Raw genomic sequence first — 576,716 nt, 5'->3', positions numbered from 1 at the left:
CGCAAACCAAGTGATGTTAATAAAAAGTCAGGCCTTTTTTTTTAAACAGAACTGCTGGGAAAGTGAAAAAATAGGTATGCCTTTTGTGTTTTAAACCTGTTTTGTCTTAAAGTTGATGATACTGCACTGCCCCACCTACAACTACTGCTCTCTGGATGTGAAAAGTTTCATGCCTTGTATCTTGAGTCTCTTCTCAACTCAGTGAGGGGGTCTTCTAATTCCAAGCTCACATGGATTATGTGACAACATCTTGGCTTAATCTTTCACTGCGGTATCTGTATGCCACAATGTGTCACTGGAAATGTAGTTTTCCATAAGACAGCAATCCTCGAATTCAGAGGCGCTCTCAACTTTGTATATATATTAGAGGACGCTTTGATGAATGCATTTGTAGATATGAGTGTAAAAGTGTTCATTTATGTTTCTTGTTTTTTTTTTTTAAAAGAAGTGTGCGCTCCAAAGAGCTCTTGTCGGCAGGATCTTTTGTCTCAGCAAGCCTGTTCGTCCTTTCCTAATCTCCCCTTGATGCTGCCTTTACCCATAATCCTTCCTTTCATTAACTGCCCTCCTATATAGCGCCACCTTTATTGCAGTCTTTTACTTTCTAATTGCAAAGAGACAAGAGCAGGGGGAGGTGAGTGTCCGTGCTGCTGCGGGAGGCTGAGTGGGTGGTGGGTGCTTTCAGAGCATCTGCATAAGAAGTTGTGTTTTGTGGAGGACAGGCCACAATTGAGAGCAAAGGGTACGGGTGGGGTTGGCTTTTGTGGTTGATTGCAGAAATAATTTCACATGTAGAAAAGAGCTTAAAGAAAAAATTTTAATCTGGATATTAAGAACATTATATGTTCAAGTTAAGGGGGTCAGCTCTTGCCATGGCTGCTCCTGGCAGGAAATCCATAGAAATTAGAAACAGGATTTTGATGATGAAGATGAGAGGGGAAGAGAGAGGGAGGGCGAGCGAGCGAGAGGGGCAGTCAATGTATGTACTTGTAGTACCACCGTTTTAAGCGCAATCGTACCAATTCATGGAATTTCCTAATTACTTTGTGACTTCCAAACATTTTTAAATCATCCCACATTATAATACAATAAGCAGATTTACCGGAAGAGAGGACGAGGAGGTGGAGGAGGAGAGGGGGGCGAGGGGAGGGAAGAGGAAATGTTTCCAAAACATCCACTGGTGGGTTGCATTTTAAAAATGTTGTTTTCCTGTTGTTAGCACGAAAAAAGGGATGAAGGGAGGGATGGAAAAGAGAAAGGAGGAGGGAGGTTCAATTTTGAAAACACTTGTCCAAATGCATATTTATGACTGTGCGTCATAAATGCACTTTATGATAAGGCAAATAATTCACACGGCGCATCACAGACATCACTTTAACATATTCTATAAGCAGAGTTAAAGACCGCCTTGTTTGCCGTTTCCTATTTCACAATAACCCCCCTCCAACAATACCCCCCCACCCGCCGCCCCCATCCTCCCCACCTGCTCCCCCTAGCCCGTCTCACTCTCTCTCTCTCTCTCTCTCTCTCTCTCTCGTTCTCGTCCACCAATGAATGCGAGCCTCAGCAAAGCCCCATACTTGGTTACACACTGGCCCCTATTGGCAGTCTTACCACTTGAACAAATCTAAGTGATGCATGCAAATGAGGGGGTAAAAAAAAACTGCATTTTTTCCAAATGGTTCAGCTATTTATTTGTTTATTTTTTAATTATTTGTTTCAAAATTTTTGAAATGAGTCAACTTGTAAAAGCAGGATCGTGTGATCTGTTTTTATTATACACCACGGTCATGATATTGTCTTATATTTCCAAATAATTCAAGCAAAGAATCGAGATATCACACTTAAATCACTGATTGCGGATTATATGTGTGCACTTATTTCATTTGCAGACATTTTAAAATATATTTAAAAAATACTAAATCATTTCATATTGATTCTTCTGTGTGTGTGTGTGTGTGTGTGTGTGTGTGTGTGTGTGTGTGTGTGTGTGTGTGTGTGTGTGTGTGTGTGTGTGTGTGTGTGTGTGTGATTTCCCTTATTTTGCACCCAGACATAAATATTTGCTCAGGTCTGAGGGAATGAGTATCTCTGTCAAAAAACGTGGAAATTGATCCCAACAGTAATATCCCTCAATTAATGTTGGGAGTTTTCTTTTTCCAGGGAGGAACAGTGTGTCAGTACATTTCTGCAGCTAAATACATGATTATACTTAAGCCTCTGCAGTTAGGTGTGCCCAATTTCCACACACTAACACAGAAGGAACACAAGGTCACACACTGAGAGAGTCAGGGAGAAACGGGCAGAAATTGAGGACAGTGTGGGATGAAGAAATGAAGACACAAGGAAGAGCACGTTTCTGTTACATTTGGGAAACTACAGACAGGGTGAAAGCTATTTTACAAGCTGCATGAAGCCTGTGTCAGTTATGCGTTCAACATGAATCGTGAACGTGGTCATTTTTCTTCTAGGAAATGGACTTATGTGGCATGGCCCACGAGAAGTGGGACAAACATATTTTGTCACACACGTGTATTAAATTGAGAGATTTTCTGAAATATATAAGTATACGTGCAACTTAAACAGAATAAACACCAATATATGATTTTTATCTCAATTTAAGGAAATAAAATCAGAGGTTTCTGCTTCCTGTTTCAAAATGAAAAAGATTTTCGGCTTTTCTTTGACTATTTAAAAAAATTCATCTGGATTTTTTGACTTTTGTTTGAACAAAGCGAAACAATTGAAGACGTCACTTATTTCTTTGCCTAATTAATAGGTAAAGAATTAATAAAGAAATAACTATTAAATGAAGCAGTTGTAGATATAATAACACTTATAATAAAAAATCCAAGTGTTATTTATGTTTTATGGTCCATGCTTTTAAATCGTGATTCTCATCAGATGTTTCTCATATGATTTCCTAATTATATCCTCAAAAAATCAACTACACCACATATGTTAAGAGATTATGTTGTGTCCCATTTAACACACATTTTCCATTCATTTTTAAGTGTAAATTTTTCCCCCCCCAAAAAAAGCACCAAAAACATAAGCGTTTTTTTGTTGTTTTTCCTCGGCTTATCAAAAGAATATAAAGGCCCTCATAACAATTATGTAGCATTAAACAGATCCCCCACTGATCCCACATAATGTTTTGTTCTGTTTTTAGACTATATTCACGTTACTTTGTGGCATTTTAATTGTGTTTTTATTCTTTCTTTTCAAATTTCATTTATATGAAATCTAAAAAAGATCAGAAAACAGTTCAGATTTTTCATTTTAGACTTTGGATCGTCTTTAAATTGCAATTTCAAAAATTCACGCTGTGGCGTCACAGGGCAGGTGTGTGGCAACCTAATGCAACAAAAGCCACTGGAGTTGTCAAAAATACTTTTTTTTATGGATGGTAGTGGGTTTGCGTCTGTCAGCACATACACACGTATTCATTCCAAGCTTCTCACACTGAACAAAAACACCAAACGTGTATATAGACACACATTTTGTTGATCCCACAGCTTTGGAACAGTTACTCTTGCCTATGCAAATGAGCAGACTCTCTCCCACTCCCGATCGTGGTAAAGTGATATGAACTGCTGAATATAAATGATTGGGAATGATTGATAGACCCTCCCACTGACCACCCTCCACAGACAGATAGAAATCCAGACAGATATATGCATCTCTCTTTCTCCTTTCTCGCCTTTCCCTGTGTCTCACCCACTTACTTAAAAATCCACTCAGTCAAACTAGTAAAAACATATATATATGCTAGTTCATCAACAAGTTATAAACTATTAATACCCATATGGAAAAGAAATAGTAAAAACTTATATGATTTACTCATGAAAGTGGCCACTTTCATGAGTAAATCATATAAGGCTTACATGATTTACTCATGAAAGTGGCCACTTTCTCATTACTTTCATATATTGTTTTAGTAAGTATCCCAAACATACAAGTTTCATTATATAATTTTTCAAGGGATCTTATATCCGTTTTCACTCTTGTACGCTTTTCATACAAGTTTCACACAAGACAGATACAAACTTTATAAGATTTATATATATCTTTTCCATATGGGTAGCGCTTCGATTCAACACTAACACCTAAGAAACACTCCCTGAGCTTGGGTCTCATGCACAGCAGGCCTCAACTGGCCCTGGAAATATCCAAATATGTGCAATCTTCCCTATAATTAGTACATTATTAGAATACAGTCCCCATCCTAATTTATGACAGAAGTGCCAGAGCGGCCAAAGATATTTTGAAGACTAGCTTCCAGAGAAGTTGAACGTCAACTCCGTAGACTACAGGACATGGCCAGTATACATGAATAAATCAACTCAATGGACCATGAGAGTTTTCAATAAGTCACTGCAGCCAGTTTAAATCCCTCAAGGTGTCAACTTTCCTCCACTTCAAGCCTTAACGTGTGACAAGTAAGTGCTGAAAAATCCATCTAACTGCTTCTGCAACATCCCGATTGACAGCACAACTCACCTCACTGTTCAGTGCATTAAATTTAACTGCATCTCCGCCGTACCTCTGCATGTACTTACTGGGCTCTGTCCTGACAAAGCAGCACGCTATGAAGAAACAAGACCTGTGCTCAGGAGGGCCAAGCTCGCACAATGGCCTCTTTAAACACGCACAAGAATGAGAGCGGGTTTACAATGAGAAACTAACAAAAGCACACAGCTAAGACTGGAAATATATAATACTGTGTACAATGCAGAATGACGAGAAAAATAATAATAAGCCTATGCGGTATAACGGCATGCCGGCGCAGACAAACACCAAATATCTACAAAAAAATGTATTTACCCGACTGTTTCCATCCGTTCCCTTTCCCCAATGCCCGACTGGCCAGGTGTGTGTATGTCAGTGTGTGAGCTACTGTTGGAGGGTCTGTGTGTGATTTCTTTCAGACAGGAGACTGGAAATGGGGTAGAAGCCATTACGCTGGGAGAATCACCCAGAGCACCCCGAAATGAGGGGCAGGGGCCTGTCAACACGCATGGTTATGTGTGTGCTTGTGTGTGTGTGTGTGCTGGCAGGGTCCAGCCGGTGACCTTCTTCAAATGAGCCCCCCATGATTTATTTACTGTGCCCTTATCCAACCTCTCCCAGCACACATGGACACATGATTTCTAGTATTTCAGTGATAAGGTAGAATCTGCAAATGTGGCTCTTTTTTTTTTTCCTCCTTCAGGACAGGACAGGCAGGAGAAAATGGTGTTTGGTGCGAAGAGAACAGATCGGTCACCCTATCTCACACCGCAGTAGCATCTTATTTTCCTCTCCATTTCTCCGCTCTCCCTGTCCTCTTCTCATTTTAGCTCCGTCTCTAGAGCCAGCGTCTGCCTCTCACCCTTATTCTCCCATCCTCACCCTCCCTGCGCCTTCCCCTCTCACATTTTGCACCGCCAAGACTAGCAAGTCTAGATGCCATCTCGTGCTTTCGCTCTCTCTGTTTCGCTCTTTCCTTCTTCTTCTTTTTTTTCTCTCTTTCTCCTCCATTCATCTGTTTTCCCGTCGCCCTCGCTTTCTCCCTCTCTTGGTCTTTCTCCCTCTCCCCCGCTCCCTGCGAGGGGGGTGGGGTTTCACTGTCGTGGAGCGAGATGAATTTCTGATTGCTGTCGGGCAGCGCGGAGCACTCTTATTGGTCAGAGTAAGCCAGGGAGGAGAGGCAAAGGCACGGAAAGAGAAAAAAAAAAAAACTGAAAAAGGATAATTTTTTTTCATTGGGTGCATATGACCATAATTGCACCCCTTCCTTTTCCTCCCCCTCTCTTCCCCTCTCTCAGCAGAAGCAGCAACACGCTATAATTTGAACCACCGGAGCCAATTATGCAGATTAGCTTGCCCCAGGTTGACCAATGACCTCCCACGCCAACCCCCCACCCGTTTATATTTGTTTACAATATGCAAATTACCGCTGGGTTCCAAAACGTGCTGGAGGGTGTCAAAACACCTTTTGCGGCATTACAGTGTTCGTCTAAACTGCCCCCCCTCTCCACAAGCCCCCGCAATGCTCCCACATGTGAGTGAACATGTGCAAATGAAAGAGAAACAACTTAGCATGAGATTTTGTTTGATGAAGTGTTTGATGAAGTGTTTTGGAGGTTTTTTGTGCGACAAAAACTTATTAATACTGCAGCGTTTTGCCCTTAACTTCTGACATGGAGTTAATGCTCTATAAAGTAAATTTTTTTCACTCTTTCTTCCCAGCATTTGTCCTTTTCTCCATCACTCTAGATTAACTCACCCCTCCTTCCCAAATCATCTAACCATCCCTCGGTACCCCTCCTTTTCCCTCTGTTCTTTCTCCTAGCTTTCCAAGTCCTTCCACCTATGTCTTCCTCTCTCGAATCACACTCCTCCTTCCCACCACCCCCTGCCTCCCCCACTGCTACAGAGATGGAAGCTAGTCTGTCTAATTAGCTGTATGGTTTACCTTGGCTCAGTGGGGCCTGGCTTCCTTAGCTGGGTTTAAACAGGGAGATGGACGGGCTGGAACGCTGAAACCCTAGACTGTAATTAGAGACAGGCTCACTGAGGGCACACCACTGCTGACACAGAGCCTCTGTTCCACTGTGCACACACAGACACACACACACACACACACACACACACACTAGGGAAAGCATGAGAAGCGTGCACACACACACGCACACACACACACACACACACACAAGCACACACACATAGACGCTGTGGCAAACATAAAATGCATGAAAACAAAAGGTGTGGGCATTAAGTGCACCCAGCCATCCAAGCACGGTCACTGGCATGAAAACACACATACATGCAGAGTTGGCATTCGCTCCTGCCAACAAACACACGAGTCTCTAACACTGCTGTAGTCCGAAATATACACGAGTGCTCTCAATTTGGTTTTAGCCCGTCTTATTCCAACTCATATTGCTGTGGTTTATTTTACTGTATTGCAGCAAATGTCCCCAAAACACAGTACCAATTATGTCTTTTCCCCTCACCTCATCTATTCTAGCCTCCTCACCGCCACTCGTTGCTGTTTTTAAAACACTGTCTCTCACTATACCCCCCACCCCCCGTCTCGTCCCATGATTTATTACTTCTTTCTTTCTGATTTGAATTCTCCCTCTCTCCGTTACAATTTTATGCTTTGTGGTGGGGCCCGTTTCTATTTTCTCCACTTGGACAGATTAAAAAGACACGCCAAAGACAACACACACAGCCAGTGCCACAGACGCACACGCGCGCACGCAAACACACACACACACAGACATGAGCGCGCAAGCACGTCCGCAGCTGGTCTGATTGCGCTGGAAGTGTTGTGTTTATTCCCCTCAAAGTTAACTTCATCAAAACAAGGAACAAAAGAGACAGAGCCAATCAATGAAATTCATTAATGAAAACTGAAATGCATTTTATTCTTTTCTAATTACACGCATTGTAGCTCATAATTGAGCGGGGTGTATCAGACTGGAGATTACTTCACACTTGTGCATGGGTCACCCTCCGTGTGTGCATGTATATTTATTGCATTGCTGCACGGTGCGCGCGCGCGTGCACAGCGAGAGGAAGACAGACATACAAAGAGAAGGAGATGAAACTGAATGCTGAGAAAAAAAACTGATATCAAGTGAGGAGCACTGAGGAAGGGGGCAAAATGAGAGACAGACAGAAATATGAAGCAACGGATTGTATAAATCAATTTTTCACCAGTATTATACTGCCCTCTGTTGTTCATGCAGAGAACAGCATTTGCTGACAGTCAGTCGTACCTCTGTGTGGTGAGACCTTCTTTCCCACATCTTTGCAACGAATGCCACTCACACGAGCTAAACAAGGACCACGCATCTCATCAACTTGTATAACTTTGATAAAAGTTCATAGCTTGACAATATAAATCACATTTGGTTGAGTTTATTGACTTCCCAAAGGAAAGATCTTGGCAGCGAGCTGAACAGTGAAGGCAAGACATCGCCGAGGAAGAATGTGTGAAGCCAAAGCAAAATTGGTTTGATTTGATTTTTTCCTCTATGTTTCGATCCTTTTTATCTGTCTCAAAATGTGCTGTTTTGTCAGGAAGTCGTGTCACCACCACATCCCCCCTTTTACATTTCATTGCTAAATGCTGATTGCTGTTCCTGAGATTAAAGTGGACCGTTACAAAGAGAACATGTACTCGCAGGTGTCATAGTATTTTAATGTGTTATGACAACAGCGAGACACTGTCAGGAACACTGTGTATACTGAAAGTACAGACACCTGGTATTCTTTTAGGCATTGTTCACCTCCAATCAAACAAAAATGATTAAAGAAAGGTGGATACTGTGCAAGGGTGTGTGTGTGTGTGTGTGTATGTGTGTGTGTGTGTGTGTGTGTGTGTGTGTGTGTGGTTTGTCATCTGGCCCTAACTGCCCTACAATAACAAATGTTCCAGCCTTCTGATTGGGCAATTAAAGGCAGCAGGGGCGCTGTGTTGACGGGTGAAAGTGTGACATCCATCATCTGAAACAATCAGCGCCTACCAAGCAGCATGTGCTAGTGTGTGTATGTTTGTAAGCTATAGGCTCCTCAAACTACATCAAGCCCCCTGTGTCTCTATAATAACTCCATGAAATCAACACACACCTCCTTAATCCCAGGTGATGCACAGTAGCCAGTGGCATAAAAAAGAAGACCAAAAAAAAAAAAATCAATAATGACCATGTGACCAAACCAGGAAATGCTTGAACAAAGGCCCAGGTAGGGAAACACTATAACAGCGTCTGCTAAAAAGCAAATTCAGCATAGCAAGGATATCTTTCATTTCATTATGTAGTTTGCTTACCCTAATACCAGCAAGAAAGATCACATGAAGGCGGTTTAAATTAACACAGGGTTTAACAATCTAGCTACAAGCGTGTTCACATGAAAGGGGAAGCGTTAGCATCATCACAAACCATCACATGGATCAGCCTACTGGCAGTAGAGCAACTGATTTTACAAAGAAGAAAACAATATAATACCAGATTGGTAGTTTGAGGTGAGCTGCTATCATGTCTGACACCGGGCACCAAGAGGAACATCTGGGAAGAAAGGCTATGGTTGGGTATCTTTAGCTGAAATTTGCTCATTGATGAGGTTTAAAGGTAGTCTGATTTTTAAAGAGTAACACAAACAGTGTTTTATTGTCCTTTCTCTTTCAGAGTCTATTTTTGATCTGATCATCCCCATCCTTATTAAAATGCCTGAATTTGTTTGGTTAGAAATGTTCTTTGTTGTACATGTAACCCAACCCAGCAGTGATGTCACAGAGCCTGGAGGCCACTTGTATATCACTGCAGCAAGGTGAGAATTTCACCAGCTGTAGGTTTTTTGGGGGGGATGTTTAATTACTAACTTATATTAAAGAAATTACAGATTCAGCTGGACTAAACTAAACATGGGTGATTGAAATAAAAATAATAACAAGTTTTGCTATGGCAGATATTTGTATCATTTTTAACTTCTTTTCTTTTGTAATCTCCATAATTATGACATATTTACTCCTTTTTCTCAGGCTGAGGTTACAGTTACAGTATAATTTGTAAGCTTGTTGCTTGACCTCCCCTTTTGCTTATCTCCTGTCGAGTTTTATGCAACTCTATAAAACTAGTTCAACCAGAAACACTGATGTCACAGTCTGGAGAAAAAAAATAATGCCAACATGTTAAACATGTTTTTTGTTATAGTACCTTCTAAAGGTTGAGGGATTTTTAAAAATAAAGTCACATACCATTAGGTCCATTTGATTACTGCTGAAAGCTGATGTGTGCCTGAACAGTGGGTGTGGGGGGAAGTTCTTCCAGAAAAATAAAAATAAGTCACACAAGCTAATATTACTAATTTGACAAGTTTTATGTGTCTCTTTGGTATGCAAAAGAAGTACTATATTTAAAAACGCTGGTGTTTCAGCGCATATCCAAGAAGGACTTATACTTCCTGCAATGTAGAAATGAAGCTCAGTATCAAAGCAGAGCCTTAGTCTTAGCTGTTGATTGTCTAAGAGCATAATTAATGCAGCAACTAATCCAACATGCCATCTAGCCAACCCAGAAATGTCCAATCACATTTACCGTTTCAGCTCGGGTTTGAAGCCGCTCAAGAGTCCACAGCCGCGGAGCTTTCAGACCACTGAGTGAGGCACTAATCATGACACTATTAACTGAGAAAACATTGGGAATTAGTCAGATGAGGAAAAGTTGCTTTTCCACTGAGGTTTTGTTTAGTTAATTCCCTGTTGACAGCCAAGTGTGCCACTTGCCTTGAGAAAACTTACTTGAGAGGGAAAGATTACTTTTTATCCCTAATTAATGCAGCTTATTTGCATAGCCAAGTCATAATATATGCTAATGTGCATTTACAGTGGCGAGTGCTGCATAGACAGTTAATGTGGCCTAAATACGTCATTAAAATTATTATGGTGCATCTACTACGTATATTTCTATTTCTGCACATGGGTTTCTCGGTCCCATACATTGACATATATACTTACAGCAATTAGAAACGTAAAACATGACTGAAATAATTTATGTTTTGGGGATGTGGTGGATGTGGTTGGGGAGAATGTAAATGCAGCTGACTGGGTGTGTGTTTGTGTGCGTGGTATTCAAGCCAATGATTTGCATGCTTTTGTGTGTGTGTGTGTGTGTGTGTGTGTGTGTGTGTGTGTGTGTGTGTGTCAGGAAAGGATCTTAGCTGGACATCCTGCAAAAACAATCAAGAACTGAATGAAAAAAAATTCAAATGACATCCGGGCATCAGCAAAAGAACAACATCTGTGCGTTTATTTCTGCATACCTAATGAACTGCCAAAGACAAGGAAGGAATATTTGTTCCAATCAAATGCAACATATGAGTCATGAGCAGGATGACACATCTCACATCAGCAGTTATCCGCACTACCATGTGGTCTTAGGACAGAGCAAAATCCCTAGCAGCTATCTACAGTAAAAGTTAATAATGTATTAACTGGACTTAATTTATTAATGATAAATAATTTAGCATAATATTAACTGTTAAAGGTGATGAAATACTACACTTTAAATAAATGGTACTGGAAACTATCTATACATCAATATAAATGCAATCAACCCAAAGATAACACCAACACTAACAGCAGCTACAGCTAACAAGCAACCATTCTTCTGGCGAATAAGCGGTATGAATGTTGTCACGTGGTTTGTAATAATGCATTTTTGGTTTGCTTGGAGTTCACTTGGAGTCTTCTCTGTGTGAAAAGAAACCAAAGCATGAGTATAAGCTACAGGTTGATAAACTCATTAGCTGATTTGGAGCAGAGTAAACGAACTGTAGGTGTAAAACGCCCTTAGGGAAAATGACACCAGTTGTTCAGTTTTTGTGGTTCAGTTGAGCCTCTAATTGCGCATTAAAATAAACATAGCCTCATTAGTGTCCACAGCAAGCTGTTATATGTAGGCTATCACTGTGGAACGGCTTGTCAGAACTGAAAATGAGAGGACAATTGAGGAGTCCAGGAACACTGAGTGTAATTCTACTACTTGGATTCCCAAGTTTAAGCCTATCACAAAGTTCATGCATGACTGTCCTAAGAATTATGTAAACTGTGCAACCAAACTTGTGGAAAAGACTGAAAATTCATAAAAACAGACATAAAAGAAAAAGATGGAACACAGAATTGCGAGTTGTTGATACCAAATTACTCGCCCTATTCATTCGTGTGTCTCGAATCTGACTGAAATGAAGCGGATGCAAGGACTATGATCTCTCCCTTCTCTCTGGTCATTTGCAAGCTTCACTTATCTTCCCCTGAGTGATTTCATTTGGCTTTGAGTGGCTTTGAGAGGAGAATAGCACCAGATGAGGCCGACTTAAAAACCAGGTTTCTCAAAATTTCCTTTCCCTCTTATGGATATTAAGTGCCGTGATCTCAAACAAGCGAGGCTCTCCCAAGTCACTGCAAATGGTGAAAAGCCGGAGCTTATATTTCTGTTTTACGCAAAGAAAGAAGAAAAGAAAGCGCTAGAGACAGGGAGAGCAGGAGATCCAGTATAAAAAACAATAAGCTCTTTCCTTTCAATCTGAGCTTTTCTGGTAATTAGGTTTGCCTAAAAGATGGGGAGACTGAATGGAAGATGATGGAGAGAGGAAAAGAACAGGCCTTTATTTTTAAGGGAGGGCGGTACAGCAGCTCAAGAATAACAGCCCGCCGTTTTCTCCTTAAGTGCTCTCTTGTTTGATTACCCCCTCCTCCACTTCTCTTCCTGGCTACAAGCAGGGTGTGCATTCCTGTAGCTTTTTGGTTTCGACAGAGGGTCTGAGCCACGGGGGGCAACGTGCATGCATCTGTGTACCTACAACCCAGAGTATATGCACACACTCATGCCTGTGCATGCTTACCCAAAAACGTGACCGTACGTCCATAAAGTTTTCTGTTTTCACCCATGCGGCCAAGTTACAGACCATATTCCATCTTCAAAACACACAGTGGCACCATCAAATGAGTCACCCCTTTCATCTGCTTCTACTGCTCTCAGTTACTGCAGCTTCCGCCTCGCCTAATGGATTTTCAAATGCAGGTACACGATTTCTTTCAAGACTTGACAGGCATTTTCCTTTGTGTTTAGAGATGAGGATCAGGCCCTGAGTGGTTTTCTGTGACGGTGTTGTTGAAAGATTCCGCATACAGAGTAGAAGCATTTTACCTGAACTTGTTTGAAAAGGCCAAATGTGAGACTTGTACATGTATTTTTCAACATGTGGCCAAACAAAATGAGCTAAAAGCAACTGAAATACTATCATTCTCCTGTGTTCGGGGCTTTGTATTTGTTCGTTCTGGGGTGTGTTCTCACATTGAGCGTATACTACTTTGTGAGTCAGAGTGGGTTACTGCAATGGACTGTTTTAGATCTCAGGACAGAGCTGAGAGCCCATCCCAAAAATTTGGCATAAAAAAAATGAAAAAGCACAAAACATATTAAGAAACCCCAACAAAGGTCTCTCTATAAAAATTGAAAATCGGCTAGTGCAGCTTATTTTTCTGCTTTTAAACAGGACCGCTGCCAATTTTGAAAATAAATAGAGCTGCAGCTCATTAATTAGATCCAAAAAGTAACGACTGTTTAGAATTTTCCACTTAGCTTAACTACAGTGAAAACCAGTATGTCCAATTTGTACATGCATTAGACTTAAGAGTGCAGACATGCCGCCGCCATCATTGACTGTGAATGTATAGGATGAAGCCATTATGGTCAGCATCAGATAAGCTGTGACAAGCTGACTCGAGGTGCCAAACTAGTGTTCTAACCTGGATGTAATTAACTCTGATTTCCAACTGCCCTCTCTGAGCCAGAAAGGCAATGTCTTCTAATTAACTAGAGAACACTGACAGCCTGGTGCCACCTCCATTTGGTCCCCACTTGAAACAAGTGCCATGTCCTGAGGGTTCCTGTCAGACCTAGTGCTCTGTGAACGGTGTGACATGTCCCTTCATGTCTCCATTCATCCCGCTCACTAGCTCTCTCTCCCTCTCTCTCTCTTTCCTGACAACTATTTTCTTCTAATCATGCTCAGGAAACCAGAATGTGTTTGGCTGAAGGGGGAAACAGTCTGCGTCTATTGTACGCGCGTGTATGTGTGTAATGAAGTGATGGAGACAGAGGAAGAGGTAGAGTGAGAGAGAGAGGAGGAATGACCAAGTGAGCAAATGAGCGTCAGAGAAAAGGAGAGAGAGATGTTCATAAGTTATCTTTTCTGTGTCGCCATACACTGTGCTTCATTATCTGCCTGGCCTGGAGAGTGATGTCTTCCTAAACCGGCACCGGAGCCGGAGCCAGCGGCCTGCCTCCACCACATCCACACTTACTGCAGCGTGCACCATGAAACCACACAGACGCACACATATAGGTGGAGGCAATTCGAATCCTTAGAGTTTCTTAATGAACGCAAACCAAGAAAGTTGCCATACAATATACATTTGATGATACACGATGAAACAAGGACAAAAAGCAGGGGGCTGTCACCTTTGAACTGGAGCTTACAAAAAGAAAATGCCAAGCATGTAGATGTCCATGAAACATAAACACAAAACTCATGAAATAAACAGATTTTTTCAAAATTCCATTAATTATAAAAAGGGTAATATGAGTTAATCCAGGACAAAGCTCAAAGAAAGATTGTTCAAGGTTTTTATGAATCTAGAAGGGGAAAGAGATTACAGTGAGACTGACAGTGGTGTTTTGGGGCTCGTTTAAAGGGAAGTCTGGTATTAAAACAGCATTTACATAAAGTTCAGCCGCTGAGTGAATGCCTGTAAAGCTTTCAGAGCCTTTTTAGATTCCTGATCTGCTCCAGTTTAATAAATTCAGCTTTGAGAGAACTGACTAAGTAAGAGGTTTTAGCTGCATGTGTTCTCCACTGCTACGCTTCTAAAACGTGCACATTTCATAGATTTTACAACTTATCAGCCATCACAAAACAATTAAAGCATTTCGCTGACAAACTGTATATAAAGGATAGACTTCGCTATTGTGCTGTCACACTTATTTTGAAGCCTAAAGCTGAGCATTTTGGCCATTGCCATCTTTGTTCTTTGAAACCTTGTGATAACTGAGGGATGGATCTGACTGAGAAACCGAGAGACTCTGCTAGCTCATGCACTTGCAACCTGTGAAGTACAAGATTGTACAAGGTTGTTTTCCTAAAGACTTCTATACAGTCAGATTTCTTTTTGCATCCAGAAGAGTCACCTACCAGCTACCTGCAACCACTAAACTGCTTTTATTGCTAAATGATATCTCTAATCAGAAAATCTCACAATAGAAAGTCAAAGCATTTAGGTATGTAGACATGGTCAAGCTGATCTGCTGAAATTCACATTAAGCATTGGGAAATAAAGGCAAAAGCCAGCATAGCCCACAAAGCTGAGCAGGTCAGCCATAAGCCAAAAAGCTGTCATAGGGCCCTGGACAGCAACTGACAAGATTATCAGTGCCAAACTAGCCTGTGATCTACTGGTGTTTTCATGAACTCTCTAGGGTTTACACAAAGTAAGCATTTGGCTGTCCGGACAAAAACGACTAGCTGATAGCAGAGGTAAACAAGACAGGGAACAACACTGTCCAGAGCAAACAACGGGGGGTGGGGGTGTGTCACCAAACTGAACAATGAAAGTTCTGATGAGTTTCAGTCTCTGCTGCAGCGTTCGGATGATAGAGTCAGAATTTGGACGCATGGATTCATTTGGTCTTGTATCAACAATTCAGGCTGCGGGTGGTGGTGTTATGTTGTGGAATTTCTTGGCACACTTCATACCCCTCTGGTAGGTTTGCATTTCCAGTAGGAATGCTGATGATGAGTTAATAGCTGAAAACAATTCATAACTGCAAGATCAGTAAAGCCCAAACTTTGCTGTTGGTTTGTTTTTTCTGTACTTCATTCCACTTTTAAGAAGTATTTTTGACTTGACTTTGGCCCATGTTTGCACAGGCTTTTTAAAAAGGATGCTTGCCATTGTTTGACCAATCAGCACTTAATATTTGGACCAATTGCCATTTCTTTGAAGGAGAAATTAAAAAACAATCTTAAAACTAAAGTCTAAGAACTTTTATACACATATAAGGGATGTACTTCCTCCAGTAGTTGTCAGAAGTTTGAATCCCCTTCAGCCTCAAAGCACCTGAGGTGCAAGTGGAATGTGAGCAAAGATCCAATATGGATACAAAGTATAAAATCTGACATTGAGCAGTAGTGCAGTCTGGTATCTCCTAGCTGCTTTTCAAATAAAACAAAAATCTTTAAGCCACTCAACCACAGTTTAGATGCTTTTGAATCCAACGTGCTTTTTTAAAACCCTCCCATAAACCTTGGGCAGCCTGTAATTTTCTCCACTTTTGTAACACAGAGCAAACTGACATTGCATTTTAAATTTAGCGGAAAGACTTTTGTCCTTCTCTGACAGCTGACTCCTGAAGTCCCCTCAATTACCCTTCACTAAACCTGGATTTACAGAAAGACATTTGTCACAAAACTGCAAAAACATCTTTCCAGAGCAAAAAGTATTTAGTACGTTATGCTAAATCTCTGTGCCACGCCACAGGATCCATCTAGTAGTTTGAGGTGCATCATAACCAGCCTAATTGGACAGGTGTTTGCAAGCCATTATGATACTAAACCGTTGTGTCAGTAGAAGAGCCCAAAAACAGCACGATACCCCCAAAGACCTGCTGAAGGATTAATGCAGTGGTTTAGATGGGAGGGAAGGCTTTTACGTGTCAGAGTTGAGAGAAATTAAGATGGGGGAGAGAGAAACACAGAAAGAAAGAGATTAAAGAAGAGCAGCACTCACAGTGTGAGGTAAGCCACAGTCATCTCTTGTCAACCACCCCTGGTGGGAGTATGTACCCCACACGGAGAAACAGAGACAGACATTAGCACTCCACTCAACCTCAAATGCCTCTTATTTATGGAAAAAACACGCAATAAACAGCAGCAAACTAACACTTGCTCCTTTCTGTAATTGTACCCCGTGCAAAATAACTCCTTTAAAGTAATTGCACAAACACTAATATATTAACTGTAAAATTATATTAGAGTTGCAGTTGTGCGGGTTTCATCTGACAGCATAAAGTTTTTAATAACAATATAAAGCCTCAGTTGAGCAATAGACACATTGCCCTGTGTTTCATTAGAGCCTACAAGTCAGGCCTAAAATAATACCAGAGTCAACCTGAAAGGGTGAAAGGTCAACTAGAAGATCAATGTTCTTCCCAAGGGTTATAAGATTATCAGAGTACACAAATACACACTGGCAAACACACACACAAAAGGCTTTCTTCACCTGTTATTGGATGAGGCGCACAAGCCTGGGGTGAGGCACTCAATGAATAGATCCTTATTGATTCCAGCTAAACGGTATGTACTGCAGGGCCAATTCAACCTCTCGACAACTCACTCATGCTACATCTACCCTACGAGCAACTAACCCCTACCGTGAACACACAAACACCAGAGCTGCGATCTTTAGTGCACCGCGCGCACGTACACACGGCGCAAACTCTCTCCCCACCACTCCAAGCTCTCTCCTAAATGACCTCGTGAAGTAGGGTGAGGCTCTTCACACATCTACCAACAGTGGTGGAAAGTGAGCAAAATATCCCCTCATTGATCGCTTGACAGCACCCAAAGGTCAACAAGGCAGCGTTCGCAGCAGGCTGAATGGCCCCCATCAGATCCTGTTTGCAACCGATGAGATGGTGAGAAACTCTGTGTATTTGAATGAGATTAGCTAAAAGCTGGTGAGCAATTTTCAAGCATTGGAGAGAGAGGTTTTTCCCTTTTGTTCCATTTTTTCCTGACTCGTGCCTGGTTTGTTTGTAAAAGTGTTTGTGTTTTTCGCCACAAACGAGTTCTAGTAACTGACAGATTTTCCTGTAACAGGATGATTTCGACTAAATTATAGCAAACTATGTATTCACAAATAATTCGGTTTATGTGCTAAGCCATGACCCTGTTTTTTTTTTATTATCATTCAAAATTTGTTTTATCTAGATGATATATTACCAGCTATGAAATAAACTATTTAACTAAATATATTATTGAATATTATTATTACTGTTTGAATTAAGTATATTAGAAAACCAGAGCAGCTTGATTTGCTAAAAATGAGAGCGCTAGGTCTTGGGTGCATGAACCCCAAGTTCCTGCTACTGTTTGGGTTCCTAAAACAACAGCAACACAGCATGCAAGAAAATTAATTTATTATAATTTATTTCATTCTTACCTAAATACATCTGCGATCTCGTGATGCTGCCATCACAATGACACTTGGACAACAAACGGGAGGAGGCAGAGCAACGCGACGTAATCTCACAGCACCCCGAATCTGCAGTCAGACAAAGAGTGTGTCACAAAATAATGCATTTCGAGATCAAAAAACGAAATGTTACTTTTATTAACACGAAGGTTGGAAGAAGGGGAAGACTAATGAGCTTCTATAATCCAAAATACAATAAATAAACATCAGAAGGGAGAAAAGAGAGCAGTGTTAGTAGTGTTACGCCTACTTCAAATCAATTGACTGAAAACGAAGATTCAAAGTACTATTTTTCCAGTTTTGAGATGTCTGTTCTCAGCATAAGACAATGTTTTCCACCAGAACACCACTAACTCATTTTGTATTGCCTCGTCTGAATGAACCTTCCCCCTGATTGTTTCAATCTTCTCACTAGTGCACATTTGACTTTCCGCTTGGCTCGAAAACAATAAAACACATGCTGGTTAAAGCAAATTTCAAGGTCAGTAAATTACCAAAATGTCAGAGTGCAGTCTACGCTGCCACCAACAAAATAGACCCCTTAAATATTCTGACATGTTGCTAAATTTCTTCCTTGTACTTCTTGATGCCTTCTGCCATGTCGAACCTGGTCTGTCTGCACGCATTTTGGAGGTGCGCTCATCCATCATTGATAACAAATGTTTAAAAAAAATAATCATCTGAATCCCAGGGAGGGATTAAAGACTCTTCTATTCACACACTAACTTATTTTGTCTGTTTGCATGTAAATGAAGGCAAATATGAGCCATAACTGGTTTTTAGAGCATTATCTTATCATAAGTTTTTGCATTAATATCCTCTTAATTTCATAATAAGTAATGTATATGTCTGTACATGCCATGCACGTTGCTTTTATTCGGGTTTTGGCGTTTAAATATTTTACAACTGATTCACATTTTTTTAAGTATTTAGAATTCATGATGTTTTTAAATTCTTTGTGTGCGTGTCTATGTGTGTTTGTGTGTGCGACTATATGCTGGGACATCAGGGCATTCTGTGTTTTCATGTTATGTGTGCCACTAGGGTAATTAGGAATAGGAAGGAAAGAGTGATCAAAGTGAGCACTTTCCACCCTCCGTTTCAGTTCTGATAGGAGTGTGTGCCTGCATGCATGTGTGTCTACATATGTGTGCATGCTTGTGTGATGTACACTATGAGGCTTTGATGCTGTAAGCTCTGCCGGTTAATGTACTACGGATAAAAATACTACACCATGTAATCTGGCATTTATCCCTAGAGAGCAGAAGCCCAAAATATGACACATGTCAAGAGGAAGGAAAGGGGAGAAGAACGAGTGCAAGCAGGGGGAGAAGTGGAGGAATAAAGGAGGTAAGAGACCAAGAGCCTGTGTTTCGTCTTCTACCCTGAGATGATTTAAAGGCTGACATTTATAAGACATGCGCAAACTCTTCTCAGTAATTATTTGAAATTAATTCAGGACTATGAGAGAATAGAGACAACAAAGATGTACAGATTCCTCAAATACAGATGTGCATACTTGGTGCACTATAGGACAGCACTAAGGGATTTATACATTTCTTTGTCTTTGGGCCAAACTAGGAACAAATTTGGGTATAATGCTTCATCCAAAACCTCAATTTACTTTAACACTAAGTTTGGGGAACATAGCCACCAATGTTCCCTCTAAGCTGCGCGCGTGCGCAATTGCGCACTGCTGGAATAGTCTCTGCGCACAAAAAATCTGTGTTGCACACAAAAAAAATCTAACCTGAATTGAAATTAAAATTGAAACTTTAACAATTCGGTATATACGAAATTCGTATATACCGAGCTAATCAACGTCGTTGACAGGCTATGACAAATTCAAATTCAAATTTTATGTGTCACACACACAACCATACACAGTATGACATGAGGTGAAATGCTTGTAGCTCTGCAATGCCCGACCATTAGATGACAGTGGTTTTACAGTATTTACAATTTACAGGTTATTACAAAATTTACCGATTTAACTTAGAAATTTACAGTAAAAATGTGCAAATAGCAGAAAGAGATTATAAATTATAGGAAGTGTGCATGAAGAAAAACCAGAGTGCGTGTGGTGATGTGATGTGTGTAAGAGTTCAGTCTTATAGTGATGTAATGTGTGTGGGAGAGTCCAGTCCTACACCTGGTTCAGGGCCGGAATAGCCTGGGGGAAGAAGCTCCTCCTCATTCTCTCTGTTTTGGCCTTAAGGGAGCGGAAGCGCTTCCCAGACCTCAACAGTGAGAAGAGTCCATTGTTGGGATGGGAGAGGTCCATCATAATCTTCCTAGCTTTGGTCTTGCACTGCTTGGTGTAGATGGACAGCAGGTCAGGGAGCTCTGATTGAATGATGCGTTCGGCCGAGCGCACCACTCTTTGCAGATCTCGTCTGTCCTGCTTGGTGCTGTTCCCAAACCAGGTGCAGATGTTTCCCGTCAGGATGCTCTCGATGGTGCAGGAGTAAAAGTTCTTGAGCATCTTCAGTGGCAGATGGAAGTCTCTAAGTCTTCTGAGGAAGAGGAGACGCTGACGGGCTTTCTTGACCAGGGTGTTGATGTGACAGGACCATGACAGGTCCTGAGTGATGTGGACACCCAGGTATTGGAAACTGTCCACTTTCTCCACTGGCGTGCCACTGATGATGAGGGGCTTGTAATTCCTCGCCTGCTTTGAAGTGAAGTCCACGATCAGCTCCTTAGTCTTGCTGACGTTTAGGAGGTTATTCTCCTGGCAGTTCTCCAGCGTCCTGATGTGCCGACACCGGTGTTTTAGCTAGCAAAGCGGCGTGGCTGATGTGGAGTAAAGCCACGTTAATGACAACGTGTACAACCATTGGAGATGTGAGCAGGACAGACGGAACAATTGACGGAAAACGTGTGGACTTTATACCAGTTTTTAAATTGTGTTGATAGGCCATGTAAAAGTTATGATGAAAATATATGCAATGTTTGGTTTTCTTCCTGAATACTATCGTTGTTTATATTTACTGCGGGAAGAAACGGTAAAAACTGCGTTTTATAAGGAAAACGATCTAAACACTCTCCGCTTTTGAGCAAAAACAAAACCAAAAAAACCCCACCCTTTCCTATTGGTCGAAAAATGTACCATGTCGACCAATCAAAAAAATTATATGGCAACAAGGCATTTAGTTGTTAAGAAACGGGAGGAAGTTTTAGGAGTGACGGCGGTGTTTTGAGATGTGAGAGATTTGAGACGTTTAGCGCAAATCTTGTGTAGTTAGTGTGTAGTGTAGTCAATAGTTTTGTTGTGTGTGTCAGAACAATGAGGCGACTGCTGAATGTTACAGGTGTTACAGGAGTGATACATCTCCTGTTGTCAGGCCTGCAGGTATCAGGCTGTTGTTCTCCTTTATCTCATAGTGGACAGAAATAATTTTTTGGAGTGGCACAAATAATTTGTGTGGCATCAAATTTGATGCAGAACAGCTGATTGTTCTGTAAATAGTTTGAAATGTTTATTTAAAAAAACGCCTTGGCTGCATTTTTAGGTAAACAGCTGCAAACAAACTTTGTTGTTTGCAAAACTCAGTAACTTTTTTGGAGAAGTAACTATATAATTAAAATGCCCAACATTGGTCATTATATACTGTATTTTGTAGACAGAGAGTTGCAGGACTCTCTCCCAGACCACAGACTCATAATACAAGTCAGAGCTTTATAATAAACAAACAAACAAACAAATAAATAAATAAAGTTGTGTTTTCAAAATTGTTGTTTTCAAAATTGAAGTTCAAGTTATTTTTACTGTTAACATACTACACAGGTCATGAACAAGATTTTTTAAATTTTCATTGTAAGTGGGCTAAAGCAGTTAATTAAAAGTAGTCTAACATAAATGTAAATGCTGTAATTTGATTATTTTAATAAACCATGTGACTTGGATGGATTAGATGCTGGCGTGACCACAGTGCACACGCTGTTGCTGTTGCTCACAGTGGTCCAAGGGATCGTTCAGGGAGTTTGCGCGTTCGCTCAGACACATGAAAAATTAGAGGGAACATTGATAGCCACCATATTTTCAAGGTGGTGCTTCTTTTTTTCTATTTTTTTTTTTAACTAAATAGGTGTAACATTTGGAAGTTGGTTATTGTTGCTGTTTTGTTTACATGCTTTACTTGCTCAGCGCACTGAGTTGTGTTTGAGCAGGTAATATAAAACTGTTCTAACCCCTGCTCTATACGAACATGTGGTGAGGATAATATATGCTACGATAAACAACCTGTAACACATGGTAATGAAATACCAACAAGAAGGTAGCTTACTGAGCATTCACTCAGATATATTGTTGAGTCAAACAATTTTCAGACATGGTAAGGTTCCACTTCTGTGCTATTTCTATCTTCCACATTACAAACAATCATGCCAGCTCCTCATGGCAACACATTCACGTCATATGCAATGAGAATCTGAAGTGCGGGATATTTTCTGGGCACAATTAGTACCAACTGAGATTCCTTTAGACACTTGCCTGAGTATTGCTGCTGACCTCCACAGACACCACATCTCTCTGTGGCAGAGCACCTTTGGGATGTGGTGAAATAGGAGATTCACATCATGGATGTGCTGCCAAAAAATCTGCACCAACTGTGTGGCATCGTGTCAGGCGGATGAAGTTATTTGAGGAATGTTTCCAGCAACTTGTTAATTGTTTGCCACAAACATTTATGATATTTCTTAACACAAAAAGGAGTCCAATCTGGTATTAAACAAGGTGTACCTAATGAAGTGTACAGTGCGTGTATAATAGTGCATGGATTCAAGTTAAAAGTGTTCTCATTTTTCTGCAGTCACTGTCTTCAGTTGCATTTTTAATTTTAATAAAAAGCAACACATTTGTGCATAAACCCACCATGAAGACAAACATCTGTGCTATACTGTCCACTAGCACAGGTTGCTATACTCACTTGCATAGGCCACATGCTGTTTTGGGAAGACAACATTCAATTTCAGTGCAGACAGACACGAGTGTGTGGGGGGGGGGGCGGGTTTGAGCAGTCCGCACTGGCAGTGAAGAATCCACTAAACACCAGGAAACCTTTCACAGCGAGCCACGCTGCAGGATTTTCTCACACACAAAAAAGCGGCTATTAGCCCGTTCATTTAAGGCACAGCCCAGCTATTCTGCTAGAAATATATTCAAGACTTAAACCTCTGGAAAATACATTATTATATTTGTACTTAATAGCAAATACAAGACACGTAAGAGTAGCTTATATATAAGTCAAAAATAGCAAGGCAACAATCTAGCTATACATTAGTCGCGTGGAGTTTACATAGAGCACAGCAGATAGCAGGCACAGGTTCTTACCTTACATGTAATTTACTTTGGTTTTTCATTGCAGCAGGATGTTCTTTTTAGCCAATCAAGTGTAAATGTAAAAAGTAGCTAATGACACTACCTAACATAACATCACTGGAACCTTTTATTTTCCAAAACATGTCATTCATAATGAAAGCAGCTAGCAACGTGAAGCAATGACCTCTTGAAAGCCTTTAACCTTGCAGGAAGTAAAAGAAGGGGGGGGGGGCATACAAAACGCAAAAAGTTTCAAAATTGATACAAAACTAATCACAGACACTCACTTTTCCGATATTAGAATATCCTGTGATCAATAAAGTAGTCTGATTCTGATTTTGATTAAATGTCCAGGTCAATCTCCAGAGTTAAGAAGAAAGAGTGGATTGACATATTTTGGGAAAATATTATTGGCAGTTTCAAGAATTAGAAGGAGAATAAAGTCGATATCATTTCTGATAACAAGCTAAAATACAAACCATTGGATTACTATATATCTCTAAGTTAATGCATGCCCTGTTTGGGCTTGTTTGAAACTCATCAGCATTTAGGGTGGTGTCTTCTTCTTCTGTTCACTTTAGGGATCACCCATCCTAGCATCCTCCTCTGTCACACCAATCATCCTTCACTACATCCACAAACCTTCTCTGTGGTTTTCATCTTTTCCTCCTTGTTTTTGTCCAGAGCATCTACTATCTCTTCTCTGCACATCTTCAAATCATATTGTCTCTCTTGTGCCCCAGAATTATTTTTGGTTGAAGGAGGTTGTATGAAAAGTTGCCTGGTTTTCATACAAATGTAACAGTAGTTCATCTATCTCTTAACAAGAAAGAAAATTAGCACATTTAAATAAACCATTTTATTTATTTCATACAAAAATAGACTTATTTTTAAAAAGAATTTTAGCAATCTTATTTGTTACTGCTTTTTTCTTTTCCTTTTATAAAGTCTGCTGCAACCATTACATCAATTTCCATCACACTCATTGAGATTCTCATTGAGCAGGGCAGAATAGGCAGGACTATGTTTTCAAATGGTGGCAGGCAAATAAATGAGTTTGGAGGTCTAGCTTACCTAAGATGGAGGGGACAAGCCTTAATGAAGAGGGAAATGAGCGAACAAGTGTGTCAGCGAGTGAGACAGCTGTTTGAGGCAGCAAGTGTGTGCCTGAGCAAACAAGGGAGGGAGCGAGAGAGCCTCCACAGCGCTACCAATCAGGGATGGGAGAAGCAGATAGTTACAGGTAGGTGTGAAAACCATACGTCAATGGGCCCTAATTGAGCGCTTCTCCTTCATTCTGCACTTGCTACTGACACATCGCCCCTGGGCCTATTGGGAGAACACCAGCTTTCTGTCACATAGAAAACGGGAGCGACGGATGATACGAGGAGCAGAGGATGGTGCTTGTCATTTTTCCTTCTCTAGATCCTCACACCCGGCCCCCGTGACTCACTGGAAGGCAGATGTTTCTCTAACTTTTAAAGAAAAGAAGTTCCCAACTCAGCTTTCTCTTAAACACTGCAAATGGCTGTAATAGAAATGTTCGTGGTAGAGTGGCACACTTGTGACAAAGAGCGACTGGTCAGAAGTATGCCACCTGAAAACCCAAGTCCCAGAGTGCACTGGGCAGTACTGGCAGGAATGTCAGCATGCATTAAAAGATCATTTTCAGATAGAGAGCATTTTTTTGCACAAGCCACATGTTCATAATAGAGCCCTAAATATCGAACTCAGTGACATCCCTTACTAATCTGAATGAAAATGAAAGTATTGTAGTAATAGCTGTCACCTTATTTATGCACTAATTCACCTTTGCCAAGCATTTGTCAAGGATTTCTTTGTCGTCACAGGTTAGACCACCAGTGGAGAAAAAATCCTCTTTGAACTGTAATTTGGTTACACAACCATAGCATAAGAGTTCACAGTTTTTGGGGTGATCACAGGTTTGCAGGGGCAATCTGTTCAATAAATTTATCAATATTTGGTGCCACTGTATTGATATTTGATTCGATGGTAAAGATTTCTGCATTTTACCCACCAAAAATTCATTGGTGCTGTGAGTCCTGCTGTTGCATCTAGTTACCAAAATAAAAATTAAAAACAAAATGACTTCTTTGAATTCTTTAATCTAGTGGAAGCCTAGTCAGTAAAATTTTTGACACAAATTGAAACCTTTCCTAATCAGTCATGCCGGGATCTAGTTCCCTAAAATTCTTTCAAGGCTGCCAGCAAAACCTAGATTGCCTAAAACAAGCAGCTAGTAACAATATAAAAAGAAAATGAGTGAATAAAACGTGATTTGTTCATATTGTGTTAAAAACTATTACATTACAATTTATTTACATAAAACAATATAATTTTGACAAAGGTACATAATTTCACAGTAAAAATAAAGGCTTGGTTTTCGAAATTTTTCTTGTTGATTGGTTATTGCTCTAATGGGGGACCATTTATATGCTTTATGGCCAATTACAGATTACTGTGATACAAATAAATAAATAAGCTTGACAGCTTGAGACATTTCTTTTCTGCTTCCCATCACAACTTCAGAGGAAATGCCCTTTTTTCCTGCCTCTCCTGCAGGGGTCGCTGTTAACCCATGTTAAATGCAAATTAACTGATAGTTTGTTTTTTAAGCAAAAAACATTAAAAGCATTAGCCATTTAAAAAAAAAAAAAAAAAGCAATCCAAACTAAATTATTATTACTTTTAGTGTTTTTTCTTTGTTTTTTTTCTTTTGCCTCTCAAAATGTAGAATTGACAACCTTCTCCGCCTCCATGGACCACCCCACATTGATGCTTATATAGTATTTTTAATTGAAATTTAAACTAGACGAATTATATATAGGTAAGAACATGAAAATTCAAATTAAGGGGAAAAAATACTGTGTGGTGTGTTCCCAACTTTCTGTAGTTGTAGATTGTAAGTAGAAATGAAGTGGAAGGAGGTTCAAACTTTGGTTTGGCTGGGAGGTAAGGTTGATTTAAACCACAGAATTCAGCAGATTATTATCAGGAAAATGTTAAGGGGAAATTAAAATTGGTAGCTGGCAAGTCTAAACTGTGTTTTAGACACGATAATAAGCTTTAATAAGTACCTGGGATTATTTTTTTTAATTTACAGCATATTAATGGATTGCTTTCATTTCAAATTCAAATAATTTCTATACGTTTCCATAAATTTTCAACTCTGGAATAAAGGCTGTGGAATGCAAATGCTGAAAACATCCAAAAAACAGATTTTTATCAGGCCATTTTGGCAATCAGAAGCAGGTGGAGTGCAGAGTAAGGTTGAAGAGGTGTGTTCAGATACACACTCACGCACCCACACACCCACACACACACATATAAAGCGCTTTGTTCCCTCGGGTAGACCATGGAGCCGTCAAAACCACTCTGATTTTGAATTAGCTCTGATTGGCTGTCATTGCAGTATGCCCCACACAGCTGAGACCACTCAAAACCACACACACACAAACACACACTTTTGTGGTTTGGGCATCATGTTTCACTAAACTGCTGAGTTCTCTAGGCTGTAACTAGGCCTGTTTTAAGAGCTGTGGTTGAGTATAAATGTGCGTGTGCGTGTGTGTGTGTGTGTGTGTATGACTGCAGAGAATCTGTGTATGCAATGTATTCAAATTTTCTGATAGTGGGGGTGTATGTGGACATGTTGTTATGCCTCTTGAGCTCTGGATATTCTGTGAGGTGTTACACTAGGACATTTCAGGCTGCAACATCTTTTTTAAAAAAAGTTATATATGTATCTGTATATTTGCAAATATACCACAACATACATATTTTTATTCTGTTCTCAGAAACATTTGGCTCAGTCCTGTCCATGTTGCAAGCATTTTAGCATCCAATTAGTTTGGTTTGACCTGTATGAAAATTTAGTGAGAAAGTCCCCGTAGTGTTGCAAATGAACAATGGATGAATGTGTTATTTTACTTATATGGTGCTAAAGAACAATTGTTTGGCACCACCTTAACATTCAAACCAAAAATTCCAGAGTATTTCTCTTAAAAAATATAACCAAATATTTAATTAAGAGATTATGCAGGTTTGCATAAATGCCTCTCTGACACCACAAGTATGCATGCTAAGTAAAATTCGGGTCCAAAACAAGCAGGTCCTCCCACTTCCAAAGGGATGCCTCGGTGCCAGAAAAAAGACTTGTGTGGTTAAATTCACAGGGGTTCACTAGTTTGCTAGCTCAGTGTGAGTTGGCTGTAAATCCAACATGCCCACTTGTCTGAATATAAAATAAAAATGTGTCTCAGTAAGCATTGTTCTTATTCTGAAACTGGAGTCGGTGGGAGCAGCAAAAATGACCAGCCAGTGGGAAGTATTTGGAAAAAAAAAAAATTAAGATATTAAGACCAAAGCAGGGTTCCATCTATAAATGCCTCAGGATCAGGTTTCTCTGTGAACAACAGCCCATTTATCCAAAAGTGTGGTTAAAAACAGAGCTGCACAAGAAGAAGAAAAATGCAGTAGCATGCACACATTTCCGTTTGGTTGTATGTACTTGTATTTACTTTGTAGTTTCAATTCATTTATATATTTTTTATTAATGAAAAGAAACGGATATCATTGAAATTAGGTCTGAAGAATGGTTTAAGGCTGGAGTGTGTCAATTTATCACTATCTGAAATGAAACATGACTGGCACAGGATAATGTTCCTATGGGCTTATTCCTTATTGGTGGTACATTAGTACCATCTAGTGGTAATATACATAACTGCACATACTTTTTGCACTATTGTTTTCACACACACAAAAAGAAAAAAAATGAATAGTTGAACTCTGAAGTCTGAGCCTGTTTCAATATTCATCTGTAGTGCAAGGAAACTGTCTGCACCAGTGATATCACAACCGCATATAACTTAACACTTGCAGTTTTTCAAAGAGATAAGAAAGATTAAATCCACAGCTAGGTAAATATACACTTATAGGACACTGGGAATTTTTTTTTAAAGTGGGTCCTTTGTTTAATTCCCTGCTGTTTAGGTGAGTCTCCTCATTCTCACTGTCTAACAAAAGGCATTTAAAGCGACTTTGACTGAATATGAGAGCTCAAGTTCAGCTGAAGCTTCAACAAAACGTTTTATTTATAACTGGAATCATTGTAAATATATAATATAGAGTATAAAGGCACATCCACTAAGTCCTGGGAAAATTGGATTTACCAGTAAGCACCAATAAGAGTTGGTAGTTAAATATCTGCTATTCACATTTAAAGTACTTTTAAAAAAAACGAAACAAAACAAAACTACTGTTACAAGCATTTTAAGCCTGCAATAAAAAAGAAGCAAATAAATCAAAAAAGCATATAAATAAGTGAATCAGTTTTGTGGTGTGGGCAAACGAGTATGCATTCCTTGCAGTGGGCAAGAGAGGGAGACTACCAAAATAAAAGAGTCCTCTTTTAAGAGTTAGCATTAGAATTGTTGTTGGTTGAAACCATAGACAATAACACTTAACACTAATAACAACAACAATAACACTACTAATTTGTACTGTAAAATTGGGAATTTTAGATGGGGTTCTATAGAGACTGACTCCCTTTTGGAGCTCCAACAACTGCTACCATAGAGGAACATCAGTGTTCGTTTTTTTTTTTGTTTGTTTTTTTTACAGTTCTTGAGGTTGCCCCTGGAGACACATGGAGAAGGGTGATCACACCAAGCAGTGCCTCATTTTGCATTAAAAAAAGACAGATATTTCCATGGGGCAACACTTGCATTTAAATGAACGTGGTTAAACCCTTGCGCTGTGTGGCCCAGCACATCGTGCTAAATATATGATTTCTAGCCAGAAATCATAAGCCAGCAGAGCATTAACAATTTAGATGAGCGTAAGGCATGCATTCAATTCACAACTAAGGACTTTATTAAAACAAAAAATAATATGTCAATAAAAACACAAGTAAAATATTAAAAACAACAATAATAGCCACATAGTTTATGGTTTGAAACAGTCTTGACTATTATAGAATGGCATCTGTACATGAGAGCCACTAGAGGTCACTGTTTACAACGTTTTTAATCCATTTCAGTTGAACTTGGTTTAACTGAAATGAAAGCAGTCATTAAAGCAAATGCTTGCTCCTGCCCCGGAAAAAAAAAATTATCAGGAACATTTATTGACAATAAATCATCCTAACCACTGTTGCTTCATTGATGGTTGCGTGTATGTGTTAGCTGCCACAAACATATTAAACTCTGATCTCTGTGCTGTTAACCTCTGAGCACTGCAGAGTGCAGCACAGTGTAAGGTGAAAAAATTGAAAAGAACAAAAAGGAAAGAAAAAATGTCATTGTGCTTTGTTTTTCAGTCTTACTCAATTTCATAGCTGCAAGTTAATGATAATAAGCTATCTACTATAGTCAAAAGGTCTTGGGAACACAGACCATTAGTGCTGTCGAGAATACACTTTTGGCAATTGGGTAATTAAATTCAGCATAATATAGCTAGCTATTCTGAGACATTTAAATTTTCCACCCTTATTTCTGAAGTCCCTGACAAGATTTTATTTCCCTGCCAAGACAAAAGCTGAGTCAGAGGCATGTGATTACTGCCAGGATATTGAGTTGAAGTAAGATGACCAGTACTGGATATGATCTACACTCCTCTCTGTTGCTGTCTTTGTAATTACTGTATGTCATTACCTTTTCATCTTCTCTCCCTCTCAATTTTTGCTTTGTTTGTGGTTTTTCTATGCTCTTATTTTCTCCCTTTCATTCAGCATAACTGGTGGAGGCAGTTGGCTGGCCGCCCTTACTGTGGTTCTGCTGGAGGTTTCTTATTGTTCAAAGGGAGGTTTTTTTCCCCCCTCTTCCCACAGAAGCAAAATGCTTGCTATATCATCAGGTTTCAATCTATGACATTTAAAGTTCTTTTACTTATGATGATAAAGTGCCCTGATATGTTGTTGTGAATTGGCACTATATAAATAAAATGTAACTGAACTGAACTGAACTGGGGGAAAAATGAAAATACGGTTTAGTTGGATGATCATTTATTGTAGCTATTTAATTTGTCCACAAAATAATCTGCATTGTCAATTAAAATTGGTGTTTGCCTTTAAAAAATAGGAAAATCCACATTGGAACACTTCAGTTCTAGTAAGTCAATGCAGAAAGTCAGCAAGGGAATGCATTTAGGCATTTGGAAATGGTTATGATCAAGATACAGATAAAATCAAGAATCAAAGAAACAAATCAAAGGGGAAGAAAGTGACGTAAGTGACTTAGGTGACAGAGAATGTCCAGACTGCTTCACGCTGATAGTGCAACAGTAACTCAAATAGCAACCAAGATATGCAGAAGAGCATCTCTGAATGCACAACACATCAAACCTTGAAATCAGATGGACAACAGCAGAAGAAGACCGCATCTGGTGCCACTCCTGTTGGGCAAGATTAGGAAGATGAGGCCACAATTCACAAAGGCTCACCAATTGTTATTTATTTATTTTTTGTGATTTCTTTGACTACTCGGTTAGGTTTAGGATAACTTTTCACACCTCATATAGTAGGAGATGAAATACATAAATTACGTGTACTGTTTACGTTTATTGCATAAAGGTTTGTCAAAAATCAACAAAACTGGGCGAAAATATTGGAGGTTTTTGCCCATATCTGTCCATATCTGAAAATGTTGTTTAGTTGTATTAAAACAATCAACTGATTAAAAAAGAACCCTGCAAATACATTGTTTGCAATTGACCAATTGAATCGACCAGTACGTGTTGGTGTTAAAGTATTAATTTGTTCATGGTGTTGACAAACTGATATTTTCTTCTTCGTCTTTTGGATCATTTTTGTGGAGCCCTCTGGTCGCCTTGCAGCTCCTATTCGTTTTGCCACTGGCCTTTCGGTATTTGAACGCCTTTGTCATGCAAACATTCGCTTTTGTCAAACAAAATCAGCCCATCTACGTTGTCTTCTCATTCTTCACGGTTAAAATTGAAACAAAATGCTATAGACAAGCGATCATCAAGAATCACAGTTCAAAGCCATTTTTTCAAGAAGCACAAGATATGAAAAACAACGACTTTTAATTAAAGAAAATCTTTTTATATTGAAGCTGCAACAGGAACAAAAACCAAGTTTAAGAAGTCAAAATAAGGAGGTTAGCAGTCTATGCCCCGCCCTCCTGCAGCTCTCTCCTCTCTGTTTTAAGCTCCTCCCACCAGATGAGCGGGAAGGTCAGCACACATTTATGGTTTAATGGTCACTGCGGTGTTTTAGTTTCACAGGCAGTGTTGGTCAAGTTACTTGAAAAAAGTAATCAGTAACTAAATACTGATTACTTCCCCAAAAAAGTAATCCCGTTACTTTACTGATTACTTATTTTCAAAAGTAATGAATTACTTAGTTACTTTTAAAAACACGATTTACAACCTGAATAGGTGATAAAGAAATAGATCTTTCAGCCCAATTCTACTTTTTCTACTTAATCCATCATACAAAATGTAATCAAATGGAAAAGTCTCTTTTTTTTAACTTGTTTTATCAGTTTTAATCTTTTAACTTTATGCATCAAGTAAAAATTAAATTATATGCACCATTCTCTGACTTGAACTAATTAGTTTAACATTTAAACCTATTTTCTGCACATTCCAGCACATAAAATAAAATATTTTTTGTGTTTACACTCAGTCTTTCAAATAGATGCAAGTAAAACACAGCAGAAAATAAATAACATCAAAGACTAGCGGTCCTGTTGCTCTATTTTCACCCATAAAGCAGGAGTGGGTTAGGCGGAGGTTTACCCTGGTGCAGGTGTGCCGCAGCGGTCAGTGGAAGAATCCACGAGTTTCTCTGTGAATTTCCCATTACGTCGTTGCGCACTCGGAGCTTGTTTTGGGGTTTTTTTCGCTGTAAAAAGAAGTTTTCTTCCCACGCACAACAGACGCTAATGTTTTTGTCACTTTTTATGGAATCAAACTCAAAGTAAGGTCAGTACTTCCACGCTTTAAACGCTGCACGCTCATACTCTCTCCGTACTCGATATATTATCCATTGTTGATCTGCACACAGCTGTTGTCACAAACGTCGCACTCGCTTACGTCATTGTCATGAGACATTCTCGCAAAAAAATCACGGTTTTAGTAACGCAGTAATGCAGCGTTCCTACAGTAAAGTAACGGTAATCTAATTACCGTTTTTGCGATAGTAATCCCTTACTTTACTCGATACCTAAAAAGCAATCAGATTACAGTAACGCGTTACAAGTAACACGTTACTGCCCATGTCTGTTCACAGGATTGAAAAAGTCACTTTAGCAGGTTAAAGATGTGCCACCACATCTGCATTGATAGTTTTTATACTACTTTACACTGTTTACCAGTTTTGTTTTTGTTTTTTTAAAGATGTGGCTGCTCAGCGTTTCCACTCATAGGCTAGATCTTCTAAGCCCTAAAAACTCACTCCAGATGAGGCGCAAGAGTCCACTTCCCTCTCAGACCACTTCAATAACAATATGCTGAAAGGTTATAACCGATTCTTTGATGATGCCAGCTCCAGCTTCAACTGCTGAACTAGAACTGATTGCTAATTGTGCTGTTATTGTGAATCAAGTATCTGATTTCACTCTGTGAAGCAAAAAATTTTCCCAAAGGTCTGTGGGCTTGTTTAAGACGTGGCAGTTTCAAATCAGCTGACCAGAGAATGCCTACTGCAACGGAGGTCTGCTCACATTTCAAAACAGTGCCTGTCTTTCCACTCAGCTGATTTTGAACTGGATTGAAACGTATTCTTCCAGTCTTTCAATGTTACTCTTCAATATACTGCCAGTGAGTGGGGTCTCGGGGAGAGCATTCAGTTCATTTAACAAGTCAGGGCTCTGTTTTTATTCCATAACCTAGGAGGTTAACTCTGTGAACAAGCTCTGTGAGACAAACAGAAACATGCAACATATGTCCTGTGTGTAACAGTAATGCATTAAACTTAAAATGTAGAAGGAATACTTCCAAAAGCTTACATTAAGGATGCGAAAGTTTGGCCATTTCTGTTCTGCATTTGGTAAAAGGAATGTAGAAAAAGAAAGCAACCACATATCTTTAAAGATATTTGGGGGTTAGGGGGGTGGTGGGTTGGTTTGTTTTATTTATTTGTTTTTTTGGTGGTACAACTTGAGATTGAGCAACAATCACAGATCCTGATTCATTCTGATAGTAAGAAAGGGCAGTAAAACTCTCAGGCTTTTATCTTTAATAGTTTTTGACATGTTCATGTTCGATTATGGCGGTAGATTTCACTGTGCCAAAAAGCTGCCTGGAAGTGGGTGGATGGACCATTTCACACACAAAAAAAAAACATCTTTGAAATTATTTGATATATGAAAATGGTCGAGTAGAAGTCGAGTAGAATGCTTGTGGTGATTTGAGATGGAAGGACGGAGCTGTGTTCTTGAGACAATCATCGGATCAGTTCAACACTGTGGCATTTCATCCGTTTGTGTTTTATTATTAGTCAGTTGGAATATTTTTATGCTTTCAGATGAGCATGGCCTCTGTTCACTATTTAAGTTGGTCCCATGACTTATACACTGACTTCTTCTTTTTTGGGCAAGCTTTATTTACTGATGTCAGTAAGTCTAAATGTAAATATACAGTAGCTGGACTTTGTTCATGTTATCATTCAGAAAACAGGGAGCTGTGTGTACTAACAACGTCATTAAAGGCTGGTTTATGCTTTGCTGATAAAATCACAATCCTAAACATACATAACCTGCCAACAGTTCCAATATTACTTTGCTAAAGAGGACCCATCATTCATCTGTAAAGAGTTCCTGCTGCAAACAATATGAGACAGTGTTCCATGACTATTGTCACCAATTACATGGAAACAGTTTCTTAATTTCTGATGACAGTCATCTAGACCATTAGATACTTATCAGCGACAATCCAGAGGATTACAGAAATTACCACATGTAGACAGATCTCAAACTTAAACACTATTATTCAAACCAGGAGAGGGCACACTTTAACAACTTTTCAGAGATTTCTTTTCCCCCAATATCACTATATCCGTATTTTCAAACAGAACTTACTTTTTTAACTAAACCTTTCCCATAATAATCACTAATTCTTGTCACTACATTACTTTGTTGGTCATCTGAAATTGCTTGGAGGTAAGATATACATTAAAGAAAGTGATGTTAGGAAAATGTACTAGTGCTCTCTTACTGAATTACTCAGAAAGCCAGGAAGTAATCCACTTTCACATTACAAACAAATTAGGTATGAAACAGTCAATAGAGTCTTGTACACTGGAGAAATTCGTCAAAAGATGTCATGTTTAATTAATAACCACAGGTGTAAGGCCTATCCTGATAAGGTGACGTGAACAAGGAAGTCGTACAGCAAAAATAAAAACCGGTTGGGTTGCTCTTTTGTTTGAAATACCTTTGACTTGCAAACATACAGATATGCTGGCAACTGAGCTGTAACAAGGGAGATTAGAGCCGCTGAGTATACTCAAGATAACAGATGGCAGGAAACTTGCAAAAATTCTTTAATTTTCTAGCACTTTTTTCTTTTGTTAGTGTCGTATGTTTTGTGCTGGTTTTACTCTATTCCAGAAGAAGCTTTGTGGTTATTGTTCCTGAGACACAACAGCAAGTCGCGAAGCTGTTGGCGAAGAGGATCAAAGCCTCAAACAAAAGCAGTGAGATGGCACCGACACCATCTGCTGTCAGCTTAACTTTGGGCCCCTGCCCTGACAACCCCCCAGATCTCGTAGGTCCACTCCTCGTTGAGTTTGATTTCGGAAGGACTTGGGAACATGTGAGAAAGGAAGTCAGTCCTTTGCTTCAAAAAGGAGGAAGGTTCAAGCCAAAAGACTGTGTTGCAAAGCAGAAGGTAGGTGAATGACTTGAGAAGAAGAGAGGAAAGAAAGAAACCAGCAACTGATAGCAACTTGCATTTAAGGGGAAAAGTTTCCTTAAATTTACTATTTATGTAAGGATTTATTTATTTGTTTGTGTATTTATTTTTTTTCAATACTTAAACAGGTGTACATGATCAAATAAAACCTGATTTTACCCAACCAAAAGAGAAATTAGAGGTAATATATAGAGATAAAATGGTATCATATATATCATATAATGATTAACTCACTCAGATTTCTTTATTTGGCTTCATTCGATTCAGTATCATTTGAAATAAACTCAGAAAAAATGTCATGCTTTTTTAAGCTTTTAAAGATAACATGTGACATACATGCTAATATTAAACATAGTCACATTTAAATAATGAGGTCTGTCATTGTATGAGCACAATTATCATGAGCTAAAAGCACAAGCTTCAGAAAGCTACAAACATTCCAATTCAGACAATTCTTTCTACAGTTGGATCCCAGTGACACTAATATGGTAATTTCAAGCAAACACACCTGTGGTTTGCTTCTAGCCAAAGCAGTCTTGAAGGTTTTTCAATCAAATCAAATTATTGGTGAATCACAGGCTAATTTTTCAAATGTTAAAGTAAAAGTTATTGTCATGTCTTTAGGTGGCAATCATCATCCCATTCCGGAATCGGCATGAGCATTTGAGGCACTGGCTTTATTACTTGCATCCTATACTGAAGCGACAGCTTGTGGACTACGGAGTCTATGTCATCAACCAGGATGGAGAGGGAGTCTTCAATCGGGCTAAACTGATGAATGCAGGATATGTCGAAGCGCTCAAGGAATATGATTATGACTGCTTCCTCTTCTCTGACGTAGATCTGGTTCCCCTAAATGACCGTAACCTCTACAGATGTTTTGACAATCCACGACACTTGGCTATAGGCATGGACAAATTTAATTTCGACTTACCCTATAAGACCTTCTTTGGTGGGGTCGCTTCATTGTACAAACATCAGTACTTGAAAATTAATGGGTTCCCAAACACTTACTGGGGTTGGGGTGGTGAGGACGATGATATCTACAAACGAATAGTCTTACGTGGAATGCAGGTTTCTCGACCTGACTTACTGACGGGCAGGTACAGGATGATCAGACATCAAAGAGACGCGCACAATGACCCAAATCCAAAGAATCCTAATAAACTGTTTCAAACACATTGGACCATGAATGCGGATGGCATCAATTCCCTCAAATACACAGTAAAGAACATTGAGAAGAATATCTTGTACACTTTTATCACTGTAGATATCGGCTCTCCTGAATGATCTGCCTGAATGCAATTTCCCCAAAAAAGTAATCCCGTTACTTTACTGATTACTTATTTTCAAAAGTAATTAATTACTTAGTTACTTTTTAAAAACACGATTTACAACCTGAACAGGTGATAAAGCATAGATCTTTCAGCCCAATTCTACTTTTTCTACAATCCATCATACAAAATGTAATCAAATGGAAAAGTCCCTTTTTAAAACTTGTTTTATTAGTTTTAATCTTTTAACTTTATGCATCAAGCAAAAATTTAATTATATGCAACATTCTCTGACTTGAAGAAATTAGTTTTAAACCTATTTAAACCTATTTTCTGCACATTCCAGCACATAAAATATATATTTTTTTGTGTGTTTACACTCAGTCTTTCAAATAGATGCAAGTAAAACACAGCAGAAAATAAATAAAGTCAAAGACTAGCGGTCCTTTTGCTCTATTTTCACCTGTAAAGCAGGACTAGGGTAGGCGGAGGTTTACCCTGGTGCAGGTGTGCCGCAGCGGTCAGTGGAAGAATCCGCGAGTTTCTCTGTGAATTTCCCATTACGTCGTAGCGCACTCGATGCTTGCTTGGAAGTTTAGGGGTTTTTTTTCGCTGTAAAAAGAAGTTTTCTTCCCACGCACAGCGGACACTAATGTTTTTGTCACTTTTTATGGAATCAAACTTAAAGTAAGGTCAGTACTTCCACGCTTTAAACGCTGCACGCTCATACTCTCTCCCGCAGTCGATCCATTGTTGATCTGCACACAGCTGTTGTCACGAACGTCGCACTTGCTTACGTCACTGTCATGAGACATTCTCGCAAAAAATCACGGTTTTAGTAACGCAGTAACGCAGCGTTCCTACGGGAAAGTAACGGTAATCTAATTACCGTTTTTGCAATAGTAATCCCTTACTTTACTCGTTACTTGAAAAAAGTAATCGGATTACAGTAACGCGTTACAAGTAACGCGTTACTGCCCATCTCTGGTGCCAGTGATTCATTGGTGTTTTGATCTCAGAACTGAACGAGTGACAACTCTGTTATTGGTCGACTTATGCTCTTAAAATCTCTGTGAATCCAATTTGCCCTTAAATAAATAATTAATATAGGTATCCACTCCAACAAAAGGAAAATGTTGAAATTCTGAATATTCAAGCAACTCATTTTTTACATTTTTTTATTTGCTGCACTGGGACAAACAGGGAAATTCTAGTGCTTGTTTCTACTTTATTTTTTTTTTAACTCTGCAAAGTATAAGCAATTATAAGTGATGATTTCATCTGTTTTGTAAACAGCAAATAACAAGAAGTATAATGTCTTCTGGCTGGGTTTGATCAGCTGTTAAGTAACCTACCAGTTTAGATTAGATTAGATGAAACTTTATTAATCCCTCGGGTGGGTTCCTCCGGGAAATTTAGTTTCCAGTAGCACAGCACCAACAGAAGTTGCATGTTACAGATACAATAAGGGGAATGAGAGTAAGGATATAAGCATAAATATACCATATATATACATATATTTTAAAAAGTGTGTTATCACTGTGCGCTATATCTAAGAGGTAGAAAGTAAAGTAACTAAAGGAAGGTGAAAAAAAGGTTTAAATTTAATGCTTAAGAACCTACCAACGAGCATGATAAATGGGACACTATGGACTGTATATTAGATATTCTTAGAGAAGATAAGAACATTAAAACTGCTGTCTCAGATGAATGAATGAATGAGTGAGTTAATTCAGTTCAGTTCAAATCAATGTTATAGAGCACCCATTATAAAATTTATATATTTTTTAATATGGGAGTATAAGTAGATTAATTCCAACACTGGCTTCGTTTTTAAGCCTCAGGAGTTGCCATTTGGCACCAACAGAGGCAGCCATGGCCGCTGTGTCTGCTCAATGTTTGTGCTAATAGTGTCTATTTAGAGCATTTGGATTTCAATTACTTCACAAGTGAGACTGTATACTATGGAGTTTATTTTCATAATAAAATGAAATGACAGATGGTAGAGTCAGAATTTCAATTCATAAACAACATAAAAGCATGGATCCATTTGACCTTGTGTCAACTTTTCAGGCAGCTAGTGGTGGTTTTATCATTTAATCACCATAGCCTACCTGAGTGTTATAGCTGAGCATGTTCCTCCCATTTCCCAGAAAGGTAGCACACCATGTCACACAGTTCAGATTTCTGTCTAACCAGTTTCTTGAGCATGATAATGCATTTTCTGTACTCATATTCCTCGACAAGCACTAATTCAACAGAGCACCTTTGGCATGTGGTTGAACAGAAGATTTCCATCATTACTGTACAGCTGACAAATTTACTGCAACAATGTGTTGGCAAAGGTCATTATGGATGAAAACCTCTGAATGTTGCCAGCTCTTTATTGAATTTATCCAACCAGTATTAAGGAACTTCTGAACACAAAAAGGAATCTATCTATCTATCTATCTATCTATCTATCTATCTATCTATCTATCTAGATAGATAGATAGATAGATAGATAGATAGATAGATAGATAGATAGATAGATGACAGCGAACAAATGGGCTCCTGCCAGTGCTTGTATTGCAGCGGACCTTCAATTGACCCATCAGCCCAAAAGTGCACCAGCCTGGTATGTCAGATTACCAGTCCACTCCTGTTCACATGGACTTGAACTTCACATGTTCACATAAACTTGAGTGACATCCCATTCGTCTTACAGCTATAACAGTTTCAATTCTTCTGGGAAGGTTTTCCACAGGTTTAGACATGTGCTTTTTGACCATTCTTCCAGAAGCACATTTGTGAGGTCAGACACTGATGTTGGATGAGGAGGTCAGGTTAAGGGTCACTGATTCATCCCAAAGGTGTTCTATGTGGCTGAAGTCAGGACTTTGTGCAGGCCAGTCAAGTTCTTCCACAAAAAACTCATCCATGCCTTTATGCACCTTGCTTTGTGCACTGGTGCAGTGATGCTGGAACAGGAAGGAGCCATCCCCAAACTGTTCTTACAAATTTGGGAGCATGAAATTGTCCAAAATGTCTTGGTATACTGAAGCATCAAGTGTTCCTTTCACTGGAATAAAGGAACCAAAACCCACACTATTACCACCCCTCCACCAAACTTGACTCGTGGCCAACAAGTACCGGTGTCCTGGCAACTGCCACACCCAGACTCGTCCATAAGATTGCCAGGTGGAGAAGCGTGATTCGTCACTCCAGAGAACACGTCGTCACTGCTCTAGAGACCAGTGACGACATGCTTTACATCACTGCTAAGGCTCAGATGCAGCTGCTTTCTATGCACTGTTGTTGAGCTAATCTGAAGGCCACATGAAGTTTGGTCAGTAGTGACTGACTCTGCAGAAAGTTGGCGACCTCTGCACACTTTGTGCCTCAGCATCTGCTAACCCCACTATTTTACATGGCCTACTACTTCATGGCTGAGTTGCTGTCGTTCCCAATCACTTCAGTTTTGTTATATTATCACCAGTGTTGGACTAACGCGTTATTAAGTAACGCGTTACAGTAACTACGTTATTATTGTGGTAACGAGCACTGTAACTAGTTATTATGCCAAAACCGGGAACACGTTACTCGTTACTGGGATTTAGATAGGCTCGTTATTCGTTACTTCGTGTGGTGGCTATCGCGGAGCTTCCACAGATTCAGTAACATTAGCAAGTGGTGGAAGCCAGCAGGTGGATGAAGGAAAAGGGAGGCAAGAGGAGAGACCCGAAGCGGCCGCTGGTCCGAGAGTGTCAGGTGAACTGAACTTCAGGTAAGAAGTTATAACCTGCAGTCCATCTGGGTCAGATATGAACCAAGTTTAGGTGGAGTTTATTTTCGTTATGCTGACTTTTTCGTACTGCGTGCTAGCTAGCATGACGGAGTTTCTATACAGCTGGGTGGGTGCTATGTTACTGATGTTGAACTTTATTTTGTTCATAAGGTTAATTATTAGAGTTGCCAACCGTCCTGTAAAAAACGGAATCGTCTCGTATTCAGAGAAAATATCATGCGTTTCGTATTGAGGTGAAAAGGAACACAGTTTGTCCCGGACTTCAGCTACAATGAAAAAGACACAAAGCTGGAATTATTCTGTGTTTACGCTGCACAGCTGCCTCTTCTTCTCTCATCCTCTCACACTCCCTCTCCTGTTTCTACTTCAATCATGAAACTGATCAATGATCAGATGATCGGCTTTTCTCTCTTGTTTATTTATCGCCCACTTTGCGCCAGAAAGAGGAAACCAGCGGATGTCGCGGTAAACAACAGCAGCACTTTTAAGCTTGATCAGCTGTTGTTAGAATTTATTTAATATTACTTTTTACTATCAGCTGATGTTTGCTGGAGCCACAGCTGTAAAGCTGCTGGTCATGATGTCGGTTTGGATATGTGGTGAGAGGGAAACATGAAGATGAAACCAGGAGACGTCCTTACTGAATCATCAGAGCTGTGATGGAGAAACAGGTTTACCTTTTAGGTGACATGAATGAGTTGAAGAGAAGTTATGAACTGTTTCTGAGAGACAAATAACACCAGGATCCTTTTTTTTTACTTAGCTGACAGCTGGTAACTGTGCAGGGGCGGGTCTAGCAAAGTGTTGCCAGGGGTCCATGTAGGGCATTAAAAGGGAAAGGGGGGCACAAGGAAATACTTTCTTATTCTCATTTAAAATGTCTCACTTTTAAAAAAATAATTATCTGAGTCTTGCAACAAACGATTGATAGATTAATGCATATATACCATCAGAACAGTGTACATCACTGTCACAACAGTGTTTATTTTCATTCAAAGGCTTTATGATTTTTCCTATAATGGTGGGCCGGTCTCTAGTCAAAATGCCCGGGACGATTTTTTTGTCCCAGTCCAGCCCTGTATGCAGCTCATCTTCAGTCTGGTGTTACCTACATCTTCCTATTCAGAAGGCAGAATTTCCGAGTTCTGAGTACAATCGAAAGCACCACGACTGCAGTTTTTGTGTTGGATGTAAAAAGCAGGCTAGGATAGAATCAGGTGTGGGATTTCTCTCGTGGAAATGTGCACATTATTTTTTCCTTTCTATTGGTAGGTGGCACAGTGCACTTGTGGCAAGTAAGCAAACTAGAAGACTGGCAATCTTGCTGGGTATCCAGTTACGGAAGCAACACATTAACAAGAGAATTCTGAGTAAAACCAAAGTTACTTTCCCTAGTAACTAGTTACTCTGAAAGTAACGAGTAACTTGAAGTAACTGAGTTACTTTTGATAGAAGTAACTAGTAATGTAACTAAGTTACTAATTTAAAGTAACTTACCCAACACTGATTATCACTAACTGTTGACTGTTGAATATTTATTAGTGAGGAAATTTCACGACTGGACTTGTTGTACAGGTGGCAGCCTATCACAGAACTACACTGGAATTCACTGAACCTTTGAAAGTGACCCATCCTCTTAGAGATGTTTGTAGAAGCAGTCTATGTGTCTAGGTGATTTTATACACCTGCTCTTCACAAAATACCAATAATGCTTAAGTACAGCTATACATGTCTAGATACATCTATGGATTCACTACGTTAGACTGATTATTTTAATGTGGTCATCATATTGTATATTATATTATATATTATATTAATGCTTTTAGGGAAATTTATTTTGAGAATTGAGTTAGTATAAGATGGTAATCTCAGGAAAGTTTTAGCACAAACTCAGTTTAGTATAATTTTTAATTCAATATTGAGTAAAAATTTCAAATCTTTGTACTTTGTATTGCTGTGTCTGACCTTACATTTTAATATTCTCAATATTTATCTTGTGATTCATAATTAAATTTTGAATCATTTTGCTTCATGCCTGACACGGTCATATTCAGTTTGCAAGTTAATCACATTTTCCGTTTTATCATTTCGAAGCAGAATTTATCACTCTAGACGAGCACATGCTGTTTTTAGAAAGAACTTATTGGTGTCATAACCATGTGATGCTTAACATTGTTTGGTATCCAGGACTGTCTGGCGTCCTGAGGAATAAACTAGACTTACACATTCTGAAGGTTACAGCTGTACTAGCGTCATACTGTACCGGATCTTCTCGTCTTTACGGTGTACCAAACAGATGTGCCCATTTCAAGAGTCAAAATCTTTGCGCTTCATGAATTCTTAATAAATGGAAGATTGCACAATTTTGCCCTGAGATGAACTGTAGTGTCACTCAAAAGGCAGACTGAAAAGTGAAGAGGGACAGAGGACAAAATGACACTAACACCTGTGAAGAGGCGAAAAATAGTAGTGAGAGGAGGCTTCACATGGGGATGCAAAGTTGAAATCCAGTGATGCAAAGATGTGTTGTGTGCTGAAGGTCACACACATTCAAATTTATTGCATTTCCATTTTTCTAAAGGCTTCACTTGGTGTTTTATTGTCTTTGTATGCATATTTTACTGCAGCACTTCAACTCCAATCACATCTTTCACACACTGTGTCAGCACCCACCCCCCAAACAGACTCCCATCCTCCTTCCTGCCCAGCCCCCTCTTTTTATTGGTTGACCTAGTGGAGTTACTATGGGAACAACTGTGGAGAGGCTGCCATGCAGAATGTGGGGTACAGCTTTTGAATGGTGCTCCGTCGTACACACATGCACTCACACACATTTATCAAGGCCAGGAAAGCCTACCTACCATCAAGATGTTGTGTTTTTGTAAATACTAGTGGTCTTCATTTTTCTCTGTCTGTGCTAGAATTTCTTTTCTTTACCACCAGATAGGTAGTGTAGTCTTTCTTTTTCATTTTTTTTGTTATATTCAACTGGTAGTACTTTTACTTACAGTACTATGACAGCAGTAAATGCTTATTTGTTATTTACTACAGCCCGTGCTAGAATATTTTGCCTACAAGCAAACTGTAGGTCTAAATCTATTAGAGCAAAACTACTGGTCATCCACTACCAGACTTTAAAGCAGATGGGCTACGAAAGACCAAAGCCACACCGGGTGCCACTCATATATGGAAAGAATTTTAGGGCTCATCAAAACTGGACAGTAGAAAATTAGGGGGGAAAATTGCTGAATCATGATTTCTGCTGCAACATTTGGATGGTAGGGTCAGAATCTAGTGTAAACAAACTGAAAGCATGGATCCATCCTACCTTGTATCAACAGTTCAGGCTGCTGGTGTTGTCTGAGATATTTTTATTGCACATTTTTATTGCATATTGGCTCCTAAGAACCAGCTGATTGTCATTTGAATGGCACAGCTTGTTGCTGACCATGTCTACTTTTTGTGATCACAGTGTACCCGTCATCTGATGGCTTCTTCCAGTTGGATAAGACACCATATCACGAAGCTCAAATCATCTCAAACTGGCTTCTTGAACAAGACAATGAGTTCATTGTACTCAAATGTCCGCCACAGTCACCAGAGCTCAATCCAATAGAGCACCTTTGGGATGTGGTGGAACAGGAGACTGGCATGGACTACTAGCAAGCTGTACCTAATGAAGTGGCCAGTGACAAGTGGATACTTGTGGCTGGTGATCATCAGAAGTTATACCAGCTAAATAAAAGCTTCATTTAAGAGCACTGAAGCTCTTCAAACCCATTCACATACTCACAATAAATCTTATTCTGCCACTTATTCTTTGCTTTTCACCATGAGTCCTTCCCTTGTTCTCTTCCTCACTGGTTTGAATAAGAACCCCATTGTTCATCAGAAACTCAGTGCTCTCTGTTGCACTCTTTTACCAGATTTATGGCCGAAAACAAATAAGCACAAACATGGCTCACACTGAGAACAACTGTCCACATCGAGCAGCCAAACAGCAGATTACTGATGAGATCAGCTGACACAGATATATACAAACACACACACACACACACACACACATGCAACATTACGCACCATTCTTACTGTCAGCATCCCTGGCTTTGATGTGGTGGGCTGGTACAAGTGAGTGTTATGGTCTTACGTAAGGCTTTTACATAAACCTCGGAGTGTAGAGAGCTGGATAAAGAGGGAGGGGGAATTGCTGCACCATTACAAAGGGGATTCGCACTGCACCAAATCCTCCTCCTACTTCACATGGATAAACCACAACATATAAGCTTTTTCTAGCAACATGAGCCATTCTTGAAAGAATGCGACTATACTTTTCATCTATTCAGGACACACACGGGTCTCATATCCACATGCATCAGTTGTCTCTCTTTGTCATCACCGTGCCTGTCTGTCTCCTTTCTTTCCCCAACAGAGACCAACAGTAGCTAGTGACACATCTGTCGGGCTTTCATGTCAGCAATCAATAGGATTTATTGATAACCTGTAATCCCCGACCCAGAATGACCTCTCCCTAAGTGCCAGACCACAACAATATCCAAAAACTAAAGCTACATTCTACTCAATGCATCACCTTTTCTCACTCAGGCTGATCCTTAGGGATTTAAGACACCAGGACATGAGAGGTGGGATGAGAGAAGTGGAATTCAACCTCCATTTTATTTTTTCTCCAAACACAAAAAGGACATAACTCCTATGATGGTGTAAACGTGCTTACAAAGAGTCAGGAGCTCATCTATCAGCGCAAATACAGTTTTCTTTATTAAAAATGTAATGAGGTTTTCACAATATAAACAGATAGAAACATAAAGGAGGGAGGGAAAAATCTGCTTTTCATCAGAGCAAATGATCACATAAAGGCCCAGAAAAGAAAAGAGAAGTGTGTGCCTGCAAAAAATACATTAAGCTGAGTCTGGTGTTGGTGAGCCCATGATGGAAACATGGTGACCTCAGGAGTAAGAGTGTGTCCCAGTGCAACAGTTATATCATGCCATGTCATACCTGGATGAAGCTAAGAAACAGTGACATGTTGGATAGAGTGATGTCCTATATTTAAACAAAACCTGGTGGACATTGATTGCATAATGACCTGTCATTTTTCAGTTCTACAGAATCTGACTGTTAAAGGAATCCAAGTAAAATCTTGCCAACCAATAACATCAACCAAAAAAATACTTTACTTAGAAAAAAAATCTTTTCTCAATCAGCAATGAATAAAGGAAGCTAAAGGTCTAAAGCTAAAGAAAGGGAAAATGTGAACCGACATGATCACTTGCTGCTTCCCAGGTGACCTCTAGGGCGCCCTTTTATTTGGCTAGGAGAGTTCCTACTGCAGTCTCGGAATCAGGTTACTCCATGGTCGCCTACACTACACCATAGGGAGGCTGAAAAGATATCTGAACCCGGAGCAGTGTCATGGATCAATCATTAGACTCTAAACGAGATGAGATGGCTTAAAGAACGAGAATGACACTCAAGTGTCACTGATAGCTTCTGTGGGAATGATTACATTAAACTTGGCGTATCCTATGAAAATTCTATGGAAATCCCTATAAGGGACCAACCTGCTCCCTTTTAACTGATTGCACTGAATCACTAACAAAGGCCTTCTAGGACTGCAACACACCCTCTTATTTCTAAAACAAGCGGCGTTTTGCAATGCAAGCCACAGGGGACTTAGAAAAGAGTCAAATCCAGTTTGTCTTGCCCCCACAAAAGAGGGACAAAGAGGATAGTAGAACACAGAAAACTATGTTCTCACAAATATCCATTACAATGTCAAGCTACATTCACATTCACTCGCAGCTGTGGTGGCTCGTGAAATTAGGCTATACATTGTTTTTTGTTTTGTTTTGTTTTATTCATAGCCAGGAGAAGAAGGGGCGAGGTCGATCATTTAGCATTAGTTCCCAAATTTTGCTATGTATAATATCCTAGTTCTCTAAACTGGCACTTGTCATCCATCCACATTAGCCTATACAGTATGCTAACAGAGAGTAACAGAAAGAAGACAAGGCAGAGTATTAGAAAGCTGGTGCTGTCACAGTTAAGGATCCGTGCAGTATGATTGCGGAAAGGGAAAGTCTATAAAAACAGTACGAAATCCAGTGAAGAAGAAAGTACTAGCTAGAAAAAACGTGTTTGTGCATGTGTTCATAGAGAAGAAAGTTATCCAGTGTAGCTACAAATACAGTGCCAAAGGTTGAGCAGTGCGCATGTGTCAGATCCTTCAGCATTAGATGATGTTCCCTGACCTTTGTGCCTTGATATGTGGCACTACATGCAGAGAGCGAGAAGAAATGTGTATGTGTGTGTGTGTGTGTGTTTGCAGACAACGAAGCCTTAGTGCAAGGGATCCCTCCAGGTTGATGTATTGCGATAGTTTTGCAGGTTTCCATTGGTATTTAAACATTTGTAAATCCCAGAGATTAAAATTCTGTGAATGTACTTCCAGTGAAGCAGCCGGGTGTGAGTGAGATCCAAGTACAAAGGCTGAAGCCAAAGTTAGTCCAAATGGATTTTAAAAAAAGAAAAAAGAAATCCGCTAATCGATCTTAAAAAGTATGAGCTGCAGTGTGACCTTCTGCAGGATAGCTTTGTAGCTGCAAAGTAGGTAATAAAAGCAGTTCAGAGTTCATGTATAGTTTTAAAACCAGTGTGCAGTCAGCAAAAGACCATGTTAAAAAAAAACATTTACAGCAACCAAAGGAAAAATGGAGGAAAACTGTTGGGACTTTTCCAAACTATGACAAAATCAAAAACTTTGGCTCTAAAATCAGAGAATTAGGAGGTACGTGTTACAGATTAGATAATAATAATAATAATAATAATAATAATAATGTTGATTAGATTAGGTCCTTACTATCAGATTGAGTTAAACAAATTGTGGAAATCTAAAAGAAAAACATAAAAGAAAAAAAGGTGCTCTGCTTTTGTTTTCTGTCAAAGTGGTGGTCGTATAGTTAACAGATTGTCAACAGTCAACCCCCAAAGGTTTAAGGAGGGCTGCAAAATGTTAACCTAGCTTTTTCAAGTTTCCTAGTGACTTTCTCAGGTGAACAAAGCGCTTACTCTAATGTAGCTGTTTGTGAGCCAACACGCATAAGGAATGAGAGATTTAGAGATTTGAGAGGAATTCCTAGGCCATTGACTGTACAGCTCAACATTTTTCTTTGTCTGGGGAAACATTTGGCTCTACGTAAGCTGCAGTGTAGCAATGTGCACTCCAGTCCAGCGGAAAATCACCCATGTGACAGAAGCTACTTCTTGTGGGCAGTCCCTCTCGCTGTGCCGCCAGATTTGTTTCCAGAACGACGAACTGGCACCTTGGATACTGGGATTCTGGTGCGAGCCGGAGGAGGCGGTTGCGTCTTTGGTGGAGTTGATTCAGCCTCTAGGACGGACGACAGGGCTGACTGGCTTGCAGAGTGAGGGGGTGTGGTTGGTTTGGTGCTTACCGGGATCTTCGAATCTCGAGGAAGGCTGGCGCTGCCTTTCATTGACCGGAAGGAGCAAGAGGAGGAGGAGGAAGGCAGAGTTGCTTGGGAGATGGGGCTCGTTTTATGTTCAGTGGACGGAGAGGGCGAGCTGTTTGGATCTTCATCTTCCCCCTGATCCTCTCCTTCTTCTTCAGGATCATTGTAGAGGTCATACAGGTGGTCTCCAGAGCAACTGTCACGTGATAGGGCCATATTCTGGTTATGCTGCAGCCCACTTTCGTCAGGTGTTGCTGTAGGTGTTGCTGACGGTGTGTCCCAGTAGCCCTCGTCACTAAGCGGCTCTTTGTCACCTGGCGATGTAGGGTGACGACCATGTGCGTGAGGGAGAGGGGGTTTAGCTGCCCGGCTTCCCGCTCCACCAACTACTGGAATCTTACTGAGTCCCAGCGCCTTCACCTGTGGTACCTTTCTATCTGAACTCCTGGAAGCTGAGGGAAGGTAGCTGCTAGCAGGGTTGGTGCGAGGGGGATAAGTGGAAGTAGGGGTAGAGGAGGAAGGTTGATGCGATCGGGGCAATGCAGGGGAGTTGTCTCCTGTGGAAGGCAACATGTGCCAGAGTCCCTGCATGTCTGCATCGTCCACTCCTTCTGGACTTGCCATTTCTTCCCCTCCACCCATGTAGGCCACCACACCACTCCCGGGTGGGTGCTGTTGTGGTTGAGGTTGTGCCCTTGTTCGGGCAGGGAGGGAGGCAGGTGCAGAGTTTGGGGAGACAGAGAACATGGGCTGGGACATCTGAGAAGATAAAGGGGGTTTAGATGGGGAGATGCTACTGGTGATACCAACAACTCTCCCAATACCCACTCCCACGCTACCTCCTCCTCCCCCACTGCTACTGCTGCTGGTACCACTGCCCCCATTACCCACTGGGCCCTCTTCATCGGCATCTGCAATAATGTCACCACAGCCTGTGAGAGAATCAAAGCTCTTGAGGGATGTGACGTCAGTGAAGAGGAGGGAGCAGAGTCGGTCCACAGAGGGCTCTGATGGTGGGTCACCAGTGCTGCAGCGATCCAAAGGGGGTGTAGCAAGGGAGGGGGTGAGACTGGAAATTGAGGCTTTGGCTTTTTGGATGGGTGGTCGCAGTGGTGAGTCAGTGGGTGTGTAGGGAAAGGGAGAGTCTGGCTCACCAGATGGCCCTGGCATGGCAACACAGTGTGGAGGTGTCATGGTAACACTCGTGGTGGGAGTCTCTAGTGCTTGGAGGTTAGGTCCTGCTTCTGCATCCCCACGGTCTGCTTGGTGGTTATGGGGAGGTGGTTCAAGGGTTAGAGTAATGTCCTTTACCTTTTCAGCATCAGCAGCTTCTCCATCCTTGTCCTTCTTTGCTTCCGCCTCTTCTCCATCGCCCTCATTTGTTTTGTCTTTACGTCTCCATCGCATGCTGCTGAAAAATCCTTTCAGGCCCCTTCCTCTTCTGACAAGTCCTGCTCCTCCGTTTTCACTCGACCTAAAACTCCCGCGTCGGAGAAGAGAGAAGAAACTCAGCGATTTGCTCAGAGACCTCACCGGCCCCACCTCCAGGCCTGCAAGTCCCTCCCCTCTCTGTCCATCAGCGTCGTTATTAGAGCTTGTTAGTCCATCGTGGGTTTTGCTCCTCACAAGTTCCGCCGATGCCCCTGAGCTGTTTCCATTCAAAGAATTTCCATTGTCAGAATTCCCGTTGTTTCCGCTGTTTGTAGCCCCTTTGTTCCTGAAGGAAAAGAAGCTGGCCATTCCAGATCCAGTGCGCCGCTTCCCAAAGAGTTTGAAGGCAGCTTTGTTGATCTTCCCTGTAGGCTGAGGGTCACACTGAGGGGCCACAGGAGGCTCCACACACTCTGAGTGCACCTCCATTATCTAGTACTCTATTGCTCCCACTCTATCGTCTCCCTCGAGCTCTTTAGCTACCTTTTTATCCTCTCTCTTTCTGGCGCACATACATTCACCCTCTCTCTCTCTCTCTCTCTCCCTCCACCCTGCTGTCTGGTGCTCTTTCACTCCCACTCTGACTTGCTTTAACGCCTGCCTGCTGGTTTTCTCTGTCTGCCTCCCTCCCTCTTTCTCTTTCTCTCTCTCTCTAGCTCTCTCTCACACAGCCGCACACACAAACACACATGCTGCTCCTCGCTGTATCCATGGCAACTGGGTGGGCTAAGCAGCTTTCGTCAACGTTGGCGGGGCGCCAGCGTCTCTCCTCCACTCCCTCCCCCAACCCCTTTTCCTCTTCTCTGCTTCCACCTTGCCTGTCACCGATGCACTGGTTGGTCTTTCCTTTTAACTATTGAGTATTTCCGAAGCCCAAAATTCACCGCATCCATCAGTGTGTGTGTGTGCACCGTGTGTGCGTGTGTCCACGTCTCTGTGTTTGTACAAACCCATTCCAGGGTAGCAATGAAGCAATACGCACCCACTGATCTGCTGATGCATTATAAAGGATTAGACATGAGTTCAATATGTTTATGAGGGCTTCCTTAATGGCAGCTCGGTTGAATAGCCAATTATTAGGACAGATCACAGGCTAATCTTTATACAGACTGTTTGTAGGACATGGACCACAGATGTGGGAAAACTCACAATGATGCTGCCCACTAAAAACAGAACTTTTGCATGTGTGGACATTAATTTCTGGGTATATCTTTCCTGTCAGGTAAGTCAGAGCTTTGGGTAAACAGTAGCTTTACATTGTAAATTGATCAGAATTAGCCTTCTCCCTTCACCTAGGCTTATTAGACTGGCTAAATTGGAGTGTGAGGGTGGAAAAGTTCAAAGTAAACGAAACTAAGCATATCACAAGTGCGAATTAGTGGACTCAAAAACAAGACCTGCTGATCAACAGTATGAGCGGGCTTAGACCAGGATATGGATTTAGAAATGTCAGTGCAGTCATGCTTTTGTTATTTCAAGGGACACGGAGGTCTTAACCTCCCAGTCACAACCAATTTCTCATCCACAACTTAAATGACTTACAAGTGACTCTGCAAAAAGATTTAGGCCCCTCACAACTTACAAGTAGACAAACATACAAACACAAATAGCACAGCCTTCAATAGAGTTTGAGACACACACATATAAGCCATATGGCCTTGAGGCCTCTTCCATATGGACACACAGGGCCAGGTGTCTGAGCCCTGTGATGCCACATATAACTGTCATCACGTCATCCTCAGTTTCCTTGTGTTTGTGGTTTTGTGTCACCAATTATGCAGCCCACAGTACACTCTTTCTTTTCACATTAGTTATACTTTTAGAGCATACCTTGGCAACCAGTAGAGTTTCTGCAGGCATGTAGAACAATTAACTGTTCACAAACTAGAAGGAAACCTTGTGGGAGTGGATCAACTTGCTGACTTTTGTTCATTGTTGTCGTGTCTTTACAAAGTGCACAGGTGTTCCAGTTTTATTATCAAAATGCATTTGTGCTAATAAGTAAAATTGTGAATGAATTAGGGTATTATACATTAAAATAAAAAAAATTATAATAATAAAGAGTGAAATCATTTTTATTCCACATCTCAGTTTATTTGTTTGTTTTTGGAGAATGGCAATCAGTTTGTATATCTGAACAAATTACATAATCACCATTTACCGTAGATCCACCCAGTTCTCCTTTTTTCTGAGTGCAATCCACTGGGGGTGCTCCCAACCCCCCATGAATCTCCCTGTTATCCCGACCCACTTACAAACCTTCCTTCCCTTCCCTCCCCTTCTCCTTTTCTCTCCTCCTCCTCCTTCACAGTGACTGTGAGCACAGGCTCTCCTCTTCCATCCCACTGCTATCAAACAATGTCTGCATTCATGAGCCCAATACACACAACCACAAATCTAGAGACATGCTCACACCCACACAAACACTTTTTGAGGGCTTCCCCAGAGTGAAGCGTCGAAGCATATCATCCCTATGCTCCCCCACCCCCACCCCTCCACCAATAAGAAAGATAATATGTCCCCAAGAGTCAGTCAGCCAGCCTGTCTACTTGCCAGTCACCCACTATGCATGCTTTCAGGTACATCAGATGTTCAAGCAGAATGCCCTACAGCAGTGCTAGCAGGTCAGCTGGCTGCTGCGTGGACTTGAAGCTGACTCTATGCAGCAGATGGCAGGTGGATTGATGAGTGGAGACTGATGAGGGAGCTCAGTTATCGCATGATGAGACAAAGGATTTTGCTTAGCTCTTAGAGTGGCAGTGTACATTATTACAGTGCTTAAGACATTTAAACATCAGTAAATTATTGAAGCAAATGCACACATTACGACAATGTTGCTATATTCCACAATGGAGACCATTAGACCATATCGGGCTTATCGAGCAGTTTGTATGACTGCATTTAAATGGAGGACACAGGAAAGCAATACACACCCACACACTCACATATATATGAGGCCATTTGTAAAAGCATGGGGCTTGTATGTAAGTGTAAAAGAACTTTTGTCCAGAGGCTTTTGTGGATATTGAACTGGTTTGGTTAGTTTGGTGCTTGGATAATGCAACATGTGCTCTCCTTGCAACCTAATTATTCTTTTCGGTCCACTTGTACCGGCTAAGGCAGATTCACACATGCAATACAAGAAGCCCACACCCTATTATCCCTCCTACTCCGTGCCCCCACCCTCTCTAAAAAGGGTTCCCATTTCAGCCCCCTGAGCGAAGCTCAGCATTAAGTGGGACAGTTGGAGGACATTTTCTCTCTCTCATGTCTCTCACTGTTTTGTCTGTTAATATGGTTCCTCTTTTACGTCAGTGTGCTTCCACTGCACAGTGCCCACAAGTAGCAGCTGAATGTCTTTTTTTTTCATTCCTCTGTGAGGAAGAGCCTCAGGACGCAAATACTTTTTTTTTCAAATGCCTAATTTGTCTTGCTAAGAAAATAAAAACAGACTGTGTGTTGTTATGTGAAACTTGCATTGTGTGTACACCCTTTACCAGGCAGAAGTTGTGAAAAAGATGTAAATCATTTCAAGGAAATGCATATCTGTCAACAAAGCTAAAGAGTGCTTTAAATTTTGTAAAGAGTTTCAGTGTCTTCACATCAGGGTGTAAATAACCTAATTAATTAGAGCGTGTATCCTTATTATCCATCTTGAACTGTCTGATAGTGTCACAGTCATGTGTCACAGTCATGACATCATCTTCGTTCAGTCCACATCAGTCTTTTTAAATCGGTCACATATTAAGACTTTTAATCTTGGTATGTGACCAATATAAAAAGAATGCAAAAGGTCATTACATTAAAACACATTATGCTATTTTAGGCTCCTGCTTTAACACCTTTATTATTTTAGAAAGTCATCTATGGGATTCCTGCTTCAGTTTCACATATAGGAGAAAAAGAAACCAGAATATCCCCACAGAGTGTCTGAACTTTGCCTCACTTGAATAATAATAAGTCATGTATCTTATCAGTAATCTCACTGACAGTTTTATTATCTGCGGATCATAGAGGACACCAACAAAGAAGTAGCTCTGATGTGGTCATGACTGTAGGTTCACATAACAAACCACAATAGTTTTAGCTGTCAGTCAGACGTAGTACATATCAGTAACTACGGGAATCTTTTCAAATGTGAGAACAATACAATCAGCAATCTACCCACTTTCCTTTCAAGTACCACATCTGTGAAAACAGCACAACAGGATCCAAGCAAGAGGTTTAACAAAGACTAGTAACACACACAAGACACAGGTGTGGCTGATCATACATCAGCGGTTAGCTGCCTGGCACAGGCACACATACACACCACATAGTCTTTATCATCATTATTAGGGGTTCTATCGGTCAGATTGTGTCAGCACAGGGGGTCTTCCAGCTCTGGATTAAACTAAGCTACAGTGTGTGTCTGTGTGTGTGCATACACACATGTTCCTGTTTGTGTGTTAATGAAAATTAAACCCCCAAGGATTACTGCTTGTGCTCTTTTGTTACTTTGGTAATCAACAGGTAGCAGTACTAAATGTTATTAAGCTGCCTAAACCCAGAGTGCTCAGACACTTTTACACTCAAAACACTGCAAAACCAAAGTGTTTTTGAAAACTTGTCTTTATCACACAGAAAAAGCAACCCAAAGTATATAAAAGTTATACATGTTCCCTGCAATGCAATCATGCAGTAATTATCAATTTTTCTGAATATGTCAGGGTCAAAATGTTTGTACATTAATTACTTTTTTGAGGCAAGTTATTCGACTGTTTGGAGTAAAAATGTTCCTTTTTTTCATTTAGACTCATTTATTCTGGACCTCTAGTTGCCGTGGCTTGCTGAGATGACAGATCTGGAGGGGATTTTCATTACCGTTATAATTTATGCTGTCCTACTGTCAGAGGCTGAGGCTAAAGCCTGGTTATACCTCTGGCCACCACATACAACCAGTAGCAACTTTGCACAAACTCATAGAAATGGAGTTGCATCATATAAATGCTAAATTAATTGATTCTTATGCTCCTAGGACCTGGTGTTCACATCACATTTTGGGTTGTCTAGACCAAAATACAAATTTTTGCTCTACAAGGGCCTGATTACCACTTATGAGGACATTATACTGCCTGTTCTATCAAAATTAAAAACGAATGCCCTCTTATGAGGACCTCATTTTTCTCAGAAACAAAAATCAGATAAAAGAAAAAAATCTGTTAATTCTTTGTTTTTACATTCATCAGGTCCCAATCAGCCCAAATAGCAAAGAGAAATTAAAAATGCATGCCATGAACGAGTTTGGGTCTTAGGAGGTTAAATACTACATACCACTATCCAACTTTATCTTAACACTCAAATACCACATTCCCTTATTATTTCATTCAGTTTGACCCGAAATAAAACTTACCAGAAACAACTGTCTAGAGCAGGGATGTCAAACTCTTTTTACATCGCAGGCTACATACAGCTTATTTTGATCTTATGTTGGCTGCACCAGTGAAACTGCCCTTCCTGCTAGTGTGCAAATGTAATCCCAGAGATATCTTATATAAAAAAAATAACCTCTATTTCACCAGAAAGCAATCTATCAGTGCAAAAGAAAACTACAGAAATCTATAACTTAATTACTTCAGTGTAGCCATATGGGAGGTCTTTATCAATCAGAAAAGCTTTAAAAATTGTGAAAATACAATTAAAAGTCCAAAATTTCTGTTCCCTTTCACATTTTCCAAAGTCATCTAGTAGGCCAGATTGAAGTCTTTGCTGGGCCGATTCTGTCCCCTGGGGCCTTATGTTTGACACCCCTGGTCTGGAGTGTACTTCTACACTCTACAAATTATGACAAAAACATGATAAAAATGATTAAAAATGAAATGTAAAAACTTTCTGGGAGACATCAGTATCTGTCCAACCCCCATGTAAATAACACTGTCCGGCTAAGAGCTGTGTGGCACCACCACAGCCCACTGTAAAACATGCCTATTTCAAATGCATTCATCAAAATAATTATACAGAAATGTACAGTGGCTATATTGGAAAACTGAAAAAGGCCATAGAAGCTGTGTCATATGACAGAGAATGGCTGTAATAAAATACACAAGGGCATAAATAGCCAAGTGCTGTAGTCAATTTACAAATGCCGTTGATATATTCTGGGCTGCCACTGCCTTGTTCGAAACACTGCACTTGTGTGTCAGCCTGATACATAAAAATAGATCCATGTCCTAACAGTAATACAATCATCAGAGATTTTAGTCACATGTTATATACAGGGCAATGGCGCAAACCAATTTTCAACACAGACTAAAAACATACAACATGCATACATGTGCGCTCATGTATATAGCATATGCTCTGCCGATATGTAGACTATTTGGCCCTGATTGTAAGTACAGCATTTCCTCCTTGTCCAGTAAAGTGTTCTACCAGAATGGCGTGCAATAAGCTACTCATCTGAATGATTCAGAGCCCTGGGAGAGCCCTCGGCAGCTTGTCTCTGGAAGAGACTTCTCAATGTTTAACGTAAGGTAATATGCACAAGTAGGCTACAGGAAGACCATTCTAACACGAGAGAGAGAAAACTTAGAGCTGATTGTGGATTAACATGATTTACTGTTTATCCACATTCCAAAAAGGGACTGAGTCATATAAAAGCTCTGACGCTCTAATGCAGTGGGGGGTTTTTGTTGTTGTTGCACTTTTTACTTGTTTAAACCATAAACAAGGTCCTTCTTTTACACATTCAAGTCATCAGTGGCGATTCATGGAAATAACTGGTCACCTTTAAGGTCTTTTTGAATAATCAGTTAGAAAATGTGAACAAAAATTAAGAAGAGAAGAAAAGAGAGAATTAAAGTAGAAGATTAAGTCCCCTTTTTCTTTTAGTTATCTTCATATAGAGGCACTTTACACACCAGTTATTGTGCCCTTTCTTCTTTCAGTTCATATATTATGGAGCTTTAGAGTAAAGTGGCACAGTGGGTTTACACATCACATCACGTTGCACTGCCAGCCTCTCTCTATTCCAAGTTGTTACAGCTGAATAATGACTTTATTTGCTCATAGACACTGATTTGTCTAAGGGCCAGTGCTCACTTTGTCTAATTGGCTTCTGAAAGTAAACACAGACCTCAATTTATTGCTACATTTAGTCCCTCGGCATCTGAGGGCTGTGGACTGAGTGGTGTTTAAGAAGGAACAAGTTCACTGCAAAAGCTACTAGTCTGAATTCCATAAAGAATTTAGAAGCAAGCTGGCTGGATGTAACACAGCAGGATGAAAAGAGCTTGCAGGGCAGACAAATACACACATGAACTCTGTGTAACTTCATTTAAACCAAGTTTTACATCTTGCTCTTGTGCAGCAAACTGATTGGGTTGGGCATTTGCTTGTATGCTAAATCTAATCCAAGATCAAATCCTTTCTGAGCTCCAATAATGATTATTCAGGAACTAATATAGAATATGTTCTTGAAAAAAAAAAAAAAAAAGCGTAATGACTCATGGCAAAACAAGCTGAGCCTAAAAAAATTGTGCTGAATTGCCACAACTCCAGTGAATCTAACCCAAAACAAATCAAAGTCGAACAACATCCAGCCCCAAGGACATTTTTTCTGATGAATAAATAAATAATTCCACATCATTTTATTTAGATTCATCACAGAAACTAAACTTGCCAGATGCAGGAAGTTCTTTTTACTTATGAGAACTGCTATGTCATGGTTTTTGTTGAGCTTCAAAACCTCTCAAGCAGAAAGATCACAGTTAGGGGAATCAGTTTTATGGTTATTGTTGAATTTAACAGTATTTAGCTATCCAAACCCACAGAACTTAACCTTGCATGCGTGCTGTGTTTTTTATGTGCCGGTGACCTTTAATCAAGGTCAGCTGTCATAAATAATAAGTCACTGACATGGCAGATACAACCAGTATGATTTGGGAATCAGCATGAGTAAGCATTAGTAAGAAAGATCACCTGATCGATGCGAGAAGAGAAATAGGATTAAAGGATCAATGGGAACAACAGCTGGTAGTTGATCAGCTGAACAGCTTTGGGGTTGTTAAATATTCAATATTGTACATTATTTTGACAGCAACACAGTTTCTGTTCATCGGGCTTATTTATTATTTCTAAAATAATCATTTCTAAAGTGTCAGGTTTGAGGGCTTTTCTAGCAGATACTTGATTTTGACCAAAGTGTTTTGAAAGAGCCTTCATTGTCCTAGAGTTCTTCCTGTATTTATGTAAACATACTCAACTTCAAGTTTGGTATTTGCCCCACACATGATTCATCATCCTTTTCCCAACCAAAGTGCAGAAGTACCAAGAAGAGCAACAAATTATAGCAGTCTAGTTAAGGCGGAAATGCACAGGTGACATATACTTCCGTGTTAAATTTACTCTGTAGGTAGGTCATAATGGAAAATCCCTCTGAAACCTTCTGGTGTTGCCCACGACATAACCTGATGTGCATTGCCTTGGAAACGACGTCAACATACTGTCTATTCTGTCAGCAAACAGTTTCAAACAAATGTTTTTTTCTCTACACTGTGATTTTATTTTATTTTTTTAAAATCACTCAGACCAGAGGAATGTCAGCTCACCAACATGATCAGATTAGGCTGGATTTCAGCCTTTGGATGAAATGAAACATTTCATGAGCCAAAACTGGGATTTTCTGTATTTTCGTGTGAAGAATATCAAGGCCATGTATTTCAAAAATGCACAACGTGACTGTACAAATTACACGACACGACATTTTTTTCTTTGTTTTTTGATTCATTTATTTTTCTTACCCGATTCATTAATTTTTTATAGTGCTTTTTCAACATTCATTAATAAAAAAAAAAAAAAAAAAACAAGCTTTTTTTTCCCCACTGTAAGTGCAGTATATGACATAATAATGAGGCTTTCCATAGAGATTTTAGACTATACAGACACACAACTTCATCCATTCAGCCCATTCAGGACCAATGCGTAAATCGGCACATAATCCACACAGAGCAACAGCTTCCCACTCTCTCTCTCACACACCCACACAGACACACACACACAGTTTCAGTATGCTCTCTTACTTAGTTGCTCATGTCCCTCAGTCTCCCACAATCCCTGTTTTTTTGGTTTTAGCAGGTCATACGTGCTACACCAAACTCCAGGCTGACAACAGCTGGCTCTTCTTTGACCAGATCACTGTTATACGTCCCTTCCAGTTCTCCATAACTCTGCTTCCTGCTCTCGGTGCCACTGCTGCCCTCTACTGTCCGCTCTGTATCTGTGCTCTCAGTGGCCTCCTCACCCACCTCCTCCTGCTCATCCTCTTCCTCGTGACGCTGCACTTCTTTGTGGTTGATGGGCGCTCCCAGAATGAGGGAGTCGGGACGTGGCGGGAGGCTGTGGGAGTTGGAGAGCTGATCTCTTGTGGGAGGAGGTGCGGGGGGGTCGGATGTTGCAACCGGGACTACACCAAGCTGCTGCAGCCTCTGAATGATACAACAGTTAAGTATATAAAACAACATATTCCAAACATAAAGTGCATCTAAATACTCAAATACAAATACTATACTGTAAATACTAAATACTATATATTAAAAATACTCATGCAGTCATTTAAATACTCAAAGTTAAGATCAAGCTTAAAACTTAGGAATATGACAATGTGCAATAATGTGCTCACAGATTCCAGTGCTTGCAGCGTGTTCTCTGCCTTACGACTGTTCTCCTTCAGAGTCAAAATGGTTTTCAGGATAGACTGACGAGGGTGCATGGACCGGTCAAACTGATGGTACATACTCCTCCAGAACCTGGTGATCACAATGTTACACATGTAGATAAGATCCTTTAGGGTTTACTTATAGATATAAGCAGCAACCAAAAGGGGAGCAAGCTGTACTGACTTGAAATGATAAGGCAGGGTGGAGGGCTCGAGCACAGGATGTGCTTCGGAGTACGCAGGGCTGTAGAACGGATTCAGGTGGTTTCGTTTTTCGCTCATTAGAAATGCCCACAGGGAGTGAGTCCGCTCTCTTAGTCTGCAACCCAGAACAGCAGTTAGACACATGGAGCATATCGACATAGTCCAATGGTTGGTTCACACACACATACAGAAGCTCACAATATAGTAATTAATCTATTTTCCTTCTACTAAAAAGAAGGATTACACATTATATGTCTTTTATCACTTCTTGTTATCCGCAAACTAAGTGACAACAAATCCAGGTGTAGCTTTTTTGATGCACAGATCTTTTAAAGAGATTGTCTTGACGGATAGATTTCACAGTTGACATTAGAAAGTATTTCAACCGTCAACGGTTACATAAATCTGTGTTTTTGACTTACTGCAACTCTTCTCTCTGCCTCTGATTGTTACCAAGGAAGTTTCCATATTGACAGGAGTGAACATGTTCGTGGATCTGCAGCAGGAACCACTCGCTGAACTCAAACGCCTAAACGGAGAGTTGTGGATAAATAAAAGCAAAAAAACATAGGAAATAAATATAAATCTCACGTAGCTCGCACTCTCCCACTCACCTGTGGGAACTGCTCAGTCAGCTGCCAGACGCACTCGAGGAATTGAGTGAAAATAGGAGACACTTCTTTCGGATCCCCGTCCAGTTGGTCACACCTGAGAGCATACAATCCAAGTATAGAATAATATGAACTTGCGACTGTGAACTGGAGCAAATGCAGTGCTTCACATTTTCCAGTTGAAACCTCACCTGTCTGCAAACTTGTGACCGAAAGAGATCCAGTCTTTCTCTATCAGTACCTAGAAGAAAAACAAAGAGTGAAGAGTAGAGAACATGGAGCATCTGAGTATCTGCATGTTCAACATCACGTGTCTGTGGCTGGTACCATAAAGCCTTTAATAGTACGATAGTAAGGGTCCATGAGCAGCGCCCCTAGGGCGCAGACCTGGGCGGTTCTGTCCCATCCATCTGAGCAGTGAACCAAAACACTGGCTCCTTCAACTGTCACCGCCTGGGATTAAGAGAACAGACAGATGGCACAGAAATATGGTTTTTAAAACAACAATGACTTTTTATCAGCTCCCACCTCTGATTAGCAGAAAGAATACAGTTAAAGAAGTATAAACCAAAAACATTTACCCTGGTGAGAAAGACAGCAGCATCTACTATCGCCTTGATATGCCGAAGCCAGCCACTACTCTCTAGTCCCACCAGGTAGTCACTCATGGAAAGTGACCGAGTCCCAGTCACTAAGAGATCAAAGGAATTTAAGATTAACTGTGCACTGACTGACATTCATTAAAAAAAAAAAAAAAAAAAAGGGGGAAAAAAAAAAGCCTTTTTTTTTTTTAAACATCTTTTCTTTCTTTTTTTAAAATCCTCAGTCTGTAGCAGATGTTTAACCTTCTAGCAACTTCTGCAGGCTGCTCCGCATCACGTGGATGTTTTCAATGCCAACAAACTGGAAGCGGATGTTGGAGTAGTTGTCCTCATTCTCGTAGCCTTTACCTGCTGCTCTGTTAGCGAGCGCGTTCAGCTGCAGGACAGAAAAAAAAAGAAAAAACAACAACACATTTGAGCTCTGAACCCATTTACACATACAAGAAATTTTAAAAAGTTAATGAACAACGCTTGCTTTTCTGAGAAACTGCCTGGCCATCACCACCTTACCTTCGGCCTGGTATCCATGACATAAAGAAATCGGCTGTTGTGATTGGCTTTGCTGATGGCCTGCAGCATGCTCTCATCCTCGAGGCATCGTGCACTGAACCCAGAGAGGGGCTGACTACAACGACACACTGCTGCCTGTCAGGGTAAAGAGAGTACATTGGTAAAAACGAGAAGTTATTAAAAAAAATCTAAATATAACCTTAAAACCAGGACACCTGAGCCTGTGTTACTTCCTTCTAATGGTTGCCTATAATGGAACAACTACATGAGCCTCATAAACTTTTTTGGTTAACCTAACACCATAAATGTAACTACTTAGATGTTAATGCCATTGAGTAGTTACATTGTTTCCCTAAAAGTCAGGTGTTTCTAGTTGACACAAGAAGATTCCCCAGAATGTTAGGTCATTAACTTCTCATCTCACCTAAATGTTGTTTAACCTAAAATCACAATTCAAAATATGCTGCACATTTCGGGTGTGGAAGTTCTTTCCCTCGCTTGCTTTGGAAGCAAGGTTTGTTCATCAGCGATGCTGACGTTTTGTTCAAGAAAATTAAAGAAAGAAAAAAAAAAAGTGCAGCTATTCCATCAAATTTCACAGACCCTTGGTTACTAATCATTTCTGTAATGTGGTGACGTTTCTTCTAATGCCAGTGAAAGGTCAAAATTTCCATCCATACACAAACACACCAAAAAAAAAAAAAAAATCTAATGAGCAGATGTCATGCAAATTTGTTAAGTGGAGTACAAATCCTTTCCGTGTTAGACATTTTATGAGCTTTGCTGTAAATCCACCTTTGGCCAAGCAACTCAACTTTGCACATGTTAATATATAATCCCACTGGTTCATTCCCATGATATTTGCACTTTGATATAACTGAGAGAGTTGACCCTATTTTCAATTTAAGCAATCCCATTTCCATTTTTCTTGTACTGCCTTAGGAATATTAAGATTTGGACTTCTGATCTTGCTCAATAACTACTCAACAACTTGCTAACCAAGGAGAGCTAAATAACGAAACTGGACCAAAGACAAATATTGGTGTATGTAAATGATCACAGTTTTAAAGTACCTTCTTCTCTTGGTAGAAATAAGTGAGGACAGGAAAGCGTCCTTTGCTTCTGAACTTGGAGCTCCCCACAATAATAGGCTTACTGGCGGTGACAGGAACATAGAGGTCCCGTGGATATGTCTCACACACCTGAAAAAAGTCACAACAAAATTTATTAACTAAAATAAAAATTAAAAATGTACTAATGTCCATGTTCAGACAGCAGTACCTTGTGAATGCCTTGTGCTACTATGCTACAATCTATAAAGGCACATGATATACAGTCTGCCTGTGAGCAGGGATCTGCTCTTCTTCTTTACAGACAAATTCTTATTTTTGACTCAAAGACTCTGTAGTCCATCACACTAAGGCTTGAGCTAACTAACAGTGAAGCTCCAGCACCCTCTTCTGGACCACAGCGCACAATGTGTTTAAGATGTGGTAACGTCGAACTGGTTTCTGTGATATAATCGGGGTGCACATAAGCAGTGTTGGTCAAGTTACTTGAAAAAAGTAATCAGTAACTAATTACTGATTACTTCCCCAAAAAAGTAATCCCGTTACTTTACTGATTACTTATTTTCAAAAGTAATTAATTACTTAGTTACTTAGTTACTTTTTAAAAACACGATTTACAACCTGAATAGGTGATAAAGTGATAGATCTGTCAACCCAATTCTACTTTTTCTGCATAATCCATCATACAAAATGTAATCAAATGGAAAAGTCTCTTTTTTTTAAACTTGTTTTATCAGTTTTAATCTTTTAACTTTATGCATCAAGCAAAAATTAAATTATATGCACCATTCTCTGACTTGAAGAAATTAGTTTAACATTTAAACCTATTTTCTGCACATTCCAGCACATAAAATATTTTTTGTGTTTACACTCAGTCTTTCAAATAGATGCAAGTAAAACACAGCAGAAAGTAAATAAAATCAAAGACTAGCGGTCCTGTTGCTCTATTTTCACCTGTAAAGCAGGAGTGGTGTAGGCGGAGGTTTACCCTGGTGCAGGTGTGGCGCAGCGGTCAGTGGAAGAATCCGCGACTTTCTCTGTGAATTTCCCATTACGTCGTTGCGCACTCGGAGCTTGTTTAGGGGGGTTTTTTTCGGTGTAAAAAGAAGTTTTCTTCCCATGCACAACGGACGCTAATGTTTTTGTCACTTTTTATGGAATCAAACTCAAAGTAAGGTCAGTACTTCCACGCTTTAAACGCTGCACGCTCATACTCTCTTCCGCACTCGATATATGATCCATTGTTGATCTGCAGACAGCTGTTGTCACGTACGTCGCACTCGCTTACGTCACTGTCATGAGACATTCTCGCAAAAAAAAAAAAATCACGATTTTAGTAACGCAGTGTTCCTACGGGAAAGTAACGGTAATCTAATTACCGTTTTTGCAATAGTAATCCCTTACTTTACTCGTTACTTGAAAAAAGTAATCAGATTACAGTAACGCGTAACGCGTTACTGCCCATCTCTGCACATAAGTGGTCCGCAGGTGCGCATTCGCTGTCAAAATAAAAGACGCGCACCAGATAAGAAGTTGCAACGAGCGTTGCATACATATAAAAAGCACTGTTTTTGTCCGCTAGAGTGGGATTTTCACAGCATATTCTGCACCACATCTCTGTGCGTTCATCATTTGTTTGAAGCCAGCTCACCTCCTGCAACCACTTTTCCGAGAATACGCGCTTCTTTTGCGGTTCGGACTCCTTCTGACATTTCTTTGGAGGTGGAGGAACACCAAAGTAATTGCTTAAAGGAGCTTGCTTCTTCGACAACTTTTAGAGTTCTAAACTTATGTCTGTCCTCCTCCAGAAAATCTTATGTACGCAAACGCGCGTTGCAACTTCTTATGTGGTGCGCGTCTTTTATTTTGACATCTAATGTGCACCCCTGGATATAATGTTAACAGGCTGTCATTAAACCCAAATAATGACAGCCTGTGTGATATCACTTGAATGCCAGCTGAATCCAGACTAGGGCTGTGCGATATGACCAAAATCTCATATCCCGATATAAGAATTCTATCGTCCTGATAACGATATAAATCACAAAAATGTAACATTTTCTGTAAATTCTGTGAATCTCGGGCAGCTCGTCTTGCGGGAAGTGTTTCCAGCTGCGCGTCATGTAACTGGAGTCGAGTGTTTTAACCGATGCATGAAACTATACATTTTTAGACATAAGTTGTAACGGCCGCCGTTTTCTTTGTGAGTATTTATTACACGGCGTGCTGCGGGGAAAAGCCTGTTCTAACGTTTGAGTCTAAGGTTTATTTTTTAGTACCTGGCGGCTCTTTTTAAATTCTCATCCGTAAATAATCTGCTCTTTCACGTGATTCAGTTTATTTTGAAAAGTCTCAACAGGATCTTGAGCTTTATCGTGAAAGGTTTATGTGGAACATAAACAAGCGGACACGGGATGCTGTTACCGTCGTTGTTGCTAACAACAATGCATAAAAACAGGCGCTTGTCCGTCTGTAGTGTGGTTATATAAAATATAAGAGAAAGAGAGAACTTTAAGAAATTAATATAGCCACTACAGTGACCATCAAAACGATAAAAAAATATTGCCGTAAACAGTTTATTTTGCGACACCACGAAACAAACGATAGCGTAAAATGAAACGATAGACGTTTTTATATCGTCATCCGATATATATTGTAATGACCTGGCTGGGGTTGTTAGCCAGATGCATTCTGGGTATTGTGTTGTCTGTGTTTTCTATCGTTCTGCTAGTTCCTATGTGTTTGATTCGCATGTTGTGTTAGTGTTATGTTAATGTAAGCCACAGTGAAGTTGATGTGTGTTCTGTGGAGTGGGTTGAATTGGCATGGTTGGCTGACACCGCGACTATGTGGTGGGAGCGGGATAGGGGTTCGGTGTCAGCAGCGTTACGTGGTGGTAGAAAAAGATGGTAAATAAACGACTGGTGTGAACCACTACTGCCTCCTGCTGGATCATTTGGGGATTATCAGTCTGCTGCTGAGACGCTCGGGGTCGTGCGGTGTATGAGGCACGAGCGCTCTCCATCCGTTGCGAAGTTTAGCGATAGCCGCTAGCGCCCCGCTAGCCATTTAGCTAGTGAGCAGTTTCGCCAGTTTAGCTCCACTAACCCACGGTCGTTACAATTGGTGTCAGAAGTGGGATTCATGAGTGTCTAACAGACACTATGGAGCCGACCATAGGTGAATTAGAGCGTATAATCCGAGACAACTGCTCGCTTCTGGAAAGCATGGCTGCCGAGACCCAGCGGAGAAGACCCGAGCTGGGGCGGCCAGAGGGCCACAGCGCGCCCCGGAACAGCCACCCCCTGCTCTCCCAGCGACGGGAGGGGATTCCTGGGGCCGCATCACAGCTTCCTGGCAGGACGGCTGCTAAGCTACAGCACTACACTGGGGCGACGCAGCTGGAGCCGTACCTGGCCCAGGTCACGCTGGCTGCCACTCACAACGGATGGGGCCAAGAAGAGACTGCCACCCACCTGGCGCTTGCACTGGAGGGCCCAGCGCTCCAGGTTCTGCTGGACCTGCCCCCAGAGGAGCAGCGCGACCTCCGGGCTTTGACCACGGTGCTCGGCAGACGGTTTGGACAGAGACCACCAGCCGAACAGAGCAGGGAGGAGCTGGCTTGCCGACGCCGACGCGAGGGAGAGAGCCTGGGGTCCTTTGCTGCGGACGTCCGCCTCTATGCCCGACGGGGCTATCCGACATTCCCAGGAGCGGCACGGGAGGAGCTGGATCTCCACGCCTTCCTGAGGGGCCTCACACCGGAGAGGCTGCGACAGCATGTCCGGCTGTCATCCCCCCGAGACCTGGAGGAGGCATTGAGGGAGGCTGAGCGGGCTGAGGAGGTGCTGCGGGGCGAGCCAGTGACCCGACGATCGGCCAGGATGGTCGAGCGAGAGATGAGCGCGTCCCAGTCGGATGAGGAGGAGGAGGCCAGACGAGCCCAATCAGAGGCAGTTCCCCGTCGGAGGCGCCGGGCGGACTGCTGTTATCGGTGCGGGGAACCCGGTCACCTCGCCCGGAACTGTCCCACACCTAGTCCTCGGAGCCGAGTGACATCACCGACGGGAAACGGCCACGGGGTGGGACAGTGAGGGAACCCCCACCCCAATCAGTAAACCCTCTCCGTGACACTCATCCCGTGGTGGGCCGCTGTGGGTCCACCCGTGGACTGTACCTGGACTGTATAATTGATGGACGGTCTTGCCGGGCCCTGGTGGACACGGGGTCCACCATCTGCTTGCTGCGGAGGGGGGTGCTTCCGGAGACGGGCGGCTCATTGCCGAAAGACTGGACCCCTACTCACACAGCGTTGCACACTGTCACAGGAGAAAAGACTGTGATGCCCGGGAAAAAGACTCTGCAGGTGGTGGTGGGAACGAACAGTGTGAACCACGAGTTCTGGCTTGCCGACATAACAGACGAGTGCATTGTTGGACTGGACTTGCTGGCCCACTGGGGGGCACGGGTCGATGTGCCGGGAGTTGCCATCCACCTTGGTGCTGAGACCGTGCAGCTCCAAGTGGGCCGCGGTAGCCAGGGACAGACCCCCACCCCACCAGCACCCCCAAAGCCCTCGCGCCCCACAGCCCCATGCCATAGCCAGGGGCCGAGGGCAGCCAGGGTGCGGAAGAGGACCCAGGGGGTGAACGTAAGCAGGGCCAACATCCCGCAGCCAGAGTCGCCGCTCGGCAGTCTCCCCGTCACCTGAGACTGTCGCGGCAGTAGAGGAGCTTGGGCGGCGGAGTGGGGTGCACCTCAGTGCGACACAGCAGCGGCAGCTGCAGAGCCTCTTGGCAGAGTTTATGGACACTTTTGCCGCCAGGGAAGAGGACTGCACAAGGACGGGCCTGGTGCAGCACACTATAGACACTGGAGCAGCTGCTCCAATCCGGCTGCGGCCCCACCGCCTGCCCCTCGCCAAACGCCAAGCTGCTGAGGGACTGATAAAAGAGATGGCAGCTAATGGCGTCATTGAACCCTCGGATAGTCCATGGGCCGCACCTGTGGTTATGGTGCGGAAGAAAACAGGGGGGTGGCGCCCGTGTGTGGACTACAGGCGTTTGAACGCGGTCACCTGCAAGGACTCTTACCCGTTACCTCGCATCGATGACGCACTGGATTACATCGCTGGGTCCAGTTGGTTCAGCTCGCTAGACCTCCGCAGTGGGTACTGGCAGGTGGAGCTCGCTGCCGAGGCACGGCCCAAGACTGCATTCACCATAGGGCAAGGACTGTGGCAGTTTAAGGTGATGCCTTTTGGACTATGCAATGCACCAGCCACGTTTGAAAGGTTAATGGAAAGGGTCCTCAAAGACATTCCCCGTGCCCGCTGCGTGGTCTATTTGGATGACTTGCTGACTCATGCTAAGGACTTTGAACAGGCCGTGGCTAACCTACGAGAGGTTCTGACTGCCATCCGCGGGGCTGGACTAAAGCTGAACCCGGCCAAGTGCAACCTTCTTGCTCGCCAGGTGAAGTTCCTGGGACATGTGGTGAGCGAAAAGGGGGTGGCTACTGACCCCGAGAAGGTGGTTGCTGTGGGGGACTGGCCCCCCCCATCGAACGTCGCCGAGCTACGAAGCTTCCTGGGGCTGGCCTCCTATTATAGGAGGTTTGTAAAAGACTTTGCCACCGTCGCCAGCCCCCTGCATCAGTTGACAAACAAGGGTCAGCGGTTTGCTTGGACGGAGGACTGTGCAACGGCTTTTGAGCAGCTGAAAACTGCCCTTCTGAGTGCCCCGGTCTTAGCGTATCCTGACCCCAGCCAGCCTTTCCTTTTGGACACTGACGCTAGCAACGTGGGGGTCGGAGCGGTGCTCTCCCAGAGGGGAGAGGCTGAGGAGCGAGTGGTGGCATACTACAGCTGCAGCCTCAGCCGGGCCGAGAGGAATTACTGTGTTACCCGGCGTGAGCTGTTGGCTGTGGTCCTGGCGGTTCGTCATTTCTGACCTTACCTCCTGGGCACTAAGTTCCTGCTCAGGATGGACCACGCCAGCCTAACCTGGATGCTGAACTTTCGCCAGCCAGAGGGTCAGGTGGCCCGGTGGCTGGAAATACTACAAGAGTACGACTTTGAGGCCCAGCACCGACCAGGACGGCAGCACGCCAACGCTGACGCCCTGTCCAGGCGTCCCTGTTCTGCGGATGAGTGCCGGTACTGCAGGCGCCTGGAGGAGCTGGACCGGGGTCCGACATCGGCAGCAGCGGAACCTGAGGGTGTGGATGAAGGGCAGGAACCTTTCACTGCGGCGGAGCTACAGCAGCACCAGGTGAGCGATCCAGCGCTGGGGATGGTGAGGGACTGGATGGAGGCAGGGACACGGCCAGACTGGTCCGCCGTGTCTTCCCAGGGGCCCGAGACCAAGTCGCTGTACTCCCAGTGGAACAGCCTGGAGCTCCATGGCGGTGTAATCTACCGGCGGTGGCGAGCGCCAGACGGGGGAGGCGACATACTCCAGCTCCTGGTTCCCCGGGCCTTGCGGCCTGAGGTCCTCCGCCGGGTTCATGGGGCTGCAGGTACCGGCCATTTTGGGAATGGCAAGACGGTGCGACGGCGGTTCTACTGGCCGGGGTGTCGTCAGGACGTGGAGATCCATGTCCACTGCTGTGACGACTGCACGGCGCAGAAAGGTCCCAGCCAGCGCTCCCATGCCCCATTGCAGCAATACCTAGTTGGGGCGCCAATGGAGCGGATCGGAGTGGACATCCTGGGTTCGTTCCCTGTTACTGATGCCGGCAACCGGTATGTCCTGGTCGCGATGGATTATTTCTCAAAGTGGCCAGAGGCGTACGCGGTGCCGGATCAGAGTGCGGTGACGACGGCGCGGACTCTGGTGGATGAGATGTTCACGCAGTTTGGTGTACCGGAGGAGCTCCATAGCGACCAAGGGAGGAATTTTGCTGGGAGAAGTGTGTCGGAGGCTGGGGGTGAGAAAAACGAGGACCACCCCCCTCCATCCTCAGAGCGATGGTCTGGTTGAGCGGTTCAACCGCACGCTGGCCACCCAGCTGGCCATCCTGACCAGCCAACATCAGAGGGACTGGGAACAACACCTGCCCCTTGTTTTGTGGGCGTATCGAACAGCAGTGCAGGAGTCAAGTCAGTGTACTCCTGCAGCGTTGATGTTCGGAAGGGAGCTCCGAACCCCGGTGGACTTGGTGTTCGGGGCGCCCCCTGAGCCGGAGATTGCTGGTGGACCAGAGATGGACTACTTCCGGCGGCTCAGGGAGCGGTTGCACACGGTGCATCAACTGGCAAGACGGACGTTGGAGGGAGCCGGGGCCCGCCAGAAACGGGCGTATGATACCCGTGCGCACGGTCCTATGCTGGGGGCCGGAGATCGGGTCTGGGTGTTCTGCCCCCAGAGGAAGCGGGGGCTGACCCCCAAGCTCATGAGCCACTGGCAAGGGCCGGGCGAGATCCTGGAACAGCTATCGGAGGTGGTCTTCAGAGTCCGGATGCCGGGACGGGGAAGGCGGGTGGTGCTACACAAGGACAGGCTGGCGCCATACCATCCGCTTGCCCCCAACCCACAGGCCGGTGTGCAGCCTGGGGACTCCTTGCCCCCTACGCCCGGCCCGAATGGGGGCGCCATGGATTCCCAGTCAAGGCCGAAGCGTACTCGACGCCAGCCCGGACATTTGCTGGACTACAGAGTGGACAGTTAAGGTTGTGGGGACACTAAACCTTTTTGGGAGGGGGCTGTGTAATGACCTGGCTGGGGTTGTTAGCCAGATGCATTCTGGGTATTGTGTTGTCTGTGTTTTCTATCGTTCTGCTAGTTCCTATGTGTTTGATTCGCATGTTGTGTTAGTGTTATGTTAATGTAAGCCACAGTGAAGTTGATGTGTGTTCTGTGGAGTGGGTTGAATTGGCATGGTTGGCTGACACCGCGACTCTATGTGGTGGGAACGGGATAGGGGTTCGGTGTCAGCAGCGTTACGTGGTGGTAGAAAAAGATGGTAAATAAACGACTGGTGTGAACCACTACTGCCTCCTGCTGGATCATTTGGGGATTATCAGTCTGCTGCTGAGACGCTCGGGGTCGTGCGGTGTATGAGGCACGAGCGCTCTCCATCCGTTGCGAAGTTTAGCGATAGCCGCTAGCGCCCCGCTAGCCATTTAGCTAGTGAGCAGTTTCGCCAGTTTAGCTCCACTAACCCACGGTCGTTACAATATGTTATATCGAACAGCCCTAATCCAGACGGTACCACTGTGGTGGTGCTGTCCACAACCACACAACTGAAATACTCTGGTAATATTATGTAATATATGTTTAAATCAGATACAGAGTAAGCTTTCATACGCCCACCTCATTTTCACATTAACTTCGTTTGCAATTAAGTTATTTGACAATCAATTAGTTTAATTTTTCGGATTAATTTGTTTTAATACATTATGACACTAAGCTAAAGACTAAACAATGTTGCACATTTTAGGTTTACATGATTTTGTCAGTGACTTGTATAAGCTCCAGTAATTCTTTTTTTCTGTTTTCATCTGCTGCTCCAGCCTATCCCTGTTTAAGCAACAGACGAAGCTGAGGGTGGAGCTGGTTTAAGTGCAGAGGCCAGCCTAATGGACTTTGCCATCTGCTGTGACCACATGGCGGGAATGTTTTTTATCCATTTAAATAAATTCAGTTATTGTCCCAGTGGTTTCCTTTTTTGTGTTTACTCAGTCGCTACAGAGGTCGAGCTGTCTCTGATTTGGGCCAATGAGTTTGTTGAATTATGATATTATTTTTTAAATTATTTCTGAGTAGAGATCTGTTGAGTTTACCTCTTTTAGGGCCCACTTATTTCTTAAAATAACTTATTTTCACGATTACGTATTTTTGATATTATATCTGTGCCTGTGAGCCCTTGGCTGCTTGGCTCCTGATCTTACGGTAATTGGATTATTCCTAAAGGGAACATTTGGGTATTTGCTATTATAACAGTTCAGATGAAATACATTCAGCCTCCACATTAACTCTTGCAGCTGTGTGGTTTGAGTTTGGAGTTACATCCCTTTCTGAGTATGTTCTTCTGGCACTTTTAAAGCCATAATGCAGACATGCAATGACCAATACACAGAAATACTATAAGTCAACTTATAGAAAATAATATATAAATACTATCACAAATACTACTACTATCACAGTGATGGTACCAATGTTTAGAATCTGTAAATAAATACAGTTTATAGTGGGCAGAGGACTTTGTTGGATTTTACTACCTACCTTGTAGTCCCTGTTCACATCAGTGAGCTGCCATTGGTCACAGGGGACGCCCATCCTCTCAAACTCCGCCCCCAAGTCGATGAGCTGCCATCCTTCCTCTCGCTGCTGGTCATTTTGTTTGGGGTTGTAGGAGAAAGCATAAAGCTCTTCATAGCATACTGCGCAGAGAAGAAAACCAGAGAGAAACCCATTAAACACAGACAGATGAGAAAGCACTATTTAATATGTCAATGTATCTCTGTTTAGGCATTAAGTGGATAGGAGAAATGCCCAAAGCGAATAGAAAGTGAAGCCGACCTGGCCGTAGAAGACGAAGCAGTGAGCTGTAGACGTCGTGGCAGTCTCTTTCTCTCTGTATAACAAAATGAACCACCCTGAAGTTGCGACACTGAATTACCAGTGGACAGCCGGAGGTGGTCAGGGACAGCTTCTCCACAGAGGCTATATGATGGTGCAAAATCTGCAGACAAGGAAAGAGGAGGCAAAAAGAAGACGTGAAGAGAGAGGCTGGTGATTTACAGTGGCTGGGTCGATATACACTAATTTAAACAAAGTACACTATCCAACAATGACATTAGCATATTGTTAATAAAGCCTGGTGCTGTTTATATATTTTACAAAACATACACATATACTAATATATTTTGTGTGTGTTATACAAATGTTTTTCTTCAACTCTGGGATACTCATTGTATATGCACACTTTAAAAAACACGTATGTCAAAATTAAAGCCTTACTCTTTAGAAACCTCAGTTTAGTGAATAGTTTCATTTTTAAAGAGGCTCAATGAACTACTAAAGACTTGCAAAGTTTAAATGAAGATCAGTTGGTATTAAAGGGACCAAAAAAACAGAAAACTGCTACTCACTGGATATTTTCTCTTTTTCTGACCATTTTCTGTAAACCCTAGAGATGGCTTTGAGGAAAAATCCCAGTAGATCAGCAGTTTCTGAAATACTCGGTCCATCGGGCAACATCAACCACATTCATTGTCAGTTAAATCACTTTTCTTCCTCATTCTGAACTTCAGCAGCCCACCTTGACAATCCTACATGCCATAATGCACTGAGCTGCTGCCTTGTGATTAGCTGACTAGACATTTGCATTAATGAACACCTGAACACGAGTGGACAGTGAGAGTGTTATCTGCAATATGAAAACAATGAAGAACAGATAAGATTTGGAATATTAAAGGGATCTAGTTTGGGGGGGGGGGGGGGGGGGGGGGGGGCTCGGGTTCAAGAGCATGCATTTAAACAGAAGAGTGCTATAAAAAGCTCAGCTCAATCATGAATTATTTTAATATCACCCAGAAGTATAGAGGGCAAGAGAGTCAGATGCCACACATCACCATATTCATAAGTGCATTTTGAGTATCACAACCAAGAGAAATCATAAAGATGCACATGGATCAGCATTGGTAATGACTAGTGGGACACACACTCACGCACGTGCACATACATATACACATACAGGCTAATTGCTGATCTCACCAGCTGTTGAGAAAGGCAGTAACTCACATGCTGTTTAATATTTTATGATACACACAAACACCACACACAGTTACTTTGAAATTACTCTACAGCACACACAGCGCTGAGCCAGACACACATAGGGAAGTAATGCACATAAAACAGGAAGGATGGTGGGAAAGAGGTCACGGCCCAGGTTCTGCTGCACAAGGCATGTAGGCCAGTCACTAAATACTTAGTGCTTAAAAAAACTAAACAAAAAAACAACAGGATTCATATAGTGCAACACTATTGTGCACACTCAGAAGTAATACCATTCCAGCAAGTACGTATATGCCAATTGTACAATGTAAAACCAACTACACAGGGCTAGTTGATGCTATGAAGTCATTCTGACAAATCACAACTCAATATGGGAAATAAAATCTTGCAAGTCATGTGTTGAAATCCTGAGCTCTAAACGATTGCAGCTAATTTCTCAATATTAAATAGCCTCTTGTCTTCAGTGCCTGCTCTAGGCTCATTGCAACACGCGCCCATAATTCTCGCATAACCCAACACCACCACTTTGCCGCTACTGCAGCACAAATAAGTCCATCAGCAAACCAGAATGCTGCTGCTAGATGTTACTAACCTAGTTCTTACAGTGCACTGACAGCGATCCTCTTTCAGGGGCAGGAAGAAAAACACACACAGACAAATACTACGTGTGCACATTTTGAAACTCTATCTCTTCCTCTTACCACACATTAACTTTCATAATCTTTCTCTCCTTCCCAAATTGCATGCAAACAAACTGTCTGGTTGCAGGCTTCCCTGTAGTGGTCACATTAATGGTTCTTTATGTGGCAGAACTTCCAGTTTCTGTATGTTTTGCCCTTCATTTGCATATATTCCTCTGGTTTTGCTTTGAGAGCTCAAAACATATGCCACCCAGGTCTTGGCATCTACAGGAATCGCTTTGCCACCAGCCAATGGCAATATTGCACTGCACCGGTTCCTTCAGTGATGGAGTTGTTATGGCCCCAGGCCTTCATGCGGGTTTGCTCTGCATATGTGTGGTTTTTGGGTTCCATGAGTTGCCTGGGTGGAGATTCAGGAGATGCTATTTAAGACCCTACCTCTCTAGGTCTTGCCGGTCTCCACTCCTGTTGGCGCTTTACTCCAGTCCTGTGATGGTGCCTGTGCTGTCTTCATGCCTCTGCATCCTCGTTTGGTTCTTTCGTTGGGTTATCTTAACTTGCTTTTTCCTTACACACCAGGTCTCATACACTTGCCAGCTCATCTATGCACCACTTTACACCGCTGATACTGACTTCGACTCACCTAATTTATTATTATGTCACACACATACAGGTTATAACAATTGGGGCCTCGTTCAGGATTTGAACCCCAGCAAGAATCATACACCTAAACACAAAGCCTAGAAAAGGGGGGTTTTAAACCACACACACAGAACAAACCTGCATGAAGGCTAGGAGCCGTAACAGAAGTGTATTAAAAACATTTGCAGGGTAATAAATATTCATTAGTAGACTAAAAACAGGCCCAAATTGTCTAAAGAGCACACTTGGTTTGCGTGAAACTGCACCATCAATTTATAGAAAACTGGCAACAGGAGGTAAAAGTTCTGTGAGCACTTGCTATCCTCCAGTTATGCCTCTGCACAACAGTGTATTCGCAGAGGTGACATCCATATGCAAGCACTCTGAAACCTGCATTAATGGGCAGCATAGTTGGCACAAAACTACTCACCCAGACCTCCTGTCCAGCAGAGGCCGAGTTGTTAGAGTTGCTCTCCACAAAGATGAGATGCGTGGCTGTGAGGTACAGAGTGCCGTGAACGGATTTGTTGCTGAAGCGATCCAACAGCCGCACCTGCTCCACCTGCAAAAACAGATGCACATAGTGGTAATATCTAAATAATCAGGAGCACCCTTTGCTTCTCTTGCTGGATACACTGAGACTACAAGAGATGGCATCTTGCGAGCAGGGTTGACACCTGACAGAAAAATTACTGGCACCAGTTCTGGCTAGCACACCAATTAATCCTGGCCACCTGGTCCTCACTATCAGCTGCCAGTTTAATTTTAATAAGTGCAGTCACAAGTGACATTTGCTGCCACTGCCTTAATAAATAAACCACCTGCCTCTTAATTAAACAATCTTATCTAGCTTAAAGTCAAACACAGTTCATTTTGTTTTTACTTCCTTCTCAAAAATTTATATTCAGTAGCTGCAACAGTGAAAGTGTAGCAACTGATTGCACTAATACCACAAACGCCCAAACAGAATAGCAGATATAATGAGTAATATATTTACTCAAGTCACGAGTTTTCACACAGGAAGAAGGCTTAGGTCTAATAGCTATAACAGGTTTTAAAAAAACCTTTAATGTGCTTCTGGTTTACATCCTAGAAAAAATAAATAAATGAATAAAACCAGTTTTATACAGCACAATCTTTTTAAAGATCTTTATGAGACTGATGTTACAACAATATAAAACAAACACAAATAATATCACCATTGGACTTTGCTCTGCACTGTTGCATCTATTTTATTGCCTTCTGCATCACAGAGGCAAGACATATCAAAATAAAAGCTCCTGTCACCTTCACTCTATAGCCAAAGTGCATTTGGAAAGTCACTGATTTTTGGACTGTGCAGTGCTGTTAGCACTAGCTGTCCGAATCCATGATTCATCACATTAGCCGTTTCCGGTTGACTCAGACATCCTCCACTTTGTTTCCGTTTGCTGAGATATGATGATCAAACCTCTCTCGGTCGCTCAGCAACCTGCGGCTCGCGGCTCTGTCATAAGTCAGCTTCTTGGAACATACAGGAAGTCAGTTGTTTTTGTGTGTGTGTCCACATGTGTGTGCTTGAGAGCAGGTTAGAGAGAAAGGGAAGACAGAGGGAGGACAGAGACCTCATACCATCTTATAGGGAAGTTAATGTTAGGATTTGTGTTTCATCCTATGCAACTTAAACTACCCTGATTGCTACAACAAGCAGCTTGTTTTCTTTGTTCGTTTTAAACACTATAACAGCAAATAATAATCTCCTCCGACTTTTAAACCAGACAAACCACTGAAAGGTGTGGAGACAAATGGGGAACACCCATGCAGAATGGGTGTTCCCCGTCTGTCTACATGCCAGATCTCAGCATTTCTTTGTTTTTTCCCACTGACAAATAGCACAATTGTCATTGAACCTCAAGAATCGTGTCATACTGCTTCCTAATATGATCAAAAACACAGACATTAGATAATATTAAGCACACCGAGCCACCATATGGCAGACTAAAAGGAATTATGAAGATTACAAAGGTTATATGTACTAGGACTGTTAGCTGTTGTTGGTTGTTTTTGAGTGGCTGTAGATTAGATTTGAAAGGATCAATGGTTTAAGGGTTAAAAGGATCAGCTCTTGCAGATACTGCTGTGTATATTTTCTAGCAGTACAGGCCTGGCAGGGCTAAACTCGTACTGCAGCACTCCTCGAGTCTTGCCTTTTTCAGCTGGTTGCTTTCCTTTAAATCTGGTCTATTGGGAGTGATTTAGCCCAGGCAGTGAGCTCACTGTTTTGGCGTTTTACGCTTATGATAAAACTGCGATCGCCCAATTTGACGTACAGTCCAAGTCAGCCCTGCGAGTCTGTGCTGGATATGGCCCGGCTTTTCCTTGCTTCTTCAATCATACTGAATTCAATGGCTGTACTGACAGTGGATATCTGTCGCAATAAATAGCAGAGCGTGCAAGTAGTAAAATTAGAGGAAGCCGATCTTCCTGATGAACGGGAAAAACAAACGGCTCATTGATGCGCGTCACGTCTGCTGACATTTGGAGTCGTTGGCGACACCTGCTAGCCGTTACGCTATAACGTCGATTCACACAAATTCACTCTGAACACTGATGGCCAGAAAACGGAGCCTGACTCGAGCCTTCCAACAAAATCGCAAACAGACAAGGCCCAGCTGCCGACTGTATCCCATCCATTTGCAATTAGCAAGAAACGTTAGCTACCTTTGGCGTTCGGATATGCTCCATTTTCCCCCCCGGGTGGAAACAGCTGTCAGCGACTACAAAGCTTCAAACGACACCTTCCGGATTGAAATGAATCATTGAAGATGTGAAAGCTTCGACTCCTGCACAAGACGCCTTCACTTTTTCGGGGGCATACGATATGTGTTTATTGTCAATTATTTTCACTCCATCCGCGTAAAGCTTGCGCAAAGCACGTCGGCACTTGAGGTGGGGGTTTTCAAAATAAAAGGAGGATCAAATTCAACTTTTAACTCCTTTACCGTTTTGGTGGTTGGGGTTGTGGGGCAGAGTTTGTAAGCAATTTGAAGTTATCAGAATTAATACAACCTAAAGACTTAAACTATATGTGAAAAACGCTTTAGTTAATTAAAAAAACAATAATAGGTTTTTGAAATAAATAAAACGACCTGAAATGAACTTGGAAAATAATAAAATGAGCCATTGATGGACAGGTTTACTGGGACTCTGAATGTCTGTATGTCATAATATCTACACTGATTTTTTTCTAAATCCTTCCTGTAGTGTATATTTTCTAAAAACAATAATACTTCAAAAGATTAAAACTAAACATTTTCCAAACAATAAAAACCGAACTGAAACCATCAAACCTACTTTGGGAACTAGCTGAAACTAACTGAATGAAAAGCAAAGTTAAAATGAAATCAAAATAAAAGATAACAAAAAACGTACAACCTATAATAATTATTGGCATGATTACTTGTCAAAGTAAAGCAAATATACTTACAAAGTGTGCTATTCTCTGGAGAGATTGGGTCGCCATTTGACTACCTAAATGCTTAGGGATCACCACAGCAGATCATCTCCCCTGCATGCCCCCTTCACTATATCTACAAACCCCCTCTGAAGTTTTTCCTCTTTCCTTGTCCCTCTCAGCTCTATGGTAAATGGCCTGCATTTGTATAGCACTTTACTCAGTCCCTAAGGACCCCAAAGCGCTTTACACTACATTCAGTCATTCACCCATTCACACACTGGCAATGGCAAGCTACATTGTAGCCACAGCTGCCCTGGGGCGCACTGACAGAGGCGAGGCTACCGGACACTGGCCCTCTGACCACCACCAGTAGGCAAACATGGGGTTAGTATCTTGCCCAAGGATATTTGGCAGCCTGGGATCGAACCACCAACCTTCTGATTAGTGGCTGACCTGCTCTGCCACCTGAGCTACAGCCACCTCTATAGTCAACATCGTTTCACCAGTAGTTACAACATCCCTCCTCTGCACATGTTCAGACTATCTCATCTCTAAATCTGTCCATTGTTTCGGATGGGTGACCTCAGGTAAACTCATCCAACTTCATTATCATTCCTCTGTTCCTTACAGCTTTATGATTCCAAATGTCTCCCTCTGACTCTCACAGTTTCTGTCTTGTTTCTTCTGATTTCCATTCCTCTTCTCTCCAGATCACATCTTCTTTCCATGTCGCTAGGCTCCATCTTGCCTACCACACATCTCACCACTGTCTTGCTGTCCTAACAAATGTACGGCACCAGCCTCACATACTTCCCTGCCACTGCTGACTTCCTCATGCAGTGCCACAGTTCCTCTTGGGACCCTCTAAAAAGGGATGAAATTCAGGACTGTGCACAGGTTACATCTAGCAAATATCAAAGTGAGAGCAAAACAAACAAAAAAGAACCCAAACATAATGTCAAAAGATCTGAATAAATCTCTGCTGAAACATGTATTAATATTTTTATATGCTGTTTTATAATAAGAAATGTAGAATGTAGAATAGTTAATTTGTTAATTGATATTAATATTGATAAAATATACTTTTCAGAGTTTGCAAAAGATGGTCTGCAACATTTCTGGGTCAAAAAAGGTGGAACAATGCAATAAATGTTGGAAAAACTCAGATAACACATTTGCAACATACTTATTTTCATAGTTTTTAGGTTTATTAGGTTACCAAAAACTATTAATGATACAAACCTGTGAACCATTCATCCACCCCGGGTTCAGAATAATGGAACTGTTGCTCGTTTATCAGGTAAGTAACAGATTATTTAAACTCACAGAGACAATGACAATTTTGAAACAGCATTGTGCAACCAGTTATACTCAGCTTTGCAAATACATTAATGTACTCTGAGCCGTTCTTCGTTGTTATTATAGTCTGTAGCTGCTTCTTTTATTTTGAAAGAAACACCGGATTCAACATACATCCGCTGCTCAGGACTGCCAGACTTAATCCCATGCGCATGCGTGACACATCACGAGACGCAAAATCTGCGGGGATGACGGTTAATGTAGTTGAAAGAAAGGAAATCCACTACCCAAAATGCACTAGCGTTTAGGATATACCAGGCGGGGAATAAGAAAAGTGACACCATGCGTGAATGCACCCTGCGATAATTGTCAGGTTTAAGAAATAGAAGCAGAGGAACGGGTTGTGTAAACATAACGGGTGGCAACTGAATATTTTGGGATTTAGTGAGAGAGCTGATGAGTTCAAGTATGTTTTGGTGAAGACGGGACCGCGGATTCGGCCCTCACGCGGGCGTCTAAGCTAACTGTCGTGTTAGCTGTGATGTTTTCAGAAGTGAGCTAAGCCCACATAACCGATTGGTGTTGACACCGTGCCTTTTAAAAGAAAATGTCTAGCTTTAACTTTGGTTCGGGAACTCTTGGGTCCACCAACACAGGTGGAGGATTCGCATTTGGGGCCGCAACCAGGTAACGACAAATTTTAGATAGCCCACTTAGCTAACGCTAGCATAACCAGAGGTATCTTGGCGTTAGCAGATACGGCTTGCGAGTTTCAAAGTCAGTGCTGGGTACGTTTTTTCCCGAGCTATTCAGCAATGTCGGGTCATAGATGAGCGTTTTAATTAGATACATTTGTAAACTCTGTTATTTCAAACTTTGCATATGCACGCACTGCAGAGTGAACTCTTGCAAATTGCGGGCTGCCAAGAGAAGTCTTTGAAGTGACAATTAAGCTATAGTAGTTGTAGTTACTTTTTATTTTTTAAGAGGGAAATTAGTTCATTACTGGTAATAATGTGATTGGGATTACCATCCATCTGTAAAGCACTTATCACCATTTAGGTTTTTTATATAGAAATTTAAGACCCTGTGTATTTTCTTCGACAAAATCCTAGTTGTTAATCTGTGTGTACTGTAACCATAACACAATGTCAATCTTTTATTAGTTTGAAACTTGGCAGATATTGTAGAAGAATGTATGGGCCTAAACCTATTACTTTTTTTCTTCGAAAGTGCTCCTGCGGCCAATACCGGTGGCTTTTCTTTTGGTGCACCTTTGGGTACAGCAAGTGCAACCCCCAGTACCAGCACCAGCACCCCGTCTCTTGGCCTAGGAGGCAGTCTTTTTGCTCAGAAACCTGCTGGAGGATTCTCCTTCAATACACCTGCCTCAAGTAAGAATGCAAAATAATAAAGAAATAAAAGTATTTGTGATATTTCTGCCAGCTGCCCATCTTATGTTGGGACCTTGTGCTATTTCAGGTGCTGCTGCGCCCACTACAGGCCTCACATTAGGTATGTTTGGGGTTCTGTGGGGTATTTTTAAGTTGAAGTGCTTCTGAACAACAGGTAATAATTGTGTTTTTGTTTTTTGTTTTTGTTTTTTAAATCTTTTTTTTTTTTTTTTTTTAAATGAACAATTACTTTCTCTCAGGTGCCCCAGCCAGTACAGCTGCCACCACTGGCTTTAGCTTGGCTTTCAACAAGCCCACAGCCTCAGCTACGCCGTTCTCCCTCACAGCTACTAGCACCTCTTCGACAGCCGCTGCTGGGACAGGCTTGACGTTTGGCTCTGTCCTGACCTCCACTGCTCCACAGCAGCCTACAGCCACTGGCTTTGCCCTCGGTCTCGGCGGAACTACGACCACCACCACGGCAGCCTTAACAGGTCCATCACTAGGCAGCAGTCTCTTCTCCAGCACTGTGCCTACAGGTGAGAGGCAAACTGTCAGCTTTACAGAGCTGATGTGTTAAATACATGGCCAAGTGGGAGTACAGTGAATGCTTTGAATTGGAGTGTTCGTTTTAATTAGTTGTCACAGTTCTATAAACTGTATGACTATTTCTTGCCGCAGGTCTGAGTCAGACTACTCTTGGTGCAGGAGGCGGGTTATCGTTCGGTTCTCTGCTGGCAACCTCGACAGCGTCATCAGCAGCTCCTGCTCCGAGTATCGGCCTGGGTGGAGTCGACTTCAGCACTTCCTCTGAGAATAAGAGCGACACATCATCTGGAGCCAATGCGCAGTACGTCCTGCTGACCAACACGGTCCTTTACTGTCTTATGGAATATGTCTAATGTCTCATTCTGCTGTTAATGTTTAGCACCGACTATCCTTTCTGTTCTAATGATGAAAAACACTTTTTCTCACCCTCAGGGACAGCAAAGCTCTAAAAGATGAGAACCTGCCCCCAGTTATTTGTCAGGATGTTGAAAATTTTCAGTAAGTATCGTTGTGTGATTTTTTTTTTTTAATTTATTTATTTTTTAAAAATCGGGTGTTTTAATAGGTTGAATGCAGCAGTATGACCCAACCCAAATTTTATCTGGTGAGGTCTCTAGGAGTCCCCATTCTGTGTAAAATCCCAGATGCATACATATAGTTTGAGTAGTAGCACTTTGAAAGCATATTTGATAGTTTGCCATATCTATCAGAGAGCTTTTATGTCATCTACAAGTGATTTCCTTCTTTTCTTAATTCTTTTGCAGAAAATTTGTGAAAGAGCAAAAACAAGTTCAGGAGGATATAAGCAGAATGTCATCAAAGGCCATTTCTAAAGTCCAAGATGACATCAAGAGCCTCAAACAGCTTCTGTCCGTCAGCGCCAGCGGTCTGCAGCGCCAAGCTTTGGCCATCGACAAACTGAAACTGGAGACGGCACAGGTAAAAACGGTGTACTTATGTTGACACAGGTGTCTATTTCTGATGCACATTTTTTGTCATTAAAAAGTCAGTAAATCTGAAACTTGCATTCCAAACTTCTAGTGGATACACAATATATAGTGTATGCAGTGTTGCAAAATATATAAGTCAGGAAGTTCAGTATCAGTGTTCATTTCCCAAAGCATCTGTAGATGTACCTAAGATAAACAGAATTATTTGAAATTGGACTTCAGATGAACTTAATATGTGGGTTAACCTTTCCTGTTCCTTATACCTCACAAACTAAAAATATGAAAAAGTTTCCCTTGGAAATCTCAAAGATTTTTTTCTAGATGTTTGACTTTCCTCTTTCCTTTGTTGCTAAGGAGTTGAAAAATGCTGACATAGCACTTCGTACACAAAAGACCCCCCCTGGACTTCAGCACGAGAATACGGCTCCATCAGAGTAAGTAAGCTATTGGATGAAAGTCAAAGTAAATCCAAGGTCAATGTGTGCTATTGCAGTCCTTTAGCTCTCATAGACTCTGTTTCAAACGACTCTATTTCATTTTAATCATAGGACAGCAATAAAAAACTACACTTGGCCAGTGGATGTTTTTGTCAAAAAGCTTCTCTTAATAGTTGATTCAAAAGGTTAATAATGAACATTGCTTAATGTACTGAGATTTAAAATATGTGTCCCTTTTGTGTGTAGTTATTTCCATAGCCTGGTAGAGCAATTCGAGGTGCAGCTTCAGCAGTACCGGCAGCAGATAGAGGAGCTGGAGAACCACCTGACAACCCAAAGCAGCGGCTCTCACATCACTCCTCAGGGTGAGAACACATTTGTCTGGCTGTTAACATAATTCTGCTCATGTTAAAGTTTGGTTTGATCACAGTGTTACATGTTTCATTAACAAACGGGCTACAGATGTGTTTGCATTCAAGATGAAGAGAAAAGAGACAGTTTCTGGTTCTTTTCTTTTCTGTAACCCACCCCGTTTTATTAAAATACATCAAATATTTATGCAGACATTTTTTTTATGTTTTTGTTTACAGATCTGACCTTGGCCATGCAGAAGTTGTACCAAACATTTGTCGCACAGGCCGCCCAGCTCCAGTCTGTCCATGAGAATGTCAAGGTCAGTTTATTCCCTCCTGCTTTTACATATATTAATAATAATAATAAAAAGATTCGCATTGCTTGAAATGTAATGTGTAATAATGTATAGGACTGGGTGACGAGGCAGTTGTAGCGTTTTCATTTAACGTGTCTTTCTCTCTGGTGTCTTGTGGTATAGATTTTGAAGCATCAATACCTCTCCTACCGCAGAGCCTTCCTGGAAGACTCCACGGATGTGTTTGAGTCCAAACGGGTGTCTAACAGGAAATGGCAGAGCACGCCGCGAGTCACTACTGGGCCTGCTCCGTTCTCCAGTGTGCCCAATGCTGCAGCTGTGGCCATGGCAGCCACATTGACCCAGCAACAGCAGCCAACTCCAGGTCTGACTGCCTACAAGTTCTAGCAAGTTTCTCCTTTGTTAGGAGACTGAAGGAGAGGAAGGAGAATCAATAATAAAAGCAAGTTGTGGAGAAGACAGGATCAGTGTGCTTTTAACATATTTTGGTAGCAAATAACTCAAAAGGTGAGAGAGGATGATTAAAAGTACAAAAGTAACAGCAGCCTTATCTGGTGTTAAGGTATCTGTGCTTTCTGTAGTGAATGAAAAGAGGCTAGAAAGGAAGAAATGAGAGAAATCTGTTGCTTAACTTTAACAGGAGACATTTGTGCTGCCTTACCGTCTTGTCTCTGACTCTCAGTACAAGGGTTGGAAACATTTATTTTATGAACCTTACAATTCAAGAGTGAGGACATTAAATAGATGGCCCCAGTGCAAAATGAAGACCAAATCCCTTCTGCTAATTTCTCTCCTCCTCTGTGTGCCCTCTCTAATGGGATACCAGAGCAGCTTTATGGCTGACATCACTGGGGAAATTGCACAGTGGTGGAAAAAGTCAAGCAATCTCATTTTGAATCTGGAAACTTCTAAACCTCAGTTTTGGGTTTTGTTTCGTTTTAGCAATGCTAAAAGTGAGCCTAGTACTCAGTTGAGGTTGTTGTGTAATGAAGTTAGGATAATTAATGCACTTGCTGTGAATTTTGTGGTTTCTGAATGATTAGTCCAGGTAGTGGTGCATCTTTAGATTTTTGTCACGTCAGTCTGGGCGTTGAGTTGGTGTACGTCTATGGTAATGTAGCCCCAGCTATCTTAAATCCGAATGATATCTCAGACGTGTGGGAAACACCAGTTAATCTGACACCGAATCAACGTGCTCCTCTCTGAATATACAGGGTAGTAAAATAAGAAGAGACTATATTAAAGTTGTCATCCCCACCGTTCCTTCAAGCACACAGCTTCTGTTGCCCAAGGTCTTACAAGTAAAAAGTCTAGTTTAGACACAGATATTCACTTTAGAGAAACCATTCTCTAAATAACCTTAACCTACTGACATTTACAGTTTGACTGTCATGCTGATTGTAAAGTTCTTTCTACTCTTTGGCAGTAACAAAAAAAATTACTATTAAGTACGTTGTATTAGGCATAAATACACAGATTAAACATCGTGTTTAATCGGAAATTGATTTGGCATTTTTGTAGGAGCTTATATCCTAAAATATTTAAATGAGCCTCTTATACTGAGCAGTCAAGGACTCAAATTCAGTTTTGTTAAAATACAGCCAACATAACCTTAAGAATATTTACTGCAACATCTGAGATGTTCAACATTTTAGCCATTTGGTTTGAGTTGTAAGACATTTTTACTGGCACATCAGGGTACCTGCATACAACTAACACACTAAGCTATATATTAGCATGCTTTTGCTGTCTCTTTATTGACATAACTTCAAAGGTTTTAAAGCAATTGTTATGAGGTTGATGGGATGTAAAGGCAGGTTGGTTTAAAAATGTTAGTCTGATCTCTACTCATTTGACAAAGCTCATGAGATGTGCTTTGACTGTTATCAGATCTGCTGCCCACCAGATGTTTGCTAATTTTTCCATTTTTAATGAATATTTCACATACTTTTGAACACTTATTTGGGTATGCAGATGGAGTTGTACGTTAACACCTAAACTAATTAACTATGTGCCAAGTAGGTATGAGACTATTTAACTAATCCATTCCTTAGCCACTGTTTACTGAAAAAGAAAAAATAACAACAACTTAACACACAAGCCACAATAGTTATTATTGTGTGGTAGAAGTGCACACCACCTCGGTGCCTGCTTAAGATTTTTTTTAAATTTAATTAAAAATCAGATTTTTTTTTTTTTTTTTGATCACTTGTTCATTTTATCCATTTGTGCTCTGAGTATGCTAGCTATCCAACAAGGCTGTAGTATAGGAGTTTAACATTATGGGTTGGGTTTGTAAATTATTTTTGGCTAGGGTAATTGATTGCTTTATTTAGCAAAACTCCCACCTTTTCTGCTAAGCCTAATTGCAGGCTAGTGTATTTATTTATATATTTATTTTTTCTGCTTAAAGGTGACCTGTTTAGATTCATTTAGTTGTTGCATATTAAACATGTTGAAAGTTTCAATATGAGTTTAGTGTACAAGTAATCCCAGCAAACCAAACACTCAGCCTTCAGAACTCTAAATGCAAGTTTTCTAATTATTATTATTTTTTCTTAACTCATGACGCTGTTTGGATTGCATTTATATAGCGCTTTTCTAGGCACCCAAAGCGCGTTACAATTCCACTATTCATTCACTCTCACATTCACACACTGAATAACAAAGGATTATCATTAATATGGTTATAGTAGCCCCACCCACCTGCTTTTCACAGCTTCTTTTTGCAAAGGGCAGCCAATCAGAAGAAAGTTGACTGAAGAGAGAGGAGCTAAAACAGGTTTGTTTCAGTCAGTGGATGAACTGAGGGGACGTGAGTCATGCAAATCTAATAGAACCCAAGGATTAAAAAAGTAGAGCTCGAAATATAATAGGTCAACCTTAAACTTGGGTCATTATTGAAATGGCATGTTGGAGGGTGATCAGTATCACAGCATTTAAAGATGCAGTGGGCTGGAGTGGTTTTTTTTGTTTTTGGTATATTCACATCCGACCTGTACACATGCCAGATGAGAATGGGTCTACACTGTTCAGATTTCTGTCTCCATGGACATTGGGTTAAGGTACCAAAAGACTCAGGACTGAAAATAACTCTGAAATGTACTTTTTTCTAGTGGAACTAAGGCTGAGAACGGTGAAAAGCCCCGGTCACTTACTGGCCTAAATGAAGCAGTGTTCTCAGTGTGTTTGTCTTGTGAACAAGGAGCTGAGGTTGGTCTTTTATGTGGACAGATCATTTGGATAATGAATTGTCAGCAGTGACAGTAAGTGTGTGCATTATCTCACTGTTCAATACCTTGATATATTTGGCTGGTTTGGTTTTAATAAAGGCCATACCACTGTAACTTGATGAAGGTGATTTCACTTAAGGGCTACTGTCAGTGCAACAGGGCTGGATCATTTCACATAGAGTTCATTTCAGAGAAAATGTGGAGCTAAAGAGCTATTCTCAAGTTGTGATTTCAGGTATTTTATCCAAGGCGATGGTATGTTGTACAGACATTTGCTTCTCAATTCTGTAAAAAGTCTACTTTTCTTGTTGGTTTAACTGTTTGGTAGTTCAGAAGAGAACAATTTGTTGCTGCTCACACTGGTCCATAAGTACCAGTGAGATACATTAGTGCCAAAAGAAACTGGTCTGTATGGCCACATTGTGTGTCTTGACTGTATAGGGGAGTTTATTTTCCCACCATTTTTCTCATCTGAGGATACAGCATTGCTTGTTGTAGATAGCGCTGCGAGCTGAGCAGTATTGGCACTCAGAGGAATAAAGATTGGAAAACTGCTGTTGAACATGTCGCGATACAAACAGGAATTCATTGAACTCACTTCCAGTAATCATCGGCATACTGCTGCTGATTACGGCGGTGTATGGGTAAAAAAAAAAACAACCTAAATGATTAATTGCTAATGAAAACACTGCTGCTTTTGGACAGTCCAGTCCTCTTATCAAACGCTAGGTTTTTGTTTGTTTTTGTAGGATTTAAAGGAAGTCCTTTAAATGGAAGTCCACACTCATCCAGAATTTGACATTCTGTGCAGTTTTGCTCACACTTTAAAATATCGTCTTCCACACCTCTACAGTCTCACTTGGCACAATAATGACTATTAAATAATGTAATAATTATTGGTCTGTCAAAGTTGTTTTGACTTTGAAGGTAATTGTGGATATTAAGCCACTTTAATACTCTAGTAGGTATCTTCTCACTGTCAGTAACGTGTATGCAAAGCTGTATTTTCATGAGTGCTAATATAACAGCTGTTCCCATTTACCTCTTCTTTTTTCCTTTTATAAAAGAAGTGAAGGAATTAATGTGACTTTTTATTTATTTATTTTTTAAATGGTAGGAAGATTACCAGTGTCACAATTTGCCTACATGAACCTGAGATGCTCAGTAATGAATCTGAATTATACCTTTTGGTATCTTTGTTTTTCTGTGTGTTAAGCTTGAGCACAACAGTTCACAATAATGGGCCTGATTAGTTGACTGTTTGAATGTTGCTATTATCTCCAAAACATTTCCATATTCTTTGTCATTTATAGTGTTTAGTATTTTGTTTGTTTGTTTTTTCCCCTGCTAGTGGCGTTCAGGAGGCATGACTATTACAGGGTGTTTTGGAACCAGTAGAATTTACTATTAGTTATCTGAAATTAGACTAAAAAAATCAATCTCTTGCAGGTTTTAGCTTGTCATCTCTCTCTAAAGTCAGACTCGATCCAACAAAGACGGATTTGTAGCTTGTAGTAATTCACAATGGAGCTTTTGTTTTCAAAAATCGGTGTAAAATTATTTAAACGAACATAACAAAGGTCCTTCAGTTTATGTTGGACGCATGACTCAAAACTTGACCACACTGTCTTTCACAGGCAAACTGTACCAAATCACTGATTTTCTTTGTTTTGACCAGTTTACACTGAAAGGCAGCCATGAATGCCATTTTCACATTTCTTATCTAATTCTCCAGTGCTTTTACCTGTAACCGTGTGTTTTAATCTTATATATCCAATGCCTGTTGATACAGTATATTTAATCTATGGATATGTTGTGCCTTTTAAAGCTATATTCAGTAATTGTGTGATGCATTTTTAAAAAGTTTTTTTTAAATTTTAGGTATGCTAGTTCATTCACTCTCAGAAATCTTGAATTTGGAAACTTGTCAAATGCAGTAGCACTTAGCAATTAACAGCCAATTTTTGTTCCAAACTGTTTGTTTGTGTTTTATGTAAGTGGAATTGCATATTTAATTGAAAATAAATTGGTTTTTAAACAAAGAAACGCTTGTCCTTGTTTCTTTTTCACTGAACTTGTTTTAAGAATGGAGACTAATTGAAAACCTCCCAAATTTGATAAGATAAAAGAACGCATAAAGAAAACAAGACAAGTTTCTGAGTGAAAGAACTAGCAGTGCTTCCTTTTTCCCTCCCAGCTTGCCAGCAGTGATAAATGCACTGCTGATTAGCTGGAATATTTTAGTTGAAAGCCTTTATAGCAGGATAGTACATATTCATATGTACTTTGTGAAAGCCTGATCCATTGCCTAATTATTGTCATTATATTTCAGCTCATGTGAGGTTGCAGTTAATTAGATGCTGTAGTCTTTTGATGCCTCTGTCGGCGCAGTCATTAGATCAGATTATCATATTTTATTTGAATCAACTGCAGGAATTGTTTCTAAAGCTAAAATAAAGCTGTCAGCGTGACAGCAGTGCAGTTTACTTTGTGTTTTTTTTTGTCTCACACAAAAGAAGAGTAAAAGCCTGTGCTCTCTCTTTGTGCCTTAGGGACCCAGGCACCTCTGGGGGCAGGGTTTGGAAACCCCTTTGCCTCAGCATTGGGCACTAGCTTGGGCTCTTCTACCCTGGGAGGTATTACCTCTGCTTTTTTTTTTTTTTTTTTTTTTTTTAAATGAATATTCCCTGTTTTCTCGTGTGTTTTATTTTTTGCTAGACTCCTGCATACTTTGCCATTTCCCCTAATGTTACCTGGTGGTTAAATCAAAGTGGCTTTTTAAAGAAAATGTATTTGAGTTTGGTTGTATGACAGACTAAGCAGCTGGTGTGTATGTGTCTGACAGAGTGGTGCAGTCAGAGCTTAGCTGTTTCTCTTTTCTGCTCTGCCTTTTGCGAGGAGTCAAGTGCGTTCACACCACACACAAAAACTGCAATCTTATCGTACAGTTGTTACCTGGTAAACAGTTTCACTCAGCTGTCATGGCGAAACGCTGTGGTGTTAAAATACGGGCAAGTCAAATTGCAAATCCACTTGAGAGTGGAAGCAAGTGGTCTGAGCGCACTCAAAAGTATTGTGTTTTCTCGTAGTTTGGGTATTCGGTGAAATCTACCGTTTTTCTTCCTTTGGCCTTTGCTTTGCGGTGTAGTGCACTGTGAGTCCTGTTTGATTCTGCAGTATTCGGTCAGAAGTTAAGCCAAGTGTGGTGCTCTGTGGATTAGTTTATGACTTTTTTTTTCCTTTTTGCTTGCTTTTGTCTGCTAATGCCTGCCAGTGTGTAACTCCTGAGGCGCTTCTTGTTTTTGTATCTAGTCTAGGCTGTGTGCTTAGACCAGTCTGACTTCCATGTCACTCTCTCCCACAGGTTTTGGTGGTGGGCCAGGATTTGGTGGGGTGGGGACTGGGGGGTCTTCTTTTGCCTTCTCTTCCACCAGTAAGCCCACAGGAGGCAGTCTGAGTGCAGGTACAATACATGCTGTATATAGCACCTTAACACCTGGGCCACCAAACATGATGGCAACAAAGAATAAAGGCTCAGCTCGCTAAGTGTATAAAGTTTGGAAAGGGTCTAAGCTGTAACTGTGTCTCATTAGTGTAATGTAAATGGCACTGCAACAAGTTTAGTATATCCATATTTTAAAGTTATAATGAACGTCCCAGCAGTGGGTAAATACAGTTATATGTGTATGTGTATATATGTGTGAGTGTGTGTGTGTGTGTGTGTGTGTGTGTGTTGGCACTTTAGAATCTTGGGGGTTTTAAGCTAGGATGGCAAAATCCTTATAAAAAACCTCTGAATTTCATTTGAACTTCCTTTTTCTGACACCAGATTTTCTAAATCCTCATGTTATTCATGTTTTATCTTTTTAGTTTTCTCATATTTGACTGTTTTTTGTTTTTTGTTCCTTGTCTTGCTTTACTAGGTTTTGGTAGCACCAACAGCTCAGGCTTCAACTTCAGCAACCCTGGCATCAACCCCTCTGCCGGCCTGACGTTTGGCGTGTCTAACCCACCTCCTGGAGGCTTTGCCACAGCAGCACCCTTACTCCAGTTGAAGAAGCCCCCAGCTGGTAACAAAAGGGGCAAGAGATAGAAACGGGAAATGATAGACGCATGTTACTGAGCAGCTGACCAGCTATGGGTTTGTAGCAAGTACAGCTTGATCTCCCAAAAGCATAGAAGGCGATGCTGAAATGACCATTACCCAACCAAAACAGAGGAAATACGCTATTCTGAATTGTCCAGTCTTCTACATGCATTTCTTTTTAATTTACCCACATTCACGTTTTCCTGTTGGATCCAACTCTGCAGAGGGATTAGACTACAGAAATTAGAACTGAAGTACACGAGTGACTCTGTTTTTAGCAAGTGATTACTTTTGCCTTTGGTAAAGAAGGGAGGACCCAAATCAATACAGTAGGCAGCGGCATGTAAAGACAGGATAAAATAGCATTTATATCATTTTAAGCATGGATTTAGCTCATTTGCATTGCTTCAGAATGTTTTTCTTTCTGCACACTTTGGTCTGTGGTGCTACAATGCTTTTGGGATTGTTGGCTCACTTGCAAATTGCTCAGTTACTGGTGAGAAATTGCTTAAGCCAGAACATTTTATAAGACAACGTTTTTTCCGTTTGTTTTTTTTAATGCTTTGAAATGGTTCTGTTGTGCTCCACAAACTGTCAATCACAGAAATGCACTTGAGCGCTTCCCAAATGATCACGTGGCCCAAGGTTCGTCCAGGAAACGATCAGATAAGATTTATGGAGCAATGTTTGTGGCAGTTCCCGTCTGAAGTATCAAAGGAGTGTAATATTACATCCTAGATAGTTTTATAGGCTCCGGAGCGTCCAGGGTTGTTGTTTTGTTTTTGTTTTTTTTGAGAAGCACAGTTTTATTTTTATATCAAGTAGAGAAAGATATGAGATTTGAGAGGTAAAAGTGGACTAGAACCTTGAGCTGGTCCATTATCTAGCTCATGTAACCTGTGTTTTTTTTGTTTTTTTCTTTTGCTACTCCATCCTCATTAATTACTTTTAGACACATTATGGTTTTTGGTGTTTTGCCCCTGTGTACTGTTGCAAGAACTTGAGATTCGAAACTCTGTGCTCTTTGTATTACATGACTTCATTAGATGTTAAGTTGGTTGAATTTGAAAGGGATTTCATATGCATATTGTACCTGCTCAGTTTCTACATGTGCTAGAACAAATCTGCACTTTCCAGTGTATGTGACCTGACGGTGATTGTGTGAATGTGCATGTGTTTCTGTCACACAAGTATGAAATTGTCTCTCTGGTCTGATCATATTTCCTTTGAGTACTGGGGCTGGTCGGGGGTCAGATATTCTGCTTTTTTTTTGTTTGTTTTTTAAATTGTCCATGTTGTTGTTATTATTTTCTAATCACAGTCTGTGGAATCCTGTATTTTCTAGAAGCTGTTTAATAATAAAATCTCCAATATGATGTTTTGCCTGTTTGTGGCATCACTTCAATAAATGTGTGTTGACACAGAAAAACTCTGTCATCAATATGTTGTATGTCACATGCTTTGCAGCAGCTCTTCCTGCATCTGATATATTTTCAAGTCATCCCACGAAGCTAAGTTAACCCAGACTGTTTGTGACAACATAATTGTACTATGAAGCTTTCAAGGCTGTAAGCCATATAATGCCAAAGTTTGGGAAGTTGCCCTAAAATTAATGTTTTCACACTAACTTCTATTGTTCCTTTAAAAAACAAGCACAGTCTAGGTTACAGATTCCTTATAATGTAGTCAGGACCTAAGAGGCCTTCTGAGGGTACATCAGTCTCTCTAAACTCGAAGCTAATGTGTTTGTCCTTTTGCAGTGTTACTTTGGTCTTCCACTTTTCTATCTAAAGTTAAATTTTATCTTAATAAAAATATTAAAGCCAGTGACCAGTTTCAAAAGAAAGTTTATGTTTAAAGTTTTGAGACTGTAATAAAACCCATAAAGATTCCTCTAAACACATATCTGATTAAATGTATCGTTTATTCAATTTGACCGACAGGTTTTAGCGCTCCTAACATGAGGGGAAAGGTATTTTCCCAATGATCAGTTAGTCTTACTACAATAAACTTAGGTGAGGGAGCACAGCATGCTGTTTGAACACTGATCTCTGCTGAAAATGCCCTTTTGTATATCTGTGTAAATATTCCATTAAGAGTTCTAAATTATGATGAATGATTCATTTGTTCCTTACAGCAGGGGGGTGTCTAGAAGGGGAGCAAAGGGGCCTGCATCCTGAAATATGATAGGCTGCCCCATCAAAGTCACTGTATTAGAAATATTACTACAGTACTGTCTTATAGTGCCCCGAACCATTATAGAGCATAGAACGGGCCACTAGTGCTACTGATAGCTCTTATTTAAGTAAAAAGTTTTGAAAGTGGCGTTTTGTGCACCAGTTTTTTTCACTGGAGGAATATTTCTGACTGAATATTGAGATTTACGTCGGTGTTCTCCATGGGTGTCATGTTATTTTCGTCAGACAGATAACGCTGCCTCCACATGAACAGACTCAACTTTCTGGGATTTCCTTAGCTGGATGATTGAGCATGTAGAGGGGGCGGTAGTGCTCTTCTCGTGGGGTTTCTAATACCACAGGAAGAAGAAGAAGAAGACGCCGTTGCTATGCGACGACGCTACAACACTCCCATGAACTGCTAGGCATAAATAACCATTACTTAGGCTAGCAACTCATATTTCAGGGGCGTCTTCCGGTGACTTTCTGTTCATCAGTCCAGGTAACAGCCTACAGTTTTTAAAGCAAGTACCATACAGCGGATTAATGTCAGTGAACATACTATAATTATGTAGTTGAACAAAGGAGAAGGACAATTGGGAGACAATGTTTGGTGGACTAGAAATTAGTATTAATTTATTAAGTTGAATCGGTAAAAAAACGGTACCAGATGAGAGTGTATATGCAAATTTTAAACTTACTTCTTTGAAACGCACTGTGTTCATAATCATATGTCTATATTCCTGTCAAACTCCCATGGGTAGCACAGAAAAATTTGAAGCACCAGAATGCAGTCTTTATATTAATGATGTTTTTTTGTCAGTGCGGGTGATTTTTAGTGTAGTTTTTAATTTTCTATTGGATTCTATTTCTTTTCAACTAATTGGACATTATTGCATTGTTTATATTACAGCCATGCCTCTTCCAGACACATTCTACTGTGCCCAGCAAATCAACATCCCTCCCGAGCTGCCAGACATCCTTAAAGACTTTACTAAGGCAGCCATCCGAACACAGCCCAAGGATTTGTTGCAGTGGTCTACGGGGTAAGTCTTAATGTCTGTCAATGAAGGTTCAGGTTAAGAGTAGAGATATGTGTGATTGTGTTTTATTCCAGTTTAATTCTCACAAACAGGAGCATAAACCATGTCTCCAGGCTACATCACTGTAGGAAAAGGCAGGCCCCTTTCACCTGTGCGTGTCTTATCGTTGCATTGACTAGCTGTAATTAGATCCCAAGGGCTTTCATGTTAGTGCAGCAGTTAAACTATCTTACTGTCTCGAATAAAGAAAAACCATGCTAAAAGCACTCGATGATATGGAAATATTCAATTTATTTTCTTTTACCTTTTATTTCCTACCTCTAAGGACTCTCAGCATCCTCTTCCTTTTTATTGACCAATGTAGCTTGGCTTTGTTTATAGCAATAGACAATAAAGTGAGTCATACAGTGAAGCAAAAAAACAAATCGAGCGCCTCCTGGGTGATGAGATGTTTATGTTATTAAAGTAATACTTGGCTCTGTTCCCTTTCAGAGATCCTGAAAGTCAGTAAATGCATGGAAAGTTATAATTTTTCTTTTCTAATAATCAAGTGAAATATGCCACAGCATGCCTGGAAAACCTCTCACAAAGAAAAGCAAATGGTATATTTGAATGGTATACTTAGGAAGCTTGGGCAGATGAATTTCAGAGAATGGTGATGCTAAACACAGTGTTTAAGAATTCTTTGCTAATTATTATGACTGTGTCCTCTTCCAGATACTTCAGTGCTCTGTCTAAAGGAGAGTGTCTGCCTGTTAAGGACAGGCTGGAATTAAATGTTGCCACCCAGAAGACGGACACTGGGCTGACTCCAGGTCTTCTGAAGATCCTCCACAAACAGGTAGTTTCTCAACAGCAGGCTCGTAACCTGTAGAAGTTGTCGCACAAATAAAAATTTTATTCTCACTGTTGCTTTTGAAAGAAATAAATGCATTTACTTTATCACATATTTGCGTTTTGCCATTTACTGTTTTGCTTTTATGGGTATAATTATAACTTCCATTGAGTTTAATGTCCAACTTTGATTACTCTTCTATTCTTTTATGCGTGTTTTTATGTGTGTGTCTCCATATTGCAGTGATGTTTCCCGTGTGGGTCATTAAAGTTTCATATTGTTTTAAATCCATTTTATCTCACCTGGGCTGTTTACTGGCATCTCGGTGTGGCGGATTCATTAAAAGAAATGAATAATTAATATTTCCTTAAAAGCTAGCACTTAAGCGGCAGCATTAATCTTGTGAGAGTGCTGCTCTTTTGCTGTCTCGAATTATTCATTTTGTAACATTTTAAACTGCATTGATAGTAGAAAGTCTGAAAGAAATCCAGAAAATCTGGATGCAAAACAAATGCAGATCTGTGCCATTATTTGAGAGATTATTATTAGTGTTTATATCCTGTTCAAATCTACTTTTTATTTGGATTACTGTGCATCAGTATTTGCGGTTATTTATGCCCTGGCTGTCCACATATAAAAGTCTAGAGAAAAAAGAGATTGTAAGTAAATAGAGCCACCAGATTCTCCATATCCAACCTTGTTGTTTATTTGTGGAAATAGGACTCATTTCAGATTTTATCTAGAAAGTGAATAAGTAGATTTTTTTCCCCCTAAAGTCTCCTAACCCCCCATTTTTTATCATCAAATCATAGCTGTCGCCCAAGACAACCTGTAGCAAAGAGGAACTGCAGGCGAAGTGGAAGGGCCTGTGTCTACCTGTGGCTCAGCTGGAGACCCTGCTGTCGCTGGGCAGCTTTGGCTCAGATATCGACTGGATGGAGTTTTTTGCCCTGGGCTGCAGCGCTCTTGGAGGGGTGAGGTGTTCACAATCCTGGCTATAAATGCAAATACAACTTTATATACTTCTTCCTTTGAGCCTTAAAAACCTGGTGTGAGGCCAAGAACAGCTGGAGATCCTCCAGCAGCACACTCTAGTCTCCAGGTGTTAATGTTAGATCCAGGAATTTGCAATGCAGTCTCCATCATCGGGGTCCCCTGGCTCCAAAAAAGAGTGACTGGATAAATCCTTTAGCAACTACTTGAATCTTCGCTTCGCTGTTAAGCCAATGATTTATTTTTTTTTGGCTTCACAGATTCAGATAGAGCAGTAGTGACAGATCAAAGAGAATTTATTTAAGCATGAAGAACTTTACAGAAGATAAGTTGGTGTCTAGGAAAGCAAATGCAGCTAAGCAATAACAGCATTATGTGCTCAGTGTTAGTAATTTAGGTAGAATTCTACTCCTGTTTTCAAGGCTCTTGAACACTTTAACCACACGAGGGCACTCTTATGCTACTTAGATTTAGCTGTCTGAGTTACAGTGTGTGCATGCAAGTATATTTCAGTGTGTCTTGCTTAAATGGGATGCGACAGCAAACTAATTCTTTGTTTTTGTGGCAACACAAATCCTCAGACTCTTATCAGTTCGCTTAAGTTTGCCTGCGAGATCCTAACAGAGGATGAGACGGGTGGTGCCGCAAAGATCCCGTTCGACACCTTTGTCAGGCTCTACACTTACCTGGCTCAGCTAGACGGGGACGTGCCACAGGAACGCATTGACAACTTCCTCAGCAGTCTGCAGCCACAAGTGTAGGTGTCATTTTCTCCTCAGATGTATAGCTGTCACACCACAAGCAGAATGGGTGTAGTAGTGGACAATTGAGCTATTTTGTATGCATAACTATTTTTTTTTTTCACACAGCGTAATTAGTTTCCCAGTTTGAATGATTTCTTCAGCCCAAGCAAAAAAAAATCTTTTGTTTGTTTAAAAAAAATTTTTTCCTCTTTTGTAATTCAGTCATAACTCTGGATGTGCTAAGCAGTATTTTAACTCTGTTGGCCCAACATTTCTGCCAGTCAGTGTCAGTTGGCTCAGAAGCACAGACAGTTTAAGCACTAAGCCATTTCCCACTAGCCTCAGATAATATTGTGAGATTGTGATGTTCAGTGTTGTGAAAATCCCTATGCTGCTGAGTGGAGCTGTTGCACTGATTCGCTGGTTTCTCTGCCCGACAGCAACAAGCAGAACGGCATGATTCAGGTTTCCAACTTCTACCCCAGCAGGAAGGGAGGGAAGCAGAGGCAGAAAGCAGTGGAAGAAAGAAGTTAGAAATAGGAATAAGGAAATGATGGCACCCAATTAATAAATGGAGCAGCTAACGCTTCGTCAAGCACAGCTGTTTTTCCAAAAAGAAATTGGTCCCATTAATTGTTGGCATCAGCCACTGTGGCCGATTATTCATCAGTGTCCGGCTGAATCAAGCCGCTATTATGAGTCGGGTTGGATTTAATGAGCAGCAATAGAAGCACAAAGCTGCCATGCTCAAACTGTCAGGTAGGGTGTGTGTGTATGCTTTTTATTTCCCATTCCCGTATGACTCGGCTAGTGAAGTTCATTTATCATGCACGCTGCCTATCAGCTTGCAGCCTCGCCACATTTGGCCTCTCTGCTCGCGTCTGCATTTCACCCAGCAGACCAAAAAAAGGAAGTCAAATAGATAAGCGCCTACGCCACAAGAGTGTGATTTTCAGCTTGCGTTAGAGACTTGTGTTATATTCACTCCTCTGTGCAGTACTGTAAACAAACAGAGGCACATTTCAACACCAGTGACAGTGACAGTGTGAAAGGTCCAGAGGTCCAGAGATACAGTATGACTGTTATTAACATATTTGCCTCTCACACAAAACTGCTACGTTGGAGGTATTTCAACAGACAGCACAACAAACGGGATCAGAGAAAATTCCATTTTCAGACACTTTTGGCATTTGGTCGCAGGGGTGGAGGATACACGCACACACAGATACTGTAGCTTACCCCTTCCAGGATTGCAACTGTGGTCAAGTCAAAGAAGACTGGAAGACAGATAGAGCCCCCGCTAACTCGATAACTGCAGGCTCTCCGCCCATATGACACAGCAGAGAAAGAATTTTGTCAGGGCTTCCAGCAGTGATCTTTTTGTGCAACGCCCACGTTAGAACTGAGTAAATGAGCGCGCTGAAAATAACTCAGTATTAACTGTAATCTGCTCATAATGCTTTTATATTTGGAAAGATTCCTATTTGTATTGATAGCTTTTATGTCTGGGTGAAGTCTGAAGCAGAGATAACTCTGGTATCAAAGATTTAGCGCATGATGCAGTCAGCGCATAATTTGTCTTCATTAAATAACACAACATTCAGAAGCCATGCGTGAGGATGTGGATCGCCCAGCTGGAATTACAAGGTTAAACAGGACGAGATTTTTAGCTGTACTTATATTGTATTAAAAGAGGTATATAAATTGACAAGTAGAAAACATAAACACTGATTTGAACTTGGTTTCCTGTGGATCTTTTTTTTCCAGGAACCGATGAACCTCTTTTGATAAGGAAATCAGGAAGATTTTGATTCTGTGCAGGGTTTTCTCATATACAGGAATTTGCGGCAACCCCACACGTTTTATGCATAGCCAGAGGAAATATAACAGTTCCTTTTTTAACTACTTATTAGGGATTCATTCACCATTACATAGTAGGCATTACTGTGTATCAGTTGCACAGAAATAATAAAAAACCCATTGATTTCTCAAAATACAGACTAGCCTTGACTGATCATTTTTTATAAGGATTATAAAAACGGCCCATTTTGAAACCGGAAAAACCCTGCGGGGCTATATATGTAGTTTTTTTCTTTTCTCAAAAAAGTACATGTTTGTGAGCTGGTACTTTCCAGTGATCTAGGAATTACCCTTAATGCTGTTACTGCTTACAATAAAACACTATGTTGAAAGCTCAGTTGTGTATTTATTCAGTCTGCAAGCAAGCACTATTGCTTGCATGAGTGTTAGGGGCTTCTATTTGAAAGCTTTTTGATCTAGTGAATTATTATGTCGTTGTTAATTGGATTTAGATACTCTGGTAATGTTGCTATAGTAAAACAGCAAAGTAGTAAAAACATGTCTTTCACCCTGTGCACATAATTCTTCGAGATTTACAAAATCCAAGCCTCATGACAGCAAATTACAAAGAGCAGCCTCCTGTTGACTTAAATCAAACTAAACCTGGCAAAGCTGGCAAACTGCATGTGTTTTGAGACACAACATGTTCTTGTTCTTTAGAAAAATGTCTGTCTTGTCAGTCACATCTGTCTTGGTTGACAGTTCTAGTAAAGTAAAAGTACAATCCACCAAGAATGCTGTGGCCTCAACACAGAGAAGCATTACTATCCTTAGTTTATTTATTTAAAACATGTTGAGGGAGAGCCATAGAGGTGCTGAGGTACACAGTAAGGTGCAGAAGTAAATTTATGGAGCAGCAAAAGAAGAATAGATTGTAAATCACTGTATATGTAAATACCTACTGTTTGATTGCAACACATTATATGCTCCTCACAAAGCATTCCTTGGATATCCTCAAATTTCTCTCCAATAAATTTCTTTTTAGGTGCATCTTGCACTATAATAGTCAGGCTTACAGTTACAGATGCTGTGTGCGCCCTTTGTTTTAGGATGTTAGAACATGGAAAAACATGATGTAATTGCAAAGATGTCAGTGGTTTAGGAATCTCAGCTTTAGGGTGGACCTGGTTGCGCAGCCTTTACTGTTTCTCCAACTTTTGCTCACAACATCACATCTCCAGGGACGTGACAAATGTTGCAGGGCAGTGCGAAGAAAAAAAAAGGCAGTAGAAGAGAGAGCAGACACAAAGGCTTCATTCTACAGTGACTCTGTTGTGTAAGAGATTTCGGGATAAGGATAAGGGAAAACATATTTCTAGCTGTTTTCTGAAGTTGCAGAATTTATCGTTCTGTGAGCTGTATTGTTGAACTGGGTTGAGCTAGACTCGACTTTGGGAGCATGAGAGCATTGTTGGTTTGAAAGATTTATGGGTCGGTTTTATCAGTCGGTTAGTTTCAGTTTACTTCAAAAAGAAAATCTAGATAAGTAATCTGTGATGACTGGAGATGTTTGTATGAATTGTTTTGCTGTACATACATATATATGAATGAAATGAATTTAATTGACATGTAACATATTTAATGCGTGTATATTACAGGGAACTGCAACATGGGATGATAAAGCCACTGGACTTTATCTACTGGGACGATGTGGCTTCAGCTCCATAACAAACCATGCACACCGAAGCTGGAGGTTTAACAGTGGAGGTGGATTCGAATCCTAAAAGGATTGTGCATCATGTGCTGATATGTCAAAAATAAGGAAATGATCTGGAAATACTGTCTACATTGTAAATGCTAAAAACAGAAATATGGCTGAACCGTCTGTGATATCACCCTCACTTCTCTCATACGTCTGGGGTATACGCTCACCGCCATCTTTAAGATGGGATTGACAGGCACCTGTCAATCAAGCAAAGACCCGCAAAGCATTTTCTCTTTGAGCCTCATTATCTTCCTAATGGAACAGTGATCTTAAAATCCCCACTGTGACACATATCAGCAGGTGTGAATTTAATTATTGAGACTTAAACTCCTTCAAAAAAATACTGTAATTACTTTTTGCATTTTGAGAGAGGACCTCGGGGTGAGGGGTGGGGGTGCTTCATCAGATTCTGGGATTTATTGCAGCCATTATCATGCAGCCGTTGAAGGACCAGCATTTTATACAGCTTGATAAGTCCCTTGTACAGTAGCATTACCTACATGATTATGCACAACAGTCATTAGTTGCTCTGCAAGACGGCCAAAAAGAAAGTATCCCCTCTGTCACTTTGAAGATTTTATATATCAGGATTTCTTAAAAATTATCTGGTCCTTACCAGGTTCTAAAATTATTTCATGAGACAAAGGATGAGCAACATCACGTGAAATATTACACAGTTTCATTATTTGATTAATGAAAATCAATGTGTGTGAAAAACTAAGTAAATTCTATGATTCTGTAGCTGCTTGAAGTGATAGTTTTTTGTGTGACTTTATCAGTCTCTCACATCACTGTGAAGGGATTTTGCTGTTGTACTCCTTCCATTAACTGTGGTTTTCTTGCATTTATTTATGCACAGCTCTATTAAGGTCCCACCACAGTGTTTCAGTCAGGTTGAGGTCCAGACTTTGACAGCACCTTGATTCTTTTCTTTTTCAGCCATTCAGTTGTAGATTATTAGCTGGTGTGTTTGGTTTCATTGTTCTGTTGCACGACTCGATTTAGGCAAAGCTTTAGCTGTTGGACAACAGACTCACATTTGACTCTAGAACACTTTGGTATACAGAGGACTTCACGGTCATCTCTATGACTGGAAGGTGTCCAGGTCCAAGGCTGCAAAACAATTCCAAATCATCACCCCTGTGCTTTACAGTTAGTATGCTCATATGATGTGTTTGGTGTCTAAAATTAGGGACTGGGACTGTTTGCAGAAAGGTTGCCTCCTATCAGGTGAAATGAGTCCTCTAGGGTGAGTTGCCTGCTCTTGGAAAGATTACATCTATCTTGTTTTCCACTTGTGAATAATTTTTCTTACTGCAGAATGATGGACCAGATTATTTGGAGATCACCCCACAACCAATCCCAGATGGCCATCAAGAATTGGTAATCTAAGGTCTTTGCTGATGTCTTTCCTCCATGTCTTCCTCCTTAACACACACTTAAATACTACAGACTAGTACTAACAGCTGCTGATGATCAGTTGATCAAGTGCATTGGATTAACAGCACCTTGCTGCTACTTACTGTCTTAATTCCAATATTATGTAAGGTTGCACTTGTTTGTAGATTTTACACACACTGTTTTTGCCATACTTTTTATTGAATAAATAATAATCCAGTGTAATGCTTCATGTGTTGTTGCCTAGTGGAGGATGTATACTTGAATCCTTAAAACTGAAAGACGATTTTTAAAGATTTTTTTTTAATTAATCTATTTACAAGCCTGATTTTGTCTTTGGTCTGACATCATGCTACCAATACGTAACATTGATTGGTACAGCCTGTATTTGGGAGGGTTTTTTTTAAACACATGAATACACAGCACTTAATTAAGGGCCTCTAGTGATTGATTAAAATTAGCTAATTACCACTTGTAGACTATTGAATTTTTTTCCCCCTACTTAACATTCTACAAAAGCTTTCTCTCACCATGGATTTAAGTGTCACCCTCAGCTTCTGAGTGCTGGTAGTGTTTTGTGCCCTGGCTTCATTAACTTATTAGGCAAGAATATCAAGAGGTTCTAATCAATCTATTAATAATCACCACGTTAGGGTCAGTGCTATAAAGAGAAGAAAAAATTTTCCAACCTACTCTCAGACAGAAACAATCCTTTAAAAGCCTGTCATAAACACTTAATTTAAGTCACATTTTCAGTTCATTACACACATGCATGCACCTAACAGTTCAGTGCTTGTGCACATACAGGGCTCATAGTGGATCATTGTGAGGGACTCCTGCTATGTGCCAAAGAGGGGAGCATTGTGGGTGTTTTGGCTGCTTGAGGTTTTCAGGGGAAAAATGAATGACTGAAAGAGGAAAAGCATACAGGAGCCTGCCTAAACATACAAGCAACAGCAAGGTCATTTTATTTTCTTGCAGAAAAATTCAAGAAAACTCATCTTTCTTTCCTGGAAAGAAGAGTTTTCACATACAGTGGGATGCAAAAGTTTGGGCAACCTTGTTAATAGTCATTATTTTCCTGTATAAATCGTTGGATGTTACAATAAAAAATGTCAGTTAAATATGTCATATAGGAGACACACACAAGGTGATATTTGAGAAGTGAAATGAAGTTTATTGGATTTACAGAAAGTGTGCAATAATGTTTAAACAAAATCAGGCAGGTGCATAAATTTGGGCACCACAAAAAAAGAAATGAAATCAATATTTAGTAGATCCGCCTTTTGCAGAAATTGCAGCCTCTAAACACTTCCTGTAGGTTGTAGGAGAAGGCCATTCCAGAACGTTGTACTTGTTCCTCTGCATGAATGCCTTAGTGGATTTTGAGCAGTGTTTTGGGTCGTTGTCTTGTTGAAAGATCCAGCCCCGGCGCAGCTTCAGCTTTGTCACTGATTCCTGGACATTGGTCTCCAGAATCTGCTGATACTGAGTGGAATCCATGTGTCCCTCAACTTTGACAAGATTCCCAGTCCCTGCACTGGCCACACAGCCCCACAGCATGATGGAACCACCACCATATTTTACTGTAGGTAGCAGGTGTTTTTCTTGGAATGCTGTGTTCTTTTTCCTCCATGCATAACGCCCCTTGTTATGCCCAAATAACTCAATCGTAGTTTCATCAGTCCACAGCACCTTATTCCAGAATGAAGCTGGCTTGTCCAAATGTGCTTTAGCAGCTCTCTTTGTGCTGTGGGCGGAGAAAGGGCTTCCTCTGCATCACTCTCGCATACAGCATCTCCTTGTGTAGAGTGCGCCGAATGGTTGAATAATGCACAGTGACTCCATCTGCTGCAAGATGATGTTGTAGGTCTTTGGTGCTGGTCTGTGGGTTGACTCTGACTCTTCTCACCATTCGTCGCTTCTGTCTGTCCGAGATTTTTCTTGGTCAGCCACTTCGAGCCTTAACTTCAACTGAGCCTGTGGTCTTCCATTTTTTTCAATATGTTCCTAACTGTGGAAACAGACAGCTTAAATCTCTGAGACAGCTTTCTGTGTCCTTCCCCTAAACCATGCTGGTGAACAATCTTTGTCTTCAGGTCATTTGAGAGTTGTTTTGAGACCCCCATGTTGCTACTCTTCAGAGAAAATTAAAAGAGGAGGGAAACTTACAATCGACCCCCTTAAATGCTCTTTCTCATTATTGGATTCACCTGTGTATGTAGGTCAGGGGTCAATTTGAGTTCCAATAATTAGTTCTAAAGGTTTTGGAATCAATAAAATGGCAACGGTGCCCAAATTTATGCACCTGCCTGATTTTGTTTGAACTATTATTGCACACTTTCTGTAAATCCAATAAACTTAATTTCACTTCTCAAATATCACTGTGTGTGTGTAAATATGATATATTTAACTGACACTTTTTAATTTAACAACCAACAATTTATACAGGAAAATAATGACTATTAACAAGGTTGCATTCCACTGTACGCGCGTCTTATCGGAAAATGCCTTTTTACATGAAGAATATTCCATGGTAATGTTTTTTTTAAAAAGTAATATTACTCTGCTTATAGGTTAAGACATATTTCAAACACATGCCGTGAGGACATTTTGGTTTTATTTTAGAATTACAGCTATTTTTATACACAACTCCCCATTATCAAAGGCTCAAAAGTGACTGTTTGACTGCTTGAAGTCTAGAACCCACAGATACAACCAAATGCTGTGTTTCCTTGCTTGAGATGCTCTGTCAGCAACTGCCTGCTTGTGGATCACACTGCCTTCATTGGCATTGACCTGATTCATACTTAATTCTGTGCTGTATTTAATAAAAGTCGCTTAAATTACACTTGCCATCTTACTGGTGGTGGTTCAACATACATATTTTTATGGTGATTTAATAAGTCACTTTTCACTTCAATCACTTTGTCAACTTTCCATTCCGTGCAATAGTGAACAATGTCTGATTTGCAACGAGGCTGTTCTCAGTTATCAGGCAGAATCCTGCACCGTGGGATGCTGTAGGACATATACAGAGTGTATGGCTGCAAATGTAAAGTGTCCTTAACTGAAACATAAATTTTCCAACAGCTGTGTTTCTGTCCCAGGCCTTGATGATAAAATGTCCCTTTGAAAGAGATAAAGAGTTTGTATCCTAAATTATCACCCTTGTTAATGTACCCTTCCATTTTGAATGAGAAGAATGAGAAGAGTGTCACTGTGGGGATTTGCATGTTGTAGCAGGTTATTTGATTTTATAATACAGTTGTCTAACCATCATTTATATATCATGATAGAAAACAAACACAGGAAATAAAGCTGAATAATGACAACAACAACAATAATAATAATAATATAAGGCAAACTGTTTCGCATAAGAACTTGTAATATCATGCCGTCTTTGAATCCCTGCACTTTAATGGGCTCTAGTTATTGAGTTTAATCCCCTCAAAGACCAGTTTAGTGCCAAGCAATACTAGCCAATTTCTTTTTTACTAAAGGAAAATTGTTGCTTTCACGGGAGCTTTATTCTGCTGAACATTGCACTGAATAGCACTACTACAGCTGAGGGATGGATCAAAATGTAAGACTGGAACAGAATCCAACTTGAAGTATTAACACTCAATTGCCTGTTGGTTTGCTCTGCTTAGCTAAAAGGATTGTGGTCCGACACCACAGGCCTGTGATAAAGCCTCCTTTGTGACAGTTATAACTGTTCAGCTGTGGTTATTTCAGCTGTGTCTGGACTTCCCTTTATAGTTAGTTTCTCTCTTTGCATTACACTGCAACTGCATTACAATAAGAGGTAGTTCTAATATTTTGTTCACACCCTTTTTTTTTATAAATGAGAGTAGACTAGATATTTGGGAATATTGTAGGAGAAGCAGGGGAAAAGAGAAGTAAAAGAGTCTGTTCCTACTATCTGCCCCCCCCCGTTTTACGTCACGTGCTTTATTCTGAATAGTTCAGTTTAAAATACTATATAGGGATAAAAATCTGCTAAATTGATAGCTAGGACCATCCACTTTGTGTGCATTTGTGCGTGTGTAACAGGCTGACTGCATGTAGAAGTGATATGTGTTTCAGATTAGCAAAGAAACAATTAATAACAATACAAAAGAACTGCAAAATAGCAAAGACAGCACAGTTGTATCAGTGTTGTCATGCGTTGCACTGGTTGTCTCTTGTCATGCATAAACAAATGTTGCTAATTTTATAGCAATCACACGTTTGTTTCCCAAGGAGATGTTGCACTTTAGTCTTGAAGTTTGAAGGAGGCCGTGGTGCAGATCCATGACACACTGTGGAGAGATGACATCTCATGGCTGGCTGCATAAGCTGGTAGAGGTACCTGGAGGGCAGAAGGTCTGGGCTTGCTTGCTTAGGCTGCTGCCTCCAAGACATGGATGGATGGAAGCTTACATTTGTTCTTTTTTTTTTTTTCAACACAGTTTACAAGAGGAAAAACAAAACAAAATGAAAAAAAAAAAAAAAAGAACACTGAACAGTCGGGAGTGACTGTTGGAGCTGTTACCTCCTCCATCCTATAAATCTCTAGCGTAATTTCCCACCATAATGACAAAGTCAGTATATCTTGCAAGGACCATTTCTTAGTTATACCTTTCTTACTTGCAACAAGTAAAGCTCTTAACAGACATGTATCATTTTTAGACCAATTCTGCGGTATACATCCAAAAAAGATTGTCTTCATGTCCAAAGGAAATGTACAGTCAAAAATGCCTTGTAGTGTACCATGAAAGAACAATCCCACATAATATGGGTGTGATGTGCTCGTTGGTGTCCACAGTTTCTCCAGCACACAGGAGGTTTCGCATCATAATGAGCCTTTTGACACGGAGTAATAAAGAACCTTATCATAGACTTCCATCCAAATTCCCTCCAGCTGCTGGAGGAAGTACTCCTCCATTGCCGTTCCCACATCTGAGTCCATTCCTCCCTTGAAACACACACCCCTCCCTCCTTTTCCCATAACATCTTCACATAGTCAGTTGAGTGGGGAAGCTTATTTATAAGAAAATTATACAAAAAGGAAATGAGTCTTGTATCGACATCCCCACTATACGCCTGTCTAAACAGAGTTACCAATTCCACATTAGTGTTTGACATCACACCGATTGTTGTCTTTATATAATGTCTTATTTTCAAGTATCGATAAAAATCCTGATTTTCTAGATTGTATTTCTGTTTCAGTGTGTCAAAACTAATTAAGTTCCCATCCTTAATCAAACTATCGAATGTAGATAACCCTTTAGCAGACCAACTTTCAAAACGTGAGTCCAATTTATTCGGGACAAAGTCAGAGTCATATGCATACCATTTAAATAAAGCCTTCCATTGTGCTTGGTAGCTTGTATCACACCAATCGACCACAGTCTTCAGCTGAGCAGCCCGAAAGTTATTTTTTAGTGACGGCAACCCCCATCCTCCCGCCTTCTTATGTAGTTGTAAAGTTTTAAAACAAACCCTCGACCGCTTCCCCCCCATATAAACCGCGATATTATTTTATCCCATTCGTTGAGCTTACATTTGTTCTAATGTCTTCATAGGTGCTGCTTTGTTGCACAGAGTGTGGCTCTTTCCTAACCTGTCATCTTTAGAGATCCAGTTTTGTCTTTGTTGACCAGTCTCTATGAACTGATACTTATATAAACAAACTGGTACATATATATTGGATTTCTTCTCTATTTCAGCATTCAAAGTGTTTTCTTATGCCAAGCCTCATTCACACACGCACACAAGCATTTCTTTCTATGCTGAAGCACTTTTAACGTAAGTTGCTCTCCAATGGACGCAGCAGGGGAAGCGCAGGGTTCAGTATCTTGCCTTGAAGAGCCGGGGATTAAACCTCTGACCTTCTTACTGGTAGAATATCTGCTCTGTGTTTTATGTGTGTTTTGGTCTAGTCAGTCGCTGTGCTCAGATAGTCAGATTCCCACCATGCACTGACTGTTTTGAGCCAAAAACCAGTGGGGTTTGTTTTTGTCCAGCAGGTAATGGAATTTTTCTTGTTCTTTTTACATAAGTTTCAAGGAAATTGTGTGAAATTGTTGTTTTTTCCCTTTCTCTTAATATAGCAAGTTTTTGTAATTATAATGTTGCAATGTCACTTTTAGGCCTCTCCCAATAAGTTTCCACAATTGTGAGCTGACTTGGTTTGAAATCTATGAAAATTAGTTGGTGAATCTGTGAAATGACATCAAATAAAAAGGGGAAATAAAAAAGGCTGCAGCTTCACCACAGATCTAAACTAACTCAAAGCTGGAGGTGAGGCATTCAAGTCTGTGATCTATTGCTCTGGTGTCTTTGAGTCCTCTGCTGCCTGAGCAGAAAGTGAAATTTCACAGATATATATCTCTGAAAGTCCTAACAGTGACTGATACCCACACAGCAGCAGAGTGATACGACAGAGATGGATGAGCCATGGGAGAACAGAGCTCTCAGCTGGGCGTAGATGAAGGTATAATAATAATAGGGACACACTGGGACTGTTATGCACTTGATTCTTTTCCAAAGCAGATGATGTCAGCAAATTGATGTTATTGTTACTGAGAGAAAAAAGGATACTACACTAGAGAGAATATCTTAGAATTTGAGTTTAAGACAAAATTCCCAGAAATCCTGCCTTTAAGTGTAAAGTCGAATGAAACAGTCATCAGAATCAAGCAGAGGTCAGATGTAGAGAACTAGCACAGACAGTGTGAGCTGATATTGCTTCTGCAACACCATCTATGTGAGGTTTTCAGAACTTTTAAATCTTTTTACCCAACCACAATGGTGACACCACATATGTAATGATAGATGGGATTAGTGTTACACTAAGTGATTTTTTTTGGTAAGGTTTTGCTTATTTTTACATGAAAGGTTTCTGTGTTGAGCCCACACAGTCAGTCGTTTTGCTTTGCCCAGAGCTGAACGATATGTATTTTCCTTCCAAATTAGTGTGAAGTTTCCATGAGATGAAAGCGGTTACTCAAAAGCGCAGACACAAGCCCGTAGTTTAGTACCGAGTAATGAATGCCAATCTAAGTCTCTATTATCTGGACTGACTCGTGGAAATAAGAAAGAGTGACATATATATATATATATATAGAGAGAGAGGTGGCTGAGGATTTTAAAAAAAAGAGAAAAGAAAGAAAGACATTATCTCTGACTTGTAGAAAATATGATCATTAAAATTGTAGCCCTTCTTTTAAATGCAGTCTGCATAACATCAGGGGCTTCTTCAGTGTTTGCTGGATTAACTAGATGCATGTCAGATACAATCTCATATTTACTTCAATCTTTTTAGTATTGCACTTAAAAGTCCAGAATTGAACACTAACTATGCTAATTCCCAAACATAGTCAAACATCCCTATATTATCAATATTATTATACTATTCTAGGAATATTGTTTCCTATAGGGCTACAACCAGCAGTATAATCCAACACACACACACGCGCGCGCACACACACACACACAGAGTGAGAGAGAGAGAGGTCCCAGTCACCTCTAATCGGATTAGGCGACTGTAGGTTAACATGCAGCTGCCTCTCTCCACCCTAGGTGGGACGTCCCTGTGTGCTGCACTTGTAGTCCGTTTTTTCCCTTTTTTTCGCTGTAGCAGCACTTTTTGAAAGTACCCAAATTGTATCTGTCTCCGGGTACCCTCGAGCCGGATAACTCATAACGAAAACACAACGTGGTTTCGTTTTGAGGACGCACTCCCTACTTGCTTACTTCGCAGGACTTTTTTATGGCTCACAAATCTGCAAACTGAAAAGTGGGGTAATTTTTTAATTAGAATGAGGAAACGAATCAAGTGTTTTATGTGATTTGGGCTCTCGAAGGCGATTTCACGGACTTTCCCCGCGCGTTAGTTTAGTTGTTGTCGTGGAGAGACAGCCAGTCTGGATGCTCGCGCGCCCTGTGCCAAGCTGCGCTCCACCCTAGGTGCCCTAGGCTCGGGGCTTAGATGGTGCTGATCACGGACGACAGGGATGGAGGAGGCGCCTCGTCGGTCCGAGTCAGACAGCTCCAGCTCCAGCAGCAGCAGCAAAAAGTCGGGGGAGACATCCGCCAAGTTCACCCGACCATAACTGAGGAGCCTCTGTCCCACTATGTGGACGAGGACTCCCTGGGCTCGTGTGAGGAGGACACTGAGGATGGAAGCGAGGACGACCACGACGAGTTCGAAGAAGTTGACTTTGAGGACCTGGATGATTGTCGGAGCATCGCGTCGGACGACTCCTTCTATCCACCGGATGATGTGTTCGCGGACTCGGAGCGCTCCCCGTCTCCGGACAGCCCGGAGCCGCTGTCTTTTTTCCAGGCGTGCTGCACCAACAACGCGGCCATAGTCCGGATAATGATCCGGCATGGTGTGAAGGAGGAGGAGGTCAAGGAGACTGACAGGAATAACAGGGTATGAAGCACACAACAGAAACTCCACGTGGCTTTAGATCACCTCCACAGTGACACCAAGAGTTGTTGTATGAAAACGTGCATCTCGAAACAGTTTCACAAGGTTTATGTTTGGAGTTCCCAGTTATATCTAACAGTATCTTAGGCCCATTCTTTGTGCAACAAATGCAGTCAAAGATTCTCAGACTGAAATAATTAAATCCGAGCTTTCTGGCTTACTCACCTATTTTCAATGTTTGGAAAAGTTTGACCTCTGCAACTTGTAATGCATGTCATATGGAAGTCAGTGTAGCTTACATTAGTGTCTCTGTAGTTCTGTGACTTAGGCCTACATGCAGTTTACTTCTGACAGCTGTTTTTGCACTTTTCCTCTGCTTTGTTTATTTTCATAATGAGCTCACACCTTTATCTGATAGGCCTTTCTGAAAGGCCTCTATGTGTGAGTTTCTGTGTGTGTGCGTGTGTGTGATGACAGATCTCAGTTTATGAGGAGCTAGAATGCTCAGGGCTTTAAAAAACACTGAAGGCTCTTGTGATTTTTGAGGAAACACACCACTCCTTTCTGCACGTGTGGTCATGCAGGCGTATTTATGTGTACAGGCTTGTGAAACAGAAAGTGCTTCTAAGGTTTTATGTATCAGGGCTTCATAACAAAAATCAGCTGGTCTTTAGCAGGCATTAAGCAAATATAGCGTCAGATGAACATGTTATAGATTGTCTATATTTATTTATTAAAAACTTGTGAAAAACTAAGTACAGCCCAAGAATAATTGGTAATATCAAATTTCCAGCTATGGCTTGAAGAAATTGTTTTTCTGTGTGACCTTATCAGTCTCTCAAATCACTGTGAAGGAGTTTTGCTCCACTCTTCTTTACAACATTGCTTTGGTTCATTGAGGTTTGCAGGCATTCATTTGTGTGCAGCTTTTATAAGTTACACTAGTGTCTCTAGGTCTGGACTGGGCCATTGCAACACCTTGATTCTTTTCTTTTCAGCTGTTCTGTTGCAGATTTGCTGCTGTGCTTGGGATCGTTGCCCCTTGCATGACCCAATTTCCGCCAAGCTTTAGCTGTCGGACACTCGGCCTCAGATTTGAATCTAGAGAACGTTGGTGTACAGAGTTAGCACTGACTGCTAGATGTCGAGGACCTGTGGCTGCAAAACAAACCCAAATGATCACACCTCCCCCTGTGTGGTTGACAGTTGACATGTGGCGTTTGTGCTGACACACTATGTTTGGTCCTCAAATGTAGCACTCTTCATTATGGTCAAACATCTCCACTTTGGTCTTATCTGTCCGAAGTCTTAAATAAGTCCCAAACCTAAGCTGTGCTGCCATTTCTTTTTAGAGTAAAAAGGGGCTTTCTCCTGGCAACCTTTCCAAACAAGTTGTAATTGTTCAGTCTTTTCCTAATTGCATTGCTATTTAACATGCTAATTGTAGCTGTGCTTTTATAGAGGTGTTCACACGTGCTAATGATCAGTTAATCAAGTGGATTTGATAAGCAGGACCGACATATGCTCTGAATTCACATAACAGATGTAAGGATGCACTTAGTTTTTCATGAACTGCTTTTGTATTTTGGCTGACACAGTGTAATATGTCATATTTTGATGTACTATGGAGGTTATATTTACCTGATTTTACGACCTGCTAAGGACCAGATGATTTTTTTTTATTGTGTCCTGAAGGAGGGTGCACTTTCTTTTTCACATGACAGTGAACGACTATTACTTCAAATGTATTAACTTATATTTTATGTGGATTCATTTTGTATGAGTCTGTGAGTAAACGTATTATATATATCAATGAGATGAGAGTCTGAACCAGGATGCATTTTAAAACCATAAAGTTCAGAATAGGATCGGATCCATTTCCGTTACAGCTGGCTGCATTTCAAATATGTCTTATAGAATTAAGCGCTAGCATAAACCAAATTATATGTCAGTTAATTATGTGAACCAGATTGTCCTCTTCAGTGGTTTTGATCAATGATCCTAATAAACTAAAATGAATGTTAGTTTTCATCTATTTGCAGTGGAATCAATCTGCATCGCTTCAGTCCTGCCAAACAGCTGCAGCCCAGGGCAAAGAGATAAATCCACAGTGATGGCATGCTATACTTGTATTTATTCATCAGGACATTTCAATAATTGTAATTGAGCTGGCCTTCAGTGTGGGGTAAGGCAGCACATGTCAGTCAGCATTGTCTTTGTGGCTTTACTTAGTGAAAGTTGGAGAATCGCTTTAGCCCAGTGCCAAGCAGCACACATGCCTAGATCTTTGCACAAGGAAAAAAGCCAAATGTATAAGCATAGTTTTCTGCTGTTTGCAGCTAGTTTAAGCTGAGAGGATGAAGTTTCAAAGCACTGTGGATTCAGAGAAGGAGCGCTTTTGTGGTCTTATATCACAAATCTGCTTCTTTGACCTAGAGGCCGACCCCATCTGTTGCTTCTTACATTTCACCTCCCTCTTTTTAAACATCTGTCTCTCACCATCTCCTACCCCTCCTTATTTCTCTGCATTTACATAGTGCATCCAGTCATGAGAACATGGAAAGGAGTCCTTGAGGAAGTCTGGAAGACACATGCTCGCATTTAGTGTGTGTTTGAGTGTAGCTGCAGTGAGAGATGTCGGAAAAGAGACTTCCAGATGACTAGGATGTGTGGTTGTGCATGTACCATTAGCTTTGTCGTGCCCTGTGACCTTGGGGATATGCACATACTCAGAGACACAATACAGGTTAGGTAACACATCTACTGGAAACACATCCTGACACAGATGTCAGCGTCTTAATATAGCTTCATCAAGTGGCATGTAAAACAAAGACGGTTGTTACATCCCTGGTCTAGTCTGAGTACAACATTCACACCACTTCCTCTGTCATTAATCATCAGTTTAAAAGGAAATTTATTATCGAAAGATTCTTAATCTAGACCATCAAAAGGACTGTGGTAAAGTTTACGTCCAAATATGTTAAAAAGATGGTAGATTATAGTTATCTAGCGTCCAGAAGTAGTTTAAGTACAGAGAGCTTAGAACAGGGGTGGGCAATCTCAGTCCACGAGGGCCGGTGTCCCTGAACCAACACAGCGGATTTAAATGGCTAAATTAGCTCCTCAACATGTCCTTAAGTTCTCCAGAGGCCTGGTAACAAACTAATCATGTGATTCAGGTGTGTTGACCCAAGGTGAGATCTAAAACCTGCAGGGACACCGGCCCTCGTGGACTGAGATTGCCCACCCCTGGCTTAGAATCACTGAAGCACAGACACATCAGGCCAATATGAAAAGACCAGGTTTTAGTAATAACCTGAAGACTGTTTTTCAAAACTTGATAAGCTCCGTAGACGCATGTATGAGTGTATGTTGCCTAGTTTAGTCACTATTTCAGGTCATTTCCTCTGGTCCCCTCCAAAAGGAAAGCTAAGCTAGAGCAGCGGTCCCCAACCCCCAGACCGGTCCGTGTGTCGTTTGGCCTTGAGAGTTGAGGCTCGGGTGTGAAATTTATGGTTTTTGGGGTTTTTATCATTAACTCGGTTTCCCTGGGTTTTTTCCCGTGTTGTAGTTGTGTGTCTTATTTTGAAATAAATATTTGCTCGTTACCATAGCGACCAGAGAGTATGAAGGGGCAGAGAGGAGGATGTTACTCTCAATGTTGTTGCTGCATTTCAGGAGGACGCTGCTAAGTTACACAATTACACAATTAATTTGCGTTTATTATTGTCTTGGTCGTATCATTTCATTTTGTTGTATTTATCCACGACACCTTAAAGGGCGGTCTGTGAAAATAAGATTAAGATTAAGATAACCTTTATTAGTCCCACACGTGGGAAATTTGTTACGGGTAAAATATTGTCGGACATTAAACTGGTCCGTGGCGCAAAAAAAGTTGGGGACCACTGAGTACAAAGTCTGCTGCAGACTTGCAGCCCAGAAACTGTGAGAGATTCTGTGTTGTGCAAACAGGTACTTCTGCAGCATGGATGTTTTCCAGTAAAACGATTAAAAACCAGAGTGTAGTTAAAAGAGAAAGAGAACAAAAGTTTCATATGGCCCCTCAGGAATTCAAGGGGAATTTGACAACATTGATTCACTGAACACTTGAAGCCTCCAGTTTTAGTCAAATGTTTTGTGGTATTATGAGAATAACTTGTGAAGGTTATGAGAAGGCTTATCCATCTGTCATAAAACAATTAACTTTTGATACCCGTTTTTCATTTCCCAGCATGTTTAGGAGGCCTCCTTAGTTCTTGTGAAAACTCACATTTGGTGTCAACACTTTGAAAAGCAATAAAACTGTATTTTCTGCTGCCAAGTGCACATATTGAAACTTAATTAAATGTCTGCATTCTGAATTTAGGAATAAACATAATGACAAGTATGTGTGTTTAATGTGTATCCAATTTTCCAGTGATATGATTGCAGCACACTATATCAAAATCTCCATGCTCTCATTGCGACTTTGTGGCTGACGTGATGGATTAAATGTCAACAAATTATCGTCATTCTCATGTTAAAAGTAAAAGAATAATATGGTTATGGTAAACATCAGTGGTAATTCTTCTAGCGTTCAGGTATCAGCTCTGTCCTCAAAGCCCATCTGACCCTGTTTACTACACTGTGTGTTCCCCTCGCAATCAATTGGGTAATTTGTCATGCTCATATGTGCACTCAGTAAACACGCACAGAATCCTATCAACCTGATTTATACACAGATCAAATATAATAATTCCAAATTTCCAAATAGATTGGGGTCAGTTGACAAACCAGGACAGATACGGTATGTTTCATCTGCTGAGAGAGCCAGCAAAGTCGCCCAACAGAAAGAACAGCTGACCAACACACGTATCGACCAACAGGCCGGCAGGCAGATAGACTAAATGAAGCATAGTCAGATAGAGACAGAAATGTGGCACTGCAGATGGTAGCGAGCTCGACGCTGCTAGCAAATACTGATGAGTGGAAAAATCAAAGCGACAGTCATACACATCTGATTTGATACAGTTGTGTGAACGCTCAGCTGCAGACAGAAAGACATTTAACAGGGGCGATATTGACAGAAACATGGCCTGGTATGTCTGTGTCCGTGGTGTGTCTGACGGATGTGAATGAGGGTGGTCTTGAGTGTGTGGCTCATGTGTACTGAGGTTTCCTGTACAATTAACAATGAATTGAATGTTTTCATTTTGATTTATTCACATGTGGTTTGCACAGGCTGCAGACATGCAGGCTGTCTGCTACAGTTAGGCTTCCATAAGTGCAGAAAGTAGTCAGAATAGTTCGCTGAAGAAGACGGCATGTGTTTGGACATCCACCTTTAAGTCACTCCAGGGTAAAGAGCAATACAACCGGAAAGAGAGCTGTTTTTTTTAGTAAGTTTCTAATTGCTGCTTTCCTGTTTATATTGATATGTATTAAGTAAGGCTTTTATTTGAGTGCCAACTTTTCCACCACTGCAGAGTGATCGAAATCACAGGACACAGCGGCCGTTCTTTGGATTATCAACACTTTTTCACTACGTACAAACTATGCAGCTCTAAAATTAATAACTGGCTGCTTACAAAGATGCAGTTTCTCTTTTCTTTTAGGACCAGCATAAATCAAAAAACGTATCCACGGTGAAGATAACGTGGTACTACTGCAAACATATTTATTGTGTATCAAGGAATTTTAAAGGTTACACTGGGTATTGCATCGTATTGTGTCATCTTCTTTGGAACCAGTCTTTGGAGTGTTGCCACATTAACTGCAGATACATGGGTATGTTTCTCCCTCCCCCCCTGTCTCCGTGTCTTTCTGACTGATAAGGCTAAGCCTTTCTATTCCTAGCACTGGATATTCCTCAGATTACTTAGTGTGTTAGTGTGTGGTCATCTAAGTCCAGGCAGTCCAGTGTATGTGTGTATGCGTGCCCGCTCATCAGAATACACATTATAGTCTTGATTGCAAGATGCAAGTTTTAAACCGAGTGATGCTAGAATTCTTCAGCCTAATCTTGTTAAGACCCGTGCACGCATTTGATCAACATGGTCTCTGCTGAAAATTCATTTATTTATGTTTTATTATATAAGAGCACCCTGTTTGACCTAATAATTTCAGCAGCTGATGATATTTTTGAAAGATGTTTTTAGCTAGCTTCTATTATTTTCCGAATGGAACATAAACCTGACACCATTCATGCTCCAACATGTTAATGCTATGAAGTGATGGATGACTTTTAAGTGCTTTCTACTAAACCTACTTTGGAACATCTTTCAGTTTCGACTGTGCACAGAAGAACACAACAGTAAATAGTAACATTTGGCATTAGTTAAGACATTTTCAATGCATTCAATGCAATTACTTGAAAAGAAAAGGTCAGTATGAGAATGAGTGATGTCACAGGAGACAGTGAGGACACGTGTCGATGTCCATCAGCAACCGGTCTGCAACTTCATTTGCCCTAAAGACAAAATACCCAATCCCCCTGAGAATTCTCGTTAATTCTCGTCCGTCACTGGAAGTGATTGATTGAATTATTGATTATAATGATGTAAACCTATGCTTTTGATCACATTCTTTTTTTTTTTTCTCATGATGGAGATTTTCCAGTTTCCTGTCATTATTTGCCCATTTATTACAATCGAGGAGGGGAAGGTTGGTCTGATACTGGTATACAGCCTATATATCTGTACGTTGCTGCGCTCCATCATTGTCAGCAGCTACCATTAACGTGGATTAAATCACTGATTGCAGTAGTGTGTATGACAGGAACGTAACAAGTACGTTGGGCGGTTGGGATAAATAAAGAAGCTTGTATGTCTCTATACCTGTGTGTGACAAAGGTTCGCAAGGAAAACAAAAACAAAGTCAGACGATTTAGATTGCTCGAGACATGCTGCAGGGCGTGCTGCTAAGGTACATCACATCACAACCGGAGGGCTGCCAAGAATGTGTGTTTGCGTATGTGAGAAAGCGTGAGAGACACAAACAAGGTCTACGTGAGAGTGTCTAAGCAGAGGGAACTATTTGAAGCTGTGCCAGTGTAAGTGAACTTCTCTGAGACAGTCCAGTAGTTACTCTGCAGGACCTTTGTCAGCTGTTTTTCTCAGATGTGCCAAAATTAGTGCGACTGTGTCTCCAACTGACTTGTTTTAGTTCACAGTTCAGTGTTTAATACGGCTAAGGTCCATGTCCTGTAAAATCTGAGGGATAATTGAACCTGTCTTCAACCTCAACCAAAAGCTTGTCTCCTATATTTTAATAGGAATCTCAGTGTTCAGTGTGATGTGTCTGATTAACATAAATAAAGCCGATGTTTAAGCAATCCTGCCCGCACTGTGACAAAAAGCTATAATTAAATGATTTATCAAAACATTATATTTATTGGGTACAAAGACATACGGTTGAAGCCTATTAAGTCAGAGATAATTGAAACACTCCGCGACTTAAAAAACGAAACACTGTGATTTTTCTTGAGGTTTTTCTGTTTTGACTATAATTACCAGCCTATGAATATGCATAAATTTGAGAGGTTTATATAAATCTTCGGGCCTTATCCGTACCGATCTTCATTTGTTTTTATATTTAAGATTTCATACCGAGATTACTTTCCATTGCATTCATACCAGAGCTGAAAAGATTAATTAGGGGAATAACACCGTGTGCTTGGAAACCAAGATTAAAAACGTATTGTGCCAAAAAGGTGCAAAGCATCAGGCTGGTCTGTCATAAAGAAAACACCACATTTTAAAAGAACTTGAGTGTGAAAGGTAATAGTGTCGGGTTACCTTGACGATGTGTAGTATAAGTTGAGATATACGAGTCTCTGTGGTCAACTTGACCTCATTTTAGCACAGTTGACATTTTGTGTTACTGCAAATACAAGACAGAACAAAAAAGTACTACAGTATTACTGTAGCAGAATACATGTGCAACATGCAGCTGAAACAAGACTGCTTCCTTGACAAGGAGTAGGTCTGACTTGTTCTTTTTAGCACTCCTGGCTTTAATACAGCATATTTAGATAGTTTATTTAGATTTAAAGTCCGGGTAGGGTCTGGTAGCTTGTTAAGTAATGAACATGTTGTTTGCCTGTCAGCTCCAAATTCAGAATTCAGAGAATGCCCCCTTTGTTTCTTCTCCTTGCTCATCTGGATTGCCTATAATCAGGCTACACGGATTTCTAGTTGCGCACAATTATTTTGTTTTTTTTCTTCTTCTTACTCAACAAACTTGTTGTTAGCTGACAGCTGTGGCACCCAGTGTGGTCTTGTGCTGCTATAGCCTCCTTCAAGGTTTCATCTGTTGTGCGTTCTGATATGTGTTTATTTGTGTTACTGTTGCATTCTTATAATTATATTTGTAAGCTGGCTTATGAGAAGAAGTCTTGTCATTTTCCTCTGACCTCTGGCGTCAACAAGGCATTTTGGCCCAGACAACTGGCTCTCGTGAGATATTTTCTTTTTTTGGATCATTCTTTGTAAGCGCTGAAGGTGGTTGTGCAGGAAAATCCCAGTTTATCAGCAGTTTCTGAAACACTCAGACCAGCCCATCTGGCACCAACAACCATGCCACGTTCAAAGTCTCTTAAGTCACCTTTCTTCCCCATTCTGATGCTTGGTTTGAACTTCAGAATGTCGACTTCACCGTATTCGCATGCCTAAGTGTGCTGAGTTGCTGCCCAGTGATTGCCTGATTAGACATTTGTAGTTACGAGAAGTTGAATAAATGTAACTAATGAAGTGTCATATATGTTGTATATAATATTCTTAGATTTATTTATTATTTTATATTCAGCATCTATCTGTCTGTCTATCTGGCTACATATATAGTATTGCCTGTATATCTGTGAAGATACATCACCTGAGAACGCCGAGTTCCTGAATTCTGCTCGCTCAGTCAACTTGTTTGTCTTGGCTATCGAAGTGTGCACCTTCCAGAAAGTACACAACTTTTGCTGGAGTTTTCCAGTGTCAAACACTCACCAGGCCTCATAGAGTTTCACCCACAGACTAACCTTTACACATTTGTCCACACACATATAAAAGAGCACCTATTCTGGCAGAAAAACACATCCACGAAAAAGTACACAACAACATCAGACAGGAAGATAGCTTTTTTGAGTTTAAGGTTTCTCAGCGAAAACACAACAGATGTCATGTTTAATCACAGATATTAGTTTTGGGAACTGCACACAGGTTCACTGGTCTTGTGGATTTTTACCGGCGCTGCCTTGATGGCATTTTTCTGCAGACTGCTTCGTATATGTCAGCACTTTATTGCAGTTTTGCTTCACCTTCTTTTTCTTTCACCTTAGTGATTTTGCTGATTCTAACCTTATATATCTCTCTCCCTTCTCTTTTTCTTTCAACTGTTCTATCGCTTTTTCCTGCCCTGTCACTTTTTCGTCTCAGATAGGACTACTGGTTGCGTGCTACCAAGGTTACGTGGATGTCGTCATAGCGCTGTCTCAGTGTCCGTACCTAGATGTCAACTGGCAGGACAGCGAGGGAAACACGGCTCTGATCACTGCTGCGCAAGCAGGTAACACGTAACCATATAATCACAGCTCGCAGTAGTCAAATACACACACTGACAGGCTGATTCACAGTCTTGCTCGACTCTTACATGTACAGAAACAAATACAGTACACACGCATACACACACACACACACACACACACACACACAATATGCTGATACAGATGAACGCACATATGAGCACCAGAAAAACACAAGTTTGAACTGGCTCTATGCACTGACTATGTTGTTTGACCAGTCTTATAGTGTTGTAGCAGGACTGCTCATTTTACTCATTTACTTTAAACATAGACTGTAAATAGAAGATGGATGTAGCCACCATGACACCCAGTGGTTTTTAAACTATGATTCTGAAGCCTCTAAAGTTTGGCATTTTTGTCAACGCCTATCCTAATTTTTTGGTGCCGTGAGTAGCCATATTTGCATGAGAGGTTGTAGAGTTTTCAGCACATTAGTTTTAGTTAATGCTAGCCATCTAGGTAGGAAAGAGGCATCCCTGCACCAAGGCAAGAGGTCAGCAAACTGCGGCTCAGCTCGCAAGCCACGGGTTAGAATTAGGGTTAACCATAACCCTATTAATACATATACAATATGTATTAATTTGTCCTCTTTCAGTTATATCTGTAATCTGCCCCCCTGTCCCCGTCACCTTTGTTTCCTACTCTTTTCCTCCCATTGCTGGGTAGGTGGAGCTAAAATGGTTATTTTGATATTGAAGGCTACCGACCTACTTAGACTGTACCAGATGCAGATACCTGCATCACTAGTAACATATATATTAATACTTGAATTTCACTTACAAAAACTTAAGAACATATATTGGATGGTCTGTTACTATAATGAACTGCTCAGCAAGCTGTGTTATTTGTTAGGGAATTATATCAACAACCTCTAAATAAAAGTGAGGACTAGTGACTCTGATCAGCTGAGCTGGCTGTCAAATCATGGCTGTCAATCAGAACTTTAGAAGCTACTTTCGACTTGCTACAAGGGGGTAACTCTGCATGTTTACACATTTGGCAGTTTTACATCAAATGCCCTTCATAATGCAAAAGGGAGCTGTGTCTCTGGCTGAATCGAACCAGTAAACTTTTACTTGCAGACTGAAATGCCTAGCTAGAGACCAGGTTGTAATTCTGTATCTGCTGTAAAGACATTTTAATGCAGAAGTCTTTAGGAATTGCCTCGGTTTTATAGCCAGCCTCGAGTGGCCATTGCAGGATCTGCAGTATTTAGCACCTCTGTCCAACCAACAGTAACTATTTTCCGTCTCTCTGTTACTCTAGGCCACATAACAATCACCAACTATCTGCTGAACTACTACTCTGGGTTGGATATAGAGAGAAGAAACTGTCACGGCTTCACCGCCCTAATGAAAGCCGCCATGCAGGGCAGGGTGGAGTGCGTGCGCTCGCTCATGTTGGCAGGTAAGGAAATGCGTGTAATTAAATTAAATGCACGAAACTCTGTAGCAGTGCAATACTTGGAATGGGTTAGATTATAACTGCAGAAAATGTTATTTTCAGAAATTTGGTGGACAGATGGAAAATTTGAATACGTAGACAGTAATTTATTTATTTATTTTTTAGTCATAACTAGGATTTATGTTGAGGTTTGATGCCAAAGCATAACAGCAGGAGGTTTAAATGTCAGGATGGATTTAATTTCAACGTATTTTTTTTTCCAAATAATGGACTTCTTACGCATTTACACAAATCTGCTAACTGACCCTGTGAGAGTGCTGAGTACACGAGTTGCAGTGAGCATAGTGAGACAGCTTTTAGCCACAAACTCACTCTGTTCCCACCTTGTTATCCTTGAGCTTACATGCTTGTGTATCCACAAATTAAACTTTTTCCTGTCTTCTTTGTGTCCCTCAGGAGCTGCCCTAAATGCAAAAGACTTTGGCCGCCAACTGACTGCCAGGGAGTGGGCCTTGTTCACAGGCCGTTATGAAACTGCATGGGTGATGGCGCGCTTAATAGAACGGCCTTGTCCACACCAGTACTGTGATACATACAGGTACAATTCACAGCTAGCTGTCTAAGATGAGCAAATCCTTGTTTATGACGGCATTTTCTAAACTGATTTCCAAGAGAAGAAAAAATTGCTGACCCTTTGTTGAATTTACTGCCCTGCTCACTTGTTATCTTTACATGGAGTTATGAAAAACTGTGTGCAATTATGAGGTACCTGCTATCCTCCTTTTCTTTGCATCCTCTCCACAAAAGCAGCTTTCTGAGCTGTTTACATCATCTCGCCCTGATAGCAGGCTGTGTAGCAAATAAATAATTGTGACTCTGCTTCAGATTATGTAGCCATCATTAGTGTTTCTAGACAAGCCTTGCTTGAGAAAGGTCAGTGCAAGTTACCACTGACTCATTAAAAAGAACAGAACATACAATATTACACATTCAACACAAAAAACACAACACAAATGCCTGCTCAGGCAAGTTTTGCTGGTCTCTGAGAGTTTTCGTCTCTCGGTGCATAAACTGATGTCAGTATTGCTCTCCCAGTCTAGAGTGGCGCCCGCTGGCATCAATGGTGGCCAAAGCCCAGGAGCCACGCGGCTGTTTGAAACGCTTGTCGGACACCATGCGCAACATCTTCAACATCGCAAATGTCACCAACCCGGAGGACGAAGGCGCCATCGACCACATGGTTTCTATTACGACTGGCATTAGGAGCCCTTTCATTGCTGTGGCATGCCGCACAGTGAGTGACTAAGCTCTAGAATTTATTTATTCTATTTATTGATTTATTTATTAATCCTCTTCAGCCTTCCTCACAACAAGCATTTCTCAATCACAGCCTCAGCTGAGGTATTGAATGAGTATAAACACTCTGTGGTAAGGTTGCTCTCTGTGTTATTCAATGATGTGTGCTTATACTCGGCAAACTTTGAGATACCAAAACTGTTTTTCTTATCTTCAGATGAAGCCAAATGTTTTTGAACAATATGAAAACAATCTTCCACAGACTTGGCTTTTGAAATCATAAAGTCAAATGGTAAAGTTATTTTGTCACCGTATAGTATAAAACTCGTGCTTATACGTTAATGATCATATTATGGTAATAACACTTAAAATGTGGCACTAATTTATCATTTATTATATCAGCCAATTCTGTGATTTCCCTTAGGATTACTTCATAATAATTAAAGGAAATGATTAACACCAGCCTTATCCGCTAAGAATGTTATTCGTGTGAGATTAACTGTCTGCAATACCGAAAACAAAGGCATGATTGACATCCAGAGTCACCAGTATTGCTTCTGCAATGCTGCTGATATTAGTACCAATCAGACTCTGCTGGTTTTGTTTCAGGTGTGTCCTGACAGTCCTCCGGGTGTGGGCAAACGGCGCCATGCGGTCCCAGAGATCATTCGCCAGCAGCGCGCCAAGGAGCTTCGCTCCATCAACCCTGACAGGGTGGACAGCCATCTCAGACTCTTTGAGAACTCCCGCGTGACTCTGGTGACCAAGAACTCAGCAGGTCGCCGGGCCAGCCTTCAGGCTCAGAGCCTGGTGCCTCGGCACAGGAGCTCCAGCTTGGGTTTGGTGTCTTATAACCAAGCCATGGAGCTACGGAGAACCAGTTTGTTGCCCATGCACATGGTGCTGAGGAGGAGCAGTGTGAGGCCAGGCTTCACCATACCCAAGGTGAGAGTGTCCAAGGCCCCACCGTCCACTTATGAGCCGGCACAGGTTCGGAGGAAGAGCAGCTCCAAAGATGGAGGGGGGAACTTTCTGCAGGTTCCAAAGTGGCGATACAAGGAGCTAAAGGAAGAAAGGAAAAAAGCAGAGGAAGCGGAGAGAAAGAGGCTGGAGGCTGCAACGAGGAGACATATTGCTACTGGGAAAAGGAAATAATATCATTACCTCAGAGGATATCGTGTACACTAAACCCCCCACCCCCCTCCAAACAACCAAAAAAAACCATACGGGCCAAGGTGTCCGACAGATCTGGCGTTTATGGTTTTCAGCTTTACACAGTTAGGTGCACAGGGTGAGCTCAGAATTACCAGCAATGTTTGGATGCTGACCGACCTCTTTAAAAACGGCTGTCTCTATAGCGACAGCGTTAGAAGTGCACAACGCTGACGTCAAACAGCGAATACCCAGGGGATTTGATACTTGAAATGTTTTTAAGCTAATTTATTTTTCATATTTATTGCTTTTTAACGGCTGGCTGGGCCTATATTTTGTTCTGCCTTGGGTGCTCATTACGCCGGTGTTTTTGTAGTACGTTGCACTGTGTTGAAGCAGAAGACAATAACACACACTCTGAAACTGAAATCTACTGCAGAAAAAAATGTGTTCATTTTTCTGCCTAAAATAATTAAAAGCAGTTTATTAAAAAAATATATCTTTTAAGTCATTCGGTGAGGAGTAATAATGATCTCGTCATTACTGGCTGAGAAAGCAAAGCAAGATTTGTAATGAATCTCGTGACGTCTGCCTGACAATATTTTAGATGCTTTCTTCTTTTGCTTTACAGTGACAAACCCTGAATGTATTTAACGTATATATTTTATATATAGAGAGAGAAATTTAAATGCTTTTGATGACATTTTTTCAATTAAGGGCGAAGACTGAAATGTATAGCTTTTGAATCTGACAGGTTGGGAAGAAATTTTTAGATTACTTCCTGTACATTTACTCTTCATAACCCAATTAAAGCCAAGTGTATCATGTTTATTATATCATGTTTATCAGTGCGATATCCATCCATTCGCTTCCGCTTATCCTTTCCAGGGTCGCGGGGGGTGCTGGAGCCTATCCCAGCTGTCATAGGGCGAGAGGCGGGGCACACCCCGGGCAGGTCGCCAGTCTGTCGCAGGGCTAACGCACAGGGACAGACGACCATTCGCACTCACATTCACACCTATGGGAAATTTAGATTTTTCATTTAACCTATCCCCACAAAGTGCATGTCTTTGGAGGGGGAGGAAGCCAGAATACCCGGGGAGAACCCACGCAAACTCCACACAGAAAGCCCCTGCTGGCCTGATGGTGGAATTGACCTCCGGCTTGCTGTGAGGCAACAGTGCTAACCACTGTGCCACCGTGCTGCCCTCAGTGTGATATCCCCCCCCCCCCAAAAAAAAACGTACATAAATTGCACATTTTTAAAGTAATGTAAATTGCAAAAAAACAAAAACAAAAAACAATGCCTGATGTAGCAATTATGTGCAAATTAATGTATACATGTATTTTTTTTATTCAATCAGAAACTAAACAGTCAGTTAAAAAAAAAATTTTCTGGTAATTATTTCATGGTCCAGGCTTTAAAGGGTTAACACAGATCATAGCTTAACTTCACGTAGTGACTGGGAATGAGTCGTGTGCACAAGGTGTGGGTGTTGCGAATGAAATAAAGTTTCCACTAACAGTGACCGTGGACTCAATTAACCTAGCCTTATTGATGATTTCTAAATGCCTCAGCCATGTAGTGCTAGAAAAGTAATCTCAGTCTTCTTTTTGATCTCCATAGCATTTTTAGGGGCTCCGCTCAGGGGGAGAAAAACAACAAAACACTACATGCAAGTTTTGACATACAAAGGAGAGCCTGAAGTGACGATGTGTAACATGTGGCCACTCTGATCATAAAAACAGCCAACCCATTATAGAGCAGAGAGGTCAGTTTCCTGCTATGACATTAAAACAGTGAAAAATAATGGGGTGAAAAATAACCGTGATTTAAACCCACAGAGCCACGGGGAGCGCAGTGATATAACATTGTCTGGAATTTCAAGAGCACAATTTCACGCTCCTAACTCCTCATGGCGATTGGGGCTTAAGTGCTATCCAAGAGCGTGTGTCTAATATACATGGTGATGAGTTGCTAAGGGGTTACAAGGGCACTGCACAGCCAAATCGTTTCTTCAAATAAACTTCATTGACTTCAGAGTGGCAATCTGCTTAGATACTGCCCAGAGGAAATAATTTGAACATGACAAAAGAGGAGCGAGCTGCACATTTACTTGAACTCTACACTTCAGAAACTCTAAGTGGCTCCAGGATTAGCATATTTAACATTAACATGTTTTATATGAAAATGGATTTTTGCTGGCAGAGCCGTTTGCAGTTTGTCACGAGTCAACCGAGGTTAACTTGCCATGAATAAAAGCCAAATTCATTTACATTAGACTTTTGTGTTTGTCTTTTGTCAGTCAGTCAACTTTTTTAAAGGTTTCTGTGGAATAACAGAATGCAGTTTTTAGAGTCATTACAGACTTATGTCTCTGTGCCATTACAGCTTGTTCACAAATCCCATTTTCACACAAACAGAAAGCTCCGTGTGAGTGTGTGGTGAAGGGAAAGGACAAAACCTATTAGCCCTGAATGAATCAGGTCATATTTAGGTCATCATTGTAGTTCAAACAGCTGTTGGCTAAGATTGTAACCTGGGATTATGAAGAGCCACAGGCTTGGTCAGCACCACCCCTACCCCACGACCCAAATCTCTCACAGAAATTTTAGAAGTGTCAAAATAAGCAGCGCACCGTCCACTGGTAGTGTGACAGTTATTATGTCATGCTGGGATGCTATAGGCTGGGATTGAGACAGGGTGACCTGATTCCGCGTTGGCACTGAATGAGAGCTTCTTCCAATCCTGTGAATTTGATGGGGAATCCTCAGCGGGGGCCCTCTGCTGGTTGGTTCTAGTATAACACGTGAGGCTTTTAAGTTGAAAAGACTAAAAAAAGACCCTTTCTAAAAGGTATACAAACATTTGAGCTGGTTGGATTTATTTTTTGTCTTTATTAAATCTCAGGAAGTGGTCCTGCTGTGGGCATCCTCCTTAAAATTGATACCAGCGCTTTTACTTTGAATGTGTGCTTGTATGCTTTGCCCACTGCAAGCAATATGAGTGACTTCTGTCAAATAATACCACAAAAAATAAAGAAGAAAGAAAAACATGGTATGCAATAAAACATGTTAATGACATGAATTGTGAACAAGTTTGAAATTTTAATCAGATCTGAGGCCTTATTATAAACAAAAGTTCAAAAATATTATCATTATATTCACAATTCTTTCAAATTTAGCAAGAACCACATATAATCAGTGACACAACTGGTAGAGTTAGAGGAATATAGTCATTTCTTTGAAAAAAACAAAGTATTCTGAAATGATAGCGTGATGCAGTCAGGGGTAAAGCAAGGTCTTCTCAAAGAACGCCATTCTGAAAAGCTGAAAACAATTAATAAATGATAAAGTCTCACAATCCAATCAGCATCAGAACTATCGACAATGTGAGATCCTAAAGCGGCCTCACTCTTAAAAATAAGAAAAACTTTACAGGGAGCAACTTTCTTTCGTAAAAGACAGCCATTTTCCCCCAGGAGTTTTGATAAGACCAAACTTGACACAAAGCACTAAGCTACACTTTCTGTCAGACATTTCCAGCAGCAATACTTGAGAAAATGGGTTGGTTTAACAGAAAATCCCACTGATGTACAGTAGGATTCATGGGGTCCCACAAGGCTTAGAATGGAAAGGAAATGGGACAGAGGAGAGCTTGCAGTTTTTTTTTTTCTTAAAGTGGAGCCAAAATGTCACCGTAATTTGGCGATTTCAACCATTCTGCCTTATCATTACCAGTGACCGTGCACAAAGTCCAAAAAACGTTCTGACCTGGCTGATAAATATCTTTTGCTCTCTGTGCCACCTGTGGTCTGAGTAAACCATCGCACTAAAGTAAGGTTTTTGAGGCAGCTCCGTCGCAGTAATGACCGGCCTCATCCTGCTCAAGTCTCCTTTAATATTCCTGAGAGCCACATGGCCAGCAGCTGGTAGTGTATACTTTGGACTGATATCATAAAGTGATTCTAAATGAGAATGAGCTGGTGCTGAGGGCAAACAGCGACTTAACAACAACCTTGTAGCCTGCTGAAGGAGTCAGACAAGACATGTGACCTATTTTACCTGCTGATACGCAACTACAAGAAGTCATTTTGGATATCTCTCCTAACAGGGAGGCCAGTGGCTTCTTACTGGGCAGCGACAGGAACCGACCTGAAGCAATTAACGAGTGAACGGCTCAACTCTTTCTCCTTAAAAATGGCATTTGACCACCTCCATCGAACCATAGAGATGTGATTCGATGATTACTAGAATAGTTTCCATGTTTTTCCAACAGCAGCTGCATAGGCAAAGACTAACCCGTCTATTCTCTGATGCAAACCCAGACATGTTGTTCTATAAACATGCCTGAAATATGACAGAAACTGCTCTTCAGGGGACCTTTCAACAGGGTAAAGAGTTAAGAAAATATGTCACTCCAAAGACTCTCCACTACATCAGAAAAGGTGATACAGGAAAACCAATTTTGCTTAAAATCGAGACTTTTCCCCTGTGCGTATTTACTGCAGTATATCTCTCACACCAATCTTTAGCTCTAACCATTGACCTATTGTTCACTGGATAGACTAGCAATCAACATTTTTATCCTGGCAAAAACAAGTATTTAAGAATAAATTACCATCTCAGTTTTAACCTCCCACAGACAAAAAAATCAGAGCCTGGTACTATAATACATTTTGAGCAGTGTCTCACTTACGTTCTGTTCTCCCAGTCAGTCTAATAAGGCATGGCAGGGAATGAGAGGCCTGCCACACCGAGAGAACTATATACAACCAAGGAGACTGTGTCTGCTTTAATGGGGAGTTTCAGCCTGCTGACTGAGACTCGTACCAAGTAAGCCTGCACTGGCTGGTTTATTGGGCTAACATAAGCTGACAGAACACCTGATTACAGATGCTTGTGTAAAGATGGATTACATGCACTAACACCTGGTGCACAGTGTGTGTGTGTGCTTGTGTGATGAAGGGAAAACAGCAGATAGCTCTTGGAGAGATGCTTCGGTTTCATTTCAAAACACCACCTGAGCCCTAATCCCTCAGTGCATGGTGCTAATTCACCATGGGACGCCCAAATGCTCTAGGTGGGGTACAGCACGCAATCCACACAATCCATTTAGTGGGACTAGTCTGAACTTTTTCAGAGTGCAAAATATTAGATAATTTCCCACAAAGAACCACAAAGGTTTATTTTTTCCCCCTGTCCCCATCATTCACAAATATGTTTAAATAAAGACAACTGAAAAGTTGTTTTTCAAGATAGTCTATATCTTTATTTACTATGACAACCATACCTAATGCCTAAGTCCACTCAATTACTTTTTACAATTTGAACAATTCAAGAAAAGAAAATACTGAGAAGAAAAAAAAAATTGAAATTGAATTAAATTAACAGAGGAAATCACTTCTTCTTCTTGGCAACATCATTTTCTTTGTTTCTTTCCTGGAAACCTGAACATTAGTGTTGCAACAAATAACACTAGAGCGCAAGTGGGTTTTAAGGAAAAGGGTGTTGTGTGTTTGTGTGCGTATTAAAGCATATCACTCTCGGGAAACCCAATCTGGAGTTTCGGGAGGTTGTACACATTTCTGACACGCGTTGAGCCATGTAACGACAAACGCGCTGCATCTTCGTCGTACACCGATAAACAGCCGCGTGGTTGAAATGTCTTTGCTTCGACGCTTTTTGTATGAATGTAGAAACTGCTCTTTTTTGTTACACCTGTGCTGTTCTCCTTTAATGTTCCCATTTTCACCTTCATCTGACAGTTTAATGCCTCGCTCTTTGCTCGACTGCTTCTCTGTAATGCTTTGTTCCCCTTGTAATTAAGTCCCTTGTGATATCTGGGCTAATGTTAATGCAGTCACAGAGCATCCCGCAGCCGGTGCTACTCTTTAAGTTTCATTACATATTTCGCTGCACTTTCATTCTGCAACAAATAAACATGAGACCGATGAGCCTGCGCATCTTCAAAATCTCAGCGACGAGGCACCGATGGTAGAGTTTTACTGTGAACAGGTTAAGTTTGCGGGAAATGATAAATACCGATACAGCTGAGGCTGATAACAACTGTGAGGGACTCCTTTCTGTTAAATAAAGGTAAGAGCGGTCACACTGGGAGGAAACGGTGATAAAAGCTCAACAGGTTCGACTGTGGCTCAGAAGCTTCGTCAGCATTTTGACTGATGACATCAAGCATAAACAAAAAGCTTCTTGGGTAATGGCATCACTACAGCAAACATTTCTGTAATATTTAAATATATTCAAAAATTTCAAATGAAGGCCAATCAAACATTACATCGCTTATTCTTTTAGACATTTCTACCATTAATATATAATATGGTTGACACGGTCAAATGGAATGCAATTAAGCACTAATGATTGGTTATTGCTGTCATGTAATTTGCTAGTCGTACTTTCTCTTGTCAAAGCTGCTGAATTATACACTCAAAAGCTGCTTTCTGTGAGGTTTTTTTTGGTTTGGAGGGTTGATAAACAGGGATCCACCTCCTGACTTGCTGATTGGTTCTTTTGTGAAGATCAAAGGATCCTATCGTGGGCTTGGTTGGGTTAAATAGGCTGATTGATAGGTTGCTGTGATTAACTGGATGCTGTCAAAGTTCCCCAAACAGACTCAGATCTGAGATCGGTTTCTCTGTTTATACTTGATTTTTTTTTTTGAGAAGAGAGAAGAGAAGAGAACAATTCAAGAAGACTTCACCGGTTTACATCACCTTAAGACTTATTCAAGTGGAAAATAATCCTTCAAAAGGAGAGAACCCCAAAGTGCAAAGCTACTAGAGCGGCACCAATGCAGCAGTGGTATTAAAAGTGGGACTTGCACTGAAGCGTTACTGACTTCAGGTGTCTCGTTACTGACTAATTTCTCAAAATGTATGATTATTCTTTTTATTTAGAGGAGATCTGTGCCTGGTGGGGAACCGTCTTCATCCTATCTGTTCCATTTGGAAGGCCGGCTGGTGGAGTTAGTAGCTTGGTGGCTTGGTTGTAGATTGGTGCCTGGCTCACTTGCGGGGTTGGTGGATGTGCTGGTTGATGTGCTGGGCAGGGGGAAGCTTGGGGACACCAGGCAGGGGCTTGTTGTGGGCCACCTGGGCAGCAGCTGGGGTGAAGTCCTTATCACCCTAAACATAAAACAGTAAATAAAAAACAGCAAATGAGGACAAAGTTGAACCAAAAAGAAAAGCTAAGCTACAAGGCTAGTAGTGTAAGGATAAAACAACATATACAATCTAAAGAAGACTGAAAAAATGTATGTGTGTGTATAGAACTCTGTTCATAACCAGGTTTGTGTACTTTATCCCTGCGTGAAATAATACAGTATGTGGACCTTTAAATCCTTTCCCACTGATCCCCCTGAAGATGCATGACAGGTACAGTATGGAGCACTCATCTGCTCTCCAGGTTTAATCTATTATTCCAAGAAAAATGCACATAAATAGCCTTGCTTCCTCTAAATCGGATCAAGTCACAGAATTTTAATCAGCAACTTAGAGGAGAATCACAGTTGGATTTCGTCCTCCTTTTGTTGTTATCCTCACTCCTTACTTCTCTATCTCTGCCAGCGTTTCGTTTCTCGCTCAGTTTGTCCCATTTCTTCTACCTGCTCCATCTGCTGTTGCCTTCTCTTTGTGCTTTGCTCTCTGAGCAATAAAACTGCACTTGCACACAGGCATGAGTGTGAATAGGAGATTTTATATACTGTACAGTTATATAGGTTGATGGTGGCTGGTGAGCTCGATTAAAGCTGTAAAACTAAGCACTCAAAGTAGGAATGAAAAGCACAGAGTTAACACATACAGTCCACTGCTGTGTGCGTGACTGACTGGATTACTGGCCATTTGAATTCTTGCATCTGAAATCTTTGAGTTTATTTAAGCTGGCAATTTGCTGATGCCTTCTCGTTCATCCAGATGTTACCATATGTGAGTGTTACGCCATCATATAAATAACAGCATAACACATGGTTCCTTGACAGCCTCATTTCTTAGGATGTCCACATGGACGGACTTATATAACCCTTTTAATCAACCCTCTGCAAACAAACACAGCCTGTCTTTCTGAGCTTCTTGCTGAACTTTACTCACCCACCCCATCCTCGCCTGACCCTAATCCGTTCTGCTTAATGTGTTGGGCTTTTTTTTTTCACCGCGCGTGTGGCTGTGCACTGGTTTTCCAGCAAGCTGGTGTTTGTGTGTAGGTGGGCGCACAAACAAAGTGTGCATGTGTGTACTTCTTTTATTTAAAGAAAATTCCAGAGTTGACTGGAGGGGATGTGGATGATATTAACCTCCAATTACCCTTCACTCTCTTCTGAAGCTCAAAGCTTTTTCCACGAATACCTCTGTCCTACTGCAGAGGTATAGGAGGGAATATAACAAATTAACTGTCTTATTGCAACACGCTGTGAAAAGAAGTGAGGGTGACTGGCATCTCTTAAAATGACAATGCCAAAAATCAACAAAAATGTAGCCTATTTTCAAATATTTAATCGAATTAAAAATTAAAATGTCTGTAATAAACATCATCAAGCCCAAAAGGCCTGTTCTCATGTTGGAGGACTTTACTAAGCTGCAGTATGCGAACGGACAAACCGTAAGACTTAAGGAACAATGTCCTTTAGACTGAGAGATCAAAGTGGAGATGTTTGGCCATAATGCATGGCACCACATCTCATGATAACCAAACAAAGCATATCAGTGCGAACCCTTTATGCCAACTATCAAGCACAGTGATCATTTGGAGGGGTGATGATTTGGGCTTGTTTTGGAGCCATATGACGTGGTCACCTTGCAGTCACTGGGTCACCTATAAACGTCTCTGTATACTAGGGCTGCACGATTAATCGTTAGAAAATCGCGATCTCGATTCATACTTATGTGCGATCTCATTTCCAAATGACAACGATTTAAAAAAAAAAAGACGACGACGATTGTACCGCATTTTGATCCGGGACGTAATCTGCATGAAAACAAGCGCTCACTCTTCCTGCTCAACAAATGACAAGGGCGGAGCCTTATACCACGTGATACAGAAGCTGTGCCGTGTGATGGTAAAATTAGCAGGGGAAAAAACAACGGAGAGCAGGTCAGGGATGACGAGAAAGTGACTGGAGAAAATCCGTCCCGGTCAACTACCCAAACATCAATAACGGGAACCTTATACAGCGCTTCCCTATACACGTCGAACTCCCGCAGGCACAAAGAAATTACGGAGGCTATTACTTATCACCTGACCAAAGATATGGCTCCCATCAACACTGTGCAAAACGAGGGATTTAGGAAAATGATCAACACCCTAGACAAACGCTACACAGTGCCGTCCCGCAACTATTTTTCTATTGTTGCACTACCTGCTCTATACACGCAGTGTCGAGCAACGGTGGAGACGGAATTTCAAGCAGTACAACATTTTGCGGCGACCACAAAACGTGAGACATTTGTTGTTTTTATGTTCAGTCTCAACTGTTACGAAGTTGATGTGCAGTTAATAAGTGCAATAAATATTTATATTGGAAAAGAAAATCGTGAGAGAATCGTGATCTCAATTCTAAGCCAAAAAAATCGTGATTCTCATTTTATGCAAAATCGTGCAGCCCTACTGTATACTGAAGTACACAGAGTATATTCTAGAGTCTGATGTGAGGCCATCTGTCCAAAAGCTGAAGGTCAAAACTGAGTCATGCACAGGACAATGATCCTTAGCCCAGGTGCAAATCTACAACAGAATGACTGAAAAAGAAAACAATCAAGGCGATGCAATGACCCAAGGAGGTCCAGACCTCATCATGATCTTAAGAGAGCTGTGCACAACTGAATGCCTGCAGATGTCAAAGACCAGAAGCAAAGTTCTTCAACAATGATTTCAGAGACTGATGGTCAGTCAGAAAACCATTATTTCAAGGTTTTCTTGCTAAAGTTGGTTCTGGAAGCTACTAAATTATTGGTGTAAACCTTATGTTTCAGGACTTTTGACAGTTTTTGGGGGGTGGTGAGGGGATGTGTGTACAGAAAAAGACTTTGTGGTGTGATCTGATTACAGGTAAGAAGAAGAAACAAAGTCTGAAAAAAAACTTACTCTGGGCGTTTAATAATTGCTAGACCTGTAATGGTATTTCTTCCTTTTTTTCTACTTTCTTCTTCAGCTAGTCTTTCTTTAGATGCTTTACTTCCTGGTAATAGTTCTATTATAAAAAAAAATGCATTTTAGAAACACATCAGCTACTGAATGAAAAATTGAAGGTACATAGCCAGAAGGCATATTTTTTTGTAGGCTAAAAAAAGGGGGGAAAAAACTCCCTGGAGACCACACACACACTGAAGTGTTTCACTTAACTCTTAAAAGGCTTTTCTGAGCCTTTGTGCACTGCTAGCCTCTGGGCTTGATGGCAGTGATAGGGGCAAATGGGAAGGCTAGAGGAGGATCGGGGGATAAATGGGATGCCTGCCACCTTCTGATATCACTGCAATCTTCCGCAAACAATCTGCCTGGTCTGACACACACACACAAAGCGGGGAATGAAGCCATCCAGCCAGTCAAGGACACTTTTCACACAGACACACGCACACATACAGTCAAAAAGAATTAAACACAAACAGCTATTCACAGACTTTGACCTGCTTTTCAAAGCAGCAGGTCAAGGCTGTAAAAGCCTAAACAGACTCTGGCACTGATGCAGTTAAAGCCATATGTGGTTAATACCCAGCATTTTGCAGTAAAGTGAACTACTAGTTAATGTGCAACTTGCAATTTCCAGTTTTGGTTGGGAGTGTGTCAGAGAAGCAGCTTCAACTCTGTGGTCTTTTTTGCAGAAGGTTTTGGTGCTGCACGGTGGCACCGCATTTTATTAAACCAGATTCATAAATTACAGATAAGCCACTTTTCCCTCATCTCATTTGGCACCAGTATTTTCTCGATTTTCTTTCCCTCCCCTGCTTTTTCTCCCATCTCTCTGTCTTGTTCTGCTGAGCCTCTATGGTCCCTGTAGAACCCCTGTCCCAGATATAAACCACATTATAATGCTTATTTCAACACCACTGGTGGTCTGTATAAATGTGTGTCTTACCTTTGTAACCACTCCAGACACAATCACAGGGGCCCTCGGTGGACTTTAAAGAAAAAAACAAAGGAGACAGAAAAGAGAAATTAGAAAGGACAATTACTTTCTTTCTTTTTTAAAAAAAACAAAAACAAAAAACAGGTCAATAGCACAGCTGTCTGCATATAGTTTATGTCAACATTTACACAAGTTTGCCTACATCAAATAAATAAGGAACATCCCAAAGGTGCCAAAAACCTACAACACCTACCCACCCACTTACCTACCCACACACACACATACTACACACCCCGGATGGACCTGCCAGCAGCTTAAATAGCTCCCATTCATTATGGCCAAACACTGAGGCTCACAGCTTCTAATGGAAAAGAAGAGGGGAAGGGAGGAGGGAGTAAGAAAACTAAACCCCTGAAAGAGAAAGAGAGCTAAAGTGAAGCCTGATGATGAAGATGAAGAAAAAAGATTTAGGGAGGAGGAGAAAAAGGAGAACAGAGAAAAGTGAGGACTGGGAGGAAAGAAAGGCGATGAGGGGTAAAGTACTGTAGAAGGAGGAGGAGAAAGAGGACAGAGAGACCCAGGGAGTGAAATACCTATATAATAACAAACTGTTAGAGGAGAGTAAAAGAGGATGAAGGAGAGAGGCAGGCGAGCGCTCACTCAGACATGGAGGGAAGGGATGGAGGCAGAGAAAAAGATGAGGAGGAGGAATGCGGAACCCAAGGTAAGTATCGACCTTGACATGACAAACGAGTGCCGTCTAATTTTACGGCATAGTCACCCCTCCGGCTAAAAGTGCAGTCAAGTTAGCCACCTTCAAAACTCCACTTAAGGACATTAACTATAGCAGCAAGCATGTCCAGCTTACAGCTTACCTCATTACCGCCTAATTTAGATTGAAAAAAGATGAAAAGTTTTGGATACACACTTCAAACTGCAGCCTCAGCAGTCAAAATACAAACATTTTCAACCCATCTGCTCCTTTCTATTTAAAAAAATATATATTTTTATGATTCGCGCACAACTTTTCCAATTAACACTTGCAGATTTCCAACACATCTGTGAAACATCGAATTTACCGATCTACATCTAGGCACTCATCTTAATGAGAAAATTCACACCTCGGTATTACATTAACGCCTAGATACGTCGAATATCATTGATTACGCCATGCTAGCCGCTTGTCAAAAAGCGAGGTTGAGAGGTTCTCTATTAGCAATTCAATTAACTGAAAACGTAGCACATTAGCACCGTAAGTGTTCCTTATTCTAATCAACACCAAGTTAGTTAGGTTTTTTAAGGCTAGCCGGGGAGCAGGTGGAGGGTAAATCAGCAAGTGAAGATGAAAAGGGGGAAAAAAGTGCTTTTCAGAAGATCATCTCAAACAGTTTATCCTGGATGTTAACTCTATTTATAGACGTAGAAATAAAAACATGTAACATATGCACAGGAGTTGTTTTAGCACTTCTGGCTCATCTGAGGCGACGGTCAGATGCAACACTTGGGTTGAAGTGAATAGCAATGCTCAGTTGGATATGTATTCATATAGTGACACAGTGTGGACTCATGCTGAGCTGTCTCTATTGTACTGAGTGTCCCTCTCCAATGTGCACTTTGAGGTGAAATCCTGAAATATTATACAACAGACAATAAAGTGAGAGATATTTAAAAAAAAATAGATTTAAGAGAAAGGTCAGTGCATAGAATTAAGGATATTGTTTCAAAGGGTGTCTCTTGCTCCTGGCATCAGGGCATCATAACAACAGAGAGCAGACAGATAAGACATGTCTAGACAAACTGGGAGTGGTGGTGGGGGGTTAAGCTGTAAAACAGTCAAGCATTTGGCTCCTTCAGGTCTTAAGAGTTTTGTTTTTGATCGGACTCAAAGAAAAATAAGCTTTTCGCTCAACTGGCTAAACACATAAAACTTTGTTTTTTTTCTCCTTGGGAGTACGCTCGCGTCTGGAATGTGGCTTTTTTCCTAGATCCTTGGCCAATATGTTGCTACCAGAACAGTTTAAATCCACCTCGGCACTTGTTTTCTGGGGATGGGACATGTTTTACCAAACGATATTCTTTCATTTGATGACGGCGGAGGTCTTCTCCAGTTTGGTTTGATCTGGTGAATGTTAAGGCAACACCGTACAAGTCAGATTACTTCAGCTTTTTTGTTTTGTTTTTTGGACCAACTCAAAGAGGCTTTAGCCAAATTCAAAGATAATTCATTAAAATTGTTAATATTGGTTTGATTTTCTCATGCACAACGTATATTTTAATCAAATGGTCATAAATAACAGGCAATGTAGACTCATCGCCTTTCCTGTAAGTGCGCCAACTGTGCTTACATCCGAAGTCATGCAACCCACCCAAATGTCAATTCCGAGTCGGGAAAAACCACGATCAAACCACGCGCTGACCCTTGGTGCCCTGTGAAGGGGAGTGTTGCCATTCTGGAAGAGACTGCTCCCTTCCAGATAGACATGTTGCATCAGAGCATAAAGGTGATCACAGGCAACAGCTCTGTATTGATTTTAAGCAACTCTCCCCTCTAATGGAACAAGCAGACCTAAACCGTGCCAACAAATGCCTCTCCCAGCCTCGGATCTCCTCACTGCAGGGCCAAGGGTTCCGATTTTTCCTGTAATTTGCAAGCTGTCCGCAGCCACTGCATAATCACCAGCTGCAGACAAACACTAATGACAGGTTTTAGTCACACTTGATAAACAGATAACAGTCATTCAGTTTAAGACTTATTAATCAGAGATTAGTAAAACCACACCATGGCAAGCCCTGAATCCTTGATCTAGATACCGCACAAAAGCATTATCCTTCAGATTAGACTACTGACACCTTTGTAATCTCCTCTATCTGCACGGGGAAGAGGAACGACAGGAGGGCAGAGAGAAGGAGAAATCAAAAGTGACAAAGACCTATTTTTTGGTTTTCTGTGCGCAGGAGGAATGCAGCTGCGTTCACAGGCAGAATGAGTCTGCAGGGGGCAGTAGAGAGCTGCGTGGGATCTTGGGGAGGCTTAGTGCCAGGAGAGGGGAAGAGTTAGAGGAAAGAGAGACAGGAACAGGGGAGGAAAAGAGTGACGGAGAGTCAGAAATCTCAACTGTTAAGTCAAATGTGCAATAATCCATCTGCGTGACGTTTTTCTTTAACCTTTTTATTTTTTTAAGCATTAAAGCCACTGCTACTTCTACCCCACCCATTTCTCTCTCTGCTTCAGCAGCGCAGGAAGTTTGTTGCCGTGGGCGAGGTGCTGGTTGCCATAGAAACTGATGCCTGTTGCCCATCTTCCCTCCTCTTCCCCCTTATCTCCCTCTCTCTCCTCTCAACTTTTCACCATGAGCTGTCAACCTACTGCACGTCTCACCACAGCTCCTGCATACAGTGTATGTGTGCAGCGACTGAGTCGATCTTTTTCTGAGTCTCTGGAACATATCCCCCTCTCACCACAACCTGCAGTGCAGCCGACACAAAGCCTGGCATGTAGTTTATAGACATTCAGCTCAGAGTCCCATCCAAAAGATGTGCAAGAAGTTCATAACGCACTGAGTGGCACTTTTTCCACCCCTATTAAACTTCTCTGCTTCTCTTACTCTTGTAATGTACATCACACTGTACCTGAATGTTTTACATAGTGGTTCCTGATGGCTTACGAGAACAACTTTCACACGATTATGGAGCAGGAAGCTCCAGCTCGGAGGCCAGCTTTTGCTTCCCCTTTCTGACCTTTTCCACTCGCTCCACCCCTTCTCCATCTCTTACCTGTCCTTTTTCCTATCTTCATACTGCCACAGCACCCCTTACCATACGATAAGCATCCCCTCCTATCCTAATCCTCTCCTCTCCATAATCCCAGCCACCTATTTCCTTCCTTGCTTCATCTGTCCATCTCAGCTAGATTGGGAGAGGCAGGTGTTCCCCCGACTAAAACGCTCCACTGGCTGCAACTAATACGAAATTTACCCAGTAGCCACCTGCTAGACGTCCATCAGCGTGACACAAAGAGGGACCGACAGAAGTGCGTGTGACCGAGAGCTGCACTGATTGTATTTAGTGAGTGCACTTACTCTGCCTCTCTTTTTGTAGATGTGCTGACAGGTAATCTTTAGATCACAACGAAGAACGTGCACCTGCGCTTGCGCAGTAAAAGACGAGAGCGGGCAGGGCAGGGTGAAGAAAATGCTCCATTTTCCTAATTAGTGCAAAAAGATGTGATCTTTCTACACTGTAAGCTCTGCAGGCAAATATCTGGAATTTGCCTGCAGATTCCAGATATTGTTGTTTGTGTATTTCTAACTGTGCAAGTCCTAAAGTCATGATGCGATGCAAGGAGATGATGCAGGACTAGATAAAGAATCATAAAGGATCCTTTGCACTGCACCGGTGACAAGCAGTTTGTTTTTATATACTCTCAAACAACATGACAAACTAAGGAAGTACATAGTTGTTAGGCTGGAATAGCGCCGATCACCATCTACAACATGTATAAAGCGCAGTCCGCATGCTTTTTTGTACTTGCGATAAATACTTGGCCTCAATTTTTAAACTTTAATGCCCTCTCTATTATTACCACCCGTCATCTTGGCAGAAAAGAGAAGACGGCAACAGGAAATGACTTACTGGTGCTGACAGGCTTGATGCTAGTCCTGCTTTGAATTACAGGAAAAGACTCAACCAACCAGCTTTGCAGATGAAGACCATGCAATATGTCATTTAGTGTGCGTACATGTGGAAAGTTGTGCACAGAAAATTTCCTGACAGTTGGCAATGTTCTTGAACCCTGCTCACTGCTGTGCACTGCCTGTCACTTCCCATTTACCACCTCTTATTAACACACACACGCACACACACAGATATGTGGTGAGAATATGCCACCTGTGCTGATACGCACACAGCTGACGTACCCTTGTGAATATTGAGGAGATATAGGAGAGTGTACAAGCACAGATTCAAAGACAGACACACGCAGCTACCCGGAAAATAAGGAGCAACTTGCAACGACGCCGTTGCAGAGCAGAGAGACCTCAGCACAAGCAATGCAATTCAAGCAACAAAAGACGAACATGCTAATGCGGAGACGGAACAATTATTGTCTCTCGCAAACAGAGCCAGCGTGATGTAAAACATTAAAACCGAGCCTGTTTATGGCAAAACAATAGCGACTGCTGAATAGGCTGTTCGAGTTAATGCTGTAATTATGCAGTAATTATGTTGTTTACTGAATTAGCTGGCGACAACACATGAAAAGTCTGCCGCGGAACTGCCGACTACAGCCTCGCGGAAAAGCGAAAGCCGCTAAATGCCTTGGTTGGCAATTTGCAGAGCGTGTTTGTGATTAGCAATTTACAAATCACCACAGTTAAAGGCTGCACACAGACTAACAGATATGTGTGTACTTAGGTTTTATTAAAAAAAACAAAAAACACATGATATGACAAAGCCTTTCACCACTGAAACACTGCACGATAGTTTCATCTTGAATCCCCGTGCAGCCCTTTAGTGTCTTATCATGCACTTTCGTCTTTCATTTTGCCTGCATAATGCTTAGTTTTTGCATATCTGTGCAAAAACTTAGCAGTCATTTCATCTCTGTATTTGTTTTGCCTGCCGCTTTGATAGTTATGCGTCACTGTGGCTGCGTCGCACATATCTGCTGCCATTTCCGTCTCTTTGTAGGTCTTTTGTGGTGGTTTTGATGGTCCTTTGATTGACTTTCTGTGGTTTACAGTCACCTCAAGAGATCCCTCTACCCGAGCGATGGCTCGACTGCTCGGGTCTTTCTCTAAAGCGAGCGCGTTACCTGCTGCTGATGTACTCCTCGCTGTCATCTTTCTGCGGTGGTTCTGGAGCAGGAGTTGGCTGGTGCTTCTGCACTATCCTCATACCGCCTGCCTTTACTGGAGCACACCCACACAGAGTAGACAGAACACGTATGCAGTGATTTGCCAGATCAGCTGAGAGAATTTATCCAAGGTCTCACTATCAAAACAGGACATTTTAATAGATTAAAAAAGCCACTTTAGCTGTGTTTGGAGAGTTAGGTGACTTGGGCCTTTTTACTTTATAGCCAGCGTTTGAAGAAGCAAAAATAAATGAATTTTAAGAATTTTGTTTAATGCTGACATAATCATGTCTGTGACTTGCACAGAGGTCGGTTGTAGCAGTTGCTGGACGACTGTTCTGTGGTTGTCCTTGATCTCGGACAGCCTCACACACTACAAGTTAATGTGTGTGTTGTGAGCTTCCCGCTGATAACAGGTTGGGTGCGAGGTGCACTGGTTATCTTACTGTGTTATCAGTCCTGCAGCTGCTGTGGCCCACTGCCCTGCCTGCTACTGCTTATGTCCACGTACACCTTTTCCCGTTTCTGTGCAGCCTACATGGCTGAAGCCTCGAGCCCATGGCCTCCACGTCACCGCCCGCCAATGAGCAGTTATTAGCGGCAAAATTGAAACTAAAACCTTTCTAAAGGGCCGGCGATCCTCACCAATCGCTACAATGTCAGCAATGTGATGTTGCAAGAGCCCACGCAAATCAGGAAGTAGGGGAATGTGCTAAAGACAATTACGGCAAATTATTCTAAACGCAATCTGGACACCACAGACGATTTATAGTCTAAGGCATCTGCCAGTGTAAGGGTTGCATAAGTATTAATCATCACCATCATGTGATGAATCTCTCCTTTTTTTGATCTGAGACATTGCACAAACAAAAGGCCTTCAGATTCATAACAGGCTTAAAAAAACACCCCCAGCACCACAGCACAGGGAGCTTTACCTGCAGGGAGATGACCGCCTTTGGTTTCGATTTTCTCCTTCGGCGGCGATGACATGCTGCCTGCTCAGATGTGGGGGTCTGCTGCGGAAACCGAGCTGAGCCTCAATTTTAAAGCTGTTCCCGCTTTATTCTGCCTGAAAATGTGGACTACACTCAAGTCTGGATCGTCAACGTGGCTTTTTCCTGAGCATTGTTTGGAAGAGATGCGTGGTGACGTCGTGCGGAGCCGTAAAAAGCGCGGTGACGTCAGTCGTAAAAATCTCAACTAAGGTATTCGGGTTGTTAAAAGATTTACCAGATCATTATTATTATTATTATTATTATTATTATTATTATTATTATTATTATTTCTGGTAATGTATGTCTGATTTATTTGAGCAATAAATCCCAGTTACGAAAGCAGAGCTATCAGTAAAGTACCGCACATCATTAGGAAGGTCTTTGTGAGTAAACATGACATAGATCTAATTGAGCTCATGATTTAATCTCTGCCCTCATTACTGCGCAAATGTTGTAAAAGCACTAAGCGTCCAGGCTACACAAATAAATGAAACAAAATGAGTATCTATAGTAGATCTCCACCTACACAGCCTCTAATGCAGTGTAAGCAGTCATCGCCTATAATGAAGCAGCCTGTTTTCATTTCTCACCAATAAACTGTGATGCTGAAGCAACGATCAGCGTGCAACTGCTTCAGCTTGCTTGTATGTCTGCCTGCATGTTTGTTAGCGGCCGAGCGTCCACAGTTTCTATATCAGATTTTTGTGACGGTAGATACCAAAAACAGCTTGAGCTGTTTGGTCAAGTTGAATGTCACACCAAATGTGAAAAATCAGTAAAAACGTTACATTACCCACAATGTCTTAAAACTTCACAACAGTGCCAAGGCTTTTTCCAATACAACACCCTACAATGTCACAATGATGCCATAAAATTTATCAAAATCCCACATGGCAGTAATATATCTTAAAATCTTGCAGCTTATAGAAATGAAAGATTTCAGCCAGGCCTGCTCCAGTCATATGGGTGAAGATTAAAAAAAAAAAAAAAAATACACCATTTTATTATGTAAAGCTTCAAGGTCATAGGCCAAAGGTCAGAAATCAGGGTGACGTTATAAAAGGCAGCTGACGTCAGCATGTTGTAATAAAAATGTCATAAAACATCAACGTTTTAGTATAACCCTTGCCCTTTTTGGGGGGTGGGGTGTATGCAGAGTAGAATTAAGGTTTTCATTCAGTTGTCTGTTGTATAACGGAGTAAATACTAAAACATAATAAAATAAAATAAATCAAGGAGGAAAGTTGCAAATATCCATCTGCTTCTGGTTTGTGGTGTTTGGGTGGTTGCCCATCTGTTAATTTACAGTCATCGTGAAATTATAAGCATCAAGGTTAAAATAAAAATAAATAAATACAGCATTGTGGATTGTGGGATTTATCTGAGAAGTGATGAGTTCAGTAAATGCAAATGAATTTTACATGCAAATTCACATGATTACAGTGTGGGTGTGAGAGGGAGAGAGAGAGGGAGTGGTCACAGTGATGCATGCAGGCCAATCATCAAGCTAATGGCATAATTGCCGTGTCAAGTGGCAGCTGTGTTCTTCATTCAGACCATCAGAAATGTGTTCATCGCACACTCTTTCCATACATACACTCATGAATTCGAATGAGTCTCAAAAGTGTACACACCCACATACTGAATGCAAATGCAATCATATATATTCACACACCTGTTTTTCACATATTTTTGATGGCAACTGGTATTTCTGGACATAGACACACACACACACACACACAGCTGATGAGCAATGGGTGTTGGCAGAGGAGAGATGGTTAGCATCACATTTGTCCTCAAAGTGGGATGCAACTCCTGCCAGGACATTAGTCCCCAAGGAGGCTGTTGACAACCAGTCAACAGGCCAGCAGTTCATTCGCAGGTCAGGACTCACAGGTCTGCTGATAAAATGATGAACTGTGATGTGTAATTTACATGTTTTGGCTGTAAATCAAGAAAACTCATTCTGACTGACAAAAACAGCCAGCGAGACAATTTGTAGGATTTCATTTCCCACATTTGACCAATGGATAGAAATTTGCCTAATTATTTCAGAAAAGTTGCACTACAAATATCTGATAATCTTTTAAAGCAAAGATGTTTTAAGTTAGTACAAAACTGTCATAGACACCAAAATACTAGTTTCTTTTAAACGTAGTTTTACTTACATGTTAGAAATACACTGCTCAAAAAATAAAGGAACACTTTTAATCACATCAATTAAACTTCTATATTGATCTGCCCAGTTAAGTAGCAGTGGGGGCTTTTAATCAGTTTAGCTACTTTGGTGTCTGATAGTGTTCCACTCATGCATTTTTCTATTCAGGCATGCCTTTACTGCATTGCAGAACTGTTTGGGATTGTTGTCACAATGAAAAATTAAGGGATTGTCAATCACATGCTTTGTCAATCACATGCCAAACCATGACAGAGCCTCCACCATGTTTTACAAATGTGCATAGAAACTGTTGTACCTCAAAAAAGAATAAACATTTTAGTCCCCATGCAGCTCTTCTCTGTTCATTGGAGCAGATACATCTTCTTCATGCAGATTGAAGATCTAAGAACATCTTCAGACCTAAGATTATTCCATCTGCCATTCACTGTCAGGAAACATCCCCAGATGTAATTGAGGATTTGGTGCTTGCTATTTAAATGCAGCTTACAGTGCTTGCAGTGATAGAAGCAAGTGAAAGTCATCTTTATATCATGCTTACTTCCAGCTCTAAGTGCAGGCCAGTGCCTTACGTGTGTGAGTCTGAGCACATGAGGTTTTGCTTTTCACTGCACACGTGCACAAACGTATGAGTGTGCGTACATATGTGACCACTAGATGGAAGAATGCAGCTTTACATCATCAGAGTAGTGTCTCCAGTGAAGTATGTGGGAGTTTGTGTCCTGCAGGATTTATCATCACTGTCATTCTAACAAAGCTCAGGCTGTGATGCCCCAGAAAAACTGAAGAGTCACTGCACAACTCTAAAGGAAAAGACAAATAGAGAGCTCCACGCCCAGCTCATTTTTTCCCTCTCACACTTGTGTGACACTCTCCCTCCACCCTTCTTTCTGTTCCTTGCCTTTTTCTCTGACTTTACACACGACTGAGAGCTAGGGAGAGCTTTCATTACTTAGGTGAAAATACATGGCATGCATTCAAATTGCCATAGGTGAAATCCTCTTCAGAAGTCAGTGATCTCAAACACCTGCCCGTGGCTGATATCAGTGTGTGTGTGTGTGTGTGTGTGTGTGTTTCCTGGGCCTTTGAGAGAAGAACTCTCAGTGACGCTGTACAGAGAGACAGAATGAGGACGTCACAGGTGAGTGAATTTGTTCAACCTGACAGGGGTATACACTCACACACACACACACACACACATGCAATCATGTCTCTGACATACATATTTTCTCTCTTGCTCTCTCTCTCTCACTCTCATGCACACACACACACACTCACAGTGATGTAGCTCTGTGGGAGCCAGCTGGATCCTCTGCAGCAGCACTATCACACATGAACAACCAAGGGTTCTGCTCCGCTCTGCAGCATTGACTATTCAATACCTGACATGGTGCCTTATGTTATATCGTGTGAGTGTGTTTGCGACATAGAACCAACCACGGGAGCTTGTACTTAGTTTCATGAGCCCACGGCAGTCACTGTCAGTCTGAAACAGGGTGAAATGTGAAGCGAGAGAGAGAAGAAGCAGAGCAATAGGCACATTGATTACCAATAGCATACTGTGAAGCATTATTGGGCATCACTGCTTTGCGCCCTTTGTTCTAAAGGTTAAGCTCAAGTTTACTTAGGAAACAGTGAATCAGTTTTTCTCAGAACAGTCAGCTGCCTCAAGAGTGGTTATGCCCTGAGGTAACTTCATTTTAATAGCAAATGAGACTCCCACATTTCTGTGGTTTGGAGCTATTGATAGAATCTCTTCTGCATGATTAAAATAATTGCAAGCAATTGAAAAATAAACACTTTTGTGTGGAATGGACACGTCTGGGATATTGATTGTTAACCATGCTAACAGCAGTCTGTGGGCAGATCAGTTTAACAGTTTCAGCTGAAATATATCAACAACCATTGCATTGATTGCTTTTTTGCAGACGCTCCGGGACACTTCCAGAAGATTTTTGCCTGAAGCCTTTCCTGCACCTGTTGTTCCATCAGTTTCACTTAAAAAAATAATCAATATCATGCCATAAAATTAGGTACACATCTCTTTGGCTTAATTGCAGTTTCATTTTTCCAATAGCCAAATATACAAATGGGCTCTTTTTTTTTAGCTTCTTTTTAGCTCTTTTTTTTTTAGCCTCAACCTCAGCCTCAACCTTATGCTAGTTGATAATTAAGTAGTTACCATAATAACATGTTGATAAAGGTTACTGTCAGTATGCTACCAAGCTGATGGTGTGTCATACTGATTTCAGCATATCATCTGTGACTTTTTACAGACAGTTTAAATGAATATGTCCTGGCTTCACACACCCAGAGGCAATGAGCTCACCTGTTCCCAGTCACACCCTCTCTGGCCACCACTTAAGGTGGTAGTTTGTCTTGTTTAACTTCAGTCTTTGCTGGATTGTTGAACTAACAACAGTTACTAAAGCTGGCTCCCTTGCTTGTTGTTGTTTTGGTCTGCTCATCCATCATAAATTACTTACCTTGATGCTCCTTCTGTGCAGATTATCTGGAGGCTTCTTGTTCTGACAGAGATTCTGACGTAGAACTGCCTCTCTGTCTGGAACCTGGACTTCGTTATCAGAAACCCTTAGATGAACTGTTGTTATCCTTTGTGTTAACAATAAACTCGTGGCCATTACAGAATACTCTTTTTCAGACAACTTGTGTGTAAAATAAAACATCCTTATTCAGGTCTGACAGCATTTCTAGTAGATAAGTGTTAATTGAGGCTGTGGACACAGAGGCAACTGGCAGCAGTTCCCGGGGTGGACAGATCCTCTGTACTAATGAGAGACAATGAATGAATGAAATGAAAAAGGGAGGGAGGGTTGGACATGAATATGCCTGGATCTGTCTTTGGTGTTTCTTGTCTTGTCACTTTGTGTTTTATTTTGATAGTTATAGTGTCTTCCCCATATCCCCTGATTGCCCTTCTGTGTGGATATATAGTGCCATCTTTCCCCTTTGTCCTTGTAAGTGTCTGTTTCCATGCCCCATATGTTTCTTGTAGTTGCATTTACTTTAATCTATAATTTGTGATTCCCTGCTAGGTGTTGTGTTTCACTTTAAATGTGTTGTGTTTCATTTTAAATAAATAAATAAATGGCTCACCTTTCGTTAATTTTCTGTCTGTATCCCCCGTCTGCATCTCGAATCCTCCACTTCACACTCCACACATTCAGGACAATTTGCAGACTGGGACAAACACGTTTGGATAATGTCAACACTTGGCAATACATCAGGAATAAAAAAAATGTATATAAACCAATTAAATATTTTGTGGTATTGTATCTCTATAGTCCAAAGTAACCTCAAAAACTCTGGCCGCAGTTCATCTTTAGTGAGTGTAGTCTGTCTGTCTGCTGTTTACCTCAGCTGGTCTCCATGTCTATTTACTCTGGAGTTGGCTGTAAAACCTTGTGAAAGAAGTCTGATAGGAACTGATGAGTCAGCGAAACTCATTTCTGTCCAATGACAGCACTACCGAGGTGAGTTGCTGAGGATATCCTGAAATTTTCTGTCGGAAAGCGCTGCTGTTATTGATGCTGTTAGCCTCTGTTAGCTGCTGTTAGCCGGCATTAGTGAAACTGTCTTTGATGTAGATCTAACATTGTTGGACACTTGGATTGAGTGAAATGTAAGCCTAACACTGGCCTAATGTAAATGAGGGAGAAAGGAGAGAGCAGAGGTGGAGAAGGACACATGAGAAGGAGATGATTGAAATGTTAAATTGTAAATGGTTAATAATAGTTTCCAAATGAAAAGTACCATTTAAGGAATAGTATGCATGGTGTGGTCTCTAGCCACATACATAACACACGATTAAAAATGCAACGTCCATCCCACCCACTGTTGTATTCAAGATGCAAGTTTCAGATTTATGAGACCTGTACCTTTTAAATTTTAACAAACTTTTAGATTTTCTGGTAGTTTTTTATTTTTTTATTTTATTCTTATATGCAGCTATTACTCATGCACATTGATTTTCACACTCATAAAAACTGGTTTAGTTTTATAATAAATGAACAAGATTACCTACCAAGTAAAAAAAATCAGAGTGTAAAATGTATGTAAGCTGCATTGGAGTCTCAAGGCTTTTAAGTCTGATGAATGCAAAGTGTCACAGTGGTCTGTATTGAAGAGGAATATGCAGGAATTTTAAATGTATACAGCATCAAATGAGCTTTTGTGGATTTGTTCATGAGGCAACCTTGTATATAATAAAGTTAAGAAAGAAACAAAGTGACGCCATTTAACACAGGCACATCAAAGGCACACACGCATATCAAATGTTTGACCTCTTCATTCACTCTGCACTGCATTTTCTTTACTGTGATGTCTAGTGTAGTTTATCCCCGGAGGTTTGACTTCACTACTGATGTTCCGAGGCTATCTTCAGCTATATTAATAAACATTGCTCAGCGTAAGTGCCCTGAGAAAATAGTTTTTTGGCAAGCATCAAATTGAAGCATCCTGCCTCTTCCCACAGGTGCAAATGAACCATGATAACACCCATGTCAAATGGGAGAGAACATCTTGCTGTGGGGAGGCTTCCTGACATTTCTTATTTCTGTTGCTTAGCTGGTAGATGCAGCAGAATTTACAACAGCAGGGAAAATGAAAAATGAGAGGTACGTATCCTTGATTCAAATAAATAGGGATTTCAAAAAGTCCTCTAGAGCCCCGTTTGTCTGCGAAATCCTGTTTGGCTGCTTTTCTCCTCTTCTGGAGTGTACTTATCTGAGTCCTCTCTAATTTTGCCTCCAAAATAACCAGCAACACTCCTTAACCCTCTTTCTCTTGACCACCGCAGCAGCTTTTCAGCCTTGTTGCCATAAAAAAGACTCAGTATTTGCTGCTAAGCACTGAATGCAAACCCAGCAGTTAATGAGTGTGTGGATTGTTATAATGGATTTAGACTTCTACAGTGAGTCTTTGTAGAGCCAGCATTCCTGATTGTGCACGAGTCCTTATATTGAGGCTATACTGATTATTCCTTATATTGAGAAAATAATAATAAGAAAGTAAAACTCAACTTAAATTATGACAGCAACCATGCAAATGTGGCTTCATCACTTCTTTGGTTCCTATTGCTCCAAATCCCATGTGTGTGGTGTGCGGGGAGAAGCTAGCAATGAGGTTATGAAGCCTTCAAAGTTACTTGTGCATTTGGAGACTAGACATCCTGCTCTGAAGCACATGTTGGTAGACTATTTTGAAAGACAAGACAGTCAGAGGCAGGTGCTAAAGTCTGAAACTTCAGTTAACATCACTGCTTTAAAGGTGTCGTATGTGGCGGCTAATTGTATCGCCGAGCCTTTTGACAGTGGGGAGCAGCTGATTCTTCCAGCTGCAGACGACATTTGTTTTCGGTGAAGCAGCAGCTAGCAAAGTTGGGCACGTTCCTCTCGGAGAGCACAGTTAAGAGGAGGCGAGATGAGATAGCAGAAGATGTTGAAAGCCAGCTGTTTGACAGACTCGCTGCATCCCTGTGGTGGATGAGTCTACAGATGTGGAAAACAAAGTGATTTTATTAGTTTATGTTAGTTACATCAATCAAAATGACTTGCGGGAGGACTCGCTGTGTGCTTTAACTCCGCCAAGAAAATCAACAGGAGAGAAAATCTTAAAGGCCTTGGGTAAATGCATGTCTGGTAAAATCATCTGGGACAGCTGTGTATGTGTGGGCACTGACGGTGCTGTAGCAACGACACTGTCTGGCTTCATCACTCGTGTGAAACAGGTTGCACTGAAATGCGGGTCTATTCATTGTTGCATTCATTGTGAAGTCCTGGCATGTATGAGACTGTCACTGGAGCCCAACCAGGTGATGAGTGATGTCATTCAAATATTAAATTTAGTCAAAACACGTGAACCGAACACACGTTTGTCCGAACGATTTTGCGACAGCATGGATTGACAATGACAGCCACCGGAACAAGGCTCTGTAACAGACTGGATGTTAAAAACACACTGGGCCTGTCACTGACAAACATAGTTTGCATTGATTTTCATGTGGGTTATATACTAGTTAAGGTTGAATTTTGCTTTAACTAAGCTATATATAGCTTAACATATCTGGTCTGTAGCACTCTTCCCCCTCACTCTCCCCCTTCCGGCAGCTACAGTCCAGTCCATGGAGTCAAAAGGTTTGTAAACCATGCTTCAGTTCAATGCTGATGAATAGGATTGACTGTATTTTATCCTTTAAAAATTTAGCTCTTGAATAATTTCAGATTCACTTCTCACCATTCAGTTTCAGTTCTACAATTCAATTTCAGTTCCAAAATTCAGTTTTTTGGGACTTACATCCGGTTCCGGTTCAAGAGTAGTCGAGCGCAGATTAATAGAACTACGTTTTACTATCGGACCGAAAGTGTTACTGACGGGAATCTAGAAGTTAGCTAAAGAGTTGGGATGCTGTGTAAGACATAAATAAAGCTAAAATACAAAGGTTTGGACACTGTTTTGCATGTTTCCCTACTGTAGGGGTCTCTGCAAGCATACAGGGCTCTGAGAGGGTGCAAGATGACAACTTTGGAATTCTACTAGAAACAGTCGATCATATTTGTTTGTCAAAGCTGAATTCAGGGGAAACTATGCTAAATTAGCGTTTTGAGCTAACAGCTACAATAAGGATAAAAGTTACTGTACGGCTATCATTTGTTAACATGACGCTTGTTCTTATACATGTAATACATTTATTACCAACCTGAGAGTTTATCCGCTGGTCATTCGACATGACGAATGACTTCTGAAGTCTTAATTCAGCTCAAGATGCTGTAGATTCCCGTCAGTAATACTTTCGGTCCGCTAGTAAAACGTAGTTCTATTAATCTGCGCTCGATTACTCTTGAACCGGAACCGGATGTAAGTCCCAAAAACTGAATTTTGGAACTGAAATTGAATTGTAGAACTGAAACTGAATGGTGAGAAGTGAATCTGAAATTATTCAAGAGCTAAATTTTTAAAAGATAAAATACAGTTTCAAAGCAAATTAATTCATTTTCAAAATATAAAATTCAATTTCAATTTAGTGATGATCATTTTCAAACCAATAAATTGAATTTCAAATTAGGCTAATTCATATTCAGTTTGTAAAAGCATTTATTCAAGTTACAATTCAGATTCAATCTGAGCAATTCAAATTCGAATTTAACTTATTCAAATTCAGTTTCTTATGGCACAGATTTCTGCCCATACTTGTGCTTCTTTCAAGTTCCACCCTTGCTTATCCGTCCCTTACGGATGAGAACGGTGATTTCTCAAGGTTTATCCTTGGCACACAGTGGCACTGTGTACCCACACTTCTCCTTAAACACAAATTGATTTCACACTTAAATCTTCACGGTATAAATCACAGACCCTCCACCTGCTCCCCACTATAACTGTCTCCTTCTCTTTTTCCTTACATCTCATTTAACCTGCTCTCCTCCACCAAATCTTCCATTACATCCTCCCTGGCTCATGTGTAGACACACACCTGTGATCCTGAGGTGTGTCATGACCGAATGACCAGGGATGCTATAAGGAAGGAAATATAAGGAAAGGATGCTAGGAGACGATGAGTGAAACAGTGAAGGCCGGAGGCATCTGCTGGGTGTTACAGGGCAGTTTCTAGAAAGGCTGTGCGTAGGAAAATTGAGGAGCTATTTTCATGCCACATTAAGTTACACCAGCCTTCCACTACAGGACTATGCTCAGACAGAGGAGGCTTGCCTCTATTGTGAAGGCTAATAATCAGCGCAATGGAGTTATTACCCAGCACTACATTTCACAGGCCTAACCTAGACAGCATCAAAGAAGGGGAAGAGAGGGAACGTGGGAGGAGGAGTAGACATGAATTCCAATGGATTGTAACAAATGCTGCTACCTCCAGCCCAGCCCAGCCTCATTCATTTTATATGCTTCAAGTTCAGCTCAATACAAATTGATATCTGGGTGAATGGGATGAAAGTACTAGGGGTAATGCAAAAATGGCAAAACACAAAACGGGAATTTAATTCCATTACTGCATCTTTGATGTCTGTCCAGTGTCAACAGTGTAACAACAGAGGCTGGTGCTTGTAGGAGCCCCTGCATCTTCATATATCTTTCCATTATTAACACCACTCTAAGCACATTCCACTGCTGTCAGTCTGGGGCAACATCACAGTGAAATATTAAGCCCCCTGCCGTGCCTATCACTGCTCCGCTGTGTAAGTACATTAACTGTACAGCATTTGAAAGGGGTCATTATCAGCCAAAGAGTGAAAAGGACTGATATGCAAAGCATTATCATACATGTTCCCACGCAGCAGTCAGTCAAGTTCCCAGTGAATATGTTTGTGTGAGCAGATGATGGTATCAAGATTTTAACAGTGTTGTTTGTCAGGGCCAACAGTAGCAAATGGTCTGTGTAAAAGGCAATTAGAATTTATTGACTTTTTGAATTTATTGTGTTTTGTCGCTTTTGTCTGTGGACCTCTTCCTAAAATACCATAAATTTATTATGTCACTAAAAGATAAATGAAATACCTCCGAATTAATTTGCACCAACTCGGTAATGTTCGCTCCTGATGTACAGAAGTGGAAATATGCTAATGTTGGTGCTTTGTAAATAAAATTAATACTGAGTTTGTGGCATGCAATGTCACGATCTCAATGTGCACTGTTACTATTTTTTTCTCAGATTCATTTAAAATTATAAGCTTAAAAACACGTCTGTACCACTTACTATTCAACAAGAAGAATTGTAGCAAAACTTACCATTAATGTCATACTGTTGTTTTATATTCAGAATTTGCACTATACTGGCAACATCATTACATTTTAAGACCCCTATCAAACTTAAATATTGTCTACAAACCATTTGTAAATAGATTACGAATTAAGCAATATAGTGACTTGAGCTATCAAGCTCACATAGAGTAACATACACCATTAAATACCAATAAAGCCTAATTTCAGTTTATTGATATATTTTCTTTATATTTGGCTGTTGTTGGTCTATTTATCAGGCTAAGAGAATCCCACAGTGAAGCAAATCAGTTTGCGCTGAGAAATAATGACCATTTCAGTGCAAGAAAATATTAATTTAAAAAAATCTAATTAAATTGTAAAGCCGTGGGAGGCTTGCAGTGCTTGTTGCTTTTCATGAGTTTTTATTTGCTCTAACAAACTTAGCACAACCTGGTGTGTTTCCCTTTGTCTTAAGGTGAAATAAACTGATATATTCCTATTCCTCTGAAATAAATCTCTCCTTTTTGCCTTCAGAACTGCCTTAATTCGTCTTGTCAGAGTTTCAACATTGCTGTGAAACATTGCTCACAGACAATGAGTCCACTGTGGTCATCATGGGATCGACACGGTAAGCAGCAATACTCAGAGAGGCTATGGTGTGTAAACAATGCTCAGTTGGTACTAAGTGTTCCCATGACTTTACCACCACCAGCAGCTTCGACTGCTGATACAAGGCAGGATGGATGCTTTCATGCTGCTTACACCAAAATCTGAACCTACCATCCAAATGCCGCAGCAGACTCAGACCAGGGAATGTTTGTGTGACTTGTACCTTTAGTGTCCTGTTCTCAATGCTACAACCCACCTGGCTCAAGGTTCAGTGCATTGTGTACTCATGTTGTAATGAGTGATTATTGTTGTTACTGTTGCCTTCCAACCAGCTTGAAGCAGTAGGACCTCTTCCATCAGCATCAGCACTTTTGTCCAGAGAACTGCCACTCACTGGATATTTTCTCTCTCTTTTTTGGAACCATTCTCTGTAACTCTAGAGATGGTTGTGCAGGAAAATCCCAGCAGACCAGCAGTTTGTGAAACACTCAGACTAGGCTGTCTGGCACCAGCATTCAGGCCATATTCAATGTCGCTTTAATCGCCTTTCCACTCCATTCTGATGTGCAGTTTTAACCTCAGCAGGTCATCTCGACTGTGTCTACATGCCTGAATGCACTGAGTTGCTGGCATGTGATTGCCCGATTAGATATATGCGTTAGAGAGCATTTGAACAGACGTACCTAACGAAGAGCCTGGTGAGTGTTTATCACTTATAGTACAATACACTGCAAATACACAGGAACAATAACTTTGTTAAACTGAATAGTAGAAGTTTTGCTTTGATGTTATTTGTGCATTAGAGCTATTAAAAGCAAATATTGGATAGTCAAATCCAAATAGACATTTAAAATGCCCAGAGTGGTAAATATATACATATAATTACAGTTTTAATAATAAACAGATATTAATGTTACTGCACATTTTCCCCTTGCCAATTTATATATTTACAGTATTTAAAATCTCCAAAAAGGTATTTGTTCTGTAATAATCATCCCATCTCACTTGACTTAATATGTAATGAATTTAAGTACTTGCTGTTTATATTTATTTATTTTATGAGAGCAGATTTTAAAGGCTGCCTCAGATACCACAGAAGGAACACGGGAAGGAAGATATTCCTACATTCTGCTATTACATCTTCAAAGGCACCTGAAGCCCTTTTGAACAAAATACAGACTGAAGAAAATCACACAAGAATGTGAATTAAACAAAAACACATCAAAGTGTGTCAGCTTAACCCACACATGCACCACATGAGCACTTTTGCCTCGTGAGAAAAAAAATATCTAATGCACATTTCTGTGAAAAGAAAAAAAAAATCATCAAGAGGATCGGAGACCGTGTTGTTTGATTGCAAAGAGTCTTTATTTTTTCCTTGTGTTCAAGTACGGTCCTCTCCCAGCAGGGTCATCTAAGAAGCATGGACACACAACACACAACTCGCACCAGAGCCTGAGCATCTTCAGGTGGGATTTCTCTTTTTGTCTCGACTGGGGTGGGGGGGGGTCCCGATCAGCAGTTTCCATGTTTAGGTCAAGTGAACAAGAGTCCTGTTGTACACCACATAATTGTTTTCTCTGCGAACATTTGTTGCATTTAGTGACACTGACATCAGCACATAAAAATTATATATATATTTATATATATATATTTATATTCATATTCATATATTTATAGATTTGTCATTCTATATCAACAATTTCTTCTAGTGATTTTTTCCTTGGTTTTTCATGTTGTAAAACTGGACAAACTGTCAGTAGGAATGCCTTGTTTGGACATTGATTTGTACAGGAACGCTCACACACATACACGCAACAGAGGCATACGCACACTACTACACACATGCATGCATAGATACGCTCGCTCAAGTTTACGTGTACACACAGGCCACACATTCTGTCACATACATGCACATGTACACAAACACACGCGTGCGCACACACGTCAACCCCCCCGCCCACACACACATCCGCATACACACCCACATGTGCTCAGCCAACACGGAGAGGCAGGTCTGTACATCTACGGGAGAGAGACATTACCCATGATTCCCAGCAATAAGTACAGCTTCACCTGATCAAAAACACAAGAAAATAAAAGTTACAAACAGCAGAGTGAGTCGGCCAGTCTACATCGTCTGTAAACGTCGACAAAAATCTCCATTTAAAGTCCTCTTGGACTGGTCCACTGTGTGTCAAAGTTTGGCACAAGACCTTTCTCTCTCGTCTTCCTTTGTCTCTACTGTACACTGAGATGTACAATACTGGCGGCTTTCACTGATGTGAACAAAAAAAACTCGAAACAGTTTTTTTTTTTTTATGCAGAGGTGATGATGACAAACCACTAAAAGTTGACATTGTCAAACATGTCAGATTCCCCAAAGTGAAAAGACAAACCTTTCCAAAGACAGAGAGTGTGCTTTAAACATACACATATAATCTTTAGGCAGTGAAAAAGCACTTTAGTTGACGGGGACTCTGGAACAATGCTGCTCTGCCAACCTGATGCTTTGGCAGCTTTGAACTGCTCTTTACTGTGTCCATGACAAAATTCACTCGATGGAGAGAGAAAAACACAAATATCGCAGTGCTTCCTCTCTTCCTGGGAAAGGAAAGGGGGGCCAAAACAAAAGTGTCTGCTGACACCCATCCTGATGATGTCTGTCAGGTCTGATTCTCGTGTTCACATTTCGCTTATTTTTTGTTGCTTTTGATGTTTCAGTCAGCAGTCAGTCATGGAAAATAAATTATGTTTGTATAAGTGGCCCATCAAAAACGTGTAATATACACACTATATCACCTTTTACTGTACACAGAAAATAAAAAGTTTCTTTTTGTTTTGCTGAAAGTGAAAATTTAGAAAAGTACAAATAAAAAAGATGTAAAAGAATGACGACAAAAAAAGAAGTCTCTTGAAGATGACATTCCTTGAACACAAATTCAGAAGCCTCTGGAGGCGGCAAGGCCATTGCAACAAAAAAGGGGGATAAAAGCAGTGCTACGTTTGTCACTTGGGTGAAATGGTAAACATCCACTTCTTGCTTGTTGCCTGATGTGCTTTCATCTTTTTCTGTGCTTTTATTCTTCCTGACCTCTTCAAGAACCCTCATGCCATCTTTGTCTCTCATCTCCTCCTTAGGTCAGACAGCTCTTTGCTCCTACAGAGTAAGAACGCTCCCTCAACTGCTGCTTATTTCTTTATCCTAGCGCCCTCTTCTTCTCTCTTGACATCTGCATACTCTATCCGTCTGGTCATTTTCTCTCTTTTTATATTCTGTTTCCTACTCTTAGCTCAAACTGTCAAACACACTTTATCATATCTACTTCCACTAGCTCCACTCACTGGTGAAATGGAGCTGACTTTAAAGAAATAAACTGGTCTGGAAAAAAAAGTTCACATGCACATGCAGTCTCTCTTTGTCGCTCGACCTGACTTTACTTCCTATCCCCATCCAGCTCTGCTATCCCACTTATTTTAGAGAACATAAATTTCCTTCCACTGGCTACAAGATCGCTTTCAAAATACCACTTATAATCACTGCTGATGTCTTGCAAAAATAATCCCTTTCACACAAGCACACACAGACTCTTTCTTGCCCCCCAACACTGTAGTCTAACTAGACCCAGGAGTCAGGTGAGGCCGGATAGTGGCTGGTCTCGTAGTTTAGTTCGCTGTATGGCCGAGAGGCCGAGTAGAAGTCTACGTAGTTGCCGGTTGATTTGAGGCCCAGATGCATGCGCAGATCTTCCCGCGGGTCCCTGGGTGGTCCGGTGGAGTTTGGAGGTTGCTGGGGTGGGGCCTGAGGCTGGGCCTGAGCCTGGACCGGTGGCTGTGGCTGGGGTGGCGGAGGTGGCGGTGGTCCTTGGTCCTCGTAGTAGGCCTCGTCAAAGCTCCGGCTCTGGCTGTGAGGTGGAGGCTGCGGTGGCTGAGGCTGGGGGAAGGAGGGAGGGGGAGGGTAGGGGTCGTAGTCTTTTAGCACGGCTGCTGACGGACTGTCCAGCTGGGGCTGAGGGGGCACAACGCAGGGCTGGGCTGGACCCTGGCGGGGAGTGGTTGAAGTGAAAGAGTGGTAGGTGGGGGGTGAGGTGCAGCAAGGAAAAGAATGGAGAGTCAAAGACATGTGGGTAACGGGAGGAAAAGTGGGAGTGGAAGAAAAGGGGAGAGAGATAAAGAGGGTGCGATGGAAAGGAGAGTGACAGGTAAGAGTGAAAACAAGGGACAAAAGGTTTTGAAAGGCAGGCTGTATGGGTAAAGAGCTCAGAAAGGAATCAGTGGGGAAGGGGCTCATGCTGTGAATTCTCTATTACATGCAGGCGTCGAAGGCGGCAATGCATCTCTAACACTATAACACTGTAACTCGCACAGGCCAGTTGTGTGCGTGTGTCTGTGTGTGTGAGCGTGCGCATGTGCAGCCGCGTGAAGAAAACATGTTTACATGTTTAACTGCCAGTGTTAAAAGTTCGTACCTGTACAAATGAACTTATACTTTAATTAGAAACTTATAAGTGATGAAGAAATCGGGCCAAAATTTCAAAGTCAATGGCTCTGATGCCTTTTATTTCCCTTCCCTCGGTACCAGCAGAGTCATTTACCAAGAGCAAATAATTAGTGCAATCAACTGAGGTAATGACTTTAATTGCCAGTCGGGTGTGGTTTCAGGTTGCAGTCGTTTGATACTGCTTGAGCTGAGGGTGTGCCTCCATCGCACACTCTGCCAGCACATCTCTTATCACACTGGGACACCTTTTGTGTGCATATATTTGTGCGTTTTCTATCCTGCTGCTATCTCTGTTAAAAAAACCCTGAAATGCATGCACTGCTAAAACGCTGTGGTGGTGTATTGCTACATATGCATACAGAAAAGCGGATTCACAGAGCAGCATTAACTCACCTGGTTTTGCTTGATATCATCGCTGGCAGTCAGGTAAGAGTTTCGGAACAGTGTAGATGTCCCACAGGAAATTTGAACTTGATGGATAAAATAAAAATAAAAATTATACCACTTTTTCAATTAATGACCAAAATAGCTACTAATAATACCTATCAGATATCAGACAATAACTTATGAGAGTTTCAAAGCTTCTTAGTGTGCTACTTGTCACATAAAGAATTTATCATAAGAGAAAGAGATGGAAAAAATAGAGAACATTAAAAATAGAAAATAAATAAATAGACATAAAGGGAGCGTGGAAGCTAATAGAGTGAAGAGATAACAAGAAGGCACGGGAAGAAAGAAACTGGAAAGGAAGACAGGAGAAGATTGAGAAGAATCAAAGTGTGTGAGAAGAGAAATGGTGTGAAGCTGAAAAAAGGCAGATAAGTGAAAGAGGAAATAGGGAATGAATATAGAGGAGAAAGAAAGATAAAGAGGGGGATAAAATAGAATCATTTAATTCATCTCCATCACACACACATACACACCTGCCATGCCGTCTTTCCGGGATGTGTGCTCTCCTTTGTTGCTATGGAAACCGGCGTTGGTTGCCGTGGAATCGTAGTCCATCTTGCGTTCCTTCAGACTCATCATCTCTCTGGGGGAGGCTGGGGCGCTCGCTACACACACACACACACACACACACACACGCACGCACACACACACACACACACACACACACACACACACACACACACACACACACACACACACACACACACACACACAAAATAATGAGCAATAAACCCAGAACAGCATGAGCCTTCACACTCTGCGTGCTTACACTGGTGTGTCTGTGTGTCTTGGTCTTTTTCAAGGTGCACAGTCATTATTCATCATTTAACTTGTCAGCAGAAAGGGTCACCTCCAGCATGTTAGACGACTTCTGGGAATTCTCACACACAGACGCACACAAACATACACATGGACGCTTTGGACAGTTTACTTAATAGTTTTATGTCTTTTCTTCTCTTCTTTATGTGTTTAAAGTTCATGTTAAATATCCAGCTATCTAACAAGCCAACAAGTCAGATCAACTTTGCTTGTAGTGCATTACAAAAGTGACCACTGATCATTACACCGTCGCACAAACAGGTCTTGTATTTTTTTAATTTTTTCTGGTGCCTCAACTTAAACAATCTCCATGACTGGCTGCAAAATCTTGCACATAGCAACAAAATAAATGGAGGTGCTAGTACCATCGAATGCATGCACAAGTCCACGCCATGCTAAAATCATTATATTTAAAAGACAGCAGTGTTTAATCTGACTGATCAAAGATTGCCAAATCATATTAAAACAAAAAAAGCAGTGCAGTTTTCAGCAGTTTTAATGAGATTAAGTACATCTTTACTGACAGCACTCACCGTGTTCCCTGTATGCTTTTAAACATTTTAATCGCATTTTAAATGGGATGTTATTTAACCCGATTAAATGGACACTGTTCTAACAGTTTTTCATGCAAAACATAACAACAGTTAAATTGTTATTGCCTTTTTGTGCTTGTGTACTAAGTAGTATTAATGAACTCAATTGCAGCAGTGTTAAAATACTGAAACTAAATGGAGGAGTTTAGCTGCTAGTTTATTGGTTATCGTGACAACAAAGACATTTATAAGTGGCCTCATGCCAATATGCAGTCCTATTTGTGTGTTTTCCAACTCTGCTGCACTGCTAACTTCACAGTAGATCTATGCTTTCTTTGCAGATACTATCAAGTTTCAAACCTATTTAGGATCTCCACACCTCACAATGTCTCTGTTTGTGACTGTGTGGATTTGGACAATTATGCATGTGTACATATCTGTCCAAAGACATGCAGTTTGTGGGGATAGGTTAATTGATTAATCCAAATTGCCCATAGGTGTAAATGCGGGAGTGAATGTCAGCGTGAATAGTTGTCTGTCTCTGTGTTAGCCCTGCGACAGACTGGCAACCTGTCCAGGGTGTACCCCGCTTCTCGCCCTATGATAGCTGGGATAGGCTCCAGCGCCCCCGCGACCCTGAAAAGGATAAGCGGAAGCGAATGGATGGATGGATGGATGGATGCATGTTTGCAGGCGATGACAAACATGGCTCTCATATTGTAGAAATACTGATAATGTCCCAATTTTCTTTTTTAAACACACACATGCAAACTTTTAGCCCATCGCAAGGTAATCCCCTTATAGCATACTTTAAGTGCTTACTCACCACCTCCCATCATAATACTAGACTGCCATAATTTCAGATTGCCTATATAAAGATTCTTATAATTAACTCAATGTTTACATACCAACCCAGTATCACGGCAAAGCGTGTAATAGACACGCCGCTCCACTCTGTTCATTTCACGCTTTGCTGTGATACTGGGTTGTACACACATACAGTATACTCCAGGAAATGTGAGTACATTCTAAAAATAAGCTTTTTTGACATGCTCACACTAGTTTTGACATTTATTTACACATGCAAATATGCAGCACACACACACACACACACACACGTGGAAGTCACCATTCTCAGTCCCATGAGCCATCGAGTAGAAACACTTTTCATGCTTCTGATGTAGCCTACTCCAAAAATTAGTGCATAATTGTCTTTGTTCTCTTTGGTTGTTCTATACCATGATTAAAGGTTAGAGAAGAGCAAACTAGGGATGAAAACACTTATGAATATGACTAGCAAATGAAATAAAGGCTTTTAAAGTGATTTTTGGAGAGCCATTGAATTTAAATTCATCTATTTGAATACTAAAGGATGCCCCTTTTTCATCTCGGCTGTTCAATGTTTGACATAAAAAGCAAAGGCGCATTGTACCCTCTTATCTGTTCCCCAGCCTTTTCTGCATTTTGACAAGACATTGTATTACACACGTACACGCGCAAGCACAGAAACGGCTGTGAAAAAGGCACATAAACATAATCACTTTGGCTGTGGTGAGCCACGCTTTTATAATGTTTTAACACATTTCATTTTTAATTTTATCATCCAATACCTCTGTAGCAGATTCCATTAAGGTAGCAGCTCAAACCTTTCACAGAAACCTCCAGAGACAGTGCCATCGCTACTGGTTACCTAGGGGACCTGGCTTGTAAATGCTCGATATGACAGCCCGGGAGACAAATTCTATCAGTGCAGAACACAGCAGGACCCTGTGGGGGCCATGACACATGCAAAGGTCTCTCTCTCCTTCTCTTGCAGCCTCTAACCTCCCCTTCTCTTTCACAGTCGTACTACTCTCTTCTCACATCAACTCTTTCACTCCTCTTCTCCCAGCGTACTTGCATACCATCATTACTCCTTCTGCTTTGATCCATCTCTAAGGAGTCGGACTGCAGTCTGGAGTGTATGCAGAGGAGAGATATAGGAGCATGTGGGTGTGTGTTAGTGTGTGTCTGTGTGTTTGAGAGCACACTGAGGTGGCCTATAAAGAGTGAGAGATCAGAGGGAGAGGTGAGAAGAAAGCAGGATTACTGCAAAGAGGAGGAGGAGGAGGAGAGTGAAACGGGTGAATGAGAAGGGGTGGACAAGCTGAAAGGCAAAGGGGGAGGTATTGTGTGTAGACAGAGGAGGAGCAGAAGAGAAAGATGGGAGTCATGGCTCAATTTACCCCTGCTGATCCACTGTACAACAGACATCCACAAATTTCTCTATGCACTATAATCTCAAAACTTCTTATTTTCAATGTCGCTGGCTAAAGTCAAATCCCCAGCCTTCTTCACTTCCTCCTCCCTGCATTAACCATCCCTCAATCCCTAATTCTTCTTGCCTTCTTGCTTTTTCTCTCTCTATCTCCCTCCGTGTTTATCTCATCCCTCCTTCTTTTCCTCCTCACACACAAAAACACACATTTTATTTCTCTCTCTCACTCCCACTGTCTTCCTCTCTTAGCAGGGTCCTTGAAGACCTCTCTAAGCCAGGAGGAAGGAAAAGTACTTTTCTGCCTCATCAGCTTGCTAAGCCCAGTGTGGTGAAAGAACAGCTAAAGGCTCTTGAACCACCGATGCTAACAGCTAATGCTAATGTGCCCTTTGCAAAGCATGAAGGCCAGTGGGCTCAAGCTAAGGGCTAATGATAATCATATTTTGTAGCATAAGCCTGTAATGCTATGAGCTATTTAGCGGTGGTATAATGACTGATCGACTGGCAAATGTTAATGTAGATGACTAATGTCTAAATTAGATTCTCTGTGTACTGTACCACAGATGTAACCCTTTATTCAACTGATTTTCTGTAACCACTTGTCAAAAGAGTAAAATTCAGTAAAGCCTTAAATTTTAATATATGCTTGTTTTTACAAACAAAATCCTGCCTTATTTTGATAATCATACCAAGTCTTTGAAGACAGTTTATACCAACTGGAAAAGATGCTGACTGCTTTCTTAAAAATTCAAGTGCAGCTTGCAGGCTTAAAGAAATAAAGAAAATAAAATCATTAATAAAATATTATTTGCTATAACCTTGGCTTGAATATTGTTTCCCCAATTATTTAGCTGACTGCCTGTGATAAAAGAAAGACAAAAAGAAACAAAACAAACTGTATTTCAGTATTTTTTTGTTTCAGAAAACAAAGCTTTTTTCAGTTTGATGATGTGCACCATCACAAGACCCAGAGCCTGTTTGGCCATGAGATATTTAACTAACCACACAACTAAGTAAAACATTTTTTAGATATGAGGTCTTAATCTTGGCTGTTAAGAGATACACAAGAGTGAATGAAAACACGTATGCATAGCATCTGTATAGGGAGTGCCACGAGTTTCTCACCAGAGCGGTTATTTGGAGATGTCCTTACAGGAGAGACCGAGGGAGTTCGTGAGGAAGAATAGGGCCTCTGCCGGTCTCTTTCTATTGTTGAGGCAGAGCCCACAAAGTGATACTGGGAGTATCCATCCTGTAAAACAAAACAAGGAAGAAGCTTGTTATCACCTGTGATAAGTAACTGCACAAATACATAATCTTACTGTCATCAATTATTATAGTAATTATATATTTTAAAAACGAAAATTTTTTAAGAAACAGTTTTTTAAAATCATCCATCCATTAATCCATTTTCTGCTGCTTGTCTGGGTACAGGTTGCAGGGGCAGCAGCTTAGACTGCCAAGGAGGCATCCTAGCCAGATGTTACCTCAACTGGCTCCTTTCATTAGCACCAGCTCTCTTTTGAGTCTCTAATGATGTCTGAGCTCATATCGTCACCCAAAGTAAGCCGTTTTTGGTTGCTTACATCCACAAACTCCTTCTTTTGGTCATTACCCAGAGCTTGTGGCCTTAGGTGGGAACACAGATTGAGCGGTAAAGCTACAGCTTCACTCTCAAGCTCAGCTCTGTCTTTATCACAGGAGACCTATGATGTCCGCACCAGTCTGTCAGATATCAGAATTATTTGATTTTTTTTACTGATCAGTCATCAAAACCTCCTATTACATGATACAATGTCACCATGTAAAAGACTGATCTTTTAGGAATATGTATTTTTGTAACGCACCAAAGAATGATGATCCATTAGTCTTAAACTCTGCAGCTTCCAGTGGATGAAAGGATATGAACTGTTATTACAGTTAGCGATACAACAGCGCCAGTTTGATTACCACGCAGCAGGAAGTGGCACTTCAACAACGGCTATATGACACAGCATGTCTGAATTACATTTTTACTGATGTGCTTTAGAAATAAACCCCTCCATGTACTCATACAAGTAACACTTTAAAAGCACAGAGTGGTTTGAGGACTATATTAGGAAGAAACACAAACTAATGTGACCACGATCCAGCGATCTAGCAGAAAGAAAAAGGGTCACACTGACTGTGAAATGTTCAAGAGAAAATAAGTTTGTTTTTTTGATATTTTTGACAGGCCAAAAAAAGAAAAATCAATAATTTGTGACTTTCTGCAATTGTTCAAATTGATTCACTAAAAGAAAAATCTCTGTAAATACATTTACAGAGCCAACATTTAAATATTGTCCTTATTGAGATTATTATCGTGTAGTAGGTAATTGAAACATTATTCTGGACACTGGTGGACACTGACAAACACACTGCATGTACAAGTGAGCTTACAGCCAGGCGCATGCAACAAATTAACACGCTTGCCTCAATTCTGAGCTTAGTAAATAACCCACTCCCTTCGTAGAAAAATTAATACAACTAACAACTCCAAGCATAATTACTGCCAAGCAAATGACTTTGTATCAGCATTAGTTTAGTAGTCATTGGAGCAAAGCCCTTTTCACAAAAATGGATTATGAGAGTCAACAACAATCACAGAGCTGGAACCAAATTCAATTTAGCATTAAGATAATTGGGTACCTCTAAAAGCAAAGCACAAGCAGATAATAAAAGATATCGGAGGCATGTTCCATCATAGCGTTACTGTCTGGGGGCCTAAACTGAGCAGTGGGAAACTGGTGAAAAAGTGATGACTGAGAGTACATAGGAGAGGTGAATCACTCCAGTTGCAATGATGCTGGAGAGGAGGACACGGAGGGGAGGAGAATGAGAGACGAAGGAGATGGGGCAGAAAGAGAAGAAGGTGAGATAGACAGAGGACTAGCTGAGGGAGACAAAAGATGGCAAAAAGTAATGAGCGAGGAGGAGGTGGGAGATTGCCAGAGAGAGTAATGACAGCAGAGCAAAGATAGCGTGAGGAGGGGAGAGGTAACACGGAGGAGAGGTACGGATGGAGAAGTACAGACACCAGCCAGAGAGAGCAAGAACTAGACTGGATTGAACGCAGTCCCATGTCCTCCCTTGACTCTCATTTCTTGGCAGAGTGCTGAGAACTAATAGAAAGCAGGATCCTCTGACACACAGCAGTTCAAAGGTAGCTCATTTCTAGTCTCCACCATTCCTCCCACCCTCATATTCACTTCATCTATTTATCCACCATCCCTTCAGTCTTCTCACTCACCTTGTTTCACATTCACGTTGCACCTTCCCACCTCCCCCCATCCCAACAAATCTCATTACATCCAATGTTACCTCCTTATGGTACATTGGAATGCCTGCTGTCAAACTGTCATGCTGCTCAAATGAACAGAGTCACTGAGTATTGAACGATAAATGTATTTTACAGAGTGATGTACAAAGAGTGCTGCCTGGAGATGTAGCTCAGAAATGGGGCCCGGGAATGATTGGGGCAGGGGGCGGTGGCTTAAGGGCTTCCCCAAGCAAAACGAGCCATAGTCAAACTTTACAACAATGACTGAAATCAGAGATAAAGAATATAACATATACAAAATGTCTAAGTATGGGTGTATTCACATTTGGTATCTTTCTACATAGACCAATAACTTTATATTTTGCCATAATTTTATTCCACTCGTTCCCTTAAGAGTAAAGGATTAAATCATTATTTTCTGCACTGACTTTACTTTATATTCTGTATGAACCTCTTCAAGCTTTTCATTGACTTTCGAATATTTATGGTCTGAAATAGTCAGACTCGCAATTCTCCTTATATAACAAAGACAGACAAATTCGATACTTTGTAAGAAGAATTTCATATGTAAATAAATAAATAAATTCTGTGATTTTTTATTATCGATTGGTAGAGGATTAGTTTGTGCTGTGTATAACCAATAAATATTAAACCCAGATTAAAATTTAATCAAGGACCAAATCACACAGTGTCTGAAGGTCTGGACGGCATTTATTTCTCTGCCCTGTATCCGTGGTCCAGCGTTTGTTTCGTGTCAGCGTGTGCTGTGAAACTTCACACTTACATTCATATTTATCATTCCTGGTCTTTCTGGCTCTCACCTATTCTCCTCATCATACCTGTTTTTTCTTCTCTTTTCCACCCACCTTGTCTTTCTCTCTCACAAGCTCTATACTCCAAGCACCCCTTTTCAACTCCTACTGTAAGAATGAGAGGAGAAAAAAAAAAAGAGGATTGGTTGCCAGGCAACCGGTCTGCCTGTTGCTCTCAGCATCACTGGATGGTTAGTTGAAGGTCGCAGGACTGAGAGGTAAAAAGTGATTATTGCCCCAACAAATGAAGAGAGTGTGCGCGTGGGTATGGCGGCACTTTGTGAAATTGTAAAACGTTACACACGACGAGTGGAGGGGGCCCTCCGGTCACATCAACCACTGAACATTGAACATTTTCAGTCCTTTAATCCATGCCTCTTTCTCACTCATTTCAAGCTCCAATTTTAATATTTGCAATTATCATCACCTCCCTCTTGAGCCATCTGTCCTCTCAGGAGCAATGTGCCCCTCGACCTTTGCATCCCTCATACTGGTTGCTGGTGGTGTTGCTGATTTAGCAGCTGACCTTTATACTATGGTTGCATTGATTGCAAAGAGCCCAGAATGTTGCGAGTGCTGCAACTCTGCCTCTCTATCTTCCCAAAATACTGTTGTTAGCCTTTACCCTCAGACAGCCTATCTTAACATTCCTCCATCTCCTTTCTGTGTTTCCCTCCCTGTCTGTGTCTGACTGTGGGAAAAATCAGACGAAACAGAGTCAGCTTCTGAGGCCTGAGCTTGTTTGATATTCAATGATGTTTTTAAATATCCACCTCCTTCTCTCTGTCTTTCTCAGTTGTGTAGTTGTTCTTTCCACAAGTATAGCAGTGGATGATTTCATTTTTTCAAAATAAAAGTAGTGGAGTGGAACCCTTAGAGCTCTCTATCAAAGTAATTCATTTTATTTGCAGTAACATCCTGAACATTCGGGGCTCACTGATCATGCACAAGACTAGGCTGTGCAATCACTGACCTTACACACACACACATACACACTTCATTTACATCACTTCTCACTTACGTCACATCACATCCACATAGTGAATTACACATCCCCGGAGCATATTGTAAAACTGTCACACGCGTAACAAACACAGCATCTCTCTGACCCTGAACTCAATCTGTCAAACATGTGTGCATCTGCCTTGGTGATTTGTGTGTGTTTGCGATATTTATATGTGATATGTGGGCATGCCTGTGTGTGTGTGTGTGTGTGTGTGTGTGTGTGTGGGAGAGAGAGAGAGCGAGAACATGTCTGATTAAGTACCCTAGACAGATCATTTATCAAGAAATGAGGCACAGCAACCCAGCAGAAGTTATGCACTGAACAGGGACATAACAAAGTGTAACAGTGTGAATATGAAATTTAGAATTTACCTTGTGTGTGTGTGTCTTTGTGCCAGAAACAGAAGGGTGTATATGTTTGTGTAAATGAGTCAGAATTTGATCTCTTCGGTCCTATTAAGAATGGGTTTATTTACAAAGTGACCATGTTTCAGTTGCTTGCTTTCTCTGGAAATCCCCGGTTGAACAGTGCTGCACATTTGCTGTTTACTTAAAAGATGACCTGTGGCGACACTCCAAGAACTGTAGATGAAACGCTACATGCGCAGCAACACAAACACACACACCGAATGAGGACACATCCTGTCAAATAGTCCAAATAAACTCTGGTAAAAGTAGAGTTTTACTGCACTCTGGAGAGTATTATACATGATTTATCCTCAAGTCAGTGCTAGTGTTGGTACAAACAGATTTTGGCTTTGGTTTATTAATGACTGCTGCACAGCAGATCTTTCAAATCATCTCAGATGCTGTATTCATATTGAGTTACTGTTTATTCATAGGCTTGCAGCATTTCGCTTTACTGTGCTCAAACACTGCGGGGCAGCCCTGCACCCCCCCACTCCGTTGCAATTCTCTTTTCTTTCTCTCTCTCTCGTAGCCGAGCCTGCTCCCATGGCACTGCTGTAGGAAGTGATTAACTCTTCTTACCGCGTTTTGACAAAAACACACAATTTCAAAGACACACGCTCGCACAAACATACACGTTTACCCACACCCATAACTTGAACACAGTTTGAAAGTGTGTTTGAAAATGCTCTCATTACTTCAAGACTTCAAAGCAAGAAACTCTTTGGCAGCAGAACTCAAACCGACTCATTATTGACCCTACACTTCTCTCTTCTTCCCAGACCCACAAACTCCAGTGTGCTTATTTTTGAACTACAAATAAAAAAGGTATGAATTCACCTCACTTTTACTCACTCTTTCTTTCGCCTGTGTCTTTCTCAGTACTTTGCTTTTGCTCACAAACACTGTGCAGAGACATCCTACTCCACTCTCATATAAACTATATGCTAATCCATGTTTGGATTGGAGGCTAACAGGATTTCTGCTGCACCTAACACCCATGACCTAATATGTCACGCAGGGATACTAGCAGTAAAATTACTTATTCTGAGTTCTGCACTCTGGTGATAAAGTCAGTGTGCATCGTCTAACACAACAATTTCCACAGTTACAAAATTAGACTGCTTTGTCAGGAGCCAGGCAATTTATGAAGTAAATAGTGAGGTATGGTGTCTATCACTCTTTTAGAGTGACTGTAAATAGAATAATACAGGAGCTTGACTAACCAAACCACCTAAAAGTACAGGTTACAAGTTTAAAACTAGTTTGTTGCATTTAATCAAAGTTGTACTGGGTAACAGCAACATTTTAACTGTATTAGACGACGTTGATCAGTCCCAGATTAGAAGAGTTAAGACAGGACAAAACTGGAGATTATAAATCAGGACAAAGCGCAGATGATGCCTTTTTAATATTTTATACTTGCCTTTTAAGATTGTTTCCTCGCCCATTTAATCATCCACATTAATTAAGTTAAGTCTCTTTATTAAATCTGTGTGAAAAAAAACAAAACAAAATGAAACAAAAAACTAGAGGAGCCAAGATGGGTGGGGATTAAAAAGAAAAAAAAACTGTAGCAACCTTTGTTGGATCTGAGCGCTGCGTAAAGCTACTGCCCTTCATTTCTGATCATCGGAGTGTTATGCCATCCAGTCGACTGTAATGATATCCAGTGGCAATGATTACAGAAGTGTGAAGCAGATGAGGCTCCAATGGGCCACATGGGGATACTGCTCTGTGTAATATTGAGGGCTGAGAGGATGACGAATGAAGAGAGCGACACAGTTGTCAGGATGAAGCAAGAACACACTGATGCCATGGGGCAGCCTGTCCTGAAGTTACTTGCGCAACAACAAGATGTCTTAAGACCCCAACCCTCGGAAAGGGAGTCCATGACAAAACAATCAAAGAAGCGAGTTGCAGGGTTGCATACTGGGTCATATTCAGCACTGTACAAAAGTCTTGAGCTACACCTTATTTCTTTATATCTTCCTTCCATTAGTACATTTTTCAAAGCGGTTCTGAGCAATAGTTCAATAGGCTGCTTGAAGGTCTGTCAAAGTTTTTCTTTGGATTGGCTTCTTTTTCACTCACATTCAGTCCAGTTTTTGTACCTGACCTTTCCCAGAGTAATGTGCGTTTTTTTAATTTGCTGAACCACTTAACACTGACCTAAGAATCATTCAAGCATAAACTGAAAATCAATAGCAACAGATTTTTGAAATGTTGGTTCAAATCGTCATCATTTTCTACGGAGGAATTAAGGAGAGAGTGAGTGTCTATGGCCATTTGTAACACATGGTGGAGGGCCTGTCATGGTTTGGGGATGAATCTCAGACAGTGGTGTTGGAGATCTTATCAAAAGTGATGGAATTATAAACAAACAAAAGGTCAGATTTTGATCTACCATGCAATACCAGCTGGTAAGCATCTGATTAGCAGTGGCTTCATTTTTCAGCATGACAGTGATTCCAAACGGTTCCAGTGAAGGAAAAACATGCAGGATTTAAAAAACAGAAAACAAAACAAAACCACACACACAGTCGAACATTATCATTCATGGATTGGCCTCCTAAGAGCCTGAACCACAAGATTACTGAAGCAGCGTGGGAATGTGAAGGCCCTTCAGGAGGTCTGGAGAACTATTCTTAAGACAATTTAAAGAAATTATAAGAAAGCTGCCTAAGAGAGTTCATGCTGTGTTGAAGAATTAGGGTAGTCACACAAAATTTCAACTTTAAAGTTCATTAGAACTGTTCAAACTCGTTACCTTATATGCTGTATCCTACAATGTATCTATCATTGTGGAGGACTATAAATACCTTGGAGTACACATTGACAATAAACTGGACTGGGCTACAAACACCACAGCACTTTACAGAAAGGGCCAGAGTCGTCTCTATTTTTTGAGGCGACTGAGGTCCTTCAACATCTGCCAGAAAATGCTCAGGATTTTCTATGATTCTGTTGTGGCCAGTGCAATCCTCTATGCTGTTGCATGCTGCGGGAGCAGGCTGAGGGTCGCAGATGCCAACAGACTCGATAAACTGATCCGTAAGGCCAGTAATGTTGTGGGGATGGAGCTGGACTCCCTTAAGGTGGTGTTGGAGAGGCGGATGTTGTCCAAGATAAAGACAATGTTGGATAACACCTCCCACCCACTCCATGACATGCTGGTCAGTCACAGGAGCACTGAGAGACTGAGAGTACCGAAAAGCACCACTGAACGACACAGGAAATCATTCCTGCCTGTGGCCATCTCCCTGTACAACTCCTCCATCTAACACACTGTTTACTGCAACAGCTACACCCTTCTTGCACATGTCCTTTTTCAGCTATTTATTAATAAGTGACTTTTATGTATATATTGTGCTATTCTTAGTTAGTGTATTGTCTGTCTTTGTTAATGTTTGTTTATAATGGAGCACTGTAATGAAAAATAATTTCCCCTACGGATCAATAAAGTATTCTGATTCAGATTCATGTATGTTTGCATGTTTCAGGACTTTTACACATTCTGGTACCTTCACATTCGGTGAGATTTTTAACAGTTTCTAATCCACCGGTAAAATAATTTTTATCGTATATATTCATACTTTAGTAAAACATATATGTGGTTAATGCGTAAACACTGAACCCAGAACTATATAAAATCTAACTCCTACTGATGCAAATGATGTGCAGCACTTTAATAACCCTGCCAACCCCCCAAAAAGCCTTTACCATATAAACATAGGTAAGTATTTACCTATGAAATGGAAGAAAACATACAATTGCCTTCAGCAGCTGAAATACATCATCTGCTTCATTCTTTTCTTTTTGCAAAAGATGAAAAAGACACATTCAAAGCCAAGGACACCTCTGTGGAATGAGTAACTTAAAATTTCTCACAGTGAACTGAAACTCGCTGATTACGCCTCTAAAGCTTTATTGTGCTCAATGGCAGATAACCTTGGTGGCAGATATTCACTCAACAACACTCATTACTGACAAGTGAAAGGAACAGAACATCTGTTATTACTTTTAATCAAGTTTCAAGAGTGTGCTGCACTTTTTCATTTCAAACAAAAAAAGCTAGAGAAGGAGGTAGTGGGTTTTAATCGCATTTGTCGCAAACAAAACTCTGTGTCTTCAAGAGTTACACAAACACAACAATAATCAAATTTTCCTTTTTCTTCATTTGAGCTGCAAATTAACTGCTGCACTAGCGGCATTAACACCATTCAGTGCGCAAGATGATCTAAATGACATTGATGTTGAGTGTGTTTGTGTGTGAGTGTGTAGCTTCAAAGAACACAAACAAAAACACACTAGACTAGAGTCTAACAGAAAATATCCTTTTGTTCTGTATAAATGCTGTTGCTCAGTTGTGTCGGAGTCCAGCTGAAAATCCTATTATTTGTTGGGACGTATCTACCTGAAAGGGAACTCACACAGACTAACGCACACATACATGAACACCCCACAAAAAAGCTGACTAATCATGAGCAGAGATGGGCAGTAACGCGTTACAAGTAACGCGTTACTGCCCATCTCTGCTGTAATCCGATTACTTTTTTCAAGTAACGAGTAAAGTAAGGGATTACTATTGCAAAAACGGTAATTAGATTACCGTTACTTTCACGTAGGAACGCTGCGTTACTGCGTTACTAAAACCTTGATTTTTTTGCGAGAATGTCTCATGACAGTGACGTAAGCGAGTGCGACTTTCGTGAAAACAGCTGTGTGCAGGTCAACAATGGATCATATATCGAGTGCGAAGAGAGTATGAGCGTGCAGCGTTTAAAGCGTGGAAGTACTGACCTTACTTTAAGTTTGATTCCATAAAAAGTGACAAAAACATTAGCGTCCGTTGTGCGTGGGAAGAAAACTTCTTTTTACAGCGAAAAAAACCCCTAAACTTCCAAGCAAACACCGAGTGCGCTATGACCTAATGGGAAATTCACAGAGAAACTCGCGGATTCTTCCACTGACCGCTGCGGCACACCTGCACCAGGGTAAACCTCCGCCTACACCACTCCTGCTTTACAGGTGAAAATAGAGCAAAAGGACCCCTAGTCTTTGACTTTATTTATTTTCTGCTGTGTTTTACTTGCATCTATTTGAAAGAGTGAGTGTAAACACACACAAAAAAATATTTTATGTGCTGGAATGTGCAGAAAATAGGTTTAAATATTAAACAAATTTCTTCCAGTCAGAGAATGTTGCATATAATTAAATTTTTGCTTGATGCATAAAGTTAAAAGATTAAAACTGATAAAACAAGTTTTAAAAAGGGACTTTTCCATTTGATTACATTTTGTATGATGGATTAAGTAGAAAAAGTAGAATTGGGCTGAAAGATCTATCGCTTTATCACCTATTCAGGTTGTAAATCGTGTTTTTAAAAAGTAACTAAGTAACTAAGTAACTAAGTAATTAATTACTTTTGAAAATAAGTAATCAGTAAAGTAACGGGATTACTTTTTTGGGGAAATAATCAGTAATTAGTTACCGATTACTTTTTTCAAGTAACTTGACCAACAATGATCATGAGCCAACTTCATCTGCAAAAACATTTCCCGAGGGATCCACACACTTCAGCACTTGGCTACACAAATACATGCACACGTAAAATCTTTACATTTATAAAGAGACACCTACAGCGTCACACTCCTAAAGACAAACGTGCAAAGACCAAGACAAACATTGTTGAATAAATATGGCAACCTTGAGTCTGTTTAGAAGGAGAGCTACTTTGCTCAATTACCTACAAAGTACCTTTAATCTTATCCATGTGCAAGTCCATTATCTGTAAGTCACATTGGTGCACTGATAGAGTCAAGCTTCTGAATACAACCAGCACACAATTAATATAGCCTCCACTTAGACTGATTATTAAACCAAAGAGAAAAACAAAACAATATGAAGTCACGTAGAATTGATTTCTTAAGTCTCTGGGAGTGTATTAGAGAAACAAACAAACAAATTTCAATATATGGTTTTTGGATAACGATCCCGTCATTCATAATTTAAAACTATGAGCAATTTGGACGTCCATAACTCACAGCATTAGGACATTAACAGTCCTCGGTGTCGACAAAAAAGTAAATAGCCACAATGACTTTTTGCGTGTCAGTTCGTGGGAATGTTCATTAACATGTTGGCCCAAAACTCCCTGGATAAGGATAAGTATTACCATCCTGGAAAAGACTATTTCCCAAAGCATAACACACACACCACTAGATCGCCTCACTGTAGTGATCAAGGGTTCGGGTTTATTAAAATTTGTTCCCTGTTACGAATAAATCTTTTGCAATTATTAACTAAACAAACAGCTGACTGACAGTGGTCACTTATGGGGAGCATTGGCAATATATGGTTGGATACAGAACCAGGCTAAGCTTAGAACAGGAGAGCGACACTCTATGTCTGCAAGACACGTGTTCAGGATGAGGGCTGAGATGGTGCAGCTGTGCAAGAAGTTAAATGGCTATTATCGGCAAAACTCTGCTTCTGTCTGAAAAGAATTGAGACAGATCACAAGCTGCAAGCTTAAAGCCTCACATTCCACTAACAGCTTGCACCCAGCCGAAGACCTGAATGATGGGACGTGCCTGACACGTTCCCCTCTAAACCATCCATCAGCGCTAGCCCACCAGCTCTACCTTTCCCACTAAAACAGGTCGTGGGCCTCTCCACAGCTGCCTACCACACAGCAGTCCTCTCCTCCCCTAACACATGGTTGTCTCTTTCCTGGAGAGAAAGAGACATCTTTTCCTGGAGAGAGATGTTAACAGACTCTTCAAGAGACAAACCCCCACAAAGCAGCTGGGCCCGACTCCATGTCTCCATCCAACTTAAAGAGGTCTTTATACCTCACTAGAGACAATCCATGTGTCAACCTGTTTCAAGGCCTGCACAATTGTTCCCCCCCCCCAAAAAAAAACCCAAACCAAACAAACAAACAAAACAAAACAAAAAACAGAGACCACAGGACATGATGACTACCAACCCATTAAAATACAATGTGACCCTACACTTCATTGTTCAGCACCTTCACCCGGTGAATCCACGCCAGGGTACTGTCCGTGGAGTTCAGCTCAGTTTTTAATTAACCATCATCCTGCTCCACTGCATAACAAGCTGTCCCTGCTGAGTGTGCCTGACACCACAGAGCACATGAAGCTGGGAAAACACAGATCATCACAGGTTCCTCCTAAGGTGGCGTTCTTTCCTCTCTACTAGTGATGTGAGCACCAGAATTAATGTGTGGGTGGGAATCTAAACATTACCATTTTGATTAAAAGCAGATGGGTTGAAGGTGACTGAAATATTACAGCACTAATGAGAAAAATAATAAAGATTAATGATGATAATAATAATGATTCTCTTTATTGTTGTCAGGCACAAATTAGCAGAATAAGTTGTCACTGTGCCAATTCTGGGGTCCATTTGTATTTATTTAAAGCATGCCTGCTTCAGTGTAATGCTACAAAATTGTTTCACATAACTCACATGTAACTGACTAAATTGAAAATAACTAGTTTCCTTGTTTGGCTAGCTGGGAGATGATTAATGGGATGCAGATAATGCATCACTACCCTCTGCTCTACACAGCTGCACCTTTACAACTGCAGGGTCACCAGTCTGCTCCTGAATGCTAAAGCTCGTGAAGTTTGAAGATGACCTGGTGTGGAGCTCAGTGCTAATCGTGGACATAGTTGCAGATTTCAAGAACTTCCCAACTGTCCCCATCATTCTGTATGAATCCACAGTTGTCCCCCAGCTTCCTGGGACCATCGCCACCCAGGGCTTTATGAGGAGCTAAAGATCAGCTCCCTGTCACGCTCTCAGATTTAATTCATACAACAACAGAAGAAGTTTAACCTGCTGGAAAAAAATGTCTACAGAATAAGTCCAAGACCATTTTTCACTTCCTTTGGCACCACAACATTGCCAATACCAAGGACAAAGGCAGACTCCAGTGCATCGTTCTGCTTAGAAGGTAATTAGGTGTAATCTGTCATCGCTTCGGGACCTGCACACTTTCAGGACCGCAAGGCAGATGGGAAAGATCAGGGCTGATCCACCCCACCATGGATGCAAATGTTTCTCCTCTGCCTAAATAACTTTTTTCTTTCTGCACCTGGTCCCCCTCCTCCCTCATACACACCTACAATAACACACATTTCTTCTAGACTTTTATCCTTGCACTCTGCACGGTTTCTTACACTTAACACTGTGAACATTTGCACATTTCATTTTTTTGTGCATCCTATTGCATCCACTGCAATATTTTAAATAAATATTAACAGAATGCTTGAACAATGTCAAATCAGCTAACTCCACAAATACATTATTTTGTCTGTACTTGCTGTTCTTCTATGATAACAGGATATAAGGTTATCTAAAATAGATTTTACTTTTCTGTAAATCATGAACACACCACAAAAGCACCTGTACTTATTTTCAATGACACCTACCTTCTTGTAGAGAGAGCGCAGGTCTCTGTACTGCCACATACTGCTGAGGACTTGAGAAGCTGCCTTTACCACCTTTGCTGAGTGTCTGCATAGAGACAGAGACAGAAGGATTATTTCAAATTGACCTCACATCATAGTCATGCTGTCCCTTATTTTTTACCAGCTGCACAAAAAGTGTGCAGGCCAGGAGCACTTGTGAAAGCTTTAAGAATAAGAACACCATTGCTCTTTTCAACAGAGAAAAAGTTTCATTGCACGCAAACAGTTTTCAGATGAGTTTGAAATGACCCACTCTACCATGCTAATGGTCCCACCTCTGCCACTCAGATGAAAAATGACTCTAGTCAGAGTCAGTTCATAAGGCCTGCCCTCCTAATGGCTCCAGCGGGAAGCAGAAGGATGTTCATTTTCAATTTGCCCAAAACAAAAATCGTTGTCAAAACAAGCTTCACTCTGAGTTTTACAATTTCACACTAAAAAGAGCAAGAAGAGTTTGGACGACTGAACAATGTAACAATGGTATCACCAGTAAACCACTGCATTAGCATTAGTTTCACATGACTACAGTGATTCCCAGGAAACAGCTTGCAGAACCTCGATGTTAGATCATGAAAAAAATATTTAAATTCCAGTGGTTTTTTTGTTTCGTTTTTTTTACAGCAAAGAGTCTTCAGTGAACGCTGGGAGTACTGGTATTTAAACAGCATCGTAAAATGATTTTGATCATTACCAGATTACGATTACACAGCCGACATTTTGACATGTAAGAGCAGGAAAAGCACAGGTTTATTAAAAGTCGCTGCAAGATGCAACATGCAAATCTTCAGAAAATGAAAACGAAATTTGGGGACTGCAAAAATCATGTTGCTATTTGTTTGACATGTTGGTTTTAACCCAGCATTTATCGACATGATCGTTTTTGGAATAGTTGGGAGTTGTTTCTGTTTATAAACAGCCATTAAGTGCTTCTTATAGTTGTAGTGTAAGGGGTATTATCCCAATCCAGTGTGTAATTGTGTGATTGGTACTGCTGATAATTAACATTTATTCTCAGCTTACCTTCCCCAAGAAAATAAAGATATGTTGGCTATTAGCAGATAACTACACTCACCATGAAATTTGCATTTGTGGAGGTTTCTTTCAGTACCTCAACCCTCTCGGTAATGGTGCCCTTGAGCACAGTTCCCTAAATAGGCAGAGTCCCTTACCATAACAATAAATCATCCTTTGACCTCCGTCTGATAACGTTCTGGTGTCATAGCAACTCCTGACCTACTGGTTGCCATAGCAGCTACGCAGAACACCCTGCCCAGTCTCCCATGGAAATATATATTGGCTGCATCTTGCTTGTTGTTCTCCAGCTGTCTTTTTTGCAGATGAAGGGTGATAGGGAAGGCGGACGCAGTTATGTATGAATGATGGATGTGTAACCACATTAAGGCACTGGTTGTTAATGACAACCTAAATTGAATCATGACTGAATGATGTTGTGACAGGTAACAATAAAATACTGAGGCCTTCTTGGATTTAAGCTACTTGTTATTAAGATCTAGTTGTGTTAACCTGAGGAAAAAAATTAATGCAGAGCAATCTAAATCTTTTACTTTTGCATGTTTTGATGACAGTATTCAAATTTTAGATATTAATATTAACATTAGAACAAATCAAACAATGTACCATGTTATAGAAAAAAATATTTACAGTATTGTTTTCTTCCATGTGATAAACCATTTCAAGAAAACTACTGTAATGCATTTTAAATCAAGCATCTACCAAAGGATGAAGTATTAATGGTAGTATTTGTCATATACTGTGTGTTTGTTTTCTTTGAACAGTCTACCTTGCATAATTCAGTTAGTTTTCACTTTTTGGTTATTCTCCTTTCTTGTGCTTGAAGAAAAACTGTGTTTTGCCAGTGTCTAAATCCCGAGATGTCTAAAGCACAGCATCATCTTTCGCCAAAGGTTCGAAAGATTCACTTCTGCGGTGGAAGAAGCAGAGGCAGAGGCCTTCTCTTCAATGTGCACAGCGCAGTCCAGGAAAGGCAAACAGTTATCCTTTGTGTCTTCCCTGGTGAACTTGATAGTTCACCAGGGAAGTTGAAGTTGATAGTTCCCTTGAAACAGCAAACAACAGTGAAACAGCACTTGATAGTTCCCTCCCCAGACGCCTTAATGCCCACTCACATCCTGGGCCATCTGACCTCAGGAATTCGCATGATAAGGTGGGGCCAGGTTTCACAATGAGCTCACCCGAAACCCTGGCTGATTGGGACCCACACCCATTTTCACACCTTGGCTCAGGTGATTAGAGGATCATCAGGGGGTCCTTTTGTCCCTCTTTGGGGGGAAACTCCCACTGGGTTTAAATCTGGGACTCTCCGCCATTTGACTTTAGAACTGAAGAAGCTTCTCAGATGAGAGGTGAAACGTCTTCAAGCAACTTAAAGAAGTCCAGACGTTTTTCTTTGCAAGCTCCTTTGACCTTGATGCATAAAGTTAAAAGATTAAAACTAATAAAACAAGTTTTAAAAAGAGACTTTTACATTTGATTACATTTTGTATGATGGATTATGCAGAAAAAATAGAATTGGGCTGAAAGATTTATTGCTTTATCGCCTATTCAGGGTGTAAATCGTGTTTTTAAAAAGTAACTAAGTAACTAAGTAATTAATTACTTTTGAAAATAAGCAATCAGTAAAGTAACGGGATTACTTTTTGGGGGAAGTAATCAGTAATTTGTTACTGATTACTTTTTTCAAGTAACTTTACCAACACTGGTGTGGAGCCAAGATGGCCGCCATCTGCAGAGAATCATTTGTTTCCTTTGTCATTCAAGTGGCTACATCTGTCTCTAGAAGGAGACGAGTAAGAAGGGGTGAGCTGCCATTTGTTTTCTCCTGCTTTGCTAAACTAGAGAGGTAAGTCCATGGTTTTTCATTTGTTACTTTCAGGCAGGTCATCTGAGTTTGTGTTGATGCTTAGTTCTGTTTGTTTGTTGTTTTGGCTTTAGTTCATCCTGAGGATTTTATACTCCTGAATTTTTGAATTTGTTGAATAAAAAATACAGCATTGTTTTTTTTTTCATAGAGAAGTTGTTCCCACAGGGTGCTTGGGTCTCAGGGAAATGGATGCCCTTTTCATGTCATGTCCAGGCCTCTTACACGGGACTTCAGTATATTAAAGAATGCTAAACTAAACCTATCCCCCCGATGTCAGGACATCATTTCTATTCAAGTATTTATCATTTTTATTTATTTATTTATTATTGTTATATGTATTCTGTTCAGAAATCTTTGCTATTTATCAGGTTCAACTAATCCCAAACAGCTAAGAGAAATTTAAACAGGTGCTCAGGTTTTAGATTAAGGACGTTTTTATAAAGACATTTTATACAATAAGTCCCATATTGTCCTTTAGATAATAGTGTATCTAAAGTGCTGTAGAAGATGTGGTATTTTGGCATTTCATGATGCAGATCTTATAGTGTAAAATAAACCGATGTTTACTGCTAAGCAGTTTTTGGTAGAAGTACAAATATCTAAATTTTCATTTTTAAAATTTAGTAGTTACTCACTTGTCTCCTTTGCTGCGGGCAATGCCGATGAGTTTTTCGATGCCACCGGCATCACGTAGAGCTTTTGCGTTTTCCATGTTTTTGGTGATGACTTCATGCAGTGCGCAACAGATGGCAGTCACTGTGTCATCTGACATGGCCTTGCTGGGAGGGCCTGTGGTTCCAGAGGTCCCACTGCTGGTTGCATTATTGTTGCTGCTGCCTGGTAACCGATGGATCAAATCTCTCATTGCATATTTACCTGGAGAAAATGAAAGAAAGGAACAGGAATCCTTATTAACTTTTAATCTTCACACAGTTTTGTTCGAAGCAAGTCTGAGTGACAGTCACTGGATTTTGTGGACAACATTTTTTTTAAGTTAATATCACATGCAACCACTTAATAGATAAAAAAAAAAAAAACTCCATAAAACTTCAGCTTGAGAGGGCACATTGCAAATCCTCTTATGCATACACTAATTTCAGGACTGCTGAAATTCCAATAAAAGGGGCAACTTTTGGTATTTCGAGGAAAAGGCTGGCATATTAAAAAACTGACATTCAAAGAACTGGTGAGATCGAAGCTACAGAGAGAGGGTGTAATTAAGAAGTACAGGAGATGTCAGATAGGAAGCACATGAATTATGAGAAAGTGAAACAGATGGGGATGAAAGTATTTAAAATCTAGGCTGCCAACAATACTTGTAATTTAAGCTCACCCACAGAGGAAGTCAGTAACGTTCTTGTGCAAGTTAGCTCAAAGAGACTTGAGAAGTGATATAGCTACTTTCAGCTGCTTCCTTATTCACAAGGGGTTGCACAGCACGTATCTGCCCATGTTTGATTTGGCAGAGTCTTTACACTGGATGCCTTACTTAACACAACCCCAAAGAGATTTGTGTCTCCTACTGGAATCAAACCTTGGATCTTTTATACAACGGAGACACTCGAGAGGTGAATGAATGAAATTACAGAAAATACCGTTTAAATGAGAAATGTTCGATGACGTGCATTCAAATGTCGACAATAATTCCTGAATCTTCCATTCAGAAAGTCACTACGGAGCGAAATATGAACATGACTGTGGACACGGGCCAATATCAGAGATCCAAAGTTATCAGAGCAAATACGTGATGAGGACGAGAAGCTGAGGGATTGAACAGATGAGGAGTGATTGTGCTGACTAAGGTGGTGGTGGGCATGAATCAAACATGAGCAGCAGTCAAAAAGTAGGAAACGCACTGACCATCACAAAACCCGTCAGTAACGCCTGAGTCAGGCTGAACCCCTGAGACATACCCCACAGGTCATGTTTCATGTAAAGAACAATCAACGTGGACACAGGGGTGAATACTGAATAATGAACAAGATGAAATGTGGTTAATTTTTAACAAAGTCAACCATCAGAAAGGCGAGGATTAGCCTTTCGCTCCACAGCACTCACAAAGAGGTGCACTTCAATCAAGTGACCATCTTCACACGGATGACTCAGTGCGTACCTCCTATATGACGTGTTTTGCTGGAAGCGACAAAGCGCACCATTTTCTTTGTATACAAGGTTTGATAATGAATGGCTCCCCGACGTGACTCATGCATCCCTTTAAAATTCATAAAAGTGCATGTCTCCCACTGGTGCTGGATCAGATGAAAACAGTAAGTGCTACTGTTAGTGCGTAAATCAACTGTTGAATCATCCTCAAGTGCGCCATTACATCCTCTCTGGCAGCAGAGAAAACTCAGGCCAAAATACTCAATTTGCAATAAAGTGCTTTTGGATTTGACCAAGTGGTTTTTGTTTTGGAAAAAAAAGCTTCTAAACAACTCATTTTAAGTAAAGCTACAGTATAAAGCTACTAAATACTCAGTACTTTGTATCAGAGGTCCAGTGTTTTGCAGATCTGTGGTTCTGTTTTGAATTTATTAAATTTCACTGAAAAAAAATTATAATAAAAAATTATAACAGCAAAGAGATTGGTTTCTTCAGTTGTGGAATTAAGTTAGAGCAAAGTCTGAACCTAACATCTTTTTCTCATCTCCCGTCTTTTCTTTATTTGCTATTTATCAAACATTCTTCCACATTACACTGAATGATTTCCCCAGACCAATGCATCACAGTGATATCCACGCAGGCCCTACAGCCTCACGGTAAATCCCTCACTCATATTATGTCTAACAAGGTGTCGAGATCTGGGAAGGATTGAAACACCAAAGCAACACGGACAAAAGAGAGATCCTAGAATAACGTAGCACAGGATATTGTAAGGGAGCAGTCACGTGCAAAAAGAATAATGATGATTTTACACAACAAGCATTTCCGTCACACACTTCTGATTTCACAAAGGCAGCGAATGACGACGCTTAAAATGCACACAGAGCTGGGTGGGTGGGGCTCAGGTGGTAGAGTTGGTTCTCTGCAGTCAGGACGTTGGTGGATTGAACCCCGGCTTCTTCTGTCCATGTATCAAAGTATCCTTGAGCAAGACACTGAACCCTGAGACGCATCGATTGAATTGTGAGTGTGTGTCAGCTAAAAGTACTTTAGTGTGGATAAAAGCAGTGTATGAATGTGAAATCAAGTGTGTGTCTTTGTTTGGGTGAATGAGACTTGTAGTAGAAGGCACTATATAAGCACCTGTTTATTTAATATTCTCACTTTCTTTCTCTTACACACACACACACACACACACACACACACACACACACACACACACACACACACACACACACACACACACACACACACACACACACACACACAGATCCATCTGTAAGCATAGAGTTGAGAGTTAATTGGCCAAGTGTTATCACAGGCCGGCAGGCTGAACCGAGGTTAAGTGGTCACTGTTTTTTGGCTGTGGAGACACAGTTAAGCTACATTCCAAGATGAAGACTCATTATTTGACTGACTTGAATCACTCAGACTAATTCTTGACTGATTTGCTTGCTGATGATTGATTAATTTGCTGGCGAATTGCTTTATTTAATGATCTGACTAAATTCTGAGTGAGTGACTCAATTATTTACTGCCTGACTGCATGACTTATTTACTCACTGTCTGACAGACAGATAATTTACTCCTTGAGTGACTGACTGTATGATAAAGTTAGTGACTAATTTATCAAGTGACTGACTGCAGGTAATAACAGTAATGACAAAATGAGAGCATATCTGAGTCTATTAATCTAAATATTTTCTGCCTATAGACAGAAGTGCTGATAAGATGCCATCAGCATGTGCCTAAATATTCTTGCATATTGTGAGCGTGCACCTGCTTGTGTGCATGTTTGCATACACAGGTGTGTTCTTCTTAGTCTCATCAAAACTGCATTCAGGACCAACTGTGAGTGAGCAGATTATAAGGAACGAGAGCGGGAAAGAGGTTGTAAGAGGAAGGGTAGAAGATGGAGACAATCAGAAGTAATGTCTCAAGGACATAGAAACTCAGGAAAGAAAGAAAATGTTTTTGCTTACATATACATTGCGCTGAGACGGATGCAATGCTGAAGAATCAAACGGATAGGTCCTCGTTATTTCCAACCCTTCTAATAACAGTCTTGTTAGAGGAAGAGGCTGCATCCCGATAATCAGTGAGAGCTGAGACAGAAATCCTCCATACACACAAACACACCCAACAAACCAAGACGACACGTACGCGTACAGATAAGCATACACACCAATACGCATCTCATCTCAAACGAGACGACGCTCATTATCTGGCTTTCCGTTTGTTTGCTTCGGTTTTTGACTTGTTTATTCTGTTTTTGCAGGATTTTTCCAAGTTACCTGTTTTGGTGTGAAATATATAAGACATTATTCATATTATATTTTGAATCCAATTTTTACAAGATAATGTTTTGTCTCTGGGGAGCTTTATTGTGTTTTTATCAGCTCACAGCATTTATCATAAAACAAATATTAATATTGCATGAGGAAATTAATTGCAGAGCCTAAATTAAAGCAAAGCTACGCTCAGACGCCACTTTAGCCAAATACAATCTGGCCTTTTTCCTACACTGAGACATATGATACAGAGAGCCTGCGAGAAGCTTATTGATGAATTATAGATTAATATAAATGAGAGGGAGTTGCTGCACTTTCCTAATGTCAGTACAAAATTCAACACATTTTATAGCTTAATCTTTTGATGTACTCATTACCCTGCTGGAGATACCGTTTGTTAAAGCGCAGCGCTGGAGTTTACTTACTACTAAGTATACAATCCATCTCTCGTAAGTCTAACGTATTTAAATTAGGGATAATTAGAAATGGTTAGAAAGAGTACAGATACAAATGGGTTTAATAACTCACCATATTGTAGTACAAACAACCAGAAGCCAAACTGAATGTCAAAGCCAGAAACTTTATATAGCAATATTTCATGTAATCTCACAGTGATCATAAGTGCACGCACACGGAAGAAATAATCGAGCTGAGGAGAGGATTAAGACGGATATTTTTTTTTACGAGTGGGTTGTGACTCATTCTATTTTAAAGTCCTAATGTGGCACCTCTACATGCTAGTGTGCAATCTCCCCTCTACTCTTATATCTACTTTCTTTGTCGTGAAATGTGAGCTAGACCCTGAACATGTCCTCAAGGAGGGAAACAAGCCCTGTGCTGATCACGGCACAGTCTAATAAACCTGTATTACACAACTCCTCCAATATAGCTATCTTCACCTGGGAGGCAGAGTTGGTAATGTATTCCTGTGCTGCATTCCCTCATGTGTCGCTAACTCCCGCTGAGCAGGGCGTGCTTCATCAGGGCCATAATGGCTGATTTGATTTAAAGAGATCCAATTACCCTCAACAATGGAGCGATTTGATTGTTTACTGACAGAGAAGGGGGAGTGTTATTGAAGTAAAATTGGAGGTAATTGTCTCAGGGAGATGTGGGGAAAGATGAAACTGCCTGATTGGTTGTGGAGTCCGGCTGTCTGAGAATAAAGGATGGTTAATACACGGTTATCAGTGACTGGGTCAGGGTCCCAAAGGTGGGCTGGTGAATGCTTCCTGGTATCAGAAGCTTCTGGCAACATTATTTTTTTTAACCTCTTCTGTGTTTTCTGAAGTTGTTACAGGCTGAATAAAAGCTAACGACTCTATGAAAGTTTACCGCTCGAATAAACAAATCAAACATGACTTGTGACGATGATGTTTTCATAAAAGCGTGAATTTGATGACGGAAAATGAATACACGTTGGGAATACAGTTATATGTGCAACTGAAGAGTTTGCTATGGTGCCTCGAATTATTATACAAACAGGCAGTCTAATAAAAACAGGTAACTGCAGTCTAAATAGAAAAAAGTATATAGAGGAAGTCACTATAAAAACATTCTGTGACAGATCTAATTCTTAGGTGCATCTGTGTGATTTGAATCAGTGTCTCACGGGTGATTTCATCAGCACTACATCACCTCATTGACAGGGGGTGCCAGATTCAAAGCAACAGGGTGTTGCTTTCTATTTGCAGGGGATATTCCTTTATTGAAAGCATAGAAGTGATGTGGGCAACATCCTTTGATGTCAGACAGTCAGATTTCACATTCAATATGCAGCCATACACCAAGATTACATCAACATTTAAACCCTGAAGACATCTGTAAACATTAATGCTGTCATTCTGAGATGCAAGATGATTATTGGCACAAAATATACTGATTTTCTTACTTAAATCACCAACGGAAACACACACACTCTGGTTAATGGCTTGTTTGGAAAGCACATGAACTGAAGTTTATGTCCACACAGGAGTGGAAACCGCAATCGCACGCACCCTGCAGCCAAACGATCAAAATCTTCATTAGGCGGAAATAAATATAAATAACCTGAAAGAACTGGCTGATTTCCCCACAGCAATAGGAAGTGTATTCCTTTTAACTTCCAAATAAATAAATAAGCTTCAGACGAGAGTACAGACATGAAACACAGCAGGTTTAAAAGGTCAGAAATGGAGGTAAATTGGAAAGTGGCATGCTGTTGCTTCCCAGTAATAAACTATTCTGGCTTCCTGCGCTTGGTTTTTCACACCAGTTATATCTCACCCTTTTGTGTCTGTCTTTGATGTCTGCAGTTGACGAGTTTACAGTTTAAATTGTAGAAGAAGAAGAGCATAAGACACGGAAAGCGTTAGACGAGGATAAAGGGAGGAGAGGCAGGGATGTGTTTTTTTCACGTGTGAGGAACCTGTGGCTTTATAACAGGCATTCTGCACACATATAGAAAAATGCTTGCTTGGAGAGACATATAAGACGCACACTCTCAGACATAAACACACTAACACTTACTGAGATCAAAGAATTTCTTTACTTTATTCGGTAGCTAAAGCTCTGCTATAATCTTAGTGATGAACACTGGGAGGTCTCTTCAGAGACATTTTCACGAAGAAAAGCATGAGAGCTTTGAATATGTCTTAAAAAATACAGAACAAAACTGAAGGGTGTTTGTGCACCTCCAAAGATCATGAACCAGATCCTGGAGTAATATGTTTAAGGCCCTGAAAATCTGCTAATCATCAAACAGTGTTTTCTTTCCCTCTCTTCTATTTGTTGCTTTCCATTTCTATTTCTCTTCTTGACATGCTCCCAGTCTGGCAGAGGACAAAGAATGCCAGTGTGCTGATAAAAGACATGCCAGACCCTCGAACACGAGAGATTCATCCCGAAGGCGACGGAGAAATTTCATAAAGTGCTGCTGCAACAGGGACAGTGTGTGTCAACTTTGTGTGAGTCAGTGTACATGTCCGCACTGTCTTTCAGCCTGCTTTCTTTGCAAAGTTGTTTGTGCTTACCATTGTGCAGTCTGTTGACAGCAGGGATAGAAAAATATGTAAAAATTGGCGTGGGAGAGGAAAACACAAAATGGACATTCTGTGGTGATCTAAAAATATTTTCTTTGGCTGGGAATGCGCAAAGTGGAAGGAAGCATGTAATGTAATTTCCCCTCCCTGCTCGGTGCAATCAGCCAGCCTACAACGACGTCGGTGTCCTGGAACAAAATGTTTAGATTTAAGGCTTAAAACGGGTGAGTTGTCAACACCTTTCTCTTTTTTTTTTTTCCTGAAGCTGACCTCGAGCGAATACACACTGACGCCTACACACACACTTGCAATCGTGCAATTAGTGACATCCCTGTGGCGCACTACATTGGTTTCCACAGTAACACTCCCCAGCACTGATGTCATCAACGCGAGACACAAAGAGCAGGAGACTGCAATAGAGGGAAGGTGAGGCGTTATGAGCTCATGTCTGAAACTACACTGAGAGAAGACGAGGGAGGAGGAGGAGAAGGTGTGGGAGTGGGATAAATGAACGAGAGGCGAAAAGTGGAGAAGAAGAGAGGGAAAGGAAAAGTGTGAGATGGAGAAAAGGGCGTGTAATATTCATATTAAAGAGAGGAAGGTGGCGATGTATAGTGAAAACGAATGGAGGAGAGTGGGAGGAAAGGCTTAAGCCATCAAGACGTGTGGTTAGAGAAGAGAGGACTAAGTAACAGGAAGAGAAGTGGAGGAAGTAGACTGTTACTCCACTTTTACAATTTCCATCCAGTGTTATCTTTTATGATGGCAAGCTGCTCTCATTTTTATTATAAATTAACAGCGCTGATTTTATTACTGTAATCAGAGTAAAGTACAGTTTGTCTTCTGTGAACAGTAAGAAGTCAGAAAGATGATCGCTTTATCCCTATTCTGAGGGTGTTTTTATTTGACGTAATTCCAGACATGCTCTCTTTACATTCAGCCACGAGGAATATCAGTGCGAAACTGGCCTGTGTCTGCATAATGTTACCACTGCATCAGGCTGATTACAGCCAGGGTGTTGGAAAAGGGTTAAACAAGACAACAAGAGAGCATCCTGATAAGCCGAGGTGTGCACCACAACAAGCACCCGCTGATTCATGTGAGAGAGGCGCTTTGAAGCCACTTTCAAGTGGAGAGCTTAGTTTGATGTTACTCTATTACTCAGTTACTCTAGACCAGATGCAGAAAGGAAGCCAACAAATCTGGTATTCACACGCTGACTGGATAGATTTTCATGCCTTTTTGTACTCTCTGCTTGGAGCGAGTTTTTTGTGCCGTATGTGCACATCATGTCCATATAAAGAATTCTTAAAAGTCTCAATGCTTTTACGAAAAACGAAGACAATAATTTGTTTAATAAGTAAAACAGTTTCACAGAAGTCCCATATTTTTTAAAAATCTCACACTGCAGATGGGATTTGTGTTTGGAATCAAATTGAATTGAAACCCTCACGCCGAAACTTGATTACAGGTTGCAGTTGAGGCCGCTCACTTTGTGCAACGGCATTCATTTATTAAATTTCTTAAACACATGTTTGCATTCATTGCATTTACATGAAATGCTAACCTTTGAATGTGGTTACAAGCATTGCCTGTGTGTTTAAATGGTTGGTGTATTTGGAGAAAATACAGTGTCTTTTTGGCATTCAAGAGCTGTTTCCAATTCATGTGTGTCAAATTACCATCTGTAAGTAAATGGGGAGGAATTGCACTGACAGACAGTGTAGCAGTGAATGGGCCTCATTTATTGCTACACAGGCGTACAGTACATTATGCAAATCAAAAACTATGAAGGAGGTGAAATCAGCGGAGAGACAAAAACGTTGACAGATGAGAAGAATGATTCTCTGCGACATCAATATGCTACTAAATCACATTACAGGGGGATTGGAATATAAGCATACATATGCAGTTAGGTCTTAGCTATCACTGCTCTCTATTTTTTTCCCCTCTTGTTTCATTTTCCACCGCTCTCTGCTCGGTCTCTTTAGCCTGACTTGGCCACTCTTTGCGTTTTTCTTCAAACCTTCTCGATTCTTGCTCCTTCCCTCTCGCTTGTCTTGCTCTTATCCAATCACAGAGCTTTCCAGAGGACTTGACACTGAGGTTATTGTTTGCGAAAGATGATTCTCTCTCCGCTGGCACTGCTGAGCTCTCACGCAAACTACCACTCCCCCATGGTGATGCTGCCAAACTTACCGGCACTAACAGGTTATGACACACGAGTTCTATAAGCCAAAGATTTGGCTTTTGCTTTTAGAAAGAGGTGATTTTCTCTAGATTAGCCATGCAAAATGATATTATAATTGGCTGGAACTTTGATCTTACAAAGACAGAACAAACTGCGCTGTGAAATCACTTTGTCGCTTCAGGTTAAACTGTTGTTTTACTGAAGTATGTGGTGTAAAGTAAAAAAGGTGTCTGAATCAGAGGTTAGAGTCACTGTAGTGAATAAAGTTTTTGAACACTGGCCAAATGGGGCTTGTCTCAGGAGTGCCTGGCCTCTGCCTCTTCTCTGTCAACATGTATCAACTTACACCTTGCCAAGAGCAAAGGCTCAACCCTCACTATTCCCTCTCCTGTTTCACTTGCTCGCTCTCAATCTTCTCTGCTTTTAGGAAACTTTTTTGTCAGCGGGTGCCACTGACACTGACTATCTTTCTACTTTACTTGTTAAGAATAAGACATTCGTCTTTTAACGGCTAATGATTATGAAATCACTTCCGTGATTTAAGATAGCTGACCTGAGTCAGCATACGATCACTCTAAATGTAATAAATGTAGTAATTAATTTAAAAAATCCCTCAGAAGGTGTCTGCTGTGTCTGACAGTCCCACTGAGAATCAGCATCCCTCCCTGCAGCTTTATGTAGTTTGTGGCACAATATTTCCCGTATTTCCAATATTTTCAGTCTATAAACTGCAGCAACGTCTTCTTAAGTCCTCTTTTTTTACTTTATTTTGGATTTTTTTGTTCTCATGCATCTGTCAGATGCATAAAATTTCTATTGTCATGGTCGTGGTCTCTGATCCAGAGTGTGTTTGGACTCTAAATTCTGGCTTATCATTATTCTCTGTTTTGGTTGTAATCTGAGTTTTGATGTTTTGAGTCTTTGATTTAGAGCCTCTGGGTCTCTTCTTTTCTTAATATGCCTTCGAGTTTAGTTTAACTTTTGTATCTTTGTATTCTGGGTTATGTGGCGATGGTTTATTTTGATTCCTGGAGTTTTGGTTTGGGCAGCACTGTTATCACTGTTCACTCACAGCAAGGAGGTCCTGGGTTTGAATTCATCATCCACTCAGGGCCTTTCTGTGTGTAATTTTGCATCCGTGTCTGTGTGGGTTCTCTCCGGATACTCTGGCTTCCACAGTCCAAAGACATGCAGTCAGGGGTGGTAGGTCAATTGGTGATTTTAAATTGCCAATGACAGGCTGGCGACTGGTCCAGGGTGTGTACTCCAGCATGCTTGAAGCTTAGACCTGCCACTCATAAAAAACATTTTGTTAAAGTATTCAACAAAAAATTAAGGTTTAATTTATTTGCACTCTATTTTATACTTTGTATTTTTAATTGGGTTACAGTGGTGAACTGTTGTCTGAGAGCAAGTGGGTCCTGGGTTCAAATTCACTGGCTGGATGTGGCCTTTCTGTTTGCATGTTCTTCCTGCCTGTAGTGGTACCCCAGCCTCTTCACACAGTCCAAAACATGCGTGTTAGGGTAACTGTTGATCCTAAATTGGAGTGAAGGTGTGAATGTGAGCGTCAGAGGTTGTCCATCCCTCTCTGTTAGCCCTGCAATAAATAGACTGATGACTTGTCCCGGGTGTAACCTGCCTCTTGCCCTATGACAGCTGGGGCAGGCTCCATCCCCCAGCGACGCTGGATAAGCCGATGGAAATGGATAGCTAGTGTCTGGAATTACTGCTATAGGTGGAGAGCAACAAAAAAGGCTGAAAAAAGAACGGCATGCAAAGGCCTTGGATTGTTTTTCACAGGGATACAAATTAATGTAGCTGTAAGGTCACTGCTATCCAATTCCCTAATGATACATTTGTAGGTGTATTGAATAAACAACAGCAACAAAATAAAACAAAAATCATTCAAATCCATTCAGATGTCTCTATGCTGAGGCTTCAATTATCTGTAATCCCCCGTTGTGTGCCAGCCAGACTGTCACAGTAGGGGGCGTATTCAGCTTTGCCGGTGGCATTCCCCATTGTTCTAACAACACTCTGCAAAACCACAGAGGCACCAGAGACCCCTCATCTGAAACTGAGGGTAGCGGGGTTGCTATAGGAACCACCGAGCCCATTAGGAAGCTAAGATTACCCAAGATAGTAGAGGAAGAGAAGTGATATCAAACAAATGCATTTATATGCTTTTATGTTCACGTGCGGTGTTTGCTTAGGCACACACACACACACACACACACACACACACACACACACACACACACACACACACACACACACACACACACACACACACACACACACAATAGTGTCTTAATGCGTCAGGTTAAGAAGTGATCTCTACCACCTAGATGTGTTGATGCTACCAGATTGACTGAGGCTCACTCATTACCACTGTGTACTTTTCAAAGCCAAAAGCAAGCCTTTGATCTGCTTGTCTCTTCTGCTCTCTCCCTCTCTTCTGCTTTGTTCAGCCATCTCTTTCAAATACATATCAACTACCCCTTTATTTTACTGCACTTTATTTCTTAGTCTAATTTTCTCACACCAAAAAACACACCTTCGCTTCAGTTAAATAACTATTTTAATCATTTAGAAAAAAAACTGCAATTTTGCTCTCCGACTTACATAGCAGAACAAGCCAACCTCTTATATGTTTTATATGATCTCCATAGGCAGGACACTTCCAAACATGGTGCGCTTATTAAGCGACAGTTGAAAAGTTCAAATGTTAGCTCATTATACACACTTAATTGCAAATTTAATTTTCATCATTAACTACCATTTAATTGGTCAAAATTACACAGCTCACCGACATTCTCCACTTGGCTCGCATGACTCATAGCAGGTGAGCCAGAACAGAGCAGAATATCATTTGAGATTCAATTAATGACATGCATCCAACGTTTGTAAGATTAAAAAAGCCAGTGACAAATTCATTGGTGCCTCACCCCACCCCTTGGATAAGTTTTTATCAGTACTCACCAATGAGCTCCTTGTTCCTGATGTCCAAAGCCATATTTCTGAGAGCAGTGGCGACAGCGCACACGACTTTGTCATTGTCTATCCTCAATAATTCCACTAGGATGGGAAGGCCTTTCTCCTTACGGACAGCAGCACGGATGTACACTGACCACTGACAAGAAAACACAAGTGGAAAGAGTTAGTGTTAACAGTGTTAACGTCCAACGACCATAAAGAAGGAGTATATTTACACTTAATCCTGCACAGGAGGATTTTAAATAAAAGTTAAATAGAAGAACACCAGCAAAATAACAATTAATTAGTACCATGTTAAAAAAAACAACAAAAAAAGAGACTGCAATGTGAAATTAGGATAACAGTGTTTTGCTTAATAAAATTGTCATGGGTGCTTTATATGAAATTGTTTACACCCCATAGATTTCCTTTGAGTAAAGTGGTTAGTGTAGGAAAAAAAGGAAAGAGGCAGAAAGAGCTCAGTGGTCAAATGGGAGATGTTATATTCAGCAACTGACGCATTACGCTGTGTCACAAGTAATATACTGTGAGAGGGAGAATTATATGAACCAACCAGAGGAGTTTTAAGCCTGGAGACCTCTCTATCTTCCCTCAACAACTATCAAGGTACCCTCAAATGGGCCACTCAACCCTGAACAGCTCAAATGCATCTGCCTTATGGGTCAATTGCAGACAATTGGGGAGGTACTGAAACGCCCAAGAATCTGTAGAAGTGGTTGAAGTGCGAGGCTGAAAGTTTCTGTCACTTTTATAATTGATCTTTCCACAGCATGTAAAGGTTAAAACACAGTTCTGTTTACAAACTGTGTTTCTTCATATGATCATTTTAGGAAATATTTTACCCTTGGATTGAAATGATCTTTGGTAAGACTTACGTGGGCAGAGTTTAGTGTGCCAACACTAATTCTTCACAAACTGTTAGCAGCTCTAATTTAATTATAAGAATACTGACAATGAAGTTAAAAACACAACAGGAGAAAACAGAACAATACATGCATGTAAACACACACACACACACACACACACACACACGTTCGTACAGTTAGGCTCTTGTAAAATAAACGCAACACAAAAAGTAATGAAAATTTGTGTTTGGTTGAATATTTCTTTGTTCTAAGAGTGCTTCTTGGCAATAAGTCTTACACTGTTGGAAAGCTTGTTTATTCTCCCTTAAATGGTGCCACATTTGTAAGGAAAATGCATTTGTGGGTTGAGCAGTAGAGTTGAGCGTGTGGGTTGCACCCATGAAAAATTTGCAGTCTTTTCTGCTTAAAACATTTTACTCTGCTATTGAGACTTGTTTGGTTTCATTTTCTGGATTGAATGATTAAAGGATGAATAAACACGACACATTGGAAATTTAATAATTTATTCACTTAACAACAGACGAGCATGTGGAAGAACCACACAGAGCCATAACAGCCTTGCACCTCAAACTCATGCTGGTCACCAGTTTGGTTACACACTACTGTGGGATGGCCTCCCATTCTTCAAACAGCATTTGTTGCAAGTCATCCAGCGTGGTTGTGTTGGTCACTCTGGTATGAACGGTGAGTAAAAGCTGATCCCATGAGTATTCAGTGGGGTTGAGGTCAGGACTGGAGGCAGGCCATTCCTTCATCTCCACTCCCAAATTCTGGAGGTAGTTTCTTATAAACCACGCTCTGTGGGGGCGATCTTCGAGGGTATTCTTGGAAGAGTTCAGTCCCAGACTGCAGCGATATCTTCTCTGCACTTTGACCCTACAATCCAACTGCTGTAGGAAGAATCCTGACTGATCACTGAACATAAAATTCACCCACATGTTCAGGTGTTAGCAACATGCACTGATGTCAGCACATGTTCCCTACACCAGTGCAATGAAGGGCAGTCATTGCAGGCCTTCTGGCAACCCTATGAGACCAGAGATTGGCAGTGTGCAGTCTGTTCCAGATAGTCTGGGTAGAGAGCCGTCAACCAAATGGTCCTGAGAGACAAGACTACAAATCTGTAGAAGGCTGCTTATGTGCTGACGGGGTGAGGAAACAGTCTTCTTGTGGTGTTCTTTTCTTGAGACACCAACTTCAAGGCCTGTCTCCAAAATTCCCTGTTATATGGAACTTGGCCTTTAACTTGGAGATGGCGCTAGGCCTCACTTGAAGCTGCCCTATGGCACAGGTCCCATCCAGATCAGTCAAATGTGGAGTGCTTAGAGCAGACACCAACTGACCGCTGTAGCAGTGTCCTTGTGCACAGGTGCTGACAATCAGGCACCTGTTTGTCAGCACCTGGGGTACCACAAGCTCAAAACAAAGAGTCAATAACATCAACTCACAACCGGATTTTCCTTACAAAGGTGGCACCATTTAAGGGGAAATACACTGGCTTTCCAATAGTATAAGATTTATTGCCAAGAAGCATTGTTACAACAAAGAAAAATCTACCAAATTCAAGTTTCCTTACTTTTTGTGCTGAGTTTCAAACGTGTGATTCCCTTAAGACAACCCACCCCCATCATTTCCTTCTCCTCCTCCACCCTTGATTATTCTAGAGACCCCCTCTTCTATACCTGTCATGCTCCGACTGTCTGTCTACTCTACTGTCGATGGAAATACCAATTCAAAACGAGTTACAAACACATCCCATACACATCTACAGGTCCACTGAAGCATACTCTCACAGTGTCTCCCCTGTCTGTCACTCCCTCTCGAGTTCATATTTTCATAAACTGCATTTTTTGGATCAAATAAATACTTCCATTAAGTTTCTCACATAGTCTATTTATGACCAACAATGTCTGGCGCAGTTTTTATTTTTATTTTTATTTTATTTTATTAAGGTCAAGCTAAGATTATACCCACACACTTTCTGCCTTTTACCCTTATATAAACCTCCCTCAAGGCTACAGCTGCCCCCACCAGTGCTCTCCAATATGACATGACTCATACATTATTACCATCTAGCTGCCTCCGTTGGTTGCCTGTTGTTGAACCCTGGCTCTACTCCCTGTGTGTACAGGTTTGGAGCATTTACATAATTACAGTAATTACATTCCTACTGAGCAACGTGCAATACTGCATTACATAGAAGACATAAAAACATGAGACCGAACTCAAAATATTTTAAAGTCAGCAGGATGCTGCAGTGAGCAAAAAGATTATTAATTCAAAAGAAAATTACCTTTTTTTTTAACCTATGTGGTTATGGAGGCAGAAGACTTTTCATAGGTTTTGCTGCATGTGACTGTGTACACAGTTTATTTGCACACATTCAGCTTATACATGCATACTTAAGTATTTTGTCCAACATTTAATGTGAATATGCACGTTTATCTATGTTTTTTCAGAGCGCAAGACCTGTGTACAATTAGTAAAGTGTGTCTCTGCATTCACTGCACAGCCACTGTGTGTTAGGACAAGCTAAACACATCTGCACTTGCAGTTGTATACTCATCTGTGGTTGTATAATTCGACAATTTATATTTGACAAATATAATATAACAAGGCAAACAATTTTGAAAAGCATCTCAAATCTAGCATTACCTTCCAGCTGCCTGCAGCCAGGTTCTGCAGAGCCCCAGCTGCACCCTCTAGAGTGTCAGGATTGGAGCATTCAGACAGCAGGGTGAGGTAGGGCTTGACGATGGTGGGGTGCCACAGCATCTGAACTCCTTTGGGGGGCTCCGCCGTGTCGGGAAAGGGGCCCACGCCATCCCACTGTGAGAGATGAGACAGAGTGAAATAGCTTTTTTTATGTTAATTTATATTCATGAAGAAATACTTTAAGGAAACCGTTAACTCCATTCTCACGATCACATTTTGTTTTACCCTTTAGGAAACTTTTTACTTTGTTTAAAACCAAAAAACAGCACCTCTTCAGTGTGGTCGAACATTTTAATGACATTTTTCACCAATTCTAGGAGAAATAAGTGACTGTGAAATCGTAGGATGTTCCTTTTTCTGTTCTTCCATGCAAAGCTTACAGTGATTCTATAAAAACCTGCATAAGAAATCTGAATGAACTTGCTTTTGTATCTAAACACATTTTTTTATGTCGGAGTGACTGAATTCACATGAGAAAAGCAAAATGCACTGCCCCTGGTACACCCTGACCTATTAGAAAAGTTACCGAGACACTGAGTAAATCACTCCTTGTCAGCTTAAGAATCGTGATGGATGGATGAATAGCGATAAAGGTGTTGAAGGGCTTAGATAGAAGGGAGATGCATGATCTGAAATGACAGTGAGAGCTGCAGAAGAAGAAGACACTATGAGAGAATGTTTCACTGCTACATTTGCTTTGAGCAATAAACATAAAGCTTTACAGCTATCTCTCACTTCATCTTTGTCTTTTTTCATTACAGAGGAGCCTTTCTTGATGTCTGAACTTCTTTGTTGGCTGACATACCCACACCTTTTTCATGTAGGCATACACCAGCATCTTTCTCTCTCATTTTCTCTTTCTCTTAATTCTCTCTTGCATGTCATTTATGATTTTTCCTCCTTTTAATTCTTCTCTCTCTCTCTGCCTCTCTCTCCTGATTTCTCTGTCTCTTTCTTGCATGCTTGACCCTTTTTCCTAATTTCTTATTCTGCTTCCGTCCCGCTCTTTCCAGTTCTCAGTTTTTCCTCTCCCTATCGACCTTCTCGGTTTCGCTCTACTGCATCCTCTCCTCTTCTTGTCTCAAGGTAAACCAAGCTAGTGTATATCTTGAAAGAAGCACTGTGGCATGTGTGTGTTTGTGTGCAACTGAGTGTCACTATCTGTTTTTATCTATGTACAGATTCGATAAGAAATCATAAAACTCAAAGCATAGATTAAAGCACTACACAAAGGAGCATCAGATGATTCACAATAGCCATTCTACATATTTAACACACACATATATGTTGCTAAACGCCCTAAAATAGCATTTTAAAATACATTTACTTCAGTATGGTGTTATTAACCTTTTCATCTTGGACTTCCTGTTTTGAGTATTTGCTTATTTGCGTCTCTGATGCAAGCTGGATCTCCTCCACTGTGTCAAAATGTTTTATCTTCAACTTAAGTGTTACTTTGGAGAAGAGGAGTGATTTGTGGGGGAATAGAGGGTTTGGTGAATAAGATGAATGAAGAAAAAAGAATGTGTTAGTGTGTCCAAAAACATCTGTGCCAACTTTTCTCCCTGAAATGCGTTTGGATGTTGAAGTAGAACTCCACGATCACAGCCTTCCCCCTGGGGAAAAATTCACAGTCCAAAAACCCTGTGAACATCAAGGAATAACAAGCATGCTGGCCCGCTGCCTTGTCTACAGGCTTGAACACATTAGCTTTTTTGAGAAAGTTTGAGGTCCGTGCTAATCCTGCAGTACAAGTGGTCAGACCTGCACCACTACAATATCAATTCAAATACATCAGAAACCCTGAAAGCAGAGCAGCAATACAATAGGAGAAAACCTTCAAAAGAGATTAGCACAATTAAATCAGGCGTGCCTTTTATATATCAGTTATTTAAAATACATCAAAAATGAAGTCATATAGTCAGACTGCTAAATACCTAAAAAAATGCCAATTACACAAAATATCAACAATTCCAGGAAAACATTTTCCAGTAGTTCATTAGGATTGTTTCGGTCAAGTTCAGGCTCCCTGATCTTCAGATCTTAACTTGTTTTCTCTATCTCTCTCTCTTGGCTTCAACTCTAGACTTTCTCAGTCTGACAGCCTCCCACTAACTACTATCCCTGCTTCATTTTCATAGGGTTTTATAGTGTATACCTCTGGGGTTTGACCTTTTGCTACTTCCCATTATCTATCCCTCTATTCATCAGTGTGTATTCCCTCCTGGCAGTACTGACTGCTTTGCTTTGATGGTTGAACAGCAACCAGCAACAAATAAAATAGAGACATATTCTTGATATCTAGTTTGGTTTGGGCCTCAAATTCACTTCTGGTCCATCCGGTTAGCTCTGAAAGATGTAAGTAAGGTCTGTGTTTGCATACTTTAGGCCTGTGTCTGTGTTGAGGTATTTAGGAAATTAAGAGAAGCTGAGTGTTTAAGCCTTTAAAGGAAAGTTGAGGTCACAAAGACTCAATTATATATAGTTTAGTTAAAGAGCAGAAATAAAACCTAACACAAGCCAGTTAATTTGAAAAGAAACCGATGCTTTTCAGATAACCTTGAAGAGAAACTGATCTGCATTTAACTGCAGATCCCTGCTGAAAGGGATGTGTGGCAGGTTTCAGACATTCAATGTATTTTTTTAAAAACCTTTTTTAACTTGCTCACATCATCTGATTAGCTCCTATTTTCTGTGTCTTTACCTGGTCAGCTCCCTTCTTTTTCTTCTTCTTCTTGCCCCAGCAACCAGAGCTCTCTCCATCGCGACCATTGGCATCACAAAGCAGGCCATCCAGCTCTTCCAACCCCCCTTGCTGACCATGAGATGTCTCAGCAGCCAGTCGGTATGACAGGTTCCTCAGGATGCAAACACAGTTCTCCACAGTCTGCGAACAGAGCGAGATGGGAGAGATGAAGGCGGAAGAGAAGGTGGGGAGAAATAAGATGAGATCAATAAAGGGAGAGGTTTAAATGAAAAAAAAAAAAGGTTGAGATTGAAGATTTGTGTTTGATGCCATTTAATGAAACATCTCGCTTGAAAACACCGAGCAAACTCAAATTCAAAGAACGGTAATAAAAACCACCCACTCTCTCACTTTTACACTATCAGCCTTCCACCCGCACTCAGGAGCCAGACAGATGGAGAGGGTGAAAGACAGGGAGGGGGACGGCAAGTGAGAGGGAGAGGGAAAGAACAACAATAATCTCACAAGTAATATTCTTCTGCATATTGTTAGCTCTGACTTTGAAATGAGATTAGCAGAAACTCAGGTAAATGAGGAAAAATGACAAACCCAATATATTATATCACGCCCCATTAAACATGAAGTTTCGAGGCTCACCCAGTAGCCAGAGAACATGCGTGTACTCTTGAGTCTGAAGGAAAGCCGATTCTCTAATAGTGTATATTGTCTCTTCTTAAGTGTGTGTGTTCTGTTTTGTTTCTTTAACCGATTGTGTGCACTTGCATACGTGTGCGTCGCTGACAAAGGGGAGACATCAAGTCAACAGAGTGGAAATTAACAAAGACAAATCATCCATCTTCACTCAGTCTGACTGTTGATTTAGACAAAAACAACTAAGGAGTGTAATTGAACACCCTCAAGAGATGCTGCAAACAAAACAATGTCTCACTCCAGTGAGCTGCAGTCATATTTGAAATTCTATTCTCACGTTATTATGGAGCGATGTAGGAGAAGTTACATTTTATTTACAATTTGCTGTGACATTTCGGATTTCGATCTATTATTTCACATTTCTTCCGTACCCTTTTGTTTCTAGGTGCACTGTGCAGGGAAATTAAGTTGACAGGTAAACGGATTCTGTTATATGTCTTGTCAAAGCAGGGAGGTCAGAGGTCAGGGCCAGTTACAGATCAGCACCTCTACACCTGGGTGGGATTTACGGTTATGCACTCCAAACTGTGACAGGAAACTTTTGTAACACCAAAGCTAGAATTCATTGTTCTTGTATTTATGACCTTTATGCGCTTTCCAGCCTAGAGTCTTAGAAGCTGGAAGTCCACACATAACAGCCATCCAGTAAGCTTCCCTATGCAATGAGACACACTAAATGTAGGCTGTTAAATCTCAATATTATATATTAACATTATATTGGCTGTGTATGTAGAATGATGGGCCTAGTCTATTCAGTCTTGCACCATCAATTTCAATTAGTGTGTCTGCTAAGTTAATTGACTCCTGGCAGTGTGCTATTATATAGTGGGAAACCTGATTAAATGTCCTTAAAACTTAATTGCTTCTGTGCCTTGTGTAGAGCAGAATGGCAGTAATCTAGAGATTTTCTTTAGTGCTTAAGCTATGTCACATTATATATCTATAGTGGCCACTCCTCAGATCTAATGTTTCTCTGTCCACAATTATTGAACACGTCACGAGCAGAAAGCCATGTTTAAACAGTTCAAATAGAATCAACACCTATAGCTTTAACAAAGTGTTGCACAGAGGGCAAAAAAACAGAAAACCTATTATACAGGCACAATATAAAACATTAAAAATCAATTTTTAATCATTCACAGGAGGTCAAAACCTCCAGAAATTTAGCATTCAGTGTTAATGTTTGATGTTAACTAAAGGTAATGTGTTGGCTCTATCCTTGTCCAAATCAGCTTTCTTTAACTATTGTGCTGTACGTTGTAGTAATTCAAAGCTAAGTTATAAAAACACGTGCCTGCATTTCAGCAGTGCTGTGGTGACATGGATTATGTGATGGTATATTTATTACACCATCACATCACTGTGAATCCATAATTAAGATCAGTAAAGGCATATCTACCGAACCACAGAGTTCGTAGTTAAAAACAATAACAAGCACTGCTATTGTAATACAGCAGCTATATTACATTGTGCTCTGATTTTCTATCTTTAGTAACAGAAAGTTGAAATATTAACATTTTAATGGAAGTCAAAAGACATTTGGGGATTCAGCATTATTAGTCATGTTTAAATGATTGGTGATAACAACAGGTTTTTTTTTCTATATGTAAATGGTAAATTGTTTTAAAAGTGAAGAGACAATTGCTTCGTTTTATCTAGTCATAGTAACTGTAGATTCTGTGCAGGCCATTGGTTGGACAATTGCTCAATAAGAGAACCCATTCATAGTGTCCAAAGACTTACGTTATGAGATGTTATCAAGCTGCCTAAGATAGCTGACATCGTTCTTGGTCATAAGTTCCGGTCTTAAAGAAAAAGACTTACTCTTACAGTGTTGTCTGAACGGCACAGTTATTTACCCCGGCAACAGTGTTGCAACAGGGACAGGTTAGGAAAGACACTGTGCACCTTTATTAATTATTTTCATTTCATCCACTTTCATTCATATTATTCTAGTAAATGAGAGACACTGATCACCCATCAATACAAACACAATAACAGAGTCACCTTGAAGCAATACCTTAATCAACAATATGTTTTTTGTATATGTGGGTTCTTCAGTTACATGCATGGTCCTACTGTGCAGCATCGATCATAATTGCATATTATTATCTTTTATATTTGATGAAATTCCTCATTATTAATGGTTTATAAAATGTAATTTTAAAGTTTTGACTTCAACAGTCCCATACAACCATATCTATATCTGCTTATTCTCACGCCCCCTTTATAATTTACTGTATTATCTGTGTTTGTCACCAAATATTTGCAGATGTTCAAAAAAGGTTTATTAAAGCACAAGGACATCGTGAGCAAACAGAGCGCATCGTGATTAAATTATTTATAAGTTTAAAAATACATACTCTGAAGTAGTAACTTGATTATGGAACTACAAATTCTACTCTTTGGAGAATAAATATGTAAATGAACGTATAAGGTCACCAGCCTATTATCTGAAGCTCGAGAGAAATTTGGTCAATGTAGCAAGACAATAATCCAAAGCAGAGGTTTTTAAATGGCCTGGTTAAAGTTGAATCTTATTTAAATGCCTTAGCAGGAATTTAACTCTATAGTCCATGCTTGAAAGAAGCTCTGTGTGATGTGTAATTTAAACAATTCTGCAAAGAAAAGTGAACCAAAATTCCTCTACAGCAAGTTCACCCACTGTAGGTACCAGACATGTTTGGTTGTAGCTGCTGCAGATAAAATAGGCACAGTCAATTGTGTTTAATGGATAGATACTGTTTTAAAGGGGTTATATTTTCCCTAAGTAAATGTTTGTACTCATGTTGTCTTTTATAGAACTTTATTTTAAGATCTGAAATGTGTGAAAAATGCACAAATACAAAGGACATTTACAACTTTTGCTGCCAGCCACTTTAAAATTTACGAATATGACCCTGTTATGCTACTTGAACAGTGCCTTATGGGATCAATTTTACCAAAGTAGTCAAAATAAATAGATATATTTTTTAGTATTTCAATGGCAGGCCAAGACTGTTCCAACTCAACAAGCAGATAGGGAGGAAAACATAGTCTGCACAGAGCAGGTGAGAAAGGGAAAGGCAGACAGTGTACCAAATGAGCACATGGCTAATGTGTACCGCTACTGCAACAGCGACCGCTTGGTGGTTTCTCTGCCAATCAGTCTTTGTTACTGTGGTGGCAGCAGTCCTCCTCTGGTGACTGCAGTTAAACAGTGGAGAAGGGCGGGCAGTTAAACAGTGATTAAGGATAGCTATTTAGAAAGGCTGGGAGACAGGGAGACCTTGAGAAGTCAGCCATCCACAACACTGTTTATGTACAGTAGTATTGACTGGCCCACACGTACTGCCACATGAACACACATACGTACACTGCACGCCAACATGAACATGGCCTCATACAGAAAAATGCAAAGTGAACCTAAACCTACTCAAGTTTGACTACTGGCAGAGCTTAACTGGCAGGTAGAAAAGTTGCAATACTTTGAATCTGAGCGTTTTAATTTGCCCTAAAGAGTTCATATTGATGAGCTGAACACTTGTTGAAAACTAAAACTTTTCTTCCTTGTGGCTGCTGGCAGTGAAAAGAGGTGCAGTCATTTGTTTTGTTTCCTCCTGTGTGCTAAAAAGATTTCTGCAGTTTGTGTCTGTCTGTGATAAAAGGAGGATATGAGACACTTTGTAATTTAGCCTGAAAATGAACAATTTAAGTTACAAACACAAGCTAAGATTTTCAGAGTCGCACCTTGCTGTCGATCTCATTGCTGCCCAGAGAGGTCTGGATAACGTAGAGCAGAGCATCTGTCAGCCCATCACACTCCCTCATCCTTCGTCTCGCCTCCTCACCTGCTGAGCTTACGTTCCTGCAACACACATATGACAACAACTGGTTGGAGAGTGTGCTTTTCTCTGTATATGCTTATGCGTTTGCCAAATACACGGGGAAAGAAAGAGAGCTGATTGAGGAGGGAAGATGAGACAGGATGACAGATGAAAGAAAAAGAAAGCTGGTAATAAGAGCTGTGTAGAGGCAGAGGGAGAGAGAGAGAAACAGATACTGGGGAACCTGGCACTTCTCCCTAAACTAAACAATTGAAAAAGGAGCATTAAAATTCTGGCTACATCTCAATCTATGCCCTGAAGGCTCACTTCAATTTAAAGCACTTGACTTTAGTCCAAAAACGGGAAAGGGAAAAAAAGCCACTTTAGTCAGACAGTTGGTGGCTGAACTTCACAGCCAACAATCACACCAACGCTGCTTTGATAATTTGACAATATTGTTCAGTATATTATTAGCAGCTTTGCCAATATGATGCACAGAAATAATGAATTGAATTTTGATTGAACTGGAAGTTCAGGTGGGCGTTGGGCTGGATTTGTTCGGGTTTCAACAAGGAACTGCCTGTGATACAGAAACACTTTGTACGAGACAGTGACTCATTTGTCTGCGTTAATAAAATAGAAAATGAAACTGAGGTGAGCAGCATGAGCTAAAATTAATATTATACTTGCCTGAAATAATTACTTTAATGCTCAGTTCACACTAAAAAAAAACCCCAGCATATCACGAAACATTGACACAATCTAGCAAATGTCCCACATTTTGGCACTCAAGATAAAATCAGATTTAGAAAAGCAGAGAAACAATATGCAAAAACAACAACAACACAAAGACAGACACAAGAACATAATGAAAAAGAAACTCTGATTTTAGGTAACTCATTATTAGCCACAGACCAAACTGCACAACAATTACATTGCAGTGAGTCACTGCAGTGCAGGCAGATTAATTATGAAGTATAATTTATGTAAATTCAGTGTAATAAACTTTACATTAATAACACATATTCCATATCATTTCAGGCCTTCAGCTATACACTAACAGAAAAAAGTTACCAATGCTGACAAATAGTGTTAGAGTCACAATCGGTTTCGCATGTGTGCAGCTGTCTGTCAGTGAGAACGTATGAGACAAACATCGATTTCTACTTTCTACTTCTATTTTTGTCTGTGAAGGTTCTCAGTCATCCAGGCCATAGTAGTCTAAAGAGCTTTGAAAGAAAAGCGTCTGGACTCTTCAGTTCTAAGAGCAACTCCCATAGAGCCCTATGGGAGTGTCCCCAAGAGGGTCATGGACCCCCTATTGATCCTCTGTCTAATCACACAAGCCAAGGTGTGAAAAAGGTCACAATCAGCCAAGGTTTTGGGTGAACCCACTGTAAAACCTAGCCCCATCATATCATGTGATTTAGGCTACGTCCACACTAGCCTGGTTAGATTTGAAAACTGCGTTTTCCTCTAAAAACGCTCCGCGTCCACGCTAGAGTTTTCAGTTGTTTTCACAGAGTTGCTCGTCCACATTGAAACGTCTGAAAATGCTTACGTTCCACTACTGCGCATGCGAGAAACGCAAGAAGATTCGACCTGCCTCATTTCTGTCTGCCGCTTATTTACTTTCCAGCTCTTTCAAAAGTCGCGGCAAAATGTTGAGGAAAAGCACCGAGTTTTTTAAATGGACTAACAATGAGGTGGAGTTGTTGCTGCGAGTAACACAAAAGTACAAAGTTGCAAAAGCGAGTGAGAGTTAAAGAATTTGAAGAAAAGCTATCTGGAGCATGTAAAGACTGATATTAATCTTTAATAGGGCTGTCAAAATTGAGAGCAAACAAAACAACTGCTGTATAATGCCCTCCGCTATCTTAGTTTAATTGATCACATGACTGCATCATATGACTAATACGCGTCATCGTTTTAGAAAGTGTTTTTGCTGTCCACACTGCGACGTGAAAGCACCGTTTTCAAATGTATGCATTTTCGAGAGCGTTTTGAAAACGCTGCGCTTTCCATGAGTGAAAACGCCGTCTCAGTGTGGACGGGAGGCTAAAACGGAGAGAAAACGATGCACTTTTAAACGAAAACGTATTAGTGTGGACGTAGCCTTAATGAGGTCGGAAGGCCCAGGATGTAAGTGGGGATCTCAAAACTGGATTATAGATGGCAGACAGTTGTTCGTTCACAGTGGACATAGATGTCTTCTTTCACTCCTCTTTCAAACCATCTTTCTTCTCTGTCCAAAATGTCAACATTGGCATCCTTGCAGGAGTGACCCTTGTCCTTAAGATGCAGATGAACAGCTGAGTCTTATCCAGTGGAGGTGGCTCTTCTATGTTGTACTTCTCTATTTTTTACTTAAGTATCTGATCAGGCTGCACTAGATAATGTCTGTTACTGGAGCATAATAGCTCCACATTAAGATGGCAACATCCTCACCCCACTTCATTCTGGTCTTCAGTTACAATGAAACCATTTGAATATTGGCTTCTGTGTTTCTTCACTATATGTATTTGCTGGTTGTTAGAAAGCAGCTCAGTTACATGATAAATCAACACATCTACATACATTCAAAGCCACCAAATCTATAGTAGTTTCACACTCAATATCTGTGTTTGGAAAATGAGTACGACAGATCAAACTAGTGCTTTTAAAACATTTACCGTTTGGTGTTCTCTTTACTATTGACTTTACTATTATTATGTGTTGACCTGCAGAGAAAAAGAGGTGTTTTATTCAAGAAAAGATCTGGCCAAACACATAAATTTAACAAGAGGATGTGCAACAACCCCTTGTAACCGCTGCTGTCAAGGTTTATGTTTAAACAGTTATATAGACATAGTACAAAGATGATCCACATGGCAGGTGTCCCAGCAAAAAGCCTTGGCTGTTCAAAATAGAAAAGGAAATACGTTTTGCGAATGAAGATATATAGGCAAAGACCAGATCCACTAGAATGACTCACCCTGGTCAAAAGTTTTCTGGTCACAGTAAGAGCAGACACACAATTTAGTGCAGACTAAATTCAAAAATCAAATACCAAATTCAGCTTTTAAGGAGACCGTGCTCATTGCCACTGTGAAACATGATTTGGGCTTGATTCAATATCTCAGGGACCAGGCAGCTTGTTGTCATGGATTCAGTTATGAATTCTAGATCAAATATTTAAGTATTTTAAGATAATGCAAGGCCATCTGGAAGTCTAAGTTTCACTGAAATCTAATCTTCACACAAGGAAAGCACACTTGCAAACAGACCCAGAAATGACTCTAAAAGAAAAGCTATGGAATATTTAAAGCACCTTTAATGCACCTGCACAGTTTTCCAGCCACAGCTAATCAACAAAAAAGAAGAAGAATGTGCTATTAAGTAAAATGACCTGTATTTGTATAGCGCTTTACTTAGTCCCTAAGGACTCCAAAGCGCTTTACACGTTCAGTCATCCACCCATTCACACACTGGTGATGGCAAGCTACATTGTAGCCACAGCCGCCCTGGGGCGCACTGACAGAGGCGAGGCTGCCGGACACTGGCACCACCGGGCCCTCTGACCACCACCAGCAGGCAACGGGTGAAGTGTCTTGCCCAAGGACACAACGACCGAGACTGTCCGAGCCGGGTCTTGAATTGGCAACCTTCCGATTACAAGACAAACTGCCAACTGTTGAGCCACGATCGCCCCAAGTACCCAAAGAGTTAGATGCAGATTAGATAGGCAAAGCCAGAAACTACAACAACTGTCAAAAAACCTTTTGTGGAAGTCCTTCAAAGATTAAAGAGTGTGAACGCCACCAGATACATACACTTGTGCAAGGTAACAGGTCACACATTTTCTGTAACTATATAGCACGTTATACGGGATGTACTATGTGGGCTCAGACAACTGGTGAAGGAGCAAGACGAAAAACAAACAAAAGAAATATTAAAGAATGGTGACACCAGTTTAAATATCATTCTTTTAAATCTGAAATGTCAGAAACGAAATGAGACAATACCTTGGTATAGTTTGAACTTCTTCAAGTTCATCTATCATAGTGCCATAATAAAGAGATCACTAGTCTAGGGAATGAGATCTTTCAAATATTGCACTGATGAGAAAAGGAGAAAAGAAAGGGAAAGACACAAGAACTCAATTAAAACTTCACGTTCACGGCTCCCTGCTTCCAAGAGAAGGTCAAGTCATTTTCACCCTCTTTGAATGCTAATGGGCAAACAAGCACACGATGGAAATGCCGCTTAACGGAGAACTATTCTCTGTCAAGTTGATATAAAACAACATAACAGTGAAAACACTTCACCTTGACTAATGTTTAAGCAGCAAAGACAGGCGGCAGGTGGGTGAGAAAGAGGGAGGGTGAATTATTTACTGCTTTAACACCGGCTTTAGCCTTGAATATGTCAACTTCTACAGAGATTTGCATCATGTTCTTTTATATGATGCCTCGTCATGAGTGGAAGAGAAGACACTTAGCAATGCAACATGAATGTTTTATTGAGAGCTTTTATAATATTAGGTTTTTAACCTGCATACATATATAATACGAAGGTAGACGCTTAAGCAAGCAATGATATGTGATCACTCACAGGCACGGCCCTCTTTCTCTAGTCTAAACTTTCTCTCCTGACAACTGTCTCACAGACAGAAGCTTAACTAAAGTTTGCCTTTTCCTCCTTGAGACACGTTTTCATAAGCCCATCACACTCCCTCATCCTTCAGCCAGTCAGCATCTAATGATGGACTCACAACTATACAATATTTTGGCTTTGCAATTATAAATGACACATTTCTGATTGGTATTGCTTGCGGTTTTTCATGATGTTCAAGAGGTCGTCAGGAAGGAAGCGCTAACTAGCGATTTCCAGGAAAATAAAGCAAATGTTACTCTTCACATTTCACAGTTTCTTCTGGCTACACTGCCAACATCATTCCATATTTACCTTGCCATGTTTACAGCTGTGCGCAGCTGAGTGGAAAAAGAAGCTCTTAAAGGCTAGACCAAAAAAAGAAGTTTCCCACATTTTTGTAGTTTATGAAATACTAAGATGATCAGACCAGACTGTCATTTTTATAAGTATACGGTTATCTCCTATATACTTTGCTTAATAGCTTTTGTATGTCTGCTATTTAAAGGCGTTTGCACATGGATGGGTTCAAGTATGTGTGTGTGTGTAGTTTGTGTGTAACTCTCTGCATTTGTGTTAATGGCTTATGTGCACATGTGCCTGTTAATCTAGTGGTAATGAAGCATGACGTATTGCACCATTCTGCAACACACCTCTTAGATACAATTTAGTGAGAAAACAGTGAGGTTAGAATTTCTTCAGCAGAAAAAAAGCATTTTATTAAATAATATTTTGATAGATTAGATTTAAACAAACTTGTTTGTTTTAACCAGTTTCATAGGGACGCTGGTAACATAATATATGTACATGTGCATCACAAACGGTAAACCCTTTGCATGACTGCATGGGCTTCAGAAAACACTAAAGTGAAAGAAAAGGTTTTCTATTACGTGTGTGTGTGTGTGTGTGTGTGTGTGTGTGTGTGTGTGTGTGTGTGTGTGTGTGTCTGCTTAAATTTAACCAGTAATCTCTACTATTTAGTGAGTCCATTACAGGTTTACAGTTCATCCTATCTGATGTCACTCCTCATTAATTTAGCCTAACTCATTAGCCTGCATCATTAAATAATTACCTACTGAGCAAAAAGACACAGAACTTGATTAAGCATCCCATTCAAAATGTTAGCTGCAGTGAAGTAACAGCGTAGTTCATTTAGTGGCAGTGCCAAACAAGCACGACATTGGACTACTGCAGCTCAAAATATTTTGAAAAACGGCAACATTTCCATTAAATGGTCAAGTTCAGTCAGTTCTCTCTTCCTTCCAGTAAACAGTTTTTGTCTGGAGAATCACGCAGAGAAGTTTTGACATATTAATATGATTTCTGGGAATCAAATTTAGAAAAACAAATAAAGAAAAAAAGATTGAATGTCAAAATAGTAAAAGCAGAGAAAGGCATGCATACATTTTTTATTTTTTATCAAATTCCAACAAAAACAAGGGAATGAATAAACTGAAAAAGAAAACAATGAATTACGTTCATGACAGTTAATTAAAAGGGATCAAATTGAAGATGTACCAAGCACACCTAATTAACCGTAGATCCCAGAAATCCTTCAAAATCCAAAGAAAACTGTGGCGTGGGTGTGGTCTCTGGCCGGCTGCAGAGGAGGGGTGACGCAACGAGCTCCCGGGGCGGCGCAGGGGCGGAGTGAACAGGTGTGCTGAGATGTGAATGTGATTGTGACTCTTTATATGTTCACAGTGACAGTCGGAGTGAAGGAGAGCGGCGTGACAGCGGAGTGCAAGTGTCTGTGTCCCATTGTAAAACCACAGTAAAACCGAATGTCAAAATAAAGAAGTGCTGTCACCACGTCCGTGTCTTGTACGTGTGTAAAGGGTCCAACTTCACAAAAACATTTAGGGTATTAGAGCAAAAGACTCGAATTAAATGTTTCTATTACAACTCAACAAGAAATATATAAGAAATTCATAAACTGTTAAGTTCCTGGTTTCTGCTGTTGGTGTCTAATAAAGGCATAAAAATACAACACATATTTCCACAGCCAACTGGGTAAAACAACTTACAGTTAACTTATGCACACTGTTTACTGGTCGTCATGCAGTTTTTTAACACCCTGTCACACAGCTTTATCTTTAAACCACTAGGCAGTCGATTTTCTACAAAATTAAAATACAGGATTTGAATATAATATTGCTCTAGTTTGTCAGCGTATGCATATAGCCACCATTAAAAGTGTTGATTAGCTTATATACAACGCTAAACAATTCATTATTATTTTCTGAAAAAAGTAGCATCCATGTGTATGTGAGAAAAATTTCACTAACAAGCTTCCTGCTGTCTGCAGACGCTGGTTTGACAACTATTAAAATATTGCTAGTTGGACATGTTTTCCACCAATTGCACTGTTTTAAAAACACAAGGACACTTATACATTTTTAATTTGACATTGATTTTCTACTCCAGGGTGCAACAATCTGATAGTCACTGATCTTAACACAAATCCCTTTTCTTTTCTTTTCTTTTTCTAGTTGTTATAAAATTGGTGCAACATTCATGGGATTTACATGGACACGAGTGAATCCGAAGACAGATGGTCTTCTAATGTTGCTCAAGGAACAAATGACTACTGAATGACTTTGTCTCAAACAGCTGGTGTGTGGTGGCTCTGCATAAATGTCTGGCCATGTGTGTATGTGTGTCATTGAGGGCACAGGCAGCAGAGGGTTCATCACCAGATGGAACACATGCAAACAAACCTATTAATACCCATGAAATAAATATGGAAACAAACTCTTTCGTGACCACGCATTTAATTCTCGATCAACCAAAAATCAGTCCTTTCCTCTACGCACATCTGTGGGTGTCTGAATGGAAACGAGCTGAAAGCATTCATGAATAGAACAAAAACATGCAAACGCATACAAATGGTGTGTGTAAGGCACCAGGTAGTTGTTTTCTTTTCTTGCTTGTCTACAAACCAGCAACCTGAAGGGAGTTAAACAGCCTCTGAACGGAGGAGAAGACCTTGCGTCTGGCTTGATAACACCGTAAAAAGATGGAAAACAGTGCTGGGCTGTGAAGGATTTGCCATAGTGGACAGTCTGACTGATTACAACATGCATACTTTTTCACACACTGATTGCCAAAAATAATAACTGCAAAAAGAGCTTTAAAATAGTGTGTAAAATTCTGGTGTAGGCGACCAAGAATCCTCTCAGCTAGTCTGATTGCACACGCGGCGTCATGCATGGAGCCAAAAACAAATATGCAGAAATGAACACATTCATGCACACCAGAAATACAGCTGTGTGTGTGTGTGTTTTTTTTCTTTATAGTGGAAACAAATTAGCATTTACATACACATACACACTTGAGCATATACTGTACATGCAACACCAATAAGTACACATAGAAATATGGACTCTCATGCGCCTACACAGCCACACAAACACACAAACACACACATCAAGGAGATAATAAGAGGGGTGAGAGGTCTGAAATTGAGCTGCAGGTACACTGGGACCTGAACACTGTGGTCTTATGTCACTTTAACCCTCTGAAAAGATGGTGAGATAGAAAGCTGCCCTGGAGAGAAGCAGAAACACCTTCACTGCTATGTGTTAGTGTCTCTCTCTTATTGTTCTCCATGTCTAAATTCTCTCAGTTCGAATTTTTCCAACTTTTTCCTTTTCTGCCCTCTAGTACTCCCTCTCCTTTAGCACCTTTTACAATTTGATCTGTAACTTTACAATGTGGAACAGCACAGTGACAGCATCATTTGTCTTCTTCCCCCGCATCTTTAGGTACCTACACACACATGCGCTCAAGTTCTATAAATGGTTTAGTGAGTTAGCGAGGAAAAATTGCTGAAAATCTACGTCATGTCATCAAAGTTTTAAGGAAATCTAACTCTATTGTGGCAAACAAACAGCTAAAAGAACAAACCAAGAACCAGAAAGGATCTGGGTCTTGTGTTGGACAAATCCAAAAACCCACACAAACTTATTTCTCTGTAGAACCAAGTTCCTACAATTAACTACAGGAGCAAACATAGAAAGATGTTGAAGATGAAAATGTGTTTGTCTGTGTTTTGGATGAGCTCATGTTTTAGATTCACCACTGTTTTTACTCAGACATTCCTAAAAGTGGCTAAATAGTCAACCGTAGGTGAATAGCATGCTTAGCATGAAATGAAAACTCCTCAGCTCATTTGGCCTTAAAAGAAGCATTTAAAAAAGTCAATTAATACGTCTAATTTAAGTATTGCTCCCAGGATACATAGCCCATTTAGGATATAAAACTAGTCTGTGGTGCACTGTATAACTGCAAATGATACCAAAATTGACAAATATTACACAGAAGAATAACTTCATGATCACACTTAGGTACCATATAGTCTTTACCCATACAAGTACAGCTATACACACCCATATTATTTAGGTTTCCTATTAAATATATTATATATTTGTTTTTTGTACTGCAGCTGTAAGAACCTAATTGGTGGATAAAAAGGTGGATATGCATACTAGTTAACATTAATATTAATAACATTTAGCCATGCAACATCACCTCTCTGGTGGTGAAAGTGGGCCAAGCTAGTGCTTGAGGTTGAGAGATAAGGGTTAGATAAAGCTGGGGTCAACTCAATGGATAATTTGTATTCCGGAGAGCAGCCTGGCTCTTTTCCAGTCTGGAGTTGCTCCACTGTCCCCAGCGAGGAAATGGAGCAACGGTACAGAAAGTTGGAGGGTGTGTTAACAGAACACACTGAGGATTTCTGTTACTGGACATTTGTGCAATTCACAGTTTGTCCATACGGAATACCATGAATATAGATGAGGTTGTTTGTAAGTGCACTTGGCTAGGCCACCCTACATCATTTTGCAATCATGTACATATGTCATAGACACGAGTGAAGAAAGGAGCTGAGCTATCAAATGATGACCATAAATGATCAGGCCTGGCATACCTATACATTTAGTGAGGCTGTACTGGAAGTGTCTGGCCCCCACTTCTTGTGCGAGATCATCAATTTGTACCTCAGTCAGAACTTCAACAGCAATCGACAACCTTGTCACCTCACAGCAAGAAAGCCCTTTTTTCTTGTGGTCTCTGGGCCCTGTGCCTGCATGAGGTACAACTAGGTACCACAGCTTTCTTCCACAGTCCAGATACTTGCATGTTAGGTTAAACGGTGATTCTAAATTGGCAATAGGTGTGAATGTATAGAAGGTAAAGTATTTAACTGTATGACTATATGGGAAAAAAAAGTGGCTTGAAGTGTTGAGAGTCTAAACTGGTAAGTGAGACTAGAAAAGCCATTCCAGTCCATTCCAAAGGAGGAGGGGACCTTGAGTGTGAATGGTTCCACACTTCCTTTACTGAGGTTGGTGTGTACAGCTGTGGCAATGAGGTGGTTGGAGGATCTTTTCGAGTTTGGTTACCTAGTGCATTTTTAAATACATTCAATAGCTGCAATAGTGGAAGATAACCATTTGAAATAGCTCAAGAATCTTCAAAGCTGGTGGGGTGAGGGTTTAATCCACTGGTGGTTCATTGAGCATATAAATGGTAAATGGCCTGTATTTGTAAATGGCCTGTATTTGTATAGCGCTTTTACTAGTCCCCCCTAGGGACCCCAAAGCGCTTTACACACCCAGTCATCCACCCATTCATTCATACACTGGTGGAGGCAGCTACAGTTGTAGCCACAGCTGCCCTGGGGCAGACTGACAGAAGCAAGGCTGCCATATCACGCCATCGGCCCTTCTGTTGGCCAGAAGGGCCGATGGTAGGTGAAGTGTCTTGCCCAAGAACACAACGACCGAGACTGTCCGAGCCGGGGCTCGAACCGGCAACCTTCCGATTACAAGGCGAACTCCCAACTCTTGAGCCACGATCGCCCACATAGCTCAAAGAGAGCTGGCCAAGTGGAGACTTTTTTTTTCAAACATCTCTGTGGGGTTGGTGTGAGAGTATGTACACAGATCAACAAATATGATCAGAAACAAATGACAAACTTTCTGTGCTAGCAGCACGCAAGTGATCAAATAGTTACACATCAAAATTTCAGTCTCGTGACTAATTTTAAAGATTAGACCAGTATTGACTTTTTTCTTTAACACGTATTCAATATGAATACATATGTGGTCCAAAATAACAAATCTTCTACAGCATTTTACAGTGTTTTACTGTACTACTTACTACGATCACCTGCAGCTCTTTTTCATCATCAGCCTGACTTTTTACTCTTTCATGCCAGGTTAGCAGATCTAAGAAAAGAATTATGTGATCAAAAAATATTCACTATCATGTCTGCATGCCAGGCTCTTAACAGATGTTTGGATCAAATAGATCAGCAAGGAGAAAATTTCATGTGAGTTAACTTAATGCTTAACTCACCATATTAAATTAAGACTACAGTAACTGCTCTGACACAAGTAGAGCACAAAGTAGAACATAAAGTGTAGGCTTTACTAACATGAGGATGGACGTTAACGAGTACACACTGAAATATAATAGAAACCTATTTTCTCATACTGAGATGCACATAAACACAGTAATCATGAAAGCTGTAAGTTGTCCTCCGTGATTTCAAACTGTACAAAGAAACAATTTAGAGGCACAATGCACCAAAAAGAAAGTCAACACACAAAGGATCCCAGCAAGTGGAGGAGTTGTTTCTATGGTGACCAACACAAATTGGTGCAAATGTGCTTCAGTGAATGAACGTGAAAGGGAGCAACAAAAAAGAACAAAATATGCATATACTGTTTGAAGTTGTGTCTATAATCGCACAGTGGTGAAGATTAAGAAACTTTGATTTTTCGGCAAAATTATTTTCCATTTATTTGACATTTGTCAGTAGATGTATAAACACACACACACACACACACACACCTTGAGGTGACTGTTGTGAACAGGTGCAATACAAACAAAACTGAACAGAACTGAATAAAAGTGGTGTGTTACATATAATTCTTCATAAATGATAATGTGATATATAAAAGAAAAAGAAAACAACACCTGAGAAAAGATTTTAAGTGCCTGTTGCTTACCTGAGACAGCCTGTAGCATTGCGCAGCACCTGGGAGGTATGAATGTGGAGCTTGCGGTCATCATGGTGATTTGGGGAGGAGTCCCAGTTAGAGTGGGGTATGATGACACTATTGGTCAGAACAGCCAAGGCATCCTGGATGATTGGCATCTTCAGTGCATCACATGATGACAGGTTCCAAAGCACACCTGCATATGAATGTGTTCAGAAAATAAGAAACATTATCATATTTATGTTTAGACAGTTCTGTAAGTAACTTTTTCGAAGTAGCTACTATAACTATTATATCCTTAGTTTCTGTCTGCACGTTTCTGTATGTAACTGATCGGGTCAGTTACTGGCTCACCAATCTTCTCAGCATTTACATTTGTTCTTTCTCAGTGCTTCTCTTTTCATTCTCCATTTTCCTCTCATTCTAATTGGCTGAGGCATGAGGGTGCCTACCGCGAGTATCCTTAAGTCTTAGTTAGTCCAGTTAAAGGGGAACTGTTCTCTGAACTTTAGACATTAGAGGTGCGTGTTAGAAACACAAATGTTAAATGCAGATGAATCAGACATAAACTAGTCTTTAACCTACTAAACTCCCCAGTACAATGTTTGTGTGATGTCTGATTGAGCCAATCTGCCACTAAGTGAAAACAGTGTTGGTAATAGTTCAGTGAATTCACAGCCAGCAAGTGCATGCACCACACAGGCAGCACCGTTGCCTAAACCAAGCAGAACCCTTCTTGTAGCAAGAATGAATCTTAAGCAGACTACCTCCTGCTGTGTGCTACATGTGATTGCAAGCTTTGGATAATGTCCTGACCTAAATCTTCCACCATTATCCATATTTCATGTGCACCAAAATTTCTTTTGTATAATCTTTTAAATGCAAACTGATGCTACTTTTTAAGGCAGACAATTGGAAATTTCAAAGAATCAGAAGGAAACTTGCCAGGATGCAGATGAATTATGTATGTAAAGACATTTTAAGATTGACTGCCCAAACAATAGGAGGTCAAAGAGAATCGTCAAAGTATGGCCATGGTATGATCTAAGCAGCTTACTGTCAAATATGCTGTTTGCTTATCATCTTCATCATCATTATCATAATGAAGGATTGTGGAAACTGTCATTGCCAATGTAGACTTACACTGACTAGATAATAGTAAGACACTAATATATAAACCACCAAGAACGCTGATTGTTGATTTAGTTTTCTGCAAAGTTTTATCGACTAAATTACATTTACAAACTTTATAAATAAAACCTCATACTTTCATAAATCAAATACATTTTTAGAGCTAAAATATTTATCCAACCGTTTCATTTTCATCAAATGAAGTTTTAAGCTCTTCTATAAAAAATCTTACATACCTCATTAACTGCTGTGCTACAACTCTCTCCAAAACCTAATAAAAATGTGCTTGGTTCCATTCACTGTTCAGAAATGTACATGTGAAATACATTTGGCTACATTTTGGGAGTCAGGGCAGCAAATTACTTTAAGAAATAAAAACAACCTAAAACTGTTTTTTAACCTTGAGCAGAAAGACACTGATCTCAGACACACCTTTTCAGAGCATGCGAGGACTTATTTTTTTCAGGACTGGAAATGCTAACAATAGCACCTCCCTATATTTATCACTTTTGAGTCAGCCACCCACACTTTTATTTTTGAATCTGACTCTTAACTGTGAGAAAGCTCCAACTGGCATTATTTATCACATGCTGTGTCGTACAAAACACACACAAACTTATTACCAAATTAATTTTACAGCAATGCATAAACATAAAGCCAGCAAACACAGCTGCATGGTCATATAAATAACCTGGCTGAAAAACAAGTTTTTATGTTTTTATGTATCCATGATATACTAAATCGCCTACAAAGACACATGGATATACAACACACACAAACACACATACACACAAATACACTTTTTTTTTTTTGCTTCCTGTCAGATGGGATACCAGATGCCTTTTCACAGACCGGTGACAGCAGTAGCCCTGTTGGTCAGCTGTGACACACTCATACGTATCAGACACACACGTGTGCACATACAGCTACATTAGCACTGTCACATTCTAGATATGTTAGTTAGTTTCTGTGGCTTTCATTGAACTTTCTTACATAGCAAAAAACAATAAGGTAAAAATATAGGAAGCAGAGTGACAGGGATAAATAAAATAAGAAAATATAGATATATCAGTAGCACTGGTGGATTAAGGAGCTGAGAGACTGCCGAGAAATTGGAACAGATTGCAACAAGAGGAGACAACCTCCTTTAAAGCTACAAGAAACTATAAAAAGCTGTGGTGCTATAGGTCATCATCTCTCGTGTATTTCGTGTCAGACACCAGATGTTGCATGTTCCAATGACAGATGTCGTTCATTTGCACAGTTAGCAAACAATTAAAATATGGGCACAACTCACAATATGCTGCGCCCCACAGTTCATAGAAACTGTCAGTGAGCTTAAAGGTGTCCTGTTCATTCAGTAATTCTGAGTGCAAAATCCAAAGATAAAGACTGCATCTGTTTTCTTAAATTCTAGCAAGTGTGGAAAATCTCTGTAGTTAAACCTGGACCTCACTTATTATGTGTTGGGGAGCAAACAATTAATTAATAAAGCATATTTAAAATAAATATACACAATAAAATCCCGAAGTATACAAAATTTGTTCAACTTCTTTCAAGCATGAGAACTGAAAGGAAAAATGCACTTTAAAAAATAAATATAAAGGTACTGAAAATAAAGATAATAAAGGGCTAGAAAAATAAACTGTCATCTGTGGACTAATATGAATAAAGCCTCACTTGACTGAAACATTTGTGGAGGCAATGGATGTTAAGTAGCAGCCAGCTTTGCATTGCCCAAAGCAATGCCAGTCTTGAAGCCTTACACTATGCTCTACTACATACGGTCATAATGTCAATCTCAGGGAAAGGGATTGGAAGAAAATGAGGCCAGAGAATAGACAAGGAAGGGCAGTGAGAAAGCAAATGCCAGTGTTACTTAGCCAGTGGGTTAATTCTTAATTACAAATGCACAGCTGTTAAACCCAAATTAATTAATATTTAATAATTTAGACTTAATAGACCACTGCAGAAAGCAAATGATTAGATGGAATATGCATAAGACTATATATAAGTTTATACAAGAAGAAAGCTAAAAGTAGAGACGGGGAGATGTAATTGGGAATTTCAGAGAAGAGTTAGTGTGTGTGAGAGAGGGCAAGAGAGAATGAGAGGAAGCAAGCTTGAGAGGACAAGAGAAGGAGGGTGATAATAACACAATGACCTTGTATGCTGCTTGGCAGCAATCAAGAGCTTGTACTAAGGCATGTGAGTGTGAGTGTGGTAACATTTGCCTTCACTTTCACTAATCAGCCTCTTGTTTCACATCTCAACTTTCTGTCTTTCCACTTAATCCTGCTATTCACACAGGCTCTTCTCAAATCAAAGTAAAAAAAATAAAATAAAATAAGGCAATAAGCTCAAACATATGCAAGCATGCACACACTATGTTGCCACCTCAGAGTGAAGACACACATTCAGCAAAACACTTGACTTATAAAGCTGAATGCTGTCAAACATCTTCTGTATTTCTCTCTGCTTCTTTTTCCCGCGTCGGTCTGTTTGTCATGTGGTAAGTGTTTTCAGTGTATGATTGCAATCAGGTTAAAACAGTGTTGTCTTTGATGAGCTGACAAGAAGCAGCACTCAGCAAGCCTTTCTTTATCTGCTCGGGCCAATGCATCTAAACAAACACACATTGAGACACAATACATGCTCAGGAAGCGACACGTTGATTTTCGTGCAGGCGCGAATGGACAAAAACACTGATTAAAAGGAGATACGTAAAAGGATGCAGTGCTCAGTTTTTTTCTGGGGCAAGGACATTGTACCGGCCACTGTCCAATATTCTGCAAATTTAAGGCTGATACATCGACACACCAGCAACCACACTTACACAGACTTGTCTGCTCTAGAAACATAGATATGTAATGCTTCACTAAACTCAATGTCCTTATGGGTATAACATCAAGTGACCAACAGACAGTGACATCATACTTCAAGCTTGTGTGCCTGTGAGTGCATGTGTCTGCGCTTTTTTTCTTTTCTCTTTCCTTGTCCTTATACCCCATCCCTCTCTGACTAGTTCCCTTTAGACATTTGACAGACAGTTTCCTAGGAGCCTGGTGGTTTGGGGGAGAGAGGAGATGATTGCATGAATTCATGAATAAATGAGAATGTGACTTGTAAGGGAAGAATGAGACCTGTTAGGCCTCAAGTGGTGATGTTTTATTAAACAGCCTTCATTTGTGCAGCTCACTGCGAATTAGTTAGCTGCTGGGTCACAACCTGGTGATGAGCAATGCCAGAGATGACAAATTGCATGGCTGTTTTGTCTATAAAAATCTGTGAATGAAAAAAACGGTAAATAAATAAATAAAATAACATAAAATAAAATAGTGATTTGGGGTAACGTTTTCAGACAGCAGGCTAGCAATTGCTGACTTAACCCCAGAGTCATCGAACCTTCATTTCAGCGGTAGGTTTGCTGAATACCTTTGGCAGCACAAGGTAAAATCATGTATTGTGGGTAAACTGCCACTGCCAATACTGGAGATTTTATTACCACCAGAGAATTTCACAGTGAAAAGGCTGCATTGAAATTTCTTGAATAACAGCAGCATTTGGAGCTTGGGGATTTAGACGTTGACAATAGAAAATATTTTATGCCTTCAAGTAACAGGAACTGTATTTGTGAGTACAGCAGTATAATTCAACATTGTTGGGCTGTTTTTAACATAACCTTGCAACAGTGGAAAAGTCAGTCAGTCACTTCTGTACACATGCAGTTATTCTCTGCTGCATTTCTCATAGCTTTTATTCTCATTACCAAACTGACTTCTGGAAATGAGCGCTTGCTTATGTAGCGGAATATATGTAAGCATATTGTTTTCATGTTCAATGCAATTCACAGAAACATGCATTGTGATATGCGTCATAGCTGAGAGAAGCTACCGTGTGCAGTTTTTTATAGAGAGGAAGCAGATTAGATGGTGACTAATGGAAGTACTGAGAAGTACTAATTATAATAATCTGAGAAGATTTGTCCAAATGGAAACTTTTTGGATACAGCTGTCTTCAGCAGTTGCTTCTCCCCTCAGCCATTTCAGAGGAGGCAGCAACAGAAACTGTAGTCATGGTCCACTGCATTCAAGGTGAGCCCATGAGTAAGGATAGCATCTCCTATTGACATCCGAAGCCTCTGCATCGACCAGACTTTGACTGACAGGCCCAGAAGCCTTGACTTCATCCTATCTACCTCACGCTCAGACCAAGGAAGCCAATAAAGCTTGTCTAAATTTAAACTTCAGAACCAACAGAGAGATAGGGTAAATAGTTAAAGGGAAGGTTTTTCCAATCACCAAAAGTAACAAAAAAACAAAACTTTATGCCTGATTCTGAAAAGATTCTGTAATTACAAATTAGAAGGATGGATCAACATAGGCGTAATAAGAAAGCAGAATTGGTACAATACTGGCATTTTTTTGAGTTTGGCTTTTGACAGCCATGTCTACGGGCAGCATAGGGTGACACAATCCTAGATCAATCTCTCCTAGTGACAGTCATTGTTTACTTTCAAATTATTTGGCCGTCAAGTAGAATTAAAGGTTAGACTTTGAGTAGAATAAAATTTGACACAGCAAAGCATCCGAGAGCAGAGACACTAACATGTAGTTACAGAGCATTAGTATCATTAGCTCTTCCGTAACATGTTTTAACTGCAAAGTTTTCAGCACTGATCTACCGAAAGAGTTGCTATAGAGTCACACAATTTCATCTGATAACCGCTCAACCCAAATACAGTCCAACAACATTAGTTCTGTCCAACAGCACCTGGATTATAAGTCAGTGAATATGGTCCAGATATTACCAGAGTCTCAGCATTAATCCTCCCAGTTCACCATTTTTGGACACTTTCTCTCAAAATTGTCACCTGCCTTTAGCCCTTCATTTTTGTTCTTTGCGCTACAGACATACTTCATTTTTACATTTTTATTTTACAAAATTGAGGCTGAAAACGTTTAACTACACAAGCTCTGTAACACAGCTTTTATTAAAACTGCCTTAAACTGGTAGGATTGTGTCAATGGCCAGGACAGCATAAATCACCACTTACATAATTAACTACCTGTAGTCTGTATTTGTGACAGACAACATCAACCTAACTGAATTCCAGAATAATTATGCAACACTTCTTAGACGTGAATTACAGCAACAGCAGGGTGTTACGCGAGGCAAATTAAGACAGACTTCAAAATATGGCTGTACTGTCGTGAAAGCATTTAAAATGTGGAGTTTAATTCCAAGTACCAGAGGAAACAGACAACAGGGGAGACTCATGCATGACACTGAATCACAGATAGGGAAGGGCAAAGACAGGAAGAGTCAGGAAACGGGGGAAGCAGAGATAGAATTTCACAGAGCATGTCTGTCTGTGTGAGATGACTATTTATAAAAGTCAGAGCACAAAACATGATGCGGTATGACTTGCAGTGAATTTTATTCACTGGTTAATCTGCTTACAGACCACAGACATTCCTTCCCCAAGCTGTTTTCTGTATCTTAGTCTCTCCAGCACGTTTTTATCATCACAGACATGTAAAAGAAAGACATCAAAAAAAAAGAAGCCTTTTTGTAATGACATTCTTACTTCTTTATCTTGAATATAAACAAAGCTTGTTTTTTAGTGCAGCAGAGATTGCCTGCCGCCACACAACCTGTTATGAGGATATCATTAACAGTGAAAAGGTTCCAGACTTCCTTCCTCCTTCTCTACCCTCGTCTAGCGAGCTGTTATCGATATCTCAGGGGTTTGTAAAAGGACAGAAAAAAACTGTGCACTTGCTTGCTAGCTGTCAGTATTGTGATCCACCAGGTTCTCTTCCCCCTCAGAGAGCAGGTGACCTAGTGGGATGGATTTTTGAATGTGTGATTAAAGATGAGCTCTGTTGTGCTAAGTAACAACGGAGACAGAGGTCAAATTGAGCATGAGGGGGCCCTACTGACTTTAGTTTAGTATTCTGTGTGAATGCGCTTTATGGGTGTTTTAGAAGGTTTTGTGTATTTTTGTGTTTGAGTCAATGGGTCTGCTTTATCTCTGAAACTGTTAAATCTACTTGTATGAGCTTGCACATGTCTCTGTTATCTCAGGACTAACCAGGTGTAACAAAGAGGCCAAATGTAGAAAAACAATGGTGAGACAAGTGCAGATACCCACAGTCCAGCTCAACATGAAACAAGCGTGGAATCACATAAAAATCCAGCGCACACACCGACAAAGGGAAAGAAAAATGTGAAGCGAGCAGACACGAGATAACAAAAGATGCGAGTGAAGGACAACAGATGAAAGAAAGGTATTGGCTCTTTCATGTTTTATCACAGGAATCGATGTACAAGTTGCTGGTGAGAGCTGCTTATAGGAAATCTTTTAGGCTGCTAACATTCAGATCCCCACTTATGACAATTCACAGTTTGAGCAGCAAGATAATGTAATGTACCTTTTGTGCAGCTGATACCAAAAATATGAGAAAATTCAAAAATAGACATGGTCCTATATAATCATGCATTACAGGACAGTATTTATAATATATATGTCGCCACATGAAGTGATCTAATCTAGTGTATTAACATAATGTATAAATCTTACTATAGTGCACTTAAACTCTGCCTGTCCATGAAATCTTCCTACACAATCAAGAGTTCAGCAGACAAAAACAGCACACGGGTAAATCTCAGTAGTTCTGCATATTATATATTAGCATATTTTATTTCTGAAAGTGGAGAACTCAATCAAATTGTGTTGTGGCTGATGTGACTGCATCAAAAAATGTCCCTAGTTAAAGGTTTTAATTTGAATGAGGGATTACAAAAAAATACTGGCAGCTCCCGGTGCTGCCTCTCAGCCTCCTCATAGACGCACGTATCATATTAATGTAAAAATCCCAGGTGATTTTTAGAAAAGTTGACCTCTGACCTTGAAGTCAAGGCCACTGGGATTTGAACTCATCTGAGGCTTTCAGTTTCTGTACCTATGGTATGGATTTAAAAATCCTACGTCGTCTCATGCTCAAGTTATCACATTCACAAACTTGGGTGTCCATGCTGGCAGGATGACAATACCCCATCAGCCTTTTACGGGTAAGAACCCCCTGTGTGGCATAGCTGTATAAGCATAATTCACAGACACTATGTTTCATCAATATTGCCAATGTCATACTGGAAAATAACTAGCTGACCACTGAAATTCCATATATCCTAGATGTTTGCTTGTGTGTAAGCACAAGCATCTATGTGTTTCTTTTTCTTTTAAGCAGCGAGGGGTGCAGTGTTGTGTTACTATTTGCTACTCCTCTAGTACAATATTGAATTCTCAGTGGGAGGCATATTGGAAAAAAAGATTATATCAGCTCAAATGTGTATTATCTGCGTTATTATCTAACACCTTATGTGGGTGTTTAAATTTAATCTATACATTTTTTGCCTAAACATATTTGAATGTGTATTTGCATAAACGCTTGTATGCGTGCACGGTATTAAGTTTGTGCGTGTGGGTGTATGCACTGCTGCAATGTGTGTTTCAACTGCACCAGCTAGTTTGTAGTGTTCATTCCCTCAAGGTTAAAACAAGATTGATTCCTGCTACAAGTGTGGGGCTTTAAATTACACTTTAAGCAAGAATTTGAATGCAAGGTGGGCATATTCACCTTTTTATCATTGCAGACATGCAATAACAATTAATGCAAACAAAAAACAATAACCCCCCCCCCATAAACATGCACTGCATTACATCTTACACGTCTTAATAAAATATGTCAAAAGGGACACTTAACAAAACACTCCTGAGAATAAATAACATTCACAAAGATTGTTGGCATTCTTTGCAAGAGTCATACAAGTCATGGCTGCTGAGGACAACTGTGACTGAATGTTATCATTCAAGTGGAATGTGAAATAGTTGTGCACGTAAAGAAGATGAACAGCCTTGGTTTGGTGAATAGTAAAGTTTTCTGACGAACACTAATTCACTAAAACTTGAATGTATGAAGAACTACATTCACTAAGCCAAAACGGTTACAGGTGCTGTCATGGCCAACCGAGACCACTTAAGTCACTAAATATGAAGTAAAACCACAATTAGACGAACGAATGAAAGACACATACAATATCAATACCAAAAAAGACAGAAAGAAAGTCAAATTTTTTTCCTTTTGCTGGCTGAAAGATTCTTTCCTAAAGCAGCTTTAGTGTAGGTGTGTGGTATGTAGAGCAGCTTGAAAGATCCTTGCATCCTCACATATCAAATTCTATCCACACATTCACATAAACATGGGAATTGCACACACACACACACACACACACAAACATATTCCATTAAAATCTCTCCCGAGGCCATAACCAGAGCCATGCTGGAAAATAACTGATATACTGTACACGCTAGGAGCTGAAGTAAAATTTGTCACAGACAGCGTACCTGTGACTAGCTCTCTGATTTCCACATCTCCGGTCTTCCTCAGCAGGCGGACCAAGGCAGGAATCCCCCCGCAGTTCTTCAGGGTTACTTTGTTCTCATCATTGGCCTTGCCATACACCAGGTTTCTCAAGGCTCCGCAGGCGCTGCGATGGACCTCACTCATCCTGTGGTCCAGTAGATCAACGAGCAGCTGGATGCCTCCCTGTCTACGGATCTGAGTATCAAAGAAATCGAATTAATCAAATCTGTCGTAAATGAATAATATATATTAATAAAACTCAGCAGCAAGAAGTATTGTAGAGAATATTTTTTTCAATGCTGAAATTTTAATATCTTGTACTCCTGATGGCTGGTTATTTATCTATGCTACTTCGTACACAGTGTGTATAATGTGTGTTTGTGTGCGCATGTGTGTATACAGCTTCCAGTGTCTGTCAGTCCTGCCAATCAGATTAACAGCACAATGTGGGCTAATTAAAGATACTAATGACTGGGCTTTAACAAAAAATGACACTTAATTACACTGATTAGGGAAGAATAAGCTTGCTTGTGTGTGCCTGTATGTTATAGAATCTGCACGTTACCCGGCACTTTTTCTGTGTGGTTGCCCTCCCTTCTTAGGTTTTTGTTTCCTTTTATCACATTTTTTTTTGCATATGATAATTGATATGCATGAACAGTTCACTTATGGATTGGAAAACTAACGTCAAATTTTTATCTTAATGACTAAAAGATGAAAGGCAATCATGGCAGCCTCCACAGATTCAGTGACTAGTGGTTGTTTATCCTTTTTAAGAAGGCGTGTAACACACACATTCCAAAACCATGCATCTGTTACCTTGATTTATTTTAAATGTGTATTTCAGCCACCAAAAGGCAGGCATAGCAGGGAAAAATTTAATTAATTGAACACTTCTGTAAACTGTACATGAAGACTCACCTAACTGCACAGCAAATCTGTACCCAGCTACACTGCTTGCCTTGTGTCTGCTACTACTTTTGCCTTGTAAATACACATAAAGAGAAACATGCTTGGCCACAGTTCGAGAAATAAACCAAGTCAATCAGTTTAGATTTATGATTATATCTCGATTCTGTGAGAGGGCGAGGCAGTCAGGACTGTTAGCCCAGTAGGGATCACAATGAGGGCACTCTGGCGTTACACATAATGCCTTCCCCCCATGGCGCGACACATATTGCTCTCTCCCTATGCTGGTGGTTTTTAAACCTCCCACATCACTTCTCCACTGCAGGGATCTTCATCAGCCTTAGGGGGCCAAAGAGCTTAAATCAGCCTGTGTTTGGTCCAGTCGACAGGGGTGTTGCGCTAATCACTAGAAACAGGCTGCTGAGATCTCCAGGAGACTAGTCGAAACAAGGATGGAGCAACTAGTGTGTGAGACAGAGAGAGAGAAAACGAGAGAGAGAGAGTGTGTCCCTCATGCTTCCACTTTTATTTAATCTCTTGAGCACTGCAACTGACAGACTTACTCAACCAGATAACTCCAGTTTTTCACAGTTAGATGCATATTCAGACTTTTTGAAACCCTTTAATATTTTTCAGCACGTTCTCCTCTAAACATGGGACATTAAATATAGAAAATACTTCATTAGTAATGCCTGCTTCATTGTGAAGCACCAGATGGATGGATTTTACTACGCAGACGAGCAATAAGACATGAATGGACTTCCAAGGCTTTTTTTTGTTTCATTTTTTGGCTCTCGCACACTCGGACTCATACTTTTAGCATGATCAAGTCAAAAATAGGTGTGCATACAAGTGCAAGCAAAAACCAATGATAATAAAGATGCACATAAGAAGAGAGAAAGCGAGAGTGAGGGTGACACAAGAAAGAGAAAGCATGAGAAATGGAGGGCAAAGAGGATGTGGGTGTTTCATGACACAGCAGGAGTTTATCGAGCAAAATGACTTTGCTTATCTATTCAATTAAAATGGATTAAGGAAGTCAGTGAATGGCAAAATAACCTTGCTAGATTGGCCATACAATTTCCTCAACCTGATTTGCTGCCCCTCTTACGCCCTCTAGTCCCCACCTCTGCTCTTCTTCCCCTCCTCCTGTTCCCCTTTTCCTTCCCCATGCTAATTTGTGCACCTCTCCCTGTTTGTGTTTATGTCACACTTAATCTGTTATTCCACTTTGTATTGCCTCTGAGCTACATACAAGGCTTGGCAATACCTCTGTGCCTGCTCCTCATGTAAAGAAGATTAGAAGCGCTGATTGATTTGTCTTTGTCTCACGCTCTTCTGCGGTGGACACGGCTATTGGTAACCCATAGCGACAGTTTTGCCGTGGTAACAGTTAGCAGTGGTGACAGCTGAGATTGTGAGAATCAGAGATGCTGCCAGCATGAAAGCCGGCACTGGGATACATGGGTGTCACGCACCTGAGACGGTGTCACGTGAAGCTTAACAAGCGTTTATGACTAACCACATATGGAACTTCAGCATTAACCACTAGCTCCAGACAGGGTGCATGTGAGTGTGCAGACAGAGAGGAGATGTGTCACACCTTTTAACCGTTTATGTATTCACACACAGAGGCAAGCATACACACATACAAGGGGTTGTGTTGTCTTCACTTGACACTTAGCCTAGGGCTAACTGCAATTTAGAGCCTTCCAACCTTTGGTTAATTGAGTTTTTGGCCCAGGGCTAACATTTCCCTCTTGAGAATTTTAAACTGGGCCAAATAAACCATTAACCTATGGCTACCTAATATTGTTCTGAGGCAGGGACACAGCTAATTCTCATAGAGTTATCAGCATAAAAATTCACAGCTGTGAAAATGTACTGTAACAAATATACTGGAGGCTTTGTTGTATGACGAGGTAGCTAACAGAGAAAACAGAGCAAACACTATTCCTCACAGCAGCAATGTATGTGTTATTAATTCGTTTTATTAAGTCCTGGGCACAACCTACCTTAAAGCAGATGTATATTAAATTTGAAGGATACTTTTTGAAAGCAAATAACAGAGGGTGGCTCTGTTAGGTAACTTAATAGAAACCTTATAAAACGTTAACACATTCTTTAAAAATTAGAGTGAATTATAGAGTAAAATATTTTTAATTAAAGTATGTTGCTGGTACTTTTGCAACACTTACAGTTAGGTTCACCATTTTAGGAAAATCAAAATGTGATTAAAGCGTCTTTCAGCTTTACTTCAACGGTTTTAATAAAAGTATTCGATTAACTGCATAGGAACTGCAACCATTTTCAAAAGGAATGCACCAGCCAGTTCAACAACATCAACAGGCTTGGAAGTCCACAGATGGCAAATACAGTGGTTGATTGCAGAATTCTTTCCTTGGTTAAGAAAAATCCTTCACAACCTCTAACCACGTCAAGGATGTTTTCAAGGACTCTCAAAGTCTTTAAAGTTGGCTCAAAAGATGCCTTTATGAATGTTAACAGATAACAACTGGTTACAGTCAGTAACAGAAATGCATTAAACTATTCCAGAAAACATCTAATAGATAATGGCCAAAAACATGTTCCCAAAGCAACACAAGAGTTTCTTAAGGCAAAGACATGCAGTAGCCTTCAATGATCAGTGCCTGAACTGAACCCACTGAACCTGTACAAAGAAACACTCCCCAACAAGCAGTATTTGAAGGTAGCTGCAGTAAAGGCTTGGCAGTGGCAGAGCATCTCAAAGGAGGAAACACAGTGTTTAGTGATATCCATAGGTTCGTGCTAAATCCCTTGAAGTAAAGCTGAAAGTCTGCACTTTAACTACACGTACATACAGTTTGATTTAAAACCAACTTATTAACCTAAATGTACATAAGGGGGATAAGCTAAGTGGAAAATACGCTGTGAAGAGGGACAGAAACATATACTACTTCTGCAGCATCATTAAGAATCATTTGCTGCATTTCTCATCTTCCACATTCATGTCTACTGAACAGATATTTACAGCATTTGTAGAGTTCACGGCCTAAAAATCTAAAGCCTGATTCTTTTGAGGCTGAGAAATGACAAAGAGTCAGGGGTCACATTCGTCCCCCATCAAGCCGCTTGTTGGATAAATGGATATTGATATGGCTGCAACCCAAAATGAATTACTGATGTAACTAAAGCTCAGGTTGAGACTGTGAGCCTGTGTTTTGCATACCCAAAGGAAATCTATTAGCTGCCATGTCAATGGTTCTGTTTTAATTCACTATGTGGGAAATATACAGCATATAACTGGTTGTAGGTGTGAATTTAGTTATGCGTGTGGATGATACAGCATTTGTACTGTGTATGTGTCTAAAAATGCTATAAATGATGCTGAAGATGAATTTGGCAAGCTGCCTCTGCAGTCTAGGCTGCAGCCAGACCTCCATCTACCTTATCAAACACAGACACACACGAAACACAGCCTCTCTCTCTCTCTTTCACTTTCTGTATATCTGACTTCTCTTTCCTGCTCGCAGTATTTGTGTAGGAAAAAGAAAAATATCCATACATATAACTGTAAATTAAAACATGCTCACACTGACACATCTAATCTAAAATGTCCACTCATACCTGTGTTGAAACATGTGTACACAAGCACATATAAATGTCATCAACCAAGAAACAAAACATTGTGTCATCTTATGTACCAGTTCCAAGATATCATAGGGAAATATTTTCTTGTTTTTTCGCCAATAATTTTCTTCTTTCTTTTTAAAAACTTATTTTTTTCTGGTTTCTGTTTCTATCTTTCCACTTGTATTTGCTGCTACAGATTATGTCTTTAGCAATGAATAGGAGCCATACTGTGGCTGTATTCAGCTGCTCACTGTGACTGAAAATAAGAGAATATAAGCCTCTTAATCCAGGGTCATAACAAATAGCTGCAAAAAGCATTTACTTTCACATACATGTCACTGTATGTCTCAAGAACCAAGTAAATACTACAATGCAGGACTTCCTGTACATTATCTTTCTAAAACAATGCTTTAATATATACATATACATATATATATGTATATAAAGTGAGGCAGGAAATCACAACTTAATGCAATAATATTTCAAATGACAAAAATAAATAAATAAATCACAAGGTTCCTTTTCACTATAGCCAAAAAGAAGAAATCTTAGTGCTGTCAAGTAATGTCTTAAATCACCTGCTACAACAATACAAAATGAAATAGTTATTATTTTGTTAGAGAAGCTTTTAATTTCCTAAATACCAGTAGTGATTTTGGAATGACACACACAGATTAGACAATATAAAATGAATAGACAGTTATAAAAAGCTGTGATTTCAACTTTTTGAATTTAATAGCCAGTATAATTTCTGGAAAAAAAAGTCAATACAGAGCTTTGAAGTAAATTAGGGAGCACAAAAAAAAATCTGGGAAATGTGACTCGCTAAAACCATTCACAGCTCATTGTCCTTTAGTAGTCTGCCAAATTTGAGCAGCAGAAAATACAATGTATAAACTGTGTCTTTGTTACACAATCTAACCTTCAACATTGAAAACAAACAAAACCGTGACCTTAATTGTTAACGAAATTTATATCCTACTACTCCTGTCAGGATATTATGGTATCAGATAATCCTACAAACAAACACAAATCCATCCATGTGACATACATGTAATATTGCTAACGTAATTGGGTGAGTTCCTATGAAAATGTGACGTACATGTGAGCTAAAAAAATTATGACAGGAAATGTGAAGTAAAGGCGAAATACAAAAAAAAAGACAGGAATTTTCCCCTTGCACTAAAATCCTGGCACTACTCTGCAAATAAATGTTTCCTCTGATTGTTAATTTGAATTCACCGACATATAAAATTACACTTGTAATCATGCAACGCACTCATCCTGATATAGACCTGTCTACTTCCCTGCTGGGTGATTGGAGAAGTCAAAATGAACAAATAATGTGGATAAAAATCCAGGAAGTTAGCAGTGCCATTATGTTTCCTGTGGTTAAAGAGAAGAAGGGACCGTCATGGACAAAACTCCATCAAATGAAACCTCACCTCTCTTTTGAAATTACAGGCACAGACCGGGTCATAAAAAAGCCCATGTGTGTAACTGGATTGAAGTAATGCTAATCAACGTACGCCCCTGCTGGTCTTTGTCTTTGCTTCAAAGTGTTAATAACACATTTTTCCTTTTGTCTGCTGATAAGCAGGAGAGAATACAATTGACAATTTAATGCCACTTCATGTGTTTGGAAGCCTTTGTAATAAAGCAAAGATAGTCATACAGACATTTTAAACTCTCGCTTGTTTAAAATGAAAGAAAAAAGTCACTTTCTTACAACTCTGAAGATGAGAAAAGATACAACTGATTTGTGCAACAAAAGAGAATGTTATTAAACATCCAAGCAAATCATAATGATACTAATAGTAATTATGAAGCAGTGACAGTTATGATCATTTATTTTATATTTACCTTTGATTGAAATGAATTGATTTATCATGAAAATTAGGTTTTATAATATAATGAGATAAAAGGAAAAAAATATGAGTTATGAAAACCTGAAGGAAGTAAGAATTTTCCTCTGTTTCTATGTAAAACATTATGTAACCAATATGAGTTGAGCTAAAAGTTGTCCGTAGTTACCTGACCTTACCATAGTATGCTGCTAATATGGATGTTAAAAATACTGCTCTGGAGGTTCAGCAGCAAAACATCTCGTAACAACAACAACAACAAAATTCCCGATCCGTTTGTATTTAAAGCATTTTTAAAGCTCACAGAGCTTCTTTGACAAGGACGACTGTTGTTCTGGTTAAAGTCACTGAACCCTAAAAGGTAATTTTAGCTGGCAGAGGACCGCTTTCTGCCCCGTGAGTTTATTTTGTGTGTGTGACTGGTATTTTAACACGTTATTTTTGAATCAGACTAATATGTTAAACACCAGAGGCACCCAGCAAATCCCAGTTTCTCCAAGGTAAACTTTGTGTCTGTGTGTGTGTTTGTAAGTGGAGCCTGGTAGGTTGAATGCGACAAACGTAATGGCTCTGGTAAAATATCAAATAATGGCTGTATGGTGATGCGGAAAAAAACCTTGAACTAACCAAACGAATACTTTTATGTTCTCCTGAACTAAAAACTTGATGAAATACTAATACATTCTTGCTATTCTTTAAAGGCACTAATGTAATCAGCTCTGGAAAAAATGTAATGCTAAAAGCTAACTATGAACTATAGAAACTTCAAGACTTAACCATTTGCTTCTTTCTGACTCTCTACGCTCGTCTTATATTTTATTACAGCCGAATTCACTATAAACACACATCTTTAACTCTATACAGGCTTTGCATGTACATATTGTCATGTCCCTGTTGTCAGACAACAGAACATACAAGGGGGAAAAAATTAACATACTCAACATATTTACCAAGCAGTTACTCTGAACTGAAATCTCGATTCCTGCAATTTCAGTGTTATCTGACAAAATTTGCATTCACATAAGTTACAAACAAAAACTGTACTGAGATTTTGGCTGTACTTAAGTAATTAACAGAGTCTCATTCAGGTCTGTATCAATATGGGTGTAGTTTACAAACCCAGAGGTACAAAGGTATGGTTTAAAAATCGATTTGGATCGAAACTTGAAATACACATGATGGCAACACACATTACAAGTAGTATGTCTTAAAGTGGTCAAATGTTAGAAAAAGCGGACCTTTAAAGGACAGCTGACCAAAAAAACCCCAAACAAACTAATATAGTGATTTTACGTGTTGTGGATCATGAGAGGGTGATGAAGAGTAGGGGCAGTGCATCACCTCTTGATAGTGACTTATGCAATTCACTTGGACTTTGTCTCCAGTGGTCTCCCACAGTCCCAGTTCCTGACTAACATTATTAGTGTGCTATTATGTGTGTGGCATTGAGCTGTAGTCTTTCTTGTAGTCAAAGCTCAGGCTGGTCTATCTGGTCTTACAGTCCTAGTGTAGTGCTGTGTTATCCAGGAGCTGGTGCTTTGGTGTAATTTACAATGCCCTACTACGCCCTAGGCTGTGCTCATGTATTAACTCATGTGCCTCATGTGATTCGTGTGTGTTGCTATGATTCCTGGGTGCAGCTTGCATGTTGTGGTAATCGGCTGGTAGTTTCGTGGTGTTGTACCATGTTGCATTGTTCTTCCCTGTGTTAGCCAGTCCAGATGAGTACCTGCTGTTAGTAGTCCCACTACTTCAATTTGTACTGCCACGCGTTTATGGAGTGGTGTTCTTCTTTTTCGTCCACCAGGTGTAGATCATGCTAAGTCCTGGTGCCGTCCAGCTCTTCATTCCTCCAACAACAACTCATTGAGGAACGTCTGCCTTTGTGATGCTGACTGGCTCTTGCTCTGGGTGCTGGTGTTATGTGCACCTTTTTCTCCCAGATATTCTTCTGGGAGAACATCTTCAGCTCTGGTAGGTCTGTCCTAGTTGTTATCCTAGTCTTTCCTATTATTCTCTTGCAACTAAGAGTACATCCTGGTAGCATCCTAGGAAAAGGCCACTCATATTTTTCCTCCTGCGTCTCTGGTGGTATCTCTTCAGCCAGAGCTGTAACATTCGTTTGGCAGTTTCTAGAGCCTCATCTTATACTTTTCTCATGATGCCTTTCTACACTTCACTTAACCAACTAATATCCTTTGAGCTTTTCTGATTTTAAATTCCAGCCTTCTTCTCCACAAAGGGTTTTCTCTACACGCATTCTTGATCATATACCCAAGTCCTTCTAGGATTACTGAGGCAGGGGTATCTAATAGCTCTGTGATACGAGTAGTGTGGATGGTGAGCAGAGCTGTGGTCACATCTGCAATAATCTCCTCTGATAGGACTTTGTCAGTGAACTGGGGGAGTTGTGCCCTTGGTTTGGTGGCTACCTTGAGTCTGGCCACAATCAGTAGTTTCCTCTGTTACTGCAGGTATTATTAGAGTTAGCTTATTATGTTTATACAGCTCACTATTCTTCCCATTGTACTGTAGACTCTGGATCTCCAGCTTTAATGGTAGCTAGCTGTCCTCTACTGATGTTATAACATTGAGCTACCAGGTGTTTCTTGATCAGTGTGGATGCTGGTCATCTACTCATCCATAGTCCTGCATGATATCATATTATATCTATCTATATCTCTGTCTTTCTATCTATATCTATATGTGTGTGCGTGTGTGTGTGTACATGCGTGTGTGTGTGTGTGTCTGTGTGCGTGTATGTGTACAAAAACACTACACTATTTGGCTTCAATATAGCAAATGGATCTTTAACCAAATTAATGTCCCATATCTGGCTTAGTGATCGTCAATCAACTTTGTTTTTCATTAAAGACTATTTAAGAAATACAGCTTAAGGCACATCTCACTGTGTTTCTTATTGCATCATATTTCACACACTGCATTGCTGTCATGTGCATTGTGCACATGTGGAAAAGTGGAAATGTATCTCGTGTTTGCAGAGAATATAAGTGTGTTTTTGTTTGATGTGATCCAAAGTACTGGCTGAATTCTCTTTTTGTGTAAACAGTGTTTAACCACGCCTTGGACCCAAAGCATGACAATGAAACAGACTTGATGAAGCCAGGCCAAAGAATTCGCTGTCAACGTAATGTTTTTTCACCATTGTTGGACACCTCTATTCAGGCATAATTGCATCCATTATAAAAGACACGAGCACTTAGGTTTCTTTCAGAGCTGCATGGGTGAGGGGAAGGGAGAGGAATCAAGTGTGATGTTTTTGTATGGAAGTGTGATTGCATTTCTGTATCCCTGCATGTGTCTTTGTGTGGGTGGGTAAGTGGGTCGATGTGAATGAAAATTAGCCGCGTGCATGTTTACATGTTTAATTGCCTTTGATTTGCAGAAGGTTAATATTAATTTTTCTGTTTTGTATTGTGTTATGTCTATTTGCATATGTGCACACATTGTGCTGACACACATCACTTTACATTTGTGCATGAATGAGCATTACAGTTATATGGGATCACTTTTCATTAGGCTGCAGTTGCAGCTATTGACTGCTTCCACTGAAATTAATTTCATATAGAAAAAAAATGTCAATGTTCTCAACCGCGTGTACTTGTAAATTGATTCAGAGGTACTGCAGACTGTGGAGGGGTGTGTGAATTTGTGTCCATTGAGGGAAGAGATGCAGATTTGAATGCATCTGCATGTGCCAATGCCACTGTTTTAGATTGCCACTAGCTTATAGACACAGACAAGGACATACATGTACGCACACGTATACACAAACCTCAGCTTTGATCTTGTTGTCTCCAAAACAGAGATGCTGTAGGTAGGCTGCAGCATTGGACTGCACCGATGGGAACTGGTGCTGTAACATCTGGATCACCTCTGGCAACTCTGGATCTCTCCACCCAAACTCTCTGCAGAATGACATACAGAGACACATTTATTCCTTCAGCAGGTTAACAAAGTTTCTCACTGAAATGAAAATATTACCTAAAAGTAGTTCAATAAAATCAGAGACTTTTTTTCAGCCACAGATATTCAACCATGCATGTCAACGTTAATGCGGGATATAAAGAAAAAGTCAGATGGATCCAAAGGCAGAGCATGAATGAAAGAGATGTCAAATGTCAAAATCCACTCTGCTCTGTTTTCAGTACAAGAAAACTCACTTCTAATGGGAGAAGGCTTTAGAAACTAAGCAACACAGTGGAACAAAAATGACACAGATCACCTGCTGAATGCCTAATTTGCTGAAATATCGTCATTTCCATCCAACACAAGTGCAGGAAATGAGAGAAAGTAAAGACAAGGCCACAAAGCTAAGCACGTGGCAATCATGAAAACTTTAATAAATGGATCAAAAATCTACCACAAATGGTATTAGCATTTTAGCGTAATAAAAGACAAGCTGGATTTCCTAGAATAACAGTAAATCTTTGAAACCTTTTCAGTTATTTCAGATGGATGATTTGGAGCATTGTCATAGCAACCATGTGTGACAATTTTTTGAGAGGTAACCAGCAAATGTGAAGATGCTAGGGATTATCATTTTGAAGGTCAAGCTGAAGGGCAACAGCTTATTTGTACATTTGTATGGATGCGACAAAATACGAGTTAATACAAATAAAGAGGATTTCGGCAGAAGCATGAAGCGATGCATGCAGAGAAATTTTTAGAAAGCTTATAAAAAGAATCAAAAAGTGTTGCTAACTGCACAGGACAGCATTTCTGCTGCCTGCTTGCTGTCTGCAGTTTGAGTTATTTCCTATACTTTCCACCACTGGAAGTTTATACTCTCATGAACACACTAGACAAAGTGAAATAAATGTTTTGTCCCTCGGTAATACACAGGAAATGGTCTCCTTTATTGTATTATCCCCCTCTGATAATTGTTTTGCTATGGCCCCCCAAATGAGGAAATTATGAGTGTGCGTGAAAGTGTGGGCGACTGGATATGTCTACACTCGTGCACGAGCATGTGCCGCCTCAATCCACCGTAATGTTTTCTCCAATAATCACTTTGTAAACTGTTTCTCTGTTGCTTCTTTCTCTCCGTGCTTTCAGAAAACTGCCAACTCTCAATGCGATCTGACGAAAACCTATGTTGAAATTTTGCGGCTCCCATCGATCATGATGTTTGAGGATTGATTTTGTTGTTTCTGGCTTCATGCTTACTGTTCTGTGGCAAACTGTGTCTCACCGTAATCCCCATCAAGCTATCGTGCAAACTGCTGATTTATTGTGCCTCCTAGCTCAGCCGACCCAAACATGAAAATGTGGTAAATATGGGACAATTGACCTGCCTGGGGAGTTAAACCTGATGGGGTAGAAGATTTTGTGTGCATCCATAGTTTTTGCTGCAGAAAATGAAGCCTCGACACAGCGCTCATCTCTGTCGGATCAAGTGAATGCACTCTATGAAACATCTGTGGAAAGCAGAGCATTCACGGGGAGTAAACATGGCTCTCAAAGATAAAGCAAGCTCCAGCATGGACGACTGTTTATCTGCCGAATGATAAGTGTTCATTCAGCTGGAAAGCAGGACTGAAGGAGGGAGGTAGAGGACAGATAGAGAGAAGGAGGAAGAGGGAGGGATTCCCAAGGCATTTAGGGGATTTAGGAGGAGAGACCCCCAAACAACGTTCCTTAAATCACACAGTGAGATACCATCAGGGCAGTTTGTTTATGTGTGTAAGGGTGTGTGGCAAGATTAAGATAGCATCATGATGTGTGTTTATGAGGCCCTTGTTGCTTCCATGTCTGTTTGTGTGCATGAGTGTAATGGCAGGTGCATATATATTCATTTGTGTCTATACTTCTGTGTACTGACGCCATATATATGTATCTGACTATATGCTATGTCACTGTATGTGTATGAGAGTGTGTGTCATCCATCCCCCTACAGCCTCCCAGTTCTGTCAGTGTAGTTAATAGAAAGCAGAGTGATCTGCTGATAAGATAAGCATCATGGCTCGACCATTAATTAAAAACCCCTGGTAGGGAGAGACAGTGAGAGGAACAGAGCAGAAGGGAGAAGGATAGAGAAGCGAAACCGCGAGGGAGGATAAGGAGTGAAAGTTAGGGGGGAAACACTGAGCATTTGGGGGCAACTGTGAGTACAACAAGCGAGAGGAAGCTGACAGGAAAGGAAAAATAGGAAAAAAGAAAAAAGATGGAGAAAGAGGAAAATAACAGATCAGATGCCAGTCATGTCAACACAGGTGCTAATGAGAGCCATAGCCCTGGTAGATGCACCACAAGGCAACGTGCCAATGATGTGAAACAGCAGGATGGAAACAGAGGGGAAAGAGCCTGGAAAAGTGAAAACAAAGACGCGGTACCAACATAACTGCAAAAGCCACATTAAATACCCACACAGCTTTTAAGGAATCTGCACCACGATATGTTGCCACTTATGTGCCATATTCTTTATGTTACGTTTTTATTATTTTTTTGCTTTGCGTGGTAATAAATGCCACACAGAACAATTTGTGGACTTTGCTCTTTTATACCCAGGCTGTGTGTTTTTGATATGACACACCAGTGGGTAGGGGAATAAATTAGGTGTCACTGCTGCAGCACAGAGTTTCATGTTCCTGGTTAGAGAGGTTACTTTGCCATTTCTTGAGGCATGCGGGGGTGTGTTGCAGTGAAATATTTTCAATGGAATCACTAGGTATGGCAGGAGAGCAGTATGACATGACTATGAAAAAGGCAGGTGGCAAGGGAAGGAAGGGCGGAGGCAGAGACAGAGTGATATAACTGGGACAAAGGAAAAGACTGCTGTGTGATGGTAGGGCTTTGATGCACACACACATACACGAACATGCACACACACACACACACACACACACACACACACGCACATACATTTGAGGGAGGCAAAGTGTGATAGAAGAGTACAACACATGAAAATACAAGGACTATCAAAGGATTTCTTTCTTTTTTTAAACCCCCTCATCTCTCTCTCTTTTCATGTCTAGGTCTCATGAGAGAGTTGAACTTCAGTCTGAAATCCCATCATGGCCATTGATAGACAGTATTCACACACACACACACACACACACACACACACACACACACACACACACACACACACACACACACACACACACTATAACACAATATGCTTGACAATGTTGAATTTCACACGGATTGGGTGACGCTATATGAGGGGAAATAAATGAGTTGGAGAAATTAAGTAATGCAAAGAGATCCACAAATTGACGGTTGCGATATTGAAACACTTTCAGAGCCTGACACCTGTTTTCAAAAGTGTTGCAAATTCAACTAGGACTAAAATGTTTATGGTTTAAGATCAACAAGCTGTCACATCATGTCACTTTCATTTATTACCACTTCTATCCCATTTGAGGGCGTTTACAGCACACTGTCGTGGTGTTGTAGTTAATCTTATTCATCTGTCTGCACAACCTAATACGATGCATGATGTTTTACACAATTTTGAAATGATTTGGGTCTCCTAGTCCAAATCACATCCATCAGCGGTGCCCACAGTGCATCTAGAGTGACAGCTCCACACAGGAAGTCTGTCCCTCTGGCCTTAATCTGATTGGACAAGGCCTGTCATGTCTGTTAACTGATTCGAGGGTCAGGAATGGACAAACTGGCAGTGTGCATACTAAAGCAGATGCTAATTAGGACCTGAACATCAATCTTCATCACTGTGTTAAGACAGAGGGAGGGCAGAGGGGGGGGGGGGGGGGGGGGGGGTAGTGTAGGAGAGAGAAGAGAGGAAAAGCAGTTACTATGAAGGACCTGAATAAGGTTGGCTATTGGTTTGGGGAGCAAATGGTATTCTCTTCAACACTGAAGATCAAATTATTTAGCATTTTAGTAGACCAGACTATCTTCTTCCTGTCTTTTTCATTTTAATATTTTCCTGTTGAGTGCCAATGGCTGTCAAAAGCCTAAAAGAGTGGTAAAAAATGTAGATACTTAAGTGTGAGTAAGTATTATTGTCCCCAGAACCGAACTAAGAGAAGTGTTATTTTATGCATTTTGCATCAATCTGTGTGTGTAAAAAAGTGCTCCTCAGCACAGAGTGTACTACCCAAGGTAAATAAAAAAAAGAAAAGAAAAAAGACTTCAGCAGTTCGATAGACAAACAGATGCCCGAATAAGCTGCATGTGAGAGATGCACAAACAGTGGCTCTTAGTTCAATGGCAGCTCCTTTAATTAAGTGCAACTTAATTAAGATGCTATCCAGGGAAAATAGCCAGCACTGCTGATGTGAACTACTGACAAATGCTGCAAAGTTACATTTATGTTTCTCTTTGGTACATAGCCACAGAGGAAGATTCACCTCATGTGCAAAAGGTGGTACTGATAAACAGGGACAATAATTTATGGTGTATGTATTGTAAACATATTTATATCAACCTAATGTTTACCTCAGTAGGTTAAATCATCATGGTCAAGTTATATAATATTACAAGATACTTGCATCAGCTTATTTGGATCTAGTTAAGATGACTGAACTAAAATGTGTCAGCCAAACAAAAAATCAAGTTGTCCAGATTACATTTACTGACCAGGTTTTGTTTTACTACAGTGTGGACTTCAGACGCTCTCCCAGGGTGCTTAGACGGCACTAAGTCAGGTTCATGTCCTACTTCATGTTCTAAGTCAGTTTTCTGTTTGTTTGTTTAACATTAACGAGTTAATTGAATGTGAACAAACCTCAAGTGTCACTTTTTGTTCTGACATTTTTTGTTCCTTATTCCCAGCAGCATGCAGCATTGCCACGCACCTGTGCTGACTCTTGGGCTGAGCATATGGCCCGATTCATAATGAGTGTGACTCTGCGTGGAGTCACCCTGGAAACGTCCCTATATCGAGAGGTAAGCTAGAAATACGTGGGAAAGTTTCGGGATGCCCTTGTCCTCGTCCAACAGAAACAGGAACTTTCAAACAGCATACGTTGTGCTTTATCCCGCTATCAGATGCCTGTATTAGGATCATTAGGATGCACCTATTCCCCTTCAGTTTAAATGAGGAATCAATATATATTACATCCCTGAAATGCTCCAACTCATAATTGATTTCTTCTTTGTTGTTCATTATTATTAGAATACACGACAACAGAAATTGAAAAAAGAAACAACATATGAATCACATCTCATGTACAAACATGTGCAAAGTAACATACAATCGTACAAAATTTCCACAAAAGTAATTCTGTCTCGATTGAGACAGCCCTGAGGTAATCACATGAAACTCATATCTGTAAGTGTGTGGATTTTCTAGTTCAAATCAATAAAAAACGTACTGTAAAAGACCACGTGGCCTTAGGAACAGTTGACATAGACCTTTTAAAACCACAGCACTTTCTAAAGAATCAGAACATTTGTGTTCTCCCCTGGCCTTTAATGGCTCTAGGCAATATAATGTGTTTTGCCCACGTTCTTCTCGCCTGCTAAAAAATTCTCTGTGTAGACCTGGAAGAACCAAACAAAAGCCACAGCTCCAGCAAATGGGATCAATGAAAGGTGGGGGAAGAGAAAGGTTGAAGCCCATAACAGCTGAGCTGACAAATGAATGGATAGAGATAGATGGACTGAGCCTAAAATGAAGCCAATGCAGAAATAAACAGAAGCAAAAAAATCTGCCGCGAGTCAGCTACAATAAAAACACCTTATAGTGTGTCACCATCCCCCTACTTCTTGCCTTCTGCTCCGCAGTTACTGATGGGCAAATGGAAATGGCTCTCGTAATCACATTTCACCTCTATTCATGAAAACAGAAAAGTGAGCCATTAATTCCATACAAAGACAGGAAGAAATGGAGATAGGAGCACAAAATAGGAGACCATGGATATGAGCAGGAAAATCCAATGCAGATAATAATAAGTATGGACATAAGAATGAAAAGATTACTACTTTTCTCCAGCTCATCTCTACAGTTGGAGCTACGTGTGGTTTTTGTCGAGCTCCTTTCCTTCCCTTTGTCTCCACATACCGCCACACCTGTGTATCACTCTCCTTCTCTCTGTCTGGAGGTTTTTTTCCTTTCTTTGTTTCATGCAGCAACCATCAGATGACAAGAAAAATCAATATGCTTTCTCTATGGCATCTTCCAGCTGGGAGTCTGGGGCTCAGGAGGTTGAATAGGACCGAGCAAAGAATTAAGTAAGAAGAATGAGCATTGCTGAGTGAGACCAGCTCACCTTGCATGGAGCAGAGAAACAAATAATGATGGGAAAATAGCTAGTGATGAATGTATAGTTTGAAACTAGCAAATCACAAATATAAGTGTACACTTTATTTTGTAAGTTTTTTATGAAACTAAAAGAGCAAAAATTAAGATTAAGAGTCTGTAGAGACTAAGTAATGTTACAGTAATTAATTAAAGTATGGTGAACAGCAAGATTGTCATCAAAATCCTTAACGATTTTCGGGTTAGACAGTGCGCTTCATCTATAATTCTTATAAAAGAACTGTATCCAAGGAGCATTCAGATACAGTAAGAACGATGGTGTTTATGCTGGTTATTTTCTTTGTTCTTTCAGTGTATCGCTGTCCAATAAATGTTTCTGCTGCATGGTTAAATAAGTCGTTTTTTTAGAGCAGATTACAATAGTAGAGTGTTTTTACACTTTGCTCTCTTTTTGTAATTTGATCTGGATAAGTATGGCCACTTGAAAATTAAAATGTAGAAAATGTCAACTGGGAGAGACTGTGTGCTTGCAGATATGTGTTTGTGAAGTTTGCATGGGTGAGGTTGTTGAAGGGGAACATTAGTGTGCAGGGCCACAGAGCGATTTGCCAGGGTAAGGAAAACACAAACGCCAGCACAAGTCCTTGCAATTAGCTGAACACACAGAATCGGAGGCATAATCGAATAGGGCATTAGGCTGACAGACAGGTGTTCATTTATTTACACGCCCAGAAAAGGGCGTGCACTCATGCACGTGCACAGCGTATTATACACACACTGTAAGTGAACAAAGGAGAGCGTTCACACGCACGCAAACATCAATGCACGCAAGACATAACCACACAAGTGTGCACACTTGCAGATAGCACATGCATGATTGTGTGTCTTTGAATACACAAATATACGCTTCCTCATAACTACAAAGAGGAAAAAATACACACATGTTCACACGGCCATTATCCCGCATTTGCTGATCGGTAATTTTCAGCCCGGTGGTACTATTCCCCCGTTGCAGGGTGCAATTACTGGATGTTTACACAGCCAAACAATAGACCAGTGAAACATACTCTCAGTCAAACATTCATTAAATGGGCCAGTAGATGCTGAGGTGACCTAGACCATTACACTGTATCGCACCACGCTCATTAAGATTGAGCTGTGTATTGTACTGTATCCGAACCAGGAGTCAGCCTTAATCTGATACCCTCGTGACACTTTTCCAGTTGGATAACAATATTGTTGTACTGTGTTATACAATCTAACAACAGACTGTATGTAAAAGATGGAAGTCGATTAGAACAAACGAAGCATGTTAAATCTGTTTTTTCTAATGGTCAGCAGAGTATGCCTGCTTTGGTTATGAGCAAACAAACAAAAACAAGTCACTGGTCTCAGTCGATATTTAAAGTCTTATTTAGCAAAATCTGGTGTTATTTTTAAATTATGCTTCTAATTGCAGTCAAAGGGGACATAAAGCAGGGTATGTTTACAGTAAGGTCATGTAAGCAATTATGAGGTTTACCTTATAACTGGTAAGCTACGACAACATGAGTATGTCTTATTATAATATTGTTATTATTTCCCTATTATTATTGTTATTATTTATTTATTATTCCTCCATCAGATTCACACATTTCACTCATCGCAAATTGTTTCAAAAAGCTAGTATGGTGCCAGTCAACATGGTGATACAAGAGTGACTACATTCATCATTAATAAACAGTATATTATTCTAACATAGTGCTATGTTAAGTGTATCTGTGTGTGTGTGTTTACATAAATCAATGTATGAAAAATGATCACTGATTTTTACTTTTAGCGTTTTTTTTCATCCAATGGCTGATTTGCAATATCACTCTTCACCATTCGTACTAACTTACCAAGCTCTACAGAAAAATTATCTATTCACTTCCGCCTCTTCAAAGGTCAGTGTACTACTCTGAACATCATCATTAAACCCCATTAAAGCTGATTAAAGTTTCTGTGTGATTAGTTTGAGTACCCCGATTTAAGGTGAGTAAACCGAGCCTTCTTTAGACTGTATTGTTGTTTTTCTTTTTCTCAGTTTTTTTTTACAGCTTGATGAAAGGGTTGATATCAGTGACCAACTGTCAACAGACTGCACTGCAATTATGTCTGATAACACTGAGAACTGCCACTCCAGCTTCTGCCATGATACAACCAAAAGTGAACAAAATTGACCAATCAAATCCCCATCCACGATACTCAGAGATTCAAAGTGTAGGCACAGGATTAAGCTGGTGGACAAACAAGAGTCTGCTGGAAAAACTGTCTCCTGATTTGCAATCATGCTCTTGCCACTGAATAACAAACAGGATGGGTGGACTATTTTTTTTTTTGCCATGATGCTAATGAGGATGCTCGTCCGTGCAGATGTGTGAGTGTGTGTCCATGTCCAACAAATGTACCTTCATACCTTATCGCTAATGAAGGTGTCACAGTGTCAGTTCATATGTCTATGTGTGTTAACCAGCCACAAATTATCCAATATTATTTTGCCATGTAGCTATCACACTAAGGTCAAACAAAATATTAACAATATTAACATTTAAATGTGTGTTGATTTACTTGTGAAACTATCTTTGTCATGTGTGTAAGACATAAAAATGTTGTTTGCACAGTCACATTAATGGGCTGACAGTATGTAAATCATTACATTTTAAGGTGAGGGCATTTCAAAGTCAGTTTAAGGTTACATTCACAGTAGGCTGAGGTCAGTCAGGTACTAGGTATTGTTACAGTTACTCTAAGTCTTCAGGATATGAATGTGATTCAATGCAATGCCCTCTAAAGTCATGATACACAACTGTGCTCTGTGAAAGTGTGTGTGAGAGAGAAAAAGGTGGGTGTGTAAATCCATTCTTTCACTACCAGATTCACATTACACAACCAGACACTTACTGTAGAGGTCAGAGACCTGCCCTGACATTAAACAAGTGAGATGACTTGGCAGATCCACTCAGATGTACACACACACATGCACACACACAAACAAATTCTTCTGTCTGTAATTTCCCCCTGCACTCTCTCTAAGTTACAGAAACACACAAGCATGTGCATCCTTCAAACCACCCAAACACACTCGACATTTACTTCAGTACTTAAACATCTTATGTTTCTTTCTCTCTGTCCTCTTTCTCTTATCACTCCGTTTTTGAATACACTCTCTGCTATCATAGGGAGGGTTGGTTGTGATGGGGAAGTTAAACCTGAACTAAAAGCCTAGAGAATGATAAAATATAAATTGGAAATTTGAAGCGCTGCAGTGGCTTCAGACTTCTATCTATATCGGAAGTGTTTGTGCACAATTTTGAGTTACACACAATCATTATAGTCACATGCAAAAACTATGCTGAAAGCTGGGTTGGAAAATGGGAAACAGGCGCAGAGCTTTATTGAAACATATGCAAACTTGCATGGAAATTGATATAAGAAAAAAACAAAAACAAAGTCTGTACAACTTTAACAAGCTTGAAAGTCTTATTTGGTATAACTGCCTTTATTATTCAGTATAGTCTGAACTATTTGTCTGCCAGATTTCTTGTTTTCTTTTAAGTAGTCTTCAGGAATAGATCTCTAGACTTCTTGAAGGACATCGCACAGCTTTGGAGCTTTTGTTCATCCGAAAATATTCAGATATGAGGACTAGACTTAAAATAAGTGAAAAAGCAGACAATGTTCAAAGAAAAACTATTGATCAGGACTACTTAAAAAAAATCATTTGATGAGAAATATAAAGAAGTGAAATTTTATTTTATTTTAGCTCTTATCCCAGCATTACTGGTTAATTCTTTACTTGTCCTACAGTTCACCCTAAGGTGACTAAATGCTCCTTGGGCACTGTATAAGTTTGGGTGTTTGCATGTTAATATTTCAGTGCTGTTTTGTGTGCAGCCCGTTTGTGTTTGTGTGAGAGGGAAAGAGTGTAATCAGCAGAGAAAAACTAATAAACCAGTGATTAGTTTATCCACCTGCTATTCTCATTAGATCTCAGGGGAGCAATAATGCAACACAGAGTGCTATCACTTCAGGATTTGCTAAAAAAAAAAAAAAAAGAAAAAGAAAGAAAAAAAAGAGAAAGATCGGCTTAAAAGCAACAGAGCGAGCGGGCAGATAATGAGGCTGACTGTGGAAATGATAGCATTAGGATAGGAGTAGAAGACATAAATGAAAAAATATGAGTAAAATAGTTTAAAACATGATAAAATAAATAATTCAGACAATGACAAACATGATTTCACTATTGTGAACTCTGCATCTAAAACTGATATAACCAATGACTTCTAACTGGCTTTTCACCACTGTACATTTTGACATGCATGACATCAGATCATATCAGATCATATGTAAGAAGATCACGAAGGAGCTGGAGAAGGTGGGAAGCTGAGACGATGATACAAAGGATTAGAAGGATTAGAAACAAATTGTTGCGCTTATGATAGCGATGTTAGAGTAATGTCTGAAATGATGATAAAAAGGAAATATGTCTCAAAATTGAGTCTGCATTTAAAGATTTTTGACATTTTCCTAGTATGTTTGTGCAGCATAAAGCAACACAACTCCTTAAGACTTCACTTTCTCTCTCTCTCACACACACACACACACACACATACACACAAAAAACGGATTAAGTGAGGCTAAAAGCAGTCATCCACTTCAAATAAAATGGGGATGGAGGCAAGAGAGAAATAAGGAACAGAGCTGAGCAATAGAAACATCACCGAGCTGAAGCTCCAACATATCTGGGGACAAACAATATGGCAGAGTGGATGCTTTATTCACTCTGGGTCAACTGAACACAAAGTGTGTCGTGTGTTCTATAAACACACAGAAAGGTGCTATAGAGATACAATAAAATAAAAGAGAAAAAACACGAGATTTCACAGCAGCATGCACAAAAACTAGAAAGTGTGACTCCTTCCATAGAGGAATATAGATGACAGCAGTGATATTTTATTTTCCACCTCTCTCATTCATCTGAGGTATGGGGTTTATTTTCTTCATGATATTCAGTGAGCAACATTTCAATGATGCAGATGACTGAATCCGCTGAAATGGTATAATTTGATAAGAAAACTTTTATTTTCTGCAAGTTCACCCATCCTTGCAAAATGATTGCTGGCATGAAAGCAAAACCCATGATGGGATAGGTGTGAAATTACGACCTAGCTTGACAGCTCCGACAGCTTGTTTGACATAAAACAATGAGGCAAAAACCTGTATTTGAAATTGCCAAAATATTGCCTTCTCGTTGATTTTCTTTCTTTTTTTTTCCATTTTGTTTTTGGACTGACTGAACACTTGGTCATTATTGGTTACTGTTACAAATATTAAAGGTACACAGTAAGTGAACCAATAAATAGTCCTTTACCCTACAATGACATTTATTTCAACAGAATGAACATAGATTGGATTCAATTTATTTGTTTCTAATATTGACTGACATATATACAAAGATACAATTCTGCAAGGTTCAGGCTTTTTTGACAAATGGCATTTCAAGACTGTAAAATCAGTGAAGTGATTCAGGGGGATACAGAAAAGGTACAAAATGTACACTTGGGAAAAGCAAACACTATCACGCATGAATTCACATGTTACTTACTGATGTAATGAAAACACAAGAATATCCTCACACACATCTTCAAGAGGGATAAGACAACACTAACATGTGAAATGACTCATGAGGATGTGCCTTGCAACTTTTTCTTAATTCGCCGTGCTTTCTTTTTATTGCCGTCATTTTACCAAGATTAGCATCGGACTTGAGTCATGATCGAGCATCTGTCTGTCTGATAGCAAAGCCAATGTTTATAATATGAAAGCGCATGCACACACATAGAAGCACAAACATGCGCGCATAACTATTGTAAGCGTGGTAAGTAGAGTCTAAGGAATCACTTTTTACCCTGCAGTGGAAAGAAGAAGGAGAAAAGATTGATAGGAACAAGGAGAGGGACAGAGAAGTGATTTGCTACTTTAATAGACACAAAGGACAACAGGAGGGAGGACAACTGTGTGTTTACACTGAAAGAACGGGAGAAAACACTCGGTGCTTTGTTCTGGATGGATGTCTATACCTCCCAGCCCATCAGACCTGCATAGCTGTGATGTAGTGATGGAGAGAGAGATGATGAGAGTGATGGATGCATGACAGATGAGTTTCTGCATTCAGTCGGAGGCCCTCGGATGAATCTGTGTTATTTTATTATAACTTAGTGAAAAAAACAGAACTGACTCTGCAGAGCGAAAGCAAGGAAGGCAAGTTTATGATGAGAACAGGAGCATTTCCCTGAATGAAAATAAATAAATAAACAAACAAAGAAACAAAATAATAATAATGGCATAGCCAAACACCTATTTTTATAGGGCAAACAGAACAGTTTTTCCTCCAAGTAAATAACTATTGTGGGGGGTCTTGACAATGGCTACTATCAGTGATGTGTCATCAACAAATATGTTTTGCTTTATTTGACAAGAGATGATTCATGGAGCATGAATGCTTTTTCAAAAGCATCCAGCTGCACACATTCCGGTGGTTACTGAGCAGCCCCACTGGTACTTTTGAGGGGTTATGGGCATTATATCGGCTCTGAAAAGGTGCTACACTGAGCTTTACAGCACCAAATCTAATAGCTGTAGCTGTCTGCTGCCACATGGGGTTGAATTAAAAACATGTGGGACATGGAAATATAGGCTACACTTGAAGCATGAAGCTTTTGTCACGTGCGTTTCTTTGAACTTCTCTTCCTCTTTAGTTCCCTTTCCCAAATTTTCAATCAGTCAAAATCCAATCAAAAGCACATCAATCTGATGTCTCTGTAGCATATGTGTCGGCTGAATTCACATAATCTTTCTATCTGTATAGCTCAGTGTTATGCAAAACAAACACAGATGCAGAATGATTGATTTGCCTTTATTTAAGCACTTTGTTGGTTAAAAAAAAAGAGTTTTAAATACCACTAATTCACTTTCTCGCTCAGATTCAGATTCAATCAGCTGAAGGAAGAAATCACAATCCTGTCATAGATCCACCACTGGACATCCAAGCACTAATAGATGTGGAGAAACTGTGTTTAAGGTCATAACTGTAGTGTGTTCTCATAAATTATGGTTAGACTTAAAACCAAAAAAATTCCTTTGTTTTTTTAAATACTCCTTTGTCCGGTTAGTTCTGCTTTATGCTTGGAAAGTGTTTGGCAACATACCAGTGAGTCAGTACCTTTTAATTAGCATGGCAAATACATATTAGATTAAGTATAATATTGTTAATATTGGTTTCTGTGTGCATATGTGTGGGTGTGAGCACTTCAGTGGGTGTCTAAGTGCTTTTTATTTCAGTAAGAGCTCTTCCAGTGGGATGTATCATGACAGGATTGGAATCCGCAGGTGCTTTTGTAAACCTGGAGCTCGTAAATACAGATATGAATGCATGACTAAATGTGATCAAAAACAAAAAACTATTGCGTTTGAAAGTAATACAACAACCATAACAAAGATCCATGACAAATGAAACTCTTCTTATTTTTTTTTTTCATTTCTCCTGTAAATTTCTCTCACAGATTCAGCCACACACTGCATCTTAGTAGCTCACTGGTCATTGCAGAGCCCCATTCGTTTGATTTTCTGAAGCAACTCAGCTAAAAGGTCAAGATGCCTCTCCTGCACGAGAGGCACAACTTGCTGACCTTAACATCAACAGCCCCATGAAGAGTACTGTGGAAAGATACCGATGGCTGCTTGACATTTTTGCCCAGAGTTAATAAAAATAATAATTAAATACAAGAAAAATTAAATCTTATTATTAGCGTCTTAGAAGGAGAGTTAAAAATAATTACATAGTGAAACTGGACTATAGACTGAGCCTAACACACAGCTATCCAGGTGAGATTTTGCCTGCAGTCAAACATTTATAGAAACTTCTTATAAATGATTTAAGCACAAATTAACATAAAAATAAGTGACTCGGCTCTTGTCTGTGAAAAGTATACTGTTTGTTTTTTAAGATTCATAGTAACACGTATTAAGGTAAAGATTAGCACTATAATAAGCTTTTGTAAATTGACACTGCACTGTTTCTACCAGAGTACCATTAGGCCTGTTGGCTATGATTAGGCTGTGTTCTCCTCAAGTAAAAGCCAGAGAAGAGGTGAAGTGAAGTGAGGCATGGGGAGGAGAGAAGATATACAGTAATTTCGCTGGTGTGACATTTTCCCATAATCCCTCCCAAATGCCACTAGTGTCAGGAGGCAGAGCAGCAGAGAGGTGGCGGAGCGGAGACATATCCCATCCTAACACATTCCCTACCCTATAGATGAATTTGTACGTTTCTGTTCATGTGCACTCATGTATAAGGTTTGATGAATTTCAGTTAAAAAGTGTTAGTGGCAGTAATTAGCATTAAAAATAAAGCAATTAATGAATCAAAAGTCCATGACAGATTCATTACTGACTGAACATTGCACATACATAGAGTGAGAAAATGTCCTGCAACCACAACCTTACTTTATATTTTGGTTTCCCTCTCCCTGACAGCCAAATATCAGCTGAAGTTTAGCTTTAACCTCTTATGCATAAGACATTTTTTGCCAATATCTAAATGCTTAAGTATAGAATTTTGCATTAGTGCCTCTAGGTGTAAGTATGCAATGGGCAACTCATCTACATTAATAGCCTGTCTCGCTTTGGTCATCCTTTTGTCTCCCAGGCCTCAGATACAGGATGAAGCTCATTGTAGCAGGGAAGAAGGCAGATACACGGGGTTGTTATTATCCCAAGGTCACACACACACACACACACACACACACACACACACACACACACACACATACATACAGAGAGGCCACCTCAGAAAAGGGAAAATAACTACAATGGGCAATTTACCCAGAACAGGCAGGGATGATGGCCAGGACACAGATGCACACACACACACACACACACACACACACACACACACGTTCACATGTGCACGCACATGCACACAGACACACACACACACACACACACACACACACACACACACACACACACACACACACACACACACAGCTGTGCCTCAGGGCCAAGGTTCTGGCAATGCATCATTACCCTCCCTTGGAGGTGATTCCATATCCCAGCATGCATTTCTCATGTGGAGAGGAAATTACCCCTGGGCCGTGCTGAGAGCCAATAGAGTGTGTCCTCTGTCCTCTGTCGGTTTCTCTCTCTTTCTTTCTCTTTGGTTAAATCCCCTTCTCACCCTGTAACTGTGCTCTCCCACCCTTACCGTCCACCCTCCCTTACTTTCTCTCCAAGCCACCCAGTTACCACGACACCCTTTCATCTTTCTCTATCTTTCTCTCATTAACACTTTTTCCCCGTCTTCTTTCATTTTCTATGCCTCGAGAAGAATACAGATTAATAACAAAGCATGAAAATGTATTGATGGCTTCTCTTCCTTCTGTCCTTCCCTTATTTTCAGTCAAGCAGCTTTTCATGGTGACATTAAGCATTCAAATTGACAATCAATTATGTCCCAAAAGTGCTAAACAGACAGAAATACAATCAGCTAACGAATAAAGTCTGAATAACTCTGGTGAAAATAACTAATAGTTACATCCTACAGCCAAGCGTTTATTTTTTCATTTAATTTAAAAAGATATGTCATGTAAAATGATCATGACCAATGTCAAATCAAGCACTGTTCTTCTATAAAACCTCAAACTACTGAGCAATGATGTCATCTGCATCTTTTATAATAATCTGAAAGTGAAAAAGCAGAAAAGAGATGTATGGGCAGCTCAAAAACATTATGCATCCAGCCACAGCTGTTGCAAACAGTGAGGCATTGAAGCTATATAGGAGAACGCCAAAAGCAAAAGTATAGAGCCTATCAGTGCATTTGTGGTTCTGTTGCATCAGTGCTGAAAACAGCCGTCCAATTTAGCAAACAAGAAAAAAAAGACACAGACACAAACCAAATGCTAAAAGCAGTAACAGTTCTTTACCTAATTTACTGAAAAAGGAGAACACAGAATCAAAATGTCTGTCACACACACAAACATGCACAGGTATCTCATCTCTATAGTTATACTGTACATAAACCATATGTGGGTACATAGATCCAAACAATACACTTGCATAAACTATGGTTACAAGGGGATACAGGCACTTTATTCCCTTTCTTTTCCTCATAAATAAACATTTGTGCTCAACAAGAGCCATCACTGCATAATTACACCCTCCACTGCAGCTTCTCAACGCATACAGACACCCATAAACTCATACAATGATGTTCCAGCATTGTCATGCGAGGGTATTTCACTTTCTTTTTGTTTTTTTGGAAACTGTTTTGTTTCTCTCTCTGCTTCCTCCAGAGAGGAATGTTCCGCCTCAGGGTGGAGTCTAAGAGTTGGGCGTTTTCCCTCACACCTGATCGGCATTTCTTCATGGAGCGTGCAGTATATATGTAATTAATGCATGTAATTGGGTCATTGCCAGATTGTCTTCACATCTTTGGTGGTAATCGGGCTCACCTACTACATGTAATTTCTTCCCTTGGTCAGATGTAATCTGTTCTCTCTCTGTTCCATCTCGACTGGTCTGCGATCTCCAGCCTTCTTCTGTGGAGATTTCCAAATGCTTCTCAGTACCAGTAAATCTTGCCTTCCTAACTGGGTCCTGACGTCCCGTCGTTATGACAAGCATCCTTTACACTCACTGTGTAACACGCTGTAATATGCACATCACATATGATTCTCTCACACACACAAACATGTAAATGCACATCCTCTGTCCTGTCTTTCGCAGCCTTGGGAAAATACATAAAAGCCTACTACACACTCAGTCTGCATGCACTTACAGACATGCCCACCACTGATCAGTCACCACTGATCTCTGTTTCTGGAAACATTCAATAAGGGTGGCTCATGTTCTGTCTTCCTCTTGCTGATATGTGTTCACGTCTTTGGCACTTCTTTTTTCCAGTGTTGTCAAATTCGCTACTCTTGCCCGGTTAGTGTTAGGATATTCTAATCAGTCAATCTCCATTTCAGGCCGGCTGTTTTTTAACACTCCTTCTCCCCATCTTCACCTCATCCACACAGGGCACCTCATCCAATCTCATCATCAACTGTCTCAACTACTCTGCTTCACCATCATCGGAGTCTGGACTATCTCAGGTCTATATCCTACCTTCGTTTGGAATTATGCTCTTCTAAATTCAACTTGTATTTTGGATGTTCACATTTTAGGCACTCTCCTTATTGAAATAAAGTGTTAAGTGTGATACTACTGACAATAAATAGTCACAGTCAATCACTTTGGAAACGTTCTGCAACTCAAGTTTATGTTAGAGGCAGTCGCTCCTAAAAAGAGGCAATGAGGTATTTTTAAAGTTAAGTTACTTTAACTTCAAATAACGTTGGATATGGATTTTTTTATTATATTTTTGGCATGTTAGTTATTTCAAACTTACAGATTAACACAAATATACACATTTGAATAATCCGTTATTTAAAAAGAAAAATGTCAAAGCCAACTAGAATTTATATCTAAAGTAAGACGTTATTGGACTTTTACTACAAGATTTACTATTTACATTAGATGTGCAACATCAAAAGAGCTTATTGGCTGCCTTGAAATGTAAGCTTGTTTTTCTAAAAAACACAAAACTACAACACTAAAGGAAAAAAAAAACATGTATCATATGAAATAATTAAAATAGTCTTTAACAAACTTTAACATCAAATATTACTAATGCTGCAGCCATCACTGCTGCGTGAATACGTTTGGAGGAGAAAATGTAAATGAGGCGAGCATATCCCCACAGCTGAAACAATGGTGTAGTCTTGTTTTTGATCAAAATGGTCCAACTATTTTCTTTCTTCCTTCCTGTCAATCCTCATAACTGCAGGGCAGTGAATTCCCATTGCATAATCTAACTTACCCTTTATGTTGTTTCTCACCCTATTACATGCTTTCCTAAGCCCCAAGTTTGAGAACAAAAACCACTGGTGCCTAACTCCCATCTTCCCCAAGTTAATGTTTCTCTCTCTCTTCCTGTATGCCCAACATCGTTCCCTCCCTCTGTCTTCTTCTCCTTCAATATCTCAAGGTACAGTATAGCTTATTCCCTAAACAAATGCAGATGCCATGCTTTCTTCACTCACTTAAGAGTCTCCAAATCCCCTTCATTTGTTAAAAATGTTCCCCTTCATTATTGCCTTTCGCTCCCCTTTCTTCTCTTTGTTTATTGGTTATGCAAGTCTGCGCTCAACATTTCTCATCATCTCACTCCCTACACTGTTTTTAATATTCATTTTAAGAAAGACAATCGCTTTACACGCAGAACGCTCAGAGGGAAACGCACAAACTTTCTGAGACGCTGCCTTAGACAAAACAATAATAGGAGACAGTGTATCTATATTTTGCCCTTGCCTTCTCTGCACACTATTATTCTCCCCATGCATGTTGATCACCTAAAGACCAACCTTAACTTTTCCTCATTTCCCTCGTCTTTCTGCATTTCCCTCCTTTTCTCTTTGTGTCTATTTTCTTCCCTTCCTCCTGTTTCTCCAGCTTTATTTTGCACTGCTCCCTTTAGCTTTCTCATCAGTAATTCCTTCTTCCCTCCTTCCTTCCACCCCTCATCTATCTTGTCTCCTGCTCTTCCTCCTTCCTCTCTGTACTGCTATCCATTGACAGATATTGAGTTTTCCCTTCATGTTGGTGTCATCACCTCTTGTTTATCATGCTCACTCTTTTGCAGCTATAATAGCAGTATGTCACTGGCTACCATGTATGCACACACACATTATACAGTGACATATACACATTAATCCATAAGATATGCTAATTGATTATCTAAAAAACATAGTCTTTCGTTTCGTGTGTACACACATGTACACACAGACACACACACACACACACACACACACACACACACACACACACACACACACACAGATTAAAACATGCACACATAACCTCTGCCCTCACTCACAGTGTTCTTTGTGTCTAATAGCTGCTAACTCATTTAGCACTTCATGTTAGCTCAACTAGATCCAATTACAGCAAGAGAGAGAGTTGAGTTTGAGTAGGAGGCCATTTAACCTCCTGACAAAGAGAAATCTAACACACTTCAATTCAACAATATTAAGCACAGTAAGATAACTGCATAAAAAATACAGCTAGAAATTAGGCATTTAAAGACACCTTTAACTGTACATAAAGTTAAAAATACTAATGATGTAACATAATAGTAATAAATCACTATGCAATCTGCAGGCAGCATTCACCACAAAGGCTCAGATTTGTGAAAAAGATCTTTAGTGTTGAATTCAACCAGTGTACAAAATGCTTGCAATTCTACCATTTCTTGTTACTTTACTGGAGGAAAAAAAGTGCAAATGAGGGAAAAATGAGATTTCTGTCTGGATCTGTGCACAGAAATCCATGAAGCCTGAGGCAATAATGGAAGCAAAATGATCTTGACTGTGCATACAAGCAAGTGCAGCAATAACACTAGAGGGCCAACAATAAACACTTTCATTGCAAGTGCATAAAGAGAACAATGTGCGTATGCCTGAGTGTGTTTGTATGTGAAATGTAAGCGCTAAACCTACTCCTACATTGGCTCGGTTTTTGTATTATGAGTATTACAAAACAATCAACTTTTAAAAGTTCTAAAAAGTCCTCTGCTACATATCCACTTACACCCTCTCTCCCTCCATGCACACGCACACACACACACACACACACATTTATGTATAGAAATACATTTCAGCGTACAACTTAATATATAAAAAAGAGATGGTGATCTCTCCAGTTATACAACGGATTAGCTAATTTAGCCTTTTAGGTATGCAATGCCTCTTTTCATCATCAAGTACTAGATTTAGGATGTGAAAATGCAATCGCTCACATTTTCTTATCTTACTGACCTATATTCACTTCTGGCTCTCCAGTATCTCTTTGAACCTTCTGGAAACATATTTCTGTCTACTCTTACAACTATTTTGTTATGTTATGTTGTTGCCGTGTGAATAATATGCCTTAATAAAACATATACCTCGCTCAGAATTGATACTACTTTGCTAAAGAAGAAGTGTTTATGAACAACAAAGTCCAGAGTGCAAAGAAAAAGACAATAATCGTTCCTTTTGTGAAGTAAACAGATACGATATTCTAGTGTAAGTCAGAAGTGCTGTGTTTATTTTATAATAACAATAACTCACCAGATATGAGCTTTCACTTGATTCGGTACATTGGCTGTTGTGAAATATGGAGACTGTCTTGAGTCAGTCAGTCTAACTATATCATCAAAAGTAGACACATCCTACAGTAAGACTGCAGGATTTTGTGAAGGACTTTACCTTCATCAGACTGTGCACATGCTAATCATTTCCCCCCTCTTTTTTTACTTTCATTGTCACTGTTCTTAATAATCTCCCACTCTCTCTGTTCACTGTGTTTTTTCTCCCTTTCAGTGACTGACAGCTGCTGCTGAGACTTGATCCACCCGCCTCAGTCCCTCTTGCTCTGTAATTAAAGGAATTATACATCAAGAGTCCTGTGAAATATGTATAAAAAAAGACGGGGAATGAGCTTTGCTTAATTGCAGAGACAAGAGGATGGAAGTGATCACAGCCCAGTAGGATGCTTTTACGCACAGCATGACACTATGGGAGGTGAAAAAAAAAGTCTCAAGCAACTGGTGTGTGACTGGAGTAAAACAGTGTCTCATTAGATAGTTTTTCCTCATACATATGAGGTAGCTGCACTGGACAAAAAAACAGAAGTTTAATTTGGCAAAAACTTTTTGTATATTTATGAGAGATTTTCCTGTCAAATTAAATAATAATTGCTGTTTACCTTCATTTTTCAAAGTCTAGAGTGTGGACAAACCAGATATGCAAAATATTTCTTCAGTGTTTTGGTATCTGAAGTGCCTTCAAATTTTTACACTGGTACCTGACACAACACACTTACTTCAATGTGCCTGTTCTTAACTTTGAGGCATTTTCAGCGTAAATGCATTTTTGGGCATAAACACCTGTTTTTAGAGAGCTTTAGAAAAAACCTGATGATCATGGCTGAGTTGAGTGTGTGACTGTTACTAAAGGTTTTTCTTAACCACAAAAGACCATGAAATCTACCTGTTTGTGCAAAAAAGCTTTGACTGTGAGTTTATAAGAACACTGCAATTTTAAGCTTTTTAAAGCAACTCCAAAGCACCATTGTGATTTCACTGAAAGTAATCATTTGAAACCTTCGGAAACATGATTTGAGTTATGAATATATAATGAGCGTTGGCAATTCAAACTGAGGTCAGTAATAAGATGTCCCTTGATTGGAGCTTGTAATCAGATGACAGATCACAAAGTTTGAATAATGGCATGATCAGTGGCTGACTATATTAATCTGTGTCTAGAGCTAGGTGTTGGTGTAATTAACATTTTTGTAAAGTTAGGACAAAGTCTTGAGCAGTCAGTATAACATCCTCTGAAGTGACTCATGTGATGTGTACGTGTGTCTAGGCATTGTATTTTTTATTATGTTGAACATACAAGCTGTGATCCAATAAACCCCTAAAAAAATACATGTATACACAGATACTCATGCACACAACACACACTCTACAACTCTCCTTTCATCCTACCTTGGATCTTTTTGAATAGAGTCAATAGAAGGTGAACGTTGCAGGCTGCCTTCGGGCGGCAGAGCTGGTCCTGACTTGCTGTAGGGTGATTCCACCACTGAAGGGCAGTACTGCAGGGTACGGTAGGGGTCAGCCACATAGGGATCTGAACCATATACATCTCCGCTACTGCCACTCGAGGTGTAGCCTGGCCCCACTGTGGCATAGTTGTTGGTCCCGCCGCGGTTGTAGTTTCCTGTTCCTGTGCCGTGACTTCCAGTGCGCTGCAAAGGGGCGGAGTCGACACCAGGGGAGGAGGGTGCTATGGCAGGAAAGTAGGGACAGAGGACATAACTTAGGTCACGGACCTGATCATGGATACGCATGGTCAGGTCTACAGAGGAGAGCGAATGAGGGAAGAGGAGGAGAGAAGGGCAAGGACACGAGCACAGGAGAGGAAGGACAGAAAAGCAAACACAGCGATGAACAGTCATTTGGAAAAAACTCCATATAGGTAAAAAAAAACATTGGCCTTATTCCCATGTTTAAAAGAGAGAGATTATAATCTAGTAAGATAAAAATAAACACATGAAATACTATATCATAAATCTATTGACAATTTAACACAATTCTTGATAGCTGCACAGCAGAAATCACTGTAAATGCCTGTTTTTGTCAAAGCCCGTTCAATCCTACAGTGCCAACAGCACATTAAAAAATAGCTGTGGAGTAGTTCTGCCCCCATGTTTAAGACAGTGGCAAGGAAAAAAAATACTTTTGACAATGAGAGACTACAATCATTGTTAGAGTTGTCACTGAAATGACACACTACTCTGTCAGTCGGCAATAAAAAAATGAAACTTTGCTCTAGTTCATGCGAGGGAAGGGATGAGTCCACACACTTTGAGAGATCATGGTGAGGTGACCCTGGTGATCAAAAAGGACTAAAAACATACAAAAAATGTATAAATAAAACAACAAGACATATCTCTTTGGAGTGACTTTGAAATTGAATTGGGATTTGCTGGAGGGTGTAAGCAGCCTTCAGGGGCACAGTAGCTGTCTTCCCTCCGTGATGCACTGAAACAGTGGAGTGGTGATATATCAAGGTGTTAATGTGAGTCTGGGGGGCTCGTTTCTTTGGCTGTAAAAACACTGAGACAGACCGTGGAGGGGGGGGGGGATCCATCTTATCCATCATTAGGACCAAGGTATATGCAGACTGAAAACAGCACGTGAAAAACACCATAAACATGTTCTTCAAGGAGTAAGCAATAAATCACAGAGTCTTGTAATCGATATGTGGCCGTATGATTGACTTAGGCTTTAACATAGGCCAATGAACCTCCAATCACAAACAGAATTAGCCTTTAAAACCTGCCTGGATGAGGCAGACTAAAACTCCCCATATAAGCATATAGAATCCTATGCATTTCATATAAACAGATGACAAGGAGCGTTTACCAGCCAGAGCACAAATTAACAAAAGACTGGAGGTTGTGTGGATGTGAGAGTGTGCTGAAGCTGAGTGTCTTATCGTTACGTGACCAACAAACCTGCTCTTTAGCACTGTCTCGAGTGCTGGCATTTACCTGACCTTCACAACCCTCTTATCACTCTCTTTTTCACCTCCATCTCTCTCTCGCACACTCAGACAAACACACACCCATGCATCTGATCTGCCCAACCTATTTTGTACACAAGGCTGACGAAACCATTACTTTAACAATCCTATTCCATATTCTTGAACTGAACTTCTTCAGACTATTCTGGAGAACTCTATGAGCGGCACAAGAAACCTTAGGGATGAAGTAATCACTTTAGCATATTTTTTTATCTCCTGGGTGACACAGACACAGACATGCATGAGCATTTAAGTACAGACAAGTTTGTGTTTGGATGCCTGCACTCTTTAAAATGAATGTGCATGTAAGGAGCACTCCCGTGATCATCATCATTTAAAAATGAGAGAAAACAGAAGGACTTTGGTTTGATTTTCCAGCTTTTTTTGTTTTTTGACTTAATATCGTTTCAGCTGCTCAGCTTGGATTTGTCAACTTCTGGTTACCACTCGTACTTTTTTTTTGTATTTAGGCCACATAGCATGCATTATGGAGAATAGACAGCACCACCTTAACGAGTGCACACTGACTAAATCCTTTGCCCGCCCCAGCAGCAATTTTGTCAGTTACTGGCAATCTAACTAGGGAAGACAGGGCGATTGGATCACAATCCTAGTGCACACTGATGCCCCAAATTTGACAATCCAAAGAATTAGGCAGGAAAACAGTGGATGAGTCCAGGGGAAAGAAAAGGCAGCAGCTGAGAAAGCCACGTTTTAGAGAACAAAGTCAGTCAATACAGGAAAAAGAAAAGAAATGCGAGGCAATGGAGGGAGCACATACAACAGAGGGTATAGGAGGGGAATGAAGCAGCATTATTCCCATCAGAAGCAAATCCCAGACTTTTCTATACTCTTAAAATTGTGTCTGCGGTGTGTCTGTCTTTCTGTCTCATTAGTGTCCTGGTTTTAGACTAACACCACCAGTGTCAGTGTGCACTCACCGAGAGACTTGACAACCAGACAGGACAAACCTCAGAGCAAAAGAGGGGGTGGAAGAACAGTGAAAAGAAGGAAAAAATGTCATGTCAAATTATTTTTACAGCCTGTGCTGTGACCACTAAAAAGGAGTGTCCTTGGTTATAAGCTAAAAAAGTAAAGGAAAAAGGAACAAAATCAAGAATGATGAAGAGAGATGGTTGGGAACAAAGAACAGAAAGAATCCTCCCAAAATGTGCTGCCAAATCACTGTTTTAGCCGCTCCTTTTGTTTTCACACTCTGTTACAGTACTTTGTATTCTGCTTCCCTGTGCCTCTTTATGCAATTCATTTTCCTACTCACACAATCTTTCCTTCTACACTCTGCGGTCTCTTCTTAAACTACTCTAAGTAAATGGTATGCTACTGAATTTATGATTTGCTCAGTTAATGGTGTGGTCTGAGTGATGGATTGACCTCTGGGGCCAATACTGCCTGCCAAATCAGGATGTGGGTGCCTGATTTATGCATGTGTATTTTGTATTTGTACACCTGTGTTTCTTCTCGTGTTACTTACTTTTGAGAGCAAATTGGGACTTTAGACTGTTGCAGTAATTGCATTTCTGACCAAAAAAATTAAGTCATTCGGGACCTGAAAGTAAGAATAAGATCTGTTGAGGTTAGATTTAAGCATATAATTGAACGTTAACGTTTATATATGGAATAAACACACAGTGTGAAAGGGTGTGTCTATCATGAGTTTGCTGAAGACCAGCAGAACGCAAGTTACAGGGGTGTTTCATGAAATATTAAACAAATCACGAAACATGTGGTGTTGTGTATACCAGATACACACACACACGTGCACTTTCCACTAACACGTCTCACACCTAACGCTCTGGCAGCGTGAAATTGTGTTTGAGAGGAAATAAAAAGGCGGGTGTGTCTTTGTATTCCCTTGCATCGGCAAAGAGTAAACAAATTGCGGCTGTGCTCCTGCTGGCAGATTAGCGACGGAAAGGGAAACTCTATTAGTCATTTGACACAGTGATACCTCTGCAATTAGCCAGTCGGCTGAGGGGCCGCCTCGCTTGATTTTATTTTCTTGGGCTGCTGCAACTAGGAAAACCTTTCTGAATGCACAAGAGATGAAGGAAAGGGGAAGAGGGGAAAAACTAGGGGATAAAACCAGCACTTTAAGCTTTCCATATCCATCTAAACTTCTTATTCTTTCATCTCTGCTTCAGTGTCTTTCAACTGTACTCTGGTCACTATCGTGTTTCCTGCATCAATTCCTTGCCCTTTTCTCTTTCTTTGCTTTTTTCCGAATTCTCCAGATCTATCACTCTCTGCCTTTACCTCCATCCCTCTTTTAGCTCGTGGATTTCTTCTGAAACCTCCCGTTTGATTTACCAACCTCTCCCTTTTACCGTAGCTTACTCCTTCTCTCATTCCATTTTTGTCAGTCGTCCTCTCCTCATCATCGTTTCATTTGATGTTTTGTGTTCCTCTTCTTCCCTAACAAGCGTCTGTCTTTCTCTTTCCTTCCCTCCCTTCACTGTCGTTCTAGTAGACTATGTGATCAGAGCTGAGGACATGTCCTTTCTCTCGACACGCTTCACTGCTCAGCACGATTACACAAAGCCCCATCAGTACAGTCTCTATCTCTCTCACATACACACGCTCACACAGACATCGCCGTCATCACACACACATGGATTACTAAATGTGCCAGTGATTGACTTAGACTGAACATGCATGCCTGTAACGCATCTTTTTCTAATGCTTTAAGGTCATTTACCAACATGCACACGCAACCTTGGCTTCAGCAGCCATGGAAGAAACACATTTCCGAAGATAAATACACACACACTCACACGGACACAAACACGCACCCTGCTTGGATGTGAAGGAGAGTAAGGATTAGTTTCTCCCTCTGTTTATCCCTAGGAGAGCCTCCTGGCCAACACACAGCTCTTGATGTTCCTGAGCTCCTAAACACTGGAAGACAGACACCCCCCTACCCCTACACACACACACACTCACAAGTGCTCTCCCTTGCACTTTCAGTATCAAGTATACAGCTTTTTATAGTGTTGAAGCTGTAGGATACTTGTTTCCATGACTAAAGGTGCCATGTCTTTCAAGAATCATGCTGGCTGGACACAGCAGGACTCCAGGATGTTGCTAATTGTTCGTGCTGTGGATGTACAACGGCTAAAATGATCAAATCAGAGAATATTTTGTTTGTATTTATAGGTGATATACACCACTATACATGACACCCTTATAATCATAGTTGCAGAGGTTTGTAATTTCTTGTAACTGCCATAAGAACTCAAATCTGCTCTGATGATAAACGAGTAGATAGCTACTTTTCATTTAAACAACAGTTAGCATGTTGTGGCAACTGAAAGACTGCTATACTAAAATTAAATATACAGTGATACCTCTGTCTAGGGTATTTAAAATGGCAGTTCATCCAAATTACTGAAGCTTACTAGATGCTGAAAGGCTTCAAATAACAGTTCAAATAACGATTCCCATCCATTGCCCACAGTGATTATTTGTAAGATAAAATAGCATAAGGCCACAGGCTGGTTTTGTTCTTGTTTTCTGAATCTTTTGAGTCATGAGCCGAGTAATTTTTCAGTCACCTTTCCTTCATGCTTTGGCATCAGCAACTGCTGTGCTTTTAGCCTGTCCTATGGGCCTATTCTAACATCACACATGTTTGTTAAAGATTGCAGATTATTTTGATAATGAGAAAAATCTGACTTTAGACCTCTGTGTGGCTACAATAACTCATGTTCATGGACGAAAATTATAAAGGAAAAACTGTTGACTAATTGATTTGATGACCACCATAGCTGAGGGTACTAGGATTCGGTGGAAGTGACAAAGTTAAAGATGGTAAGGTTTTCAATGGGAGTGACCAAGAAGGACAGGATTAGAAATGAGTCCACCCTTTGACAAAGGATGTTAAAGGTGGAACTACCAGGCAGGAGGAAAAGAGGAAGACATGGAGGAAGTGAAGGCGAACAGAGAGTTGAGAGAGGGTTGGCGTGACAGAAGCGGTTGTAGGAATAGGGTGACATGGAGGGAATCTAACATGAGCAGTCAAAAGCAGACATTCCTGAAAGCCAGATAACGAAAAGATAACCCAGACACACTGAACTTGCTCAGTAAAAAGACGAACCAATAAATGTTTGTGACTTCATGCATAAAGAAATGGACTGAGCAAACTTGTATTAAAACTAAACTACAAAATAGCTGGACTTCCAGTTTAACTGATCATGACTTACTTATTTGAATTTGACCAATATTAATAAGGTAGTAAGAGGGGTGGCTATGTTATGGTAGGGAAAATACATCAAAGTGCAATGAATACCACTTAAAAACAATAAACAATGGATCAATAAAACATAAAAAAGCATCAAACACATGTGATTTCATGAAGACAATCAGTGTTGTGTGGGCTGTGTTATCGCTGATGACAAAAAATGTTTTTTTACAGTTATGAATAACTGCTGATAAAACTGAGAATATGCTAATCGCTACTGTAAGTGTAAACTGAGTAAGCATGTCACAGAAGCATGTGTGCAGCATTGTGTTCCTGTGCATGCCTTGGGTTTGCAAGGACTGGCGTTTTTGTGTTTGTACATACCTAAAAACGAGCACTTTTAACACATGTGTGGAGTGTTTTGTGAGTGGGTCTGTGGGGCTACTTTGGGTTATATTTAGGAAATGCCATATGTCTTCCCGAAGGAAAGCATTTTGTGCTGATCTTGTGAGTTATCAGATGCTCTGAGCTTGTAATTAAAACTTTCTGAGACTTCAGCAAAACCTCCCTGTAAATACTGTGCAAGTTTAAGCTATGATAAAAGTCACCTGGGTTCCACATATGGACTGAGCTTTTATCAACAGCATGTTCAACAGCGCTGTCATTTCTAGTTAAACGTACTGTAACAAATCAGTTTATCAGTTTGACAGGCATTGCTGCACATAATATTCATATGATAATCCTGAAAAAATAAATCCATTTTCACTTTTCTTTTTTCCTCACCTCCTTTTTTTAAGTCCGTTTTTGTTTTCTTGGTTAATTAAACTGAGATTAGACATTGTCTTTCAAAAGAGAGCTGGCTGCAGTATGACAGTCTGGGCATTTAACCAGAACAAATGTTTTCGCAATGGAGTAAACATCACATTATAAGTAAGTGCAAATTCACACATCTTTCTTTACTGGTGTTGAAAAGGCAGTAGGTCCATTAACAATCCAACAGGATCACTGGCCAAGCTGAAATTGATCTTGGCCAAACAGACCTAATCTAACCTGGCGACAGAGAAATCCTGCTGGAGTGACACAATAAAGTGACTGGGGAGAAGCCAGAAAGTTTAACAATACTGCAGCACTTTAATTTTATGCTACAAGGATTTATCAGGCAATAACTATTGTACTGCACATTAGTAGGGGATGCCGTGACCAGATTTTTGATTCAAGCCTAGGGACTGTGCATCTTCAATACAGCATCTATTCTGATACTTATTTGAGATCTAAATACTGTTGAAGTATTTAGATCACTAACATTAAGCAAATGATGTAAATGATGTAAACACTGTTACAGTTGCGGGAACTACAAAGAAACTTATTCTAGTTAAGGCTGTACAGAGGTGATGCTTCTTTTCCCTCATAAAAAACATTTGGGAGAGTCGGGAGTGCAGGGACCACACGAAGCCAAACATAAGCAAGTTTTATTTTGTCCTGTCATCAACTTGTGGAAAAACTGTTAATTAGTGACAGCTGATATTGACCTTCCACCAGCAAAATGTGTTATTTTTAAATAAGTGAAAGTGATGATCATGCCTCTTGGATGTTCTGCACAGTTTGTTCAGACACTTTGATTCTCACTCTTAGATGCATGCTTGAAGGGTAGACCCTGGCTATCATTAAAAACAGCAGTGCTGCAATGCTAGCAGACTAAGGTGAATATGGAAGAGTTTAGTAACAAGCTTTACAAGCTTTGATCAGCTCTGATGACTTGTTTTAAATCGAAAGTGTTCTTAGTGTTTGTTTGGTTTTTGACTTTTGTGCTAATTAGATTTTATTAATAACGGCCATCATGTTTGAGTATAAGGATGTTCATAAGTGCACTTCGGACAGCCTAGTTTGCAAGCTGATCAATTACTTTGTCCTTGTATCATCAGATCTATGCCTGTACATCATGGACACTCAGGTGAAGAGAGGACCTGAGCTGTCAAATGATCACCACCTGGCAGTGAGTTGGATCAGATAGCATGGGAAGAGGACAAGCCTGGCACAACCAAACATATATTGCAAGTGCGTTGGGATTGCATGGCAGAGGCCTGTGTCTGGGAAATTTTCCAGGTATGCTTCCTATCCAAAGACTCCAAGAAAGCAAAGTACTTTGACAGTCAGAACCGTCTCTCTGGCTCGCTATGTAACACAAAAGGAATATATTATGCCCTCCCTTAACAAATTAATGTGAGTCTTCCACATTCCCAGAATGTGTATTTCAAAATTTAGCTCAAAACACCCCATATAATTCTCCCTGTTGTAACTTTATAGTTTGTTTTGTCCCTCAAGAAAGATATAAACAAAACATTGTTAGTTGAATTGACAAAAACCTAAAACCTCAATCACACCTAACAGTTTTCACTAAGGTGGTTATTCGTTTCTGGGTGCGCTTACATAAATGGGGACATCTGATTAACCAACTGTGTTCAGCTTGCCTCATTACATTATCTAGATTGTTAGGTAATGAAGTGCAATAAAGAGTATAAAAAATAAACTGGCGAAAGGAAAAGGTGTTGCTGCAAATAAGGCAAGAGGGCAATGCTGCAGAAAATAGCTGTGCTGTGAATTCATGGGTTAATATATTTATTTTACCACTCAGTGCTCTCTCAGCAAGGCAATTTATTTCATATATGACAGCTGCACATTAGAGTTATAAAACTTTAAACCTGATCCTCTTAAACATTACCGGCTCTTCAGTGCATTGAGATCTGATACAGTCCCATAGCCTAATGAAGAATGTATGAAACATACTCCTCCAGCAGAAAATGACTGTTGCACTTTACAGCACGGTGTTGTTAAAAGATTCAGTGATAATGTGGCATATCATAGCAGACTTCAAACCACAAATCGAAACAGAACTTTCTTTGGATGGAGTATCTATTTAGCATAAGTAGGCCATGTGAAAATGAAGCCACCTTTGTGATGCTTATATTAAAAAAGCTACATAGTGGCAACGTTAGTTAAGGTTAATAACTGTGATTGTGGTCTTATTAGTAAATATACAGTGTACAATCCTATTCACATTCTTTAAAATACAGGCAGCCGACAGTGCCTCCTGTCAGCTACCTAGTAGATATACATGTGGGATAAATTTGAAAATCCTAGGTGATTTTCAGAAAACCTAACCTCTGCTCTCTGACCTTGAGGTCAAACTGGTCCCAAGATTAGCATAAATGCACCTATGGCATTGATTTCCAATTTCTTCTCGAGTTATCACATTCACAAACTTGGGTGTTCACGCTGCCCACCCGCCTGCCAGGTGGCGTGACGACAAGACCCCATCAGCTTTTGACAGCCGAGGGGTAAAAAGTTAATAAGCTGTTAACAGGTGTTTTTCAGTAAGTGTGTTTATGTTTTTTACACCAACAGTCCTACCTGTATTACTGCATGTAAATAGTCATCATAGAAGGACTTACAAATATCTAGTATCTATTATGAGGACATTATATAAAGTGTTACCCATCATACCAATTTTTGGTGTCTTTTTAAAAGGCCAAAAAATCTTTAAATCTTAAATATCCATTAAATAAGTTTGATTAAACACACATAAACACACAATTCTACTATAACAAGCCACATTGGGGAACTAAGGAATATGTGCCAGATGAAACTGAGCTTTCCTTTCTCTTCTTTCTTTTCACGGATCTGTCAGTTTCTCTGTTAAAGAGAAGCCCTAAACTCCCCTTGCCTCAGTACTCAGTAACAGTACTCTCTCTTCACTTCTTTGTCTCCCCCCTCCTCTCTTGGGTTTCTTTTCTTTCTCTCCCTCATCTCGCTTCTCCATCACTCTCTTGCTTCTATCCCCCTCATTAGGATGTCAGATCTCATTACAGAAGAAAAACAGCCGATTTAAAGGAGAAAGCAGATTGGTTTAATGGTTTGATGCAAATCCCTTCTCGTATTTTTTTCTTTCCTTTTACTGAGCATGTTTATGTGTGCAAATTCACACTGGAGAAAGGAACCAGTGCCACGGGGCTGCATATTCAAGCAAAAATAATCATGCTTTGCAAAAAACTTCACAACAAGCAAACAAACACACACACACACACACTTGCACTTATGTAACAGACCAGAGTTGATCCCTTGTCCCAGCAACTGAATACATTTCAGTTCTGAAACGTAATGAGGAAAAAAGTTTTGAACACTGCAGTATTTCCAGATAAGACTACAAACAACAACATGAAATTACTGTCTGTCATCCTTAAAAAGAGGAGCTAGAAGTTGTAAGGCACTACAGTCCATTAGACTAAAATTATGCCAAGAATTGAAAATACATGACATAAAATGGACATAGATATAAAGTGCATTAGAGATATTTAAAATGCATAATGTCTATGTGAATAACACCACAGCGAAATATAGTGTAGAATATCAATTATTTGCCAAATGCAGTGCACTGTCCACACTATCTGGTTAACACATGACAAACTTTTATTACATACACTTAAGAAATGGGGAATGTGAGATTACAGTTTTTACACTGACTGAAATTTTCTGTAAAATGTATTTAAAGTCCAAAAAAAAAGTGTATTCACTTTTATTAATACAGCCTGGCAGCATTCGGTTGTCTGGACCCGCAAGCTGTTCAGAAAATATAACTTTGTTTTTACTGTGGCTTAGTGACTACTGATTGTCTGAATTTGTATCTGTCTCTTCTAAAGATATGTTAGGGATAGATGTTAAAATATAAACCATCTCTTATCAACTGCAATAGATCAACCTTGAGAAATAACAGCTACACTGAATCCAGCCATTCTCACAGTCACCACCTGAGCTACATGCAGGCCTAATGTTAAGCTATTAAAGAGAAAAACAGCCACAGTCATTCAGAGACACTGTTATTCCCAATGGTTAGAGTCATTAATACAAGTCAAGATAGCTTTTATGAGATAAAAAGGGAAAGTACAAAGACAAAAAAGTAAGCGCAAATGCAGAAGGGAAGGACGAAATGGTAGAAAACAAGGAGAGGTCAGAAAAAAGGAAAGAAAAAACAGACAATACGGGCATAAAACAACACGAGGTAAAGATTTACATTCCCCTCTTAATTAGTAGAGATGATAGATGAGACAGAGGAACAAAAAAAAAAGTCAGAATGGTAAACATATTTGTAAAGAGAAAAAGGAAATCATTGCAAGCAGTAGGAGAGATCACAACATCATTAAGATAATGGAGAAAATGAGACTGATGTTACAGAAAAAGGATGCGATTGTAAATTAAGACAGGAAAGCATAGTGACAAGTGAAGCGTAGGCTGATTTTAGAAGCACAATCTCTTGTGGGAAAATATACCAGCATGTAGGTGTATTCATGTGCACGCTGGAGAAGATGTGGCCATGCAGGAATAATCGTTTAAAATAGGCCGCATTAACCTGCAGCCCTCTGGGGCACTGGCCTGGTTTAATCCAAGAATGAAACACTACACATCACTGCCTGCACACATGCATGCAAAAACACGCAAATACACATTCATAGTTGCTATACATAGAGTTGTGCTGTGTAGATGTAAACGTAATGAAGAGGCTGAGACTGTAGCAAATCACTGAAGAAGATTGTGTAGATGTGAGAGATGTTTGATCGGGGGGTGACACATGTAGTGGAGGTTTAGTAAAAGCTTTTTTATTTTTCCTTCAGTTGTATTAGCCACAGTGACAGTGCTGTTAATGCAACACTCACAGCAACAATTAATGTAGTGCTGAAATGAACTGAGCTAGAAGACTTGAGAGCTGTGGAAGCCAAGCAGACAGGTTTACCAATTACCAACATTTTAAACTAAACCTGAGTGAACTGTCAAAGTGTGCTGAGAAATAGCTGTCCGCTGTGCTGGGAGACAATGGCTTCCTGAGACTACAGGTCTGTTGGTTTACTGCAGTGTTGGACATAAAATAAGCCATCAGGCTAGAAGAGTATTGTGAAAATCAACATCATTCTGGCAAAAGTTTGCCACAATGTAACTAACTTAGTCACAACTCTAACATTTTACCTTCTAAAATCATTTGAACTATAGATCAGAGGCCACCGTATATCCACTTTACTCGCTTCTTCTTCATGTCCTGTTTGTTCCTAATTCGCATTTCCTTTCATGTGTCTCTTTGAGATAAAACCGGCCCAGAAAACAGTAGCTATAAAAACAGCGCATGCAAAATTAGAGTCACTTAGATGGCTTTTGTTGTACCACGTTGCTCCTCTTCATAGTTAAGTGCCCAGTTAAATAATGCTATGCCCCCTGCTCTCAGCGAATATTGTGGGCTTCATTTGACTGCCTTGTTTAAATTGGCCCTAAATTAGACTGACACTGTGCACCACACACTGCAGACCTCTGACTACAACTTTGGAATTTTTGAAGTGAAATACCCACACAAAACTGTCTCTCTTTTCTTTTCAGCAAAGGGATGACTTATAGCATTAATTACATTGATCCATGCCAGCTTAATGAACCAATAATGTGAGCTTGCCATTGCCAAGAAAAGGCACTATGACATAATTAATGACTTACCGCTCACTATGTCAGCACAGCCCTTATCAGTTCATTATGTGCCATCACTCTATGCATTATGAATCCTTATTAGACAACCTCCTTTTCACTGCACATGCTATTCACACAAATTTCAAAATACGCTGTGTAAAGGCCAAGCTTTAATTCAATAGCCCTGAGACTTCAAGGTGCTGTTAATCTTCGGTGTGTTGTTCTTGCAGTGTAGTTACAAGGGCCAAGCGCAGCAGGGAAATATTTGTGCATGAGATAAAATATATGCTCTGATGAAGGATTTAGCTCCAACAGCATCAGACAATCTATTAAAACACTGTATCATTGGAGAAGTGCGTTGTAAACTTCCAGTGTTACAATTAAATGCACACGGTCTAATCCACAGTCTATTGATTTTAGCTGCAGTGCAAATTTCCTTTGTGAGTTTTCTCATACCCATCTATTGAAACTACAAATACAAGGCGCAGTAAATTATAGATAACACTGGATTCTCTCTGTGCACTTCTGAAGCATACTTATTTAAATGATTTCTGCTTGCAAAGACAATGATATCACTGTATGAAGAGTTCTGAATTTCACTGATTGTAATCAAAGCAATATCCCACAAGAATATGAGCAAATCCAATGACCCAACTCTGAAATGTGCTTCAAAAGCTATGCTTGGTGCTTATGGAAGATGTTCTTTCCTTTTAAGTGAGTGAAACTGATGAACTCAAACTCTGGTCTAGGGTGGCACATTTACTGTCATAATTCTGACCTGAATGCTAATGATAGCTATTAAGGATCGACTCGTTAAAGACGTCGACGGAGCTGTGAAAGCGGCTTGAGAGACTTGGGTGTTTTTGTGTGGATATGATACCGTAATGGGATTAACATGGTATACCTAAACCCACAATGAGATAAGCTCAATGAGGTCCTATTAAAAATACACTGCTGGCAACAATGGAGAGTGAGTGAGAATGACTGTGTGAGTTCGATAGTAAATGTATCCAACTGCAGTTCATTGCGAATAAAAAAAAAGGGGAAAAAAACATCCACACAGCCCATTGTGCTTCACAAACACAATAGGCTTGGCAATGCCTTTTTCTATGCCACTTACTCTTTATTTTTCATAAAGCATTATCTTCATTTGGCTCTAGACTTGATAGAAATTCACTGGACCAACTAGACAACATACCATTCATTTTGTAGAAAAGAAAACTGGCACTGATGAGGGTTGATATATTCAGTGCAAAGGTATCTCAGTTGTTCCTGACATTGGTTAACAAGTATTATTTTTGCTTGGTGACTGATTAAAAAAGCTGTCATGGACAGATTTCCCTTTAGATACTAGAGAACACACATATTGTCTCATTACAAAAGTTAATTGCAGCATGTTTTTGCATTTTTATGTTAGACATGGTGCATTATTTGCCTAGTGTGTGGCAGAAAAATAATGGATATCATAAACTATTCAAGGACAAATTCTTATATTTTAAACTATGGAAAAGCTGTTGAAGTTACACTTTATATTTAAGACATATATGGGTTGATATTCCTGAGCAGAAACACACCAACAGGCTTAAAAATGCCATCTACAAAATCAAGGACTGTTCTTTGTTGTGAACCATCTTGGCCTTGCTCAAATATGGACATGTATTCTGAGATGTACTAGTATTTAAGGAGAATTTTTAGGTATCTATATGTGTAGTATGTATTTTTCTGAGAGCTTTTTACTTTTACTGTGGCTACATCTATCTCTACAATATATATTTCTACTTTCAAGTCCTTAGATTTTCAAATTAGGCCAGTTACTTCACATTAAATGACTCTCTCATACAATGACTGCTTCTGCCATCCATGAACAATTTACCATGGCGTCAAGCAAAGCACAGTGCAGTGTTGGAGTGCAGTCTTTGCATGACCAATAGAAATGAGGAATGACATGAAGTGGGTACATATTATACACATACACATCACTGGGTGCAGAAAGAAAAAAGACATACACAGATTGCACAACACATATTTGGGACCTTCACTTAGCCTAGCAGGCAGAGCAGTGAATGTAACTCTCTATGTGAAAGGGCCTTAATACATTCAATTGATTTGAACCTAAATCAACTGGAACAATAACACATAAAAGACAATCATATTGGCTTATCCATCACCGGAGCCTAATGCTAGTTAAAAACAATGAAAGAGGGAAAAGCCATAATTTATGTATAATTTATAGTCGCATACTCAAAGGTTTAAGTAGGTCAGAACTATCAGAATAGTGTTTTTAGTGAAAATTTCCACAACTTTTGGTTACATTACTAAAGCATAAGAAAAGTGAGAGTGATCATGAAGGAAATAGCATGGAAGGTAATTTTAAATGGAAGATTTCTAACAGTCAGAGAATATCAGCAGGAGCTGAGCTCTAAACTGATCACCAACTGGCTGAGTTGGATCAGGTGGAAGGGGAAGTTAGTGGGCAGGGCTGGCAAAGCCAAATGTATTATGGTGTGGTGGGAACATCTAACAGATCTTAAATTCCTACCTCCGGCAGAAGTTTGACAGCATTCCGAGGGAGACTCGGGAGACTGAGTCTACCACGTGGATCATGTTCTGCACCTTCGTTGAGGTGATTGCATGGACCTGTGGCCACAGGGTAGTTGATCTGTTTCATGGTTTTACAGTGTCTGAACCAGATGGTGGATGGTGGCGAAGAAAGCAGTCAAGCTGAAGAATGGGTCCTATTGAGCTTGGTTAGCCTGTGGGACTGAGGGCAGGTAACAAGCGCGGTGTGGCTCTGGCTCCAGCAAAAATTCAGGTGTGGGAGGAGTTTGGTGAGGCCATGTAACAAGATTTTTGGTCTGCCTCAAAACAATTCTCGCAAACCGTCAGATGCCTCAAGAGGAGGAAGCAGTGCGCTGCTCACATTAGGTACAGTGGGAGTGGGGTGCTGCTGACTTCAAGTGAGTATATAATCAGGTGGTGGATGGAATACTTAGAGGATCTCGTCAATCCCACTGACACTGTCTGAGTCTGGGAACGAGACGGATAACTCAGATTGAGGTATCTGTTTGACTACACTTTGGTAGTCTCAGGATCTCTGCTTTTAGTGGATGATATAATTCTGTTCACATTATCAGGTGATGGCTTCCAGGTCGCACCAGAGTGGTTCTTAGTTTAGTGTTAAACAGCGGAATTGAGAATTAGCATCTCCAAGTTTGAGACCGCAGGTCTCAGTGGGAGAAGGTGGAAATGCCCACTCTCGGTCAGGGACAAGTTATGATTATAATATGACATCAGGTTTAGCCAATAAAGAACTATTTTTTTTTTGCTTTTGTCCTATAGATAAATCTCACAGAAGTTAAATCAGTACTTCAACTCACCTCAACTTCAGCCTGTTTCTTACCTACTGAAAACAAAATTAAGGCCAGAGAGCCACACAAACAAGCCCAATACCTAACCAATAAGAACGAGACCCTCTTTGAATTGTCTAGCTGCTTTTCTGAATCTTCCTCCAAAACATTTCATATAAAAAGCTTGCCACTGAAATGCAACATTGTGCTTTTCCAAAAGCCAGCATCTTGATTTACCCTATACCAGTTGATCTTCAACACTAGACCTCTGTGTGGCTGTAACTTTTTCTCTTTCTCCTACTCAGCAGCTATTCCAAGGCTATGTGACTATAGCGCACTTCCTTTCTGCTGAACATGTGAATATTGAAAATACAAATGGCTTAAATCTAACACAGTTTTAAATTACACCTCTTACCAGCTGGTTGCAGTCACCATCAAGGTCAAAACTTGGATTTTTTTTACCTACCTACTCCTTCACTAAATGTTTTTTGCCTCTGTGAGTCTAATTTGTGTACTACTGTTGTATCATACACTTTATAGAGAAAGTGGTTGCCCTTGTTTTCCATAACATACTCTTAGTCACTTGTCAGATATGACTGAGTTTATTTACCTTAAACACAGTTTCAGAGTTCAGGGCTTAAACTCTACAATGTCTAAGCCACACGCAGTAGAAACAAAACAAAACATGAAACTGCATTAATGATACAATTTGATGCAATGACTGCCTTACCTGTGTTGTTGCGGTAGGGCCCAGACTCAGGGCCCTGGCTCTGGCTAAGGCTTCTCATGGGGCCCTTGTTGTGATAGACACGTTCTTCATAGATCGGATCTATGTGGTGCTCTGGGGACCCCAGAGGCCGAAGGGGCTCTTGACTATGCTGACTACTGTAGGAGCCACGAGAACCTAGAGTGAAGAAAGAGGAAGTAAAAAGATGTGAGTACAACACAGTGAAAAATGAATGACAAAGTGAAAAGTAAAAAATGAGGAAAGAAAATGAGCAGGTTAGAAACAAAAAGGATGGAGAGGGTTGAGTAAGAAGTATTTGACATGTGAAAAGGGCGGTAAAATAAAGACATAAATGTAGATATGGTATTTAAACGAAAGGAAAATAAAGAAGCATATGCGGCAACAAGTCTATTTGAATTTTAGAACTGTCCATTGCCATTCTTCACCTACGCTGATGTGTTGTGGGATAATTAGGACGCTGTAAACAAAGTCGTTCTGAGCAACTAAGGGTTTGGTAGTGTGTGTGTTCGTCTGTCTGTGTTTGTACGACTGGTAAGGAAGTGAGAGAGTTATAGTTCAAGCAAATCAAAAGCAGAGAAAAAAATATAGAGACATATGCAGCAACAAATGAGATAAGAAGAAATATACAGATTGAGAGAGACAGAAAACAGGGAGTGATGCCTCTGCATTTAATTTTTTTAATCTCCATGAAACACATTGCTGTTCGGCAGCTATAAAATAATGAGATGCAACCCCCCCCTTCCCCCTCTCTCCTTTGTGTTTGGCAGGAGTCCCACAGAAAAAAACATGGCAAGGAAACATTGACAGCAGGCATTTGTTCATTACACAGCAGAACAAATGTAAGGCAAGGGGCCTCCCAATGAAGACGAGGAGACCCAAAATTAAAATTAGGCAAGGGTAGAAAAGTAGCAAAGTGGGGGAATATGGGTTTATATGGAAGGGTTTAGGTGACATGGTGCGAGATAGAAATAAAAAGACATAAATAGTCATACATACACTGAGTTAGAAAGCTATGAGTGACTGAGATGGTCCAGTGGAGCAAATGTCATATCATATTACAATAGTTTTCAGTGCACTGGAAGTCGCATGCCAAGAAAGTTACACGGGATGATGGGCCAGTGCATGAAGATTCAAACCTCCCTGTGAATCCATCATCAATTTAACACAGTCAAATACCTCAATCTGTCAGGTTATATCAGAAATCAATGCATATTAATAGACTTTGCCATCTAAGTAGGATTAAATATATGCACACCGAAGAATGAACAATAACCTATTATCCTGTCTGTGAAGGTTCTCAGTCATCCAGGTCATCGTAGTCAAAGGAGCTTGCAAAGAAAAGCGTCTGGACTTCTTTAAGTTACTTGAAGACGTTTCACCTCTCATCCGAGAAGCTTCTTCAGTTCTAAGGTCAAATGGTGGGGAGTCCCAGATTTAAACCTAGTGGGAGTATCCCCCCACAGAGGGACAAAAGGACCCCCTGATGATCCTCTAATCACCTGAGCCAAGGTGTGAAACTGGGTGTGGGTCCCAATCAGCCAGAGTTTTGGGTGAGCTCATTGTGAAACCTGGCCCCACCTTATCATGCGAATTCCTGAGGTCAGATGGCCCAAGATGTGAGTGGGCGTTAAGGCGTCTGGGGAGGGAACTCAAAACTGGATTATAGATGGCAGACAGTTGGTGTCGTAAGCATGCTGTACAGTGCAGCGAGGAATGCCCAGACCTCTACATTGGAGAGACCAAACAGCCACTTCACAAGCGCATGGCACAACACAGAAGAGCCACCTCCACAGGACAAGACTCAGCAGTTTATCTGCATCTAAAGGACAAAGGACACTCTTTCGAGGATGCCAATGTTCACATTTTGGACAGAGAGGACAGATGGTTTGAAAGAGGAGTGAAAGAAGCCATTTACGTCCACTGTGAGCGACCATCTTTGAACAGAGGCGGTGGTTTACGACACCAACTGTCTGCCATCTATAATCCAGTTTTGAGTTCCCTCCCCAGACGCCTTAACACCCACTCACATCCTGGGTCATCTGACCTCAGGAATTCGCATGATAAGGTGGGGCCAGGTTTCACAATGAGCTCACCCGAAACTCTGGCTGATTGGGACCCACACCCAGTTTCACACCTTGGCTCAGGTGATTAGAGGATCATCAGGGGGTCCTTTTGTCCCTCTGTAGGGGGATACTCCCACTAGGTTTAAATCTGGGACCCCCCACCATTTGACCTTAGAACTGAAGAAGCTTCTCGGATGAGAGGTGAAATGTCTTCAAGTAACTTAAAGAAGTCCAGACGCTTTTCTTCGCAAGCTCCTTTGACAACCTATTATCCTATTTCTTTACTATTATGGCAGATGATAAACCGCTGTTGCACCTCAACTCTGTCCTTCTTTCAGCTGTGTGGTTATCTGACTGGCCCGTTAACCTCCCAAGCCTATGAAAGGTTGGCTGCATCCCTTCATACTCTACTGGCCAGCTGTAGCCAGATGGTGAACTCAAACAGCAAGAGGACAAGGGTGTCAGCATAAGGGAAGAAAAAAGAATAATAGATACTGGAAGAACAGACATTAGAACTGCCGTGGACCCCAGGTAAAAATACAGTGAATTTTACAGGACTGAAAGACAATATGAGAATATGCATGAAAGAATACTAATTAGAGTCATGGACACACCCATTAACAGCATGACTCATCTGAGCTCTTTCGCTTCCTCTAGTGCCTTTCATCTTTGAAGTCTTGGTGAGTTGGTTTTATTTCATTATACATTTACTCTTTGGCTCACGGGGGCCCACTCATGGAAGTACTGACCTCTTTCTTTAAAGAGGAAGAGGAACTTTAAGACAAAAATGACAGGCTGATGTAGAGAGTGAGAGAGAGAGATCCCCTCATATGATGTTTTATTCAGTAAAATATTTAAAATGAATATCATCATGCCAAACCCAACTCTGGCTCCTTGGTGAATTACAGTCCTGCCTGTTTAGTAAAAAATAGAGCAAACTACATTTTTACCTACAAAAATATAGCAAGGAGCTGCTCATTCACCTGTATATTGTAATTCCACCAAGAATGGTAGTATAGTTCTCAACGGCAGATTTAATATTAAAGATGACTGTTTCTGAGAAGCATAAATTAAAAAACAGAACAAGACTATATATTGAATTTCCACAGCTTTGAGTTTCTAATGTTAACCAGCAACTATTTTCAGTGCCAATAAAGCTCCGCATCAAACCACACATTATATATTGTATGCTGCATATTTTATCCTGCATTGCTACCATGGCAATATTTAGACCCAGTGAACTATATCATACCAGCCCTTCATACAAAAAGCACAGACAGTAAACGTCTTTTTTAGGCAATTTCTGTTGTACGCAGCTTAACTCTGGCATAGAGTAGGAGCTGTGAAGCTGCTAAGTGCCTCTCCAAACATGCTACTCAGATGAACTCTACTGTGCTTTTCCTAGGAGCACATCATCCACTGCGATAAGCCATTTTCTGAGTAACACTATCTACACACAATTCATGCTTGGTAGGATTTTGAAAATGTGGTAACTATCAGACCTTACAGGTGAAATAAAACATAGCGCATTGCCAGCATGAATTGCCATTAAATTGCCCTCATGCAATCAACGACAATCTGGTAGTCTATGCACATGATAGCAAATTGTGTTAATTTTATTTCCCCAGTCCACTCCTGCTCACGTCTTTCTTTTCTACTCCATTTAAAGCCTTCAGGAGACATGAAACCTGAGGCAATGCGTCAAGATCACAGTTGCACCCTCAGGGTAAACCATGAAGGTCATGTTCCTATCACCGTAGCTCTAAGTTTAAAGAACAAATCAATTACTTACTTACTTACTCCGTGTAGCATGGTTCAATCAATATTCATCTATTTTATTTTTTATGTTTCATTTTTTTGATGAAAAAAATCAAAATACACACAGGAAAAAATGTCCATGGCAAAGGATGCTCTAGCAGAGTCACCAAGAACAACCTTTTCCTTGCTTCACTCACAGTTACAATTAAACTACAAAATGTCCTTTCTGAAGTCAGTAAGAAGAAGAAAACACAGCAGATCAAGAAGAAGATAAATCATTTCCTAGTGTATTGAAAGCAATGTCAATATTTATAGACCTACAGTTGGGTCTATAGATATTTGGACACCGGTTTTAGTACATGTAACCCTGGGAAACGCCAAACAGATTGTATCTTAATCTAAATCCATTTGGTACTTTTAAGAACTGGCTGCACTAAGATCAGTGTCCTTCCCTACACCCAGCTATTGGACATGCGTATTGGAAGACATAATAAGGAATTTTAATAATTTTAAGTCATTCTTAAAGCAGGTACACAGCTGTGAGTGAAATAGCTCATAATTCTCAAATATAACTGCTGATAGCTTAGTATATTCATTCTAAAGTTTAAACTTTCTAACGGGCAGCCTCAGAGACACTGATGCCTCCTTTGAAGTATAGCCTGAGATATCAACCACAGCACAGCGATGTGCTTTTTCATAGACCGGCTAATTCAATAGATTTAAACATAGCAATTGACATTTCTAAGAACAGCAGTGTGATGCAATGAAATGTAACAATTAGACTACAAATGCTCCACTGATACGAGATACTACATCTGCAGCACAAACAGACAATCGAAGATACACTGTGAGCGATTTACTTATATCTCCTTAGTATTCATAGTACACTTAGTTTAATACGGATTACATATTTTGGAGGGTTTATGTTTTGTGCAAGCACATGAAACTATACATGACAATGCATGAATGTGTCAACTCCCACCTGCCAGACTTCCAGGTCTCTGCAGTGTAGCAGTAGCGTAGAGTTCGTGGGAGATCTTGTACTGGTCAGAAGCGTGATGAGCTGCCAGTCGTTTGGGAGACAGAGTTGCATAGCTCCCTATGCCTGAACTCATCTGCAGAGACGAGAGTTGCTGGATTGAATAGTTAAGAATACTGAGTGTGGCAGCCAAATATGTAACAGCGGGCATGGCTCGTGTTTCAGTTTAATTGGTGTGGATAAAAAGTCTTTTTACTGACATGTTTTTAAGTTTACATTGCTAAATTAGTTTTGTTCAAATGCAAAACATTTGGAAAAGGGTGTATAAATGCAAATGTCCAATCATTTTAGAGTCAAGGATGTAATTTACACAAAAATCTAAATATCTAACTAAAAATAATTGCCCTGCAGCTGCACTGTTATTATTTTTGTGACCAAACATCTGGTAGAATGTAAATAATATAATAGTAACACCAGCCATGTGGTTTTAATGCACTGTATAACTACACAGTGTCATAAAATTACACTTACAACAAATAACACAACTAACAATTACACATCTGTTCAATTGTTTAGAAAAACATAATCACTACTGTAGAATCAGTTAAATTGTAATGTAAATGTATAACAATAATATAATATGTACAAAATGGATACAATAACTAAATTCCTCCAAGCAATCTGTGATTACAGCCACTGTGAGAGAGGTGAGGAGAAAGCTAAGCCAGCTTTAACCTTATGTACATACAAACTGGATATGACACATTCCCACAATCAAAATAATAAGTATTTTTATGCATTAGTGTGAGACACCATTCAGTTATATAGCACTTGTCTAAAGTCCTTTCACTTTGCAGAAGTGAATTTATATTCCACTAAGCGCAGTTGCATTTGCATTCATTATAATATTGTATAACCCGTGGTAATTTTAATGGACTTTAAATGTATGCTTCACATAAAAATCTTCTCATTTTATAGTCTATTATCACAAAATACATTTCCTTTCTGCGTGTGTCCACATTGTGTATAACTGTTGAATGATCTACCTGGTGAAGAGGGGAAGATGTGGAGCTGGCCCCTCCCCCTCCTGCTGTGGAATTAGGTGGAGATGCCACCCTCAGGGGGGAACCGCCCCCTCCTGCTGTTGTCACAGCAACTGTGGTGCTGAAAGACAAATGAACAAAGTAGCATCATTTGTTTGCATATATATATATATATATATATATATATATATATATATTTTAGGGGTGCAACGATACTCATATAGATATTGAACCGTTCGATACAGTGCTTTTGGTTCAGTATGCATATGTATCGAACAATACAAATTTACGCCGACATCATCCTGGTGCAAAGACAAGTGGAAGCAGACAAAAACAACAAGCACGCATGCTACAAACTTTACCCGAGTCATTTAGACAGCCGTTAGCACATGATTCTCCTTATGGGGACCTGATATGTTTAATATGCTGCTGAGAATATAGCCCAGAAGAAGCGTATAATATAGCTTTTATTTTGGAAAGAGCCATTTCTCTGTAATAAACTCTCTTTTCCAAAGATGAGTGATTTCTCGATCAGATAGATTTATTTATTTTTATTTTGTTGTTTCAGCAACATCAAATTTAAAAACTGTACTTTTGGGTTAAAATATATATTTATCATTTTAATAAATGATAAATTAAAAAGGCATGAACATTTTTTGTATCGAAAAAATATCGAACCGTGACACCAAAGTATCGAACCGAACCGAACCGTGAATTTTGTGTATCGTTGCACCCCTAATATATATTCAATTCAAACAACTGATTGCTCTTCATGTTTAAGAACAATCATTTGTCATGTGTCATGTACAGGATATGTTTTTATATGCTGGCATAAAGAAGCTGACAATCAACTTGCAAGACTTAAGTTTAACTTTTATATTCTTTTCTGTTTTTTTATTCTATTGCAAACCATCATCATGTGTTTAGCTTATTCTCAAGCTATTTTTCAAGCCTTTTCATTATTCTAATACGGACTGTATGTCAGAATTAGCAGCAGTATATGCTCTCTACCTGTATGATTTGGCCAATCGATTAGCAGGAGACTGTTTGGGAGAGGAGGAAGAAGAGGAAGGCAGCCGCTGAGTGGTAGCGTATCCTTGTGCATCAGAGGCTGATCCCAGACGTTGAAGTTTACTGGGGGAACCGGACCCTGAGCCTCCCCCTCCTGACAGAGGGGAACCCTGGGCAGGTAAGGTGGCACTGGAGTAGTAGATACCTTGGAAAAAATTGGAGGGAAAACACTTTAATGAACATGTAAATGTTAGAGAATGACAGAGAAATATGATCAGCCTGATAATAATAATGTGAAATAGATTTAAAGTGGGTTTTAAAAAGCTGGAGATTTCCTGTGGCTGATAACTTGGTAATATGCCAAAAGAAAATTTATAATAGCAAAACACTGGCACAAAGGTCAAAATTTAGATTTTATTTTAAGTGCATCAGTGACACTTTACTTAAAAAAGCTGTTTGCATATATACTGTATAATGCTTAGAATTTTAGATTGGACACATTCACAGACATTTGCCTGGATATGAGCACACAGGGTATCATTATCAGCGAGTGATCAATTTTAACAATTAAAAAAAAGACTAAGTGAGGATTGCAAATAAATAACCCATAACTCTGACCTCAGATCAAGGATGCACTAATAATATAATAAAGCTATTCATACTGCACATTCTAAAAATATTCTCTTTGTATCATATTTTTGGTTTCTTGGTTCTTGGTCAGTGTCTCCATATGTCATTTAACATATCAACTGTATGTCAGGCCTTGTCATATTATTACATGCAAAGAAATTGGAGATGTGATCAGGCTTACCTGATCCCGGCCCAGTTTGTGATTGTTGCTGCTGGGCTGCACGGCTTGATGTCACCTGAGGGGTTGTGAGGGGAGACAGAGCAACTGAAGATTAGCATGACAGGGAGGTGATTAGTTTGGGAGGATAAACTTGAGAAGAGTTGAAGGGAGAGGCGGAGTTAAGAAAATAAACGGGATGAAACGGAATAAAGAGTAGTGTTCATGAAAAAAAAAAACCTTTTATGCACAATGAGTTCAGTCGAGCCTTTGAGGGTTCTTGAATGAACTTAGGGAGCGCTAGTAATGAAATCCCCGCAGAACACAGAGGGATGAAAAAAAAGACGCACAGAAGCCGACAACGAAGTCCTCTGAGCTCAGCTGACTGAAATCATTTCTTGTAAAGCCTTGTCGCACCATCTATTAAAGGTAGAAAAAGTTATGTAGTCAACTGTATAGTCATATTTTATTATCTACAATCCATTATATATTAAAATCCCGATGTTCACAAACAATTAACACAACTAAATCTATTATTATAAACTAGTTAATGTTTAACATGTATTTACAAGGCAATTTTTAATGAGAACAGTGGACCTACAGCTTGGATGGCAATATGCAGTGAATTCCCAACAGAAAAAGAAGGTATGTGAGTCAAAGACAGAATATGAAAAGCCTTTTTACTCCACAAAACAGGCTGGTCTATCCATATATATTCCCCTTATTCTCCCGAGACAGTAAAGGGAGCATATGTCAGCCCTTGCTGAGCCTTATATAGCCCTGTGTGTAAGTTTGAGCTGTAAAGGTGATTCAGATCCATTATTACTAGACTGACACGGCTTCAGACGTAGAAAGCCATATTATGCAATCATGCAGTTACTGAGTCACCTTGGAGGATTCTCAGTACTGTCTATACAGTAGTTTGGCTCAGACAATCTGAGTAACTGAGTAATATATAGATGCATATCTGAAAAGAGAGATACAAAACGTATATAAATATATATTTACATTTAAATGAAAATGCATTACTTGACATTAATGTATTCTGCTAGTCCTTAGAATATTTACTTTGTCTGTTATATTTTACTGAACAGCAAAAATACACTAAAGTGCATGCAGTTAACACATGTTCTGATCATTTGATAACCAGTAGCTCACAATAGCTGAACACACTCTGGAGCTGTGTTTGTATTGAGTTGTGCTGTTTGTATTTGCAGCTGCAAAATTGTGCAGAGAAACAAAACAAAACAAACAAAAAAAGCCCACTTGCTTTCTCAGCATATCTACCACAAATAAATGTAGCAGCATGCACCAGCATGCAATCTCCCTTTTGTTTCCAGTGGCTGTCTGGGTCTCTGGTTATTTCCCTGCTTTGTGATAAGGGCGTGTATCTATTGAGGACAATGCAAGGTTTGAAAAGGGGTTGTGAAATTTACAGTATAATTTGCTGGGGGGATAGAAAAAAAATACCTGATGTACAGTTTATGGAAGAAAACAGGCAGGAAAGCAAGCAGGTGACACACACAGAGTGAAAGAACGTATAATTGTTAAAATGAGGATTGCACTCTGCAGTAGTTTGTATCAACATGTGTCTTTCTACATATTACTGGATAAATATGGAATGCCATGGGGCTGGCAGGATGGAGCAGTTGTTCCTGCAGCTCCATCCTCTTCCTAAAAATAACATTTTTAGGAGTTGCAGATTTGCTATTTAAACTTAGTAGAGGAGTTGTGCACAGTTGTGCAAGTGGTGAAAATGGGTCTTCCAGTGATTCAAATGTAGAGTGCTGGAGCACTGGAACTCCGACAAGCTCACAGGACTTCACAGGGAGTCAACCTACAGCACCCAAAGCCAAATCTGATATGAATTCTAATAGATGGGGCTGAAATTTTTTCCCCACCTAATATATATTAACTCCTTCTAAAACACAGAATATTTGTCCTTCATCATGGAAAGAATGTTTTTTTCTAAAGAAAACTTGATATTGTGGCAGGCAGGAAAGTAAGCAGGTGACACACAGAGTGAAAGAACGTATAATTAACATTTGTAAATAACTTAACAAATGTCTCTAAAATTGAAGATTTCATGGTTTAAATAAATATATGAATAAAATGTTGTGTTTATTTGTACCTCTAAAGCTTTCTGAGGATGAATTACTAAAAGTACTGCAGAGGTCCTTGGTGTTAGTTTAGCAGATTATGAAACTTAAAGCTTATGCGACGAAGGGAAGAGCTTCTGTTAATGGTGGCTAATAGACTGTGTTCAACACTACAGATGTGCTACAATGATCAAGACACAAAGTGAGGCCTAAAGAGTGTAGGAATGAGTAAATAAATCAATGGGTGAATAAATAATGAGTAAAAGATGAATTGTTGGCTGAGGTAACAAACAGATAGAAAGCCTGACACACACTGCGAGGGAGAGCACTTTCTCGATCTCACTCCGTGTCATCTTGCAGTGCTGCTCTTTTTCTCCTCCAGTAAAACATTGGGATGTTTGAGGTGCCATGTATCCATGAATTATTAAAACCTGGCCTCTCAGGGTTAAAAATATCCTACAAAAAGAGCAGCAACATGCTAGACCTTTTACTTTCTCTCCCTCCTTCAGATAGTCACCATGCATCCATGTAAAGGAATGCAGCCACTGCGTGCACACACACATACCCAAGCGCACACGAATGGAAGAAGATCAACAAAAACATACATGTACTACCCATGCATGTAAGCTGCACCTGCCTATCTAGCAGCACTGGCATGCATAAAGCTATTCATGAGCAGCAAGCTCTGTTGACAGCACTAGCCCCATTACACTGACAAGCCAAAAACATCAGAGGGGAGGATACACACACAGAGAGATACACACTCGCTCACATGGACAGAGATGGTGAGCAGAGAGGACAGGGAAGGAAGATGAGAGGAGGGGAAAAGAGGACAAGGAACACTGTAGAAAGAGTAAACATTCCTTTTTCCTAATCTGTCCATCCATCTATATCCCAGCCTATCAGTGTTTCTCTCTGTCTTTTCCTCCTGTTTCTTATTTATTAAGGCAAGGCATCTAAGCTTTATCTGAAACTAGCTTTGGTGTGACTGCAGGGGATGTGAATAAATATATTTACAAAAAACAATAACACTTCCTACATCATTTTCTTTCAAAAGACGCATGAACATAAAATAACAAACCACAGAAATGCATGTGCAAACTGACAGAGCAGAAAGCAGATACCAATTTACCTTTAGTACAAAATTCTGCCCAAAGACTCAGAAACATACCAAAAGCCATTCACGACAAAGTACGACTATTGTCAAATAATTATCTAGTTTAAAATGATTAATTTAAACTATTTGATCTCATTTTGTATTCATAATTATCTGTCATAAATGGAAGATTTATACCAGACGCTGGCTGCTTCACTGATTAAGCAGATCAGTGGGTTTCTGTTTCATACAACATGTGTGTGTGTGTGTGTGTTTGCAGTAATACTTAATACTGATATGTTAAGAATATGGAAATTCAAAATAATTGGCAGCTGCAGGCTAGAAAGTAATTTGATAGATTTTCTCTCTATCAGCACACTGCTGTGGTTAATGTCTTTGTATCCATGTAGCTTTATTTTAAGTCTTTATAAACAAGACACTTGCAGAGATTTCTCTGTGTGTATTTAATTGTTCCCCAATTTGGGTCTGTGAGCATCTCATAACCTGTTTTCTTCTAAACAACTTGCCTATGTCTATCATCACCTTCACACTAGAGACAAAATGCAATGGGCAGCTTGAAAAGGCAGAACTGGACTAAAGCACTTCAGCGGGGCTAATGAAATAGGATTCTGTACAAATATGCACTTCTACCCTGATCAAATAGACTCAGTTATGGTGTCAAACAAATTCACATTTGCTAAGAGCACTGAGAGCCAGAGTTACATGTAGCTGGATAAGCGATATGCAACACAGTGCCTAAAAAAAGCCAGTAGAGGAAAATGAAGGGCAATGTTCGCAGAGTCTCTGAAAGAAAAAATCGGAGCCACAAGAAATCCGAAGACCAGCATCTCTCAACACTTTAAGTACTTATAAGTTTGCATAAGCAAATGGTTTTAATGCAGCTTCACTAATAAACTGAGGACAACACACTTCAAATTAGTCACCGTCCGAGCCAAAATCCATACTAAAATGTTGTGACCACCAGCCTCCTAGACAAATGGAAAGTTTCTCACAACACACATTGTGGTTTGCACAGATAGCCAGTGACAGAATTGCTCTCGGTTTTGTTCTCATCAACACTTATACACTCAATATTCTCTTTGTTCTTAAGTATTTCCCACCTGGTTGTAGCTGTGCACAGCTCCTCCAACTTGCCCGCTGCGCTGAGGAGTTGCTGCAGAGATGCTGTCGCTTAGGGCGAGGGTCTGGTTGCTATGGTAGCTGGCAGAGTACTGGAGCGAAGCCTCCGGGGTGGAGTTGAGCTGCAAGGAACTCTGGGAAAGAAGAGCCGGTCCTACCAATTGAGACAGAGGTGGCGTATGGTTGTATAGAAAGGGGGTTGAGTTGAGTTTGTGACAGAGCAAGTGAGAGCGTGAGAGAGACAGATTAAGAGTGAGAAAGAGAGGGGGTGTGAAATAGGGAAAAGAGAGAGAGAGAGCAAGCAGCAATTTAGAGCAGATAGTGCAGCAGTGCAGCACTCCGTGAGTTGGAGATAGCATACATAATTTATTAGCAGAGGAAGACCGAAACAGAGGAACAGAAAGAACTGGAGGAGAAGGAGGAGGAGCAGGGAGATAGAGAGGATGAGAGGAGGAGGAGGGCTGAAAAGAAAAAAGTTGTAATAGACGGAACACCTTGTTGGCTTAAAAAAAACTTTACTCAAGGCGGACCATGATGGTCTGGTCTGGAATTAATTAGAAACATTATTTTATTTTTCCAGTAGTTAACTGAGCTTTGAAAAACAATGAAATTTGGCTTCAAACACCTAAAATGCCAATCCATCTTCCAAAGGGTAAAAACAAAAGACTATGTCGACCACAATGACTTTTGTTACACGCACACAAATTCACCGTCTGCTTCAGAGCATCACTACTTCAACCACCTGATGAAGTCGCTGCTGTGTCCTCAGATAATAATCCCTTCTCTCTGATTCCGATGCTGTGCACATAAAGCTGATATTGATCCAAGCTTAGAACATCATAAGGCAGTTTTTTAGATGGACTATCTTCTTAAATGTCTATGAAATGATGTGGTGAACCAAAAGGAGTGGTTACAAGCTACAAGCCAGTCGGCGGTGAGTGCGTAGTAATGTAGGTTTTCCATATATGTGTTTACGTGTGCTCTATTAAGAAGTAATTAGGTTCCTCACATATTCATGATATGGCAAATAAATAATTCATTAAGATGCTTAACATTCATCAAGTTCATAACATGTATGTTGCCACTTTAGGTTAGAGATGCCAGACATTGCTTAGTTGCTCCTTAGTTGATCTGCATCTGTGCCCGAGCTGGTAGAGGTAATATTTAACAAATTTTTTAATGCAAATAAATATCCAGTATGCACACTAATACTGTATCTTAGTGTATATAAACATATCCAATCTTTTTTTTTTTAAAAACAGCCCCATCGAACCAGCATATACATATTATGAAATCATCCCATCAAAATATAGAAGTAAGTAAAGATTCTGATGAACAGGGTTAAAGAATGTGGGGATTTCTTTCTGTTTCTCTCTCCCAATTTCAAAAGTTGAACCATCATGGATATGTCCTAATAAAGTCTACAATAAGTGTTTTCCCCTGAGCTTACTGACTCGTTAGTTTCTTTTCTCACTTTAAAGAACAATGGCCCGTTATTATTCTTCTCCTATATCTATTTGCTTGCTCACTCCATCTCTCTTGCTCGCTCTCTTCTCCCTGAATCCTTCCCTCCCTGTGAGCCTCTGTGCTGTGAACCAAGATCAACTCCTCTGCTTCTCGCCTTCACAAAAGACTTGCCTTTTCTCATCTTGATTCATCCCTCGCTTTTTATGAATTATTAAACAGCACTTTGTGTTACGCAGTTTGAGTGGGAGCTCCCAAACTCATCATCCCTCAGCCTTGGTGTTTGTTACATCGTGTGTGTTACGTGACAAAAAAATGCATATGGTTGTTTCTATGTTCAAACATGTGTTGCGAAATTTGTTTTTGCTGGATGGTCAGAAAATAGCAAAGTTGACTGATTATGGAGTAGCTAATAAGGGTTTATTAAGGGCGTGGTATGCTTGCACACATGTGACATTAAATGTGCAAATGCCTAATACGAGTGAGTGTATAGTAGCACATGCATGTGTGAGTAACAGTGGGTAAAATGAAAAACACTGGTTGTAGGGATCTAAATTCTTTTGTGTCAGTATTGACTCTCGTCTCTGTTTTGATATGGAAATGTAAGTTCGACTGTTCTGATATAAATATTTCAAAAGCTCAGTCAAATTATGAGCATCGTATTCTTACTGCAGTCTATGAAATACTCATGCACACCTGACATACACACAAAAGGGTCATTAAAGATTTTAGGAATGCTGGATTTAAAATCGCAATAAAAACCTGAACATTACTTTTTTTAAAAAAAAGAATTAGTGCGTCTGTGTACAGTTACTTATGAGTTGTGTTGCTCTGTGCTGACACTTATGTTCACCGACAAAAAGCCTGTTTAGCAGAACCTTCTGGTGAAGACAGCGACATTTCACTACAGTATGTATTTACTGCTTAGCTATTTGCAGCACTCTTTTTTGGGAAAGAATCACACACACCTATTGAAAGATATCCACAGCCACGTTGTTAAGCTTGTGGTAGAAGCCCATTTGCAAAATTGGAAAAACAGCTGGGTGTGGGACATCCATAACAAGAGTGCTCACAATGAGAGAGCCATCTATTTGGACAGGAACTTGGGCGCTACAAGGTACAAAAAAGGTAAGGATCTAATGATCTGGCACGTCTTGTAGCTGTTCGGCATAAGCTTAAACAGATAATCCATATCATATTAAAGCAAACCAGCAATTATAGTAAATATACCAAAAATAGCTTATCATGTCCAACTTTTGGTCAGACATGCCTCTTTGTGTGGATGCGTGTGTGTGTGCAAAACATTACATCGTTGTTCCACACTACCTAGCCCACTCTATCAGTTCCAGAAACCACATGCATTGCAAGATGTAACATGTAAGCTGACACACAGAAATTCACTGTGTATCACCCCTCACAGTGTGAGTTCTAAAATGCCATCCATTACTACAATATCAACTATCAAAAAGGTCAGCAGGCAATAAGTGAAATGGGAATGCAGTGTTCCAAAACCAATGACCTGCAAAGAAAATGCCAAGCACATTTAGCATGACCTTATACACGGGCTGCCTCTCAATCATTGTTTGAATTTCTTTATCAGAATCCAAGGTCCACAGGCATTTGGGACAGTTCCTTGTAAAGATTAAGAGAGCAATGTGTGTGTGTTCCTTAAATTGACTTAAAACGATTTGCTTTAGAGCAAATAATCAATGAGGATCTTGAATGCCAAACTGCAGATAATTTTAGAAAATGTATTTTTCATTGCATTTCAACTCAAAAATCTGGAATAAAGCTCAAGCTGTTTGCTGTGAGCAGAGGTCAGAGCTGTAATCATAGCAAAAATTAAATCTTAACAATAGGATTTGTGGCAATTATTCCACTTATCCAATGGGTGAGGGATAATTTTCCTCCTTTAATAAACAACAGTTAACAAGCATTGGCTACCATTATGCTCACATATTTAAACTAACTACTGCTGCACTCTGTGAAGACTATCGCCACTTTTTAAGCACTGACTGTACAAACCAATTAAATGTGTTGTTTGGAAACAGTAACATGAATTTTGGTTTTGTGGCTTGAAGTGCCTGTTCAAATTTTTAAAAATAAATATGTGGGTAATATGAAAAATTGAACCTGAAATGATATTTTGTACTCTTAGACTAAAATATTTTGTTTGAGTGGCATTTCTGCTAGAGTTGACTCTTGACTATAGCATAAAATAGACTAAAATAAGTATAATTTAAACAGACACCAAATATTTGAAACTATTTCCCCTTCACACACACGCACACATACACACACGATGGTAGTGGCAAGTATACTTACGTTCTCCACTGTCTAGTATTCCTGATTCCTGAAGGGAGCGAATGCAGGAATCCACCAACTCCAGACCTGTTGTCAACTCATCCTCAATATCTTTCTGTCCATCAGCTGTGGGAGAGAAAAATGATGAGGGGCACATACAGGCGCAAAGACTGTGAGAAAGAGAGAGGTACGGGAAAGAGAGTATGAGGCAGAGAGATGAGATCTTTCTGGGCAGTAACCCCAATCCTTTCCTCTCACAGTGTGTAAAGCCTTACGCATTGTGACTTGGTTATGAGCCGTGGGACATTTTGATTATATGCTGGTAAAGGGCCCTGATAAGTCTGCCCTGGGAGCGGCCTAGCTGGAAATGAAGTTGCTGTTATAAAAGTGAATTTGATGCACTGGTAAGTATGTGTAAGTGCATTTGGGAATATGTATGTTGTGTGTAGTGTGTAAAATGTTTGATTTTATTTATTTATGTTTTTTAAACATATGGGGTAACACTGTTCTCCCGGGCTAGCTGTGGGTTAAAAAGGTGATACATGTTTGCAGGTGTGACTTCACAGATCGTCGGGATCCTGCAATAATCTATTTAGCTATCACAACTACCAAATCTCAATGATTTTGACTATGGCATACATGATTCCTCTAAAAACTAACACACAACAAGTTTCATGCATGTCTGAGACGTTAAAGTCAAAGTCACATTTAATTATATAGCACATTTAAAACAACAACTGCTGACCAAAGTGCTGTACATTTAAAATAATCAAAAGAGATTAAAACAGTATATGAGGGTGACAAAATTTAAGAAAAGAAGCATAAAATGAGAAGATTTGAGTAAGAAATAAGGAAAAAATAACGTAATAATGAATTACCTTGAGAGTTCCAGCGAAATTGCTCATCTGAAGAACTGCAAGAGAAAGGATGTGGTTACCACGACGAATAAAAAGTAAAGTTTTAGTTAAGAGTAGATTCTTAAATTGGCACTTTTTCAATAAATCCTCCATATCACTGTGATGAGTGATGACAAGGAAAAAAAACACGAGGTAAGAAGCGCCACAGGTCACTTTAGCTCAACCTTAGACTCACCGTTCATTTGCACTGAACAGAGAATCTCTTTATTAAAGATGTGTCCCATTGTCCTACCCTCTTAGTGTATTTAGTCTGCGTTCCTATGTTTTACCTCTCTTAAGCCAAAATGATACCAGTGTCAGTTCTGTTTCTGTTCCTTTTGAGAAGAAGCTCACATTTTACCAACTTTTAAAAATGCAACACATAGAGGGAGGAAATTCGAACAGAAAGAGTTTTGGTGGACAAAGTTTATGGGCTGAGAAGCGAATCATCATCTTTTTCTCTTTTTTTTGGTAAATTTTAGTAGGAGAACAAAAACCAACTCTAGACAACTAGAAAACTTGTGTGTTGATGTCAAATTGTCTTTGTTTCTTCTTTTATTTTTCATCATAGCCTTGTTTGTCTGGAACCTAGCGTTTGCTATTTCTTGTTGGATTTATTTGTGTGTTATGGTTTGATCTCATGTGTACTGAAGCTTTTGCTGAAATAATCTACTTTTTAAAACTTATCCTTAAGTCACACTTTGAGTTCTGCATTGATTAGTTCACTCTTTATTTCCAGATGGTGTTTTAGGTAGACATACAATGAAATAATAATTATTGCTATATTTAATTTCAGTTTTGTGTTTGCTTGTGAAGACAGAGGGCCACCTCCCCCTGCCTCTACTCACTGTTATTGCTTGCTCAAAGGAAATTGATGGATTTATATTGGAAGGTATTGCGATGTGAAGTGCTGTGAGATGACCGTTGTTGTGAATTGATTGATAAAAACCTAAAATAAAGTTCATGTACACACAAACACATACCCACACACACACACATTTGCACATGTACAAACTACAGGCATACTCCTGTACTTTCTATACTCCTGATGAATGTCAATGGATGGCTGATTAATGGGAGGCTGAACAGAGGTAAAAACAGAACAGAAGAGCAAAAAAGAAACTTAGAGACGAGTATTGAGCTACCTTCTTTGTGATCAATACAGAATCAGACAGACTAGCTGATAGCTATAGACTCTTCCATCCAACTTCATCTACACGATCACGCTGGTTTTCGGGGCTTGCTGTCTTCTATTTATACTATTTCATATTCCACGGTGATGAGTTTGTATGCACAAAAGAACAAGAATGGATAAGTGGCCGATTTTAATGGTTATCCACAAACTGGTATTGTCCTAAATAACAAAGACTCATTGTAATGCTGTAGTTAAAGCAATTTAAAGCACAGCAGCCTATATCCCTGTACTCTAATACATACAATGTGAAAATATAATGGAGCAATACTGGAACACTTCAGAGAATTTGGAGGGGCCTGGGATTCAACAGCCAACCAGAAACTCCATCTTTAATACAAACATACAGGTAGGCATCTTAAATAAAGGTTCGTGAAGAAGAGAAATATAAACATGTGCTACTTTGTTACTTTTTGAAACCAGCTGGACTGTTAAATACAATCTGGCCAGCTGCTACCCCAGCAGCACCTCAGGAAGGGATGCTGGCAAGACAGCTGGTTCTCAAGCGTGGCGACCATTCAAAAGGTCAGTTTTGGCTTGGACTCAACGGCTGGATGCTTCAGTAGACATTATGACCTACTGTCCTCTCAATTCTGGTGTAAATCTTTGAGTTAGACTCTAAAAACTTTACTTTTATTTCAGTAATATTTGGAAACAAAATGCTGCAATCAAAGCAACATGCTTTGCAGAAGTAGGTCATAGAAGGGCGTGCACACTGAAAGGTCAGTGGCCATACTGATATTTATGCTCCCCTTGTGATAATAAAAAATGTGTGATGAAATTCAGAAGTTCACTTAACTTACTGCTCAATAATTCTCCAGCTAACATTTACTTTGAGTTATTTAAGTAAGGTGGAAAAAAAGACTTCAGGTCATAGGATTAAATAACTGAGTCAGAAGCAGAGATCATAAAAGTCAAATTATACACGAACGACCGTGCATTTAAAGATATATTAAGAATGATTGCATTTTAAAAGAAAATGTAAATCTTATTAATACATTCTACTGAGTTCTATTGTGCTTAGAGCGCTGTGCTTTCATGTGCATCAGTAACATATAACAGAGTAACCACAGCAACACTCAGTTCTCCAGTGGAGTCGGTTACAGAGAAAGAAAGCGATAGAAAAAGAAAACTAGGCATACGACAGTCAGAGAGACCAGGGAGAGAGATGTATTAAGCATAGCATTATTCCACAACATTGCACCCTCTTGCTTGCAATGCCACAACACAACGCCCAGCGATTCACTACACCACTCTCAGCAGCCACACAGCTTAAATCAACACACAGCATCCTCTGCCCTTCCCAGTGAACTCCAAAGCATGCATGCATGTCACAAGTGCGGTAGCTGAAAAGTGCAGTTTTCACCTAGTGTCAAGATATATGCATCTATGCTACACTATTGTGTGAAATTGAAATATTGAAACTCAAATAACTAATGAATTCAAACAATACATGAAAAACTTGTACTAGGACAGAAATCTGAGTATAATCTACTTAATATTGTTCTTTCAAGTGCCCTTTGGAAAGACTGAGGACGATTTGTAAAAAGTGAGATACAAATCTACACTAACAAAAACACGCTATGCATGTTGTAAATGTGCTATGGGACAGGAATCCCACAAACATAATCCCTGATGATGTCTCTTGTCCACGGCTTACATTACTGAACAGCAGCATTACTCTGAAAGAGTTACACTGCCACACAACGTTCTTCACAAATCTTCCAGCTGCCTCCCTTCACAGATAGTAGCACTTAAGAACACTTGTCCATCGTGATAAGGCTGTCAGTGATGATGTATGTATGCATCCTCAGCAAACGCGTTTCTGCATTCACATATTTAACCCCATAACGCCAAGTTTGTCATATTTGATACATACAGTTTTTGTGTGTTTTTGAGAATTACATGATCAGTGTGACTTTTTTCCACCTGAAAAACCTAAGCAATTAAAAAAACCCACATGTAGCAATGATCTACAGCTAAAGCATGCCCCTGTTTCAAATTTTAACACATACACAGTCATTTACATGCATAAACACCAACACACTGATAAAAACAACACCTATACATACACAAGGTGTCAAACTCATACCATCTAGCTTTAGTTGGTATTTAGCTAAAATTGGTGAATGCTGCTAATAATTACTTTCATGTTATGATGGAATAAATGGCAGGGTTGACAAGCTATTTCATTACTGCCAGAGCAGCATCTAATGGACTGTAATGTCCTACCTGATCTTTTCTTGTGCCACAGCAGGATGTAAGCCTAAACCTAAACACATCCTGCCTTTTTGGAAAATACTGTTTTTACAGGCATAAATCCATATCTCATTATTTTTTGCTTTTCTTAGGGACCCAGGGTGGCCAATTAATGGCTATTTATAATTATGTCATTTCAAGGACTTGTAAAAAAAAATTGTGGTCTTTTTAGTACAAAGTGGTACTTGGCCTACAACAGCATGCACAGTTGCCCGAAAAATAATTTTACTTTTAAAACTTTATCATAAATAATCAAATTTAAAAAGCTGATTCAGTTTGAGAGTTTTCACTGTGATCGTCTAATATTATCACAAGAACATCCTATACCTTAACGTTGGACAGACTGTCAAGGACTGAGAATAATTAAGAAGTCAGAGAAGAACGGACTGATGAATAACAATGAGTCTTTATGACCTGACCTCCATGAAGATATGCAATGAGGTCAGGAGTCAAGGTCAGCAATAGCATGGCTGGAAACTCTGAGGGAATCATCATGCACAAAGTTAGTTGAGGAAGAATAGTGCATAAATTTAGTTTTTTGTTTTTTTTTAATCACTTTGTTTTTGAATATTTTTTAAATGTTTCTCACTGAGTGGTGTTTATCACAGCTGAAATAAATCTGAATGCAGACTCATTCAAGTAAAACAAGGGAGACGATGGTCAATGGAAAACAGCCAAGTCTCGTTAATTTCCTTTTTCTTCCATTATGCTCAAATTCTGATAACAAGCTTGAAATGAGGTTCAGTTATTGGATTTTCCCATAAAACATGTACAGTATATAAGCAGTTATGTATATGAACAAAAACAAAAACTGACATGAGCTAAGCTTGAACGTCTATCTGCCTTTATTTCGAGATTTCGAGATGGATGCTGATTACTGGGTAACAACGTTTTGATTTACAGGACAAAATTATTAATGCAGTTTACTGGCATCTTGCACATATATATGTATGTGTTAAAGGCACTCTAAATTCCACATGCTCAATCAATGAGAGCAAAATTTTTATTTTGAGAGACAGCTCAAGGACATTCTAATCGTTTGGATGCGGGGCTATTTGGGAACTGCATGTCATTTAAATAATTTGTCAACTTTCAGCATTTTTATTTTCTGAGATTTTTGTTGAAAATCAGTGATTGCTACATCAAGCCTGAAAGAAATGTAACACTAATGCTTATAAACAATCACTGCACACTGCACTTCTCATTAACCACACATTCAAACTAGAAATATAGTGGTTAATGGGTTTTTCTGTTTGCAGTTCACTGTGGGCAGTGCAAGAGACTAGGGCTGGGCTATATCATACCGTTCACGGTAATATCGGTGTAATTTTGGGCAACGATAGGAAAATGAAATATCGAGATAGAATATGGGTAAAACGCGCATGCGCAGTGCCTTTGTTTACATACGCACATGGCGGCAACGCAGAATGAGAAGAGCGAAAGTGGATCGTTAGATGAAACGGATGAACCAGAATTGGTTTGTAAAAATGCTGCAACTTCAGTGGTGTGAAACTGGTTTAGCTTTCGTCCGTCAGATACACAACAAAGCACTATTTTTGGTAGCGCATGCTAGCGGGCCGTCGGTATTACCGTGTTGTTTGGAAAATACGGCACACTTAAATCAATCCTTTGATTTTTCTGAAAATCGACAGTGCCCCTTATAATCCCATGTGCCTTATGTATGAATTCTGGTTGTGTTTACTGACCTCGAAACGATTTTATGTCGTACACGGCGCTGGAAAATCTGTCAAATGTTTTAGTACGACTTTGCTAAGCTACGAAGCCGCACCGCTTGATGGATTGTCGGAGCATTACAGCTATCGTAGGCAGGAGCCTGGCGGAGTGATACGTACTGTGCTTCAACATAATATTACCGTATTGTGTGTGTATAACCTCTTTTTAAGTTTTGTGGATATTATAGATGGTTATGCTGAGGATATGTCGGCCACCAGAAATGCCTTTTGGTTAAACTGTCAGCAAGGAATTTGCACTGTTACATTTTTTTATAACTTTAATGCACATAAAAAACAGCTGCTTGTTTAAGTGAAAATACATTGATGGGGTTTTTTGCACTAATAAAGTTGTGGAGTTGTAAAGTATTTTGTCTAGTGTCAATTATATCGTCAGTTATATCGTTATCGCAAATTTTCAAATGTATATCGTGATAAATATTTTTGGTCATATCGCCCTGCTCTACAAGAGACTGTACATGCATTTTATATCAACTTTCATTTACTATACATAGTATATATCTACTGTACTATAGCACTAAGTATTCAGAATCAATGGCTACTAAAGGAAGGAGGTGGGAAGAAACAAAATACAAATATTTTTCACCGTACTACTTGAGTATTTATTATTTTGATGTTTTACTTTTACTCCCTACATTTTAACCCAAATGTCTTCACTTTGTGCTCTTGACACTTTCAAAACAGGCCCATTACTTTAGGATTAACACATTTGAGGGACGTTTTTATTTTCCAGCACTAAACGCCTTCAAACATCAAACCAATCTGAGCCTAAATGGAGGGAACAATAGCACATAACACACTACTAAACAGATACGGCAATCCTATTGGTCTATCCATCACCTGGGTTTATCACATACAAAGTGATGATAGCGGGAAATATATATAATTTATGCATCAGTTATACACTATATTCAGGAGATAAAGTGGGCCGGAACGATCTAAAACTGCGTTTTTGTTGCAGATGTCCGTAAGTCATGGTTTCAGTACTTCAGCTTCTTGTTAAGAGAAGCAAGCATGAAAGGAAAAATGTTTTTTTAGTGGTAGGTAATTTCAAATGCAACATTTCTAACAGTTCAACAAATATTGTCAAACACACAGTTTGTCAGTGTGTCTGCTAGCTGAAGGTACTGCCTTATTTCCCAGGGAAAGAAAATTGGAGGTGAAGGGGAGAAAGGCGAGAAAGACGCAACGTTATATTTAAAGGTAAAGACAGTTTAGTGGCATTTCATAAACTGGAAATTTAAAGTTTACATGCAATGCCCTTATTTTTAAATCAGACACCAGCTCTGCATATAATGCAAAGTTATGTTTTTTCGTAGTCTGATTTGTCCTGCAAAACAAACTGAGGTGTAGTACAATTAAAGGTTGAATGAAAATATTGAATGACATGAATGTTGAATGATAAAGTGGTGAGCTGGCTATACTTGGACTGTTGCACGGAGGCTGGGATGTTTATGGTCAGAGGTAGGTTACATTGGGTATAGCAGAGATTAATTTAAATTTAACCTGATGATGCTCAGATTCATTCACTGAATTCCACCTTTATACCAGCTTTATACAGTCTAGTATAAAAACCTTACCGTCAGTGTAGGGGATGGAAATCAGCCAAAACAGTTCATGAAACATATGCTTACGTTTTGTTGAATTCAGTTGTGTAAATCCACAGAGAAATAATAAACCTGAGAGCAGCAGCCTGTACACAATGAAAATCTACTGGAGCCCACAATAGAAGTTATTGTGAGACTCTTTTCCACATGCTGAGTGACAACAACAGATCTAACAGTTTAGGTATGGAAGCAAAGAAAAAAAGTTTGGATTTCAATGTTTTAATATTGAAAATAACATTAGTATCACTGTTATGATACTAATGTAGGATCAAGTACTTCTTCCTACTCTTTTTTTAGCATAGCATTTGAGTAGTTATATACAGACTATTAAAATGTGGGCTAATGTCAACTGTTGCTCTTTTAAATATTAATGTATAAACGGCCTTTCAATTTATTCATGTACATGAAACTGAAAGAGTTCAGAGGCACCTTTTGAAATCAGCTTCTCATCTAATTTGCACTTGCTTAGCAGAATCCTTATTTGTGAAATATTTCCCGTAGGTTTCAGCCAACTGTTCACAAGCAACCAACAAAAAACTGTGTCAAACAGTCACACCTCAGGGCAGTTCGATTACATGTAGGCAATGCATAGGCTTCCACCCACAGACCACACTGCTTACAGTTTGAACAACTTCAAATCTAGACTTAAATCTCAAGATTAATCCCTGACTTACTGGCTAGTGCAAAACCAGAACCCTACATATGGTGTGATAGTTTCACAGGATCGCTGATTCTGCTCACTTTAAATGTGGAACTTGCTTGGAAACCATTTTATTGTGTCTCTAGATCTATTTCTTACATAGATATCATTGCTATCCAGAGGTGGTTGTCATAACAACGTTGTTGTACATCATCATCAGCATGACTATGTGACACCATAAGTGTAATCTGTCAGTCAAGGCAGACGAGTGGGCTTTCATGCTCAGCACTGGATGTGGGGATGAGGAGTCTGTTTGGAGAGATGGTGTGTGTGTGTGTGTGTGTGTGTGTGTGTGTGTGTGTGTGTGTGTGTGTGTGTGTGTGTGTGTGTGTGTGTGAGAAAGGTGAACATATTTTAAAAGGCCTTTGTGCTAGAGTGGGTGAAATAACATTGTGCAGCAAATAAAATCAACATAAACCTGCACCATATGCAAAACTCTTATACAAAAACATGTCAAAACACTCAAGCTGAAAAGCAGGTTTTTGTTTATATGGATGCATATATGGCTTGTTTATTTTCACTATATGCAGGTATCTATACTGTATGCGTGTTTCTGTGCGCGCATGAAAGTACACGTGAAAGTTCTCTGATACTCTATTCAGAAAGCAGTCTATTGTGCTCACAACAAAGCTGAAGACAAACTTTTGTGGCTATGACAGCTGAATGACAGTTCAACAGAGGGGCTGGAAGAGAATTGTCTAGTCAAAGTGTTCTGAAATAACTTTTAATGCCTGACTACTGACAGCTGCAACAAAACCCCTATTCCTACCAAAAAACAAAGAAAACAATGCACGATGGAATTGACAACTCCAATAAAGGTTTTTCAACTCTCTGCAGCTTTCTCCTCTCCCACTCACCCACTTTCCAGTCCTACACATTCACATGTGGATATCTAGCCTACAAGCATGCAAGTCTATGTATCTCAGTGTACTGCATCAGTATTTCACGCTTATGTGTTGTCGAGGTTCAGTGGTTGTGTTAAAAAAAAAGCCAATTCCTCCACATTGTGCAATCATAATTCATAACACCCACCTCAAATATATACGTGTCTCACATGTGTATTTGAGCATCTGTATGCATGTATAGCCACATTTGTGTGTGCATAAGCATCTGAACATAGACAAAATGTGACTTTCCACTATGAGCAACACCTGCTGGTTATACTATTTCAATTCAGGAACATCTGCTGTGTGAGTCTAAATCACCAAGCTATTATAGTTATTATGATAGGTGGACTATCACCATTTTGCACCGGTACAGATAATGACAGAATACCTCTATGCATAATTCACCGGGGATGGGTGGCCTGACATTGGGTGTGCCCTGTATTATTGCGCTCCACACAGACAGGAGCTGTCTAATATTTATATTCATCTAACAAGGCTCACTGCAGCAAGACTGTTATGACTTGTTACTGAAGAAGAGGTTAAGAGCTCAACTTCAGACAATATGGAGCAAATTTTGGTTGGCAGTAAATTTAAAAAGAAAGAAAGTTGTGGTATTAATGCATGTCATGTTATCACAGTCAAAAAAAATTAAGATCTAATGCATGTTTTTTTTTAAAGAACACTTACTTTAAAATTTCAGTATAAGAAAATACCTTATCTCGGAGTAGGTTTGTGGTATTTGCACAAACTACTTTTTATGCCGTGTTTGCAGTCTACTCTGTAGGCCATATGGAGCCCCAAGAGACATTTAAGAGAAAACTATACATATGCATGCGTACAACAGACAGTTAAAAATTAAGTATAAAACATAAACTGCACAAAGTACAGCACCAGTTTATGAGCTGGAGAAACATCGACCATATCTGAGATAAACTGGTGATTTTCTGAATGCACTAACCAGTCGAAACATGTGGGGGGAAAAAATCAGTTAACCCAGAGATATTTAAGAGAGAGACATAACACTAGAAGTTGAGAAACCTCAAGAGAACATGACAGCAAAAATGAAATGCTTGTGTCATCAATCAGTAGTCAACCCAGGAAGGATGCAAGCCAATAATGTTGTTGCGCCCATGCATGTGCATAGCTAAGCAGCTGGTAGTCATAGTTACATGTTATTTTAGTACAGATGTACTATTTTTTTCAAATGGTAAATGGCCTGTATTTATATAGTGCTTTACTTAGTCCCTAACAACCCCAAAGCACTTTACACTACATTCAGTCATCCACACATTCACACACACATTCACACACTGGTGATGGTAAGCTACATTGTAGCCACAGGTGCCCTGGGGCGCACTGACAGAGGCGAGGCTGCCAGACACTGGCGCCACCGGGCCCTCTGACCACCACCAGTAGGCAACGGGTTAAGTGTCTTGCCCAAGGACACAACGACCGAGACTGTTGGAGCCGGGGCTCGAACCGGCAACCTTCCGATTACAAGACAAACTGCCAACTCTTGAGACATGATCGCCCTTTCAGCTTAACAATACCATAATTTTGAATGATATTTTTTCTGTATATGCAATTCTTAGTGGCAACTATAATTAATGTAGACGTGTTACAAAAATATCTATAAGCGGTGAGACTTCTAAACAGACTTTGGTTATCCCCAACACTGCTTAGTACAGCCCCAAAATATAATGAGTATGAGGGATTTTTTTTTTTTTTTTGCAAACTGGTGAACTTGTAGTCTGAGAAACTCTGCCTCTCTCTTTTTATACCGTCATATTACTGACCTGTTGCTAAATAACCTAATGAGTAGCAACCACTTACTTTTCCCAACTTTTGGTGTCCCCATCCCAACTTTTTTGAGACATGCTGCTGCCATCAAATTCAAAATGAACTAATATTTTTCATGAAACAGTAAAATATCTGAGTTTAAACCAACAGTATGTTTTCTGCGTTATGTTTCTGTGTTATGTTGTGAATATACTGAAGTTGTATTTTTTGCACTGTCTGAAGGTTTACTCTGAAAAAAGGAGTCACTCTTATCACAAATAGCATCACCCTTATGCTAACCTTTTATATTATTACATTATTTTTCCTTCTAGCCGTCCCCCTACAGAAAACCAGCTCTTATTAGAACTGTTGTACTAATTAACTTTACAGGAGCTTAGCAACAATGACTCAAACTGTGTAACTGCAAACACCACAGATGCTTGAACCTGATGAAATACAAGCAGTGACAAGCTTCTTGAGATCTCCTCCACTTAATGCCTCTTAACAACAGGGTGACCTGTCCAGAAATCCAATAGTTGGCATTTAGCTGCAGTGTGTCTACTGCAAGTGATGCACTGGCAGTAGGAGCCTCCCTGACCACACTGGTGGCTCAAATGGTTTTGTGTTGCCACATCAGCTCAGGTCAACAAACACCTAGCAATCAGACAATTATGTAACTTAGCATTACATGAATTAGTAACAAGAATCTAATATTTTTTTTCAGAAATCTTAATCTTATCTTATGTTATTTATTAGAGGGGTGAGTAAAAACATTACTGCTCAAAACTGTAGACTCTACAACCAGCTGATTCTTTCTCATACATTTTAATTGCATTATGGTGTAGATGTTCTCTACTTTACATTGTTAAACAGAGGTTGAATTTTCTATCTGAGAAGTTCACAGTATAAACTGTATGCAACAGTTACAATGTCATATAAAACAAAAAGGACAATTTAACTAAACCATTAGGAATATTAATTGGAAGATATGCACTGTTAGCTCCATTGTGGCTTCATTGATTAAAATATAATCACATGTGGCAAAGTAGCTATAACATTAGCATAACAATACACATTTCTATGAGAATAATCTCAATAAAATGTGCTAAATATTCTAGCAAATTAAAGCAAAACTGACAAAGGTGTCTGACCCACAAACTGAAGGCAGAAAACAGTCAGCTCCCAGGCAGCAAGTCAGCAGTACTTTATAGCATAGTGTCTATAGCACAAACACAAGGTTTGAGTGAGCTTTTAAAACAGATGCATTTTTCTACACAAAATGCATTTTCAAATGCTGAAAAACAAATGCTAAACCTCTATGTGATGCCAACCCCAATATGAAACATGATTATTAGGCAATTTAAAGGGATTATAAAGATTTCAAAGTAAATAGTGAGGAAATTGGCCAGAACAGCAGTCACAATTTGTCAGTGTGTGTTGCTGGCTCACAGTCAGAAACATACCTGATCCAGCTGGCATTACTGAGTATTGATTGTACTTGTAAAACGCTCACTGGCACTAATGTAAGTCGATGCACAGTTAAGTACATTAGTTGTGATTTTTTTTTTTTTTTTTTTTTAAACTGGGTATATACTGTCTAAAATGATTTCTGAATTCCTCCCTTCAGGTTTTCTTTGGTGCTACGACCAACATTTCATGTTCTTAGAGGACAGGGTTGGGTTGAGTGAAAAGTATCATTTATCTGCCACTTCTGTTTGACATGTCATTATCACTGAGTGATGAAACATCAGTTTTGTCATTTTTTTCCAGCTTTCCAATGAAACAGCTTTCATGCCTTGGCCATTCCACACTTTATTTCTCCCATTCACATCTACACAAATGTGTTCCTTCAGATGAATGGAAGAAGGCACAGCCTGTTCTGGAAGTGTATTCATTTCTGCATGCAGACATCAGATAGACCAAGCAATATTTCTTTTAGGCGATGAATGAAATCACCCTACTGTCTCTATCTTGTCTGCTAAATAAATTGTCATCTCCTGCAGCCCATCAGGCACTGTGAAACCTTTACACACATACTGATTTAACACAGGCACACACAGAGACACTCAAGGGCAGTAATGTGATGTCACAGGACATCTCAGAGCTTTGGGGGATGAAGCACTTGCTGGTTTACATCACTCACCTCCCCCAAAGGATATATTAGAGTGTGTGGGTAGGAGGGTGTTTAAGGTTGGTGCATGTGGAGGTGTGGGGACAGATGTGTGTGTGTGTATATGTGCAGAATGTGTGTGACCATGTGAGGGAGAGAGGTTATTCACCTTAAACTGTCTGGCTCTTTGAGAGCCCCACGAGACCAATTACCACTACTCTATGGCTCCATATTCACACACACACACACACGTACGTAACTTTACACCATGCAGGAACTATGATTGCAGAATGGCTCACGAGTATCTTCTTGTCAATATTCATGATTCAAGGGAGACCACTTAAAGTTCAGTAGTTATTACAAAAAAAGATTAAAAAACCCCCCAATGTAGTCATTTGGTATTACGCACGTTCGACATGTTTAATTAGAGGGAACTAAAATAATTGTGAACCAAGATGCTATTTAGTAACACCACTTCCACATATAAAAATAGTAGATCAGCGTATTGAACGTAAAAGCTCACAGCTTCCTCTTGAATTTCCTGTTTCTCTAATTATTTGCACTGTAACACACACTAATCTTATTACAGCACAGGCAGTGCTGCATTCTTGTTTAGCACTGAGCTTGATCTTAGCAGTTATTCTGATCATTTAAAACACCTGTAGACTGGGGTCTGTGCAGACTCAGTGTGCAGCATGTTTTTCTATCATTCAAATTCTTTATGACTTTGTCAATCAATTTATTCTTAATGATGTCACATTTCTAGCAAATCCCAGTCAAAAGCACTCAATTCCTCATAGGCCATTTTAATGAATAAATTAATGTTTGCCATGTAGCCTAAATTATAGGAACACACAGTATCCAGAGGAGATACAGGGATGCTCTTAACCATAAAAAAGAGAGAGAGAGAGAGAGAACGACTGAAATGCCATCGCTGTTTTCATCATCTGAATGGGGAACACTGACTGAAAGCTTTTAGAATATTTGAGACACAGCTGGTTCTAAGTGTGAGAACCGGGGCGTGCCTGGGTCATGCCATACATGAAAAAGAGAGCAGATACTACAACATTACAAGTCCCACTGAGTAGCAGTGAACATCATGAGAGTGCTCCACCTGTGGAACTCCACCTGTTGATGTGACTGTCCAATACTCAGCTGGAAGAGCCTGTTACCTTTGCTCCTGAATCACACACAGGAAGGGAGCCACTGTTTGCTCCTTCTGTCACATGAAAGGATGTCCTAAGCATAGCATGAGGCAAATTGAGTGCAATAACTGCCTGTTGTGTCTGATTTGCTTAGTTGTTTTTCACTGTACAATCATAATGAGAGCTTGATTTGCCAGGACTAAGTCCGACTGAGCGAGCAAGTTTCCTTTGCCATAAATTTTTAACCACCTATACATTAAATTACATTTTCTACAAATAACCATTGATATTCAAAAATAAACCACTAACATCCTACCTGTGGGTTCAGTGGTCTCGGGATCTTGTTTCTGCTTTTTGCAGATGATGTGGCTCTGTTGGCTTAATTGAACGAGGAGCTCCAGCTTGCACTGGGGAGGGATTTGCAGGTGAGTCTGTAGCGGTTGGGATGAGAAGTAACGTTTCCTGATCTGTGGCCATGGTTCTCATCTGAAAAATGGTCGCGTGGCTACTCTAAGTCAGCGATGACTTGTTGCCCCAAGTGAACAAGTTTAAGTATCTCGAGGTGTTGTTAATGAGTGAGGGGAGAGTGGAGCGGGAGCTTAACAGACACACTGGGACACACTGAGGCTGATAGTGCCTGCAGTGATGAGGACACAGTACTGGTCTGTTGCAGTGAAGGGAGAGCTGACCCCGAAGCTGTTGATTTATAGGTCAATCTCTGTTCCTCCCCTCACCTGTGGTCATGAGCTCTGTGTAGTGAACAAAAAAATGGATACAGGCAGCAGAAATGAGCTTGCTCTGAAGCACGTCTGGACAGAGTTATTTGGAGCCAGTACTCCTCCACATCTGTTTTATATGGATGATTGCTTCTTACAGTAAATTGTTCTTGGGGTCTCCAGAAAACCCAGTCCAGGTATGTTATATGTTAGAAGGATGAGGGTTAAAAGTGTGTAACTGGACACTTGTGTGTATTTGATCTTTGAAGTCAAATGAATAATGTCCATGTTCCATTACATAAAGCACAGCATGGTGTAGGTGTGTGTATCTGTATGAGAGGACGAGGTTGTTTACAAAGCCTACTGTGCAGTAATTCAGAAGGTATGCACGCATCTATATATGTGACTGATGAAAATGATGTAATGTGACGTGCACTGAGGCCTTGGGGATGAGGTTTTAATTGAGAAGCTGGTTTATTTATCACATTCTATCACCATGTGGTGGTCTGCACATGACTCAGCAGCATCTATCTAAGACTTGAGAGTGCACACATATGCACACACAAACACCAAGGCCATCTGGCTATAGCAGAGTGCAGCTAACTTGTAAGTTGTTTTAGTCTCTCTCTTTTTTCCTGCTAAGTCATTAATCTCTTCATTTTGAAGGCTGTTTTCAACAGGCACCAAGTGTGTTTAAGTCAACATTGGCTAACATCGTGAATAAACAGACATTAAAAATTTGTTCAATTAGTAAAATATGACAGTCAGCAATTTATTCAAGACATCCTTCTCTATGTTCTTTAGTCTTAGTCCAGCCTCATCATAAAGAATGACCTATACTTGATTTTATATTCATTACACAGCCAAGAAGGAATGCTATTGTACTACCCTTACAATGATTGCCAAAATTTAAGAACAATAAGGAATATACTAGGAAAGAATAGAATAAACCTGAATTTTGTGTATAATATTCCACCTCTAAGAAATTAAGAGTAAGAGAATGAAAAATAGCCTATTCAACCATAGATCTTGGTCCATATGCATATTAATAAACTTACTGTGCAGAATATGTAAATGCATGTGTCACTTTGGTTTTTTCTGTCTCCCAATGTGAGGCTGTAAGCATTTATTAAAGCCAGTATCACATACTATAGGAGTCAGACACTAATCTAACACACCTCAGAGTCTGACTCGGTCTGAGTCCAGCTCCTGCTTGCTGCATTTTGAGAGACATTTCACAATGGTATGTAATAGCGGCCATACTAAAAATCAAAAAGAAAAGAAAATGCATGTATTTTAGCGGAGAAAAAATGAAGAGTTCCTCTTTGAGTTATCTATGGGTAGGAATATGACTAAAAACCTGAAACACTGCAAACCCATCGGCAGACTGAAAACATCCCCATATGCATCTTGTTTTGCAACTCCTATCTGTGCTCCAACCACTAATGGATATAGAGAAGAGTGGAAGGATGGATGGATGGATGCATGGATGCATGGATGCATGCATGGACAGACATATTAGTAAGGACTACGTGGGTGTAACAGTACAGTTAGGTGTAACATTGCCTAACCCTAAATGCACAGAAAAATGTAAATCTTAAGACAGCAAGTGTCCACATGGATTCATCAGGATTATGTCAGTTTTATCGAATGATTCATCACACCCAGGGCACCGTCTGACTCATTGGGTTACAATGCAAACAAAAATCAATTTGGGACCATCCAGAAGAGGTGATAGAAGTCACAATGAAAAGTGTAATTACGGCATTCAGTTATGGCTCTTGGGGGGGGGACTTTGTCCTTAAATCGGAGACCCTGACCCAAAGGAAATAAACTTGCTTGCTTTATTGTGTTCATCTAATAAGTCGTTCCTCTTCAGTCTTTGTGGGAATATGATGCTTTGTGAGTCACACCACAGTATAGCATACGGCTACTTTATGTTTGAATGAATGAGCTCAGTCAATCACTTGTTCTTTTTTGTGTATGCTTTCAGATTGCTGAAGGTTTTGATATTCATCTAGACACCAAAATTGACGATGTCGAATAAAGGCTTAAAGCCTAAACAGACAGGTTTAAAAAATGTATTTCTGTCCTTCATATTGTCAGTTCATATCAGTGATATTGCTGGTACGGTTCACAAAGTTAAACAGGAGAGGAGACATTTCTGTAAAATTTGTGAAAAGAAGAAACTAGACAAAGATGTGTGCACACAGGCAGACACCAAAACAATGTGTCCCTGGAACGCATACTCACACAAACACACACATCTTTCAGTTCCCACATAGACTCCACAGCACAAGAATAAAATCTTCTCCTTAAACTGCTCCAGGCACTGATTCCTTTGGCTTTAGGGTATGGTGCCTCAAGAGGACAAACTCACTCATACTCATCTTTTTCTCTTGCCATCTCAGTTTCTATGTCTTTCACTCTCACATACACAAAGACACACATGCACAAGTCTGAGTTTCTCAACTAGCACTGACTATTACAAGGATATCACTAAGCAGATAAAAATTGGAAAGCAGTACAGTACAGCTTCTACATCCTGCATTTTAATAGTCATGCATGCAATCAGAGCAGCCAAAATCTTCATCAAAACCTGCGCTTTCATCTTTCACATTATCCCTTTTTCTAAAACAACAAACAAAAAACAGTCTTTTCAAATTTTCTCTGTGGCACATGCTTACATCAACCACTTCTCACTTCTTTCTTTTAGATTTTACACTCGCTCTTGCTCATTTTCACATGCCTTTCCCAATTTCTGTCTGTCTCTCTCTACATTACACTTTTTTGTCTCACATGTTACTTTTTATTTAATTGTGGTTGCTCCAATTTTGTGAATATTTTCCTTAACATTACCTGCATGCACTGTCAAATCTAATTATATCCAATTAATGTAAATGAGCTTATACTCAGGTTTCTGGAAATCCCAGGCTATCTTTTTTTATCTATAAAACTTCATAAATGTATTTTTAATACTGCAGGAAGAAATGTAATCTGATTTGAATAGTTAAAACTTTTGAATGATTGTTGGTCCCAGCTGACTATAAACTACACATCCATACACCGTGCATCAATGAATTACACGTGATGATCTTTTTTTCTGTAAAGCACTATGATTATTTTTAACCAAGTGCTGTGAATTACAGTTGTATTGTTTCTTAATCCTGTTAAATGGAACACTTTGCTCCCCAGGACTGATCACACTATTGCCACACACACAAAACCGCACACCTTACAAGAGAGCAGACAGGTAGGGCATTTTGTACATGTGGACACACACACACACGCAGAGTTTTCAAGTGTTGTCAACAAGAAATAGAGAGATTATCTCTTTGGTTATTTGCTTATTTTTTCAGTCAAACGTTGAGACAATAATCCCACACAAATGCTTATGAATACCTGCTTTCAATGATACACACTTTCCCTCAGAAGAACAAGTACCGAAGTCAAAAGAGGTATCATCCAGACAACACCAAATGATCCACACGCACAGTGAACGTTTTATGTAATGAGTTCTGGGTATCTTCAGCACAGAGTGAGGCCCCTTAAGCACCAATCGTGAATAAATGCACCAACACTGAAGATGTGAACAAGCAAGAAAATACCGTGTTTTTGTCTAACACAGAAAAACATCAGCAAAACAGGAAGGATACTTGTATCTGCCATGGTTAGTCAGTGTCATATCTATCACCTTATGTTCACTTGTACTTACAGGGCTGTCTTTAGTTAAACATTGCGATTTCTAAATTGGCCAAAGCAACAGAAAGAAGCATTGCATTTAGCAATTTTCTTACAATATGGTGAAAGCTATCTAATAAATAATTAATCCCTGAGGGATGAGGATTAACACAAGAAAATACCATGTTGAGGGGCTACTGCGGCTAAGGATCTCAAGACAAAAACAAAAACATGGAAACCACAGTTAAAACATGAGATCAAACAGCCATCAGTTATTCTAACACATAACCTCCATTTGTTAATAAGTATTTTTTTCCCCATCTGTCACTTTCTGTTTTTGTGTCCTCTCTATTGTCCTCCTGTGCACTTCCTCCTTCATTTCTCTCTGTCTGTGTTTTGCCTCAGTGTTTCACTCCTTTCATAACGCACTGTTTTCCTCTCTCTGTCTGCCTCTTTGGCATGGTTTGGTTGGTTCTTATCTATTCTCTCCACTATCTGGTGTTGAGGGAAGATAAGCATGCATTTGCATGTTTAATGAACCAAACACCCCCGATTCCCCTCACCATGAGGACACACACATGCACAGAGGTAGGCACACACACACACACTCACACACACAAACCAATGCTGTTGGCCCTACAGGCCTCTGTCGGCCCTACAGGCCTCTGTCTCCTTGCAGCTGACATGGAGTCAACAACTGCTGACTCCTTCAGGAATAAGTATACATAACATATAGAACAGCAAACAACAGAAGGCCATTATTTGTCCTAACCTCATTAATTTTAACAAAAAAGAGAAATGACATGAAAATACTGACACGATGGGATTTCATTTGATTTTTAAACTTGAACTGACAAGGATGACAAGGATGTTGCAGGAAAATATAGACAACCAGAAAAGCTTCACTCAGGCAAATGTGTCATAAGATTGGATAAATAAGATAATAAAACACAGACATCTGTTTTGCATATTTTGACAATACTGACAGTTTAAAAAAAACTCAGAAAAAGTAAATACATCCCACAGGAGACAAACAAAACTTCTGTGATGACCCTGCCCATTCTGCATGGTCTGGTCTGCTCTTCCTGGCTAGGCAGGATGTTAGGAGCGGGTCTTAAGAGGAACCACACTTGTTGGCACTTAATTGTTTAAAAAAGCTTGATAGTTAACATCATCGCTCTTGTCCCCAAGGACCTCCAAGGCTTTCACACATTTATCACATGACTAACAAAGTCACTCCTCATTTCTTTTTATTTAATTTTTATTTGATTAATTACATTTTGATCCAGTTAAAATCCATTATTGATCTAATCAAATGGTAACTTTTTGATTTAATTTAAAGAATAAAAACCTAAAAGTTAATACTTTATAACAGCACAAGTGGGAAAAAACAAAGCTCGCAGAGATTTTCAATATGCAGCTAAGAGTTTTTCTATTGTTGTTTTAAGATTTTTCACCCCCTCTTCTCTTGAAGATCACTGAGACATTTTAAGTGTCTTGCGAGCACAGTATGTTCAAGATCTGCCCACACACTTCAAATTAAGTCAATATCAAAAGTTTTAGTTCACTCAAAGCTGCTTTACGTATTTAACACTTTGCTGGTATTTTGTTTCCAAAATGACTCTTGTGTATCCAGGTGCTTAACATCTTTCAGGCACTGCCTACTGCAATGTGATTACTGGCAACATTTTATTTTTATGGCTGTAGGAAACGTGGTCATTTAAGCATGTGGGCTGTGTGGAGGACAGTATGGTTTTATGCAGCTCCTTTATAGTCATTTCTGGCAGTCTGCATTACTTTTCTGGCTGGAAGTACAGTATGTGACAGATTTCTTGGTCTATTAGATCTTCTCATCACTTCCGCAGTTCCCTTTCAAAGTGACATTTCACACAGTGAATATTCCAAGGGGAATAGAAACTACTTTGATATCTTTTTATAGGATTTGCTAGTAGGCACCAATTAGCCTTAGCCTCAGTGAGTTGTTTACACTAGCCCGAGTATATTCTGTGTTACCACAAGATTTGATTTTACAGAGAATTTATCAAGCTTTGAAATATTCAGCTAATAATTACTAACAGCTGTTTACCTGCCTAACAGGTCCTGAAAGGTCAACTGAAGTCTAATGAGTTACTTCAGGTCTGAATATTTGGTTACACTTTTAATTGAATATTAGTTAATGAGATAAACAAACAATTTTGGAAAGAAAAGTGGTCATTTTTATTGTGTTTACTGAAGGGTTTGCATTTATTTTTCACTGTAAAAAATGACAAAATATGTAATTTATCCAGACTGGTGATCTGTCCAGGGTGTACCTTTCATCCAGTGCCAGCTGGGATAGGCTCTAAGCCCCCGAAATTGGAATCCTAAATTGGATGAGCAAAAGCAGACGGATAGATAGGTGAATGCAAAACTTGTGTTTTATAAGTTGTTGATTTTGCAATATTGCAATATTACCAATGCATATTACCATATTGCATTGTTGGTATGTCGTATATAGATAATTGGAAATACATTTATTTACTCAGCAAAAACATTTTTTTGTCACAGTCATGCTGTTCACTTCTTTTATGCTTGTGGACCTAAAATACTTTTAAAAAGACTTTTTATGCAACTTTCTTGCAAGATATGTGATAATAGGAAAAACTGACAAAATTATCATCATCCAAAACTAATAAACAAATACCCCAATACAAGTATTATGGTTTCATGTTTTAGCTTGCAGAGCCATGGCAGGGTGGGCGCAGTATGAAAAGGAAAAAAACAAAACACTTGACACTGCTAGCACGGGGTGCCCACAGAAACGCAAAGCAGGAGATGAAGCATCGCATAGTCTTTTTCTAGTGCCAAGGTAGGTCTCCCCTGCAGAACTGGTTTTCCCTTCGTTGGGAGCAGCGCTGGGTTCTTCAAATCACGGACAAACAGTATCCCACATTCTTGATTTTTAGTTCACAAACACTTGTTGTAATGACTAACTACTCCTGACATTTTGGAGATGTTAGCTCTTTATACAGTAAAGTTACAGCGGGATACAAATAATATCAGGCTGATCCTGCCACGATTTGTTCCCTCGGTTCAAATCATGGACAAACAGGATCCCACAGCTGTTTCTGTTTTTAAACCCATTTTGCACAGAGAGGCATTTTTTGATTTGATTGTAATGTTGAATATTATTACACAGAAGAAAAAAAAACAACTACATGTAAAATAATCACACTGTGAGGCCTCTGCCTTTGTAAATGGAGGGACATTAACTCTGTGTAAAACCTGAAGACAGTCAGATTAACAGTAACAGTATTTTGTCTCTATCTGCTATTCTGCAATTCATCTCATGTAAACAATAACGTGGCGCACAGCCTGACGTGAAAAGAGGCACATACCTTTGACGTTGCCAGACGAACTCTGTATTCCTCATCTGCAAAAAAGGAGTTTCAAAAATTCTCCGTTTTTGGTGATTCGAAACGCCGTTTACGTGTGGATGAAACAGCTGCGTTTTCAAAAATACCCGTGTAGGTGCGGACGTAGCGTAAAAGAGTTAGTAGTTTATTTTATTACTACCTGTCATTTATTGCAGGTTACTTGTATTTGCTGAATTGTTTACTAAATGTTTGAGGTGTGAAATAAACCGCAGTGGAGCAAAATATGGGTGTGTGTGGTTGGAGGATGTGTTAGTGCGTGTGCGTGTGCGTGTGCGTGTGCACGCGCGGGGGATGGGGGGCGCGAACGTTTTTCGTATAAAACAAAGGCGGGACCAGCAAAAAAAAGTTTGGGAACCACTGATCTAAACAATTCTCATTTAAAAAGCAGCTTATCTGGATGCTTAGAATGCAAGATGTTATAAGGAGCCACGAAGCCAAAGGCATGGTTTCTCCCTTCCGTGCAAAAGCCAAGATGTTATTTAGAAGCAAACACAGATAGATGAGGGAGAGCTGAAATAACACAGAGAGGCCGACAGAAAGATAGACAGCGGGGGTGACAGCACTGTGAGAGATGTCGCCACCTGCCACCATTTTTCTCTTCTGCTCTTGGAAATGCATCATCAGTCATTAGCAGGGAGCATGACTTGCAGTATCATCATCACTCATGCAGACACACATACACACACAAGCTCAAACACAAAGCGTATTTTAAGGTATAATGCAGCAGCCTATAATTTGAGTTCCCTCTATGCAGCATTTTGCTGAGCTTATAAAACCGCCTGCAGCTAATGGTGTGATGGATCCCTCTATTATCACCCAACGAAGGACTAGAGAGTGGGGTATAGTGAGATAAACGAATGTAATTGGATAGTATTTTAGTCATGGCAAAAACACGAGGGTGGTCAGGGACAAAAAGAGACCATGAAAATGATAACCACAGTATGAAATATAAAAGCTGTCCCAACATGATGGATCCATTCAGTAAATTAAATCCCACATTAAAATGAAATAACCCCCAAGTGGACCTACTGTGTGTTTGGAGATTTCAAATGATGCGGTCATTATGTCAAAAAACGGACTGAAATACACTGACCAAACACAGTATAACTTCATAACTTCATATTTTAACACACAAAAATAAGTGAAAATGTATATTTTTCCATTATTTTCTGTAATTTAATTCTAAAAGTTTAAGTTCATTACAGTTAAAGTGAAATGTTTACTTTTTTGAGTGAATTGGAATATTATTAAAATATGTTATTTCAAATAAATTACTATTCAAACAGTATAAATTTGACATTTGTCATGCTGTCTGCTGGTGCTTGGATCCCCGTGTTTTTTTCATGTCCAAAGTCAGAGTTCTCTGTCAGCATGTTATATTTCCATCACCATGTTCACTTCCTCTATCAGCAAGACACCAGCCTAATGTGCGAAAACTACTACCATATGGTTTGATAATCACTGGGATCATGAGCAAGACGAGAAACACTCTAACCAAAAATACAGACTAGCCTATATCAAAGTAACCTAGGCTTCAATAAGACCTCAGCAGTGCCACAGCTGATCACCTTCATACCACACCACATTCATTCTTGGTCATTTTTAGTAAAGGAGACCCCAAACAAATGCTGAGCTTATAAATGAACATACTTTTCAGAAGCTGTTCTGTATTGTACATCCATTATGTAATAGTTAAATAATTTGAGAAACTGGATTTCTGATTTTAATAAGCTATGTGCCATAATCATCTTTTTTTAAAAAGAGGTTTGTGACCTTTTTCCACTGGTACCTACACGTCTCCATGCCACAACACTGCTTCCACCACATTTGACAGATGATGCGGTATGCTTTGGATCATGAGGTGTTACTTTTCCTCCTTTTCTCTACACATCATTCTGACATAGGTTAGTCTTCGTTTTATCTGACCAAGGGATTTCTTTTAGAACTATAAAGATGTTTTCTGGCAAAGTCTAATCTGTCCGTCCTTTTCTTCAGTAAAAGCAGTGGTTTGCACCTTTTGTAAACCCTCTATATTTACATTCGTGAAAGCGTCTCACTGACAAGGACAGGCCGATCTCCTTCAGTGTTCTTGACTCCTCTATTGTAAAGGGTATGTCTTAAACTAGGAGAGAATTCTGGGATTGTCAACTTTTATCGTCTCCCGTGGTATTTTGGCTTCGCCATTGTATTCCTGTCTTGTCAACAGTGTGCCAGACAGTTGATTTGACCACTCCTAAATTCTTTCGATGTCTCTCTTTGATAGATTTTTCAGCCTAACAATGGCGTCCTTTATTTGGATTGACATAATTTTGCACTTTACACTAAGAGTTATATTGAAAAGGTACAAAATACTTTTCCAATACTTTATATCTACTCCAGATGTTTTATCTGGTTAATTTGCCAAAGAGTAATGAGGTAACAGACTTCGCCTGGCTATGAAACTGCTTAGTGAGTCAATCATCCTATTACGTTTAAGCTTCTGAAATGGGAGACTATGCCTGTAATTTCCAAAATGTTAATGCAATGCTCCTGTCACATTCCTTTAATTAAAACCAAACATCTGCACTTCAATCCCATCTTGTTGTTTAATTTGAAATCCACAGATGAGAACTCCAACCAGACTCCATTCAGAGCCAATGAAAAAGGGTGGTCGGGGACTGGTTAGCACCACAACCATCATCTAGGGTGAAATACGGAGCATCCGCAAACTCATTGGGAGGATGACCCACCCTGGATGAGCTGCTAAAAGAGAGCCTCCAGCGCTTGTTCCATCTTGTTTGTAAATATTAGCCTCATTTGAGATTAACTGTGCATCGCCTGGAAAGTAGACAAGAGCAGACGGCAGAGACAAAGAGGAAGCCAACCATTTCCCAACATGCCTTGAGGCTGTACAATCAGTGGAGAGCAAGCCACAACCTCTGAGGCTGAAAAACGAAGAAAGCTCAGTGATGCCAAAAACTACAGTTCAGGAAACGGCCATTTCCAACTGGCTCCAAAAATGAGTCAGTGCCAGTTCACTCCCATGTTCCCATCCCCATTTCTACAGCAGATGTAAATTAATTTATGACCATTTCTTTTAAAGTGAAAATATTTTTGCTGAGTTTGTTTTTACAAATGCAACTGGCTAACCAAGTTTTCTAGCATTTACCATCCAACCTCTTATGTAAATGTGGCCAGGTTATAATCTTTCACATTTCCATGATTCCAGCACAAGTCAGGATAAAGTGGGAAAGAAATCTTGTCACAAAAAGGCTGCGTCTAGGCAGGAGAGGACCCAAATGCCAAACTCACCGAGACGGAACATGAACTCAAAAGCACAACTTTATTGCTGAAAACAAAGCCAAACGATACAAAACTAAACTTGGAAAACTAATAATAAATCATACATGAAAACACAGGGAAAATCACACACAGCTATGAGGGAGGACGCGACAATGAACACAGGAAGACTGAGGACTTAAATACACACATGAGGTGATCAGGAGAAGTGGCAACAAATGGGGGAACAGCTAAAACAAATGAACATAACGATGTCACAGGACCTCTTTCAAAATAAAACAGGAAACATAATGAAACACAGACATGACAACATGAACTTGGCAACAAAAGACATGCAGACATGAAACACATAAAGGACAAGGGAGACTTAACACAGGGGTTGAAAACACAAGGGGAAACTAATAAACAAATGAACTTAGAAAACCCAATGAATTTAAACGTAAACCATAAACATCAAAATAAACTAAAACTCAAAACGCTGGGTCAAAAGACCCAGGATCATGGAACATCCCTTACAAAAGACCGTACAGCTACAGAAATAAACCTTTTGTTTTATTTCCCTTCTGTTTTAATGCTACTCCCCAATCTTATATACAGACAGTAGCCCTGGGTTAAGCTGGTTTTAACTTTATGTGTGTGGATATGTAACTTCTATTTTTTTTCTTTGTTTTAACATATGCTATGATCGGGAGAGGTAAGGATTTTATACTATTTTCTTTTGTGTGGTTTAATACAGAGAAGAGAAGAGAAGAGAAGAGAAGAGAAGAGAAGAGAAGAGAAGAGAAGAGAAGAGAAGAGAGACAAACATAAAGCAGGCAATTTTATTTCAAAATGTTTCTAGCACTCCCCGTGTGTCTGGGGTCTATTCGTTGCTGTGATCAAGTCTAAAGTGTGTGAAAACTAAACCCAAACTGTGTGAATGTCTGCTCCTGAGGGTAGGACAACTTTATAGTCTAGTAAGTGTGTTTATCCCTGAGAAATGACTTGGGCACAGTGCGAGGAAATGTGTATATGTGTGGCTGTGTTCGTATGTGCAGCAGAAAGAGTGAAGCTGGTCCCTGTTGGTGTGGAACTAAATGTCACAGCTTGATTAGAATAAATAGTCCTATATGGGCTCTGGGACTGGGCACCAATGCACAGCAGGGCAAGTATGTGTAGTGACTCAGTGCTTTTGTTCCATTTCTTTCCCTCAGTTCCTCTTTCTGCCTATATCTCTCAGACGCGTGCATAAACACACATGCATGGACATTCTGACTTTACCTTTCTCTGACCTACCCGGTGGGTCTTTGGGCAGATGTGTAAGTCTGAACAACACAATCAGAAAGCTGTTACTGCCTCAGGACATGAACTTTACGCCTCGCAATCCCTCACATTCACACATTCACACACACACATGCACACACACACATTTTGCCACTCACTCTCTGTGTTAGTTTCAAATGTTAACTATGCTTGTTATATTATACTTCAGCAAGAAGCAACAAACTTTTACACATCTGAATACAAGCAGCATCAATATTATTTTTAGATGTGCTATTACATCCTATTATTCAGGAGCCGTTTTAGGAGCATGGCCATTGTGGCTCATGTACCTCCTGATTACTGCTGCAACTCTGATTTGACTCATTTGTAGCTGGTCTGAAATATTACCTTGCCTGTTTCAATCTTTGTTAAGTCTCACAATCAGATTCAGTTCATATGGAAAATTCTTTACCATGCAGTGCTTCAGATATACAGGTACACATGGCCTATAGGTCAAGAACTGAGAAGGCCTGGTTATTTCTCACATACTATCAGATTAGATATATTACATTTTGTTTCAGTGATCACAGTGATCCCTTTCATGCACAGAATTGTCAATATATATATTCTTCCAAATCATTTATTTAAAGATGCTCCTTAAAATAACCTAAATGTATCAAAAACAAAAATAATATATCGATAAACCTTTTCTTTGGCTGCCATGGAGTAATGGAACTTGGTAGCAATTTCCTTCCCTCTCTTTCCTCCTCTCTTCCGTCCTTTTTCGCTCTCTCTCACTGAGTGGGGATTACATTCCCCTGCCTCCAGTAGGGATAGTTTCATATCTCTTCACTAAATGCTAACAGTTCCATTAAGCACAACGGAGGACTCATTTAGAGGTCACATTTGTTTCGCTCAACTTCCCTTGTCATCCGCAGACCAACCGAGTGGCTGTCTCTTTCAGCTTTGATTCCTGTTATCTGACATGACCTTTCTGCTTTGAACTAATTGGTAAATTGCTATGGACTTTTTCATTCTAATTCATCTCCCTTTAATGACATGGCTTTACAAAAATGTCCCTATTTTTTTTTTTTTTTTTGCACTGTGTATTAGTTGTTCTCAAGCATGCCTGCAAAATCCACAGTGTTTCATTTATGATATCATAGTATGCGCCATAATACTAGCTACAAGGCATCAGGCTGGTGGTATTTTTGCTTGTGGCCAGTTTAAACATGACAACCACATAATTCAATTTAGCCAGTGAATCCATAAACCTACGTGACATCTCATTTATGGCCTTGATAATCCACTGCCCCAAGTCACGATTAGCTTAGTAGCCAGCTTCACATTATTTCCGCAACAGTTTATGGTGCAGCGTTTTAATAAACTAATAATATCTTCCAGAATGCCCAACAAGGTCACTGCAAACCAGACATAGGATGGAGAACCTTTATGTTAGCGAGGTGTACATTTTATTACCGTATGCTGAGGGAGTTTTGAGAATACAGTCAAGGCGCAACAGAAACAATGTGTGCATTTCCAATAGAAAATAACTTTATGAATCAAAACAAAAGGAAAAGGCAGGTCTGGTATGAGCTCCAAGAAGTCAGCATACAGGTTTAAACAAGTTTTTCAATGTTAAGTTGTAATAAAATAGAAGCTTTTCAGCCACCAGGAGCACCAACTAGTTTATGGCTTCATCTCCACACAGTAATAGAAGTGCAAAACATGTCTGAGGCCCATGTGCCAAACAACGTCCCCAGGCTGTATTGCAACACCTTATGTGCCCTACTAGAGATGGGAGAACAATGTTCAGGTGCCCATTTGAGTGCACTTGGCCTGCCTGGCATACATCCTGCCAGCTTCTACAAGTCACCACCAGGTGGGGATCACTTAACAGCTCAGGTCTTCTATTTATCCAAGTATCCGAGTCATTTGGTTGTAAATCTGATAATATGATTACAAATGAGTCAATCCATAACCACAAAATTCCCTAGTGTAATACCCACTTATGAACATGTTTAGGTTAGAACATGGTGGTAGGAGATATAGTAAATATTTCTTATCAACCAAGTGATATCACCTTATATACACTTATATCTATACATGTGCCCCAACTGCTCGCCTTGTCCAAGTGTGTGACCCTAACATTTCTGTCATAGCCAAAACATAAGTTATGGCAGGTCCCATGAGTTCCTATTCTTAACTTTACATCATTTGGTGATTCATCACCATTCATTATATTTATCACATTTATTTATATCGGCAAAACACATTGATGCTAATTGAAATATATTAACCAAAAAGTCAGAGGTATGCTTTTAATAGGGCACTGAAGGTTTAAGCTGCACAGCCAGTCAGACAGAAAAAAAACTGCAGGAGCAAATGCTTCCCACTGGCTGCCACTTACCACTAATGTTAGAAAAATGATAAATTAGTTCCGGCATGCTGTCTGGAGTCTATGTGTTCACGTGGGTGTGTATGTCTGCCAGTGAATGCTTCCTTCCTGTAAAGTGTTGTGTCGCATGCCAGGAGTTCACAGTGTGAACAGATGTTAGTCAGTATTGCCCTGGGTTTCTGCACCACAGTCAGGCATTTTTTAGGGTCCTCGGCTCTGAGGAGGAGTCCGTGGAGATGCCTGAATTGCTTTATCGAGCGGAACACAACTAAGGACACGCAGGCTCACAGCAGCTGCCAAGAACACACACAGACATGCGAACACAAATACAGCATTTGCTCCAAGCATGTGCAACACAAACCCACAAACAGCTGGGATACAAAAAATCCACATTTGGTATAATGATATAAACAAACACACACAACTCTGTAGAATAAGCACTCTTAAGTTAACTTTCACCCCAGCATATTTCTTACAGAGTAATGGCTTAACTGCTGACTGAATATGGCAGCTGTAGCTTGAACCCCACAGGAAACCCTGCTCCAGACAATATGGACTATCAGAACTGGAATAATCTAAAATTTGAAAGGATAACGAGAAAACACGTTTTAATACAATCTCCTTTTAATACAACTCTCATGACAGTTTCTTTTTTAAAAAGTAATACTTTGCTTCATTACAATAACACCTACCAACACTTTCCATATTTAGCTGCTGCTTGTCACCGAGACACAGATGAAGGAAGAGAAAATAACTGGTGATGTTGAAGACCATGGGAAAGGTTTAAGCTGTCTCTTTAGATAGCATCATATTCTCTCTGATCATTCACAGTTATACTGCAAAGACTAATATCTATACTTAGGCTTGCATGCACCCAAAGAAACTGGCTCTTTTGGAATGAAAGATAATGCCAATCAAAGTGACAGACAAAATAAATAAAAATGGTCAAACTCAGAGGTGTGTTTATACATAAGTACATAAAGGGGGACAAACGCACATCACAGGTCTGATTTGCTGACGCTGACACATAAGGATAGATGTGGACTCACTGTCATATAGTGAGCTGTCAGCACACAAGCACTAGCTAAGCCAATGCTCTATATCTGATGCGATAATCATGACATAACTGTGAGATGACAGCAGACAGAGTATTGGTGGCCCAGACACATGCATTTGCAGGCATAAATGCACCAAACAGGTGTTCAGATAAAACAAGAGTAAATGTTGCAGAAAGTAAGATTTTTGCTGAATTTTAATTTGAAGACTCAAGCAAAGAAAATGTAATTCAGTTCAATTCAGTTGTAGTTGTAAAATGCCACAACAGTTGCAAGTATATGTGTGAGAGTGATAGGGCCTATGGTAGTTTTAGTCAGGAGATAAAGATGCTCCAAAAGAAAAAACTCTCTGAAAAATATTTGCATATATGTAGACATCCCATCCACATATGGCTCCATAGTTCCTAAAAAGTATTTGAAACCACATATAATGATGAATAATAGGGTAAATTTTTCTTTAATGGCTTGACATGAATTACCAATCCAAACAAATTATAGTATCAATAATAACAACAGCAGAGCACTTTAAGGTAATGCAAGTCATCAGATATTAATACAATATGTAATTGTACCATCTTGATATACTGTGCTGATTTCCATCAACCCATTTTCTTAACTGGTTACCTAAGTGAGGGTTGCAGTAGGGCGGGAGCCTATCCTAGCACAGATGAGAGGCAGGGTACACCCAGGAAAGGCTCTCAGCCAATCACAGGTCTAAAACACAGCGACAGTTATTCATGCTCAAATTCAGTTAATTAGCAAATTGATTATTTAATTAATTTTCTCACAAAAGCACATTGAGGTTCCAGAGCTGAAGGTTTGAACCGTGTTGTCTCGTTGTTGCTGTGAGGTGCGACTGTAACACTCCAATGTAAAAGTTACAAATCTCAGTTTCAGTCTTTGATGATGGCACTGGGGTTATTTTTGAACGACTGTCAAGTTATATTTACGAGTAACCAAATTCAAACACTACCCTAAATAGGAAGCCTCTGAATTTATCCATAAAAAGAGTTCCATCTTAGTCTCAGCTCAAGTAAATAAAGTTCAAAAGTCTCTTTTTTGCTGCACAGTTTGTCTTCACCCCTCAGGTTTGCGTACTTATGCATTCAGCTGCCTGAGGGAGTCAGATGGATGTTGAATGCATATGAACTTGACTCTCTGACATGACAGCAAATTTCATACAAACTCAACAAAACACAACTAAACAGGCACACAAAAACCCAGAACACACAAAAAAACTATTTTCACCACCTTTCCACTAAACTTAACTTTTACTTCTTTTTTTTTCAAAAGTGAAAAGTGATGTGAATGCAAAAAGAAGCTCATTCTGTTTGAAGAAAGGTTCAGATACTCTTTATACTCGTTATCTCTTTATGTTAAGCGCTCTCTTTTCTCTTTTTTATCTAAAAATAATTACTCAACACAAAGGTCAGACCTACGTGTATGACTGAGGTCGTATTTCAATGGGTTTTGGGACTAATATGTTGATAAATATTATAATAATATAAAAAGCTTTCAATGGAGCATAAACAAAATAAAGTGGTTTTGTGGCCATGTAAATATGTAGGGGAAGGTGTGTATTGTCATACCTTCATGTAAAGACAAAGCATTTGTGATGCATAAACACTAATAAACACTTTAGTCTCCCAAAGTAAAGTAAAAAGTAAAGTAAGTAAAATTTTATTTATATAGCACATTTCTAGATAGAAATCACAAAGTGCTTTACAAGATATAACAGATTATAAAAAGAAAAAAAACAAACAAGATACAAACAAAGTTAGCAAAAAGCAATTTTAAAAAGATGTGTTTTTAGCTGTTTTTTAAAAGTAATCAATGAATCAGTCTGGCGGCCACAGTAGCAAAAGCTCTATCACCCCTAGTTTTCAGTCTCGTATACTGAGTGACAAGTAGGCCCTGACTACTCGACCTCAGAGACCTACTAGGGGCATAGGGCTGTAAAAGTTCAATAATATATGGTGGTGCTTGTTGTTGAAGAGCCTTAAAAGTTAAAACCAAAATCTTAAAATGGACTCTAAATTCGACAGGAAGCCAATATAACTGCATAAGCAACGGTGTTATATGTGAAAATTTAGAAGCTTTCGTCAAAAGTCTTGCTGCAGCATTCTGAACGATCTGCAGACGCTCCAAAGAACCTTTGTTTAAACAAGTAAACAGGGAATTGCAATAGTCCAGTCGTGATGAGATAAAAGCATGAATAACAATCTCCAGTTCGGTATAGGATATTATAGAGCTCAATTTAGAAATATTTCTTAAATGATAAAAACAAGACCGAACAAGCTTCCCTCCATGCACCCATGCAGAAATCATCCTTGATGTGCCTGCTGTACAACGTGTACAGTATATGTGTATGAAGTGAATGTGGCTAAACTGTGTGTTATGTACAGCATGTGAAAGTCTACACAGCTGTGTGGTACAGTGTTATTATTTCATACACCTGTCTATAGTATGTGTGCAAAACCCCCATTAACCAAGTGTTAATTACTCCATGCTCAAGTATGTATTTAAAAATAAAAATGAGACAGGTGTGTACTTTTTTGTGATTGATTTAACCTTTAAAGTGAGTGTCGTCCCAATCTATCCAGCTTACAAATGCACCCAACAGCAGGAGGAATGCTGTCCTTTACTAGCAGCATTATTTTATAAGGCAAAGAAGAAAATGGGCATACTGTAGTGCATTCATGTCATATTTGAAGTTGAAGATGTACAAAGATGGCATACTACAAACACACACACACAGAGAGGTTTTCTTGGTACCTAATGCTGCTCATGCTGCCTGCTTCTGATCCCAGCTTGCATCTCTCCAGCTGGGTGGCAACAATCTGACGCTCAGCCTCAAGTTCCCTGGTCAGACGCTCAAACTGAAGCTCCTGATGGAAGACATAAAAAGAAATTGCGTGTTAGGCGGAACATGAGAGAGAATGAGAGAGAGGAAGAAAGAAAGAGACAGAGAGCACTCGGGGTCTGCTGAGGAAGTCAGGTATTATAGGTCATCGAAACAGCTTATGGCTGGAAGACGGCTCTAAAAAAGTTAAAATAATTGTGCTATCAAACTTGACTGACAGGTGAGAAAAATGTGTTAGGCAATGTGTAGGCAGAGTGTTGTGTTTTAAAGTGTTCTAAATACGTGAGCAAAGAATCGCTTCAATCCCAGCGACTGTGTGGCGCTCGAGGGTCATGAATGTGAAGATATTTGTGGAATTAATTAAATGTATCGCTCCCAAATAAAGTGTGTTCCTATTTGGCAGGTTAGACAGTTAACAATGTCATTTACTGAAAAAAATATCTACTGGTGGGATTCTGTCTTTTTTAATCAATTTTAGGTATTTGTATTTTGAAACCTTTGTACTTAATGAAAAAATGCATTACTGCAGATGAAATTCTGTCACAAATCCTGACAGTAAAACAACCTGAGTCCTGACAACTTTTCAATATAATTAAATTTACTCTCATATTATCACAGCCACATTAAAAAAAAGAGCTTTATGTGTACTCTGTGAATTTAATGGTTCTGTCGCTACAGATAGAGAAGGCTTTTCAGTGAGTACAGTTTGGTGGGTTGCAGGTTACTGTCAGGATTTTAAGACAGAAATCGATGGGGAGAACTGCTTGTGCCGATTATATATCACTCTTAACCAAAACTTGCCTGCGTGTGCGTTGATGCATTAGCTATTTAATAATAATAGATTGGATTTATATAGCGCTTTTCAAGGCACCCAAAGCACTTTACAATGCCACTATTCATTCACACACTGGTGGAGGCAAGCTACGGTTGTAGCCACAGCTGCCCTGGGGCAGACTGACAGAAGCGAGGCTGCCATATCGCGCCATCGGCCCCTCTGGCCATCACCAGTAGGCAGTAGGGTAAAGTGTCTTGCCCAAGGACACAACGACCAGGACAGAGAGCCCGGGGATCGAACCGGCGACCTTCCGGTTACAGATACGCTTCCCAACCCCCTGAGCCACAGTCGCCCCCGTTCTGTCAGTCATCATGATCTCCAGTCACTAATTTAAGTGTCCAACCTAAATCCCACCTGCACTCCAACACCCAACAACACAATTTAATTTTTCTTTCTCTCCTTTACCCCTTTTTAATGAATGCACCCAATAACAGCTTACACACTCTCCTTTTCCCTGGCTTGGTGTCTAAAAACAAACTAATATATTTTTTGGAATTAGCTTAAGTGACATGTGTCTCCCAGGGTTGGGTATAACAGATTACAAACAGATTACATTGATCTGTGAAGTCATGCATTATTGTATTGTAGTTATGTTGTTGCTTGTTTGAAAAAGTTTCTTCAGGTATACGCAAATGTGCCTTGCAACCAAGCATGAAACAGCTATCCACTGCTGCCAACACCATTCTTTCAAAGCAGCTGCATTGGCAGCACGCTAACACAAACTGATGCTAAGTGTGATGTTAAAGCGGAGTGTGAGCCGACCCTAGCAAAGACAAAAACCTGATCTTTAACAAATGACAAAACAGTGAGTCAGGCTTGTAGCATCGCACCCTGTATCCTCCATTTCCACACATACCTGTTTCTGTGGTAGAGTCACTATGGTGATCACTCTGAAGTTTTTTCAGCTTTTCTGACAGCTTTGTGTTAATACTTAAACACTGAAAGAAAGATCTAACGTTTGTATGGTTAACTGACAAATACAGTACAATGCATACACACACACACACACACACACACACACACACACACATATATATGTTTCAGAGGTGTAAGTATTCTGAAGCCCATTTTAGACCCATTCCATTTTGTTAATAACTCACTCAGTTTCAGCCACCTCTATGATTTGCAAAGTAAGGTAATGCTGGAAATTTGAGCAGAGTCTATTAAACCCTCTGGGCCTGTAATTCCAATTTACGACTTTGTTTTACAGCAAGGTGCCTCTCTTCAAAGCTATGCTCTGTTCTGCTCCCCAAAGAGACTGCTTTGTCACCTTGTTTGCCATAGATGCAACTTGTTTAAATCCTCAAGGTGCAAAAATGCAAATCCCTGTACCGAAAATAGCATTATGCTAATTGATGATGTATTATGCCTCAATGGTAGAGTATCTTAAACACCTTCTGAGGTAACATGGTAATGTCTGAATGCTAAACCCAAAGAGAAACCTGTTAGGCAAGTTACAGTTAAATTATGCATAACCCTTAGTCACAGCTTTATTTCATTCATATTCCTCCGTCTTAGGCACTGCTATGTTAGTGATATATAATAACACTTTGAGGATAAAACTGTTCAAACAACTTTTTTTTATATCTTAATTTATTTCATCTGTTTTTTATTTTTTTCATCCAATCAATACTGTTCTTCTCATGTTTTCTGTGTTTTATTTATTTCATTTGTATTTCATGTGTATTTTTTGCCTTGTGTAAACTGCTATGGTGTTCTTTATTATGTCTTTTATTCATCCTTCTGTAAAACACTTTGGTCCATTGTGGTTGTTTTGAAGCACTTTACAAATAAAGCCAGTATGGTATGGCATCAGAAAGTTTCCCATTAGTGAATTGGCCAAAGGACAGTTTATGTTTACCAGATGACAGAGCTCGGCTGACTTGTCTAAGTACATGCCATTATATATTCTTATTAGCTAGAGCTACAAGGCAGCAAAAAGCATACTTACAGCTTATTACAAAAACATTTAGGAGTTTGTGCTCAACTAAAATTATGAACAGAATGCCTTTCTTTTATACGATCAGTAAACGCAGCAATGACAAAGCTCTTGGCAATCAGAAATTGTCAATTAAAAGGAGAGCTGGCTGCACTCATGCAAAAGTTTGGGCAACTCTTATCAAAACTTTCAATTGGTATGCAGGTATAAGATCAATTAAATTTATAGATGGGAAAGCCTCTTCAAAGGAACTCCTTAACCTTCTACAAATTAAAATAAGAAAAAAGCAGGAATTTTAAAAAAGTAGCAAATCGTGTTTGTATAATTAAAAGATGTAAGCTATCAGAAATGATGGAGGTGAAGATGAGCTTTGGAGTTCTACACCTCGATAAAGTTTCGATAAAGTTAAAATAGAACTTTTTGGCTTTAATGAGCAAAGGTGTGTTTTCAGAAAAAAAAAACGTATGTTGGAAGTAACACCTTTCGAACCACTAAGCACAGGGGTGTTTGAGGGTTGTGTTGCACTCGGTGACACAGGGAATATTTAACTTGTAATTAAATATTAACAAATCCTGACAGCAAACATCACAGTGGCTGTAAAAATTTAAAGAGTGTGTCCTTATTCCAATCCAGTCCTTACACCTTGACATGTGTTAGTCCAAGTGGAGTGGTGGTGAAGGATTTGTTAATTAATCCTTGGAGCAAAAATATAACAAACTTTGGGATACATGTGTCTTTCTTTCATATATATAAAATTATATAGTAGGGAATATATATTATTTACAAGCTTCTCTTTACCATCTGTATTTGCTGGAAACATTAAAACTGGCCAACTGGCTCTATGACTACATTTGCTAATTACTATGGATGCAGGGAAAGGATAACTGTTTTGATCCACTGGTAAAACATTTGTATTTATAGTTATTTGTAGCAATTGCAACAAAACTTAACTCTGAAGCCTGATTCTTGATCACCACATTGTGTTGTGTCACAGGCCTAATTGTAGCCTCATCACCATTCATACCGCTGCTTGAGTGCTAGCTGGATTGGAACCAGAATTACTGTGTGTAGGCAGAAGGTCTGCAATCCAGACTGAAATTGAACAGAAATAGTTTTCTACAGTAGGATAATGACCCTAAACACAGCTTGAATCCAGCCATGGCCCTCACAGTCTCCCTAACTTTAGTATTGCAGAAAAAATTACATAAGACAACAAGCTGAGATTGTGGCATGAGATGATCAATACAGGTTGGCGATGTTACCACTGTTATAACAAGGCTTAATGCTTAAAACTGTTTAGCAACTTAAAACGAGATGGTTTTTAAGAATACATGTTGTATATACTCACTCCTCCTCCCCAAAAAAACATTTAATGATCCAAATCCATAATATAACAGCTGAGTAAACTAGGCATTTTTCTGCAACAAAAGGAACCCTGCTCTGCTCACAACGTGTAAATGTAACTAGAAAGAAAAAGAAAAGTAGAAAGAAAAATAGAAGAAGGCTAAGTCTTCTAAAAGTAGAATGTAGAGTCTAAAAGTAGAATGAATTACAGTAAGTTGTGTTCTAAAACACAAAAACTAAAAGGGTTTTCAAAGATTTTGTACATGGTCATTCTCTTTAAAGTGATCCGAAAAAATCTGAAGACAAAGATTGGTTGTTTTTCTATACATTATTACAACTTTCCTTAAGTTTTGTGTCTGCTGGAGAAAATATATCCTCTTTAACAAGCTTTAAAATGTTTCTCGAAATAAAGCTAGTTGGGAATCACTGAATAACTAAATTTCAGAAGCTTAATTTATATGATGAACATTCAAACTTCATCATGTCTGCAACTCTGATTTCTCTTGCTTAAGTCCAAAGAAACATACTAAACATTTTATTTTGTATGATGGACATTACCTTGATATACTCCTGGACCCCAGCTCACCAGATCCAAAAATGATCAGATGGTATGTTTTGGTTCTCCTTATGCTTTGTCTGAATATGCCTGTCAAAATGCAAAAGATGTAAAATGACACTATACTGTGTAAGCTTTGTGCATGTGAGCCATCGCATCCCCCTCAAGAACAAAGAGGCGACACAAATCAGCAGCTGCAGTCAGCCACAAAGGTCTCTATGGTAACAGTACAGACCCCTCCACACCTTCGACATTATAAATTAGGCCCTGGCTCCTCCTACATGTCGCTCCTGCCCTTTCGCATACCTGAACTACTCTCAGAGAAATGTCTGCACCTTCATTTAGTCGCCCAGAGAAAGCAGACGGTGGAAGGGGTGGGCGATAGTCATAAGTGTATTTACAGAAGACTAAAGCATATATACCGTGTATAAATATAGTTTTTAGTGCAGATGCAGATGTTCATCACCAACATCCAGTAAACAGCAGAAGCTTCCTTTTTTATAATAATACTGTGTATGACCTGAATATACTTTGTTTGCAAGTGTTTTATCAAACTTAACTGGATGAAGAGTTTCAGCAACTACACAAACAAATAAGTTCCTCTCAAGGAACTGCAGGGTCACAGAAAAATATCTTTTCTGGAACTGTTTTTGAGGGGTTTTTTCCCCAGTGGACAGGTCTGACAGTGTTTTGCAGTGCCCCCTGGGTGCCAAAGTCAAGATCAGATAGAGGAAACAATTTAGCACCACCTGGAGGTAAACACCCAGTTTTCAACTTTCTTTTTGAGCAACATTTACTTGGCTTTGCTTCTTACTTCATTTAATTTGTATTTATTTACAACATAATTACTTCAAATTGATTCCTGCATACTAACACACCAATGGAGAGATAGAAACAGACCAGTATAAACACGTTGGCATCCAGTCGCACTAATCCAGGATTAATTTCTCAAATTTGTTGTTGTTTTTGTGGACTTACTGGACATACAAATTCATGTACACACAGATATGCGCTGTGTGTACATGTATGCATATGTTCATATAAAATCCAAGACATGAAACTCTTATACATCGAGAGACAATGTGCAGATGTGTCCCTGACCTCTCTGCGGGGAAGGGTGAGAGAAAAGAACATCCCCCACAGGGGTGTAGACACTGTCACATTATCAAATAGCAGCTCTACGTGCAAGCTTTTTCAAAAACTAAAAATACTAAAAAACTACAGAGAGGAGAAGAAAAACAGCTAATAAGAAGACCCAACTTCAAATCTTTTAAAAACACTTTTTTTTTAGCACTTAACAGCTTTGCTGCGTGAATTCAGAAGATCGTCTGCATAAGTGACAAGGACAGAACAATTTGCCTAGAGATAAGACCCAATCACTATAAGTGGCCTGTGGCCAGATATTAACTGTGCTGTTTTTGGATAGGAGACAAAAGGCAATTAAATAGAACTATGACCTTCTACTTGAGCAGTAACTTTCCATCTCTCTCTTGTTCTTTTACTCCTCTTCCTCAATCAGCAAAGAGGTGTGGAAAATCTCAGATGAGCTGAGTGGGATGAAGGAAAGAGAAGGAGTGAAGAGGAGTTTGTAAAAGGTCACTCTCCTCTTTTCTGTCACTCCCATACACATTAAAATTCTCCACACAGTCACAGGCTTGTTACTCCTCTCTAAACCAAACCTAGGCTATATAAACTTGAGGCTCACGCAGCCTACATTTGGTTCAGTTTTAGCTGAGATTCATTTCTGCCTCACTCCTTCCTCTGCTTGTCTTGTCTATCACTTTAATGAGTGCGCGTGTGCAAGTCAGGAGAAGGGACGCAAAGAGGAAGCAAGGACTGGAGGAGAGGGAAGAGAGAGAAAGGAGAGAGTAAGGAATAAAGACAGATCTCTGCTGATCAGCTCTACGGGATGAGAGCCACGGGAGAGATACCTGATCCACTCCTGCTAATGTACATGTGTCCGCAAGGAGAAGAAAAGTGAAGGCAGGAAAACAGATTACTGGAAAGGGCCTGCTCACGTTAATGACCCTTCCTCAAAAATTTGCTTATTGGGTTTTGTCTTTACAAAAGTATTTATTCTTACCTGGCATGGGGGTGTACTGTGTGTGTGTGTGTGTGTGTGTGTGTCTGAGTGTGTGTGTGTCTGTCTGTGTTTGAGTGAGAACTACTGCTTGTGTAAATAAAAAGGATTAGCTGTAAAAAAAGAAAGAAAAAAAAAGCCAAAAACCTCAATTTCCAATATCAGTACATTGTGTTTATGCCTTTCTAAGTAAGTAACCAGCTAACATTACTACAGTTATACTAAATATGTTTGTAAAAAGTTCCTTTTAGGGACAATTGGTGTAAGTACAAAACCACATAAATAACTATGTAAATAAATACTTATAATGGGCAATGATAATAATGGTAAATGGCCTGTATTTGTATAGTGCTTTTACTAGTCCCGCCTAGGGACCCCAAAGCGCTTTACACACCCATTCACACACTGGTGGAAGCAAGCTACAGTTGTAGCCACAGCTGCCCTGGGGCAGACTGACAGAAGCGAGGCTGCCATATCACGCCATCGGCCCTTCTGGCCAACACCAGTAGGCGGTAGGTGAAGTGTCTTGACCAAGGACACAACGACCGAGACTGTCCGAGCCGGGGCTCGAACCAGCAACCTTCCGATTACAAGGCGAACTTCCAACTCTTGAGCCACGATCGCCCCTTAATAAATAATACCTGTGAAATGTAAAATTATCCATAAACAATAATTTCACAGTTTACTACTTTTATTATCTTATTTTTCAATGGAATGTATATAATAAAGAATATTTATTATATAAAGATAACAGCAGTGTTAGGAATATATGGAAAAACACAGACATCGTGGGGTCTGTGTTGGTGTGTGCGTATCTCAGTGTTGGTGAGTGCATGGCCCTAGGGGTAAACACAGGTGAAAACTCGGCAAAAAAAAAAAAAAAAGAAATCACACAGCTCAGCCTGGCTTCATTCTGCATCGACTTTACTCATTAACACCTATTCTTTTTCCGTAACACATGATTCATCTTTGTTGTACACTGGGGACGCTACATTCTTCCTAACACATTGATGACTGGCCTTTTCGGTATCAGCCTGCTTCAAACTAAATTTAATTCACATTAGCAGCAATACCTCAGGGGTGCTCTGTGATTATGTGATTGTGGGTATAACAGTAATGCACTAGACAGCACACAAGTACTGATAACACTAAGCAGTTCCCTAAAAGACAAATAGGCACAATTAAAGGAGGTATCCCTATTGCAGCAGCAGCAACAACAACAATAATGATAATGATGATAAAAATAATAATAATAGTAGTAGTAGTAGTAACAAATCAAATAGCTGAATACTATTACTACTACTTTTTTGACATTTCCTAAGATCTGATTATCAAGTTAAGATCCAATAATCTGAAAACAGCATGAACGAAAGACACGAAATGTCTTCGTACTAAAATTACAAAACTACAGATTATAAAGTAAAGGTGTTAGCTGATAAATACGTGCAAATCCTGCAAACATATAATTTTGAGAAATTTGTAAAAAAAAATAAAAATAAAAAATTTGTTAGAATCAACAAAATGCATGCCACGAATGAATATGTAACATATATTACCCACACTGATAAGGTAATTAGTGTGAGGTAATCTTTGCATCTGAATAATCTTTCTAGTTTTGTCCTTTGCATTTGATTTCAAGTCACACCCTATTCCAACAGGACATCACAACTTGTGCAAATACAAGCGTTACTCTCCAAGACTAAATTGCCATCTTGTTTCTCCAATGTTCATAGCTGAGCTCACTCGAAAAGAGGCATAATGTCCCAAAAGGACAGGCTGACGAAAGCCTCAATGACAGTAAGAACCGAAGTTGCTTCACTGGAAACAGGGCAGATCTTACTTTTTGGCTAAAGCAAGATTACCCATGTAAGCAAGTAAAAATGAGTAACACCAGTATCTAATATAACAACAGTAATGAGTGATTTAAAGACATGAAGTGCAGTATTATTTTTAAAACATTTTCAAATTCTTTACACTTCACAAACATACTTCTGTTGTTAGTGCAGTGAGTTTGGGGTTTGTCTGCTGATATTCTTTGAATTTCCTGTTTTCTAGTTTGGGTTTACAGTCAGCAGTGTCTGGAAATACTGAACTGTCCCTGGTGTGGACAGATTTGGAGCCAATTATTACCATCTGAATTTTATGACTCATTATCATAGCAGTGTTTTCCTAAGGAGGCAGCAGACAGCAGCTTTTGGCAAAAAATCCTTTCAGCCTCTAACTATCTATAAGTAGCTTATCACACTGCCAAATGCTTTCTCTATTTTGTCTGTTTTTCTACATCTGTTTACTTAAATGTGTTAGTTGACGCAACATGACATCAATATGTGGATTAATTATAGTTTGAGTTATCAGTGTGGTATTCATTCACAAAGAACAACGTGACCTTTGCAAAGTGTCACAGAAAACTTCCACCTCACAGCACATTCTTACTTTCTGATATTTTTAGTTCTCAAACTTTCATTGCGAGCCCATCAAATCTCACTTGTGCGGTAAAAATGAGCACAATAATGAAATATCTCCAGCCTAGGCAGAGAGAAAATCAGGAAAACTGCTTGAAAGACACTCAAACAAAAAAAGCTGCATTACTAGGGAACGGAAAATATGCCATCATGAGGCGAGTACCTGGTGAAAAACAGTGAAAATATAATGCAAATCTTCCTCAGAGTACTGATATAGTAAACCACTGGTGATGACCAGAGAGATCTATAGGTGTTTGGATTTAGAATTCAAATGTTAAAAAAACTGCACACACCTGAGACGTATGACTGCCAACAGCTGGCCCATAACAGTTTTATATGGATTATAAATATTCAGCACACAAACACACCAACACCCTGACAGATCTCTCTCTCGTTAAATTATTTAAGGGCTCAGTGGGTAAAATGAAATCATCTCTCTCTAAGTCTCCAGTTTTGCTCTCTTGCTTACTGCTACTCTGTTGCACTCTCTCTTATCTGTTCCAGTACGTCTGTCTCTTTTCATTGTATATGCAAACAAGTGCATAGGGTTGTGATATGTGTGCATCAACCCTAAAGAACTTGGATAGCACATCCTATGCAGACATACGCACACAAAAATTCAACAAAGCACTGTTCATCTCCATTTTCTTACTTTAACAAAAAAGTTCAAACTGAGGTTTAACTTTTATTTTTATTTTATTGTACTTTTTATTGTGTTTTTCTTTAATATCAGTTTTCATTGCCAGTTCTTAAAACCCAACTCAGTTAGTTGCGCGTACACATGTGGGGATGGTAACGTCACGTATGTGTAAGTTTTGATCTGCTGGCTCAAAGTTAGAAGACAGCACGAGTGGATTCATGCTCGGTGAGTATGGGTTTGGCCACAGACAAAATGTCACTTGGAAAATGTCACTGCCTAAATGCCATTGGAGTGTGTGTGAGTGAGTGCATGTGTTCATAAAGAGCGTGAGAGAGAGAGGGTGTGTGGGTGGGTGCAAACTCACAAATACTTACAGCACACCCAGTAAACAGGTGTATACAAACCCAGGGGTTCCTCATTTGGGAGCATAATATTGTTTCCTAAATGCACTGATGATTCACCGCTAGCACATTGTCAGAAAAAACATAAAACAAAATCTGGATTCATCATATTCTTATGCTCATATACTGCACACTTTCACAGAGAAGCTAAATAAGAGCACAGCAATGCTTTGTTGTCCCTCACCATTTTGATATACGATTACTGATATAAATTATAGCATATGTTCTTTGGGACTTTGAGTTAATGTGCAAGCTTAATGTGGGCAAATATGTAAAATGGTTGTATACTATTATATTCCAAAGACAAAATGTATTCACTCATCTATGGTTAGTGGCAGCCTAAAGATTAGAAAAATGGCTTTTGACCAGAAGGCAGCAAATCTGAATTTTACAGACCAGCTGGGGAATTCTGGGCATGTAAAATAAATGTGTAAACACTCTCCATCTCTCAACACTTACTGGCATTGTGCCCTTGAGCAGTGCGCTCTCCCTCTTTTGGCTCCAATGGAGCAGCTCATTGAAATAAAGTATAACAGTAGACTATGGCTGTACTGAGAAGCTGCCAGGTGAGACTGTGCAGATGCATGAATATGAAGCAGGGTGATTCTAAAAAAGAGCAAGCGTGCTCAGCAAAAGTCGTCCATGAACAATGGATTACAAAAACACGGTTATTCACCCAGCACAAGTCTTCCCTGCCTTCTCTGTCAGCTCTTTCCCCTTGTGTCCTCTATCTCCACCGCATGATGTGACAGGGGACTCGAGGAAGGCCCCAAAGGTCATTCATCCACTGGCAATCACAAACACTTGTTTTGATAGATTAGCTAGTGCAAACCTTTGCATGCTCACTCAGACCTAGGTAGACAAATACCCACATACACACAGAGCTGTTGAACCAACAATACATGCATTCACTCGGGGAAGCTTTTTAAAACGAGGTCTAAAGGAGTCAAAATTCAGCTAAAATGATAAAAAAAAAACACATTCCAGGTCCAAGTAAGCAAGAATTATAGAAATGTTTGCTGACAGGCAATGTTGCAGACAAAAGTGCATCTGCAGCCTATAAACTAAAGGCTTCTCTCTTGCAGGAAAAAAAAACCACCCAGCAGCTGACAAGCAGAGATGGGCAGTAACGCGTTACTTGTAACGCGTTACTGTAATCCGATTACTTTTTTCAAGTAACGAGTAAAGTAAGGGATTACTATTGCAAAAACGGTAATTAGATTACCGTTACTTTCCTGTAGGAACGCTGCGTTACTGCGTTACTAAAACCGTGATTTTTTTGCGAGAATGTCTCATGACAGTGAGTAAGCGAGTGCCACCTTTGTGACAACAGCTGTGTGCAGATCAACAGTGCATCATATATGAGTGCGGGAGAGAGTATGAGCGTGCAGCGTTTAAAGCGTGGAAGTACTGACCTTTGAGTTTGATTCCATAAAAAGTGACAAAAACATTAACGTCTGTTGTGCGTGGGAAGAAAACTTCTTTTTACAGCGAAAAAAACCCCTAAACAAGCACCGAGTGCGCTACCACGTAATGGGAAATTCACAGAGAAGCTGCCGTATCCTTCCACTGACCGCTGCGGCACACCTGCACCAGAGCACACCTCCGTCTACCTTACTCCTGCTTTACAGGTGAAAAAAGAGCAACATGACCGCTGAGTCTTTGATTTTATTTGTTTTCTGCTGTGTTTTACTTGCATCTATTTGAAAGACTGAGTGTAAACACAAAAAAAATATTTTATTTTATGTGCTGGAATGTGCAGAAAATAGGTTTAAATGTTAAACTAATTTCTTCCAGTCAGAGAATGTTGCATATAATTTAATTTTTGCTTGATGCATAAAGTTAAAAGATTAAAACTGATAAAACAAGTTTAAAAAAAAGAGACTTTTCCATTTGATTACATTTTGTATGATGGATTATGCAGAAAAAGTAGAATTGGGCTGAAAGATCTATTTCTTTATCACCTATTCAGGTTGTAAATCATGTTTTTAAAAGTAACTAAGTAACTAAGTAATTAATTACTTTTGAAAATAAGTAATCAGTAAAGTAACGGGACTACTTTTTTGGGGAAGTAATCAGTAATTAGTTACTGATTACTTTTTTCAAGTAACTTGACCAACACTGCTGACAAGTAATGGATATAGAGAGATGAAAAAGAGAAAGGTGAACTTTAGCCAATGACAAACCTATTAGCATAAAAAGATAACACTGCATATACATTATTTTTACACAGAACTATTAAATTGGTTTGTGCAAGGAGCAAGCAGCAAGCAAACTTTTCAGCTGAGAAGCCAGCATGAAAATAACAAAAGTGCAGTTCCTATAGTACGTGTTTATTATTACATTTTATTATGGTTTGAAGACTGTATTAATAGGGCCAGGGTCTCTTTTAGTGGTAGGTGTGTCTGCAACGCTTCACTTCAGCTAGTTCAAAGTGACGGCAGTAGAACCCTCATCTTCACGCTTGTGGGGCTGGTTCCTTTTGGAGCATTTCTCATGCATTAATATGCCAAAGAGTGTGGCTTACCGTGTGGTTACCTGTACTAAAAGCCCATCCAAGAAATCTGTGGTCCAGATTTGGTTAGTGAAACAATTTATTTTATTATTCTTCTTGGAATTTGGTCTGTGGTCGTAACTAGTTAACCACACTCTCCTGATAATTTAGCACTCTTATCTTTCTTTTGTATACAACCATTTCTGTATACATGTTTAGGAAGCACACATACACCACAAATCTAATGTAGGAACACTTGTATGTTTCACTTACAATTGCTGTTTATTTTTGTATTCACATTCACTTTGGTTATGTTAAGTGTAAAAACTACTTGGTAATGGTTGTAAAAACAAACAGTGCTATACCTTTCACCATTCTCTAGGCTTTCTAGGAGGCTTGTTCTACAACATCTTCACGGGACAGTTTATATTCAATGATGCAATGATACCATGAAATGTAGTAAGACCATGCAGAAACAACCTAGGCCATTTTCTGAAGGAGGGCATCTTAAAGGAAAACATGTCACTTGATACTGAATAACGGATAGGGGACTTCAATACTATGTGGATATTTATGTACTAGGCGTTCCCCACTCTGGCAGTCTGCTAAAGACAGTATTCATTTATCAGAAACGACACAAGCATTTGATCAGTAAATGTATGAGCAGGTATATGTGAGTGTTTGTTACACTGTAGGTGCATGACAGATATGAAAGTTGTGAAGCCTAAACTGGTGAGACAAGCTTGACAGGCTCTTTGGCACTCCTTTCTATAATGGATAAATGGGCTAAAAAAGCTTCTCTGCCAGTTACTTCACTGACAGTGAATCACATAATGTAACATGTAAACAGAAATTCAACTTGATGATGGAAAATGGGTACATAACTTCATATTTACTGTTTCTCTTGCCCACCTTGTCCATATATCTCTTCAGACATACACTCCTTTCCATTAATCTGACAGCGTCTGAAAGTGCTTGTTCATTTATGGAGCTGCTTACTTTTCCATAAAAGTCCAGACAGCAATGTTATTACTGTATATTGGGTCTTGTAAATTTAAAAAGCATTATCAATATGATACAAGTCTGGATGCATGCAGTCGCGGTAACAGATACAGGCACGTAAAACTGAGTAATGTCTGAACTAGGTCGGCTGTAGTGCTGACTACAGTCAGCGTTGACTCTATAATTTACATCAATGTTCAGTTTTTTGATGGTAGAAATGATGTAAAATATGGTCATTTCATTGACCTGAATCAAGAGACTTTATTCATCCTGAGGTTGGCTTTGACCCTCGTTGCCTCCACCATGATGAAGTCAAGAGGACATCTCATCTGATCATGGTTTAGTTTGTTGATCTGCTCTAAAATAAATGCTAAAGGTGATGAAAGATTATCATTTTTAAGAACATTTTCAATATGAATTAGACCACTGTGTACACTATTAACCCTCATGTCTCCATTTATTGTCATTTCTGTTCTAATAGTGAATATGTCTCTGAATTTAATACACTATATTAATTAGCCAGAAAAATACCTTTTTTTTTCAACCTCACAGTGTTTCCCTGGCTCAGCGTCAATATCAGTAATACCATGAAATTTGGGGCTTTTATAAAAACTGAATGGGGGAATCAGATTAACTGCTTGTTTTCAGTGAATCGAAAGCTGCGATGATTCACTGCTATGAGAGGCGTTATTTTTCTGCGGGGACACAACACTGGAACAGATTGCCATTTGCTACCACGTGAGGAGGCTCTCAAAAAATCTGTAGTTGACTGCCGTAGCCCTCGCACATTTCTAAATCTAACAAATTAAATATCACGATATTTATTCTGGTTTTGAAATAAAATCAGACAAGCTCAACAGCAGGAAGTGACAGTTGTTATTTGAAGTGAGGAGATACTCTCAGAAGATATTTAAGTAGACTTCACTAAATATATTGTTGCAAAATTTTGTTCTGTCTGTGCTGCAAAGCAACACGTCTAACTTATTTAACTGCCTGGAAACAAACTACAAAATACAGTATAATGAATGCATAAAGGCCATAAAAACAATTGTTGCTGAAGTGTATCATCCAACGTCAACTCAGACCTTCACACTGGTGAGCCTGTACAGCACATCCTGTACAGGCTCACAACGATGCACTGAAATCACCAACAAAATTGTATTCAGTCTGAGTCAAAGATAAGTGTCCAATAAACACAGTGAGTAATGAAGGCTTCAGAAAAATGGTCAGCACGGTGGACAAAAGGTATGTTATCATCTCGCGCAATTATTTTTCCAAAGCAGCAAAACGTCTGCTGTATGCAAAACATCAGAGGGGAAATAGAGCGAGATCTCAGAGCCGCCGAGTACTTTGCTCTGAGTTTTATTCACATCCATCCTGCAGATACAGCCAATGTGAGAAGGTGAGAGACTTTTGCTTCTAGGAGATTTACCTAGGCCAAGTTAATAAACACCTTATTTGTTTGTGTAGATGTTCTAATTAATTTTAATGTAGCAACTTGTAAATTTTATATATATCTTATGTGCAGCACTTTGTGATTCTGTCTAGAAAGGTGCTATATAAATAACATTTTATTTATTTTTTTATTTATATATTTTTTCTGTTTATACTGTTCACATGTATATAGTGCTGCAGAGCTGTGCACCCCCCCCCCCCCCCCACATGTTTGCACTGAGTTGGAGATGCTCTGTATCTCATTGTACAACTGTATAGTGACAATTCTATTCTATTCTATCTAAAACAGTACCTTGTTGATTTTATTTTTTGCTGAATTTGGGGAATTCTTTTAATTTGTTTTTTGGATTTATCTTTTAAACAATTCACTGAATTTAGGTGAGTTTTCTTTTTTAAATACAGCTTTTATCTCTCAGCCCGCTTACATAACTTCTGCTGAAATGGATTTACCACCTAACTGGTCAATTAGACTTAAAAGCATATACACACATTCTGTGTAATGAAGAGAAAAAATAAACCCCAGGTAATTAAAAAAAAAAAAAAAAAGAGGGACGTGAGAAACATTATTCGGGAGCTAAGTATTTTTCGTACGCGTATTATTTATTCAAATACGATCTGAAGTCCTTTTCTTTTTTCCATAATTTCGTATTGGCAGGCTGAAAGGCCCAAACATTGATCACGATAATAACAGTGAGAGATCAGAGGATTTCTCTTTAAATGTGGCTGTAAGCAGGGATACAAGTTAATGTTTAAACATGTCTTCTGGTTCAGAAAATAAGTGTTCTCTCATCTTTACACAGTGACGTGGATAGGGCCCTTTTCAGAGGCAGAGGTGAGCTAAACCAAATTAACCTGTATGACTGTACACTGTTCTTCACTCTGAATGGTGTATCATTTTCCCCAAGCTATTTTCTTTGGACTATTTATGTAATTTTTTCCCCCCATCTTCTCATCTGTTAACACAAACACTTTGATCCAAGTGGAGACACTTCACACAAAAATGACATCTGAGATTTACACTGGAATAAGATTTAATTAACATGAACTGGAGAAGACCTGTAAAGAAATGTTTTCTATATGCAGACGTGTACACAAAGACAAACTAAGTATGGGTCATTCGAATAGCGTCTTCACCATGACCCTTTCAGAATCAACCACTTCATTACCCAACACAGCTCTGTCATAAAAGATAATGTGGACACCTTTAAATGTAATGCACTCCACAACCATAAGTCAGCTTTAGCTTTGTAAAACTGAACGTACCTAATAGATTAGATGGCTAGTGTATATGTATAAATATGTACACTAAATAAACAAACACACACAAATCACACTTCCCTGTATATTACATTTGTTGACTAGATCTTTGGCCTTTAAGCGAACTGTCTCATTTGTGGGTTGTGCACACAAACAGAGATGTAATCTCTAAAGACAAACAGTGAGCTGGCGACTCTACCACTAATTGGCAACAGAGAGGCTGTCACTGAGTGGAAGACGAACACTGCAGCCGTGTTGTCTCATTAGAAAGAGAGATGGGGAGAGAAAAATGGAAGAGAGAGTAAAACAACAAGATAGCCAGTGAATGTGGGGGGAAAGGGTGGGGTGGAAGGTTGACTTCAGCTAAATGATAGCTTGGAAAAACTGCATGCAAATTAAAGACACACAAACAATAACCAGTGGCAAAATGCATTCACCCATAGGCATTGAGACAGTGTATATAAATATAGTATAGTACAGGAAACCAGTACTCGAATATGTGCTTTTGTTATTTGTTCTGCTTTTATTCCAAATCAGCTCAGCAACATATTAATATTTTATTTTTCCCTACTTTGTTTTAGATGCCTTGGATATACAAATCTTGCCACCTAACAACCATAAAAACTTAACCAAACAGAAACACTAAAACAAAGCACTCGTACATGTGATTGCTGCTTTTTTCAAAGCAGTGAATATAAAAATTTAAACTTGGGAAAAGGGACTGATTAGGACCTAAATTTTAGTGTAGGATTGCTGTTGATATTTTGTTTTAATCGAACCCCACAAATGTACCTGAAACAGGAAAATCACAATCACCGCAAGCTAAAAATGTAAAACTGTATCAATGTGAAAGCTGCTGCCACACGAAATGCCAAAAGGATAACATAAACGACTGTCCCAGTGAAGTTCATCTTAACAATACCAATCTTATTGCAGAGGTATTACTAAGGTCACTGAAGTGAAGCAACAGTCCAAAGACAAGATTCAGACTAACTAGTTCAGAATATATGTATTGTTTAAACTTGAAAGGTGAAATTAGCCGCTTTGAAAATGCATGGTGTTGAGCCAGCCATGACAGAGGGGAAGAGAAAACAGAGAGTATAATGAAGATGAAAAAAGAAAGCAACCTAATAGCACAATGTAAGACCTGCAGTTAAGCTTCTAAATAATATGCCCCCCCCCCCCTTTCAAGATCAAAAATCACTCCTTTGGGATGCATTTAAAGCATCAATGCCCCAGTGTTTCCAAATTGGTCAACACAGCGACAAACCGGTCCCACAAAGTTTAAAAGAATGAAAAAATACATGGTGGGTGACTTTGGGTGACATTTGGGTGACTGCAAGTCAAGAAGACAACCTTCTCATTAGGGATACTCCAGGGCCATGTACTGAGTCAGAGTGGTGCACAAGTTTAATTTCTTATTTTCAGACTGCCAATCTGTAGTTCCATCAGTTGGTAAAATTTAATTAATCATTGATTTTCTTTTTCTTTAAGCTACAGAATCCTGTAAGCCACAAAATAGGTCACGCAAAACTTATTCTTAACCCTTTCTCCCAACTTTCTCTGGTCTTTCCAACTTCTAACTAAGTCCTTATGTAACATGTTTCTTTCTTGGATGCAAATTTGAATGTGTACTAATGTACAAATCTGTAAATATTTTTATGTGCACTTTAGTCTCAGGAGATCAGTTGAGATAACATAAGTTGGCAGGTTTAAGAAATTACGTATATTAATTAACTTTGCATTACAAATCTGAGCGATCAGTGCCAGATCCAGTGCCTATATCTAACAGATTATGTTTGTGTGTGTGTGTGTGGGGGGGGGGAGAGAATAAGAAAGTGAAAAGGTTGTTAACTGTCAAATTTTTTCTCCTCATGGCCATGCATCATTAGGTAGAAACATGGCTCCCGGCCCCCCTCTGAGCAAAATGAAGCCTTGGAAGAACTGATGGGAGGAGGAAAGGAAAACAACAGGGGGAGAATGACTCAAAAAAGTATAAAAGAGGGAAAGAAAACTGCAGTGGATGACTGCAGGGGGGGTTGTGTGCACAGATGAGCTGAAAAAAAATGGTAGCACAAAGGAGAGTGATACAGACTAAAAGCCGTAATGAGACAGTGAGAGGGCAAAGGAATGTAATTCATTTTAGATTTAAACCTCTTATTGTTTAATAATGTAACTTGTCAGTTTTACAAGTTCTGCTTTATGAAAACAAAACCAGTTTTCCAAACTGCGGCACAAAGTAAACAGATAAAAAAGACGACTCTCTGTGTGTTTATGTCTCAGCACATTCTAACTCACAGTGTCTCCCTAATAAGCCTTGATCTACGTCTGACTATGATCTATTCTTTATAAAATATCTGTCCAGATTTTTTCATCAACGCTTTGTTCTTGATGTCACATTAGTCACAAGACCAAACTCCAAATCTCCGCACGTGCGTGCATGCAATATACACACAGCAGTCACAATTATCAGGTTAATTGTCTTCCTTAAAATTAATTTTTATCAAGAAACTTAATGGTCTTAGTCAGAGACAAAAAACCAGAATATTTTACAAAGCAAAAGTGTGTTTTGTCTTTCTCATGGGAGCATGTGCAGAATTACTGGCACATTAATTAAAAAGAGTATTTCCCCAGACTTACTTGTTTGTACTTCATGTTTAGAGCAAGTGTAACAAAGTGTACAGCTGAAGCAGCAACCATCAAATGTTGTTTTGTATGGAATTACAACCATGACTTCCTGTACTAATGTTTGAAGGAGGCACCTTTCAGAAACCAGCAGTAGATTTGGGATCCGAATTTCAGTACATTTTTAACCTGAATAGGTTTGACTTGCTCATCCTTAATGTTACCACTCAGTACCCCTCCTTCACCTTGCTGGCTTGAAGTTTTGCCCAGTGTCCATTAGTAAGTCGACTATGAACACATCCTTCTAGACCATAAAGAGTCCCTCTCTTTTCATATATCCATAAAAAGTATGGAAAAAAATACGTTTTCGGGGGCAGCTCTTGGCCCAATCCTGACACTTGGATTTGTTCACAGCAGCTAAGGTTTCAGCCTCCTTTACTTTGGCAACGTCTGAGCACTTCGCTTCTTGTACTGCATTACACTCCAGGTGTCAAACACCCAGCACCAGAAAATGATTCAATAAAATAAGTATTTAAGCTGAAATGGCTTGAGCTGGAAAATCTGCATAGAGATAATGATGAGGTCAATAACTGAGCAGTCAGTGGAAATTATGTGTATGATTATGTGTAGTATGCGAGTGTTCTTGAGGGCACATGCGATTATTAACTTTTTTAGTTTCCATTTTAATGTGGTCACCCACTGATAAGAGTTTAAGTTTTTGTAAAAGAATGCAATGCTCTCCCAGTAATCATGGGGGGCTGATGACTCACTGCCATTTCTTTGATGCTTCTGTCTGTCTCTATTACTCTCAGAAGAAGCAAAAGGAGAGATAAGCAAGGACAGAAGAGAAACAGAGCAGAAGAGTAGCCTGCTACAAAAATGCTTTCCACCAAGCACAACAAATTACGGTGACATCAGGGGATTTGAGTGACAAAGAGGAAAGAAGATGGAGAGAAAGCTGGTGGGAGACAGTCGGGGGGGTGGAGTGGGGTGTAGGGCGGACTATAAAGAATGCTGCTTTAGATGCAGTTTGTCCCTTAGATTTGTCATCTGACACCATCCCTCTTACTCAGCACTTTTAGTGGAGAGGGACTGCTGAGTGCTTCAACCAGAGAGGTGGGGAGAACACATACGTACCCACCCACACACAGACAGACACACACATTTACAAATGCACAGGTAGCATCTTCGCAGTGCTGAACAAACTTTTCATGTTACAGTAAGCTGTTTAAAAAAAAAGACAGAGAGCTGCCTGCGTGTCGACCTATGAAACCAGACTTTTCTCTCCTGACAGTTTTCAAGGAGTAACCTATTTATTAAACACAATGAAATGAAGCCAAAAAACCAAACATTCTGTCAGGTCAGGTGGTAGCGCAGGTCACCTACTAATTGGAAGGTTGGTGGTTCGATCCCTGTATGCTCCAGTCTGCATGCCAAATATCCTTGGGCAAGATACTAACCCCAAGTTGCTTGCCGGTGCAGCCACTGGAGTGTGAATGTTAGATAGAAAGACTTGCATAGAAAAAAGTGTTTGTGTGAATATGTGTATGAAGCGAGTTGTATAAAGCACTTTGAGTGCTCAGTCAAAGCAGAAAAGCACTAATAAGAACCAGTTTAGGTCTGTTGACTGAATGTTTTTTTGGATATAGAGATGAAAAAGCATACAAACTTGCTATTCTTGGTCAGAAGATGAGTCAAGCCGGCCAAAAAAAGACATGGTCGAGCACTACACCAGAGCTGATTCTCCATGTTCAAGACAAATTATCATGCAAATCATAATCATTTCTCTGCTCCTCAGTTAAATGTTAAACATTTCTCTCAGAGAAATCCATAAAACTTGGAGAGATGACAGAGGTGCATTGTGTTATTCTTACAATACATTTCATAAACAAAGGCATATAAGTCTACACTTACAAATAAGCCTAATTAAATGTGTATAAATATCTTTTAAAATAAAATAAATCTTCTACATCCCTTTTCAAAATGAGATTCAAAGCACAGAGAATGAGTATTACAGTGTCAAACTGCATATGTTTTGTGACTGGGCGGTAGTGCTTATAAGATTATTGACCTCTGCTGTCAAAAGCCAACAGGAAAATGACAGATTCAAAACATCTTTAACAGCCATCCTCTTGTGGGAAGGTAAGCCACAAAACCACTACATACGTTTTGGTTCTTCAGCAGTCTCTTTGCAATCTAATTTGTTCAAACAGTTCAGCCTGTGAGGAGAAGAAATATAATTTCATAAATCCTTTCTAAATTAAAACATGAAGGAGTGGGTATTGACAAAAGCGAGTTAATCCTGCTGTGAATAGGGACAAGGGTGGTTTGTGGGAAATATAAATAATATTTAAAAATTAAGGCACAGCCCACTGCGAAAGCTCCTGTGCATACAATTAGACACAGAAAAAAAACAAAACAGGCTTACAATTACATACACACGCCCAATAATTACTATAGTGGAAAGGCATATGAAATAACCATTACTGTGTATGGATATTCTTGCAGAGATAAACCCACAGACAAAATGACTTGAAAAGAGAACAATACTGTATAGTTGTAATTATAAAAATGAGTGAGTTTAGGTTTGCACCGATTTAAGAAAAATCTGATAATTCTGATGTCATCTGAAGAACGAGAAATTAAAACCACACAGAGTTAGCACCAAAACAATGAAATTAAATACAAGATTTTAAAAAAAAAGATGAGTTCACACCCAAACACTTAGAGCCTCTTTTGCACAAAAACAAAAGGAGCTTAAGAAACTACAGTGATGTGAACGAGTCCCTGCAAAGTCAGCATCCTCCGCTATCCTTACATCTCCTTTGCACTGCCTCGCCTTGTCAGAAAACACTTCTGTTCCACCCAGCACGCCAGAGGCAGCAACTGGGAGCGAATGAGTAGATTCCAATTGCACACACAATCGTTAAAGCAATAGAGTCAATAACCCAAACGAGAGGTTTCATGTTTGCCATGCCCACTAGCTCCACTGTGTCTGGTTTCACAGATGCACTAAATGCCCACTGGGTACATTTTCTTTCTTTCCATGCAAAACACAACGTGGCCTCTGATACTGTGTGTAGCACAAGTTCACGTGGTGAACATGCTGCACATGTTTGCAGGCCAGAGCTAAATGCCTTTGCTGCGTGTCAGATAATTCTGATCTCATTGTTGTCCATTAATTCCTGATAAAGGGCACCTTGTCAGGCACAGCCCTTACATGAAAAGGCACAGAGCTTGTGGATGGCAGATAGAGATGACGACCAGTGCACAGGTGCACTGAAAGCTAGATGTGTTAGGATCACCCATGATAGTTTTTTCCCCCAATTTCACTTCTTTCCTTATTATTCTTTATAAATGTCATTTCTGTAAACACAGTATAACATCCACGAGCCAATAAATGACATTCAGGATCACTACAGCTGAAATGCAAAAATAATAACAAAACAAAAGGCAATGCAATAAATCAGTTTTATTTTGAATGGATGGTTGACTCTGGTGCACCGTGCTGGATTATTGCTTTGCAAACCTAAGCAGCTGATATAGGGAATGGGTGAAGATAGTTGGAGTGAAGCTGGTGATAGGTTTATTGAAATGTCACTGTGAGTTGAGTGGAAGTACAGGCTGTGTCCTGAAGAGGGCTGCAAGATGACTCAGCTTTATTGTGTGTGTGCTTGTATGTACTATATACCAATTTGGTGTAAATGTCAGACCTCGGTTAAACAGAATCTGCACATAATTCAAGTCACTCTTATAATACAAGATGAGAGGAGTGCACCTTATAGGAAGTGGCACAATGGCACTCAATATGAGTAGGTATATCTAAAAGCAAAACAATATATATATTATCAGCATTTTTAATATCAACATTAATATCAAAATCACCATACTTTTATGCATCATACACATGCTTGCTTTGGATAAAATGACATTAAAGTGATATTTAACATCTAAATTGTAATTCAACTTGTATAACTACAGTTGGCCCTTCAATATGTTTTCATGTTAAATTTAAAATTACAGTGGTGGTGGGAACCCAGATATAGCACACCTACTGAAGGCCAAAAACTGATTAAGGGATTCACTGATGTGATTACTCACAATCACACGCTTTCTCTTTTCCTGTTATGCTCCTAATTCCATCTTAGGTGGTGTTAGGTGCCAAGAGGACCCTTTTATGGCCCCAGTTATCTAATTAAGGATGGATGGAAAGCACTTTAGCTTTTAGCATTTGGTAGCAGAGTTGAGAGAAAACAATCCCAACTGGAGATGTATCTGAATGTTAGCACAAATGATACAACTATGCCCAGGTAAAATTCTTTCCCACTTCTTTTGTATGAATCTTGTGTTTTGTATCATCATGGTTTGAGAGACCTAATTGCTTTAGTTTCCTCTTTTGACTTTAATTATTTATCCATTCAATGATCACTTCAAATATGGCAAGCATGATATTATGAAACTTATCTTTTTTCTTTAATTCATACCTGGCTCTTTTACATTTCATCTACTACTCAAACAGTAATGTTTCTTAACAAATGCAGTTTTGTGTCCTTTCTTTCTACCTCATGTTCTGAGCTCCTTGCTCTGATACTTCCACTTTTCCCTTGTGACCAACCAAACTTCTTTTCATTCATTCATCGAATCCTTCTACTTGTATTACCCAATTAATTTCCTTTTCTTTACTCACCAACAGTAAAAAAAATCCCTTTGGACTGCTATTAGTTCTCTAAACAAAAGGCTTCCACTGTTTTTGTGCGGCCAATTATTGCACGATAAAATATTCTTGGTCCAGATGTTTCTTTCCTGCGGCAGATGAGCTGGAGTCCCTGGAAAGGTTTACCCCCACAGTTTGAGTTGAAGAGTATCCATATGTAAACAATGAGGCTAAGCCTTGTAGACGGTGCAAGAAAGTGTGTGTCTAAGTGTGTCTGCCTGCATTACTGTGTGGAAGAAAGAAAGAGGGAATCACCATGTGTGTATCTGCATGTTAGCCAGGGCTCTTGGGAAAGTATGCGAGCCATAAATGTTAGAGGCTTCATCAGAGTGTAACAGAGAAGAGAAGAGAAGAAGATGACATGCAACATATTCTTTTTCTTCCACATACAGATACCAGCCTCATCCCTGCTGGACACAAATGTATGCATGCAACATTTTTTCCCAACAAATCCAATAATGAGGATTGAAAGACAAAGAAATGTCAGCAGTGCCTTCTGGGAGATAGTGATGTATTTCAACAGGGCATTGTGGGTAGCTGAGTGCTGTGATGCACGCTTTACAAACACACAGAAACAAAATAAGCCCAAGCCACTAGGGTTGAAGCCCACATCTTCCAGAAATAACTTGCCATGCAGCTGACAAAATGTAGAGTGACACAGTGTGCTGTCTCCTGGCTTACCTTTGGCCAGCGTGGCCCACAGGGCAAACACTCAGCCGGTAAGTCCATCCCATCTTTCTGTCTCTGTTTCTGAGTCACACTCTGTCGTTCTTCTCTTGTTTCCTTCTCCTGATTTCCTTACTCTCTTCTTTTCCCCCCATCTTCTGTGCACTGACATCTCTCATTACATCAGACTTCACAACAAGCTTTACAGTGTCCTTCTCTAAGCCTTCTCAAAGCGTCATCCCCCTGAATATTTTACTCCATTCTGTTCTAACTCCTCAGTTGCTTTTTTATCTTTCTCTCCTAGTCTCATAAAGATTTTCCCTTTTTTCTGTTGCGGTGTCCCTCAAATTATTCCTACGACACTTGTGTCAATGCAATGACCTGATTTTATAAAATCTTTTTTACCCTGTCTGTATGTAACAATATTACATGCTTATTGATGCAAGAGGAAAACCAACAGAAACAGAGAAGTGTAGAAATACCATGGGATGAGAGACATATCCACTGGAAAAAAGACTTTATCTTATTTTAGGATAAACAATATCAATGAAAAATTGCTAACACAGCTAAAAATGTCCTGCACACTGCATGCATGAGACTCTCTGAGTGTGTGCATGTGCATGCACATGTGCATGGGTATAGTATTGATGGCTGTACTCCCTCAATGTGCCATAATTGGCTGTTTCAATGAGCAAATGCCAGTGAAAATTCTAGGTTAGAGTTAATTATCATTAACTGATCAGTGACAGGCCTCTAATTACAGCTGGTTCATCAGTGAAGTATGCCAGCTGGCTAAAAGGCAACGTTACTTTGCATGATATGCAAAATGCCAACTAAATGGGAGAAAATGCTTAGGTTGCAGTCGTACCTGTTAACCAGAACATGGACCTGAGAGTCAGCTGTGTGGTACTACAGCAGTAGTGTTGATAATTTATTTAAATTCTTAGTGGTGGGCAGCACTGATGACTAATTAACATAATCAGAGCTGCCTGTCCTAACCAGGATGCAGAATTGTGGGAAGACATACTTTAACCCACCTACAGGATGTAAGACAATGTTTTCTTTCGATGTAATTTAAAATGTTGAGATGTGCATTTAAGTATAAACAAATTATCAGCAATACCAACAACCATATTGCCTTTTTTCAATGTAATGTTTCCTTTCTGGGGTCTTTAATTGTAATATTATTTGCTTGACTTACTTACTTTAAAATGGAACAACTTATTGTAATATGGATTAAATGAAGATTATTAACCATCCTGCTGTTTTTCAAGGTAAGATTCTGCTCCTTTTTGTAGGTAAACACACGGGAAACTGTAAACAGGTATCACTTGAAAAAACTGTTCTACTTGCCAAGACTGAAACTAAGCTGTTCTACTCTTGGCAAGTGAGATATAAACAGGCAAAATATTCATCCATACCAAGCAGAAAAGTATTGGCTTGGCCCAGAGCAGCAGCAGAGGGCATTGGCTATACTTTATACACCTCCACCTCCTGTAACTACTTAGTCTTCACCCTCATTGTTTCAAAGAAAATGGCATGAAGAGAATTTCTTCTTCCTCCCTAACACTCTGTCTCTCTCTCTCTATCAGTGCCTGCCTCACTCTTTCTTGTTCTCTCTTTGCCGCGTCTGCTTCCCTTTGTGGTTTCCATACCCAAGACTGTTCGCTCCATTACTATGCATCAGCTGATCTACAGACCAAGTTTTAAATGTTTAATGCTGAGTTGACAGACTTGGTCTCCAGCCAGCCATCAAGGAAGGCCATAGCAGCCTGATGCGGGTTGAATGCCTCACCTTTCAGAGGCAGATTACAGATGCACACAGACCCTGATCAAGAGCTCCAAGAGGTGAGGGAATAAATCTCCCGTGACAGGGAGGTTGTCTTAGCCTTTACACCGAGTATCTCAATTGAGCTGAAGGGGTAAAGTTGTTCTAAGTCATGCCACCTGAGAGAGGAAGTGCAAAGGAGGCAGGAGAAGAAGAAAATGACAGAAAAGTACTGTGGTAGGTAGAAGGTGGGAGGGAAAAAAGAATGAGTATGGCACTGAAAATTATAACAAAGGGAGCTATAAAAACATAACACACTAGGACTGATGAAAGGAGAATGGAAAGGATGTGTGTGCCAAATATGAGCGCAGAAATGAAAAAGAAACCCGTGGAGGATGGTTAGGAACGCAGGGTCTGATAAGGTCATTGAAGCAACAGAAAAGTTTGCAAAACTCCTTCCACAGCATGGGGCAAAATCATGCAAATAAAGCTGAATAAATAGAAATAAGGTTAAGTTAAAAGGAAGAAGGAACAAAACTGACAGATGACTGACAAGTTACTGGCAGCCCACTCAAGCAGAAGTGCACCACAGAGACATAAGACAGATGGAGAGCAGCACAGGGAGGGACAAGAATGTGGGAGGTAGTCATGGGACACAAAGATAAAAGTAGGGAGGTTTAAAAAGTTAAATAACAGGCTGGGCAGGTGAAGACAGAAGAAAGGACTTATAAAGAGAAAGTCAGGAAAGAGAGGAGAGAGAAAGCAGGAATAATAAGTGACAAAGAAAAACACTCAAGCTGGATGGTTATGAGGACTGGCCAGGAAAAAAGGGGGAAAGGAGAACGGATTTAAAGATTCAAAAACTCAAATATCTGAGAGGGGGGAGAGACAGAAAACTGCGTTTTTAGTACAACTCTAGTGACAGTTACAATTAGGCCAGACAGGGTAGAGCGACTATCATGGGAATATCCCACTGACAATATGACACTTCCACCCCAAAACTGGAGTAAAAAGAGTAAAAAATAGTAAATGAGGTTTCAACTCTTACCACTACTAAAATATTCACGATCCAGTCATGGGTTCAAAGGGAATTCCCATATGATGACATGACTTGTCAAGACTAGCTGATCCCTCCCAAAAGAGAAAAGCAGAGAAATAAGCCCCGTCTTTGGAGAATGCAAATCTTGGAAACTCTTTTAATCATTGTGCATCTTCTGCTACAGGAGCAATGGAGCAAGTTGTGTTATTGCATTAGAGTACATTTACAAGGGAACAATAGCTGACTTTGCCAGCCCACCTCATGCCAACTTACTCAAGTTCACACGCACTGGTTTTACCGGTCTCTTTATGACCAGTGACTTATCTGTTTATATGACAAACATGGATGGTTGTATCTTTAAAATTTGTCCTCCCATTTTGAAAACATAACCATTAGGGGTCCATAAAACATAATTAAAGTTGCAAACAGAAATAACAGAGACACTCCAAACTCACTTTTCTATCTAAATAAAAAAAAAGTTTTATCGAACTTATTAATCAAACTTTATTTGCCTTCCAGCCTTTGAGCTACTGGCAATGATAGATTTAAGCACCAAATAATGATGAGCACATTTAGCTGAGAAAATTTCTATGGCAACCACAAATTACTTAAAAAAAACAAAAAACAACGACAGCTAGGAACACAAGCAAGCTCATTAGAGATGGTTAGATGCACATCTCGAGCTACCGCAATGCATTATGGGTATCTGTGTGTGTCTGCATGTGTGTGCATGTGTGTGTGTGTGTGTGTGTGTGTGTGTTTGTGTTTGTGTGAGAGAGACAGCAAGCTAGAAAGAAGCGGTATGACGCATTTGCAACATCAAAATTTCATTTATTCCTTACACACATAATGCAATCAGAAAATGCAACACAGGGATGAATGATGGGTGGAGGTGCAATGGAGCAGTAAGGGTATACAGGAAGGAAGACTGAGACAACAACAGGAAGACTGATAGAGTGAGAGAGGGGGAGAGAGAGAGAGAGATGGAGTGATCTGCCTTATTTCCAACACAACTCCAGTGACAGACCAATTCTTCATTAACCAGTGTCTTTACAGTGTATATGTCAAGCCTGGCGGCCAGACAACTGCAGAAGAGTGTGATCATAATTTATCTATTTAAAATGCCGAAAGGGAGAAGACTACGGTGCCTTGCAAAGCTGTTAGCTGAGCCTTCCTGCTGGGCTGTGTACAGCACTGACATATTATACTTGTGATGGTGGAGATAACTGAACTCACAACTTCACAGAACAGCATATGGAGATGTAATGTTGCATACAGTAAGCACAAAGCCATAACTCATCTGCTGGGATTGAATGTTATATGACATGCTGAGAGTGTGGACATATGAATACCTTGCAAAAACAAGGTAAGGGAAGTACTTCTGAAGTTAATGCCACTAACAAATTCTACCTTCTTTTAAATAGCAGAAATTGAATAGTGTATTAGTGAAGATGATGCCATGAAATATTTGAAGTATCGGAGTGGTGGTCCACTTTAAATTGTGTGGTTTTTTTCATCTGTATTCATATATTAGCTACTGATAATTAGCAAAATACAAATTCTATGGCTGTTGTAAATACATGATTGAAGAATAATACACCACAGATTTCCCTCTATCTGCAAATTTGACGCAATGCAGTCTATCACAGTAGGATACATTACAAATTTAAGTAGCATTGAACAAAACAGACCACAACCATTGACTATGCTATTAGCATTCTTCAACCTTAGTCAGGCCTTGAAAATATTCATGAATTGTTATATTTCTTGCAAGGACTTGGCCACCCAGTGCGTTAACCTCTGTACCTGCAGTCTCAGGGAAAGTGACTTACTGTCTACACTACAGAATCTAAAGTTGAAATGCTTACTTTGGTCCAAAATACATGCAATAACAATGTGAAAAAGTCATCTGGTTTTACAACTACCACCAAATAGTTTGGTCAAATTTGCTCAAGCATTTGGCGAAACATTAAATGCGCAATGAATCCCTGTGAATACCATTTCAAACATCCTTTTAGTATCTAAAAAATTCATTTTTGGTTGCATTTGAATGAACATGTAGAATCTGGCTTTGCAATAACTGGAAAAAAAGTGCGAGTGACAAACTTTTGCCTTGACCATAGGTTTTTAATCAATGTGCTGAAAAGCTTAATAAATACTTTAAGCAATCATGAAATTTAAAGCATCAACTGAGTCACGACGGCTGATCACGCAAAATAGGTTCTGCCTCCAGGTCTTATGGCTTATGCTGCACAAATTCTTAACATATTAAAATAAAAAGATGAACAAGACAAACATTAAAATGGGGTTCCTGCAGATTCGCTTCCTGAACTCCTAAAACTTATAAAGTTGGCATGGTGTAGCATAGCATATAACAGTAATTGACTGGGCAACACATTGACAGCAGCTTTAACAGGCTGCGAGGTGAATTACACAGCAGGGTTACAGAACTCAATTAAAATGGCTAGTCAATAAAATATGACTGCAGATCCACCACACTATCAGGCAGGCCCTCAAATATTAGTCAAGAGTAAATTAAGTCTGTTCCCAGCCAGCACTGCAGTCAATAAAAGGTTAGCAAAAACAGGTTTGACATCAGTGCTGGCTGAACTATGAAAAGCACTTGACACCCATCTACCCACCCGAGCCTTTTAGCGTCTAGCAATACAGGACTGTTTGTAATGTAGTGCTTCCAAGTATGACGCTGTGTCCCAATTCAGAGGTTAGATCCCACTGCCAGAAGGGATGTCGAGCAGAATGCTAACTCAGATTACAAAGGGAGATTTTAATGGAATGGAAGGAGTGTTTAATGGAAAACAGTGTTTAATGGAAACATATTGGCATGCTTCTACTAAATAGCGAATTAGTGATAAATAGCATTCAGTGGTAAATGTACAGTGTTGGGAAGGTTACTTTTAAAATGTATTCCACTACAGATTACAGAATACATGCCCCAAAATGTATTTTGTAACGTATTCCGTTACGTTACTCAATGAGAGTAACGTATTCTGAATACTTTAGATTACTTAATATATTATCATGCTTTTTACAACTACATGAATGTGATTTATTACTATTACTGAAGGTTATTCACCAATACCAACTAGATTTTTAAATCTTAATGAGTAACAGTAGGATGGACATTAGGTAAGGCTGCACTTTTTGCAGCGATCTCATATAGAAAACTATTCCGCGTGTATATAAAACAGGTCGGGCTCGTAGCTGAAAACTAGCTTTACTTTGCTCTCTGGGTCAATTTTGCAAGCAAGAGACAGAGAGAGGCATTGAAAGGCTGCTCCAAAGGAATTTATTGTTTCGGTGGAAAACACGAACACAGTGTACTAGCTTACTTACAACTGGGCTCGTCAGGCACTCTTCCTGGCTGCAGTGGTTATTATTATATTTACATGGTTCCATCTCCCGTTTCTGCTCGATGATAACTTGTACTGTCATTTTTCTCCCTCCATCGCGCTCACAGACACATCACGGGTATGGCAGTCCATTCTCCCTGCAGCACGGACTACACTGCCCATGAGGCTACATTCTTTAGGCCTATGCCTGTAACACTGCCTATTGCCTTCATATTAAATAATTTTTTGAAATTTTTTTAAAAATATTTCTACACGTCATTATGTGGGCGGCAAGTAGAGGTGACATGGGCCGCGAGATTGAGACACATGCATTAAAGCCTCTTAATGCATGTTTTGTTTGGGTTTCCACCGGCATGGAATTACCAAAAATAGAGAGGGCATAGCCTAACATACGAAACAGGAAAAGACCGCTGTGTAATCCCTTTATTTCAACAAAGTAACTGTATTCTGAATACCACCCCTTTAAAAGGTAACTGTAACGGAATACAGTTACTTATATTTTGTATTTTAAATACGTAACGGCGGTATATGTATTCCGTTACTCCCCAACACTGTAAATGTAGCAATGTAAATTTGACTGTACTGCCAAGAAATTAACAGTAAGGACAGGAAGTTAGCAAGAAAAGGATATTAAGGCCTGGATGGCATTGTTTACTCCCTGCTATTGTCTTTTATTTTATGTCAATCATCTATAATATTCTTGACTGTACATGTCTGGTAAAATTAATAAAATGACATATTTGTATACACTTCAAATTAAAATTGAAGTAGTGCACAATGGATTGAGACACAGGACAGATTAATTTAATAGGAGTGGCTACATAGTTCGTGTAAAACTAAAAGATGCCCGCACCTTTCAAATCTTGTCAGCATATATGGGATATAAAACTGCAAGCCTTGACCGATCGAGCCTCTCAATTGGACTGTATATCTGGCACAGTTCACAAAAGCATGCACAAAGAGCAAGAATTTCTGGATTATTAAGGTTTAAAAAACAGAGAATTGATAAATACTTTGGTATTTTCTGAGCTCTTCGCCTCCCATGCTCTTTAATGGCTCTTTCCATCACAGTGTAATCTTTCCATTTTCTCATTTTCAGATCGATGGAGACTCAAGGAGAATGAAAGGCCTATTTCCTCTCAAATGGGGATAAAGCTTAACACACGGGGCCGTCTCATGTTTTCTAATCATGTCAGCTAGGCTACAGAACTAGTGGCACCAAGTGTAAAGCACAAGTAAATCTTTGAACAGTAGAATACAGACAAACATTACAAAGATTCCAGTGTGCTATAAAAAGCAGAGCTATAGTTGCTTAAGGGATATAAATAACAGTGTATCATTAGAACAGTGCAGAGTGGGAGAGACAGTCGACAGAGAGAACAGCTTCATGAAAACAATAGAGCGAACAAGTGAAAGCAGTCCAGCGTCTGTATCAGAAAGGTACTCTTCAAGCACCCACGCAACTGCATCTGCTGTGTATGTGGAGGTTTTGTGTAATGGGAGGAGAGGACAATGGAGCAATTGAAGGTCTTTGAATTGAAGGCAACAACGTTTCTCCACTTCTGTCCAACAGGATCTTCCCTGTTCCCTGACCCCAACACTTAGCTTTGCCTGTAAACAGAGGATCCTCTCACACGCATTCAGTCTGTTAGTGTTTTTCTAGTAAATCAGTGTGTGGTCTCCCAAGTCTGGCTCATTTCCAGACTTGGGAGATTGCTTTACTAAAATATGCAACTGTGCTGCTTTAGACCACCTGAACCCTTTAAAGCTCCCAACACCATATGCAGGAAGAGTGGTAAAATACAGACATGTTATCACCATGTTACCATTTTGTTACCACGATGGAAAAAAAGATTTTATTTTCTTTTAAGTACATCCTTAATGCTTCCATAGCAATTAGGTGTATAGCAGCCAGGTGGTGCTAATCAAACACACACAATTACTTGATCATCAACAAGTGAAGCTGCCACAAAAAAGCAGACGTTTTGGAAGTTTGTTGATTTGGAGGATTCAGGGATATCAAGGACAAAAGATAATGAGCAATGATGTCAGAAAAGCTATTGTTGATGCTTATAAATCTGGGGAAGGGTTTAAGTCCATCACTGGATCATTGGACCACTTGATCATTCACAAGTGGAGAACACAGCTTCCAATCTTGCCAGGAGTGAACATCCCAGCAAATTCACCCCAATGTCAGACCATGCAACACTTAGAGAACAGTTAAAGAACCCAAGATTTGGTTGTACTTTAGCAGCAAATTTAGGAGTTCTTCTGACGATGTGTATAAACAAATGACAGCCTGCATCCCAGACTTCCTCCTTGTGTCTTGCCTTAGAGATGCAGGCTTCTCTCTTACAACACTGTCACTAGTTTCTCTGCTTCACCTGGGTGTAAACATTTTTCCTTATACAAATAAATCAGGGAGGTGCAGTATGCAGATAGTATGCAAATGGTATGGAGATTGCACAAGCCTGCTAGTTCAGAATGATTCAAATTTACACTAACATATGCACCGTGGTGAGAACAATATAGGCTGGTATGCATGTTTCATAAATCCAATGGTAATTCTACATGCATTTGTTGCACAGGGTCAAAACCTTTTCATGCAAATATTAGTAAATGATGCCCAGTAGATGCTTGACCCTAGTACGGGACTACTAAAAGCCAAAAAAAAGCACGTCAGCACACAAACCTCAAGCATAGTGGTGGAGGGCTAAAAATAGTTTTGCAGCCACAGAACCTGCACCTTGCAGTGATTGAGTCATCCATGAACTCCTTTGTGTACCAAAGTATTGTAGAGTCAAACAGGAAACCATCTGTCCAAAGGATGAAGCTTGGTTGAAACTAGGTCATGCAACAGGACAATGACCCAAAACACAGCAGCGAAGTACAGTCCTCAGCCCCACTGAAATGCTGTGGCAGGACCTTAAGACAGCTGTGCAAAAACAAATGCCCCCAAACATCAGTGAACTCATGCAATGTTGTAAAGAACGTCCATAATGATGTGACAGACTGATGAAGTCATACAGAAAATGATGTTCTCTGTAAGACTTTGTTCAGATTCTGTATGATTGAGTTATTGCTGTAAATGACACTTCTGCAAGCTATTGAATCATGGGGTGTACTTAGAGTTAAGAATGAGCATTAGCAAAAGCTATCTGTAAAATTTTAGAATCAACATTACAGTTGGGCGCACCCTGTATTCATTACTAGAATTTAAAATCCACATTAGGCTTTTGGCTATTCCATTATCATTCAAGATATTGCTAACAAGACTGCAAGAAAGAGTGTTCAATAGCATGCAGGCAAAAGCAAGCGTGAGCAATTTGATGTTCAGGTAGCATTTTGCATGCAAATATTGGGGGTGGCGGGGTTAACGTTATTGTTGGGATTCAAGGTTCAGCTATGCGACTAACAGAAAGACCTCTTACTTCACACATAGGATCAGCACTGGGCTCTGCTGTAGCATTAAAGGCTAATGAAACAGTCCCCGGTGAGGGAGAGGAAATGACTGGAAGTGAGAAGGTAGAGCTGGCATGGGGGCTCTGTTATTGTGATCCTTACAGGTGAGGCTTGATCACATGCTTATAATCGGGGTCTCACAATTCTGCTCACAATAAATTCATGCAAAGATACACACACGCAAAAAAATCCAAACAGCTTAATTTTTGTTTCATGCAGGTGTGGGCATATGGACGCTCAGTAAATTCAATTATGTAAAAAGTAATCACAGATACATAACCACAGCACACATCTCACAGGGTTGTGGGATTTTGGCAGGAACCAGTCTGTTTATTTGTGGATTTTCCAAGGTCTCTGTGATTAAAATAGCTCCAAAGCACTCCTGACACTCCATTACCCAGCATGCCCCGGGTGAGGCAGGATCGTACATATTGATTTCATGCCTCATTAGACTTCCTGTCTAACAATGCCATTGTTCTTCCTGGTTCTACAGGATTCTGCATCGTTCAAAAATGGCCACATATAAATCTGGGTGGGGAGAGTGGGCACATAACAAATGAATACATTAATACTGAGTTAGGGCTCATTGGGAGCATCATGGAGCAACCCTTCACAGGTTATAGGCTTCTGACCCAGTTTTCAGTTAAAGTTGTTAACAAACTGTTTCTCCTGTCACAGTGCAGCCAGATACTGTTTCAAAATAATCTATCAGCACAAGTTCTTTCACTTTGTCTGTAGTTTTATGACCGAAGTCATCATGACCCAGGAAAATGGGCCAAGAATCCACTGTGTATCAAAATAATATGAAACAGATTCTTTCTATTTGTTTTTTTAACAAATATCTTGAGTCTTCTAGCTCATTAAACCTCGTTTAGATACAAAGAAACGCTACAGCTACACGGGAGATGCAAAGTGTCGTCTTGTCAGACACACACTGCCTTCGTGCTCTGTTAGTTCTGAGCATGACAATTTAAATGTAAATGAGATTACCTGATTGATTGTGAGACAAGATTTTTTTAAAAGTTGGGCTTCATGGTACATTGCTATCAGTTTTGTTACGGCTACAGCTTAGCAGTTCTGACTGGGATCATACATGTATGTCGAAAATCAACAATAAGTGCTCTCAGACTTGCGTTGTTGGAGTTTCCAGGTGTGAAAGAGCCATGTCTACATCCTTACTGTTAACAGACGAAGCAAGACAAAAGTATTTCTTGTCTATTTTATGATCAACATGTTTATTTTTATAAAATATTATTACATTATTATTATATTATTACATTTAGTGTTTATTTTTGTGGCGATGGTAGTCTGTACAGTGTCTTACAATATTTATTTATTTTATTTCCAACAAAAGAGATCGTTCCTTGCGTATTCAATGGCTGCCACTGAAAGGTAAGTTTGTCTATATTCAATCTTTCATATCCTCTCTTCTATTTTTTTCAGACTTTCTCCTTTATCTACCAGCAATAATATTCTCCAAGCCTTTGCATTTTCTCCTGTTGCTGTTTGTCTTTTCTTGTCTCTTTCTTGCAGCCCACATCTTACCTCTTCTCACACCCCTTCTGTTTGCACTCACAAACACACACTCTGCATGGTTTTCATGTTTCATCTGATATTTGTTGCTCATTCTTTTTGTTCTTTCTATCTCTCTCTCTGTCGCTCTCTCTTTGACCCAAAGCAAGGCTGCTGCAGTAGCATGCAGCCTGCCAGCTGCCAGTTACGATGATGGTGACAGTAGTGGGGTTGCTGACTGAGTGATGTTGAATAAATGGAATATTCCAGCACAACTAGCAGACACAACCTGAACTCATGCACACACACATACAAGAGCCTACTTGGCCAACTTTTCCTATGGCTACAGTACTTATGAGTTAGTGTCAGGCAGCCGAACATTACCCTTTTTCTGCCCTAGTCTCCCACAAAGGCTCTTTCCATGAGTAAATGGCAAGGGGATATTGCTACTGTGACATACCTCCTACTCAAGCTTGCATCAAAATCTCTTCAAGTCATCTTGGCAGCTTTTAGCTTCATCTAAAAGCCACAAGTCATTGTCAGGAATAGGCCTTTCACATTAAAACTGCAGCTGGCATTTGTGAGTGTGTATTGAAAACACACACACACACACACACACACACACACACGCACACACACACACTATCTGAGTATATGTGTTTCCCTTTCTTTTTTTGCTAAATATGTTTATTAGTAGAATTGAGACACTTTCCTTTCTACCTCTAACAATTATTTTGAAGACTGTAATATACTTATCAACATGATTTACACCGTTTACATGCATGCAGAAGCAGGCAGAAGCACATACACAGCCACACTGAATGCACCAATAAGCATATGCAATCCATGCAATCTATTACGTGCACTTAGTTCAGTCATAGATACAGTATTCACCCACCAAATGTATGCAGGCAAGCTAATGTACTGTTTTCACATGGCACTGTGACAGAGATAATGGTCAAAGTGCAGGACATTAAAGGTACACATTAAAGTGAAACATGCATCAAATCTAGTTTTGAGAGTGAAAACAAGAGAGGTTTGAAGGTCACTTTAAGGCTAACTCTATTTAATTATATTACAGCAGTATACAGCTTTACAGTTTACATGTTTCTGAATTAGTTAAAAGGTTCTATAAGCTTATGATAACTTTATAATCGATATAAACCAGAATATGTTTTTTACCTCTGACTTATTACACCTTACAATTTCAGGAGACGGAAGGTTTTTAATCAGATGCTGCATTTGATAGTTTTGGGTGTGGAAGAGGAGTCATTCATTTCTTCCCCATCATTCTGCTTCTGAATGAGAGTTAATTTATACCATCTGCAAAATACAACTGCCAACTTCAGCAGCAGACAGGGCATCGATAAGGGGAGAGAACATGGGGAACAGAGATGGAGGACAAGGAAGAGAAGCAGAGAAGTCTATTAGGATACACAAATGGCACACACCTACAGAAATTTGCTTTCAGAGAAAGTTGTAAAAGGCACACAGACACCTACACAAAATCTCTTTTCAAGGAACTTCTATAAGTGTTGGAGAGTGTCAAAGTGTAAAGAATATGCACAGTCAATATCCAGAGCCCTAGTCAAGCTTAGTGAGCACACACAAGCAAAAGGAAAGTTTTCAGCTCACTCTAAAGGCCAATGAAGTGCACTCAAACTGCAAAGAAAGGGAGTTTGGAGAATAACCATCAGTCTAGAGGATAGAATATATTACCCTCTCGGTTCTGTAAAAGACCTTGTTGCTTTCAAATACACAAACTGCTTCCATCAGTTGTGAACCTTTGATAACCCAAGTAGTTTATGGATACTTTCAGCTCAGATTCAACAAACTCAAAGCAAGATGCGCACGCCGTAGTTCAACAGCATGAGGGAAGAGGTGGTGTTGTGTTTTCTAGACGAGAAGGAGGAACAAAAGACAAAATGATAATGATGAGGACTATAACTACAACAAAGACTGGGAATATGCTATATATAGTTAGTCTACTATCTCATGTTTTCCATTCATTTACTATAGCTATGGAAGTTCAACCATTTGTCTCCACAAAAATGTCAAAGTAAAAAATAGATCCACATTTTCAAATGGATTGCAGCCATATTAAATGTTCCTTGCATGCATTATTACAGTCTATTATTTTAAGTTAAGAAAAGAAAGAAAAGTAGGAGAATATCCAAAAAATGTAATAAGTACTAAAAGCAATCAGAGCTCTCCATAGCAATAATAACTAAAGGGTAATAAAAGCACCAGGATAATTGCAAAATCAAGGTGAAAGATTGATCTAATTTCACTTTATTTAAACAGCATCCAGCAATCAGCTACAAATCAAAAGTTCTGTTCATTTAAGGCTTGTCTTGACTTAAGTCAACCAGCAGGATCTCGGGAATATAGCACACTGGAATATTTAAAACATCCTCCCAGCTCCCATGAGATGTTTTTCTGTGACTGCAGAATCACTTAACATCATTTTAGCCTGTGGCTTTTGTTCTCACTCATTTTGTATTGTGTTTTTCTGGCTATAAGGAATATAAACTCCTTGCCAGCTCATTACACAAAAGACCATAATCTATCACTGATAGAATGTAATTTGAAAAGATTAAATTGGCTAGATTCTAAACAGATGGAATAGTACAAAGCAGAAAAGATTAATTGGCTACTGGTTGTTTAGAACAGCAAATATAATCAAACTCATTATTGGTGGAATCATTAAATCGGGACATCAATCAAGGATAAGGCAAAACATGATAAACCAGATTATAAATTAACAGGGAAAGTTGCATTTCCAGGGCTATTTCCAGAAACAGAACAGGACATTAAATCCAGCTAAATGAAAATATGTGGGAAACTGATTTTAGAGCAACTCAGGAATAGGTAATTTGGTCTCTGTGGAGCCCTCCTGAGGCAAGTTAAGATATGATGCAACTCGGTGCAAAACATTGAGAGAAACTCAAATGGCTTCAACTGAGGCAGCCAGGGAGCCATCGAATCTAAAAAATTTTAACATAAGATAGCCAGCTGACATCCTTCTGAGAATGCAAAAGAAATCTGCATGAAGAACATTTCCTGCTGAGCTCCCTCAATGACGTACATTCAGCTTTTTATCAACTTAAATAGGATAACTTAAAAAGGATGATCCCCAAAATGTAGCCCTCTGCTATTCAAATACTGAGTGTGGACTTAATTTGAGAAATGTGTGACAGTAATAGAACATCGCGAAAAATTGAAAAGAATATTTCAACACTGGACACACATTTTTTAGAGTCAGCTTCATCCTGAAAATACATTAAAACTAATCTGGGGGACTACTGTAAACTTATATGAATGTTCATGGTAAAGGACCCCATGAACAGAAATATGCCTGGGTACTTCACCGTTTTTGGACAGAGAAGTAACCTGGGATAAGAGAGAAGGTCGTATAATAAGAAGATCTTTCATTATATGCAGGTCTCAGGAGGAAAAGTTCACTTATGCTAAAACAGTATCAGGACTACAGGAATACAAGCTTTAATACTATGTGTCTTAATGAAACCTCAGTGTCTTTAATAAATATTGCAGTGAATCTGCACCCGCAGTGAGTTTGGCTTTTTTAATGTATCTCTGTGGGGAAAGTTGCACCTACTTTTTTCTGTGATCAACACACATGCGCTTCTAGCAGACCCCCGATGTTTTTAAAAAACAAGCAAAAAAAATTATAATTAGATGTAGAGCAAAAAGTATACTGTATGTCTCCTAAGTTGAACTCAAGTTAGGTCATGCTAAATCTTTAACTTAATATGCACTCAAATTGTGACAGGAAGTGCTTTTTCAAGTCTGTGAGCATGTGGAATAAACCTCAAACCAATACTGTTAAGAAAATGTTTAGATCCACCTTTAAATTTTATTAAAGCTAGTGATGTATTTTGTTAAACTTGTTGGTTTGAGTTAATGTGGACAAGTATTACAATTGTAATAATGATACTGACAGACGTAAAATGGACAGTGGGAGTCATTTTTGACTGATACATTTTAGGTCCTATATAATTTCTATGGGAATATAACATTTGGGTCTTTATAGACACAGGGCAGGACACAGTTAGGTATATACAATGTGAATAAAAAATCCATAATTGTAATTAATTCTCTCATGTGTTGTTTGTATATTTGCTGTTTCGCAGCGAGTGGTAAGTGATCTAATTTTTGCTGCCACTTAAGCATCAAATATTTCATTAAGCTACAGGTATCATGCTATTTAGTGGTATTCTGTTGTGCGTTTAATGCGCTGTTTTGTTTGTTCCGTGTGTAAATAGGTAGCATTGTAATTATATCAGCAACAGCTGTTGTTCTGTGAATATATACTTGAGAAAAATCATATGTTCACCCAGTTAGTTTCCTCTGGCAGCTTTCAGAGCATAAAGAGAACCATTAAATGTTCAGAAGCACCATCGGCTACAACTCAGATCATTGTGTTTCACAAATTTACAATTTGTGGTGAACTAATTGGAACAGATAGCAGCAAGAAGACCTAACTAAGCATTTGAAAGTCTTTACCCTTACTTAATAGCATGTCATTCAACCTTCCAACTCCTTGCTGGTGTCTCCTAAATGAAACCTAAGCCAGAGTGAGAAACGTGTGTGTAAGGCATGAGGGTGGGTGTGCCATAATGGGAGCAGAACTGGTCAGTTACTGGACCAAATTACAGGAAAAAATAACTTAGACAAACACAGGCATTGACATAAGCATGTCACCATAAAGCTTCCAAGTTTCCAGTACAGTACATAACTAGTACAGAGCTTTTTATGTAAATGCAACTGAGTAGTTACTGTGAGAACATTCAGCACTATGGAGATATAGTTCACCCCCACAGCTCTGCTAGGAAACAGTGTGAGCAGCTCTGCAGCAGGAGACTGTGTTCCTCTAAGCAGAAAATCTACAGCAAATCCAGTTGCATTAAAAACTGATAGCCAAGTGTTTTGATTATTTTTTGAAGGACTATATTTACTGACAGTCTAATACAAGCACAAACCTTCTTTTAGCTTTAAAAGACTACTGTTGGGATTTTCTAAACATTTATTTTTAACTGTACTGCACATGTACTTGCAGAAGTGCAACTTTCAGAGGCACAGAATGTTGGGAGGAGAGTATTTGAATGAATCACATACAAATTATTTAAGGTTTGCAGCGAGCGATTTATTGGCAACTGTAGCAAATTTAACTCTGAAAATTGTCTTATTTTGTGTATGATGAGACGGTGTGATAATTTCTGCTAGAAGTGTCAACTCATCTGGATTGCCAGAGGGAGATGTTATCAGAACAAGTGTATGATTGGCATCAGCGTATTGCTCAAGCTGTGAGCACACCAAAACTCTAGGCTCTTCAGTGAGTTCTCCACTATTTAGAGCTCAGCCCTGCATGTTTCTGGTCCTCAGTAACGCTGATATGTTTATGAAACAGAGCAGAACTTAACTTCATGTGAAGCATCAGAGGGAGAGGGAGAATCCCAATACAAGATCCACACAGAGCTGTGTGATGTTTTGGGTAACACAGACAGCCATGTTACTTTTTAAAGTAGTGAATGGGTTTGTAGTGTTTTAGGTTTTTAGTCACAGAGATCCATCATGGAGTGGTTTCTTTGTGTATGTTGATTTTTCTTCCTCTTATTTCTGATTATTTTAAAGCTCTCTATCTTGCTACTCGTGGACCAGATCAGAAGTATGCTGGATTTAAGTCAAAATCTAACAATATGTAAAATTAACTTTAATTAAATACCTGCAGCCTTGCATGTCATGCAGATAAAAATACCAGTGTGCACACTTATGCATGTAGCAAAGCAGCAGTAACTTTATTAACACATGTACAGCTCAGGATCTGAGGATGAATGAAGTTTTGTGTTGTGTTTTTTTTTTTTTTTTACAAATCCTACAGGACAGCTGTATACTGACAGTTTTCAGTTTTATGCAGTGAGATAGTTTGTTGAAAGCAGCACTCTTCTGGATTAATCGTGCATTCCAACTGAGCTGTCAGATTTATCCAGAGATCACACACACTTATCCGTACAGAGTCCTCAGCTATTCCTAACAGAAGACTTCGCCTTTATATCAAAACATATCCATTCTCCTTCAGCTGTGTTTCCTTGATCTGAACTGCCATGTTGTTTTTCTGGAGAAAACCTATATTATAATGTATTATTTTGGTAACCAGATTGCCCTCACCCTTGTTATTTATTACTGAAATGAACTGCCTTTGTCTTTGCTTATTAATCTGGGCCCATGTATGTAAAAGGTCTAGGTGAAGAGTTGGATAGTGTAGGTATTTTTTTAATCCACTGCACTTTATCAATGGTGCATTAGCATTTGTGCGTATTAGTGTGATTGCTGAGGTTTCTTTCTAATATTGTAGGGTCTTTTTCCACCTTGAGGCGACTGTTGTTGTGAATTGGTGCTATATAAATAACATTGAATTGAACTGAACTGGATCAGTAAAGATGAATGGATCTGACAAAATCAGGTGTGCTCCAATGAGTCAGCAATGAGAGCACAGAGATAAATGTAGTCAATCCAACTTCTATCTAATGTGCTGCTATGTAGTGCTGATTAGAGCTGTTGTCAGATAAAACTTATTGTTTCCTATTCCCTTTCAATGACTGAACAATTCATTTGTAAAACATTTGTTTTCCTCAGGGAAGGAGATTTTAGAAATGTCGCACTGCAGAAATAAGACTTCAACAACGGCTACAAGTCTGTGATTTATCCCTCTTATGGGTAACTTCTACTACATTTGCTCTCCCAATGGGAGGAGGAAGAGCTGGGTTCAAATCTAGTCTGCTGCAGGAATCTGACTAAACACTGCGCGCTTCACTGATTCAGTAATGTGAAAGCACTGAGAGGGTTTCTGGTCTAGGGAAAAAACACACACACACACACACACACACACACAAATGAATGCCATTTGCAAAGGGAAAAAAAAGCTTAAATTGCTATCAGCACTTGTCCTTGACTCGGTAAGGGTAAATGGAATATTTTGTGGTATTAAATTAAGGAGAACTTCAGAGTCAATGCAGATTGGCAAAATGATAAATCTATGGTGTATTGTCTTTCCATATCTTTCCATTGTGAAGAGAAACACATATTTTTGTGCCTTATAAGTTGCCTAAAACATAAATAAAGTGCTAAATATATAAATCAAGAGGTGTAAAGATCAATCTGTACAAAGCTACACAACATACGTACATAGCAAATCTCTTGTGTACTTCCTATTTTTGCTTTCTCTCACCTCTTCTCAATCTAACATATCAAAGACTAAAATATATTTGCATTGCACTTATTTCCCCTCATCATCACCTAAACCAAACCTGGAGCTGTTTCGTCTACCATCCCCTACTTATATATTGTTTTCTTATATATGATTTTCATGTTTGTTTGTTTTTTTAAACAAAACCTTGCAGCATCATTGCCTGCCCTCCTGCAGCAATGCAGTTACCACTCCAGCCCTCCTTCGTCAAGTAACGGCCATGATTTTAATGATATTTTCCAGCTCTTGCTCCATAATCTCCATTACTTCCATCCATTAAACTCAACCAATCAATTGTTGCTTTCGTTTAAACACTTTATAACAGTGGGGTGCTGCTATATAACAGCAACAACTTTATGAGCTGCCTTATATTAGAGCTGTTTATTGACAACAAAGTTACAATTTGGCCTTTTTAGCCAAAAGTTTTACATAAAAAAGGCTTATCATAGTTCAGCACATACATTTATGGTATATGGAGGACTTCCTACCTGCTCTTTGACAGAGGCAAGGATAGAGGAGGTTGTCTCTGTCTCAGATCTGTCTCCATTGGAGGATGGCATCACAGGGGGAACCATGGCCCCCTTCTCCTGCTCTGCAGGCTGATCCGGCACTGGCATGGCTAAAATTAACACACATATATAGAAAATGATGTGACAAAACAGTACGAAGAATATGTCTCATTTACATGATTGAAAAATCACTTTAATAAGTAAAAAACTGAAATCACAGGCTGATTCAACTTGTATCCCAGTGTCAATCAGTAGTGTTCGTGGCTCTTCATAGACACTTTGGCAATGAGCCCAAGTGTTGTCCTTCAGGGGGAACCCAGAGCTCACTGCAACCATATAACAGACAATAAGTCTGATGATCTTATCCTGGTACCTAATAGCAGTCAGGGCACTGTTGGCTAGCACACAGAAGTCTATTTGACCCTACAAGTGAATGCCTCCCCACACAATCACTGATCCACCGTCAAACCAGCCATGCTTGTTACAGCATCCCCAGATTCGTTTACGTCCATCACATGTGTTCAGTGTGAAACTTCTCTCATCTGTAAAGAGAATGTGCACCAGTGCTCGACCTCCCAGTTCTGGTGTTCACTGGTGAAAGCCAATCAAGCTGCATGGTGTCCATAGTGAGCACCAATCCCAGTAAAGGACATCAGGACCTCTAACCACCTTCATGCAGTGTGTTTCTTGAGATTTTGGTCAGAAAAGTGCACATGAGTAGCTTTCAGGAAGGTAACTTTGCAGGGTTCTGGTAGTGCTTCTGTTCCTCCTCAGACAAAAGAGAAGATACCAGTCCTGCTCTTCCACCCTCTTGAGACTATTCTAGAAGACTCAGCAAACAATCTCCTGATGGCACATGCACATGGGTCATTCCAGAGGAGCTGAACTATTTGTGCAACATCAATGGGCTTCAGGTAACCTCTCACCTGCTACCAGTAATCACAAAAACAGTAAAAGAGCAAAACACGAGAAAAAACAGTCAGGAGAGATAAGGAGTAGGCAACGGTCTGAGGCCACCACCTACAAAACCAATGCAATTTTGAGGGTTGTCTTGTTATCTCTTCAATGCAACTGTTACCACTTTCATCAAAACAAGTGGAATCGATTAGCAATCATCTTTTGTTATATACAGACTTCAACTATCTATAAAATACTGTTGTTTTCTTCTCTTATAAGAAGATTGGAGAATCTAATTCAGTTAAAACATCACTTTGAACGTGCCAGCCAGTCAATCAGTCAGGGCGCCGATGAGCACAATACTGGAGGACAGACTGGATGTTTGTGGTATGAGAGAATAAAAACTAAAAGCAGACTTAATTTACAAAAACAAAACATAAAGCAAATACATCTCAAACAAGTACAAACACAGTGGGATTTGCCACTTCCACTATATTACTTCACAAACACAGGGTCTTGTAGACTGAGTAATGAATGTATTCAACTGGAAAAGACATGCATTGTTCATCAAACAGCACCTTGACAACTAGCTTGACAAAGTTAGCATGAGTGGTGCATGGGTTTTTTTGTTTGTTTGTTTTCAACCAGCATTCATCTTAATCCCAGGAAGTACTAATAGATGCATCAACATCACTTGACGCTTCTAAATTAAGCCATCTATAATATGAAAGCAATATTTTAACAACAACACCTTGCACTATTAACATGCTAATATGTTTTCTGTTCCATGCCCTAATAATTTAGCCTTGTATTTTACCTGAGCAGGAAAACGACAGGTTAAAGACTTCCTGTCATGCATTACTAACACTTTCTGTCACCATTTGTGTGACCACCATTTTCCATGAAAATCAGTGTCACAAAATCCATTTTCATTTTTTTGTGCATGATATGAGAAACTTTTCTTTGGTCTGTTCTGACTGGGCACTAACTGAAAAGAAACAAATTCACTTTCTGCGTAAAGCACACAGTACTGCAGGCCAGGGTATACACAATATTGTGCCCAAACACCAGACACACAAATGTGAAAGAAAATTCAGGGACACCTCAGTTTCAAGCAATACAAGCAATATCAAAAATGAAACACAATGAAATCACCTTATTTCTAATTAACTGTAAGGGTTTTAAATCATCAAACAAACATCTGCACATTTTTCCTGTCTGAGCTGAAAGTACATGGCAAGAGAAAGAAAGAGGAAGTGTCTTAGAAATCAGGAAATTGGTTGGCAAGTTTTAGAGTGTTTTAGAGACCATAGGGACAGGATTTTGTCAATACAGAAGCCCAGACTTCAGTAGGAGACTAAATAATGAACTGCCTGAGTGTGGGATTAAATCATGGAGTCTCTTACTTTACAGTTTCCTGCTAGTCTCAGGCATTTAACATTTGATCTGGGGATTTAAATTCATGCCTCTAATTTTAGTTACAGGGTCTGCATGTACATTTCTGCAGCTTGGATTCTGTCATAGATTTTTAAAATGTGTGATATGTTTTTTAGAAGTATTCATCCAAAAGATAGAATGAGACAGACAAAGAGAATTAGAGTCAAGCGCATCAGTTACCTTACAGAGACAGTACCTCAATGAGGATCTAGACAGTGTGCAAAGCAAACTTCCACTCATTCTATTAGCCAGTCAGCTAGCCATCAGACAGACAGCCGGCTAGACAGGGTGGTGTCTGTAAATAAAAGATGCTAGTGAGATGCCCTGCAGATGGTAATTTTCACTCTCACTGACAAATACCACTTCTGTGTCTGGCATCTCCCCTCCTGAGTGGAGATGAGTCACTGGAGTTTGGCTCCTGAGCAACCAGAACCCCAGCAAAGACCATTTTACACGCGCTGGCTGACTGCCGCAATTTCTCTTGAATGCGCCAGCCAAATGTGCAAGTCAGTGGGAAGAGGAAAGCCTCATCTCACCTTCTTTCTGAACTCATATAGATGTTTTTCTGCTAGTAAACACCTCTAGCAATAAATTGGAGCTCCCAAATAACACAAAAGAATGAATATGTGTCCCATCAATAATTTGACATGTGGCTTCTTAGCCAACAGTTTGTATGTTTGTGGTCAAGTTTTCGTTCCAAAAGCTATCCAGTTGTGTCTGTAGCAATATACTATAGTTTGAAATAGGCACAATACCCCTTTCTCATGGCAGGAAAATCACAGGTGTGACTAATAACATTAATGATGGTTTTATTCCATTTTGCTGTGCCAATAAGCAGTGCCAATGTGCCAACATGTATAATGCCAGAGGCCTGGTAGAGGCATACTGAAAAGAAATGCAGCTGCTATTAGTTACACCTGTTTTTTTTACAAGTAATAATGTCTGCACCCACTGGTTTTGTGCTTTATAATACTTAGTACTAAGCCCGAATAAATGTACAGCAAAGGCTGATTGATTGTTTTTGCAGACAGAAATGAGTGTTGCCTTGCGGCATTAGCTCATCAGATAATCTCTTTGCAGTTTTTGACATAATATTCCCAATATACAAGAAACTAGCATATACAAACAAGCGCAATTAAATTAAATAGGCAAACACGCTTCTGAGTGACTTTGATAAGTCGTTTCTCATACAGCTGAATGACTGAAGTAACAAAAAAAACAACAACAACTCTAAACAGCATACACCACGGCACATAACAAAGACATTGCTGTGAACCTGTTATTGCCAGAGAAAGCCAGTAATCATGTATAGAGGAGGCACAAACTCTTTGTAATTAGTGTCCAGCAGGTGCTGTCTTTAGAAAATTGCAAAGGTGGCTCGCTGTATATTGGCTGCTGCAGAGATAATCCCAGAACACATTTGCCATCAAATGTCACAATACTCCACCATCCTATTCTATTCTTTCCAGGTATTGTCGCCAAGCACAGTCGAGCTGCTACTGAATAGATATGTGTCACACTGCAGGGTGGAGTGTAACAGGAACCTCAGCTTAGAGGAGGCCTTTGTAGCTCTGGGGATGAATTTAATTGTAGCGCATTCTGACTGGTTTGAGCTGTGAGCTGTTTCGCAAAGAACTCAGAAGGAACGATGGTATGACATTTCATTTGGCTCAGCCCGAGATAAGTAATGGCAAGCTCAGAAAAAGCCTTGTATGGTTGAGGACCCAGCATTTAATAATGATCCTTACAAAACAAAGTGTAAACAAGCTAAAGAAAAACTCAAAAAAAGTGCATCACATTTCATCTCGTCTATAATGTACGGAGCCCCGCAAGGAACATGGGCGAAAAAAAAATTAAGACAAACTTTTGCGAGATCCCGAGTTACTTTTGCGAAATCTCGCAAAAGTTTGTCTTAATTTTTTTTTTCTTAATTTCCACTGTTATGTTCATAGACAAAATGTTGGCAAGTGTCTGAAAGTGGTGAATGGGTCCAAAGTGCATGCATCCTTGTTATACCCCTATCTGGTCTCTAAAAGGAGAATTTCATATATCTTCTCTTACTCCTGGGGATTTTTTTCTCTTCCCACTGTTGCCAAGTGTTTGCTCACAGGGGCAATCTAAATATTGGGTTTCTTTCTTTTTACATCAGAAGATAATGTGCCTTCAGGGATATTTGGTGCTATATTTGGTGATTTGGTGCTATATAAATACAACTGAATTGACCTTGGCCTTTACTGTTTGCTCACAATTAAAAAAACAAAACAAAACTCCATGCACAAGCAAAAAACACACCCATGCATATATAAACACAGAGGTGACTCACATTCTATGCTAGAGGATTTTGCAGTTTAGGCACTTCTGAGCGCTGTTCACACCTGCTCTGACCAAACAAAACACACTTTACATGTCCATGCCTACAAAATGACACATAAAGAGACTCACACGTGTACTGTATGAACAAACGTTTCTCTGAGATCCTCCCCTCTATGACTTCACATTAGCTGACTCGCTGATTTCATGATGTGTTGTTACATCCACTCTGCTATGCTCTCACTCTGACCTTATTATGTTTCTTTATCCTATTTTCAACCTTTTTTCTCTTTTACCGTTACATTTAAAATTGTGTTTATCTGACCTGTAAATTGGATCGAGCAGTGTCAGTTGCTCCCTGTACAAAATGAAAATACATTTTTCCTTAACACTAATCGATAATGTTAGGAGACCTACAAACCAATTATTAATGTTTTCAGTGTATCTGAAGCAAAGTAATCACAGTATTTTTTTTCAGCTTTTTGGAAATTGCCTTTCGACTTCAATCTTACCATTAGCACTGTAAAAAAATACAATGAGATCATTTTTGCTAACAATGATGTTTTTCAAATTTCAGAACAATTTTTTTTATTTATTAACTTTTTGTCCTTTTTTAGGTTCTATTTCCTGTTAAATCTCCAATTCAGGTCCCAAATAATGCATTTTGAACAGGAAGCCATTATCCCCCTCCGCATGTTTGAGTGGGTGGCTCCCCTAAGGAGCACAATCAAAAGCGTATCTCCTTCTCACATAAAATTACATTGTTGAAATATTTAAAGGGGCTGAAAAGCAATCTGTGTGTGGTGGCTTTTATTTGGTAGAGCTTGAATCCTTCAGCAGATCCAAGCTAAGACATTTAACATCTATATTTCTCAGGGATGACATTGTATATATGCTAATAAAAAGCATTAGAAGTAATAAACTAATGAAGTTAATGCACCATATGGGACTGTGAGAGCTTCAAAATTATATCAGAATATTCCAACAGAATTGGTAACAATGACATTTCTGACCAAAAGGTTCAAAATTTGTAAGCAGCTTTTGAACTTTTTTTCAATGCTTGCAGGCAAGAGCATTTACAAATGTAAGTAAAGAGTTTTTTCCATCCTTATTTTTCAATGTCCTCCTTGTTGACGACACACTACCTAGGTCAGGGGTCAGCAACCTTTAACACCCAAAGAGCCACTTGGACCCGGGTTCCATGTAAAAGAAAACACTGGGAGCCGCAAATACTTTTTGACATCTAAAATCAAGATAACACTGTATATATTGTTTTCTACCTTTATGCTTTGTGTGAACAACTAAGGTGTGTTGCTTATGAAATCCATGAAGTGCTACAGAGAAAATGACATTTTATTTATGTAATTAACACATTTTTAACTCTTAAAGAAATATAACAAAAGGAAAGACACCCAGCTGAACTAAAATGATCCATATAGCAAACAAAAACTGTTATATCTCCTTTGGGCTTTTGGAGCCTGACTTTTAAAAATAATTGGAAAAAAAGCACTATGTTGCTAAAAAATAGATATTTGCAAAATTCTGCCTAAACATGTATTTTACCTGGTTAATGTGTGTGGCGGGGTGTGGTCTGCAGCGCCGCTGCAGGGGAGGCGGATGCACCAGAGCAGCACCCACAATCACGCCTCGCCCCCTTTACGTCTGTGCTATCTATGCTGTTGTGTTGGCGTGTGTCGGGCTGTGAGCTGCAAACCTACAGCCGGCTGTATGTGTACAGCAAGCGTGTGTGAAAAGTGGTCAATAAAGAGATGCTGAAAAGCATGTTCATGCAAACATCGTCGGGTCTGCCGTGGTATGTTTACAATGGGACTTCTGGTCCCGAACCTCTGCGCACAGCGTCTGCAAATCGGGGCTTTCATCTTTACCCAGGACTGTAAGCTGTCATCTGTGAGGCGTGAGCGGTGTTTGTTTTTAACATAGTTCACGGTGGAGAAGAGCTGCTGACATAATGTGGATCCGAAGATCCATAATTGGCCTACCTGGGGTTGAAAGTCTCGATAAATGCACGGCGTTTCGGCGGGTACACCGGCTTCCGCGAGTGTGACGCTTATTTTGAGCAATGAAAAAATAATAGAATATAATTTTATTTTTATATTTCAATATCACAATAATCTAACAATTTAGAACTACAAGTTAAAAAAGAACTAACATAAATAAAATACACTTCAGCTAAATACTTCTAATTTATTTTCCAAAACCACGCGGAGCCGCACTATAAGGACTAAAGAGCCGCATGCGGCTCCGGAGCCGCAGGTTGCCGACCCCTGACCTAGGTGCATGCGGCAGCAGCATAATAGTCAAGTTATAGTGACATAACAATATACTCAATGAGCATAAGTCACATGTAAGTACAAAAGTATCCTGGGTAGTTTTTTCCTTTTAAATTTTAAGTAAAAGTATAACATAACTACTTTAATTGAACAATACCACTAAAGTAAGTTAACTGTGTAACTTTTCATCATTCTCTACAGTATTATCATTTGACAGCAATCACTACTATCACACTTTCTCAAGTTTTGCCCTCACTAAGTAACCTGACCCTTGGAATTAAACATTTCCATGGTAACAGAATCTCCACCAATCAGTTTATTTCAATTTGTAGGAAGATGGACACATGGCTTTTTAAACCTTTTAAAATCATGGTTATAATCTTATGGCTCATAATCAAAATTCCTATGGAATATGTTTGTGATTGTAACTTCCCTCTTTTACTGTATTATTTTATATTTCAACATGAAAACAAAGTAAAAACTGTAAAACCATATGAACAAAACAACCATGTATGAGAAATGCAGTATATCTGTTTTACTTATGTCTGTTTTTTCCCCTCATTTTATATAACAGCAATGAAACAATGTCAGTGAAGTTTCAAATTTGCAGCTGTGCCAAATGTAATGCACCAACAAATCTTACATATGTTTCAGCCAAAGTAGTAGTCGTCATTGGTCTCATCAGTGAGTGTACCATGTTGCTTGGCAACAACTACAAATGACATCAAATGCACTTTTATAAGAAATACAACCAGAACACAGAATAGGAGGCTCTAGGGAGGAAGAAGTTATGAAGCAAGCCCGATGTTGCCTGTCAAGTAAAAGATTTCCAGTTTCTTCCCCACACTTAGGAATGCAACGTATTAATTTAACACTCAGTATCAGCAGATACATAAAGCTAATGTATCTTTTTTGTGACAGGAACAGATACACTGTGTCCCAGATACACAAAAAATGTGTTTGATTAAGCAAAATATTTTATAAAAATACATTTATTTATTCCCTGTTTGTGTTCTACTATTATATTTAATGTTCCTCTTATATTTAATCTTGCATTTTGTGTGTGTTGCATTTTACTGCTGTAGATGGTGACAGTTGACCTCATTTTAACTGCTTTATGTGCTATTAGGCAGTACAGCAAGGCCATATATTCCATCGCATAACAAGCAATTAAAGCTGTCAGACAAATACAGTTAGGTAAAAAGAAGAAAATGTGCCTCTGTATAAGAGCAGTCCGGACATAAGGTTGCAAAATGGAAAACCACAATTAGCCTACCTACACTTTATGGTTAAGTACAGTACTTGAGAAACATAAAACTACTAAAGCTAACTCACTTTAATGCTACCTACAGTAGCACACCTTCACCACTTGCTCAAAGTACTTTCTTCTAACATTCCTAGTGTTTGCACTGTCACACCTGCACACAATCACTAATTAACAACCTGGATATAACCTGAAGACCAGCATAATTATGCTAGCACATATTTCTGCTTCACATAACCGTATTGATAATATCACTAACAAATAACAACTGGAACTTACTTCCACGAGACATCGCAGTAAGACCTGTCATCAACACAACAGCTTCACTATTTAATTTTTGGAAAAATAGCGAAAGCCATTATAGCACAAGAAGCTAGCTATATCTGCTAGCCCTTCCAGGTCGAAACACTTAACAACAAATCATAGGCTACATTCATTTGAGCCCCACGGTGCTCAAATGCAAAACTGACACTACCTCGATCAATAGAACCTGCTGCAGTTTCAGCTAAAGTCAGTAAGTTATTTTTAAGCTTTAAGTTCTTTGGAGCATCTGACTTATGCTAATTACCTACTCAAAACAGCTTGTAAAGCAGATGTATTTAATCAGTAACAATCATGGCTTTTAATGAAGGCTATATAGTAACAGACATGCACTCTATAAATATACCCAATTTAAAAAAAAAACACACAAAAAACAAAAGAAGTCCATGGAAAAAATGACAAGTGCAATATCACTGAGAGATACTTGATAGATCGACACATAGACACTATGTATAGATAAACAGTGTCTACCATACAATCAGAACAAGATGATTTTACAATCTATATAATGTAATCAATATAGTCTCTATTATAATGAGTCTTTTGCGTAAGTTCAGTAAGCAAGATCTGTATTTACCCATCTGCCTGCTTTCCTAGGTGTTCAGGCTATTCAGTCTATTCTTTACATCACCTCCACTTTCCCCTGCTTTCAAACTGACATCATTACTCCAGTCCAGTCATTTTCTTGCACACCTTCTGTGATCCAATCCAACTTATCTGTTAATCTGTCATTCAGGCATTCATGCAACCCGCCTCCTCCCCATCTTTGGCTCACCATGGACTCTCAGAGCCCCATCCAAGCATCCAACTTCATATTCACCCCCACCGGCGTCTACACACTGGGGGGTCCTGTCCTGATTCCTATCATTTCTGGGTTTTCTTTCTGCTGCGATGTTTCATCTGGGTCTAATCACCACATAGTTTTTATTCAAATTCTGCATCTCAATAAATCATTTTCAAAATGCCATCTCATTTTTGAACTTCCATTCAAAAAGTGGTAACTCCTCTCATGGAATACTAAGTAAAAAGTCTTAATGTTTTTTTGTTTTGTTTTTTTAGGTATAATGATGTAGTAATGCTAGTGGTAAATGATTTCCTAATTAGATATTTGCTATTAGTCATTGAGGAGAGGTATGTATATATATATTAGTAGGTTAAAAATTGAATGCACCATTTAGGCAATTTTATTAATGTACACTAATTATACATTAGCTATTTGCATTCATTATTTTTTCAAGTGTCACTTCACCTACTCTGCCTCACCATGCATCCATCCATCCATTTTCTACCGCTTATCCGGGGCCGGGTTGCAGGGGCAGCAGCCCTAGCAGAGAAGCCCAGACCTCCATCTCCCCAGCCACCTCCTCCAGCTTATCCAGGGGAACACCAAGGTCCTCACTCTAACTTTAAATATGGCATTTATTGACAATCCTCCATTAGCCCGGTCGTCATAGTGTGGGCAAAACACTGCTGACGGTTTGCTAGAGTCTATTTGAGGCTGAGAAGCTAATAACTCATCAGGGATCCAGGTTTAATAAACTGCTACTTTATTGTGTTATCTATGATATAATAGTAACTTAAAAGGCAAGTTAAAGTAGAAAATTAGGTTACTCTAAAACAGTCCATATTCTGCAAACCTAAAGTAAGCTACAACACAAATGTGAATTTAATTATTTTAAAAAGTTCAGTCTTTTCTAAAGTATGCTTCATAAAATTTCCAATTTTAAATTGAGTGCAATAATTGCATCATGAAATTAGCACAAAAAATCATCCTACAGTATCCCTTGGAACAGTTTTTTTCTTGCAAAGACAAAGACATTACTCAGATACCGTGAACACTGCACACCCTCTCTCTCGCCACGATCTGCCTGTGATCACCTCTGTTCGTTACACGTTTAATCTTGGGTGTAACCATCTGATCCATCGATAATTCATGCATGTTCCTGAGATACACAGATATAAGGGATTCACTAGAGTCAGGCTCACTTCAGTTGTTGTTTTTTGTATTGAATTATTCATGTCTGTAAAAAAAATAAAAAGCAATGCTCAAGATGCTAGAAAATGAGATTTTATTCTTAAGAATAAGTGAGAGTCTGTCTTTTCACGTAAAAGGTAACTTGCCTTGCGGCTGCATTAAACCGTTGAGCAAGGAGGACCTGCCAGCTTTCTGTCTTTTGTCACAGATTACTCCCGAGAGGCTGTCGTCAAAATCAGATCTTTACCGCTGATGGTTCAGATAGCTGACTTTTATTCTGCTCTCAAGCACAAACCTGCTGTGCCGGATTTGAGATGTGCCATTTGAACCAGTCATTGTGAAACAGTGTCTAAAAAGCAACAAATACATCATAAGTGTAATTTTTTTAAATAAAGAAAAACAGTATTATTTTCCATCACACCATACTCCTGATAGGTGATTCTAAGCCATTCTTTGGTTGCCTGTCACAGGCATTTATCTACTGTATTTGGGTATGCACGTATTAATGTGAACAAAGAGCAGCTGTCAGAAGTAAGTGAATAATAACAATCCTCTTTTGAACTAATTCTTATTCAAAATGCTTTCTTGAGCCCACCCCCTGGAGGTAATAGCTTTAATAAGGAAAATAAACGTTAAAAGAAATCCTGTTGTGTACTGGATACCATCAGTATTCCGTCAGTATTTCCTTTGACATGCTTAAATTAGCCTGAGAGGAGCTAATACGCTGTGTCACATTTCAAAGACAAATGTTTCTAAAGTGGCTCAGTGTAACACGGCCATTCATGCATATTAGGCACAAAGCCATTCTCTGAATATTATTGTTCCTCTGGGGAGTCTCTTGACCCTGCAAGCAATCAAGGATTCAAAGAAAGAAACATTTAACTCAACGCACGCACACACAGCCACACAAACACAAACAGGCTCATATGGGCACACAGCTGTTAATGACGTATTCCACTGGGTCTGTGTTTCATTGCTGTGAACCATGCACGTTTTATTAAAACTGACTTCTGCCAATCTGTTCATTCTTCTCAGAATTTTTAATACATCTATACGACTATGGGACCTGTAGTGTGCTCCGAAACTGTTACTCACAGTCCGAATGTCTAATATGTAAGTTAGACTTGACAGAAATGTCTGACTTTGGGTGGTTTGAATATGTTGTAACTCATTAGCTGTGTGCACCTTGCCAGCATCCTCAACAGCTCAAATAATAATCATCTCTAACATATGGCTAATAATGCTAATGTCATCAGAATGAGCCAAAGCTTGGAAAATGGAGAAATAATAATTATAATTTCCATACCCAATTTCCCCAGCCAATCACTCTTGACTTCCAAAGGCTGCTTTGCCTTTCAAAAATCATTCTCATAGTCTAGCACATATAAATGTCTTGGATGATTGATAGCTCTAATTTACCTCCATGTATCGTCTAATATGAAACTCTGAATAATGCATAATTCAGTTAGCAGCGCTCAGAGACGGAGGGAGTGCATGTGACGTTGCAGGCATCAGAGGAATGCACATGCACAAGCTCACACACATATATGCACAGCTCATCACAACTGAGCGTGAACAGTTTTACAGGTTTAAATATGCAGACGCTCGTGGTTAAAAATAGGTACAGTATTCTCTTGTAAAGAATATTCTGAACTGAAAACATGCACTTCAAAACAAGACTAACAAATATAAATAGATGGTGTTATACATACTTACTAAGGTTAACATGAAAAATAAAATATAGAGAAAGAGAGTCTTTCCCGGCTATCACGGGGAAAGGGGCGGGGTACACCGTGGAAATGGTGCCAGTATAACATAGGCTTGTGACCAAAATACAACATTTTGCTCTATAAAGGCCTGATATCTCTTACGAGGACATTATACTGCTGCTTTTCTATCAAAATTTAAAACAAATGTCCTCATATGTGGATATCCAGCCCTTGTAGAGCAAAATCAGGTAAAAACATAATTCTTTGTTTTTACATTCATCACGTCTCAATCAGCCCAAATAGCAAAGAGTAATTAAAAATGCATGCCATGAAATAGTTTGGATCTAAGGAGGTTAAAGGGAATCCTGGTGGCACAAAGACAATTATAAAAAACTGACTAATGACTGAAACACTGAGCTATCAACAACGGGTGATTATGGTTCAGCAGATCCTGGTAATTGAAACACTCACATACAGACTGAAAGTGTCCCAGTCTACAGGAAATGGTTGTTATACAAAGTGAAGTAAGGACATGAGTAACTTAAAAAACATTTACTCTGACATTACTGGCTTGGGACAGTTCAAATGTTCATGTACTTGTTTTTCTACGTATAAACAAACAAAAAAAAGTAATATAGAAGCTCTTCCTTGAAAAATTGTCTAGCTGGGAGTATATGTTGCTTTAAAATCTGTATATATTGTTCAACATGAATGGTGCCTTTCAGACGTGCAGGCTGCCAATTCCATAGGCACTTACACACCCCCACACCATCAGAAATGCAGGCTTTTGAACAGAGGGCAGATAACGAGCCAATTTTGATTGGCCTGACCACAGAACAGTTTTCCACTTTGCCTCAGTCCATTTTAAATGGGCTTTGGCCCAGCAGCGTTTCTGGATCATAGTCGCATATGGCTCGGTCTTTGCATGACAGCCCTTTAGCCTGCATTTGTGGAAGGCATGGCGAACTGTGTTCACAGACAATGATTTCTGGGAGTGTTCCTGAGCCTGTGCAATGATTTTCTTGACACAGTTATGCTTGTTTTTAATGTGGTGCGACCTGAGGGCCCAAAGACCACAGGCTTTGATATCTGCTTGCATACAGAATTTTTTGATGTGACATAATGTATAGTAGATGATGCGATGTTTAAATCCTTCATTCAAGTTAAGAATAAATATTAAGAACTCCATTAAACGTGTTGAATGAAATAAAAGTCTTATCCTGAAGATGGTTTGTCAAAATTATATTCCTCCCAGAGGAGTGGATAAGCGCGGATAACCCTCCAGGAGGCAATACCAAACCACAGAGTGGGACTGCGGTGGGTGTGGCTTATGGCTCCAGAGCCTCAGTGATTCAGGAAGCTGGTCACAGACAACTGTGATCTGATGCCTGAGGTCTGTTTTGCTTTCAAAAGCCCCAATGCAAGCAGTCAACAGAGACAGAGCCATTGATTATTTCAATCAATACGTAGAGCTATTGCAACTTTAGCACTTCTGTGACACAGACTAATGTATAACTCTACTGTAAGCACACCTATAACTTTGAAAACCTCTATGGAGGTAGCACAGCATGTATATTTAATGAATTTTTCTGTAAGGCGCAAGATATAAAAATGTATTTTACTTTTTTTTTTGGTTGTTGTAGCCTGGAGCGCTAAACATGCACACACATATATATGCACACTGTTCAGTCAAGCAGCTGGGAAGCAGCGAGATGGTTGACCTAGATTGGGTGCTGGGTTTGAAGACATGCGGGAGAAACCATCTGCATACAAAGTCAGAAATCTCTAGGCCAACAACCAGGGAAACCAAGAAAGAGGGTTAGAAATAATTACAACTTTTTCCTACTACAGAATACGGTAAAACTTCCTCCCTGTAACATGATTTTTTCCATATTTATAGCAGAGACAGGAAAGAGAATGCTTAATAGCCAAGAAGAACACACGCCCTTTGAGGAGAAAATCTTATTTCGAAGTTTGTTTATTGCATAAAATCTTGGAATGTCTACTTTATACACATTATGACTGTTTTATTGTGAAGCATGCCTTTCCCACTAATTTCAGTCAGATATAAATCTGTCTCAAGCTTCATCAAATTTAAAAAGGAATAAAATAATTTTACTTTCAATTGTTTTGGCATTCTCATTAGATTGCTGGTAGCGCCCTTGACTTGAAAATCATTTGTATCCAAATCCCGATGATTGGATTACACAGTACACCAGTAAAAAGTCAGGTCAATGCGACACACAGGTAATGAAATAAAAGGTGAATTTGGTCATTAAAAACAGAATCAGCATAGTAAAGAATTAAGGCTTATAAGCAGGTTTTATCACCTTGTCTAGCAAGCTTATACATACTTTGTATCATTAACACATCTGAAACAAAGATGTCACCTCACGGAACAGGATCTGTCAGCAGAAAGCAGCAAGTAACAGATTCTACTGTCACCTCTGACAACCAGGATGTGAGACACAAAGGAAGCTACAGTAACTCAACCCTCTTAGCAACAAAGATGGAGACTATGCAGTGTGGAGAAAAAAATTCAATATGTGAGCAAGTGAAGGGAAAAAAGAGCTCAAGAATAGAAGAAGTGAAGTAAAAACTGGTTTTAGACAAAAAGAAAGAGAATGAGAGGGAAGATCCAACACAAAGGAACAAAAAGGATACAAAGTGAAAGAACCCAGACATATTCTTTCCTGGGCTTCACTTCTGTCTTTGGTCTCACACCTCCCTCTGATTTTCTTCACACCTGTCAGAACAGTGTGATACCTGTTAATCACCAACCTGCATCGTGCTAACCGCACACAGCCGCAAAGGATGCAACGAAAAAGACTAATCTGATGTAGAAAGTGGAAACTCTCAAGAGCAGTGAGCCAAAAGCTGTGACGACATGGATAAGTAACCATTTTGTGTGAATTCAAGTTTAAATATGCCACACATAGCTAGAGTACCCAGTTTTTCAATGATTTGGACTTTTTACACTTCAGTGACTGAAATATGTGTAAGACATGGTTCATTGATGGTGCACAGTGTTCGTGGATTAGCTCTAAGTTCGATATTTTAACATCACACAAGTCACTCAGCCAGTGAACCACTCTGTTTCTTTTAATAAGTCACTTTCTTAAATATGTCTAATCTTGAGCAGAAACCATATTCACTTTTGCAAAGACATAGTACAGACTTCTCCCACAAAAGCCTATATATTTCATTTCTGTCACCACTGTAAAGTAAGTACGCATAATAGTAGCCTAGATTCCAAGCCCACCCATTCATATATATACAGTGAAGGAGTCAGAGCATTTGTAATGACATATTGCGTGAGCAAGAACCCAATCCTTCCATGAAGTATGCAAATGCATGCATGTAATGATGTATGATATCCTAAACCCATTTATAACAAGAAAAATATACTGTAGTCTGCCTTTTAAGAAAAACAGAGATGAAGTCTGATATCTAACAGATGCCTGGGGGAAGGCTACTCGTGGTTCCCGCTGTTTCTCTACAGCCAAAGACAGCTCCCTGTAAATCTCAGAGGCATTGTCCTTCATAAACAATCCTGTATGGACACACAAAGCAATATGCATTTTAAAGTGTTTTTGAATCTCTATACATTTTCCAGTGAATAGAATCTGCCTTAACTGGCTTTAAAAGTTTGACTTTGCTTTCTGCTTTCTGCTTGACTTTTGTTTGAAGTCTGTTTGACTTTGTGGAAATTGTAGCAGAGCAGCATAATGTATGGTTTTCTTCCAGCCCCTGGGGTGGTATATATTAATACCTATATAATTCATATTGCTATCAAAGTTAGTATTTTTCCCTGCCTCGCCATGGGAAAAATATAACATAACATATTGTTATAAAACACACTGCTGCTCCTCTCTTCGATGTTAAGGATGTTAACAAGCTATAGAAACCACAGCCAGAACAATCCTGGTGGACCTCTCTGTAATAGCCTAATTACACAAAGTTTTTGCTAAAAAATTATTTCATTTTTCTATTTTGTGAAACTATACTTTTGAGCTTTTATTGGTTTTACAGAAACACAACACACACACACAGTTTAAAGTATTGCAGCAGTGTTTTTCAGTCTTCTTTTTATTGATTGGGTCCAGTTTCAGCCACCTGCCTTGATGGGTAACTGAAGCATCACTTGCCCAAAAGCACAGCTGAATGCCATTTGCTCAGGCAGAGGCCACCTTAAAACCTTCATTAATGTAATTGAAAGAAGAGTCTAGTTTTACCGCTGTGGGAACTTGTTCTAAAGACCAACTTGGTAATTTTGCTATTTGGAAAACTGACAGATGTTAATAATGAGCCTGTAGAGGAAATCAGGCTGGTGATAGCCAATGAAAATAGAAATTAAAAACCGCTATTACCAGCTATTTGCGCTGAAAGCAAATCTTGGAGCTGTCCGTGGTGCTTAAAAAAAGGCTGCTCCCCCATTTTTTCTCTCCTTTTGCTCACAAAGTAGAGATATGTGACTATAAGTCAGTTTTTGCACTGCACATATTGTTGCACACATGAACACTATACACAGCTCAAGGTCATTCATTAACTATTTACTAAGTGAAAGGCATCCATCTTTCTCTTCCAAATAGAGCCAAAGACCAAACACAAAATGTAAAATGTCCTTCTATATAAAGCTACTGTAAAGTCAAATACAGTCTGTGTGTTTGCATGTGTGTGTGTGCATATTATCCACTGGAAATCGTGTAATTTAGGAGGAAATAGCAGCATTGCTCATGGAAGTCATTGTTCACCGAAATCCGAGCCACTGCCTTTCATGATAACTAACCTGTTAATGCTAAAGACAGGCAGAGCAGAAGTGTGACTGACCTGAAAGTCATTCTTCTAAAAGCCACACAGACGCAGCAGTTTGAAACACTTAGGGACACTTAGAGGAAGACAGAGGAGAAAATGTGAGGAAAAGGAAAAAAGGGAAGAAGGCGTTTCTCAGACAGAGAGCAATGGCGGTATGGTGGGTTCAGATGATAACCTTGACCACAGCTGTCATCACATGCTGTCTTGTGTGTGAAGATATGATTGGCATTCAAAGGGGCCAACATTTACCTGGCTGTTATCTCTGAGACAGCAGACCTGAGTCAGCCTGTGATCTAATGAAACAGTCCATTCCTCTGTGACAAGACCAAAGGGGAAAATGAGATATAGCAGCTGCGAAAGAAAAATGGGTGGCCATTTCATATCTGACTGTTTTCTTTGGTAGTTTTGTTTTACATACTGTCGCAAATGTGAGAATGTTCAGAAACAAGCAGGAACTGTGACACACAAACAAAGGGATTCAATAAACCCATCCCTTTTGCCTGACTCCTTTTGAGATAGCTGTTGGTGGTGGTTGGGGTTTTTTGTGGTTGTTCTTCTTATTTGCATTACAGTCTTCCACTTCCAATTTACAGTGTGACGTCAGCCTCCCCCCCGCCCCGATCCACCACCAAAAAAATAGGGCAGCTACTTGGAGAGTGGGAGATCGAAGCTCACAGGTCAGTATTCTAAATTCGCTGGATAGACGGAGAAAAATATAAAAAGATGCAAGACATGAAAAGAACAAAAAACAAAGAAAGGACAGAGTGAGAAACACAGATGAGCAGTCTTATGATCTTGTGAGGTTCTGTTGCTCATAGACTCAAACACACACACACACACACACACACACACACACACACACAAAATGCACATTTAAATTGGTTACATAACTAGCTGTTTGACAAACAAAAATAGAGACATAGAGTATAAACTACCTCACTGGTTTTAAATCAGCTACCAGTTAAAAAAGTATGGGTTGGAAGCTGAAAAGCTATTTTTACTTGCTTTTGAAGCAATGCTTTGTTGACTTTGTAGAGGCTCTGAGTAAAATACATGATGTTTCGAAAAGCGTCTGGACTTCTTTAAGTTTACTTGAAGACGTTTCACCTCTCATCCGAGAAGCTTCTTCAGAGAGGTGAAACGTCTTCAAGTAAACGTCTTCAAGTAAACTTAAAGAAGTCCAGACGCTTTTCTTTGCAAGCTCCTTTGACTACGATGACCTGGATGACTGAGAACCTTCACAGACATACATGATGTTTCATTGAAAAATAAATAAACCATTAAAGATTCAATTTCGTCATGTGAAATGACTGCCAGGAGAAATGTTGACACATTTAAGGTTACTGTAACAGGCAGAATTTGATTACTCACAATATTTTTTTTTTCATCTCAAGAAAAAAACCCCACCATCAGTGACATTTTAATACTACATGATTAATTCTCAGATGTCAACAACACGTTAAACCGCTTATATAAAAGATACTGTGTGTGCACTGACTCACAACTTGTATCTTGTGACACTACACTCCATCCATTGTGGTAGTTTCCAGTTTATAATGAAGCTTACCACAAGATAAAGTTTTATTATTTCCATCCATAGCAGAGGCTTCTGCTGGCTGTAGAGCTCACCGCAATATGAAACCTATAAAGCCACAATGCAGAGGAAGCAGGAAGAGTATACCCCTGAGACTGGGATAAGAGAGACGAGGACTGTGGCCATCCGCACATCCTATCTCTCAGTCTTGACACTTCGTAGATTTATAATTTACATGAAGCAACAGCGTTTGCAAGGACCCACCACACGGGCTTCCATCCAGATTTTATTTCTTGAACGCTTTTCTGCACTTACAAAACCACTTGTTGAGTAAATATCTGACTGCAGTATGTTCCAGATTCACTGAATGCTTCTGTTAGACTAATAGATTTTTTTAATATAAATTAGCCAAAACCAATTAACTTATCCGGGGACTGATTTGAATAGCAGCAAAAGGTTCTGAATGCGTGCATGATTAATGGGGAACTGACTGCTTCCCCTCCTTAAAAGTTTCTAATTCTGCCAGTTTGTAGGCTGCACAACTTTGAGGCTGATATTAAAAAAATACCAAAGTAATACTACCCACTTGCCTGGAGGGTTTCCTGGGAAACTGATATGGCTGAGCATTTGATTCCCATTGTGGCCAAGTCCAATAACAGGTAGAATTTGCAGCAGGTTTGACACTTTTGGAAATCCAATACCTAACAGATTATCCTTTTACGATCACTTATTACAATTATCATTATGTCACTTTATCAAATGCACCCTACCTCTCGGTGCATCATTAATTAGCTTTTTAAATAGACACTCATCAAGTCGAATGTGACTGCCTTTTATACGTGAAATATGAAAAAAAAAAAAAAAAACATCATTATCTTTACATTAATCGTTCTGAATGGATTCTGAATTGAGACCTTCTAATGGGTGACGCATCCATCTGAAGAGGTGACACCCATGCACACAAGCAAGGCTTAGATGTTATTTTAATGCTCTTCCAGCTGCTCCAAGTCTGAAAGTCTGCCTGTTGGTTGTGTTTGATCCCACTGAGATGCCGTACATCTGTCACAGGCACGGAGATCCCACTGGGACTCTGCTGCCTCGCTTCTGTCAGTATGATGTCATCCTCTCGCTCATTCACCTTGCCTTCTCTCTCACTGTCACTGCCACAATAGGTATTTTGTCCAGTATTCACCAGCCTGCATCTCTCCGCTGCCTTCCCTCTTAGTCCTCATTCTCCCTTTTTCCCTTTTTAAAAACGAATGTTTCCGTGAAGGCAGCTTTTAAACTCCTTTCGCCATTTTGTAATGTAAATAAACTGCATTATAATTCTAATTTCTTTTGTGACATGTTTTTCTGCGTGTGTGTGTGTCTTTTGCTGCCACACCCATTATGCAGAGCGCGCTCCATCATTACCAGTAATAGAAAAGCTTGACTATTTAGTCTGACAAGAGAATGTGTGTGAGCATATGTGTGTGAAGTGTTTAAATGTGTGGGGCAAGCGTGAGTGTGAAAGAAATGTTGCTGTGCTGGCATTTCTGTTCTAATGTTGTTGTCATATTCTCCTCCTTATCAGCCACTGAACACATTCCTCCACACCGACAGATGCGTGGTGCATGCACCGCGTTTCGCCGTAATTTCAACTGTTTGTTTGGTAGTGCCTAAATATGTGCGGCTTGTGTGCGTGTGTGTCAAAGAGACAGGGAAATAGAAGGAGATAGGGCAAAGAGAGTGAGATAAATGCATTCAGTGCTCATTCTCTCTGGGTCCAAAGCCCTTGGGTGGCACAGAACAGTTTCACTGTGTTAATCTCTGCGTAATAACTGAATCACAGAGAAAACAATAGCGCTCTCTGTCCCTTTTCACCAGCCAAAAGGCCTTGGGGGTGCTGGTTAGTCTGTCTAGTTGTGAATAAAGAAAGTGTCTGCATGTGCATGCGTGCGTGCGTACACGTGTTTGGTTCAAAAATTGAAAGCCAGACACAGAGTGCTCTATCTGATCTGAATAAACTGAGCAAGGTTAAAAGATGCTTCTGCAAAAAGAAAGACACGTAAACATAGACAGGACAGAGACAACATTGGATTCATTATAAATCCATTCCACTGTAGTGCAATGCAAAAAGGGAGACGAGTGAACTGTGTTCAGGATGACTTTCCGAGATGCTGTGTCAAGCCCAATCCATAACATTGTATCTTATTTTAAGGCATTCAGTCGCTCCTCTTTTATATCCACCGTTCCTCCGAGGTGTGATCAGGCACTTGGCATCAGCTGTTACTACTGGAGACATATGGGACGTCAGTGACTTCCCCTCCTGGCTTGATTGTGGCCTCTTACGGTGTATGTGCATGTGTGTGAAGGTAACAAATGGAATCTGGGGAAACCAAGTCATCAAGGTTATCTGAGGGTTGACTGTGTCTAATATATCAGGTCTTCTCAAGCATCTGATAGAAAGACAGCTTGAAGTTTTAACAAAAGGACTGATTGCAAAAGCACGATACCCTCATCTGAAGACCTCAATAACACTAAGCACAGTGTATTTTCTTACATTTGATGAACAACCGTTGAAGTGTGTAAAAAATGAAAGAGAAATTAAAGTCCAGATAAAAAATGTAAAAGGTCGATAAACTGGATAGTGGAATTTAAGCAATGATAATTTAAGTAATGATTAGTGATTCAATACCAGGAGCATAAAAAAGAAAATGCACAAACCTCAGTTCAGTCATTTCCACTGCAATCGAAAGCAGAATATGTTCATCTGCAGTCTTTTGTATCTGACAGACGGCTCAGTTTTAAAACATCCCAGACTTCCCATGGGAAGCTACACAGGAGAGGCATCAGCAAGATCTCTACAGACCGACCATCAGCGGCAACAGACAAGACTCTGATTAGGTCAGACATAACATGAAAAGGAGGAGCTGGGATTGAGATGGGTTGCGAACTGTCTTGCTGATGCAGCCACGGGCGATTGTGTCTCAAGAGTTGGGAGTTTGCCTTGTAATCGGAAGGTTGCCGCTTCGAGCCCCGGCTTGGACAGTCTCGATCGTTGTGTCCTTGGGCAGGACACTTTACCCGTTGCCTACTGGTGGTGGTCAGAGGGCCCGGTGGTGCCAGTGTCCGGCAGCCTCGCTTCTGTCAGTGCGCCCCAGGGTGGCTGTGGCTACAACGTAGCTTGCCATCACCAGTGTGTGAATGTGTGGATGACTGGATGTGTAAAGCGCTTTGGGGTCCTTAGGGACTAGTAAAGCGCTATACAAATACAGGCCATTTACCATTTACCATAGAGATCATCATACATGCTTCTATCTAGATTTGATTACTCAGATTCATTTAAACTTACCTGCTGGTCCAAAACGTCTCTCTATAACAAAAAAAGCAAACACATGACTTTTATTTAAGCTTCTCTGCAATGGCTACCTTAATTTTAGAATTGATTTTAAGATTATTGTTAACTTTTAAGGCCCTCAGTGAGCTCATGCCAAAGTACATTTCAGATCCCCTGACACCGTATTCCATCCTGGTTGGGACCTGGGCTCCTCAGCCAAACCTCACAATCCCACAATCCCATCTGATCAGGGGGTTTTTTCTGTCAGTGCACCCATTCTCCCTGAGGAGATCAGATTGCTGAGTTATATCTATGATGTTCCATCCATCCATTTTCTCCTGCTTATCCTTTTCAGGGTCGTGGGAGAGCTGGAACCGATCCCAGCTGTCTTCTGGCAAAAGGCAGGGTACACCCTGGACAGGTCACCAGGCTGTCACAGGGCTAACATATAGACACAGACAACCATCCGCACCTATGAGCTATTTAGAGTTTCCAATTAACCCACTATCCCCACTAACTTCATGTCTTTGGACTATGGGAGGAAGCCGGAACACTCGCAGAGAACCCACGCAAACATGGGCAGAACATGCAAGCTCCACACAGAAAGACCCCGGCCTGATGATGGAATTGAACTCAGGACCTTCTTCCTGTGAGGCAACATGCTGCCCATTTCTGTGTTTTCCTTCAAAATAGTTGTATTACCTTTTCCTATTGTTCATTGTTACATAATTTTCTTTAATCCTCACTTTTAATCTCTTTTTGTTTCATATTAATAACTTTGTAAGTTTGTTTTTTAAAGATTCTGTATTATCATTATTATTATTGAGGAAAGTTAAAGTAACTAAGTCCTTTATTGCATGCCATGCAAAGCGTATCAGCTGAGCTAAACGCTGATGTCGCCTGGCACTGAGATCAGCTGCTAGCGGCTAATCTACCACGACTGTGGGCTGAGCTCAACTTCGTAGCCTGTCTGAAATAATGCCGTGCCAAATTTGTTACTATGGGTGCCATCTCGTACTTTCAGCCTTGCTGGGTTATAAACAGCATTACCGGGATGTATGAGAAAAGCAGTATGCATGAAATTTCAACAGAAACAGAAATATGTATTTGTCTATACAACTGTATAAAGATTTGATTATTTTCATATGATTGCACTGTTTATTTGTCTAGCTGTTTGCAATAATCCAAGGCAAATATTAATATGGATAATCCCAAACTTTTTTCCATTAATCACTGACCAACAGTACGGCAATCTGTCATGTAAACTAAAATAATCAGATTGTAAGAGCTGCCAGGCAAGCATGAGAAAGATGTTTGTCTGATGGGAGAGATTCAAACTAGGGGATGCCGACTGCCAAACCGCTCTTCAGCCATTTGTCTTTGTTTTTGCTTCTTCTTGTCAACAGGACTGAACTGCAGCTGGTAAATATCTCTGCACATTATGAGATCTAGAAGAACCATTTATTTTTAGGACCCATTCTGCAAATGTTTAGAAAGTCACGCTACTTTCGCTTCTGTGTTGGCATTCGCAAACACACTGAGGCACACAAGCATGCAACAATGCGCTGACTAAAATATTACCAGCCACTACAGGAAACAAAAGGTTGCAGAGAGGCAGCAGAAATAACCTAGAGCAAAAATTAACAGCATGATGAATTTTGCACAAACTGTGATGCAATTTTAATAATGTAAGAGTTGTGGATCGACTATGACTGGCTACATGGCGTTCATTAGATTTGTTTAACGTCAGGTTAAACTGGATACCTCTGAATTAATGCATTTGCAAGATTTACATCAAGTAGCAGATTTTATGTCAGTCTATACAATATAAATGGCAAACACGGACATAATTGTACTTCAGCGATAAATTAATCAAATTCATATTTTGTTTACTGGCCCTGCATCAGAAATTTTAGGAGACTGCCTCACAATCGGTTATATCTTAAAGCCACCATTATTCCCACACCAGGATGTTAATGGCAGCTACACACACAAAAAAACAGCATTTTAAATTCACATTCCCTTTCCGGCAGATGAAAATGATGCGTATAGATACAAAGTTAATGAGTCTGCATATTTGCATAAAAGAATACCTGAAAAAAGTAATTTATCGATTAGTGACTACCATGAAAAACAGTTATGAGAAGCTATGAAAATGAGACAAAAGAAAGGAGATTAATAATAAATTCCTATCTTGTTGTGTAGAAGAGCAGCTTGCTCTGCAAATTCTACTCCAAAGCCACTTCACTACACCTGCACTACCACTCCATCCAGCATCTGAAGCCTTATTAGTCTATTCTTGATCAAACAGAATTGGTACTTTTTCTCCCCGTACTTTGATGTACACTTCACAAAGTCTAATCCCCTCCCTCTACCATCCCATTATATTACTTCATGCCTGCAGTCAGCCGGTAATATCTGCGCTGTCATAGCAACCAAACCAACAGAGCTAATAGTTACCATGGTTTCTTGACAACTGGACCTTGATGGTGCCATAATTCTTGCCTGTAACCTGCTGACCCTCAATTTACCCTGTAGTGTTTGGGACAAAGGCAGAAAAAATAGAAAATGGGTGTATGTTTTCTTAACTGACTCCTCTGGGAGACTTTTTGTGTGCATGTGTGTGTTTGTCTGTGTATGTCTGTATATCATAACTACACCTACAGTAGGTGTATGAGCGAGACACAGCATGGTGCCATCTCCATTCAGCCCCCACCAGCCAGCCAGCCAGCCAACAAAGAGTGTCCGCTGCTGGGCATGAGGCTGAGGGTGGCAAGCCTCCTCTGGAGAAGCTGGTGGAGACCTCTATGCTTCTCTGGCCGCCTGCTGTCTTACTGAATGTGCCATAATGGCAGAAAGAGTAACACTGCCTGACTAACCATGAGAGAATGAAAATTCAATTCGCTGCACAGTGTGAGAGCAGAACATCCCACGCTGTATACAAAACAGAAAAGTGTGCATTTGTGTGTATACACGCATATCCGCGTGTGAGGTCCCGATGTATGACATGACTCCCTCACAAAATTTCCCATCACTGACCCATCAAAATACCTCTATATGAGGGGAAAAACAGGAATTGACTGCTCTTAAAGCAGGGTTTGTTGCAATACTCTCCTGGAGGAAGACATGGAAGTGATGTAAGACTTTGAAACACTTGACGAGATCTAAAAAACTTCCACTCCTGGCTCCCCCTTTCCCCTCATGTCGCAACAGTTTAAGGCTTGGCGCGCTGGCGAGTTAAGAGCCTCCAAAAGATCAAAGTCAGACACCTAACTGCCTGTGGTTTCATTAGACCCTGTGATCCCAGATTATTCCACAGTTCAACTTGTCACGCATCAATGAAGAAGAGGTCGAAGCCATTAGTTCGTTTTTTTCTCCTTTTTTTTGCAGAATAAAATTAACAAAAACAATTTAAAATTATTCTTTCTTTTCTTTGGACAAGAGATGTCATTTCTTTATAAAGACGCCATTGGGTGTGTGGGTTAGAATAAAAAATAAACCAAGCAGTGTGCCTCAGTCTTCTGACATTCTCAAATCATAACCTGTGCAATGGGATTCATAAATGGTAAATGCCATACTGTAAAAATCACAACTATCATTTATATGTGACCTTTCGCGTCTGGAAACAATAACAGTGCCCATCTGCAGAAAGTAGGTGGGCAGGTGAGGTAGCTTTCCTCTAATAAATGTAATTTTGCTTGCCATGTCTGTGAAATCAATATCATTTTATTTTATCTATTGGAGAGAAATACACAGTCTCCTTTTCAGTATGAAAACCTCTGAGAGCCAAAGGTTCCGCTGAGAAAACATCTTCCATCATCCCATGTCTGCAGTGCAGGTCAAATTATCAGAAGTAATGTCACATAGGCGAACTGGAAGCAGTGCAGCAGGGAGGTACTGACCCAAGTCTCCCTCCTCCACAGTTTTCTGGCAGTGGCTTCCTCTTCACTGCAGCCTGTGTCTGCACACACGTGCGTGTGTTTTTGTATGTGTGTGTGCAGAATTCCTTGGTTGCAAAGTGGAAGTCTGTTGCGAATATAGAGTATATAATCAACTGTTTGTCTTTTGGCTTTCTTGTCTTGCCTATCAGTAGCCCACAGAGAAAAGGGAGGAAAGAAAAGAGAAATGAGAGTGACAGAAACTGTGCGGCTGTGTGTGTGTGTGTGTGTGTGTGTGTGTGTGTGTGTTTACCATTTCTGTGAATTTCTGGAAATCAGCAAGCATTTTTTTCTTTCAGTCCTTTTCAAAGCCATCTTTCTGACACATAAAGACTTTCATTCTAAATCCCTGGCACAAGCCCAGAGCCAGCAGATTTTGAGCCTAATTGGCCTAAACAACAAGCGAGGGGTATCTTGTCTTTGCAAATGACTTTAGTTTTTCATAAAAAACGTGCGAGTGGAATTTGTCTGGCTTGTTTAAAATGTTCCCCAAAAGCAAGCGAGTCTCAAAACTAGAAGAAAAGGCACATGCTGCACAAGCCAACAAAAGTTAAGCGTTATTACAAAATTGACCAGATGGCATTTTAAAATACCAAGTCACCATTACTTTGTTACATTTTATTAAATAATTGTTGTCAGCAACCCACACATTTTCAGTTTCCTTATCTGAGTGCAAAGCTAGCTGTTGGTGAGAACAATCAAACCTCCTCTGCATTTCTGTTCTTCTCTAGATCAATGGAGCTTCTGTCAAATCTGTACCATCAAACAGACGCACCCAGTGTTTTTTTGTTTTTTGTTTTGTGTGTGTGTGTGTGTGTGTGTGTGTGTGTCTGCTACCGAGATACAGTACCTGACAAATCTCTAAACACACCCAGCAGATTCCATCCGTAATTGGTACACTCAACAGTGAGGGGCGGCTCTGCTTCAGGAACATTTCACGAATAGCCCGTGGGCCACTTTTAAATCCATTTCATGACTGAGAACATTCCAACACACAAAATGTTTTTCACTCCATTTCTCGCAAGCAAGAGACAGCGGAGCTGATGTACTACTGCGACGCCACTGTGTACATACATCGTTAGAAATTCATGAGCTGCACAATATCTAAGTTAATTTATATGCGGATATCACCAGAGAGTTACTTGATGAATTATACATCGCAGATGCAACCCACAGAAGACAGATGAGTGAAATTAATGTGCACTTGCATTTCCAGGGCCCGGTCATAGCTGCGATCTGCACAGTACAGGAGACATCAGAGAGAATAAAGAAGTAACGACAAACGCTATTTATAAAGCAATTTGATGCCAAATGCGCAACAACAACATTCCCCTTGCTGTGGTTTTTGGTTTCTTCTCTATACATTTTGAAGAAAACCAAAAACAAGATTTCAGAGTGAATCTGAGTGTGGTCTGCCGGAGGAAGTACGAGCCTCCAGTCAGCCTATGAATATCATTCTCCAGTTTTTCCTAAGGAAGTTTTAGCTGGCTCCACTGGAAATTAAAGAAGCTATTAACGCTATTATAATAGTAAGTTTACCCCTTCAAGTCATGTAATTAATAGTAAGGTGTGAATTCCTAAATGTTCTAAGTTACACCCTCTAATTCTTCTTCTTATATATTTATATTTTGCTTTAAATCTGTAACTGCTTTCCACAAAATAACACTGTGAAATTACCATTATCTCCTGAACAATTTGGCTTTGAACTGCCTTTCATTTATTTTCATCTTGGACTGAGCTGCATGTACATACTTTTCTTGCTAATAGAACAGTGTGTTGTTGAACATTTGAAAGCGTTCGGAGAAGGCGTGTTCCTCATCCTTTGGAAGACAGAAGGGGCAAATTAAGGCGCGTCAGAACATAACTCTTTAATCAAAAAAATTTAAATGATTAAACTGACATAATAATTAATAATAATTATGCACCCAGCTCATAATCGCTTAATTTAGAAGTAAAACTTATAATTTGGGACATTTTTTTCAGCACTTTTGCACTGATGCTCTGCACATTTTTGCAGAAGATGTTTGGAGTTCAATCAATCAATCAATCAATCTTTATCCCATTATCCAGCTTGGAAAACTCCAGCTCCTGCTTACTTAAAAACCTGATTAAAAAAAACTCCTCTGTAAGAGTGTGGCTTACAGACCACGTCCAACAACACAGGAAGACATGCACCTCCATCTTCATCGACGTGCCCTTTGCAGGCAACGAGAGATTCACTCGTGTTTTAATCGAAAAACACCCAACATACATAGCCACTCTGTATACTGTTAATTTAAAAGAGAACATTTTGTTGACAGGGATACTGTATAACAAAGGATGCCCCAAGAGGAACTGGGCATAAATAAAAATGCTGAATATCAGGATAGAGCACATGCAGCTTACTTGGAACAAGTACAATGTGTAGCTAGACAGAAAACCTGCCTTTGTTAGCTCTGGGACTGTGAAATGAAATCGAATAATGTGGACAGCAGGGGCTAGGGCTCGACTGTGAATGTAGCTCTCCAGTGTCAACACCCATCAATAAACAACCTAATAAAACGCCCCATGGTCAAAACATTATTTCAGCTGCTGTTCTACTCTTAGAAATGCTCACAGCTAAATCCTCCATCTTCTTTACAAATCATGCTATGTGGTCTGCGTTGTGCAGGTGGCTGCTGCCTCTGCTGATGATGTCACCGGCCATTTTTGTTTTTCTCCAAAGTACCTCTAACCTTCTTTCTTCTTAATGTCAGCCTCCTCCTTTCACTCTCCTTCTTTTCTCTCCATTGATCCAAGGGGACACAAATGCACACACACATAAGCCCTGCACACCATAGCAATAAACTGAGAAGTCCCAATCTATAAAGGGGTCATATTTTTCTGATTACTATCTCCTTATGTCTCTGTCTTTCCTGTCATTTCCATCACATCCCTTTCTACAGATGTAAGAAAGTGCTTGACGGACGGATGGAAGTAGCCACAGCAATGCAGAGCTGATAAGAATCAGTATAGGCTGCTGATGGGTTGTCTGCTGATCCCACCACAGGCATCAGGCATGGCATTTATACCACTTGGCCGCCCTCAAGCTTTTAAGAAACACCACTGTGTGTGTGTGTGTGTGTGTGTGTGTGTGTGTGTGTGTGTGTGTGTGTGTGTGTGTGTGTGTGTGTGTGTGTGTGTGTGGCATCAGGATTACTCAAGACGAGAAAGTAAGAAAAATCTATATGGTTTTTGGAAAGGACAGTATCTAGTTTATTACACAGTTAAATATGATGTTACAGCTGCAGCTGTTATACAGATGTAGGACAGCTGTGAAATAAAGAAAAGTGCATTTAAATTAATATCAAATATTATTCTTGCATACTTCAGTAACGCTTTTTCTGCCTTGCTAGTGATTCTAGAAAATCAATATAAAATACTTAACGCTTGATTTCTCAAACATCTGCACTGCTGTTAGAGTGTCAGTGTTGTGTTTATAGTAAAACTACTGAAGAGCACACAACTGTGAGAAAGAGACTTTTTTCACGCTGTATCTGAGAAGCAGCTGCCATGAAAAAATTAAAGTGATGTGCAAACTGATTGTGACGTAAGTTCCTGTAACTAAAGTGAATATGAAACCCTGACAATAAGCAACAACATGAACCTTTGATGTTTTGAAAGAACTTACTTACCTTCCCTCATCTGCCCTGCGATCCTCTCTGTACTTGTAAAACTTCTGCAGGCCAGCCAGATGTGTATGCCATTGAGAGTGCCTTAAAGTTACAGTGTGGAATATCTCACCACTAGATGTCAGCAGACTGCAGTCAACCTCTTTTTTTCTTATCCCTCCCAATTTAAGTGCATAATCCTAAATACAGTGGCTGTTACAGGACAGAATTCTGGCTGCCGTTCATCTGTAGTGAGTATAGGCTGTCAGACTGCTGTTTACCTCAGCTATCAATATGTGTCCAGGACTTTTTATTATGGAGGAGCCTGTTGGACTTTGTGAAAGGATTCTGATGCTATTCAATGACTCAGTGAAGCTTCTGTAAGATGACAGTGATACTGAGGTCAGTTGAGGATATCCTGAAACTTTCTGTAGATAAGCACTGCTGTTTTTGCCGCTGTTAGCTCCTGTCAGCCGGCGTTAGGTACTTTCTTTTAAGTGGATCTAACACTGTTGGACTCAGTTAGTTAAACCCTCATACACTATGAGAATGTAATCAAACTGTTTATCAGAGGGAAATTGTGATTTTGCATATGAATACGCCATCTGTAGCCACATACATTAAAATCCAATTACGGTGACTGGCGATGTTCATCTCAGTCACTAGATTCAATATTCACAATATAATTTTTTTCCCATTAAATAACTGAAAAATTGACTGACTCTAAATGAATGAATGAATGAAAATTAAAGAAAGTTTCATCCCGGAAACAAATAATAAATCAAATTAAAGCAGTAAAGTATTGTCTTTATGTTGATGTATGTTGATGTGTTTCTATTCAGATAATAGTTTGCTGTTTGCTGCACATACACAGACAATTTCACAATTTGCTTAACTTTCCATAGACTAATTTAGAAACCAGGTGATTGCTAGTCCTTGACATTCACAACCAACATTTGCTTAAATGTTGCTTAAAATGAATTTCATGAAATGAAGGTTAAAAGAACAGAGGAGAAAACACACACACCTAACTCTTGCATTCAGGCACAGGTGTTCATATCCCATCAAACATGTTATTTCCCACTTGACAAGCAAGAAAGATAATAGTATGTTGCTGTGCAGAGAAACTATAGATGAAGCCAACAACAATATACCTCCCTGCTTCCTGCCACGCAACATGTCATTATCCTAAGTCTTTTTCTCTCCAGTGAGGCCCCACATACAGGGAGTGCAGAATTATTAGGCAAGTTGTATTTTTGAGGAATAATTTTATTATTGAACAACAACCATGTTCTCAATGAACCCAAAAAACTCATTAATAGCAAAGCTGAATGTGTTTGGAAGTAGTTTTTAGTTTGTTTTTAGTTTTAGCTATTTTAGGGGGATATCTGTGTGTGCAGGTGACTATTACTGTGCATAATTATTAGGCAACTTAACAAAAAACAAATATATACCCATTTCAATGATTTATTTTTACCTATGAAACAAATATAACATCTCCACATTCACAAATATACATTTCTGACATTCAAAAACAAAACAAAAACAAATCAGCAACTAATATAGCCACCTTTCTTTGCAAGGACACTCAAAAGCCTGCCATCCATGGATTCTGTCAGTGTTTTGATCTGTTCACCATCAACATTGCGTGCAGCAGCAACCACAGCCTCCCAGACACTGTTCAGAGAGGTGTACTGTTTTCCCTCCTTGTAAATCTCACATTTGATGATGGACCACAGGTTCTCAATGGGGTTCAGATCAGGTGAACAAGGAGGCCATGTCATTAGTTTTTCTTCTTTTATACCCTTTCTTGCCAGCCACGCTGTGGAGTACTTGGACGCGTGTGATGGAGCATTGTCCTGCATGAAAATCATGTTTTTCTTGAAGGATGCAGACTTCTTCCTGTACCACTGCTTGAAGAAGGTGTCTTCCAGAAACTGGCAGTAGGACTGGGAGTTGAGCTTGACTCCATCCTCAACCCGAAAAGGCCCCACAAGCTCATCTTTGATGATACCAGCCCAAACCAGTACTCCACCTCCACCTTGCTGGCGTCTGAGTCGGACTGGAGCTCTCTGCCCTTTACCAATCCAGCCACGGGCCCATCCATCTGGCCCATCAAGACTCACTCTCATTTCATCAGTCCATAAAACCTTAGAAAAACCAGTCTTGAGATATTTCTTGGCCCAGTCTTGACGTTTCAGCTTGTGTGTCTTGTTCAGTGGTGGTCGTCTTTCAGCCTTTCTTACCTTGGCCATGTCTCTGAGTATTGCACACCTTGTGCTTTTGGGCACTCCAGTGATGTTGCAGCTCTGAAATATGGCCAAACTGGTGGCAAGTGGCATCTTGGCAGCTGCACGCTTGACTTTTCTCAGTTCATGGGCAGTTATTTTGCGCCTTGGTTTTTCCACACGCTTCTTGCGACCCTGTTGACTATTTTGAATGAAACGCTTGATTGTTCGATGATCACGCTTCAGAAGCTTTGCAATTTTGAGACTGCTGCATCCCTCTGCAAGATATCTCACTATTTTTGACTTTTCTGAGCCTGTCAAGTCCTTCTTTTGACCCATTTTGCCAAAGGAAAGGACGTTGCCTAATAATTATGCACACCTGATATAGGGTGTTGATGTCATTAGACCACACCCCTTCTCATTACAGAGATGCACATCACCTAATATGCTTAATTGGTAGTAGGCTTTCGAGCCTATACAGCTTGGAGTAAGACAACATGCATGAAGAGGATGATGTGGACAAAATACTCATTTGCCTAATAATTCTGCACTCCCTGTATGCTCTTAACTGCCGCACTTGTTGCAAAGTGCATCTCTTGATATCAGACCAATATATGTCTCTCATCCTAATTGCACACCATGATTTTACCCACAGGTTCAAAGTGCAGGTCTCTCCAGGAACAAAGCTACAATTCAGTGTTTTAGTCAATAACAAGCCAGCAGAAAGGACCGGGCAGGTGGTGAAACTGTAATGCAGGCAACCTCATTAAAAGAATGTCAAGGAGCCGAACAAAACAACAACAACACACACACACATGCACCCAAGGACACACAGCAACAATGAGGCATACACTCTCCACCCTCTGAACAAATCCAAATCCTAATGACAAACCCCCATACATGTAATAAAGGTCACAATCACACACGCTGACACACTTGTCATACATGCACAAGCCAGCTCCGGGCTTCATTTTGGCCCAGGGAAATCAGGATGATCTGGGCTCCAGCTTCTCTTTGATGCTCAATTACCTCTGGCAGACCTGGCTAGCTGAGCCAATTAATTATTCAGCCTAGCACAGTAAAGTGTGGTAGGCACAAACACGATGTCACAGCAAGGTAACCGCTGACATACGGCTCACTGTAGGGCCCGCGCTAAACACACATCGTTAGGTTTTAATATGCAGCATTTTCATTTTTGACACTAAGAAGTACAGCACGGTGCCGTCATGTGGCTTTCCTTGTCATCCTGTCATTCTGCTGGGCATTTTTTGCTTCACACTATTCTGTCACTTCTTACATTTGATGATTCCCGGTCTCAGCTTCCCTGCTTCTTCCTCGTCTCAGCGCTTATAATCCTCTTTCGCTCTTCAAGCTATGCCACCAGTTCTCAATTTTTTCCACCACGTCATCTTTTCACCCACCTCACCTATCTTTTTTTTAATCTCTTTATCTTTTTGCCACTTCCCTCTTCCCTAACCTGCATGCTTGACCCCCCACGTCTTTGTGCTTTTTTCTTGTCACATCACCCATTTCTTTTATCTTCCCTTTGCCTTTTTGACTTCTTAATTTAATTTCTTTGCTACTCTTTTGTTTTCTCATAGTAAAGAGTAAAGGAAAAGAGGGAGGATAATGGAGTTGAGGGGAAGAAGGAGGGCAGTGGGCTGACAGAGGGAGTCCCATATGCAGCGGGCTCATTAGAAGATGGGAGGAGAGTCAGCGGCAGAGACACACTAGCAGGTATCCATACCCCCCCCCCTCTCTCTCTGTCTGTCTCCCTCACACATATTGCTGGCTTCCTGGACTCATTCCAACACTGACATATCACTATCTTCTCTCTCCCTCCCTGTCTCTTTCCTGCTGCGCTTCTGAAAGTCCTGCTCTCATTAATCACCACCGCGTACAATACACAGCAATTGGTGAATGATTTTACCTTTTACCACCTACCTGCACTATGAGGCTATATATTTTTACTATATGTGGCATCAGTGGAAATCGAGCCATAAATCCGAGGCATTGTTAAAATTGGACACGTTTTTTTTTCCTCTTCTTTTACAGCAAAAAGAGAAGTGTGTGATAGAGGAAGACGAAATGCTCAAGGGCACTTAAGAAGCTCCATGCCTATCTGCTGCATGAGCTTGGCCCAGCTTTCGTAGGTAATTCTCTAGTCTCAACACCCATCTCCCAAAACGGGGAGAAGCCCCTACCCCACCCCACATTCACCTTATTTGTCAAAATGAAACTTTTCCATATGGAGTCAGAGAAATGCAAAGTAGCTATGAGCGGGTTGAAACGGGCAGATTATGCCAGTTACTCGGTCCAGCCAAAGCTGTAGCGGCTTAATAACACTGTCCAGTCCACTCACCTCCAAACTGCAAATTTTCTCCATCTTTTCCCAGCTTTAATGCGAAGGTCAGCAGATGGTGAGGATACATTAACCGTGCAGGCAGGCGTGGAAAAAAAAGGAGGCCGCGTCACACCGTCAGAGTCTGGCGATACTATCTCAAAAAGTGCTATTCCCTGGGTAACCATTGATTTCCAGTGTTTAATAGTTGCTTTGTTTTCAACAGAAAATACTGTCAGTACCTTTCTTTCTTTATAAAAAGGCCAAAGCCTCAGTGACAAACTGACGTCCTTCGAGCTGTGAGGTATTCTGTGTCCTCTCTGTCCTTGTCAAGGACACGTGAAGTAAGAAGAACAAGGTCTTGAAGTCAGACCTTTTTAGTTGAAAAAAAAAGGTCTCGCCTAAAAAATAAACCACACCGTGCACACCTACATATAAACACGAATCGCCTCTTGTTTGCTTTTGTTGTACTCAATCGGTTGCAGCCTAAGATCAAAGGTGCATTAATACATTAATTGTATTAATTAACTGCTTCCTTTAGAAATATTCCATCTTTAGAAATAAACTTCAAAGTCCACACTTTGTGTTTAAAAAAAAACAAGAAATGACTAACTGACCAGCTCAATAACACAGCATTACAGGCAAAGGTGATCCTATTCCTGATGGGGCAAACTGCCAATGTCACGCTGATTGATGATGAAAAAAATTCTACTTTATGACTGACTTAAATGTATAAACTTAACTGCAAAGTATCATTTCTAGAACATCCATCAGAAAGCCATGTTGGGTGCACAGCATTGCACCCTTGAGGGAAAGAAGAGTTATGTTTTAAAGAGGAGTGAAAGTTTAATGGTGCGGAACATGTATGTGATCTTGTAACAATCCCACTGTAATGGCGACACAGTAAAATTGTCCATTAGCGGAGGCCCATCGGTGTTTTTTATGTTATTAAACGAGCTCATAAGCATCAAGTCGCCAACACGAGCATCAAGTTATCTGATCGATGAGCACAGTGTGGCTGCCAATTAGCACCGACCCTATTCCCATGAATATGCAAATGAATCGAAATGCAAATGTATATCAACTGTCAGCTAATTGCCTGAGGCCTGAAAGGTTCTGAATTTAAGGGGACGTATGGAGGAAAAGGAAAAATGTACAGCAAACATTGCATGTTTTTTCCTTCATGTTCCATATTTATCTATCTTTTGCTTTTCTTTTCTTTTTTTGCAGAATGTATAGATGTAAACCACACGCACAACACAGCTGCCATTCAGCCTCGGGGCTTTTGTTACACCTCAAAGAGGGACCACCTTTAGTATGAAGCTATGTTTATTCAGTAGGAGGAATGAAGGAGAAAGGAAACAAGCATTTAATCTCACTTTCAGTCATGTATGTAAGCAGTTCAGTTCAGAGACAAACACTGTCTACTACTGTGAGGAAATGTTTTGACAGCTTTTTCATCTTGCCTACTTTAATATGGAGGTCAAAGGTCAGATTTAAGTGTAGAACAGAACCCCTGGACGTCTTACAGATTCATTTTCTTGTGAGTTGACAGGTGCTGTAGGTACTACTGGTGTCAGACAGTGTCTGAGCTCAGTACGCTGTCTCGCTGCCCGAGTCACATGAATTATGAAAGGTTCTGAAGCAGGTGAAAGAAAAAAGATGGAAAGTGTCATCCTACTCAGACACCTCTGTCTCAATATTCATTTTAAAGTAAGAATAGAAAGCAACATTTTATTGCTGACACCAAAATTTTACATTGCAAAGTCAACAGACAACACTCGTTATATCGCGTCCTGTTAGACTTGACACACTTGGTCAAATATCAAAGCACATGTCGCTGAGAGTTCATTTCTGCTTCTCTTGATCCTGGTCTTCACTCATTTCATGTGCACAGAATTGGCCTCGGGCACACCATGTGGGGGAAAAAAACATACCTGATGTGGTTTACAATAGCCTGTTTGCTGTGCTTAGTGAATGCCCAAGTCTGAAAGTCTCAATATGGCACTTGTTCACCTGGTCACCTGTTTATCTGTTGCAGTATCACTGCTTTGCACAACCAACTTGCACTTTCTGATGATGAAAAAAAAATCAAACTCTTAACACATACACTATTTTCCAATCTTCCCCGACCCTGCTCTGCTAAAGAGAGCATAACTGTAATTCAAACTCTTCCATTCACATCAGCACTACGTATAAGGCCAGCTCATCGTGGCAGCTTGTTGGACTGTCGTCAGCACTTCATCCTGTGGACGCCTGCCAGACAGAAGCCCTTCCGTCCGATCAATAGGCACCGGCGGCTAGCTTCCCCCCTTTGCTCTCTTTCGCTGTCTTTCCCTCCCTCTCTGGGCGACCACAGTATAAAGACTGTTCTGTTCTGCCAGCGCAGCATAGTGATTAGGCATTAGGCCTGTGCTGCTGTGTGAATTAGCCTAATCTGTGTCCGCGATGAAGGACGAGGCTTTTCATGGCCACTGGAGACATTCACTGGACATAAAAGAAGCTAATCTTTAGAAAACTTAGAGGGGATGGAGCATGTGTCAGTATCTGTGTGTATGTGAAGGATGGAGATTGCGCAGGAATTGTTGAGAGAGTTCCCACAGTGATAGATCGTTTCTAATGCTTCTTATCCTTCAACAGTAAAAATAAATAAATACATTTAAAAAAAATCTACTTCCTGAGGATGTGCAGCTCATGGGGAAGAGGAATGTTGTATTGTCATTTCTTAAAGTACTGGAAAAGTGGATAAAGTGCTGGCTGAAACAGATTGAGGCTGCCATCCATGTAGGGCGTGTGTGAGGAAAAAAATATTCCTTTATTCTTCAGTCAGTTTGAGGGGCATTAGAGGAGACTGAATTGTCACAAGGCTGCTTACCTGGCCACAGAGGAAGCTGCCTAAACCTGCAGATCTCAAAAGTTTTTTTGTTTCTTTTTTTTTTGTACTTTTGCAGCAACGGGGGCTTTGATGTGACAGAGCAAATACTAGCACTTTTTCAATCCTTGTACATCCTTATGTTAGTTGTCCATCATGCACCTGCCCAAGAGTTGACATGTAGCAGCCTGAACATGCACCCACAGCATGCCTACCAGCAGCCCAGCCCTCCTCCTGCTCTCCTCCACATCATCTGCTTGATATATTGTATGCCCTTGACAAACTGCCAGCGCCCAATCCCCCTCCTGCAAATGTCTATTGATCAAAGCACAAGTATGGCTGTGGAAAAGGTATATAGTCTCACCCATACTCTTATCTTTTTATTACCTCTGGTGAGCCAGAAACTTACAGAAAAAAGGGAGTTCCAAAAAAGAGGGGAAAAAAAGTCGATTGATTTAGAAGTAAAACGCAGTAAAGTCCAGACAGCATGAAGAATATAAAAACTTTATTTCTGGTTTTGACTTTCAGCAGTCTAGCAAATAAAGAGCACCTCTATCTCTTTTGTTGACACGGTGCCTTTTTGCACCTTTGGAGTACTTTTACGCACAACCAGTGGTGAATTTAGGTCAGCAGCCAGCTGGTGTCAAATATCTGTAATGTGTTGGGTGATCTTTGCACAGCAGGAGTCTTGTTCCTGCGATGAGCTTCACAGTAAGCTCGCTGTTAAAAGCAGGACATCATATTTAACTCAGCCAACCAGTTTCATAAAAGCATACACGAAGGAACCCAAAAGTCATCTTCACATCCCCTGCGCATTCCTCCAAAATGCAAGTCGTACTAAAATGAAGGACCAGAAAGCACGGGCGTCTGTGGACCCGACAGCTTCCACCTCTCTGCCCGATACTGTAAAGGGGAAAATAACGCGATGACTTACCGAAATGAGATCCTGGCCACTGTCAGGCGTCTCCTCGTTTCCCTACTGTCCCTGGTCCGCCCCTCTTTCAAGTCAATCCGCAGTGTGCTCAAATCAGAACGGAGCTGTGAGCCTTTTCGCTGCGTCCTGCGTCCAGAGTTGCCGGGGATGGAACAACCATTTGCCGGGATGCTGGGGCGGGGGTGCAAGGCTGAGGCATCCGCAGGGAGGAGGATGAGAGGGATGTGGAAGAGACGGGTGAGAAGGAGGAAGAGGCGAGGTACAAAAGCGAGGAAGGAAGAGAGAGAGAGAGAGGGCGAGCGAGCAGCAATGCACTGCAGCGACAGGGAGGCAACACCACCGGAGAGGAGAGGAGGCAGACAGCAGCCCTCCGTCTCGGTCTCGCGCTCACTCGCACATGCGCGCGCACGTGCAGTTCTGTGTTAATAGACAGATATAGAGCGCCATCTTCAGGTTGACGTGTGGTAGGAAGGTGTTGGGAATCGAAATCTCGTATTAAAAATCATCTCTTGCGTCAAGTGTACCATTCAGTTGAAACCTCCTCCATAAAACGCCCTTTATTCCCTCGTCTCTTGTGTCCCACCATCTCCTCCTACCATCATATGTATGCCCAAAACCAACTCTTATCCTAAAGCAACCAAAAATCTAAATGAGACCCTTAATCCCACTGCTGCTGCACACACACGCTCCATGGCAACCAGGTCCCTTTGGGGGTTATGATGATGATCACCTCGCGTCGGTCCACTTTTCCTTTCCTGCTGTTGCGTCGTATAAGTTTCCCAACGCCAGAAAAAACTGAGTATTTCTCAGATGTGTGGTTGTATCATGAGTTAATTGTCCTGGATTGACTGAGATGAGGACTGAACCTTTTATTTCATCTTTGTTCTTTATCTGGCTTCTAATTAACTTCCACCTTCTTCCTTTCATTCTTTTGATTTTTTTTTCTCTGTCTGTTTAAGAAGTCAGTTGTGAGAAATAGCTCTAATTAGCCGGTGTGATCCTAATTTCTTTTTCAGTGTTGAAATGTCAAAACTGTATAAATAGATGTATACCACCACATCACTATTCATAAGTAAAGGCTTTTGCATTTATTTCTATATGATAAGTTTATTTTAGATCGCATAAGTTTAATGTGTGGCAGTATCGTAACTCTCCAGTTCATAATATTTTATATTAAATACAATTTTTTCTTCAACAACAGTTGTGGCATAAGTTCCTTTTTTCAGAAGAAGTGCAAAGAAGTTAAACTACCCACATTAGTTTAATGACTTTAATGTTTGGGTCAGGATGCTGTTTTGGTGGTGAGATAAAAATAAAAATGCAGATATAAAACTCACTCTAATGAGCTGTGGGGCTTTAATGCCTGTTTTTGGTCTTTTGAATGGCTTTAGAATAGACAACATTATATATTGTGACATATATATAATATATATATAATGACAATCTGTAGTGCAGTAGTATCATTATGTATTTATTGTGATTATTTTTTTTTTAAATGTCTTGTACTTTTACCCTGAAGACAAATAAGCAGTTACAAATTGAACTGAACTCAACAAATAAGAGCTTATCTACCAATGCCAGACACATTTACTTCTTTAATTCTTTTATTTGAATTTAATCAGATGGCAGAGCAATAGTCAACATTGCTCAGTGAAAGTAATTAGTAAATACAGTTTGAGATTCATCCCCATGACAAATGCAGGTAAGCTTGACATCATGTAAGGTGCTCTTTTATTTTATTTTGTTTTCATCCATCCATTCGCTTCCGCTTATCCTTTTCAGGGTCGCGGGGGGCGCTGGAGCCTATCCCAGCTGTCATAGGGCGAGAGGCGGGGTACACCCTGGACAGGTCGCCAGTCTGTCGCAGGGCCAACACACAATGACAGACAACCATTCGCACTCACATTCACTCGCACATTCACACCTAGTGGCAATTTGGATTATCCAATTAACCTATCCCCACAAGCTGCATGTCTTTGGACGGTGGGAGGAAGCCGGAACCCGGAGAGAACCCACGCAAACACGGGGAGAACATGCAAACTCCACACAGAAAGACCCCGGCCTGATGTTGGAATTGAATTCAGGACCTTCTTGCTGTGCGGCAACAGTGCTAACCACCGTGCCACCGTGCTTTATTTTATTTTTTAAATTAATTGTCAATCAAAGTGAAGGATTTTGGCCAAACGGTGACTCGGGTTATCGATCCCAAATATCAATTTTTTTGTTTATTTATTGTGAGTATGTGCGTGTGTGTGTGTGTGGGGGGGGGGGTTAATAGCATCTGCGCAAGATTTTTTGAAATTATTAACAAGCACAGCCACTGACTCACCTCTCATTAGCTTCATCTCGCAGCTACGTCAGAAAGACAGGGAGGATGGTGTTCTCTCGTCACTGCAGACAGCCACATTTCTCCCAGACAGCAGCTGGTGTCATCATAAACAGGCAGAGTTGGGAAATTCAATACTGGAAACTGTTCTGTTCTTATCAATCCATTTTAATATTTTTAACAACTTTATTTGTTGAACTTCAGTCAAGTCTATGTTTAATTAAAAGCATAGATCAACTTTCTATTGTAGTTACTGGTCTGCATATGTATTCCACTTTTGTCAAGTTACCACAAAATGTTTTAATATTTCACTTCCTATGCCTGTTCGCATGCTTTTCTTTTTTGTGTGTTCTTTATGCGCTCTAACGCCATATGGAATCGTTTTGAATTTGTTGTCTTCATCTTGCACATATGGGCAAAACTAAGTTGCACTATCATCCCATGCTGTAAGCCAAAATGGAATTTAAACGCTAAATACTAAAATCTCTTACATATTGCAAAAGATTTGCCTTTATTCTTCTGAATATCTCTGCCTGCTGCTTACCAGTCTGTTTAAAGACCAGAAACCGATTTTGGTGAAGCTGGAGAAGTTAAAAAATATATATATAAAAAAACAAAAACAAGGTGAATAGGGTGAGTTCAGTTTGTCTTCTGCCTCTTACTTCCGCTCCCAGAGGATCACGAATGGAACGCAGAAATGCAGGTTTAAAGATTTACCACTAGGTGGAGCCAGTGAACTTATTTGTCACCCAAATAAGTTAAAAACCATTCATATTCAAATGTTTGCGTCTCTGATATAGATTTGTGAAAGATAACGACACGTGTTAATATTGCAAATTTAAACAGATTCATATTTTGGAGGATTAAATTGGCTGATTGAGTGGCCAGCTGTGGATTGAAGGAATGACATTGCTTTAAGCATTAAGTTTGCAGCTTAAAGGCCATGCTGGCTCTGTTAACAGAGGCTTAGAAGTAGTTTGTCAATTACATGCAAAATATTTACCACGGTTGTGTCCCTAGAGATGTTTTACATAAAACATTGCATAATTCTTTCTTCTTCTTTTTTTGGGTGACGTGCCACAGTGTACAGTCATGTCCCTGGCATGCCCGTGGAGTGTATTAAAGTCCACTCGTTGCAGGAAGTGCTGATTTGCCCTGTGTTGAAATACATTTCACCTACAGTGGACTCTCACAGTTACCATCAAACACGCATATTTTAAACCATGTATCCAATGCCAGTCATTGCTCATTATTGTCTTTTATTCGGTCAAAAATGTGACCAAAGTAACCCATCAGCATTTGTTGGGAGAGAAAACCCCCCACAGTGTTTTAACAATGTCTGACTTTATTAATGCACGGGAAGCTCAGAGACAAACAGGTTTTATTCAAATGGACTATGAGGTACAAGGAAACAGCTTTATTGGAACTAAAACCAAATAGCGTGCCCTCTTCTTGCTGATCTTGGAAAAGAACTAGCACAGTCTGTGCTGAGTTACGAGAAGGACAAGTTTGGCATCACGTTCTTGAAGTTGGCTACGAAAAAACTGCAATGACTTCCTTAAGAAGATGATGACACGGATTGGTCCCTGCCCATCCGCCTCTTGAGAGCTGAAAGAACACGAACCTGAAGGGGATCCTGAAGACCGAGGTGGAGCATGTATTTAGCACACTGCAGAAGTGATGAAAGCAGGATGAGGGGACTAAAGTGAAGAAATTTAGAGACGAGACTTAAGTTAGAAGTAAACAGGCCGAGATGATGCCAGCGACGTGTCTAAAGTAGTGCACAAGCATTAATTGTATTGTTCAGCCCATTTGCTGCTCCCTCTCTAGTGTTTGAAGATAGGTGACAAATAAAAGGAAAATCTGAAGCCTGGTGATTCAGTGACTCTGCTATGCAGTTTGGAGGCATGTTTTTATCCTGATGCGGGTGTTCTCTTGGATGTAAATGCTCCCATTGCCAGTATGAAAATGATGTGATGTCACTGGATTTGTCTGGAACACAACCGAAAACCTGTGAGGGATTTTGGATCGACTCTCCACCACTATCATCAGGAAATATTCTCATGTGGCATCATTTACATACGAGAAACAAATTTGCACATAGATCATAGAAAAAAAAGAACGTTGACAAAACTACAGACTAAACCACTGTGGATGCAGCTGTGCTGTTAAGCTGAAGTTGTTTATGTGTGTGTGTGTGTTTGCAAGTGTGTGTCTGGGTGTGTGTGGTATTTCTGGTATTTTTGCTATGACAACAACGATATCAATAACAACTTATTCATAACATTTTTGAAAAACTGCAATATAGAGTGAACAGATAATCCATCTGATCTCTCCATATTACAGGCCTCAGCGAGTGCAGACCTGGCAGGACCAGGTCAGGTAACCAGAATCCAGCTAGCACCTTCTGCATGTTACCTGTACACTGTTTTCCCGTGGAGGGCTTTTATTTTCTTCTCTTCCTACTGAGCAAGTAATGCATTAAAAGAAGCAGGATGTCCAGTATTGCTGAAAACTATGACAGAGGTTTCAGGGACAAGTGGCCACAACCCAGGATGTCATGCCAAAAATCCTTGCCTGCCTGCTGAAAACACAAGGCGAGTCCAGAAGTAGCAATAGTAGCAGTCTACCTACACAAATACTGATCATAACAGACACAAACAAAGGAGGCTAGAAAAAGGAGAGAAAGGAAGAGAGTCCGAGAGGTGAATCAGAACTGAGACATATTTCCCATCTGTATGTCTAAAATGTAGATGGGAGCATTAATAAAATGAAAGAAAGAAATATGCCAACATGTCTCTATTTACTTCTAACAAAAGACTCTGAGTAATATTCACGGCAATATTTGTGAATATACTTTTAAAATTAATAAAATAACAACAACAACAACAATAATAATAATTTGAGTTTTGTAAAATGAATATAATATGAAATACTAAAAAGTTCCATACATATTACCTTAACCTTGTTTATATGTATAGGGCTACAATAAACCTAAATAATCCTGATACATGCACAGCGAGCTGTTTGATGTGCAGCTAAAAGTAAGACACTTTCTATTAATTATGATTTTAATTTATTACCCATGTGAAGGCAGCTGGAACCGGTTTCAACATGTGTGTTCATTGTCATGTCACACATTTCTAGCACTCTCTGCACTCTTTACAAGTGACACATAAACTCTACACAAATGCATTACACACTTTCATGTAATCTGTAAAATAATGACCCTAGAATTCTAACTCGTGTTTTTTCTTGTTACTGTTTTGCTGGAGAACTGAAGAAGCAAAGAGTTGCCTCGGTTAGTGAGAGTGCTATAATCAAAGAACTTCCCTAAAACTGAGGATGTAAAAATGTAGCATACGGTAACAGAAAACCCCACAAGATGAGTCTTTCAGACAAGTTAAACCAAGTTCCTGTTTTTAATTCTCTCTTCTTTTTTTCCTTTTCTTTTTTTAAAAAAGAAAAAATCACAACTCTATAGTCTGTCTGCACTTTCATTCATAAAATGTGTTGCGACACAGTTTTACAAGAAATGCTGTCAGTAATCGGTTTTCATTTAGGAATATTAAGCAACCGTGTATTCCAGGATGTGTGTGAAAGTCACACCCTCATGTCAGTCTTTCACTGTGAAAACTGGCCACAGTACATGCGGGTATGCATGCAAAAAGAGACTGAGACTGCAAGAAAGAGCAAAATGGAATAAATGACTCTGATGTTTCCATTAAATTTGTCTAATGGTGCAGTAACTACAGCAATTCATCAATAGCTGTCAGAGGGGGATAGCGGCATAAACACAGAATGACTAGATAAGATTGCATGCAACAGGTCACGTAATATTCGCATGTACACGACATGAAACACAAAAGCAAAAGCATTAGGTCCAATTAGCATGCAGCCTTATTGCATTTTTAAAAATATGTGTTACAATTATAGAGGAAACACATCCAAAATGATCCCCAAAATCTGATAAGAAAATAATAAAGCAACAATCTAACTACCAGACTCAGAGGTTACCTTAAGCCTAATGTTTGCTAACAATGCTGAATAAAAATTGAAAATTTTATTTACCTAAACATGGAGAATGCAACGTTCCTTACTCCACCTTGGTTTCTGTTTGGTGACTGACAGTGTGTGACACATCCATTCTTTCATCTGGGCATGGCCACACGTGAACTTCAGCAAAAGGATCGCAGTGTTCCCTTAGCTTTCCCACGGACGTTTTATACTTTGGTGATGTGATGCCAAAAATATGCACATCGTACAATAAAGCAAATCTATCAAGGTCAGCATACAGTGCATGCTGTGAAGTGAGCTAAAACAAGCAAAAACACTGGTGTGGACCTTTGATGATCCAAATCAGGTAAACGACAACACAGAGAAAAAGCCACTATCTCCCCGCAGATCTGACAGGTGTGGAAATATTTTTTTAAGAAGAACGTGATTAATTACTTCTAGTGACTAACCTGCCCCTTTTTACAAGGCAGTTTTCAACAGCACACTTTAAGCACATTAAGCCACATGCAGTATTGTAAGAACAAGATCTTGCATTTTATGCACTTTTTTTGCAAAGGCCTTGAGTGCAACACTTTGAAACTCCCCCACTACGCTGGTTGATATTTTTCATTGTACTCTAAGACATCAGCATGAAAAACTAATTGCAAAAAAATTTTTTTAAAAATTAAAACTTGCTAATCCTGAGGAGTATTTTCTTTAACATTTATATAACTCTTTTCTTATTCTCACACTATGATTTACTCACAAAAGCTGCCACCTTTGCATTTTTCTAAGACAGTTTTATCCTTGCTCCGAGGTCCTTGAAGGCCTGAATCACGCTTAATTAGCTTTTTTCCATTTTACCAGTAAACAATTTCCCGTAAGAAGGAAGTGATTTGGTCTAGTTGGGTGCAGGTGTCTAAAAGGACAGTAAATAAATCCTGTCCAGCATGCATGAAATACTTGACTGCATTCCTCAAGCAGTAAGAACGTCATTGTAGCCACAACAAACACCCGAAGTCCTTAATGCACTTGCTGCAGTGCGTGATGTGCAACCTTAATGTAAATGACTTTAAACAACTTTATTGAGGGAAACGTAATGATTTAAAAACATATGACATTGTGTGTCTCGGTTTATCCCACACATAGTTTGTCAGTGAATCAACAGAAACAAGATGAATCTTGCTGCGGAACATCATCAGCGTCTTTGATTGCTGTCTTGGATGCACTGGTGAGGTCCCACGATGCATTGCTGCCTGGCAACACTGTCATAATCTGATGGATGTCTTTAATTAGTGTCAACTCCACCACTGTAGCAGACACGTGCACCCACACATATTTTCATTTACTTAAAAAAAGCCAGAAAAACACTATTACTGGGGCTAGATAAACTCTTACTGGTAACAGGCAGCGCCACTGTCAAAATAGAGTCAAGTGAAAGAGTTTGCAAGAAATTCAGTCCTTTTTCTTGTAAGTGTTTCTGCAATTCATCCTCAAAAAAAAACAAAAAAACTCAACAAACCAAACCCAACTGGTTAGGAAGTGGAACATTGGTTAAGGTTGCAGCAATAACATTTCACCAGACTGAGATTAAAGTAACAAAAAAACAAAACAAAACTGTGGGAATCGATTGTGCAAGTAGTTTTTCTTCCCACAGTTTTTGCCATGTTTTGTTATATAAAGAGATTTGTTTGCAACAATTCCGAATAAGTTGGGTGCGTGACCTGAAATGCTACATATTACAGAGTTAACCTTTGACCTGGCTGAATTAGAAAAAAAAAATCATCATTGCAGAGATCTAATCTTAGACAGAGTGAAAGATGCCTACCCCCCAACGAGTTTAAACAAGTTCTGTGTTAAAATTGTTTTGTGTGGTAAATCCATTTTGAGCCTCAGCTGTTGCTCCCTCCCACCTGTTTACAATGGAACAAAGCATCTCAGGTGGATTATATATTGGGGTGCATATGGCAAAATGTGCTTTTGTTTTTTATTATTTAGCTTATTCAGAACTGCTGTGTGTCACGTGGCCTTACCAAATCTTTAATCCTGACAGTATATTTTTGGGGAAATCCATGACAGTACCTTTAATATCTGCTTTTCACAGATCGTATTTATAGTCTTCTACTTCTTGGCCACGCAGGCTTGAAGGGTAGGAGAATAATTGTTTGACAATACTATGCCTATCTACTCTGTCTTTTTGCAAAATCAATCTATTCACATGCATTATGCGGTATGTCCATATAGGTTATAATGGACTGAATGTGCATTTGAAAGCTCTAAAAGCATATTAAGTTTAAAAAAGAGAGAAAAATGGGAAAAAAGAAAATATAGTTTTGACTTTAGCAAAAAGGGAAATGTCTGTTCCAGAAAGTTCACTTGTAATTGACTACACTGAGAATTATGTAGGGAGGTAGCATAACTACTGTAGATACTTTTAATAGATACATTTAAAAAGTAGTCGACCATGAAAATCAACGCGCATATAGCCTCTGGGAACATTTGTGACACGGCAGATTCTTCTCAGTAACATTTTCTGCATAGTGCTTTCATAGTACATGAATGAATGAATGGACAAAGTGGAAACGTTTAAAGATGAACACGTGTGACATTTGGGTACAGAAGGTAATGACTAACATGCCATAGACGCAAGAAATGAGGAGGGCAAATTACTGATAGCGTGCACTACTCGGATTTGCCAGATTAAATATTAGGTCCATCAGCTTGGAGCTATATTTGGCAGTTTCACGAAAACATGAAAGCCTGCCCACAGCATGAGCTAAACAACGTGCACGCATCCTGCACTCTTTACCTCCACTCTGTCACAGCAACCTTTGGCGTCAGCGTACATTTTCCTTTTTCGAGGTTGAATCTTTTTTTTTTTTTTTTTACACGTTAATTTATGTTGAAGTAAAGTGAAACCTTAGCGAGGACGGAAGTAATGTCACATGCTGCGTAAGGCAGGACGTGATTCCTGCGTGATTCCTTCGCTCAAAAGCCACAAGAACCGCGGGAATAGAGGGAGGACGAACACGTATAGTTTCAAACTGTAAAGCCACAACTTTGAAGAATTTCAGCAGCAATGAAGACGCACTCGATACTGCCCGCTTCCAACATTAGCCCGAGGTGAATATGAATGAAGAATGACCAATGGTAAGTAATAAAGCATGCCACTGAGGTTCACCCAAATGGCCTACGATGGTGACGCACTGAATTAAACTCACTTAGAACCATTAAATCGGTGACAAGTTAGCGCTGATATCAGGTCAGTGTTAATGCATGAATGAAAATGCAAACATGCAAAGCCAGTACCAGGTAAAGCAGCGTAGTCTGGCGTATTCGAAACTTACCGGGAGCTGACTACACGCGCATCCGTCTCACTGCCTTCTCCGACAAGCGACTGGCGCATTTACTGTTTAGAGACTTCACAGAGTTTTCCACATAGGGGAATTCCGTGCTAATAACTTCCCATGTGCCAGTAATAAGGAAACTGAAATAGAAATAGGATTTACGGGAATTAGCTCATGGCTTACAGGAATTGGTAGATTAATGAAAGACTTCTTGAAATCCCACTCAAGTTTAAGTTCAGTAAGATACCAAATCATGCATTCGTATAAACACGCGCACACATATACATATGTTAATAAACTCCATACAGAAAGAACACATTGACTGCGCTAGATCCCAAGTCAAAAACAAGATTTCATTTAGAGTACAGGTGACTAAAAAAGTAAAGTGATCCTACTGAATGATCTAGAGTGTGGGTTTCAGTACTTGACTAGTACCTACTCATTTTAATTGTTTGGTTAGTTAAAAGTGTGTCAATTTCTAACTTCTTAATAGTATGTGGAGCAGTTTAACTGCTGGCTTTGCAATGTATTAAATAGCATTAACATGATTTGTTTTCTTTTAAAAAAAAGTACATAGACATGTATAGTCAAGTAAAATGTGCAAACTCCTCTCTGAAATCGAGGGAAGTTTAAAGTAGTGTTGAATGAGAACTTTTGAGTACAGTCACAGTAACTCAGAATTGCGCTTGCGTCAATGTACTATCAATATTTCAGTTCGAGGAAAAACTTCTGTGAACCTACTGGAATTACCAGGAGTTTTGCTTTTGTGACTTGTAAAATGTAGTTGGATCATCGTCAAAGTCTCTGACCAAATGGGAAATAAAGAAACTTTTTGTGTCCACTCATGGCTGCTTCTAAAGGTACTTGGTCATAGTTATTCCAGTCAAGGAGATAAGATTTGGAGCATAGTTGTGGAGGTGCCCCTCCCTATTAATCGAGGGATACAAAGTCTGTAATGTCAGTGTGGCTCTTCTGAAAAACTATTGGTGTGTCACCATTCACAGGGCCTTTGAGGAACTGCATTGAAAAGATGCAAAAAGATGAAAAAATGTCTCAAAGGTTTTTAAAGTCCTGCGTTTCAACAGTAAAAATAAATTACCTGTAAAATACAGAAAATTCATGATTTGTTACTACTTGAAAGGATCATTTCAAGAGAATGATCTACAATCCTGAACAGGTGAATTAAAACACAAGGGCAATAGTAGAAGACATGCAGAAATCTCTACAACTTGCTAAAGCATGTGTTCACGTGTGAGAGAAATGCTAGTGCTATTTCCTTACTACTTCTACGGCTCACCTCTGAGGAGAGGTGAAACTGAAGCTAAAATCCCAGCGCTACACTTGGAGCAAAGCCTCATCTGAGTTGTGAAGCACGGTGGAGGGACCATCATGTTTTAGGGTTGCTTTGCTACTTCAGGGTCTCGGTGGCTTGTACTCCTTGAAGAGATCTCAAAATAGTACAAAGAAATTTTACAGGAGGAAATATCGACAAAGTTCTATGACCAGAAGCATAGGAATGTTATAATTAAATAGATCAAATTTTAGAAATATTTCATTCAGTAATGCTGGTAATTCAACAGATTCACAAATCTTTACTTGCAACTCTGTGTAGTAGGTTTATGTGTAACATTATGACAATTATTTGATCGTTGCTTTTGCTTTTTTTGCAGTGTTTGGCTGTGGTTTAAAAAATGTTAGGTGCATAAGTATGAACTGAAAAATGTATATAGTATTTTCTTTGTCTATCATGCAACCAGAGCTGTAAGCAGAATAAGAATGATCTCAGCTTTGGAGACACTAAATCGTGGTGCCTGGGAACCAAATTGTCCTAAATGTAATTTATTGTCAAGTGTGACGGAGGTTCCTCATTTGCTGTTAAAATGTCAAGACTGAATGAACATTTCAGCATTTCATTCATTGCTGGAAGGGTTGGCCACAAATTTCGGAACTGAAACCTGTCCGAAAGCAACAGAAACCTGTTTTGAAGAAATACTTAATCCATGAGAAAACTTCTGCCACCGAGTGTCAGTGTTACAAACTCCTCAAGGCTTCATTTAAGACTCTCATTTTAGCTCATTACGTTTAATGTGACACTTTGGTAAATATACTTAAATCTGGAGAGATTAAGATTTGCTCATAAAACACTAACAGGCGGGACATGTTTTACGAAATTCAGCGAAAGATTCTATCCGTGACACACACAAATCGAATTCGACTATAAAAGAACTCATTAACTTTTTAATCATTAATCCTAACAGTAGTAATCGCTCTTCTGTGATCAAAGGGACATTGTCATGCACCCACACATACTTGATTAGAAACCCTATTGCTACACATGTAGTGCAGCATATCTGCAACCTCATTTGGAAAAAAAAATGTAACTCTTCTGTCTCCTACACATAGTCAAGACATATCGGGTTAAGTAATCAGCAGCATGCATTGTTTTGCTTGTGCATAACTCACGATGTGCAGTCTTTCCAGATTTGAAAGTCACCTGTGCATTTCACAGAGGAGGGCACAGCTGGTTGTTTAAACTGCTTTTCATGCAAATATGTTTTAGATTTTTTGGCTGACCGCTATGTTTCTGTCTCACTCTTTCTCTCCCTGTGTCCCCCACACTCTGACCCTAAACCTTAAGCCTCTTTTTTGCATCAGTTTCCTTGTTCTCCTTCTTCTACCTCTCTCTCTATCCTGTGGTAGTGTACAACTTGATAGCATCAGAAGTGATTATATCACCATCATTCAAACGGAACTGCAGACGACAGTAAGTAAGACACTGATTCTATTTTTATGCCTAGTTTGTTTTAAATAACTATTTGAACTTACCATGTAGACACGCTGCTTAACCCCAAACATTGTGTGCTCAGTTGTGACTCTGTATGTATATAGATCTACATCAGCTGGGCTTAAGGTCTTTGTTGTAATCTAAGAAAAAAGCATTAAAGCTCAGTTACAGCTCAAAGGCTAATTCCCCTCTAATACAGATGGATTGATGTATCCCAGGATTTCAGTATAGATCATATTAACTGTACAAAAATCATATAGGTGTATATATGACATATGATCACCAAGGACGAGATGGAAAAAGTGTAATAGGAAGCAGCCAGGTTACATCAAAAAAAATTAGACACTGGAGGTGGGAATGGTGCAAAAGGAGCTGCAACCTAATATTTGGCATCAGATGTTGGACTTTCACCTAATCCTTTTTAAGTACTGGCAAGAAATATCTGGAGGCAGCTGTACAGGGAGAAGGAAACTAAGGCAAAACAAGGAAAAGAAGCTGGTTTGCGTGTTTGGCGTGAAACATGAAGTTAGAAAGAGTCACTCACATGCTATTTTAAGGTCAGCTGTGCAATTAAAAATACACTTTTAAGGCAGCTCACACTTCCTGTCAGTTTATAAATCTAACAAGTGGTCTCTGGAAACTTCTTTTCATACAGTGCAAGGTTAAATTACTACAGATATGTACTGTAAATAATTGCCATTTACTGTAACTAGCTACTGTAAATAGTAGCTAGTGTTATTTTTATATATATATATATATATATATATATATATATATATATATATATATATATATATGTGTGTGTATATGTATATATATGTATATATGTATATATATATATACATATATACATATATATATATATATATATATATATATATATATATATATATATATATATATATATACACAGTGCAAACCCACAACTACAGTCGCCTCTGTGTTACAATAATAGAAAACCCCAACAATCAGACACCCCTTGAAAGAAAGCACTTGGCGACAGTGGGAAGTAAAAAAAAAAATCCCTTTTAACAGAAAGAAACCTCAGTATTTACAATTAAGCAAAGGTTTTTTTTTTTGGGGGGGGGGGGGGGGGGGGGGGTGTTGCCTTTAGTTGTTGTAAGGTTTTGATTGGAAGAAATATTGCTCAGCATCAACATTTTTCTCTTCTATCTATGGACACCACCAAAAATATTAAAATCAATATGTCCTTCCAACATTCTGAAAAATAACAAACAACACTAGTTGCTTTGTGAATGTTTGAACAATCTTTAGTGGTATGACTAACATTGACTACTTCATGTTTTGTTCATTCAAGACAGAAGAAATCACAAGCATGCTGCAAAACTCAGACTGTTCAGTATTCTCACACAAGCTACGCAACTGCACACCAGGCAACGCAGTGAGTCATAATTATTCTGTATCTATCAGATAAAATGCATAATGATGATACATTTAGAAGGTAGCCCTTTTTAACATGCACCTGTTCACCACTGCTCTACGCAGTCAGGCATTGCATTACCATAATCATAATCGTAGCTGGACCCAGGTGTTTAGCTATGCAGCTTAATAATCATCTCAGATTTTGTAGTCGCTGATCGTGCTGCATAGAGTTCATTGTTAAGTTTAAAAGGTCTCACCTCTCTTCTGCAGACGTCTGTGCGTACCTTACATAACCTAACCTGCAAAATGCGGAGTTTACCGTTTCTCCAGACGACTCTACGACTGATCACGTCCGTCGAAATTTCGATGAGTTGCCATTGTCATGAGAAATCAGTAAGTCTTGACTTTTTACACATTATCTGATTATAATGTTAAGAAATTTACCCCAAGCCTAACCCAGCCACACTATTAAAACCACCTGCATGATATTTTGAAGGTCGCCCTCATCTCGCCTCATGTTACAGCTCTTACCATTCAGGGTATGTGCACCTGTCCTCTGAGGGTGTCTGGCACTGAGGTGCTCTGGGTTGCAAAGTAGGTCCTCTGTAGATCAAGTTTATTCTGTACATTGGCCTTAGATAGTCAACACCTTGGACTATTTGGCCCATTTTTCAAACTCTTTCTGGTGGGGAAGATTACTGCTATGATTTTTGTTTCTATTGCAGTCATATTGCAGTGCTTTGCACTGTATGAGTTATTCACTTCATCTGTCATCAGCCTAAATGTTGTAGCTGATTGGTGGAAACATGCAGTTTAAGTTCACGTTTGTACTTTAAACCTTGGAAGTGACCAGTTTAGGAAAGTATTTCTTTCAGTTTCTCTGACTGAGATGCAACATTTAACATTGACAACTGACGGAATGGAATTTTGGCTGGCTGAAGCGTTTTATCTTGCCAGACAGTGGATGACTCACTGACAGGTGATGAAGCTGCCCGGCTTTAAGAGTTAATTCAAACAGAAGACTGTTTGTTTCTTAAACTACTTTACCTGGTAACAGGGTATAAGAGTAGGAGAGACTCGAAAGAGGCAGGAACTGCAGGTTGGTCTCTCATTGGTTATGCTTGTGGTAATCTCTCCTCGCCTTACTGAGGGAGATAATTCAAAGAATGCTATAGAAGTTTTTTACACAAACTATCATGGGAAAAAACAGCCCAAGTAGTTCTAGATCAGTGACGCACCGTGCTGTTCGCCCAAACTTCATTTTAAGAGTTGGATCAGAATCAGATTGTATGATTCAGATTCATTGCTGAAGTCTGAGTCACACAGCAGAGCAAACTGCGGACTCGCAGAGCTGACCAGACAAGCTCATGCTTAAACATAGTGGCTCACATTGTGACATATTTGATTTGATTTATTTTAAACAAACTTGCATTGTGCAAAGATCAGCCACTTTTCACTCAGTTCTTCATGATGCAGAAGCAGGGAAACAGGCACACACTCAGCAGCTCTTGTGGAGTGTTCCCAGCATGCAGTGGTTATATACCTCACAAAACGTGGAAACACTGGGTCCTGGCATTTAAGCGGGTGTTACTTAATACTTACCTAAACAGTTTAACATGGTACACACACTCCTCCGTGGCAACAATAATACAGGAATACCACAGTAAATCTTCGAGATGTTGACTTGGGCTCCAAATCCCTTGGATGTGAATCCAACTGAGAATCGTTGGGACGTGCTGAAAGGTTTTCCAAATGAGTGAGCCTGACATTTCAGGACTATAAGGATCTGATGTTATCATCTTGATGTCTGATACTATGAAACGTCTTCAAAGGATTTGTGAAATCATCTCCGTGCGAGAGCTGCCTTAGAAGTGAGGGAGACCTATGTAGGTGTTCGTAATGTTGTGACTGAGTAAACCTCACATACATACTGTGGCATTGTATGGTGATTGTAATCTACGCTTCAGTTTTCTGTGCAAAGAGTTAAGTTGGTGTGTTTCAGTTCACAATAAGGGATAAATAGTCATCAATAATGTGCAGGCTACGTTGCTGTGACAGTACATATTTGCTAAGAATGCCTTCATAATTTATCATTGTAATGCTAATTCCTTACCTTTATCCACTTGACTCAACAATAATTAGCATGTGTCTGTGTTTTACTGACTAGATCAAAATGCCCACTGAGAGTTTAAAGAGGAGAAGGGGAGCAACAAGACGAAGGAGGAACGAGGGGACGAAAACCAGAAAGGAGACTAAAAAACTGTGCAAAGCCAAGGCAATTCTTTCCGCCATGACTGAATGCTACCAGTTGCTAAACTCTCTATAAATGGATACCTGAATCCAAACTCAATCACAGCATGAAGCTCAAAACTTGCATGCGCTGTCAGTTCCTCTGCAGTATGCATTGCTTCGGTGGATTATGCGAGGAGGAGCTTCCACTTCATTTAAGCTTTCCTGTCAAGTACCAGTATATTTCTGTAGCAGCTGTTTCAGGTGTTGTATGACTACTGACTCTTCAGATAAGTTTCCCAGCCACACAGAAGCAAAATATTCAGTCAAGCGGAAATGAAATTCCTAAGTCTTCCCAATATCCCACACACTAAGGACCAGCTGCATATACAACCTTTCATGCAGCATCATGTGGACTACAGTTTAAGGTGCATGTTTTCTTTTTTTGTTATCACGGCAAAGCATTTTAATAGCTGAAGTTGTGTTTAGCTATAAAAAGTGGATATGATTAACTTTAAAGGTGCTTAAACTGAACTTTTTTTTTCCAAGCACTTGCTACGACATTAACTTGCACTTAGTAGTGGCTGCTGAAGCATGACTAGGAAATATTAAGGTGCTCAGATATAGTTTTGCTTTCACTTTGGATTGGAATAACTAGTCCTGGCAGATCTGTGTTATCTTGGTTATCTAAAGCTCCTCAATTTTTGTTTTTAATTTTCCTGTCCGGGGAGTTGTTTTAGGCTGTGTGTCAAGGTACGGTCTGAGATGACACTGTGTTGATTACTCATTGACAATGATTTATATATTAAAAGCATGCTTTGCCACAGTTATTTAAGCTCAGGTCACAGACCTTTTTTTTCCTATCCTGGGATATAGCTACAGTACGAGCTTTTACTGTCACAATCAGTTGGTGCTCTGATTAATGTTATCTACCTAAAAAATTTTTTCCCTTTTTACACAATTATAGAAAATATAAGCATGCAACCTTTGCTACATTTTGCAGCTATTTTCAGCACAGCAGCTATTTGTTTCCCGTCATGTAGCATACATTACTTGTTGTTATGTAGCTAACTTCTGTCTTTAAACTGTATATTTAAGCTGATGACTAACATTGTATATAACATGGCATACTATTCAAAAAATATATTTATATCCCAAACAAAGATAAGGTGTGTGTTACTTATTAGTCAGACTCACAATTACAGCTGTCTTCAAAGAAGTTTATTGATGGTGGATGTACACGGCATTTGGTGCACAATCATATCCAGTCTAACAGCTGACGTTATCATTACAGGAAAACGCAGCCCTCCAGTAGGCTTAAACTTTTCTCATCACGTAACGTGAATATAGTTTGTTACCGGGAATAAATGCCCTACTTAGATAATTAATCATGCACCTCGAGGAGAGATTTGTCCCCGCTCTTCCAAGTCCCACCATAAAATAACCTATGTGGGGGTCATCAAGCAAAGGTCGACAGCAAAATTACTTTAGTGTCACCGTATCGTTGATTCTAAATACCTTAATGCACTGAACACTGACTCAGTAGAAACACTGTTGAGTATGAAAAAAAAAAAGCAATTTCAACACACTGAGGTGTGTTTTGGTTTCACACAATTCCAAATGAAACCTATTTTAATTCTGAAGAACATAAAAGAACAAACAAAAACCATACAATCACTGTTCAGTCAGTAAAAATGAAAAGGAATAAGAAAATAAATAAATGTATAAACCTAGTGGGAATAAAGGGAATGAGTAAATGCTACATTTGGGTATAATGTAATATGAGATAACAGGTTTTTCCTGTTAAGTGACCTTAAAGGGAGCACTGACCTGTAACAACTCAACCTTTTTTGGATTGGTTCCTAAGAAAACAGGGTGATAAGATAAACATTTGAAGCTATTTTCTTTAAAAAAAAAAAAAAAAAAAATCACACTGCTTTCTTCAGTAGTCGTTATTATTGCACATCAATGTGGAGACAGGTGGGATTGAGGAATGCACTTCAAATCAAGGGCTGAAGAGCGATAATGATGCAGGGCAGTTAATCTCACCTCTAATCAGCCACCCAACATGTTTCCTTTCTTTTTTCCAAACCCACTTTTAATTCATATTTCCTCTACTCCCTTCTAAAGATGCATAATATTTAATAGCTTCCTTCCAGTGGCCAACCACCTCTCCTTTGCTGGAAATATTTATTTCTCACAAATTCTTAAACCCTCTATGACCTGTAGTTTCATGGCAGTAATGCTCCTTTTATAAGTTCATGGAAACAGCAGCAATGCTGTGAGCAAATGAAGCAGTGAAAGAGAAGCTACTTACGGGATGTACTTGTAAAAGCCACATCATGATTTAAACCGATTAATCTGTGTACCAAATCTGTTTGGCACAGAGATCAACCGGCCACTAGTCAACGCAAAACACAGTAGCTAAGTGCACTCCTTATTGTAAGTTATGCAATGAAATTTGGATAATATTCAGTGTGACCGCACACACCACCTTTACTGCCAGGAAATAAGATCAGTGTGGGAAAATAAAGATGGATTTAATTATTTTTTCACCTTTCCCTCAATTCTTATTACCTAAATCCTAACCCTGCTTTCGTTTTCTTCTGACTGCTATCAAATACACATCCTCCTGACCCCACACTCGCAGCAGAATTTGGCAGATTCAACAGGGTACTTTGTCCCACAAGCGTGACAAAACTTGCTCTTCATTCCGCCGTTCCCAACATCGTTCGCGCCATCTATATCACTCCTGAGAAAACAGAAAAGACAGCAGCAACTTTAGAATTTGTGCGGACAAAGTTGCGACTAGTGAAACGTCAGGGCAAAGCTCTATTTGGATTTTACACGTCTTTATACGAATGTCAATGCCACTTAAGCCGATGCCAAGTAAGCTGTATTATCCCATATTTCACCTCAGTTTGATTAAATGGGAAATTGTTTTGCTCCAAAGCAATAACGATAATCAAAGCAACCAGAAGCTAGAGACGTATGGGTGGCAAGGTCGATATAACTGTGCATGCAAGTTTCTTTTGTTTAAATGAATGTGCAGGTAAGACTCATCCCTATTCTATTTTATTTTTTTAAACTTTCTTAAAGTAAAATTGAAATTTGTACATTCTTAGTCAAATTAGAGGTAGTATATGTAATACTTCACCAAGCCACCAGAGGTCAGGAGAGGTCACCAATTGATTTTCTCCACTCTTTCTGTGGAGGTTATGACTTAAGACGTTTATTCACCTAGATATGTAGGAGTCTACTTTCTTCTTGTTGAGTCCAGTCTGAGCGTTCCTCACAGATCCATAGCCAGAACTTGCTACTCGGGATTTACTTCCCACACTGACAGAGATATCAGAGAAAAACAAAAAGAAAACCAGGACAAGGATGTTTCAAAGTTATTCATTGAAATAAATGCTCTCTGTCGAGACACCGCGTAGACATAATGTCTTGGATACTAAGAATAAAAGTGAGAAAGCGAAATGAAACTGTTGTTTTTTGGCAGCCTTGCTCTATTCTCGGTCCTGACGTTACATTTTGTTTTGACTCACATTGTTCGAAATGACACTTCAATCAAAAAAAATCCGGGCTGTAAAAACATGTACAAAGATTGACTGTTCCAACAGATATTTGAATAGACACAGCTGAATGCACAATAAAAGGTAAAAAAAACAGTACCCACTTGACATCAGTAAATAAAAACCTGTCTGGACTTGCCCACAGTATTTAAAACACATCTGCGTATGTGTACTAACCCTGACGGTGGGCTTGTGAGCCCGGAGGGATTATTCCTCACTGGACCTGTTGAGGAGGCCTTACTAGATGGGATTCCTTAAGTGAGAGAGAGGGTGACACAAATGAGGACAATGCGCATATTAGTTTTGTTTGATGCAATGAAGTGAATCACAAATTCACAATATTGGGGGGGGTGATGAGGAGTATAGCACTGTGTCTCGTACCAGTGGGCTGTCCAAGGCCTGATCTTTGGGGTAAACGAGAGGAAGCTGAAGGGATGGTTGACACAACGGGAGTGTTGGCCTTCTTTGCAGCAGCAGGAGGCTTGTACTGAAGACAGAGAGAAGGCAATAAAAATAACTACTTGGTACAAAAGATCAGCTATGGATATCATTGCTGAAAAGTCATTAACATAGTTACATTAAAGATATACAAAAACATATCATATCATATCACTATATGACCACATAAGAATGGCTTGTGGTTGTAGTGTTTGTTAATATGCACATTGTGTCAATGCTTGGCTCTAAAACAGGTTTTAAAACTGCGATCTGGAAGAAAATCTCAAAGCTATAAAATGGGGAGGAAAAAGAACTGCAACACATAACAATTCTAAAAACACGACACAGCAGGGAAGCTCAGTGACATAATAATTAACGACTGAAGTATTTTTATTACAATGGGGAATCAGAGCTCTTAACCAGAGGGGTTTAAACCCTGCTGTTTTTATTGGCTACCAAATTAACTCCCCAGCTATGCACCATAGCTGTTGCTAAGTAACTTGTAATTCTACATCTGCTGCAGAGTGGGAGTCCCACCATGGTCATAAAAGACAATGATTTATAAGCAAAACTTCTTAATTATCAGCAATTAGCCATAACACAGAAGTGCCACACATATCAATCATCAGTATAGGTTTTGTAAACCTACCTATGAGCATTTTTTAACATTTTATGTTTAAAAAACTAACAAACTATTTTCTGTTTAGATCCATGCTCAGTCATCCAGGTAAGAAAATCCCAAAAGACTGAAGAAGTCACTTGAATGAGTGATGAAATGTTTCTCCCACTTAAAATGCTAAGTCCAGATGAACAGAATCAACTTTTTGGGAACTATTGTCTGTTTAATTTCAAATGCATTCCCTCTCCTATCCGTGCGTGCGTGTACCTGTGTGCGACCTGGAGGCTTTTTGGCATCTCCTGACTTGCTTTTGTTGGGCATTCGGGCGGCCTGCTCCTGGCAGAATTTGATGTGTCTGTCAGCTGCACTCTCGTTGAACCTCCGCTGACAGTAAGGACACTGGATATAGTCTAAAGGGAGACAAGGTAGTGGGAAAATATACATGTAGCTTTTGTAATTGAATCCTGTATACAGAAATACTACTATCTGAGGAAGTGGTGACTTGAACTTTTCATTTGCAGCTGTCACCACAATTAGAGCTCGACTTGTATAGGATTTATACGAGCAGTAACCATGCTGATATTTAGTCATTTAAAATTATTTCTTTCCTTTTAGTGACACAAAACATTCTGAACATTTATACATTAATGTGGTTATTCATGAGTCCTTACTACAATGACAGTATACTTTAAAAGTAATATTGTTTGATGGCTGCAACATTGCAGCAACTCAACATTGTACTCAGTAGTTTCTATGGTCACCATGTGCTTGCATACAATGTTGGGGAATGCTCCTAATGAGATGACAGCTGGTGTCCTGAGGGATCTCCTCCCAGATCTGGACAATGGGAGAGCCCTCGGACAGTGTTCGGTCCTCCAGCAACTGCCTCCATACTCTCGCTATGTGAGGCTGGATATTATCATGCACCAGGAGGAACCCAGGGCCCACAGCACCAGTGTAGGATCTGACATTGGGCCCAAAGATTTCATCCTGATACCTAACTGCCAGTTGAGCGCCACAGTGCCTTGCAGTGAGCACAGGGCCTACTAAAGGGGCCACAGGCCACCCTCATAGAATAACCGCCTGTCTCCTGGAATCTCCACTCTTCAGGCTGTGCTGGGAGCCACAGCCAACTTTCAAGGAATGACGTGTGGACGACCTGTGCAACCTGTGCAGGGTCCAGGTAATCACCTCATGAAATTGATTAAAAAGTGCTAATTTTTTCGAGCAGTGTATGAGACTTTTTCACAATTCTTTTATTAACATACAAAATCTTTTTTTTTTATAGTTTTTTCATTTGCTTCTAGATAACTAGATGTTACCTGGGTCATAAGTAGGAGGAGGAGGTGGGGGCAATGGTCCTCCATCTTTTATGACCTGACCGAGGGTCTTTGCAGCCCGGATGGTGGCGATAAAGTCCTCGTGTTTCTTGCGCCAATTTGACGGCTTCTTCGGGGGTTCTGCCTAACACGACAACAACATGAGAAAAGAGATTCTCTGTTACAGCTGTTTGCTGCTATAGTTTGACAATCTAATATTAAGAAAATACGATTAAGCTACTCTCTTACCGAATGTTTTAACTCGACAGGCTTCACAGCGAATATGTAAAGATTGCACACGCTTATCTAAGCCTGCACTTCCCACTCTTACCCTAAAAAACCCCCAACAACTATGTTTCCATAACAAAAGTACAAGTCTTATCTAAAGTTGATGATTAGCGACAGAAATAGTTCAGTGAGTTCAGTTGTCTAAAGTGGATCTGAGGCAACACGACAGCCTCTGTGACTTTCTACTTATCCTGTGTAGTTAAAGCATTCAGACACGTTTGTCTGACAAACACAGGTGACTTGGAGAGAGCTAAAACTACATTTTATTATATTTTCCTCTTTCCTAAACTGCTGCCAAAGAAAAACTAAACAAAACAGAATTTGTCGCATAACTAGACGTTTGTCCTGTTCATATCACAAAGCTGAAAATTCCAGTGGGAGCACAGAGTGAGTACGCAGGAGTTAGTTGAAGCCAAGACCATCTGAACAACAGCCAGGCAACAGACTGGGCAAGATTACTTCACTGACTGATACTCATGAGACAGTTTCTCACAGAGAAGAAATAAATGAAACAAATACAGTTTTTAGTTGTTAAAGAGTAATCTGAAGGTTCAAAGCAACCGCAGCAGCTGAACTAGAAAATATAGCATTAAGGCTGTCACGTTAAATGAAAGAGAAAAGAACACTGGATACAGAAGGATGCCAGTTAAAGACAAGAGGTATGAAAGGATTTTTAAAATTAATATCACTAACATGACTTGGCACACCCACAGACTATTCAAGCCAATACTTCAAGGCAAACAAAGTATTTGTGTAGCCAGAAAAACAGTGAGGGAAAGCCTCGCGGGCTTCAACAGATTATCTGTGCCGCTAAAAATTCTATCTATGGAAAGGAGGGACAATTGAACAAAAAAAAAAGATAAAAGCAACTTACTCTTTCAGTAGCAGATGAACTTTGTGACTGAAATACAATTGAAAGTTGTTTACAGCATTGTTTCCTTTAGGTGTTGTATTATTGGATACAACGCTGAATAAATAACCTCAGATTAAAAACAGGTCTTTTTTTAATAATAAAAGCTGGACGTATTTATGAATGAATAGATTACCCAAAAAAATGAACAACAGTGTTTTAAGCAGCATGTGAAATCCAGCTAGTTTTCTGACTTTAGGCAATTTTTTTTCCAATCCTGTCAATAGTCAAAATGAACCACTGCTGACAATTTATGTGGATTTCCATCGCTCTGCTTAGGTGAAGGCTTACCTTTGGTTTGATGGGTTTCAGTACGGGGATGTCTGTTCCCTCAGCTCTTTGTCTGCTGGAGTCAAAAACCTTCCTCTTTTTAGTTGCTGATTTTTGGCAGATTTTTGAGTGCTTCTCCTGTTGGAGGAGGACAATGTGCACAAAACATGACAAAACATTTTTATTTGTTTTTAACACCACTGGCATCACTTAAGATTTGTATCTGTCTTTTACTATAATTTAAATTTTCAACTATGTTTTCCTAAATGAATTTCTTGAAAGAGGAGGAAACTTTCTTTCAAGCATTTCAAGCTCAAATTTAAATGAGTAACATGAACAACACCAGTAACCTCCTCAAAGCTGTAGCCAACTCTCTGAAGCACACTAATGTCTTCCTGATGGAGACCCAAACATATATTGCTATACATATCTAGAATAATACACCATGCTTTAATGCAGCCATTATCTACTAATGAGGCAAAGTTCTTGCATAAGAGCACATATTTGGTTGTTTACCAGAAGATTCTCTTCAAATTAAACACCAAAAACCTTTATAGCTTTGATGTATTAACTCTGTAGTAGGTTTTAGTCATTTCAACACAATAAGCAAAGGAAAAGAGGATTTTTGGGGAGTAAAAATCAACTCATATACACTCATCTGTTAGGTACACATTAGTACCAGGTTGAACCCACTCTGCTGGAAGCATAATAACATGCCATGTTATAATCAGAATATCAGAACATGTCATGTTATCAGTAGATGGATACACTGTGGTAATAAAGATCAGGAACAACACTCAGGTAGATGGCTGTATCAAAACTATGCTATCCTCCACACCATTACCAGCAACCTGAACTGCTGACACAAGGTAGGATTGATCCATGCTTTCATGCTGTTTACATCAAATTATGAACCTGCCATCCAAATGGTGCATCAAAAACTCGTGAGACCAGACAACACTTTTTTGCAAGTTGTAGCCTTAGTTTCCTGTTCTCAGTTGATAAGTGTGGCACTTGGTGTGGTCTTCTGCTGTTGCAGCCCATATCTGAATGTGCTTGTGCTCTGAACACAGAAGAGCATTCAGAGATGCTCTTCTGTGTGCCTTTGATGTAACAAGCAGCTATTTTAGTTACAGATGCCTTCCTATCCGGTTGAAGCAGCTGGGCCTTTCCCCTTTGATATCTGACATCAACAAGGCATTTTGACCCAGATAACTGCCACTCTGTGAATATTTTCTTTTTTTCTGTCGATTCTCTGTAAGCCCAAGAGATGGTTATATGAGAAAATCCCAGTAGATCAGCAGTTTCCGAAATACACAGATGAGTCTATCTGTCACCCATAACCATGACTCAACACCACAGTCTTTTCGCCTATGATGATAATAATAATAATGGATTGCATTTATATAGCGCTATGACACCACCCCTACCTGCATGTGCTGCAGACAGTGCTGAGAGTACTGTATTGCTGAACATGTGTGAAGCCATCCTTTCTAAACAATCTCCATTCACTGATTTAGACAATCAAGTGAAAGACAATGCTTCACATGATACAGTCCAGTTGATACTTGTGCTACAATTCATCTATATACAAAAAATGGCCCACTATGAAATTAATTAATGACCAATATTTCCAACTCCGCTTTATGGGAGAACAGTACTACTAGAGACGTTTCTTAGTGAAATTTTTAAATCAGAGTCTTGAATATCACAAATTTGTTCAAACAAAAAGCATTTCTGCTTTGATAAAACCTTCAACTCCCCTACAGAGCTCTTCACAGGACCCTGCTAGCTATCTGGATCATAGCCAGGGACACATTATTATTGAACAAACAGCTGATACCCTGTCAGCTGAGAATTAATGTGGTAAATACTGTCAGCCAGGCGGGTTAATCACAGTGCGTGATCAACACACACACAAACACACACTTAAAGTGTCTGCGATTAAAATATTGTCCTCTTAGAACAGTGTTACACATTGTTTTGTTTTGTTTGTTTTTTTGTATTAAGAAATGTCAGAAATGAGCAAGAGGTGGTTTGTTTTTTTTTACCAGGACTTTGGGGAAGAAAGATCTTTTACAGGTATTACACTGAATCCGATCGTCAACCAGAGAAGCTTCGCCATCTGCAAGAATAACAGAACAAATTCGGTGAAGGTTTAAAGAGCAAAAATGGGCCACAACGGGACTAAACAAACATAGGAAGAAAAATAATGACCCAGTTAACATTTGATACAAGGTAAATACTTTCGCGGTCATAAATTGTGTTCTTCTGCCACAGTAAAGGCAACAATGTTTTATTGTTGCCTTTACTGCTCATTCTACACGGATACTTCAAATTTCCTGAAAATGGCTGGAGGAAAATAGTCAGGTTTAGCTAAGTTTAACGTACAGAGTCAAACACTTCGAAGTATTACTGTACACATAGAAACGTATTTAATATTAAAGGTAAGCACTCTCCGAAGATTCATTGATATACACGCTTTAAACTATTCATTTAAAAAGTGTTATTTGTTAGGAGTTCGCTGGTTAGCCGGATAGCTCCTCTAGCTAGGAATCACACCCATTCAGAGAGGAGGAGCAGCTAGCTTCATCTTTGGCCCTGACGTTACCTAGCATTACTTGGGCTAAAACCCAAACAAAAAGGAGGTCGCTATGCAAAACTGTTTATCTAAAGCAGCCGCGAACCCCGAAGCGTCCCCTTGGCAGATAAAACCGAAATGCTGAAATCCCAAATTTGCCATAAAAGGCTGAAGTAAACACACAAACAGCAATATCGCATACCTTCAAATTCTTCCATCCTTAGGTTATCCCTTGTCTAGTCCTGTTGCCGTTGTTAGAAAACGGCCAGACGTAGACGGAAAACCCCTCTTCATTTCCGGCTTTGCTAAAACGGGAGAAATGTTTTGTTTTTACCCATTTATCCTGTAAGGAAAATTACTTTAATTTCCATATAAATTGATTCTGCAGTGTACTGTGAATTACTGATGTTCTGTGCAGATCTACATTTTTGGTTTGTCATTTTTTTGTGTTTTGTTTGTTTCTCTGTGACTTATGTCGACACTACTGGGACGTTATTATCCTGTTCCAATTCCCAATGGCAGGTAATTATCTTGACACTACTGATCTTTGGCTACCGATAGCAACTGGGTTGTCCGATGCCGCTCGGTGAGCTAACATGCGAGTATTTCATTGGTTATTACTGCACTGTTTCTGATGGAGTGTTCAAGTATGCACTGTTTATTTTGGACAGCAGGTGGAGCGTGGGAGGGAACCTCTGTCATGTTTCCCAGTATTACTCCGAGTCCTAACCATAAATTTTTGGGGGAGTTTGCGTAGCTCAGTTTTCGATGGAAACTAGCAAACGTTGCTGTTACTGGGACGAAATCTTTTTTCTTTTTTTTTTAGCTATAGAAATAAAAAATGAAATGCTATTAGTTATTAGTGCTTTTATTGATACAAAGTTATGTTAATGAATAAACGGGCTGGTAGCCTCAACTTGCATCTCAGCTTTGTTTGGGGATGGTCATTTACAGAAACTCATTATATCAACCAAACAACCAAACTAGTGTGCTCCTTTGCTGCTTTTGTTAGCTCAAACACTTGCGCAGAACAAACACTCGGAAGTTCCTCATTTGCCATACTGACAACATGTGTCATCTGAATGGAGGGATTCATGGACAGATGCTAAGAGGGCACAGCAAACATGTGCCTTTATCACAAGAGGGACGTTGTTTCTACACTGACTCCCTTTTGTGTGATCTCTCACACCACACACACGCCCAAGCGCGATGCCTTTTCACCATTTCGAATTATAGCAATGGGATGATAACCATTCGCTAAGTCCTAATGTATCCTAACCTTTAAACAAGTTAATGATTTTACACACACATTCACGGTTAAACAGTGCACTTGGCATTAAAGTTTATCGCTCTCACTTTGTCAGATATTAATTAAGGAATGTGGTGCAAGTATTCCTATTAGTAATCCTATATGCGTATTTATTTATTTATATGTATATTTATCTATCTAATAAAATAAAGGAGTATAGGTAAAGTAGCTGGTAATGAAAAACTTTTCTGTTAAGCGTCCCTTCAAAGTAATGCGGTTTTATTTTGAAAGTGATACTCGGAAGTAGCTTCGGTGTGCTTGATATGCTTGACGTTGGTAAATTCTCTTTCATGAGCGCATTGGGGAATACCGAAATGGCAAGATCCGAGCCGATGTGATTGACCCCTGCGAATATTCGGAAGCCATTTATCCCAAACAGGTAGCATACCTTGCTGATCATATTAAGAATAATAACTGCAGGTGCAAAGTGCGCAAAGCTCGTAAATGCATGTGTAATGTTAATATCATGCAGGCTACGTTTACTGACACTGACCTGGCTCTGTGGGGGTCTTTGTCATCAAAGACAGACGTATGGCTCTTGGTTTTAATAATGAATTTAAACATTCAGATTCTCCTGCAACCTTAAGCTCGTCTGTATTTAAAGGTTATATGTCTTTAACAAAAAAGAAAAGAAAAAAACTAGCGCTTTATTATTTAGGACGCCAATGCGCGTGACTGCATCGCTTCCACTTAGCCTTTAGTAGGTGATAAATTGTCATTTTGGACAAATAGTCTTTGTGGAGTGACGTCACACTCGTGCAGACTCGCGATGAACTTTTAAATAAATCACGTAGCTAAGATTGCCTTAAATGTGTACGAGCTGTAGAAATAACAGTAAAACATTTGCACGCTCTTACAGGGAGGGTGTTGACAGCTGCGCGTGAATCCGTGGTTAAGGAGAAATTGTTTACTTTTGCGCTTGGCACGATGATGTTGGAGTATAGCATGTCTGTTTGTGTGAGACCACTGGCATCAGTCCCAGGTATGCCCAGGCCACCTAGAATAACTCTGGCATAAGTTTCTGGGACTCGTTCATGTACTGCCTTTATCACTGCTAATATTCTGTTTGGCAGCATAACAAATCAAACAGCTGCAGAGCAGGAGTAGACTTTTTCTCTTCGCTGCCCCCCGCCCCCCCCCAAAAAAAACTTCATAGTGAAAGACAGAGAGGGTTGGCCTGTTGTATTATTCAGCGATTTGATCATTTGTTTGGAGTCTGTGCTATATATATTGTTGTCCAGGCCAGCTGAGCTCTGCTTCCCACATGGGAGTACACACACTGTACACACACACACACACACACACACACACACACACACACACACACACACACACACACACACAGCTGAGTTGCCAATGTTCTAATTCATGGGTACAACAGTCTGACTAAATTATGTAAACTGGCAATTAATATTTCATAGAATATGAGCATAGGAAAACACATCGCAAAATGTCCTGTCACTTCTAACTTCAACTTCTAACTTCAAATAAAAACACAGCTTCAGTGGGAAAATGTCTGCACTTACAGATCTGTAATCCAATTAGATTCACTTATGTTCTATCATAAGACAGGTTCTTTATTGAAAGGTGTGGGGAGGAATTTTATATCTCATTTGGCTCCACCAGTAAAGCCGGGGACATTTACTCATGCAAGCTAAATTAACCTAGCTGTTTACATGATGTAACGTTTCAAATGATATTTCTTCTTTATTGCTAATAAACCTGGAGAGTTATACCTATGACCACAATCCAGTGCCCCGATTCTCATATTAAGTTAGAGAACAGCCGTCTTATCTCTCTTGCTTCCCCACACGTTTGGTCTGTCAGTCGTACACGGACAGCATCTGCCGGGTCTTGCCCATCTTGACACCATTTTGAGAATGACAGCTGAGTGGGAGGGTGCTCAGATGATGACAGAGGAGGTTTCCAAAAATAGCCACAGTCCACTACAACTTTCTCTAGAAATAGCCACAAATGGATGTGAAAGTGAGGCATTTTTAATATATACTTATATATAATTTAAAAATCCTGCATTTGACTTGGGGAAAATCAAACCAACCTTTTTTTGTGACTGAGTGTTGTGATGTCTTCTGAGGTTTTTTTTATTAAGTAGTGGCAGCAACTAAATGCAGATATCCAGACTGATGCAGCCAAAGAAATCTCATAATAGCAGATTTTAATTGAAAGAAATGTGACAACAAAGCCTGAATCTGCTCAGTGCTGAAGGACAGCCTCAGCCAGACAGATTGCTACAAAGGGCTTGAATATAAGCAGAAGGATTTAACCTAAATCTCCGGGGCAGCACAGCTCCCATCATGCTCCATGTGATATGGCAGTACTTTCCTCATTCTGCTTTAATGACCTCTAAGTGTGCTCTTTGGTTAAAGTAATGCATCAGATTGTCTGTTTATATTTCCCATCGCTCTCCTCGGCATTCCTTCTACTGAATTTGCCTCCTCTGTATCCATGGTGTCGCCCGTACCCTAGACTGAGATTAAAATAGATTAAGCAGGGATTAGGTCATAAGATAAGCGGAGGGAGGGATGTATTCAATGAGTGCCTGCATAGCCTGCTGCGTTACATTCTTCTTGTCAACAAAAACTGGTGTTGCCATTGTGTAAAGTTATTTAGGAGAAGCTGCACAAACTCTGTCCATTTCAGCGATCTTTCCATAAAAGCAGTGCAGATTCCATTGTCTGTGGGTCACTGTGCACCTGTGCAACTTGAAAAGGTGTGTCAGTGTGTGCTGCTGTGTGCGGCAGGCCCTGCTATGGTGAAGTGTGTCAGCGATGACGGATGTGGAGGCGACCTATGAGGACTTCATCACCTCTCGACGATCCGGCCGCAGGAATGCCATACATGATATTCCAGACACTCCTGGAGAACCGGGCACCACTGATCTGTCGGAGAGTCTGGCACAGCTCAACATCAACAAGTCAGGTGAGCAACATGATGAAGAACAAGAACATATTTTGATGGCGACATTAATTCATCAGGGTGGCAACACAAGGCCTCGTCTCTACTTGTGTTCAGTTGAATTCTCTGGATTTTCCAACAGTGGAGAGGAAAATCAAGACTTCATAGCTTAGTTCTGCAGCGTGTTTGGAAATTGTTAATAGAGCTCAAAATTACAGAGCCACTAATCTTTGGCTCTCTTCCAAAGTGTGTCTTTTGTCCTGTCTCCCTCCCAGATGGCTGCCCCTCCCTTGGTCTTGTTGTACCAGATGCTTCTTCCTGTTAAAGGGAAGTTTTTCCTTCCCACTGTCGCCAAGTACTTCCTCATAGGGGGTCATTTGATTGTTGGTGTTTTGTCTCCATTATTGTGGGGTCTTTACTGTACAAAATAAAATGTCTTAGGATGATTGTTGTTCTAATTTCACACTATAGAAATACAATTTAATTGAAGTTCTTCAGTTACATTTAACATATACAGTATGTCTTCCTTGGTGACTTAGTACCAAGGAAGCTGCATCACTGACTTCCCCTGTAGTTAAATGTGCATGAAACCGACTGTCCCACTGTCCTCTTTCTTCACTGTTTTCCAGGTGATGAGGGAGAAGATGCTGAGAAAAGCCAGAACTCTCCATCTAAAGAAGAGCAGACTCAAGCTGAGGGAAGCTAAGTGCCACCGGACATTTATGGACTCGAGCAGCCACTTCTTTTAGTCTATCTGCTCCCTGTATGCTAAGCTTCTGACTGGCCAGTTGCATCTAATTACTGTGAACAGCAAAATCCTCTATTGCCACTATCCTGCCATCAGGAAGTCATCACTATGGCAACCACAGCACAGTCTCTCTCTCGCTTGTAATTGGGTGTGTTCCATTTTCCTTAAAAACCTTCCTTCCTTTGCTGCCTTTTGTCCAAGGCTGCTGATATCAGATTGGATGTAATTTAAGGTGAACTAAACATGATGTCAACAACCAAAACCAGCCCACTTTTGACTGTGAGTGGTTTTGAGTGGAAATTGGAGGGAGGAACGGAGGCTAGTAAAAGGTTTTTAGAGCAGCCACAGAATTAAAAATTTGTCTTCCCCTCTCCTCGTCTCCTTCAATTAATCACCGCTGATGCGACTGAAACACAGACGGCAGCTGGACATCCACTCATCTTGCCTCGACGCCTGAACACGTGCTCCCTTCATAAGTACTCGCTATTGACCGTTTCCTATTTCCGTGGATTTGGATCCATCTGTGTATTGGATTGATGGACGTTATCCAGCAACTGCACTCAGTAGCTCAAAGGCCCTGGTGTACTTTGTTGCATGTATCCATATCAGGTGTAATATCTAAATGGGTATTTTTTTCTTTATCATTTCAGACATCCCATTTTAAGTATTACATTGATGGTCAAACAGGGTCCAGTTCTTTAAAAAAAAGTAAGAGTCAGATCACAAGATATAAAGCTTTTTTTGTCCAAGTTAGGAACAGCAACATGTGCTGCTCGATCTGTCACAGGCAAAATGAGCGTCTGTTTCGTTTTGGTGGCTGGCTTCACTGCACCTTGCTTTACTCTTGCACACTGACCCATAACTTTGAGTTCACTATAACTATTCACTAAAATTGTGTTGTTTGCACTGCCAGGCCTCACAAATGAAGCCAGGGAGTACAAATGTGTTTCCCCCCAAAATTGTGGGTTTTTTTAAACCATTTTTCTGCCAAGGCAATATTGTCTTTTGCTTTGCTAATTCGGGACCTGGACTACTTGCCATAATTGATGGAACCACGAATTCAACTCTTTACAAGAAAATACAGAAAGAGAACATCTGCCCATCGATTTGTGGTCCAAACTTCAAGCACACTTGGGTTATTGAGTTGGACAGTGTTTCAAAACACACCAGCAAGTCCACCTCTGAATAGCTTGAAGCAACAAAATGAAGGTTTGGGACTCCTATTGAGATGTTTTTCATGACCTTAAAAGCACTGTTCATGCTCATAAAACCCTCCAATGTGGCTGAATCAAAACAATTCTGCAGAAAAGAGTCACTCAATGTGAATAACTCTTTGCCAATACTTGCAAAACCTCTTGCCTGCAGTTCTTATTACCAAGGCTAGCACAACCATTTATTAGGCTTAGGGGTCATGTACTGTTTCACACAGGGCCAGGTAGGTTTGGATAGCTTTTTTCAATTAATAAAAGAAATCATCATTTTTTAAAAAAGGCCCTTTTTTTTGCACTCGGGTTATCTTTAGGAAAATACTTTTTAATGACGCCGTAAACAATGAAATTGATTGGTTGGAAAGTAGGATTTCACCCTTACTGTACATCTTATACTTTAATAATTGTAATCAAAACTGGCCTCTCACTGTCTGCAAATGTGTCCAGTCTAACTTGTGATGGCCTTGAACGCAGGAGTTCTCTCCTTACATGCAGGGTATCTACACACATTAAGTGGTTATCCCACAGTTTAACATTGCACTGCCATATATTATACCCAAGTTTGTAATTTGGTTGTGGTGGACATCAAGGAAAAACATTTATTTGCTACTTAAGATTTGGAAATTGCACTACTGATAGCACTGGAGTGTGGTTTATTAGCGTGTGCTGTATGTGTAAATTTTCGTAGATAAGACGACTGTTAGAATAAATATTATGTACTGGCACACTGCCTGTCAGTTTTGCAATTCCCTTTTGTAATCCGTTTTCATAGTTTCCTTTTAACACCATTACTGTACTCTGTCCAATTTAGATCTACTAATGAAATATGTGGGTATGCATTCTAAAAATGTTTTATTTCTTTGTTATATCTGACCAGCTGATCATTTTGTTTCTTTGTTTAGTTACCTTCACAAAGGAGGTTATCTTTTTTGCTACTGTTTCTAGTTATTTGTCAACAGGATTATGTATCTGCAACTACCTGGATGATTTTCAGGAAACTTGGAGGTAACGTGGAGTATGGGCATATAGGAAGAAGCTGTAAAAATTGGGCGGGTGGACGGTGGGTGTAGTAAACCTTTAGTTTTAACCTGTTAAAGGGGATTAGTGCCATTTTATAGTGCATCATAGGACTAAGATAACTTGTACTTTGAGTCCAGTGTAATGTGATGACCGGTACTGTTGCAGTTTAGGTGAGCTAAAGAACTCAAGCTGTTGTTCCATTTCCCACTGTTATTTTCAGTATTTTATAAAATTCTCGATTTAGTCACGTTATTGTGTTACTATGTAATATACTCATTTTTGACTTTGTCGATTTGGTTTGTTTTGATGTGCAATTAAATTTTACCAGTGAATTAATCGAAAGTGTCAAGACAAATGAATGCATCCTCAGCAGAGAGGGCTCAATAAGCAAAGTCTTTGTCTCCCCCTGGTGGTCAACCTAAGCTATTCTATTCAACAACGGAAAGGCCCAATCACTGAGCGCTTCTGTTTTGTAATCGATATCAGACGATGTAGAACGATGCAATAGATAATGCAAGCATTCACAAGTCAGTGAGGTCATGTGCCGTTAGTTAAGGTCAGCTTGATAGAAAGATACTATGATGGCTAGCTCACGTGAAGGAATTGGTACTCTCCTATAATAGACCCACGCACTGTAAAACGAAAAAGGAAAAAGTGATGACTATGTTTCTCTTCCTGATTAGATTCTGATTAGTCAAGTGCTAGGCAGTAAACACGGTGGTTATAGACACGCAATGATGGTGGTAAATAAATTGCATTCACTTGACTCAAACCGACATGACCTTCTGCACACAGTGTAACAAAATTGAGCTGTATCATGTGGTAATCAGAACAGTGAGGACTCATTTCACTGATACCAGAGTTGTTAATGTTGAAGATAAATGGTACATGCTGTAATAATGCAACAGAGCTGTATCTGTAATGACAGAGCAGCTGAGTGATTATTGTTGTTATAAGCCTTTGAAATGCAACAAGGCAACTTATGGGTGGAGCATTTTCTTCAGTTTTTCTCGATTACTTTCATTCAGTCTTTCTTCCTTGTTCTGATGCTCGGTTTGAACTTCAGCATGCTGTCTTGACCATCTCTACATATCTAAATGTTTTGAGTTGCCGCTGATGTGAAAGGTTGATTAGATATTTGCATTACTGTGATTATTAGGTACGCCTGCTCCACTGCTAAAGTAGTTGCTAAATGTATTTAGAATGACTTATGTATACATTTCCTTATTTTTTTTTCTGATCCATTTAGTTTAATGAGTATTATTTTTGCTTTTCTGCATTTCATCACTTTTGTAAAGTTAAAAAAAAAAAACCTTCACAATTCATTTGTTTCAGAAAATATTTTCTTCTATATTAGGCCTATTTTGCTGATTTTTTTTTCAAAAGTAAGCAAGGTTATGAGAAAAAAAACTAAATTTTTTGATGTTTAAGTCTTCAAAGGCTTGTGAAAGTTGTTTATTCGTTCATCACACAGTTAAAGTGACTGACTGTTAATGTGTTGGCAAATGTGAAAAATCCCTTAATTTTTTTGAGAAATACGAGACTAGTGAGAGTGTCTTTCCTGCTGTGAGAATGGCACCAGATTGATTGAGAAACAGTATGATGTATGAAAAGATAAATAATGGATGTTGTAAGGTTTTTATCGTGATGATGTTGGAAAAAGTGTCGGCCTAAATTAAAAGTGAAGAATTTCTTTGAAACTTTAGAAAACTGCTGAAATCGAGAAATGCTAAATGATATACGTGAAAGTATAAGCATTAGAAAACAGGAAATGAAAATATATACTATGAGAGAACATTCAGCAACCACTTTTGCATCTGCTCAGCTGCTTGTTAATGCAATTATCTAATGAGCCAATCACATTTCAGTAATCCAAAACATTAAGTCATGTAGACGTGATAAAGACATCCTGCTGAAGTTCAAGCTGAATGAATGAGGACGAAAGGTGAGTGAATATGTCTGAGTATGTCCAAAACTACTGATCTACTGGGGTTTTCCCACAAAACGATCTCTATGGAGGGATGATTATACAGAGAATGCTCCGAAAAAGAAAAAAAAACCTTCTTGCATCTCTGAACGCACAATCTAGCTGACTGTGCTGCACATGGTCTGCAGCAGCAGAAGATCACACTAGGCTCCACTCCTGTCATGTAAGAACAACAAACTGAGATTACATCTCGCACTGACTCATCAAAATTGGACAATAAAAGGTTGAAAAAAATCTCATAATAATATAATAATAATGCAGCGTGCACAAAAACAAGTGGGTGGGAAGTGTTAAGAGTAGTGAGACTGATAATTCTGATGTGAGAATTGCACCAGAGCGATTGAGAAACGCTGTACCTTGAAACACAACAATCATATTTCACATGGGAACAATTTGACATAAATTGTTTACCTAAATCTATAACCCTATGTCTAACTGAATGGACTTTACTCCTTTGATAACTTATCTGACATTTCTGTATCTTCAGAAACAAGTAACACTGTGTCATGAAGGCTGTATTTGCTCAGAGACCTTGACCTTGTGTAAAACCACACTGTGTTAACATAACTCTTCTCCATGACACCACAAATATGGAGCATTGGTTGGATTTATTCTTGTAATATCAGTAACATTGTAACATTACAGTACGTGTTTTGTTTAAATGACAAGGTTAACTTTATATCATATACCAGTGATAATACAATGAAATCACTTACGATACATGCTTGTGCCACATGTACTACTGTGGCACAGTTCCCTTTCTTTATTTTAAACTTTTATTTTCAATGTGGGATGAAAAATCCATGCATGTCCTTGTTCAGCTCAGTATTCACATAGGCTCGTGCTACTTCCTTGAACGTTTTCCCATCGAGAATCAGGATGAAGCTCGACTGGCCTGGATTGGAATTGATGACTGATGTTAGGACCACACCTGCGAATGGAGAAGGAGGTTATTGTATCACAACTTTGTCAACACAGATTACAGGCACAGATAAGTGGGGGGAGATCTGGTCTAATCTTTGTAGACCTTCTTATTGACTTGAACTTCAGCGTGTCAATAGAAGCAAATACAGAATAAATGTCACGTCTTTGCACACCACATTCACTTGTATTCATACCATCATCTTCCGACTCTCCGTTTGGTCTGGGGATGAACACCGGCTCTGACGGCAAGCACTTGTCTTCACCCCAGTACACCATCTTCTTGGTTTCCGTGTCAAACTTTGCAACCTACAGTGAGTGAACAGATGAAACACACTCAACAAAGATGTCCATGCAGGTCAGAAGTTATTTACAGGCACAGAAATACCAATACACAACACAGCACAACCGGCTTATCAGCCCGTGAAGTACTTTGTTCTGTATGCAAATATTAGAAAGAGCAGTAAAATTCTCATATCACATGAGACTGCCGGACAATATGATGAGCAGCTGATGTGCTCATGGATGCACTTTGTACTTGATGCGTGAATCAAGTCCTTTTAATGAGCACAGGTACCAGAAAATATTTAGTAAATCCGATGTAGGCCTATTAACCGTTTACTGTTATTAACTAAAACGAATGGGTGACAAATAAAAGGAAAAAAACTGAATGTTTAACCCCTGCAGTGGTGGAGTCAGTTCTGTTATGCTGAGGTTGGCATTTTTGCTGGTATGGCTTTGAGGCGTGTCTCCTATCAGGGGGAAACTTATATGGTAATTGAGGGATCACCTTTATTCTGTTGTGAGATATTTTGTCATCCTCCTTTTTTCTTTTTTTTTAGGGAGGGAATGTCCTCATTTATAGGACAAAATGATGAAAATCTCCTCCATCATATGCTTTGGCTTCAACAGCCACTAAACCTGACCCAATTTAACCCCCCACAGAAGATAGTGGAGCACTGAAGAATCATTGCAGAGGTACATTCAACCTGTTCTGCCAGCACATGGGGGTTAGACACCTGATTATGACACTTAACATGTTTTTTTTTGTCTTTTGTCACCTCTTTATATATGATACAGGATTTTTCATGTCACATCTTGTTTACATCCCTCTTTTTTAACCTGCTATGCAGCATATTCCACTTTATTAACCACGTGTTTATAAAAAGGATATTCAAAATTACTCATAGTTCAAGCAGAAGCCAGCGCTCTCTTCCTGTTTGTTTTTAGAATTGATTGTCTAGTGAGGATTAATAAAAAAATACATAATTGTCTATTAGAAAATATTTCCTTTTATGCCTTCCTGACTTTATGCCTCTTGTTGGAGGGCTGAGCTTTGAAGTCTTCTTTCCATTGTTTCTGATATCTTGATGTGCACGCGTACCCAAAAGTGCCATGAAGGGGATTGTTGTTTTATGGCGCAATGTGTAATTCACACTTAAACAAAAGTTTTACTGCTACATTTTGCTTCAATGATTATTCTCAGTACTGTAGTTTTTCACCCTAGTTTTGTAAAACAATACGTCCAGGAACAGCCTGCTTCCCCAAAATTTAAATGTCTGTTCTGGAAGTTAAAGGTCTCCATAGGCAAATTATATTTATAAAAATGTAAGAAATCTGAAATGTCGGATGTTCCCACCACTTCTGCAGAATCCCCCACGTAGTTCCCATAGACAAACTGGTGCCTCTTCCCATTGATGTCATAATTGATTCTGGGCAATTCCAAGCCTGATGGAAATAAAACCACAGTTTTTGCTCCTATCTGGATTAACTTTAAATGACAAACAGCAATTTGAAAAACAAAAACAAACAAACTTCATTTGCCTTAAACCACTCAAACAGACACGTTTGAGTGGCGTTGGTTTTACCTTCACAGAGCACCTCTGCTTGGCACATGAATTTGCCTTCTTTCTCCTTCACAGTGCTGGCTGTCGTGTACTTGAGTTTCACCATGTTCCCTCCAACTGGAATGCTCTGTGAAATCCAGTCGACATGTGAAAGCCTTTAATGTGTGAGCCGTTCGATTGCAGGACCAAATGAATTACATGAAAACAACTCACTTTGTCAGCGTGGATGGGAAGGGCAAATCTCTTGTAAGCTGGCTTGGAAACCCTTTTTTCATCAAACTGAGATTTCTCCTTCAAGTTGCTCAAGTAGAACATGTCATAAAGGCTGTTGTCGGTGTAGGCAATGACATCAAAGACCACGTGGCCATCGTCCTCAAAAGCATTCACATGGTGGTAGAGGACCATCGCTCCTGTGTAGTACTTTGTCTCAACTTCTTTGCCGGTCTTTCTGTCTACCAAGTGGATCAGAGTCTGATGGAGAAACACAGATATAGATAAAAGAGTCAATCCCATTTTTTTCTGAAGTGTAGAACACTAGTACACCCTTGTCCCCGGTCTATTAATCCACATTCATTAGCCTACTAACTCCTTACGTTTTCTTCAGGGCAGAACTTCAGGCAGCTTGCCCAGCTGACTCCTCTCATATAGGCAGTAGCCATCTTGAGGATGTCCAGCTTGAAAGGCATCTCGACAAAGATGATGTAGTTATCTGTCATGCCAAAGCTGTGGTAGTAGCTCGGCATGAGAAGGGAGCGGCAGGGGACTGAGCAGATCACCTCTACATTTTTCAGTGCAGAGCCTTTCTTGCCTTTGTCTGAAAGGTGACAGTAGACAGCACAAATATGAAAACGCTGTAGGTGTTACTGTTGAGTTTAGAGGTTTAACATAAAACACATGAATCACTTATAGACCTTTGTCTGAGACAGCAGGAACTTTGAACAGTACGTATTTAGTTTTGCCCTTTGTCGCTATTGACGTTCCAATGTTGTAGGTATTGCCCTCCTTGTCATAGTGAGGATGGCATGAAGCTAAGTTTACAGGCAGGTACTTCAAGTAGTCCACCTGTGTGAGATATTTCAGAAACATATCAGGTCTGAAGCAAAGTCTTTCTTGGTTTTGAGTTCACACGTTTCAAGGTTAACCGGCAGCGTTACCTTTTCCAGGGTTTCCAGGGTCACGGGATCAATCTTGCTGATGTAGTTGGTTTCAGAAGTGGCATAATAGTCATTTCCATACTTGATGAAGTTGCTCGCGCCATTGTCGGTGAAGTCAGGCATTGTGTGGTTGAGAAAGGTGATTGCCCTGAAAAGTAAAAAGTTTGGGGGTTTTGAGTGTGATATTGATACAGGAAAGAGAGCGCCTCCATAGTGCACTAGTTAATGCATTTGCTTAACATGTAAAAGATCCCCAGTTTAAAAGCAGGAGGAGACACAAATCCTTGGGAGAGCTGTGCCAGGAAGCGCGTCCGGTGTTAAAAATCTGTGCCAACACAAATATGCGGATCCATCTCCTGTAGTTACCCCTTGTGAATAAGAGAACAGATTAGAAAGAAACTTGATTTCCTGTAAATGTTTGCCTTATGTGAATCTAAGTGAAAAATTCACAGCAGTAAGGGAAACAGCCCCGAGGTTGTTCCTACACAAAAATGATTATAACTGTGTCGCAGAGGCGTAGTCCAAGTGACTACCCAGATTTTACAAAAATGGCACTGCATGGTGTTATTTAATAGCTGCACTACCACAAAACTTATAAAAACAAACAAACAAACAAACATGTATAACTTCAAACATACAAGAAACCATAAACATGGATACCTTTGAGAAATATAATGGCACCATATATTTTCTACTTTGACCAAGTCAAAGAATCACAGGAATATACACAAAACATTTAAATTATTCACTCTGAAAAAGTTTTGGGAATAACCAGCCAGTGTTTATCTTCAGCGTAGTTGTCAAATAATAGAGAACAGCAGCATTTCTGTAGCACAAATCACTTAAAGGAAACTGAAGACGTGCAACCATAAAATAACAAATCGTCTATGGAGATTGCAATAGGAGTAGGGATGGGTATCGTTTAGGTTTTATCCGATACCAGTACCAAACCGGTACTTTTGAAACGGTGCCGGTGCTTAAACGGTGCTCGAACCGGTGCTTAAAGAATGGAGAACACAAAATTGGTCCAAAAACCTCTCATGTTCAGCTGTTTTTTTGTAAAAAGATAACAATGTTAGCCTTTTCTGCAGCTATAGGGGATTTATGGCATCACTCTTGGCTGGAAGCAGTGCTTAAACAATGGAAAAAACAAACTTTGTCCAAAGACCTCTCATGTTTAGCTGTTTTCCACTTTTTCTTTGCCTTTTTGGCCAGGGTGAAGGGAGCATCTGCCATCAAATAAGAAGACAGCCGCATGTAACTACGACTGTGTTTGCTAGTTCACCTTACATGCATTTATTTAATAACGTGGTTAGCCTACTCAACGTAAATTACACACGAACAACATTAAGCTACTCATGCAGAGAAGAACGGCTGCTGCTGCCATCATCATCCGTCATCATTTCTGCTACACTGGCAGGGCTAGGAGCCAGGACTCTCCTCTTCGGGTTTTTGGGGGATGTTGCTCCGGGTCAGATAACTGGCAACCCACCCGCAGTAGATGTGCACGGTGTGAGGTCTCGCAGCAAGCTATTAAATACGGCGCATTTCTCGGCTTTTAACAAAATGCTATACGTCGCCAGGTGTTTCATCAGATTCGAGGTGTTACCTCCTTTGCACAGTATCACAGTATCAGCTTAAAGCACTTGTTGCAGGCTGCTGAGTTTGCATCTTTTGCTGTGAAGTACAGCCAGACTTTGACCGCTTCGCTTTGGGCATTTTTAAGCTGTAGCTCTGCTCTAAAAGAACGTACGTACCTGGACCCGCCTACTACGCTCGCAAAGGTAAAATGATTGGCTGGAATCCAAAGCGTATGACATCTCAGGAAAAAAAGCACCGAAATGTGCGCTGCTTTTCGGTCTGGTTACTACCTTTTATGTCAGAACCGATACCGGTACCCATCCCTAAATAGGAGAACTAAATGGCCTGTATTTGTATAGCCCCAAAAGCGCTTTACACAACCAGTCATCCACCCATTCACACACTGGTGATGGCAAGCTGGGGCTCGAACCGGCAACCTTCCGATTACAAGGCAAACTCCCAACTCTTGAGCCACGATCACCCCCTAACTAAATAAAAGTAGACTGGCATCCAAACAGTTTGCAGTATTTACCTGTTAAGTTTATATTCTATAAAGCACAGTAACATAGGGTTTATCTTTACAGCAAAAATATTGCTGTACATTACAATAGACAGCAGAAAAAACAGACTCATGCTGGCAAATCTAGATGCCAGGGAAAGTTCTTACAGTATATAACGGCACTGTTTGCCAAATAAATACTGCAACTGTTGATAAAGAATTACAAACTAAGACTACTGCAGTTATTTCATGAAAAATATCAAATATGCTGAATTTGTCTGTAACAATAAAGAGTATGCTCACTTGAAGATGAAGTTCTTGCTTGGGTCTGGATAAGCCATCGTCCCCATTTCGGACACAACAATTCTATTTGCTTCCATGTTAGCTTTATAGGTGTCACTTCTGAGGAATCTGCTTCTGTGGATTATTTCACCTGCAAGGAAACAAATACTGCGTCTTTTATCTGTGCGCTTTACATTTTTTATTTTATTTATGTATTTTTGCAACAACTAACAGATTAGCAGCTGTGCACAGGTAAGAATTGCTGTACCAACCGTCTTTGAAGGTGAAGCTATTCATTAAGGCCATCCCATCAAACCAGTGGTTGTAGTTGGTGTCGCCCACAGTGAAGATGCCAGGGCCATTTCGGAGGAGCGTTCCTTGCAGCCAGCTGGGAATATTCCCTATTTGAAATGAAATCACAGTCTTCACAGCAGCACTTTAAATCTGAACATTTGTTGGCAATGCAATTGTATAAAACCGGACCCACCTTTAATTTCTGCCTTACAAGGCTCGGGCCTCTCTGTTGCGTTCTTAGAAAAGTCTACTGACATGTTCGCTGACGGACCAGTGAGTGCACCAGTGTCAGAGTAGGTTAAATACTGTGGGAGCACAAACCACTCCCATTTGTTTTACTGGGGTGTTATGAAAGGGCAATTTATCTTATCTGTCTGTACAGCAATCCCCTTCCTGTGTGGAGGTTTCACAGAAACATTGAAGCTCAGTACCTTCATCGCAGGAAACTTAATGACCCTATCTGCTGCTGTTCTGTCCCCTTTTCACCTTGATTTTTTATTATTTTTAACTAAAACAAAAAAGGTAACTCTTTTTCATCTAGTTCTCAGGCTTGCTCTTTAAGTATTTACGTGGCTATTCTGTGATCAGATTAAATAATTGGACCCCCCCCAGTCATGATATAGACATAATAAATCTCAAAAAGGATTAATTGTGATTAACCCTTTGGTGCATTGCTGCTTTTATTTGCTGTACGTTATTTCCCTTTTCTGGTGACCTAGATTGTACCTGAGAAGCATGTTGATTTTATAAACTCTGTATATAAGCATTGAATCAATTTATGTTCAACCAGGAGTTGGAACCTGTCCTAACTGACAGGACTGAACAAACTAACTGAAGCGATGTTTAAAAGAGAGTGGGTCAAGATTACTCCACCTTATGAGATATGAGAGGCCAATAAAGTCATACAGAAACAATATGTCCAGGTGCTTCAAGTTATTGCTGCTGAAAGTGGATCTATAAGCTACTGAATCATGTAGGTTTTTTCATACATTATTTATTTTAAATGTTAAAAACAAACAAACAAACAAACAAACAAACAAACAAACAAACAAACAATAAAATGGTTTAATGATGTCATGTGTTGTTTATCATCCCAGTAGGTATTTCAGTTATTTTAGAACCTGCTAAGGAACAGGTGATTTTTTTTTAAATTACATCCTGATACTTAAGATTGAAAGAGGGTGCACTTTTATTCCTATACTGGTGCAAAGACATGAAGCTGTGAACGCAGAGTTCATCACAATACGGAGCAAAGTAATTATCACCACGGTCATGATTGTGCAGACCTTGTCGGTGGCATACGATAATAAACGTGCATTATGTTGAATACGCTTTTCCATGGAAAGCACGTTTGACATATCTTTAACCTTATCTGGATTCACCGACCTAAGCAGCCACCTTAAGCAATCGGGCCACAAATTCACACCAAGGTTGTTTACCTGAATATCAGCGCAAGGTTTCCCGGTGTGGCGATCAGCGCACTCACACTAAAGGGGTGGTGTTGACAGCATGAGCAATCACAAACATCGATGGGTCTACGGGCAGCAGACTGTGTTTTTCAACCAAAGAGCAAAATTCTAACTACAAAAATAGGAGTAGATCAAACGCATATAGTAATAGAAGATGGAAGCAACACATTCTGCACTCACTGCACCATCATCAAGGCACTAGATCTGACTGTAATTATAGCCGTGTAACCCACAAATTAATGGGTTGCTTTGTGAGATAATGTCGGCCTTATTTTTGCATCTGCAAACCCGGTGGTATAAAACAGAGCTACAGTCAAGAGCAAAAATAAAAAGAGAATAAAACCCGCACAGAACTGTTTTTACTGGATGCTTACTTAAAAAGGGAAAACAGTGAACATTTATTATTAAGGCTTGTCAGATTAAAAAAAAAATCTCTAAAATCTACTGGGCCTCTTACTATTTGGGGCAATGACAGCACACACACCCCTGTAGTGAGACCACAGTGAGTAGTAATACAGTATAACACTCATCTCGTGGCTCATCTGACACATTAGCTCTCATGGCCAGAGTTTCTGGACTCTTGATCCTAATCAACCAAAAACAAAATAAGACAGATGTTCAATTTTTCCTGTTTTCACCAGCAGGGGGCAGAAATTACACAGTTGAGGCATAAGTATGTCATTCTATGCTAGACCTTTTGAAACAATACATATTTTGATATTATTATTATTATTATTATTATTATTATTATTATTATTATTATTATTATTTAGTATTTGTATTTATCAGGTTGCATATCTGCTTTATCCATATACGCTTTACCATCTTAAGATTTAATGGTATTGTAAGACATGCAGGTTCTTTAGAACCTAACAGGCATTTCTATTGTATCCAAAATAGTTTTCACTTGAAATGGCCACTTAGTGTGTAAGGCATGCATGCAAAAATCATGAAAAACTATGTCACTGAATATGCCAAGTCTCCATCAGACACTTAAAATGAGTTAATTTGGCATTTATTGTTGAGAAAGAATAATGTAAATGACAAATATTTCTAATCTCCAGCACATCCACAGAATGTCACCACACACTCCATCTACTCACATCTCCTCCAAACATTGAAAAGAAACGTCAACACATTTTAAAATAACTCGCAGCAGCACCAGGCTCTCTCGGTCACTGCAACGTCTCCTTCGTTCATATTAATAAAGTAAAGACAACTGTCCACATACAATTCATGATGCTCATAAGATTAATGTTTATTTGCACTGCCCAAACTGTGATAAACTGTGAGGATTAGTATTCAAGTATTCCCTTTCCGGCTATTTCTGTGCTGGATATTATCCTAAATATCTGGTTCTGTGAGTTACCTAATGTGGCACAGTACAAGAATAACATTTAAGTAAACATTATGTACATGTACTAACAAAAAAGAAAAAAAAACCAAAAACTTGCAAATGTATATTTGCTTACAGTGCAATCCCCATGCAATTCCACATGCAGTTATAGAAGATGCCTGAAGAAGACCTTATTGATCATGCATGAGCTTGTGGCCTGCCATCCAAATAATAATGTATTATTTCCATCCAATTTCAGTGAAACATCAAATGACAACCCCTCCTCATTTTAACGGTAGAGATATTCACCTGCAGAGAAGATGACGTCCGACAATAGTTTGCCAAAAAATATTAGCACATTAAAAGAATCTCATTCCATCACAACAGGACAAACCAAACCGGGCCTTGCCACTCTGCAACCAGCCACAGCATGCAGACATGGTAATGTAAATAGAATCAATCTGAACCATGGTTGCAAATTGGCACAACTGTATACAAAACATTGAGGGAAAATGGACAAATAAATATTGTAACCTCATGGTGAACGTATGCATTTACCATGGAGTAGCAATGGTTTAAGCACTGGCACAAATAGATCAACAAAAACAAACAAACAAACAAACAAAAAAAAAAAAAAGCACACAAACAACCAGCCTTAACAAACCTCTCAATCTGTCATTTGACACTATATAACAAATGCCAAAAAACAATCACATTAGACAGGCGTTGGTAAAGGAAAACACAAGTAAAAATCACTGAAAAGCAACATTTTTTTCCAGTGGTGTCAGCTGGGTGTAACAAAGTCTTCACTGTGCAATCATGTTATTTTAAAAAGGCAACAAAATCAAATGCCGAGCATAAAAAGGCAGACTTTAAAACTAACATTCCCTGTTTCTGTGACATAAAACATGACAGAAGTGTTTGATGTATAGCTCATGTAAAAGGTGCAACAAATATTCAAGTAGATACCACAAATCTTCAGTGAACTGCTATGACTTAAACTGAGCAGTTGACCTTTGCCAATTTACCGAAAGATTCCCAAGTTCTGTATTGTATGATTAACATAAACGTGTTTAAGTAGAATTATGTTAAAAACAAACAAAACACATTGTTCAAATCTTTCCATGTATGTCCACTTGAGTGAAAAATCCTTGTAGCGATCCAATAAACAGGACCTACAACACCATGTATGGGACCCTTAGGAGTGAATTGAAAGTCATACATGACACAAAAGCTATTACCATTAACACAAAAATTTAGCCACCTGAAATACCGATTGTCATTGACTTTACGTTAAACTACGGCGCTGTTTAAAAAAGAAAAGTTAAAAAAAGATCTTAAACGTCTCCTATATGTAAAGGATTTGTATCTTCCTGGGTGAATAAAATCTAAACAAAAATGCTGAAACTGAAAATTATTGTGTTATGCTGTTACAAGACTTTTGCTCTTCGTGTCTCAACTTTTGAAGTATTTCACTGCCATCAATTCAAGATTATTCAGTGTCTACTTTTGATGTTTTGTTTCAACGTGCCAGCTAAAATTGTACACTGCAGGATTGGCAACAGCTAGAAAAGTATAGAATTAAGTTTGCGGCAAAAACAAAAAAAGCCAACAAGTAACACTCGGAAGGGCAAACAAACATTAAATGTCAGGTCAACTAAAGCGTTAAAACATTTTCTGTGAAAATCTGGGTATTGTTGAATTTGTCATATTTGTCTATGGGCCCTGACTCAGTTGAGTTTCACCTCTCTACATTCATTTCATAATGCAAAACTAAGAAAATGTGGAATAAAACACTTCAGCAACACACTTTTTAAAAGCAAAGTGATCAGTTTGTATACATAACTTGGCTGGATTAACATCTGATGATGCGCTTGAATTTCTTATTGTACAGACACCACCAGTAACATTCACTTTCCCTTTTAGTATTTCTAAGGTACTCTGCACATCTCCTTTTAAATAATACCAGTTAATTAATATCCTATGTATCTTTAAAACCCTATGTACTTTGACTCAAGCAAGACAAAAGTAAGAAAATGCATATATGTACCGATTCGTCTTCAACCCTACGTTTAAAATGAACATATATGACTTCTGTTATTCTAATAGACTTTAAATGCTGGTTTGTATCTGCGCATTTTGGCACTCACAAAAGAACATCTCACTCTCTGGAATTTCACTTCCTGGTTAAATAAAGGTTAAAAAAATTAAATTACAAGGGGTTGAGTGATTAAAAAAAAAATAATTTAATAAAAAAAATAAAATAAAATCACAAATTCTTCTGAGACTGCACTTGATGGAATTTGATTATTTCTTAATCACATATCCCTCAAATGGCATCTAACAAGGATTTTATGACACTGACCATCAATGTGGATTCACAAAATGCTTTGGAGGTTTCCTCACATATTTACCTCACCAACACCTTCTATTTCATCATTTTCATTCTGCGACTCAGACAGCAGCATTAATACAAAAGTCTTTTGTTGATCACGAAGTTCGTAAAGAATGGTAAACTTTTTGACAATTTGTCGTTGGGCTAACAGCCGCTTTGTCCCAGGATGACCTCTTCTGGTAAATCGTTCACAAGAAAAATAATTGGCCATGCACACAGTATTGCTAAGAGGTCATTTCATGGCTTTGGGATGGCCATTTTAAATGGTCCATTGGTACATCTCGGTCACTGTGCCTGCTTTCAAGTTCCCTCACTGCGTGTGGTCTTGTAATCTCAAGTCCCAGGTAGGCTGCTAATGAAGCAGCCTTGCATGCCAGGGTCCAACTTGCTACGAGCCACTGCACATAGTGTTGTCAGTGTTTCTGCTGTGGCATGTTCTCACCAGTGACACCTGGTTTCCTTAATCCGTCTTGCCGTTTTCCTGAGGTGTGCCAGCTTTGCTCCTTTTGTGTGCTGATCGTAGGACCTTGTAACATCCACGGGCGATCTTATGCATCCACATTATGTTCATAATGTCCAAGCAGATGCTGGAGCAGATCCAGGCTACACGACCACCCCATGGCACCAGGTAGAAGGCCTCAGTGCCATAGACCGCATACATGCGACTGTAGTAGACTGGCATGACACCGATGCGGACGAGGAAAAACACCACTGCCATGGCAACGCCATTTGCCATGTTGGGCCGGGAGGACTTGGGATAACCCAACACCTCAAAGAACCAGCTGAAACAAAGCACATTTTTTCAGAAAACAATAACAGTATTCAATTTAATCTTAAAAGACAGTAAGTACCTTGCCACATTAAAGTAAATACAACTCAATCTCAAAGAACCATCTGAACACAAAACATGTAGACAGGAAATTACCATGAGTTCATTAAACTTTATAGTAGAAGACCTTATGACAGGCAATCCAGACTTAATTTATTTAAAAAAAATTAACTAACCCATTAAGTTTAAGAACCAGTAATAATCATTTGGTTTACCAAAGATCTTGGGTAAACCCAGAGATGTTTTATCCTGTGCTGTAGCACGATAAATATCTGACTTTAAAGAACTCGTCTTAAGTAACTTTTTGGAAATATTTAGCAATCAGTAAGTGTGTGCGTGGTAACTATACCTTGGCCAGCACGGTATCATTTCAATATTAGTCAAGTCTAAGCCATATGTGATCTTCTTTGTGCCAGAACTCAGGTTAAAAGGGCCTCAGTTACACGGGCCTACAGAATGGCCTACAGACTCCCCTCAGAATCTCCAGTCACTGGGGAAAAACCTTGTTGATTGTTGTGGGGGCCAGTGATTTGTCTAAAAGACACCAGCGCATCTGTGAACACTCACCATTTATTCTCCAAGCTGTAGTGTAGCTGTGAAACCTGCAACACAAACTGGAGCTCATTCACCTTCAGAGTAAAACTTTCAAATGTGCCAGTTACAGGGGTAAGGCACAACAGCTTATGTTGCTCTTTTTCAGTTCTCACTACAGCTTAGCAAGTAGTTTCCAAGTGTTTGCAGACAAGTAGGTGTCTACCATCCAAACTACTGGCAGCCACGGCAACCTGCTAGCAACTAAAGCAATCGAAAGGTGGTTTTCAGTGCAGCATCACACATCTCTTGGTGACCAATAACACTTTAGTGACTGCTAGAAACCTCCAGAAACCACTTGAGGAATCTGCATTTTTCTTTGACAACTGGTGGTTGACTTGCATGACTGGGGCCTTAAGCTGAGTTTTCTGTCAACAGGTGGAGATTTGAGCGCCTAAACACACACAGTCATCCATATGATAATCCTAAATATAGGCTGAAGGAAGACGCAAAAGTAGAAAAGGTAGGATATTCTTAACTGTGGCTGTCACCTGAGATGCATTCCACTTGCTAATGACCAAGGTAAATATATATAAAAAAAAGACCTAAAGATACCTGAAAAACAGGTCATAAGCAAGCTAGTACATACCGCTGGTTTACACACGGTGTAGAAAACTCAGCTAGCAGGCGGAAGTTAGCAAAATAAGGCAACATTCCTTGGCCCTGGAAAAACAAGATGAGGACAGGAAGACAACAAGACATGAGAGGAACAACAACAATTCCACTGAAGAATGATGGGCATGATGCTGGTACACCACCGGGTCAACACAAACACCATTTCTTACCAAGACTGAGACATCAGCAGTTATATGTATGAAAACAAAGATTTAAAGAAACCACAGCCTTAACCATGTGCAACTATGTTTAATATTGTCCTAAGTAGTTCAAGGTGTTGTCCCAACAAGACAGTCTTCTCCTTCAGAGCAGAAGGGTATTCCTTTATTTTTGCAGCCCAAAAATTACACTGTCACCTGAGTCCATTTCACAGAGGAGTCCTTGCTTATTGTGAAAAGAAACTCATCATAAAGAGATAATAAAGAATGATTATACAAAATAACAATCTTCTGTTATTTTGCAGTGCAAAAGGATTAAAGTTACAGTGGTCAATTATTTCTTTGGAATTAAAATTGAAAAAAAAAAAAAAAAAAAAGACTCCCTCAATCTGGGCAGTTACTCTGAGCAAAATCAGATTATATAGATCATCCACAAAAAATTTGTTTAGTTTCTGTTAAGACAAAAATATTTTAATTTGCAACAATATCTTTATTATCAGGTAATCCTTAAAACCCAAAACAATAGGCAATATATAGAAATGCCCACACAAAATGTAGCATTTTTGCATTGTCTGAGTCACCAACACAACAATCATTAAAAAACAAAACAAAAAAGCATTGTAGCATAAAAGGCCGTTCATCTAAATAACAACAACAATTAAAAAGAGCACATATCAGAAACAGGACTTGATATATATACACTGTACAACTATAAAAACATTCAGCCAGCCACTATTTCAAGGAGCAATCAGAAGCCATGCAGAGTATAAAGCAATACATTTGACTGCCAAACATGTCATTACAGGATTAGGTGCTGAATTCTACTATTTTGTGAAACGGATGATCTGCAGCAGGTTTCAACTGCTACAGTAGTTGAAACCTGCTGCATCAATATAATCATTGGGAAAGTTAGAGGCAATAATAAGGGAAAGATTCAAATAAATGTGATTCATGATTGAGAAAGTGTAATGATCTCAATCTCGATTTCTGCTGCAATAAGACTGTTTGACTCAGCAGTTTGAAAACTAATTTTTTTGTTCCCGACTGCTGTCTACAAACTCAGCACAGAACACAGCTCAAATTAAGGATGCAGAATTCAAAGTTATTTGGCCAGCAGCCTAACTTTTACAGAAAAGACTTACCGTCAGGGCTGTAACAAAAGTTGGTCAAAGAAACATACTTACTGTGTGATACAAACAGTTTACAATTACAAGAAAAGGTTTGTAAACCCTTAGGAATTCAACAATAATTACTCATAAAAATGTGGTTTGATCTTAATCCAAGTCACACAAGTCACAACAAAAACAGTTTGACTAAACTAATAACGCATCCTATAAACTTATTCTGAATAATAACTCCAGTCCAGTCCAAAAGTAACTAAATTTAGTGTCTCCTAGAACCTCCGTTGGCAGTAGCCATCTTTATCAAATGTTTCCTGTAGCATGATAATGAAGCTTTCTAATTGATTACCAATTTTCTTCCATTTATCCAATTTAGGGTCATGGGGCCTGGAGCCTATTCCAGGTGTCAAAAGGTGAGAGGGAGTACAACCTGTACAGGTTGCCAGTCTACCACAAGAATAAACAGAGAGAGGCAACCATTCACATCAATGACCAGTTGCCAATTAACCTAACAAGCATGTCTTAGGCCTGGGGAGAGGTCGGAATACCCAGAGAGAACTCAGGAAGGCACAGGGAGAACATGCAAACTCCAAACCGAAAGGTCTCTGCAGTACAGTGGTTATGAACCCAGCGCCGCCTTCCTGTTAAAAGTCAGTCTGACTTGGTCATTCCAAAGCTTGAACATAATGAACAATGACTGCAATGTCCAGTCACATGGTAAAGAAGCCACAACTCAAAACTAGAGCTTTCGGATAAGCACTTTTTTCACCATATCCTATGAGTTACTGTTCAATAAAGCTGTGAAAAGCATAGCTGTTTCTTTATTAGTTTAGTCATATTGTGTTTGCCTGCAATTGTGACTTGGATGAATATCACACCACATTTATGAGAAATCAATGTAAAATTCCTAGAAATCCTTCACAGATTCATAAACCTTTTCTTGTAACTGTATATTCCCATCTAGCATTAGCATGCTAGTACCTCTAGGAACTGGTAAGTCCATACTGTGACTGGGCATCATAGCTGCTCAGTACAACACAAGAGCAATAACAGCAGACAAGACAGGAATAAAAAAAAGTCCCCATCTAGATCAAGACCTGCTCTGGGTTTCTAAATGACAACTTTTTGGTAGTTTTTGCATGAACGGAGATGACACAACCCAACTTCATCTTGGTAGTTTTTGCATGTAAGGTTTGAAGAGGGGCCATTTATGTTAAAGTCAGCAAAGGACAGACAGACAGACAGACAGACAGATATATTAGAAGGAAACAAACAAACAAAAAAAATAAGATGCCACAACACAAAGCAAAGAAGAAGCAACACTTACAACACTGAGAAAAACGAAAGCATGCATCCAATATTTTTGAGAAGCTACACTTAACTTTTAAATAAGCACAAAAGGCTGCCACACAAAATAATTAAATTACTTGAGCAATATTTGTGATTGGCTACTTAATAGAAAAGCATAACAAAAAAAATTACATTTTGCATTTTTTTTGCTAATATTTCTCAATAGGAGTCAGTTTAGCTAGAGCTATGTGCCTTGTGTAATGTTTTTGTTTCATTGGAGTGCAATGGTTCTGAAAAATCTGCACAATCCACAACCTTGTTGGCCCATGATGCCCTATCCATTGCCCCCACTGTTGAACTTCATTATGTTACAAATGGAGACAGTGATAGGATATTTTAATAAAGTTAAGGTTCAAGTAGCAACAGAGAAAGTTAATGCAATGATATTATTAAGATTACGTGACAGCCATGGCAGATCTGAAGGCATTGTTACACTAGCTTCATCTAACTTTGGGGACATTTCGGGTGCGTTAGCAAAGCTTTGTGGTGAAATAACTTAACTGTAAAGCATTTTTAGAGTGCTTATTTAGTGTAAAATGCATATGTTTGAATGCAGGCTAAGAAATATAGGTTGAGAAAGAGTTTCGGTAATGTGTATGTGCAATGATATGCTAATTAGCCATGTGCTCATGTTGCATAAGCTAGTTAGCATGTGCAGCAGTTATCTCTCAGTCATCCTACAAAGTATGAACTGTGGAACAGTGGATTTAGAGTTTTGACATAAACAGTTCCACATAAACACATTCAACACATTTAACTAATAAGACTTTGACAACATATGACAAATCTGGGTGGGAACAAAACTAAATAAAATGAAAATGACATCAAAGGTTAGCCAACTTTTTGGGGTGATTACAACTAATTTATTACGGCTACATTCATGCTGCTGTTCCATGTGCATTTCAGATCTAGTCTGAGAAAAAAAAGTCATGAGTGTCCAGTAACAGTATGGCCTACTTCATCTCATTTACCGAACTGTTTTAGATACAGGCGCTCCGTTTCTACAGATACGACTAGATTTACAATCAGTGTTAAGTCAGAATTTTAAACCAACCATATAACACCATTTCACTGCCATTACTAACACAATTATTGTTCAGATACAGAAACACGGAAAGGTAATATTTCTCATTAGCAATGCTAAAAGATGGAAAAAGTAAATAAAATGTCTGTCAGATTAAAAAGAGAAAAGAATATCTGTAAATCCAGCCACGACTAAAATAGACAAGAGCAGGGAGTGAGACGTAAATATGTAGAGTAAGCTTTACACTACATCTATTAGTGCCAAGTAATTAAAAACATCTTTTTAGATTTAAAAAAAAAAAAAAAAAAGAAAAAAAAAAAAGCAGCTTGATTAATTGGGGGCTACTATCAGAGTGATGCAAATTCCATGCCTTTCTGCATTTTTGCTCAATATAGAGAACAGAGAGCATTTATTTACTGTAAAATAAAGTTCATGTAAGACTTTTTGGAGCACTAATTAATTTTTATCCCCCAGACTCCTAGAGTAGACCCTTGAGAATACATTCAGCATGGTATTTGAAAAACGGGCCTATTATGCAATGGACTTTATCATCTTGGCATGGAGTGTAAGAGAGGAGCCAGGACTAGGCTCTGGCACAAAAGACAGACAATCAGAAGCCAAGGTACTGTAGATAGGCAGGTAAGTAATTAAGAATGGTAAATACTTTTTGTTTTCATGCACAGTAACAGGACAGAAATCTCTGCCTGTGTAGAGCGCTTCAAAGCTACGAGCATGCACACAGTGGTTACAGTTGAGCATTCAGTTGTGCTAAGCTCAGAAAAGTTTAGCTTACACCAGAGTCACACAACATTTAAAGGGGGGTCAGTAAAACAAAAAGCACAGAAACTGTAAGGGCAAGGTGAGGGGGGAGGGGGGCAGGGAGAGGGTCATCAGCCAGTACCGTCACTGAGCATTCCATGCAAAAAATACCATAGTCATTCATTTCCCGTAATAATGCGACAGATCCTGGCAACCTAGAGGGTTTCAGATTGAACCAAGAGTGAACAGTGCCACCTACAAATGCTGGATAGAGTCACCATTGGCACACCAAAGTGTATGGCAGCAATGCAGCATACACAAGTTTTTATCTTTAATTGAATTTTTTTTTTTTTTATACAATGAGCACCACTGATACAAGATCCAGCTTGCACAACAAACAGCTGATTTATTGTTTTATAAAGTACATCATGGCCAAACGGAAACGTCAAACTGAACTAAATCCCATCAAGACTGACTGTTTTTCCTGCAATTTTCACAACACTATTCAAGGTGTTAATGTGCCAATCAGCCATTTTCAGGAAAGGCATCAACCACCAAAGAACAGTTATCTTATCACTCGCACACTTGAATACTGCCAAAACTGAATGTTCTGCTATGGAAAAATAAAGAAACTAATACTGCTACTTACTAACTGATAAGAATGCTTTACTTTCTCTAGCACTTTTTCCCTTTCACTAAAATAAATAAAGACAGAGCTGAAGCTTTAACTATCTGAGAACTTATCTGATGTGTTTGCATGGGATTGATGTATCTCTTACACAGACCACACTGGCTCTCCCTCGTACATATTAAGCTCACCTATGACTATCCATGGCTATGTATCACACCCAGCTGAAAAAGGACATAGCTGTTCACCCTTGGTTGTCTCTTTCCCATCTTGCCTGCACGTTCTGCTATTGGGCAATAGGGCACTCACCAGTACATAGTAGTAAGCATACAACGCTGCCAGATGATGAACTACAAAAAACTTGTCGCCTATTGCCTTCCAATAATAAAATATCAGCAGCAAATCTGGAAAACAGAAGAAGAGGGCAAAGAGGGACAGCATGTCATTGGTGTAATCAAGGCAATCTAAGTGCATACAGAACTATTTGGAAACAGCAGCTGGCACAGTACGGCTGAACCACAAATGTGTCATCAAGCATCAAAGTTTATCGCAAATTTATTATGCGCATGTTCTTTTTCACTCACTTTAACAAAATTATGCGGACAAACTGAAAGCTTTCTCTTACCTGATATGAGGTAGCCTGTTGTAATTGCGACGTTTGTCTTGACCAGTGTAGGATCTCCCCTATTGAAAAAAGAAGAAATTAATTTGTACTGTGTGTGACTTACGCTTGATAAAATAGATTCTGACACAAGATGCGCAAAAGAATGAGTCTACATTAAAGTGTGTGTGTGTGTACACATGTTGGGTGCAGTATTGTGAGGCAGAATTCACACTTTAGCCTCAGTCACATTGAAAAAAAGGAGAGAGGGGGAAAAAACAAACAAACAAAAAAAAACAAAACATGTCCAGAGGTTAAATGTACAACGCCTTCGAAACCACTGAGCAACAACACGTGATTGCAAGGCAACTGCACAGGTTGCATGATAGCAACCTGTCTCCAAATTTGGACTGAGGTTAGCTCTGGTTTAGGCTACTTGTCTAGCTGTTCATTTTAGCATAGCACATGTACATTGTAATACATAACGCTAATAATTCTTTGTAATTTTTTAAATGGTATAATTGACTTTACAAACACATGGAGATTCAGAATTTCTAACTAATTTATGGTATTAAAAAAAAGAGAACAAAAAAAGAACAAGTAGATGTTAGCAACTCAAGCTAGCTAGCAAGTTAATGCTACCTGTAACTTCTATAAAAACAAAAACTGCAAGGAGTTCCAGGTGAATGTACAGTTATAGTTACAAGTTATCTCAATATACTACAGCTACCAATGTTTCACTTTTACAAGGGAAAAGAAGACTGTCCTTTTACAAACCTAACACTAGCTTAAGCTTAAGCTATACACAGACTTGGCTTCCAACACTAAAGAGTAATTCCAGTCCAATAAAGAGCAGGGCAGGGTTACTAATAGTATAACTGATACAGATAAAGACTCAGATAAATAAGTTTTACACATTTAGCACAAAGACTGTAGTAGGTAGGTAATCGCCTGATTAGCCAAATATTGTAACCATTATAACTTAAAACAATTATGCTCACTATTTAATATTGACACAAACCAGAAGCTGTCTCCCTTGCACACCTCTTCAGTATTTGGAAATTAAATTTAAAGCCTGAAAGGCATCTTTAACTACGCAAAGGGGACATTAATGCAGAAAAACATAACCTTCATTATGAAATAAACCAAAACTTTTGAGAAAAAAAAAAAAAAAGGTTAAAAATATTAACTTCCAAGCCAAAACTCTTACCAAACTGGATCTTCATTGACAGCATCATCAAAAAACAGAATGTAAAGACAGAATATTCCCACCAACAACGCGTGAAACGTTGATACTGTCCTGAAATAAAAAGAGAGAAAAAAAACATACAGCCTTGATTATCTGCTCATCCCTGAAAAGGGCAGATGATGACACAGTAATGGATAATATACTTTCCATTCATTAAAAGTGCCTTGAAGCTGGTCTGTACTTCAGACAGAGGAATTTTTAGTACTCACCGTGGATCAACTGATTGCCTGTCACGACTGCACACAGATTCAGACCAATTAAACTAAGAGATTAAACACTGCTGAAGGGTCAGACAGAGCGGCGCACAGTCCCATTCAATCACTCAAACAGTGAGACAGTCCACGGCCCTCAGCAGTCACACAGACCCTGACAGCCCCACTGTATAAATACAATACTGTGAAGCCATGGACTTTAAGAGGGATCCCTGAATCCCAGCCTGTATCCCTTTCCAGTAATAATTCATTTTGATTTCCACTTTAAAATCACGTAGCCATTCTGCTTTCACAAGTGCTCTCACGGATAATGAACTCAGCAAAAACAGGACATGTAAGAGCAAGATTCATGGAAGCTGTTCCAGGCTAGTTTAGTCTGATCATTCGGAATACCAATCTAGTTAATCTCCCCCATGTTGCTGGAACCTTACACAATAGCTGTAGAGAAAATATCGCAATGAATCCTACATGTGAGTCTTCTCTGAGTGCCACTGCAAATATGTGGGTTTAATGTTAGTAGACATGTCTGAACCGAGCTAAAACAAATCATCCTCTGTTAAACATAGAACAGTGTCACTCTCCATGCAGCCCAGTGGAAGTAAATACTCATGACTAAGTGAGAGTAAGAGTTCGGTCACCTCGAGTTCCATTCCACCTTCTGCTTGTCGCTGAGGCCAAGGAAGCCAGGACTGATGCGTACAGACAACCAGGGGCTGACTCTGTGGAAGAGCCACTGGAAGGTGAAGAAGCTGGTCACCGAGATGACGAGAATAAGCTGGCTGAAAGGGTCCATGGCCACCCAACCTTACTGCAAGAGAGAGTGAAGGGTAATGGTTAGACAATATGAACAGTTAGCAAAGTTATTTTTTTAAACAACATTAACCTGAGAGAAAAAAAAAAAAAAAGAAGAGAGAGAATGCAATGAAATGTTGCACCAGTATTGACCATGTGAATACACCATCACTTGAAGCACCGAAAACATGCCTACCTGAAAATCCACAACTAAATACATCAAATCAAACCTGTCAGTAAGGCCCACGGGTCTTAAACAGAAAAGGTGTCTTAAACCTTGAGGAACAAGAGAGAAATGACCAAGTAGCCACGTTTTGACTCCATCTACTTACTAATTCTCAACTGCAAACCTCTTAAGTATAAGTAGTCATCAAATCCATTTCATCTACCTTTTCAAATCTTCAGAGCTTGCACTGAAATCGGAATGATTAATGTGAATTTCTGAATGGCAGCCCAATGTGTAACGACACAGGAACCGCTTCAGGCGGAAGCAGAAACTTTGGGTAGAAGGCAAAAATATAAAGACTTCCTGTGTGCACGCTGACATCAGACTCTGTGGTTTCAGCACATCCCGTATAAAGCCCAACACACTTTCTTTTCCCTCAAGTTCTACATTACAAATGTGTATCTGTTGTAAGGCTTTTAAAATAAGCAGTGACAGAGAATTGGAAATACACAATTTCATTTGCTTTTAACCGACCCCTGACTTAAATCGCCCATATGGAGGGCAGGGATAAGGAGTCATAAAAGCCATTTACATACTATCCAACTTTATGCTGCAATATAGATGACATGCAAAGTGCTATAACCGACACAATCCATTCCATCAAAATTCCCCTCATTATTTCTAGCATCTTTTTCTGCGAGCTGCACATTGCAAAGCAGTTACACTGAAGCATTTGCACAACTGAATGACATGCATGCATTTTCGTCTACACTACCTGCATTTGCTTTCATTTTTCACATTACAACGGATCAATCAAGTACCTGATATATTTGCAGAATCAACAACGCTGTTTGAATTAAAATCCTATCAGTAGTCGTTCCTAGCTAAGACGTTAGAACTTCCTTTTCTGGACCTGTTTGTCCAGTTTGAACTCTGTAGGTTGGATTGAAAATTATCCTTTGATGTTTTTTCTATTTTAATTTAACCCCCCAGCCTTGACAAATGTCTCTCCACCAGCATCCACAACAGTAGCACAATTTCTGCAACTGGATCTATGAACCCATTAAGGATTTCATAATAGAACATGTGGTAATGGCTGCAACAAAAGTATAACAGTGACTACAGATGGCCTGATGTGAAAGGGAAAGGACTGTGCGCACTGACGAAAAACAGACACAGCCCGTTGTTTATTCACAGATCAGCGAATAAATGACAAGCTTGAAATCAAGTATTCAAAACGCTCTGATAGATATAGTTGCTGCTGAATATTCTTTCCCTAAAGCTGGCCTCATTCTCCGGGAGATGAATCTGTGAATGTCACTGAATCACTCACACTCACATTATGAATAATCACCTCTACACAGGGAGGAAGCGGGACATGTCCAGAGGCAAGTGCTTTGTGTGGGATGTAGGTCTCAGAAGCACTTTCAAATACAGCATATTCATTCTCCAGCAATAACAGTACGTGGCTTAAACGTTACAGCTCTATGGAAGTGTTTCAACAAGCAATGAAATGTTGCACCATATACTTATGTAGCCAGAAAACTAGGATACTGATTGATAATATTTTTTGAAATTATAAAAGAGATTATCAGCATGCTCACAATTCATCCACAAGGGGACACTGTCGATGAAATATTTCTAAGCAATGTAAAGCCTAGCAGCTCACCAAGGTCAGTGTACCGGGCAGATTGAGTGTCATGCCACTGGATACGTGCAAACTTTGACCTGCTTGTAGGACTAAAGGGAAATTCAAAGAATGACCAATAAAATGTATCCATGAACTGTTCGAGCAAGAGTGACAACAACACATGATGCAAGTGATTCTATAGTTGTCAGACAATTATATCACCAGCACTTCACATCAATATAATTTCCCTGCGCTGTGCAGAAGAAAACTGTAAAGAAAGAAAACTGAAGGGTCACGCTCTAATTAAATCCTATGACACCCATATATATCCATGTTTAAAATACCTTCTGTTCTTTTTAAACACACAAATAAAACACAAGAAAACATTAAAATACTATATTTGGTTCCAAGACATTTCAAATCAGACTTAAAGCAAGGCCAAACTTGACAATAAGTCTTCGTTTCAGCAGCTCACTTATTCTACACTGACCATGGCACAGCTCTACAGCATATGATGCAATTTTCCTCACAGGATCACAGTGTGCTGCAACCTACCACTTTGCAAGTCCAACTGCTACTTCCCCACTTCAGCATACGCTTCAAGGCCCCTTCAGCTCACATAGGTAACTACCCAAGCAGCCAACTCTTACGCCCTCCACCAGCATGCTCTTGTGATCTTATCAAACCCCACACCGGCTCTGTGTATTCTGGCCATCTCTTTCTCCATGAAAACTGAAACCCACGTCAACATGTCTGCTTTCTTCAAAAACCTCTGACATCATGTCACCTGCTTTATGGGGCCAATCAGGAGGGCTTCCTGGAATTAATGCTACTTTGACCCACATAGTGCCAATGAAACATTACAACTCACCTACAACTTTTTAAAGGGGAAGTTTACTCCCTTATTTTGGAAGGGAGGTCAGGGAATTCAAAAACAAGAACTTCACAGAAAAATGAAATAAATGTCAGCGAGTCCAGACCACTGAACTGCTTTATGTTAGATTTAAGATATTTGCATAAGGCCTGTGCCAGTCGTTGGTAAGAAGCCAAGTCAGTTACATTTCAAAGGCATATTTACATCCCCCAAGCAACGAAACAGAGCATCTCCCAGTACAAGCACGCAAAACACATACCTCAGTCCCAGGAGCTCTGGCCTTGGTGATTACATACCTGCATTTGTTTCTGCATCACGTCAAAGAAATGTTTGAGGGCAAACGGTGTGCTTCACTAAAGCACTATAGTAAAAGTGGAAAAAAAAAAATCACAAGGGAACTTAAAGGCCAAAACCAGAATTCTCTCCTTTAGGTAGAAGGTAGAAAGACTTTTGTTGCTAAAGGGACGCTTGAAGAGCCAACATAGTGATGATGGCCCCAGAGATATTTTACTAAAGCTAATCCCTGCACTTCCTACAGGGAGTGAGGATTGTTTTTGGTATACACATGCATGTTTGTGCCCTACCCATGTCACACAGGGTCTTGCTGCCAAGGCAAACGGTTACACATATAAATGAGAGTGAAGCAAAAAGAATGCTGTGCAAATTAAGGACCGCACAAAGCACCAATAAAGCTACTATTTTTTAAGCAACAAATGTTTCCTTTGCAATTACAGCACAACAGAAACACTGGTGTATAGATTATGTCAACTTGAGGTGCATATTCATGTTCATCACAACCAGCCTTTTATTGCATTAGCTTAACCGACAAAAGCCCAGAGATAACAGGTACCACAGTAGCGCTTATCAACTTTCTCTGTTAAACCGGGTTTTCTGCTTCAGGCTCTGCACACTTAGAGAAGCGCCTCATTTGACTGATTCTTATGGGTTTAGCCAATCAAAAATTGTATCAGCTGATAATGATGATGGAAAAGCTACTTTTGGTTGTTCCCTTGCCACAAGGAGTCCCAAAAGGGGGTGCCTTTGTCTTGATATGGCATTTTTTTTACGCCGGCTGCCCTTTCTGAAGGAACCTGGAAGGTGATCTGTGTCTCCAGCTGGAACTGGCGATGCTGCCATTAATGTGCTGTTGATAAAAATGGTGATAAAAGATCTACACCAAGTGTTGAAAATATAACGGATATGCAACACTGTTGAAAATAAGATGAGAGATTAGTGCTGCAGAAATTCATTAATCTGGTGCTTTAGCCCACAGGGCGGTAAAATAAATATTTTAATTTGAGTTCATTATTTTAATGCCGAGTGCGCTCTCAGTGCTGCTGTGTATTTCTAACATGACTGATACACATTAAAGCTCTGAAACTTTAAACTGGATACATATAAACATTAAGTGTTACTGTCCCACAGCCTGACGGGAGACGTGGAGATGGCTTTAGTTTGTTGGGAAATCAAAAGTGAAAATGATTTTACTCAGTGAGATTCTTGGCATGTTTTCTGTTTTCTAGTAGCTGCAATCCCAGAAGAGTGAAAGAGACTCAGCAGCAAATTGGCAAAAAGTATAGACATTTATACACTTCCTGCACCACCAGATTAAAACACTGGATGTTTACGGATTGGTGGTTTCAGTTACACATACAAAATGCATTCCTCCAGCAGAGAATCTATAATACGCTTCAAAAAGAAGAAGCAGTGAAAACGTGGCGCTCCCGGCGGATTTTAAACAGATTAGTTACCATGGTGGTTATCATAAGTTACCATGGTGACTTAGCCAAGTAAAATGACAGCCACTTTTGTGACAGAGAAAACTCTGACTTTAAGCTCGACATAGCCCGATAACCCACTGATCTCGCTTCACTACGGGAACCTCTGGAAATGTGGCTTGAATCACTTAAGCAAATTAAGCCTTCTGCAGCTCCAGGGCTATTTATCCCTTATTTAATGTTCTGTGCTGTCAGCAGCTTGGACAGAAAACAACAAATCGGGGCCCGCCTTGAAACTGAGTCTTGCCTAGAATTTCTGGGAAATGAAAGACACAAAACCGGAACAGGTTTCTTCCTGGAACACAGCTATGACAGTCCATACGTTCATATAAGGACTGGCGTATGCGCTTGCGTAACACGGCTGAATCTCCTTTTTTTTAAAGAGGAAAAAAAAGAAAGCGACGAACCAATGGCACCACGAAAATAACCTGGGTAGTGCTGCATCGCCACAGGATCGTCTGCTAAACATACAGTGCATGATCAAATGCCCGAAGCAAAGATGCTTTTGACCAGATCTTCATTTCCTTTCAAACAAAGACGCGGGTATAAATAACATCACTCACAAGGCCAGTTTACGCCGCACTGACTGCATGCCTGCTTGCCTGGCCAGCTGCTGTAGCGTATGGAAAAGAAATGGCAGTGGCCTAGCCGTGTCATCGTATTGTAGCCTCGTATTTGACAGCAGACAAAATCATCCCAAACGGACCTACCTTATGACGTTCATTAAGATATCTGGCGTCTCCCCCTCTCTCAGCTCGTTATGGTTTCTGGACTCGCCTCCATAAGCGCTGAGCAAACGGCACAGCCGTGTCGAATCATTTTCTTGATAAACAGGACAGACCGCCTCCTGCTCCGCGCAGACACTAGCTATTTGTGGGGGATGCGAAGGGGCTGGAGCTCTGTGCCAGTATTTGCTATGTTTACCGAGAATTCCCACCGACACCAAACGCGCATAATGCAGAGGTGCAGATCGTGCAGCTCGACGCTCGATTACAGAAATGATGGAGGGGGCGGTGTTGGTGAGCGACTTCTCTAACCAGCTCCCTCTCCCCGTCTCTCTCGATATCTCTCCCTCGTTCCTATAGGGCTCAAATTGCAGCTGAATTCTTAAAGAAACACACATGCTCACTAACCACCACCACCACAGTAGTCTGTCCAGAAACACTCACTGGATCTATTTATAGCCCGAGTTCGTTGAACTGATACAGACAAGATAACCAGCAAAGCGAAACTGCAGGCATGGCCTGCTGGTCTTTACTGGCAGCAGAGCTTCCGTATCCAATAATCTGAGCGTGCCATGGGAGTATTTGTCACAAGTTACTGCAGATTATAATCACAGCAGATAATTAGATAAATCACAACGGCAATTCATCATCTTACTCAAGTCACTCGTGCTTGCAGATGCCAGTTATACGCCCATAAACAGAGGGGCAGATGACAGCTAAAATGGCCCGTGATTGCAAGGGTAAGCTGAACGAGGAAGTCTGGCTGTCTGCAGCCTAGAATCTAGATCGCTGCGATCTGATTTGCAGATCAAATGGTCTAAGGCAGAGATCTCGAGAGCTACTGTCCTGCAGATTTTAGATGCATCCCCAGTCCAACACAGCTGAATCAAGTGGTTGAATTATCTCTTCAGCGTGCCATCAAGTTTGGCAAAGGCCAGGTAACACGCCATTCATTTGATTCAGGTGTTTCGAAACAAGGATGCATCTAAAAGCTGCAGGACAGTAGCTCTCCTCTCGAGTACTGGAGTTGGAGACCCCTGGTCTAAGGTGTCACTGTTATATGCACTGCACCATTACACCAGATGAGAATTGGGCTTTCCACATTTCATCTATTTGAACATACACCTCTTAAACTCATCAGTCCTACCGAAAGGCATTTAAAAGCCGATTAAGCGAAGGTTCACAGAAGTTTCCGGTTACAGCACGTTTAACAGGATCGTCAAGCATCTGTGTGTGGGCAAAGAGTACAAATCCATCGCTAATGTAAAGGTATTTCTTGGCTCTTGTTTGTCAAGGGCTGCCATGTTGGATCTCCGGGCTATGATAAACCCCCATTTTAATAACCTGATCAGGAACAGTTATTAAAAGACACGTTGTACAATGATTAACCTGCCGAGTTTAGCTCATAAAAGTTTGGTCTGTACCGACAGCGGAAGCCTTGTCGAGAAGGAGCCGATGACCGGGCTTTGTGTGGTGCACCTGTGCGATGAGGACAGGTGGAACACCGCCTTCGGACCAAACACTCAAAGCTGCTCAGTCAGGAGGTATAAATAGGGCACTGTCTACAGCTACTGCTAGTTAAAAATATTTTTAAGATTTTAGTGCAGGACTCAAAGAAGTGTGAGATAGTCTGACACATTTTTACCATCTACAAAGTGACTCCTTTCACAGCCGCATTGGCTCACGGGTAGGCTGTGCAGTACACCTTAACCCTTAACCCTTTATTGACCGGCCCTTCAAATTTACCTGTAAAATGGGCCCGCCGGTGGGCCCATGGTCAATAAATAGATAAAAGTACACACGGCATCCAGATTTCATGGGCTGCCTGATCTGAAATCACAAAGATATGATGATAGTCTATATGTGTAACAGTTTTGCGATCAATAGATATTACAGGTTGTTGTTGCAATGAATGACATTTCAATAATGCAGTCTGGTAAGGCCTCGCCTCTTCCTGCAGGTGCACAGGGAAACGTTGTAGTTACGATTAGTTAAGGCAGGGGTCGGCAACCCTAGACAGGCGTGCCACAGTTGGCACGCGAAGGGTTAACTGATGGCACGACCATAGCTGGACTGGCCATCGGGCATACCGGGCATGTGACTTTTTTTTTTTTCCGTAACGGTATAAACAATGAAAGGTGGTGGATTGGCCAGATGCTGGTCGGTGTGTAAAAATAACTCAGTTGTTTGGTAATGGCTATGGCGGTGCTTCCTCAGATTCAGTAACATTAGCAAGTGGTGGAGGCCAGCAGGTGGCTGAGAGAAAGGGGAGGCAGGAGGAGAGGCCCGAGGCAGTCCGAGTGTCAGGTGAACTGAACTTCAGGTAAGAAGTTATGACCTGCAGTCTATCTGGGTCAGATAAAAACCAAGTTTAGGTGGAGTTTATTTTCATTGTGCTGACTTTTTACAGTCAGTTACAATAACTTGTACTGCGTACTAGCTAGCATGATGGAGTTTCTATACAGCTGGGTGGGTGCTATGATGTTACTGATAGTGAACTTTATTTTATTCATAAAGTTAGTTAGTAGAGTTGCCAACCGTCCCGTAAAAAGACGGAATCGTTCGGCATTCAGAGAAATTATTATGTGTTTCATGTTGAAGTGAAAAGGAACAGTTTGCCCCGGACTTCAGCTAGGATGGAAAAAGACACAAAGCTGGAGTTATTCTGTCGTTACGCTATATATATACATATATATATATATATATATATATATATATATATATATATATATATATGTATAACAAGACTGGCTGCAGATACCGACTACGGAACGGAGCAGTTGTCAGCCACCTCCTGTACATGGATGACATCAAGCTGTATGCCAAGAGTGAACGAGACATCGATTCACTGATCCACACTACCAGGATATACAGCAATGACATTGGAATGTTGTTCGGACTTGAGAAGTGTACTCGGATGGTAACAAAGAGAGGGAAGGTAGTCAGAACTGAGGGAATTGAACTACCAGAAGGCAACATTGCAGACATAGAGGACACCTGGGGATCCCGCAAGCGAATGGGAACCATGAAGAGGCCGCTAGAAAAGCTGCAACCACCAAGTACCTGCAGAGGGTCAGGCAAGTCCTGAGGAGTCAGCTGAACGGTAAGAACAAGATCCGGGCCATCAACACGTACGCCCTGCTTGTGATCAGGTACCCTGCTGGGGTAATAGGCTGGCCAAAGGAGGAGATAGAAGCCACTGACATAAAGACAAGAAAGCTTCTTACCATGCATGGAGGGTTTCACCCCAAGTCCAGCACCCTGAGGCTGTATGCTAAGCGGAAGGAAGGGGGCCGAGGACTGGTGAGTGTCAGCACCACAGTCCAGGATGAGACAACGAACATCCAAGAATACATTGGGAAGATGGCCCCAACTGACCGAGTGCTCAGTGAATACCTCAGGCAGCAGAAACCCAAGAAAGAGGAGGGAGACGAGGAACCATCATGTAAGGACAGGCCCCTGCACGGTATGTACCACCGGCAGATAGAGGAGGTGGCTGATATCCAGAAATCCTACCAGTGGCTGGACAAAGCTGGACTGAAAGACAGCACGGAAGCACTAATCATGGCAGCACAAGAACAAGCTCTGAGTACAAGATCCATAGAGGCTGGGGTCTATCACACCAGGCAAGACCCCAGGTGCAGGCTGTGTAAAGATGCCCCAGAGACAATCCAGCACATAACAGCACGGTGCAAGATGCTACCAGGCAAGGCATACATGGAACGCCATAACCAAGTGGCCGGCATAGTGTACAGGAACATCTGTGCCGAGTATAACCTGGAAGTCTCGAAGTACATCACATACCTCTATGAAAAGGCTGGTCAGTATCAACAGGGAAGGGGTGAGGATGGGGATAGGAGAATTGTACGCATACTGCGCAGGTTAGACTTAAGACACTCTTCATATTAGACTTTTCATACTGGGCTTTAGTGAGACACGGCGTGTTCCTCACTGTCGTCGGACCAACCAGTTTCTCTTCTGCGAGTCGCGGGTTATAAATAGGTCTCTGTCAACATGTCAGGTTGCATACCGGTGCTTGCGAACTAGCTTCCTCTGGATTTTTATATCAAACTCGAATAAGTTACATATCCCAATATTTAAAAGAACACTGTGTGAAACAACCTTACAAATATCACAATTTACCTGACGCATTTCAGAGCACGCACTGAATCATGGGTAAATATAATGACATTACACTGGCCGCTGCTGGTCACGCCACGCCCACCCTCAGGTGTGTGTAGGAAGGAGATCCCGCCACAGATGTACTTTCGACCTTTTCTTCTTTCTTTCTTTTATTTTTGTTATGCTGTCTGTAAAATGATACAGGTTTCTTTTTGATAAAGGTGATTTAAATTCCCATTTTCATAACAACATGTGAAATTAAATCAGCGACTGATCACCGATAGCTCGTTAACAAAAGATTCACAATGACAATGACAGTGTTGGTCACGGTACTTGTGCGCTTGGTAGCGCTGGACGAGCTGGTAAACATAACATGTTTTTGTTTTTTGTTTTTTTCTGTTTGTTTGTTTGGTTGTTTGGGGGGGGGGGGGGGGGGTACAAAACATAATCATCAGACGAAAAGTTAGTCAGGCTTATCCTGCTATAAAAGTTTGCCTACTTAGCCTAAAAATGTTTAAAAAGTCTTTCATAAATACCTGCACCCACCTAACCTTGAAACCAAATTAACCACCCGAATCCGATCACAAAGCCTTAACCGTACTCGTGATTGTTATTATTTTCCTATTCTGTAAGTCAGTTTTACACTCTTGAGTTGCAGTTGTTTGCCTATCAAGGTGAGTTGGGCCTAAACATCGGGGATAAAAGACTGATTTGCATCTTCGTTTTTAATGTTTGTAAAAATTTGGCAACAAACTGATATTTTGCAATAAATTTTTCCTCCATGTCGATTATGTTGTGATGTGTAACATCCCCGCCTCCAACACCTGCTTATGAGTTCACCTGGTCAAATGACTAAAACACAAAGCATCTAAGTGTGGCACAGTGACAGCTAAAGACAGCATTTGTTCTCTGAAACCAGCGAAGTCTAGTCTATTATTAAGAAAAGGCTGGTCTATACCAACAGCGTTGAACGTGAGTCAGACATACGCGAGCAAAGTTTCGTTCATTTCATTGTCAGGTACAGCAAAAAGAGCACTGCGTGAAACAGTTTTACAAATATCACAATTTGCCTGACGCATTTCAGGACCCGCACTGAATCATGGGTACATAGAGCTGTTGCACTGGCCGCTGCTATAGGACGATAAACCAAGGAAGCTGCGATGCTGGTCAGGTCAAACCACGCCTACCTAGTACAGGTGTGCAGGAAGGAAATTCAGGAGACTTGTTACCGGTGGTCTAGCGGGTGAACAAAGAAATCTTTTATTTTTGGTTTATGTGCATCAAACAGAATCGGATCAACTATTTGTTGTGCTGTGCCAGGTGAACCTCTGTAGTCTTTGTTACTTAATGATACAATGCACAGCTACCACCTCTGGTATCTTTGTACCAAAGTAAACAGCGTGCTAAACTGACCTACAAATTTTGCTGACTTATTTTATATCCACATTGAATCACATGGAATGGGAAAGCTGCATAAAGCATTGAACCTAATATATAAGAAGAAAACCTGGATTACATAATCTGACATTACAAATGAAGTACCATATATATAGTAGTCAAAGGAGCTTGCAAAGAAAAGCGTCTGGACTTCTTTAAGTGTACTTGAAGACGTTTCACCTCTCATCCGAGAAGCTTCTTCAGTTCAAGTGTCGTTTTTAATGTTTGTAAAAATTTGGCAACAAACTGATATTTTGCAATAAATTTTTCCTCCATGTCGATTATGTTGTGATGTGTAACATCCCCGCCTCCAACACCTGCTTATGAGTTCACCTGGTCAAATGACTAAAACACAAAGCATCTAAGTGTGGCACAGTGACAGCTAAAGACAGCATTTGTTCTCTGAAACCAGCGAAGTCTAGTCTATTATTAAGAAAAGGCTGGTCTATACCAACAGCGTTGAACGTGAGTCAGACATACGCGAGCAAAGTTTCGTTCATTTCATTGTCAGGTACAGCAAAAAGAGCACTGCGTGAAACAGTTTTACAAATATCACAATTTGCCTGACGCATTTCAGGACCCGCACTGAATCATGGGTACATAGAGCTGTTGCACTGGCCGCTGCTATAGGACGATAAACCAAGGAAGCTGCGATGCTGGTCAGGTCAAACCACGCCTACCTAGTACAGGTGTGCAGGAAGGAAATTCAGGAGACTTGTTACCGGTGGTCTAGCGGGTGAACAAAGAAATCTTTTATTTTTGGTTTATGTGCATCAAACAGAATCGGATCAACTATTTGTTGTGCTGTGCCAGGTGAACCTCTGTAGTCTTTGTTACTTAATGATACAATGCACAGCTACCACCTCTGGTATCTTTGTACCAAAGTAAACAGCGTGCTAAACTGACCTACAAATTTTGCTGACTTATTTTATATCCACATTGAATCACATGGAATGGGAAAGCTGCATAAAGCATTGAACCTAATATATAAGAAGAAAACCTGGATTACATAATCTGACATTACAAATGAAGTACCATATATATAGTAGATTGTCTACTATACACTTGGTAGTGATGAGCTGTCAGGTGAACAAGTCTTCTGTTATTTCTGGTTAATGTCCATCAGATGAAATGTTGGGGAGGTTTGTTGGACTGTGTCAGGTGAAACTCTTAAATACCTGCTTTCTAAATTCAACAGCACTGCTCCCTCTAGTGGTGGCAGGTTTTCCCAACTAGATCATACAGTATGACTTTCACATAATTCATGCAAATAGGACCATCGAGCACGAGCAACATACAAAAAAGTTTCTATAAGTTTATGTCGCTAAATGTTTACAGCTTTGAATTTTTAAAGCAAATAAAAATTCTTAGGCGTCAATTGGTGATATAATGATACATTATTGTCATGTTCAGAGAAGCTGTTGTATTGCTACTGTTAATACAATAGAAAAAGTTAGTCAATACCGAAAGTAAGGTAAGGGTAAGTTAAGAAGTCTTGGAAGTGTTCCTCACTTTCATCGGATGAACCATTTTGACCAGTAGCGCAGACCTGTTATATCGCGCCTCTTCGACGTATAAATCTATATACCGGTAGTTAATTTTTCGTCCATGCTGTTTCTAGCTGTTAAAGCTAGACTCGAACACTTCCCATATACTAACATGAAAAATAATAATGTATGAATCAAAGTTTACAGTTACTTATGGTAATTTTACACCCGCAATGGCTCATGGAAAACCTGACACCGTCCTGTCTATGACACGGAAGTCAACCTCAATGCGCAATTATTAAATAAAACTCTGAGAAAGAATTGTGAACTGAACTTGTTTTTATCTTTACAGCAACATTTGATTGACAGACCATGATTGACGTTTTTACACTCTTTTAAAGTCTGTCCATATGGGTTCACACATTATATCGTTGGAAACTTCCAATGAACGAAGGGGTTAATTGTGTGACCTGACATATATATATATATATATCTATAAATACGTAAACAAAAGCTGGTCAATATCTGACGGTATTGGCCGAAACCAATGACTGCACACAACTGCACAGCCACCAATTTTGGTGAAGAGAAGTTTTGTTTGATTGCTTTGTACCGCCTTCGGACCAACCACACACACTCCGCCAGTAAAGAGTATAAATACGTCGCATGCCACATACCTGGTTACATGATGGTGTTCAAACACAAGTCTTCTTTGACTTTTAAATCTACAGTTAAGTGATTTGGGTAGCGTGATATCGATGACACCATTGGGTTAAAAAGTTTCACAAACCTTGCAATTTCTGAGAGCCATTTCTCACTCGCAATGAACTAAGGGTAATCTATGCAGAATAGACGCTCTTGATAGGCTGTGACGATCACATGCATCACTTACACTGGCAGGTCTGAGCCAGTGTAAGTGTCGTCTCGGTTTTGTATAAATTCTACCACCCTCACCCCCAACCCCCCGTTTAAAATATCGTTCCTGTGGACTATATAACTCATAGGTCTTTTTCGTTTGGTTTTACTAAGATAGAAAAGCAATCTTGATGGGTATATCAACTCAAACTGCAGATATACGGACAGTTTAATAAATAATCCACCAGATTAGCCGCCTTGTTTTAGATTTGAACAGTACTACATATAGGCAGACTGTGTAACAGTACAGATGGCTGCCACGTGGCGGCACTCGAACTCCTTGCTCCTAAACCCGGAACGTTTGGGGATTCAAATCAGCTTGAAGTCACTTACAGTGAGTCAGTGAAGGTAAACTGAAAGCTGACTACAATAAAATAAAGTTGCCTTAGTAGAAAAAAAATTGTTAAATTTGCAAGACAAATTTTTTAACTGTAGCTGTCATGTCATAAACGTAACTGTTCACTGGCCGGTATATTATCATTTTAGCCTGTCACCAGTAAAAGGCTGATCAATACTGACAGTGGCGAGACAAACAGGGAGCACAGCCATCAGTCGCTGTAGGGCACTGTCTACAGCTACTGCTAGTTAAAAATATTTTTAAGATTTTAGTGCAGGACTCAAAGAAGTGTGAGATAGTCTGACACATTTTTACCATCTACAAAGTGACTCCTTTCACAGCCGCATTGGCTCACGGGTAGGCTGTGCAGTACACCTTAACCCTTAACCCTTTATTGACCGGCCCTTCAAATTTACCTGTAAAATGGGCCCGCCGGTGGGCCCATGGTCAATAAATAGATAAAAGTACACACGGCATCCAGATTTCATGGGCTGCCTGATCTGAAATCACAAAGATATGATGATAGTCTATATGTGTAACAGTTTTGCGATCAATAGATATTACAGGTTGTTGTTGCAATGAATGACATTTCAATAATGCAGTCTGGTAAGGCCTCGCCTCTTCCTGCAGGTGCACAGGGAAACGTTGTAGTTACGATTAGTTAAGGCAGGGGTCGGCAACCCTAGGCACGCGTGCCACAGTTGGCACGCGAAGGGTTAACCGATGGCACGACCATAGCTGGACTGGACATCGGGCATACCGAGCATTTGACTTTTTTTTTTTTTTTTTGTAACGGTATAAACAATGAAAGGTGGTGGATTGGCCAGATGCTGGTCGGTGTGTAAAAATAACTCAGTTGTTTGGTGATGGCTGTGGCGGTGCTTCCTCAGATTCAGTAACATTAGCAAGTGGTGGAGGCCAGCAGGTGGCTGAGAGAAAGGGGAGGCAGGAGGAGAGCCCCGAGGCAGCCGCCGGCCCGAGTGTCAGGTGAACTGAACTTCAGGTAAGAAGTTATGACTGCAGTCTATCTGGGTCAGATATAAACCAAGTTTAGGTGGAGTTTATTTTCGTTGTGCTGACTTTTTACAGTCAGTTACAATAACTTGTACTGCGTACTAGCTAGCATGATGGAGTTTCTATACAGCTGGGTGGGTGCTATGATGTTACTGATAGTGAATTTTATTTAATTCACAAGGTTAGTTAGTAGAGTTGCCAACCGTCCCGTAAAAAGACGGAATCGTCCCGCATTCAGAGAAAATATTATGCGTTTCGTGTTGAAGTTAAACGAAACAGTTTGTCCCGTACTTCAGCTAGAATGGAAAAAGACACAAAGCTGGAGTTATTCTGTTGTTACGCTGCACAGCTGCCTCTTCTCCTCTCATTCTCTCCCCCTCCCTCTCCTGTTGCTTCTTCAATCATGAAACTGATCAATGATCAGCTGATTGGCTTTTCTCTCTTGTTTGTTTATCGCCCACTTTGTGCCAGAAAGAGGAAACCAGCGGATGTCGCGCTAAACAACAGCAGCACTTTTAAGCTTGATCAGCCGTTGTTAGAATTTATTTAATATTACTTTCTAGTAGCTGAGGTTTGCTGGAGCTACAGCTGTAAAAACTGCTGGTCATGATATCGGTTTGTATATCTGGTGAGAGGGAAACATGAAGATGAAACCAGGAGATGTCTTTACTGAATCATCAGAGCTGAACAGGTGATGGAGAAACAGGTTTACCTTTTAGGTGACATGAATGAGTTGAAGGGAAGTTACAGCTGGCTGACAACCTTAACACTTTCTACTGCAGATTTGAAAGACAACCATTCACACCTCTCATCCGCTCACCCACATAAAAAGACTACCTGCAGCCATCACCCCTTCCCTCTGACCTGGGACAAATTCCAGGACACTGTTTGTCAACTTCAGCTTGCCCTTCAATGCCGTAATTATTACAGCATTGATTATGGCTTACTGTGCCCACCTCCACCTTTGAGTGGAAGCTTCCTGATGGACAAGCAGCAGCAGGAGCATCACAGCCCACACACCAATGACAGGAGAGTTATTTGAGAAACTCCCAAAGTTTACAGATGACACCACCATTATTCGTTGGTCCTGAACAATGACGAGTCCGCATACAGACAAGAGGCGGACCAGCTGGTCCACTGCTGCAGTCAGAGCAACCTAGAGCTGAACCTAATCAAGACTGTGGAGATGATGGTGGATTTTGGGCAGAAAACACCTCTGCTGATGCCACACATGCTGGATATAAACTGTTTAAACGGCTGCAAACCACTGTTTACTAAAACCAGCTGCCACAGAGACAGTTTCTTTCCACAGGCTGTCACTCTGATGAACACTGGGAAATAACCCACTGTCACATCAGCCATATATCCATATGCAGATATGGATATTACACTCAATTTAGCATTTATAGTTTGTATACACACACACACACACACACACACACACACATATACATATATATATATATATACATATATATATATATATATATATATATATATATATGTATATGTGTGTGTGTGTGTGTGTGTATGTTGTAGAGTTTATCAAGACTTTCTGTAACTTGCTTTTTCTTAAGAAAAAACTTGCAAAGTCAGATTCTTTGTTTGTCTGCACAAATAAAAATTATTCACATCCTGATTATTCTATAAAGTTTCTGCAATCATGTGCACAAAATTTTGTTTTTTTGTTTGTTTTTGTTATTGTCTTTTCCCCCTGTGTTGTTAAAAAAAGAAAGAAAAAAGGCTGGTCAATACCGAATGTGAACATAGACAGAAAGTGATCCGTCAAGTTTGTGGCTGGGGCTTTCAGTCTACTAACGTTCACTTTCCTCGGACCAGCCTTGCTCTTAACTGTGTAACACGATTTATAAAAATTGCCCTGCTGACATCTAAGTTTATATGCTGGTGTTTAATAATGACATTTATTTGGCTTTTAATACCGGATTCAAGCCACTTGCACAAACTGCCATCAGAGAGAACATTGTGTAAAACAGTCTTACATCATTTTCTGTTTCTCTGACTCATTTTATAGCCGCATTGAATCATGGGTAAGCTATGCAAAACAGCTAGAACCTTAATGGATCGATAGGCTGGTTAACCATTCCATCCATTTCCTCTCGCTTATCCTGCTTATCCCGCTTATGGGAGTGGGGCTGTAGCACACACAACCACAGACAAAGACACAAACATTTGTAGGCTACACGTTCATTGAAATATGCAATATGTGTAGTGGAACTGCCAGAGTGAGGCACACCTCCTAATACAGGTCATGTCATGTGTGCCAGATAAACCGAAAGTAACTCTTTTCCCTCTTTTGTCTTATCTTATTGGAGGATTAAGGGAAAGGTGCTTTTGTGTCTATATTGTGTCAATATTGCCAATTACAGATGAAACATATATCTTGAGGTTGGTTCAGGCTGGTGGAGTAACGCAGGTGGACACTTCACTGATGGCTTTGGGTCCCCCCACCCCCCTTTTAAAGACCGCCATGCCACACACACACACACACACACACACACACACACACACACACAAAATCCCTAACTCATTTACACTTTTGCGCTGGGGGAAAAAGTTCAATTGCTAGAAAGTAAAAGTCTTTGCTTATCAAGATGAGTTCAGTTTTAAACATAGGGGAACAAAGAGAACAAATTGTGTTTTATCATTTCATGTCTGTATAATTTGTGAACAAACCTGAATTTTCTTAAGTTTTGTTGTTGTAATGCTGGTTTTAAAGTTTAAAATATAAACATCTTAGCATTTGGCCTGTGACAGATAAAGACATCACATACCTCTGACTATGAAAAGGTGGGTCAGCATCAACAGGGAAGGGGTGAGGATGGGGATAAAGGCGAATTCAATGCATACTAGTACATCAGATTTCAGAGATTTTCTTTATTAGACTTTTCATCCTGGGATTAGTGAGATACGTCGTGTTCCTCACTGTCGTCGGAACAACCAGTTGACCAGTATCGAGTCGCGGGTTATAAATAGGTCTCTGTCAACATGTCAGGTTACATACCGGTGCTTGCGAACTAATTTCCTCTGGATTTTCATATGTAACTCGAATAAGTTACACATCCCAACCTGAAAAAGAACACTGTGTGAAACAACGTTACAAAAATCACAATTTACCTGACGCATTTCAGAGTTCGCACCGAATCATGGGTGAATATAATGACGGTACACTGGCCGCCACTGTGGGACTATAAACCAAGGAAGCTGCCATGCTGGTCACACCACGCCCACCTTATTCAGGTGTGTAGGCAGGAGATTCAGGCACAGATATATTTTCGACCTTTTCTTCTTTCTTTTATTTATTTTGTTCTTGCTGTAAAATTATACACGTCTTTTTAATAAAGGTGATTTAATTTCCGATTTTCACAACAACGTGAAATTAAAAGTATCACCGATAGCTTGGTAACAAGAGGTTCACAATGACTATTACAGTTGGCCACGGTAATTTGTAATGGCGGACCAGCAGGTAAACAGAAGATGTTGGATTTTTGTTTTAGTTTTAGTTTTTTGCTTTTATGTGGATCAAACAGAAACATCAGACCAAAGGTTTGGTAGTTTTTTCAGAGTGTGTCAGGTGAACCTCTGTAACCTTAGTTATAAAATTATACAATGCACTCCTACACTGATACCTTTAAACCAAAGTCCCCTCACCCCCATTTTCACATTTTTTCACCTTAATAAACGTCATCCATTTTCATAGAATCGTCTATCAAATCGTAGTGCAAATTACTATAAAGTTTTACTGACTTTGCCTGAAAGTGTTTAAAAACTTTCAGGCAAAAATATAGGCACAGTGTAAGGAGTAGTGCAGTATAAGGTGCGATGTGATCAGTGGATTGCACATTGAGTAAAGGGTTAGGAATACTATACTGTACTGTTATATAAATAGAGGTAGTGGCTTTCCACTGAAGTCTGCCAGTATAAATGTTTCTGAGGAGAATTAGTGAAGTGCCAATTGCCCAAACTGCCGCACTCACCACCCGCTGCAGTTTTCTTTTGTCCTCCACAGTACAGCAGTTAAACCATAGTGTACAGCAGTAGGTTAAAAGGCTCTCAATGGTGGCACGGTAGAAGTTAATCAGCGGGCTTTGGGGTATTTGAACTTGACACAGCTTCCTGAGGAAGTACATCCTTTGTTTTGCTTTTCCTACCTGGTGGGAAATGTTTGTGGACCAGGTAAGGTCAGTCGAGATGTTCAAATTCAAATCCAAATCACTTTTATTGTCACATCACATGTGCAGGTACACTGGTACAGTACATGTGAGTGAAATTCTTGTGTGCGAGCTTCACAAGCAACAGAGGTGTGCAAAAATACAATAACATAAGAACAAGCAAAATATAAGAATGGCAAAATCTGAGAATTATATGAATAAATATATGTACAATATAAGAGTGTATGCATATTACTGAATGTGTATACCAGCGGTCCCCAACCCCCGGGCCTCGGACCGGTACCGGTCCGTGAGTCGTTTGGTACCGGGCCGCGAGAGTTGAGGCTCAGGTCTGAAATGTATGGTTTTCAGGGTTTTTATCAGTTTTCAGCGTTATTTTGTTATCGTTTTTATAGTTTTTTCCTGGGTCTTTTCACGTGTGTTATGAATAAATCTTCTTTTTTTCGGTACCGGTACTAGTTTTATTTTGTTGTATTTATCTGCGACACCTTAAAGGCCGGTCCGTGAAAATATTGTCGGGCATAAACCGGTCCGTGGCGCAAAAAAGGTTGGGGACCTCTGGTGTATACTAAATATGTATATCTACGTGTCTGTATGTGTGTGTGTGTGTGTGTGTGTGTGTATACATATTTTACAAATTAAATAGAGTAAACAATGAAATAAAATATATAAAATATACAGAGGTTGGTAGTTGGATATTGTGCAAAACAAGTGGCATTAATGTACAGTATGGAGTGCATAATGTTGAATGATGTGGACCCTAAGGAACTTAAACCTTTCTATCCTTTCTACTTCCTCTCCATCAATGTAGAGGGTGGAGTGCTCCGATTGCTTTGTTCTCCTGGAGTCGATTACCATCTCCTTGGTCTTGGCTGTGTTCAGGTGCAGGTTGTTGTTGTCGTCACACCATTGCTTCATATGCTGAACCTCCTTTCTGTAGGCTGAATATTGTTGTTGTCAATCAGTCCTATGATGGTGGTGTCATCACCAAATTTTATAACGGTGTTACTGGTGTGAATTGGAGAACAGTCATGGGTGAAACGTGAGTATAAGAGGGGACTGAGGACACACCCCTGTGGGACGCCTATGTTCAGAATGAGGGTGGAGAAGGTGTGCTCTCCCATCCTGACGTTGTGGGGTCTATCGCTCAGGAAGTCCAATATCCAGGTGCACAGTGAGCTGCTGAGTCCTAAGTTGCTTAGTTTTTTAACCAGTTTATGGGGTTGAAGTGTTGAAGGCAGAGCTGAAGTCCACAAACAGCATTCTCACATAAGTGTTACTGCTGAAGTGGCGCAGGGGACGGAGTTTGTTTGTCCGTCCCCTGCGCCACTTTAGCAGTTGTATGGTGAAGTTGGAGTCCGTGTTCCTTCGGATCTCAGGGGGGATAGAAGCGCAGTCATTACAGGCAAAAGTGTGCTGCAGGTTTATGTGGTTTAGAACCGTGAGCACTTCAGTTTTACTGTACTGCACATGTGCTCTTGCTAATCGGAGGAGAAATTAAAAATACACAAAATAAAAAAGAAAGCCGCTAACTTGTGGAGAGCGCCGTCACACGGGCCGCTGCGACTGCTCGCGCCACCATCTTAATTAAAATGACTAAAAATGACTTAAACAAAAAGCATGTAAGTGTGGCTTAGTGAGAGCTAAAGACATCATTTGAAACCAGCGAAGTCTAGTCTATTATTAAGAAAAGTACAGTGGCCACTAGAGACAAAGCACGTACAAACTCCAAAACACTTGCAAACTCCAAAACACATGCAAACTCCAAAACACTTGCAAACTCCAAAACACATGCAAACTCCAAAACACTTGCAAACTCCAAAACACATGCAAACTCCAAAACACTTGCAAACTCCAAAACACTTGCAAACCCCAAAACACATGCAAATTCCAAAACACAACGGAAGTGCTCCAGGACGCTAGGGGCAGTGTTGAGCTTTTGTTACCTAGTAACTACACAAGCCAGGAAGTACCAATGAACGGATTTGGGCTGTATCCCAATTCAGGGTCTGCAGCCTTAAAGGCCGCATTTTAAGGCCGATTACTTCACAGCGACACGAGGAAGGCTGTCCCGATTCAAAGGCTGCTCGAAATGCGGCCCTCAAATGCGTCCTTAATTTCCCTGAACTTTAAGGATGGGTCGGTGTAGCCTTCATGGCCCAACATATCCCAGATTTCATAGCACAGCGGTGGTGTGGATAATTTTGCTGAAAAAAACGGCGGAAGCGGAGCCGCAGAAGAGTAAACTTTCAGAAGTAAGTACTGAATATTATGTCATTTATTTATGCGCAAATGTTTTTATAATGAAGAACATTAAAACATTACTGTTGGCCACATGTCGGGAAAGTTATGTGACATTAGCGATGTTTGTACTAACTTGGTTTTAAAGCCTTTACTTCAAAATATACGCCGTTCAATAGTTGACTTTAATCTTACAGAGAATGTGATGATTTTATGGATAATTAAAGTCAGTCATATATCCACAAACACAACAGGCTGAAAGTCAGTGATGCTGCTCGGTTTGCAGTCCTGAATATCACGGCACAAGCAGGATTCACTGCACTGTTAATGTTAGCTATGTTATATTGCTGCCTCTGTTCGGTGGTGTCGAGCCAAACGGACTTTAACGTGTGTTTGAACGAGCTGACGGTTCAATCGTTAAGCTGAAAGAAAGATGCTTTAATCACAGGAGTCACACATGTGTCCACTGTACCATCTGGGAACTCTTCTTGTTTCGTAATAACACAATCCTCCTTCTTTTGTGCTGTTTTGTAGCAGTGTGTACACCTGAGACTGTCACCTGTCTGTCTGTCCTGCACTCTCTCTCTTTTTCTTTCTCTCTGATTGTGTAATAAAAGTATGAACATGTATTTATAAGTTACACTTGTGTTTGAATCCTGCAGCTTATCACACATTTGATTTCCATGTGTGACAACTGCAAGTGTCCAGAGTGAGGACAGACTGAGGGACCCACTGCTGCACATCATCTGTGAGGCTTTGCACCCCTGATGATCCACCAGGACAAACTCAGCAGTGTGTGAGGAAGAGGAGGAGGAAGAGCCAGCAGCAGCTGACAGATGGAGAGAATAGACAGACTGTTCCCTGTTTGTGAAGGACTGCTAGGAAAGTTTAAATAACTAATTGTCTGTCCTGAATCAGTCTTATTAGGTAATGTTCAAATAATTTTATCATTCCAGTGTTTTCAGTGTGGGAGAAAGTACTCAAGGCCTTCACGTTACACACTATGAAAGGCAGCAACAAGTTTAACATTCAGAAACCTAAAGTATGTATCAGCAGCAGAATGGACCTAAAAATAAATGTTTGTTTCAGTTCTATGAAGCTTTGAGTATTTTGGATTAGTAGCACTGCTGTGTTTGTTGCATCATATTGCTGTAATTGTTTATATGCTTTATATATTCTGAGGTAAGTTGATCTATAGTGTTACATCATATTCTATAAGGATGTTATGTGTTTGTATACTTTCTGCCCAGTTTGACCCATTTAGCAGAAGTCAGCCTGTTTAAGGCTCTGATATCTTTTCTGTATGACTTAAAGCAGTTATGACATGGTCTGATTTTCTCACCCAATAAAGGAATATTCAATATATCAGTCTACTCTTCATTTTATCAGAAACAGTTATCATAGCTCGTACATTTTCTTTTTATAAATATATGTAAGCAATGAGCCAAATTTAGTAATGCCAACATACTGAAGGAACAACATTTGTCTCTTATATATGATACACCTATATATGCACTGTCAAAGATACTTGTCTTTGAGTGAAGATTTAAGGTGATAAGACATATAAATAACTGCAACTTGAATCTGTACTGAGGCTCAGTATTTGACACACAATTCATGTTCACTGCTGTAATAGCTAATAATGATTAATATAATAACTATAATATTGGCCATATTATATTTACATTACCAAAGTGATATGACTTTAGTCTCATGAACAACATTAGCTAATTGTTATTTACTAACTAATCTTAAATGACTGTTCAGTACAGAAATGAAGCCCAAAAATCATGTTTTACTGTCCTGTGGTCTCAGCCTCAGATACTTATCAAATCACACAAAGCTCTTGTAGAAACAAACAAACAAAGGAACAAAATATGTTCTCCTTCATTTCTGTCAAACAAAGTTGTATGACACGTTTCCAGCGGTTAGTATCATGGTTGCTAGGCAACCTGGGAAGCGCGACGGAGACTAGACCACAAACTTGCAGTTTATTTTGCAAATCGAGCTCAACACTGCCCCTAGCGTCCTGGAGCACTTCCGTTGTGTTTTGGGGTTTGCAAGTGTTTTGGATTTTGCATGTGTTTTCTCTAGGGGCCACCGTAGAAAAGGCTGGTCAATACCAACAGCGTTGAACGTGAGTCAGATACACAAGTTAAGTTTCGTTTAGTTCATTTCATGGTCAGATGTCTGTGAAGGTTCTCAGTCATCCAGGTCATAGGTCAGAGTTTCAGAGGTAACGGCTGTGTGACTGAACACGTTTCAACGACGATATTCAAGCTGCATTCAACGTGAGACACGACGTGTTCGTCACTGTATTCGGACCAACCTAAAAACACTGCCGATCACGGGTTATTAATAAGTCTCTGTAAACATTTCAGGTTACATACGGGTGTTCACGAACTAGAGTTCCCTGGGTTTTTATATTAAACTCGAATAAGTTACATGCCGCAACATCAAAAAGAACACTGTGTGAAACAGTCTTACAAAAATCCCAATTTACCTGACGAATTTCAGAGCACGCACTGAATCATGGGTAAATATGCACTCCATAGAGCCAATCAAATTGCACTGGCTGCTGCTATAGGACGATAAACCAAGGAAGCTGCGACACTGGTCAGGTCAAGACACGCCTATAATACAGGGGTGTAGGCAGGAGATTCAGACTACAGACTACTATGCACTTGGTAGTGGTGATCAGTCAGGTGAACAAGTCTTCTGTTATTTCTGGTTAATGTCCATCAGATGAAATGTTGGGCAGGTTTGTTGAACTGTGTCAGGTGAAACTCTTAAGTACCTGCTTTTTAAATTCCACCGCACTGCTCCCCCTAGTGGTGGCAGGTTTTCCCAACTAGATCATGACTTTCACACAATTTATGCATGGAGCAACATACAAAAAAAAAATTCTATAAGTTAATGTCGCTAAATGTTTACAGTTAAAGCAAATCTAAAATTATTAGGGGTCAATTGGTGCTATAAAGATAACGTTCAGAGAAGCTGTTGTATTACTACTGTTAGAAAAAGTTGGTTAATACCGAAAATGAGGGTAAGTTTAGAAGTTTCTGCCGGTTTGTCGAGTCCCCACTTTCATCGGACCAACCATCTTAAATACTGACGCAGACCTGTTATGTAGCGCCTCTTCGACGTATAAATCTATATATCGGTAGTTATTTTTTTTTTCCATGCTGTTTCTGGCTGTTAATGCTATACTGAAACACTTCTCATATACTAACATGAAAAATAATAATGTATGAAACAAAGTTTACAGTTTACTTGTAGTAATTTACACTCGCAATGACTCATGGGAAACTGGACTGTGCACTGTCCTGTCTGTGACACGGAAATAAACCTCAATACGTCATTATTAAATAAAACTCAGAGAAAGAGTTGTGAATTGAACTTGTTTTTATCTTTATAGCAACAATTGATTGACAAAACACTGGTGAAGTTTTTACTTCACCACTTCACCACTGGTGAAACTTCACCAGTGTTTCAAAGTCTGTCCGCTTGGGTTCACACATTATATCGTTGGAAACGCGGTATAAAACTTCCAATGCACGAAAAGGTTAATCTTGTGACCTGATTAAAAAAAAGCTGATCAATATCTGGCGGTATTGGCCGAAACCAATGACTGCATGTACAGCCACTAATTTCTTGAAGCTTTCTTTCTTTGTTTGTTTGTCTCTCTGTTTATTTGTTTGTTTGTCATAGTACCACCTTCGGACCAGCCGTTCACAGAGAGCCTGTTACCAGTATATATACGTCAAGTGCCACATACCCGCTTACATGATGGTGTTCAAACGCAAGTCTTGTTACCCTCATTTCTTTATGGTTTGCTTGGAAAATAGGAAATAGTTGGAAAAATCTATTGAAACATGTGCAAACATCACTGGAAATACAGAATATAATGCAAACATTGTACAGCTGAACATAACAGTCAATATTGAGTGTGATGACCTTTAGGAATACTTCTCCAGGTTTCTTGAAAAAGGACATTCAAAGCTCTTCTGTGGATGTTGGCTGCCTTTCCTTCTGTTTTCTGTCAAGATGACCCCACGCTGCTTTGAATAATGTTGAGGTCTGGGCTCTGGGGAGGTTCCATTGTGTGTGTGTGTGTTCTTTTTTTTTTATCCAGCTATCCTTTTACTGCATTGGCAGTGTATTTGGGATTATCATAATTCTAAAAAATGAAGGTGTTACTAATCACATGCTTCCCAGATTGAAAGTACTTTTATGTGTTCATAATTCCATCAATTTTGTGAAAGGTCCCCAACACCACTGACTGAGACACAGCCCCAGTCTATTGATATTCAATTGTGTAATCTGGCTTGAGCTTTCTCTCTCTTTTTCCCTTCCTTAAGAATGGCTTATTGACAGCCAGCCTTCATGAAAACTGATTTCTGATGAGACGTTAGGGAATAGTAGGGGTATCAGCTGCATGGTCAGATGCATCTCGCTGTTCCATGTCAGGAATTTGGTAGGTTTTTCCTATTTTTTTTTGAAGGCTGTGACTCTCAGATATTGACATTTAAGCCTGCTACTTCTTCCTTCGTATTTATTACTTCTCCATTTATCCATCCATTCACACCATGACAAGATATGTCAAGATTTTGGATAACAGCTCTTTTGGAATCACCTTAGTGCAAAAATACAATTTTAAGTGTTATCTTTGGCACTTTTTCATAGATTCAGCTTTAGAATTGGAAGCAAATGTGCTTTTTAAAACATGCTGCAAATAACCAAGTACCTAAAGATGTCATTTAAATTGATTCTTTTCTAAGTTTATTATTTCTGTTATGCATGAACGATTTATAGGTCAGTGTTAAGTGGCTTAACAAATAAAAAGTATTCCTCCGAAAATGGTCAGGAACAAGATCTGGACTTAAAATGAATGACAAGCACGAGGAAAAAACCCAACCAAACAAACTTTGAAAGCCCTTTACAAAGTCTGGAGAGATATTGCTCCAGACTACTTTAAAAAATAATAAGAAATTCTGGCTCCTTGAAATATTAGCGGGGAGGGAGGCGCTCAAAACTTTTGCACGGTACTGTAATGTGCAACGGATGAGTACAGTTAAGCAACAAAGAAACATAAGAGCCAATAAGTGGAACAAAAGAGGAGAAGGGAAGTAATGATGGTTGCAGGGGATAAACGGTAAACAAAAGAGGAACCTTCTTTAGAGATATTCCTGAGCTCTCGTTTCTCTGTCTGCTGCACAAAAGTCTCAGTGATGTGTAGGTTACAGTTTCTTGATCGCAATTAAAAGTGTGTGCTTTTTTTGGTGTATGTTTCCAGGTTAGCATTGCCAGTAAAACGCTGATCAATACCGGCAGTGACGGAAAGGCAAGGAGCCCAGACACCGTTTACTCCATGACCCACAACGTGGCACCTTGTGTGAATTACAAGTATTCTCTCATAGTTGTGTTTCATACTTGGCGCCATATTGTGAGACATGGAGCGAACGGTAGCTGATTATCTTGCGAGTCTCAGGAGCTTTTGCCAAAGTCCACTGCCTTCGGACCAACAAGTCGATCGCTACAATAGGACCTATAAATAGGGCGCTGTTGTCACATACAGTTACATACGGGTGTGTGCAAAAAGCGAGGGCAGAGGAGTTTAAATATAGAGGTTGAATAAATCATGTATACTGTATCACAGAGAACTTTCTGCAAAGCACTTTAACAAACCTTGCTATCTGTCTGACTCGTTTCATGTCCGCATTGAATCATGGGTAACCTATCCAAATCAGCTACAGCCTTTCCTCCACTTATATTTCTGTGCCGAGACTACCTGGATGCGCTAACGTGAAAGCACAAACATGTGAGCACAGTGTGTGTGTAATAGTTTGTAGGCCACAGATATTTTATACACGTTGGACGGTGTAGTGTAATATGGCTCAGTGAGGAGCTGAGGTGGAGCCACGCCCCCTTCAGCCAGATATGTAGGCAGGTATATCCACAAATTTTCTTTGTTTTTAAGCAGTTTGGTTTGTTACAAATCTCAGACACGTCTTTCTGCTGCATGATACTTGACTATTTTTGTGTCATTATATCAAAATATTTATTATTAATACTGTGTCAGGCGGATTAGGGGAGTGTGCTTTACTTAGTAAGGCCTTGTATCTATGAACTGGAACAGATGTCCTGAGCTTAATTTAGGCTGGTGGAGGAAGGTAGGTGCATCCCTGATTCTGGGCTGGCTGTGTGGATTTCACCTGTCTGTACTGTAACTGTAACATAGGACAAATGAGAGTGCAGACACATATGATGTTTATTCCAGGAGTTTCACACAGGTAATAATACATTTTAGCTGATCTTTAAAATTAAAGACTTCTTGTCTTTACTCTCTGTGATTTTTTTATCCCAGTGATCTGTGGCAGGTTGCACTACAGCACAGTTGGAAATACTGCTGGTGGAAACCCGTAAAATGCTCCAGCTCCACTGTTCTCATAGAAAGGAATTCCTCAAGACAAAAACAACACAAATGATTATATTTATTATATATTCTTTTTTATTATTCATATGAAAATCAAAAGTAGTTAAAAATGGCCAATAATACCCTGGACCCCAGAGGGTTAAACATATTCTGTTTTTAAAGTAACGCAATAGTTACTTTTCAAGTAATTAATTACTTTTAGAATCTTGTAACTCAGTTACTAACTCTCTTACTTTTTGAAGAAGTAACTAGTAACTACAATTAATTACTTTTTCAAAGTAACTTGCCCAACACTGCTGATAATTTTGTCTTCAAAACCTACAAAGGACTGCAGCATTAAAAAAACATGAGGCCCGTACATCTGCTTCACTACACCATGAACTGAGTGTATCCCTCAGCACCTGTGACGATCACATCCATCCAGATCCTCATGGCCTCGGGAGAGGGAGCAACCACGTAGTAGACCCTATCGTGAGTCTTCACGCTGAAGGTCAGGGAGGGGTTTGGGCTCTGAAGGAGGGAGAGAGAATGAATTGTGAATGAAGAAGAAAGAGTTATGATGCACTTTTTGTATCAGCGTTGGAGAATGCATACCTTGTGTGCATTCTTCAAGTGATCGTAGTATACTTCTTCAATAGCTTGGAAGTAAATGACTCCTTTCAACTTGACTTCGTGCTTGTCTGGAGAGAACATACGAGTACATGGCAAATTAGAAGAAATACACAACTTTAACATTTATGTGTGTGATTCTATCTACACAGAGAGTTTTTTAAATTGTTTTTAATCAGACTTTGCTGTGTGTGGTTGCAAGTGTGCGCTGTCCTTACCTGCGTAGTAGGATAGTGTGCGTCTGTTGCGATCAAAGACGAACCAGCGTTTCTTCCACGTTTTGATTTTGATTTTAAAGCAATTATAAGCAAATCTAAAAAGTTGGTCAATACCAAAAGTGAGGGTAAGTTAAGAAGTCTTGGGAGTTTTCCTCACTTTCATCGGACCAACCATCTTGAACAATGGCACAGACCTGTTAAAAATAGCGCCTCTTCGACATATAAATCTATATACCGTTTGTTTGTTTGTTTGTTTTGTTGCTTTTATGTGGATCAAACAGAATCACCAGACCAAAAGTTTGTCAGGTTTGTCAAAGTGTGTCAGGTGAACCTTGGTTATAAAATGATACAGTGCACTGCTACCTTAAAACCAAGGTCCTGCTATAAAAGTTTGTTTACTTAGCCTGAACATTTTTAAAAACTCGTTTAAACATTTCCAGACTAAATTAACTAAAAACCAGTTAATTTTTTGTCAATGCTGTTTTTGGCTGTCAATGTTTTTTGGCTGAAACACTTCTCATATACTATCATGAAAAATAAAAATGTATGAAACAGTTTACAGTTTACTTGAAGTAATTTTACACCCACAATGACTCATGGGAAACCTGACTGTGCACTGTCTTGTCTTTGACACGGAAATCAACCTCAATACGTCATTACTAAATAAAACTGTGAGAAAGAATTGTGAACTGAATTTTTGTTTTTATCTTTATAGCAACATTTGTTTGACAAAACACTGGTGAAGTTATTACACTCTTTGTCTGACCATCTGGGTTCACACATTATGTCGTTAGAAACGCGGTATAAAACGTTCAATGCACGAAATTGTTAATCGTGTGACCTGAGAAAAAAAAGCTGGTCAATATCTGGCGGTATTAACTGAACTGAAGAGCTTTGTGTGAAAGGATTTGTTTGTTATATTGTACCACCTTCGGACCAGCCATGCATCCACCGGCTGTAAACAGTATAAATAGCTCACGTTGCACATACCTGGATACATGATGGTTTTATAAACGTAACTCTTCTTTGACTTTTAAACCTATCGTTAAGTGATTTGCGTAGCGTGGTATCGATGAGACCATTGGGTCAAACAGTTACACAAACTTTAGAGTTTCCGAGAGCCATTTCCCACTCGCAATGAACCACGGGTAATCTATGCAGAATAGACGCTCTTGATAGGCTGTGACGATCACATGCGTAACTTACACCGGCAGGTCAGAGCCAGTGTAAACTGTCCACCAAATATGTGTCGTCTCGGTTTTCTATAAGTTATATCCCCCCATGTTTAAAATTTGGATCCCGTGGACGACATAACTCACGGTTTTTTTTCCATTTGATTTTACTAAGATAGAAAAGCAATCTTGATGAGTATATCAGGATTCAAGAAATTCAAGATCCTTTATTTGTCACATGCATAGTTATAAGAGTACAACACGCAGTGAAATGTGTCCTGCTATAAAAGTTTGTTTACTTAGCCTGAACATTTTTAAAAACTCGTTTAAACATTTCCAGGCTAAATTAACTAAAAACCAGTTAATTTTTCGTCAATGCTGTTTTTGGCTGTTAATGCTAGACTGAAAGACTTCTCATATACTATCATGAAAAATGAAAATGTATGAAACAGTTTACACCCGCAATGACTCATGGGAAACCCGAGTCCTCTCTTTTGACTCTGCAAAAAGAGAGGACACTACATTAAGTGAATTATACAAAAGACCACATTATATGGAGTAATATGCAGTAAGTAGCATTATATGCAGAAAGTAAGTGAATTATGTACATTAAGTGAATGTTAAATTAAAAAAAAATCTGGGAAGTTTTAACTTGAAAATCTAAAAATGTGCGAGTGGGTGTTAAAGTGTCCAGTGCTGTAGTGAAGCCGAGAAGAATCAGGCTGGAATGTGTTAAGAATAAATCCTGTCTCAGCCATTTATGGATGCGGGAGGTGGCGGGGCATGATCTGGTTTAGGACCAGGGTGGCCTGGGGTAGAAGCTCCTCTTGAGTCTCTCTGTTCTTGCCCGAATGATGCGGAACCTTCTGCCTGATTGTAGAAGTTGGACTGTTTGTTGCCGGACAACACCGGGAAGGGAGGGGTCCTTCAGTATCTGAGCTGCTCTAGACCAACATCTCCTGGTGTAGATGTCCTGTAGGGAGGGGAGAGCAGTCCTGCAGCAGCGTTCTGCCGTACGGATCAGTCTCTGAAGAGCTTTTTGATCCTTAACGCAGCTGTTCCCATACCAGGATACTTTCCACAGCGCCTGCATAGAAAGTCCTGAGGATCACTTCCTCAATTGTCCGGGGTGGTACAGGCAACTCAAACTGCAGATACATGGACAGTTTAATAAATAATCCACCTAGATTAGCCGCCGTGTTTTAGATTTGACCATGCCAGTACTGCATCTCGGCAGACTGTGTGACAGTACCGATGGCTGCCACATGGCGGCACTCAAACTCCATGCCCCTAAACCTGGATCCATTTGGGAATTCAAATCAGCTTAAAGTCACATGCAGTTGGGCAGTGAAGGTAAACTGACAGCTGACTACAATAAAATAAAGTTACCTTAGTAGAAAATATTGTTACATTTGTGAGACAATTTTTTTTCATTGTAGCTGTCATGTAATAAACGTAACTGTTCACTGTCCGGTAATATTATCATTTTAGCATAGACTAAAAGGCTGATCAATACTGACAGTGGAGAGGACCACAAGGAGCACAGGCATCAGCCGCTCCGTGAAGCACAAGGTGACCCAGATGTGAGTCGCAAACACGTTGACGTGGTTAAGCTTCACCTTCTGAACATCATAGAAATCCACAGGGAGAACCTCAAACGCGTAAACAAGATCGCGATTCATATTTGGCGCCACATGGTGATCCACGGAGCGAATGATGACTGTGCTCTTCGGGGGCTTCGGGCGGAAGTGCCACATCCCACTGTCTTCGGACCAACCACGTTCGTGATGAGAGTCAGACTTATAAATAGGGAGCTGTTGTCACATACAGTTACATACGGGTGTGTGAAAAAAAGTGAGGGCAGAGGAGTTGCATTTTAATACGGAAGTTGAATAAATCACGGATACTAAAATCACAGAGAACTTTCCGCCAAGCACTTATACAAACCTTGCTATCTGTCTGACTCATGTAATGTCCGCATTGAATCATGGGTAAACGATCCAAATCGACTAGACCCTTTCCTCTACTTATATTTCTGTGCCGAGAGTACCTGGACGAGCTAATGTGAAAGCCAAACATGTGAGCACAGTGTGTGTGTAATAGTTTGTAGGCCACAGATATTTTATACACATTGTAATATGGCTCAGTGAGGAGCTGAGGTGGAGCCACGCCCCCTTCAGCCAGATATGTAGGCAGGTGTATCCACAAAAAAAAATGTCATTTTTAAGTAGTTTCTTACAAATCTCAGACACGTCTTTCTGCTGCATGATACTTGACTATATTTTTTGTGTCATTATATCAAAATATTTATTATTAATACTGTGTCAGGCGGATTAGGGGAGTGTGCTTTACTTAGTAAGGCCTTGTATCTATGAACTGGAACAGATGTCCTGAGCTTAGTTTAGGCTGGTGGAGGAAGGTAGGTGCATCCCTGATTCTGGGCTGGCTGTGTGGATTTCACCTGTCTGTACTGTAACTGTAACATAGGACAAATGAGAGTGCAGACACATATGATGTTTATTCCAGGAGTTTCACACAGGTAATAATACATTTCAGCTGAACTTAAATAAAGACTTATTGTCTTTACTCTCTGTGATTCTTTATCCCAGTGATCTGTGGCAGGTTGCACTACAGCACAGTTTGAAATACTGCTGGTGGAAACCTGTAAAATGCTCCAGCTCCACTGTTCTCATAGAAAGGAATTCCTCAAGACATAAACAACACAAACGATTATATTTATTATATATTCTTTTTTATTATTCATATGAAAATACAAAATTAAGATACATGCAATGGTACTGGCATAAATACAGTAAAATCAACATAAAAATCAATTATATAAAAATACTGGATGAATTAAAACACATGAAAGCTTCCTCTGTGACAACTCCATTAGTTTGGTAGAAATATGCTCGGCACGTCATGTCGAAACAGACAATATTCCATTTAAAAGATATTTCAAAGCAAAGAAACCAAATATACATTGTATCACATATGTGTAAAGTTTGGTCAACACACAAAAACACAGGAGGCAAGATTATAAATGCAGTTATCAGCGGACAGAAATATGCCAATGCAGTGTGGAGTATAATGCACAAAGCAGCATTAGTGATCATAGTGGAATAGTCATTAAAAAAATAAAACACATTAAATTAGTGGTAATAAATGCAATGTAATGAGCAGCAGCACAGTAATCAGCCACTTTAGGACAAATAAATGTATGTACCATAGATTTCGTCTGCTTGACATCTAACAATAAAACTTCATCCTGCTGAAGTTCTTCCTTAAAAAAACCATCCAGGACCGCAATTCCACACTAGCGTACTTTCTCACAACTTTGGCATTTTGTATGTAGATGCATGTAGTGCTAAAAAAATGTAGATAAAATGTGATTAAGAGGCACAAACAAACATCTTTAGTTGATAATGGACCATACATGTCATAACCTTTAAGAAATTAGCAGGCAAAATGTACAAATATGTTGGCGTTTTATTAACACGTTACCTATGCTGACACTGTTGTAAACTCGGCATCTCGATCTATTCAGAGAAGGGCTGATTAGTTTGGTTTGTGCGAGTGTGGTTTGGAATATTAGTGTCATTTACCGTGTAAGTACAGCACCTTGGAGCTACACGAAAAGCCCATAGTAAATAGGCAATGTGCACAGAGTGCGTGCGCACACACACAGAGCAGGCAATTTATCACATGTGTATATATTCACACATGATCATATGATGCATGCATGCACATCCACGCACAGATTTAAGACCTGAGAATGCCCCATTAATCATACATGAAATGAATTCATTTAAAAAATATACCTTTACTAGATTATGAGGCATTTCATAATGTACAAATGCTTTTAAATGCCTTTTCTCTGTTTCTTTGGAAATATTGCAAATATGTATACAGTTTGTATAAGATGTTGAACACTGTAGGGCATAATATAGAGGCCAAAGTCAGCTCTGATTTAACTAATGCTTCTAACTTACATAAAAAAATCAGAACAAAAAAACTTTATTCTTCTCTGAAGACAGTTAAACTGTTAAACTGTCTGATATCTGCCCGCAATTTCACATGAGAGCTCTGTAACACAACATGAAGTGTTATCTGTGTAATACAAATGCACATAATCTTCATCCAGGAGAAAAATAAGGAGCTGATACTTTTGTCTTCAAAACCCACAAAGGACTGCAGCATTAAAAAAACATGAGGCCCGTACATCTGCTTCACTACACCATGAACTGAGTGTATCCCTCAGCACCTGTGACGATCACATCCATCCAGATCCTCATGGCCTCGGGAGAGGGAGCAACCATGTAGTAGACCCTATCGTGAGTCTTCACGCTGAAGGTCAGGGAGGGGTTTGGGCTCTGAAGGAGGGAGAGAGAATGAATTGTGAATGAAGAAGAAAGAGTTATGATGCACTTTTTGTATCAGCGTTGGAGAATGCATACCTTGTGTGCATTCTTCAAGTGATCGTAGTATACTTCTTCAATAGCTTGGAAGTAAATGACTCCTTTCAACTTGACTTCGTGTTTGTCTGGAGAGAACATAATAGTACATGGCAAATTCTAAGAAATACAAAACTTTAACACATATGTGTCTGTGATTCTATCTACACACACAGGTTTTTTAATTGTTTTAAATCAGACTTTGCTGAGTGTGGTTGCAAAGTGTGCGCTGTCCTTACCTGCGTAGTAGGATAGTGTGCGTCTGTTGCGGTCAAAGACAAACCAGCGTTTCTTCCACGTTTTGATTTTGCCTCCCATCTTGACCAAGTAGCCTCGGCAGGTCTTTTCAGAGATGGACAGGTGGAAGCACGTGTCTAGGCTGTGGCCCGCCGACTCAATGTGAGCCCGCAAGTCAAAATCGTCCTTCCTCACAGGCAGATACCGAGTAAGAGGCCGGGACTTGAGGGAGAGGAATCATTTGAGAATGTAATGACAAAGATGTATTTATAATTTCTTATGAATTCTTTTGTTTTTACCAAATTCCTATAAAACACAAAGATTTACAGAAAGTCATACATTAGGAAACATCAGAGTATGGGACTCTTTGTTCTGCTGCCAACATTTGATGGTCCGGGAAAAAGAACTAAAGATGATAAATGAAGCTTACTATGAGAACTGTCAACACAGACATGATTAAAACCATGCAGAAGGAGGTGCTGTAAGTATGTCTGAAATAGGGCTGGGCGATATATCGAGTTTTTTAAAAATATCAATATATCTTCATACGAGATATAAGATGTGACAATATCGTTTATATCGATATGTTACGTTATAATTATACTTGTGGAGCCGCAAGTTTGCCTCTCTTTCGTCCACTTTTGTCTCTACGCAACCTCACTCGGCCTCGCCTCTCCTTCACTGAACACAACTCCCCCTCCCCCATAGCTTCACCTGCAGGCAACGACAAGATGAACACGGCAAATCTCCGTTAACGAGTTACCGCGGATCGCCCCGTGCGTGGGGCTGGACGGCGTCAACGTGTTAGCGAGCTAACTGCGCTAACAACATGCAGCCCACAGGAGCTGCATGGCCTAAAATCTGACCGCGAACTGATTTTATGTGGTACACGGTGCTCAGCAATCTGTCAAAAAATGTTTTAGTACGACTTTGGTAAGCTACGAAGCTGCACTGCTTGATGGATTGTCGGAGCATTACAGCTACCGTAGTCTGGAGCCTCGCGGAGTGATACGTACTGTGCTTCAACGTAATATTACCGTATTGTGTGTGTATAAGCACCATAAATGGCACCTGTTAAGAGACATGGTTACAAAGAGGATTTCAAACTCCAGGCTGTCAGTCACGCAGTAGAACTTGGGAACAGAGCAGCTGTGAAATCTGTCTATCTTTGTTATTATGCTCATCGTCTGTTAGTTTACATTTTGACTGCACAATTTTGAGCTTTTGTTATGCACAAAAACAACATTGTTTTCTTTTATTTATGGAGCATTATTATTTAATAAATGCTGATAATTTATTTTTGAGTAATTTCTTCATGTACATATACGCTGTATGTTAATAAAAGTGCCTGTGTGACATCTGGGACTTTGACTAAGAACTCTCTTTTTGTTCTTACCTTATGGCTTTAAAAAAAAATATATCGAGATATATATATCATATATCGCCATCCAGCTAAAAAATATCGAGATATGAATTTTGGGTCATATCGCCCAGCCCTAGTCTGAAATGTATAAAAGTAAGCTACAGAAACAAGACAGAGTGCACTGTCAAAAGAAGGCAAAAGGTTAGTTCCCTTGAAGTTCATAAGTATGTTTTGGATAAAGAACCTCTATTATCCACAGCTCTTCCCAGAGCTCTTACCTGCACCCTCTGCTTTTCTCGAAGCTTCACCTCGCGGTCGATCAGTTTCTGGCGTCTGTTGGTCTCCTCTTGTAACCTTTTCTCCAGATCCTCCCGTCTCCTCCTCTCCTCTTCCAAGGCCTGCTTTCGAATTTCCATTTCCCGCTCCTTAAGAACGATTCAGATGCAGTCACAGGTTATTTAATGACACACACATAAAAAACACAACAATTTTGCAGTTTGGGCAAATGAAGTAGCACCTCTATCTTTAAGGTTTGGAATTATTACAAAGATACTCGACTGATCTGCATATTGGCTTTAACGCTACATATCTCTCTAACATTAAATAAAATGTGAAAATATGAATAAATCAAACATTGACCTTGTGTTCGAGGAGGCGGTTCTTCTCGGCCTGCGCCTCTCGCAGCAGGCGCTCCATCTCCTCCAGCTTGGCTACATTTGACGTACTGGCACTACAGCGCAAAAAGCACATACAGCAACCATTAAAGGAAATAATGTATCCTTTGCTTTACATCAAACACTTGACACTTATAGAAAAACAAACAAAAAACCCACTTTGGGATTTTCCAAAAATGCAAGGGAGCAGCTCGCGAGTTAATAAAAAAAAACAGTGGGTACACCAACACGCGACATGAGAAAATCAATGAACTTGGACTTTTCTTTGAAATTGTTTGATGAATGTCGGCATTACTATAATCCAATATAGGGCTTCAGCTATCAATATTGTTTTAGTACTCGAGTTAATCAAGTAATCGGATTAGAAATACTTATGTCTTATCACTGAGCAATAGTAAATATTCAGTCAGTGAAGAGAAGCCAGCATGTCAGCATAAAAGTGACATTCTTATTGGTATAACTGTTAATAATTAATAATAACAATTAATGCTAGTAATGATTCAGTGTGCAATTTAGCAGTTTTATTTTTTATATTTTTAAATATTATATACAATACCATTTAATAAATAAAACACTTTAATTAATATAAATCTGCAAAATCATGCTACTAAAGTCTTCAAATAAATATGGCCTAGTACACCCCGTGCCCCCCTTTAGACTCACCCCTGCAGTTAACATTGTGATAAAAAGTGGGACGGCTTTAGTAAGCTGCCTAATTTAAACAGTTCATCTACATCTTCTATTGCAGCTGTATTTGTAATCTCTAGTGTGGGTGAAACGCTCACATAGTCATGGTGACAACTGAGCCCTAAAGAGTTGCGGATTAAAAAAAAACATCAAAGTGAAAAACTTGCATCGAGGATTTTTTCATAATGGAGTTTTTCGAGTTGGTCGATGAATGGCTGCAGTGTGTGTACATACATGCATACAACACATGTAGATCTACAGCCAAAAAGAAGAACTCTGTTTAACATTCCAAAGTAAACGCTAAACTGTCCTGAGAATACTGATTATTCACTGCTTCTGTGTGTGTGTGTGTGTGTGTGTGTGTGTGTGTGTGTGTGTGTGTGAGTGTGCGTGCGCGCTAAATCAAAGAGGAAATCCATTAAGAAAAGAGGCCGCGTTGCCAAGGCAAACCATCTATATTATCTCTTTAGGTCTTTGAGGCCTTGTCTGATTTAGGGTCTCCCAAACTGCATATGGTCTACACATGACACTCACTCCTGACATCACAGCAAAAGGATCTATGTATGTATTTCTCTGTCACATCAAGCAGTAATTCTTTTTCTCACACTAATTTTCTTGCCAAGTCTATTTACTCTCACAAATGCACTTCTGGTACTACCACCGTGCTGACTTACATTCATTTTATGAAACCTTACCCAAGCCCTGAACATAACCTGCTTTACCCTAACCTTAAACCAAGTCTGAGCACTACATTTTAAATATTTCTGTTATTGGAATTTGCCTTTTTATACTCAGGGGAAGGCCAATTCCCAAAATATGACCGTGTAACCAGATTTAAGCAACATAAACAATGTACACACACACACACACAGCTTCTTATCTGGATCCAGGAGGAAATGAATACCCGGTGTTGATGTCACAACAGTGCTAAGAAGAATGGTGCACATCAGACTGAAATATAAACAAATCAGGAAGCGAGACAGGGTGGAGAAATGTGGAGCAGCCCGAGTGCAGAGAGGACAAAAAAGGAACGGGAGGGAGGGAGGGCATGAAAAAAACCCAACAAAAAAACTAGAACATTTGCAAAAGGGAAAAAACCCCCTCTTTTTTTCCCACTCTCTGCTATTTTTTCATTGTCTTTTTCATCAGTTTCCAGATGCTTTTTCTCAACAAAACACCAGCAAAGAATCCAAAAACAGTAACAAGTCAAATCATTTTGAAAGAAATTAGAGCGCTTGTTACTATTCAATGAAAAAGTACTTAATTATGAATGAATATCAACATATCACCAAAGTCAAATATGAATTAAACAGTACCACCGATGGCATTTTTCTTACCTCAATCGACGAGAGGTAACTGCACTCATTGTCAATACACACCCGTGCAGTTCCAAATGTATTTATTTGAGTTCTGGACTACTTGGGAAAAAAATTGTTCTAACACTTCTATCTCCCGAAACAGGACTCATCACTGCAAATTAACAAAACAAATCCAGCTCTGTCATAAAACTGATCCACATTCCCCAACGTGACTTCCAGTGCAATATAACCTCATGCAGCCTAATCTGAGCCAAAGCACACTGAGAATAAAAACGCGCAAAACAGAGATGTAACTCTGCAAATGGTTTCAAATCTGCTGGAACGAGACCATACCATTCAGAGAAACAAGAGGAGGGGAGACAAAAGATGTAAAAAGGATTGAGGGAAAGCAGGCACACATGGTTTTACTCCAGTCGGGGGGCTGAACCCCTAAATGGACCTCCACACTCATGCTGGTTTGCTCAGTTAATCTGAACCTGAGGGGGCTGACTGGAAAGGCACCCGCGCACACACCCCTTTATGTTTTCTGTCTTCCGTAAGCTGATCCCTACAACTCTAATCAACAGAGTCCTCCCCCCCTTAACTCATGCTACACGCTCAGTTCTACACATCCTATTCTCCAAGGAGGGAACTTGAAAGGCAGGAAACTCTTTTTTTATTTAATTTTTTGCTAGCAAGCCCTCCCCACTTCATCCAACTTTCTGTCCTATTTCAACTTATTCTAAAGACGTCTTTAACAGTTATTTTCATCTGCGCATACACACTGATGACAGGCCTTTGTGTCACTTACCTGGAGACGTTGTCAGGTGAGCAAGCAGAGATGCTGGTTTCAATAGAGTCACTACTATCCACACTCATTGTGTCAAAGGCCTGGTTTTCACGGTACCCAAAGGCATCGAGGTAGACGTTGGTCTGAGAAGCAGCTCGGGAGCTCGGCTGACCTGGATACACACAAACGCAATGAAGACGAAAAAGGATGAATTCTCCAGTAGCAACCAAGGTTACTTACTCCTCCTGCCCACACATCAACCCAAGTCTTCTACCTGTCGGTGTAACTTCTTCTGGGACAGACTGCCCAGACGGGTTTAAATTTTGATTACAATGCCCCGCCACCGTTACACTGTGTACTCACACGTCCCAGGAAAAAATATATCCAGGCCTTAATGCTACGATTAGGTGAAACTGCGGCCTAACAGTAAGACACTCAAGCACACAAAATAAATGGAAAAGAAAGAGGAAAAATATTTTCTGTAAAACAAGCACAGAAACAGGTTTTGAGATTTAAAAATGAATAAAAACAGCAGCCTGAAGCTGTCCAGAGACTTTTGGAAAGACAAAAAGATATTCTCATGAAGCTGACGGATGAATGATGATAGATCTACAGTGCAGACACTTTAAAGAGACTAACTAAACCTCCTGGTACAGGAAGAAACACACACACACACAAAAACTGATACCATCAGCTCTGTTTACTAGACCCACCCATCAGATGAGCCAAATCAGGGGACTAAAGGGGCCAAGGCATCAGATACACGTGCCAGTTCCCAGAAAACAACGACAGTACTCTTACAACATGAGACACACAGTACTTCAAAATGATCCCCCAAAATACTGATTTGTTGTCTGAAGGGCAATGAAAAATTTATTTTATGAAAGACTAAACTACTTATTCTTATGTCTAAGTAGGTGCAAATCTAAATTGAATTTATAATAGCGATGCCTATGCAAAAGGTTGCTATGGAGAGGAGGCATGGTGTCCTTCAGGTGGCATCCTGTATCTTTCTGGGCCAAACAGCAAACATCCACACAGAGTGCAAACGCTTTACACTCTTGTGTGTCATATTTTCTTAACAGTGAAGACGTTACAACAGCTCGTGTAAATCCCCACGAAGTGACGGAACGCTCACATTCCTCCACTATCTCCACTGACAGATAAGCAAATGTGGAATTTATCAAAACACAATGAGGTGCACACCCACAAACAAAGCCTCTTGCTGGGATATTGTCTCCATATAAGGTGCATTTTCAAATCCCAGCTCAGCGATGAGTGTGGTTTTGTGTGTTTGTGCGATACACGAGAGAAAAAAAAAAGAGTAAGATCAAGTGAAGTTAAGTGTATTTGTGTGTGTGTTTTACCTTTATGCAGACGTCGAGATTCACTTTCCTTATTGGATAAACTGAGGATTCTTGGAAGAATACTCCCACAACTTGTACTCTGTACCAGAGGCTGATGGGACTATAAAGAATCAAGAAGACGGAGAAGAAATGGGTGCTTCATATTCTATTTATAATAAACACTATAACTCAAAGACCAAGTGGTGAAGCTGAAAAGTGATACACAGACCAAGTCTGACATTTAGTGGTAAATTTGTAAACCAATCATTTCCACCATAGTTTTCGTAAAAAAAACGTTGTTTTCTGATGAGATCAAGACGATAACTAAACAAAAACTAATGCACAAGGACAAAAACTATGATGAAACATACTGTCACATTGGTCAATGAATAAAATGAGATCCAATCAGAACTAATTAAGCTGCGCAGAAAGGCGGGACGAGTTTGGAAGTGATCCAGTCACTTGTGCGGTGAGGTTAGACATGCACATCACGAATAGCTCAAATGCTCCCTATTTCTCATGAAAACGTGACAAAATGTCAGCGCTTTGGAGGAATAGAAGAGCAGACATATGAACACATCTCACATTTGATGTCAAGGAAAATAAGATGCTCTGTGAACTCCCATCTGTAAAAACACCACAAACTTTCACACTAAATCAACTTTAGATTTAATCTAATCTAATCTAATCATATTTAGTCGGAAGTTGCTGTCAATTTTCTTTTTTTTACATACACAATCATCTCTGTTTGTACCTTTGTGGGGAAGCTGCGCCCGAGTGTTGCACACATAAACTGGGGGTTCATGGCGGTCGCGGTTTTCTTCCTAGGTAATGTATCACTTAGATGTGAGCCACTTTCTTTCTCACACCTCTTCCTCTCCTCCAGCAGACGGAAATGCTGATGAGACACACACACACAGAAAACATGAACACAATTACCAAAAATTAAAATTATTCATTTCACTTTCAGTCATATATCAATGTCCCCATACTTTAAGTGTAATGTAAAGTCTTGGTGTGCAGGATTTAAAATGTCTTACTCTGGCGCCATCTGCTGGAGGATCAATAAGTCACAGTGGCAGAAATGCATTCTCCCTTTCTTAACCCACATTCAATAATTTTACTCTTTAGACAGACGGATCTAGTTTCAATGTAATATGCTTGTGATATAAAAATAAACACACAGTTGTTTACACACCAACACACACACACACACACAGTCGTGTTTTCATGTTTGTGGGGACATCTAATTGACATTATGTTTTCCCTTGCCGCTTACCCTAACCTTAACCATCAAAAATGAATGCCTAACCTTAACTCTTACCCTGAACTGAAACATAACCTAATTGTAACCTTGACACTAAAAACACATTTTGAGTGAGGACAGGCATTTTGTCCCCATAATGGCTGGGAGTCCCCACAAGTATAGGAGCATGCCAATTTTTGGTCCCCACAAAGATATGTAAATATGGTATACACACACACACACACACACACACACATTACCTGCCTGTGTTGCTGATGGCGCTTTTTGATAGGAAGGGGAGGTGGGGGGGAGTCTGGGAGAGGGGAAGGGTCTCGATATGTCACCATGTTCTCTGGCCAGTGCACAGAGGGTGTTTTTGGGAGGGGGCGGGGATTTAGACGGGAGGAAGAAGAAGGAGAGGAGGAAGAGGAGTGACAGTCGGCAGGTGAGGAAGAACGACAGAGCTTCGGAAAAAGAAAGGAACATTGTCAGAAAGCTGGAATGAGCGCAGAAACAGGAAGACAAGCTGGGGGAGAGAACCAGGCGGATGGTGCACACTTTGCACCATCTGCCTCGGCGTACTTATCTACACACGATAAACCCGTCACACCACTACACACACCTCATCCTCCGGTGGGTTGGGGGTGTCCTCATCAGGGGAAAGGGTTGCCTCGGGCTCAGGAGAGGCTTTGGTCAGAGTGGGGGCAGGAGCAGGTTTAGGGTCTTGCCCAAGCTGTGAGTAAAGCTCATTGATTTCACTGACTGTGACATAGCCCTGCAAGGTGTCATGTGGAGAGAGAAGGGGTGAGGCATAGCGGGAAGTGAGTTAGCCGTGGAAATTAGTTGTTAGAACAATGCAAAAATTTAGTGGCAATTTCAGAAATAAGTTATTTACACACAACACTGTTAACATGAGACAAAGGACACACTAACAAGATTATGTCAGCATTAATATACAGTACATGGACGTAAAAAAATCAGCTTCATCTCAAATTTCTGGAACTTCTAGTAGTGCGTTACAAGAGCTAGCAGTTAGAACAAGAGGCTACAATGGCAAAACAAAGAAGACTGGGAATAAAGAGAAAAAATGGAAACCAAAAATGAAGTGGAACACAAAAGGGGAAATATTAGCTCAGAAAGGCAAAGTACCTCTGTGTTCTTGAGAAAAATAGAAGAAAGGAGGGAGCGACACACATCAGCCAAAGAGGCTGAATCCTAGCAAGCGGAAAAGGAAATCATAGCCATTAAAATCAGGATATCGCCCGTTCCAGGACTCGTAAGTAACCACAGCAGCCGCCAATCACACCTACCTCTCTCAGGGTGAAACTCCGTCCACCGGTGAGGCCGGCGTATTTTCTTTCCAGCACAGCCAGGCTTTCTTTCTCCTGGCAGACAGATACAGACACAAAACTGTACTTTTCCCATCATTAATACAGAGCACAGCACGCACATGCGAACATAAAATCTGCCATACTCTCTGCAGCATGGACTCAAGGTTGCTCCTCTCCTTCAAGAAGCTCTCCTTCTCTCGTTGAACCTGCTGCGTAATCTGCGCCGACTGCTTCTTCAGAGCTAACAGACGCTCCTGCGAGAGGGAGAGCGGAACAAACTTATCAAGCGCCTCTAGCCTGCTTAGAAAGTATGAATCAAACATTCCTGTTAACCCTGCAAATCTAAACAAATTGACATTTAAAGAGCAAATTCAGCTTCAAACGGCAGATTAAACAGCTGGATTTTTAAATCAAGAACAACCGAGAAGAGAGCTGATACCTTGCGGGTGACGGTGCTGCGTTGGTAGTCTGCGATCTCCCAGAGAAGCTGCTGGGTGTGGGTCTCCTTCTCCTCGTCCTGCCTGCTTTCTCTCTCGAGCTGCTGAAACTCCAGGTCCTCAAAACGCTTTGTCTCTGCCTCAAGCACTTCGCAGTCCTGATACACACAATGAAATAGACAATACAAGTGTACACTACTGCTCACAAATTTTTCAGTTGTCACTGGGAGTAACTGTATGATTTCTGAAGTCAAAGCAGCACAGTACCCTGTGCAGTACAGCTTAAACCTGCTTGATACAGACCGCTGTGGCGGGCTTTAATTATCTGAAGATCTAGGGCTGGTACCCTAGGATCACATGACCAAGCAGTCAGTCTTCCTTTGCTACTGATGTTTTTATTCTTTTTTATTTATTTTTTGAGTACAGCAATGTACTGTAGCACATCCTGCAGTCTGGCATTGCCCTAATAATGACCTGAAAGTAACACAGGCATAATAGGTGGCAATCTGCATAAATGTAGGAATATGGGTTGTCTTTCATGGCTAAACTTACTTCCAAAGCTGATGCTAAGCTCTCCTAAACTTAAACAAAACCCCTTTCACTAAACTTGAACTTCATAACTCCACTATCCCAAAACTTTGCATGCTTTTGTAGCCCCCACATTAGAGAAAGAACATCAAGTATACGTGCAAGTGTCCATAAAAGAAACCTTCTCACATAAAAATCTGCATCTACTAATATTAGCAAAAAAATGCCAACATATTCAAATACGACAAATAATCGTTTATCAAATACGTCTCATTCCATAACATACGTAGATACGGGTGCAAACCAGACTGTGAAATCTCTAATGTGTGTGTCATCAACACTAAACATGCAACAACACATCACTACCGTTTGGCTAAACATGCAGCCTTTCACACACCATAAGCATTCGCCCCAAAGAGAAGATGATTTAAATGTGCCGCCTCTTTGATAAGTCGTTTCAAAGAACAGTCGCTCATCAAACACAAAAGGTGAAGCCTTTAGACATTACACCCAACTGTCAGAGTGAGTCTGTAAGAACCAAACAGGTACCAAAGCCTGACACTTTAGAGATGATATAAGAGGGAATGATTGAGAATGAACGTTAGCTCTGAAAGTGTTCCATGCTCACATGCAAGTAAGCAAACATTATATAAACGAGTCTGTCATGTGAACAAATGTTTAGAGTCAGTGCTAGTATTTGCCGATACAGCTGTCACATTTATGTTGAATACTTTCTCGAATATGCATGATTTCCATTGGCTCTTCCACTATATTTTTCTAAATATATGTATGTGCGTGTATTTGTGTGCATATGTGTGTGTGTTTGTGTGTACTGACCCTGGCTAGCTGCTCCTGCAGGGGCTCCTTGGTGGCTTCAGGACAGCTGTCCAGCTGGGAGCGCTGCTCACACACAATCTGAGCCAACCTTTCTACTCTGCCCTTTTCTGCCTGCAGCAGCTTGCACGCCTGGCAGGCAAACGTACGTACACACAGATGCACACACGCATTCCCACACGAGGACATACACCATGTACACGTTTGTTTATGTGTACATATAGACACAAAAAGACGAACACACACACATACACACACACACACACACACAAAGGACAGAGAGGATGGCAGAGTTAGTGGGGATTGGGGAGCAACAGTTAGTTACTACAGCGACCAGGTCAGTACGGATAGCCTAGTGGGTGGGGAGGGAGGGAAAGCTGGAGGGAGCGCAATGGAAAACTGATTAATGATGTTATGAGACTTCACTTCTGCCGTTTTATTCCTTTTTTTATGAATGCAAATGATTGAAATGATTAAGTAAGAAGAGAGAACGGCATGTATGGAATGGCGCAGCAGAGGTTAACGATCACACTGATGGCCCTTTCTATAAAATACACAAAACACACATTCACCTAGAATCTGTGCAAGCACTCAACTTCATCTGCTCTTCAACCAGTTTTTAACACCCGGGGCTACACGCATCTACCCGATCGCTCGCTTTTCTTTCCCTAACTTCTTCCGCTGGCAGATGCCAGTGCATGGAAATTTCAGAGTGAGTCCAGGACTCAGTCGAACACAGGCCAAACCAAAGCACGCGCGCACACACGGATACACACCAGAAATACCGTCCATTTATCCGCTTACACCTCCCACTCTGTCAATAATATCATATGTTGTTATAAATGTAGAAAAAATATAGGCACACTTGCTTCCCTACACTTGCCAAACAGGATCACTTGATGACTGCTACTCCCCGGACAGTCTTAGCAGATATATATTTGGACCAGAGAGAGCATGAGAGGGATTAACACCTACCGCCCAGGTCTCTCAGTTGCCTATGTATTTTTAATGTCATTCAATGCATGTTGCTAGTAAAAATATAGGCTGTATGAGTGAATGGAGATGGCTTTTCAAACACCTAAAAGAATTTTTCCATATGTTAATGTGTATTTCTCCCCCCTTTTGATGACCATATGTATTCAAAGGCAAAGGTAAGCATATTCAAAGGGACCTCTAACTAACTTTTAACCCAGCTGGGTTAAAGATGATAAAGAGGTCTGTAAGCATCCCATTCTGAGTGTATCAGCTTGAATACCTTTTCTTTTTCCTGCTGGGATTGGGTCTCTAGGTCAGCCATCTTGTTGTGAAGCGCTTCTAAAGCATCTTTTTCGTGTTGAAGAGCTGCTATCTCGGACTCCTGCTCAGCTTCAACTAGAGCTCGCTCAACCTCGACCTTTAAAAAAAAAACAAAAACACGCGCACACACCATACTCAGTTTTAAACCACTACTTTATATCTGTGCTTTTATCAAAACATTCTCATTCATCTTCTGTTAATCTTGACAATAAATCAATCAATAAATAAAGTAAATATCATCATCGTCTACATACCTCTCGGGCAGATTCCTCAATTTGATTGTCCAGCTCTTTGATCTTTTGTTCAAGCTCCTCCATGTTGTTCAGGACCTGGATTCTCTCCTCTTCCACGCGCCTCACTTCCTCCTCTGAAGGGATCGTGTCCTGTCCACGATGGCGAGCTGCATCCTCTAGAGCCTGGTAACATCATCATCAATGTAGTCGCTGATTTAACTCCTGCTAACATGCACTTACATTGACATATCTGCGAGACCTGTAATAATAATCACTGATGCCACAAATGGAAAGGAAAGCGTATGGGCTCCATACATACACACAAATGCCTGCTGTCAGTTCCAAATGCTAACACTTAGCCTGCTCTAATCTAATAAATGGACTGTAAATATCTCCCATCTGTGCTTGAGTAGGATGTTTGTGTCAATACTTTCTAAGTATTAGGAGGAGGGATCCTTGTCACTGTTATGTTTTCCAGCATGAATGGGGGGCTAAACACTTCCTGCATAAATCTTGATTAATATTTTAGTAAGATGACCAAGGTCAAAGGTGCACGGAGAAGAAAAAACATACATCTATCATTTTACCAAATCAACAGAGACTAATGTTACAGAATATTCTCTTGCATGAAGTCTTCAGAGTGACTAAAGTCTGTAGACCATCAAGGCATTGCATATTTCACTGTATTTATTTTATACTACCGGAATATTTTTTTTTTAATTTATGTTTTCTCCTACTTTTTTGATTGAGGGTCAAAAGTTATATGATATGACTGAACAAACACGTTTCTGTAGACTAGTTCATCTTATACACCAAATAACATTTTGATAACTCTTGATAACACCTCAGTGATACTGCACTCACACATGGAGGGCATTTCTGTGTTAGCATAAAGTTCTAACAGTCACAAAATAAGTGTCCTGTGTCTTATACCTCATTTGTCCTATGTGCACGTGGTGAAGGTGTGGGGGCAAAGCTTCGCAGACTGATGGCAGGTGATTCGGCCCTGTTGTCTCGGTGACCGCTGCTACGCCTCCGTCGTACCTGCAGGTCATCATCATAGTAACCGTTCTCCGATCCAGGGGAGGTCGTGTGCCCGTTTCCGACTATTCCACTAACAGCTGAAGAGTCGGAAAAGACAGAAGGCGTGTCATCATCTTCGTCGTTCAGCTGCAGCTTCTCAAGCTCCTGGTTGATCTTCTGCAGGTCTGCAACAGCTGAAGTGGAGCTGGTGGCTGCGGCGCCTCCGTCCCTTTCAGCTCGGCCCAGCTCAGAGCAAAGAGACAAGATGGTCTCGAGCCGCTGTCGCTCCTGAGATGATGGCAAACATAAAGGCACACACGTGTATGGGTTATGTGCATGCAGTGGCAAATACTATTTAAGATCACGTTTTTAATGTTGACATGTTGCTGACGTTTTACACAAATACAATGCAACCCTATAGTATTGAGCTTAGTCAAGTTTTAAATAATAGTATTACCTCGGGAAGCATCACAGAAGTCAGTCCTTCTAAAACTTTTCCGTTTAGTCCAAAATAAAGAAAAGTAGCGTTTACTTAGTATTCAGCATGACCCTTTCCTGTATGTGGATCTAATTTGGTCAAATATTTGCAGATTTTAGAAGAAACATTTCTTCTCACTGGGAATCCCTGGAGTGAGCACTTCTCCCTGCCAGTGCATAGCTATATGTGGGGCACTACGGAGGCTGCAGAGAGTCAAAAATGCCCCTTGCAGGTTCAGCAGTTACTTCTCTCAAGGGTTACGTATATGAGCCACACAGCAAGCCTGTGTTAGTAATATTAGATACAGAGAGGGAGGGGAAATGGACAGAGGCGTGTGTGTGTGAGTGATAGAGAGAAAGAGTGAGCTAATGAGAAGGTGGTCAGCTGTCAACCATGGTCATAAGTGTGCACAAGAACCGGCTATGACTCCAAAGTAGGAATGTGTCTATGAATGTCACCGTGGAAACAAGATGCTTTCCAGGGAATTCTTCACAAGGAGAGAATCGGATCCAGGTGACATTTGGATTGTGAAAATCATGAAATAGTTAACTGTGTGTTTAGGAAAAGCATGAAACACTCACTTTATAGTGCTTCTTAGTTAAACAGTTATGTCAGAAGCAACATATAACAAAGCATCGAACACATTTTACCATAGATAATTAGAGTAAGACTTGTTCAGGGACAGAATCTTTACACAAGCACACATACAAACCCCAATTATAACACGTAACATGAACCAGGAGCTGGCACAAAACGTGTCCGTGTCAGTTTGTCACCTTGCGCTATTCTAATGGGCATAAGCTTCTGTGGAGCCTCTATAGTAATCAGCTGTCAACTAGAGCAAGAGACAGAAAGAAGAAGAGAGGACAAAGACACGGACAGATGAGAGGAAAGCTGGAGAAAGCACGAAAATGAAAGACGGTGAAAGAAGCGAAAGACAGGAAACGAGCTGGGAAATTTTTGGACAACACGCCTTGCTTTAAATTCATTTTTAAAAAGTTTGTGTGCCTTTAATTAACACAGACATTAATTTCAGCTTTCTTTTTTAGCAGTCTCTTGTTTCAGTTCTGCTCCTTTGTTTATCCCGGAAGCTCCAAAGTTATTTACATGCATTACAGAAGCTACTCTGCTAAGTGCAGATACATAGGCATATGTAGTCTCTACACTTGGTTTAAACCTTACTTGTGTTTTCACATTTGTTGCTTATAATTAAGATATATTTACTATATTTAATCAACCAAATTAATTTTCAGGAAATATAGAATTCTATTTTCTAAAGATACCACTAGGGGGCGGACAAATACAAGACAATAAGGCTAGACTGAAATGCTACAATTGCTGCTACATCTCTCCTTTAGTCATCTGATTAAAGTAGAGATGCACGTGATTATAACTCCCTGTATAATGTGGATCATCGATGATATTTAACACCAGGGCACGCACTAAAACAGGCAGTCGAAATAGTTTCAACCCAATTAAGTGCAACACTGCAACACAATTCATTCCCCCATCTTCATACCGGCAAAAGAGAAAATCTTCACATCATGAAAGCTCAAAACCACGCTCATAAGAATTTGGAGGCTTGTCAAAAGCCACCGTCAAAACTGTTCTTTAAATCAGAGATACTGAGACACTTTAATTGTGAGAACATGGCTGAGAGAAACAGAGAAATAGAAAGAGAGGGATCACGAGATCGGTTGTCATTATATGTTGATAATATGTGTTTATCCACCTGCTACACTATAACTCTGTAATCTTCTTGGTTTCTCTTACCCACATCTGACTGATGTGTTCTGTGGCTCCTTAGCACAGCAAACCACACTGGGTGGACCTCCAGATGACTGACATAAACATGAACCTCATATGAACACATATACACACACACACAATCCAAGTACGGGGTTAAGAATAGTGCTGTTAGTATGGGCTAACTGCCATGAGCACCTGTCAAGTGGTGAACCTCACTGTGCGCCTGTGTTAAGCTCCCTGGGAGAGTATGTTTGAGAGCGCAAGGAGCAGGGAAGCATTCCTACACTCGTTCCATGTTTGGTGTCTTTGTATGCGTGCACAAAATAACATTAAACCTTAAACACCCTGCTCTCCTGCCTATATTCAGTCTATCTGAATAAGCTTAGCTGTAGGATGCACTCTATGATGAGAAGTCAAAGAAAAAGCAAATACTAGATGGCACAGTAAAAACAACAGCTACAGTGGTTTAAATACAGAAGCTAAAAGCAATTAAACTCACCAGTCTCTCCACCTCCTGCTCACGGAGTCTCTCCTCTTTTTGGCGTTGGTGGTAGTCTGTCAGTTCTTCCTTCCCACTTAGGGAGCTGATACTCCCCCTTCTTTCCCTGAACCCCCCTGGCGGGGTCACTCCTGCTTTGCCAAATGACTGCCTCCTCTCCCCCAGACCAATTCCAGTTTCCAGGCCGGCCTTCCCAAATGAAGAACTCCTCTCTCTAAGTCCTAGTCCCGGTGCAACGGTGAGTTCAAGGCCCACACCTGGTTTTTCTTGCTCCGCCACAGACATTTCTGCTCCTGAGGAGGCGTCATTGCTGCTTAGCCGTTCTTGTTCTGGAGGGCTCGAAGCTATAGAGCTGATGGAGCCTATTGAGCTGGTGGAGGTCAGGCTGAGTTTTTTGGCAACACGAGGAGAAGAGGAGCCCCCTGCCCTGGATGGGATTGTTACATCTGGTGGAGTGGATGTGGATGTGGAAGAGATGGAGTGGGAGGTGGAGCAGGAGGAGGTTCTAGGGGAAGAGAGGGAGATCGACACGACACCTTCACCTTGAGCTGTGGTCTGGCCTTTAATCCTGTTTGCAGCTTGCTGACTGGAGTGACTAGACTTGTGGTTGAGGTCAGCGTTTTGGCCGTTGCTGTAATGCTCTTTGCTAAATTTGTAATCCCCAGCAGTATCAGACCGCCGTGGAGGCAGTGTTGACAAAGTTAGCACTCCATTATTATTGTCCCGGGGGGACGGGGAGGGACAGAGGCGTGGCAGTGAGCGGCTGTGCCCTACCGCTGTCATCCCACTCAGCGAACCTGCTGAGTATTTCCTGGTTCGACTAGTGGGCGTCGGCTCCTGGTTCCCCTGGTTCCCATAGGTGCGGCGTCCTAGACGGGGGCTAGAGGGCATGCTGGCAGCGCCCCCAGAAGATGGAGTGCGGGATGAGGAAGAAGATGGAGGAAGAGAGAGGAGATAGTTCTCACTACTGGCAACAGAAGTGGAAGATCCCCCACCATTCCAGGTGGAGAGTAAAGGAGAGGAGCTCTGACTGTGCAGTCGTCGGCTATCGCTGGTGCTAAAATTGTCCTGACTGCGGCCAACTGAAGAGCGCGAGGCCAAAGAAGAAGAAGGGTCGGAACGTCGCCCGGGGGAAAGAGGGGGAGCAGATTTTAAAGACAAAGAAGGACGATCGGAGCTATAGAAACGCCTTGCCTGTTCCTGATAGGCTGATGAAATTGTGGCAGGACTGGAGACAGGTGTGGTGGGGGGAGACTGGGAGACAGAAAAGAAAAAAATTTATGATTAGAAATATATAAGAATTCAGTTCTCCTGTGGAAGCTATAGACAGAAACAAATGAAGAAATGGAAATACACAAATATGAACATTTTGAGGCTTTATTAAATTCAAGTGTTTACAGTGTAATATAAATTACAAAAACACTGATATTGATGTATGTGTTGACGAATATGTGCAGCATTGTGTTTGGAGAACACAATGCAGAATGCAACAATGTAACAACTGGTTCGTGTAATGAGTGAATATCAGTTAGAATCATTCACAACCCCTGTTAAAGTGCCCTGAGAGGTAATGTTGGAGCTAAAGGATGACCGACCTGTGTCACACTGAAGTAGGAGGGGTTGGCATTCCCGTTGGCTCTCAGGCTGTTTTCCAGGGCAATTTTCTTACGCTGCAGGGTGTCCATCAAGTCCCGAAGCTCAGATGCTGATCGCATGCCCCTAGCACTACTGGTGCCACCCACAACTGCATGGCTATAGTCACTGCTAAACTTCAGGTAGTCTGGACGGGGAGAGAGATTAAATGGAAAAGAAAATGAATCTATAACATGGGAAAGCTAGGTTAAACATAAACATAAGCTATCGAATGACTAGATAGAAAAGTAGATACAGAAAGGGGAAAGAGAAACAGGGAGAACAAATATGGAAATTATGTGTGAAGAGCCAGGTGAAGACAGAGGAAGGAAAGAGGGAGTGGTGAATGAAAATAAAGAGCGAGAGCGAGAGAGAGGGAGAGATTTATGTATAGTTAAACCTGCAGCTATTCATAAATGGGACCCTTGGCAGAACAAACTCAAACCAAACAATCCACAACTAACCCTATCCCTGAGAATAGGAAACAATCCTGTCCCACACACACAAACTGCATGCAAATACACATTCACACAAAACCATCCATTAGATCCAAGACAAACAGTTTAACTCGAGTTCAGTTCCTCAGTATAGGATTTTGTAGATGAGATAAACCACAAAATATTCTGGAATACCCTCATGAGGCTCCCCCCGCCCTTCCTTAAGTCTTTTATTTAAAGTAGCTTCAGCAGTGAGGGGGTCTTTTTTTCTCAAAACCTCAGCTGAGTCAATTTTTACTTCCTTCCTGCTGGATTTACAAATAAACTATCATTTGCTTTCAATAGCATAGCTAAGATTGGCAGCAATGCTAAGTATAAGTGTGTCTGCCTGATAGCTCCGGTACTATTTTGGTGCAAAATTCCAAAAAGAAAACAGTAAATATCTTCTGAAAAAGGCCAAGCAGGTGAAAACACTTAGGGTAAAGCAATGTGCTCAAACCTTGCCCAGTTTTCAAAATTATCTGTGGCTTTATGTGGAAAAGGAGCTATTACAATGTTCAAGCTTAGACCACCCAGTGTTTAACAACCACATACACCCACACACACATATATACACTTTCCTGCAACTGTGGCTCCGCCTGTATGTTCCATGTGTAAAAGAAAGCGAGAACCTGGAGCACCTAAAAGTGCATAGACAGATTATAGATGAATATAAGCCTGTGTGAGAAAATGTCAAACCCTTACATGGTGGAGTGAACTGAGGCAGAAGGTGAAAGACATCATAAGATCTAGAAACATGCAGGCATGCTCTCACACACACACACACACACACACACACACACACACACACACACACACACGGTGTTTGTGTCCATACATGGGCAGATTTACACCGGAGGGCTGGTGTGCATCAACTCTCTCCTTTCACGATTGTTCTGCTCCAACATATTCAGTTGTGTTTGTGTGGGAGCCTTGTCTTTAGTTGGACGTCTTTAAAATAAGGGTTGGTGACGGTGAACAATATCTCTGCCCATAATAATAATCTTTCCTAACACACGTGCGTGAAGCTGTGGAAGAAATGAGCACCTTCTGCCTGTTTAAAGAGCGGGATTTCCACTGAATACAGCAGCCTCGAGCACTCGATAAATCGCCTAAGAGACAGCAGAGTCCAGATGTATCGCCGTGGCAATGGACAGACACCATACAACCAAAACATTCCAATATGCTTTGAATTTTAGGTTTTGGAATGTGCGTGAAAGTGCATTTGGGAAAGACATATGAGAAGACTGAGAGAAACACCTGCCCCCACCCTAACACTGACTCTTTCCTCCCACCACTTTCAGGCAGCAGCCATGGTTAATGTGATCAGAAAAGTTGAGCTCACATGCATTCTCCGCTTTTTTCCCCCTGCCAGTCAGTTAGATGACATCCAATATTTGAAATCTGAATTTATTTACATTCTTTATGGTTTAACCAGGTCGTTAAATTGGGTCAATGTGGTCCTCCAATTGGATGTAACCCGTCTGGAGTGTGACTATCTGTAACTCCATACTGACATAACAGTGAAGTGACTAGTGAGAAGAGCAGCAGATGTTACATCAGCAGCTGGATCTAATGGAGCACTGAAGATGGCAAAGAAGTGAAAAGGCAGTAAAGTAATAATCAAAAAGGCCTACATGTATATTCTGGAATGGCAAAATTAAGACACAGAGGAGACAAACCAAAGAGGGATCAAGCACAGCTCAGGGTCAGCCCCTTGTGTGATGTACCTGTGTTGTAGGCTAAAGCTGATACAGGACTCTTTTGGGGAAGCATGCTCTTCATTCTGCTGGCTTCCTCAGGATGGTTGAACCGGAACAAATAGGATTTTCCCAGACACAAAGAATAACCTGAAAGGGAAAACACAAACACACGTCTCAAATTACTGAGACAAATGATGCAAAATCTACAGGTAACCAGGTAACATGTGAAGCTAGTGTGATACAGAATACACCATTACAACATCCACATTACAGCGCATATGTGAAGAGGTAAGTCTTAAGTAGATTCATGTGAGCCTGGGTGTTTATTCACAGCTAGACACACTTGCGCACGCGCAGCAGACGACTGTGTTTGCCCTGGCCATCAATTAGCCTGAGAGGGCCGGGTATTAAACAAGATCTCAGGGTCACAACCTCTGTAATACACACAGGCAGCCACAGCTGTCCAAATACTTGAGATGGCAACAGAGAGGAAGAGCGGCGCTGACACAGATACAGGAGGTCTTGTGTGGGAAAAACAGAGGAAAAAGAATAAAAGAATAAAAACACTGAACTGATGCACTTTTTGAGCCAAGGAGGAAAGAAATGCTGAGGGCCAGCTTTCTTAAATCAACAGGTCAATGCGGGTCTTTCTTCTACTTCCATTGTCGAAAAGCCCTGTTACAGTAAAACTCCCGTAACGTTATGTGTAAGAGGCTAAAAAAGCACCTCCTTAATAGCTCCATTTCAGTTACATCAGATTCTTTGGACCTGAAGTCAGACGTAACCACTGAGGCAAGAGGAGGGGGGTGTGGAAAAAGACTGAATGGAAAAAATCCAGATTGTTTTCATCCTCTCTTTTTCTCTCGTTCTCATTTCATTTTTTGTTGCCTTTTCTTTCTCACACTTATGTCAAGTCTCATAAACATCTCAGGCAGAAAAGCTGCATTAATAGCCGAATTGAGCATTACAGTTGAAATGAAAGAGGTCGAGCCAGTCTAGATATTACCTTAGAGCATTTCACAAGCAGTCCCCCCCTCAATACACCCAGTTCTCAGCATAGTGGGGAGATCCGATTGCGACTGTGATGTGAAGTGGGCAACACAGGCACACACACACATGAAAAAAATGTAAGAAATGTTTAGTCTGCACAGCTGGACTGTGAAGCTCTCAAATCCATACTTATATAAACATGAGCTTGCAGGTTTGGCCACAACCTGTGAGGAAGTGGGATCATGACCGATAAAAGATGTAGGGCCTCCGTGAAGAGACTGAGAGCAACACACACACACACACACACACACGCACACACGCACACACACACACGCACGCACACACACACACACACACACACACACGCACACACGCACACACACACACACACGCACGCACACACACACACACACACACACACACGCACACGCACACGCACACACACACACACACACACACACACTCAGACAAACGTCACTGTGTCAGCGAGTATGAGTAAGAGCTAATAATAAGCGCTTCTCCTTGCCAGACGTGAGTAAAGGTGTAAATCTTCAAAACGTCTATCTATCTGTGTGTGTTGGAACGTGCCTTGTAACAGGGTCTGCCTAATGAATCCCAGTACCTCTCAGTATTTAGCGTAAAGGCAAACACAGACATGGGCTCACAAACAAACACACACACAGCAGTCAGTGCTTGTAAAAATCTAATTTCCTACCCTCAATAGCCACTTTTAAAGTGTATGGTAACGTGTGACGTCTTGATTTGTTAACAGGCCCCGACCCTCCTGTCTTTCTAATTTCCTCTCATGTCCTTAGCTAGCAAGTAACTCTTAATTATTCTCTCCTCATTTTGACCCCCAGCATAAACAAATAGCTATGAAGATATGAGTCTACGCAACAAGGGCAAACAAACTCCATGTGAAAAAAAATTAACATCTAAATTTATCTGTGATTCAAGTCTGCTGTCTTTAATAACTTCGGTGGGGGGGGGGGGGGGGGGTGCACTATCGACAGAGACACCATCCACAACAAAAACTGCTCTAATCTCATTCATGTGTTCACTTGTTTACCAGCAAATTCAGTTTGCCCCCCCTCCCCCCAATGCATGCACTCTTCCCCACGCACACACATATGAGCAGACCCTTTCCAACAACAACAAAAGCTGAAATTAGCCTGTATATACATTTATGGGATAATTTAAAGTTTGCAATCTACAAAGTCAGACCTCAGAGTCTTTGAGGACGCAGATGGAGCCTGAGCTGTACGCCTGGAGCCAATTTCTGTCCCCATGTAGATCTGCGCTCTCTCGCCACAATGTTATGGGAGGAGAAACTTAAATCTGCTTCTCTGTTTGGTTAACATCAGAGGCGGAATTGCCAATTTGAGACCATTAGGCTACAAGGAAAAATAAACCAATTTCAAAGGTGCAAACACATGCCCGGATGAAACCCAGCTACCTGCTACTTGATCAGGTGTGACATCCATGGCAATCATACCCAACAATGGTGATGCAAGGTCAACTAAAACTATCCCCAAATTTGACAGATATTAGAAAAATGCTATCTTGGTTATGATCCCTAGAATATGCACGGTGTTGACATTAAATCTCAGACTGAATGTATTCACTCATGAAATGAATACACACACAAACAGGTCCCAGTGGGAGAGGAAATTGTCCTCATAACCACAAATTAACCCTCTGCCAGGCACAAGGGCATAGTGGTAACACCATGAAAAGACAGACTGGTGTTTCTCAGGAGAGTCAGAGCAGATTAGTCATTCTGTCTCTCACATGTTCACACTCACAGGCCTAATTTGTCTCCTCACAAACTCAGGATTGCCTTCTGTCTGCTCTATCTCAAATCTTATTAACAAATAATCAACTTCCCTCAAGCAAAGAATGCAGACCTGTGAATAACCTCTTAACAGCCCTCTAATTAACTGTATTTCTCACCAAGTATTTAAAGAAAAGAATAAAGCGAACAAAAAAAGATACATTTCATCCATTTTACGGTGTAAAACTGGAAAAAGCAAAATCCAAATGTTCTGGGGGTGGGCAGGCAGAAAGATTTGTGAGGATAATAACATCCGTGACAAAGAGGGAGGTTTTATTTTCAGGTGTCAAGTATCCTGACCACTGAGTCTGCCTTTCTATCCATGAACTACATTACATCTGCACTGGCACCAGCTAACTTATAACCACGAGACAGGCACACAAAGTTCATTTACATTAAAAAGGTGCAGACAAAACGCTGTGATGGAACACTGCCAGAATCTGGCTAAAAATAAGAAAACGAACCACCAAGTGAGCAACACGGGTGAATCACACCTCTAACCTGCTGTAATAATGATGCACGTGATTTACTGACCCGTGCAATAATTACAGTGTTTTGCCATTTCCATCAAGCAACAAGCAAAGATCAGCACATCAGGTAACAGTTCAGTAACAGTGTGAATACTATTGACCTTTAGACTAAAAAAATCAAATTGAATTGAATCATTTTAACCAATCAGAAGGACTTTTTACCTTTATATCAGCTGCTGAGCAAATGCTGTTTACCCTGGCTGGCACAAGTGCTCACTAGTGTGCTTTCTGTAAATAAGCCAGTACACAGATCGATTGATAACTTTAACGCCGGGATCACTGGTCATTCAGTCCAAAGAGCATGCTGCATATGCTTCAGAGTAAACAGGTATTTCCCTTAGTACATACATAAACAAACAGATGCCCAAGCAGTATTATGATATTATAAGTGAAAGTGGAATATAAGCTATGAATTGCGTTTCTCATCCTCACATTAAATAGGCTAGATATACAGAGAAACAGCCTACGTCATAGTTTAAAGCTCGACGTGTGTTTTTCATTCTAAAATATTTCCCAACTCTTACGACAGTTTCTGAAACATTGTGTAACACAAAGTACTTCAGATGGATAAAGTTCAGTAAAGCAGAGGTTTGCTAACACAAAGGCTGAGTAAATTACAACGTTACTTTACTTCTAAAGCAAATAAAATCCGTTACAAACCTTTTCGAGCTATTTGTTTTCCTTCAGCGTCTTATCATGACAAGAACTACAAGAACTTCTCCCTCACGGGCAAAACAGATACAGACAGATTATATATCAGCACCACTGTCCGCCTCTGTGCTGCCTCCCTCCTCCGTGATGTTCCGCCTCCTCTTGACTCCGTGTGGAAGAAAGTTGGTTCACTGATTTACCATCCACGAGAACCCGGGACTGTACCAAATGTCGGTAAAAAAAGGGGGAGGAGGAGGAGGACAGGTCAATAAATAACCACAGGGGATAAGTTATAACACGGTAAATATAACGAGTGATGGTTTCTTACACCGAAGTGACACTGTAAAGAGCAAACTGATGAGTGCACGTGACTAAAGACCAGCTTAATGTAACAGCATTACCCGCCACGACCCCTGTGTGTAGTCGGTTAGTTCAAAGACAGTTCGGCAATGAGGTCTTTAGTAGACACCCCCCTCCGCCCCCACCTCTAAAGCTTTCTTTGTCTACCTACCTCTTCAACAGCTCTTTGCTATGAAAATCACTCCGCTGGTTTATCCTTAAAGCAGGTATACTGTGTAGAGTCGGACTTACTGAGTCTAAAATGAAGAAGTGACTGCTTAGACTTTATGATAAAACAGCATAGAAACGGTATGCAGTATGCAAGTGGAAGGTATTGACTGAGAAAGATAACGTCAAAAAGTAAATAAGAAAAAAATAAAATAAGAGGGAGGACTGTGCCTTCCTGTCTGGGTTAAAGGTTGTTAGTCTGTTTTGCTTAGATGCTTCATTTGCAAGCATTTCTACCATGACACGAACCCGTGGACAGCTACTTTGCCCTTTATCCTGCGATCATCCTGTGCACACAGTAAAATAAGATAAAACAAGAGAGCAGATATTAGAACATCCTGTGTTTTGTGCAGCAGCATAGATGTGCCATAGATTTGCATCTGCTCCCTTCCAGTGTAAATGTTGAGAGACTTAGTTTTATGACTACAAATCCACTGAAATGTGAACTGAAAAACTAACAACGTGGAAATCTTGGACAAATGGAAAATAAAAAAACACGGAGCAGATCTAAAGCAGTAATGTTCCAGTTAACAGATCTTATGAATAAACTAACAATGTACTTGTGGAGTTTGTTTGTTAGCGGCTTTCTTGCTCAACAATGATTTCCTTTGTCGTTTCCACCTCTGTTGAATAAACATATTGCTACTCTACAAGTGTCCTCCAGCTGATGTGATTCCAGATCAAGCTCTGAATTCCAAAATACAGAACAGATCATTTCCTAAACACAGCTAATCATCTCCAGACTCGTGTGCATGAGTGTCTGTGTATGTGGTTCGACCAACTGAGGCCAGTGGATAAAAGATGCTCTCAATCTGTTTCCTTTTTTACTATCGTTTTCCTACGCATACTCTTCTGACTTTTTAACCCTGTCTTGTGTTTTTTTTAGTCTCTTTTCCCCACCCCTGCTATTTTGCTGTGCTTCAGCCTTGTGTGTGGACCCACCAAGATGATGTCAATATTTGAGTCAGCCAGGCACAGCAGGAAGTTAAATAGGCCTGTCAATGTTTAACTTAAACCGTCCAGGCCTTTTCCAGGGCACAAGAAAAAGGAGAAAACTGTAAACAGAAAGGACAGACAAGTGAGTGTGCTGCTTGTCATTTTAAGTAGGACAGGGAAAGGTGAAAGAAGGACAAAGCTGTGGAGAAAATGGGAGAGCATACTGTGACTGAATAAATGACGGAGCAATTCAGAGAAGTGAAAAGAATAGAGGGAAGAAAGGCCAGAGATAGACAGATTAAGATACTCGCAGACAAAATATAGACACGTCTACGTAGGCAGACATGAAGAGCAAGATAAGAAGAGAGATCCATTTAACTTTGGGTGACTACACTTTCTTTTTTTCTTTTTTTTTTTGAGAACATTCTGCAGTCTCCAATAACAATCCAAAGAGTTTGCATGCTCTGCAGTTGCTGGAAGCTGTGACTCATTGTAGGAGCTAGCTGTTCCAAACCACTACGAATTACCCAAAGATACACACACAGACACACACACACACACAAACATACCGAAATGCATCAATACACTCACATGACTACATGTGTGTAGATGTACATGGACACAAACATATTGCACACCCTGTTGATTGCATGAAGAAACTTAACTGTGCCCATATGAGTCACACAGATAGACTGGAATATGAGTTAACCAATCCAAAAAAGAAAAAAACCATCCCCCCCCAGAAAACTAACACACCAGTTATGAAATGCTAAGTATCTACAGTCAGCAATGAAGTCAACTTTCAATTAACTCCAGTACTACTAAGGACCAGTAGATGGCAATATCTCAAAGTGTGTGTTTGTGAAAAGGCCTGTATCCTGATACAGGCCTTTTCACATACCAATGTGCAGTATACAGGCTTTTTCTGAGAGCAGGCTGACCTACACTGTGCGCATGTGTGCATGTAGAGTTTACCCTGAGTAAGTGGTGTTGGTACAGTGACCTGGACTCCATCAAGACTGCAGAGGTGGCCACAGGGGTCCAGGGTCACCACCCCTCCTGTTGATAATGAGGAGATAGTCAGGGGAAATGAGTAACAGTGAACTACCATTCACTACAACATTACACTCCAACATGAGATAACTGCTTTAATCATCCCGCTCCTACACGGCATCCTCTGAAAGCATGCAATATCCCATGTTAATAAAAGGTACTCACTATTCAGATTTACTGTAATTAAAACAAAGCTTCACACAAGAACAAAAACAACAGCGTAATTAATCATCCAGTTCCTCCCTTCTCCTCACAGCTATGCTATCAAAAGCCCAACAGGTATCCAGCTCGATGGCTTTCTCAGTCTTATATTCATTTTGAAACAGTATATTTCTTTTCTTACATTATTAGAATTTTAGGCTTTAGAGGATTGAGAAAGTTTATTATTCTTCCGCTGCTGTTTTGTCAGAATAATCTTCTAAAAACAAAATAACAATGATTGCACTTGGGATGGTATTGAGCAGATCTTCTAAATGCCAAATATAATCACAGATTTGATTTCAGTGGATTTTACTCGAAGTAATATTTTAGGATTCAAAAACAAAGATTAAAAGCTTGCTAATGAAAGGAGGAGTCATTTTCCCTTTCCCGCGACATGATGTAAAGATGTAAGCACTCTTGCCAGTGTGGAAAAGACAATAGAGCTGTGTTTATTCTGGGGCCTGCCAAAATTATGACGTCATTTCAGAGAAAGTGAACCAACACAGACCTTCATTGATGATTAGACAATGCTCTGCCTCGATGCCAGGTCCTTGAATGGTAATATCCTGAGGAATTGGAGCATCTTCTGTGCCTATGCGCGTTACCCCTGAAACATAAAGAAACACATTTTTTTGCAGAATATATAAATATAGGGGATAGAATTAGACTTATCATGTCTATATAGGTGGTGTGAGTCATAATTAAAGGGTCTTATATCTAATGCTGTTATCATGCAGACACATTGTGGAGTACAAACTCAGTTTTCCTAAAAGGTCTTATTCACATTCTTAGCATTCTTCAAAGTGTGTGTCAAAGCAGTGGGCAGCGATGATGAAGTGGAAATGTCACAAAGCTGATTCTGACGTCAAGGTCTGCCCTTGTACTGTTTGTAAGTTTATTTCTGCATTAACCCAGACTAAGGGTTAAGTGTCAAATCCATTCATATAAAATGCAGTGTGCACTGTTCTCATTGCAAAGAGAAGACAAGACAAGTAAAAAGACTTCTCTGGCTCACTGGGGTATAATCAGAGCCTTGTGATCTATGCAAGACGCATGAAAACTACAAGTTTATGAATGAGAGTTATCACTGTAATACTCCACCCTTACAGTACAGGAACTAATATAATGTGTTTTATTAATTGTAGTCAGTTGTTTGTTATGAAAAAAAACTGTATACTGGCCTGATATAAATAGCAGTGAACATTCCAAATAAAATCTCTGGATTTAATAAAGCAAGTGCGCTCGCTCTGCTGCATGAAACAGAGTCATGAAACCACGCGATGTGTGTCATTTGTGTTACTGTTGTTTGGGTTGTACTCTGTTGCCAAAGCATTCTCTTCATTTTTTCATGGCTAACTGTGGGTTCAGGCTGTGCCTTAACCAACACATGACAATGAATGAATGTTAATAAGCAACAGTAACCATGGAATTGGATTGAATAACTTGTATAAATATGCACTGGCTCAATGTTTGACACAGTATCACTTTTCCACAGCATCACCCCCCAACTCACTTCTGCAGTAACCACAGAAATGAAGTGACTTGTCCTGGGAAAAGGGCCAATATTTGGGAGAAAAAGAGTGGGAAAAGGTGGGCAAAGGTAGGGATAGACCTGTACTGACCTGGTTTCATTTCAGGTAACAATTTAAAGTAACTAGTGAGAAATAAGCAAGAGTGCTGACAGGGACTAGAAAAAGAGGGCATATTTCTCCCATAGCGGCTTCTCTTCATTAGCTCTCTGCTAAATTCAGAATCAAATTCAAAATCCTTTCTCTCACAAGCAGGGTCTTGAATAATCACGACCCATCTCATCTTAAAGATCTGATAGTGCCATATTGACCCTCATAACAGAGCACTTTGCTCTCAGACTGCAGGTTTACATGCTGTTCCTAGAAGGGAGGCAGACCCTTCAGCTTCCAAATATAGCGCTTTTCTACTCTCCCAGAGTGCTCAAAGTGCTCTATACAACATGCCACATTCACCCAGTCACACAAGCCCTTTCTCTATACTTTGTGCTGTCTAACTACATTCACACTGCAATGGATGCATCAGAGAGCAACTTGGGGTTAGTATCTTGCCCAAGGATACTTGACATGCAGACTGGAAAAAACAGGGCTACAGCAACCCGAACAGGCCCCTCTTCGATGGGACCAGGTCCCAGTTTGGATTAAGGAGAGAGACACCCGGTCTACTTTTAAGATTAGGCTTAAAACTTTTCTTTGTAAAGCTTAGCATCTAGGCTGGATCAGGTGATCCCAAACCTCTCCTTAGAGCTGCAATAGGTCTAAGCTGCTAGGGGCTTCCCATAATTGTACTGAGTGTTTCTTCTTCACTCACCTTTTTTTAAACTCTCTTTTACTTCTCTAATGTGTGCCTTTCTCTTATTTTTGTATATATTTCTCTTGGTTTGTATATATCCCTCTTGATTGTATATAATTCTTTTTGCTATTGATTCCTGCTGTCTACTACTTATATTTTATTCTGGCACAGTTGATGTGGAGCACCCACAATTTTGTTGTACATGTATAATGACAATAAAGGGCTTTCCATTTTATTCTTGTACGTAATCATTAGACAATATTAATCTCTGGCTCTCTTCCACAGTGTGTCCTTGTGTGTCCTTTGTCCTGTCTCCATGCCCTCATCCTCAACCGGTCATGACAGACAGACAGCCCTCCCTGAACGTGGTTCTGCTGGAGGTTTCTTCCTGTTAAAAGGGATTTTTTCTTTCCCACTGTCCACCATGTGCTTGCTTATAGGGACATCTGATACAAAACACCTTGAGATATCTGTTGCTTTGATTCAAAGCTATATAAATAAAATTAAGTTGAATTAACATTTGAAGCTGTGAGGATGTGCTACATTAGGAATGAATGTGAAAAATTGTGGCTACTGACTTAATAACCTGCCCATGCTGAGTTTGTGTATTTACTGTAAATTGTGTCTGGGGTTTTTTGTGTGCGTTACCCTCTTTCAGCGGCAGAACAGTAATAGCCACACTCAGTCTCCCACTGCCCAGGCTAACCAGATGAGGAGTTGCTGTCTGGACTTTTAGTCCTTTCCCTGTGTCGATCAGGTCCAGGGGCGGAGACTACAAGCAAGAGTCAGTGCAAAGGTCATTTTAAAAACACACTTTATAGTCATAAGACTAAAATGAATGTGCCATTGTGCGACAGTGTTCGTGCTGGATTTGTTCAAAAACCACATAAAACTTGTGAATGTGTGCATATGTGTTTTCCTGTGTCTGTGTGTATTCTGACCTTAGGTTCACCTGGAGAGATCTGATCGGACTCTGGTTGAAACATCATCTCCGATTCCTGTGTTCACATTCAGGCAGACACATAAATGTAAACACAAACAATGCAGACATGTAGCAGTGTACACAATTATGACAAAACTTGGGAATGACCTGCGTGGAATGACCAAACATGGAAACACTCAAATAAAGAAACCACACAAAAAAAGAAAAGAAAAAAATGAAAAGAAGGGGAAAAAACTGCCCACAGCTTACCCAGCTGCCACGTGAAATGAACTCTGATTCTGAAAATGTTTCAAGTAGAAAATGAGAGGAAAATAGTTTTTTTTTTTCGCAGTGGGGAGAAATGAGAGAAATGTTTCATGAAAGCAGACTTCCCACAAACTGTTAAAGTCTGCCATCACTCTGCTGCAATGAATGTGTCTGGATAAAGAGAGATACAGAGTAACTAATAAGGTAACTGAGTTTCTGTGTGCATGCTATGAGCAGTATACTACTTAAAGTAAATACACAGCAAAGCTCGTGCTTGTGCACGGCCATGGCGGTGACAAAGCAAATGCACATCATTTACCCAGGTTGCATGACTTTAAATCCTGATCATGACTTGGGTGGATATTCATGGTGGCCAGTGAATAATTCTTCTTAATTTTATGCCACCTGAAATTTTTATTGTCACCAAAAAATGTTAACATGCAAATAAGCATGCTGATGAGAAATATTCAGATACTCCATTAAAATATAATATATACGTAATTGAAGCTGCAATGTTTTCCTGCACACAAAACCCACTTCTTACCATTTTCTAAGTCCTGTTCAGCATTTATCAAACAGTATGGCACAGTTCAAATTATGTCATAAGCAAGGCATCTCCTAATCTAACAGGCAGATTGAGCTCAGCTATGCTCCCAGGGTGATAAACTTTGTATTTGGGCATATTTCCTCAAGCATCTATCTCACAGCAAAACTGCAGTGACTGTGAGAGTGGTTTAATTTTGACTGTTCTTATTTTGTATGGACTCAATGTTGAAGTCCAAGCATTCCCTAATGGTGGGAATATGTGTGATGCAATGGGGGAAAAAACGAGGTAAAGTACAAAAAAATAAAGGAACGCTATGACAAACTGTGAAGTGGAGATAAAAGAAAACTAAATCAAAAAATGCCCAAAATATGTGAATGTGTATGTTTGAGGAAACACACTCAGATCGTGTGCCAAAAACAGCCCATGGAGTACTCTGTAATTTAACAGAGAAGAAGAAGAAAAAAACAGTCTTGCTACTACTGTATTTGTGTCCACACACACAATCAAAAACACAAACATGCACGCACGCACACACCAGTGGATGACTTAAGTGCTTCTCACCATGCAGAGATGATTACAGCATATAAGAAACTATCACAACCACATGTCATTTTCCTGCTCCTGTCATTTCCTTTTCTCCCTTCCTCTTTCAAATCCTAATGTGTCATTGCTTTAATGATTTCAGTGATTCCTTCCTTTCTCTCGAGTCCCCTTTTGCATTTAATCTGTTTTCCATACTAGGCGGTCTTCTTGGCTTCTCCTCTTCCTGCCTGTCCTTCTTCTTTCCTCCTGTCTTTTCGCCTTTTCCTCCAATCACCATGAAGGGAAACACAAATCAAAGTCAGCTCTGCACTTCCTCTAATTCAGCGCTAAGTTTCCGCCCTGAGATCACTTCCTTTACTGCTTGGACACCCTCATTGGTCCCACACACACACATACATTCTAGCAGTTCAGCCACCCTTACATCCCCTATCCACACACAAAAATCTACAAATAAAGTCACACACCAGCTCTTTTTGCTATCACACCAAGGTATCGGCCCACATTCTACCGATTTTTGTCCTTGCTGTAGACAAAGCAAATACTCAGTGTGTGATGGCAACATCAGCTGAATAAAGGTCACAGAAGCTTGCTGAAAATTAGGCAGAAGTGCATTTCAAAGGCCCTTTTATGTATGAAGGCCTCAGTACCTTGCATTCCTACACACGCTCCTTGAAGTCTATTCCCACCTCCTTGACTCTCCCTTGACTTGTTCTTTCAGAAATGGCTCACTCTATCCCATCATTCCTCTTCTTTGTCTTTCTGTGGTTCTTTTTGTTTTCAAAGCCCCCTTCTGCCTTCACCTTCTTTTACCAGGTGAGCTCTGGCTTAGGCGGGTCAAGACATGTCTGTGGCCCTGTTTACTCTAGTTAAAGCAGAGCAGTGAAGTGTGTCAACCCCCATTCTGAGTATCCAGACTCCAGCGCTTTCATCTTCAAGGTGTTTGATTCCAACAGCAGTCACCTTTGCTATCAGGGAATTAAGATGTGAAAGCTAAAGTATGGGATTACTGAATGATATACGTATATGTACAGAGACAGAGTCCCGTAAATACTGAGCATGGAGGATGAAAACTAATGCCGTGCAAAAAAAAGCCTGATGGTTCTTTATCCTTAATTAAACAATCTTAACCAACATTTCCCAAACTGTTCTCAAACAAAACAAGCACTCAGTGTTTAAGTGTCCTCGTTTGTTTCCTAATTCTTTGTTGCATGCATGTCTCTGCTCCTAGATTGTCTTAACAGTACATCACATTTTCACCCATATTTGTATAATGTTTGGTGTCAAGGCAAAGACTTGTTCATTTCAAATATAACTTAAAAAATATATATATAAATGTTTATCATGTTTATCAAACTACAAAAAAAGTCATGTAAGGATGGATATAAAGTTCTCTACTCAGCCATGGGATGTGCTGTGCTTGAAACCAGATTCATTTTCCAACTTAAAGGACAAATTATCTGGTGTTTCCAGGAGGTCTTCTGCCAGAATCCAATGTGGGAAATACAGAAATACATACCAAGCTGACTCAAAGAAAGTCTAATACAGTAAATGTATAAGTCGAAGATTTCTACACAATGATATGAAACACTGAGAAAATATTGCCCATAGGAAAACATTCCAAGCACACATCCTCCCACTTACTTTTTAATAAAAATTTTAATCCCAGATTTAAAATAAACCTTCTATTGGAAAGTGACTGAGCTGACCTCACAAATGCACAATATAGCGTGCACAAAATGGAAGAAAAGCACAAGCACACACAATTTGTCTTTGATCCCATCTGTAAAACAGCTGAGTCTCCCCGAAATGCTTTGTTTGCCCTGCATCTGGAAACAGAAAAGGAGATGAGAGGGTAGTGTGGGGTAATGAAAAAGAAGATAGCAGTGGAAGGTAGAAGAGAGAGAGGACTCATAAAACCAAGAGGAAAGACCCAGCATTCTCAGACTGTTTCAGCTGGGTCATTTTTATTTTCTCCATCCCATCCTTGCTTTCCTCCGTCAACTTCTTCCTCTTTTTGTATTTGCTTTAAACGGTTTTTGCATTTCCTTCTCTTTCAGTTACTTTCCTCATCACAGCTGCTGTATGTTACTGCAGACAGCATTCTCAAACCCACATTCACAGGAAAGGTCCTGCTCTTAAAAATGTTCCCATGTTAGAACAACTCTTTAGTGCACTAGTTGGAAAAGCTAGTGCACAATATGTCTGTTTGAAAAGGTCAAATCAAATGTTATGGTTTTCATAGTATTGTGAGCATATTGCCATCATGAACTGGCTTGGGCAATTTAGATAGGGAGAACCATAACATTACATTTTTTCTCAGGTCCTTTGGCTCAGTTGATGAATGGCATTTGGAATATTAAAAAAAATATTATTATTTGCATCTATGAATAAGCAGTTTGGGGTAATTTACAGGCTTTTGCTTTCTAGCTGAAAACTTCAAAAATGGTGGGAGAAGTGTGCCATCAGGATGGTTCTTTCATCATTTTAATGCATATATTTGTTTTTGCCATCTTTTTCTTCTGTGTATAATTTTTTGAAGTGGTAGTGTTGGCCTTAAAGATAGGCAGCTTGTGATGGCTACAATCTGTGGTACAAACTTGACCAAAAAGTGGAGCTGAGGGTGGTCTCAGTCTTACACAAGTTAACATCAGCTATGTTGTATTTGTCTAAAAATGCTGTCTTTCAGTGCTTTGCCTAGTTATATTTCTCTCTTCTGTCTTTCTCCATCCCCTCCCCTTACATTCCAGCATGACCCTCTCCTCCTCCCACCTGACAAAGCCAGCATTGTATCACAGATGCTATTTAATATGGAGTCCCTCTCTCAGTGTCCTTCATATGGGGCAATTCAGGGTTATCTTCCTCCCTTGTCCTTGGTAAACAGTATGTTTGCAGTAATGTCTTCAATAACATTTTAAATCAGATTAAAATGTCCCTCATGCATTCATATATACATGGCTTTTCAAAATACTGTATGCTTAATAATGTGCATCCCTTGTCCTTAGTCGTGCATTGCTGTTGTGTGTTTGCATTTGTTTTGGTTAAAACCGCTGAAAGCCGATTAAAACGTGTCTGTGAACCGCTTGTTAAACAGCACAAATATCTGTCACGCTCAAACTCTCTCACATCCTTACTGGCAGTTTTGCAGTCTTTTAGCAAAGTGCTAGATGACAGGAAAAAAGTCCATTGTTTTTGCAGCTGACTCAAAGCTGGAGGAAATGTAAGTTGAATTTCTAGTGAGGGTGTGTGTGTCTGTGGAAAAGCCCAGATTACTTTAACTGCCACATGCAGGGGATCAACTCATGTTTGGTTTCCACAGGGCCGGATATGACAGCGAGACAAGGGGAGACAGTAGACAGTGAGCTGGTGGACGGGTTTACTAAAGCACACATATCTTCTTGTATGGTGAAGTGAGCTGTGACTGCTGGAAAAGGAAAGAAAAGAGGAGATGGAGTTCGAGATAACAAAAGAAACAAACTATGTGTGTGTGTCTGTGTGTGTGCTTGTGTATTGGGGTATGGGGGGGGGGGGGCAGGTAGACACAGATTAAAATGCAGACTAAAGAATTCAGATATGAGGAAAAAAGATTAATGGTGAAAAATCCCCAAGTTGCACCAGTGGCCTCCAAACATAATATGAGCCTATACAGCACATATAATTCAAGCAGTTACCTTCATAAATCAGCATTACATACTGTTTCCAAAAATCTTTGTTTTTCTTAAGCTATTGGCCACTTCTATGCTCTCCACACTGACTTCTGCTTTTCCTTTTTCCACCTGGCAGATACCCAGTGAAATAAAAAGCAATCATATAAAATATGTTTTCAGTGTTACGGTTGGCAACAGTATGTCAGAAAAATTGTATCCACCAGTTTTTTTGCATCACGATAGATAGATAGATAGATAGATAGATAGATAGATAGATAGATAGATAGATAGATAGATAGATTTGTGGCCTTGCCATTATGTAGCCATAGGGCTTCGGAGTCCGTGTTGGGCTTCAATATCACTGCGTACTCTGCGGACTGATATTTGCAAAAAATCTTACAAAACGATATCTTATCATTTCAAATTTCTACAATGTTCCAGTTAGAGCTGCCATCAGCAGCAGCGTTGGATCGTCGGTGGAATCACGAAAAGTACACCTACATTTTCACGTTGTACCTGCCTGCTAACAAACAAAAAGGTAATCTGCGTTTGATTTTGCCGAACAAAATCCTCAACTGAAGTCAGATAACGTTACAGCTTACTTTGAAAGTATTACAGCGCTGTGAAGCAAAGCAAAAATAAACCTAATTTACAAGAACACATTTTGATAATTAACATACATTATTCCACTTTTTAAATTACAAATTACAATACAAAAACTCACTCACCATTACTGAGGCGGGAATGGCCACTTCTGTCATTGTGCAGGAAAGGACGCAATTGCGAAACTGATCCAAGATCGAGAGGTATGCTGTTTGCGCAAAACTCCCCCAAATAGAGTTTTTAGCCAATTTCTGCCTTTGCTGTAGCCGCAGCTTCTGTCTTGACGGGAGATAAATTCCATGCACAGCACAGGCAACGTGCAGATCTCTAGGAAAGACTTTTGATCCCGGTTGTCACAATCACAAACACAAGCACACACTCCAAACACACACACACGCGTAAAAAAGGCCGACGGCTTTCCGACGGGCATAGGAATGCAGCAACAGCTGGAAGCAGAAGTGGATAAGGAACAAGGGGAGGGAGTCTCTCTCTCTCTCGCTCTCTCTCTCATTCACTCACACAAGCTGAGTTTAATGTGCAGGTGTTAACAGACTACAGAAAAGTACACTTGACCTTTCATCAAATGGTTCAAGCCTCTGACAAAGAGAGGGGAGTGAAGGATAAAAAGAAAAAGAGAGAGCGCATTATTTCAGCCTTGGCAGCTGATAAGGATATCTAATGATTTTACAACATGCATGCATGCAGTCTCATTTCACTCCTAGTACTGAGAGTTTGTCTCTATGAAGAAAAGACAAACTTGGGGGGATGTTAAACGTGGTAAATGGTTCATATATATAAAAAAAACATTTAGGCCGAACAATAAAGGAATATAATGGTATTTAGTGAATAACAAGCTTATTATATAAAGTCATATAGATATAGGGATTTATGTTATGGTTGACCATGAATACCTGTCACTCATATAGCGTGACACTGTAAATATCCACACTCAAATCCACTACACAAGCAGATCCATCTTGCATAGAAAAGTGATAAAGAACACTGAAGGTTTTCTGGAGGTTAAATTCCTGTTGAGGCATATTTCTCAGCGAAGTAAAGCTATTGTGGCTTTTATTTCCATCATTAATTGCAACAATATAGTTGCATAACCATAAAAAAACCCATGGCATACCTCATGGATGCAGGTGTAGTAAAGAAAGAAATGTGAACGCCTCTTGTGTGCGCTTAATGGCAAAGAGTCCTTGTTTCCTCTCTGACAAAATAAATATCTCTGTGTAAATCCACTTCTAGATAATCTTTTATTATTTGATCTACACATCTGGAACTGCAAATGTCTTATAGGCTGCTGTTTGCAAAAGCTGTGTGCACCACTTGAAAACTTCAGCTACATGTCCAGTCATGCAGCTCTCTGAAGACATCACGAGGCACAAGAAGATGCCATCAGTTCTCGATCACACAAAAACAGTTTTACTTGGCAGGATTCTCTGCATTCGTTACAGTTCAATACAATGATTGCATGAAGCAACAACAGGAATGATCCAGAGCCATAATAAAACCTAAGTCATGCACGAGGTATTCTTTTGGTTAGAAAACGATAAATATAGAAGTGAAAATGGTCCTCTGGTTTAGACTAAGGTCAAGGAAAGTTTGCTGACACACACACGCACGCACACACAAAAAATCCATGCTGACATAGGATATTCATGGATTCTAGATTATCTTATCTCTCAGGCACTGAGTGGACCCCTTAATGGATAAACAGGAAGAGAACTTGTGCACCCAGCGTGCTCCACTTTCTCCACTGCTTCCTAGCATTCCACAACACCTGGTATGTATGACACTCTAACTGGCCAAAAGCACACTAAAGAATCTAAAATATCAGGTTTACTTTACATTAAATTAAGTTCATGGACTTTTTAAAACTTTTGTTGGTACCAGCTAATGCATCCATCAGTCCTGAATGAGAAAGAATTTAAAAAGGGAACAGCTAAGACATTATCTGGGTAATACTGCCTGAAAATTGCTATTCCTTTTAGCTTTCTTTCTTCTCAAGTATTTCCAGAAGCTCTTAAGTGATTATGTTTGCATGGTTGCCTAGAAGCAATGAAAGCTTCTAAGCTTTCCCAGTGATATCATCCCAGAGCATGTGGGTTTCAGAAGGCCACCAAATGTTAGACGGCATTCCCGAATGGATTCCACAATTCTCATGTGACCCCAGGAGGTGTAGCAGGAGCACTGGAGCTCTTTGGAAAGTGATCACACTCTCCAAATTTTGACAAAACCTGAATCTGACTTTTGTTGAAAAGTCCGAGCTGTCAGCTGTCATTCAACCCGAACTTCTATAGGCATTAGATACAGTGTCAGATGCATTTTATGTGTGTTTTAGCACTCTAGTCCAGGGGTGTCCAGAGGCCTGAATCCACCTGGCAAAGACTCTGATCCGGCTTACTGGATGTCTTTGGAAAACGCAAAAGAGGGCATAAACTTTTGGATTTGTAACTGTATATTTAGGAGTAACACCAAAGTAACAGATAAGCAATTAAATGACAGAAAATTACCAGGTTTTTCACCATTTACTATAGAAATGTCAGTTTTTTAACAGTGGTTTCACAATTTAAAAAAAAAAATACCTGTGAATTAATAAGAACTTTCTTTGTTATAATTACAGGACAGGATGGGCAATGAAATACCAGGATTTCTTTGGTAATATTTCTCATTTATTTCTCACAGTTAAGCCCAAAGAGTGATGCTGACAGATTTCTTTATCTTTATCATGTAAAAAAAAACTGAGACATGCTGTCTTAATTGAAGCAATTTATGTTATATTAAGATATGTCAGAGATTAAATTTGTAGTTGAACCTCTGTGCACTGACAGAAAGGGGGTGTTTCACTGGTCTGGCCCACTGGAGATCAAATTAGTTTGACATCCCTGCACTAGTCATAGCTGTTTTAAGGAGAAAATTAGCAAACAGGAGTGTATAAGGCTGGTTTTGGTTAAAACACTTCACACCACAGATGTACCAGAGATTTAATGAATGGAAACCCTGATTACTCATATGTGAAACCACTGCCTTGCACCAGTTTAACACACGTGCCTTGTAACCACAGAAAATATTTCGGCAACTGAGGTAGATGAAGGAAGTTCTGAACCTGGTAAGAGAGAAATGACATGAGAACATGTGAAGTGGCAGAAATACCACAGCTTAAAGTGGCACAGTTGTAGAACTATTTCAGCTATGGTGCCCAACAGGAGCCCAACCAGTTTAGGAGAGCTCTGTGTCAGTATTGTCACCATACTGGGTAGAGAGCAGCTTCAGAACAGCAGTCTTTATAAACGGCTGGACAGAAAAAGTTAATACTGCAGGATTTTATTAACATCTGAGTGATTACGCTTAGATCGTCTTCTCCTTTGAAACCTGGGAAGCCAACAGGGATACAGTTAAGTGAGAGACTAAGGGGAGAGCAAAAGACAGAACCAATCTAAACAACAGAGGAATGTTGTCAGCTCGAGCTGCTGCTCGAACTGCTGCTCCCTGCTCTCCCACTTGCCTACAATGGTATGTGTAATTACTCCACAATTAAAGTGCCTTTGCTTGTCTGTGTGTGGACCTCGCAGTGCCTGGTGACCACACTCAACCTTGTCAACAATGTGGCCTGGACACACCAGGCTATTTGACATAAGTGAGTCGGTGAGTGACAAAATGAGGACAGGGTTAAAAAGTAAAACAACATTTCCCTTTTAGATGATGATGCCGCTGCAGGAAAAGGCAGCTGTTCTGATCGCTCTCAGGTCCACCTGCTACAATTTTACAACTTCAGCTCTATTTTAACTAAATTCTTCCCTTTTGTTTCAGATCTTTCATGTCATCTACCTTCATTTAAAAGTCTATTTTTGTTACTCCTTCCTTTCTCTTTATATGACATTTCCTGTGCTGTCTCATTTTCTTCTCTTACTCTAGTCTGACCACAAGAATGCAGGGTGACTGTCGCTGCTCTACTGTCCACGCATGCATAGTAATCACTGGCCCTGACAGGCACACACACAGACTGTAAATCACACTGATGCACATGCACACTATCAAACAAGCAAAAACATTTAAGACCTCAACAGTTGGCATTTGGTTTCATTTTAAGCATAGCAGTTTTTAAATGAACCCTCATCCACATGTTTGCATATACTGTACACAACCATATACTCTTCACTTCCTTTCCAACATACATTTATTGGGAGACTAGTTCTATTTCTGCACATTTAAGCACTGTAAGAGGAAACAGACCAAGGGGGAAAAATACGATAAACATAAAGATATATATAGCTATTTGTGTGTATCTGTATGTGTTTTGTGGGAAATGCGGCACAATTTCCACCCATACTGGGCTTTTTCTATGCAGTCCTCCTAAAGGTGCCATAATCCGCATTGCTTGTTAAATTCAGTAAGTAATGAGAGAACAGCTGGCTTCTCTTTCATTAAAAAAATGGCATTGCTTAACATATAAATAAAAATACCAAGAAAAAATTTAAGTATGTGTTCTTTTCCCTCAAGTTCATTTAATTACTGGAAAAAGACCAAGTCTACATTTAACAAGCCAACCCTAACTCACTGGTCCAGTTTCAACAATCATTAGTATGTTGGAAATACAAATGAGTTCCATTGAAATCATATCAAGAATTTCTTTTCACACAGAGTTTATCTTGTAAACAAACAAAGAAGCTATCCTAATCCCTTGTGTGCTGTTCATACAATAGTGGCTAAAATGCCTACAGGCAGCATTTTAACATGCAATTCTGTCTCTTATCTTAACTTACAAAGTCAGTAATTTCATAAGACCATTTAAAAATACAAATAAATCAAATTCACATCTGTAATATTGATAAACCATCCAAATAAACTTCCACATAAGCACCTGAGAGGTTAAAAGTCATATAATCATGCAAGGGAAAATGTACAGCAGCTACCAATCTGGTGACCTGCCTGGCAGTCCCATTTAGTAGCAAATATGAGATGTATTTTTAGCTTTCCCTCAAAAGGGAAAGCAGAAAAAGGAATCTGCAGATGTAGCCAGAACTCCAGCATGACACGACTCAGTCTGCCTTATGAAGATTGTAAAAAAATGCAGCTGGGCATGCCTGGTTTTCTCTCATCTGAGCTCTCACTTCTTTCCCTCTTTTGGACTGTCTTCATAGAACTGAGGCGAAGAAAGTCATCTACAACCAAAAATCAGACTGAAAGTTAGCTGACGAGCTCCTTAAAAATCGAAAGGCTTTATTTTAGAGGACCCAAGCTCATACAGAGTCCATCCCTGCACATCTTAATGCTGAGTGTCCTTAAGCAAATACACTGAAGCTCTACCAGCAGCACCAGAGCCGTTTGTGAACAATATAAAAAGAGAGGCAGGGAAAATCTGCCACTAGACTCAAAGCCACCATGTCAGTCTTCCTGGTATGAAAACATGTGTCATCTTGGTTTGCGGTTCTGTTCAGACAACAGCAGGTTATTTAGCTTGATTACAATGTTGGCAAAATCAGTGAGGTCCACAAAGTCCGAGGTGATGATGTTGACTCCGTCCACCCCTGGCCTCTGAGCCTCAACCCAGGACATGATGGTTGGCAGGTTTCTAGAGCCAAAAAAGAAGAAAGTCTGTATCAGCAAGGAAAGCATTACGGCAATTATTGTTGCACCCAACATCCTGCTATTTAAATTTGAATCAAAACCAAATTCATGACCTTGCAAATACACACCAAAAATATCCACTGCCAAGGTTTTGTCTTTTAGTTTTATAGTTATGTCTACAACACTGTCAAAAATCTAATCAGTAGTTCCTTACTTAACTGTTTCTCTTTCTGCCAGATTTCATTAAGAGCTGTTGACTGACTTTTGAGATATGTCACAATGTGGGAGAAAGTGGACATATTGGGGAAAGAAAATTAAAGGGACAGACATTTTTGTCCATCTGTCAGGGAGACAGTGCTTTGCCCCCATTCAGAATCATTGCTTTCCATATTTTAGTTCCTGGCATAGACACAAACACAGCGACGCTGTAGCCGTATCACTTCTAACACCCTCTGATTCTTCACTATGTTTCAGTCACCAGCAGAACAAAACCAGGAAGTCACATTGTTTATCCAGCAGTGATAAACAATCCCATTTCCTCGGAAGTGCAAAATTAGGCTACCTCCTGTCTCGCCGTAGTGTCTGTTCAGAAGTTTTATACCCTGATATTGGTGCCCGGTGGCAGATGTAAGGGCATAGAGAGTATAATACCCTTACATCAAGACTTCCACTGACGATAAAAAAATGACAGATGACAGCAAAAAAAATGTGAAAATCATATGCCTTTGCTTACGAAGAATACAATCTCTTAAGAGTTATGAAATGTTTTGATTTATGTTTTGTGCACTGTTTTTCCCCCCATTCAGTCAATATAATGATAGATGCAAAACATGTTCTTATAACTTACTGTGTTACAGGATGTGCTCTAAGATCTGTAGTGTTTCTTGCAATGTAGTTTTTCAATATTTTTAGAATTTCTTCTTTTTCTGGCCTTTTAAGGCATGCGCAAAGCCAGCGCATGCGCAAAGCCAGCGCTTGACTTTGTTCCATGCATTTCATTAGCACCATTAACTCTACTGACCTCTACTGGCCACAAACTATAATAAATGAATGAAGATGAGCAGTAGAGGAAGCAGTTATTCTTAAGATTTTTTTCAGAGTTGTTATGTTAAAACTGTCATACAAATATGATCCATGATTCCCTCTACACCATCCAATCGCAGTCACGGACCTCTCCACCAGGTAGCTGCGTAGGCCCCAGAGCAACCCCTTAGCCACAGTGTTGACAGTGGGAGTGAGGATGGCCTGGGATACATGGAAGGAACCCTGCTTGTCTCTTTCTTTCAGCGTAGTTTCCAGGAACTAGAAGGCAGAAATTTGAATGAATAAATCTCATGTGAATAGAATGCATTTAAATATCTTTAGTTAGAAAAAGAACAAAATGGAGACTGCAAGAGATAAAACACGATTACAGTATTATTTTCTAACCTCTATGAGCTTGATGGGCTCAGTGGTGTTTGCCCAGGGAGCAGGGATCTTGTTGCCAGGCCACATGACAGGAACGCTTTGGGCTGAAGGATGATGGTAGAACACAATCACCTGTCAAGAGAAAAAAAATAAAAGTTGGTGATCAGATGTCTGCAGACAAAAAGACTTTAGGCGAGTTCTGTGATCCATTTTGCAGTGCAAAACATAAAGTACCCAAAAATATACATACCCCCCCCCCCAAACCAATGACCCTAGCATGGTGAAACACCTGACCTCAAAGTTAGTGAATGATTACAGATAACTGAGCATTCATGGTGGTATCTGCATGTTTCACCCTTACTGGAGATTTAATATTCAGCAGGAAATCTATGTTGTAGCTACGTCATAACCACAAACCCCTCTGAAGCCCTATGCCATGGCCTACGAGGTAACCTCTGCACCTCCCTAGAAATATAAGTACACGTTGGGTCGACACAGTCCACAACTACGACCACAACAATGAGCTGGGACTGAGCAGGTAAAAAAGTCCCAGCATTTTGGGGGTTTTGTTTCTATCAGCCGTATTCAAAACACTGGGACGGGACCACAAGGTAACACAATTCACCAAACACAAGCACAAACACAAGCACAAACACCAGCAACGATGTGCGCCACTGAGTCCTCGCAGAAGTCTAAATCTGGGCTTATGTGTAACTGGAAAAATATCTGACCAGAACAGTCTTCATCCACAGTGACAGAAGAAAAGTCAGAAAAAGTTTGAGTTGTGGGTTTCTCATAATGCCAAAAAAGAGTGAGGAGGAAAGCTGCCCTTTTCACCTACAAACTGTGCACTTTGTGCTCTACTCTCACTGTCTGCCCTGCACTTCATCTCCTTGTTCTTTGCCAACTAAGCCAGTTACAGATTAGGGTCATGGGAACAGGAATGATAGTATCTGAACATAAACATGCACTGACTGTAGTAATGTAATGCAGACGCAGAAGTACTCACACCTTAGCTGGAGGTAAGAATATGAAAGAGTAATATCGGAGACACCAAAAGACAAAGAAAAATTGAAAAGTTTTTAGCTACAAAAATCTGAAAGGATAAATGTAGGTTAGTTTATGAAACAAGTGCTAATAGGATGATACTTGCCACTAATTCTTGCCCTGGAAAATCACAGTTGGAAGGGATTACCTGTGCACAGAGGTCACGCTAACACACCGCTACACGAACACCTGTCTACTCCTTTTACTTGTAGGTGTACACCACATTTCAAAGGTTTGTGGAAGTCACTTAATATGTGCTTTTTATAAATATCAAACTGATTAGAGATAGGGCACCCTGGTGGTTAGCACTGTTGCCTCACACCAAGAAGCTCCTGTTCAAATCTAGCATCTGGTCACAAACTTTGGAGTTTTTATGTTCTCACCATGTCTGAGTGGGTTCTCTCCAGTTAGTGGGTTTAGGTTAATTGGTAACTCTAAATTACCCATACCCATTTCTCTGTGATAGTTATGCAACAGTTCCAACCAGGGTGTACCCCTGCTTCTTACCCCTATGGCAGCTGTAATAGGCTTCCCTACAGTGTACGGATTTACATGTTCACCTAAAAAGGAAAATATCTCCAGTTCGATCCCGGGAGGAGACACATACATGCTGTGACCCCTTGTGGCTTTTCTCGAATATCTACTTTGCCACACAGAGGCACATTTTAGCAGCATCACTCCAGATAGAGGAAGTGCAACCCAGACAAAACTGAATCATAAGAGTAATTTTATTGTTCCAAGTATGGTCAATAGATGGTTAGTAGATGGCAAAATATCACAGTGTAGTGCTGTGGAGAGGGAGTCAGAACAACATGTGTGCTTATTACTTGGAGCATCTCACCATGAGTCCAAGTTTTGAGGAAATGGATCAAAAAGATGAAAATCTGTGAAATGTGGTAAAAGTGAAGGTGCTGGAGGACTGCTTGGAGTCACGTGACTTAAGGAGATCATGAAAAAAGAAAAACTATCACTCCATTTTGCAATGCCTTGCCATAGCCTGTGACACCATGTACTTGGAACCACTTTCCTCCTCCAAAAGGCCAATGACCCAGACATAACTCCAAATTGCAAGAACTATTTAAGGAATAAGTCAGCTGACTGTCTGCACAGTGAATGAATCTCATCCCTGCTGAGCTGTCATGGGTGCAGCTTAACACTATAGCCAAAAGAAAAGTACATCAAACCAGTCCAACTAGTGGCAGCGCCCTAATAAGGTGTAGGCTGAAATGTTCCCAGATGACTTCTGTGAAGGCCAAAAGCCTGCAAGGCTGTGATTTCTAAAGATGGGAGATTATTGGAAAAAGCAATGCTCAGTTTTTTTTTTTTAATTGTTGTGACTTATTCCTGTTCACTCTGCCACTCATATAATGAATACAAGTATGATATTTCATGAAAACATTTGACAGATACATTTACCTGTTGCTACATACAACAAGCACACAAACATTTTTGCAATAAAGGCCGTCAGTACTGATGCAGTCTGATCGCACCTGGTATTTCTTCTCCCAGAGATAGTCCAGAGTGACGTTCTCCACCGCACAGTTATTGCACAGTTTGCTGCCAAATACTTCTTGGAGCATACTGATGAGGTAAACGTGGTGCTCTGCCTCCATTGCATAGTAATGGTTAAAGTCCAGGAACACCACCTACATAAATTAAACATCAAACATAATCAGTTAGTAGTGTAAATGTAGCTCATTTATTTACATGTTTTATGTTTCGAAATTTTTAAAATGTGCTTCTCACCTCTTTCCTGTGTCTGCCCAGGAAGGAGCTGATTTCTAACAGGCCATCCCTCACCTTTGTGAGAAAACAGGGTGAAGAGCCAGAGATCAGGATACAATTTTACAAATCTTAAAGTCTCTCAGTCATGAACTGATGCAGAAAGGCTACTGCTTTTTTAAAGTCAGCATATTAGAACGCCAAAGAGCAGCTTAAATATTTTAGTGAGTGCAGCACTGCAAAACTCCACCAAAATATTTCACAAAATAAAGGTTAATAGAGTCAAATATCAACTGTATACAGTTACAGCTGCTAATGCCACTGACATCAGAAAATCTTGAATATGCATTTCTTTATTAAATATTTTTCAGTCACATGGTCAAGTTATGACAGAATCTTTGTAATCAAAGAGTTCCTCGTGTAGGGAAAAGAATCACCCATCTTTATAGCTAAACGCTACCCTCTGATCCTTGCTTAAGGTCATCTCTGCCCACTATTAGCAACATCAACTGCAACACAGTACTAGAAGAAAACAGTTACTGTTCATACTGGGAGAAAATGAAAGCTTGGAGCTGTATTCAAATGTCAATTTAGCATTCTAGGACTGGAGCTGGCACAAAAGCATTCAGCACAGAAGGAAAATATCAGATTGTGACAGATTAAAATGAAAAATGTAACACATAAAAGTAAATGAGGGAGACCAGCTCAACAGTCACAATAACAACCCAAAACGGCAGTAAAAGTTTACTCCTCCGCTCACCTTGTGTCCAAAGAGGCCATGAATGAAGTAGATTTCATTTCCAGGCTCGCCTGGTTTTGCAGACACCCTGAGGTCAAAGTAGCGAATTCCTGCATCCAGCTGCTCCTTAAAAGTCAGGTTCTGGCGACACAGACCACATCACATTATACATAATAAGAAGCTGAGAAACACAGACACTAGACTGTAAAACACAGATCTCAAAAATGTATCATTTAGGCTATTTTGTGTGTGTGTGTGTGTGTGCGTGCGTGTGTGTGTGTTGCAGTGATTTTGAGTCCAGTACCTGTGTCATGGACCACCTCACCATGACTTTCTTGGCTAAGACACTGAACATGGTAGCCAGATACTTAACATAAACCTTTTGATCGGGGCCCACGGGAGCATGCACATCCACCCAAAAAGTGAAAGAGTCGTGAGAGCCTGGAAAAAAGAGGGAGAGCTGCTGCTGGTGATGGAAAATTAAAAATTGAAATCGAAATCAAACAGGAAATCAAGGTAAAAAAAGAGAAGATTCCGTCTGCATCAGTAGGTGATGAAGGAATCAGCAGTGTTTTCCCCCTGTTATGCTGGGCGTGAGGGTGGGGTTAGGTCTATTTTTAGCCAACATTACCACAGTATATTTTCCTTCTTCCGTTGACTAAATATCTTTACGCTTTGTGGACTCACCTGGCACCGCTAGATGTTTGAGGGGCATGGCACTGAGCTTGGAGGGGAGCGAACCCATCCAGTCGGCATGGACATTGCCGATCCCCGCGGGTCTGGTCTTCATATCGGGAGCCGCCTGTCAGCAATAACTCCCTCAAGAGACTGCTCTCTGGTACTGAGCGCTCCCACCATGTGAAATCTACCATAGGTCATCTTGGACTGTCACGATTGATTTTGCGCTGCTACGATATGCATAATTTCAAGTCCAGCCGGTTTCGTTGCCGAGTTTCTGGGAGGAAAACTGTACCTCGTTGTTGTCCGTTGGACTCCAACCGGCAAACCGGCATGCCTTGACAAAGCCAGCGGGCAGCTAACGATCGCCGCAATCCTCTTAGGGTGAAATCCCTCCTCCCCTCCCGGCAGGTTAAACACACTACCGCACTAGGCAAACCATGACATTTAGGACGGGTAGAATGCCACTAAGGCACTAATTAGCTCACTGATCACGTGACTGACCAGGTGACAAATGACATAAGTAACACTTGTAGTCTACTTCAATATTAAAAACCATTTTATTCATTTTTTTTGTACGGATGACAGTGATATATTTTGTGTTTAACTTGTTAGTTATGTAATTTTTTTTTTATTATTAGAATATTATTCCCTACACAATAAACACTGAATAAACATTTTTAAACAACCGGTGACATTTTTGTTCCGCTAATGTGAGCTGTAGGCTATGTACATGCCATACGAAGTAGATTTGTACTATCTATGTACACTATGTATCTATGTCACTCTACAATCATACAGCGTCATCTACTGGTGCAGTCCTCGAATTGCGACCAAGTCGGGTTTTTTTTCTCCTTATTCGAAAGAACATTCGTGTTTTGAAAAAGTTGAATAAAATAAACAAATAAATAATAAAAATCGTGCGTATAGCTCTCACTTTAGTTATCTATTTGTAATTCAAAATATTTTACATTAAAAAGAGTCCACATTGAACAGGCATCCCTAAGTTACGCTAGAAATGTTAGCCTATTTGAATACAGGCTATTAACGCCATACCACTCAAAGGACAACAAAGCCCATAAAGCATTGCGGGCGCCGTCTCCACGCTTGTCACTTGGCAGCTACAAGAAGCGTCGCGGTTGTGTGTACGTTTCCATGGGGAGAAATCACGCTCACACGCGCGCGCTCACCTTGTAAGAGCTACGTTCGTTTTATCTGAAGCTATCAGCAGGACAGCAGCCGAGGAAGGGACTAACGACCCTACATGGTGAGTTTAAAAGTGAGGGAAAAAAAAGAAGAAGGGACACACAAGAAAGAGTCTGCACAAAATGGTCGAGGAACTGTACTGTTAAGTCTGATATGTCAGCAACAAATGCCAACTCACCTTCTTTTCCCGATAAAATAGCCTGCTTAATATTTTTACATTAAGCAGTCTTAGCTTATAGCTTTAGCTTTAGAGTAAAGGTAGTTTATTCGTTTCATGGAAAGACTGCTTGGGTTGAATGCGTGTGATAGCTGTTAGTTAACCAAAAGTTAAGAATTATCTGAGTAGAAGTATTGGTTTCTTTAACACTGCCTGTAGACGTGAGTTTTTAATATCGTCGACCTTGATTAGCTTTCTAATGTCACGTGGCCTGGATACATCTTAATTCCCTTTAAATCCCTTCACAACAGATCGCCATATGCGACTGCCCCCTCCCCTTGTTTTGTTGCTTATTTTTACTCAGTGACAAAATGTGACATTGCAGTGTCACATTTTGAAGGTCTTAGTTGTATCATATATTAATATTTTTTGTAATGATTAATATGTTACAGTGGTTGCATAATGACTCCTTGAGGAAAAGTCAAATGGCCAGAGCAATTGTTTTCCAGTGTAATTAATTAGGGAGTCCCTATCGCACTAGCTATATAAAACTCTGTGTGCTTATCTCACAGCTTATTTTAAACATTCAAGCCACATTCGACAGAAAACATGTGTGATTATGATCCAGTTGCACAAACTTGCAACCTACAAAAGAAGATAGCTGTGCGTTATTTCCGAGAAGAACACGCAGTTTGTTAGTTTCATTAAAGTACACTGCTTAGCACACCTATTAGACCACCACCTGCTAATTACTAAAATAGTTTTTTATGTTTCTATAATGGTTAATCCACTATTGCAGAAACATCATTAAAGCACACACGCTTTAATTAAAATGATAATTTTAATTCTAAATTATAATGATTGTCATTATTCATTCATTTTCAATTTACTGTTTTACAGAAAAACAGGGTGAAATAGCAAAGCACATTATTATTTTTTGAGTAAGATGCCATTTACAATTACAGTTATTTACTTGCATTCATGAAGAGAAAAATTTGTTTTTAGCTTTTGTGTTATGTATGATTAATCTCTGACTTCTCAGAGAAGTCCAGTATGCCAGCTAAAATATGTTATATGTTATTTGCCTAATAAATAACAATTTTATTTTTAGGTTTTGGACAGATTTCTAAAATATTTTTGTGTTTACTTTGTTTTCTTGATGAAATGACAGGTGGTCTAATAAATTTGTTAGGCACTGTATATTAGTTGTAATTGTAAGTTTTTTGGGAGGTCTGTATGGCTGAATGTACATCAGGCCAGTGATTACGATGGCCTGTGGCGTCATTCAAATCCTCTTGCCAGGCAGGGTGCTTGGGCAAGGTAGTGGATACCGGTAAGCATGATGGTGATGTAACATCCTATTTACATCCCTGTTGGCCTAATCTGACTAGGGTTGGCTTTGTCATCTCCCTTGGGTGGTCATGTTGAAGCCTCTTGTGTGACACACACCTAATCCTACCACTGAGGGAAAAACAAGAAGTGGTCTTAGCATGTCTTTGTTTTCGCACTGTTTAAAAATCCTGGTCGACAGAGTTTTTTGGCAGGCTATTGGATTTATGTGATCTTTTGTGTTTGCGGTTGTATTTATTGCTGACAAATTTTCACGTTTTTCTGTCTCTTGGCTGTTAGTTCAACTGCGTGACCGAGATCCCTACCTTTTTACATGGATCAGTTACTGCAAAATGAGCTTTAAACTCCCAGGACTGGCTGACAAAGACAAACATTGGCCAAACTACGATCTTTTCTTTTGGGAAAAAAGAAGTGAATTCTGGCTGATGAAACAAAGACTGAACAATACTTGAAGGAAGAAGAAGGATATTTGATTGATGAATCGGCTGTGTTTTTCTACAGCCCATCTCACACAATAATAAAGTTAGCTGATAAAGAGGCTGATGAAACTGTTTTGAGTAATGATGAATCGCTACACCACCCTGAAGCAGCTGGGTGATGGCACCTATGGCAGTGTGATGATGGGAAGAAGTAATGAGTCTGGAGAGCTTGTAGCCATCAAAAGGTGAGGATGTTGCTCATTCTTTAATTTTTTGGTTGTCTCTCCCTATTCAGCCTTTATAACATATTAATATTATGAGATGTATTGTTGTGGTGTCATGCAGCCCTATATTATGTGCATATTTGATCAGCAATGAGTCTTAATAATGTCAAAATAAAATCACAATCTTGTTTGCACTATAGTAGATATATAACTAATGCTAACGTAGATCCCCTATTGCTACCAAAGAGCCCACAAAACATAGTGAAAAATCACATTTATATCAAGTGTTTGTGTATCTGTTAAAGTTTTTACATGTAGATGTTGATTTTTTATTACTTTTTTTTTTTCAAATTTGTGATGCAGAAAGAAATTGTTCCCTTTTCCATGAAATCAAAATATGACTGTTTTCATTTTACGTCACAGCCTTTTTCTTTGTTGTTCTCTTTAATGTTTGTTGTGACACTATGAAACAGATGTGCTGTAAAGCTAGAAACCCCTGACCTGCCATCACCAGGGCAAACAAACTACATTGCTTTGTTTCAGCAACATAGCAGCAGTGTTCAATAATAGATGCGAAACTGGGGACGTGCGTCCACTGGTTGATCATTTGGTTACCATGCAAGACAATACATGTGGTGACGGTGAAAGAGAGTGAAAGTAGAGGGGTGTGTTGGGTTGCTGACATTGTGGATAGATATCGGCTCATTCTGTAACTCTTATGTAATTCCAGAAGAAAGGACAAGTAATGTTGATCAGAGAACCCAAGCGTATAACAGCAGGTGTGTTGTTTTAAACAAACACACATTGGATAACAGTGAAAAAGCTGAGTAGGTCATCAGAATCAGAATATGTTTTCATTTTAATTTAAGTACAGAAAAATCATGATTAGAATATTTATCACATTTCAGTCATCACTTTTCTAAGTTACTGATGGAGATGCACAGAGGAGTCTTGTAAATGCTGTAATAAGTAATAATAATGTTTATTAATAGATATAGCCTGAAAGGATTATATATGTGATGATCTGATAATAAGATGTATACATTCCTTAATGGTCTTCCATAGAATGAAGAGGAAGTTTTATTCATGGGAGGAATGTATGAACCTAAGAGAAGTAAAGGTAAGCATGGTAATATTAATACACCTGTTTGAAGCACCTTATAACAGCATTACTCGCAGACCACTGTTACATAGATTGACCAATAGATAGATATGTTCACGCAAATGTAAATTGTCAAAATGTATAAAAGTACAATGGAAAATTAAAAGGTGGCATTCCACTACTACATTGGTAATGCATTAAGAAAATCATTGATTGAATGCACTCACTGGCCACTTGAGGTATAGTGCCTTCAAAAAAGTGCTAGAAGCATTCCTCAGAGATTTTGGTCCATATTGACATGATAGTGTCACAGATCATGCAGTCTGGCTTTTCACCTATGACCAATAATGCCCAGAGAACTGCCAAATATTTCCTCTTTCTGACCTTTCTCTGTAAACTCTGTAGATGGCTATATGGGAAACCCCCCGGAGATGAACACTTTCTGAAATACTTTCTTCCCACATTCTGATGCTCAGTCTGAACTTCAGCATTGAGTTCCTGCTATGGGACTGGCTGATTAGGTATTTGTGTTAACTATAGGCTGAACAAGTTTACCTAATAAAGTGAGCTGTGTTGAGTATAAATCAACATCTAATAGAAGCCAGGCTTACACACTTAAACGAAGCCAAGGAAGATCAATTCTTGTTATAACCATGCACCAGTGGAAGTTGCTACACTTCATCAATTAGTACAATAACTATTTTGATATCTGTATTAAAAGTGTTCTTGTTATATACGAAAATTTTCGCATTACATGAGACAGTTTTTCTTATCTTTCCAAACATGCGTCACCCCAGTCACTGAAGAAGCTGAACCACGCAAACGTGGTGAAACTAAAAGAGGTTATTAGAGAGAATGACCATCTCTACTTTGTCTTTGAGTACATGAAGGAGAACCTGTACCAGCTTATGAAGGACAGGTAAGAAAAGAAAAATCATGTTTCACAATACAAATGTTTGAAGAATTTGTTTAACACAGTTGTGTAGTGTCATTGCCAATTGGCCCACACACTGATTAACACCAGATTGATCTGATAGGCTCTAATGGTTGTTATTTAAGTCTGTCAATATCATCCTCTAAAAGATTTGTAAGTCCTCTATATCAGCGGTCCCCAACCTTTTTTGCGCCACGGACCGGTTTATGCCCCACAATATTTTCACGGACCGGCCTTTAAGGTGTCGCGGATAAATACAACAAAATAAAACTAGTACCGATACCGAAAAAAAGAAAATTTATTTATAACACACGTGAAAAGACCCAGGAAAACCGAGTTAACAATAAAAACGATAACAAAATAACACTGAAAACCGTTAAAAACCCTGAAAACCATACATATCACACCTGAGCCTCAACTCTCGCGGCCCGGTACCAAACGACTCACGGACCGGTACCGGTCTGAGGCCCAGGGGTTGGGGACCGCTGCTCTATATCAGGCTCTCTCTTGCAAACAGCTGCCACCTTCTCTGGGAGATGCCCTGATGTTTTTGCTAGTGTGAAAACCTCCTACAGTGCAAACTTTTTATTTGCAAAAGCAAATAAGTCAAAAAGACAGTTAATGTTTTAAAGCTGCTCAGATTTGTGGTCAAATATATTTATTTTACCGATTACTGTATAATGTAAGAAAGAATGGTGTTAATGTTATGTTGCTTTCATTAACTGGCTCATGGGAGGTATATCGATTTTATGTTTACAGAAAAAAATTGTTCCCTGAGTCAGTGATAAGAAACATAAGCTTTCAGATTTTGCAAGGCCTGTCGTTTATTCACAAACATGGTAGGTGTACTGTGTTTTCTTCATGACCTGAAAGCGTAAGAGAGTGTGGGTTCATACTGCAAGATTCACTGACCATTTCAACTGTCAAAGGCATGTCAATATTTAAGAATCTCACAAGCAAACAAGGTCATCATACATTAAATTATTTCAATCAACGATCAAAAACTCTTGTAGTATGTGAACCCTCCATAAATGCCTTGCTTCAACACTTGTTTTACTTACTGGTCTGTATCACTGCTGTGTAAAGAATGGATGTATGGATGACTTATATCTATGCATGCACACTAAAAAGCACTCTAAACATTTGACTCTGATTTTTTTTTAATCAGGCATGGTGTGATCAGCTAAACAAAAGAAAAAGACCCTGGTCATACAAACCTTTGCATGTTTTAATGTGCACATGTGCTTCCATATATCCAAAATGCAGACTTTTCCACTTTTCTTTCTCTTAACACTTTGATTTCTCTTCTCTTTCCTTCCTTTTCTATCTGTTTGCTGTTAGAGAGAATAAAATGTTCTCAGAGAATGAAATTAGAAACATCATGTTTCAAGTGCTGTCTGGGTTGGCTTTTGTACATAAACATGGTAAGAAGCTTTCCTTGGTCATCCTTTTACTCATTCAACAGTAGATTAACCTGTAGTTTGTGAGTTTGGGTGTATGTGATATTTAAAAACTCTTGTGACCCTTGGGTAGACCAAAAGTATTATATTGCACATGCATGTGTGTGTGCTATGTTCTCTATTGCTAAAAGGTATGTCTTTGTATTTTCTTAGTTGTTTTCTGTAGCAGCGCAGTCCAAAATGTATTTTATTATGACATCAAACTTTATAACTCCTTCAGCTATACTCGATTAATCGAGTCATTTGGTTTTGTTTTACTTAAATGGGTGTCAGTGTAAATCACATTTGGATTATATGCCATTGTTGCTACTGCATTTAAAATCTTCAATCATAGGAAAATATTTTGCATCAGCAGAGTACATTTTTAGTAACGTGACATGGACTGCCTTTTTTTCAACATTTGCACGAGTAATTTTAATATTTAATCTTACTCCAAATTACACTGTTATTGTGTGACAGCTGCAGTACTGAAGCACTGTAGCCCTGGTACTTGTATATTTAAAATGATGATGTTGAAATACATTGAGCTCTGAATACAAATGCCTGTTAATGTTACAGGTGAGGCAAACATTCACCCATTCACAAGTAGTTCTGTCTGAATTATGAATAACATTTTTATGTATTAGATTTAGAATACCAGGAAATAGTGCCAGTCTGTTGTCATGATTTGAGTGGAGTCTATTAATGTAGCTAAAAGTTTGATATAAACCTTTGTACAGGTTTCTTCCATCGAGACATGAAGCCAGAGAATTTGTTGTGCATGGGTCCAGAACTGGTCAAAATAGCAGATTTTGGACTGGCCAGAGAGATCCGCTCCAAACCTCCCTACACAGACTATGTATCAACGAGATGGTGAGAGGAATTTCCACACAGTAGTACACTTTTAAGATAGAAAAGAAAGCACTGGTTAGAGTGAGCTAAGCTAAAGTTAACATTATGGTTTTTATGCTTTCTTCATTGGACCATATGGCCATGTATTTTTACACTGACTTTTACAAGCTGTTTATCTAACTGCTCTTGACTGTCTGTCAAGGTACCGAGCTCCAGAGGTCCTGCTCAGGTCATCTACCTACAGCTCTCCCATTGACTTGTGGGCTGTGGGCTGCATCATGGCCGAATTGTACACACTCAGACCTCTTTTCCCTGGAAACAGTGAAGTAGACGAGATATTTAAGATCTGCCAAGTCCTGGGCACCGTCAAAAAGGTAAGACCAAGGTGAAAGGAGAGAGGTGAGAATGCTTGAGCTCAGTCGGTGAGCTTATTTCATGTGTTCAATCATTAATACTCTAAACTTATCAAGTGCTGAATTTAACTGAAACATTATTCCTAAAGATGAAAATCTATATTTAGTGTAGTTAAATCACAATAGTCTGTGACATCAGCCACAATTCACAATACAGTTCAGTTTTATTTACGTGGTGTTGGCTCATAACAGCCGCCACCTCAAAGTATCTGACGAGGTAAAAACCTTGCCTCAGACTTTTGCTATTTTAAACTATTAACATTTTTAAAAAAGACAAAATAAAAATGTCCAGAACAACCTTTACACAGCTGAATAATGATAATATGTAATCAACTGATTGTGTCCTCCATTAGACCGACTGGCCAGAAGGTCACCAGCTAGCAACTGCCATGAACTTTCGATTTCCTCAATGTGTGCCGACCCACCTGAAGACCCTTATTCCAAATGCCAGCAATGAGGCTATTACCCTGATGAAGGACCTGCTGCACTGGGACCCCAAAAAAAGGCCCACTGCTGCACAGGTAGGCATGTAAAGTCTTACTCCAGGCTTAATTTGCCAAAGTTCTCTTTAACAAAGACCCTTTTTAGCCTGTTGTTTAAAATTAATCTGTAACCTGTTCTCAAAAAAGCAGTTTCCATTGCAGTGCAACACTCATCACTTCATGCAGATTATCTGTATTTCCACTGCAGGGATTGCATTGTTAATCCTAAACATTTTAAATAGTCTCTAAGCCATACTTCATTCTCAGTTCTGCTGCAAAACATTTTTCCTCTCTGCATATGTGCATACACATTATGAACATTATATGCCCATCATATTGTTGACTGTAATTTACACTCCAGAGAGAAAGTTAGGCCTAACACTGTTAGAGGGAGTGACAAAGCTTTTCCATTTCTACCTAAACAGCTCCCAGGTGGGTGGTTCTGTTCAGATGCACAGATGCACATCTAATTTTAGCTCATTCAGCTCTCGTCTGATTCAGATGGTGGAAAACTGTAATTGCTGAATAAAATACACCCTATGGTACACAGGGGTGTTTCTAAAATGCCCTGGGATTTAGGTTTGGTGTGCATGTTTGCTGTCTTGTGCATGAAAACCATCCCTGCAAGTTTAAATTCTCAAGACTCAAGTTACACAATGATGTGCTTTATTTTGCTGTTTTTTTAAGTACAGACTGTGTATTATTCTTGTTTCTAGGGATATTCTTTCAGTGTAATTGAATATCCTCAGATTATTCAGAATAATAATCTGTGTTCCTTCCTCTCCTTTGCTAGGCCTTGCGTTATCCTTACTTCCAGGTGGGTCAGGTCTTGGGGCCACGCCCTCAGAGCCAGGAGGTCAAGAAAGTCCAGAACAGGCCGCTTGCTCAAAAACAGGCCTCTGAGTACAAAGTTGAACTGCAGCAGTCTTCCTCTGAGTCTAAAGCCTCCACAACCTCCTCCAGAAACCATCAACAGCCTCTGCAGCAGATCCCCTTACCCCAGGCTGAGAGTAAACCTGGAGGCCTCAGCCATGCAGTGAGTAGCTTTATTAAGTCAGATTAAATAGTTGCAAAAAAAGTTTTTAAAATAAAGTAGTCATTTTGGATTAAGTGAGTACTCTGAAAGAGCAGAAGTTCTGGTGCAGATGCAGTGGTTGAAAGTAGAACTTAATTCAGCAAGACTCATTGCCCAAACGTGACATTACTATGTTGTGCAGAAGGCGCTGGGCAGTGAGAACAATGCTGGTGGCGTCGGGACGGGTGTGCTGAAGAGCGGTCGCCGTCGCTGGGGCCAGACAGTGGCCAAGACCTCAGACAGCTGGGAGGAATCTGATCGTTCAGAAACATCCGCCTCCAACTCCAAGAAACCCAGCCTGGTGAATACAGAGGAGGAGAAGAGCCCCAAGGACCAATGTCCACAGTAAGCTTGCTATGTGCTGCTATACTATGTGCTTCAGTTTATAAATTACAGTATATATGTAAATAAATATGCAATATTGAATACATTTCATATTTATCATACATTCCACAACATCCACAGTTATATTCAGAACTTACTGTAATGCCTTGTTTTCAGACACCAGGAGCAGAAACCTCTATACTCCTTCAGTACCGTTACCAAGCTACCAAACAATGTAAAGACTGGCCAAATGGACTCTAATCTTCCAGGATCTGCGGCCCGCCAACACTATCTCAGCCAGTCTAGATACTTGCCTGGTAAGACTAATAGGTAGTCTTATCTGTATTGTTTAAAATAGGTCATTGCTTCCCTGGTTACAAATAAATAAATAAAAGTTTAAATTTTTTTTTTTATCATGGTTTGAATTATTATTATAAAATCCAATTGCTTGCATTTTAATCAGTTTTGTGAAAATAGCACTTTCTGAGGGCTAAATTTTTAATCTTGTAATTTTGTTGGCTTTAAGGCTTGATCAGCAAGAATCAGACCTCTGGAGAAAAGGAGCTGACTGGCATGACACTGCGGGACCTGTGGGAGAACTCCTCAAACACTGTAAATAAACCACTTGGTCCTATTGGGGGAGGATTATCTGTCACCAGAGCCAATGCAGGTAAAGACTGATGATGTCTAATGCAGCAGTGTTAAGAGGTTTGGCATAGTGCACAGTGGAGGGGACTCAAGTTTCCAGATTTCAGTAACACATTGAAGCAGCCCGACAGCGTGTAGATTTTTTTGTAATGTACGAAGGCAGAAAAATACAAAGCACATACAAAAAATATAATATTCAAGCATTGGGTTTGACAACAGACAACAAACCTGCTCACTCAGTAGATTAAATAATGACTACACCATGACTTGCTCTGGAAACCTGGCGGCTGTCAAATTCACCTTGTGTTACATAATACGACGGTGTCCTCTTTCTTATACTAAGGCTCTAAGTGCTGCTGATGAAGCTAATATCACCTGGTCATTAGTTATGATAAAGAGTTGGTGAGCCTAGGCATGTGCGATTTTGGAGACCTAGGACACCATAAATCAATTGTCATGTAGGCAGGCACACAGTATGCGTCCCTCGTCTTCTCTCTCTGCTGCTGTCTCTTCCTGTTACCTCGTCTCTACCTCTCCATTGCTTATTCATGAGATTAAGACTGTAGGTATAAGATCAAGTGTTCCCTAAATGGCCTGCAGCTGTAGCCCCCTCCCCCATCCATTCTCCCAGCACTGTTTGTTTTAATGCTGCTCGCCTGTTCTGCATGAAAATGTCTTATTTAGCATGAAAAGTTTTTTTTTCTTTTGAAAAAGCAAAAATACTTTCGGTTTCCCTTCTTCGCCTTTACTTTATTGTTTGTCTTTTCTCCTTTCTCTCTGATCCCATGCATCTCCTCCAACTCTACTTTTTTTGGGCCATGTGATTAGAAGATACTGCTGCAAAGTGTTTGGATAGCCCACCAGACAAAACTGTGGTCAAAGAACGAATACTGCAGAAAATTGATCTCTCCAAAGGTATTTAAGTGAGACTGGGTTTTTTTGTTGTTGTTTTGTTTTGTTTTGATTTTTTTTTTTTTTTTGCTGTATTTCGCAGCCTTGTTAGTTATTTGGAGTGCAACCTTTCTGAAGGCGGTATATAGAATAGCTTGAGGATAAAATCAAATAAACCAACAACCAGGGTGGTGGCTGATGCTGTAGCACGTTTTGGGTATTCAAACAGCCACTTTGCATGTGAAAGAAAGTGGCCTCTTAAAGCTCTGCGTGAAACTAGGGTGTAAACATGCAGGTTAACATGAGAACGAAAAACTCCAGTTGCTTAACAGAAGATAAATGATACTACAACCACAACATCTTAAGGGAACAATGAAGCTTTTGAGTAATTATGGAGATAAAAATCTCTGACTGGTGGTGGAGAGACTCGATGGTGTTCTTTGAAATGTTGAATGACAATCAATCGACCCTATTCCTCCGCTTGTGCCCCTCGTGGGTATGCGGTGGTTCCAGTATGTCACACGTGTTCACACATATAATTAGTAGTCGTAAAGCCACGTGTGAGAAGATCTGTGTTTTCAAGATCATTTTTTTGTGTTTTTTAAAAATGTTGCATTTTAGCAAATAAATCCATAAACTCAATTGCTGGTTGGACATCTGGGGTGTGCAATAATAAGATACGCAGAAATTTCAGACCTTTGGTTGAATTCTGTATTTATTTTCTTAAAGGGAACTTTGTGAGCACCAAGTACAACCTCTCTGGTGGTTACATCTCTTCATTTCAAAAGAAAGAGGTTGGCTCAGTGGGACAGAGAATCCAGCTTGCCCCCTTGGCTGGCCAGCATGCAAGTAAATAACTCTTTTTTTTTTCTATATAAACCCAACAAAATAACCTGTGAGACTTTTAGCCAGGCACTTTTAATCATTTATGTAGCTCCGAGAGAACAAAAAAATCAATCTTTCCCACATGTCTGAGAGGTTGCTCTGTTTCTCTAATCATAAACATTAATTCTGATATTATAGTTGAACTATTCTGTTGTATGATCGTCCTGTACTCTTTTCTAATTTCCTCTGTTTAAACCTGCATCACATTTACTGGGAGTATGTTTCCTTTCTTTTTCCCTTTTCTTTACTTTTAGTAAATCTTTCTTCTTCTCCTGATAATAAAAAAGACAACCCAAAATCTGCAAAACTCAAGCCCATATCCAACTCATCATTAAAAGAAACTGGTGAAGGTATTGCCATTTTCAAATAGTTGCTGTGTTTTTTTGTTTTTTTTTAAAGCATCACCTATAAAGACGCTGGTGATTAAGAGAGACATTTGTTTTCTCTAGAATATGAAGCCTGGAAGAGGAGGACAGACAGCTCTCAGATGAAGGGCAGCAGCTATTCATCAGCACTGGGAAAAAACTCCGGAAACCTCCTGACCAGAGCTCCTGCTGTGCAGCCCGTCCATGGGAGGGTCGACTGGACATCCAAATATGGCGGAAACCGGTAGTTTGGGGGAGCACATGCTACAACTACTACCGCTTGTTAGTCTTTGGCGAGCAATTGAATCCTGAGCAGGCTGCTTAATTATGCTTAGGCTCAGATATCAAGGTCGACATCCCACGTTCTTTGTTATGTTTATACAAGTAGCACCAAACTGTATGTGCATTGAATCTCTGTGTTCTGGAGATGATGGTTGCCATGATGCTTAACCAGGACCGGTATTGTCCTCAAGACAATCCCACTGCATCCTTCAGATACAGTGGGAGCCAATTTCATTGTCATTGTTTGGATTTTTTCTTCTTTTTTTTAAAGTAGGACTCCAGCACAGCAATTCAACTTTTATTTTTTAACTTTAGATTTTTTTTTTTTAAATTAATTTTCTCTAGTTTCATATAACAAAATGTCTTTAATGAATGGTTCCTGTAATGTTATGTCCTCTCTGCTTTTATTCAGCATGTAGTAGGTGACACAAAAAATCCCGAGTGTCATAAAAATACAGCAGACTCTGAAAACTGTAAGGGAACTGCAAACCTCTTTGTAATATATCAATGAGTAAGCTGAATTTTTTAAACTTTTTTTTTAAACAAATAAACAAGTTCCAAAGGTGCATTCACTGAAAAAAGACAACTATTTACTATATAAACAAGAGGGTACATTTATTTCATAAATCTACACTTTTTTTAAACAAAAGGACATAAATGGCAAATGCTGAGAGGGTGCTTCTGAAAAGAGCCACAGGAGCTGATGGGAACTGATATTTCTTCCATGATTTCAACATATTAACTTCATCAGGACTGTACAGGTTTCTGGAGCAACGCCAAGCTAAGCTTCCCCACCATCAGAGCACTGAAACAAAAGGATTACATTAGACTTCATTCAAAGAGCCAAAGTATACAGTAAAAAAAATACAGATTACTGGAAGTGTGTGTGTGTGTGTGGGGGGGGGGATAAAATCCTCTGTAAAATGTGGCTTTCTTGGCTACAATGTAGTATATAAATAGAAATGAGGACAAAATTATTAGTGCCTCGATGATATTAAACGTTTTTGTCATAATCATTTTTTTGTAAATGGAGCAAGGGATTTATTAACATAGCATTTCTAAATATACTAGCCTTCTTTAGAAACCATAAATTATTTCTATTAGCACACAATAACAGAATTATTTCAGAAAAAAATAAAAGTTACCAGGGTCAATATTAATGCTCCCCCTGACAACTGACATGTGCAATGACATGCTTTAACTCTGTAATGCTCAAAGACTGGAAGAATATCAAGTTAAAACTGAAGGTTGTCTTTTTATTTACACAGTATAAAAACTTCAACGGTTTGAGCTGTCACTTGAGAGAGCATCGTACCAAAAACAAAAGAAATCAGTTTAAACTTGCAAAAAAAAAAAAAAAGAAAAGAAAAAAAGTTGTTAATGCTCAAAAAGTAGGCGACGGATACACAAAGTTAACAAATGTCAAGAACTGGCATGAGAAATCTCATCAAGAAATTCAGAAAGAGCCACACAAGGCAGAACAAGCCTGGCAGAGGTAGGAAGCGAACGATTTCAAAGACTCTGGGAAGAAAACTAGCAAGCTGTATCTAAAGACCCCCAGAACAACTGCTGAGACACAAGTGAATGACTCAAACAAGTCTGAAATTATAGTCTTGAAGAGGACAATCGGTAGAACCCTGGTTTTGGACTAAGAAATATTTATAATAATCAAAATATTATAAATAATAATATAAAAATAGAAATAATCATTTGGCCATGGTAGTTTTTGTTTTTTGTGAAATAATTTTGTTTCTGTGTGCAAAGTAAGTAAAATAATATTCCAAAATCAAACTAAGATATTTGGAATAATACCGTCCTCATTTGTGGTACTTGATAACAAGTAATGGCTGATTGGACTTATACCAGACCTTGCTACAGCCATCAGACCAGCTGGCATGAACTTCCTCGATCCATAAAACCGCTTCCCCATGATACCAGTCAGTGCTCCTGATGCAGCTGGCAGACAGCAGGAGACGGAAAAGGTTAGTGAAGGCACTTGCAATGAAGACATTAGTTATTCAGAAACTGTTTACTTACATGCAGAACATACAGCTGCTGTATGCAGTTTAGTATGTGGGTCCACATACTAAACATTTTGAGTGTATTTTTTTTGTTCATAAGGCATAATAGAGTTATTCAATTAACATTCAAGACTGTGGCTTAAATGACACAGCAGTGTTCAAACTTTACAGCTTTTTCTGACATGATGTTTTTCATAAGCTGAGGAAAGAGGAAAGGAAAAAAAAAAAGTTTACTAACCTAGTGACACCCAAACATTTTTAGGATCATTTGAGACCTGGTAAGCTCCAAAACCTGCAAAGCCCCCAAACAGAAGCCCAGCAGCTAGGGAGGGAACACTGCCTGACAGAACAAACATACAGGAGGTCAGAACCTAGGAAAATATAAACCAACGAGACAACAGCACCAATAGTAACACTTGCTGTTACAGAAATGTGATTATTTAACTTAACTATTTTAGGTAACACATACCTGCTTTCACGTAACCAATGACTCCTCCAGATGCTACAAGCGTGGCGTATCCATATCCTACCCAATCCACAGTCATGTTGGACACCTGTCAGGGCCACAGCGTGAAGTTATGCGAGTCAACAAACACATTATTGGCGTTGCACATAGATTATTCAATTAAAACCTCCTCCTGATGTGAATCTAATTTGACCTACTGGTGTAAAAATACTTAAGGAGCTGTCCGAGTCCTGCAACACAAAGCTGTTACTGAGCATTAACGGAACCAACAGAAAAAGTGAAAACATTGTAGGAATGTTCCCGCTGTCACACACCGCAGCCGTAGTTTGTCAGCTTTTGATCAGAAGTCGTTAAAGAAAAAAGGGGCGTGTGTGTGTCTGGCTTAGTAGATAAGCCAGACTGCTTTACTGAGCCTTAGCATAAACTAGCATCACTGCTGCACCACACACTCAGAAGTTACACAATATTGCCGAAACCACTGTTAACAGTCACCCCGTAAACTTCGAAAGTAGATTAAATCTTAAGCCGCACTCTAAAACACTGACACTGTCGACTATGGAAGCTGAATTAAAATAACAATCCGACTTACAACCTTAGTCCTTAGTCGTTCAGTTTGTCCTGTCTGTCACTGACATAAACAGTGTGGTCCCTACCAACTGCAGCTTGTTCTCCACCGAGCACAATTTATTGCTGCACTGTACGTTATGCGCTCGCGGATGCCGCATGCGTAGGCTTACAGTTCTGAGCAGATCTCTTTATGTTCTGAAACACATACGGCTGCGCTTAATAATAATAATAATAATAATAATGTTTTTTTTTTATCGTTTATGTTGGTGCAAACAAACACGACCGATGACACTTAAAAGCTATTAAACTATTTTCTCTGCGGAATCACTACTGACGATTTATTGTCCTGTACTCTCCATAATAAACCGAGTCCTGCTTACTTAACGTCGTCGTATCATGTCAACCACTGAATGCACTCAATTGAGTAACCCCAACGCCACTCGGAGCTGTTTTATGATAATTGACGCCCACTAGATGGCGCCACAGGATTATATTAGGTTGTGTTTCAAGTTCAAACTGAACCCCTCACACTAAGAGCTTTTTTTCAAATAGGCATGTACTTTGATTTGCATGCATCCGAAAAAAATGGTGTCTTCTGTTGGGTGACTAAAATGATCAAGTTTAAGCTTGACAGACTGATTAAGGTTAATGAAGAAACACAGGTGAACACAAGCACTCAGCGTATTGCTCGTTAGAAATGCATTTGTAATATTTGCAAACGTTTGTATTCCTGGCAATTCGTGCAATTTCATGTAGCCTTTCCTTTAAAGCACCTGTGTTTCTGACTGGCATCGGCTCTGCAGATTTACTTCCTGGAATGCTCCCTGCTCACACATTCTCATTTGGTTTCAATTACCTGCGATATTGACTTCAATCCACCAGCCGCGCTTCCTCGCTCTTATCCAAAAGCAAGGTGGCGCTATAACACAAGTTATCTTCTTCAGAGAGCAGCGTTTCTAACGTTGGGCCCGAAACCGTCTCAATTGAAAAATATAAATAGATAAATAAATCACGAATTTTTATGAATATAACCAAGCTTGGAGATCTTCGCCAGTAGGACACATCCAGCAGGAACTAGAGCGTGGCTGTGGGAAAAGAATATTTGTTGCAAACTCAGCATTTCTACGAAATGATTTACCAACTTCATAACTTCATAACGTTTGGGGGATAGGAAAAAGTGCTCCTGTCTTTGATCGACCTTTTTTAAAGAAGAAGAAGACGTAGAAGAAGGAGGAGGAAGTCTTTCTGCCATTTCTAGCAATGAGAGAAGGACGCGTAAAATACGCACCAAGATCTGTCTGTGTATTTAGGTACACTTGATAATAACAATAATGATTATAGCAATACCACGACTACTACCACTACAACAACTAATAATAATAGTAATAATAATAATGATAATAATAAAATGTACAAGATGCCTGAGGCGCAGTCGTGGCTATCGCCTTTTAAACACAGCTGGCGGTTGGGGAACATTGCCGGAGGCCCGGTGCTGTGTGCTGCTGGTTGAAACTAAGCCCTAGACCGGCTAGATATTCAAAAGGGACCCCGCTGCAGAACAAGAGTAACCTACTCTCAGACAGCTCTGCTTTAAAACTTCACTCCTCCCTTGCGCAGAGCCCCAAACAATATTTCTGATTCCCCCTCCCCACCTTCCTCTCCTTTGTCCAGGCCTGGTAAGGTCTATATAGCTGCAGGTATTGTGTGTGCAGTTAAAATGTGTTCGCCTTTGAAGTCAAACATGAAGGCTCGTTTAAAATATTAACGCCACAAAAATCTATAGTCTCCGTGTAGAATTTTGCAATTTAGAAAAATACAAAAAACAAAACACAAAAATCGGGTTAAAGCAAAATTAACTGTATTTTTTCTTCCCCCGTTAAAAGTTTGTCCACCAGCACCAGTGTTACACTTAACGCTTATAACACGCTGTCTTTATGTGTGTGATATGATATAGTGAAAGGTAGATCAATGACGCTATCTGCCAGGGAAGTGCACCCGCGACTACGTCCATAGCAGCCAGTTTGCCTACGTGTGTGTGATGCGTATTACTTCAAAGAGGAGAAAGGGGTTTTGGACAAAAGATTTGGCCATTGTCACCCACGTCAGCGCACGTGTTGCTCTGCTTTCTGTGTGCGTGTTTCTCATGTGTGCGTGTGTACCACGGGGAGGGGGGATTGGGGGGGGTGGGGGGGTGTTGCTCATTCGCTCTTGGCCCGAGGGGTCTACATAAGTATGTATTAGAAATAAACAGTGGATAAATAAATAATGACTCTCACAATAGTATGGTAGCTTTCTGTGTAATGATGTTGGCAGTTAACCTTCAAGTTTTTTAACTTGACACAGTTTCATTTGCACTGACAATTCATGTTTTCTACCAAGCAAGACAAATCAGAGAAGAAAAGGAACGGAAAGGTTAACAAATATGTCCTTTTTAGTTTTATGCCAGGTGAAGACAAATATAACCTTTATAATTATATATATATTTATATTCGCTTTGTCCCAAGCAGTTTCCCGTATTTTCTCATATGGAACCTTTATTACTATTATTATTTTAAAAAGCACATCTTAGTTAATCACACTGTTTGTACGCACAGTAAACCAAATTATTATTTGATGAAAAATCATATAAAATCCTATTTTTTTTTTTTGTCAAAACATGAAATGGACATTTTTATTCAAAACTGATCTTTTAAAAATATATTATTACAGATGTATGTATATTGTTGGGGTGTGTTGTGTCTGCATCAATCACGTTAAATAGCCTAAATAATATCCATACTTTCAGCTCGTCACTTGTGAACGCTGTTGTTTTAAAAACTAATTAACTGTGACAGCTCAGACCTATTCAACACACAGACACAGACAAGCTGTTTCTTTTTTCTTCCCAGGTGCTCGCCACTCTCCGGTCCACACCCGGAGCAGTGCGCATGCGTCGCCAGGTGGCTCCACATATGGCCAGGTGAAGCGATTCCGGCCCAGGTAAAGGTTTACTTTTGCGAACGAAGGCTTAATGAAATAGACGCGCCGTCGGATCGGACCAAAACAAACCGCCAAAGGAAGCAGAGGATAAAGAATGTCAATTATGGGCAAAATGATGGAATGGCAGGTATGTATTGTTTACCTTAAGAAAAAGAAAACGGCTGCAAAAAGGGTGGGAAAAATACATAAAAACAGTCAAAGTATCGACTTGTTGGATGAGGCTGCATGGACGCTATGAAATCCTGTAGTAAAGAGAGGCGGCACAGTTCTGTAGAGGCTCCTGGATTTGATCACACTGGAGATATTTTGGAGTCTTTTGCGGGGAGCTATAGCCTGAAATGTGGAATTAACCATATTTTTTTTGTTGTTGTTGTTTTTATTCTGAATGTCTGAAGGTATGGATCGTTTGTTGCAAGGACATAGTGCGCGTTTCAGACACACTGTGAAATCCACATTTGTTTCATCATAAGTTAGACATGTATGGAAACAGACTTGATGTGCTTTGTTAGAGGTGGAGCGATTAGAAAACACAGCCCGTGCTCGAACCATGTAGTTAGGCTTTAAAGTAGAAAAAACAAAAACAAAGAATAACAATGATAAACTTTTCATGTGCTTTGCAGCTGTTCCAATTTTGCATGGCGTGAGCATGTCACAGTGGACTTTCTGTACAGTCTCATTTTTAAAAAACGATCTGGGCTTGACTCAAAAGTATGGCCTCGGCTTGTGGATGCGTTGGGGATTTAAGAGAAGACCTGAGATGTTTGGTTAAAGAGAAACACTCCAGTTTCAGGCGAGCAGGCCAGGTCTCTTTGCACGGATGCATTGCTGTCGTTGACAGCGGCTCCACGTTCATTAATAACAACTGTTTGTTACAAAAAAAAAAGTTGGGGGGGGGGGTCTCCGTCCCACCAAAAATACCAAACAGGCTTTTAAAAGGGGGACAACGCCTTAAAGCGCCGTGGACCTGTCTGCTGACCCACGACCTGGTGAGGTGAAGGCTCGACCGGCGACAGGACAGAGCCAGGCTCCCCCAGCCGCTCATTCAAATGAAACAAGGCCACGTTGTTGTGTTAATTATTGACACCAACCCCACCTCCCTCCCCCCTCCTCAACTCCCTCACAAGCCCTGCCAACCTTACAGGTAGCCAGTGGACCTGTAGAGCAGCTTTGAATAACGCACCCTTTTTAACATCACACTGAAAGAATGGCCTCTCGAGGTCTCAATAGGATTAAAATAACACTTTGGGAGGTTTTTTTTTTTGGTTTAGTTTTTTTTGCAGACAAAAAGAATCAGGGTTGGCCCCACGGTGTGTGTGATGGGCTGTTTTTACATCAAATTTAAAGTTATCAAGAGGTGGATAGAAGGGAGTTCAGTTTAGACAAAAAAAGTCACAGAAAAATATATTTGACAATTTGTTAAAAATATACAATTTCTGGGGGATTCTTTAGGATGTGCACTTTTCCATCCTCCCAAATATGAAATCAAAATGATTGTAGAAAGTGTCCCAGGTGCAAGCAGGTCCCCATGCATGACCGTACCCTCCCTTCCTCTCAATAAAAAAAAAAAAAACACACACACACACACACACACACCTCATTGAACAGTAAAAATAATAACCGTGTGTAGCATCTTGTTGCTTTTTCAGTCTTTACCTGTAATGCTGTCCATTGGTGTTGTGTGAGCAGATGGGGGGAATCAAACGGCTGTTGATATGCTAATGAGGCCCGGTGCCAGTGTTATTACAGAGCTGATCCAGCCCTTCACTTCCACCATTAGAGGGAGACCTCAGAGCGCAAGACAGACAACCAACCCACAGCTTCAATAAAAGTAGTTTTTCTGAGCGGGGAGCACAATTCACTGAGTGAAAACAAGACTAAGGCGATACCTATACTCAATATCCACCTCAACAACCCATGAAAATGCTCTGGAAATTAACTGATAACATTAAATATGAAGACTGCGAGGTAAGAGGCTCGTTTTTAATTTACTAAATTTGTTGTTGTTATATTATTATTATTTTTAAACATTCAGTAATTATTTTATGGCTGCTTTTTAAAATTGTTTTGATCCAGCTGTGACATTCTTTTGACAGATGTTAGAGAACATATTTAACTGCAAGATGAATAGACTGCATCTTATGGCTTTTGTTAAGTAATGTAATAATAATAATAATAATAATAATAATAATAATAATAATAATAATAATAGAAAGCTGTTTTAATATCGTCTGGCTGCATAAAAATCACAGCATTTTCCAATTTAAAACTTACATTAAAAATAAAATAAATATGACTAAAAAATTCTATTGCACGTGAAAACATTAAAGCATTAATATACACTTACCATCCATTAAATTAAAAAATAATATTTTAAAGCAGTGTGAGTGCTGGCACTGTCTGGTTCATTTTGCGCCTCAGTTACAAGCTCTTGGACTCTTCAGGTTTTTCTATCACTGCAGAAGCCGTTAAATTCTGCGTGTGCGTGTATGTGTGAAGTGCATACACTGAGTGATTGTTGTTGTTGTGGACACAGACGAAGTTTGGCAGTAATACCGGTGGCTTGTTTAAGGGGTGGAGAAGCCAGTCGGACGTGTTTTCGCCCGCGTCCTGTGAGGATAGAGAAGGACGGGAGCAAGAAAGCAAAAAAACAGAAAGAAAGAAAGAAAGAAAGAAAGAAAGAAAGCGGCACCTCCGCGGTCGTGTTAAATGGATTCTTTTAATTTACAGACAAACGGTTCGTTTCCTCCGCTGGTATCGAGGCAACAAGAAATACATAAACAGATAAATAACATTTGCAGTCGCGGTCCAGCCGAGGCCCCAGTAAGTGCTGTTTCGTAATTTTAAAGTGCATGATTAGGCAGGAAGGGGAGTGGAGCTATTTCAAGCCGCGCGCAAAAGTTACAGAGCGCAGGATCCAGCGGCCCTGTCTCACACTGTGGGAATTTTATTTTGCTCCATCTTTCCGGGTCAACGTTAAAGTTAAAGTCGGCGTGACTCTGGGTTTTTTGGAGTCGAGGACGAATCGGTGGATTAATTCGGCGGAGACGGGAGAGGCAGAGAGAGAGAGAGAGTGAGAGAGAACCATGGAGGACAGCTCGCTGTCGGAGTCTGAGGTGGAAAACAAAGGGACAAGCGGTAGAAATGAGCCGGCTGGAATGCCCATAGCGTCGTCTGCTGGATTTTCACCCAGTTCAGAGGTGCACATTGTTTCCTTCCCTGGCTTCTTCATTCCTGTCTGTGGTCCACCTCCCTTCCCATTCCTGTCTTTCTTTCACTTTTGCGCTTTGGCCTGGGACTCTTTTAAAATGCCCCCCTCCTCCTCCTCCCTCTCTCTCTGATTCGTCAGACGAGGTGAATGTCCCTCTTTTTGTGTGTGCCTCTCTCCGCACACTCTCTCACTCCCTCTTTCTCTCTCACTCCCCCTCTCTCTCTCCCCATCTCTGATTAGATATACTGATTCCTCCTTTCAATGGACGTCATTTAAGCGCAGACTCCTGCCTTGAGTTGCGTCCTCCGCTTCACGCCAGATTTCCGTCTATTCTTTCCTTGTTATTAAGTATTCCTGTGGTATTAATTGTAATGAATGCGTTCTGGTAGGAGTCCGAGAGGGAGACGAAGAAGCGGCTCTTTTTTTGGGGCTAATATGAGCTCGAGCGAAGGGACGGTAGCACTGTGATAGAAGCCCGGAGAACAGGGGGGAAAAGAGGGTTTACCAAGAGAAACTTTTCAACCTCGATCGGCCAGCACCGCCGAATATCTGCATTGTTAGAAGCAAATGAAGGGCAGCTGGGATCTAACCATTTATTTCTGATGGATTATCGTCCTGCTACCGAGGCACATATCTGATCGCCGGGGCCATCGTGATCTTTGCAGGAGAGAAGAGTTTTTTCGGGGGCCTTGTTCTTTTTTTTTCTTTTTTCTTTTTTGGGTTTTGCTGGTTAATTCCTTTTGCTCTTTCCCCCGCCCCCCCAAAGACTCCGTGTTTTTGTGAACTGATTACTATAATAATCATTTTTTATTATTATTGAGTCCCACCAAAAATCCTTACAGATGTTAGTGCACAGTTTTTCCCCGATGGTAAGTTGCTGGAGTCTCCCACTATCAGATACTTTCTTTCTTTGCTTGTTTGCCTACGAGATTTTTTTCTTTTCTTTTTTTTTATACTTTAAGTTTTTTTTCCAAAGCGTGCATGCTTGAAAAATCAGCTGAGCGTCCTGCAAATAACAATTTAAAAAAAATGTCAGGACTTTCCTATTTAATGCCGTTTCATTTTCTGTATTTTTTAAAAATTATTATTTATTTTGCTCATGTGCTGTCAGGTTATTTTCAATTCCCAAAACTTTGCGGATGTGTTGTGGGTGTTGTTGTTTTTTTGTTGTTTAAAAAATCCCTTTCCCTCAATTAACTGGAGTAATTCAACACAGATTCCACACTTGAGCTAATCGTGTCATCCACTCAGGGGCATATTTGATAATGCCCGCAGAGCATTCACATGTAAAAATATAGACGGACGTTTCGCTAATTTACGACCGCGTCCTTTCTTTTTATTTTTATTTTGAACGTATTCAGGCTAAAACGCACTTTTCCTTCTTTCCTTACCTGCCAGGATCGTCACGACGGCACCAGCAATGGGACAGCCAGGCTACCTCAGCTGGGCAGCGTGGGCCAGAGTCCCTACACGAGCGCCCCTCCGCTCTCCCACACACCGAACTCGGACTTCCAGCCCCCGTACTTTCCCCCACCCTACCAGCCCATCTACCCGCAGTCTCAGGACCCTTACTCGCACGTCAACGACCCATACTCCCTCAACTCCCTGCACGCCCAACCGCAGCCACAGCACCCGGGCTGGCCGGGCCAGAGGCAGGGTCAGGAGAGCGGCCTGCTGCATCAGCACCGCAGCCTGCCCCACCAGTTGTGCCGGGAGTATCGCAGGGAAGTGCTCCTGCCATCCGGCCACGGCATCGATACGGGACTGTCGGACTCTATCCCTATCCATGGAATACACCAATCTTTAGAAGACGTGCAGGTGAGGCAGCGTTTACCTGGCTTTCTCTTTCTGTGGAATTACTCCATTTAAGAAATGAAAATAGAAAGAAAAAAATGAAAGAAAGAAAAGGAATAATGCTGTCATTAAGAGTTCGAGCACCACGGGTGCCAACCCGCTATTATCCGTAAGAGTGAGGGTGTGTGTGTGTTTTTTATTTAAATAAATAATGAAATTTGTTCTGTCACCCCGCCTTTAAGAAATCAGGTACTAGTCATAGCGGTGCTGTAACTGTATCATGTTTATCGTATTAATATTAGCTGATACAAAACACGACTGACACGCAGTAAATTAGGTTCGGGGAGCTCATTGTAGCTCTTAAAATAGCAAATATACAAAACAAATAAATGCGTGGATCTTTTTTTCCAGTATCGTCAAGGTGGTTTAAGACAAAGCAGCACTGATTTGCAATTTATTTCTGTCATGAAATATATTTTAAGAAACATTTATAATGCTGTTCGTCGACACATGGCTTTTGTTCGACAAGTAAAAAGGCATGAAATACATGAAAATAATTGATATCTTTATTTTCACTAGTAATTTTTTTTTGTGTCGTTTGATTTTTATTTAATTTCTCTGTTTAAAATAAAATAAAATAATGAAGCCGACGCTTATTTGAGAACAATAACATGAGAGTGTACTGCATGCACATTAACAAGAGAATTTTACTTTGCTGCACGGAGCTCAGGCAGACGTTTTACTGAAGGTCTGTGATGAACGAGCTTTTAAATTTATCAGTAAACTCCATTTATAATAAGAACATTACACAAAAAAATCAGAAACAAACGCCAATAATTCGCTAATTAGTTCATAGGCCTTTAATAGGCAGCGCCGCCGTAATTACTATCCAATCTAGATTAGAAGTTTCCTTGTGAGTACACCCAATCTGAGGGCGAAATTAGGTCAGGATTATGGGGCGACACAGCTTCGTTATTTAAGTCTGCGTTTGTCATCTAATCAGTGTAACCGGTCGAAAACACACATGGACAATAATAACAGGTATGGGGCCTCGGGAGCCTCCATGTTGGGTGATTCTGGCTGCTAATTGTGTCAGGCTTTGTTCCTGCACCGCATCCTGAGGTGCGTTTACGTACGCAGGACCGAGGCTGACGTTATTAGGTTTTTCCTTCTCTGTCCTGCCTTTGTGCTTAAACGTATATTTTTTTTTTTTTTGCATTTGTGTCATAGCCTGTTGAGGATCAAGGAATTCACATCCCCGACCAGACTGTAATTAAAAAAGGTAAGCAATTTCCTCCGAGATACAGTACCATGCATGTTTCTTCAAGCTGCACACCACTAAGCAACACACACACACTCGCATACACGCACACGCACAAACGCCATTCACTATTCTGCTCGAGAGAGCTCGATGCAATGCGGTAATGCCTGACTGATCCTAATACGCAGTAGCCTATTTTTCATTACATGGTTTCCAAGTGCGTCAAACTGGCTGCACCTTTTTTTCCCCCTCGCTGATGGAATTTACTGTCAGCGTTTCAGCGCAGCGGGGAGATGAGTAGAGCTGGTGGGCTTTGTAGGCCCGCGTGCTATTGATGGTCAAAGATACAGGCCTCATAGACGATCCTGGCACTTCAGGAAGCCAATAGCTGCAATCACGTAGCGTGGTCAAATCTAAAATGGGAGTTGGTACCGCTGGATGGAGCACAGGCCTGCTGTGTGTAGGATGATAGTCTGTCATTCAGTGAGGGGAATCAAAACTAGGCTTGGGAAAAAAATAAAATCACTTGGCTGGATGTTTAATATGTTGAAATGTAATTGTTTAAATATATATTTAGGCTACTTTGGTGAAGGTTGTTGGATTGTGCTGCTGCTGCTTCAGTCCGTCGTGTTTATTTGCTGTTAAAATTCAGTGAATTGTATTACTTGACACAACGCGAGGAAGTCCCATTCTTTTCGTGGCCATGTTTAAAAAACGTTTTGTCAGGTCAAATTAGAACTCGCTGGATAAGATATGGAGTGATTTTGCTTCCCCATGTCTTCCCTTCCTTTTTTCGTTTTTTACTTCTTTCTTTCTTTCTTTTTTATCTTTTTAAACATTCTTTCTTTTTTAGTCTGTCTATCTGCACATCAACATGATAATTGGCTTCTTATATTAGTAATCTCAAGAGTTCGTTTAACTCCTATTGTCTCTATTAGGCTCCCTTGAGCCATTAATGTCACAAGTGATCTATCCAAAGGCGCACAGTCCCCTTTGTCTCCGGTTACTGCACACCAAAACGGTGTAAAGCCCAGCACTGCTGAGCCCCCCCGCCACATACACATACACACACACACACCCCTAACCCACTATCCCCCCCACCCAGTGTGAAATCACACACGGGGTACGGTGTTTTGCTGGATACCCAGGATATGTCAAAATAGGTAGACTTTACAGAATCTCTCGGTTGGTATGATTGCTTTGTGCGGAGATGCTGTTTAGGGCGCACACATCCTTTTATTTCTCATTGTCTGCTGCATAGTTGTCTACATAATGTCATTGAGTGGTGTTTTTTTTAAAGTAATAATAATAATAAAAATAATAAAAAAACAAAAGAGCACAGACGAGCGGAAGTATTCTGGCTTTCAGGCAGGTATATTTGAACGGAAATCAGGTCTCATAGTGCTGATTTTACTGATTCTGCAATATATTATTATTATTATTATTATTATTATTATTATTATTATTATTATTATCATTTGCCAGTCTTACCGAACATGTACACATGTTGTGCTAAACTCCAATTCCGGGGCCTAACCTCCACCCCCCTTCTCATTTAGTTAAGGCTCTGCATTGCATGAAATTCACTGAGCACGGTCTCTCTCTCTCTCACCCCGCAATCCCTCCCTCCTTCCTTCTCTCCATCCCGCCATCCCTCTCTCTCTCCCTCTCTTCCTCCCTGGCTATAGGTCCAGTGTCTTTATCCAAGAACAACAACGTCTCCGCAATCCCAGTAAATAAGGACGGTCTTTTCGGAGGGGTGGTTAACCCCAACGAGGTGTTCTGCTCAGTTCCGGGTCGCCTGTCCCTTCTCAGCTCCACATCAAAGTACAAGGTCACGGTGGCAGAGGTGCAGAGACGCCTCTCGCCGCCCGAGTGCCTCAACGCCTCTCTGCTGGGCGGGGTGCTGAGGAGGTGAGTTTGACTGGGAGGCTGAAAAAAAAAATCTCCTCTCTCTACTCCCTCTTTACCTGTGGGTTTGTGCGCGTGCGTATGAAACTCGCTCTACTCCAATCATTTCTTTCAGCGAGCCTGCATCTCTCCCTTTCGCTCTTGCTTTCCCATTCTCTCTCTCTCTCTCCTCTGTACCAAGAATAATTAAAATCGACCAACCATGACACCTAGCTCCTGCATTTAAAGCAGGGGGGTCTGTTAAATTCCATATCAACTTCCCAAGCGTACTGGGTATCTCTCTCTCTTTCTCTCTCTCTTTCTCTCTCTCCCAAATTAATGTAGGCCTAGTCTGTTTCAAGCTCCGCTCTATAGGCCCACTGAAGGCATTACACATGAAAACATTGGTCTCCAGTGAACTGTCTACAGAAGTGCTGCAGACACACAGCCAGTAATAGCGCTGCCTATTAAGTAGGACTTTATTTATTCAGTTTGTACAGTATTTGCTGGTAGAAAAAAGGCGGAGGGGGCTCCTTTAGTATTATTTATTGTTTGTAGCTATCAGATATGTGGAGGAGGGTGAAGTTCACGTCCGACTTTAAATCACACCCACTGTTAAATTAGCCAAAACATATATACAGTTAATCATTAATAGTTATGCATTAATCATTACCTTTATATATTCAAAGAAAATATTCTTGCTCATATACTAGCCTCCCTTATACAAATTCCTCCACATGAGCAACACTACAATGAGTTTCTGCTTTGTGTTACTGTCACAGGGCCAAGTCTAAGAACGGAGGAAGAAGCTTAAGGGAGAAGCTGGATAAAATCGGTTTGAATCTACCTGCGGGCAGACGCAAGGCAGCCAACGTAACCTTGTTGACGTCACTAGTCGAAGGTAAGTCGGATACCGTAAATCACGTTCCCACTCTTGTTGCTCCCGCGATACCAGGTGCTTGCAAACTAGGTTTTTTCTCTCCTCTCTCTTTCTTTCTTTCTCTGTGTTGGAAATCAGCATATGCGCTCATCCGTGTAATGTGGACCGACTTTGCCTCGCAAGTAATAAAGCATGAAGGATGTGTGTGTGTATGTCTGCGAGTGTGTGTGAGAAGAGAAACACACACGCACACACACACACACACACACATATATGTATATATATAGTGAGAATGGTGCTGGTAATTCTAGTGGCTTTGCAGCGTTGGCCTTCGCTTTCAGGAGCACACTTGCAGGTCCACGGCTGGCCTAGTTTATACACTGGATTAATTTGTGTTGAAGTCCAGTTAATTATTGAGTGCTGCTTGTTTATTGGGCACCGCTGAGCTGTTTCACCTCATGGATGAGAAGTCGATTGATTTATTAACCCTGCATTGTTTCAAACGTTAATATAGTCTGGATATAACAGTACAGAGCTGATTTTTAATGGTGACTTAATTCTTTCGTTAATAGCTTGCCATGCTTTGGCTTTCGGTGGAATTTTTATTGCATGCAAATGGCGTGGCGCTGACCTATTGGGAGCTATATGTTTTGGGCCTATTACAAAATAAATTAGTCAATTATTGTGCGCAGAAAAGATGCCTTTTGCGCGACTGGATAAATCCATTCTGCTAGCAGAGTTGAACCTTATTATTCAGTGCAGTGGTATTTGGTGTGCTGCTGGTTTCCAAAGGTGAAAGCCTGCGATGCTTCATTGGTCCCCGTTAATCATTATTGCAGAGGAGCACCGAATGCAATATTCATTGTGTTTCGTAGAAATTTGGTGCTGTATTGTAATGAGCCTGGAGAAATGTTTGATTGTGGGTAATAAGAGGGTGGTGGCACGTGGGGGGTTGGGGTGGTGGATGACAGAGAAGGGTGGGGGGGTGGGGGGGGGGGGGGGGACTGAGACAGCCGGTTATTTATTGAAGGGACAGTGGGTTTTCTGTGCTGTCATTGTTTACGATCCGCTCCATTTTATGGAAAATAGCTTACCGGACTTGAGCTTTGATGCTAATTGGCGCATGCGTTCTTCCGGAGCAGAGGCTTATGGGCAGGAAGCCCCGCAGTAAAAACTCAACTGCTTCAGGAAATTAAAACCAAAGACTTGGAAAGAAAAAAAAAAATCCACCAACAAGAGAGGCGAGCTTGGGACGGAATTAAAGCAGAAAGTCTCATAAGTGAAGTTTGCAAAGGCAAAGTGAGATTTAGGTGTAGCCTTTTAAAATTGCTGTGATGTGCTGGACTTTCAATAATGCGCAGGCATTGGTAATCAATGACATGGTGTCGAGCATGACGCTCCGTCTATACTTCACCTCCACTTAAAGGTTCTCCTCCATCTCTTAAGTGTTCCCACGGTGTGACGGAAAGACGGGGTGCACTGACAGCTCGCAGGGCCAGCTTCATTATTATTATTATTATTATTATTATTATTATTATTATTATTATTATTATTATGTCGTCATCAGCAGCAGCATCATCACTGACGCTGTTGGGAACGCACAGGTGCCTTAACCCTGCCGTCTGAACGCACAGACTGGACGCTGTGTTCGGGCAGGGAGTGTGAACTTGTCTATGCTTGATGTAACCATGCTTTATGGGCAAACACATTCAACCTCATTTCTTTTCGTTCTCAGGCGAAGCGGTGCATCTTGCCAGGGATTTCGGTTATGTATGCGAGACCGAGTTTCCAGCCAAGGCAGTAGCTGAATATGTAAACCGTCAGCATTCCGACCCAAACGAACAAGTCCAAAGAAAAAACATGCTATTGGCCACGAAGTAAGTGCTATTATCACATTTCACCATGTCACACCAAATGCATGCCGCTCTGTGCCAGCACAGAATTTGATCAAAGTGCTGCTTTTTTACGCAGTTTTCACAGGCTGAATATTTTATTTTGCATTATTTTATTTTCTATTTTTTAATTAGACTACGCTACGTCAGACACGTGACCATGATAAACAAAAAATAAATAAATAAACAACGCGTTTGCCTCATACATATCGGGCTAGTGTTACCGAGTGACAATTAATTAATATTTAATTAATTAATAAACTTTTTCTTTTTTTTTTTATCCCCACGCTTCTCACCTGTTTTAATTATAGACTTAATTCACTTCCTTGTTTTCCTTTATTATTATTATTTAGGCAGGTGCCTCTATATGATATCATAAATTATAATTACAAGGCTTGCTAAATATACCGCTGTTCAATATGGGCCTTTCGCCTCATCCACTCGCGCAGCAGCATTTTGTTTACTGTGAGATTTCAGTGACACTGACACATAGCTGGTTTTCATCCAGCACACTGTTGGTGTTTATGCATTAACTAAAACATGGGAAGTCCTTACAGGGCAAAGAAAAGCAGAGGCAGCATTTAATATTGATGATAGGCTGCTATAATCAAACAGCTGTTAGCCATAACTGCTTATTATAGGCTTTTTTTTAATGTTAATATACAAGTGGCATGATATGGTGAGTGTTTCTGTGTTAATCCACCCTTAATGCTGGAGCCCCCCTAAAAGAAATATATGTATTTAATAATTTAATGTCACATATTACTAAATCGTTGGTTTTAAATGATGAAAATAAAAGGATGAAAGCAGGAATTTCTTTTTTTTTTCATTTCTTTGTCTTTCCTGTTTGATAATCAGCGACTAAAGTTCAGAGTTGACGCTGCAAAAAAAGAAAAAAGAAGAAGAAGAAGTTCATTATATTAGCAGATCTTTCCTTGTGTAGTTGGCTCGTGTATTATGATTTTTAAAAATGATTATTTATATTTTAAAGTAAAATATTGCAGCTAAGAGATTAACTGTCACCTGTTTGTAGCTCCAGGACATTTTCTTTCCCCAAATGTTATTTTTGGAAACGAAGCGAAGGAAACACGGGCTCACACAACAAATTTTTCCACGCAGATATGAGAATGTGATGAAATAAGTTTCTCTTTTAAGCTCCAGCCGGATACTTTTGACTCGCTTTAAGCAAGTTTAGGATTTACAACCCAGCACTCCCGCGGGGGCATTTCGTTTTGCAGTGTGTCCATTTGAATTTAGCCTCTTTTTCTTGTATTATTGGAACATTAAATTTGCATGCAGGGATTTTCTGTCTCGGTCATTAACTCCTCCTGTCTCTCTGATTTTAGGCAAGTCTGCAAAGAGTTCACAGACCTGCTGTCCCAGGACCGCTCGCCGTTGGGAAACTCGCGGCCACAGCCCATTCTTGAACCGGGAATTCAAAGCTGTTTGACCCACTTCAGTCTAATTTCGCACGGTTTCGGAACCCCTGCACTGTGCGCGGCCATCACGGCCCTGCAGAACTATTTGACCGAGGCTATCAAAGCCATGGACAAAATGTACCTCAACAACAACCCCAACAGTCACTCAGATAACGGCACTAAAGGCGGAGACAAAGACGAGAAGCACAGAAAGTGATCTTTTTTTCTCTCTCTCTCCATCCCATCTTCACCGAGGGCCAAACCGGCCCCCCCACGCAGGGGCCCTTCTTCTGCACCGACCCCACACCCTTCCGCCCCGGCGCCCCTCTGCCCCCAACCATCCAATATAAATATTATAAATACCTTATAAATATTATTGATAAAGTTAAACGTGCCACTTCCTGATCTTGCGCGGTTTTACATGTTTTTTGTTTTTGTTTTGTTTTGTTTTTACATCCCACTTTGGATTCAGGAGCAGGGGGAGGGAAAAAAAAGAAAAGTCGCAAGAATCTTCTTCCATCACCTGAACCATATGAAATGTTATTTAAAAAATAAAAAAAAGAAAGAAAAGAGGAGAAAAAAGCTGCAGAGGAACAGCTCCAGGGCGAGGAAAAGCTGTATTGCCTCACCCAGAGGACTTTTTATGTACTCCCCTTATTTTTTATGAGCTGCAACGGATGGACTGAAATCCAGCGACCCCTCTATATCTCAATTTTACGATTGTGACAAAGAAAAAAAGAAGAAGAAGCTAAAAGAGGACGAATTCTTATCAGTATTGTGAATAGTAAACTTGAAAAACAGCGAGAAATCCCACAGATCTCCATGCCATGACTTCAGTTGTAGACTCTGTCTCTCTCTCACTCTCTCTCTCTCTCTCTGTCCAAGCGACCAACTTGAACTTTTTTGAATTTCAACACGATTCACGGTTATATAAGGGAATCAGTGTTCATGTATGTATATATTTATTTATGTGTAATTTAATGGGAATTGTAAATATGGTGCGTCTGTTGAAACTTCTTTTTTTTTATTTATCTGGTGCCTCCTGTTTTAGTGGGTTTGAATATTCGGTTAGTTCTTCATGTGATTTTATGGTTCTTAGAAAAACAGAAGTTTGGGGTAATTTTTCATTTCTCTGGGATATTTCAACTCAGCCCTCTTGTAGCATGTTGAGGCGACATTGAAGCAAGTGAACAAATTTAATAGAAATAAACTTCCAATTTTCTCTCTATATATCATCCTTATTCAGTTTTTTTCTTTAAATTTTATTTCAGACAGAGCATAAGTGAGCCCCCCCACCCCCCCCACCCCCGAGGAGAAATGTTCTTGTGTGTGTGTGTGCGTGTGTGTTTCTATTTTTCGTTTTTATACGAGCTTTTATGTGTTGTGCCAATCAGAAATACGTTCCCACCTCTTGTTCTCTCCTTGAAGCAGCATAAAAGCAATAAATGGAATATTGTCTTTTTTTCAATGTTCGAAGACATTCAAAAACATTTTTTTGGGGACCACCTGATATCTTGTTATGTCCGATAATGTCCGAAAATTGGAGGCGGTTTTAGCTGTATTGTATAGACCTGTGCTGGCAATAGTTCCTATGCCTGTCAATGTATTATAGTCCTTTGTTGCCCAGAAAAAAATAAATATTTGATACGCTTCATCTCGATTTTATTAATATCTTTTAATTTTTTATTCACTGCTTGATATACCCGGGTGTTTTTTTCTTCTTCACGATTTTTTTGTCTTGGTATTTTCCCCCCTATTCTGAACGGCTACAGTAATTGAGTTTAAGTCTCCCCTGACGATTGCTCCTTGCAATAAGCAGCTGAACTCACTGTTTCCCTCAAGTATAATAAAAAAAAAATCTTACTTTAAACTCCCTAGTTCAGAGCACAGGATCTTATGCAGGCCAAATGGCTCACAACAATGGATATATTCGCGTTTGAAGTGTGCAGCGCCACCCCTCCAGCTAAAACCCTCTGAGATGTATATAGGCCTGGTGTGAAATGTTTTGTTGTTATAGGCTATATTTGGCTCTTCTTCGTTGATTCTGTGCCGGATCTTTATTCAAAGACACGCATCAAATATTTGTTATGTTGTTTCGCCTCTCAGTGTAATCAATGAACAATCAGAGAGCTCTGTGGTGGATTTTTATTTATTTATTTTCACATGTGTCTATTCCGTGGCATAACCGTAACACTTTTTTTTTCACTTTTTAACAACGAGTCTCCAGCTCTAAACTACAATTTCGCCTGATTTTGTGGCTGTGGTTCTGAAAATGTGGCCATTTTTAAATTTGTATTTATTTATTTATGTATTTATTTTCGTACTTTGTGATGGCAAATCTGGCGCTAGGCTTTTTCCCCCTTTTCTTTCTTTTTTTTGTGTTGTTGTTGCATGAGCTGCGCAGAGCGGCCCATTGCATAACATTTAAGCTGCGTTTGATTGTGTGCTGATGGCCTGGCACCTATAGTTCCGAATCAATCTCGTCTGCGGCGTGAATCAGTCTGGTGATATATGCATTCTCGTATTGTTTCTTGCTTTTCCCCATTTCACTGTCTGGTAACCATGCAGTTTAAAATATTGTAACACTGGGAGATATGGCACCCCACACCCCACCCTTCTCCCACTCCACCCCACCCTTCCCCTCTTTCTCTTCTCCCCGGTCTCCTCGGCAGTCGTATTTATTATCTGCATGATTTTCGGGCCTCAGTTTAATTCTGAGGCAGTTGTTTTGCAGGAGGGTGAATGAAGCCTAACTGTACATGTCCTTGGCATAATTGCGATGCACAGTGCTGGAGCAGGTGAAGCGAGGCATTGTCTGTCAGGCCCTGTTTTTGTTGGCTCAGTCCTCAGATTGTGTGTGGGATCCTGTCCTCAGGCACAATAGCTCACTCATAAAGGAGAGAGACTACCCGGCTGCTCCTGCTATGGTGGATGTGAGGTGGTGGTGGTGAGGAGGGGGACTAGCATAAATAGTCACTTTAAGGGGAAAACAATCGTATTAAAACGGCATTCATTGGCATTAGCGAAAAGGAAGCCCCTCGCGTGTGTCATTAATGCTAATGTTATTTAATAAATTTATCGGGGCCGGGCTGAATGAAAACAGGTTTTTTGACGGTGAGACAAACGCATTAGAAATAGTCATATCGGTGACAATGGTGGAAATTTGTGCTCGTTATTAGCAGGAGATGAGGAGGATCGAAAGGCCCGTAATTAGAGCGTGTTTTAAATAGAATCGGGGTGTTAAAGAAACTCGAAATCCCATTGTTTGCCTTTGTTTACACCGATACCGGGCCTGCAATTTGCATGGATACCTTAAAAATACAAAATTGGAATTTTACCCTAATTTGATCTTGAACAGGTAGAACTACTTTCTCAAATGCCTCACAGCAAAAGTAATTTACAACACACACACACACACACACGCACAAAAGGGGGGGGGGGTGAAATTTGAAGAGCCAGTCAGCAGCTGAATTTGGATAATTCAATCCCTAACTGCTGGTTGTCTCAACTAAACCAATTACAGCTGATTCCCGTATAGTAATTAATAAGTGTGAGGCCTGTTGTTATCAAATATATTCTGGGAGAATATGTGAAACAAAATATATTCCAGGGGTTACACTGATAAATTTGTGCGCCCCTGAGCGTGATGGCACTCAGGGGCGAGAAACAACAACAAAAAAAATCATACAGTATGTGTCTATGTGGCTCAGTGCAGGGCTGGTATTTATAGTTTGCAGCAGAGATGTAATGAAGGACAAACACAGACAGAGCCAGTCAAACCGCCTCTGTGTGCGCGCGCGCGCGCACTGTAGCCACTCAAATCTAAGTTTAAAGGCAAAGCAGCAAAATTTAAACAAATGACACTTATACGGAGGTTTCATTTAGAGGAGAAATTAATGCTTGTGCGCTGATACTCCAAACATATTTATTTTTTCCACGCTAGTCGCCTTCGATTGATCGCCGTCTTTCGGTGTTATAACTTTTCATCTCCAACCAGCTGCACATCACTGCTGCGCTCATCACTCCTGTATAAATGTGTCCCATCCACTCTGCACTCTGGGAGCATTCTTTATTATTATTATTATTATTGTTATTATTTTGTGGTCAGAAAGTATTTAGTTGATACTGCTGAGATCATTGCTGGATGAAGGGACTGTCTAGATGGCCTAATTACCCCGTAGCGGCATCACTACAGCAGTCTGCACTGTAACGCTTGGAGGCAATGCTTTGGAGCTTGCTTGCCTGCATGGGAAGATATAGGGCAACAGTCTATGAGGCCCAGATTTTCTCTCTGCACTGACAGAAATATTATATTGGTATGACTGGAATTTGATTCAAGTCCAGCTGTGTTCCTGACATTTAAACAGGGGGATCTGAGTATTGATGGAGATGGAATACATAGTTTAATGTTTTTATTAATTCATTTATTTATTATTTCGCACTACTTATATATATATATATATATATATATATATATATATATATATATATATATATATATATATATATATATATATATATATATATATAAAAAACGGGTCCTCCTCACCCAAAATTCTTTTAGTACCCACACAATGCGGGAAAGTTTTTGTTGATTGATGGAGCAGAGGTGTTTTGATAAAGGCTTTTGATGGACTAAACATGTTGATGTTTTAGAAGTAGTAAGAGAGGGCAAAGTCTCAAATAATAGCAAACAGATGGTCATTTTATCCACTGGAGTCTGCTATGTAGAACGACTTGTATCTTATTTTTACTATCGGCGCATTTCAAACTGCCGACTTAATAATAAGTAGAGCGGACAAGGCGCAAAAGGTTCCCCTAAAAGACATTTGATACGGCTATTGGCGCAATTGAATTATGTGATTTTCGAAGTTTGCAATGAAGCGCAAAATGGCTAATTGTCGTCAACTCTGACATCAGCCGTCATTTGCAGCTTATCCCCCCCACCGCCTGGCTCTGACCCCCTTTGGGCCCCCTTGCCCATTCAGCAAGCCAGGGCTCAGAAGCCAAGAAAGGTCAATGACTTCACCAAATCGCCCTTGATTACTTGAGACATTAGGTAATCGATTAGAAAACATTAAGTGACTTTGAATAAACAGAGGTACTCCTGATAGGCATTAGAGCTCAATAGATCCACCTCAATATGGCTCATTCACAAAAATGAAAATGAGAGGTGTGTGAACATAAACAGCGCCCACAGGTTTTTCTGGAATATATATATATATATATATATATATGTATGTAGTCTTCTTCTATCAAACATTGAGATGAAACCCAGCTTGTATATCTCCAAATATATGGAAGATGAGCGGATTAAAATTGTGTTAATATTTCCCCATTCGGTTAACGCAGTTTATTTTCTAGTTTTAGTCATTCTCCTTCTCTCCCTCTGCCTCTCTTCGTGTCTCTCCCTGAATCCTCTGCAGTCAGCCGGGGGGGAGTGTCGCCCCGGGCCAAACATATGCTTCTTTCCATTGCACTAATCCAAATGCAGCGTGGAGGAATAATTGCTCGAGTGGCCGTGGCTTCGCAGGGGCTTTGTCCCTCACTGGCTCCCGTCAGCCAGGCACACGCCATTTCAATCAACTCTCTCTCTCCCTCTCTCTCTTTCCCTCTCCCTTTCTCTCTCTCGCTCTCTCTCTCTCTGCATCAACCTCCAGATCTTTTATCAAACCAGACCCTCACGCTTCTCAAGCACAGAGCCACATCCTTTAAAACGCCTTGTTGCCTTGCCTTCATGTTGTTGTTGCTGTCAGGTCATCATATTTGGAGCATCGTCTTCATTAATATTGACAGTGCACCCCGTTGGCAGGCTTTATTGGCAAAAACGGTCGCATGACTACAAATGACGTTTTGGTGAATTCTGTCAGCATCTCAGATGATTTTAGTCATTTATTATAATTATTATTATTTTTTACAGTTTCTAAGCAACAAGCATTATCCAGTCAACTAGAGGAAATCATCTCGGCCTTTCAACCAGAAAGTTGACAAGGCTGATTATAAGTTAATGTGATTTGTGGATGACTGAAACCAATAAAAAAAAAGCTTAGAAAAAGCGTAGAAATAATAATAATAATAATAATAATAATAATAATAATAATAATAATAATAATTTGATATTATTTCAAAATAAATCTAAAAATACTATCCAGGGCAGCAGCAAACCATCCCAGTGTGCCAAGTTTTTCGTTCTGACTTTATTGTGGGATTAACAGCAAAATATGATTCGATAAGGACACTGAAATTCATTATTTCCTGTGCTGAAATCACAGACATGCACTTTTTTTTTTTTTACCCCTGTGAGTGGAGAAAGTAAATCAAAATGCACACGGACCTCTGTTATGCCTTGTATACAAACACGCAGAGTTTAAACACCCCATGTCATCGTTTGCCTTTTCTGTTTTCCCCCCAGTGAATCGACGATGAAAAATCACTCTAGTAAAATGGAACATTTGCTAGGAAATCACATATTTCCACGGATAAGAAATGAAATAAGACCGAGGGAGAGGTGGGGTGGGATGGGTAGCGACGGAGAGCCGTGGATGTCTGACTGAATTAATAGACATGATAATTTCACACTATTTCATAGTGAGCTATCTGTTCCATCACAGCAAAATAAAAGGGTCACTGCGCAGCTGTGGCAAACCCCAAGCGTTATTATGAAGTTTGATGATAGACTCCCCCCCTCCCTCCCCTCTTTTTTCTTTTTTTCGCTCTCTCTCTTTTTTCCTTCTCCCTGGTACTTCGCTTCAGGCCAGCAATAGCTCGAGGCCACGCCGGTGCCTCCCCATGATAAAGGACTTATACTGTGTCTGAGCGCAAAGAAAGCTGCAGCAGCTTCTCTCTCTCCCGAACCTAATCAACTCACTGGCTTGGCCCTTTAACGATTGGTATACCCCCCCCCCCCCCGCCCCCACACACCCTCAATCTCTCTTTTTCCCATTTTCTCTCTGTTTCCTTCTGTGTGTTCTGCACGTATTCATGAACATGTATCAACTGCATTTAGCTAATAATAATAATAATAATAATAATAATAATAATAATAATAATAATAATAATAATAATAATAATAATACAGTTATATGCTCTATAAGATAAAGCCAAAGTAGATTTCTTTTATAGTTTTTATATAATTTGTTTACACCTGTTCAACAACCACACAGTTTGCTTCTGAAATTTGCCTGAACCCGTTACATGAATGAGGCATAATATAGTTTCCTTTCTTTGAATGGTACTGACTTAAAAGTAGGTGATGCTAGGTAAATGGGTCTATTTTCCTCAAATGGGGTTGCAAACAAACAAATAAATTCTGATGCACTGACTACAGTATTTCTTGATATGAGAAAGCGTGGGAGAAACTCAAATAATGCTACTATTATTATTTTGTATTTTTGGTGTTGTTTGGTTACCTCAACCACCAACATCATCATCATTTTAAT

General features: G+C 40.1%; 19 protein-coding genes across 45 annotated transcripts; 8 read left to right on the top strand and 11 right to left on the bottom strand.

Annotated features, from left to right (window-relative positions):
• The first annotated feature begins 34,537 nt into the window (after positions 1 to 34,537).
• On the top strand, positions 34,538 to 44,355 carry LOC146380174 (beta-1,4-galactosyltransferase 1-like). The gene is made up of 2 exons (XM_084939077.1): positions 34,538 to 35,006; positions 35,655 to 44,355. The coding sequence occupies exons 1-2, from the start codon at positions 34,635 to 34,637 to the stop codon at positions 36,318 to 36,320; spliced, it is 1,038 nt and encodes a 345-aa protein (XP_084795203.1). The 5' UTR covers positions 34,538 to 34,634; the 3' UTR covers positions 36,321 to 44,355.
• A 489-nt stretch (positions 44,356 to 44,844) lies between these two features.
• Positions 44,845 to 49,630, bottom strand: amer2 (APC membrane recruitment protein 2). Its single transcript, XM_084939076.1, has one exon. It carries the CDS (start codon positions 49,439 to 49,441, stop codon positions 47,366 to 47,368), a length of 2,076 nt encoding a protein of 691 aa, XP_084795202.1. The 5' UTR covers positions 49,442 to 49,630; the 3' UTR covers positions 44,845 to 47,365.
• An 8,445-nt stretch (positions 49,631 to 58,075) lies between these two features.
• On the bottom strand, positions 58,076 to 76,645 carry mtmr6 (myotubularin related protein 6). Its single transcript, XM_084939073.1, has 15 exons — positions 76,429 to 76,645; positions 74,159 to 74,290; positions 71,228 to 71,390; positions 70,931 to 71,088; positions 61,707 to 61,835; positions 60,634 to 60,768; positions 60,367 to 60,499; positions 60,103 to 60,212; positions 59,849 to 59,974; positions 59,713 to 59,762; positions 59,525 to 59,618; positions 59,333 to 59,439; positions 58,891 to 59,025; positions 58,671 to 58,797; positions 58,076 to 58,476 (listed from the first exon to the last, which is right to left on the bottom strand). The coding sequence occupies exons 1-15, from the start codon at positions 76,450 to 76,452 to the stop codon at positions 58,120 to 58,122; spliced, it is 1,980 nt and encodes a 659-aa protein (XP_084795199.1). The 5' UTR covers positions 76,453 to 76,645; the 3' UTR covers positions 58,076 to 58,119.
• A 1,991-nt stretch (positions 76,646 to 78,636) lies between these two features.
• nup58 (nucleoporin 58) lies at positions 78,637 to 91,159 on the top strand. Of its 2 annotated transcripts, XM_084939074.1 has the most exons (14): positions 78,637 to 79,150; positions 79,697 to 79,857; positions 79,946 to 79,978; positions 80,118 to 80,396; positions 80,539 to 80,707; positions 80,839 to 80,904; positions 81,171 to 81,345; positions 81,711 to 81,790; positions 82,040 to 82,158; positions 82,384 to 82,466; positions 82,626 to 82,827; positions 88,249 to 88,332; positions 89,061 to 89,159; positions 89,620 to 91,159. In XM_084939074.1, exons 1-14 carry the CDS (start codon positions 79,071 to 79,073, stop codon positions 89,787 to 89,789), a joined length of 1,800 nt encoding a protein of 599 aa, XP_084795200.1. In that variant the 5' UTR covers positions 78,637 to 79,070; the 3' UTR covers positions 89,790 to 91,159. The 2 variants fall into 2 exon arrangements, with proteins under 2 accessions (XP_084795200.1, XP_084795201.1); XM_084939075.1 differs by lacking the exons at positions 88,249 to 88,332; positions 89,061 to 89,159 and having other exon boundaries at positions 78,638 to 79,150.
• Positions 91,160 to 92,344: 1,185 nt separating this feature from the next.
• On the top strand, positions 92,345 to 101,627 carry ropn1l (rhophilin associated tail protein 1-like). Of its 3 annotated transcripts, XR_014801274.1 has the most exons (7): positions 92,345 to 92,462; positions 92,874 to 93,006; positions 93,721 to 93,844; positions 94,651 to 94,812; positions 95,413 to 95,588; positions 99,033 to 100,388; positions 100,460 to 101,627. XR_014801274.1 is itself a non-coding variant. In XM_084939072.1 (6 exons), the coding sequence occupies exons 2-6, from the start codon at positions 92,876 to 92,878 to the stop codon at positions 99,100 to 99,102; spliced, it is 663 nt and encodes a 220-aa protein (XP_084795198.1). In that variant the 5' UTR covers positions 92,345 to 92,462; positions 92,874 to 92,875; the 3' UTR covers positions 99,103 to 101,627. The 3 variants fall into 3 exon arrangements, 2 of the variants coding, with proteins under 2 accessions (XP_084795198.1, XP_084795197.1); XM_084939072.1 differs by having other exon boundaries at positions 99,033 to 101,627; XM_084939071.1 differs by lacking the exons at positions 99,033 to 100,388; positions 100,460 to 101,627 and adding an exon at positions 96,015 to 99,026.
• Positions 101,628 to 108,058: 6,431 nt separating this feature from the next.
• On the top strand, positions 108,059 to 127,514 carry ankrd33ba (ankyrin repeat domain 33ba). The gene is made up of 6 exons (XM_084939068.1): positions 108,059 to 108,965; positions 118,364 to 118,493; positions 119,776 to 119,916; positions 120,370 to 120,511; positions 121,009 to 121,207; positions 121,819 to 127,514. The coding sequence occupies exons 1-6, from the start codon at positions 108,516 to 108,518 to the stop codon at positions 122,362 to 122,364; spliced, it is 1,608 nt and encodes a 535-aa protein (XP_084795194.1). The 5' UTR covers positions 108,059 to 108,515; the 3' UTR covers positions 122,365 to 127,514.
• Positions 127,515 to 127,607: 93 nt separating this feature from the next.
• dap (death-associated protein) lies at positions 127,608 to 140,446 on the bottom strand. Its single transcript, XM_084939069.1, has 4 exons — positions 140,228 to 140,446; positions 139,251 to 139,347; positions 133,448 to 133,490; positions 127,608 to 129,506 (listed from the first exon to the last, which is right to left on the bottom strand). Exons 1-4 carry the CDS (start codon positions 140,280 to 140,282, stop codon positions 129,387 to 129,389), a joined length of 315 nt encoding a protein of 104 aa, XP_084795195.1. The 5' UTR covers positions 140,283 to 140,446; the 3' UTR covers positions 127,608 to 129,386.
• A 12,699-nt stretch (positions 140,447 to 153,145) lies between these two features.
• On the bottom strand, positions 153,146 to 400,845 carry ctnnd2a (catenin (cadherin-associated protein), delta 2a). 2 transcript variants are annotated; one of them, XM_084939063.1, is made up of 25 exons: positions 400,454 to 400,845; positions 362,619 to 362,749; positions 319,154 to 319,266; positions 287,144 to 287,178; positions 286,287 to 286,391; positions 282,479 to 282,651; positions 278,187 to 278,241; positions 277,376 to 277,580; positions 276,368 to 276,485; positions 275,325 to 275,457; positions 270,504 to 270,677; positions 254,131 to 254,503; positions 232,071 to 232,203; positions 221,867 to 222,080; positions 212,335 to 212,521; positions 200,604 to 200,721; positions 196,182 to 196,364; positions 193,418 to 193,591; positions 189,882 to 190,032; positions 177,927 to 178,167; positions 174,351 to 174,435; positions 161,485 to 161,611; positions 157,224 to 157,355; positions 156,694 to 156,770; positions 153,146 to 155,841 (listed from the first exon to the last, which is right to left on the bottom strand). In XM_084939063.1, the coding sequence occupies exons 2-25, from the start codon at positions 362,745 to 362,747 to the stop codon at positions 155,419 to 155,421; spliced, it is 3,858 nt and encodes a 1,285-aa protein (XP_084795189.1). In that variant the 5' UTR covers positions 362,748 to 362,749; positions 400,454 to 400,845; the 3' UTR covers positions 153,146 to 155,418. The 2 variants fall into 2 exon arrangements, with proteins under 2 accessions (XP_084795189.1, XP_084795190.1); XM_084939064.1 differs by having other exon boundaries at positions 254,131 to 254,431; positions 400,454 to 400,844.
• Positions 400,846 to 409,527: 8,682 nt separating this feature from the next.
• Positions 409,528 to 417,672, top strand: LOC146380166 (uncharacterized). The gene is made up of 5 exons (XM_084939067.1): positions 409,528 to 409,925; positions 412,761 to 412,886; positions 414,226 to 414,309; positions 414,561 to 414,683; positions 416,458 to 417,672. Exons 1-5 carry the CDS (start codon positions 409,923 to 409,925, stop codon positions 416,614 to 416,616), a joined length of 495 nt encoding a protein of 164 aa, XP_084795193.1. The 5' UTR covers positions 409,528 to 409,922; the 3' UTR covers positions 416,617 to 417,672.
• Positions 417,673 to 418,432: 760 nt separating this feature from the next.
• zc2hc1a (zinc finger, C2HC-type containing 1A) lies at positions 418,433 to 426,828 on the bottom strand. Of its 2 annotated transcripts, XM_084939065.1 has the most exons (10): positions 426,722 to 426,828; positions 425,990 to 426,063; positions 423,960 to 424,076; positions 423,633 to 423,659; positions 422,474 to 422,615; positions 421,419 to 421,561; positions 420,476 to 420,581; positions 420,272 to 420,347; positions 419,760 to 419,858; positions 418,433 to 419,271 (listed from the first exon to the last, which is right to left on the bottom strand). In XM_084939065.1, the coding sequence occupies exons 1-10, from the start codon at positions 426,735 to 426,737 to the stop codon at positions 419,136 to 419,138; spliced, it is 936 nt and encodes a 311-aa protein (XP_084795191.1). In that variant the 5' UTR covers positions 426,738 to 426,828; the 3' UTR covers positions 418,433 to 419,135. The 2 variants fall into 2 exon arrangements, with proteins under 2 accessions (XP_084795191.1, XP_084795192.1); XM_084939066.1 differs by lacking the exon at positions 423,633 to 423,659 and having other exon boundaries at positions 426,722 to 426,827.
• A 1,247-nt stretch (positions 426,829 to 428,075) lies between these two features.
• pkia (cAMP-dependent protein kinase inhibitor alpha) lies at positions 428,076 to 434,056 on the top strand. The gene is made up of 3 exons (XM_084939061.1): positions 428,076 to 428,207; positions 430,591 to 430,768; positions 431,374 to 434,056. Exons 2-3 carry the CDS (start codon positions 430,618 to 430,620, stop codon positions 431,448 to 431,450), a joined length of 228 nt encoding a protein of 75 aa, XP_084795187.1. The 5' UTR covers positions 428,076 to 428,207; positions 430,591 to 430,617; the 3' UTR covers positions 431,451 to 434,056.
• A 2,249-nt stretch (positions 434,057 to 436,305) lies between these two features.
• bco1 (beta-carotene oxygenase 1) lies at positions 436,306 to 442,617 on the bottom strand. Its single transcript, XM_084939062.1, has 11 exons — positions 442,479 to 442,617; positions 442,264 to 442,392; positions 442,013 to 442,142; positions 439,630 to 439,777; positions 439,387 to 439,537; positions 439,069 to 439,289; positions 438,689 to 438,946; positions 438,497 to 438,602; positions 438,268 to 438,356; positions 436,826 to 436,937; positions 436,306 to 436,638 (listed from the first exon to the last, which is right to left on the bottom strand). The coding sequence occupies exons 1-11, from the start codon at positions 442,540 to 442,542 to the stop codon at positions 436,490 to 436,492; spliced, it is 1,557 nt and encodes a 518-aa protein (XP_084795188.1). The 5' UTR covers positions 442,543 to 442,617; the 3' UTR covers positions 436,306 to 436,489.
• A 2,136-nt stretch (positions 442,618 to 444,753) lies between these two features.
• Positions 444,754 to 463,377, bottom strand: LOC146380162 (TLC domain-containing protein 4-B-like). Of its 3 annotated transcripts, none has more exons than XM_084939059.1 (7): positions 463,243 to 463,377; positions 457,261 to 457,430; positions 456,372 to 456,461; positions 455,186 to 455,244; positions 454,870 to 454,964; positions 449,495 to 449,568; positions 444,754 to 448,267 (listed from the first exon to the last, which is right to left on the bottom strand). In XM_084939059.1, the coding sequence occupies exons 2-7, from the start codon at positions 457,413 to 457,415 to the stop codon at positions 447,946 to 447,948; spliced, it is 795 nt and encodes a 264-aa protein (XP_084795185.1). In that variant the 5' UTR covers positions 457,416 to 457,430; positions 463,243 to 463,377; the 3' UTR covers positions 444,754 to 447,945. The 3 variants fall into 3 exon arrangements, with proteins under 3 accessions (XP_084795185.1, XP_084795184.1, XP_084795186.1); XM_084939058.1 differs by lacking the exon at positions 463,243 to 463,377 and adding an exon at positions 462,573 to 463,082; XM_084939060.1 differs by lacking the exon at positions 463,243 to 463,377 and adding an exon at positions 462,426 to 462,547.
• A 21,237-nt stretch (positions 463,378 to 484,614) lies between these two features.
• Positions 484,615 to 486,711, bottom strand: LOC146380161 (pleckstrin homology-like domain family B member 1). Its single transcript, XM_084939057.1, has 3 exons — positions 486,584 to 486,711; positions 485,361 to 485,446; positions 484,615 to 485,276 (listed from the first exon to the last, which is right to left on the bottom strand). The coding sequence occupies exons 1-3, from the start codon at positions 486,591 to 486,593 to the stop codon at positions 485,136 to 485,138; spliced, it is 237 nt and encodes a 78-aa protein (XP_084795183.1). The 5' UTR covers positions 486,594 to 486,711; the 3' UTR covers positions 484,615 to 485,135.
• Positions 486,712 to 489,495: 2,784 nt separating this feature from the next.
• Positions 489,496 to 527,141, bottom strand: phldb2b (pleckstrin homology-like domain, family B, member 2b). Of its 11 annotated transcripts, XM_084939046.1 has the most exons (26): positions 526,812 to 527,141; positions 521,102 to 521,158; positions 520,809 to 520,932; positions 518,350 to 518,448; positions 517,563 to 517,646; positions 511,107 to 511,226; positions 508,864 to 509,048; positions 507,269 to 508,522; positions 504,453 to 504,830; positions 503,541 to 503,702; positions 503,246 to 503,383; positions 501,994 to 502,122; positions 500,631 to 500,786; positions 500,335 to 500,445; positions 500,171 to 500,245; positions 500,010 to 500,075; positions 499,483 to 499,635; positions 499,121 to 499,324; positions 498,369 to 498,512; positions 497,636 to 497,735; positions 496,290 to 496,440; positions 493,459 to 493,549; positions 493,098 to 493,244; positions 491,459 to 491,678; positions 491,223 to 491,308; positions 489,496 to 491,138 (listed from the first exon to the last, which is right to left on the bottom strand). In XM_084939046.1, the coding sequence occupies exons 1-26, from the start codon at positions 526,842 to 526,844 to the stop codon at positions 490,998 to 491,000; spliced, it is 4,608 nt and encodes a 1,535-aa protein (XP_084795172.1). In that variant the 5' UTR covers positions 526,845 to 527,141; the 3' UTR covers positions 489,496 to 490,997. The 11 variants fall into 11 exon arrangements, with proteins under 11 accessions (XP_084795172.1, XP_084795173.1, XP_084795177.1 ...); XM_084939047.1 differs by lacking the exon at positions 500,010 to 500,075; XM_084939051.1 differs by lacking the exon at positions 499,121 to 499,324 and having other exon boundaries at positions 526,812 to 527,140.
• Positions 527,142 to 530,000: 2,859 nt separating this feature from the next.
• Positions 530,001 to 538,353, bottom strand: plcxd2 (phosphatidylinositol-specific phospholipase C, X domain containing 2). 2 transcript variants are annotated; one of them, XM_084939043.1, is made up of 8 exons: positions 537,863 to 538,353; positions 537,480 to 537,616; positions 537,197 to 537,316; positions 536,461 to 536,514; positions 536,205 to 536,360; positions 533,689 to 533,799; positions 533,384 to 533,562; positions 530,001 to 532,264 (listed from the first exon to the last, which is right to left on the bottom strand). In XM_084939043.1, exons 1-8 carry the CDS (start codon positions 537,963 to 537,965, stop codon positions 532,105 to 532,107), a joined length of 1,020 nt encoding a protein of 339 aa, XP_084795169.1. In that variant the 5' UTR covers positions 537,966 to 538,353; the 3' UTR covers positions 530,001 to 532,104. The 2 variants fall into 2 exon arrangements, with proteins under 2 accessions (XP_084795169.1, XP_084795170.1); XM_084939044.1 differs by having other exon boundaries at positions 533,432 to 533,562; positions 537,863 to 538,351.
• A 630-nt stretch (positions 538,354 to 538,983) lies between these two features.
• On the top strand, positions 538,984 to 551,805 carry mak (male germ cell-associated kinase). Of its 5 annotated transcripts, none has more exons than XM_084939037.1 (16): positions 538,984 to 539,120; positions 540,846 to 541,230; positions 542,275 to 542,329; positions 543,109 to 543,230; positions 544,587 to 544,669; positions 545,425 to 545,557; positions 545,739 to 545,910; positions 546,303 to 546,470; positions 547,225 to 547,467; positions 547,649 to 547,851; positions 548,008 to 548,147; positions 548,357 to 548,500; positions 549,310 to 549,393; positions 550,099 to 550,218; positions 550,509 to 550,604; positions 550,704 to 551,805. In XM_084939037.1, the coding sequence occupies exons 2-16, from the start codon at positions 541,127 to 541,129 to the stop codon at positions 550,865 to 550,867; spliced, it is 2,031 nt and encodes a 676-aa protein (XP_084795163.1). In that variant the 5' UTR covers positions 538,984 to 539,120; positions 540,846 to 541,126; the 3' UTR covers positions 550,868 to 551,805. The 5 variants fall into 5 exon arrangements, with proteins under 5 accessions (XP_084795163.1, XP_084795161.1, XP_084795162.1 ...); XM_084939035.1 differs by having other exon boundaries at positions 549,307 to 549,393; XM_084939036.1 differs by lacking the exon at positions 544,587 to 544,669 and adding an exon at positions 544,005 to 544,084 and having other exon boundaries at positions 549,307 to 549,393.
• Positions 551,491 to 554,095, bottom strand: tmem14ca (transmembrane protein 14Ca). Of its 3 annotated transcripts, none has more exons than XM_084939041.1 (5): positions 553,978 to 554,095; positions 553,392 to 553,476; positions 553,161 to 553,262; positions 552,770 to 552,857; positions 551,491 to 551,706 (listed from the first exon to the last, which is right to left on the bottom strand). In XM_084939041.1, the coding sequence occupies exons 2-5, from the start codon at positions 553,465 to 553,467 to the stop codon at positions 551,649 to 551,651; spliced, it is 324 nt and encodes a 107-aa protein (XP_084795167.1). In that variant the 5' UTR covers positions 553,468 to 553,476; positions 553,978 to 554,095; the 3' UTR covers positions 551,491 to 551,648. The 3 variants fall into 3 exon arrangements, with proteins under 3 accessions (XP_084795167.1, XP_084795168.1, XP_084795166.1); XM_084939042.1 differs by having other exon boundaries at positions 553,981 to 554,085; XM_084939040.1 differs by lacking the exon at positions 553,978 to 554,095 and adding an exon at positions 553,586 to 553,971.
• A 4,594-nt stretch (positions 554,096 to 558,689) lies between these two features.
• On the top strand, positions 558,690 to 570,931 carry tfap2a (transcription factor AP-2 alpha). Of its 3 annotated transcripts, none has more exons than XM_084939032.1 (7): positions 558,690 to 558,899; positions 561,541 to 561,960; positions 563,167 to 563,218; positions 564,886 to 565,111; positions 565,870 to 565,988; positions 567,703 to 567,844; positions 569,206 to 570,931. In XM_084939032.1, the coding sequence occupies exons 1-7, from the start codon at positions 558,849 to 558,851 to the stop codon at positions 569,492 to 569,494; spliced, it is 1,299 nt and encodes a 432-aa protein (XP_084795158.1). In that variant the 5' UTR covers positions 558,690 to 558,848; the 3' UTR covers positions 569,495 to 570,931. The 3 variants fall into 3 exon arrangements, with proteins under 3 accessions (XP_084795158.1, XP_084795160.1, XP_084795159.1); XM_084939034.1 differs by lacking the exon at positions 558,690 to 558,899 and adding an exon at positions 559,526 to 560,131; XM_084939033.1 differs by lacking the exon at positions 558,690 to 558,899 and adding an exon at positions 560,316 to 561,011.
• The last annotated feature ends 5,785 nt before the right edge of the window (positions 570,932 to 576,716 follow it).

Source organism: Perissodus microlepis, chromosome 9 (assembly GCF_051167445.1).
Source record: "Perissodus microlepis isolate ML-2025 ecotype Zambia chromosome 9, ASM5116744v1, whole genome shotgun sequence".
In the NCBI taxonomy this organism is placed as follows: domain Eukaryota; kingdom Metazoa; phylum Chordata; class Actinopteri; order Cichliformes; family Cichlidae; genus Perissodus; species Perissodus microlepis.
Note: the sequence above shows the minus strand (reverse complement) of the source record. Positions and strands in the feature narration are given on the sequence as shown.

Excerpts from the sequence above, each read along its gene's own strand:
- dap (XM_084939069.1), bottom strand. The coding sequence starts at position 140,282 with ATGTCATCGCCGCCGAAGGAGAAAATCGAAACCAAAGGCGGTCATCTC. Across the intron at positions 139,348-140,227 it reads AGGCGGTCATCTCCCTGCAG|TAAAGGCAGGCGGTATGAGG; the intron begins GTAAAGCTCCCT and ends GGTGTGCTCCAG. Across the intron at positions 129,507-133,447 it reads TGTCTGGAGTGGTTACAAAG|GGTGATAAGGACTTCACCCC; the intron begins GTAAGACACACA and ends TTTTATGTTTAG.
- zc2hc1a (XM_084939065.1), bottom strand. Across the intron at positions 424,077-425,989 it reads CTTTCTTCCCCAAAGTCCTG|GAGAAGCACTCAAAAATCTG; the intron begins GTAAAAAAAAAC and ends CTCCTCCAACAG. Across the intron at positions 420,348-420,475 it reads AGGCCTTGGACAGCCCACTG|GAATCCCATCTAGTAAGGCC; the intron begins GTACGAGACACA and ends CTCTCACTTAAG.
- plcxd2 (XM_084939043.1), bottom strand. The coding sequence starts at position 537,965 with ATGAAGACCAGACCCGCGGGGATCGGCAATGTCCATGCCGACTGGATG. Across the intron at positions 536,515-537,196 it reads ATGGCCTCTTTGGACACAAG|GTGAGGGATGGCCTGTTAGA; the intron begins GTGAGCGGAGGA and ends TTTCTCACAAAG. Across the intron at positions 536,361-536,460 it reads TGGGCAGACACAGGAAAGAG|GTGGTGTTCCTGGACTTTAA; the intron begins GTGAGAAGCACA and ends TAATTTATGTAG.
- phldb2b (XM_084939046.1), bottom strand. The coding sequence starts at position 526,844 with ATGACAGAAGTGGCCATTCCCGCCTCAGTAATG. Across the intron at positions 518,449-520,808 it reads TGTTCTGCCGCTGAAAGAGG|GGGTAACGCGCATAGGCACA; the intron begins GTAACGCACACA and ends TTTATGTTTCAG. Across the intron at positions 498,513-499,120 it reads GCCATCAGCAACACAGGCAG|CATTTCCGTCTGCTGGAGGA; the intron begins GTAATGTGTGTG and ends GTGTCTCATCAG.
- LOC146380174 (XM_084939077.1), top strand. The coding sequence starts at position 34,635 with ATGGCAGGAAACTTGCAAAAATTCTTTAATTTTCTAGCACTTTTTTCT. Across the intron at positions 35,007-35,654 it reads ACTGTGTTGCAAAGCAGAAG|GTGGCAATCATCATCCCATT; the intron begins GTAGGTGAATGA and ends TCATGTCTTTAG.
- ctnnd2a (XM_084939063.1), bottom strand. The coding sequence starts at position 362,747 with ATGCCAGTGCCGGATCAGCCTGCAGAGCAGGAGAAGGGGGCCATGGTT. Across the intron at positions 190,033-193,417 it reads TGGCTGCAGGCAGCTGGAAG|TGGTCAGTGTACATCCGTGC; the intron begins GTAATGCTAGAT and ends TTTTCTTGTCAG. Across the intron at positions 174,436-177,926 it reads GCCCGCAGCAAAGGAGACAA|ACACTCAGCAAAGGTGGTAA; the intron begins GTGAGTAACTAC and ends GTCTCTATGCAG.
- LOC146380162 (XM_084939059.1), bottom strand. The coding sequence starts at position 457,415 with ATGGACCCTTTCAGCCAGCTTATTCTCGTCATCTCGGTGACCAGCTTC. Across the intron at positions 456,462-457,260 it reads AAGGTGGAATGGAACTCGAG|GACAGTATCAACGTTTCACG; the intron begins GTGACCGAACTC and ends TTTTTATTTCAG. Across the intron at positions 454,965-455,185 it reads AACAGGCTACCTCATATCAG|ATTTGCTGCTGATATTTTAT; the intron begins GTAAGAGAAAGC and ends TCTGTTTTCCAG.
- pkia (XM_084939061.1), top strand. The coding sequence starts at position 430,618 with ATGACGGATGTGGAGGCGACCTATGAGGACTTCATCACCTCTCGACGA. Across the intron at positions 430,769-431,373 it reads GCTCAACATCAACAAGTCAG|GTGATGAGGGAGAAGATGCT; the intron begins GTGAGCAACATG and ends ACTGTTTTCCAG.
- tfap2a (XM_084939034.1), top strand. The coding sequence starts at position 560,018 with ATGGAGGACAGCTCGCTGTCGGAGTCTGAGGTGGAAAACAAAGGGACA. Across the intron at positions 565,112-565,869 it reads CTGGGCGGGGTGCTGAGGAG|GGCCAAGTCTAAGAACGGAG; the intron begins GTGAGTTTGACT and ends TTACTGTCACAG. Across the intron at positions 565,989-567,702 it reads GTTGACGTCACTAGTCGAAG|GCGAAGCGGTGCATCTTGCC; the intron begins GTAAGTCGGATA and ends TTTCGTTCTCAG.
- bco1 (XM_084939062.1), bottom strand. The coding sequence starts at position 442,542 with ATGTCAGTAGACTTTTCTAAGAACGCAACAGAGAGGCCCGAGCCTTGT. Across the intron at positions 442,393-442,478 it reads TTGTAAGGCAGAAATTAAAG|GGAATATTCCCAGCTGGCTG; the intron begins GTGGGTCCGGTT and ends CATTTCAAATAG. Across the intron at positions 436,639-436,825 it reads CGGAGAGTCGGAAGATGATG|GTGTGGTCCTAACATCAGTC; the intron begins GTATGAATACAA and ends CTCCATTCGCAG.
- LOC146380161 (XM_084939057.1), bottom strand. Across the intron at positions 485,277-485,360 it reads ACTTGAAGAATGCACACAAG|AGCCCAAACCCCTCCCTGAC; the intron begins GTATGCATTCTC and ends TCCCTCCTTCAG.
- ankrd33ba (XM_084939068.1), top strand. The coding sequence starts at position 108,516 with ATGGTGCTGATCACGGACGACAGGGATGGAGGAGGCGCCTCGTCGGTC. Across the intron at positions 119,917-120,369 it reads GCGCTCGCTCATGTTGGCAG|GAGCTGCCCTAAATGCAAAA; the intron begins GTAAGGAAATGC and ends TGTGTCCCTCAG. Across the intron at positions 120,512-121,008 it reads CAGTACTGTGATACATACAG|TCTAGAGTGGCGCCCGCTGG; the intron begins GTACAATTCACA and ends TTGCTCTCCCAG.
- mtmr6 (XM_084939073.1), bottom strand. The coding sequence starts at position 76,452 with ATGGAGCATATCCGAACGCCAAAG. Across the intron at positions 71,089-71,227 it reads GCTTCGTCTTCTACGGCCAG|TATGCTATGAAGAGCTTTAT; the intron begins GTCGGCTTCACT and ends TTCTCTGCGCAG. Across the intron at positions 60,500-60,633 it reads TCATGGATACCAGGCCGAAG|CTGAACGCGCTCGCTAACAG; the intron begins GTAAGGTGGTGA and ends TCTGTCCTGCAG.
- nup58 (XM_084939074.1), top strand. The coding sequence starts at position 79,071 with ATGTCTAGCTTTAACTTTGGTTCGGGAACTCTTGGGTCCACCAACACA. Across the intron at positions 80,905-81,170 it reads CAGGATGTTGAAAATTTTCA|AAAATTTGTGAAAGAGCAAA; the intron begins GTAAGTATCGTT and ends ATTCTTTTGCAG. Across the intron at positions 82,828-88,248 it reads GCAACAGCAGCCAACTCCAG|GGACCCAGGCACCTCTGGGG; the intron begins GTCTGACTGCCT and ends TTTGTGCCTTAG.
- ropn1l (XM_084939071.1), top strand. The coding sequence starts at position 92,876 with ATGCCTCTTCCAGACACATTCTACTGTGCCCAGCAAATCAACATCCCT. Across the intron at positions 93,007-93,720 it reads TTGTTGCAGTGGTCTACGGG|ATACTTCAGTGCTCTGTCTA; the intron begins GTAAGTCTTAAT and ends GTCCTCTTCCAG. Across the intron at positions 95,589-96,014 it reads AGCAGTCTGCAGCCACAAGT|CAACAAGCAGAACGGCATGA; the intron begins GTAGGTGTCATT and ends TCTGCCCGACAG.
- mak (XM_084939035.1), top strand. The coding sequence starts at position 541,127 with ATGATGAATCGCTACACCACCCTGAAGCAGCTGGGTGATGGCACCTAT. Across the intron at positions 545,558-545,738 it reads GACTATGTATCAACGAGATG|GTACCGAGCTCCAGAGGTCC; the intron begins GTGAGAGGAATT and ends CTGTCTGTCAAG. Across the intron at positions 548,501-549,306 it reads TGTCACCAGAGCCAATGCAG|AAGATACTGCTGCAAAGTGT; the intron begins GTAAAGACTGAT and ends CCATGTGATTAG.
- amer2 (XM_084939076.1), bottom strand. The coding sequence starts at position 49,441 with ATGGAGGTGCACTCAGAGTGTGTGGAGCCTCCTGTGGCCCCTCAGTGT.
- tmem14ca (XM_084939040.1), bottom strand. The coding sequence starts at position 553,675 with ATGTTTTCACTTTTTCTGTTGGTTCCGTTAATGCTCAGTAACAGCTTT. Across the intron at positions 553,263-553,391 it reads CATTGGTTACGTGAAAGCAG|GCAGTGTTCCCTCCCTAGCT; the intron begins GTATGTGTTACC and ends TTGTTCTGTCAG. Across the intron at positions 552,858-553,160 it reads AAATGTTTGGGTGTCACTAG|CTGCATCAGGAGCACTGACT; the intron begins GTTAGTAAACTT and ends GCTGTCTGCCAG.
- LOC146380166 (XM_084939067.1), top strand. Across the intron at positions 414,310-414,560 it reads ACTGCACACCAGGCAACGCA|ACGTCTGTGCGTACCTTACA; the intron begins GTGAGTCATAAT and ends TCTCTTCTGCAG. Across the intron at positions 414,684-416,457 it reads GCCATTGTCATGAGAAATCA|ATCAAAATGCCCACTGAGAG; the intron begins GTAAGTCTTGAC and ends TTTACTGACTAG.